Below are 500,575 nucleotides of genomic sequence, written 5' to 3'. Positions count from 1 at the left end.
GTCCCCCCTCCTTCCCCCCCCTCCCGTCCCCCCTCCTTCCCCCCCCTCCCGTCCCCCCTCCTTCCCCCCCTCCCGTCCCCCCTCCTTCCCCCCCCTCCCGTCCCCCCTCCTTCCCCCCCTCCCGTCCCCCCTCCTTCCCCCCCTCCCGTCCCCCTCCTTCCCCCCCTCCCGTCCCCCCTCCTTCCCCCCCTCCCGTCCCCCCTCCTTCCCCCCCTCCCGTCCCCCCTCCTTCCCCCTCTCCCGTCCCCCCTCCTTCCCCCTCTCCTGTCCCCCCCCTTCTCCACCCCCCTTTCTCCCCCCTCCCTCCTTCTCCTCCCCCCTCCCTCCTTCTCCTCCCCCCTCCCTCCTTCTCCTCCCCCCTCCCTCCTTCTTGTCCCCCCCTTCTCTCCCCCACTCTTTCCCCCCACTCTTTCCCCCCACTCTTTCCCCCCACTCTTTCCCCCCACTCTTTCCCCCCACTCTTTCCCCCCACTCTTTCCCCCCACTCTTTCCCCCCACTCTTTCCCCCCACTCTTTCCCCCCACTCTTTCCCCCCCCCTCCTCTCCCTCCTTCTCCCCTTCCCCCCCCCCTTCCCTCCCCACCCCCCCACTTCCCTTCCCCCCCACCAACTTCCCTTCCCAAATGGCTTTTTCATCACCCTACTAACATGGAATTTAATGTTGGCAAGTGTGAGGTGGTCCACTTTGGTAGGAAGAATGGTAGGAAGGACTATTACTTACGTGGCGAAAAACTGCAGCAGGCGACGGTGCAGAGGGACCTCGGGGTCCTTGTGCATGAGTCGCAAAAACCCAGCCTGCAGGTGCAGCAGGTGGTCAGGAAGGCGAATGGGATGCTGGCCTTCATAGCGAGGGGGATTGAATATAAAAGTAGGGAGGTCTTGCTGCAGCTGTATAGGGCATTGGTGAGGCCGCAGCTGGAGTACTGTGTGCAGTTTTGGGCGCCGCACCTGCGCAAGGATATTTTGGCCTTGGAGGGAGTGCAGAGGAGGTTTACTAGGCTGATACCGGAGTTGAGGGGGTTGAGCTATGAGGAGAGGCTGAATAAACTAGGCTTGTACTCGTTAGAGTTTAGAAGAATGAGGGGAGATCTCATTGAGACGTATAAGATGATGAATGGGATGGATAGGATAGAGGTGGAAAGACTCTTCCCGCTCAAAAAAGACAGTAGGACTAGGGGGCACAGCCTCAAGATAAAGGGGGGGCGGTTCAGAACGGAGTTGAGGAGGAACTTCTTCACTCAAAGGGTGGTGAATCTCTGGAATTCTCTGCCCGTTGAAGTGGTGGAGGCTGCCTCGCTAAATATTTTTAAGACGCGGGTTGATGGGTTTTTGATAAGAGAGGGGATTAAGGGTTATGGGGAGAGGGCGGGAAAGTGGAACTGAGCCACGACAGATCAGCCATGATCTTATTGAATGGCGGGGCAGGCTCGAAGGGCCAGATGGCCTACTCCTGCTCCTATTTCTTATGTTCTTATGTTCTTATGCCCTTCCGCCTTCAGAGATCATGGACAAACACATCAAGTTTCCTTTGTTCCGCAAATCTTCCTACTGTCATGCCATTCATTGAATATTTCCTTGTCAAACTATTCCTTCCAAAGTATATCACTGCATACTTTTCAGGGTTAAATTCCATCTGCCACTTATCTGACCATGTGACCATCCCATCTATATTGTTTTGTAGTCCAAGGCACTCAACATAGCATTACTGTTACACACCCAACCAATCTTAGGCAACTACATGGGGGTAGGATGACACAAACAACATAGGCAACTACATGGGGGTAGGATGACACAGTTGATGCAAATGATGAATTATAGGGTACACCAGTGGATACTGGCTTCCAGTCATCACCCTCTGTCTCCTACAGCTGAGCCAATTTTGAATCCACTTTATGAAGTTACCCTACATCCCATGTGCAGTTGCCTTCTTCATAAGTTTCCCATGTGGGATCTTGCTGAAAAGCTTTGCTGAAATCCACATAAACTACATATAAATGACATCAACTGCACTCTTCGAAAACATCACCAACTATGAGCTGGAACTTTGGACTGACTTACCTGGTTGTTAAACAGGAAATAATAGAGAAATCCTAGTCTTAACATCTGGGGAAACTACAGACTGGCTTCCCCCACCATCCTCCACCACCCCCCCACCCCAAACTCCAACCATTCACACTGATGCCTAACCCTACCCACCTACCACCTTTCAGCCCCCCTTACCCACAATACCCCTTTACCCACATAACGTCATTCACAGCCTCTCCCCTTTCTAGCCATTTACCTTCTTTCTGTAACTTTACAAAGAAGCTTCGGGACATTTAAGCTCTTAAGTACCAGAGTAAATCAACGAGTGCTATAAAAAGGGAAGATGATTTCTGCGTTGATTCTCTGCTCCTGTCAAGATTTCCTGCGCTGACTGAGTTCTGCAGGATTGTCCATCGAAAGATTGTCCTGAAGGTAAGTGTGCATTTTTTTTTGTCTGAGCCTGCGCGGAAATATTGGGTTGGACCTTAAACAGAAGATTTGGACTGTTAGCTACAAGAATGGAACTTGAACAACAGAAAATCCTGAGATTGAAATATTGCACCAAAAAAATGTCATTCATTTCTCACCCCAGTGCTTGCTGATTCCAATTAAACAACATTTCAGTTTTAAAATTTTCAAACTTGTTTTCAAGACACTCCATTGCATCACATCACCATATCTCTCTAATCTCCTCCTTACAACTCTCCTAGACATCTGCTGTCTTCTAACTGAAGCATCTTGAGAATCTCCAGTTTTAACCTCTGCCATTATTGGCTGTGCCTTCCGTTCCTAGGTCCTTGGTTCTGGAATTCCCTCCCTAAACCTCCACCTCATTTTCCATCTCTAAGTCGCACTTTAAAACCTCCTCCTTTCATCAAACTATTGGTTATCTGCTCTAATAGCTGACATGACTGGATGTCATTTTGGTTTATAATGTACCTGTGAGGCACCTTAAGATGTTTTATTGCATGAAAGTTGCCATATAAAAACAAATTGGTTATTGTTAATCAATGATCAAGAGGATGAGGGAATGTTAAAGCAACAGTGAAGTGTATAAAGTTAAATTGTTAGGGGTGACTAAGCATAATTTTTTTAATATCAATGATTGCAACATACTCCAAAAGCTGTTTCTAAGATAGCATTATACGGGGTTTGACTTTTTAAAAATGTAAATGTGTATTTGCATATATAACTTTGACATATTAATTATATACAACCATGTGAATTAGGAGCGGAAAGCCACTTGGCTTCTCAAGCCAACTGCGCCATTCAATAAGGAATAAAATCTGGGTCCCTGGCACTAAGAGACAGCAGTGCTAACCTCACAGCACTGCTGCCTCACAGTGCCAGGGACTCCGGTTCAATTCCTGGTTTGGGTCACTGTCTGTGCAGAGTCTGCACATTTTCCCTATATCTGTGTGGTTACCTTCCACAGTCCAAAAGATGTGCTGGTTAGGGTGCATTGGCCATGCTAAATTCTCCCTCAGTGAAACCGAATAGGTGCCAGTGTGGTGACTACGGGATTGTCACAGTAACTTCATTGCGGTGTCAGTGTAGGCCTACTTGTGACACTAATCAATAAGATCATGGCTTGATCTTCTTGTAACTTCAACCCCACGTTCTTGCCACCCGATAATTTTTCAGCCCCTTGTTAATCAAAAATCTATAATTGAAATGTAAACTTAGAACTTGAAAGGTTACATTGAATTTGAAAAATGCCCTTTTAAAGTTTTTAATTTAAATGTTTTAGTTTTTTTTGGTAATGTAATCTCTTTCTGTTAACTGCATTGGTATTCAAAATTTGATCAGCAAAGTCCAGAAGCAGAATATGGCTTATTTTGGTTCACCTCAACATGTCTTTATGTAATTTTAGACGACTATTGCCTCCTTTTGCCTGTTCCACTCGGGAGAACAGCCAACCATGTGGGGTCTGGAAAAAAGCTGAGATCACGATGTTCTTTTATCTCCACATCACAAGCATCAGCATTGTTTTATTGAAATAATCACTTTCATTATAACAGAGTTTGAATTCAGTCTTAAACTGATGGGATTTAAATCTCCTATGACTGTCAGAGCCCCAAGTGAAATGAGCTCAGGCAAGGGCGCATTATGAATCAAATTGATGGCTAGGGAATTAGCCATGCCAAAGCAATTTATTTTGGGGATATTATTAGGAATTTGGAAGTAAGATGCACTTTAGGGGGAGTTGGTGAGTTTTATTATGTCTCCAACTTGGGTTATAGATCACCTGAATGGACTTGCTCTTTATGATGAGTGCAGCAACAAAACATATCAATTTCAGCCAAAAAAAATCCATCTGCCCCAAGCCATTGGACAATTATAATAGATACTCTTTGTTTTGAATACATATTAAAATATAACTCGTTGATCAGAGAATAATACTGTATTGTTTCTTTAATTGACTTGCACTGCTAATAGTCTTGATTTTTCAAGCAAATATCCAATATCTCATCTCTCAATGATCTTTTTTTAATCTAGCTGAAATGAATGAAATATTGTCTCCATTTTATTTCTTGAGGAGAAAAGAAGTTTAAGAGAATGTTTTAGGCAGGTGATGGGAGTGAATGGTTTCCAGATGTTGCTTTTTGAATTGGCACATGCCCCGGAGCACTGAAACCATTTATTATCCAGATATTTAGTCTTGCTTTAAAGAGAAAAAGAGACATGTCATCAAAGCTTTTCAACTCGCACTCATCAGGATAGCGCTGGAGAATTTTCAATCTTAATGAGGGACTAACACGATTTGCTGCACGAGGTGAAAAGTGCTGATAGGTGGTGGCATTGCCATGTTGCATGGAACAGTTAACTGCCCAGCTTTGTTCACATTCAAACAAGGGCAACACCAATTGGATTCAACCAGAGTGCAAGTTCAAAAGCTTTGATAACATCGCTGGAATGCTCCTGCCTCATCCGTCACAGAAGTGGAGCGGACAATGGAAATGTCCATTGACGTCAGGCGGGAATTTCTGCTCTCGAGCAAGGCTGTAAAATCCTGCCTTGTGTCTCTTTTTCAGCAATACCACAGTTCTGTATAGCAAACAGCTACTTATCAAGAAGAGCAGTGTACGCACAACCTTGGTCTGAAGTGGTCAGCTCACTTTAAGAGCAACGATCAGAGAATGAAAAAGTTGCCGCACAATGCTTAGTTAACCATTTCATGGAGCTTTATTGGATATGTGTCGCTTGCTTACAATTCAGGGTGGAAGAGAGGGAACGTCTCCCAAATGCATCTGATGATATCACCATGTAATTATGTGACACAGTACACAGAGATGCATTTGTTTACAATGTACAACATACCTCTTCCTTTACTCCATAGTACGACAACTGGCATTAACTTTAACTCTTATTCAATGATCAATAAATATTTTACCAAGCATCATTATGTATAGTTTGTGTATATAAATAACATATGATACACACACACACACACACACACACACACACACACACTATTTTAGGTGGATGTCAGTTCCACTTGGGCAGAATCCATTGTCTTTACTTTCATGTTCTCAGTAGTCTGTTCGCTACTTGGCTCAAGCACATCATCTGACAAAGTTGGTTCTTCTTCAGCCTCTACAGGTGCAACTGGTGTAGAATCTGAATTTGACTCAATCGTAATCATAGGTTCAGGGATTTCCAAACCTGAAGTGTCAGATGTTGGCCTTTCAGATACCTACTCGGCAAATTTTCTTTTAGAAGCGAGGATCTGGAACACGTAATTATGTGACACACCACGTAGCGATGCATCAGGGTTTACAATAAATAACAAGGACAATGTCTGATTGTGGGTTAATTTTCTGCCATCTTTGTGCAGCCCACAAAATGGTTTGCAGCTCATTCAGGTACAGAATTAGCTTTCGCTGCTTTAAGCCACTTCTTAATGAAAATTATAAAATCTGGTCAGCAAATCTTCTTGCACAAGCATAGTGGGAAATAGTTGTCAGAATCTGTTGTAGGATACTGTGCTGTACTAAATCATTTGGCATACAGATGATGCGTAGCCTTTTTTATATTAAAAAAAAGACAGAAACTGCCTTCGCAGGCAAACACTTGTTGAAGTAGATACTGACGCCCGAAATGGCAATGCTGTATTTTTGTCTGATTTAGGATTTTAGTTGGTGCGTAAAACCTCTCTAACCTACAATTATCGGTTATTTTAAATGCCCACTAACCTTTTTTGAAATGAATGCATTGTCACTGATTTTTTTTCTTTAAATCCAACCAAAGTCTAATTTAAAATCTCAGCAAGTGTGACATTGCAGATCCAAGCTGACAAGTCTTCCTGTCTTGGGCTTGATCTACATGATCCAAGCTGATTGGAGCAGGCATTGTATCTCGTCCAAGGCTTAATCTCATTTGCATCTTAGCCAAAAGACCTAGATGCCACTTTAAAAAATTCCTTCAAGTGAAGCCTCGGTGTAACCTTTTGACTTCAACCAAGTGCAGGATGCCAAAACTCTGCTTGATCTCAGCCAAAAGGCCGAGGAGCATTGTCACTGATACTAAAATAACATCAGAAAAGCCACACTTACTGGAACATGGAAACAGGAATTGTTTAATCAGTCCACCAAGTCTGCCATAACAATTAGATCATGATTGATCACACCTCAACTCCATTTTCCTGACTTTACTCCATGTCCTTTGATATCTTTATCATCTTGAGATGTATGCAAGGTTGTTTCCCTTGTATGTCTGTGTGATGGTTAAGTAGTTCTAACATTCAACTTATTCCTAATACTTGATATATCATTTTAAAAGTCTGAATGACATGAAGGCACCTGCAATCTGTTTGGGAAAAATGAGATTCAAATATGTTGTGTCATGCCCAGTACAAGCATGAATGGTTTTAAGATGGTTGACAACATGTCATGTGACTTTGGCAGTATCGGCTTCAGATAAGAGCGGAAACTAGGAAATATTTCACTTGAATATGTCCAATTCCAGCCAGTTGTGAAACTCCATTCCTTTTGTTAAGGATGGACTCTAAACAAACAGGACTATGGAAACAGCCAATTTGTCTTCCTGCCTCACCATGGGCAACAGAGGTGTAAAAGCAAAGGGTGTTAGACAAATATGAAATGAACCTCATTGATCTTGCATTGTATTGTGATGGTCCTCCCCCACATCTCAAAAAACCGGGAGTGTGAAAGGCCAGAACACAGGATATTTATTGGCTCAACCCATTACATTATTTGGGAAAGGCCTTGGATAGGTCATGTGGTTAAGGCAATCATCCTTATCCCTGATTTTAATAGTTACAACAGAAGCTGCTTGATCAGGGAAACGCTGTAAGGGATTTGACCAGAAAAACCATTGAACCAGCAGCTAGCTCTACCTTGAAAAGGAATCTGTTAACTTGTTCCGCCTACAAGTTCACTTGAAACCATCACATGACAATTTCAAAACAAGGAACCTTGCAGATCATTGGGAATCCTCTGTTTTTACCCTACCTCTACTTCAGCTACTAACACCAGTTCAGCTAAGAAACTACAGGCCTACTATAAAAGAGACAACCAAAATCATTTCAACTTATAATTGTTGTTTCCCCTTGTTGTTATCTGTTCTCTTTGTGTGTGGGGGATGTGTCAAAATCTCCGGGGCAAGAGTGTGATAAATAATCTTTATTTTTAGAATCAGGAAGGCTTGCTGCTGGAAATTATTTAAATTGGGAGAAACAACTCTTGGGGAATAAAAATACATACTAACCTCACACATACTAAAAATAATCTTGATCATGGGCAATAATAAGCTTCAACGCTGCGACATCCGTGATATAGAATGTACAGAATTTAAAGAGGTTTTCCTTGACTGTTTCTTTATTGTGTGGTTCTGACATTCATTTACTTTCACAATGGTGGCATGGTGGTTAGCACTGCTGCATCAGAGTGCCAAGGATCAGGGTTCAATTGGGTGAGTTTGCACATTCTGCCCATATCTCTGAGGGTTTCCTCCGGGAGCTTCAATTTTCTCCCACAGTCCAAAGATGTGCGGGTTAGGTTGATTGGCCATGCTAAATTGACCCTAGTATCGGGGGATTAACAGGGTAAATGTGTGGGGTTACGGGAATGGAGCCTGGGTGGGGTGCGGTCGATACAGACTCAACGGGCCAAATGACCTCCTTCTCTACTATAGGGATTCTATGATTCTGTGATGTGCAGGTTATGTGAATTGGCCATGCTACATTGCCCCTTAGCATCCCAAAATGTGTAAATTAACGGGATTAGCAGGGTAAATGCATAGGGTTACGGGGATAGGCTCAGGGTAGTGTGGGTCAATGGGCCAAATGGCCTGCTTCTGCAGGGATTCTATGACCAAACACAAAATTATTCTTGATGCCTGAAAATAATACTTTCAAGAAGTTTTAGTGGAGCATATGCTCTCTGAATGCACGTTCAGCACCTTGCAAACTGAAAATATCATTGTTACTGAACAATTCAATATTGTTCCCACCTAACATTTACTTTCCCATATTCAGCCTTTTTGTTCCAGTTTTGTTTTGAATAGATACATTTTTAATTGGTTTTGTTACAATGAGTCTAAACACTGCCCTTTCACCTTGAGGTTTAAATCTAGCTTTTGCAAATTTTGAGGCTGCTCTTGCTGTTTTGTCAGGTTCTGAATCCTTCTGGAGCTAACTTGCATTATTGTTCAGTATGCGGTTATATATTCATATAACCTGAAGCATGTAACACTGTCTCCCTTTCTCACAGAAATTGCTGCTTGTCTTTCACACATGACCTTGCGACTTCCTTAATCGTCTGCCAGCGAGAACTGGCTAATGTTCTGACATTGAGATCAATGCAAAATCATGATAGTGGTTTATTTTGAAGAATGCATGACTGAGCAGCATAGTATTTCTAGACATTTTTCTTTTTTCCTGTGGCAACAGAACCTGCGGCCTTATCCAGCAGACCAGACTGGGCATTACTTGTAAACGGTGCTATCTTTCTGGTTAACCTCTAACTGTGAACAACACCCAAAGCTGTAATCTAGCTCTCCATGTGGGCGACACAGTGGATGGCACAGTGGTTAGCACTGTTGTTTCACGGTGTTAGGGATCCAGATTCGATTCCTGGCTTGGGTTACTGTCTGTGTGGAATCTGCACGTTCTCCCCATGTCTGCGTGGGTTTCCTCCCGGTGCTCCGGTTTCCTCCCACAGTCCAAAAGACATGCTGATTAGGTGCACTGGCCCTACTAAATTCTCCCTTAGTGTACCCGAACAGGCGCTGGGATGTGGCGATTGTGAGACTTTCACAGTAACTTTATTGCAGTGTTAATGTAAGCCTACTTGTGGCACTAATAAATAATTAAGCATAAATAAACAAATAAACATTTTGAGGTAAGGCCTTCCTTCTTGCTGCATTTTCTGGTTTTGCACACATGGCTTTTCCTCTCCATCTTGTTACTTCTGACCACAGGAAATAGTTGGGGGTGAGTGTGTGGGGGAGCACATCTGTTTCTCTTTCTATCATTTACTGGTTAATAAGACTGTCTACTGCTTCCTACTTTTACTGTACCTGGCCCTCCGCAAAAACTGAGAGTCCTCAGGAAACGCCTATATGCTGAAACGAACAGAATTATTAGCCCAACGACAAGAGGTGCAGATATTTTAGGCGTGTCTGAAATAAGATCACCAACCTGATCATGGCCCAAGATTGTTAAGGTAAACAGCAAGAAGAATTTGCTTGTTGAAACCCCCAACATCCCTTCGCTCTCCCTGAAGTCAGCTCTAGGTGTAGGCCAGATTTTAACCCTGTGTGAGCTTTTGCAATAATGAAGCATTTTTGATTCTATAATCAAAGCTCATGAAACACGAAAGCTCAGACCAAGCTGACGATTTTCTCTTCCTCACAGTGGCTCAGCAGTTAGCACTGCTGCTTCACAGTGCCAGGGACCCGGGTTCAATTCCTGGCTTGGATCACTGTCTGTGTGGAGTTTGAACGTTCTCTCCATAACTACATGGGTTTCCCCCAGATGCTGCAACTTCCTCCCACAGTCCCAAGATGTGTGGGTTAGGTTGATTGACCGTGCAAAATTACCCCTTAGTGTTGGGGGATTAGCAGGCTAAATATGTGGAAAGACAGGGTAGAGTCATGGTAGGATTGGTGTTGGTGCTTGGTCAATGGACCGAATGGCCTCTTTCTGTGCTGTATGATTATGTTTCTCCATACAATTGGCAAAGCTCCTACTTAGCAGAATAAATTTGCCATTATACTTCTGTAGTTGGGGAGTGATTTTGACCACTTAATTACAACAAGGTAGAGAGAGCATTGTTCTGCAACTTCGCTGACCTAGAATGATCGTTAGGTAAACATAACCAATTGTGGCACTTTACAGCTTTTAGATAACAAAATTAAGATATTTACTTAATTTTCATTTTTATGATAGCTATAATTTTCATACAAGTAATTATTGCCACCATTATACAACAATATAGATACATACAGTACGAAAGCAAAATACTGCAGATGCTGGAAATACTCAGCAGGTCAGGCAGCATCTGTGGAGAGAAAAATCATGTTAATGTTTAGATAAACAGAACATTCAATAACTACTGATTTTCAATCAAGCAACTGAGCTCCTTTTAGCTTTTTCTCATCACATTTCTGGACTTTTACCCTAGTTGTGTGTCTGTTATGTCAATCATGGAACCCCCATCTGCATTGACTATTTCTATATTAATGCTGAAAAAAATCCTTCAACTAATAAGTACTATATCACTATAAAATCTAATGAATTATTCTCCCTTGGTTGACTAAGGGAGAGTCTTGGTTCTCAGAGAAAGCATAAGAGCAAAACAACAAACACAGAAAGTAGGAGCAGGAGTAGACCATTTAGCCTTCTCTGTGATTCAGTATGATCATGGCTTGTCGCTTGTCTCAATGCCATAGTCCGGCTTTCACCCCACATAATGCTAATATATCATCTATCTCTCTTTGAATATATTGACGGCCTCCACAGCTTCTGTGGTAAAGAATTCCACAGGTTCACCATCCTTTGAGTGAAGAAAACTTTCCTCATCTCAGTCCTAAATGGTCTACCCCATATCCTGAAAGTATGACTCTTGCTCTGAGTTCCTCAACCAGGGAAAACATCCTCACTGTATCTTGTTTGTCCAACCCTATTCAAATTTTAAGACTTTTCAACCACATCTATTCTTCTAAATTCGAGTGAATAAGGTCTAGTTGAACCAATCTCTCTTCATAGCCCAGTCATGTCTACCCCGGTATCAGTCTAGTGAACCTATGCTGTACTCCCTCTATGGCATGTATGTCCTTTCTTGGGTGGGAAAACTGCACGCAACATTCATTGCATAATTGCAGTAAGACATCCCTACTCCTGAACTCAAATCCTCTCGGTGAAGGCCAACATAGTATTTGCCTTTCTAATTGCCACTCCACTTTCATTGGTGGGCGTACAAAGGTACCCAGATCGTAAAATAGTACTTTGAAGAATACTCTGGCCATTGATTACTAGATATCCTGAATTGCCAATAAACTTAAATGTATCATTTGTTCCTGATAGTTGGTAGATTGTATAAATAATTTCACAACTACCTTTACTAGGAGTCAACTTAAAGTTGTCATTTTTTAAGATACCAGGCAGTTTGTGTTTGGTGTAATATCTGGGTCAGAATTGTTATGGTAGCACATTCATTAAGTGATGCAGTAAAAGAGTTTTAAGTTTATTTTATTAGTGTCACAAGTAGGCTTACATTCACACTGGAATGAAGTTAGTGTGAAAATCCCCAATCGCCACATAGAACATTACAGCGCAGAACAGGCCCTTCGGCCCACGATGTTGCGCCGACCAGTTAAAAAAAACAATGATCCACTAATCTAAACCAATCCCTTAGGTACACTAAGGAGGAATTTAGCATGGACAATGCACCCAACCAGCATATGTTTTGGACTGTGAGGAAACCGGAACACTAGGAAGAAACCCACGCAGACACAGGGAGAATGTGCAAACTCCACACTGACAGTGACCCAAGCCAGGAATTGAACCCGAGTCCCTGGAGCCGAGAGGCAGCAGTGCTAACCACCTATGTTCGATGAAAAGCAGGGGATTTTAAAAATGTGAAATTTGACATTTTGTTTTTATTTTACATTATTATTTTTAAGTGTACTTTTTGTTTTCCCTTTTCCTTTGCAGAACTATTGGAGGGGCACAGTGGTTAGCACTGCTGCCTCACAGCGCCAGGGGAACCGGGTTCAATTCTGGCCTCAGGCCAATGTCTGTGTGGCGTTTACACTTTCTCCTCATGTCTGTGTGGGTTTCCTCCGGGTGCTCCAGTTTCCTCCCACAGTCCAAAGATGTGCGGATTGGGTTGATTGGCTGTGCTAAATTGACCCTAGAGTCAGGGGGATTAGCAGGGTAAATATGTGGGGTGACAGGAATAGCTCTTGGGTGGGATTGTGTTTGGTGCAGACTCGATGGACCAAATGGCCCCCTTCTGCACTGTAGGGATTGTATGATTTCACTTCTACCTTCCCATACTCCAGCCTAGCATCTAATAGTGCAACACACTGGACTGGGAAGCTTTGCTCTTTTGTGGGGGATGTCACTTGGCACTTCTAGCAGGCTTGTGAATTATATGCTGACAGACTCAACAATCACAAACCACTGGAATTCTAGCTCTTCTTGATCACAAACTATTCTTTTTCTTGAAATTTGATGACTTGGAATTTTCTCCAACTCCAAATCTGGCGGAAAGACACTTCTGTTTCTGTGGCCTTCACAACCCAGTAGGAAAAGGGGTTAGTTTTAATCCTCTTGGCAATGACAGAAGTCCTTCTTTTAGAGAAGGAGGAATTTGTAAAGGGCACTTCTCCCTTCATTGTGTTCATGTTCCCTCAGATCAGTTTAAGGCCTAACTCTAACAGTAAAATATACCTTTAGTCTTCAGGACTCTGCTACCTTCATATTTTGCTTCTCTTTTTTTCTGATGTTACGGTTATAGCCTCAGCGAGTAGCACCAATGTATCCCTTTGTGGGATACTTTGTGCACGTGATGACTTCTGATTCAGGAGCTTAAGTCATGGTCGTGATGGCCACAGCAATAGACAAAAGTACTTTTTACCCAACCTCCATTTAAACACTGCCATTTGCACTGTACAACCCAATGAAATCAATCAACCGGGGAATTAGTATGTTCTCCCCATGTCTTTGTGGGTTTCTTCTAGGATCTCTGGTTTCCTCCCATGGTCCAAAGATGTGCAGGTGTCTAAAGATGTATGGTTTAGGTGAATTAGCCATGGTCAGTGCGGGGAGTTACTGAGGGCAGAAAGGAGGGCCTGTGTGGGCTGCTGTTACAAAGAGTCAGTGCAGACTTGATGGGCCAAGTGGCCTTTTTCTGTACTGTAGGGGTTATGTTGTGAGTGAAAACTGCTTGAGCTTCACTATTGTTGTTTATAAAGTCATTTATACCACCTTATTGGTGGACTGCTGCCTGGGCCTTACCTCTGGGTATCCATTACCACCCTCTTAAAAGCATTTTGTTATTTTTTTTCAGTACTTTGCTTCACTGTCAGGTTTTCAGTGTCAGGTTTTCAATTGTATAAATTTATACCATTCATATATTTATGATTACAATCCTTATTCCCAGTCAACGTATTTATAAACCAACAGGAGTGACTGGACAGAGCGTCCAGAGACCAGCTGATAGTTACTTTTCTTGGTAGCACAGGTGTAATATTCCCATGTGTTCAGCTCTCAACTGGATTAACACTATTACCTGTTGGAGACATGTTGAGTTGTCACATAATCACAATTGCTGGTGCCACGTGAGTTGCATGTGCCGAGTCTTTCCACAATAGAGCGCTATAAGAGAAGCAGAGCAATATAATGTTTTGCTTGTGGAGGGAAGGGTATAGATAATAAGCGTTGAAGGGTTTTCCCTCCAGTACAAGTTAAAATCAAACACGGGTATGCCCATGCATGAATGCAATATGTACGATGCAACACCAGAATTCCAGAACAACTTCCATGTTGCAGTACAGACACCACACTTTAAGTCACTGGTTTACAGAAGGGAAATATCAAATCCGGTTGAAATGTTATCAGTGATGTGGTTTTGGTGTGCTTGAATTCTACAATAGGCTACAATAATTATGCAGAAAACTGAATGAGACAACCTAGCCTGTGTGGTGGCAGTCACCACCAGATTGTTACTTTACTCCCATTTACCTTTGCCATGCTATTTCTGGCCAAGACTTCCAATCTTGACTTCTCTAGAAATGTAGAGCATACCTGAAAAAGAACTGCTTCTTTGTATCACTGGGTCAAGACAAGCCACAGCCCAAGTGTTCTGTCAAGTCCCAAAGCTTCTTTTAAAAGCCACACAGAGAAAGTAACTGGGTAAGAGGGTTGATGGCAGCTGGGTAGGGTGGTGAGGTAAAGGGGTAGTGTGGGTCAGGTAAATGAGTAAGATGGGTGAGGGGATTGATGAGGAGGGTAGGGTAGCAGCTGGGTAGGACCATCAGGTCATGTCAGGGGGTCAACAGGGGAGTCGGGGTGGGTGGTGGGTTGAGGGGGAATTGGATGGTGGAGGCTGGTCAGGATGAAGATGGGGGAAGTGTGGGGAGTCGGGTGATGGGGACTGTCAGGTCAGGGTCCACGAGGGAGTCAGGGATTGTGGGGAGTCCAATGGTCAAGAGGGGAGCTAGGGATATAGGGGTCAGGAGCTAGACCAGGACTTCTTTGCATAACATTCCTTGTGTAACTATTTAGGTAAAAAGTCAGAATTATCCAATGTTTCAAACTCTAGCTCAGGTTGGAGACTTATTTGAAGGGTCCCAGGCAGCAAAAGAATCAGAAGTTCAAACTTCCCAGGCAATTTCCACAGTCAGTTTGTTGAGTACTTGGCGGGGCCCCATAGCTTATTTTGAGGTTGTGTCCAGTCTTTGACAGTGTGGAGACCTGGATTTGGGCTAATATATTGTATAAAGTTTAAAAAAAAGTTTATTAATCACAAGAAAGACTTACACTGCAATCAAGTTACTGTGAAATTCCCCTAGTTGCCACAGTCCAGCACCTATTCGGGGTCAATGCACCTAACCAGCACATCTTTCAGAATGCAGGAGGAAACCGGAGCACCTGCAGGAAACCTACACAGACACAAGGGAGAACGTGCAAACTCTACACAGACAGTGACCGAAGCCAGGAATTGAACCTGGGTCTCTGACGCTGTGAGGCAGCAGTGCTAACCATTGTGCCACACATGAGAGTTGCATATTTATCACCATAACCAGTTTGCACCAATACGATTCACACTGATCACATTGTTCATTCCATAGATTCAACACCAGGAATAATGTTTCCTACAGTATTACCTCCATGTTTAATTAACCTCATAACATCCTTTATTGGTTCACTTCAAGTGAGCATGTTTGCACTGTGTGGTTCATTACACATGTGATGTTTGGTTAACTTAAAATATTCTCACCTTCCCCTTAATTTACAGGAAGATATGTTTACTGACATCAAATGTCAATGTGAATGGTGTCAAGTATTGTGGTTGACTCTGCTACTTCTAATGCTGTCAAATTAAATATATATTACTGCCACAGATAGTATTGTTATGAATGCATATCAGATATAAATTGATCAATCGAATCTTATCATTTTGCCTCTCCCATTACTATGGGATTATTTTATTAAGACATCAAGGTATGTTATATTTGTATATGCCCCAGATTCTTCTGCCCTATTATTTGGATGATTCATTAATTATTCTTTTGAAAATCACATTAGTGCCAAAGACAAATGCCAGTTGAACTCCTTCCCGTTTTAGCATCTAATGTCAGCATCAAAACTGTTCAGGTCATCTATAGCTTCAGAGTAAAACTTCTGTCACAAACAAAATTTATGTGCTTTTTTTAAACTCCCCTTGAAGAAGCTATTATATCTCCCTCAATGTCACAAAGCGAAGGAGATTGTAGGGTGGCAGGGTAGTGCAGTGGTTAGCACTGCTGCTTCACAGCTCCAGGGACCTGGGTTCGATCCCTGGCTTGAGTCACTGTCTGTGTGGTGTTTGCTTCAGATTCAGGGCTCAAAATGTCATGGCCATTTTTAATGGTCTGTGTTCAAAAGTCTAAAGTATTGACTGAAATGTCATAATAGTTAAAGTTTATTTATTAGTCACAAGTAAGGCTTACATTAACACTGCAATGAAGTTATTGTGAAATTCCCCTAGTCGCCACAGTCCGGCGCCTGTTCAGGTTAATGCAAAAGCCAGCATGTCTTTCAGAATGTGGGAGGAAATCGGAGCACCTGGAGAGAATGCCTGCAGGCACGGGGAGAATATGCAAATTCCACACACACTGACCCAAGCCAGGAATCGAACCCGGGTCCCTGGCGCTGTGAAGCAGCAGTGCTAACCATTGTGCTACCGTGCTGCCCTGCAATATTTTAGAACATGACAATTTCTTTGAGGGCCCCAACATTTCGCCGTAACCTCCTGCACAATACAGCATCCTGACTGCCTCGGTGATGTTTCTATTTCCTATTCCCACTACATCTCCAATAAAAATTGTGAAATTGCTCTAGGTTTTGTAATGAGGTCCCATCCCCACTTGAAACTGGAATGAGACTGGCTAGTCTTAATTGACATGGATGGAGCCTTTTCATTTAATACACTGAAGAAACTTTCAATCCATCAGTATGGATTTGATTGTAAGTCAAGTGTGCTAACCCATTGTATCAAACAGTTCCCCTGAGAGTGTTTTCATTTCTCTACAGGTTCAGATAGAATCTGTTCATTTCCAGCTATGTAGAAAATAAAACCAAGTGCGCAACTTAGGCTCATGGTGCCAATGCATTGCACTGTGGAATCAATCTCAAGCACTATGATCGGATTGCAAGTGATAAAGACAGACTTGCTTGAAGTGGGCAGAAGAAGGAAAGCTATCGAGTTCATATAGATTTTCAAACATGTTTTGTATTTTGACCTTCAATATTTGTTGCAGTGTATCTGAGTAAGCAGGAACACTATGAAGACCTGTTTGCCTCGTGTGATGAAATGCAGTAGCACAAACAATTCATTGAGAGGCAGCACAGACCATAGAGTTCAATTCCAGTAATGATGTGCCTTTCATGTTTATGATTCTCAAGCTTGATTCCAATTTTTTTAAAATTTTGAATGCCTGAAACACCAATGTGGAAGATTCCCTCTGCCACGTGCGGCAAAATTATTTTTAAAAATTGTGCTCGATAAAAGAAAAACAGTAACTATTAAAATTAATCCTCCATCACAGAAAAATAATTCACAATCAACTCATAACTCAATCGATTCGAACTTGGGTAAGTTTATAGCATTATTCATTCATTGCTTCAACAGCTGTGGATTACACAAGTTATATTCTAGCATGTTTCTGTTCAATATTCTCCCTGATTTCATTTAGCAATGAATAATTTGCACAGTATTCTAAAACCTTCTTGGGCAGAATTCTGTGATAGTGTGCATCATACCTCACTATATAGTAGTATCTCCAAAGATTAAAAATATGCAGCTATATAGGCCCAACATCAGAATAAAGGGCCACTGATACGTTGGTTGGAATTCTCCAGCTGTTCATCCCGACAGGATTCTCCAGTCCTGCTGGCAGCGTGTCCCCATCCATGGGTTTCCCATCAGCAAGGGTGAAGTCAGTGGGAATTCCCATTGACAACAGCAGTGCCAGGAAATACCACCATTAGCAAACAAATCGCTAGCGCCCCCACCCCCCCCACCACCACCACCACTCCTGCCCGCCCCCCCCCACCACACCTCCCCCAAACACACTGGTGGGAAACATGGGCTAGGAAGCAGGAGAATTTTGTAATGCAATCAAAAATTATATTTAAAAAAAGTCTAAAATAAAAGTAGAGATGTGTAAAACAAATGTGTGGCCCCACCTTAAGACTGATGACAAATTCAAACAAGTTCTTGATGTTAGGCTGGCCAGTTTTAACATTCTCAGAAAATACTGAGAAAGCATTCAATTACAATAAACATGAAAAATCTACTTCTTTATTAAAGCCCAAACAAATTGTTTCCACGCCCCCACCTTATTTCCCTTCATTGCCATTCCATACCTGTCCTTTTTCTTCATAAAACTTTGATTTTACTTTCTTTTTCCTAATTTAGTTAATTGTTATTAATTCAACCCAGTTTCTTTCTTTGAACTCTTTTCGAATTTGAAAACCATTTTCACACCACCTGGTCTGATTCTGGAGATAAGAGGTTAATAGCCATGATGCCGATTGTCATTGCTCAGCCTAATTTTAAAGGCCACTTTCTCAACCAGTCAGGATCTATAGCATTGCAGGTTGACCTGGTCACATCAGACCTGCAACAAGGAAGATTTTTTGAAGTGTTTTGTTACATGAAACAAAAGATCCTGCTTATGGGTAAACCTGCCATCAACATTCATAACATCTATACAGGATAAGAAATGGGCAGTGTTGAAAAATGCACATATTTATTCCATAATTTGCTTTGTACCTGTTACCTTGGGTCCTTCTTCAAAGTTTGGATTCCAAGTTTGGATGTCTGCCTTCACAAAAAAGGAAAGGGTAAAGATAATAACCTACATTTGATAGTGCACCCTGCACTAATAACCAGTTTAAGATTATCATTCAGGTTCACCATGTAGTTCATTTATGCTTGGAGGAAGTTACATATATTCATAAGTAGGGATTGTTGGAATGTAACGGGTTGTAATGTGACCAATGGTAACAAGCTGCAAGAGTCAGCTAACCCAATAAACCATGTAAGCAGTGATAGAATGATGTGATGATCAGCTGACTCAATATAAATTAGAACATGTTGGGAACGGTGGGGAGCTTGGAATGATGCGGAGATGCCGGTGTTGGACTGGGGTAAACACAGTAAGAAGTCTGACAACACCAGGTTTAAGTCCAACCGATTTATTTGATAGTAAACTCACAAGTTTTCAAGGTTTCCCTCTTCGTCAGGTGAAATCACATTTGTCACCTGACGAAGCGGGAAACCTCAAAAGCTTGTGAGTTTACTATCGAATAAATCGGTTGGACTTAAACCTGGTGTTGTCAGACTTCTTACTGAGCTTGGAATGGCCAGGGGAAGGCCGCAGGTTTGGAGTAATGAAGTTTCTTTATTAAACCTTTTCTTTGATTTATAAGTTGGAGTAAGCTTTACTATATTTTTATTGTCTATACTGGAAGAGTTCCTTCTGGATCACCATGGTTATGCCCTCTGCAAGCAAAAGGAATATGTCCAGGTATTGAACTTTTTTTGAATTAAACAGAAGTGTTGAAGGCAATAACTCCCTTGTGCATTTGCCATGGCAACAAGTTGGCCAATCTGATTCAATTCACTAATCAATGCAGTATAAATTGTTGCTCCCTTTGAAATTTGCTATTCTCTCAACTGTCCTGATGAGTGAAGGATGAAAAGGTTCAATCATGTTCCTTTTTCACCATATTCAATTCTGTACTACTAAGCGACTGTCAAACAAAATTTGACAAAATTGCAGTACTTCAAGTAAAGGGCAAGCCAAGAAGCCAGCCATTGCTAGAAAATTCATATGGACTCACCAAAATTAATATATGCAAATTAATAATAATAAAGACTATCGCAGCACTAAAGACGTGCAAAATCCCGGGACCAATCATTTCCATCAAGGATTTTAAAGGACGCAGATGAGAATATAACAGATTGCCTAACTATGATCTTTCAAAATTCTTGTGATTTTGGAACAAGGGAATAATAAACCAGTTGGCCAAACATCTGTTGTTGAGAAATGTTTACCGTCTATAATTAAGGACAGAACAACAGAATACCTTGAGAAAGGTCAGCTATCAGAGAGAGCCAGCACGGATTTGTAAAAGGTAGGTGATGCCTGACAAACCTGATTGTATTTTTTTGAAGAGGTGACTAAAGTACCAGACAATGGAATGTCAATAGATACTATCTGCATGGACCTGCAGAAGACATTCGATAAAGTTTCTCATAAGAGACTGCTATCTAAAGCTAAAGCCCATGGATTTAAGGGCTAATTACTGGCCTGGCAAGGACATTGACTGAGTGGCACTAGACAAAGAGTAGTGACAATGGGTAGGTAGTCTATTGATAGAATGGGACTAGTAACGTACCTAAGGATCTGTGTTAGTGCCTTGATCACTCACCATACTTAGTAAAGATTCAGGTGGAAAGTTTTTGTTTATTTATTAGTATCACAAGTAAACTTACATTATCACTGCAATGAAGTTACTGTGAAAATCGCCATATAGTGGTGCCTGTTCAGGTACACTCAGGGAGAATTTAGCATGGCCAAATCACCTAACTAGCATGTCTTTCAGACTGTGGAAGGAAAACGGAGCGCCCGGAGGAAACCCACGCAGACACAAGGAGAACGTGTAGACAAGTTGGGAATCATACCTGGATCCTGGGCACTGTGAGGCAGCACAGCTATTGTGCCACCATGCTGCCCTGTACAAAGTTACCTCTACAAATTCCCTAATGATACAATGCTAGGCAGTGTTGTAAACATAATATTAAAATGGGATATCAATAGATTAGATGAATGGGCAAAACTGTGGCATATGGATTTCAACATAGGCAACTGTGAGCTCATCCACTTTGGACTTAAAAATGATGAGAACTGGGTACTTTCCAAATGGTGAAAAACTAGAAATAAACAGGTTGGAAAAGACCTTGGGGTCCAGGTTCAAAGACAATTAAAATGTCAGGTCAGGGAGAAAAGATAATAAATCAGGCTAATGAAATGCTAGTCTTTATCTGTAGAGGGATAGAATTCAAGGGTTAAAAGTCATGTTTCAAGTATAGAAAGTACTGGTTGGGCCACACCTGGCGTATTTTGAGCAGTCCTAACGCCACACCAAAGGGAGGATATATTGGCCTGAGAGGAAGAGCAGTGAAGGTTTACTGGAATGGCACCTAAACACCAAGGGTTAATTTACAAGGAGAGATTACACAAGCCAGATTTGTATTCCTTGGAGTTTAAAAGTTAACGGGTGAGTTGAGGAAGGTTTGCAAGTTATTAAGAGGAACAGATGGGGTAACTGGAAAAAGTTTCTGCTGGTTAGAGAATCGGGAACTCGAGAACGTAGCCAAAAAATTCCAGGTCTTTTCAGGACTAAAATTCAAAAACATTTTGACACACAAATGGCGGTGGGAGTTTGGAGTGGCAATTGATGTTGGGGCAATTGTTCATTTTAAATCTGTGTTTGATATATTTCTCTTAACCGAAGGCATTAAGGGATATGAGATAACATTGTTACATGGAGTTGGGTCACACATCAGCCACAATCTCACTGAGTGGTGGAAAAGGTTCAAGAATCTAAATTGCCTATTCCATTCCTACATTCCTATATAAGGTATTGCTGGAAGCAAAGGGGGTGCACAGCCAGAGTAGTAAAGGATTGTTCAGAGTTAGGAATAGGCAGCTAACTGCAAAAACATAACTGCACTTGAATGCATCACTGAGGGCAAAGTAACGGTGATTAAGGGCACTGAACTGAAATTGTGTGGAGGCACTGATACCGTTATAACCTTGGCACAGACAAACGATTGAAACATTAAACACACCAAAGAAATCCCCTGAGTCTTGACACGCCCTGAGAGAGAAGAGGTCAGCGTCAGGGGAAAGTTGCAGGTATTGAAACATAGGATGAGTAAGTTATGTATTTTTCTTTTGAAAACTGTTAAATTAATAAGTTGCACAGCGGAGAAGGTGAGATGCCCATGTGGCTGCCAAAAAAACAACATTTTGGGAGAAAATGTAGGGTACTAATTCATTCTGGAAGTGGCTTTGCAAGGAAATTATGTTCCTTTTTATTGGATATTGTTCATAAATCACAGAAATCCTACAGTGCAGAAAGAGGCCATTTGGTTCATTGAATCTGCACTGACAACAATGCTACCTAGGCTTTATCCCCCTAACCCCACATATTTATTGTGCTAACCCCTCTAACCTACACAACCTGGAACACCAAGGGACTACATAATACGGCCAATGCACATAACTTGCACATCTTTGGACTGTGGGAGGAAACTGGAGCACCCGGAGAAAACCCATGCAGTCACACGGAGAACACAGACAGTTACCCAAGCTGGGGATTAAGTTTTTCAAATTTAAGTTTATTTATTAGTATCACAAGTAGCCTTACATTAACAGTGCAATGAAGTTACTGTGAAAATCCCCTCGTCACCACACACCGGCGCCTGTTTGGGTACAAATTAAGGGGAATTTAGCGTGGTTAATGCACCTAACCAGCGCATGTTTCAGACGGTGGGAAGAAACCGGAGCACCCAGAGGAAACCCTGCAGACATCGGGAGAATGTGCAGACAACGTTGTAGAATGTGTAGAACAACTTCAGGGACTATTGAAGTCTGTGAGTTGATGCAATGAATTGTTTATTAGATCACTTCAGAGGGCAGTTAAGAGCAACCATGTTGGTTTAGAGCAGAAATTACATGATTGGATAAGAACAGCAGGTTTCCTTTCTTAAAAGGCATTAGTCAGCCTGCTGGGATTTTACAACAATCTAGTTTTTTTGTAAATTAATTTGTGGGATGTTGGCATCGCTAGCAGGCCAGCATTTATTGAAACTGAGTGGCTTGCTAGGCCATTTCAGTGGGCAGTTAATTGTTGTGGCTCTGGAGTCACATGTAGACCAGACCAGATAAGGATGGCAGATTTTCTTCCCTAAACAGATGGGATTTTTTCGACAATCGACAATGGTTTCATGATCGTCAGTAGATTCTTAATTCCAGATATTTTGCATTAAGTTCAAATTCCACCATCTGCCATGGCAGGTTTCGAAACTGTATCCCCAGAACATTACCTTAGTTTCTGGATTAATAGTTGAGCGATTATACCACTAGGCCATTGCCTCCTCAGTCTGGAAGCTCCATAATCATGTTTATTGATGCCAGTTGCTTTCAGATATTTTTTATCTCATAAAAATTCTCAAAGTGTCATGCTGAAATTGGTACTCAAGTTTTCTCGGTTATGAGGCCGGCCCTTTGGACTGCTGGTCCAATAATATAATCACTCTACTATCACACCCTGTTTTATGTGCAACCTTTAAAAGCTATTTTTGCACTTCCCAGCAGGCATCGAGATCAGTCATGTGATATTCATGTCCTTTCCTCTGACTTCTCTTCTCACTGCAGATTCTTGCCAAACACGAAGCAGTGACTCAAAGCAAAAAAAAGGAATAAGCATTTTAGCCGTACGTTATTGATGAATCCCTGTGGGATAAACACGGTCCCTTAAAAATAAATTAGGTTTGAAAACAGCCTTTTTCTTAAATATATTTCCATGGGTCATATTTCTAACCAGCATAAAATCAATTATTGGATAAGGCAGCTTGAACTGTTCTAATAAGCAACTTGTTTTATTATTCAAGAATCTCCTGTTACTTCCAGTTGTATGGTAGTTAGCTGAAGGCTCATTTTTCATGGTAAAAGCAACTCAAAGCTTCTTTGTGATACAGATTGGAGTACAGGCTAAAAATAGTTTGAAAACTATTTGTGACAAACCAAAATGCTTCATCACAGATGTCAGACTATATATATCATTAATACAAGCATTCAAACTGCTATGGTATTCCGAAAAATCATTTCCAAAGCTTAAGGAGCACCCTTTGTTCTGAAAACAAATGTTTATTTGGAATCAAAGGGGGAATGTGTCCCATGTGTTCTTTAGCCACTACCTGGACACTTGAGGCCCCAGAATTATGGGCAGGAAATCTGTGAGCCATCTGGGTAAGGCCTTACAAGAGATATTCTTTATCCGCACCTAAAGCAAACATTAGATTGTGTGCATCCACGCTACTACAACACTGGTTTGCTCTGTGCTAATCAGTCCTAAAGCTGTAGAAACATATATTAGAATCATATAGTGCAGAAGAGGCCCTTCACCCCCAACAAGCGTGAAACACCTGAACTTCCAGCTCATTCCGTCTACCAGCACTTGGCCCATAGTCTTGAAGGTTTTGATGAGCCAAGTGCTCATCCAGGGATTTTGTAAAGGATGTGAGGCAACCTGCTTTTTTAGGTATCCTATATGAACAAAAAAGTGCCATAGTCTTAATTCTGAAGGCTGACACTGCTGGACCTGAGGCCCTGGCTTTGATACCAAAGGGCTGAATTTTCCCCTTGGCAACGGGAACTGCCAATTGAGTCATTTTCTGATGTCACATTCCTGGCTTCAGAAAGTTAACTGTTTCACATGGAATATTCATCCCAGGCTGGAGTTGGGACCATTGCCATAATGTTAGACAAAGGAAGGCCAGTGAAAAGACCCACCTCTGGTCTGTTATTGCTGTTTTGGTCTTAGATGTGATCGCCATTGTTCTGGATTGTAGATAAGGCAGCGCTGTTAGCAAACTCAATTTTTTATTTTTTACTGAACATTTATGCTAACTCTTTATAAGACAGACTCAGCATAAGGCTCCACATAGAACCTTCTTTCATCATGTTCTGGTATGATGGTATAATCTTTATGTCATTGGTGATGTCAACTTAACATTTTAAGCATTTACCCTTTATAGTGCATCTGGTTTCTGAGACATTGGCCCAGTTCTATTCATGGTTGTTAGGGTGGCTAGTCATCACCCCTCTCTGTACCTCCATACCTCTATCTTACCCTTGCTATGCTACAGTCATGTCCCTGCATGCTCCCTCATATCTCCCATATCCATTCTTCCAGTAGTTACTAGTTATAGAACTCATGTGCTCTTGTAATAACACTGACAAGTCTCAATCTCTGAAATGTTCTTGAAATAAAAATAAAATGCTCAACCGTACACAGCCTCCTGCCCCTCTTATAAGCTCATGAAACTGTTCATAAAGTGCAGCCATTAATATGCCCATTCAAATAAACTTTAATGTCTTAACAACTCCTAATTTTGATAATGTCTACAAATGGGCATTAAAAACAGAGTTTAAAGAAAGATAAACATATTGCAAGCCCATAAGGTGGTATCAAACAAAGTCAATCGTCACCTATATAATTGTGTAAATATTCCTCACAAGGCTGAATCAATTAGTAAGTCTTGGAACTCAACCAAACATTCATAATAAGGACATTTGGCAAAATAGATGTCTGGCAATTTGTTTAGCCTGCTATGTTGATTGACTGGCGAGATGGAATCAAAATGTTCCCAACTTCACAGCAGGCTTCCCCAAGGCTCACTGACTGAATTACCTAGTGTGGTTCCCACAGTCTCCAGGAAGCCATCAGTCTCAACAAAAATAATAACTTAAGGGAAAAATATATTTGGAGCATATGATGTCAATTCAAATGCATGTGGGTCACAACTTGCCATATTTCCATACCTGGGAAAAATGGCGAGTGACAGCAATGGCCTTGTAATTTTCAATTTACAATCCCACACATCTCCCATTAGGTCTCCCTATACGGCTTTGCTCAATGTCAGGAGGGGAAAATCCAGCCTCGAACATCTCTCCTTGTCATCACACAGTGTCACTCCTTGAGGCCTTGATCCTTCCCCTTATCCTGACCCCTAATTATTTGCTCTCCTTCCGTGGTGTTGTGATCTCCCCCTCTTTTTCTCCTCCCCCACTGCTCTCTCTCTCTCTCCCTTCATTATGATCCAACCTAAAACCAGCCTGACATAACTCTTTGAACAAGTACTCACACTTTTCTATTCTTCAAGCAATATATTTTCCATTTCCCAAGTCTACTTTGAGTGCCAATCCATCTGAGATTAACTAAGTCTTTTGTGCAGAGCTCTTAATGGGCAGGAAAAGCCATTGCAAGGAAAAAATACTATTTCGGTTATTATCCAATGAATTGATGTCTCCGAACATACAATTGAGTAAATAACTTTGGTAAATTTATTTTAAAATATCAGGTCTATGTAAATTCATCTCAGCGCTTGAGTGAATATGATTACTGAAAGTAACTCCAGCGTAAAGCTGTTGGGCTGAATGGCCTATTCCTATGCTGGAAATGCAAAATTTCCAGTTAAACTTCCCTATTTTCAGATTGTCATGATGTCCAGATGTGATACTTTTTTTTAAAGTTTTGTCACATTCTCATGAATGGTTTTTCCACATTTGACACGTGGCGTAAACCTTGTTGATCGATTCACTTCTGTAATCTCCTGAATTACATACACCCCAGATCTTACTTGTTGGTTAGAATTCCACATCATGTAAATCATTCTGCTTCTCCTAAATTCCTTCTATAGTTATGCCAAATATCTCTCACTGGGGTCTGGGCGTAGATGGCACACAAGAGCAAGGAAAGGCGGTGAATGTGATATAGAAGATAAAAAAGTAATTCTCCTCTTCAATATTCTTCTGATATCAGCTGGAGAATGAAGATAACTGGAATTCTGAATTTTTCTGAAATTTCTTACAGGGTTCATGAACCCGAAGAATAATTGAGTACAAATCCTTGAACCTGTTAAGTCTACATTTGTGGCTTACTATGTGACAGTTAATGAAAGAGTCTTGGAGTAGTTGATACTTCCTGTGCTTCTTTTCAAGAAATGTGGAATCATCCTGGTTGTCTCTTATTAATATCTAAATTTCTTCAACATGACTGTGTTAAGACCCAGACCAGAAACTCCAAGATATTTTGTGGAGTTAGCCTAGACCCCAAGACATTTGTGAGCATAAGGTGTCTCACTCCAGGTATGATTTGAATGATCCATTTGGAAGCTTCTGGCAAAACAACATTTATTTAAGAACACAGAATATAAAAAAAAGAATTAACATAAGTTTTACAAATTACAAACTTAAACATGATACAGTATAACTGTTAACAGCTAATTATCTCTGGTGTTCCAATGTAAAGCAACATCCCGTGAACATAGTCCCTTCTTCAGGCTTAGTTAACACAAAAACACAAGTATGCTCACATGATGCTGGATTTTCAGCTTTGTAACACATATGGACAGAAATCTAAGCCAGCAGTTTTCAGAGAAGGATGGATGTATCCCCAAACAACCAAACTTCAGAGAGATAAACTTAATCCCTGGCAGCTTCCAGTCTTCAGGCTCCAAAGAGGAGAAAAAACACTGTTTCTCTCAGCTCCAAACAGCTTCTGAAAAGTGAAACTAAAACAAGGATGTTCTGTGAAAAACAACTGTCCTCAGTCATATCACCTGACCTGTGAATTATCCCAAATCAAGCATGAATCTGCAATCCCAAGGCTACATTAAAACTGTAGAACACTGCATTTGTTTTTTTTTCAGTCATTCATGGGACATAGGTGTCACTAGTTGGTTGGCCCGCATTTATTACTCATCCCTAGATGCCCTTGAGAAGGTGGTGGTGAGTTGCCTTCTTGAATCGCTGCACTCCATATTCTGTGGGTTGACCCACAATGCCGTTAGGGAGGGAATTCCACGAGGTTGACTCAGTGAAGGAACAGAGATACATTTTCAAGTCAGGGTGGTGAGTGGCCTGAAGGTGAACTTGCAGGTGGTGGTGTTCCCATTTATCTGCTGCCCTTGTCCTTGTAGATGTAAGTGGTCATGTGTTTAGAAGGTGATGTCTAAGGATCTAAGGATCACTCTTCCCGCTCAAAAAAGATAGTAGGACTAGGGGGCACAGCCTCAAGATAAAGGGGGGGGCGGTTTAGAACAGAGTTGAGGAGGAACTTCTTTACTCAAAGGGTGGTGAATCTCTGGAATTCTCTGCCCGTTGAAGTGGTGGAGGCTGCCTTGCTAAATATTTTTAAGACGCGGGTTGATAGGTTTTTGATAGGAGAGGGGATTAAGGGTTATGGGGAGAGGGCGGGAAAGTGGAACTGAGACACGACAGATCAGCCATGATCTTATTGAATGGCGGGGCAGGCTCGAAGGGCTGGATGGCCTACTCCTGCTCCTATTTCTTATGTTCTTATGTTCTTATGATCTTTGGTGAATTGCTGCAGCGTATCTTGTAGATAGTACACACTGCTGCTCCTGAGCATCAGTGGTGGAGAGATTGAATGTTTGTAGAAGTGGTGCCAATCAAGTGGGCTGCTTTATCCTGGATGGTGTTAAGCTTCTTGAGTGCTGTTGGAATTGCACCTATTCAGGCAAGTGGGGAGTATTCCATCACACTCCTGATTTGTGCCTTGTAGATGGTGGATAGGCTCTGGAGAGTCAGTAGGCGAGTTACTCGCTGTAATATTCCTAGCCTCTGACCTGCTCTTGTAACCACTGTGTTTATGTGGTGAGTCCAGTTGAGTTTCTGGTCAATGGTAATCCCAAGGCTGTTGACAGTGGGGGATTCAGTGATGGTTACATCATTGAATGTTAAGGGGTGGTGGTTGGAATGTCTCTTACTGGTGATAGCCATTGCCTGGCATTTATGTGGCATGAATGTTGTTCATTGGATAACAAATCCACAGTATTTGGATAGTCAGAAGCTTTTTCCCAGGGTGGAAGAATCAATTACTAGGGGATACAGGTTTAAGGTGTGAGGGGCATGATTTAAAGGAGATGTACGAGGCAGATTTTTTACACAGAGGGTGGTGAGTGCCTGGAACTCGTGGCTCCGGGGGGAGGTAGTGGAAGTGGATACGGTAGTGACTTTTAAGGAGCATCTTGACAAATGCATGAATGGGATGGGAATAGAGGGATACGGTCCCCGGAAGAGTAGGGGGTTTCAGTTAAGTGGGCCACATGGTCAGTACAGGCTTGGAGGGCCAAAAGGCCTGTTCCTATGCTGTAATTTTCTTTGTTCTCTGTTCTTTGTTCTTTGCCATTTGTCAGCCCAAGCTTGGATATTGTCCAGATCTTCTTGCATTTGAACATGGACTGCTTCAGTAACTGAGGAGTTGTGAATGGTGCTGAACATTGTGCAATTATCAGCGAACATCCCTACTTCTGACCTAATAATGGAGGGAAGGTCATTGATCAAGCAGTTAAAGATTGTTGGGTTCAGATTAAAATAACCATTATGTCAATTATACTGCTTCAGTAACAATAAAGGACACTAGCTAAAGACAAAATTCCAGGAATTGGTAAAAAAAAATCCTGCAGAGGAACATGCTTTCCTAAGTATCATCACAACTGCCAATGAGCCCCAGCTCACTCAGGTTGATCTTGGTGGAATTCTATGGAATTTTTTGCCAAGACTCTATCCATTCTACGTTCATTGCCTTGATCAATATTATCGATTTGCAAGCATTCAAACCCAAGTGTCTGTAGCACATAAGAACAGGAAAGAGGCCAATCAGTCCATTAAACACTCAATTACTCTCCATCTCAACTTCATTACCTTGCTTTGGTTCCATACCTCTTAATTTCCTCAACCCAACAAAAACACTTTTCAATCTCAATCTCAGTTGATCTAGCCTCTCGGGGGAATTTGTCTATCTGTTGCTGCACGTCACAGCGTACTATATAGAAATAATACACTGTACATAACTACATCATAGCAAACTGTTTCTTTTTTGGGAAAAAGACAAGGCTATAATTTTAATCTTTTGATTCAGAATTCACATAAGGGGGCCATAACTCTGATGTATGCTCGATGCCATTAATAGTGTTTAATACTCAATAAAATACCCTTTGCAGGTGGTAGCAATTTGTGAGCTCTGCTCTCCACTGTGCCATTAATTCCACAGATTGCCATTATTGTTAGTAGCTCTTGGTAAACCTGCTCAGCTCTGGCTGTAAAAACACCTTCCGAGCTGCATGACAACAATGAGCGAGTAGGATAATGTGCCAGTCAGTGCCTGTTGAAGGGTTTTGAGGAGAGCTCTCACTGCTTTGGCTGCACAAAACCAAAGGAAATCATATACAGATCTTATAAAGTCAGAGGCAGCGCACGCAGTTAGTAAAGCTTGTTAGATTTTGTTTTTGTTAATACGCCTGGCTTCACCACCATTAAGAGCACGAGGGAACTCGTCAAAGTAAACAGGACATCGCTTGACTAGCTGTCTGGCAAACTTTGGTGACTTGATGTTGTTGTGCACAATACATTCAATGCGTTTTCAGTTGTTCTATGTAAAGCTGAGGAACTGAAGCCTTATGCTCTTGTGAAAAGCATAGCAGGATTTTTGAAATGTGGCAAGATGCTCGATGGAGGTTCCCCTAATGGCACTTCAAACAGTGCTGTGCTGACTACATCAATGTCCCAGGGGTAAGGAGTGTGGTGTTCTTCAATGAGGAACATGGTGGGCCATGTTGGACTATAGATGTAGATTAGCACAGAGTTCCACGAAGCAAAAGATATCCAAATATTTCTATGTACCTTGCTGACATGTAACAAAATTGAGCAGCTGGTTAGCAATGTAGGTCAAAGGTTCAGTCAAATATATTCTGACACTGGGCAACCATCTGTACAGGTGGCTGCAGTCACAGCTTGCATTATGTTTGACAACTTAATACAATATGTGCAGAACAAATACTCATTCTGAAAAATGCTTTTGAGTGTATTGGGAGCAGCATTGCCAAAACTCCAGGATCAATCAATCGCAACAAATCAGATGCAAATTCATGGAAATATTGCAATTTCTTCATTTTCTTTTGAACATTTTATGAATTGTTCTAAAATATTACAGATCCGGCTGTAATAATTTGCTCCATAATGCCACTGGTTTTGATGTCACCAAATCTCAGGGGTGATTGAAAATGGCAGGCCTCTGTTCCTGGTGTGGCCCACACCGATCGCCATCTTGGGAAGGGCAATAAAGCAAATGTGCCACGCATGTGCTTGCAGTGTGCAGATTGTGGCATCAATTAGCATTTAACGTTGTTTTGGCACCCAGTTTATCATTTTGGACATTGCATATCTTATGCAAATACCTTCTCTGAAACACACATAGCTGAATATATGTCCAGCAGTGTGAGAGATGGCAACCCCTTTCATTAACACTATTTAAAGGCATCAACATCGAGAGGTGCTGTTGACATTTCATAGAATCATACAATCCCCACAGTGCAGAAGGAATCCATTTGGCCCATTGAACCTGCACTGACAACAACCCCAACCAGGCCCTATCCCCATGGCACCACATATTTACCCTTCCAGTCCCCCTGACACAAAGGGGCAATTTAGCATGGCCAATTAACCTAATTTTTGGAGTGTGGGAGAAACCAAAGCACCCTGGAGAAAAGCCACACAGATACGGGGAGAACTTGTAAATTCCACATAGTAACTTGAGGCCAGAAATGAACCCAGGTCCCTGGCACTGTGAGGAACCACTGTGTGCCTCTCACACAAGTTTGCAGCTGTAGAGTGCAAGTCTTGTGTACTATGCTGGATGAAAGCATGCACATTGGATGGAATTTTACAACATTTTTTACTAAATGTCCAGCTTGTGTGAAAATGAGAGAGTTCCAGATTTGTTTTTGGGCGCATTTTCACACCCAATCTTATGCACTCTTCTTCTGAAAAGATTCGAGCCAGAGAGGCTGTAGGAGGGGTTTAATTCATCAGCCAGCCAGGAGATATTGCGCATGTGCAGATGTCTGATGCTGCATATCTGTATTAGCAATAACAGGGCTCTGACAGACAGAGCGAGAGAGAGAGAGCTGTCAGGCCCCTGCTACTGAAGGCAGCCTCAACCAGTAATCCCCCTCCCCAGAAATGTTGTGGCCCACGACCAGGGATACAGCTCCCCCAGACTGATTGCAGCTCCCACTGATCACAGAGTGGCAGCCGGCCTCCCTTCCCCCCCCCTATCTATCACAGGCAGAGTGGCAGCAGGTCCCCCACACCCCTCTCTTCCCCCAGTGATTTCAGGCACTGTGGCAATGCCCCCTTCCCCCCCGCCGTCCCTCCCCCTCCGGTTCCACCGGTGAGGCCAACACAACTGTTCCTTGTTCATGGGGAGCAGGTGTTTTCCTCACCAGCGAGAACCTCCCTGGCAAGGCCATGAAGGCAAGCGTGCTTGGACGATTGAGTGCTGTCTTGCGAAACACATAAATTAAAAGAAATTAAACAGCCTCTTCCCATTTCCAGCAAGAGGCTGACTGTGCCGGAAATCCGGGTGTCGTAAAATCGCGACAGGCACGAAGAAGGTGGCCATTCCGACTAGCCGCTTTATGGCCGATTTTACATTTTCCTGCTGCAAAGTGGTTGTAAAATTCTGCCCGTTCTTTTAGTCAGAAAGGAGTTACACCGCTCCTTTTCGGTGATGGATTTCAAAGGCCTCTCCATAGAATGCTGATAGGTGTAGTCCATTTCAAGCTGCAGTACATTATGGAGAAGGTGCATAGGCAACAGAGAGGAGAAGTTGTACGCCAATTTAGTAAGTGTCATTGGCCTCTCGAAACCAGGCAAGGACCCAAAATTACCATCAAACTACCAGCTAATATCCCTGTTACCCATATTCTTCAAGGTAGTAGAGTGTCTATTCCTACAGCAGATCAAGCTGGAAGTGGAAAACATTGAGTGCTGACCAAGCCGGCTTTTGGTAAGGGAGAAGCACATGTGATCAAGTCTTTGCATTAATTACTTGCATCAAAAGAGGGCTTGAAAGGAATCTTAAAACAGGAGTGATTTTCCTTGAGCTCACTCTCTTCAATATAAGCCACAGTTTTCTATACTGGCCTATTCATCAAAATATCAAGAGATCTCCTTTCCTGGGTTACTGACACCATTGTATTACTTATTGCTCCAGGACAGACGGTTCAGGGTGCATGTGGGTGGTAAGGCTCGAGCTGAGAGGAAACAGAAGAATGGGCTACCCCATGGCTCTGACTTAATGATAATCATGTTCAACTTTTATACCAATGACCTCCCAGGTCAGTGCTGGACAGGCTGCCTACAGCAATGATGTGGAGATGCAGGCGTTGGACTGGGGTAAACACAGTAAGCAGTCTCGCAACACCAGGTTAAAGTCCAACAGGTTTATTTGGTAGCAAGTGCCACTAGCTTTCAGAATGCTGGCTGCCCCTTCGTCAGGTGACAAACTCCCACTCACCTGATGAAGGGGCCCTCTGAAAGCTGGTGGCTTTTGCTACCAAATAAACCTGTTGGACTTTAACCTGGTGTTGTGAGACTTCTTACTGTGACTGCAGCAAGTCATGGTGCCTAAGACTGCGCACCAGTAAAACAATCTCGAGCACACTCCACCTTCACAATGCCAGTGCTGAGAGAAAACTGGATGTCACCTTGGACAGCAAGAGACTGAAGCACGACTCCCACCCAGTTTACTTAGGTGTCACCCTAGACAGAACTCTTATGTACAGACAGCTCCTCAACAAGACTGCAGGAAAAATTAAAACTCGCACCAACCTCCTCAGTAAACTGACCAGTACCACATGAGGATAACAGGCCAAAACCCTAAAGATCTCTTTTCTTGCTATCATGTATTCAGTTGCAAAATATGGAGCACTTGTTTGGTACCAGTCTACCACATCAAACATATCAACATGCAACTCAATTCAACAATGCACATCATTGCAGGTATTTTTCAACCAACTTCCCTTAATTTGTTCACAGTATATTACAGTGCAGAAGCAGCCCTTAGGCTCCCGGTTCTGAGCAAAATTTCATTCCCCCTGCTCCCCACCCTCCCTTCCACATCAGGAATACAATTGCAACAGGCAAGCTGCCAAAGAAGATCTACTCCAGTCCAAAGCTGCCTGTAATCAATGACTTCCTGAACCCACTAACAGTACACCATCCCCCTTGCCAATCCATATGGTTAAACTCACTACGCCAGGGAGTAACAGCTGATCGGAGGATTGACAGGAAGAAACATTCACCAGAAACCACCCTCTCATCATTGACCCCACCGATCATCTTCAGACTTTGATCTCCCATGTGGATTAAGGCTTCAATGCAGCCACCTAGCGTCAGTGAGGTTACCAAGATCATCCAGGATGCAGCTGTGTTGGAATCCAAACAATGGTTCACATTATGAAAAATATCAGCTGACTAACCCTGAAGGGAGGCTAAAAGAATTCCATCTAGTCACTGATTCTGTTGACTCTCATTGGCTCTGTGACCGTGCACACACTGAACAAATCAACGAATGACAAATATCCATTGATTTATTGTATAAGATAATGGAAATGTAGCCATCTTCTTAGTCACTCTGTGGGCTTTGGTTGCTCGTGGTGATGGGGGGAGGCAATGGCCTAGTGCAATTATTGCTTGACTATTAATCCAGAAACTCAGCTAATGTTCTGGGGACCCGGGTTTGAATCCCACCACAGCAGATAGTGGAATTTGAATTCAGTTAAAAAAATCTGGAATTAAGAATCTACTGATGACCATGAAACCATTTTTGATTGTCGGAAAAACCCATCTGGTTCATTAATGTCCTTTAGGGAAGGAAGCCTGCCATCCTTGCCCTGTCTGGCCTACATGTAACTCCAGAGCCATAGCAATGTGATTAACTCTTAACTGAACGAGGCCTACTAGGGATGGGCAATAAATCCTGGTCAGCCAGCGATGCCCATGTCCCATGAATGAATAAAAAAAATTGAGTGAAAGGTATGCCCTTTAAAAATAGTTTTTAACCACAATGTAGAGAGCTTATGCCCTCACCTTTGGCAAGGATAAGAAATCAAAAGATTGTAAACTGACTCACACTATTCCAGCTCCATTCAAGATGAAACTAGATTGAAAGGTTAGTCAGAACCACACAAGCTTTACATGCAGATACTTCGTTAAATTGCTTGCAAATGTTTCTCCTGTCTTAAAATACCCTAGAAAATATTTTTTAAATGGTCTGTTATTAAAAGGAAAATAATGTTCAATTCCTTTTTAATCTAAAGTAAAAATGGTTTGCAATTAAATGCAACAAAAAGGGAGCTATTGATCTGTGTTTTGTGGCTTGAAATGAGCTCAGTATCATGCAGGAGAGTGTATTGATTCGATCCTCTGTGGTTTTACTAGCAGTAGTGTATTCAAACCACATCTTTGAAACCTTGCTTATTTCACAGAGAATCAAACGCAACGTTAAAATCCTAAGAGTATTTTACCCTGAAGCTGAAACCTACTTTAAATATTCTGATTAACATTGTATTGCTATCATGGGACTGGTGGGATTGAGAGACGAGTAAACTGGGGCAAAGTGCTGGTGAATAATGCAGTTAAGAATTAGTCTGAGGCAAAAGACCTTGCCTCAAGCTATAGTTATTTCCCTCGTGCTTTAGTTAACTAGAAATCCCTGTATCTCTTAAAGGAAGGTTCTCCTCTCTTCTTTATTTGGGAGAACAATTATGTTGAATAAAAACAGCAGTACATCACTGACCAATGTTAGTGTTCATACCTTGCTCAGTGAAGGAATATGTCAAAGTATTTCTTCGCCAGATCCTTAATCAATGCCTTAAGTTTACACTCATTACCAAATTGCTTATTTTTGGACATACATTTTTATATATTTTGTCTCAAATAAATGTGATATTCCATTACAGGTAGGAGAATTTAAATTTAAAAATGACATCAATGAATAAGTACTAAATGTACGCATTTATGTTTTACATATATTAATTATACATGCTCAGAATTTTCTAACCTCGCCTCTTCCTCAGCATACCATGTCCTAAGAGTATATTGGCGATTGTAATAACCTCAATGAGGTTGGCCTCTTGGAATATGAGCTCCCTGATTGAGATAATGATTGCCTGTCCAATTAGGGAATTTCACCTCTGTATATACTGAGGAGAGTCATGATGTAGAGATGCCGGCGTTGGACTGGGGTAAACACAATAAGAAGTCTCACAACACCAGGTTAGAGTCCAACCAGTATATTTGATAGTAATCTCACAACCTTCCGCTGACGAAGGAACACAGTTTCCGAAAGCTTGTGAGATTACTATCAAATAAACTGGTTGGACTCTAACCTGGTGTTGTGAGACTTCTTACTATACTGAGGAGAGACAGGTCTACTGACACTCTGGATTCTGACTTTGTACCTGAAGCACTCTCCAGATATGTTTGTAAATAAAGGGAATCTGGTGAAGGGACGCCATCACCTGAGAATTTATTTCAGTGACCATAAACTTTCATTGAGTTGGTCCACGATTAAGCTTGACGAAGTACTGCAGTGGTTTGTCATTTCCTTCTGCATTTCCTGTTCCCCAGGATATGCACACATCATGGATGTTCGTTAGATGGATGCATGTTCTGTCCTACATGCTGGTATTGTTGAGGTAAATCCATGTATGGTTGTTCATGTGTACAAGTAAGTGCAAAGCAGGTTGGAGTTCTATTTGAATTTGCAGCAATACAAGCATTATTCTTCTGGAATGCTTGACTTGATCTGATGTCCTTCCTGAAGACCTAGAGACAATTTTCTCCCTTTACTTTATGCACTGAAGAAGTGGCTAGGGTGGGATCTTAAACTGCAATATTGGTCTAGACTGTTTTTCGCACATGCCGTCACCTAGAATCACATACTTTGGGGGAGATGATAATGTTGTGGTAATGTCCCTTTACCCGTAATTCAGAGGCGCAAACTAATACGCTGGGGACATGGATTAATACATTGAAAGCTAGTCCCAGCAATGATGACCATGAAACTATCATATTTTTTTTAAATCACAAACAATCTGGCTCATCAATGTCCTTTTAGGGAAGGAAATCTGCCCTCATACTTGCCTGGTCTAGATGTGACTCCAGACCCACAGAAATGTAGTTCCTCTCTGAAATGGCCTAGCATGTCACTCAGTTCAAGGGCAGTAAGGGTGGGCAACAAATGTTAGCCTTGCCAGAACACCGATATCTCATGAAATAATAAAAACAATGCTTGGAATAGCTGCTTGGAAGATTGATAAAGCTCTGATTGGCAATGAAATTCTCTGCTAGTGCTCATTAATGAAGCAACATGCTACTTCACCGGCTGGCATGTCAATTAACAATCTTTCCTCGTAGCCACCAGCTGAGCAAGAGTAAAGCAGTTGCTACTGCGGATTCTCAGCACTACTTAAAACCATATTCCGCTTGCAGCATTCACTTGCTGCTTGAGAAAGTCTACTGCTTGACGAGGACATCTTCAATGAAATCTTTGAGGTACTGCAGCAAAATGCCCCCAACTTTCTATTAACATATTTCCAGGAAATTCTCTAATGAATTTACCTAAAATGAATGAGTGCTATGCCGTTATACCTTATTGAAGACACTCAGAGGAAAGGAGTGTTTGGTCATGGGAAAGTTGTTGAGAGTTCCCCCTGGGCCTGGGGGGGCAATGAAAGATGTAGATAAGGCCAGAGTTGTTTCAACTGCTGCAAGAGAGAAGAAAAGGGGAGCCAGTAGGTTAAGGTAGCTTTCCTTCCCCTCTGGGTAAAGAATTATCCCTCCTTCTATGGGATTTCTTCCACCAGGACCTCGTGCCATGTCCAAGAATATGTGTGCCCTTCCCTTGGTCTATGAGCCATTCTGAAACATCCTGTTCTGGGTCCGTCAATGTACTCAACATCTTCAGGCAAAGTGTTTGCAAGGAAGCTACAGTACTGCTCCATGAAAATAGCTTCTAAACACCAGGAGGTGTTTTAGCACCTCCAGGCACATTTAAATCATCAATTAACTTAAATTGTAGTCTAGAACTTTCAAACCAGGTGTGTCTTATTAATACAAGATTCAATTTAGTGCATGTTTTCAGTCTTCAAACAAAATAGTTTTCCTGAGCTCTTAATGGGGGTTGCAGTTATACCATCACCTGTGTGCTGAAAGAGATGTTTGAAAATCCCAATCCCTCCTGTGTTGACACATTCAGCATCTGGGCCACTGACCTGGTTCCAGAGCTACAGGGTAACGTGTGTCAGTAAGAGGAGGACACTATCTCACACTGAAATGTGACGGGTCTAACATGTAAAATAGAGCCCCTACCTAATTTGCTGTGTGCACTACATTTTGTGGCAGCAGAATGAGATTTAGGTAAGCACAATGTCCTTGTGGGTCAGATTGGATCCCTCAACGATTTTCACAACTTTAATTTTTAGATTAAATGGATGAATGGAGAAATCCTGGGACCTAGCTCAAAAAGAGATATTGGCTGGTACTTTAACTTCTCACCTGCCCCAGTATTGGGCAGGCTATGCTCACAGAATGACATTCTCCGTTGACCTCGGGTGGGATTTTATGAGCCTTGGGCAGACGAGGTGGTAAAATTCTGGCAATTGTTTGAGTTGCTCTTAAAATATTTTAAATTTATGATTACGTTTTGCCCCATGCATTAGTTGCTTTCTTTGGTGTTTTGCCCTTACACATTTTGTTTCCCCACCTACCCCTGTCAGATAGCTTAGTCTCACAATGGTGCTTAAAGTTCATTAGTTGTATCTCAAAATGTTCTAAAAATGTTGTTTTCTGCTTTGTGGAATTGAACAGAGCAGAATAGCAATTTATGTTAAGATTGTGACGAGGGAACGTGTGCAGAGCGTACTCAGGAATTGTGCAAGAGCAAAAGCTTCACTTTTCTTGAGGAAATGAACCATCAGCTGGACAAGTGAGGTCCACAGTCACTGGTCTGAGGTAAGTTCAACCCATGTATCAACTGTGCCTTAATGTTAATTAAGTCAGAGCAAAACCGCATGAAATAGAATCAGGAGCATACAGCATGGAAAAAGCCCTCCAGTCTATCCCGAGTCTACACTGACAATAGTTACCACTAAAGACGTGCTTTCCTGCACTTGTCCCATATTCTTGAATAGACTCTTAGGGTGGGATTTTACAGTCTCGCTCATTTCGAAAGCATAAAATCCTGTCTGAGGTCAATGAACTGTTCCATGGCCCACCCCTTGTCTGCACTGACTCCATGGTGGGCAGGATGGTAAAATTTCCCACTCACTTGATGAAGGGGTAGAGCCCTGAAAGCTAGTGGCATTCCCTACCAAATAAACCTGTTGGACTTTAACCTGGTGTTGTGACACTTTGTACAAAATTTCAGCCACAGAGTTATAGACATGCTTGATGAAGTGGACTAAAGACAAACACTACAGATGCTTGGTCCCCATTTAGAATAGCTGATGCAAGGGAGGTTTCGCTTGCTGGGTGGCCAATTTCTCCATAGAGGTCGACCACTCACTGCAGAACTGATTTCATTTGGGCTTCCAGACACCAAAGAGACTGTCAGAATTATCCGGCTGCTCTTGGCAAATGAAAACTTATTAATGGCTCTTCGCATGCCATAAACCAGTCATATGGCTTTGATTTGTTGTATTGGCCCATGATGCCCTACAATATTATACAATATATTAATATCTTACAATCATATTTGGCACATTGTAACTATGCTTCATCCTTATGTCTCCAATACTGCTCTTAACCAGTCACTTATTGAAAGAGTCAATGCTGTTGATTAAATGTTTTGCTGGAAGACTCTTCAAAATATTGACTATAAAGGTAGAGTAAATAAATCTTCCAATCTTCAGCCTTGCATCAGGAATGTTAATTTTATATTACTATCTGGGATCATTCTCGGGTAATTTTATCCGCACCTCTCATCATTTAAAATACACTCTGTTAATCTTCTTTCAAATGAACATGGGCTCGGTCCTCCTAAGTCTCATTTCATGAATCAAAGGTCTAAATCTTGGAATCCTTAGTCTGAAACATCAATAATCTCTTGAAGGTCAGGTGGTTATACCCAGCCTTCCAAATGTGAATTAGGCAGCGTGAAAGCAATCTGTTTTTCACTTGTGCTGAAATGCTATTGAAATGCAACCCACTGCTTGATTAACTTTGTTGATAACAGCTACACATTGACTGGATTTTCTTTTTATTGGTTGACACTCTCATCCACATCCTTTGTCACTTTAGCTACAATTCACAGCGCTATCTCGCCATTGTGTGCCCGTGTTTTGTGATTCCTCTCCAAAGTGCATTAACTTCCATTAATCCACCCTGAAATCCATCTGCCATTCTTCAGTCTATCCACTTAATTAGTCTGCAACCTTTTGAATTCCATCAATCTCCCTTACACTAATTACCTGCCCACATGGCTTTGTTCAGGGAGAAGCTTTAGAGGAACAGAGATGAATTTAAAAGATATAAACATCTGCAAGGAAGTAATTGTTTAATGCTGGCAATACTGCAAGAGCTTTTTAAACCAGTATGCAGTTGTTAAAGTGTATATACTTGCCATAGAAAAGAATCTGTGTTGACAGTAGACCTGACTATAGTGTGATTCGATGAACCAATCCATTTCTTTGCACATTTATATATTTCACCTCATTTTGATGCATGAACATATTGGACAGAGGTTTTGAATGAAAACCATTGTGTTTCTCCCCAGAAGCTTAGCTAGGTTTTCACCCCAAATCTTCTGCCACTTTGTCAGAAAAAAAGCAAGGGGGTGAGCGGGGGGGGGAAGAGGTGGCATGATTTACACTGTTATTCTGGCTGGGCAAGGCCTGAGAGTCAGCAAGACTAGCTCCACAGACAAGGGTGTCTCACAATCTCAAAATCAAATTAAAGCTCCCCCCTGCCACACCTTTGGGCCTCAGGACCCCCAACGGACAATGGGAGCACTGCCAAACCTACAACATTGAGGGGCAACATCCCCCACCCCCAAACCATGCATGCTTCCGGTTATCAGTGCCTACCACTTCCCACCCAGAAAATAGGAACCCTCCATGGTAGGTTCTCTAATGGTCCTGCCCTTTCCATTCTGGCAGTGCCAACCTGGCATTGCCAGGGTGCCCATGTGCCTCACCACCCAGGGGCTACACTCATCTCCAAGTGTCGTCACAACTGGTTTCCGTTCTGAGAAACCAAGAATGATTCCCACTGGCATAATGTAACACCAGTGGAGAGGAACACCTGATGACCCCACTATGCCAGTTAAGAATATTCGAATGTATTCAAATTGATGGTAAACAGGTTCTGATCCCACCACTGTAATTCCCATTATGGCCCTCTCGCAAGAGCTAATGGTCTTAACGAGATTTGTGCCAGTGGAAAACGGACCCGGAAAATCACGGCCATTATCTTCCTGGTTAATAGACAACTAAAACAAACTTAAAGTAAAATATTTATTTTCCATCTAATCTAATTGAAATGCTTTGACTTACAAGTTAACATTAAGGCTCTTAATTTGCTATAATATTGTATTTGCACATTGAATGGCAAAGCATGCTTTCTATTTTTTCACAGGATGTTGAGACATATAAGATGATGAATGGGATGAATAGGTCAGAGGTGGAGAGACTCTTCCCGCTCAGAAAGGACAGTAGGACTAGGGGGCTCAGCCTCAAGATAAAGGGGGGGGCGATAAAGCGAGGGGATTAAGGGTTATGGGGAGAGGGTGGGAATGTGGAACTGAGCCATGACAGATCAGCCATGATCTTATTGAATGGCGGGGCAGGCTCGAAGGGCTAGATGGCCTACTCCTGCTCCTATTTCTTATGTTCTTATGCGGTGTCACTGACTAGACCAGCAATTATTGCCCAATCCTAATTCCCTTAAATGGTGGTAAGCTGCCTTCTTGAACTGTTTGACAAGCCAGGTGTACTACTCCTGCTATTTCTTATGTTCTTACAGTGATGATATTGCTAGTGAACGGCATGTTGGAATATTGTACACACTAATCTTCCTGTTGCAAATTCACCTTACAATTTGCTGTAAAAGTAATTAGAAATGCAGTAATGGATTGGAAGCCAATGGCCAAAGTAAAACTCCATTGTGATGAAATGTTACCTGTTTGTCCCTCCCGCTTCCCAACTAAAATGTCAGTCATTCATCGACAACTTTTCACTTAAAACAACTCCTTTACTGGAGCAAAATAAAATTGACAATAATCCAGCTCCTTTTAAGTACCATTAGCTGAAACTGCAAGCACTTGAAACTGCTTTACCTTATGTAAATAAACATTGTGAAATTGACAGTATGGATCAGAGAGAGTGGGTGGATGGATTTGGGAAGGGGGCCAAACATTGGCAGGGAAGCATGAGGAGAATCTTTGGAACTTGCGTTTGCCTCTCATACAGCCTAAGTCTCCTTTGAGGTGCTGTGAACTACAACTCATTGAAACCTAGTCCAAAACCATAAAAAATCCAGAAGGCTGGGACATGTCTACCCCCAAAATGGAGCCAGCCAGGTCAAGAGTGCGAGGTGCAAGCTGTTGACCTGAACTAGCCTGCACCCTTACAAGGCACTCTTGAAAACCAGATACACTGGGAATGGAATCGTGGATTCAGGAACCGGGTCCTGGGCACCATTTTTTAAATGCTTCTAAGTCAGTCCAACCCACTCAAAATCTAGGCCATTGCGTAAGCTTCCACTCAGTAAATCTACAACAGTAAGATGAACCTCTTGATTTCTCTTAATCTGTCCACTGTCTGTGTGGTGTCAGACTGCCTGCACAATATCCACTCTTTGTAAACCACAATTTCCTCCATTTAAACTCTGGGAAGGCTGAAGCTATCATTTTTGCCACCAGCCATTATATAGCCTTACCAGATACTACAACCCTCGGGTCAAAATCTCAGGCTGAACCAGACTGTTCAAAAAAAATTCAACCTGAATCTGCATTTTCAACCTCAATTCTTAAGCATCACAAATACAAGTAGAAGAGTTAGATGCTAGAAATCTGAAACAAAAGCAAAGATTTTGGAAACCATGTCAAGAAATATAGACCAGGATTTTGTGCCCATGTTCACAGCAAGTGCAAGTGGTGCGAGAGACCAAAACCAAGAATCTCACCAGTGAGATCTTGGGGTACAATCGGCTTAACATGGTTCCCACCCAGGAAGGTCAGGAACCCCATTTCCATCTTATCTGTGGGCTACCCCACTGTATCACTCCACCCCCTCACCCCCAACGTAGGGATCTCTCCCCGTTAGCAACATTTACAACAGGTTTTTGAAAACATAAACAAGGCAAAGGGCACCCATCACGGACACAAAGTAAGTGCAGCCCATGAGGTGAGGGTATGGCTGGAAAATCCCGGCCAATAAAAAGAGCTAAAGCTTCAAGAAGTTATCACAATAGAAGTCAGGTTCTTAGGCAAAGGAGACTCTTTAATACCAGCAAAAACAGTGCAGACTGCAAAGCAAATGGAACTCAGGAAACAGAATTGGGCACTTGCTCACAGGAAGGAGATGTCCTGTGGAGAAGATCAAGTGAAATCATTCAGTTTTTTTGGCCGTAGAAAGAGATGCCGTCAATGTCCAAGCTCACAATGCTGGAGTAGTGTACACCAATCACCATTTTAAATTCAAATTCCCATTTACACATATTCCATGTTCCTTCATTTTTACTTTGAGCGCCTCATCATGATTGGCAGTCTGGGCTATAATCTGGGACGACGTGTCCACTGTTCAGTTTGAGCCAAGAGTTTGATCCATTTGAACTCATTGCATTATTAAATTTTATGTTGCCATCTGATTATTCTTCTGGTTGGAGAACTCCTCTCTGTTTACATGAAAATTTTTTCATGCGACTGCCTTACCAACGCAACCAATCAGACAAAGACATATTCAGTCAATGGTGTGTTATTAATCAGGTTTGTGAATTGGATTACAATATTAGGAAATTGTCAACAGATTACTTGTGTGTTGTGATTCTAAAATTTACTGGCAAATTGAATTATCTGGGACAAGAAGCTGATGTGAAAGTAGCAAAGGGGCACTTGTCCAAGTTCCCATTTTCACTGGGGCTCTCTGTCTAACTGTGGCCTACGTCAGAAATATTTAGCTGTGCACTATTCATAATTTTTATTTCTCCAGCCTCTGTGCTGACAAAAAGCAGGTTACATTTGTTTGAAGTGTCATGAAAACAAGAATTTTAATTTTTTTCTTTTGTAATACCATTGTCAAATTCTCATATACTAGAAAACAAACTTCTAGGGGTGTGACTAGTTTAATTTGATTAGAACAAAATGACTTCAAAGGTCAACATAAAAAGAAGGGCTTGAAGGCAAAATGTTTGATATGGTAATAAACAGAGGGAACTGGGAGAGCTTGAATAAGAATTAACATAAAGCAAAAACATGGGTTGAAGTTGCCTGTTGTATTTAAGGAGTAACATATACACTTGGAAGATTATAAAGAGATGAGGCAAATTTTTAAAAAATTTGATGGCCATAAAGTTAAAAAACAAAAGGGCTGATCGATTCTGAGAAAAGGGAACTTCTAAAGGATTGTAGGAAACAGTAGAGGGTAAGATCAAAAGGAAAATATAAATTTAAGATGAGAATAAAATTATGGGCATGGTAGCTGGTAAGACCTTAAAGTGGACGGAGTGTGGATGAAACTGGACCTGGGAGAACTAGGCTGCTGTCATGCTCAGAGAAATCCCATAGCCACTTAGAGCATAGCGAACCTATAACGATTTTTACCATCAAGAGCGGTTAGTTCTGAGTTTAGTTTAAATTGAGGTTTACTTGGAAACAAGAAGGAAGTACTGTTAACTGTATAACAGTGTTCCTGTGTTTCGATTGTAATTTTCTCTTCTTTATTGTAAACAATGTTTATCTTTAATATGAAATCATCACAATTAGTTGGGAGTTATTCCTTGATATTAGTAAAAGTCCTCATAATGCACAAATTGCACAATTGTTTGGGCAGCTGCTTCAAGTTTCCCTTTAGGGTTTGGGCTGCCTGGTACGTGCCATCTGCCAAGCCATAACAGGTGGGAATGGAAATCTACTCCCAAGCCCCATCATGGATTTAACCAATCCCCTGGTTAGGCTATTGACATGTCCACTTAAAAAGGAATCCCTGCCACAGAAGTGACACAAACAATGATCTGCTGGATGTAAAAGACAGCAGAAATGAGTTGCCTCATGACATTCGGCATGGAAGAAAAAAATGTTGGGTGCCATGGCTATAAAGGAAAACACTTGCTTTCATTTACTTTCCATTTTCAGGAGTAAAGTCGGAACTGCTAAGACGTAGATAGACAGTCTGTAACATCTAAAAATTACATATTTTTTATTTAACTGGAGGAGCATGTTGTTAAGTAATACTTAAGATGAGTGATTTTTATGAAGTGCCAATGACGCGCACATCATGCCATTTGACTTGTTTCTCTATGGCAAGGCACTAACTAGGATCCAGTAGAACATGAATAAACACTGACTCCAAACTGGATTCAGAGCAGGAACTGCACCACAGTGTGTCTAATCTAATTGCATAATGTCAGAGCCAGAAAAATCTACACAATCAACCAGATCTATTAATGAAGCTAACAAGGAATCACAGTAGAACTCCATAAAATGGTACTCAAATAGGAGGGGGAGAAAAAGAGCAGATAAATTGGACAGCCCACAGTTTATTCACAATTTCTTCGTGCAACACTGCCGTCCCACAGCATGTGGGAGAATCAGATAATATGCAAACTAGGCTGGATGATAAATATGGACTCACGAGACAACAAACTGTGGAATAACTAAAAATATCAATGCACCAAGTAACTGTTAAGCTGAACAACCATGCAAATATGTCCTGTCAACTGAAATTAAGCAATTATAATTCCAATTACAATTGCAGCTCTCAAACTTTTCCATCCGCGGGCAATGGGAGCAAAATACCCAACAGACCAGCTTCTGGTCCTATCCCACAGGCTTGTGCTCACCACTGCAAAAAAAACACATCAGAATTAATGGGAACTTATGAGGAATATAAATATTTCACTGCATTTTCCCTATTAAATGGAATAAATTTGCGCATTAATTTTTTTTAATATCACAAGTAACTTATGAATTTATGCCATAGACAAAAGCATGGACATTTTCACATTATAAACATTAATACTACAAGAGAATACATTAATTTGAAACATTCCTGTATGTGTTATTAAATTATCACAGTGATCCTCTGAGAACCTAATGTTTTTCCTGCCTGGATATTAATCAAACAAAATCAGCAGTTACATAAATCTTGCTAAACAACTACATTGTTGTTGCTTGCACTTATGACATCTCATATGGGAACTCCTTTAGTTGTGGTGTGAGGGGGCTTGATTGTTCTGGCCTATTCCCTTGTACAACCTCATCCATAGCATTGCACATCAGTGTCTTACGCTTTGGACAAGCCTGTAGACCAACCAGAGGACCTTCCTGGACCACCCTGAACCACTGAAATATAACTACATTGTTCTGGAAATGGATAAAAAAAGCTAAAAGATGGGGGCCCACTATTATCTTACATAAAATAGTTTAATGTAGTACAATGCAATGCTCAACTAAGCTGTGTCTTAGTCCAATAAATAATAGATATTCAAAAGCAGTGATGGATAAGATACGAGGATTAGAAACTAAGTCAAGCTAATACGCAAACTAAGCTAGATGATAAATTTTGAATTACAAGGCAACAAACAACAGAATAACTAAAAATATCAATGCACCATATTGAGTTCAGCTTGACTGACCAATTGGGGATAGGATTGGAATAGGAACCCTCTTAGTTTTCCTGAGAGCCAAGTAGGTTGGCTTTGTTCTTCTAATGTTACATTGAAGAAGGTTCTTGCTCGCACTTGGCATCATGTGGAAATGTAATACAGATGGATAGTCAATCAGGATGGTAGTGAAGAGTTGGGATCAACTTTCATTAAAATTGAAGCCCACTCTGTGAAAAAAGGAGGGAATGAAGGAGCCTTGGTTATCCATTACACTATCATGTAATAGTGGGAGACGAAATCACTGCCGGAGATGTTCTGTAAATCTGAAATAGGGAGGAATTGAATCAGATAAAAACAGTGCCATGAAGATAGCACAGTGGCACAATGGTTAGCACTGCTGCCTCACAGCACTAGGGACCCAGGCTGGATTCCAGCTTGGGTCACTGTCTGTATGGAGTTTGCATGTTCTCTCCGTGTCTGCGTGGGTTTCCCCCAGGTACTCCAGTTTCTTCCCGCAGTCTGAAAGACATGCTGGTTAGATGCATTGTCCATGCTAAATTCTCCCTCAGTGTACCCGAATAGGCACCGGAGTATGGCGACTAGGGGATTTTCACAGTAATTGCATTGCAGTGTTAATGTAAACCTACTTGCGACACTAATAAATAAACAAACTTTAAAAGCTATGGAGAAAGGGATGGAGCGATCATAGGTCAAGGATGGGTAGTAAGTGATTGCTCATCATGCGTGAATAGTTGTTTTCTTTTCCATCTTTAATAACAAAAGTATGTAAAAGTAGTCAACCCTTCTCAATGAGGCCGAGGTAACCATTCTCATCTCGGAAAGCATACCTGAGCTTCCATCTCGCAAGGGAGAAAATTTAAGATTGGAAAAGTGACGAGTTCTCCTGAGGCTAAGAAGTGCCTCAGCTGAACTAAACTGGCTTTTAGTTTGATAACATTCTGCCCTGTGATAAGCTCAAGGAGATTGAATTGGATTGAAATGAGACAGGAACTAGTGCCTACAGTACAGCATGTCATGCTTGCATAATTCTGTGCACCAGCCAACCTCATATATTCATTCATTATTATGGGCTGTAGCTGAAGGGAAGTGACCTACATAAGCATGATAAAATTATTTAGTCCAAAAGCACTTATTTGTGAGTGTAGTGGCTGTCTTATTTTTTAGCAGCAATATAAACTTATCCAATAGCTGATCACGGATTCATGAGGGTAAGTCTTGCCTCACAAATTTGATTGAATTCTTTGAGGTGGTAACTAAGTGTGTAGATGAAGGTAGAGCAGTTAATGTCGTATACTTGGATTTTAGTAAGGCGTTTGATAAGGTTCCCCATGGAAGGCTCATGAAGAAGATGAGGAGGTGTGGGATAGAAGGAAATCTGGTCGATTGGCTAAGTAACTGGCTATCTCATAGAAGACAGAGGGTGCTGGTGGAGGGAAAATTTTCAGACTAGAGGCCAGTTACCAGCAGTGTACCACAGGGATCTGTGCTGGGTCCTCTGCTGTTTGTGATTTTTATCAATGAGTTGAAGAGGGGGCTGAAGGGTGGGTTAGTAAATTTGCTGATGACACCAAGATTGGTGGAGTAGTGGAATCGGACACTTTAGGAACTTTCAAGCGGTTATTGGATAGGCACATGGAGCACACCAGAATGATAGCGGGATAGCTTCATCTTGAGTTTGGACATAGCTCGGCACAACATCGAGGGCCGAAGGGCCTGTGCTGTGTTGTACTGTTCTATGTTCTAAAGCAGCAAGCCATTCAGCCCTCCATCTCCTGCCCATGTTGATTGTTTCTACCTATGGGCGCGATCTAACTGACTGTTCATACCATGCTCCCACTACAGCGAGGTCAAGGAATTTGATGTCCATCCAAATCTCCATTCACTGCAGTGGGATAGGAACATCCTGCTGGTGTGGATGCCTGTAATGTTTGTTTCAGCACAGTATCACATCTGTACTTCAGGCTCTTGTTAGGTAGTCGATCAGTGATTTGGATTTAAGGCTGGTGAACCCTGTTGAGATGCAGATCATCCATGATGTAACTGAATGGTGGGGAAAGTTCGAGGAGCTGAATGTCCTATTCCTGGGCCCTTGAAGCAAGAGAGTTTCCCAGATATTTTTAAGGTTCAGTGCTACAATAGCTGTAGTTCCATACAACTGCTGCACAACTGAATTTGAGCTGCGGATGGGGATGCAGCCAAATAAACAAGTGTAACAATTTCAAAATTAGCTGCCTGATCTCATCTCAGCAGGAGCATGCTGTCACCTCTTTAACTGTTGCTTGGAAGGTAATATGAATTTGATTCAAACATTTACATTGAGGCAAAACAGCAGACTAGACAGCTTTGTTTTGTTTCGCAACCTTGTCTGGAGCAAAATGGTCATTTGCAGAAACGTGTGGAGTCGAGTGCATTTTCTGCATGTTAGATAATGGGCTGCTAATTCAGACCTGGATAGGTTACAGCTGCATTAAGCAGGTCTTGGTGGATCGGTTCTTCCAACAGAAGCAATGTGATGTCGACTGATTCTGACAGTAGCCTGGGGCTGCCTTGGGCATGCCAGCAATTGGTGCTGAAGGAGTTGCCTGAAATAAACAGTAAATTCTGCAGTGCGTGGCCTCCGTACTTATTTCCAGATAATCGCCTATACTTCTGGTGCTTATATTCATACCTTTTATCTTTTCTTAACAGCATATCCATGTTTATTCCATTGCCTTTTTGCTTGTTTCATGTAAATTTGTTTTTGCATTGCCTCTGATGAAAGAAACAATATACATCCCCTGCAAGTTACAGCCACGTAATTACAGTGAGTAGTGTAAGGTCGTGGATTCAGAAGTTTAATATCTCCCACTGGCAAATCATGGAGTCTTTTTGGCTACAACAGTAAAGGAGGGAAAACCACCCAGAACATCCATTGGCCTGACTGCGGTGCTTCACATTATTGGTGAGTGGTAGAAATAAAGATGCGAGAAAAATGCTTAAAATTGAAACGTGTATCAATGAAATGAAACACTATTTATTTATGGAGTTGTCTTAAAAATGGCCTTTGTTTTGAGGAATTGGGGCTTGTGGTAAGCAAATGTAAATATGCTAGAGATGTGGGCGGCACAGTAATACTGTGGTTAGCACTGCTGCCTCACTGTGCCAGGGACCCAGGTTCAATTCCAGCATCGGATGACTGGGTGGGGTTTGTATGTTCTCCCCGTGTCTGCTTGGTTTTCCTCCGGGTGCTCTGGCTTCCTCCCACAGTCCAAAGATGTGCAGGTTAGGTTGATGGGCCAGGCTAAATTGCCCCTTAAGGATAGCAGAAAGGAACAAGCGAATAATCAAACCAGCAAACAAAAACACGTGAAACAAAAAGGTTTGGATCTAAAGTTATTGAATTCAACATTGAGCCCAGATGTAGAGTGTCCAGTCAAAAGACGAGAAGCTGGTCCATGAGCTGGTGTTGAGCTTCATTCGAACACTAGCAGCTCAAGGACAGAAAGGTCAGAGCAGGAGCAAGGTGAAAAATTGAAATGACCTGTGCCACTAAGCTCAGGGTCATCCTTGTGAACTGAATGGGAACACTCCACAAAGTGGCCACCCGTCCTGCATTTGGTCTCCCCATTAGGGTGGATCGTGAGCAGCAAATTGCACTACTTTGAAAGAAGTGCAAGAATGTTGCTGTTTCACTTGGAAGAGTTAGAGGATAGGGGTGATGTCAGTGGGGACCATCACTCCCGGGCTGCTTTATCTGCTTTTTGCAGCCCGGGAGCCATGTGGCAGTGGCGCAATTTTCAATTTTTTGTTCTAACTGCACATGCGCAATTCAAAGCTCCAATTGTTTTGGGGGTGATAAGCTCCACCCACAGCGCAATTGGGACCTGCATTATTTTTTTCAGGCTAAGTACATATGGCGGTGCCTGAAAGGAGATTTCCAAATCGGATCTGAATTACGCCCAGATTTAGCACTTGGGGCCTGACTTTACCATTTTCATTCTAAGGGCCAATGGAACATAGGCAATCCTCCTAACCTGCACTCAACCTTTGGAATGTGGGAGAAACCAGAGCACCCACAGGAAACCCATGCAGAGATGGGGAGAATGTGCAAACTCCACACAGACAGTCATCCAAGGTCGGAATCGAACTTGGGTCCCTGGCACTGTGAGGCAGTGGTAGCTGCAATTCTGCTTTGGAAACTTTGCAATTCAAGATTTGCCTTACATCATGGAGGCACAACTGATTTCCTTTCTAATTCTGAATCAAGCAAAAATCACGCTGCAGTTCTGTAAATTCCTCCATGTGGAAAACTCTTCATTGGCTTAGCCACTCCCAAGCATATCAGTTTCCAGAAGAAGATTGAAATTGCCTCACACGTTTGCCTATAAACATTGTTAATGAACCCTGACCCAAAGGGTTAGGAGGGTCATTATCGTACGCCCAATTCCGACATATCAAACCAGCCTAAACAGTGATCTCCACAATGATTGGAGAAACATTGATACTGTATTTCCTCAATAATTGCTGACTAAGCATGAGTTTCCCTAATCAAAGCCCTGATCTTTTGTGAGGCATGCAAGTGATAGAAAATAACCAAGGTGTTTTATTAAAATAATTCCACATTTCTACTGCAATAATCCGTTTCACCTCCAATCAGAATTGAAATATAAGGCTTGGTTTGAAATGATTTTGTTTGAATCTACTATGCTTCCTTCATACTGAATGTCTGCAGTAAAACTGCTATAACGTAACCATAGTAAGTCACAAGGTTACATTGTGCTACTGATCTACTGCATTAGAAAGACGAATTCTGTTACCCAGTCAACTGGCTGTCATAACAACTTAGTTAAAAATAACTAATATCTACTCTACTTGTAGGAAGAGTTTCGCAAATAAATTTAGATCACGTCTCCAGTTCTGTGAAAATCTATAGGTTGATATATAAAGAATATTGTTACAAATACATGTGCATCCATGCATTTTCAGTAGAACTGTCACTAGGATGGCACAGTGGTTAGTACTGCTGTCTCACAGCGCCAGGGGCCTTCGTTCGATTCCCGGCTTGGGTTACTGTCTGTGCGGAGGCTTCACGTTCTCCCCATGCCTGCGTGTGTTTCCTCCGGATGCTCCGGTTTCCTCCCACAGTCTGAAAGATGTGCTGGTGAGGTGAATTGACCATGCTAGATTCTCCCTCAGAGTACTCGAACAGGCACCAGAGTGTAGCAACTAGGGGATTTTCACAATAACTTCATTGCAGTGTTAATGTAAGCTTACTTGTGACACTAATAAATAAACTTTAAACTTAAATAAACTTGAGGCTAAATCTATCCTAAAGAGCCTGTTCTGTTTCCATTGCACAAAACATGAGCTTGTCATCAGTCAATCGTATGCATAATTTTGAAATGTGGTGGAAACTGATATTTTTGAGTGGTGTCACTAAGATTACAATTTTATTTTTCACTATTCAGCTGAGCCATTATAGATTGTCCGTCCCTAATTGCCCTTTGCTATGTGTGTTGGGCTTAGGCCCTTTAAGGGAACGGGTGAGGTGACCCTGGGTGTAAGGTGATTTGCGTGGGGTCTCCTGAAGAGGGCAATTGTTGTTTGGATTGTGGAGCGAGTAAGGCTGCAATAAATATCTATATTCCCTGACACTCTGGGGTGAGTTCTTGAAGAGAATCCTCAGTAGTAAAGAATTTTAGCACCTTTGAACTGAGTACATTTCAGACGGTATTTTTAAAGAGTCAACCATATTGCTGGAGTCACGTGTAGTCCAGACTGGGCAGGTTTCCCTTCCTGAATTAGTGAATCAGATGCGTCTTTTATCACAATTGACAATGGTTTTGTGATCATCATTAGACTTTTAATTCCAGATGTTTATTAAATTCAAATTTCACTGTCTGCCGTGGTAGGATTTGAACCAGAGTCCTCAGAGTCAAACTCAAGTCCCCAGTCACTCTTTCTCTCTGGATTCTAGTCCGGCAACAATGCCAGTACACTAGTGCCTCCCCTTAATGCAAAGAATCCTGCAGTTTGTGTATGTTCAAACATGCACCAATATAAGCACCGGAATATTTAAGAGGCCAAACTTATTTGATGGAATATCTTGCTTAGAAGCTTGTGATTTGCTGAGGCACCATCATGATCATTTCTGAAAATTGTGGGAATTTGGAACTGAGGCGCTCTTGACAGTGAAATGCTATTAATATATTTGTATTGTCTAATTTGAAAGGATTAGGAATCTTCCTGATAGATCTGTTGATGGGAATACAATAGCCTGTGAAACTGTGTAAGTGCTGTGGCTGTGTGCATAGTCAAATCTTAATTCTAAGCCATCTAATTCAAATTATCTAATAACTTAGAAGAACTCTTACTTTTGTATTATTTCCATTACTTAATTCAAATCGTTGAATCATTCAATTTCAATGCGAACAATAAGTCTCAATTATCACTAGACTTTTTCTAAGAGAGCATGAGAGGCTAAGCATTGAGGTTTGTTGCAAAAGGCATTTGACAAGCTCCAATAGAGGTGACACCCTCTTATCTTGCAGACGTAGTTATTGACCTATCTAAACCTCTGCCTCCACTGCATCAATCCCCAAAAATCGTCAGCTGCATTCATCGATGACCTTTCTTCCATTATAAAGACAGAAGTGGAGATGTTTTCTGATGACTGTACAACATTCAGTGCCATTCGTGACTTCTCAGATACTGAAGCAGACTTTTAAATGGATCACAGGTTCCCATAGGAATCAATGCTAAAACCAGGATTAGGTCCATTTGGACATTTCTCACCCAGAAAAAAACAATGTACAAATTGAAATACTGTATCGTGCACATGTAATACTGTGCAATCCTACCTGAAATAACTTGGAAATTAAAATGAATCACTATAATAGGCTGTTCCACTGTGGCCTTGATACTGATGTGGTTCTCATTGTATCTCTTCTAAGATCGCCACAGGCTGCCTAGAATGAGCCTGATGTGAAGAAGTACAACAGCACTTGTGATTTGCAGTGCAACAGGAATTGGGTGACCCCCTAACGCAGTTTGGATGCAATCTCCCCTGTCAGCATGTTGTAGAGTGATGTTAACATAGTTCTTGAAAGCCAGGGTCTTCTGCTGCATTGGCTGAAATTTTACCTTCCTGCCCACTGCGGGAATTGGCGTGGGAGAGGGGCTGACAATGGAAAGGTCCATTGACTTCGGGCGGGATTTATGGTTTCGGGACGAACGAGGCTGTAAAATCATTGCGTCTTGGGCAATTGCAGGTGGTTGAATCTCTACCTGTATACTCGGGGGGCTGCATGTGACACTATACGGTCTGTAAGTTCTTCCTGACTCTTGGAATCTGATGCTGCTCTGACTCATTCTTGAACTTCCCTCTGTGAATTCCTTCCTTTCACTTTCCTCTTCCTTATCCTTTTCTGCTCCTCTGGAGGTTATGTGTCCAACAGAGACCACAAAGCTCGTTTGTCTCAGAGACTCTATTGCCCTGGGAAAGAGCAGGAAAATCATCAAGCACCTAGAAGAGCCCTCCACATCAGAAGAAAGGCCTCCAACTCAAATAATCTCAAAGTGGACATCTGCTCACTCGGATAAGCTCCCCTGCAATTATTAACGGGTTATCTGCAAAACTGTGATTCTTGTCTCTGTATAAGCTTTAAAACCACCCAAACAAACCTAGCCATTGAAAAACCAATTCCCTACATTGCAACCTGAAAACGTTATTTTTTTATTTTTGTTGCTCCATCCTTAAAGTTACAAAACCAATTATTAGAATGGACTGGGCAAACACAAATCCATTCCTTGCTTGTTCCAAAAACCAAATTCAAAATCCAACTGAATCCAATTCATGGTCCCCACAAGAGAGACAAACCAGATCCAAGCTGACAAGATAAAGCATTGTATCTTGGGCTTGATCTGACACTTGGGCTGGAATTTTACCGGCACACCCGCCCAAGGCTTGTCAGATTGCGCCTGAGGCCAACAGAGAATGCCGTTCTGTGAGTCTCGCCCGCGCGATTTCAGGGCAGGCGTGCCGGTAAAATCAAGGCCTTGATCTTAGCCAAAAGACTAAGAAGCAAATATGCCTTTTGAGTGTGTTATTGTTCTCAGTTCAGTCCTTAACAATCACAATCACATTCAAAATTGACATTTAAGTAACACAGGTGGGTTCCTGACTTTTAGCTCTGCCCACATAATGTATTACTGCAAAGCAGTGTGCTGACATCAGAAACACTGCCAATGTCACCACGTCCAATATAATGTTCAGCATTGTGGGAAATGCTCCAGGTCTGGGAGCTTATTATTCTGGCCTTTACTTGTTGCAAAAAGTTTTCCACGTCAGTCATATTTTTACTTTATTCTATTATAGGATGTGGCATTTGATACCCAACCCTAATTGCCCTTGAGCTGAACATTGCAGAGAACAGTTAATTGTCAATCACATTACAGAGAGTTTGGAATCACATGGAGCCCAGCCCAGATAATTATGGCAGATTTCCTTCCCTAAAGGCGTGGAGTCAATTAGGGACAACGCATGTGACAGAAGCATAAAGAGAGATACGGCAAGGCTTAATGAGTATGCATACCATAGAACAGGATAATACCACCTTGGAGGTAACAAACTGTGAGGATTATACCAATCAGCTGTAACAAGACATAGATAGTCTAGCAGAATAGTGTTAGATAGTATTTAATATACAGAATTGTGAAGTGATGCATTATGGCAGATGAGATAGGGTGGCACAATAAATACGTAATGGCACAGTTCTAAATAGTGTGCAGGCAAATGCATAGCTGAGGGCTGGTGTACATATGTCTTTAATGATGGCAAGACATATTGAGAGAGTAATTTGCAAAGCATATCAGATCGTAGGCTTTATAAATGGACGTACAATTTTAAGTATGAAAGCAAGGAAATTATGCTGAACATTTAGCAACCTTGAGTTAGGCAACAATTAAAATATTGCATCCAGTTCTGGTCACAGTGCTTTAGGAAGGAAATTCCAGAACTTAGGGTGTTGGCAGATAAAGATACAAAAGGCACTTCTGACTTTATGATGGAGGTATGGTTATTGATAAAGCAACTGAATGAAGATGGCTGAACCTAATATGCTACCCTGAGGAAGCACTGCAGCAATGTTCTGGGGCTGAGATGGTTGGCCTCCAACAATCATCTTCCTTTATGTTAAGAAGAACACCAACCATTGGAAAATTTTCCCTGACTCCCATTTTCTTCAGTTTAACTATGGCTCCTTGATGCCACATTTGGTCAAATGTTAGCGTTGTCAAAAGCAATCACTCTTGCTCACCTCTGGAATTCAGCTGTTTTGGCCATGTTTGCACCAAGGCTTTATTTAGGTCAGAATGGCCCTGGAAGAGACTAAACTGAGAGCAATGAACAGGTCATTCGCTGTTAGTCTTGGCAACAGCATCTCCCCTCGTTCCATTACTTCCACTAGTTTACTGATGATGGTGGGCCAGTAATAGTCAGGTTGGATTTGTCCTGCTCTTTGTGGACAGGATATATCAGGGCAATTTTCCACATTATCAGCAGATGCCAGTGTTGTAACTACACTTGAAGCAGCTTGGCTATAGGTGCAGCAAAATCTGGAGTAAAAGTCTTATCACTACAGCTGTCAGAGCCCATAGCCTTTGCTGTATCCACTGATGTTAGTTATTTATTGAAATTGCATGGATACTTGGTCAAAGAAAAGCATCCATGATGCTGGGGACCTTGGCCCCAGGCTGAGATAGACTGTCCTGTACGTACTCCTAGTTGAAAACAGTTGTAAATGCTTCAACCTTATCTTCTGCACCAATGATCTGGGCCCCTCCATCATTCAGGATGTTTGTGAAGCCTCCTCCTCTTCCATTTAGTTATTCAATGGCCACCATTCATGATTAAAAGTAACAGTTCTGAAAGCAAAACTTTGATATGATCCATTGGTTGTGGGATCTCTTAGCTTTGCCTACACCACACTGCTTCCATCCCTTCAGCATGTGTGTAATATTCATAGATTTGGACAAAAATTTTAACCTTGATAGAAATTTGAATCTAACTATTGGGAGGATTTCAAGGTAATTGTTTTAAAACATATCCAGTGTGTTGTGTATGACGATCTGGGGTGCCAACAGAATATGGTTGCACAATGCAATCGCAAAGGAACAGCCGATTCACAGATTCTAAATCAAGATGTAAGTACACTTCTTTCACATTTCTTAATCCAACACATGTCCTCTTTGGAAGAGGCCCATACACAGCAGGCTGCAGAGTATGCAGATTTCAGGAATCATTGCACTTGCTCCATTATGAATCTTGCCATGACTTTGCCCCATTTAATTTCAGCAACCCTTTCCAATTAAACACTAGCCTTCCAATTCTAGCCTTTTGTGTACCTGCCATCCCTAAGCCCCACGCCCCCCTCAAGACTGGAACATTTAACTTCATTGGTCCTACCCTCTAGGATTCACTCTCCAAACTCCATTGTCTTGAATGGAGATCTTTAACAGCCAAACCTCTAATTTAAACATTCAAAGGACATCATTTCTGTTTGTGTCTGCAAATAGGTCACACAAATTTTGTAACAGAACGAATGTGTGAGCAAATGGCCCACTACTGCACTTATTTGGTAGACATTGCATCTGTTTCTCAAGCGTAAAGCCACAGTGAAGTGCTCAGCAAGTTAATTCATTATAAAGTTGGCAGCATACCTACGGACATTCAATTCCTCCGCCACCAATGCTCATTGGGAGCAGTGTGTACTATCTATAAGATGCACTGCAGCAATTCACCCAGGACCCTTAGATAGAACCTTCCAAACCCACGACCACTTCCATCTAGAAGGACAAGGGCAGCAAATACATGGGAACACCACCACCTGCAAGTTCCCCTCCAAGCCACTCACCACCTGACTTGGAAATATATCATCATTCCTTCATAGTCACTGGGTCAAAATCCTGGAATTCCCTCCCTAATGGTACTGTGGGTCAACTCAAGAACATAGACTATAGTGATTCAAGAAGGCAGCTCACCACCACCTTCTCAACTAGGGCAATTAAGGATGGCCAGCAATGGCCAAATTCCACAAATGAATAAAAAAGTCATATTATTTAAAAAAACGTTCCTTGGTATAATGTTAATAAATTATAAGGTATCAAGAGTAGAGTGTATAATAAACTCTGTCCTGTAATTCAAAATAAAATTATATATTATATTCAGTATCCTGCTTAAAAATGTGCTTAAACCTCCTAACCTTTCTTACTTATGTCAGAAAATAATGACTTGCTTCATGTCACAATTGCTAGCATCGGAAGATTTTGCATGTGAATTTATTTTAAAATATGTTGTCAGTGTGGAGAAAGCAGATAAAAATTAATAATATTTTGAAGCTTCTGACAGTAGAAAGGAAATCCAGAAAAAATGTGCTTGAAAGTTCATGTTTCCTTTGCCTCTTTATTAACTTGGTAGAAAATATTAAATTTTAATATCTAGCAACCTGAATACATTAGTGTTTCATTAAACTTGCTGTTGCTCCTGAGTGGTATTTTGTTTATAATGACATGAAAAATTATCACTTAATTGAGGCATGTTCGTATACTTAAATCCATCATCATTCTCTCATTAAGAAGCACTGTAAAAAAATAAGTATTTTCATGTGAGTTAAGTAAGGTGATGTATTTCCTATGCACTTTACTGATCAAAACGGGTTAATTTGTTGTTCCTTCTCTCTCCACTACTTTTTCTGTGTGTGTTTGTTTTACAGTTGGGTGAAATATTAAAATAATGTGCATGTCCTAATGCTCATTTGAGGATCTGCTGCAGATACAATGAGGTGAATGGTCCCAGTTCTCTGCTGTAACAATTCTGGGATTCTATTTTGGTGCATAGGAGATTTTAGCGGAATTAAATTAAGCATCAGAGAAGAAAGACCGTGGTTATATGTAGGTAGTAGTAAGAACATTCCAAAATTATTTCTATGTATATAAAAAGTATATAAGCTACAGTATAGTAGCCCTTACAGAGAATTCAGGAAGTGCTTTGAAAAGAATTGTTCAGATCGGTTCTCGCCAGTGAGGAATGGGTACATTTTGAATCAAGCCTTTTGGAGTCAGGAAATACATGTACTGATGAATAAAATCAATTCTATGAGAAACTGTGAACAAGGTAAGATACGCCTTGAAGTCCTCAAGAAATGCAAAGAGGCAATTGGAAGATTCAGCATTTTCAAAAACTCCATAATATGGGACTTTATCTAAGACTATCAAATTTCCATTGTGTTGAGTTCAAAAAAATGGAGTACTATTAGCCTTGCAGCAATGGGAAATTATCTTGTTCTTTCTTCCTTAGTTATCTCCTCAGAGAATTCCAATAGCTTTTTCTTCTGAAGGCACAAATTTCTAATTTTGAATCCACAGTGTCTGTTCCTCAAGAAAACAGGGAACTATAGACCAGTGGGCCTAACGTCTGGTACTGGGGATGTTACTAGACTCTATTATCAAGGATTTCATAACTTGGCATTTGGAAGGCAATGGTATAATCAGACAAAGTCAGCATGGATCTACAAAAGGCAAATCATGCTTGACAAATCTATTGGAATTGTTTGAGGATGTAACAGCAAAGATGATCAAAGAGAACCAATAGATGTGGTTTAATTTGGACTTTCAAAAGGCTTTCGACAAAGTCTCACATAATAGACTACTATGTAAGTTAAAGCACATGGAATGTCTTGAGATGGCTAGAAAGCTGGTTAACAGACAGAAAGCAAGGAGTTGGCATAAATGGGTCTTTTTCTGGTTGGCAGTCAGTGACAGGGATCTGTGCTAGGATTCCAACAGTTCATATTATATATTCATGATTTGGAAGAGGGAGCTGAATGTATTATCTCCAAATTTGCAGATTATACAAAATTGGGTGGGGGGATGAGCTGTGAGGAGGATGTAGAGATGCTTTAGTGTGATTTGGACAGGCTGAGTGTGTGGGAATCTGCATGGCAGATATAGTATAATGTGGATAAATGTGAGGTTATCCCTCTTCGGTAGCAATAATAGTAAGACCAATTATACTTGAATGGGTGTAAATTGGGAGAGGTGGATATTTAAAGAGATCTTGGAGTCCACATGCATCAGTCACTGGAATTAAGCATGCAGGTACAGCAGGCAGTAAAGAAGGCTGGTCTTCATAGTGAGAGGATTTGAGTATAGGGATAGGGATGTTTTGCTGCAATTGAATAGATAGTTGGTGAGGCCACACCTGGAGTATTGTGTGCAGTTTGGTGCCCTTATCTAAGGAAGGATGCCCTTGCCATAGAGGGAGTACAGCAAAGATTTACCAGGCTGGTAAATGACAGGTCTGCCATATGAAGAGAGACTAGGTCGATTAGGATTATATCCCCTGGAGTTTAGAAGAGTGAAAGGGGATCTCATAGAAACACATAAAATTCTAACAGAGTTAAACATTGTATAGTTAGAAAGAATGTTCCCAAAGGTGGGAGAGTCCTGAACTACAGGTCACAGTTTGAGGGTAAGGGTAAGCCTTTGAGAACTGAGGTAGGGAGAAATTTCTTCACTCACAGGTTGGTGAATGTGTGGAATTCACTACCACAGAATGTAGTTGAGGCCAAAACGTTGTCTGATTTCAAGAAGAAATTAAATATAGCTCTTGGGGCTAAAGGGATCAAAGGATATGGGTGGAAAGGGGGATCAGGATATCGAATTTGTTAATCAGCCATGATCAAAATAATGGCGGAGCAGGCTTGAAGAGCTGAATGGCCTACTCTATTCTAGCTATGCTCAGATGAACACATTAGTAAAATACTTCCCCACTGAAAATTTGGAAATGTTACATTTGGTTCCTTCATCCAGGTCATTTATATATATTGTGGACAGCTAGGGTGCAAGCACTGATATCTGTGGTACCCCACTTGTCATTGCCTGCCACTCAGGAAAAAAAACATTTATTCCCATTCATCTCCAGCCTTTCAACTAATTCCGGATCCATGGCAATACATTACCCCCTATCACATGAGCTTTAATTTTCCCACTAACGTTCTCAAAGTCGAAATACACTACATGCAATGGTTCACCCCTGACATACATACTCAAAAATCTCCAGGAGATTTGTTAAACATGAGTTGCCTGTCATAAACCCATGCTGACTTTGTCCAATCCTGCTAATGCTTACCAAATGTTCTGTTATCACATGTTTTATAATCGACCTCAGCATCTTCCCCACTACTGATATCAGGCTAACTACTCTGTTATTCTCCCTTTGTTTTCTCCCTCCCTTTTTAAATAGTGGAGTTACATTTGCCACCCTCCAATCTGTAGGAACTGCTCCAGAGTCTGTAAAATTTTGGAAATTTTATATGTCTCCTCTTTGGATTTAATATTAGCCCTAATTTTTTTTTGTAAGCCATGGTTAAGCCACCTTTCCTCTTTTATTTTTGTGCAAGACAGGAATGAATAATTATTAAATTCAGACACACGGTTTTCAAATATGAACAATCAACCCCTTTAGGGTAGATCCCCAATCTACTCTTGCCAATTCGTGCCTCATACCCTTGTAGTTCTCTTTATTTAGATTCAGGACCCCAGTTTCAGATTTGATTACTTCACTCTCCATCTTAATGAAGAATCCTATCATATTATGGTCAATCTGTGACACTGAGAGAAGACAACTGAAAAGCAACTTGGAGAATAGCTCCAGCTATGTCTTGGTCATATGTAACCTTTGTAAATAGTTAGTATGCAAGTAAATGTGTTTTCAACAAAAAAACCATTGTTACTAGCAAGATCTCTTCTAAAGTAAGAAGCTAATGAATTCCGAGGTAAAAATGCAATAACAGACTACCCTAAGTACTTTAGTACTTCTTGAACATTCTGATCTGATATCAAATAGGCCCCTACATCCCCTCATTCCTGCTCGTACTGATATTGAAACCTATACGTTGTCTCTTGTAAAGAATTAATGCACAGTTTCTTCTTCAAACACAGCCTTTCCCTATGCTCAAGACTGCAGAACCATTGACTCTGTCTTTGTTTCTCCTGGTTCCTAAAACCTAATTTTGGCCTTTAGCTAACCACAACTTAATTTCCTCATCTCTCTAATTTCTTCCAACCTTTGGGACATCTTGGATGATACGTTTTTGTCTATGGTTTATGTTTTTCAGTACTTATTTGAATAAACATTGGCTGGTGCAGTTTAGATCATTAAGCTAAATCTTCAGAATACAAGGGTGTGCACTGGTAAAGGTAACAAGCATTTGCAATGCTGATTATTAACTTGGCATTCATTTGTTGCAAAGATGTTCCCCCAATATTCCTTTGTTCACATTCTGGAGCCTGATAGTGCCCTCCAAAATGAAGTTGTGTTGGGCTGGGTCAGGTGGGTAGTAGAGTTACTGGGCAGTCCGGTCAGGTGGGGGGTGGGTAGTTGTCTGTTTGAGAAGTAGTCAGGGGTGATTGGGTCAGGTTGGGGAATAGTTAGGTTGGGTGGGTAGTCAGGACAAGAGGGTGTCGGGCCAGAGGTAGTTCAGTTGGAGGAGGGTGAGAGAGAGAGCAAGTCTGGTCGGGGTGAGGTGTGACTGGCAGAAATGGTTGTGGTGCCCAGTTCAGTTACACTGGTTGAGTTACTGACTTAGACTAAGTATTAACCAGAGTAACATTCCCAGGGTAAGTATCCAGATCAGTCCCGTGACCTGGCCCAAGGCTGCGACCTGAGCTCAGACTTTCACAGAGGGTCTTAAGCCGCGAAAAATCAGCCCACTTGAAGTTTAAACTTCTCGGGCAATTACAGCACATGTGTGTGCACCAGCTCTTCCACAGGTTCCTGACAGTGTAACTGAGCAGTTTAAAGTCCAGATTTTGCTGTTCTGGACATCCAAAGATTTGGGCCATTGTTGTAGCCTCATTCTTGTCAGCTTGTTACAGTGAGAGATAATGGTGATGGAATCTACATTTACTCCATATAACCGTAAGCAATTTGTCCAGCAGCTTAATGCGGATAAATCAGAATAATTTGTTTTATTTCCTAGAAAAGGTATAGACTTTTAAAGTTGTGCACTGTAATAAATACAGGGAAACTTGATGCTTCAGAAAAAAGAAGGTTTCATTGCTAAAGCAACAATTAACAACATATACAAATTGGGTCTGACAAAATAACTATGCAACTGTACACTACTACTCCCTGGCTCCAAATGTCAATCCTTCCCGAGTCAGGATACATGCCTTCACGCTTGATTGGCTCAGCTTCTTGCCTTGACTTTCCGTGGGTTGCAGCCAGACCACATGGCCCTCAGGGTTATCACTGTGACTGCCACTTGTACGATAAAAATGCCGTTTCTCCAACCGTACAGGAATGTCATTTTATTTTAACTTGAAGTGCTTTCTACATAAATACAGAAGAATGTGAGAGGAAATAGTATTTGGGAGAGATTACAAGTCCTGATCAACGTCTCTGGAAAGTTTTGTATCATCAAAATAATCATTGAAATCACTTCAGGATCAAATGTTCAGTAAAACAATGATGCAGACTTGATGAAGTAGATTTGGTTTATTTGTGTTACCTTTTTCCTATCAGTAATGTTGCTGCATTATGGTTTTCTTTGAGTCTTCGCAGAATTAACAGTAGACAGTCAGCATTAATCAGTGATATAACCATTGGATGGGATTTTCTAGCCTTTCCTGCCTGTGGGATTTTTCCAATCCCACCACAGACGAGCCTCTGCAGTGGGTTGCCTGGCAACAGGGCAGGGGAGCCATGCAAAACATCATAGAAATCCTACAAGGCAGAAAGAGGCCATTCAGCCCGCACTGACAAAATCCACCCAGGTCCTATCCCTGGAACTCAAGGGGCAATTTAGCATGGTCAACCTAACCTGCACATCTTTGGAGTGGGGGAGGAATTCAGAGGAAACCCACACAGACACAGGGAGAATGTGCAAAGTCCACACAGACAATCACCCAAGGCTGGAATTGAACCCGGGACCCTGATGCTTTGAGGCAGCAGTGCTAACCACTATGCCATCCCAAATCACAGACATCAGCAGGATTGGAAGATCTCATTGATGGCCAACAATGAGCCATCTTCACCACCTGAAAGCACGTCCCAAGGGGGCTGGGACATCCCACCCAATTTGTGTTTCATAAGAAAATGTGTTGATAAAATTGAGTCCTAAATTCATAAACCAGTAGCTCAATCTTATCTAAAGTGGGACTTATTATTTTATGTAGTCATCCTCTAATCATTGAGGCATCTACAGAACTTTTATAGAGCAGTGTTCTCTGTCACCTGGCAACGTATAAAGAAAAGGAACTTATATTAGATTAACTATACCAGAAATTTATATTAATTTCGCTATCAGATAGGTGTTTGTTTACATTTTCAGTACTCATTAATTTTTAAAATGAGCTTTCTATATAAACTCCACAAATTTAATTTTTAAAATTTATTTTCATTTAATACAGTCATTTTTAATCACCATGATTTTATTCAATTTAATAAAAATCCAGTTAAGACATTAATTTACTGAAATGAACTCACAGCCTAAAAGAGCTTTATTTCTGAATTTTTAAAACCTGAATAATTGCATTGCATGTAGAACATTATTAATATTGAGACCAATTAAACATGTTAGACTTTAAACCAATTGATTAAATAAGGAATAATGATTGTCTGCAAGGAATGACAACACTATGAACTGAAAGAGATTGGATCACAGCATTAAAATCACTCTCCTGTGTATATTTTTCAGATATCAGTGCGATGATTTTCCGGCTTGCCATGCCTGGCGCACACAGCTCACTTTGATCCCGGAAAATAATGCGCAGACCTAAGAACCAGTTCTGCCCCCGGCGCCAAATAGTTTGCAATCCTCCCAGTCCCTTTCTACTGGTGAAAACCGGATCGCGTCCAGAAGGGGCATGAGGTCAATTAGCAGATTTAAAGTAGCATACAAATATGGATTGCCCGTTCTGATGTTGGACTCTTCCAGCTCCAGATTTTCTGACCTTTGGGAGTGATGCCAGCCTAGTGTAAATCACCACTGGGGTGGCACGGTGGCACAGTGGTTAGCACTGCTGCCTCACAGCACCAGGGACCCAGGTTCCAGTCTGTCTTTGAGTCACTGTCTGTGAAGAGTCTGCAGGTTCTCCCTGTGTCTGCGTGTGGGTTTCCTCCAGGTGCTCCGGTTTCCTCCCACATGAGAGGTAGGTAGATTGGCAGGGTAAATACATTGGGTTAAGGGGATAGGACCCAGTTAAAATGTTCTGTTGGAGAGTCAGTGCAGACTTGACAGGCTGAATGACTTCCTTCTGCACTAAGATCATTACCGGTCTCCAAATGCCGAGGCCAGGTGTGATGGTCACACTGGAGGGCTCGCAGGCCATTGTAACCCCTGGATGATTGAGAATAATACCTGGGCAGTGGCCACCTGGCAGTGCCCGCTTGGCATACTGGCAGTGCAATTGGGCAGTGCCAGGGGTAGTGCCAAACAGTAAGGGCTTGAGTAAGGGCCATGGTGGGGGGGCTATGATGGGGTGGCTGTGACGAGCGGGTTTGTGAAGGAGGGGGTTACGAAGGAGGGGGGCATGAAGGAGGCATGTTTGGGGTCATAAAGGGGGATTCATTGGGAGGGCCCCAATCCAGCGATTTATGTTGGGAAGGGGGTGTGGAACCATGCCACTGATGATGGGCTCCCATTTTGCTTGGGGGAAGGGGAGAGATCTTTCAGTGCACTGAGAGATTGGGGTGCTATTTCGAACCCAATTGCATTGAAGCTGGGCTCCCTGGCATGTTTAGGCCCTCCCCCTCCCAGAACCGCATGCAACTCACCATGGTTCCAAAAAAATGACAAAGTGTGGGACAATTGCGGTTTGGTTTGTACCAAACAGACCGGCATGGGTCTCTCTGGTTTTCTTGCCGTTATGATGCAGTCATTATCGGGAAAATCATAGCAAATGTGCTTCAATTTTATGCAGAGATTTAAATAAGCCAGCAGTCTCAGATACAGCTGTCAGTGCATTCTATGGCCTTAACGTCTAATGATTTTCGCATGACAAGATTAATTCTTGCAAGATGTGTTTTAACAAAGAACAACCATCAATTTGGAAATTTTGAGACATGCTGGTTGCAATGTTTGTCTGAATAGTGCCACCAGAGCCCATGCTATGGATGCCACTCAAAATGCCACACGCAGTGTTTTCAGTGCAGCCTGTGTGGCATGCTATGCTGAGAAGGTGCAAGTGCAGGCAAATGAGGGTGCCGTACATGTTCTGGAAGCTTTCATAGTTGGTAGCTTGTGACATCAATTTGCCTGCTGGGCGATTTGACGCAAATTTTGCAAACTTGGACCACACACATGCATTCACCTGCATGAGAGATCCATCCTCACTGGTATTATCTATCAAATTCAGTCATCCAGCTTTTGACTAACCATTGCTTTCACGATGTTTGTGAGCAAACTGAGCTGTGCATTGGAGGACTTGTATTTGAAACGGAATATTTCTGGATCGTGACAGGAATATCAGAGCGGGGGAAATGTGGGAAAAAGGAAGAAGTAATGGGGGAGGGGTCATCTGGGACCCCTTCATGCCATGTTTGTGAGTGATGACTTGGGCTCCCTTCTGTCCCACGGTGAGCATTCATTCTCCCACCATTGCCACTTTGCGTGTGTAGTAGGTATAACTTGTCATACAGCAGCTAACCCCTGCTTCTTCATGGTGAACCAAAGATGGCGAATATGGCTGACCAGTGAAGCCTGATGCTGAAATAACAGATACTGAATCCCAGGATCCTCTGTAGAGGCTGACTTCACCGGAGAAGCCAGCTGCTGAGCTTCACTTGTGCAATTGCGCAAGCGCCCTGACCTTCCAGTTTCCCGGGAGACCTGCTGCTGACCCCCCACAGAAATCGGGATCCTCCCAATGGACATCAGGACCCCAACTCCTCCCTGGATATTGGGAGCCCCATCCACAGACATCACTACCCTCCCCCACAGTGTTCTCTCCCTCTCTCCCTGATCACCAACCCCTCTGCAGAGTTCCACATGGTCAGATGCTGATAGACTGATGACCGTTACGTTTACTGATATGCTGCTTATTTGTGTGAAGTTTTTGCACTGTACTTCATAATGAAAGGATAATGGACTATCGTGACTGGATAGATTATCTAAATGAATTTAAAAAAGGGTTAATTTGTATAGTTGCATTCATTATGTTTAGTACAAGGTACTGGGATTATTTTCAACTAAATGTGATAAATACAGTTGTACAAATGATCTTTAATGCATGCATTTCACATATTCTATTATAGGGAGATGAAAAATTATTTAAAGCCAATATACATTACATTTAGTAGTGTTACAAAAACATTGAACTCTAATTTGTGATTTTGAAATAATAGCAGTGATATTTAAATAAATTAACATATAATTTTTGCTTAAAAGGCTCCATTTCTTAATTGTAAGACAATAATTTTCACTTGTACTAACATCCTTGTGTAACAATCACCAAGTCAGTGACAAATATAATTAAAATTTAAAGGGAGAGAAAACGAAATGCGCACAAGTGCACAATTTTTACCTAGACTTGAAATTACAAAATTAGGCAACCTAACTCTATGGGAATGAATAATTTCTTTTTTGAAATGATTGCCTATTGGTCATTAATTTGAAGTAAAACAATGGAAAAGAAAACTGCTGTTTCTATCACTTATGAAAAAAAAAGCTACAGCACATTTTGTATTGGGAAAGGGCCTTTGAGCTTACTAAAATATGAAGCGCACATCTTTCAGTCTCGATTCTAATTTGGGATGAGCTACAGCATTCATTTTAACCATACAGTACTAGTGCCTTTTTCAGTTTCAACTTCCCTGCTGTGAACTGTACTAATTGCCAAGAGGAATATTGGCAGCTACTGTGGTGAGCTTGTACCTTCGTCGCTGCTCATACCAGGTAAGGCAGTTCATTCACGATTGCACAGTGTTTCTTGCCTTCAGAAGTCTCATTGCCGTGAAGACTGACTTTATAATATTGTCCACCTACATTAAATGTAATTGCAACTGCACTCTGGGCGGGATTTTCCGGCCGCTAGCATCAGAACTGGAGAATCCTGCCTGAGGTCAACAGACCTTTGCATGATCTGCCCCTCTGCCCGCTACGATTCCCGTGGTGAGTGGGATGGGAAAACTCCCCCCCTTGAGATTTCTAGAGGCTTTAGTTCTACATTTCTTTCTCCAGTTATCAACAGTAGCTCAGTAGTTAGCACTGCTGCCTCACAGCACCAGGGAACTGGGTTCAATTCTGGCCTGGGGTGACTGTCCGTGTGGAGTTTGCACATTCTACCCATGTCTGAATGGGTTTCTTCCTGATGCTCTGGTCTCCTTCCATATAGGTGTGCAGGTTAAATGGATTGGCCGTGCTAAATTTCTCCTGAGTGTCCAAAGACGTGTAGGTCATGGGGATTAGTAGGGTAAATGCGTGGGGTTACAGGAATGCACTGCCGAAGAGTCAGTGTAGACTCGAATGGCCTCCTTCTGCACTTTTGGGATTCTTTGATGTTTCATGCTGACTGATTGACTTCATCATTGTGCGTTTTTTATTATCTTTTAAGTCACGTGTGTTTGCCTTCCATATTTCTTAACCTTTTGGTTTTATTATTGTCTTGCAACATAATGTGCTCATTCTTTGCATGTGTGCAGAGAAATTAAACAAAACTCAAGTTTCCTTTGTTGTAAATATTAAGTTGTGGCAACATAGGGCACAGTGATTAGTCCTGCTGCCTCACAGTGCCAGGGACCCAGGTTCAATTCCAGCCTCGGGTCACTGTCAGTGTGGGGTTTGCACATTCTCCTCGTGTCTGCGTGGGTTTCCTCTGGGTGCCCTGGTTTCCTTCCAAACTCCAAAGATGTGCAGGTTGGGTTGACTGACCATGCTAAATTGATCCTTAGTGCCAGTGGAACGAAGTTACGTGGATAGGGCCTGGGTGGGATTGAGGTTGGTGCAAACTCGATGAGCCAAATATCCTCCTCCTGTCCTGTAGGGATACTGTGAACAAGAGGGGCGTTCAGATGATAGAAATGGAGGCTAAACATGGAACTGGAGCGTTGAATTATCAAGGAATACTGGAAAAACCTTCAGCAGTGAAGGGAAGTGACTGACCAAAGGCTTTACTGAAGATATTACATGGTACATGTAAAGGATATCTGGACAACAATGTCAAGGTAAACTAAGACATCAAGGAGCCAATAAAGTGATCTGAAGCGCTTATAGTGTGTATTAGGTACGGCATGCCCTACATCTGTGCAACTATCATGTGCAAGATGTATTAAAGATTTGAAGAGATAGTTCATTGATGTATTTGAAGCTCGCAAATGTACATTTTATGTTCAGTGCTTATGTGACGTGTGTGGAAAGTGTGCTGCATGAAAGATTCTTTCTGTGAAAAAGATTCATTTTTTTTCAACCAGTTATCAGTATTTCCACCTTTTTTTAACACTTTTTTAAAAAATATAGCTACCTGTAAAACTGTTATGGTGCTTTGCTAGAAACATACAGACTGATAGCTTCAAAAAGCCAAACCCTATCTACCCTCTCTTTGTCCAAGGATGTTTCAGTGTTTAATGCTCATGTAGGAGCAATGGTTATTAGTTTGGGAATTTCTACGTATCAACAAAATGTAGAGGAAAGAGATGAGAGCACATATGTCAGCATTGGCACTTTCTGCGCAGCAGCTCAGATTACCTGACAGTCAGTTATAATTTGACATATCCAAAGCTACGTATGTGCAGGACTACAATTCCCCAAGAAAGCCATCAGAGAACTAAATGCACTCTTGCAGCCAGTGCTGAAAACAAGACAAGGGATGCTCTGTCAGTTGTTGTCAGGGAAACTGCTGTCTTTCATCACTGAGTTCTTCCAAGCGAGAAATATTGGACAAATCTTTCAATCTGAAATGGGCAGTTCAAGCATGCAAGCGTTTGCATTTGCTTTTAATATTCATGGAATGTGGGCACAGTGTTTATTGTCCAACCCCAAGGGCATTTAAGAGTCAACCACACTGCTATGAATCTGGAGTTGCACGTAGGCCAGAGCAGGGAAGGGCAACAGGTTTCCTTCCCTAAAGAGCGTTAGTGAACCAGATGGGTTTTTATGACATTTGACAATTGTTTCATGATTATTATTAGACTTTTAGGGCGGAAGTTTCTTGCCTCGCCCACCACGAGAATTGTAGCCGGCACGGACCATGCAAAGGTCCATGGACCTCGGACAGGATTTTCCGACCTTGGGGTGAAAAATCCCACCCCTAATTCTAGGTTTTTATTGAATCCAAATTTCACCATCTGCCACAGTGGGATTCGAATCCAGATCCCCAGGACATCAACTTGGATGGCTGGATTATGAGTCCAATTACAATACCACTAAACCACTGCCTCCTCTTATGGTTATGTAATTATCTTCATCCCTCAAAGAAAGCAAGCAACAAAAGAAATCCTCCCCCTCCCTTTTATCATCAAAACCTGAAGTGCAGATTATTTTTAGTAGTGCCTGTGTTGTCTTTAATGTTACCAACTTCATGATACCAGTGAATTATTTTCCATTCTAGACTGTGGCTGTTGATATAGAATAATATTGGATACTTGCCATTGCCATGTCTCATTTACTTCATGCCAATCCACAGTACCACCATTATTTCATGAGTACTGGACAAATGACTGCTGAGGAAACAGCACATTCCATCACTCTGGTGGCTGCTCACTTCATTGAGACACACAAGGGAAACTGCTATCGCGTGATATCAGCTGCTCAATGCTACCAGGCTTGAAACAGAGCACTGGCATCTTGAAAATGCTCCTCGCTTGCCAAATTGGGTCAGGACTACAAATTAAGACAGCCTGTTTGTTGCCTACTGTATCATACATAAGGGCTGTCTCCATGAAACAGTAGATCAAAACAAGTAGAGGCAGAGCATGAAATGCAAGGCTTGTTTGCAAAAGGAACTCTCAGGACCTCACATTCTCTTGATATATGAAATAATGATGGACATTGATGCATCTTCCAAATACCCTTACTAAATAACGTATTGCCTCTGGCCACACATGAATACAGCTACATTTCTCTACAAAAATCATCTGCCTTACTTCATGTGAACTCTCAACATTTTAGAGTAACATTTCACTACGTTTTATTGTTAAACTTATTCACTCAAGAGGTGTGAGCATCACAAGGCCAGCACTCATTACCCATTCCTAATTATGAAAATGGTAGTGAACAATGTGAACTGCTGCAATCTGTGCAGTGAAGGTACCCTCAGTGTTGCTAGGTGGGGAGCCCAGGATTTTGACCTAGTGACAATGAAGGATCAGCAGTATATTTCCAAGCTAGGGTGGTATGTAACATGAAGGACAATTTGGAAGATACAGACTATGGTGTCCTGGCCCATTAGGCTCCTCCCCTTACCCAATTGGGACTTGGTAATCCAATGGGCAGTACTAAGATGCCCCATTGGGCATTGACACTTTGCCTTTTGGGCAATGCCAGGGGGCCCAGACTGGCATTGCTTTCTTTCTGTCAAGAGATGAGGTGACTCCCAACGAGATCTTCCTTCTAAATGTTTCCAAAATGGAAAGAAGTTAGGTCAATGGGTGCTGGTTTAATCCGGAATGACCACTGTGTAAATAAATTTCATGTCCTTTTTATTGCGTTGCAAATTTGCAACACCAAAAATTAGCAATTTTGCACAGAGAGCAATTTCCCTTTTTACATACAGCTGAGCCATAGGGATGAAATTTGAATCCTATTGTATTAGCAGCAACATTTGTCAATTCAAGAATGTCTGTCCCCTCAGCACAGCCCAGCCTCAGTTTTTTGTTTCTCCTTTGTAAAATGTCTGGCCCCAGTTTCAAAATCAGCACCAACTGCCCTGTCCATTGCAGAAGCAAATAATCAGTATTTGCACCCTCCCACTTACATTTAGCAGCCTCTAGCTATTTGCTGTACCTCTGCCTAGTATGTAAGTTATTATTAGATTTCATTCCAGGCAGTAAGCTGTGGTAAAGAGTATTAATGGTACTGGTTTCTTCAGAAACCTGGGCGTTCAAGCCCTTCTCTGATTTAGGAGTGAGCGCGAGCTAATTTTTATTCTCCTGCCTTTGAAAGTGTGGGCCTTTACAAAAGAGAATAGTGTAAAATTTCCTTTGCGGACTACTGCAACATTTTTGATTTTCAAAATAATTGAGGTGGGGGTTGATATGTGGATTTCGATATTTCAAATAATATTCAATCAAATAGAAAAGGAAAAGAAAGAAGAGGAACAAAGTTTTTTTTTTCCTTAATCATTAATGATTTTGTGCTATTCATAATCAGGCCTGATGGTGAATACCATGAAAATGAGCAGCAAGTAAATGGTTTAGTCTGAAGATATATTTAACACATGTAATCCTCTCTACATCACAGATAGAATCAACAAAATATCTCTTGGACAACTACTTGTCGCCTTTTTCGGGATGCTTTCCTTCACATCAGTGCAGGTTTTTTTAAAAACTTAATAATGTCAAGTTTAAATTTATTAGTGTCACAAATAGGCTTTCTTTAACACTGCAATGAAATTACTGTAGAAATTACTGTAAAGATTTTGGGGTGGCACGGTAGCACAGTAGTTAGCACTGCGGTTTCACAGCGTCAGGGACCTGGATTTGATTCCCAGCTTGGGTCACTGTCTGTGTGGAGTTTGCACATTCTCCCAGTGTCTGTGTGTGTTTCATCTGGGTGCTCTGGTTTCCTCCCACATTCTGAAAGACGTGCTGGTCAGATGCATTGATCCGAACAGGCGCCAGAGTGTGACAATTAGGGGAATTTCACAGTAACTTCACTGCAGTGTTAACGTACGTCTTATTTGTGACCAATAAATAAACTTTAAAATGCTCTTGTCACCAAACTCCAGTGTCTGTTTGGGTACACTGAGGAAGAATTTAGCATGCCCATTGCACCAAACCAACACGTCTTTTGGAGTGTGGGAGGAAACTGGAGCGCCCAGAGGAAGCCCACACAGACACAAGGAGAATGTTTAGATTCTGCACATGCAGTGACCCAGGCTGGAAATTGAACCCAGGTCCCTGGCACTGTTAAGCAGCTGTGCTAATCACTGTGCCACCATGTCACCCTAGATATGGAGAGGTGGAAACACCCCTAATAACATGTCAATTCATGTTAAAACGTAGAGGAGTCGTAAGTTATTTGAAGACTTACACATTGAGAGCATTGTATATTAATTTTGGGAATAGGATGTAAACCCTTTAAGCACTCTGAAATACTGAATGTGGAAACCCAAGCAAAGTGATAAATTTATAAGCAGAATCCTGCAACCAATTATAACAGCTTGCATACACCCTCCCCAACACCCTTTCACTATAAAATAAAATCAAAGGAGTAAGTAACACAAGTGCAGAATATAATTTGAAAATTATATGATTTTGGAAAGACAAAAAGAAATGGGTTACTGGGATGACTATAAACAAGTGGAAATGAATTAAAAGGATGAACCACGTTGGAGGGCAGAGAGAGACTTGGAAAAAAGAAATGCCACATCAATGCGGGTCAAACATAATTGTGAGAAATTCTTTCATTACTTTAAGCAGTAAAAGAGGAAATGGGAAGCAGACAATCTACAAATCAACATGAAACAGGATGAGCACAAGGTAGTAAATATTCTGAGTGATTATTTCCACCAAGCAAAGACATGAGTAACATGCCCTCTCCAGACAGAGATAATAGAAACAAAATTAACAACATCCATAACTGAGATTGAAATGCTAGGCAGGCTTCAAGGGTTCAAAAGCAGTAAACCCTAGGAATAGTTGATTTCATCCCAATGTTCCGAGGGAGACTAAGATTGAGAAACACTAGTTATTGATAATCATCCCCAATTTCACTCAATAGTGGGAAGGTAAACTGAAAACATGTTAATATGGTGACAAATATTCAAAATAAGAAGATGAAACATACACTGGCAACTATCAATTCAATTGTATTAATTTCAATCCAGGATAAGTGAACTGATTATCAAAAGTGGGCTTGAGGATTATCTGTACAATAATAGCCTGGTAAGCAGTAGACAGTATGGATTTGGATGGACAACATCCTGTTTGACTTCTTTGAGCAAGTGACAACCCAAGTCAACTGTGGGAATCCCAACCACGTGGCATACTTAGATTTCTGAAAGGCATTTAATCATGTTCTGCATGAAAAGCTGTTGGATAAGCTCAAAGGTAAAATCAAGTTTGAAGGGTGAATCAGATATTGGCTGAAGGGGGAGTAACAGATACTAGTTCAATAAGGGATGCTGAAGCAATGAATCATGTGCTCCAGGCATTAATCTTGGAATCACTACTGTTTCTAATTGGGAACAAGGACCTGGGTTTGATAATGATCAGGAAGGTTGATCTCTCAGGATGAGGCTATCCTATTGCACTCTGGGTGTGCTAAAGTTTGCAATGTCCCCAAATGTGGGATACTCAACTGCAAAAATTGCCAGATTATGTACCATGGCAGGCTAAGAGCAAACAGGATGAGACCACTCGAAGTAGATCTTTACTTGGCACGACAGTAACTGCAAAATGTTTTATATTGCAGTATATAAATGAGAAAGGAATCAAGAAATGAAAAGTGAAATATAATGTTGGCCTTAAACTCAGGAGAGGCCCAATTCCTCATATCCAGCTTTTCAGGAGCGGTTAACAGTAAGGCTGAATGTTTTGGGCTACGAGAAGACATAGACAGGGTGGTTAAATGGGCAGATAAGTGGCAGATGGAATTTAACCATGAAAATTGAGAGGTGATATACTTCAGAAGGAGTAATTTGACAAGGAAGAATTCAATGAACAGGATGACATGAGGAAATTCTGAGGAACAAAACGACCTTGGTATAATTGTCCATTGGTCTCTGAAGGAGGAACAGCATGTTAGGGTGGTGAAAAAAGCATATGAGACCCTTGCCTTCATCAATTGAGGCATAGATTACAAAAGCAGGGAAGTCATGTTGGAGTTGTATAGAACTTTGGTGAGGCCACAGCACGAGTACTTTGTGCAGTTCTGGTTGCCACATTATGGGAAGGATGTGATTATACAGGACGGAGTACAGAAGAGATTCATCAGGATGATGCCTGGAATGGAACATTCAAGTTATGAAGAGAGGTTGGATAGGCTTGTGTTGTTTTCATTGGAGAAGAGAAGGCTGATGTGCGCCCTGATCGAGGTGTACAAGACTAAGAGGGGCATGGACAGAATGGATAAGGAGAAGCCATTTCCCTTAGTTGAAGGGTCAGTCGTGAGGGAACATAGGTTCAAGGTGAGGGGCAGGAGGTTTTGGAGGGGGGGAGGGGAACGTGAGGAAAAACCTTTTTACCCAGAGGGTGGTGATGGTCTGGAATTCACTGCCCGGGAGGATGGAGGAGGCGGGTTGCCTCACATCCTTTAAAAAGTACCTGGATGAACACTTGGCACGTCATAACATCTAAAGCTAAGGGCCAAATGCTGATAAATGGGATCAGGTGGGAGGTCAGGTCTTTCTTGTGTGTTGGTGCAGACTCGATGGGCCGAAGGGCCTCTTCTGCTATGATTCTATGTTTCTATGATTCTCAGTGCAAGGAGTTGAGGATTACTGTGTAAGTAATATGCCTTCTGCTTACAATTATTGTTTAGAACACATGGCCTTTTCTTGCCAACACATAGAAATATCCTGTTTCTAATGGCAGCAGAGTTGGCAACTAGAAGATACATATTTAAAGTATATGGTAAAAGTATCAGAGACATGTAAGGAAACATTCTTTTTACACAGTGAGTTTTTGTGAACTGGACTTCACTGGAAGGGTGGACACAAATTCAGTAGCAACATTCCAAAGGGAATTGGATAAATATTTGAAGGGAGAATACTTACATCACTAGTGGGTGAGAGCAAGGGAGTGGGATTACATTGAATAGCTCTACAGAAGAGCCAGCATAAACAGGATGGGTCAAATGGCCTCTTTCTATGCTGTATCATTCTATGGCTGAAATTTTACCACTACACCCACTTCGAAATTGGCGCTGATGCGGTTTGAAGGCCAGAATTTTCCATTGGCCTTGGGTGGGATTTTATGAGACTCGCTTGACCGAGATCGTAAAATACTGAAGATAGTGTATGTGTGTGTAGCAAGCAGCTACCTTGCGTTGGCAGTACTTGGTGTCTGTTACTTTCCAGATTAAAGTGGACCATAAAGCACTATGATGACAAGGGTGCAGTGCAATCCTTTAAATTTAAACGGTTAACTTGACTTTTAAATATTATTGTGACATGAAGCAAACGGTGAACAGTGAGCTCTGGATTCTGCAAGATGTTGCAGACTGAACAATGTGTGGCCCCATGGTTCAGTAACACCTCCCTGCAGGTTCTCCTCCAGGATGTTTGGGAATAATGGGGGGTACAGTTTCCCGGGGGTGGCAACGGGATGCCCTCCCATCTGACCACACGCCCTGTACAGAGTGAGGGTTGGTGGCCTTGGGGCCCAACAGTGCATGAAGAGGATGAACAACCTACTGCTCTCTGCCAGAGTAAAGTGGCTTTGTCTACTCGCTGCAATGTAAGGGTATCTGGCAGTGTAAGTGTGTGAGTGCGCAGGGATGTGAGACAGGAGTTTGGGTCGCGGGACACAGCAGCAGATGGGACATATGCACTGAATGTGTGCCAGCCATTTCCTGCTCTCAATCTTTTATTAGTATCAGGACATCGTGCTTATTAATGACTCACTGGGCAGGGCTCAGGGGATGCCATAGGCAGAACTATCACTCCAGTCCTATTTCTGCAAAACAAACGAAAGAGCCGCAAAGATAACATCAGTATAAATTAGGAATAATGAATCTACCTAAAGAATCAAAGGGAATTTGTAATAGCCCAATCCATATGCCATAGGGCTCATTACAGTAATAAGAGCACTGACATTTAAGCCTGAAAGCAGCTTCTGGGAGACAAGCTGAACCTCTGATATTTATGTGGACTCCAAACGCATACATGCAAATTAACAGGTGCAGTCATACATTTCCCTCCCTGCTCAATTGACTCGATATTGAACTTTGCTGACATTCACGTTTACAGAAACGGTTGCCAGATGATTGTGAACATCCAATTGGTTTGTTTTTGATTGGAAGTTACTTGGGAGTTCACACAAGAGGTTTCTGTGTTCTGATGCATTATAAACTCATGACGAACGTATGCTGTTTTGTGGGGGAAAAAAAATTGGTGACTGTTTCATATTTGAGATTCAAGTGTCTTCCATTTTATTTTTACAAAAAGTTGCTTTTGGAAAATGGTAATGTTTGACTCCTGCCTTCCAAGGTTGATATTAGATCTCTGAATAACTATCCCATTGTATTCTCTGTTGCCTTGGTACAAAGGATGTCGCTCATGGTTCCTCAGGAGTTAATTGAGCTTTTGGATGAGCAACCTCCAAAATCACAGGATTGTTAAAGCTATTCAAGGTGCAGAATCCTCCCATCCCGCCTGCCGCGGGAATCATAGCGAGTGGGGACGGACCACACAAAGGTCCATCGACCTCGGGCAGGGTTTTCTGACCTTGTGCAAGTGTGGCCGGGAAATCCTGTCTGTACATTTACAAAGGAGCAGTTTACCAAGTGCCACTCCGCTGTAACTCTGCACACTTTTCCTTCACAGATAACAATCCGATTCCTTCTTGAAAGCCTTGAATGAACCTATCTCTTCCATATTCTCAGATAGTGCATCTTAGAACCCAATTGCTCACTGTGTGAGAAAAAAAATCCCTCTTGTCGCCATTGCTTCTTTTGCCAATTAACTTAAATCTGTGCCCACTTGTTCTTAATCAGTTCATTTTTTTTTGCCCTGTCTCCTCTGTCCAGACTCCTCATGATTTTGAATATCTCTACCAACTCTCCTGTCAACCTTCTCTTCTCCAAGGAAAGCAGTCCCAACTTCTCCAATCTATCCACGTAACTGAATTTCCTCAATCCTGGGATCATCCTTAAATCTTTCCTATATGCTCTCTAACACCCTCACATCTTTCCTAAAGTGTGATGCTCAGGATTGGGTACAATGAGTCAGGAGAGAGAGTAGTGAAGTGGTAATGTCACTGGACTAGTAAAGCAGCTTCATTTTCTGAGGACGTGGGTTCAAATGGCAGCTGGTGGAATTGAAATTCAGTTACTAAAATCTGAGGATAAGACTATTGCCAGCTTCACAGCAACATTAGCAGTGCTTGTTTACACAACGTAGCAGGTAATCCAATTTTTCTGGCCAGAAGATTTTTCTTTCATCTGTTTATGGAATGTTGGCACCGCAAAGGCAGCATTTATTGCCGATTCCTAATTGCACTTGAGCAGGTGATAGTGAGCTGCCTTCTTAAATTGCTGTGGCCCAGTAAGTATAATGTCGGTAGGGAGCGAGTACCCAGATTTTGACCCGGCGACAATGAAGGAATGGCAATATTAGTTCCATGTCAAGATGGCGAATGATTTAGAGGGAAACATATGCGTGGTGATGCTCCATACTTCTCAACCTGTCCTTCGAGGTGGTAGAGGTCACAGGTTTGGAAGGTGATGCCAAGGAATTGTGGCAAGTTGCTGCAACGTGTTTGTACAGATTTCCACTGTTGCTATTCTGCGCTAACAAAGGAGGAAGTGAATGCTTAAGGTGGTGGGTGGATGGAGTGCTAATCAAGTTTATTGAGTGTTGGTGGAACTGCACACACCCAGGCTAGTGGAGAATATGACACCATGTTCCTTATTTATGTTTTACAGATGATGAAGGGAGTGTGGAGAGTTAGGAAGTGAGCTTCTTGACACAAAATGTCAAGCCTCAGGTGTGTATTGTAAGGATACCAGATCAGAAACCATAAGGTATGTTAGGAAGTCAGACTAGACCCTAACAATTTTCCTATTAATATGAGGATAATGTGAGGATATGGACTCACTCCAGGCACAATTCTACTAACAAACTAAGGAGCTTTTATCAAAACAAATTTTATTTAACAACACAGTTTAATTATAACAAATTAATTAGCTTAACTTTTAACAATTGAACATTACAATTTTTAAACATGACAAGACAATTCTTAATTGCTGACCTCTCAATATGAGTTCCAACCAAGCAATGTTTCTCTTATAGACTGAACCCACCCCCCACCTTTTTAAAATTAGCTAGCAAAACACAGGCATACTTGTTTGTACTTAGATTAACAGTCTGGAAGCTTTCAAAAAGCTTCTGGAGAGAAGGAATGGAGAGCTAAAGAGAGAGAGAGAAAGAGAGAAAGTAACAGAGACACAGACAGCTCTTTTAACAGCTCTTGGGAGCAACCACTCCTCACTTTTAAATGAAGATGAAACTTCCTTCCTGCAAACTTAGCTTCTCCCATTATCACATGACTTTTAATCAATCTATTGAAATCTCACATGACTCAACATTCCTAGACTAAAATCCCAGGAGAACACAAGTAAACAAAAGGTCCATTAACTACAAAGTAACCCATTCTTAATTAAAATCAGTGATTATTTTGTACTCTCAGCATTTGTGCTGCAAGTTTTTCCAGGCAAATCGACTCTTGAAACAAAACGTTGCTTCTTAAACCAGCTCTACTTTAAGTATAACACTGTACAATTTTGATACATGTTATCACCATTCCATGGAATCAAACTACAACACTGTGAGATTGCACGTTTCAATGAGAAGTTAACAGCAAAATGTGATGTAAATATATACTTACAATCATAGAATCCTACCGTGCAGAAGGAAGCCATTTGGCCCATCGAGTCTGCACTGACCACAATCTCACACAGAGAGATTCCCATAACACCATGCATTTACCTCAACTAATCCTCTGATACTAAGGGTCAATTTAGTTTGGGCAATCCACCCAGCCCGCACATCTTTGGACTGTGGGAGGAAACCAGAGCTCCCGGAGGAAAGCCACACAGAGACTGCATGAAAGTGTAAACTCCACACAGACAGCAACTCAAGCTGGGAATCAAACCCGGGTCCCTGATGCTGCTAACCACTGTGCCATCGTGCTGCCCTTGTAATATTTACAGCATATGCATAAAATAGGAATTATTATTTTTGATGTAAATAGCGCACTAAATGAGAATCATAGTGCAATGTAAAAATACTTATTGTCTAAACATGGTGTTTAAAAACTGAGCCTCAAATATGGATGAATTGTTCATGTAAGTTCTTTGATAAAGTCATAATTGTGATAAAAAGTGAATTGTGCACTGCATTTTCCCACCCTTGCCATTTGTATGTGGAGGCTGAGGGAAAGCTTAATCCCGAATAATTACCAGATTAATCCATGGAAAAATACCTACTGATGACAAATCATTCGGACTCAAAATGACAGCTTTATTCTCTCTCCACCAATGATGGCAGGCCTGCTGAGATTTTTTAAAGCATTTTCAAGTTTTTGTTCTGTTAGGGACCAGATCAGAAACTCCAAAGTATATTTTAAAGTTATGGTGCAGGTATGTTGGCGCTGGACTGGGGTAAGCACAGTAAGAAGTCTCACAACACCAAGTTAAAGTCCACCTGGTTTATTTGGAATCAAGAGCTTTCAGAGCATTGCTCCTTCATCAACAGTTCCACTCACTTGATGAAGGAGCAGCACCCTGAAAGCTTGTGATTCCAAATAAACCTGTTGGACTTTAATCTGGTGTTGTGAGACTTCTAGCTGTTTTGAAGTTAGCCTAGACCTCAAAGTCCTTGATTTTGGCATTAGTTTGAGCATAAGATGTTTCGCTCCAGGTATGATTCGCTTGACCCACTGGGAAGCTTTTATCAAAACAAACTTTATTTAACAATACAATTAAAATGTAACAAAAGAATTAGTTTGGCTTTTATCAATTGAAATACTTAAACATGACAAGGTATAATTCTTAACAACAAGCTATCTCTATTGTTCCAAAAGTAAGCAAAATCCCACAGCCATACATCCTTTTACAGAATCAGCACAAACAGATATGCTCATGTGGGTGTGACCTTTCCAGCCTTTTAACCCCTCTGGACAGCTACAGCAAGACGCCTATCTTCTGACTCCCAGACAGCAGACCCCAGGGAAAGATATGCTCTCAAACCTCAGAACTTCAGAGAAAGAGACCAATTTTTTGACAGATTTCAATCTTCAGAGAGAGAGAAAGAGTTATTTTTCTCTGCAGCTCTAAAGGAACTGAACTTGTCTTTTTTTTCTCTGTGAGCATAGCCCTGCCCATTCACATGACACTTTCTGCCAATCAACCTAATCAAGCCCCACACTGAAAACCCCCAGGGGAAAACACTAAAATCTGCATGAGCCAAGATTGAAACAAAAATTCCAGTAATTAAGATCAATTATGCATCTACAATATCAACATGAAGGTTGCCAATTATAGACAAGGTGGCACCAATCATAGATCTGACTGCTAAGAACAATCCTGCACAAGAAACATGACACAAATACATCTCTTAAAGGCACAGTGTCATCACATTTCAGATTTCAGCATCCACAGTAATTTGCCATTGTAATGGGTCCATTTAGTGATGTTTAACTTGTTACAATAAGTGCTAGGAGTTAATTAGCATTTGGTTCCTACAATGATTCCAGGTCAGCGTCACTTTGGAAAGTACTCCCATACTGGGAAACAATTGGTCTGATATGTATCTGTTCACTTTATTACGTTTTTGTGTTGAAGAATTCTTAATCCCCTTCAGCTGTGCATGTCCGAATGCAGCAAGACCTGAACAATATCCAGGCTTGAGCTGACAAGTGGCAAGTAACATTCGCACCACCAAGTGCCAGGCAATGATATCCCCAACAAGGGATGGGAAGGTGATGACCTAGTGGTATTACCACTAGACCATTAATCCAGAAACTCAGTTAATGTCCCAGGGTAAAATCGCACCATGGCAGATAATTCTTCTTTAAATTCAAATTGCACTATCTGGAATTAAGAATTTACTGATGACCATGAAATCATTGTCAATTGTTAGAGAAACCCATCTGGTTCACTAATGCCCTTACCTGGTCTGGTCTGTGACTCCAGAGCCACAGCAATGTGATTGACCCTCAAATGCCCTCAGGCAACTAGGGATGGGCAATAATTGCTGGCCAGCCAACGAAGCCCATATCCCATGATGAATAAAAAATAAGATCTATCCCTCACTCCGAGATATTCAGTGGCATTGCCATCAATTAATCCCCATTATTAACATCTTGGGGGCGGGGGGGAGGGGGGGAGGGTGAGAGGGGGGTTACCCATTGGCCAGAAACCAAACTGGATTAGCCATATGAACACTGTGGCTACAAGACCAGGTCAGCAGCCACAGGTGATGAGTAACTCACCTCCTGATTTCCCAAATCCTATCCTCCATCTATAAGGCACATGATGGATGGGTGCAGCTCCAAAAACACTCAAGAAGCTCGATGTCATCCAGGATAAAGCAACCTGTTTGATTGGCCATCCAGAAACATTCACTCCCCCCACCATCAACAATGTGGGGGGTGATTTTGAGCCCACACTCTCCGTCTGCAGGAATGGCGGCTAATGCTCAAAATTCAGAAAGCGCAATTTGCGCTCGTGAGCTTCTGAGTTCTGATTTCCCCGGCCCCTTGCTGTTTGAGTGATCTGAAACATGCTACGGGACCCCAGGAAGCTCATTTTAACACATGAGCATGTCATTAGCGAACTCCCTCTCTGGGATGTTCCCCCCTCTCCAGATATTCTGTGGGCAATGGCATGGTGTCACATTGGAGCCATTTACAACAGGTTAAGCGTGAACCTGGCACTTTCACCCCTGAGAGGGTTTCAGAGGTGAGTGCTCAGGCAATCAGCACCCTCCCCGGTGTGCACTGCTCAAGGGACACCAGAGAGAACTCGGGGAACAGGAATATGTTCAACTCAGGGCTGGGGTTGGAGGCCTCAGGATCTCCATTTCAGAGAGAGGGTTGGGAGGGGTCATTTTCAGACCTTCTCTGCTCTTCATATTGAGACACCCTTTGTTTTAAAGGGGTTGTGAAGGCTGGTATGCAGGCAGTCCTCCTTTCTGGGATCCTGTCCATTTCACAGGTAAGGGAGTGCCCTTCCTTTGTTAGAGGCTGGCAAAAGGATGGAAGGGACATAGCACTCCCATCCTGGCACTCCATAAGGATGAAGTGCTGGGTGAGCACAGTGGTTCCAAGCTTGATAAAATGAATGGACTGGGTGGAGGCTGTGTGGGTGAACAGAGTGAAATTTGTTGACAAACATTCAGAACAAAATGATCTATCTGCATTATGCCTATACTCACCCATGCCCACTAAGAGCCTACTGTTTCTTGATCTCCGCCATCGAGGTGTCTCCCCAGGATCCACAGCTGAGGTTGATGTGACCTGCTGACTTTCACGCCCTTTTGCCTGAGGTAACTTTGGCGGGCGTCCCCTGGTGTCAGGGACTTTTTAGGGTCCGGGCCTGCTTTCGGCAGCTGCTTGACTGCTTCCCTCTTCAGTGTCCTGGGCCAGAGGCATGGCACTCACAGGGGTGTCAGATGAACTGGACTCCCTCATGGTTTCCTGAATGGAAAGCCCTGGGCTCCATTCCTGCTGATTCTCTTTGCCTCAGGTTTCTGGGGGCTCCTGCGCTCCTGCATGGGATGGAGGGGCAGCTGGAGTGAGATCCAGTCCCCTGGCACTAACATTCCCACCAGTGCCTGCACCATGCAATCAAAGTTCTGCATTATGGTGCGGACATCTCCTGCCACGGAGTGCACATCCTGCACCAAGATTTCCATTGAGGATGCCAAGCTCGCAGTGTTGGCCTCGGTGCGCTGCAGTGACAGCACCATCTCCTCGGATAGAAGGCAATGCGACTCCTCCAGTTGGTCTTGCAATGTGAAGAGGGCTGCTGTCATCCATTCCTGATACTCGCAACTCTGCCTTTGCAGCACCAACAGCTGTGGGACGACGGGGCCCAGAGCCACATCATGGGCCGGGGACATTATAGTGCTCTGAGCTCCGGGATCCCTCCGAGTGCCAGCACACTGGGATGTGCCTGCCTCCACCTGCAGTGGATCTTCAGCTATGAGATACTCACCAGTGAGTGACCCAGAAGTCTGCCTACTTAGTGCACCCACCAATGTGGTGGGTGCTGGGTGTGGGTGCCAGCAGTGATGTATCTGTCACAGTGGGGTCGACAATCCCTTTGGACTGCTGAAGTCTGGTGGTTTCAGGGAGTGCGAGGATAGACTGCTTGATCCACTGGTCAGCCTTCAAGAGAAGGCACATGGCATCAGTGTGTTACATGGGACAAAAGGGAACATTGTTTATTCACTTGAAATTTGAGGAATGACAGAATTTGTCGTGAGGATTCTCACATTTTTTGCTATTCCCACTTCGCCAACAAAGCAGACACATTCTTCCTCCTCCCTAGCCAGCTCGAGGGCCCACTCATCGAAGTGTGTGAGGGTTCGCAACTTGGATATGACTCCAACTGACTGTGCCTGCTTATGTCAATGGTGCTGTAGTTTGTCCTGCAATAATGTGGATAGGGAGAGCATAGGTGGGAATGTGGACATGGTGATGAGGTGTAGCAGGTGTGGGGCTTGCATGGGAGCTGGAGTGTGAGGGGGCAGAGCAGCTACTGATACATAATCACTGAACATAGTGATTATGGGAGGGAGGGAGCAACCTGGTGCCTGGTATTAGCAAAGGCCAAGGTGGCTGACTGGGAGAAGGAGTTGGAGGCGCAAGGGGGTCCAGTGGGAGACAGAGGGTGCTTCACTCACCCTGGCTGAGTGAAGAAAATCATTCATCTTCTTTCGACAGTGCTGCCCATCCTCTTCTGTCATGCACCCGCACTCACCAGTGCTCCAACTGCAACCAGATAGAACATAGAACATAGAACATTACAGCGCAGAACAGGCCCTTCGGCCCACGATGTTGCGCCGACCAGTTACAAAACAATGACCCACTAACCTAAACCAATCCCTTTTCGTCCATAAACCTATCCACGGATCTCTTAAATGCCCCCAAACTAGGCGCATTTACAACTGCAGCAGGCAGGGCATTCCAATCCCTCACCACCCTCTGGGTAAAGAACCTACCCCTGACATCCGTCCTATAACTACCACCCCTTAATTTAAAGCTATGCCCCCTCGTGCTAGATTTCTCCATCAGAGGAAAAGGGTTATTACTATCCACCCTATCTAAACCTCTAATCTTCTTATATGTTTCAATAAGATCCCCTCTTAGCCGCCTTCTTTCCAGCAAAAACAACCCCAAATCCCTCAGCCTCTCCTCATAGGACCTCCCCTCCATACCAGGCAACATCCTGGTAAACCTCCTCTGCACCCTTTCCAAAGCCTCCACATCCTTCCTGTAATGTGGGGACCAGAACTGCACACAGTACTCCAAGTGCGGCCGCACCAGAGTTGTGTACAGTTGCAACATGAACATGATGGACATGATGACCTCGCTGGAACGTTGTCCCCTGCAGCGTGGATACGAGGTTTCCAGCCTCTGCGCCACTCCATCAAACATCCTGGTTGGTGTCCCCTTCTTGAACTGTGGTGCTGGCTTCCTGTAGTTGTGGTGGAACAAGCGCTGGGGAGCCATTTATATGGAGCCCCCCCATTGCTTGCAGCAGTTAAATCATTACACAGCGGGAGAGTCAGAGGGGATGAGCCATTCTAACAGCTCCAGAAACTCATGGGAATAAAAATTAATACTACTACTAATACTACTCAGCCCAAAAACATGCCAGCATCATCAGCATGCAACACTCTGAGAGCCATATTACTGGCCATTCATGCCCTGCTGGCATTGCAGCAAAGACAGAGAATTTGGCACCCAGACAATTCTCCGTTCACTTCAGCTGGGTCAGAAAATCCCCCGAGCATGAATGGTCATAAGATTCTGCCTCTGCTTTTTGGGCTGGAACCGACACACTGCCATTTTTTGGTAAGCTTTCCCCACAGTTGCAGCAGTGTGTACCATCTGCATGATGCACAGCAGAAACTCACCAAGGCTCCTTAGGAAGCAGCTTCCAAACATATGACCCCCGCTACCATCATAAAAGACAAGGGCAGCAAATACCTGGGAAAACCATTGCCTGGAAGCTCCCCTCCAAGTCACTCACCATCCTGGCTTGGAAATCTATCATCGTTCCTTCACTGTCGCTGGGTCAAGATCCTGGAATTCCCTTCCTAACAGCACTGTAGGTATATTTTCACCCCAGGGACTGCTGCGGTTCAAAAACACAGCTTACCACCAATTTCTCAAGGGAAATTAGATATGAGAAATACATGCCGGTCTAGCCAGCAACGCCCACATCCAATGAATGAATCAAAAAGAAACATGCTCGCAGCAGAATTTAATCTGAAGCCAACAATTAATTGCCAGTGAGTTCACACTACTTCAGACCTGACCTAGGTGGGTAGTCTGAAATGTGTTTCACTAATCAGTATTAGAGAAGCGAACAATAACTGAGGAGAGAGGAAATAGTATACAGATTTTAACCAAGCAGTCCTGTTTCAATTAAAAACACAGAATACCGAGGACAGCAGTATTTTAATTTACTTATTTGTGTATTTTACTAGTGTCATAAACAGGTTTACATTAACACTGCAATGAAGTTATGGTGACAGTTCCCTAATCATTACACTCCGGCACCTGTTTGGGTATACTGAGAGAGAATTTAGCATGGCCAATGCCCCTAACTAGCACATCATTCAGACTGAGAGGGGAAACTGGGGCACTTGGAGAAAACCCATGCAGACATGGGGAGAATGTGCAAACTTTGCACAGACAGTGACCCAAGCCAGGAATTGAACCCAGGTCCCTGGCGCTGTGAGGTGGCGGTGCTAACTGTGCTCTGATGAGTTCATTAACAGATATAATCTTTAAGGTGTTTATCATGAGTACATTTTTATCACTGGAAGGTCATTTGGACCAGACTGTACTCACCAGTCAATCAACTCACAGCCTTCCTGGATGTCTCACTTCAATTTTTTTCCACCTTTTCTAACTCTAGTTTGCCCCAGTTCACTCCCGGCCCTAGTACAATAGAATCCTTACAGTACAGAAGGAGGCCATTTGGCCCACCGAGCCGGCACCAATCCCCAAAAGAGCACCCCTTTCAAACCCATCCCCCATCCCTGTCACCCTACGGTCCTGGCTCTCTCTAAGTCAAAAGGCCCCAAGCCTGGACATTAACTTGTTTTCTTCTCATTATCCCTACTTCCTCTCCTGCTGCTGACCCTCTCTTCCCAGGGAGTTGGGAATCACCTGTCAGGTAGTGATCCCGTCATCCAAGAGAAGAAGGACTTTCAATACCCTTTAAATGGTCTTTTCTTGAAGTCTTCGGGAATGCAGTGACTCATAGGTCACCAAGACAAGGGCAGAACCAGATGTACTTCTCAGTGAGCTTTCCAACTTCTTGGTTTTGCTGAAGGCTATGCCTTCATCTTGATGATCTTCATGAGTCCCTGGCACTTCAGGAAATAAAGTAAAGTTTATTTATTAGTTACAAATAAGGCTTGCATTAACATTGCAATGAAGTTACTGTGAAATCTCCCTAGTTGCCACGCTGTGGCACCTATTCAGGTCAATGCATCTTATCAGCATGTCTTTCAGACTGTGGGAGGAAACTGGACCGTCCTAAGGAAGCCCACACAAATATGGGGAGAATGTGTAAACTTCACACAGACAGTGACCAAAGTCAGGAATTGAACCCAGATTCCTGGTGCTGTGAGGCAGCAGTGCTAACCACTGTGCCACCATGTCACACCAATAAGTTGCATGTTTAGAAATGAGGGCTTAAGCAGCTCATCAACTACTTCTAAACAACAATCACAAGATCTTAATTACCTATTGGCATATCCAAGGGGGTCCCTTCCTCTTCAGTGCAAATCCTGGGTAGCCGGAAGCAGACAAGGTGACGTTTGTGATCCCAGCTCAATGTTGGTTCCCAGAACTTTCCCACCGTGATCACCCCCCAGCCAGTCTCAACAGCTTTGGCAGCCCATTTCATTGCAGAGCTGCTTTTGGTGACCTTCTCAGACGCAGGTTTGTATCTTGCAACTTTGCTATTATTGTGAGAAGATGCAAGCACTTTGCAAACTTAACACAATTTGAAGAGTAATGGCATCCGAACAAGAGAACAGCAGCTTCGTCTGATTGATATTCAGGTGCCACTTTTTCTTTTGGTAAAAGTTCAGAAGTAAAAATGTCAATGAAAAGTTGATTGTTTCGCAAAATTTCTCAAAGATTGTTGTTCAGGACGAGTTCACAAGCTGGATTAAGTACTTTGCTAGATCTTCAACATATGGTGGGCAGAACAGCTGCACTATGGTGGCTGTGTGGATTGAGGTGAATTTTATATAAGGGGATGACATGAAACCCACTGATGAGAGACAAAAATGTGAAGGTGCGTGTTTGTGAAGCATTGGATGTAATCTCAAGTTCATACTGCATAAGGCAATATTCTTTTTCCTTACAAAGTGCACGAGCATCATAATCAGTTTTACACTTTGATCCATGGAATATGAACTGGTTCCTTATCCCAGAAAAAAAATGCATTGGTCTTGGAGTACCTACACAATTTGATATCAGCTGGCTCATTGGATTTTGGAATGGAGTGGCATAAGGTGGTTTATTATTGAAGCAGTGGGAACCGGAGATCTGTCAGATTCAGAGAATTATTGTGTGTTAATTGTAGAAGTCCGGCAACAGAAAATGGTCATTTTCATGTTCGAGACAGTTGAAACAAGTGTAAGAAATTAGTTGGCAAACTAACTGGCTCATTTTGTGTCTGGCGAGAATTAGTTAGATTTCTCAGCCCTGCGCACATTAGGTGATGAGCAAATTTGGAATTGAGGGGTGTCCTGAGATCTGTCAAAGGCAAACAGATTATTTGACTGCACTAAACAAAATGACAAAACGTTGAACTGTAGGCAAGTGGGCTAAATGCAAATGATGTCGTATTTATTCGCCAGATATTTTAATTACCACCTCATTTGGGTCATTTCAGATTTAGTGCATTCTTTACCAATTAAATGTTGGTTTAATATTCTACCCCCAAAAATGCCAGCTTTTCTGTACAGCCCCCAGAATAATATAGGATTAAGAATGGCATGATTAAATTTCACTCACATCCTTTTTTAAAATATTTCATATTTTTTAATTCATTGCACATAATTGAGTTGCAAATCAAAATTGTTCCATTTTATTTTTAACAGCTCTGCGATTACTGCTTTTTAAATTCATTCACCGGCCGCCCCTCTCTATCCCCCTGCAATAGATACTGTTAAGGTAATTGTAAAAGTCCTCGTGTGCACGTCGCCGTCATAATTTGATTTTATAAATTTGCTTTGCATTGTTTGCACTAACAACCCTTTACTGCTTAGTGTTATTCTGTTTATAAAATGGCTGCTGCGTTCCTCCTTATTTCCAGCTTGACAGAATGAGACATATGGCATCATGTCTCATTTCGCTCTGTGCATGATCATTAACAGTATCTGCTTGCCTTTAGGTTAGCCACATAGATTTGCCAGGTTTGTACTGTAACTTCCAGTGGGAGAAACAAAAGAGTCCCCTCTCGTTCATTTACAAAGTGGTGCTTTGTAGCTTCGTATGATTAATTAACGTACTGTTCAGTGCCGTACCAAGGCTGGTATACTACAGGTGCACAAAAAAATGCTGCAGTGTAGAGCGGGTTACGCACAAAACATTTTTTTTTCAACACGGAAGCATAATTCGTCACTGCTGGGAGTAATCAAATCCCGGACATAACTATGGTAATTGCTAATTTGCAAGTAAACAATCGTTCCGTAGCAAAGTTAGGCAAATTTCCAACTCTCTTAGCGGGTCACTGGATTTCCTTGAAAATAGTCGCGTCGGTAACAAAAAAAAAGCTTAAAGAGGCAAAGGCTGCTCGGTGGCACATCGAATTAAAACTGTGATAAAATGGCCAACATCATTTGTGTTTTCGCAAGTGTGTTTCATCGAATATTTTGATGGTGTGAAGTAAGGATGTGTGCTGTAGCTGCGTCAGCCTGTTTGAGTGTGATGTATTCATTTTGCAGTTGGCTGTTGCAGCCTGTATTGCAGAGCTTATGACCTGCTTTCACATGCTGCAGATTCTCCCATAAATTCTGATTCATATCCAGCAGCTGAATCCTGGGTCTTGCTGGATATTCTTTATTCGCTTTGTTTCGATTTTTTCGCCTTGAGCTGAATAAACTTCACGAAGCTGATGCCTGGCCGATCTGTGAGGTAATTTAGCGCTAATTAATTAGTGATGGTTGCAGAGTGCGCAGGAATTTCAGCCTGGCCTCGTTTTTTTTTGTTTTGTTTAGTCCACTTTTTTTTTTGTACAGTATTTTGCATCTGTACCTCAGTTGGTGATTGCTAAATTCCTTCTCGCACAGAGAGAGAGCAAGTCGAAGATGCAGAAAGAATGCGAAAGTGTGGATTTCAACCGTCTACGCGTGCTTTCACTTCTAATTTTCCCACCCTTTGTTAATTGTCTCACCGTTTCGAGTGAGCTAGTTTTTTTTTGCAGTGTTCAGCTGTTTCCACGTTTTCACCTCAAGGCCCTATGTTTGACTATTCAGTCATGCAGTAGGCTCATTGCCAAGTTAGCACAATGAAGAATGGCAGTATGCAGATTCGCCTTGTCTTCATTAATGGCAGCTGTGGAAAAAAAAATTGTTCGAGAGCTGATTACTGATTACTTAGAAAAAAAAGACCGTGAGAAAATTGCTGTCTGGTTAACGTATCCTACTGTGTTTGCCATAAGCCTTGCATCCAACATGGCTGACAAGGTTACCCTCCTCAGATGATCTCGATGCTGCTCTTTAACTAGATTCTGCGCTGAGGCTTTTTGTCGCTTTAATATTTGAGATCCATTAGGTGGGAGCCGATTGCCTTCTCCATTACAGTACACTGTTGAATGGCTGCACGTCTTACTGATGTGAGCTGCCGGCGTACACTCCACTCGCCTGCTTTGCATGTGTAATGCGATTGCGCTTAATGACTGTGAGTAATTATGCCAATCAAAGTTTGTCTGGCCTCTGATTTTTTTTTTGAAAGTTAGCCAGTGCCGGGGTTAAGTTGGCACAGCAACTGTTGTTAGGGGAGAAGTGAGCCTCTCACAGCGGCAGCCAGCTGAATTGTAATAAGAGAGTTGGCACCCTTCCAGATTCCACAGCATTCAGAGGTATGGTATATTGTGCAGGGGGAGCTGGCTAATTAATCTTCCAGCAGGGAAGAGTGTAGCTTCAGACAATTACAAAGCTGAAAGAAAGATTAGAATAGAAACTGCCAGCCGAAGAAATGTTGACGATTCCTTATGATAACGCTGGCATATATAATTGCGTTCATTTAATGTAGCGATCCTGATGCCGTTCCATGCATTGACAATTTTTTACTTTATCCTTTTTTTTATATACAGCAATTAAAGAGCGGAAGATGCAGACTCTAAAACCCTCAAACCTTCTTTTAACACGGCTTACGTGATTAGATTGTTTTATGACCCAGCGTGGTATGGTGGGACCACTACAAGGTCTGGAGGTGGTGAACTTGGTCTGTACAGTGTAGAATGACTTGGGCTTCCACATAATCTCAGAAAGTTTTTCACTTAATTAAAAACCGATCGCTAACGTGTAATCTGAGCTTAATTTTTAAACACAATTATGGAGTTTTTTATAATTTCCCACAGCTGACCAAAATAAAAGATTGTTTTGCAGTCGTTGACAAACACAAGATACCGCAGCAATGTGCATTGAGAAAATACGGCAGACGTCCTCATAATACCTCATCCAATATTTATATTATTTGTTTGAAATGCAGCGATTATCCATTCTGGTGGCATACAGTGGCAGTAATAAACTAGTACAGTAGGAGGGGAGAAGCCTGAATAGGGCATTTGTGTTTGGTATGTCAATCAGCGGGGCTCTGCTCAGTCTTATGAGGCCCAGCCAAAAGGAGAGTCTCACTGCATCATGTTGATATGCATAATGGGGCAAGCTAATTAGTTTACCTCCAACTTTTGAGTATGAAAGTATATCGGCCTGATTTAACAGCACATTTCTTTTAAAGTCTCGCACATATGCACATATTGGTCTTGCACACGTTTAATCGTTTCCATGCCGGATGTGGAGTCAGTTGTTTACAGTGTTCTGCTAATTAACTTGTGTGCTCAGCAATGCACGTTAGCTTTACCCTGCAGTTTTCTTCAACGAAATACCATTTTTCATAGGTTAGGCAGAGCCAACTTCTTTCGGTCACAAGTTATCAGGGCTGTAAAAGGGCACAAGGTTGCTGGCAACCAGCTTGAGCTATAATCGCAGTGCATAAGACTTAGTTTGGCCTCCTTCCTTACTGCTTAATCTCGTGTAGCAAAACAATCACGTTCCTTTCGATTTAGCCAGTGTATGCTCGAGAAATGGCGTCTACGGAGACCCACCCCATTCCTTTTGTCTTCAAGATCGATGACAGTAAGAGTGCAATGTTCAGTATGTGTTCGATTAAATGGTTGCGAGGTGAAATTTGTGAAGCACATTCCGTATGTGTTGAATTTCCACAATCTTATGATTTTATATATAATTTTCCCATCACACTTTAAAAGGAAACAGTTGACGTAGGTTGACTGAACAGTGCAATAAATACAGCTGTCACTAAGGATGATTATTTCATGATAAGTAGAAAGTTCATTGAATGTACACATGCAATATAAGTCGGCACTATTAAAGTATAGATGCTAAACTATATAATGCTGCTCAGGAAGTGTGGTTGTCCCTTTTCTCTATTTGGTGCTTTGTTTGATGCGGGTATTTTTTTTTAAAAAAGAAAAATTAATTAGCTCCACTGAAGATCAGCTATGATTCGTGTGAGCTGACAGGTGCTGATTGTGAGGAGAAGCTGGCTGTTGAAATGAGATGCATTAATTAATGAGCATCACTGTGGAATAGCATTTACACAAGTGCTGCCTTTGTACTTGGAAAAGATCTGACTTTGGAAACATTTCCGTTTTGTCTCTAACTTCTGGGGCTGCCATTACACACGCACCAGCAAGTTTTAAGACGGGTGCCGGTCAGGACACTTAAATGTTTTTCTGACCACTGCACACACCAGGTGACGGAAAAGACAAGTTCAAAGATTTTTTTTCTACAAAAGTCTGTGGGATGAATGGATCTTGGAGTGATTGTTTTCTGGGTGGAAATTGATGGTTCAGAGATTCAATCAAAAATATATCCAATGCCATTTTGGTTCAGGTGCTTCTGAGGCAGGGCTGGCAGAATCGTGAAACAGCTCTTAAATTCCCTGCACTTTCTGAAAAGGGACCTATTGCTGATATTAAGAATTCCTTTCTGAAACTGGTAGAAAAAAACACGTCCTGGCAGAGCTTTAGATTTGCATCCCTTAGACTTGAAAGCATGATCATTGACTTGCAGACTATGCTTCGCCTGGCCACCAAAAGCAAGTGTCAACTTGTCTCAGAATTGTAAATAGTCCAATTCTGCGGAAAGTCAATAAAATTAGTCTTTTGTTTTCTTTGCTTTGACCTTTTGTGTTAAAAACAGAGTATGAGAATCAAATGTAGCAAACTGCTGAAATAGCTACTTAATCTTCAAGTTCTATGTGTGGGAGTCTTTAAAGTCTAATTCTATAATTCTAACCTTTATATCTGAACTCAGCTGGTGAAAATTCAATACAAATGTCAGAGTGGGTAAATTCTGTAACAGCATACCCTGAGGCATTTTGCATTTTACAGCACATTTGAATTTTTTCTGGGTATTAATGCATTTATTTTGTGTCAATGCCAATTAGGTACCTTGGCCCAATTAATGATTCCATTACAAATAAGCTGCCCACTTCTTATTCAATTTATTTATTGCAGATTATTTCAATATGGCCACAAAGTTACAGAGAATATCCCTCCTCGCTGTTTTTCCCTGAAGCCCTTTCTACAGCTTAATTATATTTTTTGTAAGCAAAGTAGCCTCAATGGATTGAAAACTGAGTTTGTATTCTCTCTCTATTTTTTTCTCTCTTGGCATAGCTTAATTAACCCCAGGCCCAGCAAATAGTTTACTGGAGAATATGTAAGATGTCAATTGCATCCCCTTCACTTCAGAAACTGAAATTGATTGAATCTAAGTTATTTTTTCCAGATTGATTCAGTTCTGGATTGATTTAGTTTATCTTTTGTTCTGGGGAGGTGGATGATGCTGGAAAACCCACTTTTAATTACGATGGTAGTGCTCTCGTGATGGCACCAAGTTGAAAATTCCAGGAAGTTGACCCAGTGACAATGAAGGAACACTAATACATGTCCAGTTCAGGATGGTATGTTGCTTGGAGAGGAATTTGGAAGAGCTGATATTTTTGCACTAGTATTGCTCTTGAATTTCTCAGTGGTAGAGATTACTGGGGAAGGCAGATCATATTCGAGTAATCATGGTCTTTAACTGCAGTGCCCCTGGTAGATCGTAGAATCACAAGCCAGGCCTGTGTTGGAATTAATTGAGTCTAGAGGTAAAACAGATGGATGAGGGCTTCAGTGGCAAGTGAGCTGAGGCTTGAAACATTGGCTCTATTATATCTCAGTAGGTGCTGTCAGATGTGTTGAGATTTTCCAGCATTTTCTGTGTTTATCTCAGATTCCAGCTTCTGCATTATTTTGCCTTTAAAGTAACACCAGCTGAAACTGCAAGCACTTGGCACTTCTCTATCTTTTGTAAATAAATTTGGTGTGATGGACAGAATTGATACCAAAGAAAGCCATCAATTAGGTTATGTTTTCCCTTGGTGCAGCTGTTTCAGCAGACCAAATATATCTGGGTTCCTAGTCAAGCCTCATTATGCATTCCCTCAACCATATTATGGTGCACAACAGCTTTGAGGGCCTGTGAATCACAACCCTTTGAAAAGCTGGCCTGACTCCAAGAAAATTACAGGTGACTAAGAAATGACTCCCCTTGTAATGGCGCCAGCCAGGTCAGGAGTGCAGGGAGCTGGCTCATGACCCTAGTCCTACATTAGTGAAAATTAGGGATGCCAGGAATGGGGTCAGGAATTCTGAAATCAGGTATCAGCTGCCATTTTCACTGGTCCTTGGAGTCTCCCCAGCTCCATGACAATTCAGCCCACTTTGTCAGATGACTAAAAATGTGGTCAAGCAAGTATGTTTCAAGGACTGTCCTAAAAGAGGAAAGCAAGGTAGAGGAGTCATGGGGTGTGGAGATGTAATTCCAGAGCTTTGGGGTTAGGGAACTGGAAGCACAACCACTAATGACAGAGCAATTATAATTGGGAATGCACAAGGGGGAAGAGTTAGAAGAACACAAATATCTCACATGGTTGTGGACTGGAGGAAATGACAGAGAAAGGAAGGGGTAAAGTCATGGAGAGGTTTGGAAACAACAATAAGACTTTTAAAAGCAATGTGTTGTTTTACTGGGAACCAGTGTATGTCAGTGAACACTGGAGTTTCAGGACAAGGGGACTTGCTTCAATAACACAAGCAACAGAACACTGAATGACCTTGGAGGGTAGGATGTGAGACCATCCAGGATTCTGTTAGAATTAGTTGAATCTGGAGGGAAGGTAGGCGTGGACAAAAGTTTCAGTGGCAGATGAGCTGAGAGAAGCTAGCAGGATGGAGTTAGTCATTAAGAAATAGAGCTTGGAAATGGTCATTGTCTAGCACTTGTGTGCTACATATCATCCCAAGTCTGAATATTGCCCAAGTCTCGATGCATATGGACATGAAGCACTTTGGGATTTGGTTCTTGCAATCATCAATGAATTGAAGGAAGGTATTATCAATAATCCCAACAAGCAATATTGACCCATCTGTAACTTATTCATCTATCAATTAGGAATCAGCTCCACACTCTGGACGTAGACACAGATAGATACCACAGGACAGGTGAGAGTAGGTATCTTGACTTCAAGTCAGAATTTGATCAAATACATCAACAAAAAGCTCCAGTAAAACTGAGGTCAATGGGTGAAGGAGAAAGGGAAATCCGCCAATGGCTGCAGTCATACCTATCACAAAAGATCAATAATTGAAGGAGTTCTTTGAGTTAAACAGCCTTGTCGCAAGTATTTTCAAGGTTATTTTCTGGTGCTATACTACAGATTACCATATAAATAAAATGATAAGTAAATGAATTCATAGAATCATGTGCAGAAGTGCAGAAGAAGGCCATTTGGCCCATTGACTCTGCAGAATCCCACACAGGCCTTATTCCCGTAACCCCACATATTTACTCTGCTAAACATCTGGCACCTAATCTATACATTGTTGGAGTGTGGGAGGAAACTGGAGCACCTGGAGGAAACCCACTAACGCAGGGAGAATGTGCAAACTCCTCACAGACAGTGACTTAAGGCTGGAATTGAACCTGGTCTCTGATGTTGTGAGGCAGCAGTGCTAACCACTGTGCCACCATGCTGCCCTTACGTTTACACGAGCCAGGTAGGAGTCAAGCCTACAATCTTCTGATCCATAGTCAGATGCATTATCCATTACGCCACACCCCACTATTCATTTCAGAAGTTTGCCCTGTGTTACAACAAGACTGTGGGTTCAATCAGCTGCATCTTCCCTGATTTTGGAATAGAGTTTTCAAATCTATGCTTTGAAATTAGGTACATTGACTGGAATTTTCCTTCTGTGGCTGGGATTCCCCAGTCCTGCTGCTGTGAATGGAGATTTGGCTGAGTGCCATATTCTCCATGTTCTAGCCCTACATGTATAATATGTGTGAGCTTATTGTGCCCAATGAAGACTGGACCCCTTTCAAACCTGAAGCCTTTTTCAGTGGAATCTTTTGTTTCCATTTTTTTTAAGAAAGAGTTAAGCAAATCAAATGTTTACCGTCTTGTCACCTTGACAGCCATGTTTCCTTCCTTTCTACCTTGGGTTTCAATTCAGAGAGAAGTAGGAAGTTACAGACCACAGTAATTTTGATGTTATTTTTGCTGCATCACGCACAATCCTTTCTCAGCTAGTTTGGTTCAGGAGACAATGCTCGAGACTTTGACGTGGATATAATAGTGAGGCCAACAGCACCCATCAATAATGTAATGTAAATTGGATGGCATCTTCCAGTGCCTACACATGTCAGCTAAATTTAATAATGGTTTTTTCATTCATTTGTGGGTCATGGGTGTTGCTGGCTAGCCAGCATTTATTGCCCATCCCTAGTTGCCCTTGTTCAGAGGGCAGTTGAGAGTCAACCGCGTTGCTGTAGCTCTGGTGTCACATGTTGGCCAAACCGGGTAAGGATGGCAGATTTCCTTCCCTAAAGGACGTTAGAGCACCTGATAGGTTTTTCCCGACAGTGATTTCATGGTCGTCAGTAGATTCTTAATTTTAGATTTTTTTTATTGAATTCAAATTCCACCATTTGCCAAGGAGAGATTTAAACTTGGGTCCCCAGAGCATTAGCTGAGTTTTCTGGAGTAATAGTCTAGCTACAATACCACGAGGCCACTGCGTCCCCTAGTTATTATCCAAGATACTCTGCTTCCCCAGAGGCTGCACATGAATTGAAGTACAGCACCTCACCAAAAAGCTCAGCATGGAAATACATAAAACAAAGTAGAGTTGCTATATTTCTGTAGTTTATTACCATCTAAACATTCCACAGCGACACAAAGGTTAGTACTGCTGTCTCACAGCGCCAGGGACCCGGGTTCGATCCCCAGCTTGGGTCACTATCTGTGTGGAGTCTGCACATTCTCCCCATGTCTGCATGGGTTTCCTCTGGGTGCTCTAGCTTCCTCCCACACTTCGTTAAGGGCATTGGCCATGTTAAATTCCTCCTCAGTGTACCCAAACAGGTACTGGAGTGTGGCAACCATGGGATTTTCACAGTAACGTCATTGCAGTGTTAATGTAAGCCTATTTGTGACACTAGTAAATAAATTTTAAAAGAATGAGTTGGGGCTGAACCATTGTGGAGTAAATGTACTTTTACATTAAGACATGTTCTATGTCTTAATTTCTGCACTGAAAATTGACGTTAACAAATGTGGTGTCACATTCTTTCAAATTTGAATCATGGTGTTGGAAATTTTTAGAAACTATAAATTTGAATTATAAATTTTAACTGACTAGTTTTTGCTTTATCTTTCTCTCTTAATCCAATCCTGATTTCCATATTTATTTCACTTTCTGTTCTTTATTTTACATTGAATTGAATAATTTAACCATCACATTCCATGTGCAGACACTGCACTGCTCATTAACAGTTCTGATTAGTTCAGAAGGTAGTTATTTACCTTGTTCACAAAAGTGCAGGAAATTGTGTAGAAAATGCTGGTTTTTTTGATGGTTGGTTGACAGGAACTTACAATGTAAAAGCCTGCACAAAGTCTCGAGGCAAGTGCAATTCAGGTGAACATCCGGTATCATTTGTTCATCACTGATGATAAAAGTCAGTCTGTTCCCCAATTTTGAATGTTGTTACGGACAGGGCGGTGAAATAATTTCACCTCCCCCCCCCCTCCCATTTTTCTGCTTTCAACTGACCAAATACAGGTGTGTTTCTAAAAAGAATAGTATGAGTTTTAACCTCAGGAGTGTAGTAGTTGTTAAGGATAGACAAATGACAGATTTTATCATAAGACTTTTTAAAGAAGAAATGTTTATTTCTCAGCACACACAATGTAATCAAACTGCACCTTCTCATGGATTCATACGCACGCACACGCACACACACATGCACACACGCACCACGCACACACGCAAAGGAAAAGATGATGGTTATGAAAGAGGTAGTATGCACTTATGTCTTAAAAGTCCAAAAGGTCATTATCACACTTGCTTCTCCTGAAATGAACTCCTATGATGTTGCAAGCCTATGATTCATTTTTGTTTCACCGAAGAAATAGCATCTGGAGGTTGATGATAACAGATTTGCAGTGGTTTACTGCCTGTTGTAGTAGCTTTCTCCTGCTGCGTTCCACTCAAGTGCAGTTGAATCCTTGTCCCAAAAACCTGACTTGGTTTATCAAATAGGTAAAGGCTCACCCAAAGTCTTTGCCTGCTAAAGGATCTTAGACAGATTCCTATTTCTTTGCTGGTATGGATCTTTCTCTGTCTTCCTTTTGTAAAAATGGGCCTTATTGAACGTATTTACCAGAAAGGCGACTTTCCTTCATGTAACCAGAGTCTCTGTTTTTCATTGCCCTTACAAAAGGTCTTGGATAACTTGGCCATTGTCAAATAATGGGATCCAAGTTTCACCTACTCAGAAGTCACAGTGATAGAATAGCATTTTTTCAAAACCATTCTATAGAATTTCACTCTGAATTAGAAAAGTCTGCATAGGGTCATAGAGGTTTACAGCATGGAAACAGGTCCTTTCACCCAACTTGTCCATGCCGCCTTTTTTTTTGAACAATTAGGCTAGTCCCAATTGCTCAAATTTGGCCCGTATCGCGGTATGCCAATCTTACCTATATAACTATCTAAATGCTTTTTAAAAGACAAAACTGTACCCGCTTCTGCTACTACCTCTGGCAGCTTGTTCCAGACATTCACCACCCTCAGTGTGAAAAAATTGCCCCTCTGGACACTATTGTATCTCTCCCTGATCACCTTAAACCTATGCCCTCTAGTTTTAGATTCCCCTACCTTTGGGAAAAGATATTGACTATCTAGCTGATCCGTGCCCCTCATTATCTTATAGATCTCTGTAAGATCACCCCTCAGCCTCCTACACTCCAGAGAAAAATGCCCCAGTCTATCCAGCCTCTCCTTATAACTCAAACCATCAAGTCCCGGTAGCATCCTAGTAAATCTTTTCTGCACTCTTTCTAGTTTAATAATATCATTTCTATAATAGGGTGACCAGAACTGTACACAGTATTCCAAGTGTGGCCTTAGCAATGTTTTGTACATCAACAAGATGTTCCAATTCCTGTATTCAATGTTCTGACCAATGAAACCAAGCATGGTGAACGCCTTCTTCACCACTCTGTCTACATGTGACTCTACTTTCAAGGAGCTATGAACTTGTACCCCTGGATCTCTTTGCTCTGTAACTCTCCCTGCCACCCTACCATTAACTGAGCAAGTTCTGCCCTGGTTCAATCTACCAAAATGCATCACCTTGCATTTATTTAAATTAAACTCCCTCTGCTATTCATCAGCCCACTGGCCCAATTGAGCAAGATCCCGTAGCAATCAAGATAACTTTCTTCACTGTCCACTCTGCCAGCAATCTTGGTGTAATCTGCAAACTTACTAACCATACCTACTAAGTTTTTATCCAAGTCATTAATACAAATGATAAATAACAGTGGACACAGCACTGATCCCTGAGACACACCGCTGGTCAGTTTGAAAAACATCTCGCTACAACCACCCTCAGGCTTCCGTCATCAAGCCAATTTTGTATCCATTTAGCTACTTCACCCTGGATCCTGTGAGAAATAACCTTATGCAACAACTTAACATGCAGTACCTTGTCAAAAGCCTTGTTAAAGTCCATGCAGGCAATACCAACTGCACTGCCCTCATTTACCTTCTTGGTTACCCCAAGAATCATTGCGAACTGCAAGTATCATTGCGAATGAGTTTCTTTAATATTTGGATAAGGTCAGTCATTAATTACAGGAAAGGTTTAATTTCTTCTCAATTAAATGTCCCAAAAGTTTCTTTGCATTTTAAAATATTGTCCAAGCATGAAGAATAGTTCAGAGGCTTTGCATAGTTCATATATATAGACAGGAAAAAAGTCATCTGTTCTCCCAACTCCGTTTTGTTTTAGAAATAAGTGTTCATTGTCCATTTGTTTAATGATAAAGTATTAATTTCAAATTTCTATTTCATACATCCTTGAGGCCAAACTGCATGAGACAGACAACACAGCAAAAAAGATGGAGGCACCCTTGCAGCACTTTGAATATTTTTCAAAACTAAATTGGCAGCAACTGCTTTGTGAGGGTAGGGACAGGTTACGTAAAACTTTCTGGAGCACTGACTCCCCAGTCTGCACTGGGAGGCTGCCTCATTTCTGTGGCAACATTTTAGCCACTGCAAGAGTCCACTCAGTCCGACCAGCTAACCTGGAAAAGGCCCCTTAACAAACTTCTAATTGGCTATATTGGAGCCCGGAAGATGTTGCATGAAGTCTCCTCAAAAATGGCCAGGAGTTAGGACTGTGCTGGGAACCTCGCTAATGACTCCTGAAATTTTATCCTTGCATCTATGAAAAATACAAATTTCATTGCAGAAAAAGCCAAGGAAAGTAAAGCTTCTGTGAGCTGCTTCATTGCTATTTCCACATTCACTGAATGGGATGAAGTGTAAAGTGGCTATTGATTTTGAATTGGTTGTTGATACTAAATGAAGGCTGGATAATACTTAACCGTGACTGCTAGAATTGATGAAAAAGATGTACCGTTCAGGATTTTTTAAAAAAAAGTCGCCATAGACCCAGGTGACCATAGGCTGCTTTCCCCTTTGAGGGGGAGAGCTGTCTGGTGGTGATTTAACTTGAAGGTCACCACACTTCAAGTGAGCGGCAAGGTTGGGAAGGCGGGGCCTTCATAAATGAGCCTGAATGGTTATTGAACCCATGCTGTTGGTATCACTCTACATCACTAACCGGCCGCCCAGCCAAATGAGCCAAACTCAGGATTTTCATGCTATGTCACTGTATTGCAATAAATGCTACTTGTAGTCTTTTGGTGCCACAGGCTGTAATGTTACAGCTATTCACACCGGTGTGATTTTCCCATTCCACAGTAGTGAGCAGAGATTTGGCTGGACGCCAAATTCTTTGCTGCAGTGGGAGTGGTAAGGATGGGCAACAACACCTCCTCCACGATCATCCTCAACAGCGGTGCCCCACAAGGCTGTGTTTTCAGCCCCCTGTTATACTCCTTATACACCTATGACTATGTGGTCAAATTCCCCTCTGATTCGATTTTCAAGTTTGTTGATGACACCACCATAGTGGGTCGGATCTTAAACAATGACGAGGCAGAGTACAGGGATGAGATAGAGAATCTGGTGAACTGGTGTGGCAACAATAATCTCTCCCTCAATGTCAGCAAAACGAAGGAGATAGTCATCAACTTCAGGAAGTGTAAAGGATAACATGCTCCTGTCTACATCAACAGGGACGAAGTAGAAAGCTTCAAGAGCTTCAAGTTTTTAGCTGTCCAGATCACCAACAACCTGTCCTTCTCCCCCTATGCCAACACTGTAGTTAAGAAAGCCTACCAATGCCTCTACTTTCTCAGGAGGCTAAGGAAATTTGGCATGTCAGCTACGACTCTCAGCAACTTTTAACTGATGCACCATAGAAAGCATTCTTTCTGATTATATCACAGTTTGGTATGGCTCCTGTTCTGCCCAAGGCTGCAAGGAACTACAAAATTCATGAATGTAGCCCAATCCATCACACAAACCAGCCTCCCAACCACTGACACTTCCCGCTGCCTCGGCAAAACAGCCAGCATAATTAAAGATCCCACACATCCAGGACATTTGCTTTTCCACCTGCTTCCATCGGGAAAAAGATACAAAAGTCTGAGGTCACATACCAACCGACTCAAGAACAGCTTCTTCCCTGCTGCTGTCAGGCTTTTGAATGAAATTATCTTGCATTAAGTTGATCCTTTTCTACACTTTAGCCATGTATGTAACACTACAATCTGCACTCTCTCATTTCCGTCTCTTTGAACGGCATGTTTTGTCTGTATAGCACACAAGAAACAATACTTTTCACTGTATGCTAATACATGTGACAATAATAAATCAGATCAAATTAAATCAAATCAGAGTGTGGCGCGAATGGCCAAAAAGAGCTCACCCAAGAGCACTGATACCTTGCAAGGAGCACATTGGCACTGTCCATCAGATGTGGGCCAGTGCTAAGGGGGTGGGGCATATAGGGGCAGGGTCTGACATAATTCCACCCATGATCTATTAAGCTAGGGGGTGATCAGTGGGGATGGGGAGTCCCGCTGCCACTCTATAGTTGGGATCGGTGGGGCAAGCAGGGAGGTCAGTGATAGGGGCGGGCTGCGGGGTGGGTTACTATCAGGGGGGAGGGCTAGAGATTGGGGTGAACCAGGAGGTGGGCTCAGGGCTGGGAACGGGAATGGTCAGGCCATGGGAGGATGGAGAGCCAGCATTGCAGTGTCGCGGGGCTCGCCAGCCATTGAGCTAGCCAACAATCAGTAGGCCGACAGTGTGGGGCTAGTACGCATGCACCGATATCAGTATTGACAGATCGGCGCATTGCTGTGGCCCACTCAACTGATTTCAATCTCTCCAGTGGAAATAGACCCTGCCCCCTGAAGTTTAATGATGTTCGCACTGATGGCCTCTGCATTGCACAGAGTGTGGGAGATTCTTGTCTGAAATGCCACTGAAAAAAACAGCGTGAATTACTCCAGTTTTCACGCAAATCCGACACTTAGAATTCTTTTGGGAGAATTCCACCCATTATCTATTAAGCCAAAATTGACATCGCAGATGCACGTAAAATCTACCCTGGCAGCACCAGTGACTCATGTATTCTTGCCAGTTTGGAACTCAGCAGGAATCTTCAGCAAGGACAGATGACAGGTGGATAACTGCTAGATAAAATATTAATCTTATGTCGCTGTGTGTTCTGTCAGTTTTATTTTAATGTAATGTCATTCTCCTAGGTGAGCGAGATAAGGTCCAGAGTCACAGCTGATAACTCAAGTATATTTCCCAAATTATGCAGACGAGACAGGTAATGAGAAGGCTCCGAGTGCGTGTCTGACAGTTAAAAAAAATGATATTCAAGCATTTGCATTTTCTTGTGGGGGAGGGAATATCATAATGTAACTCTCAGAAGAATTTTGAATGTTTGGCAAGGATGCTTTATCCTCCATAATTTGGCAATGAGCTGCGATATTAATATTGTCCTGATGGAGGTGGTAGAGGTGGGTACATTTGAAAGATATTTTGATTGATGCATGGATTGGAAAAATTTAGAGGGATGTGGGCCAAATGCAGGCAAATGGGACTAGTTCAGTTCAGGAAACCCATGGTCAGCATGGATAAGTTGAGCTGAAGGCCCTGTTTGCGTGCTGTATATCTTTGATATCTATAGATGATAACCAAGTGGAAGTGGAAAAGCAAGTGAATGTGGAAGAACTGGGCTTGTGATCTGTGGGATGTTGAGCAGACTACTCAGATGGTCCGATTTTCCCTGATCTTTGGCATCTGTGCAGCTTGGCAGAGTATTGGCCAATCTGGCCAGCTGTTACAGTAGGGTTAGCTTCACTCCTTTGTTGCGTGGTCCCATTATCGCTGAGACACAAGATCGTGGAGTCCATTGTGGGGTCAGTCTAGGACCTGAGCATGCATTCTAAACTGTCATTGCAATGTAATACTGAAGGAAAGCTGCATTGTCAGGTGTACTGTCTTTCAGAGGATACACCAAATTCAGGCCCAGCCTTCCTACAAAGATCTGTGGCACTACCTGAAGAAGGGGAGGGAATGCTCAGTGCTGCATTCCATATCCCACCAGCACTACAAAGAACAGAGTCATTGGTCACTTCTCACTGACTTTTTATAGGGCTGTACATTTATTTAGCTAATTGTGACTGTACTTCAAACTTAATTCACATTGACATTAAAATTAAAAGGGGTTTCCATTACACATACCAGAGATGGGGTGGCAGCGTTAAGGAAAGCCAGGTCTATATATAACCTAACCACTAATTATTAAAGGGTCTCTCCAAACTCTGCAACTAAAGGTAAATTTTAAAAATCTTAATCTGAATATCACAGAATTGTTACAGCGCAGAAGAGGTGGTTTGGCCCATCGTATCTGCACTGGCTCCCCAAATGAGCATTATAGCTCAGTGCCATTCCTCTGCCTTTCCCCCGTACCCCTGCACATTGTTTCTATCCAAATAATCATCTCATTCTCTTGTGAATGCCTCGGCTGAACTGCCTCCACCACACTTCCAGGCAGTGCATTCCAGTAGAAGAAATACGCAGCCAGGTAATGCAAGCATCTTCCTACCTGTGTCACAAAAAAACCCATGGGTCATTGCTCGGCTGATTGCTCTTTCCCCATTCCCTCCCTAGTTCTCCGCCATCCAGGTTTTTCCCAACCCCATCACCTCCTCTTCCCCTTGCTGTCTTTTCCCAATCATTCTGTCCTCTTCTTCCAAAACTTACCTGTCCTGTGGATGACATAACAGCTCCAAATTCACACGTTCTTTCTCACTAAACTCCCTGGCAACTCACAACCATAGCTTTTATGTGAGTGAGGCTCAGGGGCCAATAGTGGGTGGGATTCTGGCCTTCCCATTCTGAGTAAGAAGTCTCACAACACCAGGTGACTTCTTACTGTGATGACCCCAGTCTGACGCTGGCGTCTCTACATCATGACTTCCCACGCTGACACAGGCAAACCTATTTCTCAGTTGTGATCCTCCTTCGACAAAGAGTCATCTATCAGTCGTGGCAGCTTGTATACCAGGGCAGAACTTTTTCCTGAAAAATGTTACAGTACTGATGATCTAATGCTGTAAAATGGGCTAATTAAACTGTAACATGAAAGAATATTTGGCTGCCTACCTTGGTAGCTGCTCACCTTTCTGGAGCTTGGTACAGGTATCATTTGCAGCTTATAGTTAATAATGATATAGATTGTGATGCAAATGATTGAAATGTTTGAATGCCATTAATAATGATATTAATGATAGAGATATTTATCTCTATTCTCCTTCTGGTGTCTCTGCAGCAAAGGGATGAGTTAGTTACTGGATTGTCATTGCATACATGGACATAGAATCCCTATAGTACAGGAGGAGGCCCATTGACTCCACGCCAACAACAATTCACAGGCCCTATCCCCCTACCCTACGTATTTACCCTGCTAGTCCCCCTGATGCTAAAGACAATTTAGCATGGCCAATTAACCTAACCTGCATATCTTTGCACTGTGGGAGGAAACTGGAGAGGCAGGGAGAATGTGCAAACACCACACGGACAGTGACCTGAGGCTGGAATCGAACCTAGGTCCCTGGTATTGTGAGACAGCAGTGCTAACCACCGTGCCACCATGCTGCCTTATCACTCAGCACTTGCAGTTGACTGAGGTAACTTGTGCAAAGGGATAGACTCTATCCCACCCATGCCCATGCCTATTTAAGATGTGGAGATGCCGGCGTTGGACTGGGGTAAACACAGTAACGAGCCTCACAACACCAGGTTAAAGTCCAACAGGTTTATTTGGTAGCAAAAGCCATTAGCTTTCAGAGCGCTTGCTGCCCCTTCATCAGGCGAGAATGTGAGGAAGAATTTTCATTTCTCATCTGAGGAAGGAGCAGTGCTCTGAAAGCTAATGGTTTTTGTACCAAATAAACCTATTTGTCTTTAACCTGGTGTTGTGAGATTTCTTACCGTGCCTATTTAACCCATAATGGGAAATGAAAATGGTGCAAACAAGGAAAAAAAATATTATCTGGGATCTCACCTTGACTGGAGATTTCCTGGTTTAAAAACCTGTCATGCTTGTTATTTAAGTACAGCGATGGATCTTTTTAGAGAATGGATGAATTAATGAGATATCTGGCTTTATAGAACGTTACACGGTTAGACAAGTCCATAAAACGGGAGGAAAGGATTCTAAAAAAAACTCAAAAGACTTTTTTTTCCCCCTGCAAGAAACGCATTTAACTAAAGGGGCATGTGACAAATTAAAACTTAATAGGATCAGTCAAGTATTTTATTCTTCTTATTAATCCAGCAGTCAGGGAATGGCAACTATCATTTTCAATAATTTGCTTTTATCTTTTAACAAATTGCTAACCTATGTTCAGCTTTCCGATGGAAAGCCAATAACATTACTGAGCACATGTAAGTCTAAACTGCATTATCGCAGACCTCCTGCAGAACCATTTTCGCTTATATTAGCCACTCCAAATGAGAAAAAATATATATATTGGGGGATTTTAATGTCCAGTGAATGTACAATTGGTTGGATGGGGGAAAGAAAGTGACATCCTCTTCAAAGCTAGTAATTCAGACTTGAAAACATCAGTAGACTCATACTTCCAATATTGTCAATTAAAGCTTTTTCTTTGCCCTACCAAAAAAAATGACAGCTTACACTGCACATAACACAGTAAGAAGAAATCAGAACGTGAAACAATCTTGTTCTCCGCCCTCCGACACGTATTGCTTCTAATAAAAATTTGTGAGATATAAGAAATGGAAATTTAAAGTTCCTGATCCTCTTTGTGAGGCAAACAAGTCACTGGTAATTTGCTTTATTAGATGAAGGGTAGATCTACAGACATTATGCTTCTGTTAACGCTGTTAGTATGCGTCTTTTGTTCGATGCACAGCATCAATTGACACATCAGTTTTGATGGTGGAATAACGCAACAAAAAACAGATACACTGATGCGACTTCCTAAAGGATTAAAGAACCTAATTAAAATTAATCAAATGTTCCACTCTCATTAGGAAAATTTTCTATACTTGAGACTTCTCATTGATGCAACAGACTTCAGAGTCGATTTAACAATCGGTCCCTGACAAGAGGTTCATGAGGGTAATGAGAAGGTATATTTTTTTTGTTGAACAACTTGGAAAAGAGACTTTTCTATGCAGAGCTCAAATGCCTGAGGCTTAGACAATTTACAATTCATAAAAAAAAAATTGGCCTGTCTCAGCTTGTTTGATGTTACAAATGTGCGAGAACACCTTTATTTCTGGCTGCTTTCTTACCTGACCTGAAAGACTCCTAACAGCTTCATTAATTTATGTAAAGGGGAGGGATCCCCTCGATCCTTCCTTCTATAGATTTATATATATATATTCTCATTAAATGTTGACTTTAAGCATTTGCAAAGATGTTAGCAACCAGTCTCGAGGGAATACATCCCACATTGATTAAATCTGATCAAACAGGATTTATATATTTTTTTCAAAATGATGTGTGAATTTATCAAGAAATTCACCACGGTGAGATTGATGGATTAAGAGCTTTGGTGGTCCCCTTAGATACTGAAATATCTTTTGACCTTGTGGAACGTGAGGTCCTGTTTGCTGTGCTGGATGAATTAAGCCTGGAAGACAAATTGCGGAATGCTGACAAAATCGAGAGGCTACGTTGAGCGAAAGGAACAAAATATTGAAATGCCGCTGGCATGTTTGGACCTAATCTCTGTCTGTAATTATGGGGGTAGAATTTGGTGTGCATCTGGTTTAAAAGATTTACAAAGCTTACCAGTTTAGCAGTGGGACAGCCAGCACTTAATCTGCACAGTTGTTAGCCCCAACACTAAAGCCATTTTGTACGCGTATCTCAACTTGATCACAGCGCCTCGCATCTTATTGGCTAGTTGCTACTTGAACTTTAGAGAAGCAGGCTTAAGTTCCTCAAATTTATGATAAAACTTGCACTTAAATGAATATTGCTGCATTAATGAAAAAAGGAGCTTGAAATCTCAAATAGAAACACACAATGATGGAAAGTACTCAGCTGGCTGGCCGGCGTCTATGGAGAGATACATAGAGGGCTCGATTCTCCAGGGTAAATAGAGGGCTCGATTCTCCACGGTAAATAGAGGGTTCGATTCTCTAACCTCACGCAGTCATGCGCCCAGACCAGAGAATCGCTGCAGAGGGTCCATAGTATGGTTAGTGCCACTGAGGAACCTTTTTGAGAATCTCTCAGCTTCCATCACCCCAACATAATCTGGTTCAAGCCCATCTTTAAGAATCATTTAGGTACTCATGGTCGATTTGGAACTGGATTCTCCTGACCCCTACAACTCTCCCACCCTTGGGCGCAGTGGGGACTCTGCGCAAGTCACCACTGGCCTCCACAAGTAGAGATGATGACTACCCCAGTGGGCCTGGAGGCCATTGAAGTCCCTGGGTGGTCAACGAACTGTTTAGGTAGTGTGCTGCTGCCATGTTGCCAACGTTCTTGAAGTAGGGAAAAGGGGATCACCGCATAGCAGAGGGAGAGGAGTGCTTTTACCAGTGAATGGGGAGGAGGGTTTGGGAGTCTGATGCCAATTGGGGGGGCGGTTCTTAGCTGGTGAGTGGGGCAGGGGTTGGTAACTTTGTCTTCTGACAAATGGCGCCCCAATCTCTGAGGAGTTGGCTTTGTTGCATTGTTTGGTCCCAGCTCCTTGAAAAATTCTAAGTGTGGGTGAATTCAGTGAGAATCTCCCCAGGCCCCAAACAAATTTCTAAGTATGTTTGAATTGTACACTGAATTGCACCGAACCTTCCTCCAGGAATCTCACTGGTTTTCCCGCTGGGGACAACATCTTTTTGGGGAGAATTCCATTCCGATTCGATGAGTTAGGTTCCAGGCCATGAGGAGATGTTGGGATGCAGTGAGGTGAGAATTCAAAATGGATGTGTTTCCCCGAACCTGGAGCCAATGTAGAGTAAGGACAGGTTTAAGCAGCATTCGGTGTGTGATTGTGATTGTGTAAGGCTTGTTTTAGAATTAAAAAATCATGTTATCCTTACAGTGCAGAAGGAGGCAATTCGGCCCATCAAGACTGCACCGACAACAATCTCACCCAGGCCTTACACCCAAAACCCCACATATTTACAAAGGACGAAGAACAGTACGGCAAGGGAACAGGCCCTTCGGCCCTACAAGCCTGCGCCGATCACCTTGTCCTATCTATACCAACTGCTTATATCTCTCTATTCCCCGTCTGTTCATGTGTCTATTCAGAGAAGTCTTAGATATCGCTGATGTATCTGCCTCAATCACCTCACTTGGCAGTGCATTCCAGGTGCCCACTACCCTCTGTGTAAGAAACTTCCCCCGCACATCTTCATTACCCTGCTAATCTGCCTGACACTAAAGGGCAATTTAGCATGGCTAATCCAGCTAACCCGCACATCTTTGCACTGTAGGAGGAAACCAGAGCACCCGGAGGAAACCCACGCAGACACGGGGAGAATGCGCAAACTCCGCACAGACAGTAACACGAGGCCAGAATTGAACCTGGGTCCCTGGAGCTGTGAGACAGCAACGCTAACCACTGTGCCACTGAGCTGACGTTTATAGAGATCAGAGAATGAGGGCAGCAGCCAGGAGACCATTTGCGGTTCACAGTTCAGTTTAGACACACAAAAGCAGTGAGAGTGAGTTATATTTACCGGGAGAGAATGTGACAGTGCAATCATGGAACGGTGGTGTACATTATGAATTAAACCCAAGAGACAGATTACACAGTGGGCTGGTTTTAGTCTAGCTTGTTTATAATGCAAATCATAGTTTAAAAAAATGATTGTAGTTGTTATACTTAAATTTATTATTAACCTTGATAGCGATTAGCTGATGCTGTACATATGTACTGTGGACTAACAGTAGAGGCTGCGCTTGTTTGCTGATTTGCCAGCTGGTTCCTATCAGTTTTACTGATAATACAGTTTGTGTTATAATGAAGATGACTTAATTTGAAAATTAAAATTCATTAGCATGAATAAACCATGTAACTGATGAAAGATGTCTAAAAAAATTGCACGAGTATCGAGGAAATGCATATGTGGACTGCCGGTCTAAATTGATTTAAGTGCAAGGGCAAGCAGTAATTTAAGGAGACATTACTTTCTTTCTCCAGACGGAACCTGTTGTCATTATCAAATCATTTCATTTGAACAGCATTATTGTTATTTTTCTGCATTGATAAAAATGCAGATTGTCTCAGCAGAGCACAGAAGATTGAGCAAATATTGAATTGTTGCCGGACGTTTGTTTATTTTAAGCAATGCTAAGTGTATTTTTTCATCATTTCATCTTGGGTCATGGAGAACTGTATACCCACTTGACATGGTGGCATAGTGGTTAGCACCGCTACCTCACAGGGACTCAACTCCGGCCCCTTGAAATCGGTCAAACCGGCCACAAAGGATTTTGGAATTTGAGGTGAAATTCAAGTGTTCAACATCTTTTCTTTGGCTTAAAAATCATTGCACTTGGAAGCCAGCCTCATTCAACTGGCCGTGCCCCTAGAGTGAATTAATTATCATCAGGAGTTTCCACTATCTGCACTCGTTTGCAGGTCTTCAAGAAGGTTGTTAAAATGAGGCTGGATCCTTTGAGTCCGAGCATATTTTAACAGCTTTTGAATAAAATTTGTTCAGAATTTACTCAGAATCTGACTACATTTTCCCAATGTAACCAGGGGATGGTTCTGTGTAACCTTTAAAGACGTTTTTCAATTATTTAAAATAGGGTTACTCGGAGGTGTTGCTCTGGAGGAAGGTTCTTATTTCTTATCATTAACCAATTTTCAGCTGCATGGATGAACCTGCACCAAGTTACTGCTCCCGAAAATATCAAGCCATTTCTTTAAAAAGCAAAAGGGGAAAAATAAATTATGTATTGTAATGCCATCCAATTGTGCTCGTTTCTCTCCAATGTCCTTGAACTCCACGTTAGCATCCTTCCGATCAGGTTTCCTGCCGCATGACTAAAACAGCACTTAACAAAGTCACAAGTGACATCCTGTGTGACCGTGACAAGGGTAAACTAACCTTCCCATCCTTCTCCTTAGGGGTGGAACAGTGGTCAGTACTGATGCTTCACAGCGCCAGGGACTTTGGTTCAATTCCCACATTGGGTGGCTGTCTGTGTGGAGTTTGTACCTTCTCCCTGTACTTGCGTGGGTTTCCTCCAGATGCCCTGGTTTCCTCCTACAGGCCAAAGATGTACAGGTTAGGTTGATTGGCCATGCTAAATTGCCTCTTAGTTGGGATTAGTTGGGTAAATATGTGGGTTTATGGGGATAGCACCTGGGTGGATTGTTGTGGGTGCAGGCTTGATGGGCTGAATGGCTTCCCTCTGCACTGTAGGAATTCTATGATGATTCTTTACCTGTCTTTAGCCTTTTGCTTGCATGCCCACCCCATGCCGCTCCAAAGCCTCTCCACTGTCGTCCATCTGACTGGGATTGTACTCGCATGGTTTCTTTCTTAACTATCTAATCATAGCCACACTCTGCGATGTCTTCTCTTTCTGCTCCTGCATGGTTTCCTCTGGCGTCCACCAAGCTTCTAACTTTGGTCCCTTCGTATTTCTCATCTCACCGTGCTGCTCCTCAGCACATTAGTTTGAAAGCATATCATCAGTTTTTGATATACACTGACAGCATCCAGGTCCACCACACCATGAGCATCTTCAACTCTTCCACACACTCTAACCTATCAAAATGTTTATCCCACATCCAGTCCTAGATAAACAGAAATTTCCTCCAATTGAAAATTGAGAGGATTAAAAGTATTGTCTCTAGTGTTTGTTGTGAGTTCTTAGTCACTGACTCCATCCTCCTCCCCTCAACTGTTTGAGATTGAATCAGAATGCTCAGAACTTTGACAGCAAATTTGATCCAATCACATGTCCATGCCATCACAAAGATTACTCATTTTTATAATTCCTGACTCTGTCCCCTCTCAGCTTAAATGCTGTTAAAATCTTTATCAATGTATTTTTGGCATCTGGATGTGACTATTTAAAAGCACTCCTGGCTGGCCTCACACATTCTGCCCTCCATGAGACTATCCAAATCTCTGCTGTTCTCCTCTATTGCACTGTCCCTATTACCCACCTCTGCAGTGCCTCCCAGTTAATATTTTCATCTTCATTTTCAAATCCTTACATTCTTTTCACCCATCCCTACTTCCATAATCTTCTTCAGCCCCACAACCCTCTGCACTCCTCAAATTCCAATTTTTGAACTTCCACTATTTTAGGCTGTGCCTTGAACTGTCGAGATTCTAAGTTCCGATGTTCCCTCCCTAAATCCCTCCATCTTTCTTTTCTCCTTTGTAATTCTCCTCGACCGCATTGACCAAGGTTTTCGTTATCTGCTGAAATATCTCCCTGTGTGGCGCAATCAAGTTTTGCAGAATAACACACTCCTGTGAAGCAGATGTAGGGATTTTCACTGCCTTAAAGGAACTATGTAAATATAAGTTGTTATTCATGGCAGGTTTCAACATTTGGCAACACGCAAACAAATTCAAGCAAAATCTTGAGTTAAAAGAAAATTCAAAACAAGTGCAAATTTGACTACAATTTGTTTATGAACTGCTTAGTATACCCAACATGTAAATCGTGAACTTGAGTGTCTTACTGACATAACTAGTAACATTAATACAATTTAGGTCAATTCAATTTTAGTTATGTTTCTTCAGTTAAAATGAGGTGCAATGCAGTTGCTTTCTGTTTGTGACACAGGGGCATGCGAGGCCCGAATTTTCACTGAGACAGAAAGCAACTCCAATTGAGGCAAAACGGCACTTAAAAAATAATTCCAGAAATCCTCCCCCAAATACAGCTGCCTTCAAACCAAGCTCAATTTTCATTAATGAGATGCACTGAACATGGCTCATGGGCTTTAGAAGAAATGCTCTAAAGCTGATGGAGCCACTTGCAGAGGTAGGGTACACCTTTGGAGTGGTAATGTATCCTTTTGGATAGATCCAGTTACCCTTCTGGAAGAGGGAAAGTGTACATTTCAAGGGGTTTAGTCCTTTTTGAGGAGGGGGTCATGTCTCTAGGGAGAGGCAAGGTGTCATTTGACTTTGTAAAAAGTAGACATGAATGTGAATAAACTAATAGGAACCATCAAATTGTCAAGACCCTTAAATGCCGAGCCCTGTGATCTACTTCAAAATGATTGCCAACTATGGCTGCTTGCAAGTTCACAATGCCTATTTACATAAGCCTTAGGGTTATTATTATTGGATTTGTGCTACATAACTGATTCCACAACTTAACATTATTATACTCAGGGCCATTGCTCACAGTTTGATTGACAGCTCCAAGTTGTTATAAAGTCTTTTATGTGGAGCTATGAATACAAATGCTTGCTTTTTATAATGGAATAAATACTTGAATGAAATGTTTGTTTTTGAGGAAGGTTTAAGTAGCTGAAGGAATTTAAATATATCAAATGTGATTTTATCAATGAATGTTATTTTTAATACTAAATTCACCAATCGACATTTAGTACTTTATTTCATCTCGGCATGACTTCTGAGACCTGCCTCTAGTGTTGGTGTGAATACTAGGTGTGTGGGCATGATGGTGGAAGGGCGTATCTTCCCAAGTCGAGTTGATGCAGCTGGAAATTTCCTTGACTCTGTGTTTTCGATGCATGAGTAAAAATTCGACCCCGAGTGTCACCTCCTGTTAACTCTGTTAAAATAGGAGGGTCAACGTCTAACTCTCATCTTGAAAACAAATATTTTGAAAGACATACATCTTGTGGTGCTCCAGAGAGTGAGTGTTAGCCAGCTATTTGACTGTGGAAGGCATTGATTAATTTCCTTGGACTGTGGGAGGAAACTAGAACACCCAGAGGAAACCCATGCAGATATGGGGAGAATGTGCAAGCATCACGCAGATAGTCACCTGAGGCCAGAATTGAACCCGGGTTCGCGGAGCTGTGAGACAGCAGTGCTAACCACTATGCCACTGTGCTTCCGAGTATTGAAGTAGTGTTATACTACAATCGACACATTATGGTACTAAGTAGCACTCACATCACAGCTTACTAACATTGCCTAGAGGTCATAAAAAATGGGAGACTTTTGAGCAATGATTTAAGTCTAATATCTAATATGTAGCTTCACCCACTGCCTCATCTCTATATTTTTCATGCCTGAATTTTCTTCCCCTCTGAGCCTATAATGGCACCAATTTCAGACAGGTAACTGCAGAATAACAACGCAAGGATCAGCTTTTACCTCACCTTACATTTCCATCAAGGGGTATTTCCTATTTAAGGAGCTGATTTGACATCAACATGGTCCACGATCCAAAACTACAATCCCTGTGCGAAATGTCGCAGAGATGTCAACTTATTAAATTATGCTTTTTTAAAGCCCTAGGACATTTAATGAATTTGTAGTTATATCCACAACTTCTACAACCAGCGTGGCATCTAATTAAAATCTAAATGTCAGACAAACCAGGTTTGTTTTGATTTGAAATATTTCGCAAAAAATGGAGAATAAGAACTCTTCACTTTAACATACAATATGTAAATTATTTTCACCATAGGTCATATGACTCCTTGGGCTATCTTCCAATCAGACTTTCCTCCTTTCACACAAAATAGCTTGTTTTAAAAAATAATTCAGAGTGGATTGGAAAATAGGTTTATTTTCCTCACATTCCGCACAGCATGAGGATTTATGATAGCCTACACGTGCGTTCCTCTGTGAGATGGCGAAGCAAAAATAAAGAGTGGCAAAGTTGTCCAAGACATGAGTGATGTTACTGGTCGAACACACTTGGTTGAATTCAGCTGCAGAGGAGCAATTACTGGAAAGAAAACAAAGCCAGCAGAAGGAGTGTAGGGACTGGGAAGATCTGACAAATAGGAACCAACAGAAAAAGAGAATGCATTGTGGTAAACATCAAGGTGAGAATCTCGGCAGAGGAAACTTTTGTAATGGTGACCCTCTTATATAATTTTTAAAATTCTTTTCCATTTTGCTGGATGAAATTTAAGGAAAGGGGGCAGAGATTGAGGGAAATTTTCCCAGCATCTCATTCATACTGAAATATAGATTTGATTTGATTAATTATTGTCACATGTATTAGCATAGAATGAAAAGTATTGTTTCTTGCGCACTATTCAGACAAAGCATACCATTCATAAAGAAGAAAAGGAGACAGTGCAGAATGTAGTGTTATTGTCATGCCTAGGATGTAGAGAAAGATCAACATAATGCGAGGTAGGTCCATTTAAATGTCTGATGGCAGCAGGGGAGAAAATGTTTTTGAGTCAGTCGGCACATGATCTCAGACTTTTACATCTTTTTCCCAACAGAAGAAGGTGAAAAAGAGTATGCCTGGGGTGCTTGCGATCCTTGATTATGCTGGCTGCTTTTCCGAGGCACAGGAAGTGTAGAAAGTGTCAATGGATGGGAGGTTGGTTTGGGCGATGGACTGAACTTCATTCATAACCCTAGATATATATATATAGAATAACTGATGTAAATTTAATGTACATTTTTTAAAAATCCTGTTAATTGCTTGAGTTGACCTCTGTTAAGGCCCAGGCCGAAAGGTGTTTTATGAAGTTAGCCTAGACCTTAAATCTTACATTTGCTTTTGGCACCGGGGTGAGCGTAAGATGTTTCACTCCAAGTATGATTGAAGTCACCCACTGAGAAGCTGAGAAGGGGTAGTCAAACACCCAGGTATCAAGGACACCTGGACTGCCTGCACAACCCCTTCCACCTTTTCCCAGCCACTGAACCTTCCTCCCTCGCTTGGTCATCCTGCACACAATTTGCACTACCACCAGCCGGCCTGAATCCACTTACAGACCCTCCACAAAGGGGACAATGCAGTGGCAATTCACCATTAATCATGGAAGAAATCTGCTTTGGGAGATGGACACCACTTAGGGGCAGTTGTTAAAAAGGAACATTCTCGTTTCTCGTTGGCAGAGATTTATTTTTGAGGGGGGTTTGTAATTCTGAGCGTGCATGACATGCCAATGCATGCAATAGGGCAGCTCGAAACCATTCATTGAGCAGGTTTACCTGCCTTTAAAGTCCTGCGAATGTAATCCCTAACATTTATCCCATTGTTGGGAAAGACACTTTTGGCCTCATGTCAAATTAAGCTTCCCTGCCCACTTAGCTTCCTGCCACTGCTGAGACCAGAAAATTCCACATGCTGGGTGGGATCTTCCGACCACACTTGCCCTAAAACCAGAAAATCCACTCAAGGTCAATGGATCTTTGGATCTTTGCATGATCCGCTACCCCTCCCCCGCCCCAGCTATGATTCCTGTGGCAGGTGGGCTGGGAAAACTCCCCCCATAATATTTGTATTAGGGCAGCATGGTGGCACAGTGGTTAGCACTGCTGCCTCATAGTGCCATGGACCTGGGTTCGATTCCAGCCTTGAGTGACCGTCTATGTGGAGTTTGCACATTCTCCCGTATCGGCATGGGTTTCCTCCGGGTGCTCCGGTTTCCTCCCACACTCCAAAGATGTGCAGTATAAGTGGACTGGCCATGCTAAATTGCCCTAGATGTTTAGGCTAGGGAGATTGGCATGACAAAAAATACTTGTGGTTACAGAGATGGGGTTACTGGGATAGGGCCTGGGTAAGGGTCGGTGGAAACTCGATTGGCCGAATGGCCTCCTTCTGCACTGTAGGGATTCTATGATTCTTATTAGTTAACACCCAATTTACAAAACTTTCTGGTGACACAAATAACTTGTTCTTCCTTTCCTAAAATCTTCCATTTTTAGTTGTATTCAGTACATGTTTTATATCTTCCACAGTGCTAATTATTTAAGATGCAACTAATTAATTTATTTATTTTCATTTTTCTCTTCCTCATTTCTGAACAAAACCCCTTTTATTTCACAGAACTTTGCATAATTATTAAGAATTTCTTTTTTTTCCCTTTAACCTGCATGGTGGATTTACGGTTCTTCTAAAATCTGTTGTCAAACACCATGTCTAGATGAGAAGGGTTTTCCATTGCCCGCATTCCCAACAATGAGCATCCTGAACAAATTCACCATTCACCTAGCTTGATTGACGGGCACAAGGATTGATTTTCAATTTTATCAATTGTATCGGGTGTTGGTGAGACAACAGTATTGTGTCTTGTTTTGGTCTCCTTATTTGAGAAAAGAGATGGTGGCATTGGAAGTAATTCAGAGAAGGTTCACCAGATTGATTCCAGGGATGAATGGTTTGACGTATGAAAAAGTAAAGTTTATTTGTTAATCGCAACTAAGGCTTACACTAACACTGCAATGAAGTTACTGTGATATTCCCCGAGTTGCCACAATCTGAGACCTGTTCAGGCCAATGTACCTAACCAGCACGTCTTTCAGAATGTGGGAGGAAACTGGAGCACCTAGAGGGAACCCACACAGACGTGGGGAGAATGTGCAAACTTCACACAGACAGTGATCTAAGCCGGGAATCAAACCCAGGTCCCTGGGCTGTGAAGTAGCAGTGCTAACCACTGTGCGACTGTGCCGCCATGAGGAGTCATTAAGCAATTTGAGCTTATACTCAAATATAGTCCAAAGATGTGCAGGTTAGCTTGATTGGCCATGCTAAGAAATTGCCCCTTAGTGTCCAGGGATGTGTAGGTTAGAGGGATTAGTGGGTATAATATGTAGGGATATGGGGATAGGGCCTGGGTGGGATTGTGTTTGGTGCAGACTCGATGGGCCGAAGGGCCTCTTTCTGCACTGTAGTGTGCTATGATTCTTATACTCGCTGGAGTTTAGAAGGATGAGCAGGGATCTGATCGAGGTATGTAAAATACTAAAAGGGATCGCTGGAGTAAACGTAGACCAGATATTCCCTCTTGTGTGGCAATCGTGAACAAGGGGTATAGGTTGACAGGTGGTAGATTTAAAATTGAGATCAGGAGGAACTACTTCTCACAGAGGGTGGTGAATTTGTGGAATGCGCTGTCCCATAGTCTGAATCATTAAATGGTTTCAAGAAGGAGATAGATATATTTCTGATTTTAAATAGGATTAAAGGGATATAGGGAACAAGAAAGGAGGTATATTTGAGGCCAGGAAGAGATCAGCCATGATCTGATTGAATGGCAGAGCAGGTTCGAAGGGTTGACTTTCTGACCTCTGCTCCTAATTCCTACATTCCTATTTGCCACTTAGGTATAAAACTGGCATTTCAGATCAGCAGCTCCTTTGTAGAAATGCCCGATTTTTCCCATTTGTTTTTCCATCAGAAAAACATACAACATCACAGACCTGACACTAACTCTCCACTGCCACCAAACACGTAACATTGCAACTTAAGGCACTCTTCGCTTGCTCGTCAGCACAGATGGTGTTGGTACTATTCAAAAACTGTTAGTGTAACAGGGGAATAATAAATAGGCCAACATCAGTGGATATAATCAATGAATAACTTAACACGCACACACACACTGTCGAAGGAATAATGAGGTTTTTTTGCAAGAAGTGACGTTTGGAAATTGAGGAACCGGGGAGGTAAACTAGCTCAGCTGTATGGAGTTGAAATTGTAGGGTGTCATGCACTGTTGTCAAAGTTTGGACTGGGCCAATTCAAGGGCATGTTGGAAAAGTGCCAGATGCATAGCACACCATCATAGAATCCCCACAGTGCAGAAGAGGCCATTCAGCCCATCGAGTCTGAACTCACTTTTTGACAGTGTAAGCCACTGGGTCCTCAATTGATATACAGTCTCTTGCAAATATGTTCCTACTTCTATCAGTTACTTTATTCATTACTTTGTGATCTCATCATAGATATCCATATAAATATACATAAACTGCTTAAAGGTGAAGAAATTTAACTGGTCCACAGGAAAATAAGAATACTGATACTTTGATTTTCCATTAGGCTTAGCCAATGAATTGATAGCCTTTTCTATTGACCAATGTTAACATTTTGTTAATAGACTGCATTTAATTAGAGTGTTAGATTATTATTAACTATTTTAATCCCTGCTCTTACTTATTAACATAAGAACGCAAGAATTAGGAGCAGGAGTAGGCCATCTGGCCCCTCGTGCCTGCTCCGCCATTCAATAAGATCATGGCTGATCTTTTTGTGAACTCATCTCCACTTACCCACCCGCTCACCATAACCCTTAATTCCTTTACTGTTCCATTATTAATTGATATGGATTAGTTTTTTAAAAATATATTACTTTTGTTCCATTTAACTTTGAAAAATGCACATTAGCATCAATTTAACATTCCTTAAAATTTAAATTGGTCATTTGGAGCTTTGTGATCATGTGGTAATGTGCCTTTAAGGGAAATCAACATGACATCACAAAAAGGGAAAGTGTCATGTGATCTAGTCTCAGTTTTCTTTTGGGTTGTGAGCTGAATGTAGCTTTGCTGCTGATGTCTTCAAGTTCTCTATCCAGGTATATATGTTATGATGTGCCAAGCTGAAATAAATGAACTCACAATGTGTTTACATAATTCTGTAAGAGCATGAATGCCTTTATAATCAAGATAAAAACATGAAAATGAATAGAACTTGCTGTTAGCTAAAGGTATCAAGAAACAGCTGAACGGGTTTGAGTTGTGGATCAACAATTAACCTTACTGAATGTACTGTTAAACTGTGAGAATATATTGCAATATTATACAAATGAGACTCAAGAGTAAATATAATTGTAGCATCCCACATAGAGCAAAGAACAAAAAAAATTACAGCACAGGAACAGGCCTTTTGGCCCTCCAATCCTGCACCAACCATGCTGCCCTACTGAACTAAAACTCCCAGCTTTCCAGAGACCATATCCCTCTATTCCCATCTTATTTGTGTATTTATCAAGACATCTCTTAAATGTCACTATCATATCTGCTTCTACTATTTCCTCCAGCAGCAAGTTCCAGGCACCCACTACCCTCTGTAAAAAAAAAACCTGCCTCGTACATCTCCTTTAAACTTTCCTCCTCGCACCTGAAACCTATGCCCCCAGTAATTGACTCTTCCACCCTGGGAGAAAGCTTCTGACTATCCAATAATTTTAAGTGTCTCAAATACCTGAAGGTATGGTCTTAATTGTTTATTAATATCTAATCAAATTATTAAATATTGCCTGGAATTCTCTGGTCTTACATACCCCATCACTGCTGCCAGGAAGAATGAGAACTTAGCACTCAAGCAAATCTCCATTCACACCAGGGAAATTGGAGAATCCCAGCCATGGGTGAGGTAAGAGAATTCCAGCCATTATTTATGTAACCTGTGTCAAGTTATTCAAGGCCACTGGTACGTAGAAATCTTTTCTAAACTTTACAAAAATTGTTGTTCAACCTTTGAATATTTCATTGTTCAACATCTCCCTGGTAGTGGTTAAGGAGAGAAAGTCCCAGGTAGTTTGAAGATTTGTGCTTTACTCTGCAAAATGGGTCAATTTAGAATGTAGCTTCATCTTACCCTAAAATAGAGAGTTATAGAGGTTTACAAGCATGGAAACAGGCCCTTTGGCCCAACTTGTTTTTTTTTTGTTTAAACCTTACAATTGCCTGCATTTGACCCATATCCCTCTATACCCATCGTACCTATGTAACTAAATGCTTTTTAAAAGAGAAAATTGTACCCATCTCTGCTACAACCTCTGGCAGCTTGTTCCAGATACTCACCACCCTCTATGTGAAAAAAATTGCCCCTCCGAACACTTTTGTATCTCTTCCCTCTCACTCAAACCTATGCCTTCTAGTTTTACACTCCCCTATTTTTGGGAAAAGATATTGACTATCTTGCTGATCTGTGCCCCTCATTATCTTATGGACTTCTATAAGGTCACCCCTCAGCGTCCTACGCTCCAGAGAAAAGAGTCCCAGTCTATCCATCCTCCTTATAACCTGATGGTCCTGGGTTTGTCAAAAACAAATCCTAAATCAGCACCCTTATCGTTGATTCTTGCCTAAAAGCTGTTGTGCAGAACCTAGGAAACAATAGAAAATTGACTGTAATTTTTTAATTGATTGTCAGTATTTATACTCATAGGTTAAAGGCAAAGATGAACTGACTAATGCGATTAGTTAAGCTTTTGCATACTGGTTTAGCACACACCTTAGTTTCTTATTAAAGCGATACATTTTGTCCAGACATCCGTAATAGCACAATCTGGTTAATATTTTTACTAGTCCTTTCTTTTGAAGACTTTCAGTGGACTTGAGAGGTGTTAGGTGGATATACTCTTTTATAGGATTTGTGACGGCCATGAGCAACTGTAGTAAAATTCCAGTTACATACATTTTGGATAAGAGATATACATCACTATCTTTGCACTGTTTGTTTTTACTGTGTTCTCCCTCTTTCCCTTTGAATGTGTCCAAATCTAACCGCGGTTATACCTCAGGTTGAAAGTATGCAACCTCTTTACTTTTTCGATGATTGTAAATTGTATATCCCAGGGCAACAAGTAGAGCTAGACAGATTATTTTTCAGTAGCCAACCGAATTGCTCCAGCCAATATTTTTAAGGTTAGTAAGAATACGGGTCTACCCAGTACTGTGTTTAGACCTGAGTATTTCATCTAAAGTTGTGTTGTTTATGGTGCCGTAGGCAAGAGCAGTAAATTTATTACAAGGCAACTTAAACAGTTTATAACAGTTAATCTTATTGTGGATTGCAGATAACACACTGCAACTGCCTTGCAGTGCATCTGCAATAAGTAGACTTATGTGGACACAAGTGTCGCAGGATATTTTTTTCCAGATTTATAACATTTTCTTTTGCTCATTTTCTTTTATCTAGTGTCATTATTGCTGCCAATCCTTTATTTTCCTCCTTCAACAGGAAAATAAGGTGTAGATTATTTTGCAATTGGCCCTGATTGTACACAATAGCTGAGATAAAAATACTCAATGGTTGACCTGAAACATACTCAATACCTGATCTAAAATTGATGTCATGCAGAGAGTGGAGTATAAAAAGTAATTTTACTTGTTTTATATATAGAATTTATTGAATGGTGGCTGAGCCAGGGATGCTCACATCCCTTGAATGAATAGAAAAATTAATTCTCTAACTAATGGATTGCCAGTTAATCTAGTGACAGCAATTGTAATTCTCTTAAATTTTATTCCCAATATTTTCCCACGAGTGATTTAATTTGTGTAGGATGAACTTACAGGCTGTTACGAAGAAGTTACCTCACCAAAAGATGCAGAGCCAAACTAGGCCATTCACCCATCGAGTCTGCTCTGCCATTCAATGAGATCATGAATGATCTGAAATGATGATCCTCAACTCCACTTTCTTGCCTTATTCTTCACAATTCAGGATTGCTTTAATTGTCATATTCTCCTGATCAACTACTCTTACTTGAGTCAAAGATTAGAGAAAACCTTGTTTATGCCTCCAGTACTCTATGCCGATAACTTTGCGATAGTTGATCAGGTGAGGGCCAGAAGAACTTTGTGAAATGAGAGTTGTCCTTTCAACCAAGCCTCACAGGCCTTAGAGATGACAAAAAATTCAAATCTTATCACGTACTATGTGCGCTATTCATAGAACCATAAAAACTAGAAGCAGCAGTAGACCATTTGGCCCTTTGAACCTGCTCCGCTATTCATTTTTATCATGGCTGATCATCAAATTCAATATCCTGATCCCTCTAGCCCCCGTATCCCTTGATCCCCTTAGCCCTTAAAGCAATATCTTATTTTTTCTTGAAATCAGACAACGTTTTGGCCTGAACTACATTCTGTGGTAGTGAAATCCACACATTTATTACCCTCTGGGTGAAGAAATTTCTTGAGATAAGAACCCAAGAAACTCATTCAATTAAAACCAACTAATTCTGAGGGTCAGTCATGTATAGCAATGGCCTATGAGGCAAGGCACTTTGACATTAAATTACTTAGTCACTGATAACTCTCAAAGTTTAACTTGCTCCAATTACCAACATACTCAAAAATAAAAATGCCAGTCAAATTCTTTAGCGACTGGAAAGTTTGAGGTGGGCTGTGCTCAATTGTAACAAATTTCATCGCATAACACGGGTGATAAAAATCGGGCATTTGAATAATTGAATTTGAAGAAATGACATTCAGATAAGTATAATATGTGGCACAAATTGTGGTTACTTCACAGGCAGTGGCTGCCATTTAAATCTTCCAAGCTACCAGGGATAAACTCTCGAGCAGTTTCTGAGTCTGAATTGATGCAGATTGGTTTGTATTTATGCAAATTTGCTCAACCCAGATCAATTCAGCCTTGGGATTCCGAGTCTTCTAATTCCATGTAAGTAGAGTGACAGGTGTTGTCACAGATAATGACTGGAGCTATCTGTAAAGCCAACTGCACTGTTATGAAATTTACATTGAGATTTGGAAGTGCAGAAATTAGAATTCAAACCCATATTTAAGCAAGTTTGGTTCTTCCTACGAGCTGCAAGTTAGCAGCAGCAGCTGAGCACTACAGCCATTAGACCCAGGCAGGTTTTTTTTCTATGATTGGCAGGCACTGCTACATCATTAGCACCCATGCTGCCAAAGAATATGAGCCCTGCTCCTAACCACAGAGTATGACTTTGTCAAGATCAGGGCAAAGTACTCCTCTGGATAAAATCAAGACAATGCTGATGAAATAACAACACCTTAGCTCTGATTTCAACACTACATTCTTTGCCCTCTCCTTTCCTTCTCTCCTGTGTACTCTATGAATGGTATGCTTTGTCTGTCTGGCACACAAGAAACAATATTTTCCACTGTATCCCAATACGTGTGACAATAATATGGCACAGTGGTTAGCACTGTTGCCTCACAGAGCCAGGGAGTTGGGTTCAATTCCCAGCTTGGATCACTGTCTATGTAGAGTTTGCACATTCTCCCCATGTCTGTTTGGGTTTCCTCCAGGTGCTCTGATTTCCTCCCACAGTCCGAAAACATCCTGTTTAGGTGCATCGGCCATGCTAAGTATTTCCTCAGTGTACCCGAACAGGCACCAGAGTGTGGCAACTAGGGGATTTTCACAATAACTTCATTGCAGTGTTAATATAAGCCTATTTGTGACACAAATAAATAAAACAAAATAGGACAGTTGGCAACACCATCCATGATCTATTTAACAAGGAAAACCACCAAATATTGTCAGATATTTCTTTAAGAACAGTTAAATTCCCCTCACAATGGAAGTGGACCTCACCTGAATGATGAACACAATGTTTTGTCATCCCCATTGGGGATTCTGCTTTTGTTCTTTTTTGGTAAGCGTGGGACTACATACAATAGATATTCAACCAAATCCTCCTGGAAAAATAATGCCATATAAATGATACATGCTGTTATTAATGTATAAATCAATCTGAAAGTTCAGGGGGTTAAGGGACATACCATGTGTTGTGAATTTGCGGTGTCTGTGGGTTGATTGACAGCACACCACCATTTGCCTCACACAAGCAGTATCTTGCTCTGAGTCTCCCCACAATTTTTAAGAGCTTGCTCAATGTTGTGCATTATTTGCTCAAGATAGTTGCACAAGTATCCTTGGAACAACATGTTAATTGTTAATGCAATGCTGATCAACCTCCCTGATCCTGAAAGGGAGCAATTGTGATTGTTGAGTCTCATTCCTGCATATAATTAATTGAGAGAGAATTTTAAAAAGCCAATTTTTCAATCTCTCTCTCTCTTACTTTTCCTTCCTGTTTCTTTCTTTGCTGTCTTTTCCTTTTTCTCTATCCCCTTCCTGTACCTGGTTTGACTTTAATTTGAAAGTAAAAATATCGCAGATGCTGGAAATCATCCTTCCTCCAGCATTCCTCCATTTCGTTTTGGTCTTTAAATACCTTTTGGTTAAGGATATATACTGTTAATTCCACTGTTTGCAAAAGCCATAAAGTTCATAATGTCACAGAAAGAGACCAACCTGTCCATTGATTCTACACTGGCTTCTCTGCTCAGCGACCCAATCAATCCTACCCCTGGTCCTCTATTACCCTTGCTGCCTGGTTATGAAACCTTCAACAGGATGTGGCACATGATGGCATGAGTCAGTGGGTGGGATTTGTTGGCCACACTCACCCCAAAACTGGAAAACCCTGCCCAAGGTCAACAAGACTTTCCCTGGTCCGCCTCCCCACTCACTACAATCCTCATGGCGGGCAGAACAGGAGAATACCCCCAATGTGTCTCTTCAAATTTTTATGGTGGTATTAGGTCCCGTGTGACATTTGTAATTCTTTTATTTGAAAGAGTTCAGAAGATGCACTTGCTATTTCTGATTATAATGGCCCAGATTATGTGATCAATGGCAAAGGGGTGGATGCTCACCATGCATCGCAGGCTACTGCCCACAAGGTCTTTGGAGGATGTAGGGTGTAGACTTGCTCTGATCCAGCATAGTGCTCCCACCCCCAAAACACAAACACCTTTTACAAGGAATTTGAGAGCAGGAGAAGATTCAGTAATGCTTTTCAACTAGTTAGATAAAAAAAAATTAAGACACAATGTTTAAATTTCACTGTTATGAAGAGTCCACAACATATCCAAAACGACAGTAAGAACTTGAATCTAGAATTCCTGCTCCTATTTCCGGCATGCTATTTTCGCCAGTAGGGGAATAGTGGGGGTGGGGGGCACAACGTAATTTACATCTGAGAATTCCAAATGCAGAAGGACCATTTGAACTCAGTGCTGACTCTATTACTGCTGGAGTGAGGCCCATATTTTCACAGTGTGTGACTTAGAAATTTTTAGAGTTGATTTCAATGCTCATAAATGGCAATTAAGGTCCATGGAAAGGTTTGTGTGGAACCAGAAGAAATGGCGGAGGTGCTTAACGAGTACTTCGCCTCAGTATTCACAGTGGAAGCCGATCTGGGAGATTTTGTTATGGATTTGCAGCAGATGGATATTGAGTACGTGAATATTAAGGAGGAGGATGTGTTGGAACTTTTGAATTCTATCAAGGTAGATAAGTCGCCTGGACCAGATGGGATGTACCCCAGGATACTGTGGGAGGCGAGGGAAGAGATTGCAGAGCCCCTGGCGATGATCTTTGCGTCGTCAATGGAGACGGGAGAGGTTCCAGAGGATTGGAGGATTGCGGATGTAGTTCCTATTTTCAAGAAAGGGAACAGAGATAGCCCGGGAAATTACCGACCGGTGAGTCTGACCTCAGTGGTTGGTAAGCTGATGGAGAGGCTTCTGAGGGACAAGATTTACGAACATTTGGAGAGGTTTGACATGATCAGGAATAGTCAGCATGGATTTGTCAAGGGCAGGTCGTGCCTTACAAGCCTAGTTGAGTTCTTCGATAATGTGACTGAACACATTGACGAAGGAAGTGCCGTGGACGTAGTGTACATGGACTTCAGCAAGGCATTTGATAAGGTCCCCCATGCAAGACTTCTTGAGAAGGTGAGAGGGCATGGGATCAAAGGGCCTTTGGCCTTGTGGATCCAGAACTGGCTTGCCTGCAGAAGGCAGAGAGTGGTTGTGGATGGGGCTTTTTCTGAATGGAGGTCAGTCACCAGCGGAGTGCCTCAAGGATCTGTTCTGGGACCCTTGTTGTTTGTCATTTTCATAAATGACCTGGATGAGGAAGTGGAGGGATGGGTAAGTAAGTTCGCTGATGACACAAAGGTCGGTGGTGTTGTGGATGATCTGGAAGGATGGCAAAAGTTGCAGCAGGACATAGATAGGATGCAGGACTGGGCGGAGAAGTGGCAGATGGACTTCAACGCGGATAAATGTGTAGTCGTCCATTCTGGCAGAACCAACGGGATGAACGAGTACACTATCAAGGGCAGAAGTCTGAGTAGTGTTGAGGAGCAGAAGGATCTTGGGGTCCGGGTCCACAGGACTCTTAAATCGGCCTCGCAGGTGGAGGAGGTGGTCAAGAAGGCGTATGGTGTACTGGCCTTCATTAATCGAGGGATTGAGTTTAGGAGTCGGGAGGTAATGCTGGAACTTTATAAGACCCTTGTCAGGCCTCATTTAGAGTATTGTGCGCAGTTCTGGTCGCCTCACTTTAGGAAAGATGTAGAAGCTATTGAAAGGGTACAGAGGAGATTTACAAGGATGTTGCCTGGACTGGGAGGCATGCCTTATGAAGTTAGGTTGAGGGAGCTGGGACTCTTCCCTGGAGAGACGAAGGTTGAGAGGCGACCTGATAGAAGTTTACAAAATGTTGAGAGGAATAGATAGGGTGGACTCTCAGAGGCTATTTCCCCGGGTTGAAATGGTCGCTACGAGAGGACACAGATTTAAGGTGCGGGGAGGGAGGTTCAGAAGTGATGTTAGGGGTAAGTTTTTCACTCAGAGGGTGGTGAGTGAATGGAATCGGCTACCGTCAGTGGTGGTGGAGGCGAACTCGCTGGGGTCTTTTAAAAGACTCCTGGATGAGTATATGGGGTTTAATGAGATTGAGGGTTATAGATAGGTCTGTAGGTTGGTAGGTGATGATGTGATCGGCGCAACTTGTGGGCCGAAGGGCCTGTTTGTGCTGTAGTGTTCTATGTTTCTTAACTGTCAAGTTATCAAGTTATTTAAATCCCCTGCCGTTTAGATTAAAAAAAACAGCCTTCCTGTATACGTGTTTTAAAAACAATGTAGAACAAAACTGCAATTTCAACAGATGACTGATGACATGACCCTCAAGGCTATCATTATTGCATTATTACTGCTTGATTGCTTTCACAACCAGGCATTTTCAAAGTGGACAGGGGAAGGGGAGCTGTTTCAACATAGTTTGATTCACGGATCCACAAGGTTATTAAAGGGTTAGCAGTCTTTGATGTAGGCTAATGAATTGAAGTATTTGGTTTTGTGAGAGATTACATACTTGGGAAAACTTAAATGTACTGAATTGGCTTTTATGAATGAGAGTGATTTTTAATACAGTGAGATCTGTAACAAATACTTAGGCTGGGATTAAATAAACCTCTGACTCCGAAGGTTGTTTCACGATGGATGCTGGGTAAGTTGACAAGGAAAGCGTAAGGGTGGTGTGTGGGGGAGGGGAGGAGGTCATGAGTTGGCAGGATGGAAAATGGGGAGTCAACAAGGAGGTTGGGGAGTGTGAGGAGTAAAGGCTGATGGCCTAATATTTAACAACACAACTGCAACCGGAGAACCAAAACTGTCCTATTAAACAGCTCGTCTCGGGACCTGGCAGCACTTGTGGCCACCTCCAAGTTGTGTCTAGAGATATCAAGCTCAATGCCAGCACACGACCTCCCCTCCCTGCCCTGCCCCCCCCCGCCCTCAACTTTCACACCCTGAAATGAACGTCCTGCCACTTGGGCCACTTTTCCCCTAGTCAGGTACAAAAAGCTGGGAAACCCACCTCAGGGGTGAAAATCAGAACTAAAGGGTCTAAATTGGGCAGCATTAATCAGGAAATATCCAACTGATTGATATCTTGTTCAGAGAGCAAAATAAAGATTGGAAATAGAGACATGGTTAACAGAGTGAGATAAAAGGAACATAATTGAAGTTTAAAAAATGTATTAAACTAATTTCCTTCCAATGGAATGAGACTCTAACCTATAAAATTACATATTCCTGTTTAGAGAGGATGGTTAATAATAGTTATCATTTATCACACCATTAAAAGCTCACTAACTTCTGAGTGTACTGACCTAATCCTTTTATGCCATCTTTAGTGAGGAACAGGGTACCCTAGTTTCATACTCTTTTATTCATTTCAGTACCAGGTGTCTGTGAGAACTGCAAGAGTGCACCCTGTAAAGGATCAAAGTAACTTCTACAGCAATTTACATATTTAACTGCACATACGCAGAGGGCCCCTCAGTTTATCCTTTCATGATGATGAACAATGCTAACTTCACCATTATCCATTTCACAAAACCTGGCCGATGGTCTTCAATGCAACAGCCCCAGAATCACCAATGTTGTCAGCAGATATTTGCCCCAGATGTTCAGTGACAAGCAATGTGTAACCATGCCAAAAATCCAACATAAAGCTGTGTTGAAATTTTCAGCTGGCCGCACTGCAGACTACACTGCAATGGTCAAAGTTGTAAATAGTGATTATCAAAATCTGTTCAGTAGGTGAAACTTCTAGAAGAGATTGAGTATCTCTGTGAGCAGAGCAGTAATAAGAAATGTGTGCAAAATATTGTCCATCCACTGTTAAGAGTACTGTGTCCACTTTTGGAAATCCCGTTTAGAACAAAGGACAGTAAGGATGTCCAAAAGTGTATTGTTATCATCGAAGGCAGTTGCTATCAATATACCTTTATTCTACAGGTCATTTGGCATGCCTGGAAAACATTTAGCTCAAGGGTTTTAAAAGTTGGTTAATTACAAATTTCATCTAGGAATTTGTTACTCTGGACTGTTGTTGCACAAGAAATTCCTTAAAAAGTTGATTGATAGGGTTATGTGATATGGTTACTGAGCAGAGAGAAGTCTCTCGCAGGGAAAAACTAGGCAGTTGGAGGTCTGGTAAAATCAGAGGCATGTGCAGGCAGTTCCTGAAAACTCACTCTCTCCACAACATCTTTCTGAAAGCTCCAAGACTTAACAAATGTTAAAGCAACTGTACCTGATTTGCTGGCTATACTTATTTATTTAATAGTGTTACAAGCAGGCTTATATTAACACTGCAATGAACTTATTGTGAAAATCCCCTAGTTGCCACACACCAGCACCTGTTAAGGTACACTGAGGGAGAATTTAGCACGGCCAATGCACCGAACCAGCACATCTTTTAGACTGTGGGAGGAAACCGGAACACTCGGAGCACACACGGGAAGAACGTGCAGACTCCACACAGACAGTGTCACAAGTTGCGAATTGAACTCGGGTCCCTGCGCTGTGAGGCAGCAGTGCTAACCACTACCACCCATTTTTTGTGGTTTTGATCTATGCATGGATGAGATCTATTTGGAACTGCAACAGTCATAAGCTAAAGTAAAATTGCTTCCTTTCTTTTTAAATATTGTTCAGCTGTTAATGGTTAAACTGTTTCATGTAGTGGAGTTGTATTTAAACTGTGTTATTAATTAAAGTTTGAGTACAAAAGATCCATATTTTTGTCAGTCGAATTCTCCTGGAGAGAGAGATCCTGTCCTCACATTTCTGCCAAAAAGAACATGTAGTCTGACTTCTGAATGTAGCTTAAGATCCTGGTCCAGCACTCTGACAGTATGCAGGTGCAGTACATGATTAGGAAGGCAAATAGAACGAAACGCCAGAATGCTACCACCCCACCCACTATGGGAATCGGAGCAGGCGAGGGGCAGACAATGGGAACATCCATTGACTTCAGGCAGGATTTTATGGTTTTGGGATGAGCGAGGCCATAAAATCCCACCCACGGTGTTTCTTGCAAGGAGAATTGAGTATAGAAGCAGGAAAGTTATGCTACGGTTGTGCAGGATATTATTGAGACCACATGTGGAACACTGTTTAATTTTGGCCTCTTTACTTAAGGAAGGGTATAATGCATTAGGAATAATTTAGAGAAGGTTCCAACTGATTCCTCGGATTAAGGGATTATTTTATGAAGAAAGGTTGAGCAGTTGTGCTGATAGCCATTGGAATTTCAAAGAATAAAAGAATGATTTTATTGAAACAAATACTCGTAAGCATCTCCCAAAAAAATTCTAAGTGTCGAATTTGTGTAAAAACTATAGTAAATCCCACTGCTTTTTTTCAGTGGGTGTTTCAAAATGAATCTCTCTCACTCTGCCCTGCAGAGTGCACTAGCGTGAATCACTCCGTAAAGCTGTGGGTGAGGCCTATTCCTGCTGGACAGGCTGGCAGCACAGCATTCAGCAAGCCCACTGAGCGTGTGCCAATCTGTCAGCAGCAAGATCAGTACACGCGCAATGGCTCTGCATTGCCGACCTCCCGATTGCTAGCCAGCTCGATCACTGGAGACCCTCACCGCTGGCCTTGCAATTCCCCAATGACCTGATCGCTGGCCCCACAAACATGTCTGAGCCAGCTGCATCCCTTCCCCCACCCCCCACTCTCGCCTCGATCACCTCCTACAGCGCAGATCTCTCCCCACTGCAGCCCCTACCCCTAGCAGCCCTGACTTGCCTCCACCCCCAGCCCAGCAGGCTGACCTCCCCTCCTCTACCCCCCCAACTTCAGCCTGATGCCCAGCACCGATCGCTGACTTCCCTCCTGCTCAAGACCCCTATGCAGGTTGGCAGCAGAACCTCCACCCTCATTGATCCCTCCCTCCAGAGGTGCCACCCCCGCTTTGTACTGTCTGTTCCCAGAGGGCAGTGCCAAGGTACTCACTGAGCATTGCCACTTTGCCCCTTGGGCAGTGCCGCGGGGCTCAGGCTAGCACTGCCAAGGTGCTAATGCCAGTGGGGCACCCCCCACATCCTGGGGGCCTTGATGGCCCCTGTTCACTCCAGCGGGGTCAGGCCACCAGTTCTCCGCAAGTGGGGAGCTGCTGTAAACCGCACTGGAGTGAAATACCCCTGACTGGGGGGGAGACACTAGTGGGCCTGGAGTTTCAAAAGAGGTTTAAATTTGCATGATTTCTTCAGCTCCACTAATTTCTGGCGTGGAGCTGATGATGCTGGCAATCTGGCTGGCGGAGACTTGTGGAGACTGTGACGCTCAGCAGGGATTCCGCGATATGGTCTCCGCTCGAGTCTCCCAGCCTGCTGAACTACAAAAACAGTGCGGAAGGACGGGAGAATCGCCCACCCATAGGCTGGAATGTTATAACTCTTCATTCCGGCAAGATTTTCTAGTCTTGTAGTGATCAGAGATTTGGCTGGGTACCACATTCTCTGAGTTTGCTGCACCAGGAGCATGGCAAGAACAACCAGTACGATGGCGCCCATAATACCCTGTGGTGACTTGGCGGAGTGGACACTGAGGGGGTGTTTCCCCTTGCTGGGGAGTCTGGAACCACAGGACAGTCTCCCATTTAGTACAGAGATAAAATGAAATGTTTTTCTCTGTTAATCTGTAGAGTTTTATTCTCTAATGGCTGAGTCATTGAACGCATTCAAGACTAAGTTAGATCTTTGATCAGCGAAGTGAGTGAAGGATTATAGGTAACAAACAGGGAAGTGGAGTTGAGTCCATCAGATCAGTCATTAACTGAACAAACTTTAGGTTTGAAGGTCCAAATAAACTTCTCCTATATCTTGTGTTCTTGTGTATTTGGAACGAAACATATTAAAACAATTGGGAATATTCTGTGTAGATCTTATCAGGGATTGGAAATACTTAGAAGAAAGGTTTGAGTTGCCAAATCTTTTTCCACTAGATCTGAAAAAAACGCTAAGAACTGATTTAAGTGAGTATTTTGAAATTATGAATTGGGAAAAGCCAATTATCTCTGGTGGGGGAGTCAGTAGTGTGTCATTAATTTAAAATTGTCACCCTGTTATCACCCAAGATGGCTGAGATGACAACTGATGAGTAGCAAGGTGACCAGTGAGAAATGTAGTTCAGTTTTGCATGAATAACAAACAAGACATTTTTCCATTTTCTTTGTCTTTTAGTTCCTTGAATTCTGATTTTTTTTTTAAGCTGGTGACTGGTGTGAAATTCTGGAGTGTTACACACGAGGTAATTTTTTGGCGAGGCAAGCATTGTATTTGTGACAGGCACTTTCATGTTCTGTTCAGTCGTGAGATGATTGACTTTGTGCTCTATTTTGGGGCTTTTTTTTAATGATGCAGTCACTTTACTTGGAGAGAAGAGAACAATTGCACATCTTTGCTCACGTTGGCATCGTAGGCAAGCGACAAGATGATATTTCTTGAATACGGTCAGATTTTTTGAATTACATATTGCATCATTTTGTGAACATATTTCGAGGGCATCACTTCATTTCAAAAAAATTTAATAGATATGTGAGGCCTCTTTAAATTACCCCTTTATCTCAAAGTTGTTAGGCAAAGAAGGGATTAGTGTGGTAAATAAGCGGATAGTTATCAGATCATAGAATTTGCAGTCATATCGCAGTATTAGAATTCTTTTATTATTAATGTAAAAACAAAGGTATAATTATTAGATAATATACATTTTTAATACTTCTTAACAATTTGAATTATCTACCTAAAGTCATCTCCACATAAAAAGATCACATGGAACTAGGCTGCAAATTGCATTTATATTTACATTATATCTTCATTTTCTCCTACCCGTGTTTTGTATTTTTTCCATATGGAGACTAACATTGTCAGTGAGGGTGAGTAAAGCTTTTATCTCTAAGGATGCTAATGGTCGTTGTGGATTCCAAGAAGCGGACTCAAAAGGGGGGATACATTGCATTCAGTTCACGCTCTGAGGAAGTCTGTTGTCAGAAGCCGTCAGGTTATTTTTTTTTCCCTTCTGTATCTTCACGTTTCGGTGGTTGCTATGGCTGCCTCCTTGGAAATTAGCTGTTGGGAACTGGAAGCAATGCTGGGGGCAGTGAGAGTTCATCTCACATCACGTGAGACATTTGAAATAGTCTCACACTGCAGAGATGGCTTTTATAAATAGGTCTGGTCACTGGCCTGACTCACGGAGGTTACTTCTGTTCCAGAGAAACAGAAATGACACGCTGTCTCACAATTCTGCTGATTTGAAGTGGTGATCAGTGAATACGTGAGGAGAAGCAGAAAATCTTCGATGTTTTTCCGGCTATATCCATTGTATTTGCTCATTAACTAAATGATTCTGTTTTACCATTGATTTATTTATTTATTTTACAACATGGTGGCACAGTGGTTGGCACTGCTGCCTCACAGTACCAGGGATTCAGGTGCGATTCCCGGTCACTGTTTGTGTGGAGTCTGAACGTTCTCCCCGTGTCTGCGTGAGTTTCCTCTGGGTGCTCCGATTTCTTCCCACAGTCTGAAAGATGTGCTGGTTAGGTGCATTGGCAATGGTAAATCCTCCTTCAGTGTATCCGAAAAGGCACTGGAGTGTGGCAACTAGGGGATTTTCACAGTAACTTTGTTGCAGTGTCAATGTAAGCCTACTTGTGACACTCATAAATAAATGTTTTCTTTATTTATAACCTTGAGTTGCTATTGAGAGATCTGCAACATTTCAGTAATATGCAAAACTACACTGAGTTCCATGGATGACTGGTATAGCTTCACACTTGATGTTTGCCAATGTTTTTATTGATACGTTGCTCAGGCATGGCATCTAATGCCATCAATTAGGTTTGCCCTTGAACATGTAGATTTTAAAAATGCCTGTGTGGAATCTTACTGAAAATAAGAGTCGATAACACAGTGTGAGAAATCTGAGTAAGCAGGGCAAATAATTCCTTAACCAGTCAGATTGGAGGTTTGTGAAATATACAACTGGAGGCCAGAGAAAGCAGTGCAAATTAGTGTGGTGAATTCAATGTTAAATCAGAGACAATTGGAGAAATAGAGAGAGATTAAGGCGGGATTTTCTGGCCTTGCCAGAGTGAGACTGGAAATTCCCACTCAAGCACAACGGACATTTCCATTGTCCGCTCCGAGCCTGCTCCGATTCCAAGATGGGTGGAGCAGTAGAATTCCAGCATAGATTTCAAAGTCAGAGCAAAATGACAGCACAAAATGTTTTTTAAAAATGACCTTTTAACATGAAAACTGACCACAAGGCTTTGGTTACTCCTCTTCACCTGAAGGAGACTGCAAAGATGCTGCCAAGAACTCAACAGTTCAGACTTAAGCAAATGAGATAACAATACATTCATTGAGTACATTCAAGGGAAATATCAGATGACAGCAGATGCACTGTCGAGGATATTATGCAAGGAATCAATATGGAAGATTTTAATTTCTTTGACAAATTGGAGGCTTATACTTCAATTATTACCAAGCGCTTAGCAGCTGCTGAGAAGAAACTGCAAGAGGTTAAGCAACTACAGCTATGGGATGACAAATGCTCCCAAATAAGAGCATTGTCAGAGGCTGACCAGATTATATACTAACAACCCAGCACATTGCCAGTATTTTAAATAGGGAAAGCAGCTCAAAATTATTGATGATTTCTTAGTTTCTAACAACAGGCGAGTTATCCCAAAGAAATTTCGACTCAAAATACTCCAAAAAATATATCAAGGTGACTTGGGAATAGTGAAATGCCAAGCCAGAGTCCAACAGGCAGCCTAATGGTCAGGCATCAGTCATTCTATAGAAAAAAAAATGAATCTCAAATTGCTAAAAACACACAGTGAGTAGCCAACAGCAGAGCAAAGTACCCAGGAATGGAATTATGTGATATTTTGTCATTGATCACCACTTCAGATGGGTTGCAGTAAATAGATAGCACAGCACAACAGTGGAGTAAGTCATTCAGTCACTGAAGAGAATTTTAATGTTGGACAACAGCCCAGAGTTTGCGAACAAATGATTCCACAACTTGGTGCTGAAATATGGTTTTATAATGTGATTAGAATCATTGAATCCCTACAATGCAGGAGAAGACCATTCAGCCCATCGAGTCTGCACCAACCACAATCCCACCCTGGCACTATCTCCGCAACCCCACATATTTACCCTGCTAATTTTTCTGACACCAAGAGGCAATTTATCATGGCCAATTCACTTAACCCACACGTTTTTGGACAGTGGAAGTAACCCGGAGCACCTGGAAGAAATCCATGCAGACGCAGGGAGAATGCGCAAACTCCATACAGACATTGACCCAAGCTGGGAATCGACCCCAGTTCACTGGCGCTGCAAGACAGCAGTGCTCACCACTGTGCCACTAACTCGCCTGGATATCCTGGGTAGTGCCAGCTTAATACCAGGGTAATGCCGGGTGGTGCACCTGGATGAAGAAGAATGTTTTCTGGTTTGCTAGCTGCAAACTAAAACCACCTTTAAAAATGGCGGTCAGATCACTGGGAGTCTGATTTGATGGCAGGACGGGTCAATCAGAAGCCAGCCTGTCAGCGAGACGTCATGGAACCTGTGACTTGAACTTTTTATCCCCCCAGAGTGTTCCACCACATAGGGAAAACTGCCTTTGCCATCAGTGGCTTCAAAGCTTGGCATCTGCCTTTGCCAGTCCTGGCCTGAGACTTTGGGGGGAATGTAGGAAAATGAATATAATTGGGATGAAAGACTTGGGGGAGGGGTGAACATGGAATAAGGGGTTAAAATCAGAAGCACCTGATGCTGATGTAATTAAGATGTAATATCATACGACCATGCTTTCTTGATTTGATTTATTATTGTTGCATGGGTTAGTATACAATGAAAAGCATTGGTTCTTGCACATTAAACAGCCAAAGCATACCGTTCATAGAGAAGGATAGAGTACAGAAAGTATGTTACAGTCATAGCTAGGGTGTAGAGAAAGATCAATTTAATGCGAGGTAGGTCCATTCAAAAGTCTGATGGCAGCAGGGAAGAAGTTGCTCTTGAGTTGGTTGGTACGTGACCTCAGACTTTTGTATCTTTTTCCCGACGGAAGGTGGAAAAGAGTATGTCCGAGGTGCGTGGGGTTCTTAATTATGCTGGCTGCTTTTGCAAAGTAGCGGATAATGTAGACAGAGTCGACGGATGGGGGGCTGGTTTGCGTGATGGATTGGGCTACATTCATGACCTTTTGTAATTCCTTGCAGTCTTGGGCAGAGCAGGAGCCACACCAAGCTGTGATACAACTAGAAAGAGCACTTTTAAGGGTGCATCTGTAAAAGTTGGTGACCGTCATAGCGGACATGCCAAATTTCCTTCGTCTTCTGAGAAAATGGAGGCATTAGTAGGCTTTCTTAACTATAGCAACAGATCTGGAGAGAAGGAAAAGCACAAACTTATGTTGGAGTTACTGAGAAGTATGTGGGGTTGTAAATAAATCATCATTTTTTTCATGGATGACAGTCTTAAGTAGCTTTCTTAGGGAAATAGTCAAATCCTAAAGAACCCCACTAGAATCTGAGCATAAGACAAAACAACCACACTGTTACTTGGAAGGAAAATTTTGGACCTTTATGTTCTCATTATTTGGGAGACATCAGAATCCCTTTTTATTTATGTGAATGTGCAAGAGATCAGAGAATAACAGGACAAAGTTTGCTTAAAGTAGGGAAGGACTGTACTGCTATTCATTCATGGTTAATAATTCTTTCTTAAGTACAGATAAAGAAAGTGGACCAAAGGCAGATAATTGGTGTTATGGGGCTGGATTTTCCAGCCCTTCCTACCAGAGGGATCTTTAAGTCCAGCCGCATGTGACCTCTCCCCACCCGAGTCCCTGTCCCCTCCCCACTACAGCAGGTTTCCTGGTGATGTGACTGGAGAGCAACACAAAACATCATTGACTTGGCAGAGCAGGGAAATTGCTGACCGTCAATGGGAAGCCACCTCCGCAAGAGGAAAACGAGTTCTGTGAGGGGGCCTGAAAATCTGTCTTATGGTGGAGATCGGCGACGTTCTGATTAAATGGTGACAAAGGTTTAAGGTGCTTCAAAGACTTGCTTGTTCCTGTGTGAAGATGTCGGGTTGGAGTTCTGGATAAAATGTCCCTAATTCTGACATGTTGGGCAGGATTTTACGGCCTCACTTGTCCCAAAGCTGTAAAGTCCCGCTTGAGGTCAATGGACCTCCCCATTGTCCGCTCCTCACCTGTTCTGATTCCTATGGTGGGTGAAGTGGTAAAATTCCAGCCATTATATAAGTTGTATCTTTGGCTAGGAACAAGTACTGTTGAAATAACTCCTCCAAGGCGGATATCCCTTCACCAAATTTAGATTTGTTTACATAGTCAACAACGCTCAGACAGGGACTTCCTCGTACAGAGTCTAAACCCAGAGTGCCATTAACCCTGACACTCCACATTTTGTACAATGCAGGGCTCCCTGACTGGACAAGCCATTATTACTTTAAACTGGGAGCTCGTATTCTGAAGTCCACATTGTGGACCTTGTGAAGTCATTACAGTAGGGATATTTGGTGAAGAAAGAAAGACGGATTTTGGGAATTATATTTTGTACCTGTACTGGTGAAATCCAGTCACTGCTCCAGCATTATACTAAAGCACAATCATTAGCAGCCGTTCACCAGATTGTACTTAACACTGAAAGGGTAGCAACTGCAATATTAAAACAAATTTGACAAGAAAATAGCAACAGTGCAATCTTAGTAACAACCTATGAGGAATATTCTAGGGTTCAGTGGCGAGCCGCAGTTATTTATAAAGTTCATTGTGAGATTGAAAAAATGACAACTTCATTATAATAAGAATGAAGAGCAGTGTTGTGTGAGATTAGCAAGTAATTTATTTATTGGGCAGATTCTATTAGTAGTGCTGCTTCATGTGTGATGCAGCTGATTTCATTAACTATTTATGTGATGAGATGTCGGAGGCAATGAAGAGTTGGCACATTGGTTAAAAGGGAAGGTAATTGTAAAATGTAGAACTTTAAAAGCAAATTTTAAAAAAGACTCACGAAGAATATGATCCTAATAGTAACTGTCAGGAGGGAAGGGAACCCCAAAAATATGCATTCCCCACAGGCTCTGCTGAATTTAACTGAAAGGTGTGATTGAAATTTTCAAATTGTTTTCCCAGTTACGCCTCCCACAGACCCCCACCGAATTGAGAGACTGGTTGGCTGTCAGGCACATAAGCAGCCAAGGAGTAGAGTTGAAATGAGTCTGACATGGTGAGAAATGGACTTGGGCATTATTGACCAGTGCAGGGTCAAAGGGGGAAGAGCGTAGGGGCAGCACAGTGGCTAGCACTGCTGCCTCACAGCGTCAGGGACCCGGGTTCAATTCTAGCCTTGAGTCACTGTCTGTGCAGAATCTTCACATTCTCCCTGTGTCTGTACGGGTTTCCTCCCGCAGTCTGAAAGACGTTCTAGTTAGGTGCGTTGACCATGCTAAATTCTTCCTCAGTGTGCCCAAATAGGCACCATGAGTGTATTAACATGAGGTGTTAACGTAAACTTACTTGTGACACTAATAAAAATAAATGAAAAAAGAATAAAGCATCAGAGTTGGCACTGAACATTGGAGGTCGAAGGCAAGTTGGAGACTGAGGTCAAGGGGGAGGGAACATCAGAAAGGGATGGAGTTGGTCATTTGAAGTCAGACGGGGAAGTTGAAAATTGGAAATGGATAATGGGGAAGATGGAGTTTTATGATCAGGAAAGTGTGTCAGACATGAGAAAGGGGATAGTTGGACATAAATTGCAGTTTAGGTGTAGAACATAAAAGGTCAGGAGATGAGTCCAGCATCGGGCAGGTTGAACATCAGGAAACAGATAAAGAGAATTGTAAAATTGAGGCATTGTCAGATCAGAAGCTAACACACTGAGTACTGAGGCGAACAGGAATTGGTGAGAGTTAAGGTGTGGACAGCAAGGTTGAGAATAAACTTAAGTTGATGGAATATAGAAGATATGAGGCTGATGAGAAGAATTTAGGAACCGTCAAGCCTGGAAGTGACAAAGGCATGTATGAGGGCTGCTGAAGAAGGGATGGAGTAGAGCAATAGTACAGCATTGGAGGATCTGATTGTTTGGGCAGAGTCTGTAGTCATGTTGCAAGGTGGTTTACATACAGCACGCTGGGTGGGGCTGGGACATATCATTCCTGCTGTTTCTGGCCCATAAGCAGCAAGAGAAAAGACACCTTCTTCTTCCATCTAGCAATTTTCCACTTCATTCAACAATAAGGTTTCGCAAAGCCCAGAAAACCCAGTCCAGAGGAATTAAACGTGAAACAAGTGTTGAATTTGAGGCGAGCAGCCCTCATTAAAATATTAAGGACTGATTTGCATCCGCGTGGCAAATTGATTACATTTCCCTTCAACTCACTGCCGGTTCTTCCCTCACCCTTAGGCCTACCTGCTATACCTGCAGCCTCTGAGGAATGTGGCATTCAGTGTTACTGCTCTGACATGATTGAGTGTCTGTGTATCTGCATTGCAGACACACTGAGCAATTTCCATGGAGGGAATCCAGATCAATGATGTCCTGGGACACTTGCACCGAGACGCAGTTCATAAACTCGGGACAAATGAGGAAGTTCCATGACAAATTGGTCACCCCATTAAAAACACACACATCTTTCTCTTAGAAATTCACTGATTATGGACAGCAGGCATTCGACCTCTGGTCTTTGGGTAAGCGTTCTCCAGGGCGGCCTTCATGACATACGACAGCGCAGAGTCACTGAGCAGAGATTGATAGCCAAGTTCCTCACACATGAGGGTGGCCTCAACTGGGACCTTGGGTTCATGTCACACTATCTGTAACTCCCATGACTTTCCTGGGCTTGCAACATCTCACTTACTGTCCTGTCTGGAGACAATACACATCTCTTTAACCTATCTTAATGCTATCTCCACTCACATTGTTTGCATCTTTAAGACTTGACTAAGTGTAAAGACTTGCATTCTAATCAGTATTCTGTAAACTGAGTGTGTGCCTTTATATGCCCTGTTTATGATCAGAACTCCCCACTCACTTGACGAAGGAGCAGCGCTCCGAAAGCTGATGGCGTTTGCTACCTAATAAACCTGTTGGACTTTAACCTGGTGTTGTGAGACTTCTTACTGTACGGACAGCAGGAACAGGGGACGAGGACAACAGTTCTCAGTCACCCTGTCCGTAACATGCATGCACACAGCTGTACAAAAGCAGGTGGAAAGTGAGATCTTGTGGAACTACAGCTCCAAGATGTACCATACACTTTTGCTTCTGGTTGGAGTGTTCCCCAATCCATCTTCTTTCTCTGCGTGGAGTTTACTCGGATAGTATTTAATATTTAGAAGCCAGACAGAGAATATTTTACATGGAGCTGTGGGATATGAATCATATCCCATAAATCCTCATCATTATGCCTTACTTTAAAAATGAATTAGTAAAGAGGCAAAAAAAACAAGGTTTAACGGAGGCGTCATACTCCTTTGTGAGTTGGTTTCAATGCAACCAGAAGGAGCATGAGTGCTAATTAAACTATCGCTGTGTGATAAGTGAAGACTGTATATGGATCTCTCTCCAGATGAATCTTCAAAGGAAAAGTAGTTCCAGTATCTAGAATGTCGGGCAAGGCTATCTATATTTCATGGAAGTAATACCATGTAGAATATAAATTATACAGAGACAATAACAAATGTGAAACCATTACCTGTCAAGAGTGCATTTATATAAAAAAAAATAGTCTTTTTGGAGGATTGGATAACTCAGAACTCATGTTCTTTATATAATTCATACAGCAGTATTACATTTGTTCTTGTGCATAAAATATAACGACGGCCCACCTAACAGGTTGACCCAGAGGCTTGGTTTTCAGCATAGCAATTTAAGTTTGCTACCGTCAATGCACATTTGCTTCTATTAAAGAACCTGGCCTAGAAATTGGATCACAGACAACTGCTGCACAAGCCTAAAGAGTTCAGCAGCATTACCACAAGAGATTTATCTGCAGGGCTTACTTATACGATACCAGCACCTGGTCCGCCACAGTGGGATGGCAAACTTGGTCTACTGGATGACAGCAGCAGCTGATTAAAGGGGAGGTGGTGGGTGGGCACCAACCAGCAGAGACCCCCAGTTTTAATGTGGTCTCAGGGGGAGCACTATTGTAAATAAGGGAGCACTACCGCAGCTAAGTTTTTTACTTTCGTTCTAGTGCATAAAATATAATGATGGCCCACCTAACACGTTAAGATTGCCCCAGAGGCCTGGCTTTCAGTAAATGTTCCATTTACCTAGTTGGCAGCAGCCTGCATCTGTCCCTTTAGAGTTGTTTTGCGATCATCTGATTTGCCTGCCATGTACCCTAATTATCTGAATCTCAATCCAATTTGGCAAAGGGGTTGAAACAATCATGTGATCCTTGATTCACATCGGCAATGATCCAAACTATTTCAGGTGCACATACCCTGAACAACTCCCTGATGCCTATCTAATATTGTATGGGGTCCTCTTCTGACATTACAAGCAGGGCTACGGAGCCCAATGTGATGGCTGGTGTTAATAGTCTTTGGCCATAAGCTTTTGACCTCGTCCCACCCAAGTTTCAGTGAAGCGAAGAGATAAAATCAGGCAGGAGGTGATGGCCTAGTGGTATTGTCATTAGACTATAAATTCAGAAACTCTGCCTCAGTTCTGGGGACCTGGGTTCAAATTCCACCATGGCAGATGATGGAATTTGAATTCAATAAAAAATATCTGGGATTAACAATCTACTGATGACCGTGAAACCACTGCCGATTGTTAGAAGAACCCATCTGGTTCACTTAAGTCTTTAAGGGAAGGAAATCTGCCATCCTTACCAGATTTGGTCTACGTGCGGATTCAGAGCCATAATAATGCGATTGACCCTCAACAGCCTTCTAAGGATTACTAGGGGTGGGCAATGAATGCTGGTCAGCCAGCAACACCCATGACTCATGAATGAATAAAAAAAAAAGTGAAAAATCAGGTTTGCGCCCAGTCTTTTGCTTCCTTTGATCTTACTGACATGGTTTTGCTGGCGAAATTGGCTTTGTGTACAGAAAGGGCATGAAGCCAATTTAAATATTAATGACCTGATTTGCCCAAAAAGTAAGTCTGAAACTCTCCTGTTTTCTTGCACATTCAGCACTTAGAATTCCACCTTTTGACTTATATTAACCTCAGATTGGATCATTTAATCAGCAACACTCAAAAATCTAGAGAATGATGCAGATAACCAGCAGTATATACGTTACAGCTTTTCCATGCCTGCTGAATTATATTAATACTTTGATTGTTATTTTATTTAGTGCTCTATCTGACAATATCAGTGATGTTGAGATTAATAACATGCTAATTTTATTAATGGGCATTTATGATCGTTAAATATATGTACTCAGGCTGCGCCAACTTGACTCATCAATAATTGAAGAACATCCAATCTTGCAAAACCAACTAGTTTAACCTAATCTAAACAATTGTCTAGTCTGGTTTGACAGACAAATAGCCTATCACATATTCAATGTAGTTCGTTCATTTTATTAAAGACAATGTTTAAATTATTTATAATAGAACAGTTAATAAAGTAACATGAAAAGTGATAGACTATCCAGTTGCTCCAACTTGCCTCATCATACATTAGTCCTATCAGAAAGAATGCAGCTTATATTTCAGGACTTTTACTCACAAGTTATATTCCTGTTCCCCTTTCCTATATTAGTTTTTGAATATAGCAATGATTGTAAGTCATTGTTTACTGCGCTTCGTTGTAAGCCACATCATAAATTAGTATGCGAATGGGCTAAGAGTAAAAAGAGTTAAATCATTCCCTTGACATCGTAACACTGTGTGAAATCTTAGGATGCAATCTTACTCATCACTGAGGGGAGGAGATATTTCTTTACCCAGCAGATGCTGAGTGTGAGGAATTCACTACCAAGAATGTAGATGAGGCCCAAACTTTCAAGAAGAAATTAGAAATAGCTCTTGGGTCTAACAGAATCAAGGGATATGGGAGGAATGGGAGAATCGGGATATTGAATTTGATGATCAGGCATGATCAAAATTAATGGCACAGCAGGCTCGAAGGGCCAAATGGCCTACTCCTGCTTCTAGTTTCTATGTTTCTATTTATGCACGCTCCCACTGCAGTGAGGTTGAAGAATTTGGTGCCCAGAGGGATGGGAAAATCCTGCTGGCATGAATGATGGTAATGTCCCAGCCAAAGGGTTTGCTCAGTTCTTTTCCTGTTCTAAAAGGACTGTAATATGTACTTAACTGAATAGAATATCCGTTCATATAATTCCTTTCACACCCACAGTGCTGCCTAAAACACTTCACAGCCATTATTTTTGAAGTGCTATCATTGCAGAAATGTAAGTCATTGTCGCATCCAATTTGCTCACAGCAAGGCCCCATGAACAATGCCATGTATATGTTTTCGTTGTGTTAATTGAAAGAAAAATGTTGCTGGAATTATTTTGCAGTCAGGCAAAATTGTGGCAAGGAATAGTTAATGTTAATTCTGCATCTGTTCACAGACGCTGCCTGACCCAATGAGTATTTTCAGTAATTTTTGTCTTATTTCACATTTCTAGCATCTATTATTTCACTTTTGTATAAATATTGCTCTTCAAATTCGGAATTAGATCTTTTAGATAGATCGGGCTGTAGTTTAATGACTCATCAAATAAACACTGCAGCATTCCCTCAGTACTGAACTGGTGTTAACTTAGACTGTGGGCTAATTTTATATGTCCCCGGCAGGCATGTTTTCTGTAGAGGAGGGGCATGTAAAATGGGGTGGGCACTCATCTCACTGTTGCTGCCCACTCCTGGGCTTACCCCCATTATAAGATGGGGGGTGGGGAGCAGAGGGACGCCCCTGAATATAGCAGCCCGCCTGGCTTATTTAAATCAACAATTAAAGGTCAGCTGGATATGCTATCAAGGTGAGAGTGTCATGGTATTGTCGCTGAATTATTAAGCTAGAGATCCAGGGTAATGCTCTGGGGGCCCAAGTATCAATCCCACCATGGCAGATGGTGAAATTTGAATTCAATAAGATTCAGGAATTAAAAGTCTAATGATGGCCATGAAACCACCTAAGATTATCATAAAAAGCCATCTGGTTCACTAATATGTTTTAGGAAATAAAATTTGTCATCCTTACCCAGTCTGGCTGACGTGACTCCAGATCCACAGCAACGTGGTTGATTCTTAAATACCGTCTGAAATGGCCTATCGTGATCAGCCTTTCATCAATACAGAAATATACCCTTGTGACATATGTTGGCTGGGGTGCGTGCTGCCCCTTTAAGACTGCAGGTCATGTGAGCCCATGTCTTGGCTCCATACAGGCTGGAGCTTAGGGAATCAGTCTAGGATTGACTGTGGAACAGTACATACCTTCAATAAAGAACTCCCATTGTTAAGTCTTCCAGGCTTACCTTATGGTCCTTGAGTTCTGCATGGTGATAACCATACATAATAAAACTCGAATATTGTTGTTATAGATTCGTTTTCTGTAGCTATCATCGCAGGATCTTTGGCACTGATGCTCGTTAGTCTGTCTGAACCCCTGCCTTATGATGTCCAATACTAGTTCTACAATCATCTAATCCAGAAGCATAGCAAGACCAGCCCCTTGAGACCTGGATCCGATATTTAATTTTCTTGCAAGTGTACTTCATCAATCTTTCTGAAGGCAGACTGAACAAATACTTTGTGAGACCAGGCCCTTATGAGTTAATATGTTTACTTCATAGTAACCTGAATTTACAGAATGATACTTAGCAGATTAATTCAATCCAAACACTACAACTTATCTTTATGTAAAAAAAAACTTGCTTCATTTTCCCCATACATCAAGGGGTCCTATTATTTGAGCAGCAAAATTATTCCTGTGTATTCTCTCCAACCTTTTCTGCAACCTTTTTCTGCCTGACTACTTCACAGCAATATATTTCCAGAAAGCTCTGCATAGCTTCTGTACCTTTTAGCTTTCACTGTTCACAACAGGCAGAGAAGGTCCATCAGGTGGCTTATTGAGCAGCCAGTTCCAATCTGAGGCATTTGTTTAAACACAAGGTAATCACCGGGATTCCCTCGGTGGTGGGAGGCAGTGCACCAATGGCCAGCAATGGGATCATCTTGTCCCACTGCTAACAATGGGATTTCCCATTGATTCCATCCCATGCTGCCAGAAAACACATGGTGGGGGTACATTGTCAGTGGCACCAGAAGAATCCACCAGTGTAAAGACACAGGAGATCACATCCAATGTTTGCTTATTGCTAAGAAACTATTTAAAAAATGGGGTTTCCTACCTAGCCACCCAAAGAATAGGAGGGAAAGAATCCCAGCAAATACCATCTGCCCCTCAGCCATTTAACGCACCATGGTTCCTTAACAGGTTCGAAATGGGACTTCTGCCCCTCACTCAGGGAGAAGACCTCCCTTGGAGAACTGCCAGCCAACCAGTTTGTAGACCAAACTGTGCCAGGGTTGAGTGATGCCAACTGTGGGGTTGCAGGCAGTCGCTGAAGATGAAGTAAAAGAGACTGGACAGCTAAACCGAGGCATTGGCTGGCCTTGGCTGCATGCCTCAGCTTGGGGGTGTCGAGATGGCGGGTTGGGGGTTAATATTCAAAAAGGTTGTGACATTATTGGATGGGGAGGGAGGTCCCTCCAGTCGACACAAGGACCACCAGAGGAGGATCCCATCTCCTTGCGCGACACCAGCCTGTGCAGCTAAAGCTAACAAGCTACCCACATGGTGTGGGCCTTCCACTGCTGTGAGTGAAATAGTAGCTGGGTTGGGTGAGACTCTTTAGTGGTCATTAATTGTCCATTTAAGTACCTCAATAGGCCCAAGAGTGGATGGGCCCAATGCCCCGAGCCAGAAAGTAGGAGATATTGAGGTAGACAGATAGACGTCGGGTAGATTATGTGCTGCATTTTATGAACCCTCCCCTTCAAATCCATAGATAGGAAGCCTTCAAATTCACCCTAAAATTTTATAACACAAAAGGTGAATTTTGTGGCTGTTCTTGCCCCACTGCTGCTGTAAGCAAGGACGGAGAATTTAGCATTCAGCCAAATTGCCGTTAAGTGGAGTGGGACCAGAGAATGCTGCCAGCAAGAATGACTGGAAAATTCTGGCTAATATTTTGTTTCTAAACCCTTTTAGTGGAAAATTAGTTCTAAGATCCTGAAACGCTGATACTCTGAGAATCAACACAATATCTCATAGAATCATAAAGTCAAGGAATCCCTCCAGTGCAGAAGAGGCTAATCTGTCCATCAAGTTTGCACCAACTCCCTGACCCAATATTTTACCCAGTCCCTCTTCTCTGCCCTATGCCTGTAAGTCCACACATTTAGCATGGCTAATCCATCTAATTAACACATCTTGGGCCACTAAAGGGCTCTACGCATGGCCACTCCACCTAACCACACATCTTCGCAGTATGGGAAGAAAGCAGAGCACCCGGAGTAAGCTCACTCGGACATGGTGAGAATGTGCAAACTCCACACAGTCACCCAAGGCCGGAATTGAACCCGGGTCCCTGATGCTGTGTGGCCACAAGCCACTGCGCCACCCTATAATGGATAGCATAATTTTTTTTATCATAAGTGATGCCTGAAGGGGGAATCTAAGAAAACCAGGTCCATAAGGCTTTTCTAATAATTTTGTATCAAAATACCATGGTTTAAGTAGGTGTGAGAGGAGGATGAATGAGGCTCACTTGTGTAAGGTTTGACAGTGACTTTAAAGAAAATAATGTGGCCCTCCAATGATTAAGCTTCAAAACATTGCCAGTGCTATGGGATTTTTCTAGGAGCACTATATAAACAGTAATTAAACTGGTAACATTATCTAGTTCATATGTAACCCTTGACTCAAATTAGATATGACTCTATCCCTGGCACACTGACAAATGTTGTATTTCTTTTAATTGAGCTGGCCCATTTTAATTGATTATTCAAATCTAGTATAGAAAAAAAAATTTAGAGTACTTTATCTGGTCACAGAATATTCCACTTCCTGCATAATAAAGATATTTTGTGGCTTGGTCACTTCCTGTTACTAGGTAAATTCCAAAAAAAGCAGGCCAATTAACAGTTTTCAAATTGACGGTGGCTTAGTGGTAATGTCATTGAATTCGTTTTCTAAAGTCCCAGACTAATGTTCTGGGGACACGAGTTCAAATCCTATCACGCCAGCTGGTGGCATTTAAAAACAATGAATACAATCTGGAATTGAAAGCTAGTTTCAGTAATTGCAACCATGAAACTATCATCAGTTGTCATAAAAACCCATCTGGTTCACTAATGATGGACAATGTGTGCGATGCCCATATCCCATGAAAGAACTTTTAAAAGTGCAAGTCTTCCGTTCATTTACACAATTAAGCAAGCATCATCTTGAAATCTATAGGGACCCAATTCCACAAGAACACAAGTGATGCTGATGCCAAACTTGTTCATGTGGAGATCAGAAAATATTTGATCAGCTTCTTAGGTTTGTATGATACAGGTGTGAAGTAGTTGATATCTGAAATGCAATAAAATAAAATTATTTTGTGATGAAGTGTGCTTCTTTGAGTCTATGTCAACTCATGATGAAAATCACAAGCATTATATTAAAAGTTTACCCCAGAGACCAACTGCCAGATCCAATTCTTTGAGATAATCGACATTTTAAAAAGAAGCAATGGAGGCTTACGTAAGGTGCTGTGTCAGAGTTGACATTGACCCAATGGGCTGAATGGTCTCCTTCTGCACAGTAGGGATTCTATATTTATGCCCACCCATCTCATTGGAGTTAGTAACAACAATGCGTCAGATATTTTTGTGGGTACTGCAAAAAAAATGCTGCCTCAATTATTGAGCAAACTTGTAGTCCAATAGTAAGCATAATTGCTTTGTAATTAATTGTTTTTTATAGCAATCTCATTGGTCAGTAGTAATCATATGACCACTATGTACCTGTTACAATCTAACAGTTTCATTGGCTGAAAATGAGCATGTAACCAACCTGATTCTTTTTTCCCCCATGCTAATTTTGATTAAGAGATCTCTGGATCAATGGTAGCAAAAGGTAGGCTAAAAGGGACAAAGATTCAAGAGTTTCAGTGTTATACAGTTGTGGACTGCTTCTTCTGGGCGTCAACAGTTTCAAGTTGTTCGGGTACATAAAATTGCTTTAAAAAGGTGCATTGCTGAGTTAACAGAATATAAACTTGGTGTGCGAGATCCAACAATTTTCTCATTACAAGTTTGATGGAGATTTACAAGTTAAATAAAAACTGAGCAATATAGCAACAAGAAATGCGTTGAATATTGTACATGATTGTCCAGGAACAACACTGTGAAAAATTTGAGTTCACTTGCACTGATAACCTTAAATTGTTAAATATCATTTGTGCAGATAGCCTGTTTGGAAAAAAAAATGATTTGCCATTCAATGAAGCCATTCAGCACCCCAAAAACTGTTACTTCTTGTAATGTACCTTGTAGTAGGGAATCCATGAGAGAAATGAAAACATTGCAACATGTCTTAAGAGGGGGTGGGCCTCAAAACATTGCGATTGTTTTCTGAAATCCTTGTTGCAAATTTTTATAAATGAATAATCAATATGATGGTGCAGCCAAGTGAAAACAGAGAATTTTTACTGTTGGTTTGAGCCGTAGCCAAGTTCATTCCAGTAAACGTGTTGGGCAGAAATGGTCTCACTTAATCAACCTTTTCTTTGAAGGGAACAAGTTTAGGATTTAGAGGTGCTGTCTCACGGTCATGGAGTTTTAAGTTCTGAAAGCATCCTTGCCATTCTTCCCTGAAGTCATTTAAAAGCATTAATATCCTTTTTGTGTGATCTTGAACTTTGCTTTAATATCCTTCACTCATGAGGGTGACATAGTGGTTAACACTGCTGCCTCACAGCTCCAGAAACTTGGGTTCGATTCTTGGCTTGGGTCACTATCTGTGTGGAATTTGCATATTCTCCCTGTGTCTGCGTGGGTTTCCTCCCACTGTCCAAAGATTGGCCAAGCTAAATTGCCCCTTAGTATCAAGGGGTTCGTAGTGTAAGTAAGTAGGATTATGGGATGGGATCTGTGTGGGATTATGGTCGGTGTAGACTTGATGGGCTGAATGGCCTACTTCTGAACTGTAGAGCGTTTATGATTTTTTAAAAAAAAATGTCTTCCACGTTTCTGTGTTTTTATGGGACCAATTTTTTCAGGTGAGCCCTATGCCCTAGATAATACATCCACTTGCCAAACCTAGGTTCTTTCATTGCTTTTGCCAAGAACAAATGAGAATCCTCTTCAGTTTTGGTTTCATTTCTCTGAAGGTGACAGGGTACTCAATGTTGATTTGGGTTCTAGCTACCAACCTGCTGCCGATTTTTAAATAATTGTGCATTTTGCAAAAAGAAAATAATCAAACATTAACAAATTCCAGGAGAGATTTGTATTTGAATGGAATGACTTAGCCTCCCGCTTGAATATCGAGTACAGATTAAAATCGAACAACCTCATTCAGCAAAACTGGAATGTGATTTCTGAGTGAAGTTGGGTTTAACCCTTGTTGTACCATAACAGGATTAAGGAAGCCAACATCTTGTGACATCTTAGATGTAGTTTTGCCTTATTTTTATCAGCCCTTTTGATGGTAACTATGGCAACAGAGCACTGAAAATGTCTGCTTGGCAATTCTGATTAATGAGCTGGAGGGTGGTGGTGGCCTACATGCTAAGACTACTGGAAGGAAGAAACATGAGAAGTTATGTGATTAATATTATATTCTAGGTTACCTCTTCTGCCAATAGTACTTGTGTCACCACCTCAGTTAAAGTATCATGATGGTAGCCTGAGTAGGCAAAAGCAGGCAGCCCGTTCATGCAATAGAGTTTAACCAAAACACAGAATTATCTGCTTTTGATTAAAAAGTTTATTTTTATCTACAATTTATAATGAATGAGCACATGTCGCAGGGCACAGGAATAGGAACCATAACTGGGGTCCAATTCAAGTTAATGCAGTGCCAGTTCAAACTTGTTCACGGATGCATGGACGAAGTGCAGAGGTAGGGACTTGGAGATTGCTCACACTGTGCTTAGGTTAATTGCATCAAAGCCAAGTAACACGTCCAGTGGTATGCTAAATAGCTGCCTGTTCTTTCATTGAAGGTTCTGACCCCAGCATGGTAACATTCAATAATCTATGCTGCCTTAAATAATGCACAGGAAACCAGGGTTGGCAAAGAATCTGTGTAGCATTTGTATCATTGAATATGCCTTTGCTGAGAGATATTGATGACGATGCTTGACTAAGAGAGGTTGCCACAATTAATTATTCATAAGTTTCAATGGGTAACATTTAAGCAGAATATTCTGACTCCAAACAAAATTGCTGAAAAGATTCCTAAGATGGCAAGGTATACCACCTCTGCAGAGTCTATAGAGTCTGAAGATGTGCAGGTTAGGTGGAATGGCTATGCTGAATTGCCCCTTAATGTCTCCAGATGTGTAGGTCAGAGGTAAATACGTGGGGTTATGGGGATAGGGCCAGGGTAAGAGTTGGTACAGATTCAATGGGCCGAATGGCCTCCTGTCATGATTCCATGAACTGCATACCCTTATCAAACACCTGTTCAAATATTAATATTTCTGAAACAAGGAATGAAACATTGTGATGTTACAGCACTTTTCTATGATGGGGTTTGGCTATCCATTCGATGGCCTCAGATGGCAAGTGGAGATGTCAAGGTGCCTCCCACAATCGATCTCAATGGGAAGGTTGATAGGACATGTTCCATGGTCTGAGACTTCTGGCCACAGTCATTCCTCATCTTCCACATGTGGAATAGCCACACTGTCCACTCCCAGTGTGGGTGAGATTGAACATTGCCCATTTTCACTGAGGAAGCTTGAAGCCAGGAATCTCTGATGTTGGGTTGATCATGAGTTTTTGTTTTTCATGCTAAACATGTCCCACAATTCAGTGTATCTGGATAATGTGTTGATACTGCCTGTATGAACATTTGGAGCGCAAGTCCCGTGATGGGGGTGAGAACAAAGAACAACACAGCACAGGAAACAGGCCCTTTGGGTCTACAAGCCTGCGCCGCCCATTTTAACAGTCAGTGAGTGCCTCATTCCAATCCTCCTCCTACCTATTGACTTTTGTCTACATCTCAGGGACTCCACAATAAAGGGGTGCAAATTTAGAGAATTATATGTGTGCCAGATTAAGGGAGATCCAATTTAAGGGACAAATAGAACATGGAATGTTTCACACATTGGTGGCTGGTGGAAAAATTGTTCAGCCCTGATCTCATAAATCATACACCTGGGTATTTCACGCTGTATTGCATGGTAGGCAGGCCTGGACGGTGTGTAGTTTGCCGTCCTATCCAGATGCCATATTGAAAAGATGCCCAATGTCAGTGACTCCAGAAACGTTCTGAGGCTGGAAAATGGTTCCTCATCCGGACATCTAATCGGTGCAGTCCACTTGGAGATGCCCCACGCGCGCCCCCCCCCCCCCCCCCCACCCCCCAATCACTGCTATGGCATTCCAGGGCTCAGGATTGAGTGTGATCTTCATTCTGAACTCCGGAGGCAGCCCCAGGCATTGCTCAGGTTAGTCTAGATATCAGGTTATTCCAAATGTGTTTCAGACTGTTGTGTTTTCCCGTTGGCATCACGGAGAGCCTGGTGTGGTGGGGGACAGGCCTTCATCTGTATCTCAAAATGAGGTTCATGTTGGCCTCTGGTGGGATTTCTGTAGATGATCCCACCGGTGTGAAACCAGTCTGTGGGCCTCCCGCCATATTGTCCCCAAACGCCAGTCATCGAATCCATCAGCAGGGGCTTGGGACAATTGCACCCATGTTGTTGTTTACCAGATTGGTCTTGATAGGTTTTTTTTCAACTTCCAGTGAATGGGGAGGTCAATGTTCAACATGATCATCAAGAAGCACACAGCACGATGGCATCTAAGTGAATGGTGGCAAGGACAATGTGGGACAGCACTGGGAGCTGTGAATCTGAAACTGTCCTCAGTGGAGGCATCTAGCCATATGTTAAAACATGTATCTTAGTGAATTTAAGAGTGCATGGGGGATATCAGTGGTAAATAAACATGGCAGAAGGGGTGCCAATCTTATTGTATGAAATTACACTGAGAAATAACAGCCTACAAATCTAAATAACTGTGAAAATTGACATTATTTACAAAGATAAAATTATATTAAATTGTGAGAAAGCATCAAAATACACAGTAAAATAAGTGCAGTGTCAAATCCCTTGAGAATTGAAGGTACATGACTAATTGTTGTGGAAAATAGAGCTTTTTTTTGTGCGTTTCAATGGCTGTTTTAAGTCAGTGCTTAGAACCATTGACTTCTGCAGTTTGCAACATTTTCTACTTGACGGAACTCCAGTGAACACTGACACGCAATGGGCCGAAGGGCCTTTTTTGCATTGGATGGCTCTATGACTATCTCAAAGTAATGCAGGCATTAACAGGTTCTCAGGGATTTTTGTCTAATTTCTAAGACAATCATAGTGATTTAGCAGCAGCACTAGTCATGGCCGCAAATCTCATAATGACACTAAATATCACTAAAAAACAGGGTTTGCGCCAATAAGAATCCTGAGCCTGATCTTCCCTGCACCCCCCCATCAGTAACACGATCAGGTTCATGCCCATGAGGGGCACAAAAATGATTTGCATGTAATAAGTTTAAATACGATTAATGGCTTAATGCCACTACATCCATCCTCACAGTGTCTTCCCACCCACTCGGCATGATGTCATGCTGCTGCTCGCTGCTGATGAAAGTCAGTCACGATGACCACACCAGGTCGTACAGTGAGGTATAGACCTCAGGTGGTGTAAGACAGAGCTGGGCAGGGCACTGCCCTGTTGCACCTGGGACATTGCCCCTGGAGGTGTCATGATGGTCATGTTACAACTGTACAAAACTCTGGTGCGGCCACTCTTGGAGTATTGCTTACAGTTCTGGTCGCCGCATTATAAGAAAGATGTGGAGGCATTGGAAAGGGTGCAGAGGAGGTTTACCAGGATGTTGCCTGGTATGGTGGGAAGGTCTTGTGAGGAAAGGCTGAGGGACTTGAGGTTATTTTCATTGGAGAGAAGAAGGTTACGAGGTGACCTAATTGAGGCATACAGGATGATCAAAGGATTGGATAGGGTGGACAGTGAGAGCCTTTTTCCTCAGATGGTGATGGCTAACACGAGGGGACAAAGCTTTAAATTAAGGGGTGGTAGTTATAGGACGGATGTCAGGGGTGGGTTCTTTACTCAGAGGGTAGTAAGGGCGTGGAATGCCCTGCCTGCAGCAGTTGTGGACTCACCAACTTTAAGGGCATTCAAACGGTCAGTGGATAGGCATATGGATAACATTGGAATAGTTTAGGTGAGACGGTCATTAAATTGGTTCCACTGGTCGGCGCAACATCGAGGGCCGAAGGGCCTGTACGGTGCTGTAATGTTTTATGTTCTATTTTTTGGGAAAATTCTGTCCCAACTGTCCAAAACTCCAGCTGTCTCCAAAGATGGCACTCAGGTTTCAACCAAACAAGGTTCCCAATCCAGTTGCACTGACTGGTTCCACATGGAACATTGGTTTACAAAACAATTCTGACATTATTACTGAAGCTATTCTGATGATAATGGCTTTTCTTCAAACATAATCATTAAAGAGGGAAGCCTTTACCATAATCTCCCGACTCAAATCATGAGTCTCGATCATGTCTTTGTGTTTTTTTTCAAATTGTTACATTTATTGTAGCATTAAATTACAAGGCGTTTTGGGTATGACAGTTTTTCTTCTATTTGATACAAAGCAAAAGGAGTAAGGTAGAAAGACCTCTTTTTATTCCCAGAATACGTCTCTTCTAATCTTTTCTACCTATGAATCCCAATTTCTGGTGTGTACATTCACTTCAACATTGAGTACATCGCTTTGTAGCGTACTAACAATATGGGCTTTCATCGCATAGGGAAAAATGCAGTAAGTCCCACTTAAAGAGGGTTCATTTAACATTGCTTCACTTTAACCTTGTTAACACGGTAGTGTTGGTGTACCAGTTTAACATTGCCAGTTTCACTTTAATATTGCTTGCCACAGACTTCCTTTTGGGCCTGTTTGGTCATAATGACCTTCCCGACAGTGCTTCCACGCTTGCTCTCAGTCCTTCTTTCTCCTGTTCCTGGCCTTGCCCACTTCCCCCCCTCCCCCCACACCTCTCACCCTATTGCCAACTTTCTCTTTGCTGACCACCTCCCTCTTTGTCCCCACCTTGCTGATTCTCCTCCTTCTCCCACCCACACTTGCCTCCCAGCCTCTGCTTATCTGAGTCCTCCAGGTTTTGTTCTTCAGTGACTCCCAACTTCAGGGCACCGTGCCTAGCTTTGCTCCTGTACTTGTGTCAAGTCCTGGCCTCCATCTCGTTGCAATAGTTGATCACTGCATGAAACTAACTACATCAACTAACCTCTGCCACTAGATGGAGTCTGGTCAATTTAAAAGTACGGCGTACGAAGGTGAGAACAAAGTGTAGTAGTTTTTAAAAAGAATTTAAATTGTAAATTGGATTTCTTTTATGTTTAATGATGTATTCTAGTTTACAAATTATTTAGGCTAGGAATGCACAATGCTGCACTTGTCTGGTACGGTATTGCAACTTGTACATTGCTTTTTTCTGGTCAACAAATGTCAAAAGGACTGAACTGGAGTTTTGGTATTGATTCTTATTGGGAAGCTACGGTTCACTTTTAGTCATTTCTCTTAAAATTGCAATTTTTAGGAACACAGTTACTACTTTAAGTGAGGATTTACTATGGTGGATTTGATGGCTGAAGAATTGAAATGAGATGAACTTTTGCCCCCCCTTTGATTCTGGCACAGTGGCTAGTGCTGCTGCCTCACATCGCCAGAAACTCGGGTTTGATAGCTGGCTTGGGTCACTGTCTGTGTGGAGTTGACATGTTCTCTCTATGTCTGTGTGGGTTTCCTTGGGGTGCTCCGGTTTCCTCCCACGGTCCGAAAGACGTGCTGATTAAGTGCATTGGCCAAGCTAAATTCTCCTTCCATGTACCCAAACAGGCACCAGAGTGTGGCAACTAGGGGATTTTCACAGTCGTTTCATTGCAGTGTTAATGTAAGTCTACTCATGACACTAATAAATAAACTTGAACTTAAAACTTCAACTCCTTCCCGGATCTATCAATGTCCATGACCCCTGTGTGAGAATCTATTTCATATTGAGAAAACTGGCTCTGTACCAGGGTCAGCTGCAAGGAATGAGCATCGTGACACCTTGGTAGGAATGGTCGCATTTTGATTAACTGTGCTAAATTTGAGCGTATTGGAAAAGACCTCTGAATGGAAGCTGGGCCTTGTTGGAAATCAGATCTGTCCATGAATCCTTGCAAAAACAAATGAAAGTGAAGAACAATGAAAATTACAGCACAGGAATAAGCCCTTCAAGCCTGCATCAACCATGCTGCCCAATTGAACTAAAACCTTCTACCCTTCCGGGGACCATATCCATTTATTCCCATCCTATCCATATATTTATTCCCATCCTACCCATATATTTGTCAAGATGCTCCTTAAAAGTCATTAGGCACCCACTACCCTCTGTGTAAAAAAAAAACTTGCCTCGTACATCTCCTTTTAATACTTGCCCCTCGCACCTTAAACTTTTGTCTCCTAGTAATTGACTCTTCCATCCTGGGAAAAAGCTTCTGACTATCCACTCTGTCCATGCGTCTCATAATCTTGTAGACTTCTATCAGGTCGCCCCCCTCAACCTCTATTGTCCTAGTGAGGACAAACCAAGTTTCTCCAACCTCTGCTCACAGCTAATGCCCTCCATACCAGGCAACATCCTGCTAAATCTTCTCTGTACCCTCTCCAAAGCCTTCACATCCTTCTGGTAGTGTGGCAACCAAAATTGAACTCTGTATTCCAAGTACGGCTTAACTAAGGTTCTATAAAGCTGCAACATGACTTGCAAATTATTAAACTCAATGCCCTGGCCAATGAAGTCAAGATGTGGGTATGCCGGCGTTGGACTGGCGTAAACACAGTAAAAAGTCTGACAACACCAGGTTTTAGTCCAACCTATTTATTTGATAATATACTCACAAGCTTTCGGGTTAGTCCCTTCGTCAGGTGAATGGAGAGTTCTGGCCTCAGACAGAGCATATAAAGCACAGACAGTTTAGAGATTACTGATTAGAATGCGAATCCTTACACCTAACCTGCTGTTCAAGACCTGAAGTGGCTGATAATGTGAGTGGAAGGAGCACTGATCACAGTTTAAAGAGATGTGTATTGTCTCCAGACAGTACAGTAAGTGAGGTTTTGCAAACCCAGGCAAGTCACGGGGGTTACAGATAGTGCGACATGAACCCAAGATCCCTGTTGAGACCGTCCTCATGTGTGCGGAACTTGGCTATCAGTCTCTGTTCAGCGACTCTGCGCTGTCGTGTGTCGTGAAGGCCGCCTTGGAGAATGCTTACCCGAAGGTCAGAGGCTGAATGCCCGTGACCACTGAAGTGTTCACCAACAGGAAGGGAACAGTCTTGCCTGGTGACTGTCGAGCGATGTTCATTCATCCGTTGTCGTAGCGTCTGCATGGTCTCCCCAATGTACCATGCTTCGGGACATCCTTTCTTGCAACGTATCAGGTAGACAATGTTGGCCGAGTTGCAAGTAAATACTCTTGCAACTCGGCCAACATTGTCTACCTGATACGTTGCAAGAAAGGATGTCCCGAAGCATGGTACATTGGGGAGACCATGCAGACGCTACGACAACGGATGAATGAACATCGCTCGACAGTCACCAGGCAAGACTGTTCCCTTCCTGTTGGCGAACACTTCAGTGGTCACGGGCATTCAGCCTCTGACCTTCGGGTAAGCATTCTCCAAGGCGGCCTTCACGACACACGACAGCGCAGAGTCGCTGAACAGAGACTGATAGCTAAGTTCCGCACACATGAGGACGGTCTCAACAGGGATCTTGGGTTCATGTCGCACTATCTGTAACCCCCGTGACTTGCCTGGGTTTGCAAAACCTCACTTACTGTACTGTCTGGAGACAATACACATCTCTTTAAACTGTGATCAGTGCTCCTTCCACTCACATTATCAGCCACTTCAGGTCTTGAACAGCAGGTTAGGTGTAAGGATTCGCATTCTAATCAGTAATCTCTAAACTGTCTGTGCTTTATATGCTCTGTCTGAGGCCAGAACTCTCCATTCACCTGACGAAGGGACTAACCCGAAAGCTTGTGAGTATATTATCAAATAAATAGGTTGGACTAAAACCTGGTGTTGTCAGACTTTTTACAATGAAGTCAAGCCATATGCCTTCTTGACTATCTTCTTCAACTGCATTGCCACTTCCAGTGACCTGTGTACCTATACACCAAATTCCCTCTGCCTAACAATATTCAAGTAAACGGTTCTGCCATTTACTGTATTTTCCTATCTGTATTAAACCTTCCAAAATGCATTACCTCTCATTTGTCTGGATTAAACTCCATTTGCTATATCTCCGCCCAATTCTCCAAACGATTAAAATTCTGCTGTATCCTCTGATGGCCCTCATCGCTATCTGCAAATCCACCAATCTTTGTGTCATCTGCAAACTTACTAATCAAAACAATTACATTTTCCTCCAAATACTTGTCACAGCTCTCCATTCAGAAACACACTCTTCTCTGGCTACCCTTTGTTTTCTATGGCTGAGCCTGTTCTGTATCCATCTTGCCAACTCACCTCTGATCCCATGCGACTTCACCTTCTGTACAGTCTGCCTTGAGAGACCTTGTCAAAGGCATTACTGAAGTCCATGCACACAACATCCACTGCCCTCCCCTCATCAATCACCTTCTTCACTTCCTCAAAAAATTCAAGTTAGTGAGGCACGACTGCCCCTTTGCAAAATTGTTTCCTCTCGCTAACACGTCCAGTTATTCCCAAGTGAGAGTAAATCTTGTCTCGAATAATCCTCTCCAATAATTTCCCTACCAGTGATGTCAGGCTCACTGGCTTGTAATTATCTGGATAATTCCCGCTACCCTTCTTACACAAAGGAACAACATTGGCTATTCTCCAATCCTCTGGGACCTCCCCTGTATGTGGAGATGCTGGCGTTGGACTGGGGTAAGCACAGTAAGAAGTCTCACAGCACCAGGTTAAAGTCCTACAGGCTTATTTGGCAGCACTAGCTTTCAGAACCTCAAGCTCTTTCCTCAGGTGAGTGAGGACTTGTGTTCACAAGCAGGGCATATAAAGACACAAAGTCAGTTTACAAGATAATGGTTGGAATGCGAGTCTTTACAGATAATCAAGTCTTAAAGAATAGACAATGTGAGTGGAGAGAGGGTTAAGCACGGGTTAGAGAGATGTTAATTGTCTCCAGCCAGGACAGTGAGTGAGATTTTGCAAGCCCAGGCAAGACATGGTTGTTACAGATAGTGTGACTTGAACCCAAGATCCCGGTTGAGGCCGTCCTCGTGTGTGGAACTTGGCTATCAGTCTCTGCTCAGCGGTGCTGCAGTGTCGTGTGTCATGAAGGCCACCTTGGAGAATGCTTACCCGAAGGTCAGAGGCTGAATGCCTGTGACCGTTGAAGTGTTCCCCGACTGGAAGGGGAGAAGCTATGACATCTTCTCCGGAGCCTTCAACATGTCAATGAAGATGAACATCTCGCCCAGGCCATCCCCACACCCCCACTTCTTGCCTTCAAACAACCGCACAACCTCAAACAGACTGTTGTCCACAGCAAACTACCCAGCCCTCAGGAGAACAGTGACCACGACATCATACAACCCTGCCATAGTAACGTCTGCAAGACATGCTGGGTCATCGACACAGATGCCATCATTTCACGTGAGAACACCATCCACCAGGTCCATGGTACATAGTCTTGCGACTCAGCCAACGTTGGCTACCTGATACACTGCAGGAAAGGATGTCCTGAAGCAAGGTACATTGGGGAGACCATGCAGATGCTACGACAAAGAATGAATGAATACTGCTCAACAATCACCAGGCAAGAGTGTTCCCTTCCAGTCAGGGAACACTTCAGCAGTCATGGGCATTCAGCCTCTGATCTTTGGGTAAGCGTTCTCCAAGGCGGCCTTCACAACACATGACAACGCAGAATCATTGAGCAGAAACTGATAGCCAAATTCCACAAACATGAGGACGGCCTCAACTGGGATCTTGGGTTCATGTCACACTATCTGTAACCCCCATGACTTGCTTGGGCTTGCAAAATCTCACTAATTGTCCAGGCTGAAGACAATACACATCTCTCTAACCTGTTCTTAATCCTCTCTCCACTCACGTTGTCTGTACTTTGAAGGCTTGATTACCTGCAAAGACTGGCATTCCAACCATTATCTTGTAAATTGAGTCTGTGTCTTTATATGCCCTGCTTGTGAACACAAGTCCCCACTCACCTGAAGAAGGTTCTTGAGGCTCTGAAAGCTAGTGCTGCCAAATAAACCTGTTGGACTTTAACCTGGTGTTGTGAGACTTCTTACTGTACCTACCCTGTAGCCAGTGAGGATACAAAGATTTCTCCCAAGGCCCCAGCAATTTCCTACCTTTTTCAGTATTCTGGGATATATTCCATCAGGCCCTGGGGACTTATTTACCTAAATGTTTCTCAAGAACTCCAATACCACCTCCCTTGAGTCTGAACATGACTCAAACTATCTACTCACCCTTTCCCAGACTCATCATCCACCAGCTCCTTCTCTTTGGTGAATACAGTGAGCTGCAAGTTATGACGTTATTCTGGTGAGTTCCTCTGAGAATGAAGCAGCTTGATGCATCTTCTGTGAGAAAGGACAACGTTGCAAGGACTTGTGAGGAGATACCGGCATTCCAATTCACAGTGGCTGAGAGAAATTTCACACTGACTGAGGGAACAGATTCACAAGAGCTGGGAGAAAGCAAGAGTTTGGGATAAAAATACAAATATGTGCCTGTGTATCAATTACTAAGCCTGTCTCATCAGAGAGATTGAACAAATTCTTCAAAAGAGATGCTGAAAAACAGAAGTGGCAAAAAAATTCACCGCAGGTTGTGATGTGCTATTGATTGAATAGAGGAATACCTTAGCAAAATGTCAAAAAGAGAGATTTGTGGGACGTTTCTATTGAGAGAATCCTTCCAAAAGAAGAATTAGCCGAAGAAAGATAATGACTAGACTAAAATCCTTCCTTTTCCTCATTGTCTCGAATTGGTTTTATAAATCGATTCTACTTTAATAACAACTTGACTGAAAGATAATAGGGAAGTGACTTTTTGCCAAAGATGAATCAGTGCTTTTAGAACCATAGAATAGAATCCCTCCAAGTGCAAAGGAGGCCATTCGACCTATTGAGTTAGCACCAACTCTCCAACAAAGCACCTTACCCAAGCATACCGTCACAATTGATCTTTGTAACCCTATGTATTTAGGCCATTAATCCTCTAACCTACCCACATCGAGACACCAAGCCCAATTTAGTATGGCCAATCCACCTAAACTACATGTCTTTGGACTTGGAAAAAGCACAGTTTCCTTTTCTTAAAGCAACTGTGAGGAGGTGTGTGTTTTTTTTCCCTATCCTGCTACTGAGGATTTTCTGCTCTGGCACTCTGTCTTTGAGCACAACAATCTCCCCATGTGGGCAATAAGGGGGCAAAATCTAGCCCTTCCATTCATGATATTGTTGTTATGCACTAGTAGCATTGGGCTGCTCCCAATTCTTTCTTGGCTATCCGTCTCACCAGCAATAAACCGGCAAACCACCATATCGTCATGGGAAAATATATCAATGAGAGCTTGCTGATTTTTTTTTTGTCCATTCCTTCAGCCAAGAGAAAGATTCAATGGGTTGCCCCATTCTGTAGTATCAATGGCCCACTGCATGTGTTTCTCCTCCAAAATTGATGCTACAAATAGTGTAACTGCGCTACTGGGATGCTTAAGATGTGGAGTCTGCCCTCAGTGGGATGTGACTTCAGCCATCGATGGCGACTCTATTTAAAAAAAAACTTATAAAAATTGCTGACCGTACAAATACTGTTACAAATAACTGCCTCAGCCCTCCCCGACTGCTGATTTATCCTGGCTGGTGAAGAAAACAGCTAGCTGCAGTGCATACATGCATCATTTTTATGGTATTGGTTCGAACTGTTACAGAGAACAATATGGCTCTTCAACAAGTGATGCTGGCACAGTTCACAAAGAAAATTACAGCATGGGAACAGGTCCTTCGGCTCACCAAACCTGTGCCAATCACTTTGCCCTAGCGAGACTAACCGCCTGCATCTTTCTCTCCCTCTGTCTGTTCATGTGCCTATCCAGATAAGTCTTAAATGTCACTAACCAGTCAGCACTGATGAATTGAAGTTATTGCCCAACCTCGGAGAAAGTTGCAGTCCAATTTTGTTTCAAGACACAGAATTATATGATCATAGAAATATGAGCTGTAAACAGCTTCTTAAAATCAATGGGATCATCCACACAATAAATAGGAAGACAAAATATCTGAGTTCCTTCATAGAATAGAATCCCTACAGCGCAGAAAGAGGCCATTTGGCCCGTCAAGCCAGCACTGACAACAATCCCACCCAGGCACTGTCCCCGAAACCCTACATATTTACCCTACTAATCCCCCTGGCACTGAGAGGCAATTTAGCATGGCTCAATTTTTGGCCTTGGAGGGAGTGCAGAGGAGGTTTACTAGGCTGATACCGGAGTTGAGGAGGTTGAGCTATGAGGAGAGGCCGAATAAACTAGGCTTGTACTCGTTAGAGTTTAGAAGAATGAGGGGAGATCTCATTGAGGCGTATAAGATGATGAATGGGATGGATAGGATAGAGGTGGAGAGACTCTTCCCGCTCAGAAAGGACAGGGGGCACAGCCTCAAGATAAAGGGGGGGCGTGGTTTAGAATGGAGTTGAGGAGGAACTTCTTCACTCAAAGGGTGGTGAATCTCTGGAATTCTCTGCCCGTTGAGGTGGTGGAGGCTGCCTCGCTAAATATTTTTAAGACGCGGGTTGATGGGTTTTTGATAAGAGAGGGGATTAAGGGTTATGGGGAGAGGGCGGGAATGTGGAACTGAGCCACGACAGATCAGCCATGATCTTATTGAATGGCGGGGCAGGCTCGAAGGGCTAGATGGCCTACTCCTCCTATTTCTTATGTTCTAATGTTCTAATTAACCTGACTTAGACATCTTTGAACTGTGGGAGGAAACCGGAGCACCCAGAATAAACCCACACAGACACGGAGAGAATGTGCAAACTCCTGGAATTGAACTTGGGACTCAGGTGCTGTGAAGCAGCAGTGCTAACCACTGTGCCACCGTGCCGCCCATTTTAAAATGCAAAAATAATGCAGCTGCATAATAATGCTCACAATAATTTAGATCAATGAGAACCGAGCTGTTGTTGAGATTAAAGCTCAAATCGAGATATGTCTTTAAACATTATACGATTTTAAAACAAAGGCAGCTGATTGTTCAACTTGTTTGTTGCCAGTCTCTGCAGACACCACAGTTTAGGCTCTGTCATGCTATTGTGCTCAGCATAAAACACAGCAGAATGTAAATGTTTTGATTTGTTGCATCCACAGATAAGTGCACAAAATAAAAGGTTGACAGCATTTTTAATGCCACGGCAATCTACTGAAACCAAATATTTGAGCAACTGGACTGAAAAAGCAGTGAATACATTTTGGTAGCTTTAAGCAGGCAGCCGCTGTGATTGGCTTGCCTGTTTCCATAGCAACAGCCAATGCTAAAAGGTTAGCTTATCAGTATAACAGGAAAGGTATGTGCGCACATCCACAAACACACACATACACCCGGACTTAATGATTCTGTATGATCACTGTCAATCCCCTTGCGTATACACAGGGTCAGATATGAAGGTGCCCCACTAACGCAACATGCCAACAAGCAGTGGGAGAATAACAGATTGTCTCGGCTTTGAATTTACCAGTACTCTGCTTGTAAATTTTCTCTGGACATTTTTTTTTGTTATTTTAAAAACAGCTGTGATGCCATCCTTTGTTCTTGAGCCCAGTTGTACACTCAGGGCAGACAAAGTGTGTGGAAATGCCACATTAAAAGAATTAACACAACAGATAAAAGCATTTCTTCACACAGAGTAGTAAAACCTTCAGTCAAAAACCTCTTGCTGAAGTATAAATTCTTTGACATGGAATTAAATTGTTGCCTGAAAATATTAAAGTGACTAATGCAAAAATATACACATTAGAATATACCTAATGAGTTTGTTTCTGTACTATTATCATCTGCATTAAAAGCCATACATGCATCTTGAATTGCTTCACCAGAATTTTGATTATTCATTTCTGTTCACCTTTATTACAGAAACTTGCCATGCTGTAACTACATCCTCCTGACACTGGTGGCACTGCAACACCTCTGTTTTGCATTTCCAGCTCCTCAGCCTGGGACACCCACGTGTGGCAAACAATCTTATACCTACCAGCAGCAGGTTTCCCCCAAGCTACTTAGTCAGCTTTACACGACAGCTCAGTGACTATCACTGTTTGCTGTGCAGACACATGGATTTGGGCCAGTGTCTGTGGTAGTTTGCACATTCTCCCCGTGCTTGCGTGGGTTTTCTCCGGGTGCTCCGGTTTCCTCCCACACCCCAAAGATGTGCTATTAGGCTGATTGGAGGTAATAAATTGTCCCTAAATTAGTTTTCCCTCAATGTGGAATGCCATAAGCATAGATAAGGGTCATGGGTGGAGGGGGGACTGGTAATGTTAAAATGGCGGCGCGGGCTCGTTGGGCCGAAGGGCCTGTTTCCTGGGCTGTTTTTGTTCTTTGAAAGACAAAGCATTTAAGCAGCGAAAATCCTGACTTTGTCACTCACTGCACAGAATGTAGGTGGGAGCTCAAACTCATTTTGGATGTCATGAGGGAAGGAAAAGAAGCTGGAAAATTTACTCCAGCTTGCAGCTAGTGGAAGAAAGCTACAGTGATCTTCACAGAAATTTGGGGCAGAAAGCTTGCATAACAAGCTTCGAAAGAATCGTTTAGAAGCTGTGGGAACAGACTGGGTAAAGACAGTTTGTGTATGGCCAAAGCCAGAACAAGGAGCTGAAGAGTCCACAGTCATGAGATTGCTCAAGAAAATTGGAGGATCGCTCAGCCAAAAACTAATGGAAGGATCCCCATGTAATTTATATCTTGAAGAATAGTTAAGTCATAAGGACAATTAATCTCCAGAAGATTGCGGGTTAGTCCCAGGAAAAGTGAATGATATTTCAAGTTTCCATAAAATAAGGGAACTTTTGGTGTGGGGGAATAAAAGGTTGAACTGAGTCTATCGCTATCGGAACAATTTTCCTATTCCGGCTGCCATGGCAATCAGAGCATGGGAGGGGTGGACCATGGAAAAGTCTATTGACCTTAGGTGGAATTTATCGGGTTCAGGGTGAGCGTGGCTGGAATATTCCACCCATGATGTTCAGTTAATGGTACTTAAAGTTTGGTTTTTGTTTTAAAAATGTGAATCATTGTGGCATGTTTCTGCCACTTAATTGATGGATGTTCAGATTTTATCTTTAAACATTCATGGTCTCCAATCGGGTCATAACATTGCAACTGATTAGGTTTTGTAGACTTGGAAAAGCATGAGGAAAAAATACAGAATAGCAAAGAGTTTAACATCTTAATATTCTCAGTCCAAAGATGTGCAGGTTAGGTGGATTGGCCAGGCTAAATTGATGTTTAGCGTCGAGGGGCTAGCTAGGATGAATGCATTGAGTTTTGGGGATAGGGCCTGGGTGGGATCGTTGTCAGTTCAGACTTGATGGGCTGAAATAGCCTCCTGCATCATAGGGTTCCATGATTCTATGAATTGGTTATGGAGGAAAGACAAGTTTTCAAAATTCCGTTAATATGTCTGTTTAGACCAGTCATAAATTGAAGCCGTGAAGACTTCTGTTACACATTTGACTAAGAACAATTTGCCCAGTCCTGAGTAAGCACCAGCAGATTCTGGAGAATTGGTACAAATCTTTGGAGGTGTTTAACTGTCACCTACTGGAATGAGGGCACATTCCTCCAGGTAACCCTGATGTCCCAACAGAACAACCATTGCAAGGACAAGTGATGCAAGTCAGCAGGCTAAACGCTGCAATTACCATTCTTCAAAAATATCATGGATGTAATCTGAGTGCAAATTGCACTTGAGATTGCAATATTTTTCTAAAATGAAGTTATGGTTCAAATTTTAGCCTGAAATTATTTGCATAAGTGGCATACATAAAAATCTTTCTTGAACCAGAGCAATCAGGTAGTATAATAGAACATAACTGTTTTTTCTTTTTACACTCGCATTAAAAATATTCATCGAAGTATTTGAGAAGGTGCAGATTTTATTAACACAGCTGCAAATGAGTTTACCACCAAAAATGAACATTTTTAGTAAGTATTCAGTCCTCCACCTAAATCATCTGAAAATGACTTTGGTTTTCTGAATGTATATCATTGTGTTTCTTAAAACATTTTGTATTAACTAATAACTTGTAAAATGTGACTTCTGTACCTGAAAAAAACAAATTCAATTTGAGGAGCCTCGTTGAATGGCCAGTTGATAGATAAGTATATTTTGTATGGTGGCAAAGGTTGGTTTATCACCATGATTCTTAAACGTGTGTCACTGAGACTTAACTCATGCCTGAATGGTTAAAATTCCGTGATCTTTCTCATTAGTTTAGCTAATTTCAGCCAGATTGTGCTGGTTGAAACCTATGGGAACTCTTGGCTCAACTATTTATTTATGCCACACAGACAACAAGTGAGCAGCTACCTAATCTAAGTTAAGTTTAAAGTTTATTTATTATTGTCACAAGTAGGCTTACATTAACACAGCAATGAAGTTACTGTGGAAGCCCCCTAGTCGTCACACTCTGGCGCCTGTTCGGGTACACTGAAGGAGAATTTAGCATGGCCAATGCACCTAATCAGCATGGCTTTTGGACTGTGAGAGGAAACCTGAGCACTCAGGGGAAACCCATGCAGACATAAGGAGAACATGCAGACTCTGCAAAGACAGTGAGCCAAGGCTGGAATTGAACCCAGATCCCTGGTGCTGTGAGGCAGCAGTCCTAATCACTGTGCCACTGTGCCGCCCAGTTACATGTTTGAATGAAATCAAAAGATGCAGCTATATTATAGATACCAGACTCCATTTGATATTACACAACTAACATTCCTAGTTAATATGCAGATTGTGTGTCACATTCAGCTTAGCACCAAATAAACTTTCTGAATGCTAGATCATTTTGTTATGAGGGCTGAGTTTGAGCCATATTGGCAATCTACAGGATTGTCTTATATTAAACATTTTTACACTGTAGTGCACAGCACACCTGTGCATTGTGAATTTACAAGCCAGTGATGATTTTTTTTTGTTTCTGTACAAGAGGGAATTGGCCCTCTGTTTTCAGCTTTCTTCATGTAAAGACCTTTCTTTACTGAGAACTTCCTGACACCAATCAACAAATATTTGCTTCTTTCGTGATGCCAACTTAGTTCTAAATGTTGACACAATAGACTTTTAAACAATGAGGCTAAGCAATCCCACCAGCATGTACGATGCAGTTAATGGCACAGCCAAGAATCCCAATTGATTAGTCACCGCAACTAATTAGTGGCCTAGGGTATTATTGCTAGAAACTCAGCTAATGTTGTGGGGATCGGGTTCGAATCCCCCATGGCAGATGGTGGAATTTGAATTCAATAAAAATAATACCTGGAATTAAGAATCTACTGATGACCATGCAACCATTCTCGATTGTCAGAAAACACATCTGGTTCACTAATATCCTTTAGGGAAGGAAATCTGTTGTCCTTATCTGATCTGGCCTACATGTGACTCCAGAGCAATGTGGTTGACCCCCAACTGCTCTTCAAGAGCAACTGAGGGTGAGTAATAAATGCTGGCCAGCCAGCGAAGTGACTCCCATGTTAAATGAATGAATTTTTTTAAAAATGTAGTTAATTGCCCAGAATATATTAAGATGTAGCAACTGAACACCAATCATACTGCAAACTGCTTCTTTTACTGCTGGATATGACAGGGATCATCTTTCCAAAATTATGTATGGTTTAACTGTTTTGCGTTGTTGTTTAAAGATGAGGGAGGTGCACTGAAAAGCACCACAAGTTTGAGGACAATGTACTTTTCATCTTCTGATTGATGCTCCTGATCTGTCTGTCAACAATTAGCAACTTAACCATCATATTTTACTTTTACAGGATTGAAAAAACACGGGGACTGGAGAGTAATCTGATCTGAGGGTAAGAAAATCATTTATTTTTTCAGACTGAGTGCAATTCTGAAAGTGAACCATTTGCGAAGGCCGAGCTGATCGAACAAAACTCTGCAATGTCTTTTATTGCCAACTGGATAAGTTGCTGCGGATGGAAAATTTAATGTATCTCACCAGCATTTATGAGAATTTCATTATTACCACCTTCATGAAGAACAATGTAGCTCGCAGGCATATCCTTTCTTAAGAAATTGAAAAAGGAATTGAGTTTGCTTTGGGGTTTACCCCAATGTTTGACAGCTGATAGTATTGACTTTTTTTGAGCTCTTCATTCTTGCTAAGTCTGATTTTCTACGTCACCTTGGACAGTGACGTTCTGTAAAGCCATCTGGGGACAATATGACATTGAATGAGCAATGCCTGAGTTGTCACTAATACCACAGGAGCTAAATGCCAACCGATATTAGGTGGATATAAAAACGACTGACTTTTCGGAAAACAGAATCTTTGGTTATTTCTTTTTGTGATCAGTTTAACCTGCTGTATGTACGTTTTGGAAAAGGTGATAAGTCTGGTTCATGCATTCCAATGTGGTTTGCAACAATTTTGATTTTGCTTGAGCCAGAGCCACACTATAAAATTCAGAAAATCTTACTGACTGAGGTTTGAGACAATTCACACCTCTTTAACCTGTGTTCAACCCCCTCTCCACTCGCATTGTCTGTGCCTGTAAAGACTTGATTACATGTTAAGACTTGCATTTCAACCATTATCTTGGAATTGAGTCTGTGTCCATATATGCCCTGTTTGTGAACCCAAGGAACAGCACTCCAAAAGCGCATGCTATCAAATAACCTGTTGGACTTTAACCTGACATTATTAGACTTCTTACTGTAAAATATAAGGTGTTTCCCAGTTAAACTGTAAAGTATCAATTGCAGCATGCAACAAAGCTTTTAATAGGGTTCAATAATTCGCTAAACTTTGATGTGTCATCTCATGGTTTGAAATTAAAATGTTAACCTCAAAGCAAGTCACCCAGTTGGCTTCCCAAAATAAGTTCTGAATATTTTGTTGAAAATATTACTTTACACAATGCAGCATTCCCATTGCTTCTCTCCTGCTTTATCATTATGTCCTGCTTGTTAATTTATCAGCTCTTACTGATACTGTAGTTGTGAAGAAGAGTTATACGGACTAGAAACGTTAGCTCTGTTTTCTCTCCTTACAGATGCCGCTAGTCCGCTGAGTTTTTTTCCAACATCCTCGATTTTCTTGCTTGTTGACCAGAATTGTCCGCCCTCGCCTGGGGCTGGGATTCTCCAGTCCTGCTGCAGTGAATGCAGCGCCCAATTCTCTGTTCTCACTGACTATGGAGACAGGGTGAACGAGATCGGAGAATCCAGGCCATTGTTCCTCCGAAGTCATCTTTTTCTTCTGGTCTTTAAAGGGCCTCAATTACTCTTTCACACCTTACACTAACGAAAACATCTATCATAATTTTTAAGCTTCAATGCATCCTCTTCTCCCAACGTACGTATAAACTGCTGAGTCATTGAATCCACATTTTCTGACCCTTTTCTATTGTCAACTTATTATTGGTCTCCAACCTGTCAATAGTTTTGACATTATGCAACCATATTGTTCCAAGAGATTCAGAAATGCCATTAGGGACTTATGACCATGAAATAAATACACAGCTGGGGGGAGAGGAAATGTTGAAAATAACCAAAAGTAGAATCTGCATGGAATTTTCCAGCCCTTTCCCCCGGTAAAGGAGAGAATTTACAGACTGAAATCTCAAACTGAACGCATCAAGATCTTGCAGCGTCATTCAATTGAACCGAACCTATGTAACATCAGTCTTTGAATCTAGAGAGAAAAATATTTGTATGTTCTGCCTGATATTAAACATCAGTGTGATTGGAAAAGCATGGAGACACTCTCGCACGCACCCTGGTGAGAGTGTTCCGGTGCATTGACTGTGAAAAAAACTTTTAAGTAGCTTTTTTAATTTATTTATTCAGCCAAAAAAAGTCATACTGTACACGTGTGTGTGTGTGTGTGCGCGCGTGCGCAAGACTTCAACTGATTCTCAAAGCTGGAGAGTCACAAGGACACCCGCGCCATGGGAAAACCATGCAAATATGGGGACTGCCCGAAGAGATTCAGTGACCAGTCTGTTAAAGGTGACCCCACCATGGAAGGTTTCCCGACGGTAAGATGAGCGAGCCACACAAAATGTCATAACTTTGGCAGGTTTCGTTAACGGGAAGTCGTGTCTGACAAATTTACTGGAGTTCTATGAGGGTGTGTCTAGGGTGGTGGATGTGGTCTTTCTTGATTTTCAGAAGGCGTTTGACAAAGTACCTCACAAGAGGTTATTGCAGAAGGTAAGGGGGCATGGAGTTGGGGGTAGGGTGTTAGCATGGATAGAGGATTGGTTGTCAAATAGGAAGCAGAGAGTGGGGGTCAATGGGTGCTATTCGGATTGGCGGTTGGTGACTAGTGGAGTGCCCCAGGGGTCGGTGCTGGGGCCTCAGCTTTTTACCATTTATATAGATGATCTGGAGGAGGGAACCGAGTGTATGGTGTCAAAATTTGCTGATGACACCAAGATTGGTGCAACGGCAAATTGCGCAGAGGGTGTGGAGAGTCTACAGAAGGATCTAGATAGGCTGGGCGAATGGGCCAGGAAATGGCAAATGGAATTTAATGTTGGCAAATGTGAGGTGGTCCACTTTGGTAGGAATAATGGTAGGAAGGATTATTACTTACGTGGAGAAAAACTGCAGCAGGCAACGGTGCAGAGGGACCTCGGGGCCCTTGTGCATGAGTTGCAAAAACCCAGCTAGCAGGTGGTCAGGAAGGCGAATGGGATGCTGGCCTTCATAGCGAGGGGGATTGAATATAAAAGTAGGGAGGTCTTGCTGCGGCTATATAGGGCATTGGTGAGGCCGCAGCTGGAGTACTGTGTGCAGTTTTGGGCGCCGTACTTACGCAAGGATATTTTGGCCTTGGAGGGAGTGCAGAGGAGGTTTACTAGGCTGATGCCGGAGTTGAGGGGGTTGAGCTATGAGGAGAGGCTGAATAAACTAGGCTTGTACTCGTTAGAGTTTAGAAGAATGAGGGGAGATCTCATTGAGACATATAAAATGATGAATGGGATGGATAGGATAGAGGTGGAGAGACTCTTCCCGCTCAGAAAGGACAGTAGGACTAGGGGGCATAGCCTCAAGATAAAGGGGGGGCGGTTTAGAACGGAGTTGAGGAGGAACTTCTTCACTCAAAGGGTGGTGAATCTCTGGAATTCTCTGCCCGTTGAAGTGGTGGAGGCTGCCTCGCTAAATATTTTTAAGACGCGGGTTGATGGGTTTTTGATAAGAGAGGGGATTAAGGGTTATGGGGAGAGGGCGGGAATGTGGAACTGAGCCACAACAGATCAGCCATGATCTTATTGAATGGCGGGGCAGGCTCGAAGGGCTAGATGGCCTACTCCTGCTCCTATTTCTTATGTTCTTATAAGATCCCGCCAGCAGCCAATGGTGAGCCGTCTCCATCACCAGGAAATACGCCATGGTGAGGGCAGAAGATCCAGCTCCAAATTTTAGGGAAAGTAAATTGTGTTTATACAGAAGGTGATTGCAGCAGAGATTCACTAGGATGCTGCCTGGGATGGAGCATTTAAGTTCTGAAGAGAGGTTGTGGGCGGCATAGTAACACAGTGGTTAGCACTGCTGCTTCACAGCTCCAGGGACCTGGGTTCAATTCCCGGCTTGGGTCACTGTCTAGCGCTGCTGCTTCACAGCTCAGGGACCTGGGTCCAATTCCTGGCTTGGGTTACTGTCTAGCACTGCTGCTTCACAGCTCCAGGGACCTGGGTTCAATTCCCGGCTTGGGTTACTGTCTAGCACTGCTGCTTCACAGCTCAGGGACCTGGGTTCAATTCCTGGCTTGGGTCACTGTCTGTGTGGAGTTTGCACATTTTCCTCGTGTCTGCATGGGTTTCCTCCGGGTGCTCCGGTTTCCTCCCACAGTCCAAAGATGTGCAGGTTAGGCTGATTGGCCATGCTAAAAATTGCCCTGAGTGTCCTGAAATGCATAGGTTAGAGGGATTAGTGGGTAAATATGTAGGGATATGGGGATAGGGCCTGGGTAGGATTTTGGTCTGTGCAGACTTGATGGGCCGAATGACCTCTTTCTGTACTGTAGGGTTTCTATGTTCTAACCAGGTTGGATAGGTTTGGTTTATTTTTATTGGAGCAGAGAAGACTGAGGGGGCGACCTGATTGAAGAGTAAAGATTATGAGAACATGGACAGAGTGGACAAGGAACAGCTGTTCCCCTTAGTTGAAGGGTCAGTCAGGAGGGGACATAGGTTCACGGTGAGGGGAAGGAGGTTTAGGGAGGATGTGAGGGAAAAACATTTTACCCAGAAGGTGGTGACAGTCTAGAATGCACTGCCTGGGCGGGTGTGAGGGGCGGGTTGCTTCATATCCTTTAAAAAGTACCTGGAATTGCACCTGACACGCCATAACGTTCAAAACTCTGGGCCAAGAAAATGGGATTAGTTGCAAGGTCAGGTATTTCTCCTGTCCAGACTCGGGAGGCCGAAAGGCCTCTTCTGCACTGTATGACTCTATTCTAGAGTCAAATCGTTTTTACATTATTGTTTCACTATCCAGTCAGAAGCATATTGTACTTGTTACTAACTATTGAAACTAACTATTTCCAAAGTGTTAAAAAATGCAGAAGACAGCAAAAGAGTATCAACCCGTTAAAATGGTCACCATAAAATAAGCAGATATATTAAAGGAAGCAAACTCAATTCCATAATAACCAAAAATTTAAACCGTATGGAGGAATGAACGAATGCATTTGAGTCTCCTCATTACTGGTAAATATGTATCACTTTTTGTTCACCTTAATTAATTCATAAGAAGTAACATGGAAATGCCCATGTAATTTTTTTTATAATCAGCTTTCCAATTATATTTAGTCTTATTTAATACAAGTTACAGGACAAATGTCATGACGTTTGAAAATAAAAAGCTAGGCAAAGGGCTACTGAACGCAATTTCAGCTCAAGATTCTGCAGTCTTTTGTGCCAGTCACGGAGATACCAGGCAAATCGCGCCAAAAGAAGCCACGCAATGGAGCAGAAACTCCAGGCCGGCATAGTTAATAACTGGAGCAAGCTGTAGTTAGCATACACATGAGGGTAGCTCCACACCTGACTGCAACATACAAATTATTCCCTCATCAGCATTCAACCCTTTTTTCCCCCTCAGAAAAAAAAAATGCATTTATTTCATGCAATCCAGTCAGATTCCTTGCACAGATTGCTTCATGATTTCTCCTAATGCAGCAGTCGAGCATAAATATTCATTTTACAGCAAAACGTTACCACGTTTTCATAAGCGAGAAATGAATTGTGTTCCTTTAAGTCTGCTGGTACTGGAGCCCGCTCCAAATGTAATTTATAGCACTGGTCTTGTACAGTTTTCAGGGATAGAAATACGCGGTGTTTATTTAAGTTAATTGGATTCAACGCTTGATTGGAGATTTTCATTTCACAGGTACTCATGGACAGCTCCATAGGTTAATAGGTGTCCAACAAGAGCTGTTCCTGGTCCCCTCCCCACCCTCAAAGTAGGCCAACAATGAAGGCATGAGCTAAGAGCTGATTATTCTCTGGGTGTTCCCTTTGTCTCATGTTCACTTCCTCTCTTTCTCTGATACTTTTCTCAAGCTTCAGTGTTACTATTTGGCTGTTCCTCTTGTTAATCATAGGAACAGGAGTAGGCCATTTAGCCCCTCGAGCCTGTTCTACAATTCAAAGCCATCATCGCTAATCTGAGCCCTGAATTTATGTGCCTACCTTTGCCCCATATTTCTTAATTCCTTGAATAAACATAAATTGATCAGTCTCTTCCTTTCGTTTCCCCTGCACGGTTGCATCCTCTACAGCTCACCCCAGTGCACACAATGTACAAGAAGAGTCGTGCTTCACTGCTCTTGGAAACTCCTGACAGCTGGTCACTGTACTATATAAGTTGCACATATGTTCCTCAGGTCCCTCAACAGCTGCCACACTTCACACAGCTGCTTCTACAACCCCTGAATAATTGAGCAGTGTGTATTTAGCAACTGAGCAAGATGGAAAATAAAAATGTACAAAAGTTATAGCAGGGAAGGAGGCCATTTGGCCCATCTTGTCCATCCCATCCCAAGGACACTCAGGTGCCCTTTTTAATCCAACTTTCCTGTGCAGATCCAGGTCCTTTTTAAAAGTGTTTAGGGTCTCTGCCTCCATCACCAACTCAGGCAGGTAAATCCAGACATCCACCAACCTCTGCGTTTAAAAAAAAAAGATTCTTCCTCATGTCCTTTCTGTGCCTACTGCCATTTATTTTGAATCTATATCCTCTGGTTCTAGAATTCTCCACCAAGGGCAACAATTTTATCCTGCCCACTCTATCTCTTCCTCCTCGTAATTTTGTACACTTTATCAAGTCACCCCTTCAGCCTTCTTTGATTCAACAAGTGCAATCTCTCCTCGTAGCTCCTCATTTTTCTACCCCTGACAACAATCTTGTAAAGCTGCTCTGCACTCTGTCCAGGACAATTACGTCCTCTCTGTAACATGGTGACCAGAGCTGCACACAATGCACCAGCTGTGGCCTCTCAAAGACAGACCAGGTTTTGCTACAGCAGGACAACTGAGTTGTCATTGAATTGTCAGGTAGTTAAACTTTTTTGCAAGGCAAGTTGCTGAAAGTTTGCAGTGAGGGAAAAAACATGGATTGGGATTTTCTACTCCCATTCACGTCAGGTAGGGGAGTTTTAGTGACGGGAGCAGAAAACATTGCAAGAACTGCAAAGTTGTGTTCTATGTCAGTGTAGATGCGCAACCCAATTGTCCCCTTCTGCCCTTTTGCCAAACCCCATCCACCCTTTTACCAAATCACTAAAGGGGCGCCTTTCCTGATGTTGAACACCAGGAACATCATTTGAGTATTTTAGTGTAGAATTATCAGACTCTGTCACCTGAATCGACCCCATCAGATAATTCATTCACATCAGTGTGACAGCAGAATGGCGTGAATCATGAAAATCATAAAAGTAAAAGAGTAGCTAAAGTAAGGTTTGATTCCTTGGAGGGTGAAACTGCTAATAAATAAAGGAAAGGACAGAGGTTTTTGTACCTATGTTTTGTGTCCATCTTCACAGTAAAAGATTCATGAAGCCTCCGAAGAATAGTAGAAAAATAAGAGGTAAAAGAGCGGGAGAAATCTCATTACTGGAGAAAAAGTACTGGGAAAACTAATGGGACTAAAGGCTAACAAGTCTCCTGGACCTGAAGGTCAGCACTTGAGGGGCCTAAAAGAAGCAAGTGCCAAGGTAGTGGATGCATTGGTTGTAACCTCCCCAAGTTCCCTAGATTCTGGAAATGTATCAATGGATTTGAAAACAATGAATGCAACATGTCTAGTCAAGAAATGAGGGCGTAGAAGGAATCTATAGACCAGTTATCCTAACATCTGCCATTATGAAAATGCTAGAATCCATTGTTAAGGACGTAATTGCAGAATATTTAGAAGATCATGAAACAAACAAGAAGAGATGACATGATTTTGTGAATGTTTGACAAATTTATTAGGGATCTTTGAGAATGTATAAGCAAGCTGGAAAAAAAGGGGTAACCAGTAGATGTACATTATTTGGGCTTCCAAAAGTCATTCAATAAGGTGCCACATAAGAGGTTATTGCCCAAGATAAGAGTTCATGGTATTGGAGGTGATATAATAACATTGATAGATGAGTGGGCAAAAATTTTGCAAATGGAGTGGAATGTAGTATTGTCCACTTTGGCAGGAAGAATAGAAAACAAGAATATTATTCAAATGGAGAGAGACTACAGATATAGAAGGATATGGATGTCCTGGCACATGAAACACAAAATGTTAGCATGCAAATGGTGGTGTGTCACAGATCACTTGGAGTCCATGGACACATGCATTTGTTTGTGAATGTTACAGTTTGGAACTATGTATATTGATATTTGAGGCTCCAACTTTCTTTCAATCACACAACCAATCAGGAGTCTCTCTGTCTTACCATCTGTCATTGGGTGTGTGTTTGAAGGGCTTGCAGGTTGACAGTCAACCTGTTTGGCTGTGTTACAAACATACCTCACTTAGCCATCAAGTCTTGCAGTGGGACTCAAATGCAGAGTTTCTGTCTCAGAGGCAGGGATGCTACCCATTCCACTACAAGACCCAGCTAACAAGGGGGCCAGGAGTGAAAGTTGCAGAGTAAGTAGCTTGTGGAAATATGGTCAAGAGAGAAGGAGATGGGTCTCATCGGCAAGATGAATTTGCAGAAGGGATGAAAGAATCATAGAATCCCTACAGTGCAGACAGAGGTAATTTGGGCCATCGAGCCTGCACCAACAACAATTCCATCCCCCCATAACCTCGCATGTTTACCCAGCTAATCTTCCTGTCACTAAAGAGCAATTTAGCATAGCCAATCCACCTAACCTGCACATCTTTGGAGTGTAGGAGAAAACCAGAGCCTCTGAAGGAAAGACACATAGACATGGGGAGAACATGCAAACTCCACACAGACAGTAAGCCAAGGGTAGTATTAAACCTGGTTCCCTGACACTGTGTTGCAGCAGTGCTAACCACTGTGCCCCCCTGCCTGCTATTCATTGCCATTCAATGAATTTCAATGATAAGCTTGATAATACAAAGTTAACTCCTCACAAAATGAATGGCAGAACAGAGCGACTCACGTAGAAATAGGAAACTGTAGAGTTTAACTCTGTATCAGCCCTTTGTCTGAAGTTCCACTTTCACACATGTATTGGTGAGTGCTATTAGCCTCACCAATACCTCTCAGGAAAATCTTGGTCAATATACAACTGAATAAATCTTGCATGGTTCAGCATTTTGGAACACCCCTTGAGTGATTACAGGAGTAGCACAATGGCTGACTCTGCAGAATGGCATAACAAAAATGGTTCTTGTTGTCCAGGTATGATGTGTGCGGCAGTAGTGCGTAGTTTCATGTTCCAGTATATTATGAACCTGCAGTCAATACTTCAAAAATTTGAACACAAACAGATTTTTAACATGGTGACTGCAGGAGTCTCAGGTAAATATCTAATTAAATATTGACATTCACAGCCATCAAGGGATTCACACATCCCCTTTGTTTTAGGATGGTCCATCAAGAAAAGAACTATAACATGTCAGCCGGCTCATCTTTCTGTTTCACCATAGACAAAAGCAACTTCACATCTCAATGTGTGTTAGATGAATGTGGATTTTAAGATGTCAAATGACAACACACAGTGTGATCAACCCATCACCTCTTTTACATGAAAGGACTTTGAATTGTACAAGTCACAGTGAGGAAGCTATTTTGTTGTTCCTTTTAATATAATTAAACAAGAAGCTGTTCTGCAGAGTTTTATCAGCAAACTACTAAACCGGTTGTGACTCATCCAAGCAACCAAGGCAACAAAAAAAAAGCTTGAAAGTGGAAGACGAACTCACTCCAAACTGTTGTAACTTCAAGTTCATCTGAGAAACAACCTCCTGGACATTTAACTCCAAGAAAGCTCGCTGTTTACTGAGAATCCTCTGTTTTACAATACCATCACTTCAATTAAAGTATCAACTTTGCATAGTGGTTAGCACTGCTGCCTCATAGCACCAGAGATTCGGGTTCAATTCCCAGCTGGGTCATTGTCCGTGCAGAATCTGGACATTCTCCCTGTATGGGTTTCCTCTGGCTGTTCTGGTTTCCTCCCACAGTCTGAAAAACATGCTGGTTAGGTGCATTGACCATGCTAAATTCTCTCTGTGTACCCAAACAGGTGCTGGAGTGTGACAGTAATTTCAAGGCAGTGTTAATGTAAGCCTACTTGTGACAATAAAAATTAATCACAGGGCACTGGTGAGGCCGCAGCTGGAGTACTGTGTGCAGTTTTGGTCGCCGCACTTGTGCAAGGATATTTTGGCCTTGGAGGGAGTGCAGAGGAGGTTCACTAGGCTGATACCGGAGTTGAGGGGGTTGAGCTATGAGGAGAGGCTGAATAGACTGGGCTTGTACTGGTTAGAGTTTAGAAGGATGAGGGGAGATCTCATTGACACATATAAGATGATGAAAGGGATGGATAGGGTAGAGGTGGAGAGACTCTTCCCGCTCAGAAAGGACAGTAGGACGAGAGGGCACAGCCTCAAGATAAGGGGGGGGCACTTTAGAACAGAGTTGAGGAGGAACTTCTTCACCCAAAGGGTGGTGAATCTCTGGAATTCTCTGCCCTTTGAAGTGGTGGCGGCTACCTCGCTAAATATATTTAAGAACATAAGAACATAAGAAATAGGAGCAGGAGTAGGCCATCTAGCCCTTCGAGCCTGCCCCGCCATTCAATAAGATCATGGCTGATCTGTCGTGTCTCAGTTCCACTTTCCCGCCCTCTCCCCATAACCCTTAATCCCCTTGCCTACCAAAAACCTATCTACCCGCATCTTAAATATATTTAGTGAGGCAGCCTCCACCACTTCAACGGGCAGAGAATTCCAGAGATTCACCACCCTTCGAGTGAAGAAGTTCCTCCTCAACTCTGTTCTAAACCGCGCCCCCCCCCTCCTTATCTTGAGGCTGTGCCCTCTAGTCCTACTGTCCTTTGAGCGGGAAGAGCCTCTCCACCTCTATCCTATCCATCCCATTCATCATCTTGTATGTCTCAATGAGATCTCCCCTCATCCTTCTAAACTCCAACGAGTACAAGCCTAGTTTATTCAGCCTCTCCTCATAGCTCAACCCCCTAAACTCCGGTATCAGCCTAGTGAACCTCCTCTGCACTCCCTCCAAGGCCAAAATATCCTTGCGTAAGTGCGGCGACCAAAACTGCACACAGTCCTCCAGCTGTGGCCTCACCAGTGCCCTGTACAGTTGCAGCAAGACCTCCCTACTTTTATATTCAATCCCCCTCGCTATGAAGGCCGGCATCCCATTCGCCTTCCTGACCACCTGCTGCACCTGCAGGCTGGGTTTTTGCGACTCATGCACAAGGACCCCGAGGTCCTTCTGCACCGTCGCATGCTGCAGTTTTTCGCCACGTAAGTAATAATCCTTCCTACCATTATTCCTACCAAAGTGGACAACCTCACACTTGCCAACATTAAATTCCATTTGCCAGTTCCTCGCCCATTCGCCCAGCCTATCTAGATCCCTCTGCAGCCTTTCCACACCCTCTGCGCAATTTGCCTTTCCACCAATCTTTGTCATCAGCAAATTTGGACACTTCACACTCGGTTCCCTCCTCCAGATCATTTATATAGATGGCAAATAGCTGAGGCCCCAGCACCGACCCCTGGGGCACTCCACTAGTCACCAACCGCCAATCCGAATAGCACCCATTGACACCCACTCTCTGCCTCCTATTTGACAGCCAATCCCCTATCCACGCTAACACCCTACCCCCAACTCCATGCTCCCTAACCTTCTGTAACAACCTCTTGTGAGGCACCTTATCAAACGCCTTCTGAAAATCAAGAAACACCACATCCACTGGTTCTCCTCTATCCATCGCACTAGACACATCCTCATAGAATTCCAATAAATTCGTCAGACACGACTTCCCTTTAATGAAACCGTGCTGCGTCCGCTCTATTAAACAATTCTCCTCGAGATGCCTCGCTATTTTCTCCTTGATTACGGATTCAAGCATTTTACCTACAACAGACGGTAAACTAACTGGCCTATAATTCCCTGCCTTTTGCCTGCTACCCTTTTTAAACAACGGCGTAACATTAGCCGTTTTCCAATCCTCCGGCACTTCCCCGGAATCCAGCGAGGTTTGGAAAATAATCATCAAGGCATCCACTATCACCTCCGCCATTTCTTTCAGAACCCTTGGATGCATCCCATCCGGTCCTGGGGACTTGTCCACAGTCAGTCCCTCCAGTCTGTCTAGCACCGCCTCTCTAGTAACAATAATGTCATTCAGGCCCTCCAGTCTATCGAGCACTGCCTCTCTAGTAACAATAATGTCATTCAGGCCCTCCACTCCTACCATCTTTCCATCGTTAACACCCGGTAAACTATTCACGTCCTCCTCCATGAAGACCGAAGCAAAAAAGTTATTCAAGACCTCAGCCATTTCCCCATCCCCCACCACTAAGTCCCCCCTCTCATCCTCTAAGGGTCCAATGTTCACCCTAGCCAGCCTCTTCCTTTTTATATATTTATAAAACCTCTTACTATCCTTTTTTATATTTAGCGCTAGCCCAGCTTCATAGTTTATCCTTCCTTTCTTTATCAACTTCTTTGTCATTTTTTGTTGATGTTTAAACCTCTCCCAATCCTCTTCTCGCCCACTACTCTTGGCCACTCTAAATGCATCAGCTTTTAATTTAATACTCTCCTTAACCTCCTTCGTTATCCACAGCTGATTATCTCTCCTCCTACGCTCCTTTTTAACCATGGGAATAAATTTCTGCTGAGCACCAAGAAAGATCTCCTTAAAGATCTTCCACTGTTCCTCAGCAGACCTACCCTCCAACATGATCCCCCAATCAACATTCGCCAATTCCGCTCTCATCCTATCATACTCCCCTCTGTTCAAACAAAGGACACAGGTCCGGGAACCCACTTTCTCCTCCTCCATCTGCATCAGAAACTCCACCATACAATGATCACTCTTCCCAAGAGGATCCTTCACCACAAGGTCCCTAATTCTACCTGAGACACGGGTAGATAGGTTTTTGGTAGGCAAGGGGATTAAGGGTTATGGGGAGAAAGTGGAACTGAGCCACTTCAGATCAGCCATGATCTTATTGAATGGCGGGGCAGGCTCAAAGCGCTAGATGGCCTACTCCTGCCCCTATTTCTTATGTTCTTATCAGAAAGACTTAAATTAATATTGACATGTATCTACTAGCAGTAGAAAGGTGAGATAATTCACTTGTTCTAGCTTTCCTTCAATGATAAGCAAAGCAATAGAAAAATTCAACATTTTTACCCAGATTTCCAGGGCATCCAGGGGATTTTCATAGTAAATTCATTGCAGCGTTGCTGTAAACCTACCCGTGACACCAATTAATAAATAACTCATCTAAGAAACTAGGGGTCTGTCACAAAAGATATTGAGATGCTCAGAAATTGTAAACGTGTTGTTTATTTTCTGATCAGTTGTATCTAATCTTTGTGCGACTCTTGATGTGAGTGAGTTCACTGAGTGAGAGATTTTAAACCTCCAGGGCAAGTTGTGATAACAAATAGTCATCTTTATTTCAAGAACATTCAAAAGCTTGTAGCTGAAATTAGTTAAAGTGGGGCAATCAGTGTGAGGGTAAGAAAACACACATCATTTGCATGTAGACATATTGATCACAAGCAAAAATAGGAAAAAGGATGCCTCATATCCTTTAAAGTACCTGGATGTGTACTTGGCATGTCATAACATTCAAGGCTATGGACCAAGTGCTGGCAGGTGAATTTAGGTGGGCAGGTCAGGGCCTTTCATGTGTTGGTGCAGAATTGATGGACTGAAGGGCCTCTTCTGTACTGTAGCATTCTGCAATTTTGGCATTGCCCATGATTGTCTATCTGTCTCTGGGGACTTGCTATTGAAAATTGACTTCCATGTTTAGAGCATTGCAACATGACTACATTTGTTCATTGACAATAAAATGTTTGAGGCATATTGATGTTATGGAAGGTATTATAAAAAAAGTCTTACTCCTTTCTTCAGAATGGAGGTTCCCATTTTATTCAGCGTTGGTTAGGATTTTGGAGACAATTAAAGCAATTATTGTGTTTTGGAAAAAAAAATGCAAGATATGCTTTGTTGTTGGAGACTTAAAGGTCTGTTAGGTGATTCTCATTTATCAATCAGGGCTTTTTAAAATAGCTAATGATAAGCCTTGGCAGGAAAGGAGATTGGATGTTGTATGATAACACCACTGATTCTTTAAAAAAGTTCAGCTGCAGAGAGAATGGGTCAATCTACCAGTTCTGTCGGCAAAATATTTTCCCCATGGTCCAAAAATGTAATATTTAAACATCACCAATGCGCAGTGGAGTTTCTCTTAGCAAAGCATCAGGGATCCAGATGGTAAATGTAAAAAAAAAGTTTATAGTTCATATTTCCTTATTCCCTGAATTCATGACAGGTTGAAGAAAAGTCTGCGAGGTAGCAGTTTCTTGTATAAACATGATTATATATGTGGGTCTGGTGCAGTTCTTTGGTTGGTTAGCTGTGCTACCGTGGAGCAGGCAGTTATGCAAATAGCCCAGCAAATGTGAAATTGATTTTCTTTATGTGGTCCACAGGAAGCAAGTGGAGAAATGTATGATTTTTTTTCCCCTCCCAGTCTCCAAATAATGTGCTTTGTTTAGCATTTTGAATACTCCATCTGTATGCTTGTTGATGCATCAATGAAATTTCAGTCACTTTGACCAAATTATAATATATTTTGCAGTGCAAACTCCACTTTTTCTTATCTGTAATTGGAGGTATGCCTTTTAATTCACAATGATCATTCATTCTTTTCTTGATTATGTAATTAGCACGTCAAAGAGGCTTTAGCCGTTATTTAAACAATAGATGATAGGAACTTAATCATTAGAGAAGTTTTTTTAAAATCTTTATGTTACATTTTCCCTCCTTCTACCTTTTTGCTCTGTGTTAACGTCAGGTTCTCTCTAACAGGGATTGAATCGCAAAAGGAACAGGAGATACACTTGGTTTTGCTGAGATTCCTTGATTGTGCCCTGACTGCATTACCAGCTTTAAATTAAACACAATTGCTTCCTGTTTTTCTATTTCTGTTTTGACGCTTGGTTGTTGGTGGGATTGCAATATTGGCAATTTCAGTAACAGGGATGTTGTATTAATACAGATAGCTCTTTGAAGCACTGAAATGTATTTAACTTCCTGAGCATCATTGTTTTTTATTTTGAGATGTATATATCAAGAATTAAGACTCCTTTCTGAATTGTAATTTCATTGCCCAGTTTCCTTTTTTTTCATAATTGCTTCCTTGGCCACTATTTCCAATTAACGTTTTCTGTGTTTTTATTAGTTTTGTTTCAGAATAAAGCCCATTTATTTCTCTCTGGTCCACACTGCTCGCAGAGAGAAAGGGCGAGAGAACCTGTGTGTGTGTGTGTGTGTGTGTGTGTGTATAGAACAATATCTGGAGGCAGGGCTTTCCATCAATCTCAAGTCTAATCCCTGAAGTGAAATAGAGCCTGGAGAGGTTGCAAGTGCTACCTCTACACGCACACTGATGCAAATCAAGAATGCTCAGGTATGACAGGCATTAAACAGGAGGGAGGAATCAGAGGCAATTTTAGGTAACCGAGCGGCAGGAATGAAAGGAGAGCGTTCTATTTAAGGGAGCATCTAGCTACTTTTTGTCTTTACACCTCATTAAAAATATCACTTCACTCAAATAATTGCCAGTGTTGGCTTAAAATGTACAAAAGAGATCCGCAGCCCTCCACTTCTCGATGCTGTCTTGCTAAGTCCAGTATCTTATATGTTTTTTGGAAGCCTTAGTCGCCCTGGCTGCCTGATGGAGTGGCGGGGCAGAGGGGATGGGGGTGGCATGGAATCAATTCCCATTGGAGCGCCAACCCAGAGGGACTGAGAGAGGACAATGGGGGTTAGCGCTCCGAGATAAAATAACAAAGCGATGCCGGGAGTCTTAATTCAGTTACCGACCCCGACACAAAACTGGATGGAAAAAAAACAACAGGATGCACGTTTTGTTTCATTTAGATTGACGTGTTTCAGACTGCGTCACCATGGGAAGGGGTTCATTGAAAACTAGAATCTGGCTGGTTCTTGTTCTTTCTTTAACACAACCAAGCGAGCTTAATAATTTTTTTGTTGCTGCTCTACGTTGCCCCCTTCTGTTGTGCAATGAACAATGATGCTGTGTTCATTTACTCAGATGAACAGATTGCTTAAATCAAAATAATTTACAGGCAGAGTAATTTATACCTGTGGAACATGGCAGTTGCCATTTCACAATTTTGCTTTCTCTTGATATTTCTTTGTTGTCCTTTTACACCTATTGAAATGTGTAACTGGAGCCTGTCACATCAGTGGCAGCAAGTTGCTTTGTTGCTGTCGCTTAAGGAGCATGTTATGTTCCCACAACAACTGCCTTTAACTGCGATTTTAACTTGTTGTAAAAATGGGGTTTTTAATCAAAGGGGCCTTTTGTTAAAGGTAAAATACTAAGGTATCCGAAATGTTGATTTTTTTTTCTTTCTCATTAATCAACCTCAAAATGCAAAAAGCATTTTGTTTTTGAACAGTATATCCAATACTTTGTAGGAAAACTATTCCAAGTATTTGAGGAGCAGGAGAGAAGCAACCCAATTTATTACTGCAGATTTTTTCAAAATAAAGCTGTAATGTGGTTCATCCCTCTTCAAATTAAAAGGTTTTGTAGCCCAAAATTGCAAAAACCAGGACATTTTTACAGGTTTCTTTTTCTGTTGTTTGCATTTCTGCAATAACTTCCCAATGTCTTCAAAACCTTCTGCTTTTACTGTTTCCTTTTATTCAGTTTTCATTTCTTTCCAACCATTACCTCTTCTCTCTCATCTTTCTATTTGCTTCATTGCTCATAATTTTCCCCAGCCACGAAACAAAAATTGAGTTGGCCTCAGCACATCCTGTTTGTCCTTCCTGTAACTGCAGGATCACTGGCGTAGTAGTTGTGTCACTGGACAAGTAACGAGTAACCCAGAGCTCTGAACTATTGTTCCAGATCATCCCTTCCCACTGAAGGAATTGTTCAGTCTCACTTCCCTCTCCCACTACTCCTACAGTGGGTTCTCCAGCAACCCAGCCAGTGAGCAAAGTAAATGGCCATTGATATCAGCGGGACTGTAAGAACCCGCTGATGGCGAGCCACCTCCGTCACTGGAAAACTCACCGCGGTAAAATGGTACAGATTCTTGCTCAAACATTTAGGGGGTGACCTCTTACCAGCATGTCATGCTGGTCAACTGGTGTGGTGAGCTGGTAAGATCGCGAGAGAGGTGAAAAACTGGGTTTGCGCCCAATCTCTCGCTGCTCTTACTGGCTCCAGATTTCTAGCGTGATTGGCCTCACACCCGGGAAGGATACGAGGCTGATTTTTAATATTTAAGTTCTTATTTTAATATAATTAGTGAACCCCAGATGCAATTGTCGGGACTCACTTACCTTAACCATCTCACCGGTGAGGATCACGTATGGTCCCCAACATCAGGGACCAGTCATGATGGCCTCACTGGTGAGACCGGAGGCCAATATACTTCATCCATCCCCACTCCTGGCATGAACCACACTTTGCTCTTTTTTGTGCATTCAGTGCCATCCGATTCTGAGTGCTTATCCAGAAAACGAGTGTGATTCTCTCCCATTTTCATGCTCGTTAGGCACTTAGAATTTACATCTTTAATGAATTTAAGAAAATAATTTATTTTTGGACATCATGGGTGGAACCTTTCAGCAGCAGAGTTGGATTGCCATTGGCTACTAGCAAGATCTTCCAGTCCCACTGAAATCGATGGCTATTTGCATTAATCGCTTGTACTGCCGGGGAACCACCTGTGGGACTGGAAGATCCCATTGGCAGAAAGGACTAGAAAATCCATCACTCAAAACTTGCTGGCATTTACACTGGCAGGGCCTTGTGGTTCCGCCAATGGTGTACTACTGCTATGGGTTTCCGGTCAGTGAGGGGAGCTTTCAACAGAAAACCCAGTTGACAATGGTGGGGCCATAGGGTCCCAAGATCAACGAGCAAACTAAACTCACTTCACTAAACCGCACTACAGGAAGGATGTGGAAGCTATTGGGAGGGTGCAGAGGAAATTTACAAGGATGTTGCCTGTATTGGGAGGCATGCCTTAGGTTGAGGGAGCTAGGTCTCTTCTCCCTGGAGAGACGAAGGACGAGAGGTGACCTGATTGAGGTTTATAAAATGTTGAGAGGTATAGATAGGGTGGATTCTCGGAGACTATTTCCCAGGGCTGAAATGGTCGCTACGAGAGGACACAGGTTTAAGGTGCTGGGGAGCAAGTACAGAGGAGATGTCAGGGGTAAGTTTTTCACTGAGGGTGGTGAGTGAGTGGAATCGGCTGCCATTGGTGGTAGAGGCGAACTCACTGGGGTCTTTTAAAAGACTTCAGGAAGAGTACATGGGATTTAATGGGATTGGGAGTTACAGATAGTTCTATGGCCTGGTCGGTATGGATATGATCAGTGCAACTTGTGGGCCGAAGGGCCTGTAGTGTTCTGTGTTCTATGTTCAAACAACACTTCCCACAACTGCGAAACATTATAGTGCAGTACAGGCCCTTCGGTCCTCTCACCATGGAGTGAGAGGAAAATCCTGCCCCACGTCCATTTGCACGTACTCCTAGTTTATCTATATCACTAAGGGAAGTAAATATTGACAGGAAAGTCTCTCAAGATGATGAAATTCAAGTAAAAGTAAAAAAGGAACACAGAACAGGACCTTTGGCCCACCAAGCCTAGCCGACACATGACACCTTTCTAAACCAAAGACATTTTGTCTCGACATGATCCATATCCTCCTGTTCATGTTTCAGTCAAGATGTCTCTCCAACGTTGCATTGTACCTGCTTCTACCAACTCCTCTGGCAGCGCATTCTGGGCATCAACCATCCTCTGTGTTTAAAAAAAACTTGCCTCTTACATCTCCTTTAAACTTTCCCCATTTTACCTCAAACCTATGTCTCTGAATTGACATTTCTACCCTGGGAAAAAGACCCTGACTATCCATGCCCCTCATAATTTTGTAAACTTCTATCAGGTCGCCCTTCAGACTCCAACGTTCAAGTGAGAACAAACCATGTTTGTCCAATCTCTCCTCATAGCTAATATCCCCCAAATCAGGCAACATTCTGGTAAACCTTTACGGAGTTCTGTCCAAAGCCTCCACACTTGTGATAGTGTGACAACCAGAGCTGTAAGCAATATTCCAAATATGGCCAAACTAAAGTTGTGTGTAGCTACAACATGACCTGCCCATTTTTATACTCTATGCCTCAACTCATGAAGGCAAGCATGCCATATGCCTTCCTGACTATCTTTTCCACCTGTGTTGCTATTTTCAGGGAACTGTGAACCATGCACACCGAGATCCCTCTAAGTTAATGCTTTTAAGAGTTATACCAATCATTGTATATTTCTCTCCTGCATTACATCTTCCAAAATGCGTCACCTCACATTTGCCCTGATTAAATTCCATCTGCCATTTCTCTATCCAAGTCTCCAGCCTATCTATATCCTGCTGTATCCTCTGGCAATCCTCCTCACTATCCACAGCTTCTCCAACCTTTACATTATCTGCAAACTTACTATCAGACCACCTACATTCTCCTCCAAATCATTTATATATACTAGGGGTGCCAACACCACTGGTCTCAGATCAATGGAAGAATATTTCCACTGCTTCATTCTGTCTTCTATGACCAAGCCAGTTCCGTGTCCATCTTTCCAGTTCACTGCGGATCCCATGTGACTTCACCTTGTGTATCAGCCTGCCATGAGGCACCTTGTCAAAGGCCTTGCTAAGGTCCATAAGGGTAACATCCACCACCTCACCAATCATCTTCTTCACTTCCTGAAAAAACTCAATCAAGGCATGCTGGCTATCGCTATTATTGCACCATATTCTTTCCCAAATGTGAGCAAATACTGCTCCAAAGGCAGATTTCTCCTTGATCCCCAAAACAAATCGATTAAACTTGTAGTGTATTGTTCACTATTATAATTTACAATTGGGTGGAATTTTCCCAATAAAATGACATTTCGGGCAAGAAAACTGGTGTGATCTGCGTTGGTATGTTTAGTGTGAATCAGACCATAATTGCCCCACACACAGTGCGCCCAAAGAACCCCCACATGAAACACGTCAGTATGGAGTCCCCAGGCGTGTGACTTGTCCAAAGTGGCTCACAGCTGTGCACTGTTAACAAGGGGGAGTGGCATTTAATCACTTCCTCTACATTCACAGTCATGTCAGGAGGATGGCAGCACAGAGAGCAGCCCACGTTTCATGAGGGCCGATCTCAGAAGGCTTCTGAACACTGGAGATTTGGTGGGCCACCCAGTACCCCTGAGTGGACAGAGGACCCACAGGAAGGGAAGCAAATATGGCCTGGGGATGCAGTGGCTGCGGCAGTCAGTGCCCATGGCCTGACACTGAGGACTGCAATCCAGTGCCACAAGAAAATAGATAACCTCATTCACGCTGCAAGGGCAAGTATCCATCTATCCCATCCTGCCACTTATGCCCAGTGGTGTTCCGCAGGGATTGGTGCTGGCACCCTTATTATATATAAATGATTTGGAGGAGAATGTAGATGATCTGAGGGCTTCGAGAGCATGGCCCAGTCACAGGAGGCAACTGCAGAGTTTGGTCCAGACTCAGAGGGATATTGCTGAGGGTTCTCACACTATGGTGCAGATAAGGGTGAGCCTTGAAGACCCTTAGCACCAAGTAACGCAGAGGCTTTTGGAGCTCACTCCAGCTAACTCTCCATCCCATGGTGTGTCCCAGGGGCCCACAAGCACCCTGAGAGAAAAGGAAGTGCTGGAGGCCATCCCAGAACTTCCACCCAGGAGACGCTGACTGCCTCCAGCCCTTCTGAGTTCCCCCTTCTGGACTCTGGTGCACCTGAAGGGCAGCGGGCTGAATAGGATGCCATAGGTACATGTGACACTCAAATGTCAAGGAGGGCTCTACAGGTCCCAGCCATCCACTGCATGCCTGCCAAGGGTACCATAGGACACAGGGCAGCAGGCCACCTCCACTGAATTGCATCCTGGAGAGTCATTGAGTCATACTGCGAGGCCACTCGAGATTAAGAAGATTTAGAAGCATCAACAGGGCACAGGTGAAGGCAGACACCATAGTTGGGGACAGGCTAATTGGCACTGTAAATAACCAGAGTTGCAGCATATTGCACCTCAAAGTCGCAACTCTGCCATCCTTTTCCCATTTCCCACAAGGGAATCTCCCCACCTGTACTCAGAATCTTCTGCTGGCCCCCCAAGCAATCCCAGCAATGAGAGCCATGGACATCTATAGTGACAGACAGCCATCCAGCCTAGCCACTCACTGAACCAAAGGATACCCACCTAGGCCAAACGATGATGCAATAGTGCCCCAATCCTCACTCAGACATGAGTCCAAATGTCTGCATGCAATCAAGATAGGCAGGAATAGGACTTAGGCAGCACCAAAACAGCATCACAGTTTGCCTCACAGCGAGTCATGGTCACCTAACTTGACAAATCACTCCTAATTAGAGTATCTGGCGGCAATCAGGTTCTCCCTGGCCCTCTCGGCATGCTGGACCCTTACTGTCACCTGTCCTCCATCCTCCGATCCTCGTCGAGCTCTTCCTCAACTCCCTCCTGGTCTCCTCCTCCCCTGAGGAACACACATGTCCTCCTCCTCTAAAATGTCGTTGCGCTGCTGTGCAAGGTTGTGAAGTGCGCAGCAGACTGACACGATGCAGGTGACCCTCTGGGGGCTATACTGAACAGCATGACCAAAGAGATCCAGGCAGCAGATTCGCATTATGAATATGCCAATGATGGATCAAGTGGCAGTGTGGGCCTCACTGTACTGGGTCTCGGCCTCAGTCTTGGGCTTCTGCACCAATGTCATCAGTGGGGCTTGGGGTGGGATATCAAAACTAAGCCACAGAGCCTGTCCAGCAGGGTAACCAGTGTGACATTAGCAAGTTTCATTGCAATGTTATTAAACCTACTTGTGACGCGAATAAATAAATACATTTTAAGAACTTTAAACTTTACAATAGACATCATAGGCAATCCCTCAAGAACTACTCAGCAGCCAGGGAGAATACTCACCACACTGGCTCTAATCCAGTAGGGGGCTTGACTTGCAGACCTCCTGCAGCACCCCCCTCCCTCCTCCCCAAAGTCCCTGCATCATTGAGCCTTCCTGGGAACGGGGAGATTGCGTACCATTTAGCGATGCCAAACCCAACTTTGGCCCATGTGCAATTTTCCCCAACTGATGCGATCTGTGTCAGGTGCAATGTGGCCCTTATATAACCTCAAAGATCATTAATGTCACTTCAATGGTGCCAGCACTGTGGAAATCGTATTGTTGAAGAAGAGAATTTGATTACTGATGTCTGTACACATTGCAGCCTCCATCCATTTCTCAGACAAAGATAAGTAGTCAGCCAAAGCAGCAGTACTTGCTTTTGATGGGTGTCAGTTTCACGTATCTACCACTACGAAGGCAAACTGATTCCAATCTGTCCTGTCATTGAGGAACAAAAATCTAGTTCCTTATTCACCTGTCTGTGTTTTTTAGGCACAGACACAAACCGGAATTTTACTGTTCCATCCACAGGAATCGAAGCAGGTGAGGGGTGGACCATGGGAAGACCCATTGACCGCGGGTGGGATTTTGCAATTTCGGGACAAGTGAGACAGTAAAATCCCATCCATGGAATCCTGGGTGGGATTTTCCAGCCACACTCATCCCAAGTCCAGAAAATCCCTTCCGAGACCAGTGGGCATTTGCGTAGTCCGTGTCCTGCCCACTATGATTCTCGTGGTGGGCAGGACAGGAAAGTTCCACCCATTAGAGTCATGGAGCAACACTGCATGAAACAGGCCTTTCTATGCCAACCATGGTGCCCCCCTCCCCCAGCTAGTCACAATTGCCTGCATTTGGCCCATATCCCTCCAAACCTTTCCCATCCATGTTCTTATCCAAATGCCTTATAAATGTTGCTATTGTACCCGCCTCAACCACTTTCTGTGGCAGCTCATTTCCATTTACACATCACCTTCTGCGTGAAGACATTGCCCGTGAAATCCCTTTTACATTTCCTATTTTCTGGAGCGATTTCTATATGTCAGCGTAAAACTCTGTCCGCTGATAACCTTGGCTTACTTCTGCTTCATGCAGCAGGGTAGGAGTCAATATAGTCAGTGCTAAAGACCATTTGGCAATCTTGAGAATAGTTGTGTCATTTCCAGCCTAAGAGCATAATCAGAAACACCTAGCAAATGTCAGCAGCATGGCCTGAACAATTTGATCATTGTGGACTTCTTAAATTGAAAAGCTGCTGTTACCACAGAAGAATTTTGGTTAGCAGAATTATTTTAGCTGTTCGTGGACTTAACATTGAAACTTGACTGAATCATTGGTACAGCTAAAATAAGCAAAGTGTTTCCTTTGGTTGAGTTCCAATAGTAACTAAGTTATTGACAACAATTTAATGTGTTTTTAAATGCACTTGCCTGTTCACCCTCAGATACAGAGAATGAGACTGACTCTGTGGGGGCGTTCATTTGGCTGGACATTATGGGGTAGAAATTGCCTTCTTGGCAGTTACATGGCTCCTGGCTTTCTCCTTACCATCTGCCAAAGGTCTGGGAACATAATCTCAGGATTTGGAACATATGCAGTCATATAATAGGCCAAAACGTACTTCAGTATGCGTATGAATGTTGTATCCAATTTTGAACAATTTTAACACTCGTACCAATGACAAATACATTAGTATGGAGAAATTGAGCATTATCTAAAGACAGAATGATATGTGTCATGAATACTCAAGAATGTTAAGAGTGCAACATAAGGTTTTGAATTTGTTTTTTGCGATAAATCCACAATCCAGGAATCGTAATGCATTCATCTTCAATAGTCGCAGAAGCCGTTGAATTTTCTTAGAAGAAATAACAAGACCATTCTACAACAGAGAAACCACGAGAAGAAAGAGAGATCTGAGAAGCTTTGAAAAAATAAGCGCTTTCCTTTATTTGGAAATCAGATGTTACAAAAGTTTGCCAGAGCTGGTGTCAGAAAAAACAGATCAGCATTGTGAGCTGACAGTGGCTGCGTTTTGACATTTATGCAGGAGGGAGCAAGGTCTGTTTCTGAAGCAATTTGTCACTGTTAAATGTCTTTCGCTGAAAGCAGTTTGTTTGAAGTACTTTTGAAAAACAAAACATCCTTAATATATGGGCCCCCAAAAGGAGAAAAAGAGGCAGGCTTTGCATAATATGTGGGGGAAAAAAAGAAGGCAGCAGCCACACTGATCTCCTCTGAAAGGGACGGGGGATTGCACTGAATGATGCCAGCATGATCAGATAATATAAAGGTTTTGTTTTAACTCGAGAGGTTTAATTATCTGAGTTTAAATCTCCAATTCACTCACTGTGATTTGCATTTTGCTTGATTGGCCTTTTCTTCATGTGCCTCAATTGAAAAGGTGCCAAAATTCCATTTTGCTTTTTGCCAAACTTTTATTTTGCAGCTAGCAGGTTCTAATTGGAATGCTTCTACACAGCAACAGTTAAAATCGTACGCCGGAATTCTCCAGCCCTTCACTCCCTGCCGTTCATTGCTGCCAGCAGGAATGGAGAATTCGGCACTCAGTCCAATCTCCGTTCTCTGCAGCGGGGTCGGAGAATCCCAACTCCGGGTGAGGCCGGAGAATCCGGTCCATAACGTCTGATGTTTTGTGAATCACTGGCAAGACCAACATTTATTGTCCATCCCTAATTACCCTTGAACTGAGTGGTTTGCTGGACCATTTCAGAGGGCACTTAAGAGTCAATCACATTGCTATGGGTCTGGAGTCATATGTAGGTCAGACCAGGTAAGAATGGCAGATTTCCTTCCCTCAAGGGAGGAAATCAGATTTATCTGGCAATCAATTACTAGTTTCATGGTCACCGTCACTGAGACTATATTCCACATCATATTAAATAGATTTAAATTCCACCAGTTGCCAGTGCGGGATTTGAGCCCATGGCCCCTGGGTGGTTAGCCTCACATTCTGGATTAATTGTCCAGTGTCACTAGCACTACATCACTATGACATCACTCTCCCCTATGTATGCATAGTGTTTAAGTAACTAGTTGTGCAGTTCGAAACACAGATGGTGTGAGAATGTCTGTCAATAGGCCTCAAATTGATTTATCCTGATTTCAACTCTTTCTGGAATGTTAGTCATTTGCGCTGGTGGGATTTTCCCATCTCATTACAGTGAAGCAGATTTGGCTGAGTGCTGAATTCCCTAACCTCACTGCAGCAGCAGTGTGGCATGAACAGTCGATGAGATCGCACCATGTGTAAGTGAATGTGTTTTGAATGAGTTAAAATTGGGCCTCTTGCCTCTGAAGCCAGAGTGGATCCCAGGTCTGGGGTTGTTCTTCGTTTTGCGTTCTACCAGTGCTGCAACATATTTGTGAAATAGTGTGTAGGGCACTTACAGGAGTTAAATATCGCAGACACCTTAATGATATGAGAATAAAATCCAATAGAAAAAGAAACTACCAACATTTAAAGCACAATCTATTTAATGTAATGATGAGTATTGTACCCATATTTGATGACATTGATAAGAAGTCTCTCAACACCAAGTTAAAGTGCAAAAGGTTTATTTGGTATCATGACCTTTCAGAGCACTGCTCCTTCATCATGTGTTTGGAGAGTTAGATTCACCAACATTGACATTACATCTGCCTATTTGGAAGCAAGACATGACTGAGACAGAAACAGTCATTTTTTTTTGCTGAAGTTACTTCCTGTCACACTCATCAATAAAACAGCATTCAGCCCTAGATCTAATGGGTTAATGTGAAATTGCTGCGATCCTCTATTTGCCACTCGTCATTCACTTAGATCAGACAGGAGGCCAAAAGAAAGAGCCATCGTTGGTTTACTAGTGTTGGCTATCAATGGAATTTGTGTATCTTTTAAATGGAGAAGAGGATTTTACAGCCCTTGGCTGAGGATCTTGGCTGCCCTTTTTTCAAAATGGATATAGTTTCACACACAGAATCAAGATGAAGGCAAGAGAAATGGGAATGTGTCTTCTAAAGGTCCTTGGCAAAGATCTTGAGAAGCGAGGAATTTTTTGAGGTTACTGGGGAAGGTGTGAAGTGAGTTTATTGAACATTCTGGCTATCAGTTGCTCTGGCAGCTGTCTGTTCATTCTGCTCCTCTTGTGCCATATGTATCTTTAAGTATTTTTGTCTATTTTGTTGCTGGGTAATGGCTGGAAGCTGCTTGGATGCTAGCCTTAACAAACTCTCTTTATTCTGTTTATCATCTCAAATATCCCCTCAAGTGACAGTAGAATCCAGGTTCTGATGTCTGAATTGTGTGTGCAATTTGATTTGTGTAGTACAGGTACACAGAATTTATATTTTCAAGTTTTATTTCTTGAGGAGCTTTCTCAATGAAAATTTTAGTTTGGCTCAACCTGGCCACATATTTTGCTCAACCTGGTTGAATAACTAAATCCTAGAAATCACTCAACACTTGGGTCTTGCCTTACATTAATCTGAGATCAAATGTAGTTCCGATATGTAAATGTCAGCCAATGCCTTGGTGTTTCTGTTCAGAATACTAAGGTTATCAGAAATTTCCTTCTGCTCTTTGTATTCCATGTCAGCTGGGCTTGAGATTGTAAACACAATAATGGTCATCTTACCACCATCAATGGCTATTTCAGTAGGTCCATGTATTTTGGATCCATGTATGACTGTTCAATTAAATTATGTATTTTGCAAGCAACTGCACACCTCATTCATTGGAATTGTTGGATATTCACATTTTTGGATTAAGATATTCCAATACTTGAAATGGAAACATGTGAAAGGTTTCTCACAGATGTATCCGAACTTTCACTGTCACTTCGGTGTAAAGTTCTTCCTAGTCAAGCGACTCCAAGCATGTTCATTTACTTGCAGAAAGACACGGTAAACCCAATGGAGCAAATTTTACTGTTGTCTTATTTAGACAAGTTCGGTTGTAGGAGCCAAGGAGAAAAATAATAATTGAGCCAAACCAAATATTGTTTTGAGTGTTACTGAGAGTCACAGTTTGAAGCAGCAACATAGACGTGTATCTAATTTTGTTTTCAACAGTAATGGTGGAAAGATAGGCCAGAATTCTTCAATCTTGCATACCCTACTACCACTGCCAATGAGAAGGGTGGCATAGTAGCACGGTGGTTACCACAGCTGCCTCACAGCGCCAGGGACCTGAGTTTGATTCCTGGCCTGAGTCACAGTCAGTGTGGAGTTTGCACATTCTCCCCATGTCTGTGTGGGTTTCCTTCGGGTGCTCGGGTTTCCTCCTGCAGTTCAAGGATGTGCAGATTAGGATGATTGGCCATGCTAAATTGCCACTTAGCAACAGGGGTACTAGCGGGGTAAATAATAGGAACTACAGAGCTAGGGACTGGATGGAATTGAGGTCGGTGCAGATTTGATGGGCCGAATGGTCTCCGTCTGCACTGTAGGGCTTCTGTGGCAAAATTTGGCACTCAGCCAAGTCTTCATTCACTGCAGTAGGACTGGAGAATCGCATCTGTGGATGAGATCAGAGAGTCCGAACCATAATATCTGCAGAAAACTTTCCAGCATTCCAGAATCCCCATTCTAGGGAATAGTAACAAAGATGTTCCAATGATAGTTCATGATGCTGATCGATATTACATTGCTGGCTCCATTTTCACTCTTTCCCCTTTACAGTCAAGCTTATGACCTTCACAGCCTCTGGGTGATATAGTTTAGGCGCCACTGGGGAAAGAGTGCTGCTGTATCAAAATCTTATTCAGTTGGGCTTTTCTTCTTGTGAAACAAAAGAAGCGCAAAGAAAGAGGAACTGCAGTGTGACAGAATATTTTAGTTTTTGTTACATGCGACGCGATTCGCCATGACAAAAAAATGGAATCCTGCCAAGACTTTATTTTTAATGCCAAAATAAAGAGAACAGTCTCAAACCCACTGTACTGTGGACTGCATTAAAGACAGAGAAAAAAAGTTGATGGTCTCTGTAATGACGTTCACATGGAGGTGACACTCTTCACAATCCTGTGCAAACATCAATGGTTTCCGAGCTTTGCAACAGGAGAGGAGAAAAAGGATCTCTTTCAATAAATAAGAAACTGTATGTGGGAGTACAAAGGGAGGCCTAAGGAGGTAACACAGTAGTATTTTAAATTATGCCATTTAGCATAAGTACATTTTAAATGCTATGATTTGATTAGGTCTTATCTGTGGTCTCTGACAATGCATTAATTTTAATCATGTGCTCTTTGACATGGATTCCACTGCTGATTTGTGAAGTAGCAGCAGGTCCTTATCACGAAGGCAATTAGACTGCATGCTGGATCAGGTGTCCTCCTTGTCAGTTTCCCACATTGTTAGAAATATATTAGATGTGCTGATTAAAAGAAAGAAATTGTTCAGGTTAGCCGAATCTATTATATATGAAATGTTAAAATAAATGACATGTACTTGCGGCTATTATTAACAAAACATTTTCTGAGGAATTATGTCTTTGTAATGTGAACCCACACTCAAAATGTGAACCCACACTCTAGGTGTCAGCAGTGACATGCAGATACATTGAAAATTAATGCTGGTCGATGTTATTTTAAAGTGGTACTTGCTGGTTGAATTTTCAAATCCTTTTGTGACTGGCTCCATTGACCCCAAATAGGCTCTATGGAAAAGTCCATAGTCCAATTTTTTTATATGCAGTTTAGTGTCTTTTTGTGCTTTTTTTCCAAAATCAAAATTGTTTTTCTCAAAAAAAATCATATTTTTGCAACTTCAGAAAAGACTCAAGACTCTTAGGTGATGACAGAAGCAATGAATGTCTGATCTCAATTAGGTTGAATATCGATAAATCGGGGTGAGGTTGGGCAGGTAAAATTTGAAGTTATGTTGCTCATCTCTGCCCCAGCCTCAGCTCAACGATTGCTGAAACCTTCATTCATGCTTTTGTTACCTCCCCAGACATACTTTTCAGGCTGTCCTTCCACCTCTATCCTCATTCAAAACTCTGTTGCTTACATCCAGAATTACACCAAGTCTCATCCATCCCTCACCCCTGTCCTTGCTGACTTGGATTGCCTCCTGGTCAGCTCATGCCTCATTCCAGTGATCAAATCCTTCCATGACTTGGCCCTTTCCTGATCTCTCTAATCTCCCCTAGCCTTGCAGACCAAGATCTCTTTGCTCCCCATATTCTGGCTTTTTGCATCCCCAGTTGAACCCTTCCACCATTAATGACCATGCCTTCAACTGCATAGACCCTAAGTTCTGCAATTGCCTCCCCAACATTCTCCATCTCTCTATCCCTCCTCCTTAAAGGCACTCCTTAAAACATTATTCTATGACCAGTCATTTTGTCACCTGTCCCACTATTTCTTTGAGGCACAATGCCAAATTTTGTCTGATAACATGTGAAACAGCTCAAAGACATTATACTACTTTAAAGGTGCTATTTAAATACAATTTGTTCTGTGTGAATTATCTAGTCAAAGTAGGATGCTGAGAAAAATATTTAATAAAATGTTTCTTAATGCTTCTGAGTATTGAAAATAAATGTTTGATATGTAACAATGTTTCCTTTAATATTACTGCACCATTTCAATTATTATAGGCATTTTCTTCTAATTTTCATTTATAGGTTTTTATTAGTTTCTGGAGGTATCATTGCAAGGGAAAGTAATGCATTTCTTGCAGAAGATATTCTGCAAGTAATAGTGCAGGGCCATTGTTTAATGATTTAATTTTTTTTTGTCTACTATCTTTTTTGCTTATTTATTTTAGCACTGCTGCCTGACTAGGTCAGGGACCTGTGTTCAAATCCAAGCTTGGGTCACTGTCTGTGCAGAGTCTACACATTCTCCCCGTGTCTGAGTGCGTTTCCTCTGGGTGCTCCAATTTCCTCCCACAGTCTAAAAGACACGCTGGTTAGGTGATTTGGCCATACTAAATTCTCCCTCCGTGTACCCGATCAGGAGCCGGAGTGTGGTGACTAGGGGATTTTCACAGTAGCTTTATCGCAGTGTTAATATAAGCCAACTTGTGACACTAATAAGTAAATTTAAAACTTGCTTTGCTGCTTAGATACTGCCAGACACTTTCAAAGTGTTAATCCAGAAGTTTCATAAACTAATATCTTCTTCTGTAAAATCGGGAAGTACTTGTGATAACTTTAAGCTTTGACTAAACAAAAAAGTATAATTTTATTGAAAAGTTTGATGATAGAAGGAGAGTCATTTCATAAAGGAGACATGTTGTATTCAGTTAATTGAAACTCAACAATTAAAGTTGATCCAAAAGTGAATTGTACAGATTCTAAGAGGTACGTCAGTGTTTTTGTTACAGTTTTTAAAATTCATTTATGGAGTGTGAGTATTGCTGACTGGCCAGTATTTATTGCCCATGCATGGCTGCCCTTGAGAAAGTGGTGGTGAGCTGCCTTCTTTAACTGCTGCAGCCCCTGAGGTGTGGGTACACCAGCGACAGTGAAAGAATGGCAATATATTTCCAAATCAGGATGATGAGTGAATTGGATGGGGACTTCCAGCTAGTGGTGTTCCCAGGCATCAGTTGCTCTTGCCCTTCTAGATAGTATAGTCAAGTATTTAGAGGATGCTGCCTGAGGAACTTTGGTGAGTTCCTCCAGTGCATCTTGAAGATGGTACACACTGATGACCCTGTTCATTAGTGGTGGAGGAATTGACAACCACCCTTTCCACAAATAATCAAACAGGCTGCTTTGCCCTGAATGGTGCCAAGCTTCTTGAGTGTTGTTGGAGCTGCACTCATCGAGGCAAGTGGAGAATATTCCAGCAAATTGCTGACTTGTGACTTGCAGATGATGGACAGGCTTTAGGGAGTCTGGAAGTGAGTTATTTGCTGCAGGATTCCTAGCCTTTGACCTACTCTGGTAGCCAAAGTGCAAACAAACAAAGGAGAATGTGTCCTAGGTTTGGGCATTTTGCATCACCCGGTGTCCCAAATTCAGGAACCCACTGATTTTCCATCCATTTAAACTAATTGCTGGGAAATGTGAATAGCTCATCACAGCTTCTCCCCACCTGCATCCCCTGTGCACTCAAAGACAGCAGAAGGGCAGTCTGTCCCATGTAGATGTGTGCTGCTGACTAGGACATGTCAAACAAGTCTCCTGCTGAGCCTTGGAAAGTACCTGAGGCATAGAGAGCCAGCATCACCTTACAGCCACTGGCAGGGGGTTGATAAAGTGTTGTATGAGTTGTTGCTGGACTATGCGACTTAAATTGCTGACCACTTCACACTTTAACCTCAGTCGCCTTTGGCGCTGGTTCTCCATCATATTGAGGTATGCTATCTGAAGCCAGTACAGCCTCCCCACATGGTAATACCTGGTTATTCTCCCTCTTCCTCCTCCTTTCTGGTGCACGTGGTGCTTCTCATCCTCCTGATCTTGTGCCCTCCCCCTGGCCTCCAGCTGCTCACTTTGACTTGCTTCTATGGTGTCTCTGGGCGAGGGCACCATGCCCATCTTGTATCTTCCGTGGCACAAAGTGCATTTGCATCTTTCTCCAGCACAATGTTCATCCTGTCACTGGGCTGCACAAATCAGTAGAGGCAAAAAAAGATTCACTGCCAAGTGCAACAGTTCCACCCTCCTGCTCCAATTGGGTTAAAACCTGATTTTGATAGATATCTGCCATTACTGGGGCAACATGCCTGCACCTCTCAAAATGGGTACCCCCACTATCCCTCAGTTTTTTCATCCACCTTGGATGAATAACAACAACAGTGAGTTGTGTCTTTTGAAGCCAATCCATGCATTAAATGTTTTAGTACAGTACACTGTGAATAAGCAACAATAATTATAGCTCCTTCCTCGGGTAAGAACCCATCCACCGCCAGCTAACATCCACAGATTTTCCACTCACCTGACAGCTTATTAATGTCTCCTCCGATGCTCCGAAAGTTCTCCGTGGACTTCCTACCTCTCAAATGGGCCTTTCTGAAAGTCTACTTTTTATATTTCCTTAGTTGCCCAACCCACAGTGGGCCCATCTCTGATCCCACACTGTGTCTAGGGTCATCTGCCCCAATTCCTATTAGGGCCCCTACCCTCCCATGTGTCCCCACTCCTACCCTGGACCAAAAATCTGATGTGTGAGATTGCATTGATGAAGGTCAGGTTAGTGGCACTGGGAATTCTCCCATCTCTGTATGTCTGACCTGAGAATATAAATTCAAACCTCTGTTAATTTGAAATTATTTAATCTTCATGTTTTCAATCGGTCGACTTTGATGGAAACAAGTCTAACATAAATATTAAATTATATCATATGATTATTAGTTAATAGGTCATTTTTTTTTGACTAAGGATTTGTTTGGTGTTCTGAATTTTAAACGAGTTCTGAAATGGTGCTCCCTAAGTTTCGGAGATCCAGAGCAGATCTTATAAAGGCATAAGTTAAGACCAATAGCTTATACAAATTACGGGCAGGGATTTCTTAATTGCTTCAGGGCCACATTTCCTCCATTGGCAAGCAGGCCCAGATATATCAAACGGTATGGAGAATTTACTATGAAGACACTAGGGATGGCGATCTTACCTTTCTCGTCCCATCGGTCGATTGGGAGGGGTGAGCCAGTAAGATATCTCGCCTCTCACAATCTTACCAGGTTCAGAGTTCCAGCGAGGTTAGCCTTTTTGCACAAAGTGGCGTGAAATTGCATTGTTAAACTCGCCCAAAGAATGGATCTGAAATGGGGAGGCGATGGCCTAGTGGTGTTATCACTAGACTATTAATCCAAGAACTCAGCTAATGTTCGGGGATCTGTGTTCGAATCCCGCCAGATGGTGGAATTTGAATTCAATAAAAAAAATCTGGAATTAAGAATCTACTGATTACCATGAAACCATTGTCGATTCTTGGGAGAAAATAAACATCTGGTTCACTAATGTCCTTTAGGGAAGGAAGTCTGCCATCCTTACCTGGTCTGGCCTACATGTGACTCCAGAGGCACAGCAACATAGGTGACTCTCAACCACCCTCTGAAATGGCCTAGCAAGTCACTCAGTTTCAAGGCCAACTAGGGATGGCCAATAAATGCTGGCCAGCCAGTGACACCCATGTCCCATGAATGAATAAAAAAAAATCTGGAAAAACTCCCATTTTTCATGCTCATTCAGCACTTAGAATCTTTTTAGTAAGATCGCCCCCAAGAGCTGAATTAATCAGGAATAAGAAGGTTAGCCAAACATTTTTCAGTGTGAATGGAGACTGATAGCTGTGTAGAAATTCTACTTCTCTATGGTTTTAGTTCCAATTTGTCATAAATTGTCAGCAATTCCTAAGTTTGACAATTTTATAGATCCTAGTTAAAAATCACAGGGTGCATGAAATATAGATTTCTTATTCAGCTAGCATGAGCTGCTGTTCACGTGTCCCTTGTAAGCTGCAGAATTCACTTGTTCTTGTTTTTTTTTCGGGTTAATGCGCTTAACTTTTTTTGTCCGTTGGCCCACACACTTGGTGGTCCCAGAAACGAGGGTAAAACACATTCCCGTCAGTGGTTGGCCCCAGAGTGAAATTTCATGCTGGCTGGCCAGATGTGAAACGTGCCCTGTGAAATGCTGAAGCTGCCCCCTGTGAGGGTCGGAACAGGGCCAGCACTGAAAGAAGGGAGTGTGGCAGGCTAGCTTTTCTAATGTGCTCCCTCAAACCAAACAGCCACTGCTGAGCTTCAACACACCAAAAACAAATTGCGATGGAAAAACTAGGCTGAGTGTGTCTCGGCAGCGAATTAAAACACAAAACCCGGTCCCCAGATGCCTTAATTTAATTTCATCCCGAACTGTTCATCCTGCTCTGGATTGACGTTGAAGCTAAAACGTAAAGGCATACCGGCTCGCCCATCGACTGTAAAAGCAGATGGGCCATGTAAAATTGGACTCTTAGTGGAGCTAAATTCCCATCTTGATTGAAGCCCGCTCGCTGACTGAAATATTGTGCAAGTGTGCAATGGCGACAGGTCGTCGCCTGATGTCATCTCACGTGGTTTCCCACGCTTCCCGTTTGGGCGCCCACCTGTCTGAACAACATAAAATTCTGGCCATGTCGTCGGGATCTTTGTGTGTGATAGCTTGTATCTCCTTGCACCTGACGAAGGAACAGGTTCTACCTATACCAAAAAAAATGTTTCCCATTCGAGGGTCATCTGGCGAAACCTTTCAGAATGTCAATTTTTTTCTTGACATGGTTGCAAACATCAGGGGGTGGGTGGAAAGGAGGCGATATTTCCCTACAAGCTGTACTGTGCAGAATTGTTGTTATTTATGGTTACCTGATCCCAGCTGTTTAAAATTTTGTTTCATTTTCCCATTCCGTTTACCTTGGATGAATGTGCCATGAAGTTAATGTTAACATTTTTCATCATATGCATTCATGTTTGTGAGCTGCGTCTGGGAGGAGGTGATTTTTTTTTTGCATATCCCTGCAAATTTATAAGTGCCGGTTGCTAGGCAACTGCAAGACTATTTTGGGCGAGAGGCATGATAAAAATTATTTTTTATGTGACGTTTGAATATTGTGAGGAGAGAAAATTGGAGTGGTGGCACGAAGTAAAATTAAGCTTGACGCTGCAAGTTAATGTGTGTTTTTAAGAAAAAAAAAGCTTTGGTCTCAAAGCGTCTCGGTGGTCATGGGTTTGAGGTCTGGGGCTGTCTGACACTGAAGGACATTGATCACAATCAGTGCGAGTTTTGTTCGGATTCTTCCAGGAGGTTTGAGCAGAGTATTAAACTGGAGGGAGCAGGAATTCAGTCTGAGATTTCATAAAGAAAACACAAATATAAAAAAGCAGCAGCATACCTTTTCAGGCTGCCAACATTCACACTCGCCACAACAGAGGAAAGAAGCAATCAACACTTGAGGAATCCATTGTGTTGAGTGCTTCGCTGGTATAATATGAGCCTAGTATAATCAACATTCCTGTTAAGAACTGAGGTTGAAAATAGACAATAAGGAAGAGGGTTAGGTGACTTCCTTTAGCATGTGCATTTGCTATTAAAATGGCATTGCCATGGCACCCCACAGAAGACATCTGGAGTAAGTGCTTGATTCACCAGTCTTCATTTTTGCATTACTGTACCGTACCTAATGCCTCACTGGGTGGCATGGTAGCAGTGGTTAGCCCTGCTGCCTCACAGCGCCAGGGACCTGGGTTCGATTCATGGCTTGGGTTACTGTCTGTGTGGAGTTTGCGCATTCTCCCCGTGTCTGCATGGGTTTCCTCCGAGTGCTCCGGTTTCCTCCCACAGTCTGGAAGATGTGCTCGTTAGGTGCATTGACGCAAACGGGCACTGGAGTGTGGCAACTAGGGAATTTCACTGTGAATTTCACAGTAACTTCATTGCAATGTTAATGTAAGCCTTACTTGTAATTAATAAATAAACTGTACTTTCTACTCTTTACATTTTTCTACATTACCATAGCGATTACAATTCAAAATGACTTCAGCAACCATAAGCTCTTAAGGTTGTGAAAGGTGCTATAGAAATGCAGGTTCTTTCTTGGTGTTACGTGCATCCATTTACTCTTGGCATTATTTTGCCAACGTCTCCTCCAGACATCACAACTTCATTTGAGGATAAAGCAATGGAGATAATAGGGTTGCAGCTCATTGTCCTGGAAACCTTGCACAGTTGGGATAGGGGGACTTGCTGTGTTGAAAGACTATCTTTGGTCGGTTGGAGCATGAAACAATGCTTTAAGATACCACGTGTGTTTGATAATTTTTGTTGCAACTTGTCGGGCGGCATGGTAGCACAGTGGTTAGCACTGCTGCTTCACAGCTCCAGGGACCTGGGTTCGATTCCCGGCTTGGGTCACTGTCTGCGTGGAGTTTGCACATTCTCCTTGTGTCTGCGTGGATTTCCTCTGTGTTCCGGTTTCCTCCCACAGTCCAAAGATGTGCGGGTTAGGTTAATTGGCCATGCTAAAAATTGCACTTAGTGTCCTGGGATGCATAGGTTAGAGGGATTAATGGGTAAATTTGTAGGGATATGGGGGTAGGGCCTGGGTGGGATTGTGGTTGGTGCAGAATCAATGGGCCGAATGGCCTCTTTCTGTACTGTAGGGTTTCTTTGATTTCTTGAGGTTTCTGTTTGTGCTCACTGCATGGGTGGCATAAGGCAAGGTCATGCGTAAGTTATTCATGAGCTCCTAGTATCCTTCCCCCTGCAAACAAGAACGGAGGGCGGGGTGGTGATTTGGGGTGGGGTGGTGATGGGGTAGCAGTAATATCAACAAAGTCATATTCCAAAGGCCCAGGCTAATACCCTGGGAAATGAGGTTCAAATCCCACTATAGCAGCTGGTGAATTTAATTGAATTTAAATTCAATTAATCTGGAATATAAAGTTAGTCATCAGTGAAGATGGCTATAAAACTATTCGATTGCTGTCAGAAAACCCATCTGGTTCACTAAGGCACTTTGGTGAAGGAATTATCCCATATTTACCAGTTGGTCTACATGCTACTCCAGATTCACAGCAATATGGTTGACTCTTAACTGTCCTCTGAAATGGCTCCAACAAGCCACTCATTTCAATTGGGGTTAGCAATACCCATATCCTCTGAAAGAATAAAGAGAAAATAAAAATTTAGGCTTGTGAATGGGCTGCATTAATGGCCCTCCTTTATCTCAAGGCTGCATGATTGAAATCAAATTTGTTCACTAACCATGATCTCCATGAACAAGATTAAAAACATTTAATATGCATCAAATATTTCCTCACGAGTTCTAAAAAACACTTATTAATTATTTATGTATTAACAGAATGACCATCAACTTGAAATGATAAAAACAAAAGAAATATTTACACTTTGGACACAGTGTGTGCCTGGCTCTCATGGTCAATGTTGTGAGCTCTCAGCACGCGCTTCACTTCACTTGCCCTTGCTTTGTGGGCATGTTGTTTCAGTCATACCAATTGGAAAATGGAAATCAACGCAATGTGGCAATGCTGCATGTGGGCAATGGTCAACAAAATGTCTGGGTTGCATGTGGTTGCTGGGCCAGAGATTGCCCCACTATTGGTCCAGATGCTAAAGGCAGCATAAGAACCTCCAGAGAATGACTCACGAAGCATGATTTTGATCTGGTGGTCCGGGGCTTTGTTCACAATGAAATTAAATAAAAGTCCTTTCAATTCACACATGATGCACAGTGTGAAGGCAATGCTTTATGGACACTGGGGGAGTCAATAACTATGCAGGATTATATTTTTAATCAGTGACAATAGTGGTAAAATTAAAGTCCTGCTGAATAAAACATCTTAGCCGCCTTGGTGCAGCATTGGATGCCAAGCTGGCTGGCATTGCGGATAACCCCAGTATTAACTGGAAGGAGTTAAACTGTTAAAAATTGAGGGCGCACCGGTTGTGATGATCACTGACCACAAAGATGTTGAATGTTGTGGGGAAGATCATGTTGCGGTTCTGATAGTGTCTCCCAGCTCATTCTTGACCTCTTCAAGCATATCTCCACAGCTATTGCTGGGTAGCTGTGCCTGGTACGCAAGAGCTGCTGTGCTGTATAGCTGAGATGTACGACTTGAAGGTATACCAATGCGTAGATTGTGGGTAGCTTTTTCATACACTCATTGGTCATCAGTAGCAGCTGGTCAAGCACTGAATGCGGTTTTCCAAATAAAATCTCGATTGTGGAAAAGAAATTGGAATTTCCTTTCCCAAAGACCGGATTGTTTTTCTTTACAGCAATCCCTCACCAACATGCAGAACATTCACAACATGGCTGAGTCCTCCCAGTGTTAACAATGCAGCTCCACACAATCTGAGTACATTTGCATTTAGAGTCCCATTTCACCCTCCAGAAATGTTGAGAAGCAAGCGTTAAGTGAACATTGGATCACACTCCAGATGGTGTCTCACCACCACTCTGTTGTTGCTGGCATAATGCTTTACATTGACAGCAATTTCTGGAATACGTTAGATCTTGTTAGCATTCACACGATGAAGAATAAACAGTGGTTAAATGCACTTCCTCGCGAGTTGCACTTATTAGGAAAGTGCTGTTTTGATATTCAGTCTGCTGAGTTGCCTGATCTGGGGTTTATGCTCAAGTTACAATAATGAGCCAAGTAGAAATGATTGCTGCGATAGTGAAAGAGGTCGCATGAATGGCTGAAACCAGTAACTGAGTTGATTGCTTTTGTCATCTCATTTCTTACTGATGCATCATAATTCTCTTAAGATTTTTACTTTTCACTTTAATTAATTTCCTCTTTTACACCGGCTCACCACACCATTCCCATTTATCCCTTGTGATACATTGCTTGAAACGCTTTTACACTTCTCACGGGGATATATACCATGACATGCTCATTTACAGTGTCACCTTCTGAACATTGTGTTGCTTCATTCCATATCATTCAAATTTTCCTTGGTATTAAATCCTCATTTTCATTTATTTTATATAGAATTGTGCCATAATTTGAGTTGAACAATTTTTAGCAGCAATATTATTTTGAGCTGTGTGGAGTCGACAATATTGCAATGAACCACCTCTCTTTATATCCCATTGTGATATTGTTAATGCCAGTTTCTGTCACAAATATTCATTGATACATTTCTGTTACTCTAATTTACTACTACACCTCTAGTGCCCCACAAACAGCAGTTGATGTATCTGCGAAAGGCTGTTTTCACTCAGTGACTTGTTAATTTCTAATGATGACTCAATGCTGTATTCATTCATGCTTTACACCAGATTTTGGCACCACCTTCCCTTTTTTCATGGTAATTTAGAAAGATGGCCTTGCAGTACCACAAATTTGCTGCTTCCATAAGATCACTGTCGGGATCTTGTTTAACATGGGGATTGGTTGTGACATTCATTGTACTCTTTCCTCACGGGGATGGTTGTTGAAGTCACAATGCTGTCTGCCTGACAGTAATATTCTGTGATGCTGCTATTTCTCTGCATTGACACACTGCTGCATTGTCATCATGTCCTGCTTCTCGCAGCAATTCTCCCGCAACACTTTCCGTTCGTGCAGTGATTTGTCCCATCCTTTCCAGTCTCTCTCAAGTGCTCTGATCACAGCTCTGCACCAATTTGGCACATTGCGAACAGAGATTCATCAAAACAACTGGGTTCTTAATTTCACTGTGATGCTCACAGCACTCCTGTCCTTCACTCCCTGCTACATAACCCTCCCATGCAGAGGTTCACCGCAAGGCTCTTGTTTCTCATATTGAGTTATAGTTTCTCTGAGATTTACCTTCAGGCTCTGATTATTGCCAGGCTTGTCACGTTGTTCCACGTCCGCACTGCGAGATTCATTGTCTAGCTTTTGTTTCTCAGCCACCAGGATTCACAGTGTCCTGCTTTCTCTAATGGCTGAGAATTATCCAGATTTTTTTGAAATATATCGTTCTCTCATGGCCACTGGTGAGGTGCAAATGAAAGAATAAAGCAGAGCATTAAGTGACTTACACCATTTTGTTATATTTTCTGGGGAATTTTATGTGGACCCTTGCCAAAACAATGAGCAGTTCATTATCATCAGTCCAACCCGATTAAACTCCACAGAGATTGCAAATTTTCTGAATTAACCCCACTTTGATTGCTGCTGCCACTTAGATCCCATTTACAGTATTATTATTCAGTCTTTCCCAAATATAATTTGTCAAAGCTGGGACACTGGGGCATTTTTCTTTCTCTGTGTAAAAATCAAACTTTCAGGATTCTCAAGATTAATCTTTATTGCGAAATAATATGAAAAAACCCACAACGCATGCTGTACAAATACAAAGTAAATGTTTTCAATTGACATGAACAAAAAAATCATTTTCAAATTCTGAACAATTTAAGTCTGATACACATACATTTATTGTGCCTGGTATCCAAAGGTTTTATTTTAATTGAAGGAAAAGTCAGTGAGATTTATTTGAAAGTTCAGCAGCATCTGGGGGAACTGAGATGCACAAATTTGTGACTCCACAAGGAGATTGGGTAAATTGAATGGGTGGGGGTGGAGGAGGAATTGAGTGGGTTAGTAAGCTTTATATCAGTCGGATTTCTATTGATAGGAATACAGGCAGTATGCTACAGCTCTGGTCTAATTCACTGTCTTGTTATCCAAGGGTTGATTTCCTTGCTTACTTGTGCAATCCAACCTAATATCAAATGCAGCTTCCATATCCAACATCAAAAATTTGAATAGAAGAACGAAAAACAAGTACAAGACAAGAACAGACCCTTTGGCCCTCCAAGCCTGCACCTAACTAAGCTTTTAAGAAAAAACCTCCTGCCCTCACTCAGTCCATTTCCCTCCAGTCCCTCCCTCTTCATTTGCCCATCCAGATGCCTCTTAAATATTGGTAATATGCCTTCTTCCACCACTTCCTCTAGCAGCATGTTCCAGGCATCCACCACACTCTGCATGGAAAAACTTCCCCTGTACATCCCTTAAATGTTTCGCCTCTTACCTTAAACCTGGGAACCCCTTGTAAGTGACACTTCCACCCGAGGGAAAAGCCTCTGACTATCCACTCTGTCTGTGCCCCACATAATTTTGTAGACCTCTATCAGGTCTCCCCTCAGTCTCCGTCTTTCCAGTGAACAAAAAATCCTAGTTTATTCAACCTCATAGTCAACGCCCTCGAGACCCAGCAACATCCTGGTGAACCTTCTTTGCACTCTCTCTAAGGCTTCCATGTCCTTCTGGTAGTGTGATGACCAGAATTGCATGCAATGCTCCAAATGCAGCCTAACTAAGGTTCTATATAGCTGTAACATGATTTTCCAACTTTTGCACTCAGCGTCCCAGCTGATGAAGGCAAGCATGTCAAATGCTTTTTTAATCATTTTGGCTACCTGTACTGCCACCGGGGTGGCACGGTGGCACAATGGTTACCACTGCTGCCTCACAGTGCCAGGAAGCTAGGTTCGATTCCCGGATTGGGTTACTGCCTGTGTGGAGTTTACACATTCTCCCTGTGTCTGCATGGGTTTCCTCCAGATGCTCTGGTTTCGTCCCATAGTCCAAACGATGTGCAGGTTAGATGAATTGGCCATTCTAAATTCTCCCTCAGTATACCCAAACAGATGCTGGAATGTGGCGACTAGGGAATTTTCACAGTAACTTCATTGCAGTGTGAATGTAAGCCTGCTTGTGACTAATAAATAAACTCTATTTTACTTTTACTTTCCTTTACATTTTGGGAACTGTGGACCTGCACACCCATATCCCTCTGTATGTTAATATTCCTAAGGGTTCTGCCATTCACATTGTAATTCACATCTCAATTTGATCCTCCAAATGCATCACTTCACATTTGTCTGGATTAAACTCCATCTGCCATTTCTATGCCCAAGTCTCCAATCTATTTATATTCAGTCGTATCCTCTGGCAATCCCCAGCACTATCAGCAACTCCACCAATCTTTGTGTCATTCACAAACTTACTAATCAGATCATGCACATTTTCCTCCGAATCATTTATACATACTACAAACAACAGAGGTCCCAGCACTGATCCATGTGGAACACCACTAGCTATAGATCTCCACTCTGAAAAGCATTTTTCTATCTCTGCCTACCGTAGCCAATGCCGACATCTCCACATAATACCGTAACAAAGCCCGTTCTATATCCACCTAGCCAGTCCACCCCAAATCCCATGTGATTTTAGTTTTTATAACGTGGGACTTTGTCAAATGCCTTAGTGAAATCCATATAAACTACACCCACAGCCCTTCCCTCATCAATTATCTTTGTCACCTCTTCAAAAAACTCAGTTGAGTTGGTGAGACATGACCTGCCCCTTACAATATTCCACTATAAGTGTAAATAGGCAAAAAAGCAACATTGGACAGAATTCTTCGATTTTGAGACTTGGACACATGATGGGGGTGGGAATGTGGAATGCTTCCCTTTATGGAGGCTGATGAGAAAACACACCAAATCTTCTGGCCCCAACCTAATTAATTATCCACCCGGGTGTTTTACGCTGTATTTGGTGGTGGGACAGGGATAATGACGCATTGTCTGCTGTCCTACCTGGGTGCCTTATTGAAAAGGCACCCAATGTCACTGACTTACAATTGACAAAAGAAGACAGATCACCTGAAAATGAAGTTGGAAATCCAGGAGAACTGAGACAGGAAGATGGTGCCTTTCACGGACGCTGAATCTGGAAGGTCCACCTGTAGTTGCTCCCCTGGTCTACTTCTATGGTGTTTCAGAGGCAAGGATTGCCCATCTTGAACTTTGGAAGCAGCCCCAGGCATTGTGCATGAGTCCCAGCAACTGCATGTCAAGTTGTTCCAAATATGTTCTATGCTTTCGTATTTTCCCATCACAGAGAATCTGGTGTTGGGGGAGGGTGATTAGACTATCAACTGCATGCCATTAACGTGATGCAAATGAGGTAGCCCAGTAACAAAAACCATTATGAGACAGCCTCCCTTTGTCTAACCTCTTCGGCTCCTGGTTATGTGATGCCTCAATTACAGAATCCTCATCCTTGTTTTCAAGCCCTCCAGAGTCTTATCCCTCCTGGTCTCCATCAGCTGTCCAAGAAAACTGTGCTCTCCAATTCTGGTCTCTTGAGCATCCCTGACTTTCGTTGTTCCATCGTTGTCAGCCATGCATTCAGTGGCCTGGGCTCTATGCTCCGGGGATTCCCTCTGCTTCTCCCTTATTCTTTCTCTGATTGGTTTTCCAATCTGCTGCGGTGGGGACCATGGGAAGATCCCACTTTAAATTCATACCAGCATGAAACCAGTTTCTGAGCCCCCTGCCACATTTTCCCCAGCCACTGAACCTGCCAGCCTGGAAGAATGCCACCCATTGTTTACACGATCCATTTTTGTTCAACATCACATTATGTATTTTGTTCTGGAAATTGAATATTGATTTAAGAAAATGATGTAAGTGTTCATCCCACAATTTGTTGACAAGCGATGAAGGGTATATATTTTTTCCATAATAACATAAGAACTGTTTCTGCATCATTCACTGTGATTGTACCAAGGAATCCAGAAAGGTGTATGTCCAATATCAAGAAATTGACTGTTCTCAGCTTTGACTTCCTCTCTGTAATCAGCCAATCAATTGAAATATTTCACCAACACTTTCGCTAGTGGTATTTCTTGATTGTCGTAACGTGAGAGAAATGTGCATTTCAGGAAAAGTTCATCACAATCATTAATTTGTCAATGATTAACCCCAGTAAATTATGTTTACTCTTTTATCTTAACACTGTCAAAACATTTGCACAGATAATATAGTTTGTGCTGCCCTATAATGCAGCAAATTATTTTCATCAGATGTAGTGGTCACTAGTATCACGCGATAGTTGATGAATCTATTATGTCCAAATGAAAATTTATATTGCAGAGGTAAGCCTACAATTATACTCCTTAATCTTTGCCTCATGGGAATTAATTACATGGGGGAAAGAGAAAAAAATCTTATTGGATAGTTTGTATTGGAATGAAGCATCCAAAATTGAAAACAGTATTCTGTGTCTTTCTTTCTTTTAAAAAAATGCCGCCACTACATTTTATAGCAGGAATTGCACAGATGTTGCATATCTGGCTGTGTATCACAGTTTCAAAATTGCAGCTTTTTTTATGATTAACTAATTCCAATGCAAACATTTGCAGTTACAGCTTGACCCAAGGGACCACAATGATGACAAAAACTTTTGTTTATATAGTGCCTTTAATAAGGATACAGAAAAATGGGAGCCTTATCAAAAGTAAATTTGGCACCCAGGCCACACAATGTGATCTTAGGACAGATGGCCAGAAGCTTAGTCAATGAGGTAAGTTTTAAGGTATTCTTGAAGACTGAATAAGATACGGTGGAGAAGCAGAGGGAATCTTGGAGCATAGAGCCCAGGTGACTGAATGGTGGAACAACTAAAGTCAGGGATGCTCAAGAGACCAGAATTAGAGGAGCACAGCTTTCTTGGACAGCTGATGGAGGCTGAGAAGGATAAGACTCCGGAGTGCTTTGAAAACAAGGATGAGAACAGGGGAGACAGTGGCATAGTGGTTTTGTCACTGGACTGGTTATCCAGAGACCCAGGACAAGACCCAGGGACGTGCCATCTCATCATGGTAAATGGTAAAATTTGGAATTAAAAGTCAAATGATGACCATGAAACCATTGTCAATTGTTGTAAAAACTGATCTGGTTCACAGTGTCCTTAAGGGAAGGATATCTGCTGGCCTTACCTGGTCTGGTCTACATGTGATTCCAAATCCACAGCAATGTGGCTGACTCTCAAATACCCTCTGAAATGGAGGCGGTTGGGGTTGGGCAATGAATGCTGGGCCAACCAGTGATGCTCACGTCCCATAAAATGAATAAAGAAAAGTCAGCGCAGAAGTGATGGCTAAGCGGGACATGGTACAAGTTTTGAATGATTTCCAGTTTACAGAAAGTAGAAAATTGAAGGCCAGTCAGGCGTGTGTTGGAGTAGTTATGTCTGGAGGTAACATGGATGATGGTTTTAGTAGCAGATGAAGTGGGGAAGTGAGGTCCTTTCTTCCCAATATTTAGTTGGGGGAAAGTCCTGCCAGTCAAAAGGCAGCAGAGGGATTGTGTGAGGTAGCACTCCACTGAAGCTGGATATCACCAGTGTACTGAGCAAAGTAGGTGATATCACCGAGGAACAACTTCCAGATGAGAAATAGGAGGGAGTGCAAGGTCAAATACTTGGGCCAAACAGAGGTAATGGGATAGGAGGACTAAGAGAAGACATTGCCAGTGTTCTCTGGCTAAAATTCAATCGAAAAGAATGAAAAAATATAGTTTATCCAGCTCACAGTTACAACAAATGCGATATGTGGCTTTGCTGAGGTCTGTTTCAGCTCTTTGGTATCCGATTTGAGGATTCCAACGTACAATTTCAGGAAAGATGGGAATAGATTTGTGAGGTGACAAAATGTTGAAGGATTTTGGAGAAGAAGCAATGTTGGAGATTGGGCTACTGTTTGCAATAACAACAGGGCTCTAAAGGGGCAATGACAGTAGATTTGAAGAAGATAGGAAGAGTGCCTGAAGTGAGAGAATTCGGTAGTGGCGGGACCAGAAGATCATCACTAATAAATCCAAACGCTGAAATAATTAAGTACCAATTTTCCAAACATCAATCAAGAATCAAGAATTATTCCAGTGTTATTGCCTGTTAATTCAAATTAATTTTAAAGATGACTAAGTTATGTGAATGTAACTTAATTCCAACCGCTGTTGCTCCAATCAACAGTGAGGTAAGACTCCCGGGGTGATTTAGCAGTGAAGCAGCTTGAGATTGTGGATTACGCCCTTGAGATAAAGCCTAACCTTCACCAGAAGAGAGTGACAGCTCATTGAAATGGGCTGGTGCTGTGGGGTGGATCGATGTTGATGTTGATATCCTTCATATTCTTTTCAGCCACTGTGGATTATGAAGTGAATATGATTGATTGATGATATTTCATCCAAGGGACATATCTAGTGTAACCCACTCCTCCTCATTCCGCTCACATGTGCTTTGAGATCCCAGAGCTCCACACCCCCTTTCTTCCAGTTCTGTCAAACTGATCTGAGACTAAACCCAAGAGCTATGACAGCTGAGGAACATCCCTACAAATCTCTGTTGCTATCATCATGTTCCTTAGGCCATGTCAGAAGAATAGGGAAGATGACTGAAGTAGAGTTCATTGAGGATGTTGGCATTTTTGAGGAACTATTTATAATCTTTACAAATGACCTGAATTCAAATATGCAGAGCGAGTTTGAGGCTTCTATAGATTATATTTAAACTAGAGTGAGCAGCTAAAGAACTAAAGAAAAAAGTACAAGTGGGCTGGACAATGCTCAATGAATTGTAGAGCTGATTAGTGCAAAATTTTATATACTGGAAGAAGAAATGGATAATATATAAACGTTATTGAGCTGGTTATAAGATAAATAAGACTGCCTGGCCATGACAGATTTGCCAGATAGGGTTTCCAAGGAATCTGGATGCCTGAGAAACACAGGATACGTGAGGTATGTTTTTAATTGTTTAGATGTCTGATGATAATCATTTGTGGTGTTACTGGTTCCACAAAAGTCTTAAAAAGAAATACAGCATTCCATCCAACACCTTATCCTATTACAATGACCCCTTTTCCCCTTTAATGCTCCCAATATCAATCAGTAGTCTTTTCTGTTCTGACCCCACCCCACTCATTGAAGTTAGTACCAATTACCTACCCACTGGTGGAATTTTTTAATTTAGGGTTTTCAGTTGACCTGGCCGCTTTCAGTTCTGAGTCCTGAACCCATGCAACATGCACTAGACATGCCCATGCAGTTTTGTGAAGGGCCAGGCCAATTAAAGGCAATTGGTGGGTTCACCATCCATACAGGTAAGGGGAAAGCCAAGCAAGTTATTTCTGGGTATTGCTGAAAAAGAGACATACTGTTGAAGCTTTTCATCTTGCACTCAACAGGACAGATAGCAAACTTCAAAGGGAACACCAATTTATAATGCATGAGAGAAAGATGCTGATTGGTTGGCATGTAGACTCTGCTTGGTCAAAGCATTGCCATGGAGCCTGCACCAGGGAATGGTTTTCTCCCAGCTTTGGATTAAATTCAAAAAAAGCAAGTTGACTCTGGTCAAGGCATTGCCTTGACCAATGTAAACGATCAGGGACTCTTGTCCCTCATGCTTTTGTTGAATTGAAAAAGGTGCAGCAGAATGAACATACTCTGGTTGTAAAGCATAGGGCCCTGCAAGAATACATGTAGCTTCTAGCAATTGTTAGTGAACCACATTACAAGCCCAACTTCTAGCTCAATATTTTTTGGCTGTTCCCTCTGATGGGTCTTCCATCCCCGTCAATGGCTACCCTTGCCACAGGTTTCCTGCCAGCGATGGGTGCGATAAATAGGAAAACTTGTTGCCAGCACCGGGACTATTAGATCAAACCACTGGCCAATCACAGGCCATCGCCGCCGTAGTGAAATAAGCTGCACGGGGGTGCAGAAAATCCCATTCATAGTATTAAATTCGTTGTTTATACAATTCTTTGCACACTCAGGGTTGTTCAGTAGGTGCTGTCCAATCACAGATTCACATCTAATATTGGAGACTGTTCTGATCATGCAAGTATGGGCTGGTTGAATTGAAGGTCAGATGGAATTGAAGGAAATTAAGCCTGCCTGTGATTATTTTGTGTCAATCACTATGAAATGCGGCATATTAATATTCAGTGATACATTGAACGGACTCATCTTTCAGTAGTTCAGGTGGATATTAAAAATTCCATGGACCATTCAAAGATGAGTGAGGTAATCAACATTCCTTTCTTAATCAACACCACTAAAAGTAGATGAACTAACCAATTATCTTGGCACTGTTTGAGGGGTCTTACAGTACTCAAGGTTGCTGCTGTCCCCACCTATAATGTTTATCCCTCAACCGCTTGGATCATGTAGATCAAGCCCAAGACAGGTGGTGAGAGCCCTGTCTTGTCAGCTTGGATCAGGAATGTCCCAACTTGTTGGGACTCTGAATTGGGTTTAATTTGACTTGATTGGATTGGAATAAAGTTTTTAAAAAAATTATCCCTCAACCGAGATCTCTAACAAAGCAATTAATAGATTATCAGCCAACAGAATATTTGGTCATTTAACTTCATGGGCAAAATTCTCCCGTCTCACCTGCCACGGGAATCATAGTGGGTTAGACAGAAAACTTGGCGGACAATTCGAGGTCCATTGAGCTCAAGAGAGAATTTCCGGTCTTGTGGCGAACACAGCTGGAGATTCCTGCCCCTTGTCTGTAGGAGCTTGGTGTGTGCAGCTTGACTGTTTTGTGTCTTGCATTACAACAATGAATAAAATACACTTTGCCTGTTATCCACTTTGGAGCTCTCTGATGGAAGGTGCTGTATAAATGCAGAAATTGCTTTCAAGCTGGTTCATTGTACATGGAAATATGTTGAAACTTTTTGAGAAGTGTGATGGTACTATGTGAATGCAAATATTTCAATCCATGATTTTAATCTTAATCCTTCACTTTATTTTAATTTACTTAGTTCATTTTTCTGGCCTCCACCCCTCTTTCTGCCAAGTTTTTCACTGATCCATTTTTTGAGTTTTCCTCAATGTTTTCTCTTTGATAAACTGGTTGTAAATTTGGTAGGATAAGGATCGATTGTCAGGGTGCCATTTAATTATCTGTGTGTGCCAGTCTGTTAATTGTAAATGAAAACTCAAATTTAACCCGTATACCTTGGACAAAAGATGCACTTTCTCAGCCTTTTAACTCTTTTCCTTCCATGAGTTGTGCGAAGCTTTCACTGTGACAAAATTCTCATCAGGGCAGAAAATAACCGCAGGTAAAACTTTCAGAAAAAGAAATAAAACCATAAAGAAATTCCCTAATGTATGTGACAGAAATTGAGTTATACTCCAGGGTATCTATCTATCATCACCTGGATTATTCAACCTTGACCAGTTGCATTTCAGAGGTTATATTTCCAGAGCCCCCCACAGGATTGATAGCAGATCTCCGTAAGCCTATATGTGTTGCTAGAACCTTCCACTGTTTTCTTAACCAGGCAACGGAGAGTTGACTGAAGCACAAAGTGATAGCCAAGTGCTTTAGTCAGCTGGTGGACACTTAACTCAGAATGGAGTTTATTGAAGACTGACGGCAGCTATTATTAAATTGCTTCCAGTCCCACTTACAAATTTAAATTCCGTTGTTAAAATGCAAGGCTTTATCACCTGCTGTCTATCCAGGCAAACTGCAACCGGGATTCTTTCAGATTTATAAAGCAAACAGTTTTTAATATATCACGTAATATCATCTCGCGTCTCACAGCAACAGAAATAATGGGTTTTTTATTCAGATTGAAGCCTGGTTTTCCATGTGTATGCATCCATTCCATGTTTGGTAATGTAGTGGGTGCGATGATTGACAGCAGATGTGTTTAGAGAAAGTGTGAACTAGGAGTTTGTGTCTGTGGAAGATTGTGTTGTTTACTGTACAATGTCTTTCAGCTATTTAAAAAAGTCTCCTTTATATGCCACACTATATATGCTAGACCAAAACCTGCTGTAGGAAAATCATGTTTAAAAAAAAATCTCATTATATTTAACAGCAGGTAGGTATTGTTAAATACTCTGTAGCTTTTGATTTGAATTTTTCTGTAAAGGGCGTGCACTGGCTATTGGTGGTAACTGAATGACATTGGATGCGGTAACTAATTTGCATTGATGCCATTTATGAGTTACTGGCCTGTCGTTCTGAGTGGTGGGTCTTCCATACACCATTAGCTGCCCAATTTAATTCTTTCTCGACAATATATATGAATTTAACATTTTAATTGTTTTTAAATGTACAAAAATTGTGGCATACCGATGCCACCTAGGGGCTGTTGCATAAGAAATGTTCTCACTGCCCCAGGATATGTTACCGTATTTAATAGAAAAATAGAGTTTGAAATGGTACACTGAGGTAACCTTCACATATTTGTAAATTTCGGACAGAGTGGTGTTCCAATGGTTACAAATGCATGAGCATTTTAAATTGTTGACAGAATTCTCAGTCAACTTGCCAAATATATTCAGGGATGTGAAGACATCTACCCAGAATCTAAACTGTTGACTGTGTGGAGACTGTTCTGGGTAAATTAAAGGTCACGCCAGATCTAATACTTATCGTATCAAGCATCTGAACTGAAATAAAGAATTCTGGTGCCCTAAACCCTTGTGACCAGATGTTCTAGTGATAATGTGAAAATTAAATACTGAATTTTAATTTCCCTGGATATCTGGAGCCTTATAATGTACACAGTAATCCATCTATAAAGTAGACTGATTTAATCCGTTGTGAGTTTCCCCTTTGTGCAGTGGTTCAAGCATATGGGACAGAATTTTGGTGCTGATACAAGGGAAGGGGCAGAGGCAGGGAGATGCAGAGTTCCTCAACCCTCTGGGTGTTTGCTGGTTCTCCTCCATACTCTTGACTTCTGGCCATTTTCTGAAAGCAGCAAGTAGTTTATTAACACAATCAACAGACCAATTAAGGCCATGATCAAGACTTTATCCAAATTGGCAGCATGGCAGATGCCGGGAGGTGGCCTCCCGGTGCCAAGCCCAGAGGACCAGATCTCCAAGATTGCTTTTGCCCTTCACCGACCCCACCGTTTCGCCCCTATGCTGCCACAATACCAACTTGTCTGGCAGGTGGAGCTTTTTTTTGCAGTTTTGTAAAAGATGCTGACAAGGACACCAAGCTCTCTCCCTGAGCTCCAACTGCAGGCTATAGCTTCAATGCTAAGTGCACTTCCTATTGGCACCCCAGCTGCCTTCTATAATTCAACAACACATACGCTCTGACTATTAACTGTCTAAATACAGCAAAAAGCACTGTCAGGTTACTACAACTCCCAGCATTGTGCAGGGTTGAGACCCGCATTTGAAATCAAGGTAGGTTTCCCAGCCCCAAAGGGAAAAAAGAGCTTAAAGAATATATATTGTGAAAGCAGCAATATAAGAAATGGAGTACGCCATTCAGCCCCTCAAAGCTTGTTTCACCATTCATTTAGAGCTGACCTGTAGATTAATTCCATCTACCAATGTTGTCTACAAGATGTGGATGGCACAGTGGTTAGCACAGCAGTTCAATTCCAGTCTTGGGTAACTGTCTGTCTTTGTGAAGTTTGCATGTTTTCCCCATGTCTGCATGGGTTTTCTCCCGGTGTTCCAGTTCCCTTCCACACTCCAAAGATGTGCAATCTAGGTGGATTGGCCATACTAAATTGCCCTTTAGTATCCCAAGAGGTGTAGTTTTGTGGGATTGGTGGGGTATACCTGTGGGATTATGGGGATAAAAGGTCTGGGTAGGATGCTCTTTCAGAGAGGCAGTGCAGATTCGATGGGCAAATAACCTTTAGCTGCACTGTAGGGATTCTGTGCTCAATGTAAGATCTTACAATTTGTCCATTATTTGTAACTTTCAAACATTTTCATTGTGTTGTACCAGATGACAACATTAATGCATTCTCAAATTGATTGAACTATCGTTAGTTTTTCATACCGTGGTCTTCCATCATTTTAAATGACAGACTAGGTAGAGAGACCAACCATCTATGTACCTGCTTTTAATGGACACTTTTGGTTAAATTATGTCTTATCATTTGGGGCAGGAGATGGAAGAAATTTCTCACGATCTAAGAAAAAAGGCCAAAGAAGAGAAGGAATCTCTTGAGAAGACAAAAGTGGTAAGAATATATTTCTCCAACATGAGAGTTGAAATTGATTTTTCAAATGTTTACCACTGTTACTGTGCATCAGGAAGATTACTGGAGACTAATGATCCACAAATGTTCCCACAGAAAAATCTGTTTGCAATCAGTTTACACTCTTGAGAAGTTTGCTATCCTATTTTTTTATATATGGCTGTGAATCTGAAATGAATGTCTTTTCCAAGTATATTTAACATCAAGTATTGAATTAGTCCATCTGTGAGGAAAGCAATTTCTCCTTTACCATTTGGAGCCTTGGAATCAGCAATGAAAACCTCTGCTTTACTCAGCTGTGTCTGTGGTTGCAAGCCTTCTGTTAGACTATAGACTAGACTAGATTTTATTGAAATGTTTTTGCTTTATGGAAATTTAATGTACCATCCATGTTGCCTACCTGTGTTTTTATACCAAATACATTACAATATGTATTGTACCTATTATGATGTGTACATATTATGTATATTACATATGTGTATACAAATCAAATTGAGGTATTCAAGATGATAAAAGGTAAGAATAAAGTAGATATGGAGTGGTTGCTTCTGCTGGTAGGGCATTCTAGGACAAGAGGCCATATCTTAGGGTAAAGGGTAGCAAATTTAAAACAGAGTTAAGGAGAAACTATTTCTCCCAAAGGGTTGTGAATCTGTGGAATTTGCTACCTCAAAGTGCGGTGGATGTTGGGACAGTGAGTAAATTTAAGGATGAATTAGATAGATTTTTAATTGGTAATGGGTTGAAAAGTTATGGGGAGAAGGTAGGAAAATGGGGATGAAGAGCATATCAGCCATGATCGAATAGCAGAGTGGACTTAATGGGCTGAATAGTCTAATTCTGCTTCCATATCGTATGAACATGAGATATAGAACATATTACAGAGAGAAATACATACTCTCACATGAAAATTAGGTAGCAATACGTGGGGGAACCAACAAGAGCAAACTGACTGTTTCAAACGTGCTCGATGACTCATTAACTCTGCGTGACACACGTTTATACTGAAGGTATACTGGGACATTGAGTAGAATTCTCCCAAGCCCCTACAACAGGTTCAATATCAGGTGTGGGGGAGAATTTAACAGGAGGCCCGGAAATCAGTTTCACACCGGCATGAATTTACTATGAGATCTTCCACTGATGCCCACCATGGAAGGTTGGAAAACCTGCCAGAGGACTGCATGAACCTCATTTTCACCCTATTAATGGGATGTAGATAAAGGCCTGACCACCCTGCCACCAGCCCCGCCACCCCCCACGTCAGATTCTTCATGATGCCAGCAAGAAAATACAACGGCATGAAACACTTTGGAACAACAAAATGTGCAGATGTGGGGATTCCCTGAACAATGTCCGGGGCTGTCTCTGGAGTTCAGGATGGAGACCACGTGCAACACTGAACTCTTGAAAACCACTACTGTGGGCTGGGAGAGCAGGTGGACCTTCTAGATTTGATGTCTTGGGAGGGGATCCATCTTCCAGCCTCAGAGTGTTCTCAAGATCCATCTTCTTTCTCAGGACATCCATCTTCTGGTCTCCACGTGGTTGCAGAGATCCACCTTCATTTTCCAACAGTCCACCTTTTTTCAATGGTGGGTCAGAGGTGTTGGGCACCTTTTCAATCAGTGGCAGATATCTACCATCCACTTTGTCCCACCACTGAATATGGTAAAAAAATACCCCAGGTGCTTCAATAATAAGGTTGGGGTTGAAAAGTTTGGCCTGTTTTCCTGTCGGTCTCTGCAGTGGGAAACACTCCACATTCCCACTGCAAACAAGGGCAGAATTCTGCGGCTGTTTACACCCTGCTGCCACTGTCAGCAAGAACAGAGAATTTGGTTCTCAACCAAAACTTTACCCACTGCAAAGGGACCACAAAACCCCCAGATGTGGGTGAGCTTGGAGAATCCTATCCTTATTCTCAAAATGAAAGAATTCCACTCATTGATTTGTATATGAAAACTATAGGTGGTAAGTATTGAAGATACAAAATGGGTGGCATGGTAGCACAGCAGTTAACATGCCTCACAGTGCCATGGATCTGGGTTCAATTCAGGCCTGTGTGGAATTTACATATTCTTCCGTATCTGTGTGGGTTACCTTTTGGATGCTCCAGTTTCCCCTCTCATTCCAAAGATGTGCGGGTTAGTTTGATTGGTCATGCTCAATTGCCCCTTAGTGTCAGGGTAAATATGTGGAATAATGGGGATAGGGCCCAGGGTGGGATTTTTGGTGCAGACTTAATGGGCCAAAGGGACTCCTTTTGCATTGCGGGGATTCTATAGTTTCAGATTAAAAAAAAATGTGTTTTCTGGAATAGCTGGGAATATTCCTGCACTCCAGAAAATGTTGACTTGTTTGCATTTTCTGGTGTTTTGGGATTCTCCAATTTCATAAGAACATAAGAAATAGGAGCAGGAGTAGGCCATCTGGCCCTTCGAGCCTGCCCCGCCATTCAATAAGATCATGGCTGATCTGTCGTGGCTCAGTTCCACTTTCCGGCCCTCTCCCCATAACCCTTAATCCTCTCTCTTATCAAAAACCCATCAACCCGCTTCTTGAAAATATTTAGCGAGGCAGCCTCCACCACTTCAACGGGTAGAGAATTCCAGAGATTCACCACCCTTTGAGTGAAGAAGTTCCTCCTCAACTCCATTCTAAAACGCCCCCCCTTTATCTTGAGGCTGTGCCCCCTAGTCCTACTGTCTTTTTTGAGCGGGAAGAGTCTCTCCACCTCTATCCTATCCATCCCATTCATCATCTTATACGTCTCAATGAGATCTCCCCTCATTCTTCTAAACTCTAACGAGTACAAGCCTAGTTTATTCAGCCTCTCCTCATAGCTCAACCCCCTCAACTCCGGTATCAGCCTAGTAAACCTCCTCTGCACTCCCTCCAAGGCCAAAATATCTTTGCGCAGGTGCAGCACCCAAAACTGCACACAGTACTCCAGCTGCGGCCTCACCAATGCCCTATACAGCTGCAGCAAGACCTCCCTACTTTTATATTCAATCCCCTTCGCTATGAAGGCCAGCATCCCATTCGCCTTCCTGACCACCTGCTGCACCTGCAAGCTGGGTTTTTGCGACTCATGCACAAGGACCCCGAGGTCCCTCTGCACCGTCACCTGCTGCAGTTTTTCGCCACTTAAGTAATAGTCCTTCCTACCATTCTTCCTTCCAAAGTGGACCACCTCACACTTGCCAACATTAAATTCCATTTGCCATTTCCTGGCCCATTCGCCCAGCCAATCTAGATCCTTCTGCAGACTCTCCACACCCTCCGCACAATTTGCCGCTCCCCCAATCTTGGTGTCATCCGCAAATTTCGACACCCTACACTCGGTTCCCTCCTCCAGATCATCTATATAAATGGTAAAAAGCTGAGGCCCCAGCACCGACCCCTGGGGCACTCCACTAGTCACCATCCGCCAATCCGAATAGCACCCGTTGACCCCCACTCTCTGCCTCCTATTTGACAACCAATCCTCTATCCACGCTAACACCCTACCCCCAACTCCAAGTCCCCTGACCTTCTGCAATAACCTCTTATGAGGTACTTTGTCAAACGCCTTCTGAAAATCCAGAAAGACCACATCCACCGGCTCTCCTCTATCCACCGCCCTAGACACATCCCCATAGAACTCCAGTAAATTTGTCAGACACGACTCCCCTTTAATGAAACCGTGCTGCGTCTGCTCTATCAAGCAATTCCCTTCAAGATGCCATTTCATTCACCCCACTCCCTACTGCCAGTGAGAATGGAAAATTTGGCACTCAGCCAAAACTCCATTCACTGCAGTGGGGCTGGAGAATCCCAGCAGTCCAGGTTGAAAATTTCCAGAGACAATCTCTGAAGAAAATAAATGTTGTGTGATTATTAGATCATTGAAGGAAATTTCATCTCATTTTATTGAATTGGATCATTATTTGGAGAGCTATCATTTCTCTGATGTTTTAAACCTTTTTTCTCTGAGAACCAGGAGATAGCATGTTAATGGCAGGAAAAAACTTATTTTCTTAAAAGTTGTTCAATCACTGAGAAGGATATATACCATCTTTTTTATTTTATTCATTTGTGGGACATTGACATTGCTGGCCAGCATTTATTGCTCATCCCCAGGTTGCCCTTGGAGGGCAGTTGAGAGTCAACCACATTGCTGTGATTTTGGATTCACGTGTAGGCCAGACTAGGTAAGGGGTAATGGGGATAGGCCCTATCCTTCCCTAAAAGACGTTAGTGAACCAGATGGGTTTTTTCGACAATCAACAATGGTTTCGTGGTCATCAATAGATTCTTAATTCCAGATATATTGTTGAATTCAAATTTAATCTGCCATGGTGGGATTTGAACCCAGGTACCCAGAACTTTAGCTGAGTTTCTGGATTAATAGTCTAGCAATAATACCAGTATGTCATTGTCTCCTCCACAACTTATTGGCTTGTAAGATGAATATACAATATTACAGACAAGTTTAGAATTGTTCACCAAGTTGCTTTCAAATCGATTTCTCGCTTTTCTGTCACTCCCAATCCCATGTTCCTATGGTACATTCCTAAGCGCGTTGAAGGAAAATGATTCCTCCTGAAAACTTCTCATTTTTATATTAAAAGTGATGCATTTGATTAAGAATTCAATCAATAAATTTAGAATTCTAACAGAGCAACTAGACCGTCAGATAGCCCCCACAGTGTGCATGAGTTTAAGTCCAGGCTTTATAATGTGTCTAGTATAGACGATTAAGGGGTTAATCCAACCTAATAGAGGTGTTGAAGATGATGACTGCAATTCAGGGGGTAGAGAAAAGAATTTTTTTCCTCAACTGGAGGAGTTCTGAACATGGGGTTAGAACTTTAGAACTATAAGAGGGGAGAGGGGTTGTTAAGAAATACTTTTTTGCATGAGGCGTTGTGGAAATCTTCAAGTCTTCCACCATGTTAAGTAGGTGGTTTTGTTTGGCTAGTGCATTAGGATTATGGATCAAGGCAGGTAAATGGCATTAAGATCAATCAGCCATGAGCTAAATGAATGGTGGAGCTGGTTCTAGAGTCTGAATGACCTTCTCTTGCTCCTATGTTCGTTCAATAAGCAGCATTAACGTGAAGTAGGATTGGTAGCAGGTGAAGGATGAAGCCATATGGAAGCAATCCATTAAGCTCGACAGGTCTGTGTCGATGTTTACCACATGACCCTCCTCTCCCCCATCTTCATCTAACCCCATTGGTGTATCCTGCTATTTCTTTCCCTCTTATGTGTTAACCCAGCTCCCCTATAATACATATATTAGTTACCTTTTACGACTCCTTAGGATGACATGTTCCATATTCTAACCACCCTCTGGATTTTCTCCTGAATTCCTTACTGAGTTTATTAGTGACTATCTTAGATTTATGGCCACTCATGTGGTCTTGCTTGCACGTTGAAAAATATTGTCCACAATCACCTACCCTATCAAATTCTTCTTTAACTATAAGACCATCTATCAGGTCATCCTCCTGTCTTCTGCTTTTATTTTGGAGAATGGGACCCCTGACAGTTCAATCTTTCCTGTTAGATATAATCTGAGTTTTTGTATTATTCTAGTAACCTTTTTTGCACCTTCCCCACTGCTTCCAAGTGTGGTTTTTACATTATTCTGTAGCGCAGCTTCTATTCTTTTCAGCACTGTGCCTCCAGAAATGAATCTCAGTGCTATGTTTGCTTTTTTATTGCCATATTTATCCGCATCGTTAACTTTAATTATTTCTGTATCTGTACTCCAGATCTCTCTGCTTCTCTATCCCTTGTTTTATTCTTTCATACAATGTGGATGTTGCTGGGAGAGTTTATTATCCAATTACCGTCGAGAAGCTGGTGGTAAGTTACCTTCATGAAACCCCGCAGTCCAAGTGGTGTAGGGCCATCCACAGTGCTGTTAGGAAGGGAGTTAGAGGATTCTGAGCCAATGATAATGAAGGATTGATGTTATATTTCTAGTCAGGATGGTGTATGACTTAAAGGGGAATTTGTAGTTGGGGGTCTTCCCATGTTTCTGCTGCCTTCATTCTTTTGGTGTAGAGGTGTATTTGTTGAAGAAACTTTGGCTGGTTGATTCAGTGCAATGTGTTAGTAGTGCACACTGTAGCCAGTGTGTCTGTGGTGTAGAGCATGAATGTTTAAGCTGATGAAGTGAATACTAACCAAGCAGATTGCTTTTGGGTGATATTGTCAGAGCTGCATTCATCTAGGCAAATGAGAAGTATTCCAACACCCTCCTGACTTACACCTTGTAAATATCAGAGAGACTTCAGAGAGTCAGGCAGTGAGATACTTACTGCTGAATCCCCAACCTCTGGTCTTCAGTCACAATCTATTTGGTTGGTCCAGTTATGGTTCTAATCTATAGTGATCCACAGGTTGCTCATGGTGGAGGATTCAATTATGACAATCCCATTGAATGTCAAAGGGTGGTGATAGATTATCTGTTGCACAATTATTTTCTAAGTCTGTTACCTTCTTATCGTCTCCACCTATATTGACGTCCATTTATCACTTACATGATATTCTGCATGCTTATTAGTACCTTCTTGTATTTTGTCACAGTTGTCCTAGGCATTGAAGGCACCTCCCAATTTGGTGTCAGCTGTAAATTTTGAAATTACACTTCTGTTTCTTGAGTCCAAATGGTTTAGGAAAATATTGAGCATCAGTGGTCCCAGTATTGATCCTTGTGGAACATCAGTTCTTATCTTCAGCCAGTCTGAGTAACTACCTTCCATCCCTACTCTTCATTTTCCCTTTGTAGTCAGCTTGTAATCCATTCACCTGAAAAGGGTTTGCGCCTCACTTTGATATAATGTGAGTAGCTCTGGAAAACTTCCCATTTAGATTTTTAAAGGTTTAATTGCAATCAATTTTTAAGAAGTTTCTCACTGTGTTACTTTTTCTTGCCTTGTTGCATTCAACGAGCAATCCCATTCATTTCCACTTCAGACCTATTACACAAATTTACATATTAAAACCTGCATATTTCCTGTTGTCATAATTTTGCTCTTTTTATGAACTGTAGTAACCTTCCCTCTGATTAAATCATTGTCCTTGATCACCTTGCATCACCTTGACATTTTTGCATATGGCATACACTTCTCCCCATCTTGAACATTGTTTGCATGTAAGGACCAAATGTTATGAAGTTGCAGCCTTCACGGGAAGGATTGATCACCGGCACCACATATTAGCACATACGTTATTGCCACAGTTTTCTATCAGTTCAAATAAGTGGAAAGTCATGCAAAGCAAATTCTCAATATGCATTCTTTGTGGGGAAGGTCTCTAAGAAAAACACATATTCAAAAAATATCACCTCAAAGTAAGTGGTGCATCGGTGTGCTTCAGGTCTAGTTTATAATTCAAATTATTGCATTCAGAAATCATTATTTGTTTTTATTCAAAATAATCTTTTAAAAATATATGTAGTGATGACACCATAGGTATATAGTTCTTATTACTATCTTCCCCAATTTCCAAATCATTCATCATTTACAATTGCTGCAATTTGTTTTATCTTTATTCCACCATGTATTTTAAGTTTCCACATCTGAAGATTCATTTCAAAATACATTTTTCACCCTGCAGTTCACTAAAATAACTATACCCTTTGCTAGCTAAGTGAGCTTACTCAGTGAAGAGCTGAGCCACACATATCAGTAGAAGTTTAGGTTCCACATTTGACCCGTGCTGTATTAGGTGAACTGTAATTGGTGTTCGGTCAGGAAGAAAAAAATAGACTCCCACGTCTTGATTGCTATCCAATAACCCCTGCTGAAATAACACATGTGCGACATGGTGAGGTCAGGAAGGGTTTGGCTCTGAAACCCCCTTGATCCAGTGGTGTGCCAGTACATGTCACTGAGGTTCCCACGTGAGTAATGGTTCATAGTGACACAATCCACACCCAGGGACTTGTAGCCAGCAAGGAGTCAAAGTCATCCAGGGAAGAGAGGAAACTGGCGAGAGGAGCAACATTTCATGAGGTAAGCTTTATTTGCTTTTAAATTGAGGCAAACGTTTTAAAACAACTGCCAGGTAAAGTGGGGATAAGTGATATGTTATAGTCAAGCTGTCAGCATGCTGTGCATTCTATTTGCATGCACTGAGACACCTATCATAAATATGGCCATTCAAAGTAGATAATCACATTGTATGGTTAACCGCAAGCAATTGTTAATTATTTTAATAAATTAAATGAAATGCATTTTTGTCTTTATTAATGTACAGCTGCAAGAAATCGCCTCCTATTGTCAATGTATTTTGAGCTCATAGCACTAAACGTTACTAGCGGGAGATTACCATTTTAAATTCAATTAAAGTAGCACCTCCTGTGATTTCTTACTCATTTTGAATCTTCTTTGTAAATGATTTTTCTCATCAAAAATCAGAACAAACCCCCATTAGTAATTTAGATTAATTATTATGACTTAATATGTCCCAATGGAACCTTTTGAATGAATTCATTATAAACATCAACAAAATAGTGTTAGTTTTCCCCTGTTGGCATTATGACAACATTAAAACTGCAATAACTCATATTTGAAAAGTTAATTCCAAGAAGATGCTGATATAAAACATTTAATTAAATGGTGAAATAAATTACACATGTTAAAACAGATGGTTTTGAACTAGGCAGCTGTAAGCCGTGGATATAACAAGGGACAAAACTGGGAAAAATGGTGATTAGCTAAAGTGTAATGAAGACCAATCTAATTTCATTGAGAAAACTTCAGCATGCAAATACAAGAGAACCACTGTTAAAGCATGAGATTAAATTTGTTTTGATAGCATTGTGAGCAATCAGTTGTATTGATGTAACTTTTATTTAAGCCCTGATCGATACTCACTTTATGCAGTTGCAGGATATATTGCCAGTGGCAGCCAGAATTCTCTGGCCATTCACATCCCGCCACCAAGAACGGAGAATTTGGCGGTCAACCAAATTTCCATTCATCGCAGCGGGACTGGAGAGTCTCAGCTGCGGGAGAGGTTGAAGAATCCGGCCCGGTGTTCCTTCACTTTAATCATACTTCCGTGACTGGTTGCATCACATTTCTGAAATGTAGCTGTTGCTACTGGCGTCAGCTCCTGTTAGTCATTCATCCTGATAATAGGGACCTGCAAATCATAGAATCCCGGCGTAGCAGAAGATTGCCATGTGGGCCATCGAGCCTGCACTGGCAACAATCCCCTATCCAGGCCCTATCCCCTAACCCCACGTATTTACCCTGACATTAAGGGGCAATTAGCATGACCAATCAGCCTCACCTGCAACCTTGAAGAAAGAAATAAATTGGCTGTGGGAAGAGAACATGCAGATGGGTTTCCTGAATTACAATCGAGGGAAAGTGGGGGATTTACCCAAAATACTGGAGTTGTTCCATACAGTACCATTATTTTAAAGATGTAAAATGAATTAAAAATTACATTGTATACGTTATTAATGACATTAACCCAGGAGTCCACAGTGCAACTCCAAAGAAGATAAAGCTGCTATTCTCCCAATTCCTTTCTTAGAGTTTTCACCTTGGTTTAATTTTTGTCGGTTAAAAAAGGTCTGCAAACATTTTTTGTGATAATGACAATTTGTACCTCTCAACGTATGTAAGGTGAAGTAAACAAGCTCAGGAATAAAATGGCTGTCAAAAACATCACACTATAATGTCAAAACATTTAAATGAGTATACCCTTGACATTTAAGTGGTTATTAAGTGTCACGTAAAAGCATTTTAAAATTTAGTTGCTGTTTATATTGATGCAGTTTGACATTTTTTCCCCCTGAATTACTGAAGAAATGGGCACAAATTTCAGATTAATGTCTGCAGTTATACCTTTTAACATCTGTGACAGATGAAAAACAGACATGAGGCTTTCTACTTTGGATGGGACTGTGCCATTTGCTCACAAACATCAAATGTTTACAGATGTAATTTGCACATTTTTATGAATGCATTAATTTTAGTACCACATAATGCTATTTGGCATTATCCATGAGCAGCAGAAATTAATATATCCTTTCCAATGACACTGTTTCGCTGTGAAAATGAGCATTATGTGGGTTACCGCTTTAGACTCGATGGACCAAGCAAGTTAGATGTTAAGCGTATGGTCCTGCTAAAACTGCCACCTCTGAACTAACGCACCCTCTCTTGGTAAGAATAGAGGAAAACTTTAAAATCAACTTTACAATCATCTAAATCAAGCTCAGATATTTATTGGCAACTATTGTTAGAATCCCAGTGGAGGAATTGTAAACTCAGATAACTCCATTCACTGAATGATCCCCGAATGAAACAAAAAACAACTTTTTGTAGCTTTACTATAACACAAATCAGAATGCACACAAATTAAACATGAATTGACAAGTAAAATAGGGGTGGCACAAACTATAGATTATACATAGAATTGCAGACATAAGAAAGGCTACCTCATGAAATTAAAAGTATTTGCATCGTTCGTCACAAAAATGTGGCACCATATTTACTGTCACAGGGCTGAATTTCATCAGACATCACGGTCACTGCAAGGGCCCTGGAGAGGGGGTATAAGCAGTGCTAAGTTGAAAGTCAAGTTCTCTTTGCCACGGATAGTGTTGCTGCAATGCATCATTGTTTGAAAGTGAACTCGTAATTCATATGGTATACAAATTGGCCAGATAAAACAACAGACCTAAGGGTTGGGATACAGTTTCGAATTTAGTAAAGGAGGTCGAAGGCATTGATTAAGAAGGGGGGAAATAGAGCACAAGCATATGCTTGCAGGAAACATAAAAACTGATTCTAAAAGATTCTGTAGGTATATAAAGAGAAAAAGATTGGTGAAGAGCCTTACAGTCTGAAACAGGGGAATTTATAATGGGGAACAAAGAGATGGCTGAAAAATTTAAATAATATTTTGGTACTGTCTTCACAAAGGAGGACACAAATAATGTACCAGAAATGTTGGGGAACATTAGGTTTAGTGAGAAGGAGGAACTGAAATAAATCAGTTTTAATAGAGAAATGGTGTTGGGGAAATTGATGTCCTGTTTAACTGTATTACACAAACAACTCTGTACAAATGTGCTTTCTCTGTTCTCCCCTCTAAGACAGGCTGTATGTGTTCTCTACGGCAATAGCTTATTTGTTGTTCTTTGTGTTTGGCCACATGACAGTTCACATGGACCAGTATTACTTACTTTTCAAGAAAATTACAATTGATCCCTTTACAATTGATGCAAACTCTTAAAATTCATTCAACGTTCTTAAAAACAATTTCAGGCATTTTTATAAAATTACATATCATCTCACTCTACTGCTTCTAGATCAAAGGTCACAGCACCTAAATTGAGTTATTATCCATGACAAACAAAAATACAAAGAACAATTTGTTTCTGTTTGAGGGAGAATCCATCCTGACATGAATGGAGCTACAGATCATTTTGTATTTCACAGTGAATAAATGGATTGACAAATATTGCTAGTGATCCTACAAATTGAAATAGGAAAGAATGATTCACCTGATGAGCTTATAAGTAAAGGTATCACCATGTATAATACTAAATCAGGCATATAATAATGGAGCTGGTTAATATGTACTGAAATTGATTATCCCAGCCATAACAGCATTCCCAAATTATAACAAAAACAGAAAAAGGCTGGAAAATCTCAGCAGGTCTGACAGCATCTGCGGCGAGAGAATAGAGCCAACATTTCGAATCTAGATGATCCTTTGTCAGAAACATAAAATGTTGGCTCTACTTTGTCTCCACAGATGCTGTAAGAAGTCTCTCAATACCAGGTTAAAGTCCAACAAGTTTATTTGATAGTAAACCCACTAGCCTTCGGGGTTTGCCCCTTCGTCATGTCAGAAACCCCAAAAGCTAGTGGGTTCACTATCAAATAAACTTGTTGGACTTTAACCTGATGTACCCTAGTCCATCGCCGGCATCTCCACATCATGACTTCCACAGATGCTGTCAGACCTGCTGAGATTTTCCAGCATTTTCTGTTTCTGTTTCAGATTTCGACATCCGTAGTATTTTACGTTTACATTCCCAAATTAAGTAGGGAAAAGATCATCTGAGATTCCTCATCTTGTTATAACTCATGGCTCCTACTATAAAAGGAATGTAATGTAGATGTCAGACCCAAGCTGGATTGGGCTCAGCGGTGATCGCACTGAGGGTCCCGTGACCATCTGATGCCCACTGTTCTGGCTCACACATGAAGCATTTCTATATCAACAAGATACTGGAGAAGCCGTAATGTAGAAAGAGCCTGGGCTTCATTCCTCCAGTAAAGTTACTGTGTATTTTGAGAGGATCTTGCAAATTTGTTCATCCTAGAACATAGATACATCATATGAAAACAAACATTTAGGACTGGGATGAGTAGAAGTTTAATCTACATACCTATATGTTCACAAAGCATATTCACCCTAAAAGTGTTGGGAATAGAAGTCTGCTTTATGCACTGAATTCAATGTGACATGCATTTGATCTTAAACTTTAAGACAACAGTTAATCATAATATATAATGACTGAATTGAATGAACACTTGAACATTTGAAAAGCAATGTATACTGCGTTTTAAATATTCGTATTTATCTTGCGTGTGTGATTTGTGGATTTGGAATAGTATTGATTGAAAACTCACGACAATGGAGAAGCAGCAACATCCAAAGCGTAAGTAAAACGGTAGCCACCTGTTCTGCTATTGATCCTGATTTTGTGCTCACTGGTGTATGAAGAGTCCTAGCACTCTTCATTACACTGACTCTTACCCATTAATTTTTTGTGGGCTTTTGTGTTGGGATGTGTGATTATTAAAGAACAAAAACAGTGTGGCAGCATGTGCGCAGAACAAGCAGCTACATGTCTCCCCAACAGATCCCTGTTGTGACATGAGGAGGGAAAAATTAGTTGAACGCCACATACAGGAGTGGGGATCACAATACATGATGAATGTGGGCATGTTGATTGATTGTGTTGCAGGCAGTACGTTAAATGTGTGCTTTCTTGTGTATTACATGATATTACATGGATGTACTGCAAAAAGATTTCACATGGATCACCAAGTTCAGTGAGTTTATCTTCAGGTCACAACAGTCTACCAGCTGCACAATTAGTCTAATCCATTGCTCAGTTCATGACATCCCTTTACCTTTCTTGCAACACCTACAGTGCAAAGAATGCCATTCGGCCCATTGCATCCACACCAACTCTCTGACACAGCATCTTACCCAGGCTCACTCCCCGCCCATCCCCATAACCCTATGCATTCATCTTGCCAATTCTTCTACCCTACACACCTTGGGACACTAAAAGGAAGTTGAGAATGGCCAATGCATCTAACCCTATAGAACTGTGGGAGGAAACCGGAGAAAATCCATGCAGATACGGGGAGAATGTGCAAACTCCATACAGTCACCTAAGATTGGAATTGAACACTGGCCCCTGCGCTGTGAAGCAGCAGTGCTATTCATTGTGCTGCCATGCCGCCTGCTACCTACCTACCCACCAACAATCACTACCAGCCATTTCTCAATCCAAATGTTATATTTTTTTACCAAACCCTCACACACTTTGTACTGTTGCAAGATGCACATTCACAAAACTCAGCACAGAATGCTATTCAATTATGATCACCCAAACAAAGGAACAGGAGTCCCTTAAATATACTCCTGCACTTTGGGAGATTTTTGGGCAACATGGTAGCACAGTGGTTAGCACTGCTGCTTCACAGCTCCAGCGAGCTGGGTTCAATTCCTGACTTAGGTCACTGTCTGTGTGGAGTTTGCGCGTTCTCCTCATGTCTGCGTGGGTTTCCTCCGGGTACTCCAGTTTCCTCCCACAGTCCAAAGATGTGCGGGTTAGGTTGATTGGCCACGCTAAAATTGCCCTTAGTGTCCTGAGATGCGTAGGTTAGAGGGATTAACAGGTAAATATGTAGAGATACGGGGGGTGGACCACAATCTGGGTGGGATTGTGGTCGGTTCAGACTGATAGGCCAAATGGCCTCTTTCTGTACTGTAGGGTTTCTATGATTCTATGAACAATGGGTTGAGTATCATTTTCTGGTTGTAAAGAGAATTTCAAATTTTTGTCACTCTTTGTGTAAAAATGCTTCCTAATTTCACTCCTGACAGGTCTTGTTAAATTTTTAGACATTTCCTGACACGCGAACCGGAGAAATAATTTATTAGTGTCACAAGTAGGCTAACATTGACATTACAATGAAGTTATTGTGACAATCCATACTCCGGCACCTGTTGGGGTACACTGAGGGAGAATTTAGCATGGCCAATGCACCTAACCACCACATTGTTTGGACTGTAGGAGCACCTAGAGTAAATCCATGCAGACTCAGGAGAACGTGCAAACCCCATACAGACAGTGACACAAACCAGGAATCGCACCTGGGTCCGTGGCGCTGTGAGGCAGCAGTGTTAACCACTGTGCCACCTTGCTGCCAATTTAGGCCAAATTTTCTGAGGAGTAGTAATCACAGGCAGATTGCGACTCACTCCCATTTCTTTACCTTACACTGGACTCTACATTTCTACATTTTAAACTCAAGAAACTCTACATTTCTCACCCAGACTTCAGGACCTACTAGGAAATGTGGAGTGCAGCTGGTGGATCCTTATCTCATAATGCAGGAGCATTGGGAGAAACCAAGCCATGTCCTATTTTTACAGCACTAGCTGACACATTGCAGTAAATTTAAATGTTCCTTTGTTTAAATCTCAATTTAACAAGCTATGAAGAGAAGGTAAGTGGTTAAGGGGGTAGGATAAGTTGATAGTGAGTGTTGGGGTGTAGTCAGGAGTTGCTGGGGGCATGGGGGGTAGTTAGGGGGTCAGGAGGGTAGTCAGAGGGGTGGACAGGGTATTCGGGGTTATAGCTGGTAGTTGGAGGTGGGGGGGGGGGTGCAATCAGGTGATAGGGTGATTGAGGATTGTGGATGAGAGCAGTCAGGGGTTGACTGGGTCAGCGGGGAAGGGGGTTTAGTTGCATGGTCAGGGTACTTGGTTTAAGAAGTAGTCGAATGTTGAAGGAAAGTTGGAAGGGGGTGGTTTACAAGAGTAGCCAGGGATCAGGAGCAGTTGTGGGGGTCCAGTGGAAAGTAGGTGGCTGTAAAAACTGGTTTTAATTCTTCTGACCCGTCATGGGACCACTCCCCCACCCCCTATCTTCTCCTCCTGTAACCATCATAATGCTCCCTGCACTTAGATGATCCTAGACTTGAGGACTTGGAATCAGGGGACAGCTTTTAATCCCAGTGTGGTCATTGGCGCTTCTGGTTGCAGAGAGTTGCTGACCAGTCTGATTTGCGTTTAGCTTCATGAGAAGTAGGCCAGGGACATCATTGTGAACATCATAGTAATGCGGTGAATTCAAAGGCCAAGCAACCAGAAGCTTACAACTCAGGGTCATTGTTACAGACTGCATGGTGATTCCACAAAGCAGTAACCCAGTATCCCTCCTTCGTGTCCTCGTTCTGTGTCCTCAGCTGCTTATTATACTCCGACTTGATTTTCAAGTTTGCTGATGGCACCACCATAGTGGGTCAGATCTCAAACAATGACAAAATGAAGTACAGGAATGAGATAGAGAATCTGGTGAAATGGTGTGACAACAATAATCCCTCCCTCAATGTCAGCAAAATGAAGGAAATACTTATCAACTTCATAAAGTGCAGTGGAGGACATGCCCCGTCTACATCAATGGGGATGTAGTGGAAATGATCAAGAGTTTCAAGTTTCTAGGTGTCCAGATCACCAACAACCTATCCTGGTCCCACTATGCCAATGCTTTAGTTAAGAAAACCCACCTACGCCTCTACTTTCTCAGGAGGCTAAGGAAATTTATAGGCATGTCCGCTATGACTCTCACCAACTTTTACAGATGCACCATAAAAAGCATCCTTTCTGGTTGTATCACAGCTTGGTCTGGCTCCTGCTCTGTCCAAGACCGCAAGAGACTACAAAAGGTTCGTGAACGAAGCCCAGTCCGTCACACAAATCAGCCTCCCATCCATTGACTCGGTCTACACTTTCCTTTGCCTTGGAATAGCAGCCAGCACAATCAAGGGCCAACGCACCCCAGACATTCTCTCTTCCACCTTCTTCTCTTGCGGGCGAAAAGAGTACAGAAGTCGGAAAACACATACCAACTTAGTCAAGAACAACCTCTTCCCTATTGCCATTAAACTTTTGAATGGGCCTACCTTAAGTTAAATTGATCTTTCTCTATACCCTAGTTGTGACTGTAACATTATATTCTGCACCTTCTCCTTTCCTTCTCTATGTACAGTATGCTATGTCTGTATAGGATGCAAGAAACAGTAATTTTTACTGTATACTAATACATGTGGCTAATCAAATCATCTAAACCTCACTGATCTAGAGTGAGCAGTGAATACAGTAGGTTAAATTGAAAGAAAGTAAATTGCTGCTTCACCTGGAAACAAGTGTTTGGGGGAACTTGGACTATGAGGAGAAAGGAGGTAAAAGGGCAGGTGTTACATCTCCTGCATTTGTCTGGGAAGTTACCGTTGGAAGCGATGGGGTGTTGGGGACGATTGAAGAGCTGGCAAGGGTGTCGCAGAGAGAACGGTCCCTTCCCTAGTTGAACATCAGAGGACTTCTACCAGCTCTGTCACAGCCATTGGTGAAACTGCACGGGGAGAAGCACAGGGACATGGAAAACAGACTCAGAGAGAATGCATGATACTGATCTGTCTGTTTGTCTCTATTACCTCACACACAAATGATAAATCTGGATCAGAATGTACATTTGCTGGCAGTTTACATTTTTGTGTTGTCAGAAAGAGAAGACTATGATGGTCACTGACAGCAGAAAGGTAAAGAATGTGGGACTGAGAGTTGCAGTCAAGGCTGTTGGTATTGCTCTTGGATTGTTTCACCATAAGCAGCCCAATATTCACTATATTCAGAGATGGGAGCACTATCTCTGCTCCTCCACTTCCTGTTGCCTTTCCTCCTCCCTAGCTCGTCGATCGATAGGTCTTGAGGAAGGGCTGTTTCTAACAATAGTGAGATTGTTCAGCATGCGGAATGCTACCTCAAATCTTGATGCCTCCTCAACCAAGTACAGCAGAGCTCCCTCACAGCGATCCAGTACAGACACTAGCTATTGCTATCCAATTTAGCCCAAAATAATAGACTCAACATTATTTCTGGAGCAAAATCCAGGTTTTTCAGCATGCTTGTGATGCTTTTAATTTTTTTACAGCCGAGGGAGTTTGCTTTAGTTACTTGGTTGCGGATATTGACATTTCCATCTAATTAATCGCCAAGACTGAGCAAGCGAACCTACTAGTGAATATTAGCTGCAAACAATGCATATTGATTAACTGTACCGCAGCCTTTCTCTGCAGCTGTTACTGCCACACGCACTGAATTAAAAATGAGATTGACTGGTAAACATAGAGCATTGTCTGTAGACATGGGGGTACTGCCGCCAAGACGGTTTGAAATTTAGGTGAACAATAGAGTAAAATTAGCCTCAACCTTTTGCCTGTTATTCCTACTGGTTTTGTCTTTGTTTTGTTCCACCCCACTGACCCTCTGTGGACTCGGCCACAGTGCTGCTCACCATTTTGCTATAGGTCACTAAAAGCAAACTTCGTTTTTTATTCAGATGGGACAGCTGTTCACCAAGGTGTCAGATTGGTTTAGTTAACTCCTTCCGAGCTAAAGAGTTCAGTACAGAACGTGACTGCGCTGTGACAAATGTAAGCATTTTCAGGTTGGTTGACGGTAACATGTGGATGCCTTTATACTGTGCGCTATATAAAAGAGACAAATTTTACCATCCCGCTCATCATGGGGGTCGGAGCAGGTGAGGGGGCAAACCGCAGAAAGGTCTGTTGATTCCGGGTGGAGTTTTCCAGTTTCTGGGCGAGCGCGGTTGGAAAATCCTGCCTAAGAATAAAAAATGCTGGAAAACCTCAGCAGATCTGACCGTATCTGTGGAGAGAGAATAGAGCCAGCATTTCAAGTCTGGGTGACCCTTCATCAGAGACAAGTCAATTCTGACGTTCGGTCATCCAGACTTAAAATGTTGGCCCTATTCTCTCTCCACAGATACAGTTGGACTTGCTGAGATTTTCCAGCATTTTCTGTTTTTGTTTCAGATTCCAGCATCCACAGTATTTTACTTTTATCAATATATAAGAGTTTTCGCAACTGATTGCCAGTCATTTTATCTTTGAAGCGACAGCAGATCTTAAATACTCAGACAGAACAAACATTTACTGTTCAAATTGTGTTTCTAGGAATCCTATTCTAGGAATTCCCATTGATGTTGTCTGTTCAATGCACAAGGCCCTCTGGACGGGGAGTTTATTTTTCTCTCACTCAGTTGCTGAACTGATTGATTCAGTTGATTGCCAAGTCCTTGTGCAATGAAACTGCTGTGTATATCACTCCCATTATGTCACTGGATGGGTGAAATATAGCAATATCATCAAAGGACAATTATACCAGAATCATCAATAGAAGATAGTAAGTAGTAGAAACATGGAGACAAGGAAAATGTCACTCAGTTTTAGAGTTACTAGACCTTTCTTGAGAGACAGAAATATTCCACTCATGTAAATATATTCCCTATTTTCAAAGAAGTCAGTTGTTCGCATTTACGTTTGAGTTCCAGCTGCCAGCAGGCAAGCAAGGAGGCTGTCCTTCATTGCACTTTCTGAATTGTGCAACTGATCTGAGATATTTCATTACAACTCACAGGGAATTTTAACTGCTAGGCAGGGGGCTCGGGGCTTGGGCCTCTCCCCCTATCCCTGTCAGCACAGCCTCAATAGGTAGCGAATGGCCTCTTTCTGCACTGCAGTGTTTCTATGATTCTATGACATGGTGAATGGGATGGTCAGTGTCTTGGAGGGGAACCTCCAGGTGGTGGTGCTCCCATATGTCTGCTGCCTTTGTCCTGCTGGTTGGTAACATTCATGGCTTTGGAAGATGCCATCTCAGGAGGCTTGGTGAGTTGCTGCAATGCCTCTTATAGATGGTATACACTGCTACCATTTTGCATCAGTCATGGAGGGAGTGAATATTTGTGGCTCCCCACCGCCGCCTCCGTTACACAAACATCCTCAAGTTTACGACTTTCGGGTTACAATGAGTGACACTTTCAACACTGGCAAACTGATATGCCATTTCAACTTTTCAATGTCAGTTTTGACTTTGCAATGTATCACCAGCACGTTCACACATGCTCATTGAAGTTCTGTGCTGGCCATATGTATGCCCTGGACAGATCCAACCATCTGTATTAGGTTGGAAATGAATGATTTTTGTTAATTTTTTTGGCACAACTGTTGCAATTTTAATGCATATGTTGTATTTAATATGCACTCAGACTCACAGAGACTCAAGGCTAAACAGGTAACTGACGGTGATTGCTGGCATCATTATATCCCCCATACTAACCAAGGAACTTGTGATAAGGCGTGCAGGCGTCAACAATCACCTCAGCAACTTGACAGAGCAGGAGTTGAAAGCATTTGACACCGCCAGGTGCACCATGAGTGATTTCCAACCTTAGTTCAGGAACCAATTCCCCCATTTATATCATAGTATCCCTGCAGTGCAGAAGAAGCCATTGGACCCATTGAGTCTGCACCAACCCTCCAAAAAAAAAGCACCCTACCTCAGCCCAATCCCCTGCCCTAACCCCACACGTTACACATGGCCAATCCACCTAACCTGCATATCTTTGGGATGCTCATTGTACCTGTGGGAAAATCAGTTCTGATGTTTTGACTCACAAGGTCATTTTCAGGAACCAGTTGTGTTGCAAGTCTGAGGACTGCCTGTACCTATTCCAGCAAGCACCACTAAACTTAGTCCCCAATATCTAGCCCTGCCCCGCTCCTAGAGGCAGGCAGCCAATGAGTCATGTTGGATGGATGCCTACACAATGATAAGGATCATGCCTCGTGAGTTATTGTATGTTGCCTATGGCACTATAACAGGCTTGGGCAATTGGCACCCCAGCCTCGAAGTGGCAGAAATTAAGGAAAAAAGAGAGCATTTTGAAAGGCTAAAATGGGGGTGCTGCAGTAGATTTAACTTATATCATCAGTAATATTGCATAGTGCAATCTCGGCAGCAAAAGAGCTGCTTAACACCATATGTCACAGTGTCAAATTTAGCCATGTTCGCAATGATAATCCTGTATGCAGCATCCACAATGGACACGCTGAATGCTGTGCTGAATAATAGGCTTTTAATATCTCTGATTTAATCTGTGACTTTAATCTCAGTTTGTGCGACACATTTCTAAAATAGCTTATCATATTCAGGCATGATTGGATCTCTCCCTTTAAGAAAAGATTAGTCTGTGCTCTGTCTTTTGGCATGAATGTCTTGGACAATGAGCGGCGACGAATTAATCGTGCCCAGGAATATTCAATTATCGTATTCATTCACCGAAAAACAGGCATTTGGATGTAAAAATCAGACAATATTCCGCCTGTCCTGTTGATAATTAAAATTGAAATATCGTAACTACCAATTAATTATTATCTGCACTTAATATAGATATTGGGAAAGGGAGTGGAGGAGGACACCTACGTGTTTTGAATTGCAGTTCAAAAGATATAACATCGAATGATTCCAAGCACTAAGGTTCATCTGCTGTTTAATTACAGTATGCTCGTGTGGACTTGTAACAGCTGATTAAATTTACATGTGGAAGGAATTCCTTTAATCTTATTTGAATGAATGTCTGCTATTCTAGAACACAGAGGTCACTGTGACAAATCTGAGGCAGTTTTATCTTGTTCTGGTCTGGTAGCTGTCACTTTAAATCAGGCACAATACATGAGATTTTTAACCAGCCTCCGATCTGTTTGACTACATTCTATTCCGAAGCTTGTTTTTTCTCTCAGTCTCCTTGGTAATCAGATTGAGAAGAAATATAACACAGTATTTCCCAATATTTACAGACTTCTTAACTGGTTCACTTATGATTGTGACAGCCTGTTGTTTGTTTTCTCTCTAACAAAGCCTTGGCAACAGGCAGAGAGCTGGATAGAGGTAGAAATGCACCTCACTTCTTGGGATGGACTCGAACCAAACAGACTGAGAACTTTGCAAAGAGTCAGATAGAAATTAGTTTGATAGCTCACAAGAGATCCGAAAGAGCTCATGCTGCGTACATAAAGGGAGGTTTCAAGAAATATGAAGTTTAAGGCAGATGTGTGGGGGAAGTTTTTCATGCAGAGTGGTGCTGGGAATGTACAGCCAGGGGAGGTACTCGAAACAGGCACATTAGTAACATTTAAGAGGCATCTGGATGGGGACGTGAATAGGGACGGAGTAGAGGCATATGGACTGAGTGAGGACAGAAGGTTTTTTTTAGTTCAGTTCAGGCATCATGATTGGCACGGGTTTGGAGGGCCTAAGGCACTGTTCCTGTGCTGTATTTTCCTTTGCTCTAAAATTTTACAATTGAAGGCAATGGTCTACTGGCTTCTTGAACCATTGCAGTTCATGTAGTTTTGGTACACCCACAGCACTGTTGGAGAGGGAGTTCCATGACTTTGACAGAGTGACAGTGAAGGAACGGCAATTGAATTTTCAAGTCGGGATTTGGTTTGACGTGGAGGGGAGTGCTCCCATACATCTGCTGCCTTTGTTTTTCCAGGTGGTGGGGGTCAGGGGTTTGGAAGATGCTGCTCAAAGATCATTGGTGATAGCTACAGTGCATTTTGTATATGGTACACACTGCTGTCACTGTGTGTCGGTGGTGGAGGGAGTGAATGATGAAGGTTATGGATGGGGTGCCAATGGAGCAGGCTGCTTTGTTCTGGATGTGTCAAGCTACACACATGTTGGAGCTGCATCCATCTAAGCAATTGGAGAGCATTCCATCACAATCCTGACTTGTGCCTTATAGATACCGGACAGACACTGGGAGGCAGGTGTATTCGCACAGAATTTGCAGCCTCGGACCTGCTTTTGTAGCCACAGTATTTAAATGGCTGGTCCAGTTCTGTTTCTGATCAATTGTAATGCTCAGGATGTTGATAGTGGGGGATTCAATAATGGTAAAGCCTTTTAATGTCAAGCGGAGAAAGGTAGCTTCTCTCTTATTGGAAATGGTTATTTCTTGGCACTTTTGTAGCACAAATGTTATTTGCAACTTGAGTTCAAGCCTGAATATTGTGGTGGTCTTGTTGCATATGGGCACAGACTGTTTCAGTATCTGAAGAGTCACGAATGGTGCTGAACATTGTGCAATCATCACCAAACATCCCCACTTCTGACCTTACAATGGAGTGAAGGTCACTGATGAAGCAGCTGAAGGTGGTTGGGCCTCGGAAGCGACCCAACAGCGATGTCCTGAAACTGCGGTGATTGACCTCCAACAGCCACAACTATCTTCCTTTGTGCTCGATATGATTCCAACAAATGGAGAGTTGCCCTCCCTTGCCTCCCCCCCGCCAAATCCCCAACAGATTCACTTCTGCTCGGGCTGCTTGATGTTTTACTCAGTCAAATGCTGCCTTAATGTCACTCCTGAGGTCCATGTTTTAATTGAGGCCAGAGGCTGAGTGGCTCTGGCACAAGCTGAACCAAGTGTCAGTGAGCAGGGTATTGGTGTTAAGTGTTGTTTGACAGCACTGTAAAGGACTTTGCTGGTGATTGAGGATAGACTTATGTGCCGGGATTCCTTCAGCCCATTGCGCTGCTAAAGTGGCCCAACAGACGGGAGACATCAGTGGAGGGCCTTTAGCGGTTCTCATGACTGGTGGCCAGCTAATCGTGAGTCGTCCAAGGTCTTTTTTTCTGATGTAATCTGCGCCTCACCAGAAATTGGCAGAGGGCTGGCTATCCTATGGAAATCTCAATTTTCATATGGTTAGTGGGCTGGGGACGGTGTTCTGCAGGCCGGCTAGTATCTACCCCTGCACCAGGCGAGGTCCCCACCAATGGGGAACAGGCATGCTCACCCCACTGGTGGGCACACATGCCATTGAGACACTCCTGGAAGGTCAGGATGTCCCTTGGGTAGTGCCAGCCTGGCATCCTGACATTGGGCATTCAGTGGTTCCAAGGGGTTGGGGCCGGAGAGGGTGGGGGAGGACCCGCCGCCAACTTGCAATATCGGTTGGTGAGGGAAGGAGAGGGTGATTGGGACTAGCCATGAGGAGGCGGGGGGGGAGCTGGAGGGTGGTTGGGGCTGGCCATTGATGGGGAAGGAGTTGAGGATGACAATGGGGGCTGGCCCAGGCTGGCCCCCCCATCAGGTAGGCCAGCGATTAGGGGGGGGGAACCTGTGTGCATGCACCGATCTTTCTGCTAACAAATCGACGCATGTGTAGTGGCCCACTCAGCACAAAGCTGCTAGCCTCCCACACAGGATGAGGCCCCAGCGTGAATCCCTCCAAGGTTCTCTGATGTACAAGAGTGCCGGAGATCCATTCAGATAAGTACACCTAAAGAATGGGCTGAAAAGCTTCCCATTTTCTGACTCGTGGCATTTTGTTTTCTTTGGGAGAATCCCAGCCATAGTGTGATAATTGACTAGATTGGATTTGTCCAGCTTTTTGTGGTTAGGACATGCCAGACCATTTTCCAGTGCCGTGTGGATGCCGGTGTTATAATTGCACAGCTCACATAATGACAATGAAGCATTAAAGAAATGAACTAACTTTATAAGGCTTGGCATGTTTGCTCAACTGAATGCATTTGCAGATGAGGTTACCGCTTGCCCCAGAGGCAACTGGGAATTATGGCCAATTGTTGGCAAATGCATTGTGGCCAACATCAACAAGGAATAGAGCATAATCCGTGACTGAACTGGATTTTGTTGGCCGCTGATTTCTTCTAAGAAGCCCTGGGTGACCTCTGTCAAACCAGTCAAACAACTGCACATCACTGTGTGAAGAAGGTCGTGACAACTGTTCAAAGGAGCTTTTCAATTTGTTAATTTTTCATCTAATTAGTATGCATCTATGGTGCTGCTTGTCAAAACCTCCAGATAGCTGCTTTGACTCTTTAGTTCATCATCAACCAACTATTTCTGTGTTGCCAAACCAAAATGTCTCGCAGTTAATTGGAGATTGTGGTTAATTTCTGCTGTCATTGCTAATGACCGCTCTGAGCTTCCCAAACATAGAAGAGGATGACAGACACAATTAGGCTTTTTGAATCATTAGAATTGTTAATGAGCTGCCTACAATAAAAACTGAAGTAGAGTTTCAGGAATGGTGACAAATCTGATGATGCCCCAACAGGCCAACCTGGCAATTTGGCCAGCATGGTGGCACAGCGGTTAGCACTGCTGCCTCACAGCACCAGAGACCCAGGTTCAATTCCAGCCCCGGGGTCACTGTCTGTGCAGAGTTTGCAGATTCTCTCTGTGCCTGCGTGAGTTCCCTCCCAGGTGCTCCGGTTTTCTCCCACAGTCCAAACATGTGCAGGTTAGGTGGATTGGCCATGCTAAATTGCCTCTTAATGTCAGGGGGACTAGCCAGGGTAAATGCATGGGGTTACAGGATAGGGCCTGGGTGAGATTGTGGTCGGAGACTCAATGGGCCGAATGGCCTCCCTCTGCACTGTAGGATTCTATGAAGTGCCTCATGGATTGTTGGTACCTGCCACATATTGCAGAAGACTACCATTCCCAAAGGCCTCCCACTTCCAAAACTAAATGAGGAGGCTGAATGGAAAGCAGAATAAATCTCTTCTGAGAACAGTCTGCAAGCAAGTCGGAAGAAGTGGCATCTAATAAATAATAACTTTCAATAAATGTTACCCACTAAATGCAGGAATGAGGTCTTCAATCAGTGGCCTCAATATTATCACCATTCTCCGTTTCTGTGAATTTTGTCCCTTTATTTAGATGTGTTACTTGTTGCACACAACCACAAGAAAATGAATATACTTTATCCGAAACAAATTCTCATTTCAGTTGAGACATCAAGTCACTCCAATGACAATTCCTTCTCAGCACTGTGTTAACCCCTGATATCTTCAGTCTTGCTACCTTACGGTCCTAGATGTTTGCTCTGGTCCAGTGCTGCTTGTGTGGCAGGAGGTTGAGAGTTGCGAGCACATTTTGCATTCTAGCCTTTGAGGCCTGAACTGATGTGCATCTGACTGATGCTGATGATCTTGAAGGACCGACCTTCAGCTGAATCTCTCTTACGAGTTCAGAGGTTACCAACACATGGCCCTGAGCGCTCTCGCACTCACATCAGAGAAAGCTGGAAGGATGGAACCTCGTCACCATACCAAAAAACAGGGCGTGTGCTATTCCTTCCATCGGTCTGTTGGTGCTGAACATATACTCCATTGGGCCAATGGTTAACTATATGGTATTGTTAAGGCTAAACTGTAAGATATTTAATGAAAGCCAAGGTTGCTCCCAGTTTGGAAGCCACAACTGTCTTTGAATTTGAAACTTTGTTGCCATAGATTGATGTGGCCTTGCACTCGTCCCTAATGGTGTCGCAGATATAAATAGTTGATTCCTTCAATTTAACCACAATCTCTATCAAGAGACAGAGACATACGCAATTGATGCTCCTGTATCACCTTTCTTCTGGTAAACTAGAATCCTGAGATCGAAGTCCCTGAGCTTCTCAGCCAAGAATATTTCTTTGTTAAGTGAGCACAGTTCCTTCTCTTCCTATTGCCTAGTGATATCCACATGACTTGTTAATTTACCTTCTCAGTTGCGTATACCTGGGACTGACATACTAATAAATAAGAATGGGTTGACAAAGTCGAGGAAGGAGTTGTCGAGCTATGTGCTCCTAACTCTTACAAATACTTATCAACCTGCTGACGTGATTCAACTGGGAAGGAAAACAATTCTTTTAGGCGGGTTGACTCCTGCATGTCAATTTGAAGATGTTACAGGTCATTAAGCTTTGTTTGCCTAGAGATTTGAACTACTCACTGTGCTGTAAACTATCCATACCATTGCAAACCTGTTACTGGTAGCTCACCTAAATCCTCACCTCTTACCACCTTGTGTCTTATGAGAGGTTGAAGAACATCTTACTCATATGAATGGTCTGACAAGAGCTTCCTCTACTCCCATAGCTATTCTTTTATTGTGGGTGACCTTTGAGTTGTAGGAATCTGATTGGTGCATGCTATTTGTTTTAACTAGATATCCAAATCCATATTAAGGTGATGTTTCTTTCATTGCAAGCTAGCATTACTCACCCCTTCTACGACACTCACCCTTCTCTTAGACGCACAAAGAAAATAGGGTTTTAATACTTGGAATTTAGAAGGTTGAAAGGTGATTTCATCCAAGTTTTCATGGTAATATTTTAAATTTATTTGTTAGTGTCACAAGTAGGCTTACATTAACACTGCAATGAAGTTACTGTGAAAATTCCCATCCTCCGGCGTCTGTTCGGGTACATTAAGGTAGAATTGAGCATAGCCAATACACCTAACCAGCTCGTCTTTCAGACTGTGAAGGAAACCGGAGCACCCAGAGGAAACCTACGCAGGCATGGGGAGAATGTGCAGACTTCGCACAGACGTTGACCCAAGCCAGTAATGGAACCTGGGTCACTGGCGCTGTGAGGCAGCAGTGCTAACCATTATGCCAGCCTAATATGGGGAAGAAATAGAGAGAAAATATTTCTGGTGGTTCAGGAGTCTAAAGATTAGGGCCAGAACATTCAAAAGTGAAACTAGGAAACACTTCTACGCACATGGGGTAGTGCAGGTTTGGAACTCTCCTCGGCCAATGACAATTTATGTGAGATCGATTGCAAATTTTAATTATGGGGTTCATAGATTTTTGTTCACCGAAGGTATCAAGGGTGCTACAAAGCCATACTTACTGAAGCCACTGATTAGATTTTTTTTAAAAAACATGGAGGTCGCATTGCAGGGATTTGAAACCATACCTTCTAAGTTGGTTGAAAAATTGCACCATTGTACACAATAAATTCCAAGCCATCGCGCGGGACCAGCCTACCTGGAAAACTGTGGAAAGACAATTCCCTTAAAGGATTATGACAAGGATCATTTCCTAACCCAATCACAGAACATCCTGACAATCACTTGGGTGGATATTATACTTGTAAGATGTAATCACCTCAGACAATGAACTCTGGAATTCACCCCAGCTGTTATCTAATCAAATTGAAACCATCCACTTGGAATACACAGATGGTGACCATATTTTGGTCACTGGCCAGTTGGAGAGAGAGAGAGGATCGTAGAAAAAGCTAGCAAACTCTTTTTGTGTTTAAGCAACTGTTTTCTCCAGCCTGGAAATAGAGCAGAAAAGATGCCAAGGTGGCAAGCCCCCTGTATGGACCTTGTTCTCTGTCTCCAGACTTCTTGCAAGCTCAAACGTTATCAGCTGTTTGACTCTCCATGTGCCTCTGGGAGAGATTTTAAAGAGACCTCAGGCTAATAATGACAGATTAAATGACAGATCTTTAAACTGCCTCAATGCCAAAACCAGCAGGACAAGCAAGATCAACCTGGATGCACCCAAGACCTGATCTTTGTTGGATTTTAAAGCATCACTTAATTTATCCAGCCACTCTAACTTATTTGTGTGTGTGTGTCTCAAATGTGTGTGTGCACATGCAAAAATTGAAGCACTTTTTAACATTTTTCTTGGACCTTATTTCTGTTAAGTACAATAAATACAACCTTTCCTTTCTTTTTGAAAAACTCAAGGAAACCTTTTTGTGCCTCTTACAGTCACAGGATGTAAGTGGTTAAGCACCCACTGAATTGTCAAGCATATCCTTTTTTTCCAAAAGTAGATCACCTATTATGAGGAGTGGGGAAATAGGAGGGCCATTTGATGCTTCCTCACCTGATTGTAACAAGAGCGATAGGGCAAAGGAATTTGTCCACATACCAGCCATGTTCTCACTGAAAGATGGAACAACCTTAAGAGGCTAAATGGCCTCCTCCTGTTTCTATGTTCCTACAGTGATATAATATCAGAGACATGTGTATGTGTGTGGAGTGATGCCTCTTTTGAATATTTCACTCCTACTGAGGACATGGTCGATATAGAGGTGACTCATTTCAATCTTCCTTGTTTGGGAATGAGTGACTTCCCTTACGTTGACTTCCCTGAGGTCATTGAGCTATTTCCATTGGTGTGTGTGGTTATTCAACGGGTGATGACGGTAGCAATGACGGCCACAGCCACCCGTCTCCATAATGACTGTACGATTATCTTCTTGACTACCTTGTTATGGTAGTCATGGTAAATGGTACCTGCATGACCTTATTTCTGTTAGTAGAAGGAACCTTCCTGTTGCAGAATTTCCCCAATGTGTGTCTCACACTGACAGACCCACTGACCTGCCCTTCCTTTTGTGTGCTTCCAAAATTCCCAGAACCATGCTCTTTACACCCAATTGCAGTCCAAAACAATTCCCAATTCCCTCCTGCCCGACCTCATAAATAATTAAGAATAGCACAGAATTTGATAGTTTTCCAATGCTGTCCCATTTATGAAAGGGTGGCACAATGGTTAGCACTGCTGCCTCACAGCACCAGGGACCCAGGTTCAATTCCAGTCTTGACCGACTGCCTGTGTAGAGTTTTCACATTCTCCCTGTGTCTGCATGAGTTTCCTATGCATGCTCTGGTTTCCTCCCAGTCTAATGATGTGCAGGTTAGATGGATTGGCAATGCTAAATTGCCCTTAGTGTCTAAGATGTGCAGGGTGGATGGGTTGGCAATGCTAAATTGCCTCATGATGTCTAAAGATGTGTAGATTAGATGGATTTGCCATGATAAATGTGCATGGTTATGGGAATGGGCAGGCACTGCCAGCTATCAAACAGCTTGAGGAAATTCTAGCGCTAAAACTAACACTTGGGTCCTAAAATAGATGATATCTTGCAAGTGCAGGTGAGGGGGAAAATCTTTAGCAAGTGACAATAATCAATAATGTCATCAATAAAGTTTGCAATATTTTTAACTATCTTCCCCATAAATGGTTTCTACTGTAATTATCCATATCCGCTAATTCTCAGTAAAATGGATAAATCAAATGGCATTTTCACAGCAAAGCATCGCTTTTCTCAGGAAAGAATGAAAGTAAGTTTATTTGTCACAAGTAGACTTACATTAACACTGCAATGAAGTTACTGTGAAAATCCCCTAGTCACCATCCTCCAGCACCTGTTCAGGTACACAGAGGGTGAATTTAGCATGGCTAATGCACCTAACCAGCATATCTTTCATACCGTGGGAGAAATGGAGTACCCTGAGGAAACCCATGCAGACATGGGAAGAACATGCAAAGTTGGGAATCAAACTCAAAACCCTGGCACTGTGAGCAGCAGTGCTAACCATTGTGCTGTTGTGCCACCCAAACAGCCATGATCTGATTTGGCCTATCAGAAACTTCCCTCAACAGTATCAATGGAGCTGACCCTTCAAAATTATACAGTGAGTTTACAGACAGAGGCTGCCTTCTGAAAATAAAACATTAACAAGTTGTTCTTCGGCCTAGAGGCATGGGCTCTAGAACATATATTAACAAACTGAACTCTTGTGCAACTCTCTGTCGCGTATTTGGTTTATCATGCACAGAGCTGAAAATAGATAACTGACTCAATTCATGATGAGGGGATGTATACAAAGAAGAAATAATGTACACAATGCATAACACAGCTAATATTAAATGTACTTGGCTTTTGCTTCTATCTCAAAGGTAAAGGGTCATTGCAGGCTGCTTGTCACTTAGATTCATCAACTTGGGTAAGATTCATGACTTTTTCATCAATCCATTAGGTATCTGTCGACTATTTCTGCCGTAGCATTAAGATAAAACTAGCTAACAGATCTGGATATTCTGTAGCAAGGAAGAAAATAAGCATAAGTGGAAATAAAGCTTAAAAGCTTTAAAAGCATCGAAGAGGGCAGAAAATGCACCACAGAAGAGACAAGATCATTGGTATTCCAGAAAAGATTGTTGCTGCCCAAACATTGATCTTTCTTTTATTATTGAATTGTAAGAATAAGCAAAGTCAACAAGATTTATGAAAGGGTGGCACAACGGTTAGCACTGCTGCCTCACAGCACCAGGGACCCAGGTTCAATTCCAGTCTTGACCGACTGCCTGTGTAGAGTTTTCACATTCTCCCTGTGTCTGCATGAGTTTCCTATGCGTGCTTTGGTTTCCTCCCACAGTCTAATGATGTGCAGGTTAGATGGATTGGCATGCTAAATTGCCCTTAGTGTCTAAAGATGTGCAGGGTGGATGGGTTGGCAATGCTAAATTGCATCATGATGTCTAAAGATGTGTAGATTAGATGGATTTGCCATGATAAATGTGCATGGTTATGGGAATAGGTGGAGGGGTGCAACCTGGTACGATGCTCTTTCAGAGAGTCAGTGCAGAATCCAGAGATAGCCCATCTGCACAGCATGGGTTTGACGGAAATCATATTTGTGAATGTAACAAGTTGGCTGCATAAGGGGGAACCTGTGGTTGTAAAGCATTTGGATTTTCAAAAAACATTCTATTAAGTGCCACATGTAAACGGCACAAAGTTAGGACGCATGGGTTTGGGGTATTGTTACTGCACAGAAGGTGGCCATTCAGCCCATCAACCTGTGTCAGAGGAACAATTTATCTAGTACCACTTCACCACCAATTCCCTGTAACCATGCACATTCTTCCTTTCCAGATAACATCAAATATATTTATGCTGTATTAGTACAGAAGTCTTGAGATATAGTGTGTAATGTCCCTGCTTCTCAGCCAGACGCTCTGGGTTCAAGTCCTATTTCAGGACTTCATGGCCAAGGAAAGTGTGTTAATAATGCAGCCAAACAAATTGAATATTGACTTGTAAATCCTTCAACACACGCCAATGTGTAAATGTGCGGAGATTCCTGGTCAGCCACGTGATGTAAAGAAAATTGCAGCCTCTACGATCACTAACCATAGCTTTGGACTACAACATGCATGTAAAAGTGTATGGTGCCACAGCAACCCTGAGGACGGGTTGCCTCAGTTGGCTGGTTGGTCGGTATGGATTTGATTGGTACCAACAGCATGGGGTTTGATCCCTGGCTGGTGTGAATTTGGGACCAGCTTCCTACCTCTTTCCATGTTGCTGGTTATGGTGCAGTGAGTCAGATCTGCCTTTGGATAGAGAACGGAAGAAGATGAAATTAGCATTGGTTGAGAATTAGTTAACGAGAGCGGAAATAAATGGGTCATTTTCGGGTCGACAGGCAGTAAGTAGTCAGGACAGTAAGGGTCAATACTTGGGCCTTGGCTATTTGCAAACTATATCAATGACTTAGATGAGGGATCAGCATGTAATATATCCATGTTTGTTGATGATACAAAAATAGGTGGGAAAGTAAATGATGCAGAGAATGCAAAAAGGATGCCAAGGGCTATAGGCAGGTTGAATGAATCTACAAAATTTGCAGTTATCTAGTTTGATAGCAAAAATAAAGAACAGAATATTGTTTAAATGGTAGGTGAAAACTTGATGGGTCGAATGGCCTCCTTCTGCACTATTAGAGATTCTACGGTTCTATCGTATGTAAATCATGGAAAGTTTCAGCAAGCAATTAAGATGGTAAATGGTATGCTAAGTTTTATTTTGAAGGGATTTGAGTCTAAGAGCCGAGAAATCTTACTATAGCACTGGTGAGGCCACATCTGGATTATTGTGTGCAGTTCTGATCTCCTTACTGAAGAAAGGATTTATACCCAAGAGTTCAATGAATGTTCATTAGACTGATTCCTGAGATGGGGAGTTTGTCCTATGAGGGAAGATTGAGTAGACTGGGCCAATCTATATTTCCTGCAGTTTAGAAGAATGAAAAGGTAATCAATTGAAACACAAAATTCTTAAGGGATAATTGAGAATATTGATCCTCGTCAGGGAATCTAGAAAGTGTCGTCATATCTCAGACAAAGGGGTTGGCTGTTTGGAACTAAGATGAGGGAAACTCCCTTCACTCAAAGGGCGAGATTATCTGGCCTTTCCCACCGACGGAATCTTCCTGTCCCGCCAAAGGGAACCCTCCTGTGGTAGGTTACCCAGTGGTGTGGGCCAGTGAGCTATGTAAATAGCCATTGACTTCAGCAGGTGATCCATGCCATGGGGGGCATTGGCAGGGAACAGGGGAAGGGGTGGGGAGGGATCTCCCAGCCAAAGGGTTGTGAATCTTTGGAATTCTTTACCTCATAGAGCTGTGGTTGCACAGTCATCGAGTATTCAGGGCAATGATATTTGGGCACTAAGGGAATTTACGGATAGTGTGAAAATTAAGGCGCCAGATCAGTTAAGATCTTGTTGAATGATGCAGCAGATTCAAAAGCCAAATGGCCCATTTTCAATCATATTTCTTACTTTCTTAAATATTTGAACACTGAGATCTATGACAAAACGCTGTCCCCATGGAGGGAATATCTGGAGAGAAGGATTCACCATCTCGGAAATGTAAATTGTTTCATGTAATTAAAATTGTTGGATTAATGACTATGTTAAAACACTGTTCAGTGGAAATTCAACATTCACACTTTCCTCTAACATCTATCATTTTCAACAATGGTAACCTTAACATTTTGTAAAACATGACCTCGTTGGAATGCAATAAATTGTCGACTTATTGCATAACCGCACTTCACACACTGGAATTTCTAAACGTACATGCTGGGCCATGCACTTTTAGATGGTAATTGAGTAGTTGTTATTGTTGATTCAGCAGTGTGCATAGAAAAAACATAGTTAGCTAAATAAGCTTTAGATGCAGATGTTAATAAAATTAAGTCCAAATTTGGAACTGGATTTATTTCATACTTTAAAAGAAGATATAACTTTCTCAGTTTGAGATTGAGTTGATGGGGGTTTTTACTGGTGTAAATTATGAGTGCAACAATGCAGTTATTCCTTCTGTAATGAATGGTGCTGGAGTTTGATGTTTAAGATGCCTAATTCTGGAAGACAAATGAGTATAATTAGCATTGTTTAGTGAATGTAAACATTTTTAAGCATTTTTATGCCAATATGCATATATAAGTATTGCTTATATGAAGATAATATGCAATTATATTACTACTTATATAAGTAATATTTAATTCCTTATATATAAGGAATAATATATTCCTTATATGAAGAGCTTCCTTGCTTTTGTCTCAAGCTTACCCTGACTCTGTGTCTTTCTTATCCAACTTCACAAATTGGTTTAAAATAACATCTGGATTTATCTCTTCCATGACTTCTTTGAGCTTACCTCATAGATGTTGGATTTCCAGGTTGATTTTGTCAACTTTCTTTAACGTAGACCTTTTCTGTTTGGTATCAGCCTGATATGGTTTTCCTCTTCAACTTCCTGTCATTCAACTACATCCCAAGGCATCAGCACCAATAATCCCATATAACATCCATTTCCTTTCTCCTTTACATTATCTACATCAAATTTCACCTGCTATTTTATTGTTTGATTTATTCTGTAATTTCTGCTCCTTTCAGTTCCACTGCCTTCCAATTTGATGTCATCTTCAAATATGCCCACCTTGCATTGATCTTCTGAATACAAGACATTGATATTAACTAGAAACAATAGTGCTGGCCCCGATCTCTGGATTACGCCATTCAGCCATTTGCTTAGCCCTCTGAAATAACCCAAGTGTTAATTTTTTTTCTCCTTTGGCCAATTCCTTATCCACTTCCAAGATTTATCCTGAATCACCGCAATATTCAGTTTAACCAATTGCCGCCTTTTTTTGACTCTGGGTGCACAACATTGTAGTGCTTTCCAGTGTCTACTTGAGATGCCACATCCTCAAGAAAGTCAGGAAAATGTGACTGCATGTTCTGCCAGTAAAACCTGGAGCAGTGACTCACTTAATAATTGTTGCTTATTTTAAAAGATTTCTTGCAATTTCTGATTGTTCTTCTGGCCTATTCCCCATGAATACACAGAGTAGACTGGGAACCTACTTTTGACCTTGAGTATCAGTTTCAACTCCAGCATAGTCTACAGACTAATTCATACAACCCTTAGCTGTACATAGTCTACAGACTGATTCATACAACCCTTTGATGCGCTTATTTCCATGCTTTCTGTTTATACAGCCTGAGGCACGAAGAAACCTGAAATTCTCCTAAGATTATTCTTCCATTACTTAGAGGAATGTTGCACCATATTTAAGTGATATGTTAATGGATACTGCCATGAGGCAGTGGCAATATATTGTAATATAGATTGAAACTCCACCAGCTTCACTTTCTGGGAGGGAAATTTCCTCTCCTGCCTAATACGGGAACCGTAGCAGGAGGGGGACAGACTATGTAAAGGTCTGTTGACCTCGGGCAGGATTTTCCGGTTTTGGGATGAGCGAGGCCAGAAAATTCCGTCCTCTGTCTTTCTCCTCCTTCATTGCTAGTCTGCCTCCACTTAAATTATTCTTTATCCATGAAGGACTATGGTTATACAGATACAAGTATAAGTATCAGAGCCCCCATTTGTGAATTTTATTGAGTGAATTGGATTTTGTTTTCCTGCATTATCCACACATTTGGACTTGAATAGTGAACAGAAACTCTGGTTGATATATTTTTGACCATCCCTAACTGAGGGTGTTGAGACAAGTTAATACAGTAAGAACCTAAAAAAAAGGAGCAGAAGTAGACCCTTGAGCCTCCTCTGCCATTCAATGGCATCAAGACCAATCTCCAACATCACTTCCTGCACTACTATCCCTGTATGGCATGGTGCAGTGGCACAGTGGTTAGCACTGCTACTTTTCAGCTCCAGGCACCCAGGTTCAATTCCCCTGCTTTGATGACTATCTGTATGGATCTGCACATCTTCCCTGTGTCTGCATGGTTTTCTTCTGGGTGCTCCGGTTTCCTCCCACAGTTCGAAACACATGCTGGTAAGGTGCATTGGCCGTGCTAAATTCTCCCTCAGTGTACCTGAACAGGCGCCAGAGTGTGGCGACTTGGGGATTTTCACAGTAACTTCATTGCAGTGTTAATGTAAGTCTACTTGTGACACAAATAAATAAACTTAAATTTAAAATATATAGGAATTGTTGCTGTTTCTCCAACATGTAGATCATGTAATTCGCAGATTAGTCTGCATGGCTTTGAGTGCATATTGGGAGAACTAGGTGGCAAAGTGCCTCTGGATATATTGCAATTGATTCAAGTTTGCAAAATTGAGTAGCTATTTGGGTGTATTGACTTTGAAGTCCACAGCTTAGGTCACTGGTGGTCGGTATTTGCACATTACTGTTCGTGACCTGTTTGGGAACTAGCACAGTTACTTAAAATCATAGAGAATCTTAAAAATAAAGTTGCAATTGTTCATTTATTTCTGAAGACACTACAGTCAATAAATTTTAAACATCTTTGCAGGAGCGATCTGGCTTAAAAAGGTACATTACTCTTGAGATGAAATGCAATGTATTTTCTCCTTAATTGAAAATCTGCTCTCTTGGACTGAGATAGGCTGCTTCCTGTAAGACTAAGTGATTTTTAGGAACATGAATAATGGAGCAAGAGGGGATCCTCAAAACTGCTCGGCCGTTTATAGAATCATAAGATCCCTACAATGCAGAAGAAGGCCATTCAGACCATCAAGTCTGCACTGACAGAATGTCTCACCCAGGCCTTTTTCCCCCTCTCTGTCCCCATAACCCTACGCATTCACCATGGCCAATTCATCTAACTTGCATATCTTTCGACACTAAGCGGTAATTTAGGATGGCCTATCACCTAACCTGCACATCTTTGAATTGTGGGAGGCAACGAGAGCACTCAGAGGAAATCCACGCAGACACGGAGAGAACATGCAAACTCCAGTCACCTGAGGCTGGAGTCGAACCTTGGTCCCTGGCACTGTGAGGCAGCAATGCAACTGTGCCACCCCAAGATCGGTAAGATCATAGACACAGGCATAGAATCCTACAGTGTAGAAGGAGGCCATTTGGCCTATTGGTCTGCACTGACCACAATCCCACCCAGGCCCTGTCCCCATAACCCCATGCATTTACCCTAGCTCGTCCCCCTGACACTGAGAGTTAATTTAGCATGGCCAATCCACCTAACCCGCACATGTTTGGACTGTGGGAGAAAACCGGAGTACCCAGAAGAAACCCACAGAGACAGGGAAAATGCGTAAACTCCACACAGATAATGACCCAAGCCAGGAAGTGAACCTGGGTTCCTGGTGCTGTGAGGCACCAATGCTAACCACTATGCCACCGTGCCACTCCATTGGTTGACACCATATTGCTTGATTCTGTTAGTGCTCAAAAATCTTTGTCTTGGATATGCTGAATAATTGAGCTTCCACAGGTCTCTGGGGTAGAGAATTCCAAATATTCCCAATCTTCTAAGTAAAGAAACTCCTCCTCATCTGAATTTGATACCACTTATCCTGAGGCCATTCTCGCTAGGTCTAAACTCTCCACAGTAAGAAGTCTCACAACACCAGGTTAAAGTCCAACAGGTTTATTTGGTAGCAAAAGCCACTAGCTTTCGGAGTGCCGCCCCTTCGTCAGGTCTCACCTGACAAAGGAGCAGCCAGCACTCCGAAAGCGAGTGGTTTACTATCAAATAAACCTGCTGGACTTTAACCTGGTGTTGTGAGACTTCTTACTGTGTTTACCCCAGTCCAATGCCAGCATCTCCACATCTAAACTCTCCAGCCAGGGGAATCGATCTCGCAACATCAATCCTGTCAAACCATCTAAGAATATCATGCATTTCGGTGAGATCACTTCAAGTCCACCAAATATAGCCCCATTCTCCTGAATCTTTCCTCACAGGACAATGTTCTTAACACAGGATTCAATCTGGTGTTGCTATGTTGTCCTGTCACTGAGGCAAATACATCCTTCCTTCAGGACAGAGGTCACACAGTATTCCAGCCCTGACTTCACCAAAGCTCCATGTGATTTCAGCAAGATTTCTTTATTATTACACTCCAACCCCCTTGCAATAAAGGCCAATGTACCATTTGCCTTTCTGATTGCTTATGGTACCCGCATGTTAATTTTCCATGTTTCTGTTACAATAAAACCAAAATCCCTCTGCATCCCGTCATTTATGAATCTCTTGCCCTTTGTATAATATTTCACCTTTCCATTCTTCCTCCCAAAATGGATAATTTCACATATTCCTACGTGTTGCTCCATCTACCACTCGCTTGACATACCTATTTCTGTTTGCAGATTTTTTTTAGCACATTCTCCTTACAGTTGCTTTTCCTTCTGGCTTTGCATTGTCAGCAAAACTTGGATATGTTAGACCCAGTCCCCTCACCTCAGTCATTGATGTGGATTGTAAATAGTAAAGGCTCATGTACTTATCCTTGCGGCAATCCACTTGTTAAACCTTGCTACCCTGAAAATGACTCAGATATTCCTACTTACGGTCTCCTGTCCATTAATCAATTCTCAATCCATCCTAATATATCCTACTCAATCCCATAAACTCAAAGCAACCAATTCACCTTGCCAGGAAAGTTAGCTTTAGGTTATATTCTGAAGGAACATCACTTTTGATTTTGTTTTCGACCACATCACTGCACTATTATTGTCAAAATAAATGTCTGCAACTATTCTCTAACTAAAAGTGTAGTTTTTTAATGCCACTTCTAAATTGTAATAAGGTAAAGAAGCACAGGACCTGTAATTACCACCACCTGTTATTAATTATACTGTAGCGCCTCCAGTTACAGCACAGTAAAATTGCAGGATGATGGATTTGCATAGGCAGACCCCATTATGAATGTGAAGTCAGGAATTTATTGGCCAGTATTTGATGGAGCCTGTCAGATCAGGCATTTCGAGGGGGAGTGGGCGTTGCCAAGAGGATGGTAGGAGCACCCATTCCCAATTCCCAGTGTAAGGAAATCTATTCCGATTTAGGACTGGGGGGTCTGGGGTGGGCCACCAGCAGGTGGCAAACTGTCTAATAGCTCATTAATGAATCACGAGCAATTATCCCTATGCCTGCTTGGATTTTATGGTGGTTTGTGGATTGAATGGGATGTACATGGGACTCCCACACCCCTGGCGAGCAGTCCAGTAAATCTTGTCGGCCTTCCAGTGGCCTGCAGCCGATGGCCCTTCATTCTGTGCCCGATCGAGAGGACCTGACATCCAGGCAGGAGGGGTGGGGTAGGGAGGGTGGTGGGAGGGGCTGCCATACTCCTGTCTTCGTATTTGCCCCCCACCCCCAGACATTCATCCTGCCTTTGTCTGGCATCCAAGGCCAATCCCTCTCACAGGCCTGAGTGCACCAGGGCGGCAGCGGACATCACTCCTGGTGGTGCTACCAGCACTGGAGAATGCAGGGCTCTGATTGGCCAAGAGCAACAAGGGGTAGGATTTCTGCCTGACTGGGGTTTGACTTGACACAAGACCCAGAAGCTGTCCAGGTAAGTGCCCGATTGCACTGAAGTCACGATGGACCTCCCATGCTGGGTGCCCACTGACCCCAACCCCCTGTTGCCTCAACTAAATTCCACCCATTGATGACTCCAGAGCCACAGCAATCCTTTGAACAAGGACAATTAGGGGTTGGCAATAAATGCTGGCCAACCAGCAATGCCCATGTCCCATGATTGAATTAAAAAAAAAGGTAAAAGGGTATTATATAATTTTCTTTAATCATGTGGGCACAAAATACTTGACAGATCATTAATTAATTTAGCCAAATGATGACCCTACTAAAATACTAGGCAGAATATGCCCATATATTTATTAATATGTACATAGATGAAAGGAATTTTCAATATTAATAAATATATGGGCATATTCTGCCTAGTATTTTAGTAGGGTCATCATTTGGCTAAATTAATTAATGATCTGTCAAGTATTTTGTGCCCACACAATTAAAGAAAATTATATAATACCCTTTTACTTTTTTTTAATTCAATCATGGGACATGGGCATTGCTGGTTGGCCAGCATTTATTGCCAATCCCTAATTGTCCTTGTTCAAAGGATTGCTGTGGCTCTGGAGTCACACATAGGCCAGGCCAGGTGAGGACGATGGATTTCCTTCCTTAGAGGGCATTAGTGAGCCACGTGGATTTTTCCAACAATCGACAATGGTTTCATGGTCATCATTACATTCTTAATTCTAAATATTTTTAATTGAATTCAAACTCCACCACCTACTGCAGCAGGATTCGAACCTTTTCTGGGTATTATAGTCAGATTATACTATATAATCTTTTATTCTCTACCATTTCAATTTCTGAAAATATGCTAACCAAACAATTCATAAATTTTAAAAGTGTGTATATTTGAGGAACTATATGTGTAGTTGAGTTTTTTTATGGTAATTGAACCTATTTTTAACATTGCTTAAAATAATTGAGATGTAAAAACAGTATAATCACTGTTTTACTGCTTCCAAAGAGAGAAATGCAGGCGCTTGTTTTAAAATTCCAGTTTATAGATGCAAGCTAAATTTTAGTACATTCACATAATCGCTTGTACATTCTTTAAGGATTTAATATGATTTGAGCTAACGATCGTTTGTGTTACTTAAGGTTTCATCATCAGTTCTGTCTTTTAAAATAGAAGATGGTATTGTTCATATGAAAAAGCATGGAATAGTGAATGTACAGAGCTGTCTAAACAAAATACTTGTGTGCCCTTTGAATTAGACTAGTAAGCTTCATTTAACAAAAGACAACAGTCCTTACATTTCTCTCAAATCTATATCAATGCACAAATTGTTTTAAGTGTAATTCCTGTTTCATAAGCTCCTCTAGAGTTTGTCACTTCCTCCAAACCATGGACTACAGCCTTATGTGTACGTTCTTGCAACTTGAAATGAAAACGAAGTCTGTGCATATTATGAGCAGTTATGTAGGGTGACTAATGATGGATCGTGTTTCATGTACACTGCCTAATGTAGCCCATTCAAAGTTGTAAATCAATTTACTTTGGGATTATGCAACATTTTGTATTATTTAGCAAAAAAATTAGTATGTGAAAGGGATCCAAATGCAGTGTGTCAGATAAGTAGAGGGATTATTTTTAGATAATGGAGTAGAGGCATAATACAGTGGAAGAATTGCCTGTGACATTGGTTGATTTTACTTGAATGTTTCGACAAAGGCCATTGCATGATACAAATTTTTAAAGGAATTATCTGTTGAAGCTGCTCCAATGAACACCCCTTTTGTATTTTTTTTAAAGAAGTGTACTTGCTGTAGTCTATAATTTATTTAATGAATTTCATTATTAATGAAAATAAAAGTAACCAGATAATTGCACTAAGCATGGAAGAAAAAAAATCATAGGAAGGCAGCTAAATATAGATCATTTCCACCTAGTTATGGAATGTGAAAGGGATGTTTCCTTCAGTACATTATCTAAGAGACTGACAGATTATCATTTTGAAGTTAGGTTTTGAAGCAGCTTTGCCAACCCCTCTGGGCTAACTTGCCATGCTTGGCCAACCTGTGAATAATGTTGATATATTCTAAATGGAAAAGGAAGAGTTTGCAAGGCCCACATGACTGACAGTGTTATACAGTGTGACTAAATTAAACCTTGGCACATTTTCACATTCAAAGCTCCTTCTGAAAACTATTGTGCAAATTCTAAATGTGCTGACTTTGGGGAGGGATGGGGGATGGGTGGGGAAAATTTGGTTGAAGCAGTTGTCGAGCATAGCAATGAAAGTTGAATACATTTGTTAGCTCATAGAAAAGGACAGCACATTTGCAATAGCTTAAACCATAGCTGTTCTTATTGCAATCAAATACACCAGTACTGGCAAAAATCTCCTGTGATTGTACCATTAAAGCCAGAAAATGCAGAAAAAGGCCATTCAGCCCATTGAGTCTGCACTGACTTTCCGAATGCTCTCCCGTGCTCCCACTCATGCTCTCTCCTCCACCTTATCCCTGTAACCTCATGCATTTAACATGGCTAATCTACCTAACCTGCACATCTTTGGATTGTGGGAGGGAATTGGAGCATCCATGCAGATACTGGGAGAACGTGCAAACTCCACACATATAGTCACCCAAGGCTGGAATTGAACCCAGATCCCTGGTGCTGTGAGGCAGCAGTGCTAACCACCGGGCCGTAGTTGTTTGTAATTTGATTGTACATGTCTATTTGTGCTTAGATTATTAATTTGGCATGGATTTTACTTAATGCTTCACAGTCTTTTAGAGAAGTTGAATTTTTTTTAACATATTCCATTTTTCAATACAAGTCCTTTTTGCTATTTGTTATGTATTCAAAATTCATTAGTTCTATACAAGAGTCCATCCTAAACAATACCAGAAAACAACATGAAAGACAATTTGTCCACAACAATATCATTTTGGTGGTTCGTCACTGGTGAAGACAGATCATTAGAAAACAAGCACTGATACAGTTCATCCTTGGTTTAAGCCTGTATCATCTACACAGGATGCCAGCAGTCAAGATTTACATAGCAGCTCCCGCACGTGTAAAATTATCTTTTAGACAGTATTACTTCCTCAAAATGTTATCTCGTATAAATGCAAAAGTTCTATTACAGGCTTAACCATTATTTACCGAAAGACATGCTGGTTAGGCACATTGGCCATGCTTAATTCTCCTCCAGTGCACCTGACCTGGCGCCTGAGTGTGGCAACTGGGGGACTTTCACAGTAACTTCTTTGCAGCGTTAATGTAAGCTACTTGTGACTAATAAATAAACTTTAACGTTAAATATATTGGAATGTTGAAGACATTGATGAAGCAGGAGTGATCATCTGCAAGATCAAGGTCAGATGAGTTATCTCAACTCCGACTAAAGTTGACTCAAATTCTTTCTAAGTAGGAGTGAATTAGTGTGTGTTCTCCACCAAGATTTCAGGATGACGTGTGCCATGCACCAAACCTATTTGTAAGGCACACCTACCCATTCCACATGGAAACTCATGAAGTAAGAAGGTGGATCATGTCTCAGGGGGCAGTGTAGAAGCCAAATGAAATGTTGGGATGTGTAATTATGAGTTTTGCAAATGATGAGGTGGTGATGTCACATTCATTGCCACATCACGGTAAGGAAAACTAATGGTTGGATGAGTATGTTAAATGGACCAATGGCCTTACCTTGAGCTAAACATAACCAGGATAATGCATTAGGTTGTAGCAACGGTCCCATTAACCTCAGATCTTCAGTGCCTTGACATTCAGCAACTGGGAGAATCAAAAATTACACTTCTTGTTAATTTATTCCTACCTGCATATATTAAGTCACACACACAAAATGTATCAAACCTTACATAGTTTTAAAGGTAATACAGTTTAGCATACTGAGGCAATATTGAAGAAAATCTGATTTAACTCATCAAATGCTGACTGTTGCTTACCTACCTGCAATTTTTCAATTAAAAAATGCTTTTATAGTGTATTTCAAACAAGAATATGTTGGCTAAAACAGTCAATCATATTCTACTTCATTAGTACTAAAAAGTTTTGTTCCTCACAATGTAAAAAATTTAATTTAGAAGAGCTGGCATGGAACTGAACCCGAGTCCCTGGCACTGAGGTGCCATTGTGCCTCCCCCATGAGACAGAGGAGCAGAATTAGGCCACTTGGCCTACTGAGTCTGCTCGGCCATTCAATCATGGCTGATGTTTTTCTCATCCCCATGAGGTGCAGATCCACCATCTCTGCTATTAAGGAGGGAGTTGCAGGAGTTTGACCCAGTGACAGTGAAGACAGAGTAGCATATTTCCAAATCAGGATGGTGAGTGATTTGGAAGGTGATCTGTGGGTGGTAATGTTCCCAGGTTTCTGCTGCCTTTGTCCTTCTAGATGATAACAGTCATGGGTTTGGAAGGTGTTGCCTAAGGAGACTTAATGAGTTCCTGCAGTGCATCTTGTAGATGGTACACAGTGCTGCACTGTTGTTAGTGGAGGGACAGAATGACTGTGGAAGAGATATCAGTCAAGCAAGCTGCTTTGTTTTGGATGGTGTCAAGCTTCTTCTGTGTTGTTAGGGCTGCACTCACCCAGGCAAGTGGAGGGTATTCCATCACACTCCACTTGCCTCCCCTTTGCCTGCATCTTCAGCCTCCTTGACCTCATCACCTTCAAGGTCCTTCATATTGGAGAAGATGTGCAGCTCCTCATCATCTGTCAAGTCCTCCCCCTTTTGCAGGGCCATATTGTGTAGCGCAAAACAAGCCACAATAATGCATGAGATCCTCTGAGGGTTGTACTAGGCTGCTCTGCCAAATCAGTCCAGGCATTGGAATCACAACCTCAGGATCCTAATGCCGCAGGAAAATCCTCATAATCTTCTCTCAGCACAAGTCTGAGGCCACTGCACTGGCAGCTTCAGCCATGTCTTTTGTGCGTAATCTTGGTCCCAGAAGAGCCAACCCTGCATCCTTTGTAGTCCCTCATAGGTGTCAGTGATCTGAGAGCTACTCAGGATTTGAGAGTCGCAGACACTTACTGGGTGCCTGCATGATAAGTTTCTTGTGGTTGCATGCCAGTGAGTAGTAGCCTTTCTGAATGACCTACTGAACTGCCTGTTGCTAGGGAGCATTTATAGATGCATGAATGCAGTCAACACCCCCGCGCATGTAGGATTTCAGAAATCTTGGCAAAGCCCAGTGCTGTTGCATCCTGGCTTGCTTGGACTAAGTCAATGTTGAGAAAATTGTGAACCTTTGCACATATGGCGCCTATGACCTTCCGGATACATTTATGGCTGGACATTTGGGAGTTGCTGCAGAATTCCCCATTGGAGCCCTGGAAGGCACCATTGGTGTAGAACTTGAGCACAGTGGTTAATTTCACAGCCACTGGCAATGGATACCCTCCAAGTCTCTGCGGCACTAAATCCTCTAGACAGTGGCAAATGTGATTCCCCAGATCCCTTGACGTGTGAAGGATGGTGTTGGTGACACTGGATCTCTCTCATCTGCAGATAACATGTGCAATGCCCATTCAACCTGGGTCTAACAAGGCGTCTATGAATTACATCTTTCTGAGGTTCATCCTCTGTATCCAGAGGAGGTCCTGCTGCCCCTTGGCCATTGCTCCACAGTTTAGCACCTCCGTCGCAATCCTCCTTTTTTCTCTCCTGCCTATGAGTAATAATGCAGGCAGCAAAAAGCTCTGCAGTTCCACAGTATTGTGGGGAATTTGAGAACTGTGTACAAGGAGTTAAAACTAGGAAAACGTCCATTGCCAGTTTGTGGGATCAGTGTTGATTCCCTTTCCAGATTCCCTGCATTTCCAGGGAACAGTTGCTAACGTCGCAGCTGTGCCTCTGACCTCATTTTGAAACAACCATTTCAGTTTGGTGGCTCTTCTGCCTCTCGCCCCCCGTTATGTGCCTGAGTGCAACCTTTCCCACTCATTGCCCTCAGTGGAGCCCCTGCCCTGCAGCACGAGCCACCCCCTGCTGCTGCCTTACTGTGATCTGCTCACAGAAAGCACCGTGGTGCAGCCTGCGAAGCCTGTCACTGATACAAAGTCAATGAACTGACCTTGGGGTCAATGAGCAAAGTGCAGGTCGCCAGCTGCACACTGTTTAAATCCTGTTGTGTAACACGCCGTTCTAATTGCACGCCGACGTGGATTCTTAATGTAGCACGGGGGACAAGCCTGGCGAGTAAGCATCATAATGAGATGTTGATTTATGCTAATGACATTCAGCCAATCCATTGATAGCTGAAGTGCACAATCACCTCTTCATATTACATCATTGGAAAACCGGTTTTGGTCTTCTCGTAAAATTTGTCTCTCACCAGTCAGGAACCCTTCACAATCAGGAGCAGAAAATCCCGGCCAATATCTTTCACCTCTCCGCAGCTGCCCTGGGGAGGGGGTGGGTAGTTAACACCTCGAGAGCCATCGCAGAACCTTGGAGCTACCCATAGACGCCTGCCCGAGCCACTGCTGTTCTTTAACATCATCTTGACAAACCCAATCATAATTACAACATTTTGAAAGACATTTGGACAGGTACATGGATAGGGAATGTTTAGAGGGATGTGGGCCAAATGCAGGCAAGTAGGACTAGTTCAGTTTAGGAAAACTGGTCAGCGTGGACAAGTTGGGCCAAAGGGCAAGATTTTAGGGCCCCGAAACCGTAAATTCCCGCTCGAGGTTAACAGACCTTTCCCTGCTTCGCCCCTTGCCCACTCCGATTCCCGTGGTGGCAAGATGGTAAAATTCTGGCCATTGGATCTGTTTTCGTGCTGTATATCTCCAACTCTATGACTCTATCATGGAAGCCATTCACCTTTTCAAAGACCATTGGTTACTGGACCCCCCCTCCAGGCCACTCTGGACAAGTCTGGGGGGCAGTTCTAAATGGGTGCTGAACTCACCCCCGAGGCAACCAGCCATATCTTAAAAATCACATTGTGTCACTAACGCTAATGTAATGCAGGACTCGGGAAAAGTTCCAGCTTTTGGATCCTCAACCCTGGATTGAAAATTAATTCGTTAGTCTGAATGTTGGGGTTTACTTTTTTTTATGTTTAAGATGTCACTGTCATCATTGGTAGCAATAATTATTAATAACTGAGCTGAAACTGGTATCATCATGTGCTTACAGTGCCAAATACTTAGTTCTATTTGGCACATGTACTACAAAGTCTGCGTTCATTATTATTCCCTTTTTTTTGTCATGTCAATTCTTAAGGTTAAAATTAATGAAGACAAGATTTTTTTTTCCCTTTTTGTTTAATTTCTTTCATAATTTCCCAAGTCAGTTTAGGGATCTGAAATAGGAACGAGCACTTCAATTCAGAGTTGCTGTGACAAGAGGGTCAATGATATTTTCCCTCAGTTTTGCAAAACCATTGATCTTGTCCTCCAGACACTCAGACAGATGCTTTTGTATAATTGAGAAAAAGGGCTGTCTTGCAGTATCTGTAAATGGAAACTGCTAATAGTACCATACATCCAGACTGATTAGTGAGATTGATGAAGAATTGATGAGTGGAACAGTTCTCTACTTGTACAAATCAGAGCAAGTATAATATCTATTATTACATTAACGTACACTATTATGATTGGTTGGAGAATCAGTTATTTAGTGAAGGTCTAAATGCATGCTTCAGTTATAATTCTTGAACTAGCCGTGCACTAAAATTGAATTCTGAGTTCATCACAACTGGTTAAAAATGCAATACCAGACAATCATATCAGATTTTTTTTAGTTTAAGTGGAATGTGCATTGTATACAAGCCCTGCTACCTGGCAAAAATGGAAGCATGTCTGGCCATTGTTAACCCTAAAATGTTATTACCTGTGTGGTTGAAAAGATGTACTGTATTCTGCTGTATACAGGCATTCCATTTAAAAATAAACTTCCTGAAGCAGGAAATGGGTTAAAGAACAGAGTTTTTTTTAAATACACTGGGCACTAAAATTCCTCTGTGTGTTATTTTTACTCTTACATGTCATTAATCAGCGAGCTGAAAATAACTTGCTGATTACCGACATGCTTAAAGAAAAATTCGATGCAAGGATAATTGACTAATAAGAGTCATTCAGCACAAGAAAGAGCTAAATCCACAGAGGTGTCTTTTGAATCTTGCTGCTTCAAATCTGGAGAATGAGTCTCACTGGGAGGTCACAGTAAGACCCTGCATCAAGATGCTCAGCTCCTTAGCATCTCTTAATATGTGTTCTGTTTGTTTTGATTGTTCATATAGTCATCCTTTTTCAAATCTACAGTTCTTCAATAAGTAATATTGTATTCCCTGATCCACAAGCTTTAATCTGTTCTCCTAGTTTAGTTTGAGTTAATCTCTATTTTTTAGTAGTTATTGAAATGCAACCAGTGTAAGTATTTGGCGTGAATTATAAGATATGGAATATGCCCATAGATTTAAGATGGGCAGCTTCATATTTGTGGGATCTCAGACTTCCACCTGTTTATATATAAATTGTCAGAAAAACCCATCTGGTTCATTCATGTCCTTTAGGGAAGGGAATCTGCCGTCCTTACCTGGTCTGGCCTACATGTGACTCCAGAGCCACAGCAATGTGGTTGACTCTGAACTGCCTTCGGGCAACTAGAGATGGACAATAAATGTTGGCCTGCCAGTGATGTCCATGTCTCACAATTAATTAAAAAAAGAGGCACAGATAGCCTCAAGACCTGGATTCACGGCCTTTTTCTTGGAATTCAATTACTCAATCACTTCACTAACTGAGCCAACTACGTCAAATATGTTTGGTTGCATAATGGCCTGTTCAAATCCATTCTTTTCAAGCCAACAACAATCTTTTCAAGGACTGTCACACCAATAGGTTCCATGTTTTGATTTCTGCACATTACATAATTGTGAACTGCATTGAACGAGGAGATGGAGCAAACATTTGGTTAGTTTAAAATTGGGTAGGCTGGCAGTGTTTAAATCTGATTACGCACCAGGATTGAATGAGATTCATCCAAGGATATTGAGGGAAGAGAGTGTGGGAGGAATGCTGGCCCTGTGTTTTATTAATTGGAGCATTGATGCAATAGAAAGGAAGTTATGATAAATTTGTATCATGACATACCATTGATTTGTTCTCAGCTGGAACATTGTAACCAGTTCTGGGCACAATACATTAGAAAAATCATGAGGAGACTAGACAGAGTAGAAAGAGAGAAACCTTTCCTATTAATCAAAGGATTGGGGACCAAAAGGCACAGATTTATGACAATTGGTAAAAGAAGTAAAGGCATCACGAGGAACATATTGTTTTACGCAGTGAGTGGTTGGGACCTGGACACTGCCTGAAAGTGTGGTGAAGGCAGAATCATTGTGGTTTTCAGAATTTGATTATTATCTGAAAAGGAAATGTTTCCAGGGAGAAGGCAAGGGAATGGCACTAGGTAATTGCCTCTGTGCTGTAATCATTCCAATGATACAATGATTCATTAGTTGAGTGGAAGTAAAAATTAAAGCAGTGGGCCTAACTTTCAAAGAAGGCACTGCACCAACGTACTATCCAGGATTCATAGAGAGAACAATTTAATCTTTACATGATCTTTATGGTGGTATTATGATTCTTATTATGATTTGTGTATGGTGTGTCCACCCTCACTACTCATTGTCCTGACATTTGGCCACATTAATGGGTCAACAATTAAATTGCTATTTTAATATTTCCCATATAATTTTTGCTATGCCAACAACCCTAATGTAGTTACAGGCTCTGGTCAATGGGTGGTTCTATGGTGGATGTCATAATTCCTTTACTATCTTGCATTTAAAAAAAAAACACATGTTGATGGCGGGGGATGTGGGCGAGGGGTTTGGCAGTAATGAATGGTGTTGCGTTAGGGGAGCACTTCTGTCCCTCTTGGGTCCAAAAGACTGTGTTTTGGACCTTTGTTTTAAAACTGATCATTCCGTAGTGATCATTGTTTAGCCATTACCTGCTCACCTCATTGCAAAGTAATTTGGGAGATTGGCCTAAAGCAAGCATTAGGTTCATGTTGCCTCTATTAAGACATGCAAGAAGTTTGATTCCCAAAATTGGCCCTTGTTACATTCACTTTGCACCTTTCAAACAGGTGTATTGAGGTCCAATACCACATCATATATGTCTGAGAATGACTGAACATTATGGTATTAGAAGTAATGATTATTTGTAAAACATTTGCTATAAACCAATATAGAAGCCTCAAAAAGGCTGAATAGAGTATTTACAGATGGGTCGAGTAATCAAACAATTCTGTGTAAGGTAGAACTTTTAATATTACCACATCAGCAATAAAAGAATTAGAAATGTCACATAATCTGAAATGATTGAGCACTTTCTGCTGCATTGCAATATGGAAATGTAATATTGACAGTGATTTGAATGTTGCCTTATTCCTTTTATGCATCATTTGCATAAACCTAGGACATTATGTACCATGTACAGAAGAATAATGTATGTGTGTGATAGATGTCATATAGCTGCATGAGACCTGATGTTAAAAATTCATGACTACTTTTTAAATAATAGCATTATTTGTGTCATTTTCAAATAAAATTTGCTCCTAGATGATCTCTCAAAATATTTGATAAGGTATTAGGTAAAAAAGGCAGCTCTGGATGTGGAATTAAAATATTACACACATCAGCGAAAGAGGTAAAATGGGTATCTCTAGAAAGTAGAGCTTTTATTTTATCCAAAATGATTAGTTCTTAAAACAAGGTTGCTAAGAGATTTGTTTTTCATAATACGCATCGACAGATCATTTTTGTATGAATGCCTCCACCTTAGTCGCAGCACTAAACATTGACTGATCTGTTGTGACCATGTTTAATCATTGCGAAGCTGGTCTGTGCTCAGAAACCATGGAGAATGGTTCCCAATTACTAAGCTTTAGATGGCAATGAAATGCTGAGAATGGCTAATCAATAAATTGAATGGAGACTCGGCTATCCATTCTACCAGGACTTTAATTACATCCCCAGGAATAGAAATTGCTGAGATTTGGATTTTTCCATGAAATTAAATTAACCCTATAATCCCCACTGCCCACTGGCTGATAATAAATATATTGCACAAAAAGTTTAGTTTATTTCAGTAGATGCCGGAGAATTGGATTACTGGATGATGAATCCAGTCAACCATTTCTTTGTTACTAAGGCACCCACATAGAATGTAAACCTGAGCTGTGTATATTGAACTGAATGTTTTATAGCCTACATAAAATATTTACAGCTCAAGTCATGGTGCTGTGCTGGGTGTGATGCTTTCATACTCATTTCAAGGGCATTGGGAACATTATATTTATTGGCTTACTAAGCAAAGCTGACCTATCCCAAATCAGAGGAAGGAATTTGTCATTTTACAGTATATGGATTGTTTACCAATTGTGTTTGACTTACTGCAGAATCAATATGAACAATATGACACCTTAAACAAATATCTTGGAGAGAGAGTTTATTAAAAAATGAAATTCCAATCAAACTTTGAACATTATTGAGTCTATGGCTGCTCTTTTGATTTCACGTGTAAATATTAAGGAATAGAACGCAAGTTGGTTTGTTTGGAACTTTGTCATTATATGCAAAATATATTTTAATGAATTTTTATGTATTTGAAACATTGCCAATATATCTTGGAAAAGGGATAAAAATATTTAATGAGAGAAACCTGAATATATGCAAATCAATAAAATTGTGCACTTTGCAATGCATTCCTCTACCTACTTGCCATTTTCCCACCATCGAATATCCTTATTTTTCTGTAACTTTTCTATTTATATTTTGGTATCTCTATTATCCACTGCCTTTCTTTGCTTTCCATTGTCTTTTTTGTTTCTTCTCTCTCTTTGTTTTCAATCTCAAGCTACATTTCTGCCGTGACATTTTCTACCCATTAATTCATCCATGAATATGAGCTTGTCACAGATCTACAATATATAAAAAAATCTTTGGTCGGCCTCAACATGAAAAAGTCCCCAAGCATCAATTCTCCATATAGATTGGCACCAGGGAAACAGCAGGGTGATTCAGAACGCCTACCCACCACATTCCTATTTTCAGGAGTGATCAGATTTCAAGGTTAGATGCTACACTTAACTTCAAATTATAACATAAGAATATTTTTATATTTATAAAAATAATAAGCCACGTTGCCGAATAAATACTTGCTTCAATCATATTGTGGTCCGTGGAGGCTGAAGGGTGAGAAAATATCCTATGAAACAAATCTACAAACTGAAATGCAGAATCCTAGATTACAAAGGGTTGCTTGAAGATAGAGCGCCAAGGTTCTAGATTAGTCCAGATGGTGAGATGTGTGCAACGTCTTTGCTTGTGTGATAATAGAGAATAGGCTGCTGAAATGTTCGTTGTGGAGACATCGCAAGCACCCAGCTGAATCCAACAAGTTTATGTACTACTGAACCTAAAGGCATCAAGGGAGATAAAATTCTCCCTCCCAAACTTGGCTTTTGAACTGTTACGGGAAAACCAAGAAAAAGGTCAGTGATTTTAGTGATATAGCATAGCAGAAAGTTTGTCACGATTAAAATCTTCATTCTTTTGAGATATTACCAGTTCACATTGAAGGAAATGGACACTTCTTTTGTAGTGAAGAAATCAATTGCTTTCATTAAAAAAAATCTGCCAGGGATGACTCTAGAGGCAGTTTGTTATCCAGAAGAAATCATGGTGAATTTTAAGGAAAAACTTCTATCAGAGGTGGCCCCTGCTCTGGTGAATCTGGTTGAGAATCTAAATAACACTATAACTATTCTGGTGTCTTGGAAAACAGATGTCAATAGCTTTTATTCCCAAGAAAGGGAAAGATCACAAGCTCTGCTCCTAAGTATTGACTGATTTTTCTTTTAAATTATCGTCACATTTTTCCAATGGTACTTGCTTGATATGCACCTGGAGACTATTCCTAAAATAATCAAGCAGATCAAACAGCTTTATTCAGGTTGGGCACTCCATTAATAGTGTCAAGAGATTGTTCAATATAATGTATCATTCTGCCTGGGCTAATGATCTAACCTTGGTTCTCTAGATGCTTGAAAAGAATTTACATGGCTGGAGTATGAGGTTTTTGTTCGCTGTTCTCAATGGATTTTGCATCAGGAACACTTCGATCAAATGAGCTGCTACTTTATATTCTGTGACATGTGCATCATTGCTCACAAAAGCCTTCATAAAACCCTTCCAAAACTACAGCAGGGCCCTGGATATTGTTGCCTTCAACCTAGGTTACTGTTTGATTGACAACAGTCATTTGGAGATGCTGCATCATTAAATCAGTGTGCATATGAGACGTTTCCTTCTTCACGCACGATAGATAATGCTGTGAAGCCAGCAAATCCTACATGGGAAACTTTCCAGACATGTGACCTCAAAGAGCATGCCATATGAACCCTTCCTACGCCCTACACAATGTCACCTTGCTGTCTCTTCACAATTATTTCTCTTCTGTTGTCAGCACCAATTGCATTCGACATTAGCTCCACAAATAGGACTGAAGATTGCCTGTGCAGCTATGCAGCACCACTAGATAGTCTGCATGAGAATTATTCAGCTCTATTTACCATTCCGTTTTCCCTTTAGTGCAGAATAAAGCCAACTTATTTTCACTTTACCCCATACCCCAGCTTTAGCATTTACACAGATTGTTACAAGGCTCTTCCTGGCAATAAGAGAGTCGTGGTCTGTCATTTAAACATAGAGTGACATATTACAGTCCCCCGCCGATGGGTTTGAAGGCCATTCGCTCCCCTTCAGGGAATGGCTGTAGTCCCAGCAGGAGCCACTGCTTAAAGTCTGTGATTACAGAGCTGCCTGCCATTCAATTGACCAGCAGCTCTCTAAGGCTGGGCTTTCTCCCAAGATAGGGGTGGAAGTCTCTCCCATAGCCAATTAACCACAGAATCCCTACAGTGCAGAAAGAGGCCATTTAGCCCATCATGTCTGTACTGACTCTTCAAAAAAGTATTCCACCCAGGCCCTCCAATCTATCCTACCCCATAACCTTGCACATTTACCATGGCTAATTCACCTAACCTACACATTTTTGGACCCTGAGGGGCAATTTAACACAGACAATCCACTTAACCTGCACATCTTTGAACTATGGGAGAAAACCAGAGCACACAGAGTAAACCTGCCCAGACATGGGGAGAGCGTGCAAACTCCACACAGGTAGTCACCCAGGGCTGGAATTGAACCCGTGCCTCTGGCGCTGTGAGACAGCAGTGCTAAACAATGTGCCACTGAATGTTAAATTGGGGCAGCCAGCATCCTGCCAAATCTTTGGGTGGTAGGACAGGAAACCCCATCATCCCCAAACATCGTGCCCATAATTTTGCATCACCAATTTTTTAATAACTTTTCTACTAATGTAAGAGAGCATTGACTGAAAAAGTTTGCAATTGTGATTCTGTGGAAGCTGAAAAGGAAGTGCAAGCCTTGGCCTCTAATCCTCTGCAGCACTGCCTGGAAGTTAGCCAATTGACCAGTTAGGAAAGAAGGTGAAATCCTCCATAGGAGGTAGGATTACCAATTTCAGAGGATTCTACCTCCAGCAGTCCACTCTGTCAAAAAAATCACTTCAAAATTTTCTGTCTGGAACTTCAAAGGTCCAGGCCCTAATCCATCTGCATGTTTCTGAAGACCACACAACCTCTTTTAGATGAAGACAGTGGCACTGTGATAACATCTCTGGACTAGCAATCCAGAGGACCAGGTTAATACTCTGCAGACATGGGTTCAAATCCCACCAGTAATGATGGCCATGAAACAATCATCAACTGTTGTAAAAATTAATGTCCTTTAGGGAAGGAAATTGGCCATCCTTACCCAGTCCGGAGTATGTGTGACTCCGGACCCACAGCAATGTGATTGACTCTTAGAAGAACAAGAAGAACAGGCTGTCCTGAGCACAAATTGACAAAACAAATGTTTTGCATTACAACACTGACTATTGCTCAGAATTACAGAAATAGCCATGAATGTTTTGATTTGATTTATTATTGTCGCATGTATTAGTATACAGTGAAAAGTATTGTTTCTTGCGTGCTATACAGACAAAGCATACCTTTCTTGGAGAAGGAAAGGAGGGGGTGCAGAATGTGGTGTTACAGTCATAGCGAGGGTGTAGAGAAGGATCAACTCAATGTGAAGCAAGTCCATTCAAAAGTCTGACGGCAGCAGGGAAGAAACTGTTCTAGAGTTGGTTGGTACGTGACTTCAGGCTTTTGTATCTTCTTCCTGATGGAAGAAGGTGGAAGCCTGCTGAGGCCTGGAAAGGTGCTGTGTAATTGTAAGTTATTTCGTCATTTCCTTGGCCATCTGTTGGGAATTAAAGGAGAAATGTGCCAAAAGGTCCACACGCATCACCCTACTCTGCATCTCTAGATGCTCCATACTGTGGATTTAACAATTACTGAGTGGAATTTAACTTGCTCACATCTCAATATGAATAACACCTTATCACCGCAAGATATTCTCCCTGAAAATTCTCAAGCAGTCAAAAAGATCTCCGAATGTGATCATCTGCATTTAAGTTGTACACTAACAATGTTTCCTATTCACTTTTGAAGGCTTTGTGTGAAAAATTTCTATCTGCATATTTCTATTCATAGGAGATTTCATTTGTGATGGAAAGCGCATTGGAAACAAGTCTTGGAAAGCAGCCCAAGTCATAACATGCAGGTTATCACAATTGATTTAAGGAGAGTTGGATTTAAATAACTTGACTGCCTGAGAGTTCCACAGAACTTGTATCTACCTTTTATACACACATTCACGTCTTTCTTACCAGTCGTAATTCACACACTTTAGGAAACATTCCTCACTCTAGAGAAAATGGGCTCTGTCTGAACTCAGTACTGAGTTCAAGTGGCCCTGGTGGGCTCAGGCTTCCCATTTATGTCTGTCATGTTCAGCCTGCTTCCCCAATCCCTCCCATCCCCCAGCCGGCAAAAATAGCATCTGTTGGAGATGGGTGGGGATTTGAGGATTCAGAGTTCCACTACCATTATGGCTGAGCCCTTCCAACACTGCAAAAATTCAAACCCCTGTTTTGATTCTTGAGTCTCTGTCCAAATTCACGCAATGCCATGGACCAGTGCAGAGACACATTTTATTTTAAAATTGTTATCTCCTCCTTATATTTAAAAGTGGTAACTTGGTGCAATTTGATTAACTCTGTTGAAAAATGGGTTTATCACAAAAAAATTAAATATTTTTGATCACATTGCAAATTAACCTCCACTAAGTATCTTGAGGCAGGATTTTACATGGGGTCTGAGTTGTCCACCACTTTGTAAAAATTTGGGGAGAGCCCAACTCTGCCATTTAACAGCTGTCAGGTCTCCAATTGACTCGAGGCAGGAAAGTCCTGCTTCTGAGAGCTATAGACATTTGCCCAGCAATGCCAGTGGGAACAGTGGCCACTGTTGGAACTACAGGCAGTCCGGAAGACTACTCCACAATGGAGCTGGACTTTGAGCTCAATCCAGGGTCTAGGCTGGAAGGCTATGGAATGGGGCGAAAGATGGACAGGTAGAGGAGAGGAATATCTTGGGGAGGGCAAATGGACACAGGAGACCGATAAAGGAGGTACCCTCAACCCCCACCCCACCACTTGATGACCACTAGCCTCAGCTACCAGGCTGCACATTTGGCATTTACCTCTCCTACCATGGAACAAATACCAGTGATGGTGGGAGAACACCATTAATTGGCCACTTATGGGCTTCAATTGGCCCAAGGGTGGACAAGTCCCCTGATACCTCCCATGCTGCTGGTAAAATTATGGCAGATGTTGGTGAGTGTGTGCCGGCAATGGCGCCCATGTCATGATACCCAGTGTTACAGATTACCAATCCATACTTGCGAGGCTGTAAAATTCAGCTCCTGATTTTAAATCACTGAAAATGACTCTTAAAAAAAAATTAGCTATTTCCTCATTATATGGGGTACTGGAATGAGTTTCTTAGTAAATGAAAAACATATATATATAATAATTTTTAAAATAAGGCCATAGAATCCCTACAGTGCAGAAGGAGGCCATTCAGCCCATCAAGTCTGCACCGACTCTCTGATAGAGTATCTTATCCAGGCCCATTCCCCTGCCCTGCCCTGTCACACATTGACCGTGGCTAATCAATGTAACCTACACATTGTGTGCCACTAAGGGGTAATTTGGTATGGCTAATCCACCTAACCTGCACATCTTTGGAGTGAGGGAGGAAACTGGAACACCCGGAAGAAACCCACGCAGACACGGGGAGAGCATGCAAACTCCACACAGTCATCCAAGGCCAGAATCGAACCCGGATCCCAGGTGCTGTGAGGCAGCTGTGCTAACCACTCTGTCACTATGCCGCCCAAAATGCCAAACTATTAGTGAGGCCTTTTGCTCAAAACAGTCAGATTTTTTTTTTGTTTTTATTCCAATTCAATCCAATCAAGTCCAATTCAGAGTCTCAACAAGTTGAGACATTCCCGATCCAAGTTGACAAGACAGGGCTCTCATCTCCTGTCTTGGGCTTGAGCTACGTGATTCCAAGCTGATTGGAGTAGGTATAGCTCCTCCTCCAAGGCTTGGTCTCATTTGCATCTTAGCCAAAAGGCCGAGATGCCGCTTTTAAAAATTGCTTCGAATGGAGCTAAAATGTAACCAATGACTTCAACCAAGCGCAGCATGTCGATACTGCACTTGATCTTAGCCAAAAGGCTGACAATTTTTTTTTTGGAGGCTCATCAAAGGCCTGCAAATGAGCAAAATAAATTGAGAGCTTCCAATGGTAATTAATTCAGTCAGGCAGCTTGGTCAGTCCTCCGGGTGAGGCTGCACAATGTTTTTTTTAAACTAGCCCACTGGTTCACAGAAATTTGATTTGTGTTTGATCTAATTTGTGATAAAGATTTTTCAATGTGCGCCCAAAAGGTGCCAAAACGAAACCATGCAATTGAGCAAAAACTCTCGGTCAGTGTCTCATTGCTATGTCTTCTGATATTTGATTCATTTGTTACGGGGCACTGACACTAGTTTGACTTTGACACTCGGAGATAAGTGTATTTTTTCACTTAGCTCTGACCGAAATAGGTAAACGAGTGGATTAGCTAGTTCGTCAGTCGAGCTTTAAGATTCTGAGCTCCGGTGCTATCTGGACCAATAGCTTGCCTTAGATGAAGGTTTAAAAGAGAGATTTGATCTTTATGCTTCAGCCGATTGAGTCGCTGCATTTAAATGAGACTTGGCTAATTCACCTTGGAAACCAGATTGCTTTGCACTGAGCATAAAGAGCAACACCTTTCTTTAATCAGCTGTTTTCAAAAATGGCACTGCCTAATGTTGGATACAAGCTTTAACATCAGCAAGCCACATTCTTATAATTGAGTTTGTCTCATAATTATAGCTGTGTTCAGCAGATGCGGTGTATTTTTTTTATTAAAAGTATCAGAGACTTGGCCAAGAGACGAAAAGAAAGAAATGGAATAGAAAGTGAATAGATGCTAAAATTTATTCGAGACTCGTTGACGAATAAGAGCCAGAAATGTCGACTGACCTATTTTCTTACTTCTCTCGATAATGTGAGTTTGAAACAGGAGATTCCATGTCTACCTGAGGCAGTTTGTTTCTATAATCATTGTAAAGTTAAGGTATATTGTAATTGAGCTGGGTGTTTTTGCACAGAAACATGGCAAATCTACAGCGCAGGAAGAGCCCATTCCGCCCATTGTGGCCATTTCAGCTGAAAAAGAGCTATCCAACCTGATCCCATATTCCCATCGGAGACTTCAGTCCAGAGCCAGCTAATAGGATTTAAATACTTCAATCAACTCCGTGCCAATTTCTGGCACAGTGCTGTCCCCAGAGATACCCAGAGGCCGTGGCGTCCAACGGGGAAATCATGAAATGGCCTCTGTTGATGCCTCCTGGCCTGCTGCACTGCTAGAGCAGCTCAACGGGCTGGGAGAACCACCCCCTGGCTTTTGTTCTAAATAGGTACTTTGGAGCCACTTTATTGTGCAAATCCGCAATGGAAAAAGGAGCACTCCGGTTTAGCTATTTCTTACAGTTGGTTCTTAAAAAGGAAAATACAGGATTTTGTTTTAACACTAACTTCAGGACGTTAACTTCTGACTCTCTCAACAATGACAGGGCAATTGTTTTCTATTCAGGGCATTTTGGTGGCCAGGACTGGATGCCCAAATGGAAGAAAAAATGAGACGATGCCTAACGTATGCTCAGGAGAGGAACTCACCACCATCGTCACCCCTTTACACATGGGAATGACCTAAAATGCCATGACAATGGTGACATATTGATTTCACCGGTCCAGTATAGGGGTATATGCTGGTCATAGTCGATGCACAGTCTAAGTGGCCCAAAGTAGTTGTAATGAAATCCACCAACACTGAGAAAGCCACTGAGAAACTGGAGATTGTCGCAAGGTTTGGCAAGCCAGAACAAATGGTCAGTGACAATGGGCCACAGTTTCTGTTGCAAGAATTTGAAGATTACCTCAATGGGAGTGGTATACAACATATCAAATCAGTGTCTTATCACCCAGCGACTAACAGGTTTGCTGAACAATTTGTGCGATCCCTGAAACATGCACTGAAAGTTAACAACCAAGGGTTGTTAACCTGACATCTCAATATTTTTAGGCATCTTACAGGAGTACAACACATGCAACCACACAGATACGGTTAATACCCCAAGAGACGGCAGTGGCAGTGGAGTGAAATCAACAGTCACAAGTAGCCAGAACACAAGCGAATGCTAAAAGATGCTTGTTTCACCAAGAGAAGTGAGTGTTTGCACATAGCTATATTACGCAGGAGGAGTGGGTACCTGCAATTGTCTTTGCTCAAACTGGTACCACACTGTTCACAGTCCAAACTGAGGAGGAACTGGTTTGGGGACGCCATCCTGACCAGTTGCTGGTGCCCGTAGGATCTTATCAGAATGACCTTGAGACAAAACTCCCTCTCTAGTTCCTGACATTGGACCTACTAGTGACAGGCAAACCTGAAAGGACTAGTGGTCTTATTGCCACTGCCAATTTCCCTATTAGGAATGATACCATGACCTCTCCACGGAAAGAAATATCTAGCAACGTCCCTAAGTGAAAGATACAACCAGTAACGCTCGCCAGCCTCCTTGCCTCTTCTATTAATTGTGTTGCATTTAGTATGATGGCAGAGCCTAATGTGTATCCAGATTGGTGATGCCATGTATAGACAATTCTGCGATTGATCTGGGGGGGGTGGGGGGCGGGGAAGTGTTACGTATTCATGAATTACTATGTTTGGCGTGTCCTGTTCAAGTCATGTGATCTCTCCGTGACATGATCGGGCCCTCCACAGCCTGCTGGCAGTTGGGGATTGGAGCCTGTACAATACACACCTAAAATAAACCTCCTGCAGTTTTCATAAATCCTTATGTGGACATTTGAATGCGACTGATCTCTGCACTCCCCAACCACAGACAACGTAACAGCAATAACTTTACTGTTCCCAACTGCTGCATGACAAAAAGTGGCTGTTGTGTTGGCTGTCCCTTGATTTGAGGATGGTCTGTACCTAGGGTCATGGGTTTCTGCACCATGGGTCTTGAAGTGACTGAACAGGCTGATTTTTGTTTTTAATTCACCCATGGGATGTGGTCATCACTAGCTGGGCAGCATTTATTTCCAATTCCTGATTGCCCTTGAATTGAGTGGCTTGCTGGGCCATTTCAGAGGACAATTGAGAATCAACCACATTGCTGAGAGTCTGGAGTCATATGTACACCAGACCAAGTAAGGATGGCCAATTTCCTTCCCTTAAGGATATTAGTGAACCAGATGGGGTTTTAACAACAATCTACAATGGTCTTACAGCCATCATTGGACTTTGAATTCCAGATTCTTATTGAATTCACTATCTGCTCGACCTGCAGGTCTTTGGGCACATGGGGCAGGGTGTTCCATGAGTTAATGGGATCCGAATACAGGATTGTCTTCCTTTTCTTCACTGTGGCTGCTCTACCTCATCATTAAGGCATTTGAACTCAAAGTGATGCAGCTTGATGGACAAGTTGTCAGCATTTTGAGCGATTGCTTGCGATCTCCTCACGGCATTAACGTCAATACTGCCACATTTCAAGAAGAGATTCAGAGTGGCTTCAAAAGGTGGTTATATGAGCATTGTGACTTCTCTGCTTAATAGGATTGTCAATTTGAAAATTCTGAAGCAGGTTTAGAACAGCAGTAAAATTATCTCAAATTTAGACAACTATTCTGAAAACAGATCCAATTAACTAAAGCCTACCTTCGTTCTGAATCACATGTTGCATACTAGACCTGTATTTTAAGGCATGTTTGGATGGTACCTGAATCAGAAATCTAAAGTCGATAGAATCGATGTCATTAAAGGAGGCAGAATTGATTAGATAAATTGGACTGGTGAACTAGCAACTCCCATTAACTATTTTAAAAAATTTCAGTGAAATAATTTTCTTCTTTAAAGCTCCCAGCAAAGAGCTTCGCATGTCAGGAATGTACTTCAGGGATTTGGGAAAGTAGCCAACACTGGATCCATGACTTTCCATCCATAGTTGCAAATATGCCTTGGTAAGCACAATATAACTGATATATTTGTGTGTTCTTATGAGTGCACACATTGAAGATGAAGCAGGTCTAACGTTTCTGTTGAGAAAGTTATCTGTCTAATTCAACTGGTGCAGATTAAACAATTCACTGTGTGAATTGTAGTGCGTGTTACGCTCAGGGTAACCCAAAATTTTCCTGTATCTGCCCACTGCAGAAATCGTAGCGGATAAGACAGAACATTTGGAGGACCATTCAAAGGTCCGTTGAACTCGGGCGTGAATTTCTGGTCCAGGGCCGCACGTGGTTGGAGAATCCCACTCTGTTTCTCATTAGCAGACAAATCATTGAAAGCCAATAAGGCATTGGTTGTTGTTCATACATGTCCTTGGAGTGCAGGGTTTTGATTACTTACTTTATTTGCACCCTGGCCTTTTGTGATTCATGCATTCGGAGACCCATTTCCCACTGCACCTCAAGCTTTGCAATCTCTCACCATTTGGGCAACATGCTTCTCTTTTATTCTTCCTGTTGAAAAGGACGGTTTCACATTTGCTAATGTAATGTTACAAAGTTGGTTATTTTTGCCATCTTTACCTGGAAAATGGGTGTGGAAATCAATATTTCCTCCCCCATGATGTGTTATGTAGTCAGTCATTTTACTTGTGGTACACTCTGTAATCTTGTTAATCTTCCCAAAGACTCTGTTCTATACTCACTGAGGAAGAAAATTGCCCACTTGTGTTTGAGTCGAGTTTGGCATATTATTGGTAAGATGTATCACAAATCAATTTACTTGTTAGATTTCTTTTAACCCCTTCTCAAAGCCCCAGTACTCTACATTGTATTAGGCTTCTTGCCTGGTCTAGTATCATTTGGTTCTTATGGAAATTGTTGCATAAAAGGAAGCCATTCAGCCCGCTATGCTCTTCAACTGAAGATATTGATCCTATTCCCAATTGTTTCCTGTGTCGTTGGATGCCTCCATTCCAAATGTCTGTTTAAAATGATATGGAAATCTTTGCATCGTTAGTACAAAGGTGGCTGATAGCAAGTAAACAGTGGAGTCAGAGAGTAGGCATAAATGAGTCTTTTTCCAGATTGACAAGACATAACAAAAGGTGTGCCACAGGAATCAATGCTGGGACATCAAATGTTTATAATTTATATCACTGATTGGATTGAAGTCCAAAGGCATGCAGGTAAGGTGGAATGGCCATATTAAATTGCCCCTCAGTATTCAAAGGTGTTTAGGTTAGGTGGTAAATGCATGGGATTATAGGATAGGGTGGGGTGGAGGGGCTTGGGTAAGATCCTCTGTTAGTCAGTGTAAATGGGCCAAATGACTTCCTTCCACACTGTAGTGATTCATGGAAGGGATGTTTGCCAGATGTGCTGATGATACAGGATAGGCCAGAAAGTCAGTTGTGAAGAGGGCATAAAGAGGTTACAAAAATATATGGATTGGTTAAGTGAATAGGCAAGGATCTGGCAAATGGACTACACTGTGAGCAAATGTGAAACTGTTTATTTTGGCAGGAAGAATAAAGAGAAGCATGTTGCCTAAATGATAGATTGCAGAACTTGAGGTGCAGAAGGATCTAAATGCCCGAGTGCATGAATCACAAAAGGCCAGTATGCAGATAATGCAAGTAATCAGGAAAGCTCATATAATGTTACAATTTATTATGAGGGGAATTGAACATGAAAGAAGGGAAGTTATGCCTCAGTTGTATTAGTGAGACCACAGACCTGATTTTACCATCAAGTTGCACCCAGGAGCATCTGCTGCCACTGCGCCTGAGATCAGTGAGGGGGAGGGGGGAGGTCCGCTGCCTGAGTTCAGTGAGGAGGAAGGGAGCGTCTGCTGCCACTGTGCCTGAGATCAGTGAAGAAAGGGGAACGGCCTGCAATTGGTCTGGGAGGCGGAGGTGGTGGGGGGAATAAGGGGGTCAGTAATGTTGGAGGGTTTGGGGCAATTTTTGGGGGCCAAGGGGAGGTATTATCCAGCCTGGGAGTAATGTGGCAGGGGAGCCACGTTCTATCATTTCTTTTTCTGCACGTGCGCAGTTGGAGGCGCCAATCGGAGCTGCAGGATTTCGGGTGCACTAAGCCCCGCCCATAGACTTCTGCAGCGTGTTTTGCAATGGCTGATTCTTTTTCAGGCAGAGTGCATGGGGGGCACCTGAGAACAGGCCTCTTAGTTTCAAGTCCGCCCTGTACTTAGAATCAAAATGATAAAATAGGGCCCCACATCTGTACTGGGTACAGGATTGGGGTCATCTTATGTAAGGAAGGATGTTAATGTTTATAAGCAGTTCAGAGAAGGTTTACCAGATTCATACCTGGAATTGGTGTGTTGTTTTATGAGGAAAGATTGGGTAGACTAGTCTTATATCTGTTGGAGATGACTTGAGGTGGGTAAGACGTGACTTGATTGAAATCTACAAGATTCTAATGGGTATTGAGAGGGATGTGAACAGGAGATGTATCCTCTTGCAGGAGAGTCTAGAACAAGGGGCCACTGTTCACCTTTCTGCTTCCTGTTGATATGTTTGTAACTATTTTGAGCTGTGGTTAGCCATAAATTTTACCCCTTCCAAGTTTAATGACCATCTGTGCGGAAAGATTTTTATTATCTAAATAAATCTGATGACGAAAGCAATCTGTTGTGTAAAGTGTTTTGTATGTATGATAATATCCAATTTTTACAAATAACATAGGATGTTGTTGAATCCCATGAAATATCTAGTTGTAAGTGGGAATGTGGAGTAGGCCATTCAGCCCATCAAGCCTGTTTCACCATTCAAACAGAGCAAAGCTGATCATCTACCTCCACCCCATTTTCCCCAGTGTCCCCATATCCCTTAATGTCATTAGTATTCAGAAAGCTGTCAATTTCTGTGCAGAATATACTCAGTGATTGAGTTTCCTCAGACCACTGGGATAGAAAGTTCACTACCCTCTGAGTGAAGTAATTCCTCCTCATTTCAGTCTTAAATATCCTACCCCTTATTCTGAGGCTGTGCCCCCTGGTTATCGGTTCATTAGCCAGGGGAAACGGCCAATCTACATCTAACATTGTCACACCTGGTAAGAATTCAGTAAGTTTCAAAGAGATTGTCTCTCATTCTTCGAAATTCTAGAGATTAGAGGCCCATTGAAGGAAGGATGTAAATGTATGTAAACAGTTCAGAGAAGGTTTACCAGATTTAAACCTGGAACTGTTGTGTTATTTTATGAGGAAAGATTGAGTAGACTGGTCTTGTATCTGCTGGAGATGACGTGAAGTGAGTAAGACATGACTTGATTGAAACCTACAAGATTCTGAGGGGCATTGACAGGGATGTGGAGAGGAGATGTATCCTCTTGTAGGACAGTCTAGAACAAGGGGCCATTGTTCACTTTCCTGCTTCCTCTTGTTGTAACTATTTTGAGTTGTGGTTAGCAATCAATTTTACCCCTTTCAAGTTTAATGACAAATCTGTGCGGAAATATTTTTATTATCGAAATAAATCTGATGACTAAAGCAATCTGTTGTGTAAAGTGTTTTGCATGTATGGTGACATCCGTTTTTCTTCAATCTCTCCTCATAAAATAATCCTGCCATTCCCAGGGTTAGTCTGGTGAACATCTGTTGCACGCCCTCTATGGCAAGTATGTCCTTCCTTAGGCAAGGAGACCAAACCTGTAGATGATACTCCAGTTGTGATCTCACCAAGGCTCGATACAATTGCAATGAGACGTTTTTACTCTTGTACTCAAATTCCCTTATCTCGAAGGCCAACGTATCTTTTGCCTGCATAATTGCTTGCTGCACTATTCCAGCATGCTTGCTTTTAGTGAACACGAACAGTGACACCAATGTCCCTTTGGACATCAGCACTTCCCAGCCTCTCATCATTTAAGAAATACTCTGCACTTCTTTGTTTTTCTACCGAACTGGGTAACTTCTCACTTATTCACCTTATATTCCATCTGCCATGATCTTGCTCACTCAGTCTGTCCAAATTCACTTGAAGCCTCCTTGCATCCTCCTCACAATTCACATTTCCCACCTAGTTTTATGTCATCAGCAAATTTGAAAATATAATATTTGGTCCCCACATCCAAATCATTTATATTGGTTGTGAACAGCTGTGGCTCCAGCACAGATCCTTGTGATTCCCCACTGGTCACTTTAATCTCCATGTTCTCTGGTCACATGGTGGGTTTTTAAATCATTGCTGCACTCCATTCTGCAGCAGAGATTTTCCTTTCTCCCTGTCAGAAGCTGCAGGTGTGAACAGATCCCTCTGAAGTCTTCTGACAGAGAGAAGGGGTGAGATTTGATGACCTCACTTATTCCGAAACCGTAAAATTCCACCCAAGATCATCTGACCATTCTATGGTCCACCCCTCGCCCATCTAATACCCGTGGTGGGCAGGACAGTAAAATTTTGGCCGAGATGTGAATTTCACCTGGGGAGCAGGGGAGGTTCTATTCTACACAGATGTGCCACTCAGCCCCAATGTACACACACAGCTATGATTTGAAGTTGCTGAGGCTCTCCAGCAAGCTGAACTCGTTGAAACCCTAGCCATTGCACTCAACCTTTGATCTGCAACAAATGCAATGTGCAGGTCTGGTAGCAAACTGAGTTCACAATTCAGATCAATGACCTTTCACCTGAACAGGAATTATATCACCCTGCCACTTTTCACACAAATGCATAGCCTAAACTGTTAACATTAAAATGACAGTGTAACTGTGCCTTGAGTATATCACAATAAAGCCAAGATGATTTGTTCATTACAGACTGGTTGTAAAGTATTTTATTGTTTCATGTTTAACCTCAGCGCAGGCGCTGTCTTGTTGGTTAATTTACTGATGCAGAAAGAGCAGTGGAATTCGTTACTGTGTTATTTTTGTACAAAGCTCAGTTATTTTGGTTGGCTTCAGGGATGCAAGAAGTTTAATCAGTTTGAAACCAAATACGTTTAAGTATTTGCCCAGGTTTCCATCCTGAAAGGTCTAGCTCATAAAACTGCAGATTAGCCTTTGCTGTAACTTTATTACTATGTAGCTTTGTAGTGAAGCTCCATAAATAATATACTGATTCTTGGGAGCTGATTAAATTCTGCGTAGTAAAATGTGGAGGAAGTGAGAAGAACCATGACTTAAAAATAAGTACATTAGAGTTCATTTATTAGATAGCAGCCTGTGGCATTGAGCAGATGGGTTCTACCTCATGAAATCTAACCATATGAAAAACGGAGCTGCATATATCATCTGATCAAAATAGCCAAAACGAAAAGACTTTTTTTTTCCTGGCGCACCTATATTAAATCAAGAAATGTTTGTGTGGGTTTATTTACAATCAGGGCTTAATGAAATTATTGCTTTCCTGCTTTCGTTATCACATATGCTGAATAAAGAATTTGTACTGTTTCCAACAGCTTTAGAGTTTCTGGCTCCAACTGCGCACACGAAGAATGTGAAGATTGTTAAAAGCATTGAGCAAACATTATAAACAGAAATAAAAGAGTGAAGTGTATAAAGGTTGTCCAAAATAAGCCCCAGCGTTGGCATGTTTGGTTATTTTTCACCGTCTAATTCTTTCCAATTTTTTTCTCATTTTCTTTCCGATTGGCTGACTTTTCCTCTGTTGTTCATCATAGAATCCTGGTAGTATAGAAGGAGGCCATTCAGCCCATCAAGTCTGCACCAACTCTCTGAAGGAGAAGCCTTCCCAGGCCCATCTCTGGACCAACTCTATAAGCCCATGCATTTACCCCGCCAATCCCTCTAACGTACACATCATGGGAGACTAAGTGGCAAATTAGCATGGCCACTCAATCTAACCTGCACATCTTTGGACTTTATCTCTCTCTCTCTCTCCCTCGCTAACTTTCATACACTTGCATGCTCTATCTTTCTCTCAAAAGTTGTCTGGTGTGCCATGCCCATCCTGGTTGTTTATGTGCCCTGCCGTGCTGGAATGGGGCGAATATGGTCACGTGATGATGCAAAAGCTAACAGCCAGGTTCAGTACAAAACATTTGAACATAGAGGTTTGTGCACATCTGGATGAATCTGTCCTCACACCACATTCCCCCTCCCCCCCCCCCACCCGACTCTTTACCCCCATTCCCCGCACCCCCACCACCCCTGCTCCCTTTCATCTGCCTGTTTCTTCTTCGGTGAATGGAAAAAAACAGCACTGTCACATGACCACAAAGGGGGCAATTCACTAGTCTCTGCAGGGGTAAGAGACACTGAACAATGGGACTGGGTGAGATATCTGTCTTTCATCTCCCAGCTGAGTTGAAAAAGCAACAACTGTTATTCCATTCACTGGAAAATGGGGCAGAGTGGAGAGAAGCAAGCCAACGTTGTTCACATCGTTTATCTAACTAGGTGAAAATTGCATGAGGGTAAGAGAATGAATGCATCTCTGTAAACTTTACAGATTTAGTGATCAGTTGGCTAGACTGAGCCAGACTGTGTCTGTCAAACATTAGAGCCTTCATGGGGCCCTGCCGACAAATGGTTACACTGTCTAGAAGACAAATATTTCAGATTTCGTTCGGAATTCTTAATTATTCTTGTGTTTATTTATATTGGTCCTAAAATTCCTGGAAATTCAAGATCTCCTGCCTCGAAATGTGGCAGCAGTGGATTGAACAGATCTATCCTGTTCCCCTTCTGGTGGTGTTTCCCTCCATTTTTATTTGATCTCTGATTAGGTCAGCATTTATTGTCCATCCTTGATTGCTCTTGAGGAGCTGGTGAGCCACCCTCTTAGAATCATAGAATCCCTAAGGTGTTGAAGGAGGCCATTCTGCCCATCAAGGCTGCACCAACAATAATCCCACCCAGGCCCTATCCTGTAACCTCACATATTTACCCTGCTAAGGCAATTTAGTATGGCCAATCAGCCTAACCCGCACATCTTTGGAGCACATCTCTTGAACTGTTGCGGTCCATGCAATGATATTAAATCCACATTGCTGTTAGAGAAGGAGTTCTGGGATTTTGACTCAATATCAGGGTGTCGTGGAGAGAAACCTGCAATGCTGGTCCTTCCATGCACCTGCTGCCTCTGTCCTTCTTAGGTGGTAGCGTTCATACATTGGAAAGGTGCTGTCCTAGATTTGGTGAGCTGTTGCAGTGCATCTTCTGGATGGTACACACCAGTGCCATGGATGGTGGCGAGAATACATTTTTTAAGCTAGTGTGTGGGCTGCCATTCAAGAGGCCTACTGATCTTCAGTGACATTTGAGTTTCTTGAGTGTTGTTGGAGCTGCAATCAGCCAGGCAAGTGAAAAGTATTACATCACACCCTTAACTTGCATCTCTCATGTGGTGGACAGGCTTTGGGGAGTCAGAGGATGAATCACACACAAATGAATTCCCAACCCATGACTTGATCTTGTTGCCACAGTATTTATTGATTGGTTCTGTGAAGTTTCCAGTCAGTGGTAGCCCCTATGTGCGTAGATGGTAGGGCATTCAGCAATGGTAAGGCCATTGAATGTCAGGGGAGTTGATTAGAATTTTTCTTGTTGGAGATGGTCATTGCCAAGCACTTGTGTGGTGTGTATGTGAAATCCTAATTTTGTTGGACTTTCCTGCTTTCCTTCGACAGTTGCACTAGAGCTGTGACCGGACCTCATGTAGCACAATGCCTAAAAATCTTTATTTCTAGTTATTTAACTGTAGAGAATATATTGTTTAATTCAATCATATGTTAGTAGCTTTGACAAAGGGTCATCTGGACTCAAAATGTCAACTCATTTCTCTCCTAACAGATGCTGCCAGACTTGCTGAGATTTTCAATCATTTTCTCTTTTGGTGTTAGTGGCAAGTCTATTTCTTTCTTTTGCAATCAGCCCTCAGGAAATACATGTTGTGAAATTAGCATCAGTTTTTCTTTGGTACCAACTATCTTTGGCTGTTTAGTTGCATATGTTTTTGCTGTATCTCAATTCAACATTTCAGACATCAACATTTATACACCAACATGTCAGTGTATAAAAACAAAGTGCTGGAAAAACTTAGCAGTCCGGCAGCATTTGTGGAGAGAGAAACAGAATTAACATTTCAAATCCATGTGAATCTTCCTCAAAGACAGATACGTTATAACGTGTATAAAAGTGGGTGGAGCAAACTAGGTGAGTGATAGAGGGAAGCTAGGAGAGATTGCCACTAGTATGTGTAGGGCATAAGACCGAGCAAGTGTTAATGGCAATGTGAATGACTATTAAGGTGCTCGTAGTGGTATGAAGGTCGGATTGCAGAATGTATTAGTAGGAGAACGAAGGTCAGTGTTCAGTAAAGCAAAACTTAAGAACAAGTGACAAATGGGCCTGTGGGGGAGCGGGGGTGGGGGAGGGCTGCACTGGGACAAAATCTTTTTATATAAACAAAAGGGTCAAGTTGAAGGAGAAAGGTCACAGTCTAAAGTTGTTTAAACTCAATGTTGAGTCCCGAGGGCTATAAAATGCTTAATTGGATGATGAGGTGCTGCTCCTATAGTTTGCATTGGGCGTCACTTTTCTTTACCTCCCTTCCTTCCTTTGTCCCAGTCTTCCTCCCTTGCTCCCAGTCTGTCTTCTTTCCTTCCTTCCTCCCAGTCTGTCTTCCTTCCTTCCTCCCAGTCGGTCTTCCTCCCTCCCTCCCTCCCTCCCACCCAGTCTGTCTTTCTGCCTTCCTCCCTTCCATCAATTTTAAATGTCAGCTCTTTGCTTCATTGTGGTCCATTTGACCTGGTCAAGAATGGAATCCCATTGGATGTAGATTTGAACAGGTTTCAGGAACACGCCAATAATGAGAAAGAAGAATTGCATGTGAGTGAAGTTAAAATAAGGGAGGCTTAGTTCTATAAAGTACATTTCCTAACTTCAGGACAACCTAAAGTCAATTTTGACAGATCATCAAGCACTTCCGAAGCATGGTGATTATTATAATGTAAGAATGTTTTTTTTCATTTGTTCATGTGATGCGGGCACGACTGTTTTGTTCAGTATTTATTGCCCATTCCTGATTTCCTCCTTGTAACGCTGCAGTCCATGTGGTGTAGGTGCACTCTCAATGTTGTTAAGGAGGGAGTTCCAGGACTTGAACCCAGTGAGAGTGAGGATATTGCAATATATTTCCAAGTCAACATGGTGTGTGACTTGGAGGGGAGAGTGCTTCCATGCACCTGCTGCCCTTGTAGGTGGTGAACTTCACAGCTACTGAAGGAGCCAGTTTGAAAGAAATTTGAAGCAGATACTACCAAGGGATAACAATGAAGCCACTCAAAGGGCTATATCAGCCATTGCTAAAATTGAATGGCTAGGGAATTAGTCTAACATAGGAGAAACAAAAGGAGAGAAATTCCAAAATGTGGACCTGAGTCTGTAAGCAAGTAACAGAGCAACTCAGCATTCAACCTTCTCATTGTTGATTCCTAAACTTTAGATGGTGCTACACAATGTGATTGAGAGTGTAGTAGGCTTCTGTGGCCAACCTAAAGGACAGCACTGCATCATCCATTGGGAAAGCCAGTCCAATGTTGTAAGATAGCACCAAACGTCCTTTCTGCAAATGGCATTGTTCCACATTTAGCTTTTTGCTCACCCAGACTCTATCCAGAATTTCCCCACAGTTTTTGTGAGGTTGGTTTATCAGAAACTGCAACCATGGTAGGTAACACCTGACTGAACAGTTAATCAACCTGGCATGCTTTCTTTCATCTAATGCCAGTGAAAGTCTGATGTACTAATGATTATGTTGCTGCCAGGAAAATATCCAGTTTAACAGGGAGTCAGTCAATCATTTGCAAGTGGTGCCAGTAGATCAGCTTTCTTTGGGGAACGCAGTGTCTACATATATTAATTTCCAGCAAATTGAAATACAGGCATCTGACATCTGCAGACACAAGTCATAAAATCATAGACTCCCTACAATGCAGGGGGAGACCATTTGGCCTGCACTGACAGTAACCTCATGTAGTTACCCTAGTCGCCCTGAGATTAGGGGCAATTTAGCATGGCCAATGAACCTAACCCGCGCATCTTCGGAGTGTAGGAGGAAACTGGAGCACCCGAAGGAAACCCAGCAGGTATGGGAAGTATGTGCAAACTCTGTACAGACAGTGACTTGAGACCGGAATTGAACCTGGGTCCCTAGTGCTGTGCCACCGTGTCATCATGTGTGGGTGTCAGGGCTTAGAACACTTTTCATGTAGCATGATTTACCAGACAAAACTTGTTTTTTTAAACATCTCAAATAGGAGGATTCCTTCTGGGAAACCATGAGGCCAATAAAGGGAATGTAAGGAAATAAATATTCGAGAGAGTAAGGAACCTTTGTGCCAGATGTTGCTAGTGCCAGCATAGAAAAATAGAGGAAAGTGATTAAATTACCAAAATAGATGTAACTTGATGCTACTGTATTCTTTCCATGACCTCAGGATTCTTTTGCTTTATTGCAACTTGAGGCACTGTTGTTACAATATCGTTCACATTGCTTGGTCTGCACTCCAGGACAGTAGGAAATGACACAGAATGCCTCTGCCTCCAGGTACATAATTAAATAATGTGCATCTCTTCGAGATAGACCTTACTATCACCCCTTAACTCCATTGATATGCAAAGTGGAATTTTAGATGTTTTCCGTCACTGTCAGTCCAATTATTGCCACAAAATCAACAGGAAATCTGAACCAAGTCATTCCAAAATAAATTCTCATATCAAGAAAATTGAATTGGAATTTACCTCCTAAGCTTAAGATATTACTGAAGAGCATTGTTGCTTCTGTGTCTTTCAGTTTCCAAACTGCAGGCAGCAGCTAAACGTTTGGTGTTAAAATGGAGACTTGTTTTCTTAAGTAATAACATTTGAGCTTTGTTTGCAGTGGGATTTAAGTCAGATCCAGGTCACGGTTAACAATGCCAGTGCTACCTTGTCTGATGAGAGGGCAGGCATTATGGAGGTACGTGGTGGTTGCAGGAACGGTCAGGACATATAATGTTCTGACTGAAGCAGCACTGAGCTCAATAGATAAATGTATTGGGATACAGGATACATAAGAATTTGGGATTCTTGTGCAACAATTGGATGGATGGACAGCATAAAATTAGAAAACAAAGTTTTTAAAGTTTAATTATTAGGGTCACAAGTAGGCTTATATTAACACTGCAATAAAGTTACTGTGAAAATCCCCTAGTCGCCACATTCCAGCGCCTGTTTGGGTACACTGAGGGAGAATTTAGCATAGACAATGCACCTAACCAGCACATCTTTCAGATTATGGGAGTAGACCGGAGCACCTGGAGGAAACCCACGCAGACATGGAAAGAAAGTGCAGAGACAGTAACCCAAGCTAGGAATTGAACTTGAAAGCATAGAAACTGGAAGCAGGAGTAGTCCATTCGACCCTTCGAGTCTGCTCCACCATTTACTTTGATTAGGCTGACCCCCTCTTTCCCCCCATATCCCTTGATCCCTTTATACCCAAGAGCCTCAGCTAATTTCTTCTTGAAATCAGACCACATTTTGGCCTCAGCTACATTCTATGCTAATGAAAACTCTCATTCATCTGAGTTTGTTGTGTACAAAATAGCTCCTGTGCTGTCTAGTGCTTACATTTTAAAATTCATAGCATGAAATGTAAATGAGAGTTATCACTGTAGTAAAGTGCAATTTTCTTTCTATTACACCTTACACTAGAGAGTGGCATGGTGGCACAGTGGTTAGCACTGCTACTTTATAGTGCCAGAGATTATTACTTGAATGGGTATAAATGGAGAGAGGTGGATCCTCAGTGAGTCCTTGGTGTCATCGTGCATGAGTCACTGAAAGTAAGTGTGGAGGTACAGTAGGCAGTAAAGATTGCAAATGGTATGTTGACCTTCATAACAAGAGGATCTGAGTATATGGATAGGGACGTTTCACTGAAAGTGTACAATCACCACCCTCTGAGTGAAGAAATTTCTCCTCACCTTAGTTCTGAAAGATTTACCCCTTATCATCAAATTATGATCCCTAGTTCTGGACTACCCTAACATTGAGAACATTCTTTCTGAATCTACCCTGTCTAAACCTGTTAGAATTTTATAAGTTTCTATGGGATCTCCTTACTCTGTTGAACTCCAGTGAACATAATCCTAACCAATTTAGTCTTTCCTCATATAACAGATGTGCCATCCCAGGAATCAGCCTGGTAAACCTTCGCTATACTGCCTCTTCAGCAAGGACATCATTCCTTAGATAAGGACACTAAAACAACACCCAATACTCCAGGTATGGCCTCACCAACACCCTGTACACTTTCAGCAAAACATCTCTATCCATATACTCAAATCCTCTTGCTGTAAAGGTCAGCATACCATTTGCCATCTTTACTGCCTGCTGTACCTGCACACTTACTTTCAGCGACTCATGCACGAGGACACCAAGGTCTCACTGAGTATCCATCTCTCTCAATTTAATTCAAGTAATAATCCCTGGCACTATAAAGTAGCTGTGCTAATCATTGTGTCACCATGCCACCTTTTAGTGCAAGTATGATAGAAAGAAAATCGTACTTTACCACCTCAGTGATGACCCTAACGTAGATTTCATGCTATGAATTTTAAAGTGTGGGCTCTAGATAGCAAAGAAGCCCTTTTGTAGACAACAAACCCAGATGAATGAGAGTTTTCCTTTGGCCCTTGAAACAGCTTCTTCAACTAAGACCTAGTGAACAAAAGGTGCATTTGGACTCAGATTAAGTCCTATTGAAGGGTTGGCAAATTAATGCACTGAAGTGCCAACCACCATGAATCATATGTCTCCAAGTTCTGGAATAAAGCTTGAACCAACAATTTGCTGATTCAGTGTGACTAAATGTTACATTGTTCCATCGATATCCTTGTTTTCACAGCTCAATAACAGTCTTGGTAGAGTTCTGATCTTAAAAGAAATGGTCTAAATTTTTGTCTTGATTAATAAATACATATCACTGGTTAACAAGTTTGTGGGATGGATATTTTTGTGGTCACTTGGCATTCCACCTCTGGGAAAAGAGAAAACTAGTATGATGATTGTGAAGAGGTTTCCAACTTCATACTAAAGCAAGAGGCAAGACAGCCGTCAAACACAAGTGTACAACTTTTGAGAAGTTGTTCTACTTTGCATTGGTAACTAAAAGAGCAATATTGGCTTCAATTCATGAGAACAGTCAACCTCAATGAATCTATCACGGCTCAGGTCTTCCATTCTCCAGTGGGTTGTACCCTGGAGGCACCTTGTAAGATGTGCTGGGGGGATCCCTTTGAAGTCCCCACATGGCTTATATGGGAATTTGCCTAGAGAGTTTCAACTTCTGTTTCCAATCATCCTATGTCTGGAACCTTCCGGAACTCAGATTTAAACTCAGAGATCTTGGATTGTTCCAACTTACTTAACAGAATAATTGCCCAGGAGAGGTTAGGAGTATTAAAGCCAGTCCTAACTCCTGGTTAACTATATTGTTGACTGCACCCGACAACTCCGCCCCCCCCCCCCCCACCCCCCAGAGCCCCAGGAACCGAGCCTGACCACCTGACTAACTTCTAAACCCCAGAGGGCACTCCCAGTCTCTCGACTATCCACCCGACACTCCAACACAACCCCCTGACCCCACCCCCAACACCCCTCCCCGGCCACCTAACTGTTGCCTTTTAGGGATATAACATAACATCACTGGAAAGGAAATGTGTCATGTGATTCAATGTTATTTTCATTTCTGCTTGGGCAGAATACACACACGGGCCAGCATTTTGTGTTGATGCGTTAAGTTTTCTTTGAGATTCTGTTTACTTTCAAACAGTATTCCTTTAAGGAACTGCAGTTTGTTGATTTAGTTTATTTGCTTCATGCAAAGAAGTACAGGTCAGAATTTTGGGTTCTGCCCATGGTGCAAAAGGAAATTCCCACCCAAAGTCATTGAATGTATCACTGGTTTGCCAAATTTTCTGTCCTGCCCATGCCAGGTCCTGCCCTGGGTGGGATCAGAAAATCCCAGCCAGATCTTTAATGTCTTCAAGCTTTATCGTACATGTAACTGTTTTCATGTGCCTAGTCTTACTAAACGAGCCCACAACATGTTTACTCAATTCCTTATGAGTGATCTGTGCCTTGTGTGTTGTGCATTAAATAAGCCCAAGGCATTATGTCATTATAACAACACAACCTATCCAATCCTTGACCTCACCTGACTACCCCTCACTGAATAACTACGTTCCTGACTACCTAAACATGCCCCCCTGCCAACCAACCACCAGATCACCCAACCACATGTCCCCGACCATCTGACACCCCTAACCACGTGACTCTCCCTGCGATCCACCCTACCTGCTCACCCATTTACCTACACACTTACCTTCACTCCTAGCTGGTCCAAATAATTCGGATAAGTAACTGGGTGTATCATAGAAGACAGCGGGTGGTGGTGGAGGGAAAATTTTCAGACTGGAAGCCAGTTACCAGCAGTGTACCACAGGGGTCAGTGCTGGGTCCTCTGCTTTTCGTGATTTTTATCAATGACTTGGAAGAAGGGGCTGAAGGGTGGGTTAGTAAATTTGCTGACGACACCAAGATTGGTGGAGCAGTGGATGAGGTGGAGGACTCTTGCAGGCTGCAAAGAGACATTGATAGGATGCAGAGCTGGGCTGAAAACTGGCAGATGGAGTTTAACCCTAATAAGTGTGAGGTGATTCATTTTGATCGTCAAACATGAAAGCAGATTACAGGGTCAACGGCAGGGTTCTGAGGGATGCGGAGGAACAGAGAGATCTTGGGGTTCATATCCACAGATCTCTGAAGGTTGCCACTCAAGTGGATAAAGCTGTGAAGAAGGCTTATAGTGTGTTAGCATTTACTAACAGGGGGTTTGAGTTTAAGAGCCATGAGGTTATGCTGCAACTATACTGGACGTTAGTGACACCACGTTTGAAATATTGTGTTCAGTTCTGGTCACCTCATTATAAGAAAGATGTGGAAGCATTGGCAAGAGTGCAGAAGAGATTTACCAGGATGCTGCCTGGTTTGGAGGTTAGGTCTGATGAGGAAAGGTTGAGGTAGGTAGGGCTTTTCTCTTTGGAGCAGAGGAGGATGAGAGGCTTAATAGAGGTCTATAAGATGATGAGAGGGATTGATAGAGTGGACGTACAGAGACTATTTCCTTGGGTGGATGTAGCCGTTACTAGGGGGCATAACTATAAGGTTCATGGTGGGAGATATAGGAGGGATGTCCGAGGTAGATTCTTTACTCAGAGAGTGGTTGGGGTGTGGGATAGACTGCCTGCTGTGATAGTGGAGTCGGACACTTTAGGAATTTTCAAGCGGTTATTGGATAGGCACATGGAGCACACCAGAATTATAGGGAGGGGGTAGTTTGATCTTGGGATTGAACATAGCTTGGCACAACCTTGATGGCTAAAGGGCCTGTACTGTGCTGTAATGTTCTATGTTCAAATGAATTTGGGATGTTTAAGCTTACTGAAATATCATAGCTGCTACTGTATAAATGAGTCTTCCCCTGACAATCCTGCACTTGAAGGGACACCCCAGAAACAGATTTAGCCCACCTTTCTCAGGAGGCCCAGGGGTTGGAAATCCAAGCAAGGAATCGAGTGAAGTCACTTTAAGGTGCTGGCTTCAGTATAAGGTAGGAAAATAGGAGAAGACATGGCATCTTGCAGTGATTACCAATCCACAGAAGCTTCAGCCAACATCTTTCATCAGATTAATCATAGAAAGAATAGAAACACTACAGCACAGAAAGAGGCCATTCAGCCCATTGTGCCTGCACTGACCGCAATCCCACTCAGGCCCTACCTCCATATCCCTACATATTTTATCCACTAATCCCTCTAACATATGCATCTCAGGACACTAAGGGCAATTTTAGCATGGCCAATCAACCTAACCCGCACATCTTTGGACAGTGGGAAGAAACTGGAGCACCCAGAGGAAACCCACACAGACATGAGGAGAATGTGCAAACTCCACACAGACAGTGACCTGAGCTGGGAGTCGAGCCCAGGTCCCTGGAGCTGTGAAGCAGCAGTGCAAACCATTGTGCTACCATAAATTTTGGGAGGAAGATAATATTTGTTATGCTGGTGTAAATAAACATTGGCGGGAAGCCACTTGCAGAGTTTTAAACTATGAAATGTTGTTGCGTTAATTGAAAGCTACTGATTGTTCCCTTGGACACAGTAATTCAGAATCAATTCTGCTTTTAGTGTTTATTTGTTCTCCAGACAGTGACAGGAAAATACTTAGCTTCGTGACGTTACTGGTAGCTGTCATGAATTGCATTGGGAATGTAAAGAACAATATTTTTCATCTGTGTTGAATTAGTTGTTTTAATGAGTCCAAGAATTGAATAATTTAGGTTTAATTGAACTTTGTATAAAGATATTGAACAGGTCTATATTGACTTTCTTTTAAAACAGTCTCATATTAATGTCTTTATTTACAGACATTGAATAAAACATAAGGATGGTTCTTCTGGCCAACTGGGATTCATACTAATGGCAAAAAAATCAAGCACATGAGAGGCAACTAATGGGGTAGTGGTCCATTGCAACAGATTCCTATTCCGTTTCCAATGTGCTTGAATTAATGGCTGGCTTCCCTTTACTCTCGTATAAAATGTACGAGAGAGTTAATTGTCACAGTCCGTACATTTTAGATAATTTCTCACTGGACTTCACTGTCCTTTAAGTCCACTAAGATGGAATACATTAAAGCCAAAGTGTCGCTGACTCTTAAAAGAGCATTTCTTGTGTCAGATCATGCAGAGAATATTTATATTGAGGCAAAAGCAAATGTGTATTGCCAGACAAGATACTAGAATCCCAATTGTAATGGTAATGTTTGCAAGAGATCAATGGAACACATATTGTAACACACGTGTGTCCAAGCTGTCGCCCATCTTGTGTGTCTGCCAGTGACTGATTGCACATCAGGCTGTTAATGACTTTTCAAATAAAGCTCTTTTATAAGATGTTAGCCTGCCAATGATTTTAGTCCAAAGCTACAAGTTAAAGATGTGTCCTGTGAAAGAGCTGTAAAGTTGTCTGAAGGCCGTTGTCGGGCCAACGGTAAGTGTGTATCTGGTTGACAGCAGTACTGTTGGCAGAAATATTGAGGCTATACATTTACACTATTGCACTAACTGCATAAAGCAGGAACTGCATTTCACCATCTACAAATAGCGGGTACATGTCCTAAGATGCCCAAAAGCTCTCAGATTCCAATTTCTGCTGTTGGCATTGAGTTCTTTCCTGAACTGCTTTTTTGAATCTAACATCCCTGGATATTCCAGCTCCCCATCCCATTTGGGGTCCAACTGGAATGTCAAATCCATCGGCTGGAGGCATGTAACAAGTGCTTAATTAAAGATAACCCTTGAAGGTTCAGCAGGATTGCTAGGTTTAGTAGTTGTCAGTGCAAATCCGATAGTGCAGCATTTCCACTAGAACACAATGCTAATAAAAATGTAATTAGTTCACAAGGAGCTAAAATATACACAGTGGACACTATGTAGATTGTTGCCTTACCTGTTCATGACAGAAAGCACTGCAAAAGGCTCATGAGACTATTTGCAGAGGTCATGTAGCGGCTTCGACTAGGTGCTCGACTATTTCACTTTCACGCCAAAGAGGCGGGGGTGGCATGGTGACACAGTGGTTAGCACTGCTCACAGCACCAGAGACCCAGGTTCAATTCTGGCTTCAAGTGACTGTTTGTGTGGAGTTGGCACATTCTCCCTCTGTGTCTGCCTGGGTTTGCTCCAGTTTCCTCCCACAGTCCAAAGATATGCGGGATAGGTTGATTGGCCATGCTAAATTGCCTCTTAGTGTCAAGCAAAACTCGCCGGATGAATATGTGGAGTTGCGGGAATAGGATCTGGGCGGGACTGTTGTCAGTGTGGGGTTGATGGGCCAAATGGCCGCCTTCTATACTGTATGGATTCCATGTTCTCTAAGAGGAGAACAGTGGCCATCTATACATTCTATGAATTCCACCGTCATGACTGTCAGTTCGTTCATACCAGCTTCTGCCACAAAGGCAATGTGTAAAGAAAAACACAATTGCCCAACACCAGCCTCCAGTCTGACCCTGGGCCCTGAATGAGGTGAGTAAGTTGGAGCCTCATGTACAGGGCCTCTGTCTCCAGCTGTGTCCCTCAGGCCACTCCATTAACTTTGCAAGACAATACTACTGGTTCTGTCCAGCACAAACCCCTGCCATTTTCCCCCATGTGTCCTGTGAAAATCCTGCCCCAATTCCATAGAGAATCGGTTGGAATTCCCATGGATTCTAAGAGACGTGCATCTTTAAATTTCCGCCATACTGACACAAAGGAAAACTCAATCATATTATTCCTGGAACTGAGCACCAAGACTAGTAATCATGACTGCAGTATCGTTGTAGCATCAATAGCACCTATTTTAAGAAGCAGCTTGTCACATCTTAAAGCAAAATGTCAGCTTGACATCACAGAATTGCAAGATGGATTGGCAAGAAGCTGGAGACTGATTCCACATGAGGTTTTTTTTATATAGCATCATTAAATTCACAGAAAATTTTAAATGTGTTCTGGCATGCGATATGTTTTCCAATTGGATTTTGTTTTTATTCACTTTCTTTCTCTGGAGAAATACAATTCAGACCTAATTGCAGTTCCAAAACTGATGGAACTGCCGTGACATAAAAATGTTATGTAAATTCTTGTTTTGCAAAAATGCCGTGTCTCGTAGCATTCATTTCATGCTCACCTACCCACTTTTGCTGCAGAGCTTTAGGCCAATTTATCTCCTGAATATTTTACCAAAGTGATAGCAGCCTTGAAAAGCTGTAAGAAAGGTTATTTGTTTTCATCTCTCTCTAAATAAGAAGTAAGTTCTTCGAAGTGGACTTCAGAATTTGAAGAAATAATTTCATAAAAAATAGGATTTCACTTGCATAATGACCGATCTCATGAATAATCTGAAATTATATCATGATGAAATAACTAGTTGAAGATCTATCTATTTCCTTCCCAAATATATTCAGTGACTTGACCTCTGAATATACTTAAGAGGGAAATAAATAGATTTCTAGACTCTAAAGGTGTCAAGGGGTATGGGGAGAGCGCAGGAGTATGGTGTTGAGATAGAGGATCAACCATGATCATGTTGAATGGTGGAGCAGTCTCAAAGAGCCAAGTAGTTTACCCCGGCTTCTGTTTTCTTTACTTCCAAGGACAAGAAACATGCTCTTCCCAGCCACGTTTCTTGGGAGTGGAAGATGGAGTGCCATCCACTGATGCTGGGATTCTCTGGTCCTGCCACTGTCAATGGGATTTGCTATTGAAGGCACCCCATGCCACCAGGAAACCCGTGGGCAGGTGTGTGCCACTGATGGGACCACTGGCGTGAAAGGCCAGAGAATTCCGCCTTTAGAAAGTTTATCGTTCTAAACTGAACTTTTTAAGTGCTGAAGATGCTATTTAAACATAGGTTGCTTCAATAGCTGTACCCTTTCAATAGCTTCTATGTCTCGCCTCACTATAGGAAAGATGTAGAAGCTATTGAAAGGGTACAGAGGAGATTTACAAGGATGTTGCCTGGACTGGGAGGCATGCCTTATGAAGTTAGGTTGAGGGAACTGGGTCTCTTTTCCCTGGAGAGACGTAGGTTGAGAGGCGACCTGATAGAGGTTTATAAAATGTTGAGAGGAATAGATAGGGTGGATTCTCAGAGGCTATTTCCCCGGGTTGAAATGGTCGCTACGAGAGGACACAGGTTTAAGGTGCGGGGAGGAAAGTACAGAAGTGATGTTAGGGGTAAGTTTTTCACTGAGGGTGGTGAGTGAATGGAATCGGCTGCCGTCAGTGGTGGTGGAGGCGAACTCGCTGGGGTCTTTTAAAAGACTTCTGGATGAGTATATGGGGTTTTATGGGATTGGGGGTTATAGATAAGTGTTGATGTGATCAGCGCAACTCGTGGGCCGAAGGGCCTGTTTGTGCTGTAGTGTTCTATGTTGTTGTTACCTCAAGGCACATTTGTAGAATCATAGAATCCCTACAGTGCAGGAGCCATTTGGCCCATCAACCCTGCATCAATAGCAATCCCACCCAGGCCCTATCCCTATAACCCCACATATTTACCGTGCCTGTTCCCCTGACCCTAACAGGCAATTTAGGATGGCCATGCACCTAACCAGCACGTTCTTCAGACTGTGGGAGGAAACCACAGCACCCAAAGGAAACCCACGCAGACACGAGGAGAACGTGCAAACTCCACACAGACGGTGACCCCAAGCCAGAAATTGAACCCATGTCCCTGGCACCGTGAGGCAGCAGTGGTAACCACTGTACCGTCCAAACATCAGCATTGTTCACAATAGATCAGGAGTGTAAATATATTGGTAAAAATGTATAATTTTCTGACAATCAAAATTGTCCGCAGCAATCAATCGGCTCACTCGCACTGATTTGCAGGTGATGTCAATACAGATTATATTTGTGCGTTTTATGAGATTAGTAACTGAGCACATCAGGGCATGTAAGTGAAGAAGAATAGAACAGTGATGGATGTGAAATAATAGCCAGGAGCCAGCACAAACCCTTCTGAAGATACTACAGCTTTTGAATACTTCAATTGCTGTAATTTTGTTATTCCCAAAGACTTCATTAGTCCTCAAAAAAATTGAAAGACAAACCTAAATAAACCCATGGGGGAAATCAGTAGATATTATAGTGCTTTTTTTCAAACTAGGTCTGGCAACAAGTATGGATTCATGAATAAATTAATTCCTATGACAGTTATAGAAGCTTTTTGTACTTGGGTATCTGACAGCCCATGGGCAATTTGTACTGCTTCCTACTGGAACTATCTTTAAGAAACTCTTGATGGGGAGAAACAATTCTGCTATCTCTGTACAGTCATGCCCATTCCCAGGGTGGAGCCAGCGAAAGGTGAGATAAAAAGACTCAAATCATACAAAACTCATTGAGAGAAACAACTGATCTTCCGGTCAGAGATAAATCAAGTAGGCAGCACAGTAGTTAGCACTGCTGCCTCTCAGCACCGGGGACCCGGTGTTTGATTCCTGGCTTGGGTCACTGTCTGTGCGGAGTCTACACACTCTCCCCGTGTCTGCATGGGTTTCCTCCAGATGCTCTGGTTTCCTCCAACAGTCCAAAAGATGTGCTGGTTGATGCAGTGGCCATGTTAAATTCTCCCTTAGTGTACCCGAATAGGCACTTGAGTACGGCGACAAGGAGATTTTCACATTAATTTCATTGCACTGTCGATGTAAACGTACTTCTGACACTGGTAAATAAATAAATAAGCAGCAAGACAGCAGTGTTAAAAATGACGAGACACTGTCCCTTCATTTCTCAGACCAGGGTTTGAATCAGCTTAGACTGATGGGATGAAGGGCTCTTTGGGAACTGAGTTTGGATGGTGTCCATTCTGTTTCCAGTGGGCATAGTCTATTAGCACAGTCTACTGTTGCGGATTTGTTACAATAGTCAACGAGTCATAAATTAATTGCAAATTTTCTCAGAGGCCACGTGATGGTTGAAATCAATAAAAAGAATCACATTAGGGATCGTAAGGTATTTTTCTAAAGTTGGGGCACTTTAGAGCCTGCATTTGGCTGTTCTGTGCCTTAACTGAGACTGCTTGCTACTGAAAACCAAGGTGTCTGAAACAGCTTAACCAGGGGTTAAGCTGTTGCCTTGATGATTATAAGAATCATTCTTAAAAACACAGGAAGCACCCTCTCAGTGCACACCTTCACCAGCACTATTTTCTTACTCTACTTAATGTTATGAATCACATAAATAGACAGTGTGTGCATTGACAATTGCGGTGAGTGTCAGTCCTTGGCATTTCCATTGAAAGCACTGGTTAGTGTCCTCTGTCGGATTTCCTTATTCCAGCTTGATGGGTTGTTTCTGCAGGTTTACTACAGCGATGTTCTTCCTGAAAGTGGGAAGATGCTCTCAGGATTTGGTCAGCTCATCTTAAAGCAACTGGCTCAAAACAGCCTTTTAAAACATGTCATACCTAGCTGATTAATAAAAAAATTAGTCTTGTGTTTTCAATGTTTGCACCCTTTTCAGAAACTTCCAAAATGTCCCTGCTATAATACTCCTTAAGGATGTCCTTCTGCCTTACCAGATAATTACACACGGGGTGAGATTTTCTGGCCTTCCAACCACCAGAATCATCCAGTCCTGCTGGAAGTTAGTGGAATTTTGACTGGGCCGCAGAGTCTTGTGCAGTGTGTCCCTCATAACGGGACTGGAAAATCCCAGCCATGATGTGCCAGATAGGCCGTTGTGTGCCAGATTCTTTACCAATTTCTTTAAAAATCAAATTCAAATCCTCAGACAGCTACAGTGGGATCTGAACTCATGTTCTGTTGATTACAAGTCCAGTAACATAATTGCAACATGAGTAAGGGGAGAAGAATAAATATTTTTAATGATAGTTATCGCCTTTAGACCTTACACAAGTAGAAAATACGTTGAGAAATGTTTACACGCCTCTAAAAGCCCTTGGGACCTCATTAGGAGAAATTTGTTTACGTAAACACATTTTTTGGAACACAAAGGCTTTACTATAGGGAGTGGTTGGGACATAGACCAAGCATCTTTTAAGAAAAAATTAATAACTATTAGAAGCAGAGGAAGATGCATAGGTCTGGAGGAAAGGAGGGCGGTAAAAATTATGTTGGATTTTCTAACATAGATCTAGCACAGTCACAAAGGACTAAGTGTCCTCCTTCTACACTGTAGAGTTCAATGCTACCTTGCAAAGAACAGAACAGTTCCTATTATTTGTGAGTTAATGTGAGTCAATATTTTTCTCCTTTGTTCTAACAACATTGTATATTCTACAGAGAGTGCTGGACATATGGGGTGGCACTGTAACATAGTGGTTAGCACTGCTGCTTCATAATGCCAAGGATGCGGGTTCAATTCCCGATTTGGGTCACTTTCTATGTGGAGATTGCACGTTCTCCCCATGTCAGCATGGGTTTCCTCCCATATTCTGAAAGACGTGCTGGTTAGATGCATTGATCCGAACAGGTGCCGGACTATGGCGACTAGAGGATTTTCACAATAACTTCATTGCAGTGTTAATGTAAACCTTACTTGTAACTAATAGATTAACTTTAAAATCTCAGCAGGCCTGACAGCATCTGTGGAGAGAAAACAGAGCCAGCATTTTAAGTCTGGATGATCCTTTGAAGGGTCATCCAGACTCTCAACATTGTCTCCATTTCTCTCCACAGCCGCTGTCAGACCTGCTGAGATTTTCCAGCACTTTCTGTTTTGGTTTCAGATTCCAGCACGCGCTGTATTTTGCCTTTATGGAATATTCTACCTTGATGTACTAATTAGTGACAAAATATCACAGAAACTAATACTTTATCTCCATTGTCTTCAAAAGGTTGCATTGAGATTTCCATAAATCTATACAGGAATCAACAGCTATTGTGTCAAATGTTCAGGTAGATAATTTTTCTCCAATTGTTTTCTCATGAAGTAAATCCTTTTGTTTCCCTGATTGTCATTCATTATACAGTAGTGTACAGGTTTTAATGTACCATGTTTATTGGGTTACTCAGTGGGACAACTGTAATTAGTAATTTTGTATGCAATATATTTGCAGCTGAATGTGTGTGTAAACAAAAGGTTCAAGAGGCAGCAATGTTGACTGTTGCAGTAATTGGTGAGTTGGAATTTGCTTGTTTGGAATTTGGATTGAGAGGGCTACTTGCTTCATAGGACAATGAATAACTCATGTCATTTATTAGGAAAGTAATTGGGAACAAAAGGATGATATCTCAAACTAATGTGAATTTTATATCTCTGCTGGTAGGGACCAAATGTTGCCTCTCTAGTATTTCCGGCAAAGCATTTAAGATGCCACAGTTGACTCAGTTCAAGCAGGATAGAGCAGGAGGCCACATTGTAGACCACCCAAGATTGGCCATGGAGATCGAGATATACAATGTGCTTGTTCAAAGCAAGTAGGCAACAGACCCTACCAGAGGAAGTAGTAGCAGATACAATCGCAATGTTTTAGGCAGGGAATTGAGGGCTATGGACCATGTAGAGGCAGAATGTCTGTAGTTTAGAAAGGCATTAAGTGTCGGGGTCAGGCTTGGTGGGCTGAAAAGTTTGTTCCTATGCTGTACTGTTCTTTGTCCTTTATAAGCACAATGTAAATTTAATTATAGTGGCGCACAGTCCAGCACTCACTGCGCTGGTAGGTAACTACACACCTTAACAGGAAGGCCAAGGTCTGTGCCACACTACATCCATTGAAAGCTAGCCTGCATTTCTCAATGTCAGACTGTGCCTCTTATAGAATGCTTATTTAGAAGAGGTGGTAACATGAACAATGAAGTTCAAAATGGCAAGGCTGGTGTCAGAGCAGCGTTAGGCCCTGACAGGTATCAAAATCTGCCTGTTCTACATAATTCTGGCACCCATTGTTAATGCCCTCATTTCAATGGTGTTCGGCACAGCTTGTGTTAGAAGTAGTGTGATTGCCATTTTGGTCATACAGCACCACTATAACACCTAAACTACGGTGTGATAGAGCCTCGGTTTGCAGCTCTACTCTTTTGATGAGAGTGCCTATGATGTCTTTCAGATTACAGAACAGCGGATTCATTTTAGCGTTATTATGAGGTTGCAAAGAGAAAAATAGAACTTGTTTCCTTATTTGGAGGAAATGATTGAGAAGAAAATAGAATTAGTCAAAATAGTAAGTATTAGCCCTGAAAAGTTAAATTTGATAGCATCGTAAAGTCAATCAACTTTATGTAAGAGCCTAATTACTGATCTAATGAAAAATGTGTCTGAATGATAGACTCACAGACAAACTGAGAATATCCATGGCAATGGGCCTTCCACTGTTATCAAGTTATGTTGGTAATATCAATGTGATTAACAATATGTTTCAGAAAGAGAATAACAAATGCACCTCTGTGAAAAAGTGCTTGAAACTTAAAAATTGGTGAGAAAGAAAAATGTCAGCCTATGTCCAAAGATGTGCAGGCTAGCTTTCAGTGGGTGTAGCTTGGCACAGACTTTGGCCTTCCTGTTGAGATGTATTATCCTTTCGTATCCCAAGTTGTGTAGGTTAGATGGATCAGCCACGGTAAATATGTGAGATTATAGGCATAGGGAGGGAGGTGAGCCTGGGTTAAATTTTCTGTCAGAGTTGGTGCAGATGTGATGGGCCAAATGGCCGCTTTTTTGCACTGTAGGGATTCTGTGTGGTGTCTGTTGGCTATGAAAAGCTACCTTCTACTTACCTGTAGTTTTGCATTGTGCTGTAATCAATGGTTCATTGGCAAAAGCAAGATATAACTGCAGGAACAATGTACCCTGATGTGTCAGCTGTCTGGAATGCCCAAGAGCTAAATGACTGAAAATCTGAAATGTAGGTGCATTTCTAAGGCTTTGTAGCTTGAAGATTCTGATGAAATAGCAGAAGTGAAAGGCAAGAATAGAGGGAAGAATGAGCACTGATGAAGATTTCATTGACAGAAACTTCCCACGAAGGGGAGGTGGCAAGCTGTGCTGAAGTGCCAGAGTATGCCACTGTTGAAGTGGATAGAATTATTTAGTTATAATTGTAGTCGGTCTAATTCTGTGCAAGCTTGTTCCAATAAAGTTTGTACGGTAAGAGCTGTACTTTTCAGAAATCTGTACTTGTCTGGACTGTGTAGCTTTTGTGCAGGGGGTGGGGAGAGGCCTTTGCCACCCCTATTCACTACATTGATTTGACTTTGAACTAATAACCAAATCCATGAAAACAAAGACTGCTGTTTCAATGAACAGATTTCTGAATTTTTTTTGGGATCTATAAATGTGTTTAAAACGACTGCAATATTGTTTGACATGAAAGGAGATGTTTGGTGATGCAAGTTTGAAGGAGAAGGTGACCTTCTTCAAAGTCCAACAGACAGGAATATGATACGAGAGGTTTGAAAACAGGATTTGCACCACTTTTCATTTTAACCTGAAAAAAATTCAATTGGCGTAAAACATTGTTGATCCTATGCAACTTTAAAACTTTCCATTTCATCGCTATCTGAATTAATAGATAGCAAGAGATATGCAGTGTGTTCATTTAGTTGGACATTCAATTGGCAGTTAGCTAAATGTGAATCTAGAAACTGCTAGATGACAGGTCGAGAGTTTCAGTGTTTAAAACAACAAGGGGAGAGTGCTGCTTTAGGCTGCATTACAGTTCTTAAATTGGGATTTGGTGACAGGGCAAGGAGTTGCTCCTTTCATTTTCTACCTTTCTAGTGTCCTTGGTAAGTAGGACCTGGTGAGCATTTCTACTGTTGTTAATATTCTCTAAAACAGATGCAGTAAAAGTAGAGTGAGTAATTTAAGAGTGAGTCATGTCAGGGCAACTCAGCCATGTGCAGTGCTCCTCCTATGTGATGTGGGAATTCACGGACACTTCCAGTGTTCAGGTTGACCCCATGTATGAAAAAGCTTATTTATTAGGGTCACAAGTAGGCTTACATTAACACTGCAATTTAGTTAATGTGAAAAACCCCTAGTCACCACACTCAAGCGCCGGTTTGGGCACACTGAGGAAGAATTTAGCATGGCCAATGTACCTAACCAGCACGTCTTTCAGACTGAGAGCAAACCCACACAGATATGGGGACAATGTGCAAACTCCGCACAGACAGTGACCCAAGCTGGGAATCCAACCCAGATCACTGGTGCTGTGAGGCGGCAGTGCCACCATGAAGAAAGTATCTCCAGCTGAAGCTACTCAAATTCCAAGTTTTAAAGCTGGAACTGTGGCTGGAGTCACTGTGGAGCATCCACAAGGATGAGCTCTTCATGGATAGCATGTACAGTGAGGTGGTCACTTGGCAAGTGAAGGGTACACAGCAAAAAGGGAATCATGACTGCCGTGCAAAGTAAATACACTGGGCAGGTAGCGCAGGAGTCCACTGTGTTCATTTCCTTCTCCAACACGTTTTCCACTTTGAACACTGCAGGGGGAGATGGTTTCTCAGGGGAATGCAACAAAAGCCAGATGAGTAGCACCATGAGTGGCTCAGTTGCGTGGGAGTGGGGGGTGCACAGTGTGGTGCTACATGTTAACAAGAAACCCGAATAAGGGAATAGGGCAGATGAATTTGTGGCTGGAGGGATAATGCAGGAGGAATGGATTTTGATTCCTGAGGCACTGGGACTGATTCTGGGAAGATGGGACTGTACAAGTTAGGTAGGTGGCTTGCACCCCAGAAGTACTGGGTCCAATGTCCTTTCGAGGGTATTCACTAGTACTATGGGGGAGGGTTTAAACTAGAGTGGGAGGAGGATGTGAACCTGTGTGGGGAGACACAAGAAAGCAAAAAAAGATAGAATGAGAGACAGAAATGTAGAAAGCGGAAGTGGAAGGCAGAGGAAAAAATGGCTATCAGCAAATAGGGCAATAGTATAAAAAAAGCATAAAAATGTAAAGAAGATAAACCTAGGGGCACTGCATCTAAATGCACAGAGCATTGGCAGTAAGGTTGATGAATTAGCAATTTAAATAGATGTAAACAGGCACAATACGATATAGAGACATGGCTGTGGGGTGACCAAGGCTGGGAATTGAATATCCAGAGGTATTCTATACTGAGGGAGGATAAACAAAAAGGGAAAGGAAATGGGCTGGTATTTTTGGTTGAGGGTGAAATCAGGGCAGTAGTGAGAGAGGATATGAGCCCAGAATATCTAGATGTAGAATCAGTCTTGGAGGAAGAACAAAGGCAGAAAACATTAGTTGCAATTAATTATACGCCTCTAACCAATATGGTAATGTAAGGGGTGGCTTGAAAAAGGAAATTAGAGATGCATGTAAAAAGTGTGCAACAGTAATCATAAGTGATTTTAATCTGAATACAAACTGGGCAATCCAAATTGGCAATAATATTATGCTGGATTAATTTCTGAAGCGTACGTGAGATGGTTTTTTTCAGACTAATACATCAAGGAACCAAGTAGGGAGTATTTAAAGATTTGGTATTGTGCAGTGAGAATTAATAATCTTGTTGTGTGGGGTCCTTTTAGGAAACAGTGACCATAACATGATAGAATTTTTGATTAAGATGAAAAGTGATATACGCCAATCTGAAATTAGAGTCTTAAATCTAAACAAACAAAAATTTGAGGATGTGAGTTGGCGAATTCAGATTAGGGAACTTCATTAAAAGGCAATGGCTAATATTGAAGGAACAAATGTTTGTACTGCAACAAATGTACATTCATTTCTGCTATAAAAATATAAGAGAGAAAGCAGCTCAACCATAGCTAAAAAAATCAATTAAAGATAGTATTGATCCAAAGAGAAGTCATGTAAAGTAGCTAGGAAACATTTCAAGCCTGAGGATTAGGAGCAGTTTAGAATTCAGCAAAGGAGGACCAAGATATTGATTAAGAGGTGAAAAATTGAATATGATTTCTATAAGTATGCAAAAGAAATAGTGAAGACAAATGTAGGTGCCTTTAAGTTCAAAATGGGAGAATTTATAGTAGAGGACAAAGAAATGACAGAACAATTAAACAATCACTTTAGTTCTGACTTCATGGAGGAAGACACAGTTAACTTTCCAGAAATGCTAGGCAACCAAGGGTCTAGGGATAAGGAGGAAAGGAAGGAAATTAGTATCACTACCAAAATAATACTGGAGCGACTAATGGGATTGAAAGCCAATAACTCTCCAAGGCCTGATAATCTACATCCCAGGGTACACATGGAGGTGTCCATGGAAATCGTGGATGTGTTACTTGTCATCTTTCAACATTCTGTAAATTCTAGAACAGCTCTGGCAGATTGCAGGTTGGCAAATGTAACTGCACTACTTATAAAAGAAGGGAGGGTGAAAACAGAAAATTTAAGATTTGTTAACCTAATACGAGTAGTAAGGAAAATGTTAGAGTCTATTACATAAGATGTGATAACAAGAAACTTAGAAACTATCAATAGGATTAGACAAAGTCAACATAGATTTATGAATGAGAAGTTATATTTAATGAAACATACTGGATATAACTAGCAGAGTAGATAAAGGAAAACCAGTGGATGTGGTGTATTTAGATTTTCATAAAGTTTTTGATAATGCTCACTAACCTTAATGTGAGGCTTTATTAAAGCACATGTTTTTGGAGTATAATATATTGACGTGAGTTGAGAATTGGTTAGCAGACAGGAAACAATAGAGAATAGGAGTAAATGGCTCTTTTTCTGAGTGGCAGGCAGTGACTATTGGGGTACCACAGGAATCACTGCTTGGGCCCCAGTTATTCACTATATATGTATATTATATATCAATGATTTTGATGAGGGAACTAAATGTAATATTTCAAAGTTTGCTAATGACACAGAACTTGATGGGAATGTGAGTAGTGAGGAGGAAGTCAAGAGGTTTTGAGGTGATTTAGACAAGTCGAATGAGTGGGCAAATACATGGCAGATGCAGTATAACATAGATAAATATTAAGTTGTCCAGTTGGGTAGGAAAAATGGAATAGCAGGGTATTATTTAAATGGTGATAGAATGGGAAAAAATGATGTACAAATGGTCCTGGGTATCCTTGCACATCGATCACTGAAAGCAAGCATGCAGGTGCAGCAAGCAGTTAAGGCAAATAATATGTTGCTCTGCATTGACTACAGAAGTGAAGATGCCTTACTACAGCTGTACAGGGCCTTGATGAGTCCACACCTGGAGTATTGTAAAAAAAAAATTGGTCTCCTTACCTAAGGAATGGAATGCGGTGAAGGTTCACCAGACTGATTCCTGGGATGGCAGATTGTCGTATGAGGGGAGATTGGGTCGACTAGGCCTGTATTAGTTTAGAAGTAAAATGAAGAGGAGATCTCATTGAAACGTATAAAATTCTGACAGGGCTGAGTAGACTGGATGCAGGGATGATGGTTCCTCTCTGATCAGGGTCTAGAACAAGGTGTAACAGTCTCAGTCATTTAGGACTGAGATGAGGAGAAACTTCTTTACTCAGAAGTTGGTGAATCTGGCTGTGGAGGCCAAGTCACTGAATATATCTAAGAAGGAAATAGAAAAATTTCTAGACTCTAAAGGCATTGGAGATTGGAGGTATGGTGAGACTGCGGGAGTATGGTGTTGAGGTAAGAGGATCGGCCATGATCATACTAAATGGCAGAGCAGGCTCAAGGACCAATATGACCGAACGACCTACTCCTATTTTCTGTGTTTCTAGGTTTTGTACAAATAACTATCATGAAATATATTTGTAATATAATTACAAATGTTATTATGAATGAAAAGAACTATGTATATTACCTTAGCAGGAAAACAGGGCATTTCCACCAGGGTTGTCACTTTTAAGAAACTGTGAACCCGCACACCCAGATCCCTCTGCATGCTAATGTTCCTAAGGGTTCTGCCATTTACAATATAATTCACACCTAAATTTGATCCTCCAAAATGCATCACCTCGCATTTGTCTGAATTAAACTCGACTTGGTCCGTATTGAGCATGCAATTTGATCTAGAATGCTGAATTGAATTCTAGAAATTTGGAGAAAATGAGTTATAAAATGCACAGACACACAAACACTGACACCATGCAGTTTCGTAGAAAGAAAGAAACTTCAAACTCTGACCCTTTGTTCCACAGCAGCTGTAATATTGTTTGTTCAATCTCGTTTGGAAATCTGAGACTGGAAGGAAACATCTTAAGGTATTTGATGAAAAGAATTAAAGTGAATGTTCTTGTCTCTCGAAACAAGCCACTGAAAAACTTCAATGGAGAAACCATGCTCATTGCAGAACCTCCATAAATGTACAAATCGCAGGCCACAGGTAGTCAAAAACTATCTATATATCGTCTGAAAATACTTAGTAGTCCAGGCATAAGGTTTGGATGCTATATGTCACCAGCTCTGCACACTTTGTTTGTTACCCAACCTGGTTTGTGACTGTCATGCTTCCAGTGGGAGAGGCCATGGTTTTCGTTTATGCTCAATAATCCAGGCAAACATGTATATTAATATATCTAATGGATCAAAAGTATCAAAGGGAAGAGGGAAAAAGAGAGCCATTCTCTCAGGTTTGAATAATGGCCAAAATCCTAATGGATAGGTCATAAAAATTATACAGTTTTGCAGCATAGGAAGTTGTTTGATCCATGGTGCTAAACATGAAAGAACAGATTCGATTCCTTTTTTTGTCTGCCTTTCAAGCACTGGGCTGATGCTACATAACAAATATGAATGCTCTTAGCTGCCTGTCCTTGCAAGGAAGTATCACGTACTCCAATATCACAAGAAATCACCATGACATTAAATTTTTTAGACACATTGCTAGTCTCAGTGAAGCAGATCAGAAACTGTACCAATTGAGATCCATTTCCGTCCACAGTGAGAGATAAAATACTTATAGGATGGGTAAATGAGGCAGTTTCCAAGGAAATTAAAGCATTCTTTACTTAGAATAAGTTGAGTTGTCAGGATGGCATTGTATCCTGGGGAGCAAGAGTAATCATTCCTGTCTGGGTGGCACTGGTTAGCACTGCTGCCTCACAGCGCCAGGGACCTGGGTTTGATTCCCGGCTTGAATCACTGTCTTTGTGGATCTGCATGATCTCCCATGCCTGCGTGGATTTCCTCCAGGTGTTCCGGTTTCCTCCCACAGCCTGAAAGCATTGACCATGCTAAATTCTCCATCGGTGTACCCGAACAGGCGCTAGAATGTGGCAACTGGGGGGTTTTCACAGTAACACCATTGCAGTGTTAATGTAATGTGACTAATAAATAAACTTTAACTTCAACTGTACAAGGCAGAAAGTTGTTCCTAACTGAATTATATATCACTCATCGTGGCATCTCTAAGATGCTTGCCGGGAGTTATATGTGGTAGCCTGGAATTGATGCTGATATCAAGAAGCTAGACAAGCACAGTCAACAGTGTTAACTGCAACAAAAGTTGCCTGCTACAGCCCCGCTACACTCTTGGGAATGGCCTGGCCAGCCATAGGTATGAATCCATTATATTGCTCTATTCTTGGGCACAATGTGATTGATGCACACTCTAAACAGATGGACATTTTTGAGGTGAAGTCGCCTACATCGCATGCTATTATCAGGAGATTGAACCAACGCTTTTCAACTGAAGTCATGGAACCATATTCACAAGTGCTGAGTTTCAAAACATCACCAGTCTCAACAGTATTAAACACATTAGAACTGCACCTTATAACCCAGCCTCAAATGGACTAACTGGAAGAGCCATCCAAACTATTGGGTCTGGCCTAAAGATACTGTCAGGGGGAGCTTTGAAGAGCAAAATCTGATGACTCCCCCTTAGGTATCGTACCACTCTACATGCACCAACAAGAGTTCCACCAGCAGAGCTGCTAATGAAATGTCGTCTCAGGACGAGACTGAGCCTTGTGTTTCCAAATTTACCGGGAGGGTAAAAGTGAGCCAAAGTATTCAGAAAGCAAGCCATTTTTCAGAGAGTACAGCATGATCATTTATGATAAATGGAGCCATATAAATGAGAAACTTCAGTGGTAGATCACGTTGGATCCCTGGAATTATTGTTTCGACGACCGGACCCCTTTTGTACTAGCTGAACTAACTGTGAGACACACAGACACAGGTTAATACTGCTGTCTCATAGCGCCAGGGACCCAGATTTGATTCCTGGGTTGGGTTACTTTCTGTGTGGAGTTTGCATGTTCTCCCCGTGTCTGTATGGGTTTCCTCCAGGTGCACCGGTTTCCCCCCACAGTCTGAAGGACGTGCTGGTTAGATGCATTGACCCTAACAGGCACCGAACTGTGGCAACAAGGGTAATTTCACAGTAACTTCATTGCAGTGATAATGTAAACCTTACTTGTGACTAGTAAACAAACTTCAGAACAAAACTTTGAAAGTATTGAAACATTTGCAGTGTTGCAACAATTGTAATATTTCCACCTCAGTGCCATGAAATGCAGCAATACAAATAGGAATACCAAACACTTGTTTTAACCGATGAGAGGCAGTAATCTAATATTGGTGTTAAGATGACAATCTGTTTAAACCTCTCTCCAACAGGTTACGGCATCACTAGAACCCCCTTCACTGGGATTCTGATAGAATTGCAAATTTAAGTTGAATCAAATCATTGAATTTCATTTTCCCCCAGCATTGGGGACACAGCTTTGCTTTCGAGACCGATCACCTCATGCTCAACATCTTGAACTGTGTAAATCTGTTTGTAGAGATATCCAATTTGTAACAGTTTTCAAAAATCACATTTGTACCCCCATGAACAGCATCATTTTTGCCTGCCTGCTGTCTTTTTATTCAGTGGATTGGCTTTTCCCTATTTAAATGGTTGAAGGGAAGAACAGATTGTTTAAAGTACTCAAATGCACTATTACCTTTAAAAGCGCCATTCCAGACAGCAGTCCCATGTCTTAGGACTATAATCATTGTGGCATCTGCCCATAATGAATTCAAGGCAGAAGCAAATGGCAGGCAAACCAGCATCTATATAATGGATGTTAAAGGTTTGATTTTCATGCAGCATATCTGTAAACGGCACACAAAACGGGGTCTTTAAAAATGTGTGCAAATAATCAGCGAGAGAATATTTACATTTGTAAAATCAGATGCACGTGGGCCGAGAAGAAAGTGGCATTTTGGAAGTAGCTGTGTGGTTCACAAATGGTATCCGAGGAAGACAAAAAGATCAATCATCATATCTATAAATGGCCAACAGGGAATATTGTATTAGAGAAGGGAGATGGTGCTCCAGAAAAACTCAAACAAAAGCAAACATAATAGTGGATAAATATTGTATCTATTAGTATTCAATAGTGCTGTAGTGCTTTTTTTTTGGATTTGAGGTTACATTTAATATAATTATTCCATAATGTGTGAAAAGGATTGAAAATTACAGTGTAACAATATTTGGATTTGTTTGCTTTTGATGATAATGATATATATATATATTTATAGATATGTGTGTGTGTGTTCTATATAATTGAATTTAGAATGCACACTTTCTGTTCCCTTGTGCTGCGAAACAATTTTGCTGAAAATGCCATTAAGGAAAGGAAGCTTACTTACTGCCTTTGTAGTCATGGCAACTCAGTCAATGTCTGCGTCTGACGATTAAGAGTGGCTCCATCACATGCACTATAAAATGCATATGCGTTTGGCAGCAATGAAATACTAGGTGCTTCATGTTAAATATCTACAATTCCCTACCTACAAAATTAGCACACATTTTTCATCAAACACTCCTGTCACAGCCAAAGGAATAGCAGGCTCAGTAACTACATACGACGCTCCATTTTGTGTTTCATATATCCTGTCCAATATCAGTAATGTATTTAAATAACTTCGCGAAAAGCATCTGTGCTATTCTTTTGGTGTGTAATTAATATGATTAAGCTTCAGACCTTGTGGGCCAGTGTCAGTAAGTAAATAATCACAGAGACCCGGCGTAGTCACCCTGCTTTGCATCTCTCATTCCGAGCAGCACATATCCCAAGTAAAATTGGCTGCACTGAGCTATGAATAATAGTAGTGCTGTGCGGTGTTAATGACAATACCTGGGTACGGTTCTCTGCATGAATTCAATGGCAGCGTGTTCCTAATTTAATTACTTAAATTATTATAATAAGGAAGCAGGGTTTTGTTATTTTTAGAAGCAATTACATCTATCAATTATATGTTTTATTTAAAGAGCACCATCAAAATGTTTCACTAAAAACAAGTGTGTGAAACAGGAGACTGCAAGGAAGAATACAGGACAAGCAATGTGATTTTAAATTAGGTAGCTACATTTTGAATCATGTTTTCCTCATTGTCTTTAAATTAATGTCACTTATTGACCCTTTTCGTTCTCTTAGTTGAATTATTGGTTAGAGACTCGCGTCTGCTTATTCTTTTCCCTGTCTGAACTGAAGTGTTCCCTTTGGAGCATTTATCTGTTATTTTATATTAAATTATTAAGTAGAGTATTCATCATCTTTCATGTTATGAATTTACCGAGCGAACAGTTTTTTGAGCTGCAGATGGCAATTCTTATAGACGGTGTCAGATGGAGAGTAGCATTGGACTAATTCAATTGCTGAGAGAAGTGGCAAAAATGAGGTTATCTAAGGTTGAGTCCCAAATTGTAGCACTGCAGGATTGAGGGAGGCCCTGAAGAAAGAAAAGGGCATGGATCCCACTGCCAGCCACCTCCGGCGTGTTCCATACAGTGCCCCACGCTAGACCAAGCACTAGCATGGCATGCCATGCATGTGTCAGCAGTGCAAGGAGAGGTTGGGTAATGACGTCAATCCATTATTCTGGCTGATTTGACGAGCATCTTTGAAACTTAGTCTCTACATGTTCACTGAACCTTCTGTTAATCACTCTCATCTGAACATACAATCAGCTGTACAAGGATCCCTGACCACTAGCACTATTTAAAAGGGCAGAACTATATCACTTCTTTCAACATAACCTGGAGCCTTGCACATTGGCATGAGTTCATTAAAATTCTATGCAAATGGATTTTTCCAGACTGGAAGAATGACTTAGCCATATCTTCCCAGTACTCCCTCCATTGATGCATCCAGGAATGATGGAGGGCCTATATGCCAAGGGAGTTGAGTGCATTGTGTTCTGTCCACAGAAACAGGATGTGTAAGCACTTGATTATGCCACAACAGTGGTATTACCAGTGTGGCAAGGAGCCATCAACTGCACACATGGCTATGTTAGAACATCCAATAGTAAATCCAAAATACTGCTCGAGACTTGGGGCCAGGCTCCATGAGTTGAGTTCCCTTACAACCTGCTTGGGCTCCCTTTGGTACGTGGTAATACTAGTCTCCTTTCCCCATGGATCCACAATGTACCTCTTCTCCTGTTCACCTTTAGAATTAAGGCCTCCACCATCACATCTGTGAAACACAGTGTGCTAATGCTCCATATTCTATGAAACATAGTGCACTAATGCTCCATTTTCCTTTTCGTTAGCAGCAGCCTCTTTTCATTCACTGAATCTTCCATTTAAATTGAGTTCAGCTAAGCATTTGTAATGAGGTAATTTGACAATTGTTTCAACATGTTTCTTCAGATGACCTAATTATGAATGCTCGGCTGAATTCCAATAATGAAACAGCTTATCAGAGATGTTTACATCAGATGAAGTGAAGTGTTAACTTTGATATATTTGATATTATAATTTATTCTTTGATCATTTTTCAATGTCTGCATGTTTATTTGGACTATGTTGAGAGATGTGAAGTGAGCTAAAGCTTCTGTTATTGAAACTCTGAATGACAGTGTTTGATGTTTTTAAAAGATCATAAAAGCAGCAGTATTTTTCACAGTAGATTTTTAAATGGTTGTTTTTATGAGCGTTTCCAGACTGACCATTGTCATTATGTAGGTGACTGGGTCTGTACATAGTGCACACTGGGTGGGTGATTTGATGGGGCATGGGAGGTATGCTGTGCAATTGGATCATTGAGGAAGCCTGGGGTCCATGGAGGGGAAGGGGGTTGAGTAATAAGGGGGAAGTCTGTGTTAGAGTTTTAAACTTATCTTTCAAAAGTTTCCCAAGTCCAGACTACAGTTCATGACTCCTCCGAATAACCATGAGCCATGAGTTCTTGGGATTCCACAAAATTTGTGTAGGGGTGGAATATGATATGCCTACCCTGCAATGGTACCAACCAAGTCAGGAGTGCAGAGTGCAGGCTCAAAACCCAAACCCTTATCCATGAAATCGACAGCATTGGGAATGGGGGAGAGAATCCAGGAATTGGGTTGAGCTCAACGTTGCAAAAGGTTTCAAGAGTCAATCTGACTGCATGAAAATCCAGGCCATCAAACTTATCCGTTGAAAGTAAACTAGAAGCAATAGTGAATTTCGAGGAGACCACTCAGAAATGACAAAATAGGTTAGACACAATCTGTAAATGGGTAAAACCGCAGCAGATGAAATCAAATGAAGAAACCTATTAAATGCTACACATAGAAGGGAAAAACATACCACTCGAATACTGCATGAATGAAGATGAAAGATCGACGGAAAAAACTGAAAGATGCCAGCTAGTCTCAGTACATCTCAGCATGAATGAAAATCTCAAAGCAATGAAGAACAGTAATCAACAAAACCATTGGACATTGCAAAACATAACTACGTGGCCAAAATAGCAGGATATAAATAAGAGCTGTTAACGATCAAACAAAATAATTCTCTGGCCAGACTGCACCTTGAATCCAGATTGGAATGCCAAGAAATAAGGAAGATATTCAAGAGCTGGATGCAATTCAAAGAGAAGTCACATGCTTCGGTCTGAGTTACATGGCAAGAGTGGATAAGCTTGAAATAGGTTACAGGCTCAAAATGGTCAATGGTAATTTTAGGACAGAGATACTTGGGCGATTTTCAAACTATGTTAGTCATAGGCGAGTATGGCAACATGGGCGGAAAATGCAATGAGAATCGTGATCCTTGCATTTCTTGATTTTTTTCCATGCCCGTCGCCAGTGATGTCATGAGGTCGGTGCCCCAAAGTGCAAGGACCTAATTTTAATGTCTTTACATCCATTTCAATCTCATTACTGAGTCCCCTGCCACACAATCCCCCACTCACTGAATATTCAGCCATGTCATTTTTCAGTCAGAGCCTGACACTGACAAATTATAGGAAATTTTTGTTCACCCAGCTTCATCAACTTGCGGAATAAATTTCCTAATGAGGATTGAATTCAGAAACCCAGAATCATTGAATAAGCAATAAAATACAAGAATGGGAAGTGGTAGATGTTGGGATGGATGATCTCAGGCTCAGTAGCTTCCTCATCCCTAATTATCAAGAGTGCATTAAGGTCAAACTATTTGAACTTTCTATTTTGAACAGTCTCGGAACGACAAAAACTTGGATGAAATCTTTTTTAATCTTGGTGAATGGAGACGTTGTTTACTGCACACTTCCAATATTAAAATGTGACTGTTGCAGACATAGAGATCTGTGTATATACCAAAACATTTAATTTGATGCTAGTTTTTATCAGATCAGTATTATCCCAATCTGGTTGGTGCCTAGACCTTAAGTTGTCATTGTAGTGCATATCTTTATCAGGTTTATGCTCTGTGTATGTTCTCAAGCTCTTTCTCATTGTGTGTATTTGTCTTTGCCAATCAATTCACTGTCATAAATATTTTGACATATACGCAGATCTCTGCGGCTGTGGCAACAATGTTTTAACGCTAGGAATAAGCAGTGGAGAATGTCTGCAATCAATAAGATTTTAAAGATATATAATATAAAATTTAGAAGTACTTGTCTCTACCTACTCGTTGTCTGTCCCTATGTTTTATCTTGTTTACCACTGCATACCACTGCACTCTGCAGATTTCAGAGTTTGCCTTATGTTTCTTTGATTGAATCAGTGTGTGAGTGAATCCAATGATTTTTACTTTGTTTTCACTGTCATTCGAAAAGGGCAAAGCTGGTGTTTTTATAGAAACAACAGGAACATTTTTGAAAGCTTTCTTTACTTTAATACTTAATCAGTAACTAGGAAATCTTTTGCGATTTTCAGTAAATGAGCCACATGTTTATGCAAAGTAAAATAACTCTGAAACCAAAACCTTCAACAGTTAAGGATAGAAAAAATCTTCTATTACGTTTCCTTTCGATGGTTATCCAGATAATTAAATCAATGGTCTCTCCTATTTGGACTTTTGAAAATGAGAGTACAAAAGTATCTGGAGGGTAACTTGAAAATTATTTTAGGGATTTTTTTTAAATGAATAGCTTGTCAAACCAAACTTCCCTAATCCAAGTAGCCCTAGCTTGCAGCATATCTATTAAAATGATGCATATGATGGGAAGCACAATGCATTTTTTTTCACTGTACCATATGCTATCTTGGAAATGGGACCAGGATAGGGCTGAACAGCAAGATAAGTGATTGCAACCTGCTTCGCTGATCCACATTTGAAACGATGAGCTTGGTAAAAGAGGACTATCGCTCTGCCGGCTCAAGTTGATTGAAGAAAATAATTGTTTTTTTTAGAAAAAATAAAAGTCAGATTAAATTGAATTGCAATTCGCTGATTGGATTGCAATATCGTCAATTTGGAGGCAAACAGCTTTAATTAAAACATGACAGTTCTTTACAGGAAATAAATACATTGCACTCAATGCCCCAAAACAAATGGAGTGATGTTGGTAATTAAACAAATTACCCCGTTAACAACGGCGAGCTTTAGTCAATTGTTAGCTGCAGTGGAACAAAGAAAGCTCGGCAGAATTGATCCTGAGCCGAATTGTGTTTTCCCAGATAGCCGTGAATTTGATCTGTGACTGATTTTGTTTTGAAATGAAATTTGCATTAAGTGCTTGTTTTGATTTTCCTGATCTGTGTCGAGTAATCCATTATATTAGCCTCTCTCTTCCTCCCGAGACTGTGCTGAGCTGTGTGGAAAATTTCAAGGAGGTGGCTGCTTGCATGGTTAGCCTTTTAGGGTTGTTTGTGAGCAGTGGGGATCTGAGTTGATTAGCATGCCATTCTGCGTTCGGTTGCCGTGACAACAGGTATCAAATGGATTTGAGAAGAGCAACACTTTTGGGACACTAGACAATCCCGAGTAGGTCTGGAGTATGGTTGACGCAAAGAAAGGGAATTTTTTTTTGCACTGAGATTATGTATGTGTTCATTTAATCCGTGTGAAAAGCAGACGCACATGCTTTTCTGTCATTCAGACGTGCAATCACGTGAAAGTTAAGCTGTTAGTCTTTGTAATTGCAAGATGGGTCAGTGACATACCTCCCAAAGGCAAATGAAGAATGAAGACAGTGCTGAGTGAGCAATGTCTTTATCACATGAGGGTTGGCAACTAGGAAGCTGAGATGAATGAAAACCATTCCTTAAGGCTAATTGCTCTGTTAACTCTCACTTGAGTATATGAAGACATAATTAAGAGTAGGCTAGGACACAGAAATGAGCCGTGTAAAATGCTTTCTGTGGAAGGGTGCGAGTTGTGAATAATCTTTTAATTTTGGCAGAGTGTTATAAATTTTACAATTGTGATATTCCAAACAGTAATATTGTAGGTTACAAAATTTAAGAAAATATAAAGCAGGTTTTCATTTGCATAAGTGCTTCTTAATGGCAGACGTGTTGGTTTATAGTCATTTAGAGGCCCACAGAGATTCTATGCTACTCGTAAGCTTCCCTCATGGTATTGTAGGAATAGGATAGATGGTAGAACCTGTAGTCTTTTTAAAACAAACTGTTGTTATCAGAATGAATTCTTAATAACCCAGGAGGTGTTACAGGAAGATAGGGATTATATGTATGTTACTGGAAAAGATGAGAGTTGTATAATTTCCTTAATATAGGGCAGATTATGGTAATGTGATGTTTGGGTAATATATATTTACAATTTTCTAGAACAATACTAGTTGATGCGCTATTTTTATCTGGGCTGCGATTTTCCCAAAAAATGACTAAGTGTCAGAACAGCGAGGAAACTGAAGTGAGACCATTGCAAACCAGACCACAATCATCCTACACTTAGCCCTTTTTTGGGAGCGTGGTGAGTTGCGTGTCGGTTCTGGAAAGGACGGGGCTTGAACACATCGATGAGCCTGGCTGCAAAGCGATCTGACGCCACATTGGGAAGGCACCCTGATCTCAAGAGTGCACTGGGAGATCCCCTCTCTCCCCCACAGACATCAGGAACCTATCCCCCGTTGGCAGCAGGTTTCCCCATCTCCCGCCCCATCGTGGATCCCCGCATTGTGTCCCCCTTCATGAACCCCACCCCTGCCTGCTCCCCTTTCAAGAGCCCACCATCATGACCCTGCCCATTCATGAACTCCCCGTCATGATCCCCCTTCATAGCCACTCTCACAGCCCCCTCCGTCATAGCATCACATCATAGTCCCCTGTAATAATCCCTGCTCAGGCCCCACCAGTTCCACCTGCACTCGCCAAATTGGCACCATCCCAGGCACTGCCAGAGTGCCAGCTGGACCCTTTGAGATGGGCACTGCCATGCCCCCTGGCATGGCATTCATGCATTATGATCAATGTTTTTAATAAAATAAAAAAAGCAGAGGCGCTATAAAAGAAAGCAAAGGCTAATATATGCAAATGTCAAAGAACATGCATCTATAAAATCTATAATAATAAAGAAAGAAAACAGATATCAATAAGTTAGGACAATAACTGAGATTTGCCTGCCTTCGAATTCCCTGCCCAGATTAGAGGGCAGCACGGTAGGACGTGGGCTTGAGTGGTTAGCCCTGCTGCTTCACAGCTCCAGGGTCCTGGGTTTGATTCCCGGCTCAGGTCACTCTGTTTGCACATTCTCCTCGTGTCTGCGTGGGTTTCCTCCCACAGTCCAAAGGAGTGGGTTAGGTTGATTGGCCATGCTTAGAAATTGGCTTTTAGTGTCCAGGGATGTGTAGGTTAGACGGATATGGGGGTAGGGCCTAGGTGGGATTGTGTTCGGTGCAGACTCTGGACCGAAGGGCCTCTTTCTGCACTGAAGGGTTCTATGATTCTATGATTTATTTAATAGCTTTCAGATAGAGAAGTGCTCCCAAGAGGTCTTGTAGAGAGGAATGTGCTGGCACCAAGCTTTTGTGAGGTGCAGCAAGAGTGATCAAACCTTGGTAAGACAGAAGAGTTTAAGAAGGCTAATAAATGTGCAGGGAAAGTAGAGATATGGGGAATTTAGGAATTGAAGTTCAGATAATAGCTCAAGATTAAGCAATCAGGATTTAGTGGAAGGCGGGAGCCAGTTGTTGAGTTATTGAGAATTAAGGCAGGTCAGAGACTGAGGCCAGTGTATAGGGCATTGGAGAAGTCAGATCTAGGGGTAACAAAGATATCTGCTCCATCCATCATTAACTAATTTTATTATACAAGATAAAGGTGCACAGTGTTATGGGTAATGTATTAGCATGGATAGAGGATTGATTAACAAACAGAAAGCAAAGAGTGGGGGAAAAGGGTGTTTTTATGGTTGGCAATCAGTAACTAGTGATGTTCCTCAGGGATCAGTGTTGGGACAGCAATTGTTTATGATTTACATAGATGATTTGGAGTTGGGGACCAAGTGTAGTGTGTCAAAATTCACAGATGACACTAAGATGAGTGGCAGAACAAAGGACACTGAAAGTCTGCAAAGGGATATAGATAGTTTAAATGAGTAGGCAAATATCTGGCAGATGGAATACAATGTTGGTAAATGTGAGATCATCCATTTTGGTAGGAATAACAGCAAAATGGACTATTATTTAAATAATAAAGAATCGCAGCATGCTGCTGTGCGGAGGGACCTGGGTGTCCTTGTGCAAGAATCACAAGGAGTTGGTTTGCAGACGCAGGAGGTAATTAAGAAGGCAAATGGAATTTTGTCCTTCACTGCTCGAGGGATGGAGTTTAAAACAGCAAGATTATATTGCAGCTGTATAAGGTGCTGGTGAGGCCACACCTGGAGTACTGTGTACAGTTTTGGTCTCCTTACTTGAGAAAGGATATACTAGCAGTGGAGGGGGTGCAGAGGAAATTCACTAGGTTGATTCCAGAGTTGAAAGGGTTGGCTTATGGGGAGAGGCTGAGTAGACGAGGGCTATACTAATTGGAATTCAGTGGAATGAGGGGAGATCTTATAGAAACATATAAGATTATGAAGGGAATAGTTAAGAAAGAAGCAGGGAAGTTGTTTCCACTGGTGGATGAAACTAGAACTAGGGGGAATGGCCTCAAAATAAGGGGAAGCAGATTTACGACTGAGTTGAGAAGTAACTTCTTCACACAAACGGTTGTGAATAGGTGGAATTCCCTGCCCAGGAAAGCAATTGAGGCTACCTCATTGATTGATTTTAAGGCAAGGATAGATACATTTTTGAACAGTAAAGGAATTGAGGGTTACGGCAAGTGGAGCCAAGTCCATGAAAAGATCAGTCATGATCTTATTGAATGGTGGAGCAGGCTCGAGGGGCCAGATGGCCTACTCCTGCTCCTAGTTCTTATGTTTTTAAGCACACATTAGGTCACACAGACCTCTGGCTTCAGGCAGGTATCCTTCCCACTGTTCTGATTAAACTAGAAAATGCAGACATTGGAAGGCTTTAACTGCCCTTCTGCCTGGGTTTTGCCACATGAATGGAGTTAAAATCATGTTTAAAGATCATTGTCTCTCCATTCTGCATCCTGATCTGACTATCCTTGCTGCATTCCATTCTTAACCCATTTGATCGCAGGCAGGAATGTGATCTGAGGGATCTCAAACGGTCATAAATAACATCGCAAATTAAAATCGGAGAAGAATTTGATGGCAACAAAAGAATAAACAGGCAAAGGGAAGGGAAATTAGATTGGAATTGAATCTATGTTTGACAAGTGAGTACCAAGTTAGGCAGGGTGAGTTGTTTGGGCCCCTTTGTAATTTATTCAATGGAATAAGTTTGGATCCTGGAGGTAAAGTGATTGTATCACAGGGCATGAGATCAAAACTGAGCCTTTGGGCAAATGTTTTAGTGATCTGGTTTGTTGCGAAAAGGATTTGGACAATGGTTTAATTCTAATCAGGCCATAAGAAATGGTGAATTTCCTTTAATACGCACCACAAAAGCTTCTAGTTGTGAAGTCAATATTAGTGTACCAAGCACTTAACAGAAAATAGCAACTGTGTTTAAAATCTGTACTTAAGAAACATCCATTGTCAAAAAGGACGTAATATTAAAGTTCATTATTTTTACCTAACTACGGGCACAGGAATGGGATGAGTGTACATCAATTAATTGAGCCATTGTTACCTGGTAACATGCCTGAAAATGCAGTGGAAGCAAATCCAACAACAACCTTTGAAAGAGAATTGGATGTGTAAATGAAAAGGAACATCACAGGGTCTTCCAGCTCACCCATGCAACACCGCCAACAACATATATTGTCTAGACATTTGTCTGATTTGCTGTTTGTGGAACAGTGATGTGTACGATTAATTGTTCTGTTCCTCCATTTAACAATAGGACATTTCAAAAGCAATTGATTCAATGTGAGGATCTTTGGGGCATCCTGCTGATATGATCAATAGTTATATCCTACCTGGGACCCGAGGATACAGCCTCAGAATAAGGGGATAACCCTTTAGTACCAAACTGAGGAGGAATTGCTTCAGCCACGGAAGGCTGTGGAAGCCTGGCCATTGAGTATATTTAAGTCAGAGATAGATAGGCTTGTGATTGGTAAGGGGATCAAAGGCTACGGGTAAAAGGCAGGAGAATGGGGTTGAGAAACTTATCAATCATGATTGAATGACAGAGCAGATGGGCTGAATGGCCTAACTCTGCTGTGTATCTTATGATCTTACATAAATGTAAGATCTTTCTTTCAAATCATGTCAGTGTTGCATACTCAAAACATGGTACAGAGTCATTGCTGCATTTTGTTTAGTTCTGTTCATTTGACCTGTTCTTCATTGTTGCTTTAAATCTCATCCATGTTTTGTAGCTAATGCTTTACAAATGATTAATTCTAGCAGTAAAATCCACAGCAAATATTTACCCCCCAAAAATAATATTTTGCAAAAAGCAGGAATAATGCGCAAAATACAGATTTATGCGTATTACCCTTTTCAATGTTTAATGCCTTGATGAACATTGGAGCTCCCAGAATTGGCTTGGTGATAACCTATCATACAAAAGAAAGGAATTCTTTCTTGCACCCTTCTCTTATTCTGCCCATCAAGATTTTATTTTTCCATCTCTGTCATTTTCTCTATCTCTGCCTGTACTTTACCATTGCTTCCACTGAAGCACTTATTATCTACATTCTTGATTCGGGCTTCAAGATTCTCAAATGATACTCATGGCTGGCACACTGGTTAGCACAGCACCGGGCACCCTAGTTCAAGTCTGTCCTTGGTCGTCTATCTGTGTATAGTTTGCATGTTCTCCCCATGTCTGTGTGTGTTTCCTCTGCATGCTCCAGTTTCCTTCCACAGTCCAAAAATGTGGAAGTTAGGTGGATTGGCTGTGCTAGATTGCCCATTAGTGTCCCAAGATGAGTAGGTTAGATGGATCAGCCATGGGAAATGCATGGGGTTAGGGGGATAGGGTGAGGGAGAGGCCTGGGTGAGGTACTGAGTCAAAGAGTCAGTGCAGACCTCATGGATCGAATGGCCTCTGTTGCACTTCAGGATTCTATGGCCACCAACATAAGATGGAGCCAAAAGTGCCTGACATTTAGCGCACCCTTTGCCTGATGCAAATATTGCCGCCTTGGAATTTTCCTAAGTGCAACTGCAAAGATCTGAAATACTTTCCTTCCTCATGGGGCGAGCTGTCAAATATGTAGATGAGAGAGGGGCCCAGTTTCAGGGCAGTTTTTAGCCTTGTTTGTTCAGGCGTGTGTGACTCATCCAACAGGAATTGCAGACCTGAAAACGGGCCCAGAATAATCTCTGTCATGGACAGATTGGCAGAATAATCAGGCAAGTGGCAGCTCAAGTTAATACAGAGAAATGAGAATTAGTATATTTTGGGGAGAAACCTTATTTTAAAAGTGTCTGCTGAGTGAAATGAGGACGGAATGGGCTGAGGAACAAAGACATCGGTATCAAAGTCAATAAGTTCTCCCAAAGTACAAATTGACAAAGCTAAAATGAAGGAAATTACAGTCCTGATTTTAGAAATAGGGATAGAGAAGATGTGATGAAAATGTACGAAAGAATGATTCGGTCTCGGTTAAAATACTGTGTACGTTTTTAGACAACCTAATATAGAAACAATACTAAAATCACAGCAAGGGTACAACATTAGTTTCGTGGAACAATATCAGAGATGAGGTACTAGGGATAAGAAGGGAGCCATAAACTATCAAACAGTGTAGTTTTGTAATTTGGTAAACTACTAGACATCAGCATTATGGTGTAACTGTTTCCACTGGAGCCAGAGAAAGTTAAGAGATTTAATTAAGGTGCCTTTTTAAATTATAAAGGATCTGGAAAGTATGATTAGGGACAGACAATTTCTTGTGATAGGGCAATCAGTGATGAGATGCAATCAATTTGTTTTTTTAATTCATTTAGGGGTTGTGGGTGTTGCTGATAAGGCCAGTATTTAGTGCCCAATTCTAATCCCCATTGAGAAGGTAAGCTGCCTACCTGATCCACTGAAGGCTGTGCGGTGTAGGTACACCCAGAGTACAATTAGTGACGGAGTTCCAGGATTTTGAGACAATTATGAGTGAAGCACCTTAATTAAATCTCACCTTAACTTCCTGTGCTCCAGTGGAAATAGTTACAGTATTTTATGGAAAAGCTCAATTAGAGAACTTGTGCACAAGTTCTGGAGCACATGTGTTCAGGACTACAACTGGAATAATTGATACCATGTGGATTGATACCATATGGATTGAGTTGAAATTTGGCAGAAGGTTGACATCTGTGATGCAGGGGACTTCAGGAGGAAGCCAAGATGGATGATCCACTCGACACATCTGGCTAAAAATGGTTCATAGAGGTTTACAGCATGGAAACAGGCTCTTCGGTCCAACTTGTCCATGCCACTTTTTTTTAAACACCTAAACTAATTCCAATTGCCCGCATTTGGCCCATACCCCTCTATTCCCATCGTACCCATGCAACTATCTAAATGCTTTTCAAAAGATAAAATTGTACCCGCCTCTACTACTACGTCTGACAGCTTGTTCCAGACACTCACCACCCTCTGTGTGAAAAAATCGCCCTTCTAGACACTTTTGTATCTCTCTCTTCTCACCTTAAACCTATGCCCTCTAGTTTTTTGGGAAAAGATATTGACTATCTACCTCGTCTATGTCCCTCATTATTTTATAGACTCGATAAGGTCACCCCTCAGCCTCCTACGTTCCAGAGAAAAAAAATCCCAGTCTATTCAGCCTCTCCTTATAACTCAATCCATCAAGTCGCAATAGCACCCTAATAAAGCTTTGCAGTCTTTCTAATTTAATAGTATCCTTTCTATAATAGGTGACTAGAATTGCAGACTGTATTCCAAGTATGGCCTTATCAATGTCTTGTACAATTTCAACAAGACGTCCCAACTCCTGTATTAATATTCTGACCGATGAAATCAAGTATGCCGAATGCTTTCTTCACCTCTTGGTCCACTTGTGACTCCACTTTCAAGGGGCTATGAAAATGTGCCCCTAAATCTCTTCTGTAACTCTCCCCAATGCCCTACCATTAACTGAGTAAGTCCTGCCCTGGTTCAATCTACCAAAATGCATCACCTCGCATTTGTCTAAATTAAACTCCATCTGTCATTTGGCCCATTGGCCCAATTGATCAAGATCCCGTTGCATTTGGAGATAACTTTTTTACTGTCCACTACGCCACCAATTTTGGTGTCATCTGCAAATTTACTAACCATGCCCCAGTGTTTAGTGCATAATGGAGGCTATACTTACCCACCCTGTCCTAGCACTGAAAGGTTCTCTCTGACTGATTCCCATTTTTAACAACTTGTCACAAACCTCACTGAAGTCATGTCAATGAGAGGGAAGGTCCCAAGGTACATAAAATTCCTACAGTGCAGAAGGAGACCATTCGGCCCAACGAGTCTGCACTGACTCCCTGACAGAGTATCTTGCCCAGGCCTTCTCTTCCCCATCACCCCCCCCCCCCCCCCACCCTATTCCCATAACCCCACACAATTGGGGAAGGGAGGGATTGAAGAAACAAGGTCTCGTTGTCGAGATTTGAGTTTTCTGATTTTAGTAGTATTTTGCCCACTGCCAGTGTGGGTGCAAAATCTTCAGCACTGTTTCTCTCTCAGCATACACTGCCCCACCCGCTGAGTATTTTGGACATCTTCTATTTGTATTCCAGATTTCCGGCATCTGTAGTACTTTGGGTTTGCGAAAGTGAGATTAGGTTCGGTAAAGGCTGGAGGTGGAGAAATGAAACGGGAGAGGTAAAATGAGCCAAAGCCAGGAATTTATCATAATTTGTGTGCTGGACATTTTCAGAAAGGGAACCCTGTATTTTAGGGGGTATACATCCTGCGTTTTCAATTCATAGATGTATAAAAGTCACACTTAGCCACGTGAGGCCATGCAAGTGAAAACCTACCTACCTCAGATGTTTTGGATCTTACAGTCTATTTTGCTACACATTCTTTCTAATATTTATTAAAGCTTATTACTGCAATTACCTGCCTAACCTAGTGAGTTATCACTTAGTATTAAACCTTTGGAAACTAATTGCCATCACTGCAGGCAAATGCCTGTATTTTCAAATCTGTGGTCAGATGAGCCTGGCATTCATCTTACGCGCAGAAAAATAATTTTCAGGTCAACCACTGCGAGCAAGCACATTAATATTCTTTGCAATTCAAATTAGATGTGAATGTGCATTCAAGCATGGATGGCAGCCAGTATGAGCAGTGCGAGGGGGGGAAAGTAAACATTGAGAATCCTTCTGCATCAAGTGGGCATTCTGTGCAATTACTTTTTTACTTCACATTATTTGCTTCAGACTGATAAAGTTTTAGTGTGGCATATTATCAATTTTATTGAGTTGTTTGTTGTTTCTCTTCCTGCACTTAGTGGTGCAAAAGGCAGACTTTTATCTGTTAAGAACATAAGAAGTAGGAGCAGGAGTAGGCCAACTAGCCCTTCGAGCCTGCCCCGCCATTCAATAAGATCATGGCTGATCTGTCGTGGCTCAGTTCCACATTCCCGCCCTCTCCCCATAACCCTTAATCCCCCTCTCTCATCAAAAACCCATCAACCCGCGTCTTAAAAATATTTAGCGAGGCAGCCTCCACCACTTCAACGGGCAGAGAATTCCAGAAATTCACCACCCTTTGAGTGAAGAAGTTCCTCCTCAACTCTGTTCTAAACCGCCCCCCCTTTATCTTGAGGCTATGCCCTCTAGTCCTACTATCCTTTCTGAGCGGGAAGAGTCTCTCCACCTCTATCCTATCCATCCCATTCATCATCTTATACGTCTCAATGAGATCTCCCCTCATTCTTCTAAACTCTAACGAGTACAAGCCTAATCTATTCAGCCTCTCCTCATAGCTCAACCCCCTCAACTCCCCAAGGTTTTTCCTGAAACAGTTCATTATTCTTATGCTAGAGGCTTATAACTTGAGGAGTCATAATGTGGAGTTGCCAGCGTTGGACTGGGTAGGCACAGTAATTAGTCTCTCAACACCAGGTTAAAGTCCAACAGGTTTATTTGGTAGCACGAGCATTCGGAGCGCTGACCCTATTGGTAGGATTTTACAGGTCGGTACTCAACCTGTTGGCCTCATTATGAACACACTTTTCCTTCGGTCATCAAGTCCTGAAGTAGGACTCCAACCCGGAGATTCTGGCTCTGAGGCAGGGATGCTACCCCCCCAACCCCCCAGCACGCACCCCCCCCCCCCCCCCAAACAACCCCCCAGCACCACAAGACCGCCTCATTTTATTGAATTAGAGCACCACTAAATTGAAGTGGGCATGAATTTCTTTTGCGGTTTCTATGCTGAGTGTGTACCTCGTGTGTACCTAGTTTTCTAACAACCAACTTGCTAAGATTGGATGTATGTTGGCATTGAGCTTATGATATCTTAAATTGGTAAAGAAGACTTGTCCAGCACGATGACAAAGCAGGCAAACCAAATGAGGTTTACTGAGTACAAAAATCCACTGTGCCAGTACAAACAGCAGTGAAGAATTTGCAAGAATTGTCCTTCCCCAGGGTAAATGCTGGGATGTTCCCACGCAAGAACTGACCCCAGCTAAGTCTAAGGTATTGGGGAGAGGGCGCTGGTAGGCACCTATGCCGGTAGGGGTGTATCCTGGACTTTACATGCCTTGTAGGCTGTGAACTGCAGTGAGATGCTCCAGCTGTGACAGGCAGTGGTGCAGGGCTGGGGGTTGGTAGTGGTAGAGTTTTTAAGGCCACTGCAATGGTAGGACTGTGCAACAAGGGCATTTGTTTTTCAACTCCTGGCTAAATTCTCCAGTCACACGAGAAGTTATCCATTTGAGATTTTAGTATCAACTGTTCTCAAAATACTCACTCATTTACTGTTCTTGATATGCGTTATATTTTTGTACTAGATGAAATTCTGTCACTACTGAAAGAGTTAATGATAGAAGCCACTACACCATAGTATGAGAGGTGGAGTATTTATGTGGCAACTGAAAAATACTGGTTTCAATTACTGCAAAAGTTTTATTTCATTTCCACTTTATACCAGAGGCAGAGGGCTTCAATCAGTGGATTGCAGTCAGTATCTGTATTGTTATCTGAGTTAGCGAATGTACCTTCAGGATATCCTTGATACAAGCACATGGAGCCACAAAACATCTGGACACATTTGGATCAAGTGGAGATGACATTACGGCATGAAGCCTGTGATGTATTTAGAATTAGTGATTAGGAGTCATGGTAATGCAGGGATGAATCTTCAAAGAGGTGACTTTGCTCTTATAACAAACAACACATCAGTTTTTAATCTTTTCCAAACAACCTGCAAACTAAATTACTATTCTCAGAAATCACACGCCGCCTCCACCTGGGCAATTTTGTTGGTGGGTCATTATTTATAGAGAAAAGCAGAGAGAAATTTCATTTCTCAAGTGGCAATGAAGGGGAGAACCTGAGAGTATTGGAGAAATGAATAAAACCAGAAAAGATTAGAAATGCAAAGCAGCCCATTCACACCCAGGATAGCCTGATCAGTCCCGATGATCCCACTCAGCAGTTTAACTTGTAGACTTATAGTTCCAAAAATTCCCGTATTTCTTTTAAATCACCACTCCGAAGATGTGCGGGTTAGGTTGAATGGCCATGCTAAATTGTCCTTTAGTGTCAGGGGACAAGGTTAAATATGTGAGGTTACGGGGATGAATCCTGGCTGAGATTGTTATCAGCGCAGCCACGGTGAATGGCCTCCTTCTGTACTGTAGGAACTTTGTGAATTTGTCAATCTTCACTAATTCCTTGAAATGGTAAATGTGATTATAGAGCAGAAAACACCAGCCTGGATTAATTTAGTCATCAGCCAGTGAGTTGTGGGTGGGGGTTGGGAATGAAATCTGTACATAAAAAATATTTGGACAGCAAACTGCACCAAAAGGAATCTCATTCCTCCTCCAAGCTTTTGAGTGATTAGTGACCCTGTTTAGGGTGACATTCCTTGCCAGGAATTATGAAGCGTTCTGCAGTGCTGTTTGCTATGGATTAACAATGAATTGGAAGTGTCACAATGGGCAGAATTAGACCATAAGGCAGGTAATATGATCAGACAGGTAACAAGAGATCGAAACCGAGAGTCTCGATTTTCTTTTTAACTATGCTCAATTTCCTGTGTTGTAACTAAAGAGTTGAGACATAGGCTGTTAATTAATCAAGTAAAGATTAAAGAATCAGTGAACTTCATTGGACCATAATGATTTTTGTAACTGTTTTGTAATTTTTTTATCACATTTCCCATATTTATAGAAGATTAAGATAAAATCTTGCACTCCCCCAGTATGCAGTAGAAGCTCATATCATTGTAAAAGATTACCTTTCTTAGAATTAAATCAATACCTAAAATTGTAAAGGCAAAATACTGTGGATGCTCTGATGAAGGGTTATCCTGACTCTATTCCCACTCCACAGATGCTGTCAGACCTGCTGAGTTTTTCCAGCATTTTCTGTTTTTGCAATACCTACGATTGTCATTGTGGACCCATTCATCTCTAGACTGCTAATGGGGAAGAATCACTTTCACCTCAATGTGGCCCAATTAAAGAATTGAAAGCCAAAACTTTTGTCCAAGCAGAAAGACATGTTAAAGTACTCGGGCATTGCAGCACTGGACTTGGTATCTACAATTTCCATCTTGTATCACAGTTCACCAGAGGTGGGAGGCATCACATCCACTCTCTCAGGCCATGCTCAGGTCACAGCTCAATATTTCTGAAACAATTTCTCCAATCCTTATTTCGTATGCCAATCTTATTATCAGACAGCTGCCTGGATCAACACAGAATATTTGTCTTTACTGTAGCTTCCTGTGGTGATTGTCCTTTAAGGATCCATCTGTAGAGTAAGATCACATGATCTGGGGAACCACTCGGGGAGCAGGGTGGAGGAATCACCCTGGTGAGCTGGGGTTTTTGTTCCAGAACCTTCTCGGGAGTGACTGGCGGCCATGAGGCTGCAAGCCTTTGTGTTATGGTTGTGTGTAAATCAATGTTGCAGTTGTTATTTACTTAGCTGACGAGCATGAATTATTACAGCTCCAATTGCAAAAATGCCACTGAAAACTGATTAAGTGCCTGGATTATTTTGTTCAGTTCAATAAGCACTTACTCTGTATTTATTAATTTAGAAATTCTGTTGATTTCAGGCAAAGTTAGATTTTGGCAGTTTCAATTAATTGATTGAAGTCTTCACTTCGTGATGACAAAGTTGTTGCTAGTGCTACTTGCTGGAGTCTCACATTGCTAACCTTTTATTGCTGGAATTCTCCGACCTTGCTTGCAGCTGGGATTCTCCGGTCCCGCTGCTGTCAAGGCAGATTTGACTGTGCGCCAGATTCTCTGTCCTCACAGGTAGTGAGAATTCCAGCCCCCACACGTATGAAATTACACAAAAGTTTCACATGTCTCAGTTTGTCAGAACCTCAGCAGTGAGAAAGTAAGAAGCTTCAGTCAGCTTCAGAAATTACATATTGGTTTTATGAGCTACTGCAAATAGAGGCAAATCTCATTAGCACAAAGTAGTCTTTATATGCAGTGGGTGTTCTGTTTTCAATGTGCAGACTGCTGAACACACAGTGTGGATATACCTCCAAGTTATTTTGATTTTATTATTCAGTGCTGTAGCCAAGCATAAATATTATTGCCAATCATGTTACTTATCTTATTTGACCAGCTACAATTGCCCCAGCCCCTCGAGTGAAACCTGTAACAGTTAACTACGCCTTAATATTGTATTATTCAAAATCAGAGACCCTACAGTGCAGATGGAGCCCCTTCTCCTTCAACAGGCCCTATCTTACCCAGGCCCTATCCCCGTGTCCTCACATACTTTACCCTGCTAATCCATCTAACCTATACGTCTAGGGTCATGAAGAGACAATTTAGCATGGCCAGTCAACCTAACGTACATCTTTGGACTGTGGAAGAAAACTGGATCATCTGGATGGAAACAACGCAGACACTGGGAGAATGTGCAGACTCCACACAGAGAGACAGTCATCCAAGGCTGGAATTTGAACCCAAATCCCTGGTGCTGCGAGGCAGTGGTGCTAGCTACCGTGCTGGCCCTGTCTCTGGGGAAGAAAACAATCCAAGTTTGCAAAGGCAAAATCTATAATTATTCTGATGGAATGTAATTCCAAAATGGAAATTTCACACATTTTGTTCAGTCTAGTGACCACAGTGCTATTGCAATGAAGTTATAAAGTTTCACCTTTTCTCAGTGCAGTGGGCTGACTGCTTAATTTGCTTCTAATTTTTGTAACATTGTCATTAATATACATTTATCAAGACAAAAAAGACAGTAGAATACAAGGGAATTGAGTAGTGCATTGCAGAGAAATTCACTGTGCAGTGTATGGGAGACCTCAGCAGTGAGGTCATTCCTTCCATTTCATTACACATTCATTTCCCTTCATTTAATTATACACAATTTGCACTTAAATTGTTATTCCAGTATGAATTGTTACAGCAGTATTATGTTGCAAATGTAAATCTCTGTGGATTTTCAAAACAGTTTTCAAAGAGGTTAAGAAATATATTGCTTCGGACCTGTCTTCAGTGTCTCGGATGTGTCACTACCTAGAGTTGGCTGTAAATTACAACTAGATTGCAAAGTGGCACTAAAATGGCATTTTACTTCCTCCTGAATATATGCCCTGTCCTAATATATTTATGAATTGCAATATAAATGTGCATCATTAAAATGTTTTCACCTCTACCAGAATAGAGTGCATATCATGCATAAATGGGAAATAAGGCAGTCGTAGTTAGACGGTGACTCTGCTATTAAATGATGGTACGAATAGGAAAGAACAGAGGGAATGTAATTCAAGGCTGAGCAACATTAGTATCTGTAACTCGTTAAAAAAAATGTTTTATCTTTTCTTTAAAATTACGTCCCTTTTATCTGGTCAGAGCCAGATTTCTAAATTAGGGAAAACTGTTATTCACATTTAGAAAACGTGTTCTGTGGATCACCCCAATGTGTGAAAATAATTATACTTATCTTCTGTATTTTCACCATTGAACGTGAGTACTCCTCTTTCAAGATCACAAGAGATTCAGGCGAGCAACCCATTTAATCTCATCGCTTTAACATGTCCCATTTACTATCCTCTCATTAAATCTGCCCCCTCCCTTTAATAGGTCCACTGCCTGGTCCTCCTCCTGACATCCCATTCCATTTGCTCATAACCCTGGTGTAAAGGCGTACTTACTGACGACTGCCCTCAGCTTGCCTTTTGTTAACCCCGTGCCTGTACCCTCCTACCCTGCGCCCCTCTCCCAAAATAATCTGCAATTATCGCTTGTTTTCACTTTCATGTTGGCAGCATTTAAGTCAAGCTCTCCAGCTCCCAACAGCACGTACGTGGCTCTGACCATGGCACCTCCAAGCTCCCTGGCAGAATCCTCCAGCTACGTTACAGCATCCAGAAACTAAAAATACCACTTGAACTGAGACCCGAGGGTGTCAGTTGAGTGTTGCTCAGCACACTGAAACAATCTGTGCAGCAACAAACAGGATGCTAAGTTGCCGAGTGAATTAAATCTCCAAAAATCATGTTGAAGATATATGGTATTCTATACTTGTATCTGTCAGCTTATATCTGAGGAATTGGTTTTAATTTTGATTGCAATGATAAAATCTTTGAGGTTTTAGTTTTGGAAATATTGGCCCCTTACTTCAGAGGAAATGTGTGGATTATCTAAATTGGCTCAACAGTCATTCCAGATGGCAGTATGGAAACAAAGACGCATCCATGCACTGAAGAAGATAAAACACTAAGAAAATGGTCTGTGAGAATTTTCAAGTGCTTTGTTATTTATTTCTGCTGAAGAGAATTGTTTCAGTTAACAGCTGAACTAGCTTAAAAATGCGGCGCTATTTTTTTCTGCATTTCTTTTTGCTTCTGTCTAATTTTGTCTTGCATTAAACCCAAATGTTTTTATATACTCTGTTGCTTATAGTTTTCCTAACAATTGTAGACATCAGGTGTGACATCAATGCACACAGTTCCTGGTCTCACCCAGAAAGTGCATTGTCAAATTCAATCCCATTCAGCACAATAATCAGGTTACGTTTTGGTACATTGGAGTTAAATCTAGGAAGCTGCCTTTGACATTGAGGATACAATGCAGAAGATTGAATTCCAGGAAAAAGATTTCCCCTTCATTTTTACTGAGTTCCCCTTACCTATACCATCTACTGTCTATGCTTCCTGTACCTCAGAAAAGCAGCCAGCATAATCAAGGACCTACGCACCCCAAACATTCTCTCTTCCACCTTCCCCCAAGAAAAAGCTACAAAAGTCTGAGATCACGTATCAAGCGACTATCAAGGGTAGCTTCTTCCCTGCAGCCATCAGACTTTTGAATGGACCTATCTCGCATTAAGATCTTTCTGTACACCCTAGCTATGATTGTAACACTACATTCTGCATTCTCTCCTTTCCTTCCTTGTGTACGATGTGCTTTGTCTGCATAGAGCGCAAGAAACAATACTTTCACCGTATACCAATATATGTGACAATCACAAATCAAATCAAATCTTCAATTTAGACAATTACAAATCTCATCCTGAATGGATTTAAAATCCCATCACTAAGTTAGACTACATTTTGTCTCACCTTACTTTGTAAAGGTGTCTATTTTGTCAAACTTTATGAAAGGATTTTAGTAACTTAGTTGTGTGTTTAAAATTTACATTGACCTCTGCAAGTAATCTCCATTGAATCCCTTGGTTATTCACCTTGCAGACTGAACAGTCCCTTAACATATTATTCAGTGTGGCTCCAAAATCACGATACTCCAATATCTGTTTCAATTCAATTATGTAAATCACAATTGTTTCACCTGGGGCCCTCCATGTTGAACTAAATTTGAGCCCCTGGAGCATGACTGATGGTTTACACTGGAAGTGTGACTTCAACAATCCCTTGAGCTCATAGAACATAGAAAACCACAGCACAAACAGGCCCTTCAGCCCACAAGTTGCACTGATCATATCCCTATCTACTAGGCCTACCTATAACCCTCAGTCCCATTAAATCCCATGTACTCATCCAGAAGTCTCTTAAAAGACCCCAATGAGTTTGCCTGAACCACCATCAACAGCAGCCGATTCCACTCGCCCACCACCCTCTGAGTGCGAAACTTACTCCTGATACCTCCTCTGTACCTACTCCCCAGCACCTTAAACCTGTGTCCTCTCGTAGCGACCATTTCAGCCCTGGGAAATAGCTCATTGAATGATTGAAGCCAGATGCGCTCCGGGTTTGATACTGCAAATCAGATCACAAAGTAGGTTTCACACACACTCAGGAGAATTGCCTTGCACCTCACTTTGTCCCCAATTTTGTACGCTTGTAATTAATACCCAAGGCACTCTACGCATTGTGTCCAGTTTTCCAGGGAGGAGTCAAAAGGATCTCTCTGCCCAGAGGAAGGCATCTTGAAAGTACTCTTTTCTCAACTTTATTCAATTTCAATGTAAACTGGATACTCTCAGTTTGAGGATTTTTTTTATCTTTGTTGCCATCTGTAAAGATGCTCATTCACCAGTTTAGGGAAAACACAACTCATTTATTTACAAGTTAAAGCTATGCAGAGGCTTGCAGCCCTGTGACTGCAATCAGCGCCCGCAACAACTCTGAGTACAGAGGCCTGCGCTTACCAGGGTGACCCCACCCTGCTCCCTGATTGGTATCTTGGGTCATGTGACCCTTACTCTGCACATTGATACTTGACAATCAACACACCTTCATGTAGCATTTACCCTGTTACAAGTATCAGAGAATCCCTATAGTGCATAAAGAGGGCACTCGGCCCATCAAGTCTGCACTGATTCTTACTCAGGCTCACCCCGTAACCCTATTTGTCTCACCAATTCCCCTAACCTGTATATCTTTGGACAATGAAGGGACAATTTAGCATGGCCAATCCACCTAGCCTGCACATTTTTGGAGTGTGGGAGGAAACTCATGCAGGCATGGGAAGAACGTGCAAACTCCACACAGGCAGTCACCCAAGGCAGGGATCGAACCCGGATCTCTGATGCTATGAGACAGCAGTGCTAACCACTATTCCACCATACCGCCCTACAGCCCTCTGAAGCTGCTGTCTGAGCTGTGTCTACAGCGAAGTTATTGCATGTCTTGTTGGTGTCCATATGACGATGTTTGTTGCAAGGCATCATTCCCATTGGGAGAATGTGTCAGTGAGACCTTTGTGTCCCTGCCAAACTAAGAGTGTGCCAAGGTGAGTCCCATATTGGAGGACCAAGAATGGGTTCTGTCATTTATAAATCTACATGCATGAAGACTGCAGCATTGACCATTTAATGAAGCTCTGTGTGTGTACCCTTCCTCAAATATTATTGGGTTTCCCTCCACCATCTTCAGGACACTTTTGAGAGATCTTGCCCCTCTCCCTATCCTAGACTCCCAACTCCACCCTTCCCTCCCTCCCTTTGCTGCCACCCCATCATCTCACGAACAATACTCACCAAAGAGGGAGAGAAACAATGGCTATTCACCCCAACTCCAGCCAGCTTGCTGCTCACCATTTATGCAGTCGGAAATCTGAAGGCACATTTTGCTCACTCACGGGTAACTTCATTCTGGCAAGATGGTCTTTTAATGAACAGGCACACCACACAGACACATGCAAAGGTCCTTCCCGATACTTGCTGCCAGGAAGCCCAACCACCTTTGAACTTTCAAAAACTTAAAGTCATACAGGCTTACAGCATGGAAACAAGCCCTTCAGCCCAACTTGTTCATTTTGCCCTTTTTTTTAAACCTCTAAGCCAGTCCCAATTGTCTGCGTTTGGCCCATATCCCTCTATACCCATCTTACCCATGTAATTTCTTAAAAGACAAAATTCGACCCACCTCTTCTACTACCTCTGGCAGCTTGTTCCAGGCACTCATCACCCTCTGTGTGAAAAACTGTCCCTCTGGACCCTTTTCTATCTCTCCCCTCTCACCTTAAACCTATGCCCTCGAGTTTTAGACTCCCTTACCTTTAGGAAAAGATATTGACTATCTAGCTGATCTATGTCCCTCATTATTTTATAGATCTCTATAAGATCATCCCTAAGCCTCTTACGCTCCAGAGGAAAAAATCTGTCTATCCAGCCTCTCCTTATAAGTCAAATCATCAAGTCCTGGTAGCATCCTATAAATCGTTTCTGCACTCTTTCTAGTTTAATAATATCCTTTCTATAATATAATATATCCTTTCACACTGTAACTTGAAAGCTTAGTTTCACCCACCACAGGGAAGTTAGATTTTTGACCTCCTGCTCAGTTAAATTCCTCTGCTTCCCCTGCTCCCCACCCCGAGAGTAGCACAGGATTCTGCCTCACAGCACTTGTGCCACACTTGTGAATTTGGTCACAAATTGCACAAGCGGTTCACAAACAAAAGAAATGATTTAGAATTGGGATAAAAGCTGACAAACCCAACTGTTGAAAACTAAAACGCAACACGGAGTGTCTTAAGATAGCCCTGCTAATCGCTCATGAATATTAATCAAAATAATTGATCACGAGAATCACTTCATGATGTGAATTCTAGACGATGCATAATGTCAGGAGCGTAGTTTCCCTGGGTGTCATTTAACTGCACGCAATAAGCTCCCGCTGCTGTTCACAGACCATAATCCACAAGGGCAGGTCGACCATTAACCTCAATAATGAGAGAGTCTGTTTGCTCAGTTGATTGGTTGTCAGGTCTGAATATGAAATCAAATTAAAATGTGGTCTTGAACTTATTCAACCTGTTTACAGAGCGGTCACACATTTCTTCAAGACAAATGTGCCAGTCACTTGTGTTTTGGAATGAAAATTATACTCTGGGGAAAAAAAAACACGTCAAAATGAGAATTAAGGACTTGCAAAAGTAGCTTCACAATCTGGATTGAATTTATTTTATAGTGCTGAAATCCGAGATTGTTAAACTTTGGTGGTGATAAAACTTCCCGAGCTCAACATGACAGGAAGCAGAAAATTAATTGTAGCAAGAATCTTCGTCTCTTAATTCCATATTGCATTGACTTCAATCAGCTACGCGCTGAATGGATTTCTCCCAGTTTGAGACTAAAATCCCATGCCAGGGTTAGGGACGGGACCGTGGAATGTTTCCTGCTGCAGAGGCCAGTGGGAATACACACCAAATCTTCCAGTATCTTCTGCACTAGCAACAGGCAAGGATACAAAAATCTACTTTTTATTACCTTAGATTTATTACTCTTACTGTACATCACTGCTGGAAAGCAGCAAGCAGGATCTAGTCAAGATCCAGACACCAGCAGTTATAGAATGAAGAGTATAAGTACCTACTTGCACCATTGTTTATCATTTATGAATTATAGAATCCCTACAGTGCAGAAGGAAGCCATTTGGCCCATTGAGCCTGCACTGACAACAATCCCACCCAGATCCTATCCCTGTAACCCTGCATATTTATCCTGCTAATTCCCTGATGTTAAGGGCAATTTAGCATGGCCAATCAACCTAACCTGCGCATCTTTGGACTGTGGGAGGAAACCGGAACACCCGGAGTAAATCCACACAGACACCTGAGGCCGGAATTGAAGCTGGGTCCCTGGCGCTATGAGGAAGCAATGCTAACCACTGTGCCACAGTCCCACTAAGGTAGGTCAGCGTTATAGGATTAGATCCCCATTCGAAGTTGAAGGAACACTGAATAATGGTGGTTGCCACACCTCCTTAACTTTTCTCCTGATTGAGATTGGTTGTGATGCTACCTCTGTGTGCTAGAAACCTCTTGTTTAATGTGAAAACAGGAAAGACAGCCCCCATTATTGTAATGTTCCTGGTAAATGGGAAGCTTCTTAAGATGGAAACAGGCACCAAAGCAACCATTACCATGAGAGGTCACTATACTTGAGAGAAAGTGTCCAGCCATTGAACTTAGAGTGCAGCAGCAAAGTTAACAACTTACACAGGAGAAGCCATAAAAATAAAGGGCATAACAACAGTACCTGTAAGCTATGGGCAACAGTCTCCTCAGCTCCCAATAATAGTAATAATGTCAGGCAAAGGACAAAGCCTTTGATTGGCTTAAGGAAATTAAGATAAATTAGACTAAGATCTTCCAAGTGTAGGAAGGAGGACGCTCAAACTGATAAAGAAATATAAGAGCATCTTCAGTGACAGGCTAGGCAAGATAAAAGGCCTGCGGGTATAGATCTATTTGAACCCAGAGGCAACCCCTTGATTTTTTAGGGCAAGATGAATACTGTATGCTTTATGAGAATAGGTGGATACTGAATTAAAGATATTGGAAGACCTGGACATTATCTAACCAGTTCAGTTTGTGGAATAGGCAGCCCCAGTAGTCCCATGTGGAAGTCAGAAAACACTGTACATATTTGTGAGGATTACAAATTTAATAGTTAATCAGACTGCCATGTTGGATAAAACATGCAATCCAAAGGTTGAAGACCTGCATGTAAGGCAAGCCAGATGTCAACCTTATAGAAAACTGGATATGAGTCATGCATTTTGAATTAGACAATGTTTCCCAAGGTCACGTCATGATAAACACACGCAAAGGTTTGTCCAGTATGTGCATTTGCCGTTTGGTGTGTCGTCAGCAGGTGCGCTTTTCCAGAGGACAATGAAAATTCTGTTGCAAGAGTTACAACAAGTTACAGCATACCTTGATGATCTTATAACTGTATGGACAGAAGCCAAGCACCTAGCTAACTTCCAGGAGGCACTAAAGAGATTTCAAGAAGCTGGAGTTCACCTCAAGAAGAAGAAATGTGCATTACAAGCCAGCAACAAAGCTTACTTGAGGTACCATGTAGATGCATAAGGATTACACCCCATTGGAAGACAAGGTCAGAGCTATAAAGGACACGCTGACCCCAAAACATATCTGAGCTCAAGCCATTTTTAGGAATTGTGAATTATTATGGGTGTTTTTTTAACCAAATTTGTCAACATTATTGGCCCATTTGCATATCATGCTAAGGAAGCACCAGCACTTGTTTTGAAAGTCGCCCCAAGAAAGAAGATTTTAACAGAGCAAAGCAATTGCTGCATTCTTCAAATCTGTTAGTACATTTTGACCCATCTAAGCAATTGGTCTTTACCTGTGAGGCCTCTCCATGTGGCACTGGTGTGGTGTCCTTGCCTTGCAGAAATCTCACTTGTTGCTTCTTCCAGTTGCCAGGCTCTTTGCTGTTGCTCCTTGTATCGCGTTTTCTGCTGCCACTATCTGTTTCCACTGCTGTGGGTCTGAGATGGTTTTGTCAAGAATCTGGCCTTATAGATACTGCTAGAGGCAAGGTGATTAGTAAACGTTACCTGACATTGAATATGTGGCTAACTATATACAATACAGACTCAGCACGAGGTCGCCATAGAATTATCTTGCTCTGTGCTCTGTTACCATAGGACCTTAAGTCAATGATGGTATTTCAAATTAACCTTTTAGATTGCATCAAAGAAGCAGCATTTTGGACTTGCAACATATGAGCCAGACAGAGTCTGGGGGGGAGGGGGGGTGGTGTTTAGACATAAGTGTGCTTCCTCCAACATGTTCTTGACAGAGTTGGTCAATGTGTTTGGAGCCTTCATTAATGAATCTTCTCCAGTATGGTCAGTCACAACCCGGGGACCCCCATAACTCAGTGGAGATGTTTGATCTTTTCGTGGGTGCTTTGAGGCCATCCTGCCGTGTCAGCTTTTCAAGAAGGACAATTGCTTCAGGGGTCTGGTGACAGATATCCAAACAACATGTCCAACCAAGTGGAGCTGGTTTCAGTGATTGATGCCTCAATGCTGGGCATGTTCGGCGAGCACAGCACAGAAGGAGGCTGTTCAGCCTATCGAGTCTGTACCAGCTCTTTTACAGGTCAATCCAATCAGATCCACCCTTCCTTCTTCACTTGCTGCAAACCCCTGCTTTTTTGGATGTTTTGTAAAATCAATAGAATTTATTTGATATTTCTTATTGCAGTCGATGCACAGTGATTAACATTGCTGCCTCACAGTTCCAGGGACCCAGGTTTGATTCCCAGTTTGGGTCACTGTGTGGAGTTTGCACATTCTCCCAGTGTCTGCGTGGGTTTCCTCCGGATGCTCCAGTTTCCTCCCACAGTCCAAAGATGTGCTGGTTAGATGGATTGGCAAGGCTAAATTCTCCCTCAGTGTACCCAAACAGGCACCAGAATGTGGCGACTAGGGGATTTTCACAGGAACTTCATTGCAGTGTTGATGTAAGCCTACTTGTGACTAATAAATAAACTTTACTTTTTTACTGTGATGCTATAGAAAATATCAGAAGAGTAATTTTAATTTGAACATCATTTACAATTTTTTTTGCACTGTTGCTGGTATTTAAATTACAACGTAATTTAGATTTCACAGAAAATTTTATATTGTAGATAACAAAAAGTTTGAAATATTTTAATTGGCCCTTGGTGATATTGAGACACTCAACTGGGATTTATCCGGTAACATTTGCAAATTGTGATCAGTGTCATAGGATCAAATGTCTCGCGATCAAAGCTGTCAGCATAAGTCAGGTCAGAGTTGGCAACCTCAATCTTGATTTGATTTAATAATGTCGCATGTATTTGGATACAATGAAAAGTATTATTTCTTGCGTACTTTACAGTCAAAGACATACCATTCATAGAGTACATTGGGCAAAAAGATCAAAGAGTCTGAAAACAGCTTTTTCAGATCAATTCAGGAGGAACAGCTTATCTATGCTGTCCCATCAGACTTCTCAAGAGTCTGATGGGGACAGCAAAGAAGCTGTTCTTGAATTGATTGAAAAGTGTTTTCAGACTTTTGATCTTTTTGCCAATGGAAAAAGGTGGAAAAGAGTACGTCCAGGGTGCATGGGGTCCTTGATTTTGCTGGCTACTTTCCCAAGACAGAGGACTCTCTCCTCATTGGCGTTTAGAAGGATGAGGGGAGATCTTATTGAAATTTACGGGATACCGCGAGGCCTGAATAGAGTTTCCACAAGTAGGAAAAATGAGAACCAGAGGGCACAACCTCAGGTTGAAGAGACAATTCTTTAAAACAGAGATGAGGAGGAATTTCTTCAGCTAAAGAGTGGTGAATTTGTGAATCTCTTTGCCGCAGAAGGCTGTGGAGGCCAGGTCATTGAGTGCCCTTAAGACAGAGATAGATAGGTTCTTGATTGATAAGGAGATCAGAGGTTATAGGGAAAAAGCAGGAGAATGGGGATGAGAAAAATATCAGCCATGATTGAATGGCAGGGCGAATTCGATGGGCTGAGAGGCCTAATTCTGCTGTTATGTCTTATGGTCTTATAGGTTGTGGGGATGGAGCCAGTGGATAGGAGGCTAGTTTACGTGATGGATTGACCTACGTTCACAACCCTTTATAGTTTCTTGCGATCTTGGTCAGAGCAGGAGCCATACCAAGCTGTGATACATCCGCAAAGGATGCTTTCTATGGTGCATCTGTAAAAGTTGATGAGAATTGTAGCAGACATGCCAAATTTCCTTAGGCCTGCTGAAAATTATTTGGTCTCCTAGCGACGCCCACCCCCGATCACTTTCAAAAGACAAGATCAACAACTCAGAGGGAAACTGTGCTATGCAGAACATACATTTTACCACAGCCTAGATGCATGGTATTAATTCAAGCACAATTCAGAAATTTGAACACTGTCATGAATATAATCACCTCACGTACTGTCGCTTAAAAATTCTTTCAAGTAGAGCACCTTCTTCTGAGGCTGCAAATAAAGCATATTAAACATTATATTCATTGTGTCCAATTAAACATAATTATACGTGAAATATGCTTCAAAATAAAAATTATATTCAGTTTGGTCGAGTGCTGCGCTGTCTTTCATTTTATCTTTTTCAAATTCTGCCAGGTGGCTGTTAAAAGTGCTCGCAGATATTGTTTGATCTGGAGCCCAACTGGAACTGATTACAATTTGAGAAGGAAAATCTCATTATTTACAAAGGTATAACCAAGTTTTAGAAGTTCCCAACTTGAATATTGTCACAGTGAATATAAGGTCTTTAAGCATGACCTCACAATTTACAACATCTAAATTGTTAATACTTAAAAAATATGCGTAACATGAATAAATTGCTTTAAGAAGCCATACTGCATACTTTATGAGATAAATATACTTTTTAAAATTCAAACCATAAAACTGTCGCCTGCGGGCCATCATTTAGTGTCCCTCACTCCAGGAATATGCACAACAGTTTTTTTTTGTACCTGTCAAGATGAGAATATCATTTGGGAAATGGGACACTTTCCTACCTCTGGCATCTATTCTGAGCAGGAGACAGTTTTAAGTCGGTATAGGACAGACTGAATACTACTTTAAAGGTTTTCGACTGCAAGAAGCATTATAGCTGTCATAAATGAGATGCATTTAGGCATTTGAAAGTCAGTTCTCTGTAGGGAAGAGTGAAAAGGACAACAGTCTACTTCAGGTTTGTACAAAGGTTGTGGTCAAACCATACTTATGATACCAGGCCTAGCTTTGGTGACTATATTGTAAAAGAGAATAACAAATATCATGCAAAAAGGAGATTACTCCTGAATGTGAAATGGAGATTTTTGAGGAATTATAAGTTTTAAAATCTTTAAAGAAAGGGTTTTAATGGAGACATGATATAAATATATACATTTTTTTTAAAAGATAGCTACTCACACTATACCTTATTATGTTTCATGTATACCAAGAAAGTAGGTCCAGCTGTAAAAATTAGTGGAAAATAAATGTCTGTGTTCAAAGAGTCAGTACAGAGATAATGGGCCAAATGATCTCCCTGTGTGCTGTGAGTATCTATGATTCTGTGTGTACATTTCATCGAAACCTCTACTGAAAAGAGTTAATTCTATCAGGCAAGACCGCAGAGCCATAAACTTCTAAATTATTCAGAAAATAATTAAACATTGTATGATGATTGATGAGTTAATGGTCCAAAATGATCAGTTCTGAGAGGCATTTTTTATCATTGTTGCCTTTAGTTATGGGCTTAAATTGGCACCATATTTGCAATCTCAGTCAAAGGAGACACACGTGTTGGCATGGGAATTGGAAATGTTGCGTTGATGCTCCATTGCACTTCTGAGTTTAGAATTAAGGTACATGGTCAGGCGAGAAAACAAGAGCTTGGCTGTTCATTTTGGCTGCAATATATTAAGAGTTGGAAGGTGTTTAAAAGCTGAAACTTGAGTCCTGATATTTCTTGGTCAGGCAGCAGAGAAGACAAGGTTCCTTGACCGTTGAAAGACTAGCACCTCTTAAATGGAATTGAAGTCAGATGCAAAGGGTGGAGGAAGATTATTCACCCAGCAACAGCTCTTAAAGGAATGTATTTCTTTGTATACTTAAAGGTGAAGTTGTATGCCATCAATCAACAGAATCATCATAGTATTGGCAGAGAAAAATATTCCATCGTTAGAAACAAACCATGAAACGTGCTCCTTGTTATCAAATAAAATGTACCTTGCTGTAATTATAAACACATAAATTAGAAAGCAAGATAATAGTATATATTTTATTGTGTTAATAAGCACAGTAAGCACTATTGTAGATCAATCTTGATGCATCAACGTCTGTAAACACAACACCGGGCAGCCAGTAAAGTCTGAGAGGTTTAATTTCTGTTCAATATAAATCGGTTATCTTTCCTTGAGTTAACACGCTTGTGAAGAAAAAAAATTCACTGCGTTTATTTTACTCCTTTTTTGTAATTTTGCTTATAATTTAGAGAACATCTATTTTCCAGATGTGCAATGAAACATGCAATTTAGAAGTGAAGTGCTCAAAAAGATAATCATTGTTTTCAGTAGGAGTTTTCTAATGATTATTTTTGCCTTGTGTATTTTCCCTTTTAAAAATAACCTACTGCTTTTACCTTAATTTGCATAGTGTTCTTTTGTTAGCTCCTTAATTGCATGTAGTTCCTTTGTAAATCTACCGTAAGCTTTAAGTTAAAATATCCATCCCAAATGGCATGTACTAAAATTCTATCTGATCTTAGAGGTAATGAAAGGTTACTGCTTCTGTTGATGCATCATCATTTCAGCATTGATATTGAAGGCATGAACAGTGAGGGGAAACATTACACATTGTTGTATTGGGACACTTGGGTGACACAGTGGTTAGCATTGTTGCCTTGCAGCACCAGGAAGCCAGATTCAATTCCGGCCTCGGGTAAATGCCTGTGTGGAGTCTGCATGTTCTCCCCATGTCTGCATGGATTTCCTCCCACACTCCAAGGATGTGCGGGTTAGCTTGATTGACCATCCTATATTACACTTCTGGTGTCAGAGATCTAGGTTAATTAGACATGCTAAGTTGCCTCTTAGTGTCAGGGGTTCAGCAGGGTAAGTATGTGGGATTATGGGGTTAGGTCCTGGGTAGGATTGTTGTCAGGATGCAGGCTCAGTGGGCTGAATGGCCTCCTTCTGCAAAGAAGGATTCTGTGATCCTATTCTATGATTCTACATTGCTGCGCCCAATGTAACATGGATTAAAATTGCTACGTTGATCCCAATAAAACTGAACCCTGCTCCACTCCCCCCCCCGCCCCCCCCCCCCCCCCCCGCCCCCCCCCCCCCCCCCCCCCCGCCCCGCTAACTTTCGACTGTGTTTCTACCACATAATATATGCCAGGCCAATTGTTTGTGAATTTTGAATATTGAGCATTGTCAGCTAGAATCAATCAAACATAAACTCGAACTTTTCACCACCCATCTTCCCAAACCAAAGAAAAGGGCATGTTTTTAGTTCTGTAACAATCTGTACTGTTATCATAGTCCACGGTGTTAAATCAAGTGTGACTCGAGGATTATACATTTCTGGTTAAAAGTGGGTCATTAACGCAAATAAGTAAATATTGTGGCATTCAATGTGCTTAGAAAATTGTGCTCTTTTGATTTGCTGGGCATCATCCTCCAGTCATTAGCTACTGCTGGTAGAATAGTGTTTGAATTTGAAAATCTGTGTTCAACAATCTGAAACTAATTTGGTTGCAGTTGCAACATATTAAAAGTGCTCAGAGAAGTAAATTAAGATGAATCTACTCATATAACCTTCCAGATTTTCAAATATCTGCCAATTTACATTATTGCTTTTTTTTTACAGTGCCCAAGTAGATTATGAAGAGACTCTTATTGAAAGGCTGGAGCACTTGAAATGAATTTCTCATTTGCTGAGACTGTTGCTTATTGCTCTGAGGTTCTTTGTGTTTCACAAGACCTGAGCGATACTGATAGATGTCGGTAACCCTGCTACTTAATGGCCACTTAAGGGCCTTTTCCCACCAAGCCTCAATTTTTAAGCTCACAGGTGGATAATAGATTGCGAGTGGGGAATACCCACAATTGAACAGAGTTTGATTGAACGGGGTGGTACGATGTTGTTGCCCATCATCAGAAGCTACCTTCTAACTGGGAGTACGCTCAACTTAGGGTTCAGTGACCTTCGAACGTCCCTCCGCCTCGCCACCCTCCACCTCGCCTATTCTCTGAGACTCCAATCTCCTCCCTTGTGACACCCCCAGTCTTGTTCCCGCTGTTTGATCTTTGCATCTTTCCTCACCTCCTGGCACTCAGTTCCAGGCTGTTCCTTTTAATGACTCTTCTGGCCACTGCAGCACAGTTCCTGGAATGAGCTGTTCCCATTAGCTGTCCAAGGCGATGCACCCTCCCAATAATGGGCGAAAATCCCACCTTCTGCCAACCCTTGCTCAGTAGAGCATGAAGTGGTGTGATTGGAGCCCGTCTTTCCAAAAATACTGGCCAGAGTTCCCATTGGGTGAATATATCGGGTGCTACACAGTGGGAGTGTATGTTTTGATTTCTGCCACTTGAATCTAAACTGGTGAAACCAGGGACAACAAAAATCTATTTTAGGATCCCAGTGTCAGCATCAAATGTGAGTCCTGCCCCAGCTCTGTGTCAGGAGCAGGAACCCAATATTGATGTGTGCTGGATTGGCCAATTACTGGCTGCCAAAGAGCATGTTATTATTTGAAGATAGTGAGTTGGCTCTCAGAGCTGGAGGGCCAGTAGGAAGCCCTCCTGCAGTTCTGATTCGACAATCACGTTATCAGAGGTGTTTAGGGGCTGATGCCTGCAGAGAGAGAGGGAGCAAGAGAGCCTCACGATGGAGGCACATTCCTCGCAGACCAAGTGAAAATTCAAGTTTAAACAAAGGCCACACCGACCTGGTTGTGTTCAGGTAGGGGCAGCCATTCTGATGCACAGCCAGCAACCACAACTGTGGCATGACAACCATGACAAGATGACAAGGATGAAGCATAACAGCCAACCCACTGTCTACTGCTCCTTGCCTGCCACCCCTTCCCCACATTCCCCTGCCCTCCCCACTCCCCCCACAACCACCAACTCCTTCCCACTGACTCAGACCCCCACCTGACTTGCCCCGCACCCCCTCCCCACTTGCCCCCAAACCCTCCCCCTCCCACGCCCCCAATCCCCCTCCCTTCCCCACTTGCCCGCAACCCCTCCCCACTTGCCACCCCACCCCTCCCCACTTGCCACCCCACCCCTCCTCTCTTGAGCCCCACCCCCTCACCCCCCTCCCCGCTTGCCCCTCACCCCCCTCCCCGCTTGCCGCTCGCCCCCGCCCCTCGCCCTCGCCCCGCTCGCCCCCCACCTCCTAGGAGATTGCCCTCTTTAACTGGCCATTTTTCAGTCTCTGTGTTGATCCATCTGGACGGAGGGTCAATAAAGCCATAAGTTGGAGCAAAAGTAGGCCACTCAGCCCATCAAGTCTGCTCCACCATTCAATGAGATCATGACTGATCTGATGTGATGATCCACAACTCCACTTTTCTGCCTTATCCCGGTAACCCTCCATTCCCTTACTGATTAAAAATCTGCCTATTTCAGCCTTTCACATACTTAATTATTGAGCCTCTAATCGGCCCTTCCATTATCTAAATTGGATACCCACTGTTGTCAGGTGAATAATTCTTCTGCCCCCATTACGTGCCTGTTCTCGTCCACTCCCATCACCATTGGCCCCCAAAGATCCTGCCTCAATCATGGCCTGAACACCTTGAAGGTTAGATGGGCCATTTTATGTAACTGACAATATCTATTCTGTAGAAAGCAAGGGAATTATTAAAATGTATTGTGGTTTGTCCCTTTGGACTGGAATTGTTTCCTCTGTCCTCACCAGCCATCCACCACCTCACCTCCAACCACATCCCCCTGCTCTTTCCAGCATCATCACAATGAATTATTACAGAGAAATTCCACTCTCAAATGTTTCTACAACAGTGAACATTATTCTTGAAGATGATGGCCTGAATTTCCAAACGCATGGTTTTGGGAGAAAGGTCTGTTGAACAGCATCAAATTCCAGAGGCGCTGAACATAGTTCATAGAATCGTAGAAACCCTACAGTGCAGAGGAGGCCATTTGGCCCATCGAACCTGCACCAACTCTTTGACAGTAGTCCCACCCAGGCCCTATCCTCATAACATCTTGTATTTAGCCCATTACTCCCCTGAACCTACACATCTTGGGGCAATTTAGCAGGGTAATGAATCTAACCCACGCACCTTTGGACTGGGAGGAAATCAGAGCAGCCAGAAGAACCCACACAGACACAGGAACTATGTGCAAACTCCACACAGACAGTGACTCATAGAATCACAGAATCATATAGAGTAGAAGCAGGCTATTTGGCCGAACGAGTCTGCATTGACCACAATCCCATCCAGCCCCTATCCTCATAATCCATGCATTTTACTCCAGCTAGTCCCCCTGACACTAAGAGGCAATTTAGCTTGGCCAATCCACCTAACCCGCGCATCTTTGGACTGTGGGAGGAAACGCTCGCCGACACGGGGAGAAAGTGCAAACTGCAGAAACTGTTACCCAAGGCTGTATTTAACTCTGGGACCCTGGTGCTGTGAGGCAGCAGTACTAACCATTGTGCTTCCATGCTGCCCCACCTATTGTTATCCATCCATTAATTCTAGAAGACAACATATTGTATGAATATAATTGCCTCCTGGTCAGATGCATTCATAAAATCATCCCTGAAATATGAATGAAAATGTTAGTTTCCAGATGGCACAAAATATTATCATTGCTTCGATGCCAATATACTTGCAAATTTAAAAAAAAGTCATGCTATCCTTTTGTTCAACTGTGTCCACAAGTGGAAAAAAAATGCATGCATAGGATGCCCCAGAATACTAAACAGCGAATTAATTATTTTTTATGGTCACTATTGCTGCAGGATGAATGTGGTAACAAATATACATAGCAAGATCCCACAAACATCACCTTTAAATGTTTGTTCTTATTTTATAACCTGTATATCTCGGTTGAAGTTGGAAGATACTATTTGTGCAATTATTTTTGGGCATTGGGGCTGCGAGGGGGGAGGGGGGCGTATGGGGGGGGGGGTAATGGGGGTGGGAGGTTGGGGGGGATACTGGGGCTGCGGGTGGAGGGGGGCTGAGGAGGTACCAAGTTGGGTTGCATGTGCAAGAGAAATGTGAGAAAAAATATCCCACCGTTCCCACTTGAGCTGACAGCACAGAAATACAGACTGGCCCCTTTCTCCGACAATCAGCACACAGCTAACCTGCCTGTGGACCCACCATAGTTACAGGGAGATTACTCTCCGTGGATACAGCACTTCAGCTAATGTGGAATTAGCCTTGGATAAGTAATCCTGTTAGTGTGATTCAGTGTTAAATGGATCTTGATTAAATGAGGCTTTATATTGTCGCAGCGGGCGATGATAAGATGTTGAGCCTGCATCAGGAAGTGACAGGAAATGATTCCTCAAACTATTCAGCACTTTTTAAGTCGATACCATATATAATGTGTAAATATTAAGTTAAAAAAATGTTAAGTGAACTATATTTGGATGAATAAAAATTCAAAGGTTATTAGTTATACATTACTAAAGCATGTGCAGGATTGTATCAAACAGAGGTTGATGCATTAACAGCCAAGATTAATTGGTTATTGAAGACTCCTGCCACTTGGTAAATTCTTTATCTACAGTTTCCCTGTGGAGATTTTGCTCATTCATTTTCTTAAAAGATGCAAATACTATTCATTTTAAGTAGTTAGAGTGTCTCCAGTTTATCCTTCTCTATATTTTTCCTTTCTTCGGATCACCTACCTGGGCAGGTCGGTCTATGAAGTGGTGAATGGAAGAGTTGGATTTAATGCCACTTTTGTTTTGAATGCCGAAAGAGCTGGGCAGGAGTTGCTGGAGGCTCGTATTTGAACTTGTTTGATTTTCTCGCTAGGAATGACGCGCTAGACCATCTAGGCTGTTCTTGGGGGCCCATTTAATTTGGTCAGTTTGTGTTTAATGTATGTATATAGTGGTATTTGCAAGGCATAATACAGCTCCGGATGTTGTATCTTTGACAGCTGTTTCCATTGTGGTCTGCACTTTGTCTAGCTCACTGCCTCTGGAGAGATCATCATTGGTGTTTTTACAATGGCTGCAGCCATTTGTCCAAAGTTAACACATTAACCAGGAAAAAAGTATCTATTACCCCCTATTACAGCATCCAACTGTTACTTGAACAGTTCCAAAGGCTCCATTATCCTGCACAGAGGCCCATTCAACATAATGACCATTTTTCTTTTTGAAAGAATTCCTAAAATAGCCTTTCCCCCATTTGCACCTGCATGACTATCGTGGTTTAATCAGTATTGTGGGGATAATTTTAGCTGCCAGGTGGGATGCCAGAAGGACATGGTAGCACAGTGGTTGGCATTACTGCCTCACAGCACCAGGGACCTGGTTGGGTCACTGTATGTGTGAAGTTTGCACATTCTCCTCATGTCTGCGTGTGTTCCCACCAGGTGCTCTGGTTTCCTCCCAGAGTCCAACAATGTGTATGGGTCAGGTGGATTGGCCATGCTAAATTGTCCCTTAGGGCAATTAGCTAGGGTAAATGCATGGGATTATGGGAATAGGGCCTGGGTGGGATTGTGGTCCGTGCAGACCTGATGGGCCAAATGGCTTCCTTCTGCACTGTAGGATTCAATGACACCTGGACCAGGAAGTTGCAGTGGAAAGCCTAGCCAATTTTAACAGCCTGGTCTCATTAGCTTCGCCCAACCAATCACCCATCTGAAACATGTGAAAACGGGCAGCCCACCTGCTTTGCACCTGAGATCAGGGTGGCCAAAAAGCTGTTACTCATGCAGGTTGTGGTGGGAGACTTCGAGAGAGTTTTATAGACGGGAAGAAACTGGGAGCCTTGGCTGATGGAGCCCAGATTCTCTCCTGTGGGCCTGAATGAGTTCTCTTGGTACTTCTGGTCCCACAAAATGTAAACATATACCAGAATATTGACCAGGATTTATTACTTGCTTTTAAAATTGCATCTGGTTCCCATGTACTGTACATCATAAGACCCTGAATTATGTTTATTGATAAAGCTCTTAACTCAATCAGATAGAATCAGAACCACCCAAGAAGGTATCTTGCTTTAAGAAGGCCACAGGATGGGACACAAGCAGTGAGTTTTTCTTCATTCACCCATGGAATGTGGGCATCACTGACTAGGCCAGAATTTATTGCCCATCACCAATTGGTGATGAGTTGCCCTTTTGAATTATTGCAGTCCATGTGGTGAACATTCAAGTGGCCAAGGGAATGTAGATTGCAGGGAGTTTTGTTGTTGTGTTGCGTTTAACGGTGTGATTTCTGACAGACACAGCAAGCTAGCCTGGGAGCAGCTTTGAGACAGACAGAATCTGGCAGGAGCTGGAACCAGAAGCAAAGGGTGATCAGAAACCAAGGGTGTTTCCGGATTTTCAGTCAATAAGCAAGAATGCAGTGAGACCCATACCTGTGTTGGGATGTCAACAAATGAAGAGGGGTCACCCTGACTCAAAAAGTTGGCTCTATTCTCTCTCTGCAGGTGCTGTCCGACCTGCTGAGTTTCTCCAGCATTTTCTGTTTCTGTTTCTGTTTCAGATTCCAGCGTTTGCAGTATTTTGCCTTTGCCAACAATCAAGGTGTGCTGAGGGAGAGTTCTAGCCGGATGCTAGAAGAAGGACCCTCAAAAAGTTTCATACCATGGAGATTTGCAGGATTACTGAGAAAAATCAAAGTGAATTTGAGCACCATAGAACATTTCGGTTTGGTCATAGGAAAAAACCACTTAAAGTCCTTTAAAGTATAGGAAAACTCTTTAGAACAATAAGTGTTCTGTTGAGGTTTTTTCTCAGCTGTGAAGCTGTAGGTTTTTATGAAAGAGTTAAATTAGTATTACTTCATTTAACTCTTGTATGATAAAAGTTTTTGTTTAAAACGTGAAATTTTGTGGCATAATTATTTTAGTAATAACCAGGAGGTGAATTTCTTTGCAAAATTTACTGGTCTGCATTGTGGTTGTACCAGTGTGTGGACCACAGAACTCTGCACAATCCTCCAAGTGTGATCTAGCCATGGTTCGATACAAATTTAACATTATTTCTCTGCTTCTCAATTTAACTTTTCTCATAACCTGTGTTGTTATTTTTAATGATTTTTGTATTTGGTGATTGATTTCAAAAAGTTTTCTGTAGAACGTAAAAGCTCTTGATGGCATGGACCACCAAACCCCCCACCCACCTCCAACACCTTCCTTGCTCCAGACATATTTTCCTTTAAGCTCAGTAAACTGTAGGAAATGATACAGCCAGAGAATGCCCAGCCTCATTGGCATTGCCTGCACAGTGCATTGTCTGCCTGATACAAGTTAGTCTCATTGCAGTTTGATTAGCGGTCACTAAGTTTTCCATCACAGACTGCAATGATTCCAAACCATATTGCACATAAGTTGGACTAAGGCTCTTTTCAAACACTCCAACATCTGTAGCAGCCACCATTCTGACAAGTAATCTCTTTTTAATTCATTTGTGGGATTTGGGCATCACTGGTGGACTAGCATTTATTGCCCATCTCTCGTTGCCCTTGAACTCAGTCGTTGGCTAGGCCATTTCAGAGAGCAGAGAGTCCATCACGTTGTGGTTCTGGATTTATATGCAGGCCAGACCAGGTAAGAACGGAAGATTTCCTTCCCAAAAGGACATTAGTGAACCAGTTGGGTTTTTCCAACAATCGACAATGGTTTCATGGTCATCAGTAGATTCTTAATTCCAGATTTTAAAAAAAATTAATTCAAATTTCACCATCGGCCATGGTGGGATTCAAACCCGGGTCCTCAGAACATTAGCTGAATTTCTGGATTAATAGTCTCATGCTAATACCATTAGGCCATCGCCTGTCTTAACCTGCTTCTCTCAATTCTCAGTATGCAATTAATACTCATTTTTTAAAAGCTGAATCATTGGAAGTAAGCTTTGGAAGCTAGTTAAATGTTCTATCAGTGATGTTCACTTCAGGATTGTGATATACTTTGTGATCATGGTGTTGTCCTTAAGGATATTTGTGGTTTGCTTTCTGATAGTTGTGAACCCGTGATGCCACATTGTACGTATGTGTGTTTTTTAATAAAACCAAAGCCTCGAAACCCAATCCAATGCTGATTAAGATATGAGACTGTCATATTCCAAATACCCCTATTGGGAAACACTTCCCGTTAATTGATTCTTGCATATGTGACCATGTGTTCCATCTGTGTTACGAGTTGGCTTTGCATGTTGTACACTAAATGCTTCATCAGTTTACAGTGACTGGCATGGATAATTTCACAGGGTAATCAACGGGTGGCCATCACCACTGTGAGTGAAACAAGAAAAGGATTCCAAGACTAACCAGTGTGCCAACTTGGAAAATTAAGATTTATTGAGCTATAGAAAATGCAATGGTATAAAGTGAGGATAGAGCAAGTACTGTAATAAGAAATAACAAATCAAGATTTTATTGCAAAGTGCTCAATGTTATGATTTCACCCTTATTTGAATCATTGGATGGCAAATGTATCCTCTAAGGATGTTACTTATCATACTTATCTCAGAAAACTATCATGTTTTGTAAATAGGATTGTATTTCCACATGAAACGTGACTCTCCACCATCAAGTAAATATCATAAAATTGTTTTGTTCGCACAAACAATGTCAAAATTTAGCATTTTATCGCAGACAGCATTTATTTAACCGTTAAGGAAGACAACAGCATGTTTCTGATGTGTAAATCGGCCAGCAAATTCAGGCGATTATGTTGCAGTGAACCCCAGTGCAAACAGGAGAAACAGCACCTCATCTTCCGATTGGATACTTTACAGCCTTCCAAACTGAACATCGAGTTCAGCAACTTCAGAGCATGAACTTTCTCCTCCACCTTCACTCCGTTTCCATTTATTTTGTTTATTTCATTCTGTTTCTTCTTTTTATCTCATTCATCCAATTTATCATTCTTCTTTCTCACTTCCATTTCTCCATTGCCACTCCCTCCCTCCCCCTTCCCTTCAGGCCAACTGCCTAAACAATCTGTACCTCTGATCTACCATTTACACATTCTGATCACTTAATGGACACTTTTAGCACCTCTCTCAGCCTTCTTCATCCCTATTTACATGCCCTTTGTCCTATTATAGCTCCGCCACCACTACCCCCTCCCCTCCCCTCCATAGTATAAATCTTTTCTGATTTCCTTTGCTCTTAGTTCTGAGGAAGGGTCATCCAGAATTGAAATATTAGCTGGAATTTTACCAGAATCGGGGTGGGCTATGCTCGCAGAATTGGCCATGGACAGGATCTTATGAGCCTCGGGTGGGCAAGACGCTAAAATTCTGCAAATTGGCTCTATTCTCTCTCCACAGATGCTGCCAGATCTGCTGAGATTTTCCAGCATTTTTTTTGTTTTTGGTCAAGAGATTGAGAGATGCACTCAGAGTTGCATCTTATCTTTAGCCTACCCGCCATTTTTTAAAACTTTCTCAAGCTGCATATATTGCTCATTAACCTCACTGTAGTAAGTTAAGTCTGGTAATTAATAGCACAAGGACAACATAAGAATTGTTGATTTTATGCAAATCAACCCCAAAGAGGAACAATTTAAAAGGTTCAGTCTCATTCCTACTTGTAGTAAATTGTTGTTGGAGATTTTAAAAATGAAAGAAATCTGCCTTCCTTTTCTTTCTCTTGATGCTGCAGGTTCAATTTTCTGCTTGTAGAGTCTGTGTAGAGTCTGCATGTTCTCCCTGTGTCTGCGTGGGTTTCCTTCATCAGCTCCAGTCCCCCCTCCAGTCTGAAAGACGTGCTAGTTAGGTGCATTGGCCATGCTAAATTCTCCCTTAGTGTACCCAAACAGGCACTGGAGAGTGGCAAACAGGGGATTTTCACAGTAACTTCATTGCAGTGTTAATGTAAGCTTACTAGTGACTAATAAATAAACTTTAACTTTGATATGCAAAGTGATTTAGAAAGAATGACATCCTTTTTTTTAAATGGGTAAACTGAAGATTAAAGGAGGATGGTATTTACTTTGATTTTAATTTATTCATGTTTGGCACACGAGCTCTTGTGCAAATGCACATCTTGCCTGAGAGCAACAGCATCAACATCTGAGGGAAGGCAGCAAAAGGCTACAAGGCTTCCCAACACAACCCCCATATACAGATATAAAAACCTTCTGATGTGGCCTTATTTTGTGCGAATTATGTGAGAAGTTGACAAGACATGTTCAGAAATATGACAGATAGACTACTTTTAGTCAGAGGGACATGAGAGTGCTAATGGACAGCCAGTGTCACAGTTTATTAACCCCCCCATTATTAATCTGACAACAGTGTCAGATTAATAAAAGTGGGATTAACAAAGTGTGGCAGTGGTTGTCCATTAAACAAGGTGCAGAATAATGTGCATAATTGTATTAATCTTAATAGACTGACAATCTAGTTAAACTGACAACTTCATTTCTGACAGAACTGTTTCTGTAGATTACGGCATACAAGTTAACCCAATGTATAAGACCATTCCTTTGATTCCAAAATTCATGTTTCTGGATATACTCAATGTACAACACTTTTCAGACACTATTGGTGGCCAGCCTCAATTTTGCATCCCACACTTGGATATTTTACTTGTAACCTTATAACAAGTGCAAGTGATCAAGTCTGCATGCAAGCTGCATTGACAAGATGTGCAGGAGGTGAAAGCATCAATAATTACACAGAATTGCATAAGCTGCAAGCTGTATCTCAGTCACAAGGAAAGCTGTATCCAAACCGCAGATCTTGATTAAAGCAAACCCAGGTCAGAGTCGAGGACCATTTAATTGAACAATGTGCAGCACCAGTTCATGTTTGCCCGTTAGAACTAGGGACAATGAAAGGGATATTGATATACCATTGGTCAGAGATATAGCCTTCGTTGCTTGATGATATGACGTGCAGAAGTTATAATGAGACACCATATCCTTATGTATGCCTGCCGTAATCGTAATAACTCTGGTTATCGATAATTCCTAAAACATGATTGGTATTTGCTAATTATTTGTAATCAAATTTGGAACTGTAATTGCTCGTGTATTTCTGAATTTTGCACTCTGGCTAGTTACAGACTGTGACTTGTGATTTTCCAGGGTCTGAGCTGTATAGCTTGATTAAAACAGCTGTTTAAAAGAACTCCGTGACTTGGTCTGGTTACTCGAAGGGTCAGTGTGTGATCAATTAAAAGGCTGACTTCAAAGCCCAGAACAGGAGGTTAAGACATACCCACACTGAGCAGATCCCACATGATGAATGGTAATGATGGCAGCCTCCCCATACCCACGCAGCGGTTCACTTTTGCACTCTATGTATAAGTCATTCCTCATCTTTGGAGAGATTTTTCATGGCTTCAAAGGTCAACTTATACATCAACATCTAGTATACCAGTTTTATTGGAAGTTACCAAGATGAAAGGTTTCTATTCCCTCCTCTCCTTTAAGATATTATTTTTCACTAAATTAGATTATATTTATTTGTGTTTGGATCTGGGAAAGAACCATTGCTTGGTAGTTTGGGGATAATCTGTATCACGCAAGTAAAATATGATCAAACAACAGGTGCATTTTCACTTCAGGCATTTAAGATATTGCTTTGAAAGCAGCAAAATTCTGCAACGATTACTAATATACTAGAGTTGTGACTGGCAAAAGTGTTCAACTGTTCTGTGGAACCCCAATCCATTTAAACTGCTGAGAAACTGAATCATCATAGATTATGTTAAATTGCTTCTCAAGCACCTTTGCTCGATTGCTTCAATTATTGTAGGGTGCATAGTAAAACATTATGACTTTATTCATTTTGATTTGGAGCAGCAGTTTGTCATCATAAAAATGTAGCACTGGAGGAAAAACAGTTCAAAATATTTCCTGAGGCTATTAACAGTTGTGTGAATCTTCCTTCTATAGGTAGCTGTTGTGGTCTGCTAAAGTAGGAAGTACAGGACCCAACTGAGTAACATCTCCATGGATATTGTAGATCGGATGATAGAAATTGAGATTGCTCCTTGCAGGGCACATTGAATATGGTATCTTCAGAGAGCATCTGTTTTCCTCCATCTCATGGAGTTTCTTTTTAGACTCTTAAATGATATCCAAAAAAACACAAATGCCTGTGTCATTTTCACTGTACTTGCAAGAATCAAACCCAATTCCTAACATATATAATAAATACCTTCAACAATATATTTCATGACTAATTTTAGTTTGTGTGGATAGAGCTTCTCACAATCTTGATTAAAATATATTTCTCTTTGCCAGTCTACAAGGTCAAAAGCTAATTTCCCCTCAATAAAAGAATTGCATTACTGTTAATCTGAATTTTTTTTTAAGTACAGGTACTGTGCAAGAGTTCAGCAGTTTATTGAATCTCTGGCCATTTACGGGCATGTATAGACTCATCAATTTTTTTATAACAATGTGTAGGAGTTAGAGTTTCATATCAGAGGATAAAATAAAACAGAGTATCCCAAGATGTGCGGTTAGGCAGATTGGCCATGATAAATTGCTCCTTGGTGTCAGGAGGACTAGCTAGGGTAAAGCATGGGGTAATGGGGATAGGGACTGGGTGAGATTATGGTGGGTGCAGACTCGATGGGCCAAACGGCCTCCTTTTGCACAATAGAATTCCAGGATTCTATGACTCTAGAATGAGGAGTGCATCCCCCAAGAAAGTCAAGCATTAGACCAGTGCAAGTGAAGTAATCGTTGAGGGGTGACCATTTTGCCAAAATATCGCCACTCAACAAAAGTGGCAAATGCAATTTAGGCTGTTGTTATCATAAAATAATCATTTGAGACTATTTGTGAAGGACATTTGTTCCACAATTTATTTTCCCAACTGATTAAATTAGGTTGTATTCCACAATCCATTTCTAGGTTTAATTGCTTATTAAAACAATAATGCAAAGCGTCTCCCTCAGGATAAACAAGAATAAATCATGAATTCCTAATGCATAAAAAGAAATGTACGTTTTTTTAGTAACTTTCTCCTGAAATAAAATACAGCATGAAAGAAAAAACCTGATTTGTAAATTTAGCTAAGTCATAAATATTTCAATCAGAAAGTTTGAATTGGATACAACAGAAAGTTGTTGTATTCAATCCTGTATCTATGGATTCCAACAGATTATTATTTGTATTTTTAGAGGTGTTATATTTTGAACTAATCTAAACAAGAGACATATTTTCCGTTCATTGAGTTTGGTTTGAGTACTTTTTTAACTTGTAAATTATATGCACACAGTCGGTCTTGTAAAATTATCTGTATATGGCAATGCGTCGTTTGCTTGCTATACATTGACATTTTACTGCATACGTTCGCGATTGTAGGATTTTACTTTATGTAGATATTTCCTATGATAATCCCTAAACAAAATAACTCTGGATTGTTGAATTTTTCATGAGACTAATGTTAATCCTGTAATCTGAATGTTTTAAACATATTTTACTAGCTATCCTACCCACTTACTTTTTTCAATTTTCAGTTATACTTTGGTTCATCAGTTCTTCATTGTGCACCACCCAATGTAATGGTCCTTGATGTGTTTCCATCTGTGGTGCCCACCTCTTTCCAAGAAGCAGCATTATTGCGCAATTAATATTACTACGGACATATGAATGGTAAACCAAAATAATTCTGCAATTTGGGTCAATTAATCCACATTTTTCATCACACAAGAAGTCCTTCTTTATCCAACAAATCTGATCTGTTTGTTGTGTCTATTATGCAATAGATAATTTTCAATCGGTATTTGGGGCAGCGATGACACAGAAGTTAGCACTGCTGATTCACGGTACCAGGGTCTTGGATTCGAATCCCAGGCTTGGGTCACTGACTGTGTGGGGAGTTTGCACATTCTCCCTGTGCCTGCATGGGTTTCCTCCAGGGTACTACAGTTTCCTCCCACATTCCAAAGATGTGCAGGTTAGGGGGATTGGCCTTGCTAAATTAACCCTAGTGTCGGGGTGGGGGGGGTGGTTACCTAGGGTAAATGCATGGGATTATGTGGATAGAGCCTGGGTGGGATTGTGGTCAGTGCAGACTCAGTGGGCCGAATGGCCTCATTCTGCACTGTGAGATTGATTCTATCATTCTATATTTTAGTTTTCCTTCCTGCACCTAGTGATGCACAAAGTGCAGAACAAGTTTGCATAGTGGGTTTTTACCTGGAGCAGGTCACTAGCCTGTCGCCAAGGCGACACTCCACACCAGGTATGGCTGACCAGAAGTGTGTCTCACACTTATTGCCTGCCATTGGTGTGTTGGAAGGATTTTTCAGATCAATACTCGACCTATTAGCCACCTTATGAACACTTCAGCCTGAATTTTACTGGCACACCCATCCCAGAATCGGGGCGGGCGAGGCTCACAGAATGGTACCCTCCATTGGCCTTGAGTGGGCAATGTCGTAAAATTTTGGCAATTATCCTTGACCATCAAATCCTGGGGTGAGACTCAAACCCAAAGCTTCTGGTTTAGAGACAAGTCCACCACCTCGATAGTTGTACAGCATCAGCTTTTCCTGTCCTGACTTTCTTAAAAGCTGCCAACTGCTATCATCTTCCAGTTGAGATGAAAGGCCATTGACCTGAAACTTTAATTGTCTTTTCTCTCCACAGATGCTACCTGCTGAGTGTTTCCTGGTTTTATTTTTGATTTCCAACGTTCACACTAACTTGCTTTTGTTAAACATAGCAATCTATCTTTGAATCCCAGGCTGAACATGCTAGGTTTTAGTTAAAATCATATTCCATGCTTTTGTGTTACAGCAGAAATTAAATGCATATCAAAGTGATGCATGGCAAAAAGCTGTCTTTGAAGAGAGAAAAATAAGGTACGGCTTACAGATTATAACTACTGTTTTATTTTCATAGAATGGTTGAGTTTGATGCTCTTTTTCTAAGTATGCATCTGTTTCCACAACATAGTTCTAAATTGACATGTTTAGTTTGAGTTTTTTTACATGTTAGAAATGAGCTAATAATAATTGCATTAGATGTGGCTAGTAAATAAACAAACTCCATTGTTCCTATCAAAATATAACATTTATTTTTTGACCAGTTAGGATAATAGAATCATACAGTGCGGGACAAATCCATTGGCCCATCAAGTCCGCACCGGCACATTAGAAACACCTGGATTCCCACCTAATCCCAACTGCCAGCATTTGGCCCATGGCCCTGAATATTCTGATGTGCCAAGTGTTCATCCAGATACTTTTTAAAGGATGTCAGGCAACCTGCCTCTACCATCCTCCCAGGCAGTGCATTCCAGACCATCACCAACCTTTGTGTAAAAACATTTTTCCTCTTGTCATCCCTAAACCTTCTGCCCTTCACCTTGAACCTATGTCCCTCCTGACTGTCCCTTCAACTAAGGGGAACAGCTGTTCCTTATCCATTCTGTCCGTGTCCCTCATAATCTTGCACACCTTGATCAGGTTGTCCCTCAGTCTCTTCTGCTCCAGTGAAAACAGTCCAAGGCTACCAAACCTCACTTAATAGCTTAAATGTTCCATTCCAGGCAGTATCCTGGTGAATCTCTTCAGCACCCCCTCCAGTGCAGTCAGATCCTTCCTATAATGTGGTGACCAAAACTGCACACAGTACTCTTAGCTGTGGCCTCACCAAAGTTCAATAGAAGTCCAACATGACTTTCCTGCTTTTGTAATCTACACTACGATCGATAAAGGCAAATGTCCTATACGCCTTTTTCATCACCCTACTAACATGCCCATCCGCCTCCAGAGATCTGTGGACAAACATGCCAAGGTCCCTTTGTTCCACAGAAATTCTTAGTGTCCTTCTATTCATTGAGTACTTCCTTGTCAAATTACTCCTTCCAAAGTGACACAAATCCTCACACTTTTAAGGATTAAATTCCAACTGCTAATATCTTCCATTTGACCTATACCTTCTTGTAGCCCAAGGCACTCCTCCTCACTGTTGACCATCTAGCCAATCTTAGCGTCATCCACAAACTTACTAATCCTAACCCCCATACAGTTATTAATGTCATTTATATGAATGACGAATAATAGGGGGCCCAGCACAGATTCCTGTGGTATGCCACTGGACACTGGCTTCCAGTCACTAAAGCAGCCTTTTGTCATCACCCTCTTTCTCCTAAAATTGAGCCAATTTTGAATCCACTTCATCAAACACCCTACTATCCCACGTGAATTTCCCTTCTTTACAAGTCTCCCTCTTTGCTTTCTTAAGCTCCACCTGCACTTTCTATACCTTATGTCTCCACTGATTTGATCCCCTTGTACTTTTTAAAAGCCTGTCTTTTCCTTCTCATTGTATCCTTAACATCTCTGGTTATTATGGTTCTCTAGGCTTGTTATTCCTACCTATCACCCTAAAGGGAACATGCTGGGCTCATGCCCCATCCACCTCCTCTCCATCCACCCCCCTCCTTTTCCACTCTTTCCTCCCCCAAACCCCTTCCCCCTCTCCCCCTCCCCCTCTCCCCCTCCCCTACCCCATCTCCGTCTCCGTCTCCCTCTCCCTCTCCCTCTCCCCCTCCCCTACCCCCTCTCCCCCTCCCCTACCCCCTCTCCCCCTCCCCTACCCCCTCTCCCCCTCCCCCTCCCCTACCCCCTCTCCCCCTCTCCCCCTCCCCTACCCCCTCTCCCCCTCTCCCCCTCCCCCTCCCCTACCCCCTCTCCCCCTCCCCCTCCCCTACCCCCTCTCCCCCTCCCCCACCCTCACTCTTCTGTAAATTTTCCTGTTAGTAGCTGTTCCCGGTCTACATTGGCCAATGCAGAATGAAAAGTCAAAGAATTAATTTGATTTGTAACAAGTGACAGCATTTATTCTGATGTGTTTTAAGTTGAATAATAATGTAGAAATGAGCTTTCATTCAAGGATTGGATATGTCGTCGTCTGCCGTTGTATGATCCCAAACAAACTAATGAAAAATATACTTTTGCATCATATGTTATGCTGAGAATGTATTTCAGTTTGGTAACCATCAGTATTTGTGCAATTTGTTTGGAATTGCTTACTTTATGAAGATTGAGCATTCTAGACTTCGATAAAAGACCTATTGATCACTGATTTACTAAATGAAATTTTGATTGTCAGAATCTCAGCTTTCTAGTATTTGGTTTCAATTAGGATTTCCAACTGTGTCATACTTGGCAAACCATACTTGGTTATTGACATATACAGACTTCGTGTGATATCCAATTAGTCAGTTTTTGAGCCCTTAACTCAACTTATTTTAATTTTGATCAGTAACAATTTCCAATTTCATTCAAAGTTTTCACTTTTCTTCATCTTCCCTCTGGACTAAATTTGGAAAAAAAAATCTAGAATTGTGAGGTGGCAGCTGGAGGAGAAAAAATATTTGATCTTAATTTTGATTTTGCAGAAAATGGGTACATATCAATGATCTAGGCTTTTTTGCTCCTATTTATTATTTGTAAGTTATGTACTTATATCATAAGGTGTCAGCATTTGAGTTATATTTTGCTTATATCCTGGTACAGTCAGAGCCTTGCAAAGATGCAATCTAATGGAGAGAACGTTGGTTAAATATTTTTAATAAGACATAAATTCCTGTATATGTTTTACACATTGCTCCTTGATATTTGTTTGTGTCATAGCACGCAAGTTAAAAATCCAGAGAGGCAGTCATTCCCTGGACTCAGGATCAATGCCAAGATTTGCTCAAAAGTGTAACGTTATATGAAGTAACGTACAGCAGAAAAGAATTTACAAAGTTGTAATTCAATCAGGATTTTCTGGTGCTCACCTAATTCATGAAAATATAACTGAAGGTTTTATGAGTTTAAACAGAACCCTAAGATTGAATTATAACCCTTGCCTCCCTGTAGATGTGCTGAATATACTACAAGTACGTATTTCCTGTAAAATATTGAATTAATAACACATTGTTACAATTATGCTGTTCTGATATATCTCACTGTGTGCAAACCTTAACAACTGTGTTGGAATAATTGTTCACAGAATGATCTAATAGCTGAATGCAATGTGTCAGGATCAAAATAACTTCATGTGCTAAATAGAAGCAAATATGATAATCCTATATTCATAGCAGTTTGTAAAGTTATTGGGGGTCTGTTTTTAACTACTGCTGTTTCCATTTTTTCAATTTTTCAGCAGTTGTTTTCATAATTCCATGCACAACATCTCACTGTAATGGCTAAAGTCTCCAAATATTTACCATAGAAGTACATTTGCAATGAGGTAACTAATAGCATAAGAAGTTGTGACAGGCTTGATGGACTAGTTGGTCTTTTACTCCCTATCACAGTTGTAATGCTAACAAAATCGCTTTGCATCTAAACAGTTTTCTGTCGATGCATGCTAATACAAATGTCGTACAGGATACACGAGACAGTCAGTAAAGGTTAACGGCAGAGCCTGTAAGTAAGACATGATGAGAGGGGAAGTCAAAAGAAATGATGGATAATGTGAATGACATTAACAGAAAGGTGCAAGGAGGAACATTTCTTGTGGTATATGAAACATTACATTCGAGTAAAATTAGGTCGATCTGAAACATTCAATTTAAATTAGATTTGCTGGGTTGGAGGAAATGTTTTCAAGATTATTTAAGGTAAAATTACACCCTAGATTGTGAAGAAGATCCAACAGTTCATATGTGTTTCAAGTAACCTGGCAGGAAAGTAGCAGCAGTAAGAAGTCTGACAACACCAGGTTTAAGTCCAACCGATTTATTTGATAGTAAACTCACAAGCTTTCGAGGTTCCCCTCTTCAGCAGGTGAATGAAGAGTTCTGGCCTCAGACAGAGCATATAAAGCACAGACAGTTTACAGATATGTAAACTGTCTGTGCTTTATATGAAAGCTTGTGAGTTTACTATCAAATAAGTCAGTTGGACTTAAACCTGGTGTTGTCAGACTTCTTACTGTGTTTACCCCAGTCCAACGCCGGCATCTCCACATCAGAAAGTAGCAGCAACAGCACCAATTTGAATGCAGTAGAATGTTGAGCTGGGAGAATTAGGGTAGTAAAAGGATAGACCTCCAATGGGATGATTTGCTTCTTATTGACCATGACTGACCTTACTTCAGGCATGACCGAAGAAACGATGGCCAATGTAAAGGATAAGGAATTAAATTGTATGCATAGTTCTCCTTCTTAGGTAATCCCTCAAAGTGGAGGATGACTTGCTTCCACACTAAGAATGAGTTCTCAGGTGAATGAGGGGTTCAGTGTATGACCTACAGTCTCGGTCACAGATGGGGCTGCTGGTGGTTGGAGGAGCAGGTGGCTGGGGTGCTCAGGTTGCTAAGCACTCCTTTTGCTGGCAATATTGGGTTTCAGCTTGCCCTTGGCAAGGAACCCAAGGTGTTCAGCTCCTTCCTGGCTGCCTTTCCTTCACTTCAGGTAGTCTTGGCCCGGAATTCCCAAGCGTTGGTGGGATGTTGCACTTTATCAAGGGGGCTTTGAGGTCATCCTTGAAATGTTTCCTCTGTCCTTCTGGGCTCGATTGCCTCATTGAAATAGAGTGGCTTGTTTCAGCAATCTTTTGTCAGGCGTGCAGACAATGTGGCCCTGACCAGCAGAGCTGATCGAGTGTTGTCGATGCTTCAGTGCTGGGGATGTCGGCCTGAACAGGAACACTGATGTTGCTGCACCTATCCTGCCAATGGCTTTTTACAACCTTGTGGAGGCAGCGCTGGTGGGACATCTCCAGGGTTTTGAGATACCCTCTATACATCGTCCATATCTCCGAGTCACATATGAGGGCAGGTATCACTATGGCTCTGTGGCCCATGAGCTTGGTGCTGAGTCTAAGATCCTGGACTTCAAATACACTCTCCTCAGATGACCGAAGGCTATGTTGGCACACTGAGGGCAGTGTTGAACCTTGTCGTTGATGTCTGACCTTGTTGACAGTATGTTCTCAAGGTAGGGAAAATGTCCAAGGTCTTGTCATGGATTTTGATAAGCTGGGGACAGTGCTGTGTAGCGGGGACAGGCTGATAGAAGATCTTTGTCATATGGATGTTTAGTGTAAGGCCCATGCTCTCCTACACCTTAGTGAAGGTGTTGATGATGGCTTGGAGCTCAGCCTCAGTGTGTGCAGATGCAAGCATCATCTGCATACTGCAGTTCAATGACAGAGGATGGAATGATCTTCGAACTGGCCTGCAGGCAGCAGGGATTAAACACATTCCTGTTTGTTCTGTAGTTTAGCTCCATTCCAGTGGGAGAGCTTGCTAAGGGTGAGACAGAGCATTGCAGCAAAGAAGATTGCAAACAATATCACGGTGATGACACAGCCTTGCTTGATCCCAGTTTGAATGTAAACTGGGTCAGTGGTCAGGATCACAGCTTGAATGTCTTTGTGGAGGAGGTAGACTAGGATGATGACAGACTTTTGGGAGCAGCTAAAACAGAGGAGAAGATTCCATAGTCCCTCATGGTTGACCGTGTCAATGGACTTCGTGAAGTCAAATTATTTGTCCTGTGTTACGGAGAATTGGATTCTCCAAACACCAGCTTTCTGCTCAGCTATCCCGCAACCTTCCACCTCCTCATATTTACACAAACTCCTTCTCCAACTTTCCAATAGCCACTTTCCCGCTCTTTCCCTCGTGACCTCCCTATCACTGTAACCTTCTCTCTCAGCCATTTACCATCTCTCCAATTGTCTTCTCTGCATCTATCTCCAATCCAATCTCTTTTACTTCACTTTCTGCTATGTACCTTAAATAAGAAATTTAGATAATAAGCACATCAATAAGGCAATAGGTGAGAGAGCCACAGTGAAACCTTGGGAATGCCCCAGAGGGAAGACAGATGGAGGAAAGGAGGAAATTACAGAAGGAGTGACAATCAGCACAGCAGGAAGAATATATGACAGCTGTACAGATAGAAAACATTGAAGATAAAGATCAAAGGTTTATTTTATTCATTCAAGGAATGTAGGCTTCATTGGCTAGATCAACATTTATTGCCTATCCCTCCCTAATTGCATTTGAGAGGGTGGTAGTAAGCTGCCCTCTTGAAACAGTGCTGCTAGGGAGGGAATTCCAGGATTTGCACTCAATGGCAATGAAGGAATACTGATATATTTCTAAGTCAGGTTGGTGAGGGGCTTTGGAGGGAAACTTACAGAAGGTGGTGTGCTCAGGTATCTGCTGCCTTTGTGTTTTTAGATGGTAGCAGTTGTGTGTTTGAAAAGTGCTTTCAAAGGAGCCTTGGTGAGTACCTGCAGTGCATCTTGTATATGGTACACATGCTACCACCATGTGTCAATAGTGGAGGGAGTGAATGTTTATGGATAGGGTGCCAACCAAGCAGGCTGCTTTGTCCTGACTGGTGCCAAGCTTCTTGAGTGTTGTTGAGGCTGCACCTATCCAGCAAGTGGAGGGTATTCCAGCACACTCCTGACTTGTGCCTTGTAGATGGTGGACAGGCTTTGGGGAGTCAGAAGATGAGTTATTCTCTGCAGGATTCCTAGTCTCTGACCTGCTTTTGTAGCCACAATATTTATATGGCTAGTTGAATTATGCTTCTGGTCAATGGTAAACCCCAGAATGTTGAAAGAGACATAAAAGAAATTAGAGCATTGAAAAAGTAGAGATTTTAAGATGAAATAACTTGCACCTGCTAGAAGCCACATATGTTTACATACTGTCCTTTGCAGACAGAGAGCACATGTGCAATTTGTACCTTTTTCATCTAACCAAAAACTTTGGGAGCGGCCATTCCCTGGTTCATTCCTCAGGGCAGTGTTTTGACCAATGAGAGTTTGAATTTGAACAAAGCTGTGCAATTAACTGTTCCATACTGCATTCTCCATGACAACAACTTCATCAATCAGAGATCACTTGCCAATCGATCTCTTTTCATACAGTATGTTCTTTACCCCAGCCCTAGGTTGGAGTTTGGTCATTTCCTGCCAGCTATCTGGATGAGTGAAAAATGAAAAGCTTAGATAGCAAGTCCCATGATTTAGCAAGGTAAATTTTATTAATACACAATCCTGCTTCAGAACTTCACTGAGTGGAAAGTGAAAGTGAGATATCATCGAAGAAGTGTGCTGACAGTTATGGGGCTCGCAACAAGTAGGTTCAATGACTCATTTGGGCATTTGTAAAGTTTAGCTTAGACAGTAGTCAACTATACTGCAATAATTTATTACACGGCGTACTTGTTCTGTTATTATAAAATAGCTCGCCCTCCAATTCAATAAGAGCAATGGCACAGGGAATCTGTGAATTAAACAAGTGTGTGTAGAAGACCGCCGAGACAGTTTAATGAGCACATTATTGTTAGCGCACCTAAACAGTCATTAACTTTTATAGTTTTTACACCACACTAATAAAACCTGTTGTGTTGCCTGGTATCCTCTACGACTACACCGAGACTCGGAGTGAGAAACACAAGGCTACTAACTGCAATATCTAATAAAATTGCCATTGGTTTCATGATTGGATCAAAACATTCCCACGGTGCAAAAGAGACAGGTCGGCTACTGAACCTTGCAAACAGATGACACTAACCTCCGATAATGCAAAGTGAAATTAATCACAGTCATTATCATCACAAAGAGGATTCCTTCAGACACAATCAGCGTGATCAGTGGTTTACTTCAAAACGTTTTACACCTTATAATTATTTCCAACTCCTTTGTGCTAATGGTAAAATTATTTTACTGCACGCAGGTTAGCTAGCAATGTCATCGCAGTTGACATCACCCACATTTAATTCCTCCAACTCATGCATTCATTAACTTGCATATTTCTGTTCCCCTTGACTTAGAATTGTTTTCAATGGATAATTATGGATAGATCATTTACCCAAGTATTTTCAGTTTGAATGAGTTATTAGCTAAAACAATGAGAGTATTCAAGTGAAGTAGGTCACAGTAGTTCAAATTCCAAAACATCGATAAATTCAGGGTGGAATAAGCTTGTATGCAGCTTAATTTTCTAACTGTGTTTATTTTAAGAATCATTCTTTTATAAATAAGTGTGTTGACAATTTCATGTTGTTATTTCTAGCCGATGTTCTAGTTTGGTAAATGGGGAAGAGGCTGAGATTTCCTCTCCTGATCTTGTCGTGCAGGGTTCGGTGACAGGACTGGAAACTCTTCAGAGAACGGCCAAATCAGGTTTCATATTGACCTGAACACACGGCATGATTGTCCCCTCCCCCATCAGTGACGGGCATCGTTTAATTCACAGATTCCCTGTGCCATTGCTCTTATTGAATTGGAGCGCGAGCTATTTTATAATAACAGAACAAGTACGCCGTGTAATAAATTATTGCAGTATAGTTGACTACTCTCTAAGCTAAACTTTACAAACATTTAAGTCGGGAACATCATTTAAATATATTAGCATATTATTATCACGCTCCAATGCCCGAATCAGCACCACCCCCATCCCTCCAATGCAGCCTGGTCAGAAAAATCATCCATGTCAGCTTCAGGGCAGAATGGCGTAAAATCCAACTGGTCTCCCAAGGTGTAAAGCGCAATACGCAACAGTGTTGTCTCTTACATGTCACTTGCATGATGTTCCGTGGGGAGTGCCAGATGACCCACGTGCTGTTTTCTGGACAAATTTCAGTCTCAAGTGCCTCAACTCCATTCCATTGTTCATGCCATAAACCCAATGGATCATACAGTGGGTATGGAGATGAGCTGACCTCCAAAACTTTGGAGGATCCAACTCTGTTGAATATAAGAATCAAAGCAAAGATTTATTGCAACTCCCCACATAGCTTTCTTAGGCCAATGTGTTTAGAACCGCCTATATTATTCTTCTGTTTCTAACAATGGTGATTTCTATTTTCCTTCCAGAGTAATTTTATTTTGTAAGTGACCTGATTTATATTTGTAACTTGTTTGACTTGAACTTATTCCATTCCTTTTATTTTATTCCTTCATGGCAGGTAACAATGAAAGCCACTGTTGGGTTATCTACCCTGATCAGAATTTTTAACTCCTCCTTTATACCATAGATATATATACTCAGGCTCTGTACTGTCTTTTGCAAGATATGAAGAGAATTGTGTATCCACGTTGAATCTGGTTTCCAATGGGGGTACCATAAGCATAGACATGGGTCAAGGGAGGTGTAGGAAAAATGCTTTGTTAAGATGGCAGCGTGGGCTCGTTGGGCCGAAGGGCCTGTTTCCCATGCTGGGTTGTTCTTTGTTCTTTTTTGTCCAGCATTTATTGCCCAACCCTGAAGGTATTTTAAGAGTCAGCCACATTGCTGTGGATCTAGAATCACGTGTAGGCCAGACCAGGTAACCATGGCAGATTTTCTTCCCTAAAGGATATTAGTAAACCAGATGAGTTTTTTTTTCCCTGACAATCAGCAATTGTTTCATAGTCATCATTATATTTCTAATTTCAGATTTTTATTAAATTTAAATTTCACCACCTGCTTTGGTGGGACTTGAACCTGGGTCCCCAGAGCATGACCCTGGGTTTCTGGATTACTAGGCCAGTGACAATACCACTACACCACCATCTCCTGAAGTACCTATTGAAGTATGCTTTTCAAACAGAAAGATAGGAATTGTCTTTAGATTACTTGGAGTTTCCCAAACCAACAATGTTACTTTCCACTCATTCTTTAATATTTTGGCTATGATGAAATAATGCCATTCATTGTTTAAACTTCCACCAAATGGAAGTCTTTGGAGGCATCTTTTGGACTGATTAAAACTAATATATTGCAGAATGGATTAGATGCCTTCCAGTTTCATTTAAAAGGCTGAGGGGACGATTGCCTGCACTTGCCAGTGGAAGAAGCAATGTTGTATTCTCACCAATATTGTTACTCCCATTGGCAGCCAGTGGAAAAAAGAAACTTGACTTTTATCATTCTATAGGATGTTTCTGTTCTGTCCCTGGACCTGAATTCAATTCTAACCTCGACAGATCAGATTAAAATCTCACTTTTCTGGTGGATCTTAAAACTTTGAGGAGAAATGGGTTCAGAAAGTTTAACTCAGTTCATTGTGAAGATGAGGTTCCAGTATGCAATGATATGAATTGAAATAGAGGTGGAAGTTTAACATGTCAGAGAGGTGTTATTGATAAACGCATGTAAAATAGAAAATTTGCAGATGCAATTTGCAGAATATCAATTTTAGATGCGTTGTATGATCATAGGAGTGCAATTGTTTTCGTTGTATTTGAGGAGAATATTTTAAAAATCAGCTTTATGCTACAGACAGTCTGTATGTCTGGAGGAAATGCAGCTCAGATTCCAGGAGAGCAAGATAATTAGTTACATTAGCCTTGCAAATCATTATGTTAAGTGCAGTTAATGGACTTTTGATTCTCACTTTCCCCTGGGACTTCTGATTACAGTGATTGAGAGTGTCATGTGACAGTGGTTTGTGTGCAGTCTTGAGCCTGTAGCAGAGAACAAAGGCTTTTGTAGAAAGTGGTTCAGTTTGCTGCTGAAGCCTGACTGAAATTAGAAGGATTTTGCACACTTCTGGAACTTTATCTTTCTCTGAAAGCTTCAAGACAAATATTGAAGCAAGTATGCCTGGATTTGCTAACTATTTATTTACAAGGGGATTCAAATTTTGAAAGAATGGGCCTTATTTGGAAATGGAACTGTCATAAGCTAGAAAGTAAAGTTGTTTCTGTTTCATTTTTAAATATTGTTCAACTATTAATGGTCAAGCTGCTTCATTTGTTAGAGTTATATTTAAACTGTATTATTAAATACTATAAAAGATCTTGAATTTGTCAATGGAATTATTCCTATCCTTACATCCTTTCCTCACATTTATGCCAAAATGGAAATGTTGTTGGTATATAGTCTGGCTCCATAATATACTCTAGGTTTCTGGTTTGAGACCCTGACAATTGTTAATGTGTCAAACTATAGCTTAGATTTTTTTTGATGTATTCTACATGAATTGCTAAAGTTAAAATCAGAAGCCTCCTTTCTCACTGGTAAATCTCTCTTTACAAGCTCAAAGCAGCATGACTCTTTAGGATCCTTACCCATCAACTCTTTAGTGTAACTGTTAAATTTCTGAGATGCATCATTGCTTCAGTATTAATGCTGAATAAGGTATGGGAGAGTGGAAAAAAAAAAGAGAGGGTTTAAACAAGGGATGTGGGGAGAGAGGCAAAGAAGGGATTGGAAGATTCAGAAGAAAGGAAAAGGTGGGGGCAGGGAACGTGTAAGTTTGAGCAATGGAAAGGGAAGAGGGATGTCAAAGGATGAAACAAATTGCAGAAAGGACAAGAAAGGAGGCCTTTCACAATTGCTTGGAGAATGTTAACTGAGCATTAACCTTCACCCTGGCTGCCCCAGGAGCATTTTTAGGTGGAAACGAGGGTTTATTGCAGTGCCTGAGATATACTGGGGAGAAGTTCTAGCATCATCAGGACTGGCATTGGTGGATACGATTCTTGAGAAACATTTAGGAGAAGGGAGCTTGAAGCCCAGAATCTACCTGAACAATGGTAAGCAGTCTCAGTCAAGAAGCATACTGTCTGTACTATTCAATACAGAATGAGTAGGTTTGGGCACAGGAACATTTCCGGAGTTTTGTTTATTCTTTCACAGGATGTGAAGCAAGGCCAGCATTTGCTGCCTCCCATTCTTAAGTGCCCATGCACTGAATGGCTTGCTAGGCCATTTCACAAGGAAGTTAAGAATCAACCATATTGCTGTGGAACTGGAGTTACTTGTGGGTCAGACCAGGACAGCAGATTTCCTTTCCTAAAGTGAACCAGTTGGGTTTCAATGATAATCGATGATAGTTTCATAGTCATCATTACTGAGGCTAACTCTTTAATTCTGGATTTTATGAATTGAATTACTAATTGTAATGGTGAGATTTGAATGTTGTAGCCCCAGAAAATCAGTCTGGGCCTCTGGATTATTGGTCTAGTGACATTACCAGCATGCCTTTTCAAAGGTGGTCAATCTGGGGATACAAGGTTTGGCAAACAGTGTGCTTTCTGGAGAATACTGTTTGCAGGAGTACTGACTGGATGGGTTATAAAACACTCTGAATGGGATAAGGAAAGAGTGCTTGTTTCCGCCATCATGGCAAGGTAGGTGATCTCTGGTCCAGAGTGAGGAACTACCACTGGAGAATAGGTTTGAAACAGAACAGAGGTGTGGTTTGGCAACAATCTTGATGGTTGTACCAGGAGTGTGCATGTCAATATCTTCTAGCAGTAACCTCCATTGGAATTTACAGAATTCCTTTGCACAGGGCCTGGATTGCCAGTGTTAGCTGGGGTAGATCTTTGGTGCCCCCTAACCTTTTCCATGCCTGTTGAATTCAATTGTCAACTTTCTGAAGCCTTCCTTTACCCAGACCTGCTATCAACCCATATAATGTCTCCAACAGATCCAGGCATGGACGCAACTGTACCCCTGTAGAATTCAGTACAAACCACCAATGGATTTCCAAAGAGCCTTAAGAGCAGAAAATTTGGGTTAGGAAAACTTGGGTTCCAAGCAATTTTTGGAACCTATTCCATTTCAAAATTTACAAGAAATTGTTACATGTTGTAATGTGTTGGCACTTTTTGTTTCTGAAGTGCATGCAATAATGGATTCCATCAGAGGAGTATGTTTGGCATTTGTTTGGATTGTCAAAGCCATTACTCTTGGAAAAAAAGTCTCATCATGTTTTAGGTTCCAGATCCGAGCTTGCATTTGTGTCTTCAATTGCAGATTGTTTTTGAAATATTTTGAACATTTTGAAATACAGCCAACAAGACTGGCCGCTCATCAAACAAACTTGATTGGATTTGATTTCTACTGTTGGCTTGGAATGATGAAAATGCTGAGCTGATCACAGTGACGGCTTCCATCTCTGTTCTATGTTAGATGTGTTTCCACACTGATGTAACACACTTTGCTTTTTGTATGACCAGTTTATGAGCCAAACCTTTACAGGATTTGGGGGAAGTTGTAAGTGAGTGGGACTGATGGATCAAATGGCCTCCATTGCTGCTATATCATTCCATGACTCATACCAGGATTTACTGTTTGTATGCTTCCTCATGCAATCCTTTGTATTGATGAAGACAGTACTTTAACTGAACCACTTAAAAAATTTTTAAGCATCTTTGTTTGGATCTTTGGAAACTTCCTTTCAAATTCTTTTGGTCAACATTTTCACCCCTCCATCCATCGTTTGTCAATACTAAACTATGGAATGATGCCAAGATGAGTTGGGAAGGTAATGGTGTAGTAGTGTCTTCATTGGACTAATAATTCAGGGTAATGCTGTGGGGACTTGGATTCAAATCCCACCATGGCAGATGGTGGAATTTGAATTCAGTAAAAATCTTGAACTACGAGGCTAGTGATGACCATGGTTGTAACAAAAACTCATCTGGTTCACTGATGCTTCTTTGGAGAAGAAAATAGTTTCTCTGGCACCTTACACGTGACTCCAGACCCACAGCAATGTGGTCGACTCTGAAATGGCGAGGGCAGTTAGGGATGGGCAATAAATACTGAAGCAATCATTTGGGAAAAAAAAGGATGTGTTTCCAAACATTTATTAACAATGTGTAGGGACGGTTAATCAAGAGGAATCTTTCTCTTTGTTTCTAGAGACACATGAGCACTGATGATGTGACTTTGCCATTATCGTTGTTGCTGTGTTGGCTTCAACCCTCTTATGACCTTATTGGACATTTGCAATAAGATATCTGATGTCCTGAATGCTCCCTTGATGCACTGCCTGGTGGTCTCCCATTGTTTCCCAAGCTATTGAGATTACACAAAATAAGGGCAGGAGTAGACCATTCAGCACCTCTACTGGCGCAGCAGACTCAGTTCATGGCTAATTGTGGCCTTGATTCCACTTTCCTACCTGCTTCTCTCCCCCGCCCCCACCCCGTGGCTTCCTGCAACTTTGATTCTCTTGTAAATTAAACATTTATATTGAATGACCTCCACTGCTATCTGTGTATGAGAATTCCAATAAACTCATGGCCGCCTGAGAAAATAAATTCAACCACATCTCTGCCTTAATCAGGGGAATATCTTAGTTTCCAACTCGGCTCCCTTTGTATCATCGGCACCTTTGGCTACAATAAGTTGGTCCACTAATCCAAGTCATTAATAAAGATTGTGTTTGGTTGAGGCCCCAGCACTGATCCCTGTGACATTTAACCAGTTACAGTTTGGCGACCTGAAAATGATTCATTTGTCCTGAATCACTGTTTCCTATTAATTTGCTATTTAATCCATGCTACTGCATCAACTGCCCCAACAATGTGAATTCTTAGCTTGTGTAGTAACCTTTTATGTGGCACCTTAACAGGTATCTTTTGAAAATCCAAACACACAACGGCCAGGATTGTCCACCCTGCAAGTGGGGAAACCAGTGAGGGCAAAGAATTTGACAGGAGTCCCCAAATAGCTTTTGTGCCAAGGGGGATTTCCAGATCAAATTGCTTCCCCCATCCCCAGCACACACCAATAACTTAATAGGGTTCCTGCCATGAAAGTTTGGGAACCCCATTACCATACGTTTAAATATCAGTAGTGGGCTTTCCTGCTCTATTATCTCCCACATTAGGATTCCCCCAGCCGCTGCCCCCTCCTCTGCCATTGTGACACACGTCTGCAGTGTTGACAACAAGTCCTGACAAACAGATGCGTGGTGATGCCACACAGGTAAGTACAGCCCCCAGGAGGGAAAAGGTCAAGAAGCTTGGGCAGTGCCTATTGGTAGAACCTCTGGCACTGTCTGGGGCCTGGGTAAGAGGTCCATTCAGAGAGTCCGTGCAGACTTGAATGGCCTCCTTCTGCACTATAGGGATTCTACTGTTCTGTGATCACTCAGGTGAAGGGTCAAGGAAATCATTTACCTCATGGTCATTGGTCATGAACTATGCTTAGTGGGAGGCAATAGCAAAGTGGTATTATCATTGGACTAGTAATCCAGAGACCCAGGATAATATGCTGGGGTTCCAGGCTCAAATCTGACCACAGCAGATGATGAAATTTGAAGTCAATAAAAATCTGGAATTAAAATTCTACTGAAGACCACAAAATCATTGTCTATTATCATAAATATCCATCTGGTTCATTAATGTCCTTTAGGGAATGAAATCTGTCCTTATTTGGTCTGGACTACACGTGAGTCTAAATCCACAGCAAGATGGTTAACTCTTAAACGCCCTCAGGATTGGGCGATAAAGGCTGGCCTGGCAATAAATGCTGGTTCAGTTAACAATGCCCACATCCATTAATGAATATAAAATAATGCATGCACTGTGCGAGGTTTATAGGTGGCAAACAAGAACTTGGTGTTTTGTCTGGTGCACTTATCTTAATTAATCTGGTAAGGTAAATAAACCTTTTCTATCACAAATGATCCATGTATGGAATGTCGGAGTTGCTGCTTATTAGACAGAATTTCCATTCTGAAGTCTAACTTTGGCAGCAGAGATTGGGGTGATTTTCACTTGTGGGGGAGCGGTACACTTGACCGCGTGTGATTTTGCACTGATTAGCTGATTGCAGATTCATCCCTGTGGAGTGCAGAGAATAACATCGTGAAGGTGGACAGAAAGTCACCATCCCCACTATAACTTCATGGGGTTTAAGGTCAAGGCACCCATACAAGCTGCACTATTCCTTTCACCTTGGCCTGGCCACTGTTCCATCCTTTCCCAGTGACTCTTCCTTCCTTCCTTAGTCAACCTCCAAGCAACTTGACTCTAGGGTGGCATTTACTGATGTTCCCCAAAGAGGACAATTCACCGTTAATCACAGGAAAGTCTGCCTTGCCAAGTGCATGTCATTTATGTGCAATCGTAAAAGTGAACATCCTAATTTCTCACTAACAGGGAACTAAATTTGGAGGCGGGAAACTCACTTCTTGTGAGGTGGCCTTTTAATGAGCATGGATGACATGCTGAAACATGATAAAGGGCTTCCTGACATTGTCCATTGGCCTTACACCCACCATTAAAATCCTGATGACAGAATTCCCACAGTTCCATCCCAGATTTGGAATGCTGATTCTTGGCTCTGCACCAAATTAAGTTCTCCGCCCGCCCTGCTTCTCACTGCTGGCGGGACTGGAAGATTCTGCGCATTGTCCGAACTACTCCCTGAGGAATGTCTTAAATATACTTTTAGAATGTTTGTTGACTTCTTGCTGAGTTCAGGTATGTAGGGTTCATAAATGGTACAGACTGATGCAGCCAAGTGTTTACAATTGGAGCAAGTGCTTTGCGGTAACGAGCCATTCCATCACAGATTACAGATATTTTTTACACTTATGGGACATGGAGAAATTGGCTGCTTGGGTGCTGCAGCTTTGTTTTTGTAAAATATCCCCGTGGACGTGAACGTGCCTCTCTGAACAATAACAGAACCACTTGCTGTAACAAATCTCCTCTTCACACTGATAATAAGATGACAATATCCAGCCTGGAGTAAAATTTAAGGGAGATAGCATGGAGTTCCCTTGTAGTCAGGTATGTAGTGAGATCGATCCATTGATGTGCAGTGAGGGTCCTGTCATTCATAGGATAAAGTGTAATATGGTAAGTAATCATGTTTATCACAGACTCATACATAATAGCATTGCTTTGAGTACACTTGGTCCTTTTAACTGGTGATGTCTTTTGCAGCCTTTGAAATGTAGCAATCGTGCACATCTAACAACTGTTCCAAAGAATCAGATGGATTTGTTTCTATTGCCAGATGTTATCAAGTAAGAGATGGGAAATTTGCACAGGCTTATCACTTGCTGAAGATCTTGGCATTGATAATTTGATTATTATTGTCACATGTATTGGTACACAGTGAAAAGTATTGTTCCTTGCACACTATACAGACAAAGCATACTATACATTGGGAAGGAAAGGAGACAGTGCAGAATGTAATGTTACTGTCACAGCTAGGGTGCAGAGAAAGATCAATTTTATGTGAGGTAGATCCGTTCGAAAGTCTGATGGCAGCAGGGAAGAAGCTATTCTTCAGTCATTTGGTATATGTCCTCAGACTTTTGTATCTTTTTCCTAGCGGAAGAAGGTGGAAAAAAGTATGTCTGAAGTGTGTGGAGTTCTGAGGTATGCTGGCTGCTTTTCTGAGGCAGTGGGAAGTGTAGACAGTGTCAGTGGATTGGAGGCTGGTTTGAGTGACGGACTGGGTTCATTCATGATCTTTTGTTCACAATAAAACCATGGTTGTGTAAGAAATTGTAAAGCTAGCTGAATTCCTGGCAGCTGCAAAATTATTAATTTCTGAAGCCTTTCACAAAGGCCACCTGGTTGCATCTCAGTGTAAGTTGGAGCTGTAGTTTGATATGTTTGCCAGTTGTCAGATATGAATTCTCTCCTATTTTTCAACAGCATTAATGCGTAGGAACGTCCTGAAAACCTTCAGCAAAGTACATGTTTTTGGGGAGACAGCAAAGCACAAAAACAGGACAGCTTTTTTGTCATGCAAAAGTCCGTTCATTGCGACTTACTTGCTTGTGAACAAAAGAAAATGATCCAAAGGGTTAATTTTTCAGTCTACACGCCTCAGACCATTTGATCCAGAAACTTAAACATCTGACATGAAGTACAGGGAGGTCTCGTGTATGAGGTTAAGTGGCGGCATGGTGACACAGTGGTTAGCACTGCTGCCTCACAGCGCCAGGGACCTGGGTTTGATTCGCCGCTTGGGTCATTGTCTGTGTGGAGTTTGCACATTCTCCCAGTGTCTGCATGGGTTTCCTCAGAGTGCTCCGGTTTCCTCCCACAGATTGAAAGGCGTGCTGGTTAGGTGCATTGACCCTCTGAATTGGACTTGATTTGATTGAATTGGAATAAAAACAAAAAAAAAATCATGATCCCATGATTTAGCCATTGCTATTGGTTTTGTTGAGAAAAGTCACAGGTGGGAGTCATCAGAAAAAGTAGGGGTGGAATTCTCCTATATTGAGATGAGGTGCCATGGTGGGGCTGGAACATGGAGTGTTTCCCGCTGCAGAGGATTGTGGGAAAATGCACCAAATCTTTCAGTCCTGACCTCACTAATTATGCACCTGGGTGTTTTATGTATTCAGTGGCGGGGCAGGTCTGGATAACACACAGTGAAGCCTTGTGTTTGGTGCCACATTGAAAAGATGTCCAATATCACTGACCTATCATTGAAGAAGGTGGACTGCCTGTAAATGAAGATAAATTTCCTGGAGCACTCTGCAGCCAGAAAGTTCACCTCCTGAGAATGAAGATGGACATCCAGGAATGTTCTGAGGCTGGAAGATGGACCCCCCCCCCCCCACCCCCCCACCATGTCAACGAAACTGGAAGGTCCACCTGCAGATGCTCCCCTGACCCATTTGCTGAGGTGTTTCAGGGTCCAAGATTGCAGGCTGCCCCTAAAATGAACTCTAGAGGCAGCCCCAGATATTGTTCAGGTGAATCCAAGTATCTGCACACCATTTTGTTCCAAACTTGTTTCACACTGGTGTGTTTTCTCACCAGCATCATGGAGAATTGTGTGTGAATGGGTGCATGTATGTTCGTGTGTTCACCCACTTCCCATTAACAGGATGCAACTGAGGTGCATGCTGGCCTCTGGCAGGTTTTCTGACCTGTCATGGCGGGCACCAGCACAATATCCTGATATAAATTCATTCTGGCGTGAAACCGATTTCTGGGCCTCTCATCTTATTCTCACCCCGTGTCCGCCATTAAACCCACCTGTGGGGCACGGGAGAATTCCACCGTAGGTATGAAGAGTTTCTGGAATGCATCCTGTGGGTAAACATTCCTTGGATGTACATTGTGCAGACACAAAGAGCAAAGGAAAGTACTGCACAGGAAAAGCCCTTCAGCCCTCCAAGGCAATGCTGATCATAAAGCACGAGCTAAACTTGGGGAAAAAAAAGCCTTTTGCCCTTTCTTGGTCCATATCCCTTCCTATTCATGTACCCATCCAGATGCCTTTTAAATGTTCCTAATGTGCATGATTCCATCACTTCCTGTGCCAGCACATTCCAGTACCCACCATTCTTTGCATGAAAAACTTCCCCCGCACATCTCCCTTAAACTTTCTCCCTCTCACCTTGAACCTGTGCCCCTTTGTAATTGACAGCTCCACTCTTGGAAAAAGCCTTTGCCTCTCGTAATTTTGCAGACCTCTATTGGTCTCCCCTCAGCCTCCATCTTTCCAATGAAAACAATCCTAGCTTATTTAACCTCTCCTCTTAGCCAACACCCTCGAAACACAGCAACATCGTGGTGAATAAGGTGTGATCAGGGTTGCGTATTCAGTTCTGTATCGACCAAGTGGATTACGTTGTCCTATATTACATTGGAACATTTTTTGCATTGCATTTATCCGGAAAAGTAGTTAATATTTCATCACACGTTTCTTTGAACAATGTACATATTGAAGGTATCAAGGCTAAAGTGAACCACTTATTGCAAAATATGCAGCCAGAATCCTTTTCTTGTAGCCATGTTGTTGGTATGTCTGGTTTAATTAAGGCAGTACGAAGTTCGACAACAACAGGTTTATTTGATAGTAAACTCACGAGCTTTCGAGGTTAAACATTTTGAAGAGTAACGTGTACAATGTAACGTGTACAGTGCTATCAGAACAATTAATCTATGTTGAGATCAGTGTACGCAGCCACAGTTTAAATATGTAGATTAAATTAGCTAGACATTGGACCATTAGAAGGAAGCCTATATGTTTATCTGTTTGGCACTTTTGATGGAAGAGTTGTGTGGGACACTTCTCTGAGCTTACGCACCATTCCCTAGGTGTTGGTGAGGAGATCGTTTTGGGGTCCACTGAACTTCAATTCACTGAATCTTTTCTTCAAGTTCATCCTTAGGATGTGGGCATTGCTGGCTAGGCCAGCATTTATTCTCCATCCCTTATTACCCTTGAGAAGGTGGTGGTGAGCTGCTTTCTTGAACCACAACAGTCTATGTGGTACACGTGGAAGGAAGTTCCAGGATTTTGACCTGACCTTATCTTGATCCAATGTCTTGCTCATGGTCAGTAGGCCTCGTAATGTCTTGTTTGTGAGTGGTTATTTTGCAACTGAGTGTTGTAAAGGTGGTGTTGTGTTGAATCTAGACCACTTCAGAGGACATGAAGAATCAACCACAAATTGTAGGGATAAGAGTCAGATGTTGGCCAACCTGGGCAAAGTTGACATGTCCCCTTCCTTTCTCATATATATGTGAATCCGTTGAGCTTCTGCAATAAATGGCAGCTCTCAATTTCACAACACAATCATTCAATCTCAGCAGTGCAGAAGGAGGCCATTCAGCCCATCAGATCTGCACTGACCATAATCCCACCCAGGCCCTCTCCCCACAACTCCACATATTTACCTCGTTAATACCTCTAACCTACACATCCTGGGACACTAAGGGGTAATTTAGCATGGCCAATGTAGAAGTTTGAAGGAAACAATGTAAATGGGTCTAAAGGAATTAAATCAATCATGGCTTTTAACATTTAGAATGGATATTGACGTGGACAGATTTGAGATTTTTAGTACAATATTAGAAACTCCAGCGCAAACTTTTTTTAAAGAATTAGAATCTGTATTATTGCAGATGACTGGAAAACCTATAACAGCAGTAAACTCTCTCACCTGGGCCCTCCTTACCTTCGCTGAAATGCACTCGAATCCTGCAATGCCAATAATCTTATTGAAACAACATTCAAACCTAATCCATACATCTTTGGACTGTGGGAGGAAACCGGAGCACCCAAAGGAAATCCATGCAGACATGGGGAGAACATACAACTTCCACACAGACTGTCACCCAAGCCAGGAATCGGACCCGGGTCACTGGCGCTGTGAGGCAGCAGTACTAACCACTGTGCCATCATGCCCGCCTCAGCTTGTAACATTGAAATTTTGAATGTGCAACCTGTGGATCGTTAGTCTGATACTATAACAAAATAATTTTCACCGGAGTGTTACTGGCTGCCTTTGCTATCGACCCTGTTTGTGGCTATCCAGGTGCTATTTAAAAGTAAACCTCACTAATTGGATTATTCTGAAAATATAACACAAACAGGCTGCCATTGAAGCCTTAATATGCTTCAGTTCTTCAAACAATTCATTAAGTGTGAAAGAGATTAAAACACCCTAAATTAAAACCAGAAAGACATAGCCTGTTCAAACCTCTGCTGATTTACACATTTGTATCATGCATATTGTTCACAAGTCTATCCAGCTGCTGCTTGAAATAGAAATTGATGTTTATGGAGAAGTAAAAATGAACCCCTCTATGTGATTAGATTTCTATAATAGGTAATTTATTTTGCCAGAATCAAAGTTGACCCTCTGCCTTCAACCGTGAAAATCCCTGGAGATTATTTTGGCTGCATTGCTCCTTCAAGTGGGAGCTTGGCTTTGTATCTGAAAGAATGAGACATTGGTTCATCTCTTCACTGCATTGGAAAGGTCACTGTCTTTATTATGTTTACTAATGTGTTATCATCACAACCCAGCAATAGGTTTTGCTGTTTTTTTTATCTGGACCTCTTTTCAATCAAGAACCTTATTTTTGTGTAATAAAGAACGAAGGGAAGCTTTTACAATGTAAATCTGAATACTTTTACTGTGAAGTGGCGGGGAGGAGAAGACTGACAGTTATTTGTTAGCTCTTCTTTCTACAGAAAATGGATTAGGAAAGAGGTATAGATGGTGAAGTGTCCAGAGTAATCAAGCTAATGGCTCAATGTTCGATCCCAGATATTGAAAAGGTCACCACAAGTTTATTTAGAATGAGCCAAGCTGTTAAATCCTTTGAGGTTTGTTGTAGCTTTTTGTGTTAGGTTCGGAAATATTGTAAGATTGATGATTTTGTAGGATGTTTTAACATTTTTGGTCTATAAAATTATGCAGTGAGCCCCTGAGTACCAATGATACAACATCTGTTGATACTAAATACAAAAAGAGGCTATGTCAGCTGCAAATAATAATTTCTTCAGTAATGAAACCTAAGAGAAAAGAAAATTATTTAAAATTGTTTTGTTATGACATTTTGCATGTTTGTACATTTGTGTGCATGACTGCTGTTATTTTATACCATTCAGTGTCTTGATTACATTTTGATTCAACTGTACAAATTTGCCACGAGATATATTGGAAGCAACATGTCGAATTAAAATCATGGATGGGATTTTCTGGCCCTGCTTGCCCCAAAACCGGAACATTTCACCCAAGGTAAACTGGCCTTTCCGTGGTCCGCCCCTCACCAGCTCCAATCCCCGTGGCAGGTGGAACAGCAAAATTCACCCCCATGTGTGCAATTTCAAATTAATTTTGAGTTCGTGAGCATATCTAACTAAAACTCAATCGGGATTCCATGTACATCTGTACTTTTCCTGGGACCTGGTTATTTTGTATGATAGAACTAAGCCGCTGTCTCCTCCCCTTTGATTTTCAAGAAATAAAAGAGTAATGTTCATAAGAGGGCAGGTTGACTACGTTAACAAAGTGATGATTCATAATGATGGACAGTGAGTGAACCCAGCAGATTTTCAGCATTCCAATAAATGCCTTATAGAGGAGATGTGAATCACCAGGTATATAGGCCGGAATTCTCCTGTCTCGCACGCCCGAGTAATGCTGTCATGAGAATGGAGAAATTGGCACTCAGCCAAATCTTCATTCACTGCAGCAGGACTGGAGAATCCCAGCCGCACGTGAGGTTGAAGAATTCCAACTATGCTCTGGGGAGAAGTAGACATATAATTTTCCAAATGTAAGGGAAGATGCAGTTGTTGTCTACATTTTTACAACAATGTTGGAATGGCAAGCTGCCCCACATGCATTTGTAGGGTTATGATGTGGAGATGCTGGCGTTGGACTGGGGTAAACACAGTAAGAAGTCTCACAACACCAGGTTAAAGTCCAACCAGTTTATTTGATAATAAGCCCACAAGCTTTCGGGGTTTGCCCCTTTGTCAGGTGACGAAGGGGCAAAGCTTGTGGGTTTACTATCAAATAAATGGGTCGGACTTTAACCTGGTGTAGTGAGACTTGTTACTTTGTAGCGTTATCCCAGTGATCCATTGTCATAGTTTGTTACAGATTTTCTATTACTATTTTTACAATAGAATAATGATAAAGAATTCCCCAAATGCAATAATTGTAATATTATTTCTCACATTGACTTTTCACCACATGTACATTTTAAGCAATATTTTTCTTTCCTCTGATTTATTTCTCTCAACATTTCACTTTAAGGTCCTTGTTTGTCTTGATTTGTTGTGGCACTCCTACGTCTCATAGGAATTCACTGCCTTGTTTTGTTTTTCAAGTCACTCAAAATGTCTGAGTTTCTCACACCAGTTTACCATGATTCCCTTCTATCCCAGTGGGATTCAGTGCTTTGGCCAACATTTCTCACTGTAGGTTTCTGCCAAAACTCACCGCTCCTTGCAGTGACTCAGTACAATTGCTTATCTTGTGAAAGAGCTGAACAATTATTTGCCAGAATGCTGGAATATGTTTTTCTCGCAATAATTCACTACGACATTCTCATTTCTTGTAGGAATCGCTGTTTCAAAGTTTGTAACACGCAAATTCTTTAAGTTTGGTTAGTTAGATGCTCACCATGGCTCAGTGGTACCGTTCTTGCCTTTGAATCGGAATGTTGAGAGTCGAAGTCCCATTCCGAAGGCTTGAGCATATATGGAAATACTGGGGGAGTGCTGCATAGATAAATCACCATCCCTTAGACAAGATATTAAACTGAGCTTTGTCCCCTGCTATGTGAGGGAGAACAGGAAAGTTTTCCTTGTGCTCTCACCAACGTATTACCTGGTCAGTTATCTCATTGTTATTAGTGGGATCTTGCTGTGCACACATTGGCTGCCAAGTGTCCTTCAATTACTGTAGTGACTACATTTCAAAATTACTTCATTGGCTTTCATCCATTAAAAACTCATCAAAGGCACTTTATAAATGTAAGTTCTTTTCATTTTTACAAAGCTCAATCTTGGGAGTAGCGCCAGAGATATTGTGGAGAATGAGCTTGCTTGTGTGACATCGACACATCAGCAAAGTCTCACGTGTGCTAGGATGAGATAGACCAACAGTCTAGGAAAGTCATTTTAAGAGGACCACCAGCATCTACCACTACCTTCAAGTAGCAGACTTATTACCAACATGCTACCCTGACCTCAGTGGGCAACAACCTGGACAGAGCAAAAGTCTGTCATTTCTGAGAAACCAGCACTTCAGTAAAAAGAACATTAACACTGAACTATTTTGGTTCACTATTTCTCATGGAGGTATAGGATATAGGAGAAGAATTAGGCCATTCGGCCCATCGACACTGCTCTGCCATTCAACCATAGCTGATAGATTTCTCAACCCCATTCCCTCACTTATTCCGTGCAACCTTTGGTCTCCTTAGCAATCAAGAATCTATCTGTCTCTGCCTTAAGAACACCTGGCCTCCACAGCCTTCTGTGGCAATGAATTCCATAGATGGAGCAGGTAGACAAGACAGTGTTTGATGAGGTGGGAAATGAGATAAGTATATTTGAAATAACAAAAAGGGTGTGTCCAAGGAACTAAATAAACTCAACGAGGATAAAGTCCCTGGTCCCAATGATGGATTAGCTCCACATATTTTAAAACAATCAGCTTTACTGTGAGTGTTAGGAATAATTATGGAATCCCAGCTGGAGGAGAGACTAGAAGATGATCAAGGAACAAAAAAAAAGCAATGACTAGTCAGCATTCATCTCAAAAGGGAGTTGAAAAGGGTCATCCGGACTTGAAATATCAGCTCTTTTCTCTCCTTACTAATGCTGCCAGACCCGCTGAGATTTTCCAGCATTTTCTGTTTTGGCTTCAGATTGCAGCATTTGCAGTAATTTGCTTTTATCTCAGAAGGGAATAACTTGATTTATTTCATTGAATTTTTGAGGGGGTATGGGAGAGAGAGCAGACAATGGTAATTCAGTAGGAATAATCTATTTGGATTTTTAGAAGACTTTCTATGAATTTCCTATAAGGTCAGAGAATGTGGAGTCAGGGGAAAAGTAGAAGATTGGATTCTGACTTCAAGACAGAAAACAGAGGAAGGAAAGAATGGCAGAAGGTGAGAGGTCCATGAGGATCAGCTCTGGAAGCACTGCTGATCACAATTTAGAGTAACAGCTTCAACTTTGGAATCAGAAACACAATTTCTAAACTTGCAGATTGAATAATCCTGCTTCACACACCATGAAGTAGGGTTTGTCATCTTCAGTATATTAACCGCAAGTCTTTACAAACAACTCATAACAAAGAAAAAAGAAAATTACAGCACAGGAACAAGCCCTTCGGCTCTCCAAGCCTGCACCGATCATGCTACCCAACTTAACTAAAACCTGCTACCCTTCTGGGGACCATATCCCTCTATTCCATCCTATTCGTATACTTGTCACAATGCCCCTTAAAAGTCACTACCATATCCACTTCCACTACCTCCCCCGGAAACAAGTTCCAGGCACCCACTACTCTGTGTAAAAAAAAAATCTGCCTCGTACATCTCCTTTAAACCTTGCCCCTTGCACCTTAAACCTATGCCCCCCCCGACCCTAGTAATTGACTCTTCCACCCTGGGAAAAAGCTTCTGACTATCCACTCTGTCCATGCCTCTCATAACCCTGTAGACTTCTATCAGGTCTCCCCTCAATCTCCGTCGCTCTAGTGAGAACAAACCAAGTTTCTCCAACCTCTCCTCATAGCTAATGCCGTCCATACCAGGCAACATCCTGGTAAATCTTTTCTGTACTCTCTCCAAAGCCTTCACATCCTTCTGGTAGTGTGGCGACCAGAATGGAATACTGTATTCCAAGTGCAGCCTAACTAACGTTCTATAAAGCTGCAACGTGACTTGCCAATTTTTAAATTCAGTATCCCAAGCATGCTCTATGTCTTCTTGACTACCTTGTCCACCTGCATTACTACTTTCAGTGATCTGTGTACCTGTACATCCAGATCTCTTTGCCTATCAATACTCTTAAGGGTTCTGCCGTTTCCTATCTGCATTAGACCTTCCAAAATGCCTTATCTCACATTTGTCCGGATTAAACTCCATCTGCCATCTCTCCGCCCAAGTCTCCAACTGGTCTATAGCCTGCTGTATCCTCTGGTCCTTATCGCTATCCGCAAATCCTTTGTGTCATGCGCAAACTTACTAATCAATTCAGTTACATTTTCTTCCAAATCATTCATATATATTACAAACAGCAAAGGTCCCAGCACTGATTCCTGAGGAACACCACTTGTCACAGCCCTCCATTCAGAAACGCACCCTTCCACTGCTACCCCCTGACCGAGCCAGTTCTGTATCCAACTTGCCAGCTCTCCTCTGATCCCATGCGACTTCACCTTCTGCATCAGTCTGCCATGAGGGACCTTATCAAAGGTCTTACTGAAGTCCGTGTAGACACCATCCACTGCCCTACCCTCGTCAATCACCTTCATCACTTCCTTGAAAAACTCGATCAAGTTCGTGAAACACGATCTCCCCTTCACAAAACCATGTTGCCTCTCACTAATACGTCCACTTATTTCCAAGTGGGAATAAATCCTGTCTCGAAAAATCCTCTCCAATAACTTCCCTACCACTGATGTAAGGCTCACTGGCCTGTGATTATCTGGATTCTTCTTGCTACCCTTCTTAAAATATAGAAACAACATTGGTTATTCTCCAATCCTCTGGGACCTCCCCTATAGTCATGATGTGGAGATGCCTGCATTGGACTGGGATACAGTACGAAGTCTCATGACAGCAGGTTAAAGTCAAACCGGTTTATTTGGCAGCATAAGCAGAAGCTTTCGGAGTGTCTGCTGCTCCTTCGTCAGGTGCATGGGAGTTCTGTTCAGGGCATATGACTATGCAGAGTCGCTGAACAGAGACTGATAGCCAAGTTCCGCACACATGAAGACGGCCTTCAACCGGGATCTTGGGTTCATGTCACGCTATCTGTAACTCCCATGATTTACCTGGGCTTGCAAAATCTCACAAGCTATCCTGTCTGGAGACAATACACATTTCTTTAACCTGCGCTAAATACTCTCTCCACTCACATTGTCTGTACGTTTGAGACTTGATTACCTGTAAGGACTCACATTCCAACCATTATTTTGTAAATTGAGTTTGTGTCTTTATGTGCTTTCTTTGTGAACAGAGCTCCCATACACCTGACAAAGGAGCAGCAAGTGCTCCGAAAGCTAGTGGCTCTCGCTACCAAATAAACCTGTTGGACTTTAACCTGATATTGTGAAACTTCTTATTGTGACCTCCCCTGTATGATGTGGAGATGCCAACGTTGGACTGGGGTAAACACAGTAAGAAGTCTCACAACACCAGGTTAAAGTCCAATAGGTTTATTTGGTAACAAACACCACTAGCTTTCGGACCGCTGGTCCTTCATCAGGTGAGTGGGGACTACCCTACCGAAGGACCAGCACTCTGAAAGCTAGTGGTGTTTGTTACCAAATAAACCTGTTGGACTTTAACCTGGTGTTGTGAGACTTCTTACCTCCCCTGTAGCCAGTGAGAATACAAAGATTTCTCCCAAAGCCCCAGTAATTTCCCCCCTTGCCTCTCCCAGTATTCTGGGGTATATCCCATCAGGCCCTGGGGACTTGTCTACCTTAATGTTTCTCAAGAATCCCAATACCACCTCTTTGATCTCAACCTGAGTCAAACTATCTACACATCCTTTCCCAGAATCATCATTCACCAAGTCCTTCTCTTTGGTGAATACTGACACAAAGTACTCATTTAATACCTCGCTCATTTCCTCTGGCTCCACGCATAGATTCCCTCTCTTGTCCTCGAGTGGTCCAACCCCCTCCCTGGCTACCTTTTTCTTTATGTATGTAGAAAATGCCTTGAGATTTTCCATAATCCTGCTGGCCAATGCTTTTTCATGATCCTTTTAACCCTTCTTACTCCTTGCTTAATTTCTTTCTACTCTACTTGCATTCCATACTTGCTTCGTGTGTTCCCAGCCTCCTAGTTTTGACAAATGCTTCCTCTTCTCTTTGACTAGGCTCACAATATCTCTCATTATCCAAGATTCCCAAATCTTGCCATACCTATCCTTCATCTTTACAGGAATGTGCTGGTCCTGAAACCCTATCAACTTACACTTGAAAACCTCCCACATGCCAGATGTTGATTTGCTCTCAAACATCTGTCCCCAATCTACATTCTTCAGTTCCTGTCTAATATTGTTGTAATTAGCCTTCCCCCAATTTAGCACCTTAACTTTACGACTACACTTATCTTTATCCATCAGTACCTTAAAGCTTGTGGTCACTGTTCCCAAACCGCTCTCCTACTGAAACATTGACCATCTGGCCGGGCTGATTCCCCAGTAGCAGGAACAATGTACGTACTTAGAGGTATGGAGCAGACTCCAGTTTAGGTCTTCGCTCAATGCTGTCCATTTCTAGACTGGCCCTGCCTCTGGCTCATGTGCCTTTTTATGTCATTGCATGGGCAGTACTGTACTTAGTCTCACATTAACCCTCGTATACTAGACCCTACTACTACACAGATGACAGCAAATTAGGGAAATAATTGATAATACCGTGGAGGACTGCAACAAGTTACAGCAGGACATTAATAAACTTGTAGATTGGGCAACAGATCAACCATGACTTTATTGATTGGCGGGGCAGGCTCGAGGGCTAGATGGCCTACTCCTGCTCCTATTTCTTATGTTCTTAACTAATTGATCAATGAAATTCAACATTGATAAATATGAGGTAGTACATTTTGGTAGGACCAAAAGGGAGATCACGTAATTTTTGGATGTGCAAATCCAAGTAGAGGAAGAAAGGAGTACCAATGCACAAATCACTAAAAGGTGCACAACAGGTTAGCAAGACCATAAATAGGGCAAACCAAGTACTCAGCTTTATTTGCTGCACTGAACCATGGCTAGACTACACTTAGAATACCGTGTGTCGCTCCGATCAACAAATCATAAAAAAATACAGAGGGAAAGTGCAGAAAAGATTTACAAGGATGATACCAGAAATATGTGGGTACATATATCAGGAAAGGATTGACAGGCTGACTCCCTTTTGTTTTGATAAGTGAAGGTTGAAGGGTGACGCAATAGAGGAGTTTAAAATTATGCAAGGTTTTGAGAGAGTGGATGCAGAGAGAATGTTTCCTCTTGTGGGGAAGAGCTTAACTATAGGCTTTATAATGATAAGATGGCCACTAAAATATCCAACATGAAAATTTGTGGGATGTGGGTATTCCTGCAAAGGCCAACATTTCTTCCCTACCCCTAATTACCCCTAAGAATGTAGTGTTGAACTACCTTCTTGAACTGCTATAATTTGTGCAGTTAAGTTGCTCCCACAGTGCTGTTAGGTAGGGGAGTTCTAGGATTGTGTCCCAGGGACGATGAAGGAATAGTAATATATTTCCAAGTTAGGATAGTGTGTGACATGGAGGGGGATTTGCAGGTGATGATGCACATGTTGCTTTTATTCTGCTAACTGGTAGAGGTTGAGGATTTGGAAGTTGCTATTGAAGAAGGTATACATTGCAGTCACAGTGTTCTGATCATGGAAAGAGTGAATATTTAGTGTGGTATATTGAGTGCCAGTCAAGGAAGTTGCTTTGCCTTGGATATGTTGAGTTTCTTAAGTGTTGTTGGCAGTGCACTCATTCAGCCAAGTGGGACATAGTGCTTCTAGGCTGCAGAAAGTGCCAATTACTGCAAACGTCCAGCCTTGTTTGTGCTCTCGTAGTCACAGGATTTATGCGGCTGGGCCAGTTAAGTTTCTGGTCAATGGTAGCCCCATGATGTTGATGGTGAGGGATTCAACATTTGTAATACTTCTAAATGTCAAATGGTGGTTGGACTGTATCTTGTTGGAGATGGTCATTGCTGTCAGTTGTGTGGCACAAAAGTTACTTACAGCTTATCAGCCTAAGCCTGAATGTTGTCCGGACCTTGTTACATCCAGGCAAGGACTGCTTAATTATCTGTTACAAAGTGAACAGAACAGAGCACTGTGTAATCATCCGCAAACATCCCCACTTCTGACCTTACATTGGAGGCAATGCTATGGATGAAGCAGTTGAAGATAGTTGGATTGAGGACATTGTCTTGAGGAACTCATAGAATCATAGAATCCCTACAGTGCAGAAGGAGGATATTCAGCCCATTGAGTTTGCACTGACCACAATCCCATCCAGGCCCTATTCACAACCCCAAACATTTACCCTGCTAATCCCCGACGCTAGATTTAGCATGGTCAATCAACCTAACCTGCACATCTTTGGACTGTGGGAGGAAACCGGAGCACCTGGAGGAAATCCATGCAGACATGGGAGAACATGCAAACCCCACACAGACAGGAATTGAATCCAAGCCCCTGGTGCCACGAGGCAGTGGTGCTAGCCATTGTGCCACTGTGTCACCTTGTGCAGTAATGTCCTGGGACTGATTTGATAAGCCTCCAATAACTGCACTGGTTGGAACCCTTTGTGTTCCAACCAGTGGTGAGGTTCTCCCTACTTCCATGTAATTCAGTATCCCTAAGTCTTGATATTATATACTCTGTCAATCGCTGCCTTGTTTCAAGGGCAGTCACTCTGACCTCAGCTCTGTTCCTTTCTCCGTGTTTGGATTATTGCTGCAATGAGATCTGGAGCTGGCAGAGTCCAAGATCACAAATGCTCTGTTCCAACATCCTTATTTTGGCCAACTTGAGACATTACTGAGCTCTTTAATCCATTTTCTCCTCATGTGCTCACATTTCCTCCCTATGGAGTTAGAATTGACCTATGTCCAGTCAGCCGCAGAGCAATTGAGGAGAGTCAGAGTTTTAGGTCTGTCAATTCTAATCAGGGATACTCGAATTCAACTTGCTAATCTGTCACAGCCTGGAGAACTAGTAAACTTCCAGCCAGACTGATGTTCTTGGGCCATGGATTTCAAGGTTATTTGGGGCTGAAGGGAAGATCTGGATTTTGATTTACAAGGCCTAATTTCAAAGCTTGCAGATAGTTGGGAAATGTAATAAGCAGTGAGGAGAATGGAAAGAGAACTCGGGGGCATAAAAGGTTGGTGAAATGGGCAAGCACGTGACGAAAGAAATTTAACAGGGAGAAGGGTAAAATGACAATCATGAGCCAGATGGTGCAATTTTAAAGGAACAGAGTAATCTTGCAGTGTGAGTACAGGAAGTTTTGCAAGTGATAGGACGGGTTTGGAAGGTTATTTAAAAAGCAAATGTAATCCTTGGCTTTACAAACAAACACAGAGTGAAATTTAATGGTCCCGGCAGTGGGCTCACCTATAGGCTGGAGATGCAGTGACACTGCAGCCATTTCTGTGAGCTCTGTCAGGATTGCATTCCAATTAGTCAATCTGCTGGCTGTTGTCAGGGTTCCTGGCTGCACCGGGGGTAAATTCCAGCTGCACTTTCACAGGTGTGAGGTGGTTGTCCTGCCGAAAAAAATTGAGTCGTCTCATACGCCAGGTCAACTTACATGCAACAATCTAAGTGGTGAATCGGATAAATTCTTGAAGGGAAAAATTCTGCAGGGTGCATCACTTGATAAATCTCAAAACATTTTGTAACCAGCATGGAAACATTTAAGCACATGAATGCATGGTTTCCAGGGAATGCCCATGAAGTTTCTCTCTTAAGGCAGCAGGGATTCCAATTATTCCACATTAAGTTACACGTTTAGCATGAATATCTTGTTTATTTAGTCAAAACAACATTGGTGAGACTTCTTTGGATGCCTTTACCCATGGGGCTTATCTGCTTTCACCTGTCACCTATTACACTGAACTGGCTGCAAGTGGGGACCTAATGGTGATTTGGCAGCTACCAGACTGTTCCTGGGCTTCTATCCGACATCTCTGCTGGACAAGTCACTGCAGTCATCTTTTTTCTTGGAAAAGAAATGAAAGTGCCATGAGGCTATGAATCCTTCACTTGTGTGTTCTGCAGGCACTGCCTCTTAGCATATTGAAGCTGACTTATTATTCATTGAATATAAATCTCGATTCCTCGGCAGCATCAGTGGAAGCATTCATAAGAGATGTTACACATGGCTTGCTTTTGCAGGCCTGAGGTTTCCCTTCGCTGCAAGTGCTACTAACGCTGCGTGTTGCTGAATTGGTGTTTGTCGAGCCCAGAAGCCACTGCACAATATCACTCAATTGTTCACCAACTGCTTGCATTGTGCTCAGCCAGAAGCTTGTGACTGCTGCAGCTGTTGACGCTTTTGAAATTTCATAACTGGTCAGTAGTCAGATCACAATGCGACTCGGCACATCCCTTGGCAATGTTATATCTTCGCTCAGGAGTAATCAGGCCATCTTCTGTCACCACCGCTGTATGATCTATACCCACGAGGCGTGATTCATTCTGGTTCCTTTTTAGAAATTGCCGCAATTCCCTGGAGTGTGTTTCTTTGGGCTGCTGCACGCTTGAAATCATGATTTGTTGAGTGCTGTAGTGAGGTTCATTAGTGAGAGGGTCCAATTTGCTGATACTGTGGTTGTGGCACCTCTAAAACAAGAAGGAAAGGATAAGTCAGTCCACATAATTAAGGATGCTGTTATTGCTGTGCAGACAGTACATTGCACAATTCACTGTGTTACACCGTCGTTTCTTTATACCTGCTGAAACAGATTGCATGGAGAATTTGTGATTAGGATTATTCAAATTTGGAGTGTAGTCCTCTCCTCAGATTTGCAGTCTGTATTTCCAGCCAATTCCCCTTTTGATAGTATCTTCTGTGATAGGATATTTGACCAGTTCACTTTAGCCGTCTGAATTCTATGTACCTGTTTGATGCCTTCTGTTGTAAATAAACCCTTTCATAAGGGGGTGAATATGCGTTGAAGGAGAAAGTCTTTTACTGCTGTGTGTTTAAAGGACCAAATGACCGTAGACATAATTTACTTAAATTCCACGTATGCAGAAATGTTGAAGATTGCCAGTTATGGAAATGAATGATAATTGTTAGTCTTTTTTTCCCTCTCTACATCTTCTTAAGTTTTTCTATTAATTCTGTTGTGTTGGCTTTCAGTCATGTTTACTATGAAGGGCTGACACCAGGAGTACCTGATACTGATGGAATTACTGATATAGCTATGACACAATGTCACGTGACTAAGAGACAGATCTGTTGGAACGCAGAAATACAATCTTGATCCATAAATAAACAACAATGTTATTTATGAATAAGGGTCAATGGAATCATTCTTAGATTCAACAGGCAAACCCCTAACTAAATCCTATCTAGACTCCAAACCCAAGACATAACATGGTGGCAGCTGGTAGTTTCTCTCAATTGCTCATGAGTATCTTCTAAAACACGATGGCAGCAGGTAGAATGTAAACGCTCAGAAAATCTCCAAGAGAATACTACAGACCTGAAAGCTAAAAATCCTTGGAAAAGATTCACCTGGAAGTGAAATTTTGAGGGTGCAAACTCCAGACTGCAGTGATTCGGTCCAGTGACACAGTGGTTAGCACAGCTACCCCATAGCACCAGGAGCCTGTGTTCGATTCCCAGCTTGGGTGACTGTGCGGAGTTTGCACATTCACTCCCTGTGTCTGCGTAGGTTTCCTTTGGTTTCTCTGGTTTCCTCCCACAGCCCAAAGATATGTGGGTGAGATGGATTGGCCATGCTAAGTTGCCCCTTAGTGCCAAGGGGATTAGCAGGATAAATTTGTGGGGTTATGGGGATAGGGTCTGGGTGGGATTGTTGTTGGTGCAGGCTGATGAGCCAAATGGTCTCCTTCTGCACTGTACGGATTCTATGAAAAGGGCAGCAGGGACCTCCCTAACAGCCCTTTGGGTGTAGCTACATCTCAGGGACTGCAGCAGATCGAGAAGGCAGCTCTCCACCATCTTCCAAAAGGCAACGAGGGATAAGCAACAAATGCCAGCCAGTGAATTCACATCCTGTAAAATGAATGAAAAAAAAGCAGCCAAACTACTGAGGTTGCAACGGATCCAGAGCATCAGGTAAGCGTGGAGTCTACAATGCCACTCCCAGAAACAATCCAAAGTGTTTAAATCTCACAACAGCGTTCAATAATTGGAGGAAGAGATTCTCCAGATACAGAACAGCTTCAGGTTTGCATAAGAAAGGTGAGAGGGATCAGGTCAGTTTTACTGGATGTAGTAGGGGCCAAATAAGATGTTATTGCAAGACAAGGTGTTGATGAGGCTTGAGCACCTCTGAGGAAGTCCTCCAGGTATTCAATTCATACTTTAGTGTTCAAAAATATGTGATCACTGAGCAAGCAAAATTTAATGAGGGCAGGTAAAGTCGGGCAAATTCATAGACTCATTTATAAATGACCTGTAGAGAGTCGTGGAGAATTGCATCTGTAGACTCTTCAGAGATGAATTAATACACAATCGTATGGTGGTTGGGGTCTTTGATGTTACCCTGTCAGACCATTTGCAAACAGGAGAAGATTTACCTCTCACAAAAGCAGTACAAATAGTGCAAAAGACTGAGCTTAGGAAGCTAAACAGAGCAGCTGTTCATGGGGAAAGTGATGTCTCTTGGAAAAAGGACTAGTGATGCCAACCAAATACGTTGGACAAAATAGAGAGAGAGTACAGTGAAATAGGAGCCCACAAAATCAGGACAAAACACACCAGCTGCCATCTTGAGACATTCTCAGATGCTCAAGCAGAAATAATGCCCAATTTGGGATTAAGATACAAGACGGAGAAAGAATAGAACTTTTGTGTGTTCTACAGAACCAGGAAGCATCATCATGGATCAGAGAACTATGTTTGCAGCTGAGGCTCATTTTAAAGATCAATGAAATTGCTGATGAGAGTCGAAAGAGGTAGTCAGGAGTGAAGTTTTGAAGTCCACCGGATGGCATCAGTGGATAAAAGTCTCACCAAATTCGCAAGAAGCACCCTCTTTACAAAATTGAACATTAACAGCAGCTTTTGTTAGGTTCCTCTAGACATAGAATCCAGATTGCTAACTGCTTTTATCCCCCTGTTTGGTCATTATTGTTTAACAGGCTGCCATTCAGAATTGCTTCTCCACCTGATATATTCCAAAGAACAATGTCTCAGACTCTGAAAATATGGTAATATGCCATATGGATAGCATTCTGGCACATGGTTCATCATGATGCAATGTCACAAGAGTGCTAGTTAGGTGTATTGACTCAAACAGGCACTGGAATGTGGCGAGTAGGGGAATTTCACAGTAACTTCATTGTGGTATTCATGTAAGCCTTACTTGTGACTACTAAATAAACTTTAAAATCTTCACCTTTACTAGTAGTGAGATAGAGTATAAAAGCCAAAAAGTTATGTTAAGCCTTTCTAAAGGAATGATCAGGCGTTTGTTTGAGCACTGTCTTGAGTTGTGGGCGTGACGTGGAGTTGTCAACGTTGGACTGGGGTAGGCACAGTAAGTAATCTGACAACACCAGGTTATCAGGTGGTGAAGGGACAGTGCTCTGAAAGCTCGTGCTACCAAATAAACCTGTTGGACTTTTACCTGGTGTTGTGAGGCTACTTATTGAGTTCTGGGACCACATTTCAGGAGCAGCGTCAATGCATAAAGAATATATAGTGCGGAACAGATTTATTAGGTGGGAATCAGGATCAGGGACACAAAGCTGGGGTTGTTCCCCATAGAACAGAGAAGAGGGGATTTGATAGAAGTGTTTGATATCACAAACAGTGTTGATCAAATAAATAAAGAGAAATTGTTTCCAGTGGCAAAAGGGTCAGGAAGTGGAGGACACAGACTTAAGGTAATTGGACAATGAAACAGAGGTTCACACAAGGAAATGTTTTTTGTGCTCTGGATCAATAACTGAATGGATGGTGGGAATGGCTTCTGTAATAACATTCAAAAGAGAATTGGATAAATACTTGATCTGAAGAAAATTAGTGTTTTGGGGGAAAAAAATGAAATAAGGGAGTAATTGGATAGCTCTTTCAAAGCATCTACCCAGACCTATACTGAAAGGCCCCCATCTGTGTCATATCATTCCATGATTCTATGATATTACTTTAACACTTCCGGAACAAGTGGCACATCTCAATATTTAGTCATAGTGCTATTCAGCTTTGACTTTTGTTTGATAAGATTTATCAGTTACTAGTGAATTAACCTTATGGTTACATTTCCATATTCATTAATGTTATCCAGTTGTAAACGTAAACCTCTTCCTGGGTACTTAGCATGACAAACCAAAGGACAGGAATCGACTCAAATTAACTGAAACTATATATTTCTCTTTCTTCAATACTTTAAGTACCAATACTCATACAAACTCACAACAGTTTCAATACTTTAATGCATTTAACTTTAACACTCTAACTTTTTAATTCTAAGATTTTAGCGAAAACAAAACGGTTTGAGTGAACTGTCCAGGATGCTCTCCAATGTAGATCTTCCCTCATGGTTTCTTTATCTTCTCAGATGATGTTCTTCAGGGTACACTTTGTGAAGTTGAATCTCGAGTTTCTGCTGAAGACAAAGACTCAAACATCTCTTTTTACCCTTAAATTACTGGCATTCTTCCTGAAAGTTCTCTGGTGCCCAGCCAATGACATCACCTGAAACTGATCACAATATTTGATCATATCCAATAGAGTTACTTGTAAACAACTCCCAAATTTTTATACCAAACTGCATGTTGGCCATGTCACTTCACCATATATGGAATATGATGGGAAACTGGTGTCAGGAATTATACGATAGTCTAAACAACTACCCTTATTTGGTAAATGCAGGAAGTATCAGGTCACATCTCCCAGGACAGGTCACGACTCACTGAAGCCTTTCTGACCTGCACCTGTGCTTAATTAAGACTTGACCAAAATTCCCAGCACACTTGACTCTTGTTGTTACTATTACCTTCGCAGTTGATGTTGCCGTTGTTATTGTTGCTGTTGCCATCCGGCCACATTAATATGGTAACTTTGTCTTAATCTTCTTTGCTTACAAAAATGCAAAATAAACACGGACAGCATGAACACAGAATCTGGTGGCAGCCAAGCACAAGTCCCACACAATTGCAATAATAACCCTCGCAAGCCTATGATACGGATGCCGTCACTCGCACATGCTCACACTTATTAAAGACATCAGAATATAGTATTCAAATAGGAAGTTGCTTTGTGTACCCACTATAACACTGTACAACAATTAAGAATTTCACTGAGTACAGTACTAACTGATGGAATCAAAGCAGAAAAGACAAATTGTAGTTTGTGATTCTGGTATAAACATATCAGCAGGAAGTCATTCATGCTGTCCATTTACTTGCCAACGTTTATTTACTGCAGGTCCCCTTCATCCACCTTTGATTCCTCTCATCTATTCCACATCTGAAGAACCACAATACTCAGAGCCTCTGCTAGAACTGACTGCTATTTATATTAAGAGACCATTTATATTATTACAGCACAGAGACCTGTAAACCTATCTACAGATGATATAATTTAAGACCAATGGTACTGTAGATGAGCAAAATAAGTAGCCCTACTTTTGGGTTATTTATGCTACATATCACCGTTAAGTTGCAAAATTAGCACAGGTCAGAGCTGGTTCAGTGTGATATATTCTGTAAACAAATAGAAATATTAAATTAATGATAATTAAATTGAAGCACTTCATTAATTTCATGTGAGCTGTGGGTAATGAAGATGACCAAGGAACATAGAATTGAATCACAGAGTTGTTATAATGCAGAAGAAGGACATTTAGCCCGTTGTGTTTGCATTGGCATTACGGCTTAGTGCCATTCTCCTGCTTTTTCTGCATAACCCCTGCGCGTTATTTCTAGTCAATAATCATCTAATACCGTCTTGAATGCCTTAATTGAACCTGCCTCCACCACGCTTCCAACAGCTCATACCAGACCTGCCACTAGTTGTGTGAAAATGTTTTTTTTTTCAACATATTATTTCTTTTGCAAATCACTAATTCTGAATCCCCTCACTCTTGATCATTTCACGAGCAGGAACCATTTCTCACTATCTGCTCTGTCACGCCCCTCATGATTTTGAACATCTCTATCAAATCTTCTCTTAGCCTTCTCCTCTCCAAGGAAAACAATCCCAACTTCTCCAATCTATCTTTGTAACTGAAGTTTCTCATCCTGGAACCATTCTTGTAAACCATTCTCCCCAATGTAGTCATATTCTTCCTGATATGGAACCCAGAACTGTATACAAACTAAATTGTCCTCTGCACACCAACATCTAAATCACTAATTTATGTCAGGAAAACATGTTTCAATTTCTGAAATTCACAGTTTGTTCTTCTGTGTGTAGTTAGTTGGATGCCTGATGATAAGTGTGCCTGTACGTAACATTCACCTAAAAACAAAATGAGTCATTCGGCAGTGATACATCTTTATCACATTGTTTTCCTTTCTAATTAGTATAGTAACACTTATTATCAATAAGTGGTAACAAACTATTTCTGAAGAAGGCATAACATTCAAGAGTATATTTGCATGCAAAGCATTCATCTTGGCCTCCTCCAGAGGTCCACAGCATCGCGGATGCCAATCTTCAGCTAATTTGATTTATTCCATGTGATACCAACAAACGGCTGAAAGCACTGGATACTGCAAAGGCTATAGGCCCTGACAACATTCCAACAATATTACTGAAGATTTGTGATCTAAAACTAGCTGTGTTCTCAGCCAAGATGTTCCAGTATAGCTACAACATTGGCATCTATCCAGCAAAATTTAAAGAAACTTCCCAGTTACATCCTGTATACAAATCCAACCCAGCCAGTTACCACCCCATCAGTCAACTCTCCAAAGTAAGGGAAGGGTATGTCGACACTGCTGTCCAGCGGCATTCACTCAGCAGTAATCTGCTCACTGATGTTTAGTTTGGGTTCCATCAGGGCCATACAGCTTTAGTTTAAAGATGGAAAAAGAGCTGAACTCCAGAGGTGAGGTGAGAGTGACTGCCCTTGACATCAAGGCAGCATTTGACCAAGTATGGCATCAAAGAGGCCTAGCTAAACTGGAGTCAATGGGAATCAGGGAGAAAACTCTTCACTAGTTGGAGTCATACTTAGCACAAAACCAGCTGGTTGTGGTTGTTAGGGGCTAATCATCTCCCTATCAGGATATGACTGTAGGAGTTCCTCAGGATAGTGCCTTGTGTCCAACAATCTTCAGCTGCTTCGTCAATTACATTCCTTCCATCATAAGGTCAGAAGTGGGGATGATTGCACAATATTCAGCATCTTTTTTTGTGACTCCTCAGATACTGAAGCAGTCCATGCCCTTAGCAGCAAGATCTGGACAACTTTCAGACTAGGGCTGATAAATGGCAAGTAACATCCATGCTACTAAAGTGCGAGACAATGACCACCTCCAGTAAGAGAGAAGGTGGCTGTTTCACCTTGACATTCAATGGTATTACAATCACTGAATCCCCCATCATTGAAATCCTGCAGTTTACCATTAACAAGAAACTGAAAAAAAATTGCATGATCCCTTTAAAAAGATGATGCTTTTCTCAGTGCTTAAAGTAAAAAAAAGTAACTATATTTGAGTATCCAAAATGAAACATTTGTATTGGAAGGCCAAGCAGCAGGGTTCCCAAGGCAGTTCGTTTTCAGGCTTTTGATTTTTTTTTAATTCAGCCAATCTGTTTGAATTGGATACCAAGAACCTATTACAATTAAATTTGATGGTTTTGGCAAACTAGGACCAATCATATTGTGGAGGATTCTGATATGTCATCACAGATATAAAAAGAAGAGGGTAGTGGGGCAAAAACAGAGAGCAACTGCCAGGGTAACAGCCCTTAGATCAGCTCTTAGCTTTATTTATGTCTGAAGAGAAAGCATCATTTCAAGAGTGAAAGTGCTAAAGAACCAATAAGAAAGAAGGAAGAAAGGACTATTCTGGAAGACACAAAACCTGGTTGTAATTTAGAGAGTGATAAAATTCTGGTTTTTTTTTTAATAAGTGGGAATTTTATTTATCTGAACAGCGTTCCATTAGAATGGTGTTTTGTTCCATTTGTTAATAGTTTACTTAACTTGTTCACTGTTAGTTAGATAAATAAATTGTTACTTGTTGATTTTAAGAGTGTCAGGGAGTTATTTTGATTTAACCACTACAAGTTGCTAAAGAGCAGATCATACCACTTCACATTCACTTTGACAAATTGAGGGGAGTTACTTCTCTTCGAGTGGTTAGGTGTTATTCTTGGAGTGGGGAATCCAGCACTACTTCATAACACTAAGTAAGGATGGCAGACTTCATTCCCTGAAGGACATTTGTGCAGCAATGGTTTTTACCACAATTTATAGTTGTTTCAGCTTTTAAATGCAGATTTTCTCTTTCATTAAGTTTAAACTCCACCAGCTGTCATGGTGGCGTTTGAACCCATGTCCCAGAACATCAGCCAAGGCATCATGATTATTAGACCAGTGACATTACCACAATGCTTCCATTACCTCCCTTAAGTGCAGATGAATCATGTTAATGAGACATCAGCCGATATTTTCTGAACTCGCTTGGGTGAGGCTTGAAAAATCCTGCCCGAGATGAACGGAGAATCCGTTCTGTAAGCCTCACCCGCTCCAAGTGTTGGTAAAATTCCAGCCGTTAATCTCCAGGGCAAGTGTGTGAGAAATAACCTTCTTTGATATTAAATTCACCAAAGTTTGCTGCTGGGTTATTAAATTTAAGTCAATCATTCGGAGGTTAAGAAAATGCACACATCCACACATACATATATTCATCAAGGACAAATAAAAGGAAACACCATGGGTGTGATCTTACTGGCCATTCACACCATGTTTCCTCTGCAACAAAGTGGGAGAATTTGGTACCCAGCCAAATCTCTGCTCACTGCAGCAGGATGGGAAAATTCCACCAAGGTGAATGGCTGTAACATTCCGGCCCTAAAATTTGTCTTAAAACAATGTTTAACTGGAAGAAGATGTGAATAGGATGTTAGGTAAAGAGTCTGCCGAAAGAAGGGTAGTAGAAACTCTGAGAGAGACAATGGAGAGGAAAGGCTTTGTGTCATTCTTATACATGTGGAAGCTGACTCCAAAACCTGTGGATGATGCTACCAAAGGGTAACATGGAGATGAGGAAGAGAGAGCCGAAGATAGATCTCAAAATGTCTTTCTATACCTGCAAGAGATGTTCTGAGTGGCTGGTCTTAACCAGTTTTATTCTAGGAATGTACGGACATGAGTGGGCCATTCAGACCCACAAACCGTTCCACTAATCAGGTGATGGCTGATCTTCTCCTGTATTTTCTCACCTTTGTTCCACAACTCTCAATGGGGAGGCACGCTGGCACAGTGGCTAGCACTGCTCCTCACAGCACCAGGGACCCGGGTTCAATTCCCAGTTTGGGTCAATGTCTGTGTAGACTTTGCACGTTCTCCCTGTGTCTGCATGGGTTTCCTCCGGGTGCCCCGGTTTCCCCCCTCAGTCTGAAAGACGTGCTGATTAGGTGCTTTGACCCAAACAGGTGCCGGACTGTGGTGACTGGGGGAATTTCACAATAAGTTAACTGCAGTGTTAATGTAAGCCTTAATTGTGACTAATAAATTAACCTTAACATTTACTGAACCAAATCTACCTTAAAAATTTGAACTCACCCCCTGTATTCACAGCTTTTGCATAAATGTGTTCCAAATTTCCACTACTCTTAGCGTAAAAAGGTGCAAATTGATTTTGCTGGTAAACAGTCTAGCTCAGATATTAAGATGACTTCCTTTGGCTCTGCATTCATTCACTGAGGGGAATAGTTTCTCTACACTTCACCATATTTAATCCTTTATCATTTTGAACAGCCTGGTTAGATTACCCTCAACCTTTTAAGGTAATACAAGCCAATATTTATGGAGCCTGTACCATTGATATAACCTTTTAAGTTGGGTATTAGTCTGGTAAATCTGTAATGAACTCTTACAATGCCATCATAATTTTCCTGAGGTTTTATTGTCCAAACTGAATGCTCTGGTCCTAATGGGCTATGACCAAAGCTCCCCCCGAATGAAGTAACACTTCTTTACCTTTGGGTAGCACGATGGAATAGTGGTTAGCACAGCTGCCTCTCAGCACCAGTGACCCGGGTTTGATTCCATCCTTGGTTGACAGTGTGGAGTTTGTACATTCTCCCTGCGTCCGCGTAGGTTTCTTCCAGGTGCTCCAGTTTCCTCTCACATTCCAAAGGTGTATAGATTAGAGGAATTACTGGGGTAAATATGTGGGAGTATAAGGATAGGTCCTGGGTAAGATACTCCGTTGTGGAGAAAATTCCGTCCGTTCACACCCCGCCATTGCTGCAAGCAAGGGAGGGGGGGGGTGCGGGGGTGGAATTTGGCGCTCAGCCAAATCTCCATTCGCTGCAGCAGGACCAGAGAATCCCGTTAGTGTGAACGACTGGCAAATTCCGGCCAACATCTGTCAAGTCTTTGTTCCTAGTTTAACACTCAGTCAGACACTTTTGAATGAAGTTGTTGGCGCAGTATACATCATTCCACTTTTAATACTCATTACTGCAGGACGGATCCATGAACTGCACATCGCAGTAATTAAAGAGTTACATTTCTCATGACTAAGACATGCTGATGATCAGTCTTTTAAGTTAATAGTCAGAACTTGAACCCACAGATCAGCCTCTTTGTTTCAGAAGAAAGGACTGATACTTCCCCCGCTCAGTTAAACGTTTGTCAGTGTCAAAAAATCTGATCATTTAGAAATGTGGTGGAGGCAAATTCGATAGGGTCTTTTTAAGAGACTTCTGGATGAGTACATGGGACTTAAGAGGATTGAGGGTTATCGGTAAGCCTAGTAGGTAGAGGTATGATCGGTGCAACTTGTGGGCAGAAGGGCCTGTTTGTGCCATAGTTTTTCTATGATTCTACAAAATGGACTATATTGTGTCAAATCTATTCAGGTCAGTGAAGCACGGAACTGGACCCTATTAGAAGCTCACCTGGCGAAGGAGCAGTGCTCCGAAAGCGAGTGGTGTTTGCTACCAAATAAACCTGTTGGACCTTAACCTGGTGTTGTGAGGCTTCTTACCCTATTAGAAGCAACAGATCAGATCATTTTGGATGTGTACGCACTTGGGATTTGTTATTGGTGTTTATTCCAAAGATATATGCAGTGATTAAAAGCTCCTGGTTTTTACACCATCCCAAGCATTTCCTTTTATTCTTTCCTCTATCCATTCCTTTCCCTGCATCTGTACGTACTCAAACCCTGTTATATCAGTAATTTTTGCTGCTTCTGAACAATCAATGACCTGAAGCATTAACTCAGGTTCTTTCTGCATAGATGCTGCCTGACTGACTGAGTATTTCCAGCGTTTTGACTTTAGTTTCAAATTTGCAGTATTTTATTTTGGGCGTAATATTCGGTTATAATTTTTTTTCAATTTACTAACCATGGTTACCATGGACTGAGCAAGGAAGATGCCACAGTATCCATATTAGAGCAGTCAACAGCCGTGGGAAATATGAGGAGTGATATGAATATTTAAAAGGGGCACAATGAATTGCCAAATAGAGTCTGAATGTGAGAGCACAGAACTCGGATCAGAATTTGCAATCATGTTTGTGCATTTGAACCTTTTTTTGGGATTGTGTCGATGATGGTTCTCGTTTACAATACGGGAGAATAAGTCTGTTAACACAGGCTAAATGTTACTCTGGCTCTAACACTTTTATTAAAATAGGGATCAAAAGAATGTCCTAAGAGCATTCATCTGTTTTTGTTGCCATTTACAATTTCTTGCCTCATGTTTGAAGGTTTAAGAAACAGAAAATGTTTGAAATGTGCACAGTAGTGGAAGGCAGCAGCAGAGAATCTAGCAGGAGCCAAAAAGTCAGAAACCCGCTAACGTAAAGTCACGTCGCAATTCTCCAGACAGTGGTCAGTCTTCCCGCTGGCTAGTGGCATGAATATCATTTGCATTCATTTGCATCTCATGGATGCTCATTGAAGCAGCTGCTCACCAGTATCCCATCAGGCCTTTCAGATCTTGCACCACACCAGCAGGAAATCACACCAGCATCAAACCTGACTGCTATAAAGTGGCGTGCACAAGACAGTCCTCAGTTGGCAAGAGACTTTGAGATGAGTGCAACAGGTTCATAGTGCTGCACTGCTCCCCATGCGTTGTTCACTACTCTGTTGGGCCAGATTAGTCCCTCCATCTCCATGCCAAGCTGGTCTTCATGGATGGTGCCTCACTGCTGGCCTCATTGACCAATCTGTATCATTGAGTCTGACGCTCAGGTGTATATGGGTCTCCTTCTCTTTTCCCCCCCCACCCCCCCAGTGCCACACACTAGAGTCTGTCTGGACAGCAATGCACTGTGGGACTCGTGCAGTCACACAACAAAGGTCTGAAGTTCAACTGGGGGTGGAGTGCAATGTGAGGTGGGGGTTGGCCTGATGAATGGCAATGCAGAAGGAGGACTGTGCAAGGAAGGAGGTGGGGAAGGGCGAGGGCTCATGATGGCAGGCAGAGGGGGAAGGAGGTGGAAGAGAAAGAAGAATAATGGAAGGCAGAAGGAAGACTGAGGGGAGGGAAACTGAACCCTGACGAGGCTGCATGTAAAGCTCAAATACAAGGGAATCAAAGAGATACCACATAGTTTATTGGAAAGGGATGGGTGAAGACTCCAGCTATTGTGAGTGAAGGTGCAAGTATGACATGGGCAGGTCATGGGCTCATGGGGAGCAGGGGGCTTGAATCACAGAGCAGACTTGTTCTTGAGGCTGCTGGCCTATTTCCTCTGGCTAACTGATACCATGCACAGTCAGTGGAGAGAGTGTTCAGAGTGTGCTGGACCTGCTCTGTAAATGTGGTGTGGAAATGCCGGCGTTGGACTGGGGTAAACACAGTGAGAAGTCTCACCCGCACCAGGTTAAAGTCTAACAGGTTTATTTGGTAGCACGAGCTTTTGGAGTGTCGCTCCTTCTTCAGGTGAGTGAGGAGATTTGGATAAGTGAGTGAGTGATCTTCAGGTAGGCGTTCTCCAAGCGACCTTCACAACACAACACAGAATTGCTGAGCAGAAACTGAGACAAGTTCTGTACACATGATTACAGCGTCAGCCAGGATCTTGGGTTCATGTCACACTGTCTGTAAGCCCACGACTTGCCTGAGCTTGCAAAATCTCTCTAACTGTTCTGGCTGGAGACAATACACACCTTTTTAAACTGAGCTTAACCCTCTCTCCACTCATTATCTGTACCTGTTAAGATTTAATTACCTGTAAAGACTTGCGTTCCAATCATTATTTTATAAATTGAGTTTGTGAGTATATATGCCCTGCTTGTGAACACAACTCCTTACTCACCTGAAGAAGGAGCGACACTTGCTACAAAATAAACCAGACTTTAAGCTGGTATTGTGAGACTCCTTACCATAAATATGGTGCTTGGACCTTTGCACCTATGAGTTGAGGGCAGCAGACAAAAGAGTTGCAGGCCCACCAGAAGAGGTGGAGGGGAACTCGCCTAAAGTAATGAGGTTCCAAGCGCAGAATCTGGCACCGCTCATCAACTTTTACAGATGCATCATAGAAAGCATTCTCTCTGGTTGTATCACAGCTTAGTATGCCCCTGCTCTGTCCAATCCACAAGAAACTATAGAGTTGTGAATGAAGCCCAGACCATCACTCAAACCAGCCTCCCATCCATTGACTCTGTCTACACTTCCAGCTGCCTCAGAAAAGCAGCCAGCATAATCAAAGACCCTATGCACTCCTGGCATCCTCTCTTCCACCTTCTTCTGTTGGGGAAAAAGATACAAAAATCTGAGATCACGTCCAACCGACTCAAAAACAGCTTCTTCCCTGCTGCCATCAGACTTTTGAATGGACCTATCTTACGCTAAATTGATTTTTCTCTACAATCTAGCTCTGACTGTAACACCACATTTTCCACCCTCTCCTTTCCTTCTCTATGTACAGTATGGTTTATCTGTATAGTGCACAAGAAACAATACTTTTCATTATATACAAATACATAGGACAATAATAAATCAAATCAAATATAAACCATTCTGGGCAGCAGGAAAGGCACAATTGAAGCCACCTGCTACTGCACTTCATCTTAAAATGGGAAAATTCTCTCTTGATCATAAGAACATAAGAACATAAGAAATAGGAGCAGGAGTAGGCCATCTGGCCCTTCGAGCCTGCCCCGCCATTCAATAAGATCATGGCTGATCTGTCGTGGCTCAGTTCCACATTCCCGCCCTCTCCCCATAACCCTTAATCCCCTCTCTTATCAAAAACCCATCAACCCGCGTCTTAAAAATATTTAGCGAGGTAGCCTCCACCACTTCAACGGGCAGAGAATTCCAGAGATTCACCACCCTTTGAGTGAAGAAGTTCCTCCTCAACTCCGTTCTAAACCGCCCCCCCTTTATCTTGAGGCTGTGCCCCCTAGTCCTACTGTCCTTTCTGAGCGGGAAGAGTCTCTCCACCTCTATCCTATCCATCCCATTCATCATCATATACGTCTCAATGCGATCTCCCCTCATTCTTCTAAACTCTAACGAGTACAAGCCTAGTTTATTCAGCCTCTCCTCATAGCTCAACCCCCTCAACTCCGGTATCAGCCTAGTAAACCTCCTCTGCACTCCCTCCAAGGCCAAAATATCCTTGCGTAAGTACGGCGCCCAAAACTGCACACAGTACTCCAGCTGCGGCCTCACCAATGCCCTATACAGCTGCAGCAAGACCTCCCTACTTTTATATTCAATCCCCCTCGCTATGAAGGCCAGCATCCCATTCGCCTTCCTGACCACCTGCTGCACCTGCAAGCTGGGTTTTTGCGACTCATGCACAAGGACCCCGAGGTCCCTCTGCACCGTCGCCTGCTGCAGTTTTTCTCCACGTAAGTAATAATCCTTCCTACCATTATTCCTACCAAAGTGTACCACCTCACACTTGCCAACATTAAATTCCATTTGCCAGTTTCTGGCCCATTCGCCCAGCCTATCTAGATCCTTCTGCAGACTCTCCACACCCTCTGCGCAATTTGCCTTTCCACCAATCTTGGTGTCATCAGGTAAAGAACAATTGGTGCTATGTTGCGACCCTTAGTAATAACATATTTAAAAGATATTGTTTAGGTGACATTATCCCAACAATGAGATGTTATAGTGAGTTTGTTTTGTTATTGTGGAATACACAGCCATGAGAACAATTGGAGGTATGCATTACAAAGGATTCCAATTCACAAACTAACATGAGGTGGAACTGGAATTAGATTCCATTGAAAGGAATTGGACCTCAAATTGTTCATCATTCCATATTATTATAGGTATATAGTACACTGTGACCAAATTAAAACTGATCAAGGAAAATGTGGCAGGTTGGGTCAGAGAGTCGTTTAGAAGTTTTGTGCCATTGCTACTTATCCTAAAGAGGGGAATTTAGCAACTACTTTCTAATAGCTTTGAGATTTTGTATTTCATGTTGTATGTAGAATTTCTTATAGCCATCAGAATTTTGTTTCTTGGACTTGGGATGGTTTTGAGTCCAGTTCTTTTTCAGAGCAATGTTGTTGACCGTTCTACCATCTAATCCTGAATAAAGGTAGGACTTTAATAAATTCATCTTTTGTGTATTAACACTAAATTCTCTGCGCCTCTGTTGTTGTTTTAAATGTTCAACTTAATGCATTAGTTTAAATTTAGAAGGAATTTTCTTGGTCCAAGTTCATATAAGTCATCCCTCAACTTCCTTCAAGGAGATCTTAAGCTATATAGAAAGCTGGCTAAGTGGTGTTTGAAAATTTGGCAGAAATGTAACTGCAGTCATTTTGATTCAACATCTGTTAATAATTTTCTGTGCAAATCTACCTTCCATTCTTTGAATGTTTAGCTGATGAAACCCATATGATAACATTGTTATACCTAGGATTTCAATACATGAGCCAGAATTCTCTGGTCTCTGCTCTGGCCCTGCTACTGCTCTCAGTGAGAACGGAGAATTTGGCACTCAGCAGCGGGACTGGACAATCCCAGCCGCAGAGGAGGTCAGAGAATCCGGCCACAGAGTAACACTGTTAATTCGTCAGCAACAATACTGCATGTGTGAGGGAGTGACTGTATATAATTGAGTGACGATGAACTTGAAGAAATAATGAGGGTCTCCTTTAGCTTTATTAAGTGAGATATTATTGCCATCACCTTTTTACTTCATGTGTGAGGCTAATTGTCAAGTGGGAAGGAGATGTTGATATAATTTGAATTTAGTGACACCTGACACGGAGGACAATGTAGATTTTAATTGGATGAATTCCCTGTTATTTAGCTCTGTCAGAATTCAATGATTTTAAACCCACTGGCTGGCGACTTTCAATAAAGCAAACAGCAGCCGAGCAAAGTGGCTCACTCTCAAATCCACATGATTACGTATATTATTTTATTCATGAGATTTGACGTGCTTTCACAGAGCTATTTCTCAGGGCCCAAATGAATTAAAACGGCAACTATCTTCCGTCAATTTTTCCACACTAATGGTGAAAATGAAGTACTGAATAAATGATGCTGGATAGTTCAGTCTGAGATTGGCAAACAAACATGCAAGGATCTGCGGCCACACAAGCTGCGAGAAGACCTTTCAGCCATTTTCTACACTCTTGCTTCTTTTAGACAAGTATTATTCGACCTCTGGATGTGACCAATATTCCGACTTTAAGGAAATGCTTTGCTGCATTCTTGTGCGTCAACCGTATCTTTGATTTTTCAAATAGATTGCAGAAGGCTTGCAAGGCAACTTTGATAAATGGGTGATTGGCTAGGAAATGATATTTCATTTAACCTGACATCTGCTGACCTGGTACTCTGTGTTAAATACCAATGTTGTTTGTCAGTTTTGAACATAAGGCCCATTTTGTCGCTGAATCTACCCCTGCAGTATCTGCATAGCTTTGTAATTGACATCTTCCATTTAACAGGTCTGTGTTCCTGCCTGTTGTTGCCTAGGAGATGAGCACGGGGCCTCAGTCAGGGAGTTCTAGTAGCCTTTTGCACCGCCTTCCTGCATATAATCTTTGTCCTTTAATACGTGCCAAAAAAGCTGACTGTATAAAAAAGCACTCCTTGTTTTCTACCGTTCAGGCCGCTTAGAACAATGACTTTCGACAAGTGCTGTGTGAAATGACACTGCAATCACTAAGAAAATTAGAAAACGATTCAAGTTCAATTATTGAAGACAAATTAAGTGCTAATTCTGAGGTGCTTTTTTTTGAGTCAAAGCTTGGAATAGCGCCTGCATTGTTGAATCCGTTTCAATCAGTTTTTTTTACTTACTTCAAGGCATTGTGGGACCGAGGAAAAAAAACAGATTTCTTGCTGTAGCATCAGCTCTCGCTCAGTGTAGCACTCTCGCCCCTGAGTCAATACTTTGTCTATTCAAGATCTACTTCAGATACATATTCTCAGTTACACAGAAGGACTGCTGCACTGTTGGATGTGTCATTTCCCAGCTGGGATGTTAAACTGAGGCCTGATGTATTCTCTCAAGTGGGTTCAAAGAAGAGTGGTTATTATTCCCAGTGGCCTGGCCAGCATTCGTTCCTCCACCACCATCACTAAAACAAATTCATTTTAAGTAGCCATTCATGTCATTGCTGTTTATGGAGGAACACAAGAATTAGGAGCAGGAGTAGACCACTTAGTCCCCTGAGCCTACATCGCCATTCATTAAGGTTATGCCTAATCTGATTGTGGTCTCAACTCCACTTTCCTGTCTGCCCCCCCACCCCCCCCATAATTTCCTTGTGGATCAAAGATCTATCCAACTTTGCCTCGGATCAATGACCCTATCTCAATTGCTCTCTGGGAATGAGAATTCCTCAGACTAAGTCTGGGGAAAAAAAAAGATTTCTCCTCATCTCAGTTTTAAATGGAAGATCCCTAATTTTTCAACTGTGTCCCCTAATTCTAGATGCTTCACAAGGGCAAACATCCTCTCAGCACCCACCCTGTTAGCTCCCCTCAAAATCTTACATATCTCACTTCTCATTTTCTAACCGTATTGGACCAACTTACTCAACCTTTCCTCTTAGGGTAACCATTTCATCCTAGCAGTTTGTCAAGTGAACCTTCTCTTAACTGCTGCAGACCAAAATTGTTCACAAAATACTCTGGAAGCAATAGCAAACTTCCCCACTTTTATATTTTACCCTCCTTGCAGCAAACACCAACATTCTATTTGCCTTCCTAATTACCTGCTGTATCTGCATATTAACTTTTTGTGCTTCATGGACCAGGACACCCAGATCCTTCTGTACCACTGAGTTCTGTAATCTCTCTCCATTCAAATAATATACTATTTTCCTATTCTTCCTGCCAAAGTGGGCAGATTCATATTTTCTCACATTATACTCTAGCTGCCAATTTTTCTCTCACTCGCTTAACCCATTTAAATCCCTTTGCAGAATCTTTATGTCCTCTGGACAACTTGCTTTCCTACCTATCTTTTTGTTATTAACAAAGTTAATAACCATGCATTTGATTGCTTCATTCAGGTCATTGATATAGATTATAAAGAGTTAAGATGCTGACACTAATTCCAACTTGCCAACCCAAAAATTGCCCATTTATCCTTACTCTCTGCTTCCTGGTAGCTAACCAATCCTCTCTCCAGATGAATATGTTATCTGCCTCCCATACTCCATGCAAATATCTTATCAAGCTTCCACACCATGAGCTCTTATTTTATGTGGTAACCTTTGATGTGATGCCTTAATGAAGGCCATTTGGATATCCATGTACACCACATTTACCATTTCTCCCTTATGTGTCTCAAAGAACTCTAATGAGTCAAACATTATTTCCCTTTCGCGAAACCATGTTGACTGTCTGATTGTATTATGATTTTCTAAATGTCCTGCTACTACATCATAAATATAGTATTCTAGCGTTTTCCCTGTGACAGATGTTAAGCTAACTGGTCTATAGTTTCCTGCTTTCTGTCTCCTTCCTTTGCATTTGCCCCTTGGACTTTTCTAGAGTCTAGATAATTTTGGAAGGTCACAACTAATGCATCAAGTATCTCTGTGCCACTTCTTTTCAGACCCTAAGATGCAAACCATCAGGCCCAGGGCATTCGCAACCATGTTAAACACATTAGAGCTACACTTTACCACCCAACATCAAATAGACTAACTGAGAGAACGTGCCAAACTTTTAAGTCTGGCCTAAAGGAACTGTCAAGGGACATGTTGGAGACCAAAATCTCATGATTCCCCCTTAGCTATTGTACTACTCCATGTGCAACAACAGGAGTTCCACCTGCAGAACTGCGAATGAAGTGTCATCTCAGAAAGAGACTGAGCTTCATGTTTCCAAATTTGGCAGGAAGATTAGAAGCCAGCCAAAGTAATTAGAAAACAAGCCATGATTCACATCATATAACCCGATCATTTACGGTAAATGAAACCGTATACATGGGAAAGTTTGGTAGTGGATCAATTTGGATCCCTGAAATTTATTGAGTCAAAAACTGACTCCTTCCGTATTAACAGATGTGGAGAGGCAGATCATTCATAAACATGTGGACCACTTGAGGAATAGAGGGATACTCCAGCAGTCAGTGTTGCCATCAAAAAATATTTCGAACCTGTAACTACCAAAGCATCTGATCAACCTGTCACAAACATAACTGATGTCTCCATGCAAGCCAATAGTGATGAACTGCTTATGTCAGAAAAGGCACCCATTATTGCAGTTCCTGTTAAAATTGATCCTTTGAAACATCTGAGACAACAGAATTATGCTGCTGTACAAGGAATAGAACTGTACCACTACCAATCCTCCCCCCAACCTCTCCCACACCCCCCAAAGACTCAATTTATAACTCATGCATATAACATTTAGTTAATAGTTAGGACTGAGTGAATTAGTTGTTGAAGATTGTATAAAAGACTTGAAGGGGGAGGGATGTGGTGATTGTCCCATTAAGGGAAATACAGTAAAGGGTCACATGGCCTGTGACCAACTGGGATTTAAAGAAGGGAATCACCCCAGGAGGTGGAGCTCTCTTAGACGAAGAGACAATTTGGGAGTTGGCTACAGCTATGAGGCAAGCTGTACAATTCCCATTACTAAATAAGTACATTTTGTGCTCATTAATGAAGTCTGTGAAAGTGCATATTTACAAGCTATTTGGCTTTCAGTCTTTGAACCCAGGCCTTAGGATTTTGTTTTACATCACACAGATGTAAAACAAATTTAAATAAGAAGTGGGCAGAGTGGGTCTTACAGGGGGCACATCATGTAGAGTCATATGGTGCAACAGATGAGGTTTGAACTCAGGAGTGATTTGAAGATGCTAACTGTACATTCCTTGAGTTGTAAATTAGTTGGCTGCGACCCAAAGTTTTGTGGAAGAGAAGTCAATTTAAAGAATGAAGACATCAATGAGCAGAGATTTATTGTTAAGTAATTTTATAATTAAATACTGTTAATGCAATAATGAGCTTTGCCATGGTTTTGCTTTGATTTAAAGCATCTTTTGCATTATCCAACCTCGCTGGAAAGAAACAGAAATGTCTGTGTTGACCAAACCTTGCATAGAAATACTTTTTTTTGATACATTTTATATGTAAATTGAGGGAATTAATAAGATTCTTTGCTGCCCTATACATGTGACATTTCTGCTTCAGTATGTGTGCCAGATGAAATGCCAGATGTGTGCACAGTTTGGTGCACTGCTGGGTTCAATAAACTTTAGTGAGTTCATAGACTTAATAGTCAAATTATATTGTAATAGGATTGTGCATTACTGTTATTTACACATTCCCAGCTCATCATCTCTGTGTTCAGACATTAACCTTTTGAGTTGGACGGTAACATTGTGTAATATGCCTGTTGCATCATTATCACAGTACCATTCATTGTCAAAAATATATTCATGAAAATGAAAGGCAAAAAAAGTGGAAAAAAAATCTTGAACTAATAGAATCTCAGCTGAAATGCTCACCACATCCACCTTATCACATTAAGCTGCTCAATCCTAAATTGCTTCTTTAAAGCTTGATGGGTTAAAGGTGATTTATCTTTTAGGAACAATACCTGAATTAAAGAGATAATGCATGCATATCGCAGTATAATCTAACACATGAAGCACGATTAATAATCATTTTTGACACTGCATTTTGCCTACAGATGCTAGTTGTAAGAATTTAATATTCATTCAGCAAATTGTCTGTGATGAGGTGATCAGGCCATTTCATATGATGGTAATTTTGAAGGTAGAATCCTTCTTCAATATGTAACTACCTCCTTGTAAAAGTAACTCATGCAAATTGTTGCACATGAATTTGGAAAAAAGATTTATTAAGATTATGAATTTTGAGTATAAAGGCCATGTAGCAACTAACACTTCTTAAAAGAAAACTTATTCATCCTTATAATCATAAAATAGACTCCAGTTTCAATAGGATTGTTAATGGATAGCATAGCAAATGTCAGTGTTAAAAAAAATCCTTCTCTCTTCAATCCATTGATATCTGAGAGGTTACATTTTCCTAATACCAAAAGAGAAAATGCTGGAAAATCTCAGCAGGTCTGGCTGCATCTTTAAGGAGAGAAAAGAGCCGACGTTTTGAGATCAAATGACCCTTTGTTAAAGCTAAAAGGCATAGAAAGTGGGAGATACTTATACTGTAGGGTGAATCACAACACCTCCTTTAAGAGGACAGTGACCAAAGACTAAATGGTGCACTGTTATATCTATGTTTTCTTGATTAGCAAGTCTGAAGACTCTACTGATTGCTGCACCGTACTACAACATATTTTCAATATTGATTATGCAACTTTCTCACGATGTTTCGATACCTCACCCAACCCCGCCTCCAAACTCTCCCAACCTTCCCCAACCCCATCAATAACTTCTCCAACCTGCACTTAAACCTCCCCAACCTCCTCCAATACTTTTTTGAATCCCCATATATCCCCCCAAAGTTCCTTCTAACCTCCCCAACCCATATTCAAACCTCCCTCCCAACTTCCCTTCCGTCATCTCCTAACCACCAACTTTCCCAACCTTCATTCAAAACTCTCGTCAAACTCCCTGTAATCTTCCTCAATGCCCCTTAGCCCCCATTGCAACCTTCCCCCAGCTGCCCCTCTGACCTCTCCCCAACCCACTCCATCCTCCCCTCCAACATCCTTCAACCCACACTATCAATCACCCCAACCACCCATCAACTCCCAAACAGCCTTCAAACCCCAAGCATACATACATGCATGCACGCGCATGCGCACACACAATTATGCACATACACAGATGCCCACACAAATACACACATGCGCGCACACACACACAAATAAACAACATCCAATTGTTGTAGACTTGCAGGGAATTCACTGAGCATTTATAAAGTACAAACACTCACCTGACAATTACTGCGCTGCTATTGATCTTCAGGCAGTTTCGGTTTTCTGGTTGGCTTTTCAGAAGGGAAAATTGGACCCATGAAGCTGCCCAAAAATCAGAAGCAGCAGTGCAGCATCTCAGTGAAATTGACTCTGACAGACTGGCTTTAAAAAGATCAGAACTCTCTGGTTCTGAATTTTTTGAACCCAGTCTGTGGTTCTGACTATTCAGTGTGAATGATGAGAAACTCTTACCTCCTGGCCCTGTTGTTTAGCACCATCTGCCCACCACTCTCCTGGGCCCTATCAACCACCTTACCCGCATCACCCTCCCCAATAAACTCCTCATCACTTCACCACCCCTACCCCATCACTTCAATCAGCTACCCCTACCACCTCACCCCCAATCCACCTCACTCCCCCCCGCCCACCCAGTTATCCAATGTTCACTTTATAACAGAATTCAGTCATTTTCTAATAACATTTAGAACTCTTTGACAAGCTCAAGAACTAGTCAAAATAAACAAACATCATTGAATATGCCATTAAAAAACTATTATCCTCTTTGAGAAGTCCATAAAGCTGTCGAGCATCAAGCTTGTATTCTGCTGAATAGCTTTATAAATAAATGCTACTTTGCAGAATACATTAGTTCATTGAAAGGCAGCCAATCTATCAAACTCAAGACAACTAAAGAAACCTTGGAGGACGGAATTCATTATTCCATTTGTAGGTAGCCAAGTGCTCCGACCATCTGTAAGGGCGGCACAGTGGTTAACACTGCTGCTTCACAGTGCCAGGGATCCAGGTTTCATTCCTGGCTTGGGTCATTGTCTGTGTGGAATTTGCATGTTCTCCCCATGCCTGTATGGGTTTCGTCTGGGTGTTTGGATTTCCTCTCACAGACTGAAAGACATGCTAGTTAGGTGCATTGATTCAAGCAGGCGACTAGGGGAATTTCACAACAACTTCATTGCAGTGTTAATATAAGCTTTACTTGTGACTAATAAATAAACTTTAAATAAATAAACTTTAGAGCCCTTAAACAGACAAACAGATGGCTGAGCTCTTCTGAAAAGATTGAATGAAAGCTCCAACATCAGTTAATGCTTTCAAGAAGCCAAACAGATGCCTGTGCTCTTTTGCAAAGAATGAATGAAAGCATGGGGAGAGGCTGAAAAAAAAGTTCTGGATTTCATACTCTGCTTTCATTTCGCTATTGTAAAATGCCACGTATAGCACATTATCCAGTGGATGTTCTCTTCCAATGCATATAAAGTCCTTTCCACTTTTGAATGTAATGTTCTTTCACTTCACAGCTTAGTGATTGTCAGAGGTAACAACCTTACAATCACGTTTTCTGTTCCCAGACCAGTTTCACACCCCTCCCCACCCCCCGCCCAACCACTCACACATGCTGGATGCCCAGGTTTGGGGACTGGGTCACAGTGGTGTTGACCTATTTTAAATAAGTTTAGTAAAATAGATTGGTGTTTATTCTCTACACCTCTATTTATAAAGCCCATTGAAAGTGCTGGTTTCAGTATTCACTTTACAATGCACTTTTGTCAGACAGTTGCACACAACTTGATTATTCATATCATACAAGTAGCTCCACTCCTTTCAACCTGGCCCTCTGCAATGTCTGGACAACAATATCCAAAGAACCTGAACCTCATAAGCACCACAAACAACAATCATACGTACAAATGAGAATATCTTGAACTATTTCCACAAAACTCCCACTTACCTGACAAAGGAGCAGCGCTCCAAAAGCTAGCGGCTTTTGCTACCAAATAAACCTGTTGGACTTTAACCTGGTATTGAGACACTTCTTACTGTGTTTACCCTGGTCCAACTCCACATCATTTTCTTTTGGCACACGGCTCCTGATTTCACTTTAAAGTTTTAAAAAATCGCAAAACCTTTCAGTAAGTTAACGCCAACTATTCATCTGCAATAATGTGTTATTTTTATCCACACAAGTGGGTTTTGTTAACAGAAAAAATATACTTTGCATTGAGTGATAAATACTTCTTCATTTCAAATTGAAACTTAATACACTTAAATGTCCAGCCTGAAGCATATAACAGCAGAGAAAAGTAATGCAGATGCTGGAAATCTAAAATCTAAAATTCTGGAAATACTCAACAAGAAATGCAGCATCTGTGGAGAGAGGAACCGAGGCAATACTTCAGTCCACTATCTCTGCTAGTTCTGACACAGTAGTATAGATACATGTTTCTCTCTGCGCAGAAGCCACCATGCGTGCTAAGCATTGCCAACTCTTTCTGTTTCCATTGGAGAAATGATAACACTATTTTTTAGCCCTGCCATCAGAATTTTTCTGAGTCTGTCACTATTCTCCAGGAAGAAACTCGGCAATGGCTGCCTGAGACCTTGTTTGGCACAACACTAGCAATAAATGACCTTAAAAAGTGTCAAGCAGCAAAGCCAACAAAAACCTCTTTTACCTTTTTGTTCAGGAAGCAAAGCTAAGGAGTGACAGTGGAGGCCACAGTGCTTGTCACCAGGGAAGGGGCTGGGACTGGAGCCAAGCTAAGGAGGTAGTTTAAACTTATAAAGACATTGCATTCATTCAGATGGTGCACAATCCAAGCTGGCCTCAGCAGAATTCATACAAAAGTGGGAGTTGGAAGCGGGTTGCCTTTCAGTCAGGGTTTTCCTCCTCTTCTTGCTTGGTGTGTGGACTGTTTCTTTGGGAGGGAGTGGCTCAGGACGTTTGGAGATTTTGTCACTGAAGAGGAGTGGGAGGGTGAGGCACCACTGGGGGTGGGGGGGGGGGGGGGGGGGTGGATCACATCATCCAGAATGCACCCTGTTGTAAAACAATGGTAGCACAAACTCAGGCTTGTCCTCCAATAACCATTTCTCCCGTAGAACTCCGCACAGAGCGGAGTGCCTACGACACACTTGTCTGCAAATGTGCTGAGGCGAACAGGCGGCCATTTCAGAGAGGGGACTGTGCTGTCCGAGCAGGCTCCGCAAAGGCACTGTGTGTGTCCCTCTCCTGGGCCTTGATCGCAGCGTTGTCATTCATCACTTCCGTATACACTGATTTCACACGGGCCACAGCATTTCATCATAATGGCAAAGGAGATTTTCACTCACCTTTGGTCACTTTGCTTCAAATTGCAGAAGCTCTGAAATCCTCATTCCCAGAATGGTGCCTGCAACTTCTAAACAACAGCTGATCTGCATCTACATCCCACTGAGAAGACCCAGAGCTGGAAATGGCAATGGCCCTTCCATTCCACTGCTCAGAAGTCATTTTCTTTCCAGTTCCCAACTCCATGCTATCACCAGGCTCCAGCCACACTGCAAGGTTTACACACTGTATCTTGCCTGACACCTCAGTGCAGGGTACCCAGTAGGCAGTGCCTAGGGAGTGCTATTCTCTTGGAGGTGTCATCTTTCAGATAAGATGTTAAATTAAAGTCCCGTCTACCTGTTTAGGTTGGGGTAACAGTGATTATACTAAAAAAAAACAGTCATTAAAAAGTCATAGGCCATGAGGTGCTTCTTTTTTAATTTATTCGTGGGACATGGGCGTCACTGGCTGCCCACCATTTATTGCCCATCCCTCATTGCCCTTGAGAAAGTGCTAGTGAGCTGCTGCCTTGAATCGTTGCCATTCATGTTCTGAGGGCTGACCCACAATACCATTAGGGAGGGAATTCCAGGATTTTGACCCAGTGACTACAAAGGAACGATAATATATTTTCAAGTCAGGATGGCGAGTGGCTTGGAGGGGAACCTGCAGGTGGTGGTGTTCCCAAGTATCTGTTGCTTTAGTCCTTCTAGATGGAAGTGTTTGTAGGTTTAGAGGGTGCTGTCTAAGGATCTTTGGTGAATTGCTGCAGTGCATCTTGTAGATGGTACACACTGCTGCTACTGAGTGTTGATGGTGGAGGGAATGGATGTTTGTGGATGTGGTGCCAGTCAAGCGGGTCTGTTTTGTCTTGGATGGTGTCAAGCTTTTTGAGTGTTGTTGGAGCTGCACCCATTCAGGCAAGTGGGGAGTATTGCAACACACTCCTGACTTGTGGACATGCTTTGAGGGGTCAGGAGGTGAGTTACTCGCTGCAGTATTCCTGGCCTCTGACCTGCTCTTGTAACCACTGTGTTTATATGGTGAGTCCAGTTGAGTTTCTGGTCAATGATAACCCCAAGGATCTTGACGGGGGATTCAGTAATTATAACACCATTGTATGTCAAGGGGTGGTGGTTAGAATGCCTCTTATTGGTGATGGTTATTGCCTGGCATTTGTATGGCATAAATGTTACTTACCACTTGTCAGTCCAAACCTGGATATTGTCCAGACTTGTTGCATTTGAATATGGATTGCTTCAGTATCTGAGGAATTTTGAATGGTCCTGAACATCGTGCAATCATTGGCTAACATCCACATTTCTGACCTTATAATGGCGGGAAAGTCATTGATGAAACAATGATGGTTAGACCTAGGACACCATCCTGAGGGACTCCGCGAGGGCTCCTTGATGCCACACTCGGTCGAATGCAGTCTTGATGTCAGGGGCTGTCACTCTCACCTCATCGCTGGGAATCAGCTCTTTTGGGTGTCTTGAAGTTGTGAATATATGAATGAAAGTTCTTTTCCCTAACTATTATATTCCAAGCCTTTCTTTCAGAATTAAAATTACAGCTTGATGGAGAAGCAGATGAGCAACAAAGAAGAATTTGAAAAGCTGTGTAAAATTAACTGGTTGTTCAGCCTCTTTCTCACAGGTCATTTTTTAACTTGTAGTTTCTTTTTCAACACAGATGCTTTTCATTCCTATTTGCTCCTTGCTGTTTGGCACATGATAAAACTATTTAATTGTGACTTGTTACTTTTTATGAAGTTTGAGTCAATTATCTCCAAATGAGATACAAATTTGATGCTAAAGTTTGACAGAATAATGCGCTGAATGGAACATTTTAATATATATTAGCTGATCTGATAGCATATTCAAAAAATCAGATAAATGTTGCTTTATAAAGATGTTATTGCACAATACATCACTTTTATGTCCGTAATGTTGGAAGTATTAGATATCTCGTTGCTGAGTGTCTCTTCAGAAGGATCTCTTCAAATGCAGACAATAAAACTTACTCCAACTTATAAATCAAAGAAAGGGTTTAATAAAGAAACTTCATAACTCCAACTTGGGGCCTTGCCCTGGGCCAATCCAAGCTCCCCACAATTCCCAAAAGGTTCTTATTTCTAGTGAGTCAGCTAGTCAGCTGACCATCATATCGTTCTGCAATTAGTTCCATGGTTTACTGGGTCAGCTGATTTGCGCAGTTTGTTACCATTGGCCACATTACATCCGATACAAAGCTGTCACCGGTTACGTTCTAACACTGACAAAGCGAAAGGTTGCTGCTAAAAGGATTTTCCAAAAGATTCTGAATATTTTGTTTGCTTTTCTCTGTAGCCACATTTTACGTTCTGTTCTTCCTCGATTTGTAGTTCCTTTACCTTCTAAGTATTTTCATACTGTCAGTTTTTTCAGCTACTTTTCCCAAGTTTGAGTTGGGTGTTCCTCACACTCTAGTAGCTTTATCAGATCATCATACGGGCCAATCAAGAGGTTTGGTGTCTGAGCTGTGACAAACATCACATGGACAACCTATTTTTATCACATTGCTACGAGATTTTCTGGAGCACTGATCAGTAAATGCACTGCTTTGGACAAGAAGATTATCCCACATGATGCACAACACATCATTCCGTTGGCACAATAAACCTGTCCCTGAAGAGCAAAGTCTCATTTCTATAGATAGATACAGTCTGGGTCAACCAGTGTTTAATTGTTGCTGTTTGGCCAGATCACTTTGCAAATTGTACAGTTGGTTTTGACTCCAAGATTAATACACCTAACCTTAAGTAACTCTCTTGCCCTTGTTTTGTATCTATTAATAAGTAGGGTGTCCAGCTCATGATTAAGTAATATTGACATCCACATAATTTTCCAGAAAGATGTATGTATAAAGCTTCATCATTTAGCAGGGGTGCTTGGGTGGACTTTGGTGGAACTGCACTATAATATGAATCAAAGCAGAAATTTAAGGTTACTTCTACATCTTCGTCCTTTTTTTTAAAATTTTCTCCTTTTTCCACTTGTGTAGTCTGGAACTTAATATCACGTGTTCTGGTACTGTCATTTCCTGGCATGATATTTGGACAGGGAATCCTCAGGGGAGGTGATGATCTATTATCATTTGACTATTAATCCAGACATTCAGCTAATGTTCAGGTTCAAATCTGGCTTGTGGAATTTGAATTCAATTAAAAATATCTGGAACGAAGAATCTTCTGATGACCATGGAACCATTGTCGATTGTAAGAAAAACCCATCTAGTTCACCTTTAGGGGAGGAAATCGTCCTTATCTTGCCTACATGTGACTCCAGAGCCACAGCAATGTGGTTGACTCTCAACTGCCCTCCAAGAGCAACTAGGGATGGACAATAAATGATGGCCAGCCAGCGATGCCATGTCCCACAAATGAATAATAAAAAAGGAATCTATTCACTTAATGAAAATCTGCTCTGTCAGTCAGATAGCATTTGTGGAGAGAGAAACAGGGTTAACATTGAAAATCAAAGTTCTGATGGGAGGTCTTTGGCCTGAAATGTTCGGTTCCTCACTTCAAGATGCTGCCTGATCTGTTAAGCATTTCCAGCATTCCTTTCCAGTTTTATTTCAGATTTCCAGCATCCACAAAGGTTTGCTTTTGCATCCGTTTACTTGTGTATTTTGTAAAGGTTTGATAGATGGAATCGTGGAAGGAGCAGATAAGGTGTAGTGTGAGGCAAAATGCGTGTGTTTGCCAGTTTCCTCCAACTGACAGAGACATGCCGATCTGGCAGTGGCTGTACTGATCTGGATATGGGTCTGCAGACATCCAGACACGTTTGCTGCACTACCTCAACCAACATTCACCAATGGGGTTTGTGCTGTCAGGAGTCGTAACTATTAGCGGCTTCTGCATCTTCCCAGGTGGTTAGGATTTGGTGTTGGGGCAGCATAGTGGCACAGCGGTTAACGTCGCTGCCTCACAACTCCGGGGGCTCAGTTCAGTTCCTGGCTTGAATTAGCAAAGACTCGAGAACCAGTGCAACATGCAGGACTGGACAGGGAGAAAAACTTAGACATTTTTAGTTGCACAGAGTAAATGTGTGAATGGTTAATTTGTTTCACACATCACATTAAAGAGAAATTGCCATTCATACACAGGCTTCTAGACGCTCACTTGTCCAAACCCTGTGAAGTTTTATTTTAAATCAGTTCTGTTTATTCTTTCATAACGTCATTTGTAGTATTGATTGTTTCACAAACAATTCAGATTACTTTCTGCAGTGGCGTTCCAGCTTTCTGTTTGATTTATCCCCTCTTTTCTCAAATATTTCTCTTGAGAGCGCAGTTCTGAAATTCTATACATTGCTGTGTTCACGTAAAATAAAATAAAATACTTCTGTTGCACTGGAAGTTAATATTGAGTGCTAAAGCTGCCTACTAAAATAATTCCATTCGGAATCCCCAGTAGTGCAGTAAATGGTTTGTAGTTTAGGTCTTTCCAGCTTGTTCAGGTTTCCTGGAAGTATAATTAGGGATCAAGTTCATTCCATTGTGTGTGACTAATGCTGGCTGTGTGCAATAAAAGAACGCCTGGTTCTTTTACTAAACATTTTCGAAATACCGACATGAACATTTTAGCATAATAACTGGAATTAAGGCTTTCGGGATGACTTTCTTTATAGAAATGGTGAGGAAACAACCTTTTGTTAGAAAGACAGGTGGGACATATTGTTTCGTAAAATACTAACAACATCAAGTATGATAATTCAGGAAAATTAAATTTAATTTCCAATAATTCATTAATTAAATACAAGTTGACGAAGATACATTCCAATAGAATTCCATTCTTTCCAACTTGTTACATTAAATCATATATCCCTCCTGCACAATATTTAACTCCCATTTCCAAACAAAACATATCATAACTTAAGATATTAACCATTATTTCTGTGTAAAAATGCTGCCTGACTCTGTCCTGGGATATGCCTTTATCCAGTTTGTATTCATGATCATGCAGTTTGACTTTGCTAGTTTTCCATATTAAACTTTAACTTAATTTGGTATCTTTATATATCTCTGTAAAGGTAGACCTTCTCTCCCACTCACTTGTTTCCAAGGGCAAAGAATCCAAGATTTTCCTTCACGCTCCATTCCGTGAGACAAGGGATTAGCCTTGTGGTCCTTTGCAGCCTTATTTCAGAATTTAGCTGTTTCCCTTGCATCTCAGATTGGATGATGGTATAAAATTGTATGCTGTCCCATGAAGAGGTTTTGTGATTTATGTGGTTGAACAATAACTTGCTAATTAATAACACGTAGCTCTATATAGAGGGCACAGTCCTGACAAGGTGCTATCTTCATGGCAACTTCTACCAGATTCACCCACTATACTCTATTATTCCCATGTGACTCTTTGCAACATAATGTGGGTGATACCTGGTTTCCTAGTCCCATATTAGCCCTTACAGTCCCAGATACCTGAATAACATACATGAGGTATTCAAGCTGTGGCTTGTTATGGAGCATTGTGACGGTCTCTCACTTACGATCATCTGATGTGACAATATAGTTGAGCATTTTCTTTGCTTTGTTAATTGACCCAAACAATGTTAAATGTATTAGATCAACGTCAGTCATTAAATTGGTTTGCTGTATTTTTTTTCTACAGCAAATAGCTCACCGAGGTCTGGGAAATCATCCAACTAAAAATGTTCTTAATCAACTGCCTGTATGTTAGCTTAACTCAGATGGTAGTATTCTTATATATGTGTCAGAAGCTTGTGAGTATGTGTCGGAATATCAGCAGCTAATTTACTTCGCAATGGTGCAGAAAGCAGTGGCGCATTGTTGGGGTTGCCATTGTTCTTTGTCCAACATTCTTTCTTCAAATACCAAAATTAAGTCAATTGGTCACTCATCATTTTGGTGTTAATGGGATCTTGCTGTGGGTATAAATTCAGCAAGCTGCTGAATTTACTTTGCGTAATGGTGGTATATACATATCAAATTATTGTGGATTGAGTGCCTCCAGAAACTGCTGACAGAAGTGGTGAACTGTAAAAGGAATGCAAGTTTTCTTTCTACTGAATGGGCAGAATTTTCCACTCTGCGTACCGAATACTGGCCGAGGCATGCAGCTCTCCAGCTGCACAGCCAAGTTTTCTCTCCAGACTTTATGGCTCTCTGTGCACAAAAGATCTGGAAGCGTTGTCTTCACTTTCATGTTGGCAGGGCTCCTCCCCAATAGATATGGGGAACTGCTCCCACCCACATGCATTTGAGCAAGTTACGGAAAAAGGATCCCCCCACCAAGCATCAGGGCAATTTCCACCCACCCCCTCCCCCCACCCTGCCCCACATAAAGGGAAACACCCCTCAATGGAGCTCTCCAAAAGGCCCACCCAGGCACTGCACTTGCACTAGGAATACTGTGTTCAATTCTGGTCACCACGCTACCAGAAGGATGTGGAAGTTTTGGAGAGGGTACAGAAAAGATCTACCAGGATGTTGCCTGGTATGGAGGGCATTAGCTATGAGGCGAGTTTGAAGAAACTTGGTTTGTTCTCTCTGGGATGACAGAGATTGAGGGGAAACCTGAAAGAAGTCTATAAGATTATGAGAGGCATGGACAGAGTGGATAGTCAGAAGCTTTTTGCCAAGGTAGAAGGGTCAATTACTAGGGAACATAGGTTTAAGGTGCGAGGGGCAATGTTTAAAGGAGATGTATGAGGCAGATTTTTTACACAGAAAGTAGCGTGTGCCTGGAATTCGTTGCCAGGGGAGGTAGTGGAAGCAGATATGGTAGTGACTTTTAAGGGGCATCTTGACAAATACCTGAAAAGGATGGGAATAGAGGGATATGGTCCGTGGAAAGGTAGGAGGTTTTAGTTAAGTCGGGCAGTATGGTCGGTACAGGCTTGGAGAGCTGAAGGGCCTGTTCCTGTGCTGTAATTTTCTTTGTTCTTTGTCCTTTGTTCTTTGCTCCTTGAGGGTGTCACCCTGGCACTACCAGATTGCCAGGACACTGCCTGGACATGTCCCTCTCTCCCCACAGACTATACTTACCTGTGCGTCCCCAGCAGGTTCATCTTGATTGCTTCATGTTTTTAAAAAGCAGTTGGAAATCCAGCCGACATGATGTCACATCTGCAAGGGGGAATCTGCAGGAGAAACATGGCAGTGCAACCAGCTAATTATATTACAATGCATTTAAATAAGGTTCCCGCTTGTTATGTCACCGGTGAGGGCGGACTAAACCGCAGGATGAAATCTTGCCAGCGAGGATCTCATTTTCTGATTGTTGTGAGATTTTGCGCTTATCTCATTGTTTACATTCATGGCAAATGCAGGCACAAAATCGCTCCATAGTTAATCTTCATCCAGTCCAGCATCTGAATATTATTATCCAGTACCATTACCCCCCCCTCCCCCTTCAATTTGGCCATTTGCTGTTTGAATTTTTCAGTGCTTGATAGCAACATTGTTCATCACACAGCAGGATAGGAATGCCCAATGTCATCCTGAGGTTATGCTATCACGTGATGTAACCAAATGAAAATCTGCTCAGTCTCAAGTGGCATGATGTTGTGAAGGACACCATCAGCCTCATCTTCAAACTATGACCACAGTAACTGTACATCAGTGTAGTGTTTACATTATAGGACCAGTAATTCAGAGGTCGTGACTAATAATCAAGATGGTCACCGTATCAGTTTGAGAATTTGAATTTGCTGAAATAAATCTGGAAATTAAAACATGTTCCCATAATAAAAGACTATATTGGCTTAGTGTAAAAATCAAATATCTTTAGGGGAGGAATGTTGCCGTCCTTTCACACTCTTAATATGTACTTGACATCAGTCCCAAGCCTGCATGATTGACTCTTAACTGTACTCCGGCACTACCTCCTCAGAGTGAGCAAGAAATTCTGACCTTGACAGCAACACCACACACCTGAAGAACGAAAGAAAAATCTATCCCCTGGACAGAGTAAAATTATACATGAATTCCAAGCATCCATTTTCACAGCAATGCTTATTCACCCGACATGTTTTGCAAGATTGCAATAACTAGGGAGTTTTTCAGTAGTGATGATTGTGCTTTAAACTACATATTGGTCAAGAAATTGTTCACAGCTTCAGGAAGGATGTCAAGGATCTGTCCAATTTGATGCGCTCACAACATTAAAAAATCCCACTCAAGTAAGAAACCTCGGGGCTGAATTTTACCAGCTTTTGACAATGGGCTGAGAGGTGGAATAGCTGGCAAAATGGCGTGGGAAGGCTGGTGTGCCTGTCATCTTCGCGCTACCTTGCTAGGTCAGCACCTTCCTCCGCCCACACAGAGCCCTTTCGGGCCACTTAAGTGGCCAATTAAGGGCCCCTTCCCACCTCTACTACCAGTGGTCAGTGTTGCCAACCATATCTCTGCAGCTTCCCCACCACCACCCACCCAACCCTACCCCCCAACACGTCCTTCACCACCGCATAGAATCTTGATAGTACAGGAGGAGGCCAATGTGCCCACCAAACCTGCACCAACAATAATCTCACCCAAACCCTACCCTCACACCCCACATATTTAACCTGCTAGTGCCCCTGACACTAAGGGGCAATTTAGCATGGCCAACCAACTAACCCGCACATCTTTGGAGTGTGGGAGGAAACCGGAGCATACGAAGGAAACCCACACAGACATGAGAAGAATGTGCAATGTCCACACAGTTATCCAAGGCTAGTGTTAAACTCGGGTCCCTGACATTGTGAGGCATCAGTGCTGACCACTGTGTTCCCCTGCCTTGGGGGAACATCCATGGTAAACCCCAGTAGTCTCCCAGTGGGCTTTGGAGGGTGTGGAAGGGGCTGCTCATTTTTAAACTTCCTTTGGCCCAAAAGCGATGTCCTGGTATCAATGGCCAGCCTAGTACCAGCAGCATTGACTGCCCTCAACCATCCCCGTCCTCCTTGCAGTAGCCTGCCTGACTGCTCCTGGCACTCCCAAACAAATGTACCTTACATTGAAGGTACTTGGCCGCCATTGCACCCTCTTTCTGCAGATGAAACCCCAGCGGTGGCACTGTTGATCTATCGAGACACTGATTGGGCCAACAGCTCTTGAGCTGTCCTTAATAAAGATGGCAGCTCAGATGCAAGCAGTAATTGGCTGCCAACGACAAAATCTGGCCCTAGGTTCTGCTTCTGAACTTCTAGAAGTTCGGTTGAACCCCCACACCTAAGTTGTGTGACCACTGCTGCCTACGTTAAATCCAGCCCTCAATTTTGATTTCTGTTGTTGGGATTGTTCATGGAGAAAGAGAGTAGCTGGCTGCCTGCTGTATTTGCTAAAGCAGTAAGGACTCAGATGATATATTTTGAGGTGGAAAACTGGATTGTTGAGCAACACCACCAAATGAAATGTGATTTGATTGGATTTATTACTGTCACATGCCTCACAACACAATGAAAAGTATTGTTTTTTGCACACTCTTCAGACAGAAACAAACTATTCATAGAGCACATAGGGGAGAAGGAAAGACCATAAGATAGATATAAGAGCAAAATTAGGCCATTCAGCCCATTGAGTCTGCTCCACCATTCAATTATGGCTGATAGGTTTCTCAACCCCATTCTCCTGCCTTTTCCCTGTAACCTTTGATCCCCTTACCAATCAAGAACCTATCTATCTGTATTTAAATACAGACAATGACTAGACCTCCATAGCCTTCTGTGGCAATGGATTCCATAGATTCACCAACCTCTGGCTGAAGGAATTTCTCGTCACCTTGATTCCAAAGGGTTGTCCCTTTACTCTGAAGCTGTGCGGTCAGATCCTACTCTCTCCTACTAATGGAAACATCTTCCCCACATCCACTCTATCCAGGTCTTTCACTATTCTGTAAACTTCAACGAGACCCCAACTCGTCCTTCTATACTCCATCGAGTATGGACCCAGAGTCCTCAAATGCTCATGTGACGGGATAAATGCAGGAAATTGTGTTAAAGTCGCAACTAAAACGTAGAGGAAGATTAACTTAATATAAGGTAGGTCCATTGAAAAGTCTGATGGCAGCCAGGAAGAAGCTGTTTTTGAGTCGGATGCTGCCCATCCTCAGACTTTTGTATCTTTTCCCCGACGGAAGAAAGTGGAAGAGAGAATGTCCAGGGTACGTGGGGGCCTTGATTATGCTGGCTGCTTTCCTGATTTTAAAAGTAGCTGGTAGAGTACCGCTTGGACAGCTCAGTCAGTACTTGCCTGTTTATCAAGCCTGTACAGCCATGTGACCTTTAGGTATGAATAATCCATGAATGTCACCCTGGGGTGCAAGCCCCTCTCGAGCCGGATAATTTTGCATAGCACATCCCCTTCAACCAGCAGCATAATTTGGCAAATGCATTAGCCATTTCTGTAGAACAGTATGTTTCTGTCAGTGCTCTACCCATTTATCCCCCTCGTGACTAGTTTAAGAAACTTGATATCAGTCATTTTGTCATATTTTAGTGATTTGTAAGGGTAATAGCTTTGAAAATAGCTTGTGGGGAGGAGGTACACGATTTCCAAAAAAATCTCCCGTGGAGAGGTGACAAAATAAAGTTTCCACCTATTTTTCTTACAAAGTTTAACAACTGAGAAATCTTCCTCAATGGAAATATCCGTATATACAATGCTATTGAAAATGTCATCCTCATCAGAAATGAAAGCTTGTAATTGAATTTGGGATGTTGCAGGAGCACCTTTGAAAATCAACCCTCCAATATTGTTTTTTAATGAAAAAATTGACAGGTTAGTTTTGCTTTTTCAGTATATCATTAGACTTGATGTGAAACATCTGTTGATTGCACACTTTAAATACAACTCGAGGGGAAAGAATCGGAATGGTGGTATGGGAGGCAATGACCCAGTGGTTTTATTGTTCGACTATTAATCCAGGAACTCGCTAATGTTCTGAGGACTTGGGTTCGGATCCCATCACGGTGGAATTTGAATTCAATAAAATATATTTGGAATTAAAAATCTACTGTTGACCGTGAAGCCATTCTCGATTGTCGGAAAAACACAACTGGTTCACTAATGTCCTTTAAGGGAGGAAATCTACCACCTTAACTGGTCTAGCCTACATGTGACTTCACAGCCACAGCAATGTGGTTAACTCTCAATTGGCCCCTGAAATGGCCCAGCAAGCCACTCAGTTGAAACTAGGATGGGCAATAAATGCTGACCAACCAGCAATGCCCATGTCCCATGAACGAATTTTCGCTCTGCTGCCTCAAGGTGCCAGTGACCCGGGTTGAATTCCAGCCTTGGGTGACTGTCTGCATGGAGCTTGCTCTCGTTTCCTGCGTGGGTTTCTCCAGGTAGTCCAGTTTCCTCCCACACTCCAAAGATGTGCAGATTGGCCATGGTAAATTGCCCATTAGTGTCAGGGGGATTGCGAGGTAAGTACATGGTGTTACAGGGAAAGGGCCTGGGTGGGATTGTTGTCGGTGCAAGCTCAATGGGCCAAATTGCTTCCTTTGAAAGTTGGAAGACCCAAGAGGTTGTGCATAGTCAGGGAAGGATTTCACACACTAGAAGCAAAGATGTGCGGGTTTGGTGGATTGGCTATGATAAATTGCCCCTTAGAAAAACACTAAATTCTGCAGATGCTGAAATCTGAAACAAAAACTGAAAAATATTGGAAAATCTCAGCAGGTCTGACAGTATCTGTGGAGAGAGAGTAGAGCGAATGTTTCAAATCTAGATGACCCCCTTTCTAAGCTCAAAATGTTGGCTCTAGTCTCACTCCGCAGATGCTGTCAGACCTACTGGGATTTTCCAGCATTTTTCTGCGTTATCCCTTAGTGTCCCAAGATGTGCAGTTTAGATGGATTAGCCATGGTACGTGTGTGGGGAGATAGGGCAGGGCAGAGGGCCGAAGTAAGATACTCTGTCAGAGAGTCAGTGCAGACTCAATGGACCAAATGGTCTCTTTCGTACTTTAGGGATTCAAGGATTCTTTGATTCAAAGAGCATTGAGGGTTTGGGGGCAAGGGACAGTGGGATTGTTGAGGTAAGAAATTAAAGTGTGTTTGGTGCACTGTTGCAGAAATGATGGAATAGATAGATGAGCCAACATCTTAGAATACTGGAGGAGAATGAGAGCAGGAGCTACTGAAGAGTGAGCTGGAGCTGGAAGAACTGAGAGGTGTGACTGAGATTAGCAGTGTGGAAGTTGAAACAATTCAGGATACAGCCTTGGCCCTCAAATGTAGGCCTAGGTGTAGGAGTTGTCAGACTCTGGAATGGTGTTGCAGACATGGCGGGTGATGAAGGAATAGGGACAATTCTGACAAACTAGTTTTGAAAAGTGCATGAAGATGTTTTCAGTCAGAATTTGCTTGGCATGTGGAAGTTTGTGATCTTTTGCAAAGTAATGTGTCCATGACGGCTTCGTTGGAATCTGTACCAGCCTCCTATGTCAGAGGCAGCCAGGGCCAATCAATGTTGCTTTCTGTTCCATGGAAGCACAGACTGCAGCTCTGGTGACAGCAGGGGAAAAAATGACGGCCTCCTATGTATTAGCTTTCAAACCTTGGCAACCAGGGTGTGAGCTGCAGTCTCTTAGGATCTTTTCAGATGTGAATCGATGCCATGAACCTAATAAATGGGGATGCAATTCACTGATGGTAATCTGCCTGAAGCTGTGCATCTGGCCTTCCACCTCAGAGCACCGTGCAACTGGCACATAAGAGGCAATACCAGACTCCTCAGGATGAAACGCTGGCAGTAATGGCTTCCTCCCAGGGACTCGATATTGTGAGAGAAGGACCAACATAGTCCAATGAATTTTACCATAAGAATAGTCAACCATCTCATGATCTTTTCCATCAGGTTGCATCTAGGAGCAGTGTTGTAATAGGACAAAGCATGACACATTTAGACACCATAAGGAATTTTGCTATGAGGGTAGGTTAGTCTGTAATGATTTTGAGTTCCTTGTAATGAAGCAGAATGTGCATTTATGCCAAGCCCTGCTATTCATGAATTTTAGAGTCATATAGGAAAGAGGGTACATATTTTGTGCTGCCTTTTGCATTCAAGTGATTATGACCAGGTCTGGCCATAGCCTGTCTCCCCCAGCGGAACATTTAAATTGTCATTGACTTTAATGGGGTCATAACACCTGCTGGGTGGAAGGGGCTGTAAAATTCTGGCCAATGATTCACATCCTCACTTAGAACCAAGGAAGCCTGATGTGATGAGGTGTTTAAGGATGAGCACTGGACTGAAGAATTTATCATAGTTTTGTCATTCACTTGAAGATGGTATGTTGGAATTCTGGCACTGATGACGTAAGTGAACTGTGTTAACGATGAGATTGCTTCATTGATAAATTCAGTTCTTATTGGCAGAATCTTACATTCTCAGGCAGGCAGGTTTGTGGGGGGTGGATGGTGGGGGCACCTTTCCCGGTGCCCACACACCTGCCCCACGTTGCCACAATTTTGCAAGCAGCAGGGACGTTGAGTTACTGACCCACCATTGTGCCAACTGAGGCCCTTAACTGGCCAGTTAATGAAAGAGGAGATGGTGGAGAGCTTAAATAGATTGGGACTGTTCGGAAGAATGAGAGGTGACCTTACTAAGACACATAGGATGCTTAGGGGGCTTGACAGGCTCGTTTCTGAGAGGTTGTCTCTTCTGTGGGACAGTTGACAGGACTGAGCAAGAATGGATGTTATGCCCGCTTCAGTATAGGCCTGTGGAACCACAAGCTGAATGTAAAATCCAGCGCTATGTGTCAGAGTGACAGTCCACCTCACCCCTTTCTCTCCAGTCTGTGATGTAGTCGGGGCCAGTTCGCCAAGAATCCCAATGAAGATTTTTTCAAAGTTGTGCACATGGCATGTAGGTTTCTCAGTTTCCGAAACACATTGCGAAACCCTTCTAATCTCTGAAAGCAACCAAAGCAATCTTTTAAAAACCTTCATGGCCCTCTCATTGACCAATCTGCTGCTTTGTTGTTTAATCTTCAGCTGCTGCTGTTGTGTCTTTTAGAAACATCGTTACCCATAACGGAAAGGATGTCACCCAAAAGCCAAATGGTCATTGGTTTTCCTCCTTGCAGGAGAGCAGAGTTAGTGAATATCAGTGCATCATAGCAACTTGACATTGACATTGGTGTGAAGGATTCTTTGTGTTTGCAGATCAGTGGCGAAAAGAGATTTTCTCTTTCTCCTGCCTTCTTGACACAACAATTTAAAATATTCCACAACAAAAATATGAGTAAGACATCAGAGATGACCACGGTTTAGAATTAATTCCCCTCTATGGTCCAAATGGCAATATTCACGGACTGCCTTGCCTGATAGAATGGTGGGTATAGATTCAATAGTGGCCTTCAAAAAAAAATAAATACGTGAAGGAGGAAATTTGAATATGGATATTGAGGAATAACAGGAGAGTGTTTAGATTGCATAGAATCACTATAGTGCAGAAGGAGGCCATTCGGCCCATCAAGTCTGCACCGACTCTTTAAAAGAGCACCTTATTCAGGCCCCCACCCCATTCCCCGCAACCCAAACCCCATAACCCCATGCAGTTACCATGGCTAATCCACCTAACCTGAAAATATTTGGACCGTGGGAGGAAACTGGAGCACCCGGAGGTAACCCATGCAGACACAGGGAGAACATGCAAACTCAACACAAACAGTCACCCGAGGTCAGAATTGAATCCAGATCCCTAGCATTGTGAGGCAGCAGTACTAACTGGATTGCTTTTCAAAATAGCCAGTGCATGTTCAGTGGGCCGAATGGCCTGCTCCTGTGCTATAGTGTTCGATGATTCTGTGATGGATTCCAAGAGCTTTCCCCATAACTTGAAAATATGAGTTTACTTCACAAAGCTGTTAGAATCAGGATAGGGAAATTTTTTATTTCATAGATTCTATAGAGGCTCAACCCAAATATAATGAAATTCTTCTTTTTGCATTACTGATAATATTGGTGATACAGTTCCTCTGCTGTGCATGCTCAGAAATTGCCACATATGTGTACCAGTAAGGAATTAGTCAGATACAGCTATGGATTCCATGCTTATTTTTGTTGTACCATTAATAGTTTTAGTGGCACATAATTCCAGTGACTATTGCACTTACAAACCTCCTATCTCTTACCTTGCATGACATTGGGCACAACAATAACCACATTCTGGATTTCATGTGTGGCTGCTGTCCTGGACAGGCTCACAGGCTCATTAGTTCTTTCATCATATTTTTCAGTAAAAGTAGAAGTAAAATTCCAATCATGCGAAAGAAAAACATCAGTAACGCTGTTGATAACACAGTGAGTTGTTTGGTGATGCTGTTCATATTTCATAAGCTGGAAAATGGTCAACAATATTCAAAAAGCACAGCAGCCTCATCCAAAATCTCCATGTGGCATTTGCAAGCCCATTCAATCTGCAAAGCACAATGATCCACTCTTTTTGAGATTGGAGCCATTCAAAGGCTATGTGACAAATGTACAGCTTAGGTGAATTGGCCATGCTAAGTTGCCCTGAAGTGTTAGGAAGATTGTCTGGAAGACTAATAAGCCATGTACTGTGGACAAGCCATATCAACAGCAAGATGTCCACTATAAACAATAAGGACTGCTATACAATATTATTTTCATTCTGAGCTAGTAATTTCAGTAAATATGTGGCAATTAGATTATTTTGTTTCTGGGTGAAGAATATCAGCCAATTTTGTACATCCGTGATGTGAAAGACTGCCACTTATTGACATAGAATCATAGAATCCCTACAGTGTAGACAGAAGCCATTCAGCCCATCAAGCCTGCATCGACGACAATCCCACCCAGGTCCTATCCCTGTAACCCCATGTATTTACCCTGCTAATCCCCGACACCAGGGGTCAATTTAGCATGGCCAATCAACCTAACCTGCACATCTTTGGACAGTGGGAGGAAACCAGAGCACCTGGAGGAAACCCACGTAGACACAGAACAGTGACCCAAGGCTGGAATTGAACCCTGGCGCTGAGAGGCAGCCCTGCTAATCACTGTGCCACCATGCCATCCCTGTGGGATTACAGGGATAGGGCCTGGCTGGGATTGTTGTCTGTACAAGCTCAATGGGCCGAATGACTCCCTTTTTACATTTTAAGGATTCTATGATTCTATGTCAAAAAGTGGCAGTCTTTCATATCGTAGATGTACAAAATCAGCTGATAATCTTCAAGAAACAAAATAAACTGATTGTCACATATTTCCTGGAATTACTAGCTCAGAATTGAAAATAATGTTGTATTAAGACCATAAGACATAGGAGCAGAATTAAACCACTCAGCCCATCGAGTCTGCTCCACCATTCAATCATGGCTGATATTTTTCTCATCCTCATTCTCCTGCCTTTTCCCCATAAGCCCTGACCATTAATCAAGAACCCATCTATTTCTGTCAATGACCTGGCCTCCACAGCCTTCTGTGGCAGAGTTCCACAGACTCACCATACTCTGGCTGAAGAAATTCCTCCTCATTTCTGTTTTAAAGGATCATCCCTTTAGCCTGAGGTTGTGCCCTCTGATTCTAGTTTTCCCTACTAGTGGAAACATCTTCTCCACGTCCACTCTATCCAGGCCTCGCAATATCCTGTAAGTTTCAATAAAATCCCCCCTCATCCTTCTAAAGTCCTCAACTGTTCCTCATACGACAAGCTCTTCATTCAGGGATCATTCTTGTGAAACTCTTCTGGGCCTTTCCAAGGCCAGAACATCCTGCCACAGATATGGGGTCCAAAACTGTTCACAATACTCCAAATGGGGTCTGACCAGAACCTTATACAGCCTCAGAAGTACATCCCTACTGCTTATTCTAGCCCTCTCAATATGAATGCTAACATTGCATTTGCCTTCCTAACTGCTGAATGAATCTGCACGTTAACCTGAAGGGAATCTTGAACAGTGACTCCCAAGTCCCTTTCTGATTTCCGAAGCATTTTCCCATTTAGAAAATAGTCTATGCCTCCGTTTCTCCTTCCAAAGTGCATAACCTCAGACTTTTCCACAATGTATTCTGTCTGCCACTTCTTTGCCTACTCTCCTAATTTGTCCAAGTCCTTCTGCAGCCCCCCGCTTCCTCAATACTACCTGTTCCTCTACGTATCTTTGTATCATTTGTAAATGTAGCAACAGTGTCTTCCGTTCCTTCCTCCAAATTGTTCATGTATGTTGTGAAAAATTGTGGTCCTCGCCTGACACCTGAGGCACACCACGAGTGACTGGTTGCCATCCTAAAAAAGACCCCTTTATTCCCACTCTCCGCCTTTGATTGCAGTACTTACTGTTTGTAGTGGACATCTTGGTGTTGATATGATTAGTTCACAGTTCATGTGGAATGGTTTATTAGCCTTCCATCTGCAACACCGATAATGTTCAGAAAGAAGGACCGCAACATCAATGAAATAGATCTAATGCAGGTAGGTGCAATCACACAGCTGAACAATGAACAACAAGGGAAGTCCAGTTGGAAGGAGAGACCATGACAGCTGTCCGACTCAGGAGATGAATATCTCTCAACTATTTTGCATTTTGGACCTTAACAAGGTGCTGTTGATTACATTGTGGCAGCAGTGCTGCATAACTGAGTTTTAAACAATTTTGATCTGCTACCCATTTCCGCCAAAATGCGCCAGTACCTGCTGTAAGCGGCAACTTTGTAATCGAATACAATAGAACTGGTTTGTATTTTTCTCATATTTAAACAATTTACCTTTAGTGTTGGTGGTTTAAGTGGCGGGAACTGTATAAATCACTGTAACAGGCTGTTGTACATATTAAAATTCAGGAAAAGGTCAATATCATGTTGTTCCTGCCTGTCTGTTTGTCACAGTAAATTATGTCAAATAATTTTGAGTATCGCATTAAAGTAATTGGCTTTCAAGATTATCTCTACATTTGGTATTTATTTTGGCAGTTCTAATGAAACAAAAAGCACTGGGACACATATGTTGATTCCCTGGGGAAGCAGCTCTGTGGGCCATTACCTGCACAGCTATACCCATGAACACACAAGAAAAGGTGATTACAAAAGAGGTAGCATCCACTTAGATATTAAGAATCCAAAATATCACTGTTATACTTGCTTCTTTCGAGATAAAGGCTTGAAATTTTGCATGCCTGTGATTTCCTTTTTGGACCACTGGAGGAAACAAAGGTGGGAGGTTTATGATGTGGCTTACTGTTTGCAGTAGTTGGTTTCTCTGGCTTCAGTCCAGTTGAGGTGTGGTCAAACCCCTGAAGCAAAAACCTGATGTGATTACTCAGGTTGGCAATAGTCAGTCCAAATTCTTTGCTTCCTGATGAACTTGAAGAATAGTCCTTTGCTGGTCTTGAATTCTTATTTTTGCTTCCTGCCAGTTGCACCAAAAATGTGTATTTTTAAATGTTCTTTGTTAGAAACTTGGTTTCTGGCTTGTGACCTAAGTATCTGTTTTCATTGTCCCCATAAATGGTCTCTGATGACTAGGCCATTAACATGGAATGGTGTTCGAGTTTCACCATTGACATGTCCCACATGATAGAAGGGGATTCTTCTCGCACCATTCTTTGGAAGTACATATTGCAATCGAGACATCTGCAAACGCATTGTGAGCTAGTTTTTGCAAGTGTTTGAATAAGGGCAGCCACTAATCCTCTGTTCCATTTAGTGCCGCCTTAAATGAAATGTTGTTTGCATTTGAATGTCTCATCCAGACATGTAGGCCAGCTTCCAGGACCTTGTGTAGTGACAGAAAAGAAAAGAAAAAATGTTACTTGATCTTTTGACACAAACATGGATTATTTATTCCAGAACAGGGCCTGTGCAATAATTTACAGGCTGTTACGTGGCTGTATGCCTGCACAGCTTAGCAGGAATCTACCTGTAACCTTCCCTGCTCTATGGAAAACAATCCCAGTTTCTCTCATCTTGCAAACTAGAACTAGGGGTCATAGTTTGAGAATAAGGGGTAAACCTTTTAGGACTAAAGTAAGGAGAAATTTCTTCACCCAGAGAATAGCGAATGTATGGAATTCACTACCACAGAAAGTAGCTGAGGCCAAAATGTTATGTGATTTCAAGAAAAAAAATCAGAGACAACTCTTGTGGCTAAAGTGTTCAAGGGATGTGGGGGTAAGGGGGGAATGTTGAATTTGATGATTAGCCATGGTCATAATGAATGGTGGAGCAGGCTTAAAAGGCCAAATAGCCTTATCCTGCTTGGAATGTAATTAAACTTTTTCAATTCTGGTATCATTCTCGCAAATTCCCTTTGCCTGCTTTCTAAAAGGCCATGTTTGGGTTTTGAAATATAACCAATCTGATTGGCACCTCAGGCTTTCCATGATCATGTGACCATGCTATGAGCATGCACCCCCCCCACCCCGAGGCATTCAACTTAACCTCAGTTCAATAAAATCCTCTCACAGAAACAGACGTCTTTAAACCTGCGAAAGGAGCAGGAAAGCCACTTGAGAACCCAAGCTCTCAAAAAAGGTTCAAAATCTGCAAAAGGAAGTGCTGAAAAAAGGGGAAACAGCCAAAGGTGGAAAGGCTGCAAAAGACAAAAGAAAACGACACAGGCTGCAAGCAAAATTATTGGCTGCAGAGAAAAAGGAGACACAGACAAAAGCCGCATGTGAACCTATTCTGACAAAGGGTCATCCTGACTCGAAACGTTGGCTGAGCTCTGAGAAAGAGTCACCCTGACTCAAAACATTGGCTCTATTCTCCCTCCACAGACGCTGTTCAACCCGCAGGGATTTTCCAGCATTTTTCTGTTTCTGCCACAAGTAAGTTACTGATTGTGTAAAAATACCTCCAGTAAATTTTTCAATCCCATCTCCAGTAGCACTGGGCGATGACATATGGCAAACCTAGCAGCTTTGCCATTCACAATAACAGAACTGTGAAATCGCAACAGACTTATGAATTAACCAAAATCAATAACAGTAGTCATACTGTTAACACTGCTGTGGGAGGTGGTGGGGTGGGGGTGAAATGCTGCAAAGATGTATACCATCAAATGGACCCCAAATGAATGTTGTGTATGAACAATATGTATTCAACACTTGGGTTCAGAATGAAAATGAGACTATTGCAGGTACGTCATGGTACTAATGCAGCGAGCAGAATCATCTGAATTTGGAGAACTAAAAGATGATCTGATTAAAGATAGATTGGTCCTGGGCATGAGACACCCCTCAGTGAGAGCAAGTCCACTTAGAGATGATAAAATGACATTAAGGAAAGCCATGGACATGTCAAAATGCCGAAGTTGTACAACAACAGCTAGAGCAAATATATTGCAGAGCAGAACAGGAGATACATTATGCTGAGAGGTATAGCTGAAAGAGCAGAGCAATCACAGACAAAGGGCAGGATGCAAATACTGCGGAGGACAGCATGCGCAGGAAAGGAAGAATTTCCCAGCATGGGGAAAGCAGTGTCTTAACTGCAAGTAGCAAAATCATTTTACTTACAAGCAAGAAAAAAGCAAAACAGTATAGACAAATCAATATGGAGACAACCACTGGAGAGTATTCAGCATAAGACTGTGATGAAGAACTATACATGATACAACTAGTTGATTCAGTGAAGTTTATGGGAGACAAATGGTTTGGGACAGCCACAACTATTACCACAGAGGGAGGGTATTTAGTGAACATGTTAGATAGACACTGGTGTGTCAGGCAACACATAATGCCTTCAGAAATTTGTGTGAAGTGGCTCAGCATAGCGATCTGAACATGTAGTCCTCAGAAAGTAAGACTGAGGCTATATGATGACACAAGACACATAGCAGTTGGATGAATTAGGGAGTCAGGAAAGGCAGAGAGTGGCAGGGAGTGAGAAAGTCAGGAGAGGCAAGAAGGGAGTAGCTGGAATTGGCTTCTAGGCAGATACACAGAAATCACACTAAAATGAAAATGGTGGCCGCACTATTTGAGTAATTCTTCAATTTACAAACTGTGCTAAAATGAAAACTTAATATTAGAACCTGCTTGGAAGCAGTGGATATTTGTTATAGGCAAAAGGAGGAGTTCTTCTAATCCCCAGTTTCTCTTTAGGCTTGTTAATTTTGTGTTCTGCTCTAACTCTGGGCTCACAGCCCAAGCAGCTTGCTGTCATTTACTTATGTCTCTCAGTGTTTTAAAAACTTGGATTATGTTCCCTCAAGATCTTAATTTCGCCACTAAAAGCAGATTTTATTCTACGCATCTTTATACATAATTTAGAGCCCTAATTTCAGAGTCATTCGTGTTTTCCCTGATTCCTCCCAGATGCATCATTTTCTTCTGTCCGTGAGTATCTTACATCACGTGGGTAATTTTCAATGTCACCTCAATAATAAATTTTGGGAGAATTTTCCGTTTTGTTTTCAAAGTGTTGTGTTAAGTGCAAAAAGTGGTATGCAGCTCATTGCTTGTTAAGTGGTGCCCTTACCTAACCAAAATAAAAAGAGAAACAGAAATCACCTCCACCCCAGAGACACAGAGAACCCCTGCCCGTTCCCTAAGCACATGTAGAACCCCCATTCCCCTTCCACGGACATGGGGTAACCCCATCCCCCTCTCACGCACATGGGGTCACACCACGCTCTCCCTTTAGATCTTCACAAAGGAAGACCCCTTGGCACTGACCCTTAGTGCTGATCCTTGGCACTACCTATTGACACTGCCCCCAGCACTGTTTCCCTAGCCAAGGGGCCCTCCCTCCTAGGCTGTATTTACTTGTGTGTCCCTAGCATGTTCTCTTTGCCTAGTCCAGACCTGTTGCAACCTTCGCTGATGTGACATTTGCAAGGAGGCAGATCCGAATGTTGGGGGTGGGGGGATACAGCTGGCAAACCTACTAATGATAGTGAAATGTACTTAAATGGGGTTTCCATAATTGCATGGCAGGAACCCCATTGCATCACTGGCCAGAGAGAGAGGACAGTCACATCGTGAGATTTCACCGGCCTCTAGATTTTGATCTTGACTTTGGACTCCAGTAGGATTTTACATCCCAGTCACCATTTGCACCCATAGCAAATGGGGACAGAAAATCCCAGCATAAGATAATCATTCTAACTTGTAAATAAATATTATGCGATATTTACAGCATAGGAAAGGCCAATCAGCTCATCAGGTGTTTGTGTTTATGTTCCACACAAGAAATGTAGGTCATTATTTGATGAATGCCATCATAACATGTGCTTCAATAACATCTACATTCCTCAGTCCAAACATTGGATTTAAAGCTGATCCTCTGTCTTTGTTTATGAAGATAAACGCAAAGAATCACATCTCGATGTGAATGTAAGAAAATCATTTAACATAATCATAGTTTCCTAATTTCACCCATAATAATTCTGCTCATCCAAACCTTTAAAAATCTGTCAGTATCAGGGGTCACGTGATGCAAGCACAGAAATAGTTGTGTTTTTGTGAACTCTGGCCTGTAATCCTTTCATTTATCGCACTTACACAGCTCATGGTTAACTCATCCGAGAGTGAGAGCTCCTTATTAAGTCCCTGAAAGACTTCTGGTTAAACACTGGTGACAAAATGCTGAGAAACGTTAAGGGGACCAAAGAGGGCAAGTCAGGAGTAGCTGAAGTGGAGCCAATTCTTCAGCATGATGACTTGCTGCAGAAGCTCTCATTCCTGCACTCTCGAAAGCATTACAGCTGATCACTGCTAATACTATTAAAGTCACTGATAAAAAACTCGGTCTATTAACGCAGAATATCAGTGCTCATGCTGCAGACCTGCAGAATACTGGCAAAAGGCTTGCTGAAGCAGAGCAGAGAATTGTTACTGTTGAAAATGCAGCTTCCTTGGTTGAGGCCCGCTTCCAATCTTTGGAAAAGCAGCTGCGTGGTCTGTCAGAGTTCCTTGACAATCTGGAGAACCGAGGCCGGAGGAAAAATGTCCGGACTGTCTGTTTGCCAGAAGGAACTGAGGGTAAGCTCCTAGCTAAATTCTTTGAGAGCTGGCTTCCACATTTCCTTTAGTTTAGAAATGAAAAGCAGGCTCATAAAGTTAGAAAAGGCACATCTACCTTGTCTCAGAGGCTGAGGAACAATCAGCAACCCCAGCCCGTAATTGTGTTTTTTCATAACTTCAAGGATTGCCAAAGAGTATTGGAGGCAGCTAGACATAATGGGGCCTTGCTCTGTGATGGAGCTGAGATCTCCATTTTTCAAGATTCCTCAGTAACAATACAACAGAGGCACAAGGGCTGTGATGAAGTTAGCAGATAAATGAAAGCTATTGGAGTGCAATATGCCCTGGTGTATCCTGCTACATTAAGGATGGCATTCAACAAGTCTACAAAGACTTTTGACAATCTGGCTAAAGCCAAGCATTTGTGAACTCCGTGGAAAGCAATAATTTGGAGTAGCAGACTGCAGTTCACTGTAAAATCCGGACTCTATCCCTTATCATGATAACTCCTTCCTGACTCTGTGTTGGTATTTATCATCCTGACAGGGGTGATCTAGTAATTCATCACTACAGTGAGTTTTTATCCTTAGGATTGACAGGAACTTCCTTACGGCCTCAATGGAAAACAGTCCTCCATGTGCTACTTCTAGTTAAGGAATACACGGTGCAGATTGTACAGCACTGGGGCTGTGTAAAAATATCCTTCTCCTTTCCATTCATACATTTATTATGGTGATATGTGTTTTATGGCCTTCTTTGCTTTGATCATGATTAATATGAGGAGCGCCACAGCTGGAAGGTGGACAAACATCTTAATAGGAGTGGTCAGAATGCAGGAAGGGTGTTCTGTACTCACCCTTTTTGTGGCATAGCTTGTCATCTTTTTGATGAGAAAGGTGTAATTATGGAAGGGTTGTATCGCCCTGCAGGGCCTTAGATTTGGTAAGGAAACCTCCATGAAAATTAAAGGTTTCATTTTTTTATTATTCTGGGATTAAAGAATCACTAATTGGTTCCTGAAAGGGTGCAGACAATTCTCACATTCGAGAAAAAATCTTTTATAATGTGTCAAAGCCTCTTCTGGTATAGCTGGAAATGGGGGAAGTATGATTTGGTGCGTGCCCGAGTGGGGGCGGGATAATGTTTGGTGGGTAATTTTGTCAATGTCCACACCTTAAACTTTCTTTGGCTGGGTAAGCAATGAGAGTAGCTACTTTGATACTTTGTTCCTAGAATGTATTCATCCTATTGAAAGAAAAAAGATTTGTCTTTCCATAAAAAAAGCTGATATAGTTTTGTAGCAGGAAGCTCATCTAAATGAGAAGGCACACCTGAAATTGAAGTGGGACAGGATGGAGTAGATGATTTTGCCTCATTTGTTGCCCAGAAACTGAAGGGTTGCAGCTTTAGTTAATACGAATGTGCCTCTTAAACAGGAGAACTGCCTGAAGGATCAAGGGGGAAGGTATGTGATTGTTAAGGAGCTGCTGCATGTGGAAAGTATTTTGATAATATCTATGCTCCACGCACCCCCACCCCCTGCCCAAATATTTGCCTGATTTTGGAGATTTAATGCATCTCTGCTTAAGGATCATAATTTTATCTCATACCTTAAGGCTGAAGTTGATCTCTTCTGCTCAGTCAATTCTCTCTCTCTGAAGTAAGCCCCTCAATCCTGTGGGAAACCTGCAAGGCTCTTGCAAAGGATTTGGTCATTTTGGATACGGCCAACAAAAAATATAAAATGTGGAGCGATAGTGTCAGCTTGAAGTAAAATTGGCTGAAACAGTGTGTGAGTATGGTAAGAATCCTAGCCTGTCAATGCTGAGAGAAATTAATGCAATCCGAATGGCACTGGATTCCTTGTTGACGCAATGTGCCTGCGGGAGTATATAAGGTTTGCCAAATGAAAGGTATATGAGTTTGGAAATAAACCAAGAAGATATTTGGCTGTCCTTACTGAGAAGAAAGTATACTTTCGGGTTATTTCCTCTGTGTTAGATTCCAAGGGATGATTAAAATGGAGGATATTAATAAGGCATTTAAAATCTTCTATGACAGTTTATATAAAACAGAGCTGTCTGGAGATGTCCCAGTACTTATGGAATGTTTTCTTTCTCCCTTTAACTCCCAACAGTTTCTGAAATCCAAAGTTTGACCCTAAAAGCTCCCGTTTCTAAGGAGGAAGTAGTTTTTGCCTTGGGGGGTGGGGGATTCTTCAGTCTGGTATGACTGCGGGACCTGATGGTTTAGGGAGTGAATTTCATAAGGAATTTAAAGATTTGAAATTGTTGTCTAAAACACTGGCATTGCATCTAGAAAAAAATCACCCCCCATCCACCACCCCCGCCCCCCACAACAGCACCCCCCCCCCCCCCCCCCCCACAACACCACCCTTTTGATTATCAAGGGTGATCAGACTGGGTTCATAAAAGGTCAGAATTCATTTAATGTGTTTGAAGGTTATTAAGTATTATTCAAGGCTTCCAAAAGCAGGCAATAGAAAGCTTGGCAACCTTGACCAGGTGGAGTAGAATTATTTATTCTACAAGCTGCAGGAATTTGAACTGGGGGGTGCAGTTTGTTAAATGGATACATGTGCTTTATAACAATACACTGGCGGCAATTCTTATGAATTATTATGGATCTTGGCAGTTTAGTCTAAGTGAGGGATGAGGCAGGGTTGTCCATTATCACCGTTACTGTTTGCAATAACTATTGCATCCCTTGCAGAGGCAATTAGACATAATCCTTTGGTATTTGGGTTGTCTTGAGGTGGAAGGCAACGTAAGATCACATTACACGTGGATGATATGTTGCTTTTCGTGTCTAAGCCTGATGTCTCTGTTCCTGCTATTGTTGACATTATGGGTGGCTCCTTTTCAGGCGACAAAATTAATTTGGCAAAATCTGAGGCTATGCCTCTGGGAAGGTTCAAAGAGAGACTTCCCTCTCCCCCACATGCCCCCTTCCCCACCTTGGATCTTCTTCATTCTCTTACAGGCTGGAATTCTTTTGGAATTTTCCCACATACTGCCCCAGGTCTCCTCATCAATATTCACTGCACGATCACAGAGTTTCTGACATATTCACACAGGATCTAAAACATAAAATTTGCTAATCGATTACTTTGGTTCCATAGGTATCGGGGAGTATCTTTCTGGGGAGGTAAATGTAAATTGGTGAAAAATGATCATACACTGGGGGTGATTCTACCAAAAAAATTCTAAGTGTCGAATTCGTGTAAAAACTGGAGTAAATCCCACTGTTTTTTCAGCAGGACTTTGAAAATGAATCTCCCACACTCTGTACTACAGAATCCATTAGTGTGATTCATGCAAGAATCAGGGAGTGGGGCTTATTCCCGCTGGAGAGGGTGGCAACATAGCACGGAGTGGGCCACTGCGCATACATCGATCTGTCATCGTGGAGATCAGCATATGCGCAGTAGACTGCACTGCTGGCCCCTGATCACTGGCCAGCTCAGTCCACCCCCCACCCCGGTCCATCTCGATCTTTCACCCAACAGCAGCCCTGACTCCCAGCACCGCAATCCCGAACACCAATCCAGATTGCTGGCCTTCCTCCCTTTTGTCACCCAGCCTGACTGCAGAGTGGCAGCAGGACCTCCAACCCCACTGATTGCAGCACCGCCCCCCGCCCCCCCCCCCCACCCCCCCAAGAGAAGCTCTGCATCCCCAATGATCACATGCCCTCTATCCCCTTGTCACTGCCCAATGCTGATGGGCAATGCCAGTGTGCCCCCAGGCATTGTCACTTTTCTCCTTGGACAGTCCCAGGGAGCCAAGCTGGCAATGCCAGGGGACGCCACCTTTACCTCCTGGGGACCTCGGCCCCTCCCTTCACTCCAGCAAGATTATGTCCCCAACTCCCCACGAGTGAGGAGCTATTGTAAACCCCACTGGAGTAAAACACTCCTGGCAGGATGTGAGGCTAGCGGGCCAGTCCTACACCCAGTAATTACACGGAATTGATATTAAAATGGGTATTTAAATTAGCCGTACAGTTCCGCGCCGATTTCTGGTACCGAAAATCTAGCACTTGAAGACTTGTGGAGGCCTTGGCACCCAGCGGGAAGCCTGCTACATAGCCTCTGTTTGAGTCTCCTGGCCTGCGGCGCTGCGCAGTGGGCTAGGAGAATCACCCCCATTGTGTATGGTCCTGAAACCCTACTGGTTGAACATAAAGAACTTGAGAAGATATTTGATACAGCCTTAGAGTTTGATCCTGTGGACTTGATTCAGGCAAAATGATAATTGATGCCAATGAGAAAAGGCTGTACAATATCCTAACATTTGCAGTGCAGAAGAATATCCTGTGCTCCGAGATTAGTGATAAGTCTCCTTCTGTTCAGCATTGGCAGAAAATTATTGGAATTCCTAATCTGCATTCTCCAATCCAAATTGGATGCTTTCTGAATTACAGAACACACAGATTGTAACATCTGGCGTAGCTGATGGAAAACCGTGTAGGAGTATGTGGCACTTCCTCTAATAGAGTATATGCAAGTGTGTGCATCACTTTACCATGTTTCATGGCTTTTCCTCTTCCCCCCCCCCCCCCCACCCCCCCCCCCCACCCCCCATTCAATTGCTTGTTTCTTCTTTCTGTACATGTGTAAGTATCAGATATACTGGACATACCGAATCACCCGCATTGGTTTCCTCTTATCTTTTTGTACATTTATATGGGGAGAAATGATCAAGCTGTCTTGTATTTGTTTTGAGGATGTGTTGTGTAAAAAATGGAAAAAACTCTACTGAAAATACTCCTAAAGAAGTCGTCTTTCAGTAGCTGCAGTAATAATGGAACGATCAACAGCCTTGAACGCATCACAGTGCCGGTGTTAGATTGTATTAATAAATGTGTGCCTCTGCTGGTGATTTAATTGTCAATAAAATAAGTGAATTGATTTTGGAGCCTGGCAGAACAGTAGAACACAAGAAAGGGACAAGATTGAAATTATTCTTCAAGGAAGTGTGCAAGTGGAATAGAAGTACAAAGGAATTGTGAGTGCTTGCTTAAATAAATGGGATTGCCTGTAGTGACAGATCTCAATGAAGACTGACATTAATGAATCTTATTAGATATAAAATATGAATCTCACAGTGCATGTCTGTATAAATGGCAAGTATTAATGCTGATCCTGTGCCCTCATGTCAACAGTTCAGTGTGACCTATCTATCCTCAGATTAAGTAACTATGTAATTATATGATTATATATTTACCCATACAAGATACCTTTAATGCTACAGTGAATAATTAGCTAAGATGAATCCAAGATACATTTATTTCTAATGGTATCAATTACAGGAGTGTATAATTCTATTAGAGATGTGAAGCAGATGCACTGATGTAACATAACCCAAGGGGATGTACTGGAGCTCACAGGTTATTCTTTTGCAGTGAAGTGTAAGACAAAACAAAACAATCCACCCCATAATCAATCTGCAATCGAATCAATCACACAGATGGCAGTAATAAGAGCAGAGCTGTTCTAATACTGTCTCCTTGATATTACAACCCACTTCTTTTGCCATTCTTTGTGATTTTTGTTAAAGCAGGCTATAGAATTGCCATGGCAGTGCTCTAACACTTTTGGTCTCATTTCATTTAATGTGCAGTTCCTTTTGAAATGACAAATGCTTAAATAAATATTAGTAGTGGCACATGAATCCAAGATTCCCCAGTGCATCACTAATTTGTGACAAGGTACTACATGTTACCACTACCAAAGAAAAGTGGCACAGTGGTTAGCACTGCTGCCCCATAGTGTCAGGGACCCAGGTTCGATTCCCAGCTTGGGTCACTGTCTGTGTGGAGTCTGCATGCTCTCCCCATGTCTGCGTGGGTTTCCTCCAGGTGCTCTGGTTTCCTCCCATGGTAGAAAGATGTGCTGGTTAGGTACATTTACCATGCTAAATTCCCCTCAGTTTACCTGAACAGGTGCCAGAATGTGGCAGCTAGGAAATTTTCACAGTAACTTCATTGTAGTGTTAATGTAAGCTTACTTCTGACAATAAATGAACGTAAAACTTAAAAAAGCAGATGCTAACTTGGAATTATTTTGTCTTCCAGAATAAAGCTGTTTGCTTTCCATTCCTTTCAGCTGCAGAAGTCCCTTTAAAACAACACTAAATTATTACTGACTATTGTTATCATCAACACACAGAAATATCTCATGAACCTTGAACAGAACAATCAGTTGTGGTGCAGGGGAGAACTCTAATTTATTACTGAAGTAAGCAATAGTTTGCATGTGTTTTGAAATAAAGGGCAAATTTTAATGTTTCCACTCTCTGGGAGTAGTGGGGCTGAGAGCAGGTTGTGGCAGTGACTTGAGGAGTGTAATAGTGCACAGGGAACCTGGAATCTGAGGTTTTCCAGCATGCTATGTAGTTTTGATTTGATTTGATTATTGTCACCATGTATTAGTATACAATGAAATGTATCGTTTCTTCTGGTGCTATACGGGCAAAGCATATCGTATATAGAGAAGGAAAGGGGAGTGCAAAATGTAATATTACAATCATAGCTAGGGTGTAGAGAAAGATCAACTTAATGCAAGGTAGGTCCATTCAAAAGTCTGATGGCAGCAGGAAAGAGGCAGTTCTTGAGTCAGTTGGTACGTGTCCTCAGACTTTTGTATCCTTTCCTCGACAAAAGAAGGTGGAAGAGAATATATCCGGGGTGCATGGAGCCCTTAATTATGCTGGCTGCTTTTCCGAGGCAGCGGGAAGTGTAGACAACGTCAATGAGTGGAAAGCTGGTTGAGTGATGGACTGGGCTTCGCTCATGACCCATTGTAGTTTCTTGCTGTCTTGGCTGGAGCAGGAGCCATACCAAGCTGTGGTACAACTGGAAAGAATGCTTTCTATGATGCTTCTGTAAAAGTTGGTGAGAGTCAAAACGAAAGTGCCAAATTTCCTTAGTCTTCTGAGAAAGTAGAGGTGTTGGTGGGCTTTCTTAGCTATAGTGTCAGCATGGGAGGACTAGGACAATTTGGTGGTCTGGATATCTTAACAACTTGAAGCTCACGACCATTCCTACTTCACCTTCATTGATTGGGGTATGTCCTCCACTACGCTTCCTGAAGTTGATGACTATCTCCTTCATTTTGCTGACATTGAGGAAGAGATCATTGTCGTCGCACCAGTTCACCAGATTCTCTATCTCTTTCCTGTACTCCATCTTATCATTGTCTGAGATCCAACCCACTACGGTGCTGCCATTAGCAAACTTGAAAATCGAATTGGAGGGGAATTTGGCCACACAGTTTTAGGTGTACACCAGCAGTATAAGGGGCTGAGGACACAGCCTTGTGGGGCATTGGTTTTGAGGATGATCATGGAGGAAGTGTTGTTGCCTATCATTACTGTAGATTTGGAAGTTCAAGATCCAATCACAGGTGGAAGCCAAGCTCCAGACCACAGAGCTTGGAGGTGAACTTCATCGGAATAATGGTGTTGAAGGCTGAGCTGCAGTCGATAAGTAGGGGTCTAATATAGGTGTCTTTGTTATTTAGGTGTTCCAGAGTTAAGTGTAGTGTCAGGGAAATGGTGTCTGCTGTGCACCTTTTGCAGCGGTAGGCGAACTGTCGTCAACCCAGGCAGTCTGGGAGGCTGAAATTGATTCATGCCGTGACTAACCATTCGAAGCACTTCATAATGATGGGTGTCAGAGCCACCAGATGATAGTCATTAAGGCATGCTGCCTTGCTTTTCTTTGGTTCTGGGATGATGGTCACCTCCTTGAATCAGATAGGAACCTCAGATTGTTGTAACGAGAGGTTGAAGATGTCTGCAAATACCCCTGGTCAGCTGATGCACGCAGGATCTGAGCGCTCATCCAGGCCAGTCACATTCCGTGGGTTGACCTTCGAGAAGGCTGCTCTGACGTCTGTAATGATGATCTCAGGTACAGATTTGTCCAAGGCTTCCTGGGTGGAGGGCGTGCTCTCGCTGACCTCTTGCTCGAAATGGGCTTTGAGCTCATCAAGGAAGAATGCATTGATGCTGGTGATTTTATATGTCTTCATCTTGTAGCCTGTTATGTCTTGCCAACCTTGTCATGGTTGCAGGGGTCAGTGTGGTGAGTCTGGGATTCAAGCTTGATCCGGTGCTGCCTTTTGGCGTCTTTGATGGATCTCCTTAGATCATATCTGGCTTTCTTGTGTAGGTGAGAGTCACCTGACTTGAATGCTTCAGACCTGGACTTCAGCAAGCAGTGGATATCCTGTTCATCCATGGCTTCCAGCTGGGTTTGCTTCTTTGGCATTTAGCCTTCTGTGTGAACACTTACGAATGAAGTCAGTTACTAGAGTGGCATACTCATTCAGGCTGGTCGCAGAGTTTTTAAATACTGACCAGTCTACTGACTCCAAGCAGCCCCATAGGAGATCATCCGATCCCTCAGACCAACATTGCATGTCTTTCTTTGACGGATTCTCCCATTTCAGTCTTTGCCTGTAAACCGAGAGCAGGAGCACAGCCTTGCAGTTTTATCTAATAGGATTGTCTACCTTGTAGGATTGGTTATGCTATGAAGCTGTTCCTAAAAGTCCTCTACTCGCAATAGTTGAGATGTCATTGTCTAAAACAACCATAGGGTCATGTTCGAGCTGATCATTTTTTCAGGTCAGTTCTTCCCATTACTGTACTATTGCTAAAGTGGATCAAGAACATTAGGACTTCTTGAGCCACAAGGTGCCTCGTGAAAAAAGTACCTCATGGATGCCAGTCATGTTTAACATCAGTAGAATTATGATATAAATAAATGTGCTACTTTCTTAAAAGGAAGTATGAGTTAAATGTTCAGTAACATATTGTAAATTATTGTATTGTCTTTACCAGTGCTGATAAATTCTTATTAATAAACCTGTTCAGAACTTTAAAGCCTAGGCTATGGTCTGATTGAGAGCATTTGTTCAGATTCTTCAAGTCCAAGAAAATATGAGAGGGTTTCTAACATATTAGATAAACTAAATTCAGCATCAAGAGTTTCCATGCAATCCCTAGGTTTATTGCTTCATCAGATATAAAATGGCACATTTGTGTTTGTAAGTGGTGACTGGTTTCCTGAACAAATAGTTTTTAGATGTCCAGGTCACCAACAACCTGTCCTGGTCCACCGATGCCAACACTATAGTTAAGAAAGTCCACTAATGCTTCTACTTTCTCAGAAGATGAAGGAAATTTGGGATGTCAACTACGACTCTCATCAGCTTTTACAGATGCACGATAGAAGCATCCTTTCTAGTTGTATCACAGCTTGGTGTGGCTCCTGCTCTGCCCAAGACTGCAAGGAATTACAAAAGGTCGTGAATGTAGCCCAATCCATCACGCAAACCAGCCTCCCATCCATTGACTCTGTCTACACTTCCCGCTGCCTCGGCAAAGGAGCCAGCATAATTAAGCACTCCACGCATCACGGACATTCTCCCTTCTACCTTCTTCTGTCGGGAAAAAGATACAAAAGTCTGAGGTCATGTACCAACCAACTCGAGAACAGCTTTTTCCTTGCTGCCATCAGACTTTTGAATGGACCTACCTTGCATTAAGTTGATCTTTCTCTATGCCCTAGCTATGACTGTAACACTACATTCTGCACTCACTCGTTTCCTTCTCTATGAACTGTATATTTTATCTGTATAGTGTGCAAAAAAACAATACTTTTCACTGTTATGTTAATACATGTGACAATAATAAATCAAATGAAATCAAAGTTTAATCTTGGCATTGAGGGTCTCGTCTGCTGGTTGGAGAACCAATGGGAATCCCATCTTATCTCCGTTGGGGAAGGCCTAACAAAATTAAGTCCACGTCAGGAACTGGCCAGTATCAAGCCTTTCCCAAGATTCAGGTTCCCAAGGGTAGCAATCCTGCCTATCAAGATCTCCTGGCCACTCAGAGGGCTAGAGCTTAGAGAAGCTCTGGGAGCCATTTGCAGCTGCATGTTGCTAAGAGTTGTGGCTCATGAAGGCTCAGGAATAGTGATATTCTGCTCAGAGAAGCTAGAGTGTTGGGATCATGTCTGTGATTTGTTGATAGTTCCATGAAGCTGGCTGTTAGGGCATGAAAAAAGCCTATAAATGGCAGTTGTCTGCTAAGGAGACAACAATTGGGACTGTCAACGAGAGAGCTAGAATTGTGCTAGGAATTTTAGTGCAGGCTGTGAATCCAGTCGAATGCAGTCTTAGGAGAAGTGATTGAGCAACTGGGAGCCAACCAGTTGTTGAATCTGCAATAGAGAAGTTGTTGAGGGAAATCAGGGGCTAGATTGTCCAAGAAAATGAACTAAAATCTCTCTTGAGGAAGACAGAGTTTGTGACTTACATTGATTACTAATGCTTGGGTGGGTTGCTGAGATAATTCAGGATCTGTTTTAGCCATGTCTCTCATTTGATGTGCAGTTTGTGGTATATTTGACCACAGAGTGCCCACAAATGCATGTTTATCACATGTTAATGCCATGTGTTAGAGTAAAAGATGAGTGTTTGGTTTGGTGACCTTCATATACTATAATGGAATTTCTTCTGTTTGTATAAAACTGTGGAACCTTGTGGCTTTATTTCCTTCACAAGTAACTGCAATTTCAAAATTTGTCTACTTTAACAAAAAGAAAGATAATTGGCCCCTAACCAAATCATAACAACATTTGGGGATCTGGTGTGGGATCATGGCAGCAGGAAGGCCATGAATAAGCCTTCTTGCCACAGGCATAATTGGTGGAGATCGGTTGGTGGCAGGGTGTCGGTACCATATCCTCCCATCCGATCAAATTCACCACCTCCAAACTCATCACTTCAGGGAGAATTAAGTTCCACCCAAGAGTCCAGATCTTTGTGTGGAAAACTCAATCTGCTCACTTTTGTGACTTCTAAAATGAATACTTGACCCATGTATGATTTTGTGAGGGATTTTTGTCTTTCCAGACATTTGAAAGGGAAATATTTACATTTGTCAATGCGTTACGGCACTTTTGACAATTCGAAAAGGACTGTAATGCAAAACAACAATTGCACGATGCAGCCAATATAAGGATCAACCTACCTTGGCAGTACATATTCCTATGATGAATTATTGCATTAAAACACATCTACATTACAATGCAACATCTAATAGTGACATTTGAAGTTCAAATAATTTTAAATGTTTCTTTCAGAATGCTTTCAACTCTTCAATAAGCTTTCCCCAGAGGTCATGAACTCTACAAGGATTAATTTTGCATGACTCGTGGCTAGGTGATGTTTAACCACCTCGAAGTGTAAATGGCCTTCATTTCATTCATGAGGAACAAGTTTGTCTTTGGGTACTAGAATATGATAGGAGATATCTGATTGGCTACCCATTACACAGTTGTCCCAATTTTCATTCGCAATGAAGTCAGGTTAAGATCCAGGTATCAAATTATCAAGGGGACAATTTGATTGTTTCTTCCCCCCCCCCCCCCCCACAGTTTTTGTTCCAATATCCCCCAATGTCCATATCTTAATTGTACCATGCTACAAACTTATTTTTTGTCATTCCTCTGATTTTCTTTCCCACCTCTGAAAATATGTTAATGTGGCACAAGTGATTTGAGTCTTATCAAAATGAATATTCAAAACTTGTCAAAATGAACTTTCTTTCACCATGAACCTGGGCAGTAGGTGTGTGTTCTCTAAGTTATAATGTAACCAATGGTAACATGCTGTGAGGGTCAGCTGATCTGATAGATAATGTTACCAGTGGCAACGTGGTTTGGTGGTCAGCTGACCAGGTATAAATAGAAAGCAGGTGGGAATTATGCAGAGCATTTTTGGCCCATGATGGAGCCCAAGTGATGGTGTAATGACGTTTCTTCACTAAACCTTTTCTTTCATTTATTTTGTGAAGTTAATTCTTTTATTGCTTGCAATTGGAGTATCCTTACTGCTGGATGAACACTGTAACACTTGTCCATGGCATTCCATATCTGAGCAAGTTACACAAGGAAGATGTGATGTATAGTTGAAAGCTTTATCATGGTATCGTCTTCCAAAGATTTGCCACGTCTAGCCAAGATGAGCTTCAGCTTGGATACATCATGCCTCAGATTCCAATGCCACTTTGGACCACCTTGCAGTTTAAGAACTGCACTGGTGTGATGATATTGGTCTGCTTTGTCATGCCAATCGTGGAAAACCTGGTGAAACATCTGACCATGGCGGCTGACAGATCAGTCATCTATTTGATTTGGATTGGGGAACGCATCACCAACTTATGGTTCCCAGAATTTGGAAATAATCACAGTATTTTACACACATGCCAGAGTTTTCACAATGTATTTTTCTTGAGCTCACCATGTGCTGTAGAACAATATAATGTTGCTTTAGTAAACAGCTATGGATTAGTGAATGATGTGACATTGTGAAGATGTATGTACACAAATGCGTAAACAATATAGTTCCTAAATCATCTTTAAAAAACAACGTAATACCCCTCTTTCTTTAAAAATAATATAATGCCTCTATATTAGCAATACCACTATTCCAAACATTAATTTGGTTTTATATTGGCCCAGATTTTCTGAGGAGTAGCATTCATTGCAGATTTTCAGTCCACTTGAACTTTCCCCCATCTCAACACTGCTCTACATTTCTTGCCCGCTCTTCCAAATCCGGCTTTCCCAGAAATGCAGAGCACAGCATTCCCTGGAGAGTCCCATCACAGTGGAGTTGGGGATGGGAAATGGGACGGGGTAAGGGAAAGAAAGGACACAGTCTCTTTCTATACCACTAGCAGCCAAATGGTAAGATCAAATGTGGAGTTTGAATAGGTGTTAGTGAATGAATGTTAGTGAAGGAAAGTTAATGAATAAGTGGGTGAATGGGGTGAGTGGAGACTGAGTGAATGGGTAGAGTGGGAAGGTGGGGGAGGTAAATGGGTAGAATGAATGTGATGCCAGATGAATGAGGATGGTAGGTGGATGACATAGCTGAGGGTAGGGTGCCAATTGTGTTGGGTGACAGTTGGGTGAGGTAGTAGCTAGTTGGGAGTAGTTAGGTGGTCCAGAAAATTTCTTCAGCTGTCTGAGGTCAAATTGGATTCCCATTTCACATGCAGTTAATTCTTTGTTTAACATTTTAGTTGCATTTCTGAAAGGTGTGAAAGTTGAGTGAAACAACTTTAAGCAAAGCAGATATTTCCATTAGAACAAATGTAAATACTGTAGTTGGGTTCTGTAGACTTTTCTCTCAGTAAAATAACATTGAAACGTTATACTCTCTGCCATGGCAAATATGCTTTTGGGAGGTTGGGAGGGAGTCAATTTTTTGCATTGTGGCGATTACCCCTTTAATAACTAGGTTTTGCTTGGATATGGTTTCTGACAATGCGCTCAGCTTCCAGTAGATGATAATGTGACCAGGTCACCTGGGAGATAAACAAAGGAAAATAAAACCAGCATAAGTTATGGTAACCATGAATCTGGTTTTATATTGGCCCAGATTTTCTGAGGAGTGGCATTCATTGCAGATTGTCACTCCATTATAGGGGTATGATTCTGTGTTCAAGCAGTTCAGGTTTTAGATGTGAAAACAAGCTGGCTACAGCTCTCTGAGTTCAGTTGAAATTCTACGTGCTGGCTAAAAGAATGTAAACCTCATGTTAATGAAAGGACTCCTAACTGTGAGTAGGACTTTTGGTATAGCCAAGCAGGAAGAGAGAGAGAGCACTTTAGATGCAAAACTCCAGGGTTAAAAGACATTAGAATGTGGAGAGTTCTGAGCTGAAGGAGCTATGTTGAAGATGCTCGTTGAGACTCTGCAGAGGAGATTTGAAGGGAAAACCTTGCCAGAAATAAACGGAAGGCCCAGAACATAATGGGGTGAAATTTTCCCACCCGCCTGCCAAGGGAATTGTAGCAGGTGGAGGGGCAGACCATGCAAAGGTTTGCTGACCCCGGGCGTGATTTTCCAGTTTTGGGGTGAGCGCGGCTAGAAAATTCCACCCATCAACTCTTGTATGAATCTTTGAAGCAGTGCTCAGACTAAAGAAGGATAATCTTCCATTTTTTGATTGGTATCTGACTTGAATTTATTGGGAACTTACAACTCATGGGTGTAGAAGGAGATGTGATTTAAAGAGCTCGATTTAGCTTGTAAATAACTTGAGTTTGTTGTACTTTTATTAGCTTTAACATAACTGACTATTTAAGATAGATTGTAATTATTAATTTATGACCAGGTGAGAAGGAGTGAACCTCCTTGGTTGGTCACAACAAAGCTTTAAGTTTTTTTTTACACAAGGAAATACTTTTTTCAAATAGGAATATATTTAACTATTTCAGGAATAAGGAGCCAATGGAACAAGGTTTTTTTGAGTCAAGAAAGAACAAATTTATTAACCACTAAAATAATATGAATTGGATGTCAAAATTTGGCCCTCCTGCAGCCATTCAGGCCCACACATACACAGTCACCAGAAATAAAGGGAGTTAGAGTTGAATAAAAACGATAAATGAATGCATGGTTAAGTGTCCTTGAGATGTAGATTTGATAGATTGCAGCTATTTGGGTTAGCTGGCTTCTTGGATACAGTCAGATATGGAAACTTTTGCAGTTATTATGAGATCTCAATATGCTGGTAGATTTATTGTAATGTTGACTTCCAAACTAGGTAATATGTTTGTTCCAAATGAGAGAGAGGGCGACACCCCAGCTTTCAGCCTGTTTTTTTTGTCTGCTGAAATCTTTCTTGCAATCTCCATCTATAGTGCCTGCAACCTGGCCTGAAATACTTCACCCATTGTATAGTTCCAAGAGGTTTTGGTTGGGTTGTGGCAGTCGTTGTTTCAAATATCTAGTACTTTGCATTTTTAGCATCTCTTCCTTAGACAGTTATGAATTTCGATGGGTAACTGGATTATAGGAAACATGCCTCTCTTCTCTGCTATGGGCGATTTATTGTTTCTTACTTTCACCTTGCAATGTGGCCTTGCGCTTTTAAGCAGTTTGCTCTGCCTCAGTTCAAATTGCAGAATTTCCAGTCAGTTGAAAGTTGAAAAACCATATTTTCAAAAATGAAGAATAGCCTCATCCATGCTCTTTATTGACTTTTTTTGTAGGAAAGTTATTTTGATTTTAACAGTGAACCTTGTGGTTTCATGCTTTTAGTAAATAACCAGCAGTTTCTTAAAATTAATGAAATCATTACAGGTCTCTACTGAGATCACATATCTGTTATTTGAAATACTAGATGTTTCTAAATTCCTGTATTCACAAACTGATTTGGTTTGAGTCTGTACAGTAGTTACCCAGATGCTAGAAGTAGTTTTAAATCTTCAAATCTTTTCTGCTTTGTACAGTGACTGTATTACAGCAGTGAGTGATGTGGCATTCTGATTATGGGCAGGATTTTCCGGCTGCACTCACCCTGAAACCGGAAAATCCCAACCGAGGTCAACGAACTTTTCTGTGATCTGTCCCTCACCCATTACAATTCTGTGGCAAGCAGAACTGGAAAATTTGCCCCTATGGATGAACAATATAGCTCCTAAATTGTTTTGGAATGATATAACAACATAACAGTAACTTTGTCATCCACTGAGAATATACCTGTGATGGAGATAGGCTGCCACAGATAAAGCCTGCTTTACTGACTAGGATCAAGCTGAGGTTATAACATTGGTCCTTGACAGTTGCTGCTCCAAGTGTCTAAGAATGATGTGGAGATAAATGAGCTACCTGACCCGCTTTCTTCCAACCACTTCCATTACCACTTCAAGCATGCGATCCTTCAAAAACAAACACCATATAAACTGGCTTCAGAAATGTTTCAGAAAAATAAGTATTAGGAGAAATTTCAAACTGACATGAGCATTTTGTTAATGATAAACAACATTTAAAACATACAAAAACAATGTAAGAGCTCCTTTACCCTCCGGTTGAAAAATAGTGGCAAAACTATTTTTTGGACTCCAATTTGTATATTCTTTCTGTTTAATGCTTATTCCAGGTGCTCACCCAGGACATCTGGAAGTTGTCAGCTTCTAATTTGTCAACGAGCACTCTTCCAGGGAGACTGGGTGTGAGGAATCGTAACATAATTATTTACTTTAACAATAGCTGCGGTGGGTTCTAACTTCTTCCCCTTAGGACATCTTTTCCCAATCCAAATGGCAACACAAAGCAAAATGAGCTAACACAGCACTGTTATCACAGAAATGTATATTCATTTAGCTCCAGTTGCTCCACATATGGATCCTCGATGAAGCAAGCACACCAGATGGGTGCAAGCATTGCAGCTCTCAAAATGTCAAAAAAACGTGAGGTGCAAAATGCTCCATTTTTGATACTAAGTGCTGTAGCAGGCAGGTCTGGCAATGCTTGTCCCATTGGCCAGAATAGCAGGATCTAGATTCTGCACTTGGACCCTCATTAATTATGCACAGGCAAGCACCCATCTGAATCTCCAGGTGGGTCAGCAGCTAATTTGTCTGCCCGATGTCAGCTGGCGGGTTCCAAGGTCCCAGCACCACAGTTCACACTCATATTACACTCCTGCAGGATGTCAGCAGCCCAGAGGGAAAAGGCTAGCAGCCTCAAGGAGGTCTCTGTTTCCCAATTCAACCACCCTAGCACAGTTCCCACCCCGCCCCACCCCACCCCTGCCACACCCCACCCCCGCAAAGTCAACACCACAAGCCCATCACCTGCAAGGCATCCATGTCCCACTTGGACCTTTACTGTCCACATCTGTAAATAATGTTGCAAGCCTTTGACTACCTTGTGTTTGAGCTTTCCATGCAGCCACCTTAGGCTCCAGCTTCCCTCCCCTCGGTCTTCCTTTTGCCTTCCATTGTTCAGCTTCTTCATTCACCTCCTTGCCTGCAACTGTGAGCCCTCGCTCTTTTCTCCCTCTCCTTGCACAGCTCTTCTTTCACATTGCCCCCCCCCCCCACCTTGTCAGTGCATCAGTAGCAGTGCAGCACAATGGCAGAAATGTTTTGTGGCATTCTCCTCAAAAGTCTTTTGCGAACTGAGAATCACCTGAAAACGGTGCTCTTTAGCAGTTGGATTTTAGACCAATATGATTTCATGCTGGCATAACACGAGATCAGAAGGTCTAATAGGGCACCAGCAGCACCTATTTTAATAAGCATTCATGAGATGCAATTGGCATTTATGCCACCAACCAGCAGGAAGACTGACCTGCTACTGGGAGATTTGCAATCCAATTTTATGCTGGCAGGTTTCCAACTTTTTGGACCCTATTACACTTTCCACTTCCGCCCGCCACCAAATTTGCTGTGGGCGGCATGAGAGAATTCCGCCCTGAATTCCATCCCCAGTAAGAAATTGGCTTCACTCATCCTTTTTCAATTCAACACTCCCTCTACACTATTGTGCACTTGTTGCTCTAATAAATGCATAATTATTCTAACAAAGATCCTACTTGGATCAAGTTTTCAAACAAAAGACCTGGAACAAAAGAGTTGAATTAGGGTTTCAATAAATAAAAATAGCCACTTGTAAACTATGTGTCATGGCCACTTAATCGAATGTGCAATAATTCAATCCTAACGCAGTGAAAGAAAATATAGAACAAAAAAAATTACACCATATGCCATGTTCTGCATCATGCCTAAGGATTTCTGTTTCTGTATGCACAGGATTTTATTAAATGACCATGTGATACATTTCATGCAAAAATGAAAAATAATCTAATCTGTTAAAACTGGAAACCCAAATAATCAAAGAGCAATTCACATTTAGGTTGCAACTTCAAGGAGCAAATTTCTATATGCCATCATTAGTTGTTTAAAAGATGCTCCTTGGATTAAGATAATACAGCTCAGGACACTGATGTTTAAAAGTGGAATATTCCTTTTCATATTTCTACTATTCCAGAACTGAATTCAGAGACGATATTACTTAACATATCTTAAATGATTTTGAACATGTTGGGATTAATTTTAACCTGCTAAAATCAGCATTAGCTAACAGTGGCAGTGCCTAATGGGTTTGGTAGACTTACTGCCTAATTAACCCCAGCAATTGGGCTGCTTACATTATACAGAGGCTACAACTAGACATGCACCTAGTTCTGGGGGTGGTGAATTTAATGGTCATCAGTTAACTCAACTGTACTGTTTCTCTCCTATTTTATATTTGTGATCCTCACTGTTGCCCCATTAGTTTTCCTCTCCATTCATTGCATGACTCCTTCTTCCTCTAAGGCTAGACACACCTTGCAGCTTTCCATCTGGTCACTGTTGCTGACCACTTCCTATTACTGTCCTACAAACATTGCAACTCTCCAGCTGACCACCCGTTGTAGCACTCTCACTAGTTAATGCTTGTTGTTTTCCCCTGACAGCTTCTTGTTGCTGTTCTCCTGGCTAATTCTCAATGCTTTCTGGCTGATTGCTTTTTGCTGTTCCTTATTAATCTCTGCTGGTCCCTCGCTGATCATGCTATTCCCTGGCTAATTGTGATTTGTTTGTCCCATTCACAGCAGACCAAAATGCACAACTAGTCCACGTACGGACCCACATTGTCAGTTGGCTCTTGCATCTTGTTTTATCTCTCTGATTTTGGTAGACTTTGAAATTTGCGGGTTATCCTTTGTGATGCTACTGGTAGTTGTATAATGTATCTACGGAAGAGAACCATGCCCAAGTTTCAAAGATAGTAACATTCCAACAGATTACAGATTCCAACAATGAAATAAGAATTAAGAGCAACAACCACCAGGGGATGGCAACGCCATCGAGCAAATTGTTAAAATAAAGATATAGCTGTGCCTTTCCTGATTACACCGATTTGGTAACTTCAAGCTTTGGGTTTCACCCTCGAGTTTTTGAATCTTTATGACTCCTTTTCCTGCCCATTAGAAATAAAAGGATGTTGTGCATACTATAGTTTAAGTTATAAAGCTGTTTGTTTTCCTAACGTTTTTGAGATGTCAGATTTTTAGAGGCTGATTTGATTTTGGTTTGATTTTATTATTGTAACACATATTGGGATATAGTGAAAACTATTGTTTCTTGCGCACTATACAGACAAAACATACCATACGTAGGATACATAGGGGAGAAGGAAAGGAGAAGGTGCAGAACTTGGTGTTACAGTCATAGCTAGGGTGTAGAGAAGGATCAACTTAATATAAGGTAGGTCCATTCAAAAGTCAGATGGCAACAGGGTAGAAGCTGTTCTTGAGTCTGTTGGTATCATTTTCTCAACAGAAGAAGGTGGAAGAGAGTAGAATCATAGAATCCCTATGGTGCAGAAACAGGCCATTTGGCCCATTGAGTCTGCACCAACCACAATCCCACCCAGGCCCTACCCCCACATCCTTACATATTTTACCCACTAATCCCTCTAACCTACACATCCCAGGACACCAAGGGGCAATTTTAGCATGGCCAGTCAACCTAACCTGCACATCATTGGACTGTGGGAGGAAACTGGAGTACCTGGAGAAAACCCATGCAGACACGAGGAGAATGTGCAAACTCCACACAGACAATGACTCGAGCCGGGATTGAACCCAGGTCCCTGGAGCTGTGAAACAGCAGTGCTAACCACTGTGCTACCATGCCGTCCATGTATATTCAGGTGCGCGGGATCCCTGACTATACTAGCTGCTTTTCCGAGGCAGGGAGAAGTATAGACAGAGTCTATGGACGGAAGGCTGGCTGTGTCAACTACTTCGTTTTTGTTCTGGTTTTCTAAATAGGCATATATGCAAGGGCACAGCTCTGAGTGTGTTACATCTGTAATTAATTCTATAAATATAACACTCATGTAATTCTAAAATATATAACATTCTTTATGTCATGTTCCTTATGTTGTGAGTGTGGTATGTTTTTTCACGCAGGAGGGCATTGCCTATTGAGCAACACTGATAGAGCCTGAGCTAAATTTTATAATCAAGTTGTTAACAACTAAACTAAACATGATGCTGTTTTCTGTGTAGAACATTTTCTTAAACTGTCTTCAGAAGGGAACAAAAAAGTGGTTGAATATCTGCTTTTCCAAGAAGAGTAGTCCATTGTCCATTGATAACTGATAATCTAACTGCAAAAATGGTGAAAGTGCAAAGAGAGAAATTCATTTCTTCAGCAGTAAACTCGGGTCCTTCACTCCAATAGAGGGAACCCTCATCCAGGCAAATTGCTAATTACCGACTGTCTTCAGAGGTGCAAGCAAATCTTGAATCAATTGGGCATATTTTGTCGAATCATCTTAATAATTTATTTGCAACCAAAACATTCATTGTTAAATACTTCATGCATAAGCACAATGTGAAGTTTCCCAAGCTTCCTACCTTACCTGGGAAACATTAATTCACACAAGAGTTGGAAGTGGTACAAAGCAAGTCAATGACTAAAATTCTATTAAGAGCTGTTCCAAATTATTTATAAGGACACATTCCTTGCAATATTTAATAAACGAGAAGGGCAATTCCAGTACTTTGCTTAAAAAAGGCGGCACAGTGGTTAGCACTGCTGCCTCACAGAGTGAGGACCCAGCTTCAGTTCCCAGCTTGGGTCACTGTCTGTGCGGAGTCTGCAGATTCTTCCTCTGTTTGCAAGGGTTTCCTCCGGGTGCTCCGGTTTCCTCCCACAGTCTGAAAGATGTGCTGGTTAGGTGCATTAGCTGTGCTAAATTCTCCCTCTGTGTACCCAACTAGGTGCAGGAGTGTGATTACTCAGGGATTTTCACAGTAACTTCATTAAAGTGTTAATGTAAGTCCACTTGTGGCACAAATAAAAAAGCTTTGAAAGGGTCTTCTTTACTATTTTGTAATACATATATCAATAGGGAGGTTACCCTAACATCCGTCCAAACAGTGCTACTTCTGAGTGATGCAAAATAAGTCCTTATTTGACCCTAACAATTCTCCTTTTATAGTTGATAGGAGGAACTGGAAAATGTCTTGGGACAAATAATTCTCCCTATATCGGGCATGTTTTTTTTTATTGTGGACACAAGCACAGATTATGTTTTAAACTTCACGCTGCTGAAAAACAGGAACTCTGAATGTTTAGGATAAAACATCCCATTACTGGTGCTTTCAGGGTCAATTATAAGACAGTATAACTACAGTATTTTAAATCTCGAATGCCCACGCTTTAAATCTTCAGTTTTATTTTAGTCATTTGCCTTGCTCTTTTCTAAATTGGCCTACTTGTTCCATTTTTTAACAATGCACACTATGGTCTTAGCTTCTTAACTTGGTGCTTTCATTTATTATTTCCTGTACTTTCACACAAAGAGACAAGAAATCACTATTAATAGATGGTAGGGGAACCACAGAACAGCACCTGCCATGTGTAGGTTGAAATAATGGCATCTCAGCCCTGCTTCTTTCCCCCAGGGGCACACCATACAATAAAAAAAATGCAGTGAAATAGGCACTGCTGCATATGAGCTTGAATACTACAAAGAGCTGACTTGGTTTTGTGCTGTATGTTTTAAATATAGCTTTTTGCAAAGATATAGATCTTGACCTGGAAACATTGTATTGCTCAAGTGATCTTGAAATGAAATCACATTTATGTGCTGCTTTCTTTTTCTTGAGTGTCGAGTGAAGCGGCAATAAAAGATAACTCAGCCTGTGTCACTTAGTATACAAGACAGCCAGTAACAGATGCTAATTGTGTTTCACTGCACACACTCCAAGGCACGAGATAAATGGAAGCTGAGTGAAACTCTGATATGTTTATATAGTCTGGAAGGAGAAAGACCACAGATCCACTCATATCACATTAAACTACATATTGCTATCAAGAAATAATTAGTGGCATTCTGTAAATGTGCAAATATAGAAATCACAGCAAAAGCTTCAAATTGCTTATTCCAAAATTTCAGATACGTTTACACTTGTGTCACAGAAGAATTTTTTTCAAAGGCAACTACTAGTTTCTTCAATGTAATTTAAAATGTTGAAATAGTATCACTGCAGGATTTTGGTTTAATCGTGATATTTTGTTAAATCTGAACAGTAGAACAACAGTAGAAGCTAGCAACATTCTCTTGATATATATAGTTTACTGAGAGTTATTTTTGATATGGTTATGGGAGGAGACATGTGGTTGGCAACACTGTTTTTACTAACTGACATTAGATGAATGTGCCCTAATTAATAACCTCTTGCAGCCTTGGATTTAACAGTCACTGTAAGACCTGCTGCTTTTTTTTCATTTTTTTTATCAGCCCATTGCTGATGGTAGCAGCCAGCAATAGCCCTGTGGTGCATGCATGAATGATCGTCTGGTTTCCTTTGAAAAATTCATGAGGCCAAATTGTTAGCATGTGTAATCACTGTGTAATAACCAAGGCTTATTCTGCTATTTGTTCAAATAGGGGACGGATAACAGCTTTTAAAAATGCGGGAGGAAGGGGGAGGGATAGCTGGTCAGTTAGTCAGCACTGTTACAGCTGGTCAGCTGTCTTACAAAACTATCTTTAATCAACCTTTGAATTAACAAGGCGCAAGGAAATGAAGAACTACAACATGATGTGTTACTCAGTTCATAACCACGTTTTTTTTTATATTGACAGTGAATGTTGGTGTGAACATTTTGAAGCTACGTTGAAGAAATGGAATTGCTATATTTTTTAAAAAAACTATACTTGTCATTTATCATATATAGTGCAAATGAGCTGATCCAGACAATAATTGGGCCATACTGCTTTTAAAAAAAGGTACATTAATGGAAGTCATTTAAACATTTTGATACTCACAGGCAGTTACCTATGCCTACTGATAAAAATCACGCAAGATTGGCAGAATCCATTTTCAGAGAGAAAGGCCAGAATGTGCCTGTCAGTTTCTGGTAAAGTTTAATAAATTTCATGTCATTCTAAAGACCAGCTAGTGAAGAATGGCCCAAGGCAAATAAAACATGATGAACCTCTGATACTGTAGTTTAACACACTCACTCATATGCTTGGTCCAATACCTTTATGAATACTACCTTATATGCTGTCAATGGCTATCATATGGCACATTTTGCTAACTACTCAAAACATATGTTGGCACCTCAGGCAAACTAACCATTAAAATGTACGATTATTAGTCATGGCTGTTTTAAGCATCTTTTTATATTTAAATATTCATTTCCATCTTTTGTTCAACTTTTCCTCTCACTCGAAGTCCTTTATTATCATTGTGGTGTGTTTCTTGTAAATCCACAGTTGCACCAGAAGCTTCCATTCTGGAATATTATACTGAACAAGTCATGCATATATTACAGCTTCCCCGAAAAGATGCTGTATAGTGGAAGTGCAAACTGCTTAGGGTTATGCCTAATGCCTATACAATATCTACTAATTAGTCATTATAATGTTTAAAGAATGGATATTTCTGGATATTTGCTAATTAATGGATATTGTATTTTAATTAATCAATCAAAAATCATTGTACCATAAGGGAATACACTGAATTCAAAGCTCAACCCCCTTGTGTCTCCAATTAGTTCAGGTTGTTAAGTGTCTCCTTGAATTTTAATGAGGTACTTCAAAAACAGGTTGCATCAGAAAAAGAAAAAAATGATTTTTATTGGTATCATTGCAAGTAACGTTTGCGTTTAATGTAAGAATTGACAGCAAGGAAAGGCATATTGAAACATCTTTACACTAATATGCAATGAACCCATTGAGGCTTGTGTTGTTGTTTATTTAGTATTAGAAGATCTTTCTGGCATTGCTCACGTTGAGGTTACTGTTGCAAGGAGGGGTGTGAAAGGGAGAGCCAGGTATACAAAGAAATCAGGATTTTTGTTAGGCGTTTTGATTGATTCCTGGAATGAATTAATGGTGGTTAATAAACACCAGTAGCATAAATAAGAAATCATCTGAAAAATTGTCATTTTGAGTTTGCAGTGCAAGTGTAATGCAGAAATGTTACAGCGACTATAACCATTTTTGAACATGAACAAAATATAAAGATTCCACTTGAAAATTTGACATTTATGAATCCCAATGTCTAGTTATCTATTTAATAAATATTTAAATATTGCAGGCATTTCTACACATTAGGAGCAAAAGAGCAGCATTTTGAGAGAAGCTGAGGAGATTGACTGGGGAATGGGAGAACTCTCAGCTGATTTTAATTTTTCTTGTTCAATGGAAAAGGAGTCATGTGTCAGTTAAAATGAAACTGCTCCATTTCCCACTTCATTGTCACTCATTTGCCATTTTAATACCATTGGTTTTGTTGGTAGATGAGCATCATTTGGCAAGAATATCATCGCAAGTGTAAGTCAGGATTGCTCCAATTAACTTTCAAAATAGTCTTGGGTAGGTTGTCTGTTAGGACTGCTCACCCAGTAAACCTGCTGGGAAGCTGGTGTGGAAAACTTCTAACAAATCAGGAAGGGTTTTAGAAATTAGACATTAAGGTACTGACAGAATTACTAGCAATGAGTTAAAATTATTCTTAAAACAAGATTATAAGCTAACAAGATGTGAACAAGCCCAGAGATGTGCAACTTAGGTGCTAAATTGCCCCTTTTAGTGTCAGGGGAACTAGCTAGGGTAAATGCATAGGGTTGTGGAGATAGGGCCTGGGTGGGATTATGGTTGGTGCAGACTCAATGGGCTAAATGGCCTCCTCCTGCACTGTAGGATTCTATGATAAGAGAATTGGTTACTCACACGTGAATGCAGTAAGATAATTAAACAAGTAATTATGATTTAAAACAAGTATGCTGATATTTTAAATGTATTTTAAATATTGTATGAATTATTGTTCACATCAGCCAAAGGCAAGTTACCACATGGTATGATGGTAAAGGTGAATAGTTCAGAACCAAAATGCTGGGAACCCTATAGTTAGCATAATTCATATCAGAAAATTTCTTATACGGGAACACATATTGCAGCTTCAAGAATAGAGTCTATTCACTGTCCAAATACCATGGATGTACACCCAGATGTGGAGTCATGTGTTCATCTGATTTCTTTAAGAGAATCCACAGAAATGTACACTTCAGCCTTTGCAGCCAGCATCTGGAGGAACCAGCCAATGGGAAAATTAGTTTGAGCCAAGAGAGGAAGGAACATCCGTTTTTAATTATCTAATGAAATACTGGAGGGAGAGATGCCAACAAGACCAGCTATGGTAAGGGAAAAGATAATCCATTCTTAACGGAGCTGGAGAAGCACTGGTCTTGCCTCTTCTCAACCATATGATTCTTGTAATCTTACCCACCTACTGCTGACATCAGCGATCAAGCAACCAGATCGTCATCCAGAAATGGCTGATGAACTTAACAGTGACATTTGCATCAGGTCAGAAAGCTTCTGAGCCTCTCTCTCACATTTCCATGAGAGATGTCTTCTTTAACCACCGCACACCCCCCCCCCCCCCACCCCAACCCCCTCCCCCTGCTTTTTCTGAAGCAGGAAATAAAATTGTGGTTGCTTTAACTAAAATACATTTCAATGTGTTCTTTCACATTGTACCTGGTAAAATAATAAAGTAAACCAATTGATGTAATTTCAAGGCTTTCGTTTAGTAAAAAAAACACTTGAAACATTTCTGTGTTTTTCTACTGCATTGGACAGGGGGTCATACAGCATGATGTTTCTATATTCTTAGTGAATGTTAGTGAATTCAGCAGGGAAGAATCCTCTGCTTCCGCTCTGGAGTCCAAATGAGGACATGGGCAGCAGACTATCAGGAGAATCCAAAACAGTTGCAGAAAAATGATGTCCTAACCAGTACGTGAGGCTCCAGACATTGTTTCAAATCTCCAAGCCTGAAAATGAGCTTCCCTGTAAAATGTTGACGTAATTTCGAGGCTTGCATTTAACAAAATGAATATGGTACAAGTAGTTTAAACACTTCAGTTTTATTATGCTGTAAATGTTGCTTTTTAACATTAAAATGCTCAAAAGTTTTTAAAAATTAAAATGAAAGATCAGGGGTTGAATTCTCCCAAAAAGTGACCAAGTGTCCTCCGCAGTGGGAAAAGCAGATTCCACTGGGTGGGTCAGTGCAATACAGATCACAATTCACCCACACTTAAATCTTTGTTTTGGAGATTGGAGAGATTCTCACTCACCTGAAAAGGGATGTGCAAAGTTAAGTTGCAAATCCCCCCACCATATCTCATCTATCACCCTCACCCCACCACCCCCCTCCCCCCAACAACAGACAGAGGGAACACTGCCAACCCTTGATGCCGAACAGCAACCTCCCCCTCCCCATCACTTTAGGCGAGTCAACCCAGCTCCCCCGCCCCCACACACAACCATGCAGGCATGATGGTGGCATCCCCCTCCCATCATGTGCATACAGTGATACAATGGTTAGCACTGCTGACTCAGCGCCGGGCACCCAGATTCGATTCCTGGCTTGAGTGGAGTTCGCACCTTCTCCCCATGTCTGCGTGGGTTTCCTCCAGCCGTTCTGGTCTCCACAGTCCAAAAGACGTGCTGGTTAGGTGCACTGGCCATGCTAAATTCTCCCTCAGTGTACCCAGAACAGGTGCTGGAGAGTGGCGATGAGAGAACTTTCACAGTAACTTCATTGCAGTGTTAATTTAAGCCTACTTGTAACTAACAGATAAGTAAACAAATAAACCACTCTCATCCATCGCATTGGGCCAACCCCAGTCGCTGGCATCAGCGCCCACCCCCTCCCCCAAGTGAGCAATATCCCACTGTGGGGTCTTCTAAGGCCCCCATGCCCTTCAGGGACCCACATCAGGCCCTGCCCCCTTGCCAATGCCAACCTGGCATCCTGGCAATGCCAGTTTGCACTTCCAGGTGGCATTGCCAGGGTGCCAGTGAGCAATGCCAGGACACTGCTCAACCATGTGCATGGCTGTGCGGGGACTACAATGGCTTCCAAACTACCTCCCCGCCCCCCCCCCCCACCCTCCAAACAACTATGGCTATCATGCCTGATTTCCATTTGTGGAGACCAGCAGTGATTCTTGCCATCTTCCTGTTGCGCTGGTGGGTTGCTGAATTCCGGGAGCCGGGTGAATTGGCTAAAACATGACACTGCATTTTTAAATGCAGATTTAAATATGATAAACTTACGTCAGGACGGGGGAGGGGATAATTCCAAAAGGGATCCTCCCAGGGCAAATCGCATTTGGACCCCCTCATAAGGTTGTCCGATCATGTTGTCTGGGTGAAAAGTTTCAGCAATGAGGAGCGACTGGATAAACTGGGTTTAGTTTCCCTGGAGCAGAGGAGGCTGAGGGGAGATCTGTTAGAGGTGTACAAAATTAAGAGAAGCGTAGATAGGGCAGGTCGGAAGAATCCTTTTCCCATGGCAGAGGTGTTGAAGACCAGAGTGCATAGATTTAAGATGAGGAGTAAATGACATGGAGGAGATCTGAAGAACGATTTTTTCACCCAGAGGGTGGTGGGAATAAGGAACATGCTACCTGTGAGCGTGATGGAAACAGGTATTCTTGCAACATTTGAGAAGCATTTGGACGAGGCATAGCAGGCTACAGTCCAAGTGCAGGTAAAAGGGATTAGTGTAGGTTGGTATAGATGGTCAGCGTAGACATGGTGGGTCAAAGGGCCTGTTTCTGTGCTGTGTGATCCTACTGATTCTAACACGATTTGTGCTGGGTCATGAGGGGCTGGAAAATTGTCCCCTGGGTCTCAAATTAATTTCATAACACTTTTCAGCATTTTACTTCACTTCTGTGTTGTTTTATTCATAGCTTTTCCCCTCTGTCAATTCTTGATATGCTGTTTTTATTTAAAGAAATATAGATTTACAATTGTATAATATGTTTCATGACCACAGGGCATCCCAGGGCTTTTCCCAGTCAATGTACTTTTAGTGTATAGTCAGTGGAAGTACAGCAGACAATTTGCACACATGTTTCCACACACAGCAGTGTGATAATGACCAGACAATCTATTTATAGTGATATTTACTGAGGGATAAGTATTGGACAGAGCACCTGTTTTCTTGAAATAGTGGCATCAGATTTTGTACATCTATTTGGGAAGACAGCTGAATGCAACATGTGTGGTTGACACTTGCTTATTTGGGGCAGTGTAGCTTTGATCAATTGCAATTCACATTACCCCACCCTCTTTTTGCTGTTTATGAATATGAAATTTGAGACGATCAAAGTGCAACATGAAGGACTGAGACATTTTAGCACAGGAAAAGTGATATCAGCTTTTGTACCAATCTTATCACATGTTGGTTAAAAATAAACACTGGCTCTTTTGAAATCATTTACAAATCATTCATTCAAAATCACACACATTTTTGCATGTATAGGTAGCCATTTCCCCTCTTACAAGAACACACTAGAAATCATAGAAACCCTATAGGGCAGAAGGAGGCCATTCAGCCCACCAAGTCTGCACCGACAACCATCCCACTCAGGCCCTATCCCCGTAACCCCACATATTTACCCCGCTACTCCCTCTAACCTACACATCCCGGGACATTAATGGGCAATTTAGCATGGACCGTGGGAGGAAACCGGAGCATCCAGAGGAAACGCACACAGACACAGGGACAACGTGCAAACACTGCACAGACAGTGACCGAAGCCGGGAGTCGAACCTGGGTCCCTGGCACTGAGGCATCATTGTAATCACTGTGCTGCTAAAGCATTATTTTACACTTAGGTTTGTAAATTGACAGTAGGTAGTGAATACATCTGAATAAGCTGTGATTCAACATGTTAGTTTGTGGCTACAACAATGTAGTTTTTCTCTGTCGCTCTATTTTGGTGAAATTATGACACAGTGCAGGTCATACTTTCCAATTGGCTTCAATTAATTTCCGTAAACCAGAAACAGAGCAAAACTCAATAGGCTTGGAAATGTATGAATCAAATCTGAGTAAAGTGCATGCAATTATTTTCATACAACTGCATACATTACTGTATATTAGATATAATTAACCTCCTGAACAAATACATATGGCTGGTTAATCTTTTATGTCTTTAATTCACAATACACCATATTGTATTTTTATATGGAGTTAATTTAGTCTAATAACATAATCATCTTAAAATTGCCTGTGGAAAGTCACACACAGTCAAGAGCCCACAATTTATCATTAATGCATAGTGACGAAAGACAATGAAATGCGGAGAAAATTTCCTCCCTGTGGCATTTTTATTAAGGCTTATATTAATGTTATTTTTATTTTATGGGAGTAACACTTAATTCAAGAATCATCACCTATCACCCCATGTACCTTTTAAGAATACCACTAAATATTCAGATAAGTCACTTCATTTTCAGATTTGCCATATACATATAAAGTGACATAGACTGTAAAATCCTGTCACAGAACCATAGAATCAATGCACTGCAGAAGGAGGCCATTTGGCCCATCAAGTCTGCATCGACCGCGATCAGGCCCTGTCCCATAACCCCATGCATTTACCCTAGCTAGTCCCCCTAACACAAAGGGGCAATTTAGCATGGCCAATCCACCTAACCTGCACATCTTTGGACTGTGAGAGGAAACCCACACAGACATGGGAGAATGTGCAAACTCCACACCGACAGTGATCTAAGCCAGGAATCGAACCCGGGTCCCTGGCACTGTAAGACAGTAGTGCTAGCCACTATGCCATCATGCCGCCCCACTGTCATTTAGTAAGAATAATTTTTGCCTGCACCTCTGATGCCTTATATTTATCATCCCAGGAATTAGCCTCGTGAACTTTCGCTGCACTCCTTTTATAGCAAGGACATCCTTCCTCAGATAAGGACATCAAAACTGCACACAATACTCCAGGTGTGGTCTCACAATGCCCTATACAATTGCAGTAAAACATTCCTATTTCTATTCCTAATCTTCTTGCTATGAAGGCCAACAAATCATTTGCCTTTTTATTGCCTGTTGTACCTGCACACTTAGTTCCAGCGAGTGATGCACAAGGGTACCAAGGTCTCAGTAAGTAACCACCTCTCTCAATTTACACCCATTCAAATCTGCCTTTTTATTTTTGCTACGAAGTGGATAGCCTCAAATTTATTCACAATTAACTGCATCTGTCATGCAAATGTCCACACACTCAGCCTATCTGGGTGCGGGGGGGGGGAGGTGGGGGGCGTGAGGCGTGAGCAATGGCCTAGTGGTATTACCACTAGACTATTAATCCAAAAACTCAGCTAATGTTTCGGGGGACCCAGGTTGGAATCCCGCTATGGCAGATGGTGCAATTTGAATTCAATAATAAATATCAGAAACCATTGTTAATTGTCAGAAAAACTGATCTGGTTCATTAATGTCCTTTAGGGGAGGAAATCTGCCATCTTTACCTGGTCTGGCCTACATGTGACTCCACAGCCATAACAATGTGGTTGACTCTCAATTGCCCACTGAACAAGGGCAACGAGAGATGGGCAATAAATGCTGGCCAGCCAGTGACATTCGCGTCCCATGAATGAATTTTTAAAAAGCGCTGAAGCATCTCGACATCCCGCTCACAGCTCACCCTCCCATTCAATTTTGTATCATCTGCAAAGTTTATATCAACAAAACCAACCAAATACTAGGATACATTCCAATGAGAAATAATTAGGGTAATCTTGTCTGGGTCACTGGTGAGGACATATTTGCGAACATCTGTGAAATGTTATATACTTTACTTTTGTTGCGGTCATGTCATATGATGGAGAATCTTGATGGGAAGAAGGCGCTTTACCTTTTGAAAAAGCAACATAGGATGTTGACACTTTACCTTCACAAAATTAACTCAAGGAGAGTCAGGTAAGGTCTGGTGTGGTTTCTGGATGGAAGAGACAGACAGGATCACACATCTCTGGGAAGTTACTTAATATCCAAATGACCCTCCCAGGTGCTAATAGACTCACCATTTCAATGGAAGGGATTTAAAATAACAATGTTTGCTAGACCTGCAAAAAGATGCCATTTCAAATAAAGCCATTCAGTGAGGATGATTATAGCTGGAATTTTGATAGGATATCATATATTCCCCAATTGTGCATCCATTACATCAGCTTCTACCCATTGTGTGGACAATGGAACATATTGATACTGTCAGCATAAGTGTAAGTGGCTGGAGAGGGATATCTTATTTAGTCAGAAGGGCAGCCCAGCAAGGCAGTCTGGCACCAGCAAACCAGACCAGAACATTGGAAGTACTGATTTTCCTTAATTTTTAAATTCAATTTAAGATAGTGAAATAACTGATTCTGATGGATTAAGATATAAGCTAAATTATCAATAACAATTTTTTTAAAAAGTGTTTTTGAAAATATGGAATTATTTTAACACTTGAGAAACCAGACATTCCATACGTATGTGTTTAGCAGTCTTGGTACATTTTTAAAAATGCACTTACAACTCATTCAAAAAGATGTAACTTTTTCAGCACTTTTACAGCAAGATTAACAGTGTCAAACTGCAAGTTTTTGTTACTTCTTTGATTCCTCAGGGCTTTCCCTCTGGAGATGCTTCAACAAGAGGATAAGTGTTTGGATAAGTGTACAATCATTCTAAGTAACTTAAGACATTTTCATGTTATTATGAGAATCTTAAGTTGTCCCAAAAGGACCTACCTTGCACTAAGTTGATCTTTCTCTACACCCTAGCTATGACTGTAACACTACATTCTGCACTCTCTCCTCTCCTTCTCTAAGAATGGAATGCCTTGTCTGTATAGCATGCATACTCACTGTATACTAATATATGTGATAATAATAAATCAAATCAAGACCAAAGATACTGTCAGTTTCAGTGGAGTTATGCCATTCAACTCTGGAAGTTTCTCCACCATTACTACTGCAAGACTTGGCCCATAAAATCCAAGATGAAGCGAGAGACTTTTTAAATACACAGAGTAATGAATATGTCAAATTCACTCTGAATGAAGAGTCACAAGGAGTTGGATAAATACCTAATTGGAAATATGACTAGAGATAACTGACCATGTTGGATTGAGATGAAAATTCACATAATTCTGCTCCTGTAGTTTGGCATGTAGGAAAATGTTATCTTCCAACGACAGAAGCCAAAGTGAATAATGGAAATGTAGCCACAGATAAATCTGGTGGAGTTGACTTTATTACCTTTGTAGCTTAAGGAATATTTATATAAAGATTGCCCTTAGGAAATTAAAGATTGACTAGAATCCATGGATAGGGTAGATAATTAAATGAATGCTTTGTGGAAAGAATGGACTTGATCAACTGAATACCTATTTCTCACTGTTGTTTTATTTTGTAATGCACCTATGAAAAAATGCCATACAATGGGCCAAATTCTCCCAAAGCATCATCTCCGGCAGGAAAAGCAGTGAGAATTCTGTTAGGTGGGTCAGCGCGATCCAGCTCCCAATTCACCGCCACTTAGCGGATGATTCACTGGAGCCACTGGCTGCAGACAGGATTCCTGATGGCCCGTTGAATTAAGCATCGGGGCTGAAATGGGATTTTTACCAGGCGTCAAACCTATTGCAAATCTTCAGACCCCCTCCGTCGGCCCCGGTCAGGCTCTTGCCCAGAGGGACTTAATGCTCAGCCATTCGTTGTTGAAGTATCAGATCATTTGAAAGCTGTCCAGCTGTATGGAGTGTGGCGACTTGCCAGGAAAAAGGTGATGTGATGTTCTTCCTTGATCATCCACTGGGCATATCTTCACCTCGGAGAGCACCTGTGCCTTCTGATATTTCAGTAACCTTGAGCCTCTTATCAACTGTCCATCATCATTGATAATTTAGCAATCTCACCAGCCTCAATATCCAAATAAGGCTCAGGGGAAGAAGTTGATATGGGGTCAGTGTCTGACTAAGACAAGGGAGAGGAAACTCACTTGAGACAGGTCATCTGGATAAAGGTGCAGTGGACTCACTCCTCTGCTGCATGCTGACCTCGCTGTCTGCCATGGCTCACTGCAGGAGCTCCCTCACAACATCCATTGATCTGTCTTTGAAGGGGGCCAGCACTCTGATTTCTGATATACCGTGGCCCATCTTCTCCCATTCCCCGCCGTGTTGAGCTGATCTTCTTGTGTGCGGACATTAACAGGATGTTGAGAGGCACTTGCTTGGCAGTATGGTTGGGGGATTAACATCAGATTGCATTTGTATTGGCACAGTGCCAAACCAGATAGGGGGATTGCTGGGAGGGGGCTGGGTGGGATTCTGAAGTTGATGTTGGTTGATGGGGTGTTTGGTGGCTGTATAATGGCACAGAAAGGAGTTAAAGGATGCCAGAGGCAGACAGTGGATACTCACCCTTGCAACTCTAAGGAGGTCATTCATCATCTTGCGGCTCTGTAAGTCTGTCCTCCTTGTTATGCTGCTGGCACTAACAACCGTGACCCAGGCTGGATTGAGAGCACAGGCTGGAATCCTTCGGCCCCTGCAAGGGAAGCGTGTGACCCTCCTCTCCTCCGTGGCATTGAACATACAGTCCAGGTCCACAGCCAGAAACTTCCTTCTTGCCATCTTATTGCCTGCAGTGACGAGCAGTGCTTTAGGGAGCGTTTAAATGATGTGACTGCTTGTCAAGGAATCACAGCTGATTCCCAATTCCAGAGAATCACTCCCCTGTTGAGTTAGGAAGTGTGACTCATATAGGGGGGAGAGAAAACACATTTACATGAGTTGATTAGCGTCTGGGAAACGCTGCCACAGCCACCGGGAACTTTCCTGCCGACAGCAGCACTTTTTTCAGAGAATCGCGACTGTAGTCATTTGTTTGGAGCTTGGGGAGATTCCCGCTATCAAAGAGATGTGCAGGACCAAAGGAGGCCAGCAAGTCTGGCTCCCCAGAGATCGGGGTATCCTTTTTAAAAGGCACAAGATCTCAAAGTTGAAGGTCCCCTTCTCCCACGACCATTGTGAACTCCCTGCAGACATGAGGAACAACCCCAGGCCTTGACCCCAGAAGATCCAACTGCTCCCCCATCACTAAATGTCATGGTTTCCCCACCGCCAAACACATAGGCATGAAAGTGAACCGTAACCACCTCCTCCTCCTCACCCCCCCCCCCCCCACTATCTATGCTCACCAACATTGGGCCATCGGGTCCACCAGCAGCCCCCCCCCCCAATTGCTGGCATCAGGCCTCCCTCACAACTGAGCAATATCTTGCTTTGGGATCGCTTAAGGCCTAGCCCTTTTCAGATTCTCACCCCACCCCCTCTTCAGGGACCCCCTTCAAGTCCCACCTTTTTTCAGCACCAACCAAGCACCATGATAGTGGAAGATGCAATGCCAGGTCACTATCCAGCTATCCCTGACCACCTAGGAACTTCAATGGCCTCGGAGTCATCGCCCCCAACCTGGCCATCACGTCTGCTTTCCGTTTGTGGAGACCAGTAGTGATTTGTGCCAGGTTCCTGTTGCACTGGAAGGTCAATTAATCCTGAGAGCCAGGTGAATCTGGTTTTAAACTAACCCTGCGTATTTAAGTCAGCATTTAAATATGTTCATGCCCTTGCTGGGTATGAACCAGATTGTCAGCACGGCGGGGGGATTCTCCCCAGCACATTTGGGCTGTCTCGCATTTGGACTCTTTCGAGATGAGGCACGTAGGGCAGGGGAATCACCCCCAAGGTTCCAGCACTGACAAAACATAGTAACGTCACATTGAATTCTCCCGTCAGTGGCTAAGCTCAGGTGGGCATGTAATAAAAATTCCTGATCGGCCTGCCAGTCAAGGATAGATAATAGGGCAGCACAGTGGTTAGCATTGCGCCTCACAGCACCAGGGACCTGGGTTCGATCCCGACCTTTGTCTGTGTGGAGTTTGCACATTCTCCCCGTGTCTGCATGGGTTTCCTCTGGTTGCCGAGTTTCTTCCCATAGTGCAAAAAGGTGCAGGTTAAGTTGATTAACCATGCTAAATGTGCAAGGATATGGGGACAGGGAGGGAGGAAGGAGAGGGCCTCTTTAGGAGAGTTGGTGCAGACTCGATAGGTCAGATGGCCTCCTCCTGCAATGTAGGCATTTTATGGTTCTATTCCATTAGTCAAGAGCTGTGTTCACAAACTTGCCAATGGATGAGCAATTTCTTGCCAGAGATGAAAAATCCAAGGGTAAAATTCCACGTCTGCATTATGACTGACAATAACTCAAATGAAATATGAAATTTGGGGATTGCAGTGCACAGACAGTATCTCAATAGAATGGGGAGGATTTTTCAGCCCCGCCTACTGCTGTGATCATCCGGTATCACCGAACATCTGTGGACTGCTGACTGGGTGGCTACATCCCCATGCTAATTCCTGCCAAAATGAAATTGGAAGATCCCTCCCAATCGCTGTTTTTCAAGTGACTGTTAATCTAGCATCATTCTGTCTGTATGCTGTATTTGACAGATATATTAAATATACTTTTGACATAATGATTACACAAAACATACAAAAGTCTGAAAACACATTCCAACCAGCTAAAAAACAGCTTGTTTCCTGCTGCCGTCAGACTTTTGAATGGACCTATTGTATATTAAATTGATCTCTCTCTACACTTTTTCTATAACTGCAACACTATATTCTATACCCTCTCCTTCTTTATGAATGTTTTGTCTGCAGAGTGCACAAGAAACAATACTTTTCACTGTATCCCAATACATGTGACAACAATAAATCAAATCAATTAACTTGATGGGAATGTGAAAGTATTTATATAAATGACAGCAAATTAATGGCACTTTATGCCATGGATTTGGGGACGGTGGGGGGAAGGGGAGGGGTTTTAGCTCAGTTGGTTCAATAGGAATGAAACTCATATTGACCGTCTGGATTTGATTCCCATTCTGGCTGAGGTACAGTTGCATCCTGCCCCCTTACCCTGCCTGAGAGTGGAAGGCAACAGCAAACTATCACTGACAAAAAAAACTGCCAAAAAAATGGCTCAGAATGAAGTATCAGCAGACAATGAACCAAGAACCTGCCTTCAGGCAGACCATACATGAATGAATGAATAAATATGATAGGGCCTGTGCCTGCCTGGAAAAAATAAATATACAGTACCTAACACTTAATCTCGTGTTCACATTTACTGTGAATTCAAGATTTGTAATAGTACAACTTCCTACCAAACGCTCAGTGATTTTTTTTTGTTTAAAATTGTGAAATATAGATCTTAATAACTGTTAATAGACTACTGGAGATAACAGTACTGACTGACAATATTGGAAAATATTCAGTTACATAAAATTGCTTGATGTGATATTTATCTCTGCCAGAGTACAAAGAAGTCATAAAATATTTTGTACATTGCAAAGCAACTGAATATTCATCTTTCATATTTTATAGACTGATATAACATTTTGCACCAGTTCAAAAAAAATGGCAGTATCAATAAAGATTACTTTTGTGATTTATTTTGTTGAATCCTATATTACAGCTTGTATTCTACAGAGTTTTAATCTGATTCAGCAAAATGTCATTTTGCCTTAACAATGCTCAGGAAATCCACAATATACCACAAAAATGGCTCCAAGTTCACACTTTTGTCCTTTCTCTACTTACAGCAGAACATATGCCATTTTGATTAAATGTCTAACCAATGGACCCAAACAGAATTTTCCCCAGTTTTTTACAAAGTAAATTAGAGAATGATTTTCATGTTAGCGTCACAATGAGTAAGATAGGCTTTTCAGTATTTATGTGACCTCAAGGTCACCTGAAGGAAAGCAGCATTAATCAAAGTGACACCTAGGCAAGAAACCTAAACTGTCCTTGTATGTGTAATGTAATCCAACACTGAAGCACAGTTTGCCTTGTGTCGTGTTTATTTCAGATTCCTGTGCTGGCAGCTAATTTTAACAATTATTCAGTGAATGGACGTAGTTCTCATAATATTTTCAATAGTCTAGAATCAACAGAATGAACAATGCTATGTTAACATGGTTAAAATAATTTAGCCTTAGCACAAGAAATATTCTGTTATAAAAATTGAAGCTTTTATCCTCCAACAACAGGATACAATATGTTCTATCTTAAAAACATAGCTTTGTAAATATGTAGCCAATACTGCATTAAGCTAGGTCATATTTCTAGTGCAAAAGCACAAGTGTAACAAAAAACAATGAACAGAGAAAGTTGTTTCATTGTAAAATGTCCTCAAGATGCAGCAATATATGAAGGTTTTTTTGTAATGTGGCTTCCCATCTAGCCAGTCTTGTAAACTACCGTCTTTGATATATTCAGTTTAGTTTCTTAATCTGTTGGATTAGAATGTCCCCTTTCTACAATTAACCAGAAAAGATCAAATTAACTAACACTTCCACAAAATTAAATGATTTTACAGTAATTTAATCTTCAGGCTGGAGTACTCTGAACATTCACTCGTAAATAAATATTCAATCTTCATAAATATAATAAAGTAAAAGCATTAAATACATTTATAGCATCATGGGCCTGCATTACATTTTTTAATTAGTTTCAGGTTATTTGTGACAATGTCCTATAATGATTAGGTTTGCTGTAAGATGGAATTGCAATTCTCTGAGGGCTGCAGTCTCTCCAACCACTTTATTTCACATCAAGTTTAATAGCCCTGCAACCTATAGTGAGCAGTCTTTGTCAAATTCACCTCAGGCTCAAACAATATGCTCTGCACCTCATCTCTTGGCTCACCCAAGACAATTCATGTATATGGAGTGGTTTTGCGCCTGCTGTTCTTGAACTGTACCTTTTTTTTATTTGCAACTCAATTCAGCAGAAATCCTGGAGAAGCAATAAATGCGGTTTGCAAAATGATAAGTTTTCTTCATTTCCTCGACTTCCTTGCAACATTGCATTAGGCTATTTATAAAAAATATGTGCTGGTATTTGTTTTGTTGAAGTCACCATTAATTCACCAACACGCTTCAAAATCCAAGTTGTCTGCTGTCATCTTACTTCCTTCAACTTTATTTTTGTTATCCTATCCTTCATTGCGGAGCCTCCCAATCCGACATAGTATTTATTGAGAGGTTAACTTCTCTCATTGACTATCCAGACCTTTGAATGACAAGTTACAAGGAATTGCTTTGAATGTGTCAATGTCTTGAGTTTGTGGTAGAATTTTCCTGTGGGCATGGTGTTGGGCTTATGACCTCAGAATAATTCACTTTGCTCACCGTTATAGCTGGTTTCCTGTTCCAGCAGTGGCAACCTCATTCTAAAATTGTAATTTTACAATGTAATTTCTGAGGGCCCAATCTGCAAAATTGTTATTTAAATCACAGAATCCCTACAGTGCAGAAGGAGGCCACTTGGTCCATCAAGCCTGCACTGACGACAATGAGGTATGAACATCCAGCCCAGCTGGTCAAATTTAAAACTAAAATAAAATATTTTGAATCTATACAGTTGGCATCTCATCCTACTGTCTTGACCACAGCAGTGTCCTTTCAAGAAATAACCTGGACGGAACAATGAAAAATCCACTTTTGATTGTGCTGAACACAGGAAAAAGCTTTAGCATCTACACATCCATTCCCAAACGGCATAAGCTCCCACAGTAGTGTTGAACTATTGGTGTCTAATTAGAAACCATTGGAAAAAGGTTTACCACTAGAATGAGTTCCAGCTGGAACGAATTTCATCCAGAGAGGCTGGTCATCTTTTTATAGTCTTTGCAGATTGGAAGTAATTATTGTTTTAAAAAAATGTTTCCAGAATCGTGTAAAGTTGTTTTGCTTCATTTTTCTTATGTTCTTTCCTGATTGAAAAGGCGGAGAGGAGCAAATAAAAATACAAAATGGAGAAATTATTTTTACTTTGAAGAACGAGTGGACTTCTTGGTATATTTTCCTGTTGATACAATTGAAACTAAAGGCAAGCCTGCCTTCTGTACAATTTAAGGCATCTTAATTTGACATATCACCGCACTATCCAAAATTTCACTTATTTGCACTTGTTCTATGACTTTGCAAGTAAAAAGACTTGAGTAAAAATAAAAGCAAATCCAACAGTTAATTGCTGATTTTCTTGAGGATCACTTCCATCTAAAATGGCTTCAGGGAGATAAACAAAATGTTAATTTTAAAGGACCGAGCTGATATATTGGACCATGTTAATTGTTAATTTGAATTACTAGTCTTGTCTAGTGATCGTAAAGAGCAGAGAAATTTCAAAGATTATGAGACCAGTGATAGTAGGTGATAGAACAAAGGTGTGGTCTCCAGCAGACCATGGGAACAGTGGCCAGTGCTGAGTATCTAGGTGGTAGTACAGTGGATCTGAGTGTTTTATGAATCGCAGCGATTTCTATCCTGGTCCTGAGTATAAGGTATAATAAAGAGAAAGCTTGAGCACAATACAGATCATGTGACATTGTAATCTATATTAATTTCTAAATCAATTTCTCAAGAGAAGGAATTCACGTTGCAAATAAAGTATTCAGCTTTGTAATAGCCTTCAAAGAAATGAAACAATTAGTATGGAATCAGTTTGCATTTAAAAAAAATGATGATTTGTTCTTTGGGATAAAAACCTAAGAGTGGAGGTCCTGCTAACAGTAACTTTACTGGAAAAGTTGGCTTCTTTGAAACACACAAAATCTCATTTACATTCAATCCATTTTTTTCACCAAAATCATTGAAAAAACCATTTCACCCTTTAAATACTTTCTTTGGTATTCCTTACCCTATTAGATTCATTACAGAGTTTGAAATCATAGAATCCCTACAGTGCAGAAGTAGGCCATTTGACCCATTGAACCTGCACCAACATGAATCTCATCCACGCCCTATCCCTGTAACCCCACATATTTACCCGCTAATTCCCCTGACATTAAGGGGCAATTTACCAAGGCCAATCAACCTAACCGGACATGCACATCTTTGGAGTGTGGAAGGAAACTGGAGCACCTGGAGAAAACCCACCCAAACATGAGAAGAATGTGGAAACTCCACACAGTCACCCAAGGGTGGAATTGAACCCAGGTCCCTGGCACTGTGAGGCAGCAATACTAACCACTGTGGCACTGTGCTGCCCATTGAAATATGGAAAACATTCTCTCAGATTTTACAGACGTTTTCATGCTTTGGCAATATGTGCCAAATAAGCAGTGTCTTTGAAGAAATGTATATTAAATAGTTTGTTTCTGTAGCACGTTAAAGCTATTTATTTACTTCTCAGTATAATGCAAAGTAACACTACATTCTGTACCCGCTCCTTCCTTGTGTTGCAGAGGATCTACATATCTTCAGTTCCAGCATATTTTTGTCCTGTAGTCCTGTGCTGTATATTGACCTGAAAGGCAGCATTGACGAGACTGTCCAGAGTGCTATGCACAATTTTGGAAATCTGACAAGAATGCCAGCGATTTGTGCCATTGGGTGGAGAGGAGATAGCTATTACAGAGGCAGTTGTTATGGTTTAGGCATCTACAATGTATACTGAGATCTGCGATTGCTATCTCCTGAATTAGATGTCAGGGGTTATTTCCCTGAAGTGTCTCTCAGAGGTTGATTTTTAAAAACTGTGATATTCAGTGTCTCCCTTAAACTGAACTGTTCTTTAAAATAGTTATTTTTGTACATATTTGTATTTATTTTAATATACACATATTAAACCATTACATTGTAACTGTAAACTCATATCAGCGAATTTTGATTGTTTAATGAAGAAAGAATACTAATTGTAGAAATGTATACCAAGCAATTTTAAGGTTGTCATTGATACTTAACATGATTATTTCTCTACCGTTTGTTTATGTCAGTTAATATAATGCAAGCAAATCAAGTCTGGAACTACAGAAAAAATCAACAACCATTCATTATAGATATACATAATTTACATAAATCTAAAAGCAAAATACTGCAGATGTTGGAACCTGAAACAAAAACAGAAAATGCTGGAAATTCTCAGCCGATCTGATTGCATCTGTGGAGGGAGAGTAGAGTCAACATTTCGCGTCAGGACGACCCTTCGTCAGAGGTGAAGACAACAGAAAATAAGATGAGATTCATACTGTCAGGTTGGGGGTGGGGGGTGTGGACTGACAAAGATGTTATGGACATAAAGACAAAGGGTGGTGCTCATAGCTAAAAAGGGTGCTGATAGTGGCCCATTAAGAGATCAGAGTATGTAAATGGCAGAGCAACAGTAAGCTGCATTCTGTCCAGCATTCTGGCTGTCCAGCATTCTGGCTGCCCACCAGTCCACACATAATGTCCTTAAAACTCTGCAAGAAGAGGAGGTGGTGGATCCTGTTGGATGGTTCCCAGAGCAGACTGTTAAAGTCATTTTACAGAATGCCTCTTGATGAGAACTTTCAAACCACATGAAGACGTAGTTCAACTGAGAAGAGCCGTCTCCAGTCAAATCTTTCCTGCGCACCTGGAGTGTCACTGCACGCTTCACTCCAGGCGGCTGCAGTGGGGAAAAGTGTCCTGACCATCTCATCTGGAATATATCTTTCAAAAACAGGTGTGAGAAAAGGTGCAATCCTTTTGCAGTTCATCCCAAACATCTCTGCAAGTCAATGGGCTATTTCTCGGGATGCACACTGAAATAAACATCAGCTGCAGCTGGAGGAACATCAACTCGATGAAAGATGCTCTTCCCTTGTTCAAAACTTGCCAGGTTTCCAGTGCAAAGAGCTTTCAGTGACCATGGGTAGAAGTTTCCCACTTCTGTACAGAGTGCTGGCTGAGCTTAGAAAACTGGTCAGGAGCCCCTGGCTTTTCTCAGCAGATTATGCAACACTTTGTGCAAAAGAAAGCTGCAGACATGGTCCATGCAATCATACTAGCGGGGCGGGGCCAGAAAAGGTTGGCAATACTAGGAATCCTGACTAGAAACAAAGAATTTCCTCCCCTCCCCCCAAGTACTCAGAGACCCCACTCCCCCACATATGCAAAAGGACCCCCCCCCCCCCCCCCAAACACATGCACAAGTGGAACCATCCACCCCCAGCCCCCAACCATAGATCACCCTTAATGGAGCTCACCAGAAGGGCCGCTCTTGGCATTGCCTTAGCACTTCAGGGATATTGCTAGGGGCTAAGAGACAGTGCCAGTGTGACATAGGGAAGTGCCAGGGTAGTCATGACCCCTCCTTCAGGGGGCTATACTTACCTTTGTGCTTCTGGCAGGTTTCCCCTCTCCTGGTTCCCATTTTTTAAAAAGCAGTTGTAAACCTTGATGACGTTACTTCATGACGGCAAGGAGGGAATTCCTAATGTGGGGGATAATGTAGTGGGAAAGCCCTTTAATGATATGATAATTTATTGAAATGAGGTTCCCAGCCGATGAGCTGGAACCTCATCAGTGGTGACAAAAATCAGAAAACGAGAATATTTCTGCTTCACCCACCTCTCCAACTATATAATTCATTACATTTCTACCCCTCTTCAGAGTCTGTAGGAGGGTCTTATGAACTTGAAACGTTTACTCTGTTTCTCTCTGCACAGATGTCGCCTGAGGTTATCCAGCATTTTTTGTTTTTATTCCAAAGTCTTCCAGTGTACTGCTCCTGGATTTGTCAAGAATGAGCCAGAAACATGGTTCTGTGATCTTACACTGCTAATAGAATTCTCATGTAAGTTATGATTTTCTTGACATAGTGATGTTTATGACCACTTGATTGAGATTAATCAATCAATCAAGCTCAAAAGAATTACTTTGTTCCGATTTCAAGCACATAACAGCTTAGGATGGCAAAGCATAAAATACAAACATAATAGCCGAATTTTGTGATCAAAGACAAATGGACACCGTTGTACTTGCCCATTGACTTTCCATGGCTTTTGCACTTGAAGATATTGTGATCAGAGATCCATTTTGGGGCAATACCCTCTACTGGTGATAAGGTAAGACCAAACGATACAGGAGCAGAATTAGACCATTCGACCCACTGAGACTGCTCCACCATTCGATCATGGCGGATATGTTTCTCAACCTCATTCTCCCAGTAACCTTTGATCCACTTACCCATCAAGAACCTATCTATCCCCATCTTAAATACACTAGGTGAACTGGCTTCCACAGCTTTCTGTGAGGGTAGTGAATTCCACAGATTCACCACCCTCTGGCTGAAGAAATTCCTCCTCATCTCGGTTCTAAAGTGTCATCCCTTTACTATGAGACTGTGCCCTCAGATCCTAGTCTCTCCTACTAATGGAAATGCCAGCATTACCACATAATGGCTACTAATGGAAATATCTTCTCTATGTCCATTCTATCCAGGCCTTTCAGTATTCTGTCAACTGGATAAGCAATATATTTAACCAGCAGAACCAAACAAGCTGAATTATTCTTAAAGAGTAAAGTGCAGAATCTAAACCAGAAAGCATAAATTAGGCCAGATTTCCCTAGCCTTTCTCGATGGCGGGATCTTTCGGCCCTGCCGACATGACTGGACATCTCAGTAGCTCACTGGCCAATTCAAAGTGAAATTGTGTACAGAAACAAAAGTAAAATAAAATCGCCAATAGCAATTAAAATCTGAGAAGTGTATAAGTCATTGTTTAACATTACTAAAGAGTAATCACACCTATAAAGACCCCCACTTACACTGCAATGGACTAGCTGTAACTTTTTCTGGTTGCATTTAGTGGATACAAAATTGGCTTCTCAACAGAAGCCAGAGGATGGTTGTAGAGAGTTGTTTTTCAAACTGGAGGCCTGTGACCAGCAGTATGCTTCAGGGTTCAGTGCTGGGCCCACTGTTATCTGTCATTTACATTAATGATTTGGATGAGAGTATAGGGGGCATGGTTAGTAAGTTTGCAGCTGACACCAAGATTGGTGGCATAGTGGACAGTGAAGAAAATTATCTCCAATTGCAATGGGATCTTGATCAATTGGACCAGTGGGTTGATGAATGGTAGATGGAGTTTAATTTAGACAAATGCGAGGTGATGCATTTTGGTAGATTGAACCAGGACAGGACTTACTCCGTTAATGGTAGGGCGTTGGGGAGTTACAGAACAAAGAGATCTAGGGGTACACGTTCATAGCTCCTTGAAAGTGGAGTCACAGCTGGACAGAGTGATGAAGAAGGCATTCGGCATGCTTGGTTTCATCAGTCAGAACATTGAATACAGGAGTTGGGACATTTTGTTGAAGTTGAACAAGACATAGGTAAGGCCACACTTGGAATACTGTGTGTAATTAAAGAACAAAGAACAAAGAACAACCCAGCACGGGAAACAGGCCCTTCAGCCCAACGAGCCCGCGCCGCCGCATCACCCTACACCTATTCTACCCTGCATGTCTACGAATGGGACCCTACTCAGTCAGATTCAGGGAAGAAATAGTGTCAATTTGGTAGAAACCGATTAGCCTAAGAGCACATCTTTGGGGTGTGGGAGGAAACCGGAGCGCCCGGAGGAAACCCACGCAACCACAGGGAGAATGCGCAAACTCCCACAGACACAGGCCCAAATCCATGTATCTGCACAGCTAGCAGTGCTAGTCACTGAGCTGTTGCGGCGCCCATCTATCGGTCCAGGATCAAGCACACACACCGACATGAAGTACTAGGCCACTCCTGGACTTCCAAGAGCAGCCCACGCACGACCCGCCGTGTGCATGCCCCTCGCTTGACATGAGGTGGACCTCCACCTGTGGAATAAAGACAAAAAATATTAATCATACAGCCTGCCCTTCCGGTGTCTCCCGAGGTTTAACCCTATTTCTGGTCACCCTTTATAGAAAGGATACTATTAAACTAGAAAGAGTGCAGAAAAGATTTACTAGGATGCTACCGGGACTTGATGGATTGAATTATAAGGAGAGGCTGAATAGATTGGGACTTTTTTCTCAGGACCGTAGGAGGTTGAGGAGTGACCTTATAGATGTCTATAAGATAATGAGGGGCACAGACAAGGTAGATAGTCAATGTCTTTTCCCAAAGGTAGGGGAGTCTAAAACTAGAGGGCATAGGTTTAAGGTGAGAGGGGAGAGATACAAAAGTGTCCAGAGGGGTAATTTTTTCACACAGAGGGTGGTGAGTGTCTGGAACAAGCTACCAGAGGTAGTAGTAGAGGCGGGTACAATTTTATCTTTTAAAAAGCATTTAGATAGTTACATGGGTACAATGGGTATAGAGGGATATGGGCCAAATGTGGGCAATTGGGATTAGCTTAGGGGTTTTCAAAAAAAGGGCTGCATGGACAAGTTGGGCCAAAGGGCCTGTTTCCATGCTGTAAACCTCTATGACTCTAGTGGATAGCTAAGGGTTAGGTCCAGCAGCTTCATGTGCTTCCATATGTTTCAATGCTGATTTTTTTCTGTGTGATACTGATGCAGAGAAGAGCAGCATTGTCAGCAATGTCCTGATTTCCATATTTCATTCTGGAATTTGCTTTCCAATCTACACTTTAAAAATCTGACCAATGATAGCTTCGCCATTATTTTTACTGCCAAGTCCGGGCCACAATTTTTTTTTTCCTGACTATTTGATTGACTATGCAAATCTTAAGAAATCAAATTGTATGAACAACTTTTTATAGTTCTGCTGTCAGCTAAATTTATTATCCAGTTTCACTAAACAAAACAAGGTGGAGCGAGAGATGAGAGATTATCTTCAATAATAAATTCCTTTACCGTTCCTCGAAATAACATCTATTTTGTCTGAAAAAAGATGCTTTGCACCTTACTGAATCGAAGAAGTCTTTCCCATCCATCAAAAAGCGATTAATAGATCTCTGAATTCGGAAATTTGCCTCAATATAATCTTAAAAACTAATTGGAACAAAACAGTAAAACATTAGACTGTTCGCAATCCAGTAAAATACTATAACAGTACAGATTTAATTATATGAAGAATTGGTTTAATCTTATCGATAAATTAACTTGGAATTAGTTCCTGAGAAATAACCTTATAAATTGTAATAGCGGCAAACATGACAGAATATCATGATCCAGAAATATTAAACCAAAATTGAATCCCTGAAGGAAAGGATCGAGCATTAAACATATAATTTTGGGTATGTTTGTTTATGCAATCAAATAATACTAAAAATACTCTTCAACCACTTGAGGACTGCAGTGTATCTAGGTTGCTAGGAGATGTTCTACACTGGGATTTCCATTTTAACTTCCATTCTAGCAAGGGAATCGAAATAAAAACAAAGATAATATATTAGATGTCATTCCGTTGTTAGACATGTAAATTAATAATGAAGAAAAAAGATACTAAGTGTAGGATAGTTATATTATGCTGCATTTCTGGATCATTTATAATCTAATTTTACTTGCATCAATAGATGCTAACATTGCGTTAAATATTTTTTTCCAACATTATCACATTTCCTAGTCTTTATTTTAAATAATAAGGATTTATTTTGATAGTTTATTCTCTAACTTTGCTTTATCTTGACGTGCAATGAAACTGTACTGCAATATTTTCAGAGCTGTGAATAACTAACCAGAAAAACAATGCAATTGATTAAAAATATTCACAGTCTATGGAAATGTTAGGCCTGCGGTGAATTACATAGAAAATCGAAGAGGTTTTCCGTTAATAGAATGGGGTCGGGTCTCAAAAGCTTTCTGAGGGAGAATTTGAATTCTGTATACTCTTACAGGGTCAAATCTGCTGCTTGGGTACAACAATGCTGAAAGTACATATACTGGAATATTAAAATATGTTTCTGAGAATATCACACATCTATGTGAAACTCATAAAGCTTAACTTTGGAGCATTGCTTAAGATTTTCAACATCGATCACATACAGAATTACATTTTCCTTGTTAATTTAAAGAAGTATTAATTGAGCAATACGTTTTTTTAAATAAGCAATAGACTTTTTTTAAAGTTTATTTACCACTGTCACACTTAGGCTTGCATTAACACTGCGATGAAGTTACTGTGAAAATTCCCTAGTTGCCACATTCCAGCACCTGTTTGTGTACACAGAGGGAAAATTTAGCATGGCCAATGTACCTAACTAACACACCTTTCGGACTGTGGGAGGACATCAGAGCGCCTGGAAAAACCCACGCAGACATGGAGAGAATGTGCAGATTTCACACAGATAGTGACCCGAGCCAGGAATCAAACGTGCATCTCTGGTACTGTGAAACAGCAGTGCTAACCACTCCACCACTGTGCTTTCCTTTCATTCATTCGTGGACATGGGTATTGCTGGCTAACCAGCATTTATTGGCCAGCCCTAGTTGCCTTGTTCAGAGTGCAGCTGGAAGTCAACCACATTGCTCTGCCTCTGAAGTCACATCTTGGTCAGACCAGGTACGGATGGCAGATTTTCTTCCCTAAAGGACATTAGTGAACCAGATGGTTTTTTCCGACAATTGACAATGGTTTCATGATCATCAGTAGATTCTTAATTCCAAATATTTTTTATTGAATTCTAATTCCATGAACTACTGCAGCGAGATTTGAACTCCTGTCCCCAGAACATTAGCTGAGTTTCTGGATTAATAGTCTAATGATAATACCACCAGGCTATTGTCTCCCCATATTCTTATCAGTACTCTTATCAGTTCCCAAACATTGACTGTTCAAGACAATGGGAAACTTTTGATATCCCACAAAAGTAGGCAATACGTAATTAACCTGTGCAGATTGACTGCAAGGACAGCAGCACACCAACCTCATGCTTCCAGCGAGCATGATTCTCACTGTCTATTGGTCCTTTTGTCAGGCATCCAGCCAATAACATGAGTGGCTAGCACCAATTCAAACTAGTCAGCACCGCTTAAAGCTAGCCAACGTTTTTCAAAAAGGATGCACATTGTGACTAGAGCAGGTGTTGGCAGCTGTACAAGAAGTGAATCTGATCTGCAAAACGTTAAAATGGCATAACATGGGAGATAGGTTTTGGACATTGTAATGGGTGGAAGTCCTCGGGGAGAAGATGGAAAGTAGATGTGTCCTCTATCACCAGTCTAGGAGGCCCTCCAGCATGTACTTAGAAGCTAACTGGAGTAGTTTGCCTTGAAGCTCAAGCCTCGTGAACCTGAATATGGTGCCACACGAAATTCATGACCTCATATGAGTGGTCACGGTTAATGAATGTATGTTTAAATGCCATATCCTAGCAACTGCACCATTAGTCTCAGACATTCTTCAATTCACCACACCCCCATCACTCACCTGCCACCAATCTCTACCAATCAGGACTCATACCCATCCATGTGCCCCACAACATACACAGCACATGCACATCCCACAGCTTGCAGATACTGCCAGTTATTCAAACATTACAAACACATTACCAAAGCATATTCTACAACACTCACTGACACATACTTCCATCTTTTTTGCAGGACAAGAGGATAAAATGGGAAAAACTAACTGTAGGGGAATGGAGTCTTAATGTCATGATCCCTATGAGAAAAACCAAAGGTGGCTATTACTGGGACTTCCATTGTTGAGGCCATGGTCAAGGGAGGGGCAGAAACCACTGAAGATGGCAGTATCCTGATACTTAGTCTTCCTTAACACATTCCACATCACCCTCATCCTACACACTCACCCAATTCATAAACTGCACGTGATATAAGCACGCACCTGTTACTTTTCTCCCTCCACTCATAATGTTACCTTGTGCTTGTCTCCTTTCAGATTCTCAAGAATTAAAAGCTGGCCAAGCAGGGGAGGAAAAACAAGACAGTGATGATGAAAGAAACACCATCACTTGATTTCACACTTGTAGCTGACATTGCATAGTTGACATTGCATCGCAGTGAACTACCTTGTGTTGGCACTGTCATGCATCTGCTTCCATCTCTTGCTTTGTACAATCACACATTTCTTTTCCTTTCAAATCCATGGCATTGTTTTTCATTCTTCGTTGTCAGTCTATGTATTTCAATTTAATGATCGTCCTGATTTGTCTATTTCCACTGATGCCAATTTTAATTTTCTGTCTATGTTTTCCTGAACTCCAGTACACACATTCACTGCTGCTTGCTTCTGGTGCAGTTCTTCAATTTAAAAAGTACACAACATTTTTGAACTGCAGGTGACAGTTATCCCACTTCAGCTAACACTAATTTGGGTCTTCTCCAGATGGTTCTTGTATTCAACACAAAATGCTGCTTCCCTCTGGAGATTCTTTTTCTATACTCTGAAAGTTATCCTCTCTTTTTGTCATGAATTGAGTGGTACAGTAGTAAGCACTGCTGCTTCACAGATCCAGAGACCTGGTTCGATTCTGGTCTTAGGTGACTGTCAAGTTTGCACATTCTCTCTGTACTTGCATGGGTTTCCTCCAGGTGCGCTGGTTTCCTCCCACAGTCCAAAGATGTGAAGGTTAAGTGAATTGGCCGTGCTAAATTGCTCTTTAGTGTCCCAAGATGTGTGGGTTAGCGGGGTAAAGATGTGGGGTTATAGGAATAGGACCTGGGTAACTAACTCTGTCAAAGAGTTGGTGCAGACTCAATGGGCCAAGTGGCCTTCTCCTGCACTGTAGGGATTCTGTGAATTGATTAGAATGTTACAGGATTAACAAATATCTATGTAACTTGATATTTTGTACTGTAAGTTGTATGGACTGCCCAATATGTATAGTTGTCCATTCCAGAAAATAGTAAACACACGTTGACATACAATTTTCACACTGAGGTTTGTGTATCTTAAAATTCTTTGGCCTAGTCCACTACTCTCCTCCACCTCTGACAAAACTTGGGTGTGAGTATGTAAAGGGGAATGATGGGTGGATGGTGATGAGTGGGTGAGAGGTATAAATGGGCTAAGCAAAATAATTGCAAACATGGAATCTTGCAGGCCATGACCCGAGCATGAATATTCAATAAGAGCCCAACAATGATGATGGCATGGTTTATCCAGATAACCAGGTGAAAATGAGGTTTGAGCCATCAGAGATCCAATGGGGAATCCATCCAACTAGCACGGCCTTTTCATGATGCCAAAATCCCAGTATATGTTGGATTGAGATTTCAACTTCCTCTGATCCTTTTTCAGGCAGAGACCTGCAATTTCCAATTTCTACTCGATTTCAATCCCCTAATCTGTACCACGACCTACACCAGGAGTGCACTCCAAGCCCTGAGAAAAGTTGTGACTTATATATTTGGGACGTGACATTAAAGTGAAACATCTATCCTCTCCCCAATCTTGAAAAGGAGCAATGTAGAAGGCAGAGTCACAGGACACTACTGAATCTGTTTTAATTGTTTTAAATTGGGCCATATAAAACATGGCCAGCATGTGACGAAAGCCACAGTCAATATTCCAACACAGACCAGATCGTTAGTCACTAAAATTGTAATAAATACAAAGGGCCAAAAACACATCAGGATTTTGTGTGCAATGGGGAAATAGCTCCCAGTGGTTCCAAAGAATCAGGAAAGGAGATTAGCATTCTCCAGGATGCTGGTTGTTTGCAGCCACTGCTGATGGGGAGTACTGAGGATTTCCCATGTAGAAGCAGGACAAAATTCAGAGTGATCGTTAAAGGGCTCACTGTTACTGAAAATCCACGTAAAGACTAAACTCATTATCGGGTTGATTATGGATGGTGTAATCTCCCATTCGTGGAAGGATCGACCTACTGTGAGAAAATGACCTTGCAGGCTGGAAGGTGTCATCCAGTCCAGAAAGACTAAGCAAATGGAACAATTTCAGCAGGATGAATCTGGAAAGTTGCAGACAGCTGAGAAGATTTCATAAGCCTACAGAGGGTGATGCAATCCATGAAAGTTGAAGTGACTCATCCAGAACCCACAGGATTAAACAGGGACGAAAGAAGTCTTCAAACAGGTCAGGAGACTGAGCGAGAAGCCCCACATTGATAAAGGTTTTGAAGGAAGTCACTTGAGTATTAAAAGGAGTGAAGCCAAGCCAAATGAATTGAAAGAGCAGTAAAGGGATCTACCAAATTCCAAAATACAAATTCACCACAGAAAAATTAATCTTAACAGATTAATGGCAGTTAACATTGAATGAAAAGGTCAATGTTGAATCACAGAATTGAAATACAGGCATAGACACCTCCTGGTTCAATTCAAAACGTGATTAGGATGAGCTGTTACGTGAATTGGAGGGGGTTCGACATAAAGGATGGAATTTTCCCATCCTGTCTGCAGCAGGTTTTGTGCTGGAGTGGCAAATCTAGCGGGAGCCAAATAAATTGGAATCCTGGTGGCATAAAAACAATTTGCAATTTTCCTGGTGACAGGTTAATGACAGGCCGGCTAATCCGCTGACTTTGTATTCATTACAATCTCATGAATGCTCATTAAATCTGCTGCTGACAGGAATCACGTGCTGCCTTCCAATTTTGCATCATGCTGGTGGAAAATCACACTAGTCTAATTCACCTTTGAAAAAGGGTGGCATGCATCAGTCAGCCTTCCTTTGCTCGCAACCTTGAGATGAGTGCTACACTAATAGCTGACCTGCCACAGGGTTGCGCCAGACTCCTTGTGATGCCAGTGTAATGCCACACTGCTGGGGGTGTAGGGCTGGTCTATTCCCGGTGACTGCCTCCATAATCGGGAAGAACTGTATTGTGCAGCAGTACTTAAGCAGGACTGAACTTTCAGAGAGGGACCAGCACTTCACCTGGGGGGTTCTGTTAGGAAAGGATAATGAACACATGGGGCAAAGGGATAGGAAGGCATTGAAAGGGTTTGTGGGAGAGGGGAAATCACACGGGGAGCAGGAAGGCATTCAAAGGAATGTGGGGGGAGGAAGAAGGGGAATGATGGAAGACAGAGGGAGGAAGGTTTTGAAAGGGCTGGGATGGCAATGAACAAAGAAAATTACAGCACAGGAACAGGCCCTTTGGCCTTCCAAGTCTGCACCAACCATGCTGCCCAACTGAATTAAAACCTTCCTGGGACCATATCCCTCTATTCCCATCCTACTCACGTATTTGTCAAGACACCCTTAAAAGTCACTTTTTGTTTGATGGCAGGCAGAGGGGAGACAAGGGTTGGGGGGCAGGAACCTGACAAGAGAGACTGAGATGTTGACCAACAAGGGGGTGAATTTGAATCCACAAGTAGTTAAAGATGATTTATTAGTCACAAGTAAGGCTTACATTAACACTGCAATGAAGTTACTGTGAAATTCCACTAGTTGCCACACTCTGGCACCTGTTTTGGGTCCATAGGTGCACCTAACTAAGTACAAATGGAAAGGATGGATGCAGACTCTGGAGTAGGGAAGGGGGGAAGGTGGTGTGACACATGAGGAATGGTAGCACTGAGACTCATGAAAGTGGTGGGGAGGGATGGGAAGGGAACCAGTGTTAGTGTTCAGACATGAGGGCAATGATTAGCTCATCGAAGTTCAAAGTCCTCAGTCTGGGGCCAACAGGTTCGCAGTTGAGACACTCCTTGGGCTCCCAGTCAAACGTGAGTGAATACAGACTGTTCTTGGACTCTGTGGACCTCATTGCCAAGAGTGATCAGGAAGAGGCAGTCCTGGGGTGCAGCACACCACAATTCAAGGATATACATAACACACATGTTGTAGTTCTCCTCCAAGGACCAGCAAGGACAGTGTTCTCATATGGGAGAATGTACAGCTTGGTGTGCAGGGTATTCTCACAATCTGGGTCCATTGGCTTGTCCTGATGGTAATGTTTATGGGAAGCATCTACAACACGTACATGGGGAAAACATATGTATGTGAACATATGTGAAGTTTTACAGGGGGCAGGGATGGAAGGAAATGGGTTTTTTCCTCTGTAGGTGACCATCCACACAACTTCTAGATGGTGAGGGTAGAGGTCCACATGAGCATAGGGAAGTCAACAGGGAAGGGTTGTGGGGGGAGGGGAAATGTTGGCCACGACAACAAAGTATTACTGTAGGAGGCTGGATAATAACAGAAGGAATAACCTTCACATCGTGACTTTCTAGGTAAAGGCAGTGAAAGAGAGAGCATCAAATCTGGTCTTGAAGTAATAGTGGAGAACCACCGTACTGTGCTGTTAATCCCTGTTCTCCCCAGCCATTTCCCCAATGTGCTTTTCAAATTCTGTGAGGGCAACTAAGTCAGTTGTCCTTCCTCTGGTTTGCAATCTTTGGCCCACAACAGGCAGGAATTTGCTCTGGGTGAAAACAAAAGAAAGGAATGTGGTGAGATGTTGAGAAACATGCATGCCCCCCCCCCCCCCCCCCCCCCCCCCCCCCCCCCCCCCCAATGTGATGTCCTTCCCAGAAGGAGCCAAAGATGGAGTGTGAGCAGCATGAGATGGTGGTGATGTAAACATTTCTGTGAGACAGTCAGTGGCAATATGTATGCCCTGCTAACAAGTGTGAAACCCCTGAAGAGAGTAAGCCTTTGAATACGTTATGTCATGTCGAGAGATTGAAGTTGGAGAGAGTTGAAAGATGACTTATCCTGGCAGAGCGGATGAGATGGTGTTCTGGGTATGGTGGGCAGCCAAGCTAACCTCCTCTGTGATGGCCTGCCTAGGTGGAAAAATGAGGCTGCTGTGTTTTCTGGAACTGTCTCTGGGGTACCTTTATGCCTCTTATCAAGACCTGGAGAGCATCGCGGCTGAAGCAAGGTGTGCCACCACCTTCTGGCTTTTCACACATCTCTAACGGTCTTCTGGATACAGGTGGGCTGGAGACAGTAGAAAATGTGTGTTCAGGTGGAGTTTAAATATGGTTCACCTGAGATCTCTTCAGATAATGGCAGGGCAGACAAATTAGCTCCCATCCCACCAAGTGATTCAGACCGATAATCATCCTGTGAATAATTAATGAGTTTCCAAGCACAGAGTTGTGCATGATTTCCTGCCATTCTGAAAAGTGGAGTACATACTGCAAAACCTGTCTGACGCTGCACTTATTTTCAAAAGCAGAAAATTCCACCCAAAGTATTAGCAGGAAAAGCATTTAAACTAACTCTGCAGTGATGTGGGAATCAGGAGAAAATATCAGAGAAGAATACCAAAGTGCACAAAATACTGGGAGAGACAGATAACACGAAATAGAGAGTAGTACGTTAATAGGCAGGGTCAGAATAATGGTGAAAGCAATAGAGTCTAAATCAGGGTTGTAGTGCACGCATGTGATTGCACGGAGTGTGGTAAATAAGATTGGTGAGTTCCAGGCACAGATTGCTATGTAGAATTACAATGTTGTGAGTATAACAGAGACTTGGCTCAAAGAAGGGCAGGACTGGATGTTAAATATTCCAGGGTACAAGGTGCTCAGGAAAGATAGGAAAGGACAAAAAGGGGTAGGTGGCAGTATTTATTACAGAGAGTATTGCAGTGCTGGAGAAAGAGGATGTCCCAGAAGACTCATGGACAGAATTAATTTGGCTAGCACCAAAGAACAAAAGAGGTGTTGTATACGCTGCCAACTGATGGGAAGGATGTAGAGGAACAAATCTGTAATGAAATTAAAGACGGGTGTAACAATTATGGAGTAGTTCCAATGGGAGGCTTAATGACAGGATATTTGTAGTGTAAAAGGTAGGGAGGGGGAGATGTTCCTAGAGTGTATTCAGGAGAATTTTCTATAATAATATGTGAATACTCCAATGAGAAAGGAGTATTGCTCGACTTGGTGCTTGGCAATGAGGTGGGCCAAGTGGATCAAGTATCACATTTAGAGAACAGTAATCATTGTACCATAAGGTTTAGGTTGATTGTGGAAATGGACAATGAACAATTCAGAGTAAAAATAATTAACAAGGGGAAAGCCAAATTCAGTGGGGTAAGAATGGAAATTGGAGCTGAGTGTTGCCTAAATAAATGGTGGCTGAACAATAGGCTACCTTTGAAAAAGAGATGGTTTGGGCAGACAAGGTATATTCCTTCAAAAGGGAAAGGCACAGAAAACAAATCCAGAGCTCCCTGGATGCCAAAGGAAGTAGAGATTAAGGTAAGTGTACTTAAAAACAGGTGCCAGGTAGAAAATACAGTTGAGAACCAAGCCGAGTACAGAAGGTCCAGAGACGAGGTGAAAAAGCAAATAAGTAAAGCAAAGAGGGGGTAATGAAAAGAGACTGGCAGGTTAACTGGCAGCTTGAGAATACTAAATATGCTTTTAAATACTACAAAGGTGATAAAAAGAAAAGGTCTCAAAAAAGGTGATTTATACATAGAGGCACAGGGCATGGCTAAGTTATTAAATGAATACATTGCATCTGGCTTTACCAAGGAAGAAGATGCTACCCTGACGAGGGTGTAAGAGGAGGGAAGCATTTAAAATTGATGGCGGTCTATGCTGTCTATTCTTGGGGTAGAATAAAATGCATCCAAAGATACTGAAGGGAGTGAGTGTGGAAATTGCAGAAGCACTGGCTATAACTTTTCAGTTTCCCTTGGACTTGGAAGTTGTGCCACAGGACTGGAAAATTGCAAACATCATTCCCTTGCTCAAAAGAGGAGATAAGGATAAGCTCAGCGACTACAGACCAGTTAGTTTAACTTCAGTGGTGGAAAAAAACAATAATTCGGGACATAATTATTGATCACATGGACAAAAGCAGGTTAATTCAGGAGAGCCAGCATGGATTTCTTAGGGAAAATTGTGTTTAATAACTTGCTGGGGTTTTCGAAGTGGTAACAATGTTGATAAGACAATGGTATCCATCTAGTGTACATGGACTTTCAAAAGGTGTTTGATACAGTGTTGCACAACAAACTTATGAGAAAATTCATCGCTCATGGAATAAAAGGGACAGGAGCAACATGGATAAAGAATTGGCTGAGTGACAAGAAACAGGAATTAATGGTTAATGGGTGCTTTTCGTGCTGAAGCTAAGTTTGTCATGGAGTTCTCCAGAGCCCAGAATTGGAATCCGTGTTTTTCCGATGTACATTAGTGATCTACACCTTGGTGTATAAGACACTAGTTAGACTTCAGCTGGAATATTACATACAGTCTAGGCACTGCATAGTTGGAAGGATGTGAAGGCACAGGACAGAGTGCAGAAGAGGTTCATGAGCATGATTCCAGGATTGAGAAACCTCAGTTATGAAGTTAAGCTGGAGAGGTTAGGAAGCTTCCTTGGAGAAAAGAAAGCTGAGAGGAAATAAAAGTATTCAAAGTCATGAGGGGACCTGGACAAAGTAAACTGGGGGAAACTATGCCCACTAGCGGAAGGATCGAGAACCAGAGGGCACAGATTTAAGGAATATGATGAAAGAAGCAAAAGTGATATGACAAAACGCTTTCTTAAGTGAGTAGTTAGGGTCTGGAATGCACTGCCTGTGAGTGTGGTGGAGGCAGGTTCCATTGAGACAATCAGAGGGAATTAGATGATTTTAAATAAACAATGTGCAGGGCTGCTGGGAAGAAGGCAGGAGAATGACGTGAGGTGAAATCCTCATTCAGAAACCTGTATAGATGCAGTGGGCCGAATGACCACCTTCTGCACAGTAACAATTCTGTGATATTGTTTAAAAATGATTAAATCAAGTCCATCTAGCTGGCATCAGGAAAAGCAGAGTGATTTTAAAATGCACAAAGATCAAACTGGACAAGAGTATCAGGCATTAAGAACATAAGGACGAGAAGCAGAAGTACACCATTTGGCTTTTAGAGCCTGCTCCGCCATTCAGTAAGATAATGGCTGACCTTTTTGTATACTCAGCTCCACTTACCCACCCACTTGCCATAACCTTTAATTCCTTCACTGTCCATTGCTTAATCATTACTGTTCTTGCTGAAAATAAGAAGAAAATAGATAGCATTCTTGTATTAGCAAAAAGCTTTGATCAAAGAAGGGGTGAGTTACTGGTATAGAAAGAGGCCATTGTCAACTTGATCACTCAAAGGGAGAATTTAAATGATTTAAGTCTGGGAAGTAAGCAGCAATTGATTTGGCTTTACATTTGTCTGGTATATCCTTTGAAGATATCAATGATGATAGCAAGTCCAGAGACGCTCCAAAGTTAAAATCAGTACAAACTATTGTAAAAACCAGGAAAAAGAGAAGGAACTGAATCCTTGGTAGAACCTTACTGGAAAATGTAAGCGGGAAGCTATATTGCATCAGCTGTGTGAAAAATTTGAACATTTCTTTATCTCATTTCCATACTGTCATTCTGTAAAAAAAAAAAAATTCTGTTTTTTTTCCCCTGTAAGGAAGAAAGTATGTCACAAACGTGTAATTATGATATTACAGATTTTCAGGATTACTGTCTTCAAGGTATATTTCTGTTTTCAAACCTTAACATTGCATTTAAAAGCCTTTGTCAAAATGGAAGTATGGGCAGGTAACGTGGCACCTTCTGGTGTGTGTTCAAACCTTGTCAGGCTCATATCTCTAGGGCTGGTTATGAAGAGTCATTAAAATGCAAAGGCTCCTCCAGGGATGTCCACTGAATCTTCCAAAATGTGTGAAAAAACCTTTTACTTCCAAGGAGATAACAAGGGACTTCAAAGGACCACAACGTAATTAACTTCTTTGCTTGGTAAAACGATGACTCATTGAAAATTAACATGGCAGCCATTTTAAGAGGTGAATCATATTAAGTCAGGCTCAGAATGGCCATTTGTTGCAGAACCCCCAAGAAGGACCTTGAGAGGCATTATCAGAGAAGCTTTCTCTCTGCCACTGGGAGCCAAAGAGGAAGGTTACCCAGAAATCAACTGTGTTGTTCTGATTAGAAGACCCTCGGCAATTTTAAAGTATTATATCTGAGAATTAGTGAGGAACAAGGTACCTTCTCTCTCTCTCTTAACTTGCTGAGTCCACTTCAAACAAGTAAACGTGCAAGCAGGCTTTTTCCACTGAGGCTAGGGGAGAAAAAAACTAGAGAACATGGGTTAAGGGTGAAGGGGGAGAAGTTTAAAGGGAATATTGGAGGGGTGGGAGTGTGAGCGTGATGGGAGTGTGGAATGAACCGACAGGTGAAGTGGTGAAAACAGGCTCACTTTTAACATTTAAGAAAAATTTGGACAGGTACATGACTGAGAGGGGTGTGGAGGGATATGGTCCAGGTGCAGGTCAGTGAGACAAGGCAGAAAAATGGTTCGGCACAGACAAGAAGGGGCAAAAGGCCTGTTTCTGTGCTGTAATGTTCTGTGGTTCTATGTGACTAGTTAACAGTGGAAGCTATTCCAACTACTAAACTGAAACTCAAGTTTCACCCCATTCACTTCAGAAAGAGGGAACATAAGAACTAGAAGCAGGAGTAGGCAATTCAGCCTCTCAAGCCTGTTCTTATTCAATACAATCATGGCTGATCTTATCTTGGCCTCAACTCCACTTTCCATTCTCCATGACCCTTCAATCCATTACTAACTAAAGTTCTGTCTATCTCCTCAAATTCACTCAATGTCCTGGCATTCTCCACACTCTGGAGGAGTAAATTCCACAGATTCACAACACTTTGAGAAAGATCATTTCTTTTAATCCTTGTTTTAATTCTGCTACCATTTATCCTAAAACTATGATATTCTCTCTACGTCTACTTGGTCAACCTCCTTTATCATCTTAAATACCTCAATTAGATCTTCCCTCGCTCTTCTAACTCTAGATAGTGTAGACCTAAACTGCTCAACCTCTTTCAAATACAAATGCCTCATCTTTGGAATCAATCTAAGTGAACCTCCTGTGAACGGCCTCCAATGCAACCACATCATTTAAGTAAGGAGACTAAAATTGTACACACAATTCCATTTGTGGTCTCACTAGTGCCTTGAACACCTGCAGCAACGCTTACCTACTTTTATACTCTATTCCATTAACAATAAATGTAAAAATTCAATTTGCCTTCCTTATTACATAAGAACATAAGAAATAGGAGCAGGAGTAGGCCATCTAGCCCTTCGAGCCTGCCCCGCCATTCAATAAGATCATGGCTGATCTGAAATGGATCAGCTCCACTTTCCCGCTTTCTCCCCATAACCCTTAATTCCCCTGTCTATCAGAAACCTATCTACCCGTGACTTAAATATATTCAGCGAGGTAATTACCTGCTGTACCCGCATACTACTATTCTGTGATTCATGCACATGGACACCCAGATCCTGGAGATGGAGCATACGGTGTCCGAGGGCATTGTTGGGAGTTTTGTGCCCGCTGGGCATTGCAGGGACTGGGGTGCATTATTGACCCCTTAAATCACATTTTAGTTGGTGTTTTAAGTTTCCTTTCTACTTTGTCTTTTGTTTTGGTCGTTTCTCTTTTTTTGGGGACTGTCCCTTTTGATTTGTCCAGTTAATTTGATTGTTTAATTTTTTTACCAAAAAGATTGACACCCAGATCCCTCTGCACTGAAGCACTCTGAGTTTCTCTCCATTTAGAAAATAAGCTGCCTTTCTATTTTTCTGACCAAAATGGACTTATCCACATTGAACTCCAAGCAATAGGCTTGCAAACGTATCTCAGAGACAGATTTGAAATCTTATCTTAAAGGTTTTACTTTATCTGAATTTTAATCTTTGCATCTGTATGTTAGCAAATGAATGTATTACTTTTACTTGAACAACATTTTGAAGTAGTGTTGTAATAAATTAACCACGATCTAGTTTAAGACTAAAGCTTGACTGCAAGATTCATTTAACACACAGACACCCACATACGCACATATACACACAAATTCTTAGCTTAGGACCACTTTAAGGAAATGCCTTTCACGTGACCCTGACATAGGGGTGATGTTAGAGCTGGATGTGGGTCTTCTTGATGATGAGCATAGTAACTTTGGAATATAGGAAAGTATCTGCACTT

At 41.9% G+C, this 500,575-nt stretch overlaps 1 long non-coding RNA gene across 2 annotated transcripts; it reads left to right on the top strand.

The window, feature by feature from the left end:
- Window positions 1-48,511: 48,511 nt before the first annotated feature.
- On the top strand, window positions 48,512-489,562 carry LOC145356309 (uncharacterized). 2 transcript variants are annotated; one of them, XR_013889118.1, is made up of 5 exons: window positions 48,512-48,560; window positions 167,525-167,566; window positions 218,665-218,739; window positions 360,358-360,422; window positions 489,518-489,562. It is a non-coding gene; the product is annotated as an uncharacterized LOC145356309 (long non-coding RNA). The 2 variants fall into 2 exon arrangements; XR_013889119.1 differs by having other exon boundaries at window positions 48,537-49,215.
- The last annotated feature ends 11,013 nt before the right edge of the window (window positions 489,563-500,575 follow it).

This window comes from Carcharhinus amblyrhynchos, chromosome 21 (genome assembly GCF_965287045.1).
Source record: "Carcharhinus amblyrhynchos chromosome 21, sCarAmb.v2.hapA, whole genome shotgun sequence".
Lineage (NCBI taxonomy): Eukaryota > Metazoa > Chordata > Chondrichthyes > Carcharhiniformes > Carcharhinidae > Carcharhinus > Carcharhinus amblyrhynchos.
Note: the sequence above shows the minus strand (reverse complement) of the source record. Positions and strands in the feature narration are given on the sequence as shown.